The sequence below is a fragment of the Nothobranchius furzeri genome, chromosome 14 (genome assembly GCF_043380555.1).
Source record: "Nothobranchius furzeri strain GRZ-AD chromosome 14, NfurGRZ-RIMD1, whole genome shotgun sequence".
Lineage (NCBI taxonomy): Eukaryota > Metazoa > Chordata > Actinopteri > Cyprinodontiformes > Nothobranchiidae > Nothobranchius > Nothobranchius furzeri.
In genome coordinates, this window is record NC_091754.1 from 11,728,220 (window position 1) to 12,265,521 (window position 537,302).

General features: G+C 42.9%; 6 protein-coding genes and 1 pseudogene across 11 annotated transcripts in view; 5 read left to right on the forward strand and 2 right to left on the reverse strand.

Moving 5' to 3' along the window:
- dars1 (aspartyl-tRNA synthetase 1) overlaps nt 1–34,151 on the reverse strand; it is a 35,250-nt gene extending 1,099 nt beyond the window's left edge. Inside the window, exons 1-14 of one of the 2 annotated variants that reach the window (XM_015966816.3) lie at nt 33,991–34,151; nt 30,791–30,890; nt 25,745–25,774; nt 25,434–25,491; nt 22,853–22,945; nt 21,598–21,700; nt 17,885–17,987; nt 16,967–17,047; nt 5,155–5,214; nt 3,085–3,196; nt 2,014–2,148; nt 1,015–1,162; nt 439–585; nt 194–236 (exon numbers count right to left, since the gene is read on the reverse strand). In XM_015966816.3, coding sequence (XP_015822302.1) covers nt 194–236; nt 439–585; nt 1,015–1,162; nt 2,014–2,148; nt 3,085–3,196; nt 5,155–5,214; nt 16,967–17,047; nt 17,885–17,987; nt 21,598–21,700; nt 22,853–22,945; nt 25,434–25,491; nt 25,745–25,774; nt 30,791–30,890; nt 33,991–34,013 — 1,236 coding nt within the window. In that variant the 5' untranslated portion in view covers nt 34,014–34,151. Of the gene's footprint in view, nt 1–193; nt 237–438; nt 586–1,014; nt 1,163–2,013; nt 2,149–3,084; nt 3,197–5,154; nt 5,215–16,966; nt 17,048–17,884; nt 17,988–21,597; nt 21,701–22,852; nt 22,946–25,433; nt 25,492–25,744; nt 25,775–26,400; nt 26,556–30,790; nt 30,891–33,990 lie in introns of those variants that run through there. The other variant, XM_054747117.2, reaches the window with a different exon arrangement.
- Nucleotides 34,152–39,059: 4,908 nt separating this feature from the next.
- cxcr4b (chemokine (C-X-C motif), receptor 4b) lies at nt 39,060–40,890 on the reverse strand. Its single transcript, XM_015966814.3, has 2 exons — nt 40,786–40,890; nt 39,060–40,629 (listed from the first exon to the last, which is right to left on the reverse strand). The coding sequence occupies exons 1-2, from the start codon at nt 40,789–40,791 to the stop codon at nt 39,496–39,498; spliced, it is 1,140 nt and encodes a 379-aa protein (XP_015822300.1). The 5' UTR covers nt 40,792–40,890; the 3' UTR covers nt 39,060–39,495.
- Nucleotides 40,891–170,857: 129,967 nt separating this feature from the next.
- thsd7ba (thrombospondin, type I, domain containing 7Ba) lies at nt 170,858–414,872 on the forward strand. Of its 2 annotated transcripts, none has more exons than XM_015966811.3 (29): nt 170,858–171,079; nt 226,050–226,348; nt 232,336–232,512; nt 275,647–276,508; nt 279,133–279,381; nt 280,093–280,262; nt 283,547–283,705; nt 290,406–290,606; nt 305,570–305,761; nt 307,408–307,627; nt 312,963–313,078; nt 314,353–314,485; nt 316,909–317,012; nt 340,026–340,217; nt 351,571–351,837; nt 352,236–352,414; nt 380,609–380,742; nt 382,392–382,548; nt 387,365–387,509; nt 391,783–391,898; nt 394,311–394,428; nt 400,946–401,091; nt 403,170–403,338; nt 406,432–406,605; nt 409,987–410,082; nt 411,096–411,178; nt 411,553–411,748; nt 412,051–412,138; nt 412,416–414,872. In XM_015966811.3, exons 3-29 carry the CDS (start codon nt 232,353–232,355, stop codon nt 412,492–412,494), a joined length of 4,905 nt encoding a protein of 1,634 aa, XP_015822297.1. In that variant the 5' UTR covers nt 170,858–171,079; nt 226,050–226,348; nt 232,336–232,352; the 3' UTR covers nt 412,495–414,872. The 2 variants fall into 2 exon arrangements, with proteins under 2 accessions (XP_015822297.1, XP_054603091.2); XM_054747116.2 differs by having other exon boundaries at nt 411,553–411,718.
- Nucleotides 414,873–420,827: 5,955 nt separating this feature from the next.
- On the forward strand, nt 420,828–429,719 carry LOC107390215 (histamine N-methyltransferase). Of its 3 annotated transcripts, none has more exons than XM_054747112.2 (7): nt 420,828–420,967; nt 421,323–421,476; nt 422,298–422,350; nt 423,077–423,184; nt 428,580–428,710; nt 428,882–428,975; nt 429,153–429,719. In XM_054747112.2, exons 2-7 carry the CDS (start codon nt 421,340–421,342, stop codon nt 429,512–429,514), a joined length of 885 nt encoding a protein of 294 aa, XP_054603087.1. In that variant the 5' UTR covers nt 420,828–420,967; nt 421,323–421,339; the 3' UTR covers nt 429,515–429,719. The 3 variants fall into 3 exon arrangements, with proteins under 3 accessions (XP_054603087.1, XP_054603089.1, XP_054603088.1); XM_054747114.2 differs by lacking the exon at nt 420,828–420,967 and adding an exon at nt 421,059–421,234; XM_054747113.2 differs by lacking the exon at nt 420,828–420,967 and adding an exon at nt 421,102–421,234 and having other exon boundaries at nt 421,327–421,476.
- Nucleotides 429,720–448,116: 18,397 nt separating this feature from the next.
- On the forward strand, nt 448,117–457,883 carry LOC107390214 (histamine N-methyltransferase). 2 transcript variants are annotated; one of them, XM_015966807.3, is made up of 7 exons: nt 448,117–448,811; nt 449,164–449,317; nt 450,549–450,601; nt 451,435–451,542; nt 452,082–452,212; nt 455,239–455,332; nt 456,583–457,883. In XM_015966807.3, the coding sequence occupies exons 2-7, from the start codon at nt 449,181–449,183 to the stop codon at nt 456,942–456,944; spliced, it is 885 nt and encodes a 294-aa protein (XP_015822293.2). In that variant the 5' UTR covers nt 448,117–448,811; nt 449,164–449,180; the 3' UTR covers nt 456,945–457,883. The 2 variants fall into 2 exon arrangements, with proteins under 2 accessions (XP_015822293.2, XP_054603084.1); XM_054747109.2 differs by having other exon boundaries at nt 449,168–449,317.
- A 130-nt stretch (nt 457,884–458,013) lies between these two features.
- LOC107389879 (uncharacterized) lies at nt 458,014–468,879 on the forward strand (annotated as a pseudogene).
- A 50,829-nt stretch (nt 468,880–519,708) lies between these two features.
- spopla (speckle type BTB/POZ protein like a) lies at nt 519,709–533,325 on the forward strand. The gene is made up of 12 exons (XM_015966806.3): nt 519,709–519,904; nt 520,883–520,970; nt 522,582–522,699; nt 522,961–523,082; nt 523,304–523,455; nt 523,552–523,679; nt 526,024–526,201; nt 528,136–528,191; nt 528,351–528,473; nt 531,955–532,097; nt 532,195–532,248; nt 532,728–533,325. The coding sequence occupies exons 3-12, from the start codon at nt 522,622–522,624 to the stop codon at nt 532,870–532,872; spliced, it is 1,179 nt and encodes a 392-aa protein (XP_015822292.1). The 5' UTR covers nt 519,709–519,904; nt 520,883–520,970; nt 522,582–522,621; the 3' UTR covers nt 532,873–533,325.
- Nucleotides 533,326–537,302: the final 3,977 nt, after the last annotated feature.

The window sequence follows — 537,302 nt, forward strand, 5'->3', positions numbered from 1 at the left end:
TCAGAGGCTGTGGAGAAAACTGGGGTTGGTTTTGTTGTGATTAAGGCAGAAATGTGTTGTTTGGTGAAGAATTCCCTCTGTCTTTAACTCACTTGCAGATCATTTTTCTCACATTTTCAGTCAAACGAGGCCAAGCCTAACATTTTTAAGCATTTACACAATAATAAAAAGTAAAAGACACTTTAGAACAAACCTTTTCCTTCACCAGACGACCCAGGAGCTTCTCATTGGGCGTACTACAGAAGAAAAGCATGGATTAATACCTGGAACAGGTGGTTTAATAACGTCTCCACTTATGAACGGGAAATAAAAATCTCTCTGCTGGACGATGTTTCACTTCCTCGCTTTGCACTCGTGTTTTAACTGATTTAATCAAGTTGAGTCACATGACAGCTCATGTGGCGTGGAGGGGAAAAGGGGAGCGTGGCGTAACCTGACCTGAGGTCATCTTCGTCGCCCATCTCCACCCCGGCCTCACGCAGCATGGCCACGCCCTCCGTGTACTCCAGCCGGAGAGTGGGCTCCAGGAATTTGAACGGCTCGCTGGGGAACTGCTTGCTCACCGTCTGGATCTCCGTCTGGAAGCTAACGAACAAGGAACAAAAGTCACAAGATGAAAGGAACCAGCAGCAGGAAGCTGGACATCAGATCAGATGTTTGATTCTGCAGGATTTGCTAAAACTCCCAGATATGATTTACTGTCATCTGCCTTCTTGCAGCAGCAGATTCCACCACCAGGGGGCGATAAAGCCACACCAGAAGGTTTGATGGATCTTTATTAGTGAAAATCACTTTTTCTCAACAGACTGTTAGAGCTTCGGGTGAGCCTCCCCTCTGCAGCTCTGGAGGCAAGCGTGGCTCCTCGGGCCCTCGTTCTTGTGACTAACAAAGACAGAAGCCTGAGTCATGTTTATATTTAAGTCTTCAACCACATGAGGACAGTTTTAGCCATTTCTCGTGGTTTTATACCGTCAGCAGGAGGCGTGAGTGTTTCTGGACCACACCATGTCTTACTTGTCTCTCAGGCCCTTGAATATCTGCACCATGGTGTCAGTGATGGACTCGATCACTTCGTGGTAATGGTAGTTGAAGGTCATTTCGATATCCAGACCCACGAACTCGGTCAGGTGACGGTGGGTGTTTGAGTCCTCGGCCCTGAAAACTGAACCAGTTTCATGTCAACGTCAGAACAAAGTAAAGAGCAGCGATAAAACAGGCGGCGGCAGAATCTCTTTATGGTTCTGCTTTTGTATGAAGGCACAAAGCTTCGACCTGAAGCTTTTTGCAGCCAACCTTCTGCATACGCCTCGACAAAGCGGGAAATTACATAAAAAATATTTCAAATGATGACATTTTCTCCTCTGAGTGGCAACCGGCAGCATCTTTGCATCCATTTGTTCCCTGCTGGACCTTTTTTCCTCTCTCTTCTCCTTCCTCCGTAGATGGTGGAGGCTAAATTTGAACAGAGCTAAGTCTACGGCCACACAGATGATCCCTGTTCCTTCGTGCTGAATCTGTGTGACCGTAACTACGGCAACAGCAGCCAGCACTATAGCACCTGAAAGACAGTAATGACCTTAAGCCCTTTGATTTGTCTGCTGTGGGGACACAGAAGCAGATGAAACAACCCAAATCCTCAATGTGAATCTGAGAAAACAGCAGAAAGCTTCGTGCCAAGCAGGAAAAAACGAAAGTGTTTGCTAGCTCATCAGATGGCGGCAGTGTTTGCTAGCTCATCAGATGGTGGCAGTGTTTGCTCAGCTAAAGACATGAAGGATCCTCCTGATATGAAAACTTTTACAAGTCCCTCTGAGTCTCTAACCGCCGAGGCCGACCACGGTGAGAGCACCTGAGGGACGTCTGGCCAACTTTAACCACGTTTGAAACGTGTCATCTCAGTTAATGGGGTCTTCGTTCTTTCGTTACGCTCCTGCTGCTCGTCTCGCCGTTTTGCATGTAAGTGCTTTAAGGTGTCAGAGGGGAGGAATTTCCACGTTTTCCATCCTTCCTTACCTGGACCCACGCAGAAGACCTTGTCAAAGTCAGCACAGATGCACATCTGCTTGTAGAGCTGGGGGGACTGGGCCAGGTAGGCGCTGGTTTTAAAGTAAGACACGGTGAAGACGTTTGCACCTCCTTCACTGGCAGCTGGAAGAGGATAAGCAGCACATTAAAGACCAAATAATCATCATTTTAGCTGACTGTCAGATCAAATCCACCTTAAATGAACCAATTTAGAGTAAATCCTAACAACAGTTCACCAAATGACTGAACATCCACCACGTGACTCTCGACACGTCTGGGTTATAAAACACGGCCCAGCCGTGCACGACACACCTGCAGCTCCCCGTTTGACTCGGACGTCATCGGTTGTGATCTGACATCCTCGTGTCACCAAAGGCAGGGTGGGGGGAGACGCTGGGCTTGTGTGATGGGCGTAGGCTTGCAGGAAGATGTGGTTTTACAAAAAAAAAATAAAACGTACAAAGTGTTGTTTGACAGGTACCGCCAAGAGAAAAGAGCGCCACTTTTGAACCGGAGCTAGACACACAACCATTGGCTGAGTAACAAAAGAGGAAGCAGAGGCGGCTTCGATCATTTTGAATTTGAAAACCACGTGGGAGACCGCAGGCTGGAGTAAAACCACGCTCTGGGGTAACAACGTGTGTAGTAGTTTACATAAATCCATACACTCCTTGTCTTTAAGGCACGAACATGAAACACGACCTCCTTTTGCATTATGTGTTGAGAAATTAACCGAACAATTAGGAGAAAGTCCCAGTTTCTTTCTGAATGATCAGTTTTAGGTTTGTTTTTCTGGTCCTAAACCAAAAACAGTGTGAAAATGTGGAAGCAGCGTGGATGATTAAGACGTTCTGTCGACCGTTTTGGGTTTTACAACTCGTCCGTTTTCGGGATCGGACTGAATCATGAACAGTTTGTAACGTGGAAGCGTCTGTGGGGGAAGTCGGCTTCACAACTGTCACACAGTGACTCATCGGACACCTGCGGGTGATGGGAACGAGAGCGTCTCCATAGAAACGACCACAAACACCGTTTAAAGGTTAATTTCAGTGTTTTTACCTGATATTATTTTAGGGGTCTGAATCTCTACGAAGCCCTTCTTGGTGAGGGTGTCTCTGAAGAGCTGGCAGACTCCCGACTGCAGGCGGAAGATGGCCTGGCTGGTGGTGGTCTTCAGGAGGACACACGCACGCACGCACACACACACACACACACACACACACACACACACACACACACACACACACACACACACACACACACACACACACACACACACAGGGCCATTACCACACTTGGAGTGATTCACTGGATTCATTACACAATCACAACAGATGTGAAAAACACGACTGCCAGTTTGTTTTTTCGTGCTCTCCCTCTCTCTCTCTCTTCATGCACCTTCTGTCTGCAGAAAAGTTGAAGCATTAATTTGCTGGCGAGGGCGAGACCTGAATGCGAGCCCAGCGAGAGCCTCGGGAACCCAAAACCCGTCATTATCGGCGTGAACGCTGAAAGCAAAGCAGGGAGTAAACTTCTCTAAGTGAATCAGGAGATTACGGTTAGTCAAACCCCCAAAGGTCTAACTGTTGGGCCACAGAGCAAACAGAAACGTAGAGGTGTACTCCCTAAAAGCCACCGAGTCATCTCAGAAGGCCACACGCTTCTCCACGGTTTACTGGCTTTCTACCCCGGTTACGCATCACCGTGAGGGCACTCGTGTCTGCCCTCTGTCCGCTTCTAAACAGGTCTGATTTGACTAAATGTGGGAAAAAGCAGAAAAGCGATTGCGTTTGAAAACTGGAAAGCTTCTAACTCCACAGTTCACTCTACAGGGCTGAAATCTGAAGCTGCAACCAGTTCAAAAAACAAGAAAATTTTCGAGCTTTCCATCCAGAAACACTTTCAATAACACCTTTGCAAAGCCGTGACTCATTTCTGCCACAGCGCCCCTCGTTAGACCTGGGAAAATCAACCTGAAGGCAGTCTGAGCGCCACGTTCAAACCTTCGAAAGCACTTCCTGTTTACAACTCATCTGCACAGCGTAGGTGTGATGGTGGATGGGTAGGTGGCGGGTAACATCCTGGCAGCTCTTCGAGTTCTGCAGTTCCTTTAAAACGCACCTGAATGTAACCTGCCAGTCAGCTGCACACAGCGCCGGTTTGAAACCCCGACTGTGGTGATAAAATACCACAGCAAGGTTTCAAATCCCCTAAATAAATCTCAGATTAAACCAGAGGAAAAGGGAAAATCCAAACTGGGAAGCTTTAGCCTCGATCCTTTTCCTCTGAGTTGCAGCGTGAAGCAGCTGATGTTTAAGCACGGCTCCGAGGGGGTTTCAGAGGAACCAGACTATTCTTGGAAGAGTTTTATTGGTCCCAGTTGGAGTGTTTGTCTGCCAGCGTGGGAACCACTTTACAGCTTCACCGTGATCTTAAGTGTGAAACTGACGACAGACCTTCTCCTGTGAGCTCCAAGTGCAGCGTGCTACAGAAACAGGTGTTATTGTGAGGCTTCAGAGCGGCGCGCCTCGGTGCTGTGGTGTCGCCGCCTTCCTGCCAGCCGCACCATCCACCCTGAAATCACTAAAACTCTGTGGCTCTCTGCTTCTGTTGCTCACATAGATTTAACACATCTCCCACACGCAGCTCGCTAAATCTCAGACGAGCCCACTCACTTCAGCGGGGACTGTTCGGGTTTGGAGGGTGTTGGTAGTCAAAACAATTTTTTCTCCCTCAATTATTTTCCTGTGAAGCACACAAGTTCCTGGATTTTCCCCGTTTTCTCTCTCTAGTAGTGACTAGGGATGTAAGAAAACATAAATGTTGTTATATTTCGTGTTACGACACTGAATAAATATCTAAAAGTCAAGCATGAATTTACATGGAAGCATTTGCTGCTTTTCTTTCGTGTGGTGCAATTCAAACTCGGACTGCTAGGGGGCAGCAGATTTACCGCATTCATTCTGACAGAAGGTGATCTCGCAGTAACTCTAGATGTGTCTTGGAAGCGTCTGATCTGAGTTTTACAATTAATTCAGTCTTAGAAATTTATAAATAAAGTTAGGCTTCAAATATCACAATTTATCGTATCTCCAGATTCTTGCCAATGCCCACTCCCAGTAGACTTACCCTGAGATCGATCACCCTGTTGTCCAGCCTGGTGTCCTGGTTCACGGTGGCTCGTCCTTCCTGAGGGAGAACCATAAACATCATCGCGATGATGTGAAATGCTCATCAGTGTTGTTTTTGACATCCTAGTTTTAGTCTTTATGCCGAAAATGTATTTTAGTCTTAAGTTTTAATAGACTAAAACTCAAAAAGGTTTTTAGTTTAACATAAAATGAAACCCATCTACTTCCGGACCACGGATCCCAGGAAGAACAAAAAAGTGAATGCAAGTCAATGGGGCTTCTGCGCCGTTTTGCAGCTGGTGGAAACGTGCCCATCGACTAACGGTGGCAAACTGCTGCGTACTACGCTTCGTAGAAGTTACGCAATGCTTACACGTCTGGTGGAAAGGCCCGGCCGGTTGTTTGTGAATATCCCAAATGGGCTTTTAAACCTCACAAGGGAAACAACTAAGTAAAATTAGCCTTTTGATATATTTCAGCATTTTAAAGTGACTACTAGGGTGAGTGATATGGCTTAAAAATAAAAATGTCAGATTTTTTATTCCAAATCTGATTTTCCGATTTTTAGCAGTAGCAACTAGCGCTAATGCCCGGACACAGTGGTCAGCAGCATGAGTGAAAGCACAGCAGCAGATAATTCTTTCTGCTAAAATCATAATATTTGTGGGAAAAGCACATACGTGAACCGCTCTAGCACCAGTGAAATGTGTGGGCTGACTGTACTCTGAACTACGGATGCCCAGGATAGGAAGTTTTTTTTTTTGGGGTATTCCTAAATTACTGTATTGACCTGAATATGAGGTTTTTTTATTGAAAATTTTAAAATGTGGGGTCGTCTTATAATCGGGGTCTAACCATTACACACCCATCACAGCAGAGGGCGGAGGCTGTATTTTCTCAACAGAAGAAAAAAATTGAGACACGAGGTCTGGAGCAGAGTGGACCGAAAGTGGGGCAAATTCATTCTATTCAATTCAAAGATACTTCATTAATCCCAGAGGGAAATTAGAGTTTCAGTACACACAATTCTGAGATCAGACATACATACATAGGCATAGACACATGACAAGAATTGGTGACTGTGGTCATTTGCAACCCGAGTCTCGCTACCTTAATAGAGACCAGAGGGTTTACATGAGGATTGGGTCAGGTGGAGGAAAAAAAGGCAATTCAGAGTTACCCTCCACAGGGAGGGCAGCTTTGCTACACAAAAAACACCTCAGACAGAAATGCAACAGACTTCAGATATTACACAACAGATGTGTCCAATAGGTGGGGAGGTAGGGTAGAGGACTCTCCAAACATCAGTGCATGCAGCCACGATAAGCAGCGCTCGTCACCTCCGTTTGGACAGGGGAGGGAGGTATTTGGGTTAGAGAGCACAGTGACTCCTGGAAACGATTCAACAGCCTTCACCAGACGCAGTCCCGTCCAGGCTGGGATAGGGAGACAGAGTTGCCATGGCGATGGCAGCATTCCACATTTCTTCTGAGGGGGGAGTTATCACTTCAGCCTCACAGGCTCAAGGGCACCAGATTCAGATAAGAACTTGTTTTGGGGCCAGACAGAGATAGTTTCCTCTCTGTCTTAAAGTTCTGTTGGTCCTCAACACCTCTCAATCCAATAATGGCGTAGTTAATCAATCCCAATCCGTGCTGACCCGTCAACTCGCTCCTTGATCAAATCCACCTTCTGTGCCAGAGTCTGAATCTCAGCCAAAGTTCCAAGCTCACGACTCATCTCGGCAATATGAGTTTGTGCGTTCGTGTAATCCATCCCTGAGCTCCGGGATTGAGCCAATATTCCTCTACAGCTAATTAATTTTCCGGTAAACCAGATAACCACTCAGGCCAAAAAGCAGGAAACCTGACACCAACACAACAAATATCCAGACTTCTTCAGAATCCTCTACAGACAGTTGGGAGACTGTTTCCAGAAGTCCATGATATGCCCAACTGGCTCTGTCCAAGAGGGGCAACCAGGAGCCCCTTCTCCCGTTCTCATCGTTGAAAAAATCTTGTCAGTCGCATTAAGAGCCCAACTGACCAGGTCCATTTTTAATAATTTCCAGTTTACAGAAAAAATGCAGAAGCGCCGTCCACCCAAAGACAGACAAAGAGCCTTGGGATAAGATAGGGAGGAGAGGAGGAAAAAAGCGTCTGTACTCTCCAAGAGCCGGAAGACAAGCTATGAGGCAGAGTTATGCAAATTTCAAGATTACGGTGCAATTCAGCAGAGGCGTGCATGGATGTATTGGATGGCGGTGAGGATGACGCTCTGGGAGGAGTCGGCAGGTGTAGCGATCTGATGGTACACCGGGACCGCAGCAGCATGAGTGAGAATGAGAGTGAGTGAGCACAGCGAGGCAGAGGGCGACTTTGATTTCACGTCAGCCAAGTTCTGATAGTTTGCATTAAAATAGTATTTTTGCTCAGTATTTGTTCTCCAATTCCCAACAAAAATAGTTTATGTAAAAATAATTTATTTTTGTCTTTTCCTGAAGGTTAGTCTTGGAAAGGGGGGTCGTCCTATAATCGGGTCAATACAGTAAATCTCCAATTTATCGCCCAGTCCTACCATTAAGATTGGATTTATTAAAACTGAGCACTACAAGAAAAACAAAACACATCTGCAAACAAAGAGCTAATAAAAATACAGAAAATAACAATAAAAAAAGCACAAATAAAAGAGTAAATGTTTCATCACGGGAGGAACTACAGCTTCTTGTCCTCTAACGCAGTCATGGACTCTTCTGGTTCTATAAATCTGTCTTCAACCAAGTCAGGAGATTGTCAGACTCGAAGACTGGGTTCGGGAGTAAGAGCTTTTATTACACATACGGTTGGCTGAAAGCGGTGCTGGAAAGGCTGACGGATGAGGTCTGAGGAGGAAAGGTGGAGGTTTAGCTGTAGTAGCTTTGGAATACTCTGATCATGGATCACGGTGGAACGATGACTGAGTGAAGAGCCGGTGTGGCGTCTTCCATATATAGACATGGATTGACGCAGGTGCAACATGGAGGGAATCCCCGCGAGTGGCATGCTGGGTAATGTGGTCCAAGACTGAAGCCGGTCAGCTGGGAGAGCCCGGCCTGGGGGCTTGGACTCTGACAGGACCCCCCGGTCCAGGGACGGCTCCAGAAGTCCCCGGGCCACCTCGGTGGGCCCAGAAGTCCGAGATGAGGGCAGGGTCCAAGATGGAGCGGGCCGGCTCCCAGGAGCGTTCCTCTGGGCCGTAGTCCGCCCAGTCTACAAGGTACTGCCAGCCCCGACCCCGGCGGCGAGCGTCCAGAATGCGCCGGACTGTGTAGATGGGCTCCCCGTCGAGGAAGCGGGCCGGCGGAGGTACTGGAGCCTGAGGTGGCAGGAGGGGGGATTCCACGTAAGGCTTAAGCCGGGAGGTGTGGAAGGTAGGATGGACGCGAAGGCTTGCAGGCAGCCGCAGCCGGTACGTGACCGGGTTGATGACCTCCTGCACGGGGTAGGGCCCGAGGAACCGGGGAGCGAGCTTCCTGGAACCGGCACGGACCCGGAGGCCTGCCGTGGACACCCAGACCTTGTCCCCTGGAGCATAGGAGGGACCCGGGCGGTGCCTGCGGAGGTGTTGGTGTGAGTAACGGGCGTTGGCCCGGGTAATGGAGGCCCGCGCCTTGATCCATGCGTTCTTGCAGCGTCTCACCAGGGATTGAGCGGCTGGCACCGCGACTTCGGGTTCCTGGTGGGCGAAGACTGGGGGCTGGTAGCCATAGCAGACCTCGAAAGGGGACATCTGAGTGGCCGAGGAGGTGTGGAGATTGTGAGACAGCTCCGCCCAGAGGAGGTACCTAGGCCACTGCGAGGGCTGGGCCGAGACAAAGCAGCGGAGGTACCGGCCCAACTGTTGGTTCGCCCGCTCCGATTGACCGTTGGTCTGAGGGTGGTAGCCAGAAGACAGGCTGACAGAAGCTCCCACTAGATGGCAGAAGGCTTTCCAGAAACGGGCCGTGAACTGGGGACCACGATCTGAGACCACGTCGACCGGGAACCCGTGGAGACGCACCACATTCTCCAGAAACAGTTCTGCAGTGCGTCGGGCCGAGGGAAGGCCCGGGAGGGCGATGAAGTGAACAGCTTTGGAAAACCGGTCAGTGACCGTTAGGATGGTGTCGAGGTCGTTGACCGGCGGGAGACCTGTGACAAAGTCCAGCCCCACATGGGACCAGGGGCGGCTGGGCACCGGAAGAGGTCTGAGGGTGCCAACCGGAGCCTGGGTGGACGCCTTAGAGCGGGCGCAGACGTCACAGGCGCTCGTGAATTCCTTAACGTCCCTCTCCATACGTGGCCACCAGAGAGCCCGTTTCAAGAACTTGAGAGTCCGAGAGAAGCCCGCGTGACCAGACAGGCGTGATGAGTGGGCCCAGGCCAACGCCTCACTGCGACAGGCCGCGGGGACGTAGAGCCGACCGGCGGGGGTCTCTGGCGGCGCTGGGTCTTCCCGGAGGGCGTTTTGGATGGCCTCCTCCAACGGCCACCCAAGGTGGGCCACGAAACGGTGCTCCGGGAGGATGGGCGCCGGCTCGGACGTGGGCGCTGAATGCGTGAACTGGCGGGAGAGGGCGTCCGCCTTCTGGTTTTTAGTCCCGGGGCGATAGGCGAGATGGAACTCGTAGGGTTCGAAGAAGAGGGCCCAGCGAGCCTGGCGAGGATTTAGCTGCTTGGCGGACCGGATGTGGGTTAGGTTCTGGTGGTCAGTCCAGATGGTGAACGGCTGAGTGGTGCCCAGAAGCCACTGCCTCCATTCCTCCAACGCCCATTTTATGGCCAGCAGCTCGCGATCCCCTACGCCGTACTTCTGCTGGGTGGTGGAAAACTTCCTGGAGAAGTAGGCGCAGGGATGTAGCCTGTCATCTGGGCCGCCTTGGGACAGGATGGCACCGGCGCCGACATCCGAAGCATCGACCTCGACCACAAAAGGGACTGCCTGATCCGGATGGCGCAGGATAGGAGCCGATGTGAAACGAGCGACTAGGTAGTGGAAGGCCCGAACGGCATCTGGGGTGAGCCGGAACGGCTGACCAGGAGGGCTCGGTCGGGTGAGAGAGGTGAGAGGTGCTACAATGGTGCTAAAGTATTTGATAAATCGACGGTAAAAGTTGCAGAAACCCAGAAAACTCTGCAGTTGCTTCAGGCTGGTTGGTAGGGGCCAGTCCTTCACCGCCTGGACTTTCTGAGGGTCCATAGTTAGACCTTGGTCCGAAATCAGGTAGCCCAGGAATGAAACGGACCGCTGGTGGAAGGAGCACTTTTCAGGCTTACAGAACAGGTTGTTGTCCAGGAGCCGGGTCAGGACAGCGCGAACATGGTGGTGGTGTTCGGCCTCTGACTTGGAGTAGATCAGAATGTCATCCAGGTAGGCAAACACCCACCGTCCCAACATGTCACGGAGGACATCATTGATGAAGCGTTGGAAAACGGCAGGGCTATTGCACAGTCCGAAGGGCATCACCTGGTACTCCCAGTGACCGGTGGGGGTGATGAACGCCGTCTTCCACTCATCTCCAGCTTTGATACGGATCAGGTTGAAGGCGCTCCGGAGGTCCAGCTTGGTGAAAATCCGCGCCTGGGAGATGGCATCCAGGGCGGACGTGAGGAGCGGCAGAGGATGGCGATCTCTGACTGTGATCTTGTTCAGTCCTCTGTAATCTATACAGGGGCGGAGATCACCCTCCGTTTTCCTCACAAAGAAGAAGCCTGCGGCACCTGGGGACGACGAGGGTCGGATGAAACCCTGCTGGAGGGCCTGGTCAATATATTCCTCCATGGCTCTGGACTCGGCGGGAGAGAGAGAAAAAAGGCGCCCCCGGGGTGGACTGGTTCCTGGTTGCAGCTTTATTTCCATGTCGTACGGGCGGTGAGGCGGCAGTGTGGTGGCGCGCCGCTTGTCGAACACCGCAGCCAGGTCCCGATAGGGCAGTGGCAGATTGGGCGGTGTTGGGCCAGGGTCACCGGTCGGGACGTCTGGCATGGATGGAGGAGGAGAGAGGTGGGCCTGGCACTGGGTCCCCCATTCCAAAAGGCGGCCCTGGGACCAGGAAATCCGGGGGTCATGGAGACGGAGCCAGGGAAATCCCAGGATTAGAGGAGAGGAGGGAGCACATATGATCAGGAACTGGAGGGTCTCTCCGTGGCCTTGGACAATCTGGAGTGGCTGGGTTCGGTTTTGGACCGGATAGGGTTGGAAGGGCCTACCGTCCACCGAGGTCACTGGCACAACTCTCTCCAAGGGGGTCATGGGGATCCGTAGGCGCTTAGCCAGATCCATGTCCATAAAATTGTCAGCAGCCCCCGAGTCCACCAGCGCGTGCATCTGGAGTGAGGCCTCACCATGAAGGAGGGTAACATGAAGAAGGAGTCTATTTGAAGAGGCGGGGGCTGAAGGTGACCCAGGCTGAGCGACCCCGATACTCAGTGGGTTCCTTCGTTTCCCGAACGTAATGGACAATTCAGGCGTCTGTGGTGGGAGGAGCCACAATAGGCACAGAGACCCTCGCGCCACCGTCGCTGTCTCTCCTCTGGAGGAAGGTGGCCTAATTGCATGGGCTCATCAGTAGAAGCGGGTCCGGGAGCAGGCGTGGGGGAGCGAGGAAGAGGTCCAGGCGCCCTGGATGGGCGAGTGAAGGGCTTGGGCCGAACCAGAACCCGCTGATCCATGCGCAGCGCCAGATCCACCACTTCATCCAGGTTCTGGGGCAGCTCCTTTCCCGCCATCTCATCCCGGATGTAGGTTGCCAGTCCCTCCAAGAAGACGGCTCGAAGGGCAGAGTCATCCCACCGCAGCTTGGCGGAGATGGTGCGGAACTCCGACGCATATGTGCACACAGAGCGCTCCTTCTGGCGGTGTTTTAGGAGTCGTGCCTCTGCCCCCATTTCGCTGCTGGGTGGAACAAACGTCTTTCTGAGGGCAGCCACGAATGCAGCGTAGTCATTGCAGGCCGGTGATTTGGAATTATAGAGCGCAGCGGCCCACTCTGCAGCGCGTCCGGTGAGCAGGGAGGTGAGCTGTGCCACTCGAGAGCGCGCAGTGGGGAAGCGTCCTGGGTGGCACTCGAACTGCATCTCGAGGGTAGCGAGCAGACCGTCTGGACTCCCCGTCTCTCCATTCCACTTCTCCGGGAGACTGAAGTGTGGCTCTCCCGTCGGGGGAGTGAGGGCTTGCAGGTGGAGAGCATGAACCTGCTGCTGGAGTGCCGTGACGGCAGTAGACAACTGCATGGAGAGATCGGTCTGGGAGTTCAGTCTGGTGTTAAGCCGGTCGACCTGGGCGTGGAGCTGAACGTTCTTGTTCACCAGTTGCTCCATCTCTCTCTTCACCTGCTCGAACTCCGCTGGATTAATGGACTCAGTCATCCTGTCAGACTCGAAGACTGGGTTCGGGAGTAAGAGCTTTTATTACACATACGGTTGGCTGAAAGCGGTGCTGGAAAGGCTGACGGATGAGGTCTGAGGAGGAAAGGTGGAGGTTTAGCTGTAGTAGCTTTGGAATACTCTGATCATGGATCACGGTGGAACGATGACTGAGTGAAGAGCCGGTGTGGCGTCTTCCATATATAGACATGGATTGACGCAGGTGCAACATGGAGGGAATCCCCGCGAGGGGCATGCTGGGTAATGTGGTACAAGACTGAAGCCGGTCAGCTGGGAGAGCCCGGCCTGGGGGCTTGGACTCTGACAGAGATGCTGCTGCCCCATTTACCTCCCCCTCACACCTATTTGTCTCTAGAAGTCAGGTGAAGAGGCAGCTGGAGAGACTCAACAGGAACAAGGCTGCAGGTCCAGATGGTGTCAGCCCCAGAGTACTGAAGGCCTGTGCAGAGCAGCTCTGTGGGATTCTGCAGCACCTCTTCAACCTCAGCCTGGCCCAGGAGAAGGTTCCAGTCCTGTGGAAGACATCCTGCCTTGTTCCAGTTCCAAAGAAAACTCACCCATCAGTTAATGACGACTACCGACCAGTTGCTCTGACATCCCACATCATGAAGGTCCTGGAGAGACTCCTGTTGGTCCACCTGAATAAGCAAACTAGGACATATCAGGACACGCTGCAGTTTGCTTATCGCCATGGGGTTGGAGTTGAAGATGCCATCATCCAGCTGCTTCAACCAACCCACTGTCATCTGGACAAAGCAGGCAGCACTGTCAGGGTCATGTTCTTTGATTTCTCCAGTGCATTTACAGGGTATATACAGCAATCCTTAAGTAAAATTTAATACTTTTTAATACTTTTTTTTACTACCTTCAGAATTTTTTTAAAACCATCACAACACTAAATTGCAAGTGTTAATCAGCGACCTATTTACACATATTTTAACATATATAACATACAAAAAGAATAGACTTAGAGACTCACTGATGTTGACAACGTATTGTACATATTTATTTTACTTAGAAAATAAGCCAGGCACTTCTGTTCAGCGGTTCAGACAGTTGACCACGAGGCCTGAAATGATGCACAACGACCACTGAATATGACGTCGTCATTATGTGACCGGATATGCTAAAGTAGGGCTGCTCGATTATGGCAAAAACAATAATCACGATTATTGTGACTGAAATTGAGATCTCGATTATTTAAGACGATTTTTCAATTTATGTAGATTTTTATTTTTTTATTTTTATTCAGTCATAAAACTGCTCAGGGCACAATCAGGGCAAAAATAAACAAGAAACAAGATGATCACTAAAATAACTCCTGATTCCCAGTATAAAAAGACCAATATACTTATAGCTCATAGTCTATGACCCAAGGGCTGTAGACATTGGTTTAAGTCATTTAAGTCTAACCAGTACAGACCCAAATACCAATATCTTGCAAATACTGACAGCAAGAATTATACAGTGGCATTTATAAATACATGCAAATTGCTGTTCACTAAATGTTGCATAGCATTTATTGAGTCGTGTCAAGGTGCTGTAGGAGTGCACTAGCACCGTGTCCTCAGAGAGATTAGTTATTATTTATCAGCGTGAGGAACTTATTTCTACCTTATTTATAAACTATTTATTTACTGGTCCATCAGTTAATGTAATAAATGTCCCAACCACAGCTGCACCCCCCACCCCCCAACCCGGTCTCACAGCAATCAGGGGCAAGCTGCACGTGTGTTTAACGCGCCGCACGCGCACATTTAGCCGTTTTTATCGGCTCAGGAGTCCGCAGGTGCGGGTGTGTGTCACTCACTCTGGTTAATCCAACAGGGAGCCGGCTCCGAGAGCTGTCTTTAGCGACCGACACATCACTACATCATTCCCTTTCCTAATGTCCTGAAGAACGGTCCGGAGTGCAGGCGGAGTGTTTAGCTAACCTGCAGGAAATGTCGACGACAGCTATCCAGAAAGTAGCTAAGGGTTACCAGAGATGTTTCTGAGGTGTTCGCTAGGTACTTTTAAGATTTAAAAAGTCAAGAAGGGGGTCTGAGAAGCTGCTAGAAATAGTGTCAAAGTCGCTAAGTTAACTTGGCAACACTGGGAGGAGCGCTTCATTTGCAACTCAAGGCAGCGCAAGTGGGAGGAGCAAATAATCGGCTTGCTTTGTTTTTATAATCGTTCAACACATTTCATTCGGAATATATTTCTATGACGATGTTCAGAATACGACATCTGATAGTCTGAAAAAATAATACCTAATTTGGAAAAAATAATACCTCTGAGACCAAATTTAACACTTTTAATGGCCTTAAATTTGACTATTTTTATTTATCACTTTTTAATACTTTTTAAAACCCCGCGGACACCCTGATTTAACACAATCCAGCCTGATGTACTTTGCCAGAAACTCCAGAAGACACAGGTGGGGGCCTCAACTATCGCCTGGATTAAAGACTACCTGACAAACAGACCACAGTTTGTGAGGCTGAAGAATTGCACATCAAACCAGGCGATCAGTAACATTGGAGCACCACAGGGGACTGTACTCTCACCATTCCTTTTCACCCTGTACACCTCAGACTTCCAGTACAAATCAGAGACCTGTCATCTACAGAAATACTCAGATGACTCTGCAGTTGTCGGGTGTATCAGAGATGGACAGGAAGCTGAGTACAGAGAGCTGGTGGAGCGCTTTGTGGCATGGTGTGGAAACAATCATCTGACCTCGAACATGAACAAAACAAAGGAGATAATTTTAGACTTCAGAAGAAACAGGGTAGAGTCAAACACTGTTTCCATCATGGGAGAAGAAGTGGAGGTGGTTGAGGAATACAAATACCTTGGAGTTCACCTGGACAACAGACTGGACTGGAGAAAGAACAGCGAAGCCGTTTACAAGATGGGACACAGCAGACTGCACTTCTTGAGGACGCTTAGGTCCTTCAATGTCTGTAGCAAGATGCTGCAGATCTTCTACAAGTCTGTTGTTGAGAGTGTAATCTCTTCAGCCATCGTCTGTTGGGGTAGCAGCATCAGAAGCAGGGACCTGAAAAGGCTCAACAGCCTAATAAAAAAGGCTGGTTCTGTTCTGGGGATGACTGTGGAACCACTGGAGGAGATAATGCAAAGAAGGATTCTCCAGAGAATCAAGAAAATGATGGACAACCCTGAGCATTCTCTTCACAAGACTGTCCGACAACGGAAGAGTGTCTTCAGTCAGAGGCTTCTTCAGTTTTGCTGCAACACTGACCGCTACTGGAGATCCTTCCTGCCAACAACCATTATAATATACAACAACTCTTTGATGACTTGATTATTATTATTATTATTCTGAGCTACTACAGCAATCAGTTTCCCTCTGGGATTAATAAAGTATTTTTGAACTGAATTGAATTCCAGGGTCATGGATGTCGTGTTTCCTTAGAGGATTCACTGGGGTATGAGCAAATTGCCCGTGAATCCACATCCTGCTCCACATGCAGGGTGGTGGTGGTGTTAGACGGGCAGACCGTCGGTCTGTGTCTCCAGGGACGACAGGTGCTACAGCAAGTGTGTAAGAGACACGCTGAATCCCAACAGAAAACACCCGAGGTACTGCTGCAGCTGCAGACGTTAGCGTACAAATAATCACAGGTGGCTCCGTGGATCCGCATTTGCATATTTCAAGCGATACGGTGATATGTGATTTGATACTGTGATGAGTTTAGTCTGGGTGTTTACGATATGTGTGATCTTCTTATGAACACAGCTAAATAAAATTAAAAACTCCTCCAATCGACCGTTTTTTAGGTCATTTATACATCAGTGGCTACAGGAGACCGCTTCACTAAAGCCTCCGCAGCAGCTTTACAAACCCAAATTTAAAGGAGAGAATCTTTAAGTGAACAATCAGTCACACGGACACATAAAATAAATTAGAGCTGAAGCACTTCTTCACTCCCCACAACTGCAGCCTCACAAATTAACACCCATAATTACCGCTGATGGAATAAAAACTCTTCTACTGCTTCATGATTTCCTCTAAAAAAGAAAAGTGCTCAATTCTTTTATGTAATTCAGAGAAATCCCCAAACACCGGCTGCTGGCAGCCTGATAAACAATGTGTGATAAAATCACCACTTTCATTGAGTGGAGTGAATCAAACAAGGTAATCAGATTTAATTACGAGACCTTTAAGTCTGCCAAAAACACGAATCCCCATTGTTCTTCTGTTTCATCTAGAGCAGGACCTAATTGTTAAATATTTTATTACAAATCCTGTCGAAACTTCTTGTTAAACAGCGACCACTCGTTCAAAAAGCAGATCCGTTTCTGCACGATGAACCCTTAAACTAATGCTTTACATGCTGTATAATCATCGTTAATCACGTGAAATGAAATCTGCAGCGTTTAGCTCTCGTCTGTCCTCACCTCCTCCCCCTCTCCATCAGGCCTGACGGCATCCTCCAGCTGCAGGGGCAGGCGCGCCTCCGCCTGGCTGATGACAAAAATCTGAGGAGAGGAAAAAAACAAATCACAAAAGAGACAAAACTGCAAAATATGATGTTTAGTAAAACACCGGTGCACCATTTCTAGGAACTAGAAGTGAGCCACATCAGAGCCGAGTACGGACGGCAGGTTTTGGAGTCTTATTTCCTGATATTTGGACATCTTTCCTCTGTTTGGATAACGGCAACGTGACTCTACCACTGACTTGCAACATTAATGTTTAATCTCCACAAAAAACACAAGCCTGGAGGAGTTCTGCTGTGTGGTGAAGTTGCTAATGCTAACAGTTAGCTTCCGCTAGCTGAGACGTTTCCCGAATGCTAAACCAACAACAACATTCCCCGTCGTGAGTCAAGATGGGCGAGTCCACGAATGTTAAGTGACAGTGTGACGTAGATCTGTCAGGCTTTTCTAATCCTAGACGTTCACCGTCTATTTTCTGTCAGAAGCTAAAGCAGGAGATATCTGTAGGAGACTATTTTCATGTTCAGCCTGCATGAAAAAGGAGTGACTGATTATAAACAGAGCTCTACACCTTTAAGTTTCAGTATGAACCAATTGTTTAGTGGAACTACAAAAGCTCCCGTCACAAGCTGGGATGTAAAATATAAGAATGATGTTTATATTAGTTGTATTACACCTGTGTCGTCTCTGAGACGTGCACCTGCTGGAATAACACCGATCATAAACGCCCTGGAGTCTGGTTGTATTTGCTCTGTCAGGCAAAAGAAACACGAGTGTTCTTATGTAGACGTGATGGGAACCTGCTGTGCATTAAAAGCGGGGGGGGGGGGGGGGGGGGGGGGTCTTTTGTGTGACACTAGCTGAAAGCACACCAACCCTTTCGATGTGGAGCTCCACGTCCTGCTGAGAGCAGCTCTCGATCTTCTGCTCCACTTTCCTCACCACCGCCTCCACGTCCACGATGCTCTCCTTGGTGATGCTGGAGGAGTGTCGGCAACAAACAAACACTTAGAACACAACTGCATCCCAACAACGTTCCTGCTAAACTCTGACCCACGTCTGCGGACAAGCTTTTTACACTTTCGTGGCGTAATATGGACGGTACAGACTGGAGTATGGATGCGGTAGAGGGACTTTTTTCTTTTTCCATCTTTCTAAAAATACAACTGCTGAAATGACATTTGCTGCCGGGAGAAAAGTGTATTTGAGAAACCACAAGAGGCTTTTACAACAAAAGCTCTATCACCCCTTTCCCTGCACTAATCAACAGTCAGTACCGGTACAGAATGGTTTACCATTTGCCCACATGCTCCTGAAAAAAAAAATTGAACTGTTATAGAAAAAGGGGGAAAATCTTCTACGAGTACGGTCACTTCCAAACAAATCTTTCCATTTTTTTGTCAGTGGTTTTGTTTATTTTAGGCCTAAAAAAATCTTTAATTCTTTAACTATATGAGGCTGGGCTCATTCACATCCATGGCTGAAGATCTGCCATGGGGCATCCCACAGGGCTTGATCTTGGGCCCACTGTTGTTCTTTTTGCATATTCTGCATACGGTCACGGCCGCTTTTAGGATTTGTTTTAAATTTCTTTTATTGGTTTTTAAACTTTTAATCCATGTTCATGTACAGCATTTAATGTCTGGCTGACATCAAGTTGTTTTTAAATAAAGGTATGGTTAAGTAATTATCTCAGGGCTGGTTAACAGAAAAGCTGATGTGGTAAACATTTCTGCCACCTACATTTAAAATGAAAGTAACATTGTGGCATAAGCAGAGGGTCTTGTTTGCTTTTAGTCACAGTGAGTTTAAAAAACAAAACTCTGTCTCTCTGTTTAAGCTTGTGGACGAAACTCAGTGGACCGTGTTAGAATAGAGAAGCACCACCAACTGCCAAACAGCGCCGGGCCAGATGGAAAACCTGCTGCAATCCGTCACTCCTTCTCATTAAAAAGCAGTAATGAGCGACTGAACATTGGGGCACTGCTGTCCCTTCAGCCCCACGACAGCTGCCACCATAGTTCCTCCCATCTAGAAGGAGATGAGTAAAATAAATAAATCCCTACATTAATAACCTTCTCTGCTGGGACTCGAAGATTGGTGGTAAAGACACACGCTGAGTAAGAACGAAGTGAAATTTGGCAAAAACCCTGTAGAGACGTGCAGAAAGAGGGTGAACATGGTCAAAGTTGGATTTATTATAAATACATATACCATTACTGCAAACCCATATCATGAAAATCTAGTATTTTCCCAAATTATGTTGTTCTCAATCCTCAGATTAGTAAGTATTTGAAGAGAAACATTGTTTTGTGCAACAATAAAAGGGTTTGTTTAAAAAACTAAGAGGATAGAAGGTGTGATATTAAACCGAATTAACCATTAAAGCAGCACGTAGGCTAACAGCTGATTCAGGCTTAAATTAAAACAACCAGGCGCACGCTCACACTCAGCTCCTCTTAGGTGGCTGGGTGAGAGGACGACGACTTGGACACACAATCCAGGAGAAGAGACTTCCCCTCGTGATGCTCGCTCTGCCCTTAGAATGATTACGAGAGGATTTACTTTTAATCCCGTCTCACTCATCTTGTCAATCACCGGTCCGAGAGCTAGCAAAGCCGACATTTTTACAGAAAAATTATGTCCGGAGAGAATTTTGGCAAATTATTGCTGCTTTAAGACGCTTGCTCTGGGGACCTGACTGCTGCTTTCACTTGTATCGTTGTTAGGTGCTAGACTTTTGCAACCGAGTCTGTCAAAACCAGATTGAGGAACTGACACAAACAAAAAAAAAAAAAAGAAAAAACTGTCACGCAGGCATGAGGTGTAAGTAAACACAAACTACGCTTTTTCTTACTTCCTTCTGTTTGCACCAAAGATAAACTGAAAATGGAACCGCTTAATTCTGATACAAGAAAGGTGCACTTATCAGCAGGAAGTCTCCTTACGCTAGTCAACTGTTGTCCTCCAGCTTTGGTTGCCATGGCGATGCACACCACAAAGGAAGTGAGGCACCGAGGCACTAAAAACCTCAGATTTGGACCTAAATTGGCATAGCTTAGCTCACAGCGAGCTAGCTGACACGTTGGAGAAGCTTTCTGAGCTTCTGAAGGGAAAAGAGCAGGTCAGCCGGGGAGAAGCTGTGGTGAAGTCGGGGGTTTAGTGACACTCGTTACAAAGGAGGATGAAAGCGTTTGAGAGGCTGAGGTCAAATCTCAGGTTTGAGGCACAAACGAGGGGTTTGATTTACAGAACGGAGTGTGCACGTGAAGCGGAAAACATTTCAAACTTGAAATGGAGAAAAAATCTGATCTTTGGTGAACCATTTGGGTTGTTTATCGGTAATCGTCCAATCAGCTTGCAGTTTGTCTGAATCTGAGCAGAAAAGATAATCTACGCTTCAGAATTAATCCCGCAGCTTCTGTCAGACGATCAGTAAGTGCTAGTTTAGCTGCAGCGCTGGAAAACTAAACCAGTTTCTCATGCGGGACGTTAAAGAAAAACATATCTTCAAGTATTTTTTCATAAAAAGGAAAAACCAGACATCCGACTGGGGGTGGATGATGACACTTCCATAATACGTTTAGTTTTATCTGTAATAAAACAGACTACTTTCAAATAACTACTCTGCTGCTCATTTCAAAGAGAGTGCTGTTGTCAGGGCCTGCTGAGCTCGCAGTGTATCTGTCTGGAACAGTTATAGAGCCTAACATGCCTACGAACAGCCTCGACACTGCTCTCTCTACCACTCCAGACCACTTACTTTCAACTTTCCCCCCTTTTTTTTGCACGTTCCTTGGAAAAGCGGCTCAGCATACAAACCCAGGCAGATGATGCGGAGCCTAAAATCCCGTCTGCTGCTGATAAACAGCAACACTTTAATCGTCGTTCGATTCTGCAACGTCTGAGTTGCCTCAGCTCGGCGTTAACGGTCGTCTCCATGCGGTCGATTACAGCTGTGGGTGTCACCTTTGGCTTCATTTAGCAATATCTACAACAAAGCTGTTTAAGACACGTAATAATTAAGGTCTTCCATGTTAAATTCACTAAACACCGGGTGTGAAACGAATGCTTGTTTTGAAATCAAGGCGGTGCACATTTCAGCAAATTGCATTATGCTGTTTTTTTAAATGTAAATTTAAACTCCCATTAGAGTCGTTTCACAATTAAGGCCCCTTGTGAACCTCTAATGGCCGCCTAAGGCAGGCCTATTACACGCCTTCCCTCTTCCACCTCTTTTAATGTATTTTGTATCCTCAGAAAATTGCGTTCCTTCATAGACAAACCAGTAATGGGCTACGATTTAGCTGCTAACATGACTAATGATGTTTGGCACTTAAGTAAGCCTCCGTTCTCTGCTGTAGCTACCATCATAATAGGAAGTGCTCCATTAAAACACACTGCTGTATTCCACCCTGCTAAAAGCCAGCTTTGGCTGTCAAGTGGAAAATGATTGATTCCCCGCCACCCCCACCCCGTCAGAATGTGTGAAAATGGACCGGCCGACAATGAGGGCCCAGGATTTTCCCACCATTGTTTTTTTTTTTTTTTTTGCCCCGTCTGACAGGAAAAACAGCCTCGGTACTCACTTTGCAGCAAACTTGACCATCTGCTTGCTGGCACGGTCCCCCACGGCGACCAGCGCTTGCACGTTGAACTGCTGCTGACGCAACACCAAGAAGCATTGCTTCCCTGAAAGCAGAGCGACAACAATAGACACTGCAGGCCAAACAGGTTCGTCGGCGATGAATCTGAAGCGAGGTGGAAGAGAAGCACGCCGTGTGTGACTGGAGATGTGAAAGGTATCCTGCAGCTGCGGGGATAAGGAACGGTGTCAAACGTTTGAGCACGGGGTTTTGTCTTTGAAGAGCAGTGTGTGGAGAGTGTGAGATTGCTACCTTCCTATCAAACGTACACACACCTAGCAGGAGTGTAAACCAGTTAACCGACAAAAACCTGGGGTCAGCAGAAAGGTGGACCACCCAGAACCTTTGATGTTTGCTGCCTGTGGGGAGGAGGGGGGCTGTGGGGATAATAGCAAAGCCAAAATCCCACCAGCAGACGCGCCTCGGCCCACACTAAACCAGGATGTTGTTCTGTTCTCACGCGGACATCCTACAGCGAGCGGGGAGAATGAAAGCACGAGTGGATGGGAAGTGACTCTCCACTGTGGGAGTTATGTTGAAAGGAAAGAGCAGAAATAAAAATTGCAATGGTGATTATTAGTTTCGCTGCAGCAGGAGAGAGAAAGGTGCGGTGCCGGGTAAAGCTCAGTGGGTTCATTGTATTCAAACGAAGACGCGTCATGGCTGCCAGCAGCTGGAACCCAAAGAAAGGACGGATCGTTTGATCTTCCAGTTGGCGGCCGAGTCTGGATATCATATCAGAAACGCCCCGCGGTGGTCAAACCACTCCACGGGAAAATAAATACACAAGTCTTACTAAACTCTAGAGGTGTCTGGTGTGTGATCTATAATCTGCTTTAGCCGCTAACCTTCACTCCTAAAGAGAGTGATGTCATTTATTTAGGTCACATGTAATCCAACAACGCCAACTCGGTTTCAGCCGGCACCGCCGCTCCCTCTCCAGGTGAAGAGGCGCTGTGGAGGAACGGCCCAAGGACAGATGATCTGAGCATCAGACGCCAAGGATTAAAGGTGTGTGTGTGTGTGTGTGTGTGTGAGTGTGTGTGTGTGTGTGTGTGTGTGTGTGTGTGTGTGTGTGTGTGTGTGTGTGTGTGTGTGGAGAGGTATCTCCTCCTGTTTAAATCCTCCACACGGCTCAAAGTTCCTCTCAGCTACAAAAGGTGAACAAACAAATGAGGGGTGATGGAAGTGATCTCACCTTTGGCTCGGCTGGTGTGGATCCGAGCGCGCAACCAGATCAGCTGGTCAGCTTTCTCAGGAGAAAGGTCCTGGACCCGGACCAACACCCTGTCTGGCTCACACACACACACACACACACACACACACACACACACACACACACACACACACACACACACACACACACACACACACACACACACACGCGCACGCGCGCACACACACACGTGCACACGCACACACACACGCGTGCACGCACACACACACACGTGTTATTACTTCAAAAAAGAGCTTTTCTTGCCCCGTTTTCTCATTTTGGGCAAATTATTTCCTCATCTGTCCTTCATATTCCCAAAGGCAGAAAGAAATGTGAATAAGCACACACACACACACACGCACGCACGCACACACACACACGCACGCACGCACACACACACACACGCACAACAAAATTATCAAATTACAGGCATGCCTAATAAACAAGACACACTAGGAGGTGAAAGCTAAACTGGCTCTCGTCTCACTCCGAGGAGCTCGTACTCCTCACCAGCGAGAGGGAGAGGCAGACGCCGACGCTACACCAGCAGCAAACTTTCACTCAACCCACATGAAAGATGTCGCCTCTCACCCCTCCTCCACCCCTTCCCGTCCCAGTGGCTGAACCTGGCATGCAGGTTAGGGAGGCTCTACTTTTGTTGTCACCGGAGCTGAACAACATCCAGACAGACGGACGATGGCGACCGGTCCGCCTGCAGCCTCGCGGCTCCGAGGAGCTCTCAGACTTTGGTGGACTTATCAGTGATATCGCTGAAATCGTTGTAAAAAGGCGACACCACAGGCGTCTTTCGCGATGCTCATCACGTAGATGTGCTCAGTCACTGACTGGAGAGTTGCTTCAGGATGTGTTTTTGTAATTGAAACGGTCTATGAACGCCTGCCTGCTCAACCCGTTTCCTCCAACTAGACCCTAAATTCCAGCTGTGCAAAAGTTTCAGGCATAATAAATACGGTTTAGCACACAAGCATGTCTGTCAGGTGCACAATTACACAAATAAACCAAACACATGCCACTAGTTACCAGGGTGAAACTCATTTCTCACTGGAGAGTTGAGCGGCTTCTCTCCCAGTTTTAAGTCTCCTACATGGTGCTTTCTGTTTCAGATCACGACTGAGCAGCAACAAAACCTAAAGCCCTTATGCTACATCAGCAAGGTCTCTCCCAGACTAAGATTTCACAACAGGCCGGGGTTTAGAGATGTGCTTTTGAGGACGGGCTGCACTGATGATCGTAGACTCTGTGGTCAGCCATCAAAAAGCGGGGCTGCAGATGAAATCTGGCTTACTTCCCTTTGAATGTCTAGCTAGACACATTTATACTAACTTGATATACAGAGAAGTCTGGCCTGAGGTGGTTTTCGTGAATGAATCGCAGCAAAAAACCAAACATTACAAACACTGGCTGCAGATCCTCTGAACCAATGAGCTGTAGGAGAGCGTTTTCTGAGCCGACGGGCTGGAGAGCAGCAACACGAGCACCTGAAGGCTACAGCCGAGCAACGAGCAGGCTTTTAATAGTTTGAGATGGAATTTTTTCAATTAAAGAAACAAATTTGGTAACAGGAAGATTATCGTGCAAGAACTTCTGATTTATTCTACAAACAGAGAGAACTCTGTAAGGTACAGGAGGAGCCCCGGAGGAGATGGCACGGCCCACATTAGGCCCGTTTCCACTATCAGAACGTCTGAGTAACTTCACCAGACTTCTGTGGTATGCTCGTGTCTCTATTTCACCGAGATGGATGAAGCGCAGCAGCCAAGATTATTCTGATCACCCAGCACCAGAGAATGCATCAGAAATCTCTCCACAACGCCGCAAGTTTCACCACTTTGTGGTCTCAGAGCGTGGTACGAACGTCGCTTTTTACATCACTCAGCCACTGTCCCCGCCCCTCGGATGGATTTAATTATTTTTTTTAATTATTAATGTCCGTGGACACTTTTCTGCGCTCATCATTCACTGTTGGAGTCGTCCCGACACGCTGACGTCTTCGCAAAGTCCTGCAAAGGGCCGATTCTGTCAGGAGGCAACAACTGAAAGGACCGAGCCATCGCACCTCCGGGTCACATTTACAATCTCAGAAACTTCCTGGAACTCCTGGAGCGGGAACACGGCTGCAGAGTCCACAAAGGATTACACGAAGAGGAAAGATTTTAGTTGCTCTGCTAAAGTTTCCAGAACAACCTGCCGTTAGAGATGCATCAACAAGAAGCGGTGCTGCTCTGTAGACAAAGGTGCTCACACACCAAACACACTTTATTCAATAATGAATGAGTAAAAGTGCAACGTGAAACATAAAACAGCCTGTGTTAAAATGACCAAATCCTTTGTGCTTATTGAGGTTTTATGTTGCTCCACTAATAAAAATGTTACTTCATGTGCTCCAGTTACAGCGTGTGTGGTGTGTGTGTGTGTGTGTGTGTGTGTGTGTGTGTGGCAATAACAAGACAAGAATTTAATATCTTCTCTTTCAGCTCAACAACAACTCAACTTCCTGTCTGTTTGGGGTGTGATGATGAGAGAAGGTAGCTGCAATACAAACCCAGTTTTTGCTGCGACTGGACCATAGCTGACACACCGTACCGCTCCTTGGCAAAGTCCTTAAAGCATAAAAAAACACGTTTTAGTGCACGCACACGAGCTCGAAGAATCTGACGTCGGTCTGTCTGCTACTTGGGAGATAACAGGCAGACAGGACAGATATCGGGGCTTATCGCCATCTTGGGAAAGGTTGTGAAACAGAAAACAGGAATTTAAAGTCATGCAAGATGGTATTTGCATACAAGTTGCAGCAACAGTGTGAAGCGGCAGCATCAGAGGGAGGAACACGTGTGATCTGTGGAGAATACCTACATCTTCATCTGCACCTTGTTGCTCCGAAGCCTGAAAACACAAACAAAGCGACAGGAACGTTACGGGGCGTTGCAGACAGACGTGCTATTAAACTCAAAAACAAAAGATGCTTTAAGATATTCAACTTGTAATGGAGAGAGGTTTCGCTACAACGGTTGTGTAAATCGGGCTTTCATCCTGTACTACAAGGGGCTGGAATGAAATTAATAACTCCTAGCTCGGCCCAAGAGCCGGGCGTTAAGATGCCCAGAACGCACAGCTCCTCCGCTCGCTGCTCCAACACATCACAGGCAATGAGTAATGGCAGCGGGAGATATTGCCGTGTAATGGAAAGGGTGTAAGTGGACAGATATTCTCTATCTCTGCACCGACGTCTAGGCAAATGACTCCCAGAGTGCTACGAGAGCCGGCGCCGGCAACGCTACCGTTCCATTTTCTATGCAAATTGATATTGGTGTACGGAAATGGCCGGTGGCAGCGGAGTGGATTGGACTCGCCCATCCTTGATATAATAATTCAGTCGCATGATGGATGATCCTGCATCTTAGGATCAACCGAATATAGACCAGCTGTAGCCACGAAGCTGGCGAGTGGCATCGGACCCACAGACGTGACGAGTGTTTGCAGAATAAGAGCAGAGCTGATAAAAAAAATACCTCAGTAACATTCAGCTCAGCTCTCAGGTCTTCCCCGAGGCAACGCTGTCTGCGCCACACTGATGTAAGAGGCAGCAGCCGGGGGATCCAACAGTGACTGCAGCTGCTCCTTCCATAAAACGCCACCGACGGGATTCCTTCAGCTGGAAGACGGTTCCGCGCTGCTTTCACCTCAAAGCCACCCGAGCTGTCAAAGCGCCGCGCGCGGTGTCAGGACCGCACGACTCCTCTTGAAGGAGACACGCTTTTCCATTTTTCATGGGTTGACTTGGATTTTCCTGAAGTCTTAATAAAAGGTCTGCGCCAAGTTCTGGCCCAAACCGGATTATTTTACAGGTTGTGTTGGGACACCGGACTCTGCTTTACCTCTCTTCTGTGTGGTTCTCCTCGCGGGTTAATTACGATCATCAACACACGACGAGAACCTTCTTCTAGTTCACAACACGCCAGCTGAGACTGATATCAGCCAACAGCTCAAATAACTTTAAAGATTCATGAGAACTTAATTGTCCTAAAATATTTACATTTCCCTCATCAGCGGTTTAGTCGTGGACAGAGCCGTCTTCGAGCATTATGACGGCGGGGTGACGGTGCCACAGGAGTTAAGTGTTCGCCCTGTAATCGGAAGGTTGCAGGTTCGAGACCCGCTCAGTTTGTCGCTGTGTCCTTGGGCAAGACACATAACCCGCCTTGCCTGCTGGTGGTGTTTGGAGGAACGGTGGCGCCTGTGCTCGGCAGCCTGGCCTCTCAGTGTGCCCCAGGGCTTCTGTAGCCACTCATCCCCACCAGCGTGTGAATGGGTGAATGACTGATTGTGTTGTAAAGCGCCTTGGGGGGTTCCAGAACTCTAGAAGGCGCTATATCAAATACAGGCTATGTACCATAATCCCTTGGCGAGTCCACTGTTAGAATGACCTTGGTTTTTAAGCATTGCTCTGTGGAAGTTGCTTTACGGCTCCATAAACTCGGGGCTTCACCGTGAGACAGTTCCTCTGTTTGTTTGTTCAACGCTTCTTCAACACTAACACCAAGACTTGCTGCCTGTTTACAACACTACTGAGAAAAAGAAGCACATTTTAAGCATCTAGATTTGGAGGAAAAAGCACTGGTAAAGCAAAGTTGGCTCATTCTTTACTTAAAGGTCTCCAGTAATGTTTTTGTTTACAACTGGAAACTGCAGTTTGGGCCTCTATAAGGCATATGAAACATAAGATAATAACCCAGGAGTCCTGCTGAATGAGAGGGAGTGAGGACACTGCAGACGGGTGAAGGACCACAAGCTTTAGCTTGGAGCAGCAGAAGCTCAACAGGTTGAGCGGGTTGTCCAGTAATCGGAAGGTTGCAGGTTCGATCCCGGCTCCAGACAGAGAATTCTGCTGTTGTGTCCTTGGGCAAGACACTTAACCGGTGGCGCCTGTGCTCGGCAGCCTCGCCTCTGTCAGTGCGCCCCAGGGCAGCTGTGGCTACATCGTAGCTCATCACCATCAGTGTGTGTGAATGGATGAATGATACACTGTAGTGTAAAGCGCTTTGGAGTCCTTACTCTGAGAGGCGCTATACAAGTGCGGGTCATTTATCATTTAGATGCATCTGGCACTGACTCATAGCCTGGACAATCCCGGTACATGCTGGAACGTGAGTGGTACGTTCTGCAGTCGGCAATACTGCGGCCAGTATTTATATGTTCCAGACGCTGAAGTGGGATGGGACGTGCAGATTACGATATAAGCTTATGGCGTGTTAAACCAGTGTTTCTAGAGTGAACCGTTTGTCCGCGGCCATTACAACATTACTAATCTACATAGGCAAGCAGGTCGAAGACGGGACACCCCAACCTACTTTTGTTCAACAACAAATGGAGCTTAAATTGTAGGGTCCAAAATAAAATAAACAGATAGATTGAATTTCTGGTTGTTAAGGTACATCAAATGCAGCGTGACTTCTTATAAGATGGTGAGGTGATTATTTTAGCTGAAGAAATAAAGCTACAAAATCAAATATGAGTTTCTGTAAGAGGAGATGTGAAGAAACAGGTGAGAAAAACACACTTCTGATGAAAAAGTGTGTTTTGAATACTTGATTACTGAGTCTTCCCCACTCATTTAATGTTACACCATTCAACGTTTTTGCCTACAATCACATCTGCACTCTAGGGAACCCGGTTCAACTCAGCCCTAGGCGTGAAGAGGAAAACGACAGAGCTTCAGAGACAACTAATGAAAAAGGACTTACAGCACTGCTTTGATCAGTGAATGCCGCACTGGGTAGCTGCAGATGGGGCAGAGCACGTATAAAAGAGGAAAGGGTCCAAAATGTATGTTCAGTTCAGTAATACTGCAATGGGAGGGCGGGTCACACCTCTTACTCAGCTAAATGAGCAGAGAGCAAATGGAGTACTTGTACAAAACACACGTTTGGTGCTAAAACCTACTTCAGCGTTGGCACAGGTCACCAAAACCTTGTTTTGTTGCTTCTACCTTCACAGTCAGGTTTTCTTGTACATTGTTTTAAAGATGTTGTGTTTTTATGAAGGTCTGGCATCTAGAGAAACTATCTTCATATTAAAGATGTAGCTCCCAGAAGCTAACACGCTAATGTAAGCTTGAAATCACGTGAGCGGAGAAAGCGCTTTGATTGGCCTCTAGAATATTTCAGCTCACGTAGTTTCTGCCCTCGTGAGGCAACAAATATCAAACCGGTTCGATTTTGCACCTCAGCGTCTTGTGAGGCAGAAAACTCAGTGAAAATTAGGCGTGGACAGCGAGGTATCTGCTGAACAAACGACCTCGAAGGACTGTTAGCTCAGCAGTTTGCTCTCGTGTGTCAGGCTTAAGATGCTGTTGTAGGCATATTTTGTCAGAGTGGGCGGAGTTTCACTAAAATGAAAGATTTTTAAATTCAGGCTGACGAAAACAACTCGTACTTAAGATAAAGGACATCTCAATAGTGCCAACTGTAATATTTTATCATATACTGTGCCTACTAGGGATGAGCCGTGCCGGTACGGATAAAGCATTTTTAACGAATACCAGCATGAAACGAGTAAAACTCATAAATATCTGTAATCGTGCTGAAGGAAAATCCTCATTGGGTAACTGACTGTCTTCACCCTCCGTGATTGGCCAGTCACATCGAGCGCCCGCCCCTCCCTACACACAAAACTCTGCAGCCGGGAGTCTCTCTCTCTCTCTCTCTCTCTCTCTCTCTCTCCACTTTAAATATTAATGTTCTGATTTTATTGAACACTTGTTCTGTAATAATTCCTTTACTATTGTGATGAAAAATATTTAATCTCTATTCTGAGGCTGCTCTGTAAATAGTTTTCAAATAAACAATACACACATAGCAACTCCTGATCATTCCATATCAATTTCAGATTTAAAGTAATGTGTTGACGTAAGTCACACCCACTTCCAGTTTAACTACACCTACTTCCGGGTGAGGCCACGCCCACTCCGAGTACAGACACAGATATTCTAGATGGTTGAACAGATGCAGATACAGACAGTGGTGTACTCGCTCATCCCTAGTGCCTACCTTTGCTCTCAAAGGTTTAAAATAGCAGGATATGGATATTTTATAAGAAGTGAATCCATTTTTATTGAGAATTTACACGATGAAATTAGCTGCATTTCTTTTATATGGTGCATTTAAAACACCGACTGATGGAAGGCAGCAGTTTTCACCACCTTAAATCTGATGCAACAACAAGACCTTGCAATACCACTGAATGTGTCTTAGAAGTGTCTGGCCTGAGTTTTTTAAATTGCAAATATCATCTGACTTTTAGTATTGTGATGAATATCGGATCGCCAGATTCTTGCCAACACACACTCCTAGTTTATACGCTCTGCAAGGTTTTTTATTTCTCAAACTGAATCTGCTGTTAAAGCTAAGAAAAATGAAGAAATGACAGTTTGTGCCCTCTCAATTTCACATTCCCCAGAAGGTTTTGAAAAACAGGTTAGACGGGATTGCAAATTATTGATTCATATCCATCACCTGCTCACAAGAGACCCCATAACCCTAAGAAATATAGCGCCTCTGTATTTAGAGTTTGTACAGCTGCGTGAATCTGTTTTTCATCATTTCTCTGGTTCTCCTACCTGCACACGAGGGTTATGGACGACATGAACTATAACTGGTCTACACGCCTGCGTTGCTGCTTCATGTTAACTGTGTGCACTTTGAAGAAAACAGCACTTTGTTTGGGTGGACATAAACAGTCAAGATGACAGGAATGTCTGAACAATGGAACCCCCCTCATCGGCTTGCGGACCCTGCTGAGCCCACGATGCCCGCTAGAACAGAGCGCCGCTGCGTCACCAGCTGTAAAGGAGTGCTGGACGTGAAACATCAAAACAGAAAAAAAAAACCAACACAACACTACCGCCATGGCCTGTTTCTCAGCCTTCCTCGCAGCTTTCTCCGCTTCCTTCTGCTGTTTCTTCAGGGCTTTCTTAGACTGAGCCTGCTGCTCCTCCGTCGCGCTGAAGCAGGAAGAAAACACACAATACAAACATGAAAGTCCACTTCCACCACTTATTTCTCCTGCAGCCCACCAGTTAGTAGTTGACCGCCTGGGAAAATGAATTCTGAGCCGTCACCACCTTCAGCTTTCAAGTGTGCTAGCTTTAATCCTATTGTTGTATGGGACAGAACAGCTGAAACCAGGATGAGTGAACGTGTGAGAGTTTGGAGAGCCGCAGTCAGAGATGTCAGGGATTAGATTAGAAAAATAAACCGTTTTAAGACGACAAGCACAGATTATCTAATTATGATAACATTTTGTCTCATCTTTAGTTGAAGGTGTTCTTTTCTACACTCTACCTGACAACTGTACTGATAAATGTTATTGGCCTACATTTGAATGAAACCAACATTAAACTCACGTTTCAGTGTAATGATGAGGCCATAACCCATCTACAGGAATCTGACCCACAGATTTATTATTGTCTATTTAATTTTATATTTTCTTTATAAAAAGATGGCTTTTGAATCTGTGTGCAAATGATTTATGCTTTTAAAGAGTGAAAGATGACAGAAGAAATGGAACATTAAAAATCTGATTATAGACATAACACACAAGGTCTGCTGCACTTATCCATTCACAGATACTTCTGTGCACCTGCAGGTGGATAAATGAGCAATGTTTGATTTCCCAAAACAGCAGGACCCTCAACCTGCAGGAAGCTCGTAAGATCAGGAAATAACAAGGACCAGAGGATAACTATGAATAGCGATAAAGCCCAAACAAAAGCCCAAAACTGCAACATATTATGGCTTCCAAGGGAGTGACTCAGGTCACATTTATATTTCCTCTGCAGCCTAATGACACCACTGATAGAACTACACAACGGAACAGCCGCTGAAGGTCAACATCTCTCTGTGACACCTGCAACGAAACGTGAATTTAAGATCATCAACTGGCATTTAAAAGAGACACAGAATCAGCGTCGAATGAACAAACAACCTGAAACACAAAATCCTGGCCGAATATGCGAGAGTAAGCAGAACCAACTACTAATTTCACTCTGTTTAACTGTATCTGGACCAGTGCTGCAACAATACAAGGGACATGACGAGAAAAGTTAACCAAAAAAAAAAATACTACAATGCAAATATTGCAGCTGTTTCATAAAATGTACTAGCTTAAAAAGCTAAAAAAAAAACACTGAAAACTTTTCTTCAAAGCAACCTTTTTCAACAAACGGGATCATTTTGGTGAGTGTGTGCTGTCCATCGATTATCAGGACAGATAATCGATTATCAATGAGTCAAACGTATTCAGGTTGTTGTGTAAATCTCTTGCCTTACCAACACAAAACAACAGCTTCACTGTCAAATGGTTGACTGTTTTTTATATCACACTGTAATAAAAAGGCAGTAAAAGGGCTGGACAGCAAAACATAAAACAAAATGGCATCAACATATGAGCAAAGTTCAGAAATCTAAGAGCCCTTCCCATTAAAATGCTCTTTATAATGCCAGTGTGTCATTTGAGAAGAATATAATGCTTTTGGACTGGTTTTACTGAACTCTGCACTATTTAAAAAGCTTCCATTTAGTCAGTTTAAAATATTAGACATTAGGAAAGGCTTTTGATTAGTCGTTTTTTTATTTTACAGTGTGTCAAAACACCCTTTGAACTCAGACTAAATCATTCAAAATTAGTTTTCAGAAATTATACATCAAACATCTGGAAATTAGTGATGCACCGATAGAAAATCTTCGGGCCGATACATCACTGTTATGTCTGATAACCGATATTTGCCGACACCGATATACTGACATTAATGCTTCTAAAATCAGCTGATTTTGTATAGAATAAAAATTATTAAAGCTGAATTTACGTTATTATGTACACACAACACGCACACTTACGCATCTGAGATGATTACAATCCGTGTCACATGACTAAACAAAATACACATCACACCCCTCATCCTCTGAAACAGAACAAATGGAAACAAGATGGAAAAATATTGGTTGTTAATATCAGCTCAGTTTTATTTATCGGACCGATACGTTAAAAAATTACTATTGATGTTATTAAAGTTATTATAGTCTTGCTTTTTAATCATTCATGCATGAGATTAAAATGTTTTCAGCATTAAAAAACATTTTTTTTACATAAGAGAGGCAATAACTACAAATTAGTGATGCACCAATATGAACTTTTTAGGCCGATTCCGATATTAGGATCACTGTTATGGCCGATAACCAATATTTGCCGATACCGATATACTGACATTAACGTTTCTAAAATGAACAGAATTTGTATGGAATTAAATTATTAAAGCTGAATTTACATTATTTTGTACACACACATTTACGCTTCTGAGATGATTACCATCACTTTCACATGACTAAACAAATACCCATCACCCCCTCACCCTCTGAAACAGAAAAATAAATGAAGACAAGATGGAAAAAAAACATTGGTTGTTAATATCGGCCCGGTTTTATTTATTGGACCGATTTGTTAAAAAACGACTAACATCAGCCGATACCGATATTGATGCAGATATATTGTCCATCCCTACTACAAATATGATTTAATACAATTTATCAAATGCAACATATGCCCTGCTGTGTCAACGTTTCAAATAAGTAAGTGTTTTGTGTGTAAATCATATTTTTCTTTAATGGAATTGAAAAATCAGCCTAAGATTAAGTTAGGTGCAGCACTTTTTAATTTCATTTTCATTTTCTGTTAACTTCAAATTTGTACCTATATCTTAAGAAAACACTCAAGAAAAACGCATAAGATATAAAACAATTTGTGATTCTAATCAAATTTGATATTTGCGTTTAAAATGCAGGGCTTCAGTTTTTGCTTTTGAGTCGTACTTTAATGCAAATCTGATTAAGCCCAGGTAGAAAACCAGACCATTTTTTGATCTATTTAACACTTAAAGCACTTACATCAAAAGATTCTGAAGTTTAAAGGAGCGAAACTTCATAATTTTAGACTAATTGTTAGATGATGCAATCTGCAGTATGCAAAAGCAATACAAGTTAGCTGCTATCCGAGCTAGCATTGTGTCGATTCAGGTGCTGTTAAAACAAACGTCACACCGGTCTTACCCCTGAACTCCTTCCTTCGTCATGTCGGGTTATTACAGTCTTTGAAAATCGGGATAAACTATTTAAAAACTGTCTGACAGAGTAAAGCAAAGCATCAGCTGTTCACAGCATGCACGGAAACCGGAAGTAAGGACCTGTTTTGAACAGACACGAAACACCGGATGCTTAAGATTCCGGATGGAAACGCATCACAGAATGTTGTTCCGCTTGCTTAACTTGGTCGACAAGGGAGACAAAATACTGTAAACAAATAATAGGAAATTACTTTGATTGTCTTCGCACTGTACACTTTGCTTCCACAGCAACAAAAAACATTATTTTTTCCAGAAAAACGAATAATAGGAATAGCTAACTAAATTCCTTGTAAAGAATCATAAAACACACAGTTTAATTAAATAGTTCCAGGATTTGGTAGATTTTTTTTAAACGTCCTCAATTATTTACAGAAGAAAAAAAACAGAGTGAGGGACAAATGCCAAACACTTTTGTCTTTTTTATAAGTGTAATGTTGTGGAATAATTTCAAAAATGAAATGGGACAATGAAGGGTTTAATACAATTAGGTTCGTTTTCTAATTTGAGTAATCAGCTTGTGATGCGAAGGAGGAAAGTTCGAAAGTTAAAAACTTGCCAGATGATTGTCTTGTTTATAGATTTTGCTTATTGTGGGCATTTATATTAATTTGAATGGATATTTGGTTAATTTTGATGGATACTGCGAATCTTAGTGAGTTTATGAGACCAGAAGATATGCTGCAGCTTCAGTCATTATCATTTTTAGAACCCATTATCTGACTGGCTTCTTTCTTTCTTTCTTTCTTTCTTTCTTTCTTTCTTTCTTTCTTTCTTTCTTTCTTTCTTTCTTTCTTTCTTTCTTTCTTTCTTTAGTTATTTGTTTCAGCTTGAATATTAAACTAAAGGAATGCTGCTTAATTTTGCACAAAAATATAATTATATTCATAAAGGAAATGTTTGTGGGAAAACTTTTTACAGGGTAACCCAGGGTTATGCCAAAAGAACAAATAAAGCATATAATGCGTAAATTCTCTATTAATAGATTAGAAATTAAAATAAACACAATTCAACAAATAATGGGTGGCTTAAAACAATCAGTTAGATATCAATCTACCAAAGATTTTGAGCTAAATCAAACCTCAAAAGAAACTCAGTTATGTCTGAGGTTCTTGTTGTTTCCTCATTTTAAGATTTTCTTCTTTGTTTTTTTGGGCTTCAAATTGCTAAAACAAATTCATGCCAACAAAATGCACAAACGCCACAAGTCTGGTCCAAAGTGTTAAAGATGGTAAAGTTCTATTTTCACTTTCTGAAGAACAGAAATGAATGTATGATTCTTGTGCAGAATAATGCACACATGAACACGGTCCTCACGTGTGGGATCCAGAAAACTCTGAAAGATTGAGATGACCTTTGGCTGAGCGCATTAAGTGCATGCAGGTATCCAGTAACCTTTGCAGCAGTGGGCTGGCACAAACAGGGTGGTTTGAATTTGGTGGGGGTGTCATCAAAGCTTTTCTCAGGCTGTTGGCTGCAGAAGCTCCTGACACAGGAAACAGCCTTTCTGCCGCTCACTTTCCTCCTAAAAACAACGTAACCTTTAACGGAGCGTGTCGCTTCACAAAAACAGCCTATTTACTCATTTGTCCTTTTATCTGACACTTGTTCTCTCACACCACATCTGTTATTATTATTTGTTCTAATTATATCCCAAGATGATCACTCCATTAAACTCAAGCTGAGGGGCTGAAGGAAATCCCGACGTGTGCTTTGGGATGCACAGAGGTAATGAGTTACCAAAAGGAACAACTTCCTATTTACTTGAACAACTTTAGCCTTTAACCTGCAGGAAATTAAACAAGATCCCCCCCTTGCCTTTGGAATACCTGCATAAATTAGTTTTAGCTAATAAAATTTATTTTTAACTGTGGAAGTGCCTCTTAGATGTTAATTTGGTTAAAAAACACTTCTAAAAATGTTAGGGATGAGATCATTTGGGATGTGGAATACTGTAGTGTCCCATCACATGGAGAGAATAAAGGCTTTAATAATAAATGAAAGGGAATCTTTGTGCACACTCCAGTGAATTCCTAACAGGGTTGAGTATTTAAAATTTATGCCTTCAAGTGGGCATCTGAATCTGGAGAGGAACAGCGTTTATTTATCTCGACGAGGTTTAAGAAGGTCAAACACATTTTCAATTAGACCCATTAAGAGGTTGAGAAACTCTCTACTCCCCTAGCAGTCCTAGTCTGGACTAACCACGCTGCCTGTGTTTTCCTGGCAATTAAAAGTTGACCCCAATCTATCAAGATTAAAAATCTCTCAGTGAATGCTAAACTCTCTCCACCAGATAAAGCAACTTAACTCAGAATAAGTTTTACGCACTCCCAACTAAAAGGTTTGGTTCACTTCTTTAATCAATACATTTGCAGTGGTCTCTAGCAGGAATGAACGCTTTGTAAGTCCTACTCTGGTGGAAAAAAAGCCCCAGCGCACCTGTTTCAGGAGCTAATGGCGCTTACACATTAGCGTCGGCACGGCCCCAAAAGGTACCGAACGGCACCGGAATTTGGCTTTCACGCACAGGTCAGATTTACGTTTTCTGTGCCGAGGCGACTCTTTCTCTCAGACCTTCTCCCCAGCCATCAGACTGGGACCGAGGCGACACTACGGACTGATTGGCCAGCTGAAATTAAGCCTGCGGCCTCTGATCTGCGAGAAGAATGAGCCAGCGGGAAGGGGGGGGGGGGGGGGGTGTCCCGCATGCACGATTCATTTTCATGCTGGATGCTGTTGAGTAAACTTCTGTCTGTAGCACGGAGCTGCCGTTCCGGAGCTACCGATCAGTGTGGGAACGGGAGAAGAGAATAGCTCTGTGTGCATCGGAGCTCTTGCCCTGGCGAGCAGACAGCTGCTCAGGGGAGAAATCTGTGTGTGTGTGTGTGTGTGTGTGTGTGTGTGTGTGTGTATTGCACAAGATTATGAGGACACACACAGCAACTTAATAAAATAATGTGGTTCCGAGTCTCCAAAAGCAACGCAGCTCATGTCCGCCTTTGTTTAACTTATAATGGAGGACACCGCAGACTTTCCTGCACATATTAAACTCCGCCCACAGGCTCTGGGATTTCCGCATTCCTGAAAAGTCCCTTGGATTTATATGTGAACACTTCACCGCCCGTTCGAGACCGAACTCACGCCATCCAGCCCGACCAAACCCCGACCGTGCCTTCGCTAATGTGTAAGTGCCATTAGATAAGCCGCATCCCAGCTGCGCTTCAGGCGGCAGGTTTTTCCTAATATTTTGACATCTCCCCTCTGATTGGCAAACAGCAATGCGACTCTACTACTGACTCAGTTTGATCTGCAATGTTGATGTTTAATTTCCACAAATAACACAAGCCTGGAGGAGTTCTCCTGTGTAGTGGAAGTGCTAATGCTAACAGTTAGCTTCTGCTAGTCGAGACGTTCTCTGCTGTTTCCTGGACGCTGAACCAACAACAGCCTTCCCCGTCGCAAAGTCAGGATGGGTGAGTCCATGAATGTTAAGTGACAGTGTGATGTAGATCTGTCAGGCTTTTCTAATCCTAGTTTCACCTTCTATTTTCTATCAGAAGCTAATGCAGGAGATAGGAGTAGGAGACTATTTTCATGTTCAGCTTGCATGAAAAACTCAAAGTGAGCCATTATAATCAGAAATAATCATAAAAAATGTTATATTTTTCAGTGATCCTCACCTGTTATAACAACTCTGAAAACAAGCGAGGTTTTGAGCTCAAACACAGTAATAAAAAACTCACTCCTCCCCTCGGGTATCCTCCCTGAGACGCTTCTGCCAGAACCAAAAACCCGTATTGCCGGACTAAACGTGCCAGCATTAAACACCAGTCGAAGTTTTCCAGGTCTTTTGTTGTCCATGACTTCAAATGGTGTTTTTTTTTTTGGGGGGGGGGGGGGAACTTTGGGGGTAGTTTGTACTAAAGTTGAAGTGGTAGCAGCCGGCTGTTTCTCCCTCTCTGATATTATTGAGCGGAGAAACTCACACCAGTGTTCTGTTGCTAAATACGTGTGTGTGTGACGAGTGGAGGACCCAGGGAAGACAAATGTGAGAAAGCTTCTTTAATATTTTTAATCCACACAACATGTTTATATCTATACTTTGTTAGAATGTTGTCAAAAGACATGAAAAAAAAAGTTTAAGCTAATTTATTTTACAAATTTGCTGTTGCAACTTTAAAAAAAAAAGCTGTTTTTTCCTGTTCCACCGTGAGAGCAGTGCCCCAATCCAGGCTTGGCTTAACGGAAGCAATTCACTTTTTTCTCGCATGCAAAAGACGTGGAAATGCATCTGAATGGAGGTTCTCAATGAATCCCAGAGCCGCATTGTGCAAAGGCCATTTGATGGCTTCATTCTCCGTGGCATCCATTGTTGTCTGCTTCCTTTGGTCTCCGTGTTGAACATCACTGTCACCAGCTCAGCTCAGATTTAATCTGCAGATAAAAGTCCTCGCTGAAAGATTGATGTGGGTTTGAGTTCAAAACGTGTGATTTGTAACATATCGTGTCACGATCTCGCTCTGGTACCAGTGATGTACTACCGAATCCTCATGAAAGACAATGCACGCCCATTTGCATCCTCTGCATTTTGAATAATTTGGTTTTGTTATTTAGTTAATGGGTAAATTGACCTACTGACCCATTTTATGAGGTGAATACTTGTTTACAAGCCAGATGTAACAGAGGCAGTATATCTTGCAAAGTGAAAATAAAGAGAATCAGTCAGAGGAGGACTTAACATGCTAATGTCTTTCTTCCAGAGACATGTGGACGCTAATTCTAAGTGAAATTTTCGGCTTTTGTGTCACGGTTGCCTAAGATGTAAAGTGCACAGATGTTACTGCAATTACAGGGTCTGTCGGCTCAGTCCTCCGGCTTACTAGTCCAGCTCAGGTGGTGACATTTGTTAGGAGACTCTCAACCCCCACCAACACTCGGACACGCCCACTCACTCCCCAAGGACCGGGAGAGAAATTTTAAATAAAAACAATCACATTGTTTCTTAAAGAACTCCAGACTTTTATTTTACATTCCAACTAGGTTTAAAAAAAGTTTTAAAAAGCATTCTGCGTTTAGTCTTTGTTCTACAAATACTCAGCAATAAATAACAGCTTTCAAGTGCGAACACACAAATGCTACAAACTGCACGGTTTTTACAAGCAGCTGACAACAACGTAACAGAATAAAGTAAAAATATCATCAATCTCAAGAAGTGAAACGAGGCACTGCCTGAACATAATATCTTAGGAGCAAAAAAACCTGGAACAAAAACACACAACTGCAGTTTTAAAAGGTATAAAAACACAAAAAAAGTATATAAAAATGCTTTTTTTACATATGTACAAAATGTAGTAAGTTTGTTCTTTAAATTAAAGCTTAGCTTTCGTGTCTCTTGAGAGAATAAAGTCACTGACACCTGAACCAACGCAGGTTAACTGGACAGAACACTCGAAGACTCGGACTCTGTGGATACGGAGGAAATGGGCCCTCGCTTTTTGGCCATGAGAGTCACTTTCTGGCTCGACTTGCTGCTGACTGTCAGGGTGCTCCGCGCCGTCTTCTTAAACTTCACCCCCAGGAAGGCGTAGAGGATGGGGTTCAGACAGCAGTGGAAATAGGCCAGTGCCTCGGTGACGGAAATCCACTTGTCCACCGCGTGCTGCAGCTCACAGCTGGGGGTGACCACATTCAGCATCATGAGGTTGTCCAAGAAGATTCCAGCGCAGTAAGGAAGCCAGCAGCCGAAGAAACACAGGATCAGGATGACCGTGGTCTTGAGCGCTCTCTTCTTCAGCACCTGGCCCTTGGCGCCCTTCGACAGCTTGGAGATGATGATGCAGTAGCAGATGAGGATGACCAAGCCGGGCAGGATGAACCCAACCAGGATGTGTTGGAAGCGGAAAGCGACCGTCCACTGAACGATGTTTTCCGCGGGGTAAAAGCGCTGGCAGATAGCCCTGGAGTGTTCTGTCTTCAAGCTGTCATTTAGAAAAAGGAGATTGGAGGTACTTTTATCCTGGACCCCAGCAAACACCAGGTCAGGAACAGTCAGAATGGCAGCAGGCAGCCACACTCCAACATAGATCACTCTGTTTGCCAGCAGTTTTCTCGTCACTTGGCTGTTTGTGGCTTTAACAACAGCTAGGTATCGGTCCAAGCTGATGAAGGCCAGGATCAGGACGCTGCTGTACAGGTTGACCGTGTAAATCATGTGGACGGTGACACAAAGGAAGCCTCCAAAGTACCAGGTCTTAGCAGCATCCACAGCCCAGAAGGGCAGGGTGAGGACAAACAGGAGGTCAGCCATGGAGAGATGGAGCCGGTACTTGTCTGTCATCGTTTTGACCTTCTTCTGGTAGCCCATGACAAGCACAACTAAACCATTGCCAATGATGCCAAGCACGAATATTATTCCATAAACGGTAGGGTGGAAGATTTTGTTGAAACTGCTGTTGATCGTTGCAACACATGGCCCTAGCATGTTTGTGTCATAGTCACCAGACTCCTCTGAGAAGTTGTCAGTGCTGTTGTCAAAAATCAGGGAGTAGTCTGTGTAAAATTGCCCCTAGAATGAAAAAAAAAAATTAAAATATAAGAAAACAGCTAAAAATTTTAAATAGTTAAACAGTTAAGAGATTTACAACTTTAACTCAGTCAGAGAAAACAACCCCAAAGAGCAGGTGAAGAGGATACGTTATTTACAGCCAACAGAACTACTCACCTCCATGTTTACCAGCCGAGGACCATGTGCGTTAGGGGACAGAGAGAGCGCGTCTGCGCGTCAGGAAGATTGATCAGTTGTGTCTGCTAGATCGGGAGTTTCTCCATTAAGTAGCTGCCCCGATGCCCCGCCCCCTTCCCATAGGGGAGGCGTGTGTGTGTGTGTGTGTGTGTGGGGGGGGGGGGGGGGGGGGGGGGGTCGGGGCACCGTCTCCAAAAACAGCGTCACTATAAAAACTTCCATCTCTGCTCTGCTGGTGGCAGGGGCGGCACCAGTGAAACTTCTGCCTGCAGAAACAGTGGTGCCTTGTGTAACGGACGGTCCTACGAGAATTACTCACTTTTTAACCAAATATGTGACCACAATAATCCGATTTTTTTTAAATCTCCACTTTTAACAGTTTTAATTGTCTGGATTGAATCCAAATGTGTCAAATAATAAAAATAAAAATGAAAAACAAACTTTATTCACACTTTTTTTAAAATTGCTCCATGATGTATAACTTTGAATAATAACAAAAGAGTGATATGAGCGTTACAAGAAACCACAAAAGTACCTGAAATCGTCACTCGTGGCACGTTTTATACAAAAGAACATTTTAAAGATTACAAAGCCTCTTCAGGTGACGTGTCAGCCTCCTGCGTGACACAAAGGCAGGTATCTTTTGAGGTCTCTTCCCGCGCAGGCTCTACAAATCATCTCATAACTGTGTCCGATGACAGTTCTCATCATCAGAGGCTCGATTCAGTTCTCACCTTTATCCACACTCTGTCACTTCTCAGAGGCGGTTACGTCTGCGCTCCCAAGTGCTAAATGAATCCCCAGAGGGTCTGAAAAAAGCCGCACGCCCAATAACATGGGATTTCTGTCACACGGCTCTCAAGCCTGCAGCGTGCAGAACGTTCTCACTCTCAGGGCTCCACCGCAGCACTTCTCTGATTTCAGTTAAAGTAGTGATGGCAGTCCACACCAAACTCCCCGCCCTCCTCTCACACGCGGCTGTTTGAAACCCAATATCCTCCATGTGGCATGCAAATGCTACTTGTGCCTTTGATATATGAGAGTAATGAGAGATTCAGAGAGTCGATGCGCATCATTGATTCCACCGATATACCTCACTTGTGCTAAAGGGAGAGTGTGGATATTTATAAGCATCTGCTTCACATTAGAGATAGATCATGATTGTGTCCACATCAGACAGGGCAACCCTGGAAACAAGCATCAAGAGGTTATTTCTCTGTATGTATGGAGGGCATTGAACGTGAGGTGCAGCAGATCATGGAAGGCAGGGTATTTATTCACTTCCATGCCTGGAGGGCCGGTATTCAGCAGGATTTAGTTTTAACCCTGCTTCAACACACCTGATTTCAATCAGCAGGTGATTAGCAGGCTTTTGCAGAGTCCGATGAGCTTCTGCACAGGTGATTCAGCCACTGAATGAAGTGGTTAGGAGCAGAGAAACCACTGAAACGTGCTGGATGCCAGCCCTTCAGGCCCATAATTAAATATCCTTGATGGGAGGCATCAATACAGCAGGGTTGGGGGTTATTTAAAGACCAAGTTCACTGAGAAACAGTTTTTACTTATTATTTTTGAAATACAATTGATCAAGGACTCACCCATCTTGGCTCCTGATGGGGAATGCTGTTGTTGATTTAGCGTCCAGGAGTGAGCACAGCATGTTTGGCTAGTAGAAACCAACTGCTAGCATTAGCAACTCCACAGAATGGTATAAATCCTACAGGCATGTGTTTTCTGTGGAGATAAAACATCAGCGTTGCAGCAGAGTTAGTGGTAGAGTCGTGTTGCTGCCAGTCAATCAGAGGCAAGCTTTCAGATTACCAGGAAATAAGTCTCCAAATCCTGCAGTCTGCTGCTCACCTCTGCTCTGGCTCCCATTGGTAAAGTCATATGGGGTGCCATTTGTAAAGTCAAACAGTCATAATCTAACAGCAATATTTTTGTTATTTAGCATATCATAAGAGAAAAAATTGGGAGTTCACTTTTTCGAAGTCATATTTTCACCATGTTATTCATACATTTATAAATGTTAAAGTTTCCAAATAAATATTTAGTTAGCAAGCTAAATATTTAATTTGTAGTTAAATATTTATTTTGCAAACTAAATATTTAGGTCTGATCTAAATATTTAGTTTGTAAAATAAATATTTAATTCACTAACTAAATATGTAATTTACTAATTAAATATTTATTTTGGAACTAAATATTAAATTTTTAAATTACATTATTATTTTCCAAATTGTTTTTAGATCCCAGCTAAATATTTCTTTTGGAGCTAAACATTTAGTTTGCAAAATCAGTATTTGAGAAATAAATATTTAAGTCTGACCCAAAAATATAAAATATAGTGTGGAGCTAAATAACATCGTGGAAAAAAATATTTAGCTGGTACTTAAATATTAAGCTAATATGCAAATTCGCTTGCCAATAAGCGGAAGTTGGTTGCCAAAATAAATGCTGGATCTCGCTAACCTCTTTACAAACTCTTGCTCCGAACCAGAACTTGTTTTATCTCCGGTTCTATTCTTCTTCAGCCAACACGTTGGACATGTTCAGAAGAAAAGAACCGGAGATAAAACAAGTTCTGGTTCGGAGCAAGAGTTTGTAAAGAGGTTAGCGAGATCCAGCATTTATTTTGGTAACCAACTTCCGCTTATTGGCAAGCACATTTGCATATTAGCTAAATGTTTAAGAACCAGCTAAATATTTATTTTCCACGATGTTATTTAGCTCCACACTATATTTTATATTTTTGGGTCAGACTTAAATATTTATTTCTCAAATACTGATTTTGCAAGCTAAATGTTTAGCTCCAAAATAAATATTTAGCTGGGATCTAAAGATTTTTTTTGGGAAAATAAATATTTAATTTACAAATTAAATATTTGGTTCCAAAATAAATATTTAATTAGTAAATTAAATATTTAGTTACTGAATTAAATATTTATTTTACAAACTAAATATTTAGATCAGACCTAAATATTTAGTTTGCAAAATAAATATTTAACTACAAATTAAATATTTAGCTTGCTAACTAAATATTTATTTGGAAACGTTAACATTTATAAATATATGAATAACATGGTGAAAATATTACTTCAAAAAAGTGAACTACCAATTTTTTCTCTTATGATATGCTAAATAACCAAAAATATTGCTGTTAGATTATGACTGCTTGACTTTACAAATGGCACCCCATAAGAAACCACTGCAAATTTAGTCTATTTAAAAAAAACAGTGAACCTGGGGTCTCATTTATAAAACATTGCGTAGAAATCCTTACTAAAACCATACTTAAGCTCAGCAAAAAAAAAAAAAAAAAAAAAATTACTTCAGCCAAGTAGGTTTGTGATCTATAAAACATGGAGTACGCACAGCTTCACGCAATCTCCACTTCATAAATCACAAACTACCTAGAAATGTGCTCAGGTGTTTTTGGATCACACCCCGCCCTCAACACGCCCACTTTCTGCCATAATGGTCATTGCAAAGTGCCTTGTGGATCTCATGCATGCACATAAGCCGGCTCGTTGCAGCATTTCACCAGTAACGATGGTGACCACAGATCAAGGAAGCGCAATTTCACCGAAGCAGAAATTGAGGTACTTGTGGGTGAGGTGGAAAAATGAAAGGAAGTGCTTTTGCAAAACAAATAAGAGAAAATCCACAGAGTGGCACAGCGCTGTTAAAGCTGCCAATGCTGTGAGTTCTTCAGAGAGATCTGTGGCGGATATTAAAAAAGTGGTCCGATCTGAAGGTGGAGGCTAAAAAAAAAGATTGCCACCGTCACCTCTGATCCCCCACCGCTCACCATTAGGATCTCAGCAGTACTCGGACCTGCCGGAGAAGGAGGGAGACACTGACGATGCAGAGGAGACTGGCTTGTTCTGTGTGCGCACGAAGCGGTACAAGTGATAATGCTGCTGGAATTCATAATTATATCCTTCTCAGCAGTAGCAATGCAGGTGTTCTCCATGTCAAAAATAAGCCAAGTCCTTAGTCAATTTAAAGTTGTGCACATTTTCCCGCTACGTTTTCTTTTATAAATCCCAAAGTTTGCGTGGAAAGTTGCTTACGCAGTTTTCCGACCCTGTTTTGTGCGTAAGCAAGCTTTATAAATGAGGCCCCTGATCTTTAAGATGCTTAGCAAAATGGAGAAGTTATTGGGAAAAATATTGAATCATTAGTTGCATTTGCACTATAGGGAGCCAAGTCACTTACGCGTCATGGGTCCCCGGAAGAATGAAAAAAATGAATGCAAGCCAATGGGGCTAAAAACGCTGTTTTCTAATTCCGATTGTTTTGTGCCACATATGACGATGAACTTTTACAAGCTGAAAAATATCAAAGTACGTGACTGGCGTGGTCGAAACACCCATCATTACTTTTCATTTAAATTGCAGTACAACATATGTGCGATCCAGGGTCTAAGGCAAAGCGGATTAGAAAATAGCGTTTTTAGCCCCGTTGGCTTGCATTCCTTTTTTCATTCTTCCGGGGACCCGTGATGCGTAAGTGACTTAGGCTCCCATTATGAGTTCCAGGACATTTCTGGGAGGTTGGAAGGTGACAGGGAAAACATGATGGCTCGATATTCCAAGCCGTTGTATTTTGATACAAAATTGGCTCTTTCAGGACTGATCAGCGCCAACAGGCATCCGCAGACATTGATATTGTGAATTAGTACTCTGTGATTCCATATGTTCGGAAAACTGGGAGAATGTCTTTGTTATGTAAAACGCGGCATGCAAGGACCAGTGCCTTTTCATGGTGCCATGAATCAGTGTTGTGGGAAAATTTCAGCCTCTATTTTTAGCATTGGGAGTTTAGAAATGACAGTTTTAAAACAGCATGAACACTGCTTTTTTATTTTCCTTCCATGCTGCATGGCGACGTGTGCCGATATCATTTTCCACCAAATCAGCCCACCCAGCTCTATCAGGCCTTTTCCAACTTCATACCCTGGTTCAGGTACTTTGCTGGTTCCTGAAATAGCCTGGAAATGGTCCTTTGGGGTGGCCCCGGTGAAAAGGAGACATGAGTCACGAATGTCTGGTAAAATTCCCAAAGGCTCCGATAATGGAAATGGACCTATACATGTTCCCTTCGCTAAAAAAGTCAAATAAAAATCATGTTAAACAAATTTATTTCAGCTGTAATCTCTGTTATTTTTTTCCAACTTCATCCTGAAATGGCCTGGAAAGTGGTCCTTTTAGGTTGGCCCAGTGAAGATGTGCATTCCACGAACGTCTGAAAAAAAAAATCACCCAGAGGTTCCCATGGTGGAAATGGACCTAAAGACTCTGCTGATAACAGATGAGAAACAAAAATCCTGCTACACAAGTTTATTTCAGATGTGATCTGTTTCTTTATCACAATAACTGAAACTTTTCATTTAATTAGAAAATAAACGTGCATTTTCTGTTCCACCTGTTGAAAATCCCCTGGTGTGAGAAGAGCATTTCCACTTTCCTTTAAAAGAAGTCCTGGAAACACTGAGAGCAGAGCTGAATGACTGTTGCTTCGATGAAATTTCCTAACATTTATAAAATAACAACGGGCTGTTATGGGATATAAATGAAGGTGCTAAGTGAGTGCTGAGACTTATCAAGGTCCTGCATGTCGTCCTTCAGGTCTGCCTGCAGCGGGGCTCCTGAGGAGAAGGAACGCTGGGAATCGGCTGCTCAGAGAACGGCCTTGGTACCAGTATGGCTTCCATATCAACGCCACTCAGAAGCGGGCAGTTACCCTGTTATCTGTCTGCAAGCAGAGCTCCAGCATTTCGTCTACAGTGCACGCAATGTTTTTCATTCTCCAAATTACTTTCAGTACTGAAGGGAAAGTCCACCGACTCACTTTTTGATCCATTTCTCAAAATGTACTTACGTGGTTTTAGAATCACGAATTTGATCATCCTGCATTAAAAAACTCTGAGAATTAGAATTGAATCGGTCAGACTGGGGGATGAAACTGTACTCATGCAGATTAAAAGTGAAAATAGGAGGCTGAGGTGGAATTTCTACAAAAAACACGAGGAAACGCTTAAACTTTGATGTAAAAGACATCTTCTCATCTTATCTTTGCTTTCAATGATTTTGACCATTTTCAACATTTATTTTCGTTCTTGACATTATGCATACAAAGTAATTTATTATCTTGCAACAGCCCTCTTTTGGAAATCACTTCATTATTTGTGAGTGTTGAGTCCACGTGGAGCTTGTGATTCGGTTGAAATTCAACAGATTTCACTCCATTACTAATAAATAAGAGTGTTTTTGGGCTCTGAGAGGATACCTGCAGCCTCCCATGTCAGCACAAGTATTCAGATTACTATCAGCCAAGAATACAAAGGATCTGTAAGCTACTTAGAATACAAATCACAAAAAGCGTGAACGACTTGCGAAGGGCCCTCAGGAGTGAAGAATGGTTATTGAAATGAGGAAGGAGAATGCCAGCGAGATAAAGAGAAGAATGAGCAGCGCTTCTCAGTCAGCACCAGCCCTCCCAGTTCCAACTCCTCAGCAAGTCGGCGCAGGATAATTTTTCATGATGATAGCTCTCCTCCAACATCACTTTGTATGTTATTAAAATCACAACTCTCTTGATAACACACACCCAGTCTCGGTTAGGGCAGACTTTTGGGAGTTGCCCTTAAAAAAAATTTGGGATAATCAAATACCTTTAACCTCACGTCTGGAATCAGCAGATGGGTACATTTTGGCGTATTTTGGGTTCATATTACATTGTGGGATTGTGTACTTAGAACGCTCTCTGCTTTTTAAGATCAGTTTTGGTTAACCTGATATTAGTTCTCCAACGGTTCTAGTCACACTTGTTTGTGTCGTGTTTGTTTTTAGAAGTGTTGCTCTAGGACCGAGGTGTGAAGTCTGCTGTATATAAATGACTTCAGATCATCTGAATGCATCCTTGCACATACTTTGTTCATTATTCATTCACATTGGAACGCACAACTTTTATCTATTTATCAGGCAGTGTTCTTTCAGCGTGCTTTGTTTGGCTTTCTTTGCAATCGGGTTTTTTGTGCATGTGTGTGTGTGTGTGTGTGTGTGTGTGTGTGTGTGTGTAGGGGGTTGAATGGTTAGTGGCTCGAGGCCAAGAAGAAAGCACCATCCTTCTTTCTACTCAGCACCTTTGTCTCAGTTTTGTCTTTTAAAGACAAGACACATCAAGCTCTAGTGAGTCAGATTAGACAAAAGAAAAATGACACTCGTAACGCTCGAGTTATCACCAACTTTAATCAGAAACGAGGATTGCACAGAATTGACCGTAAACTTTCTGTTCTCTGTCAGAAATGGCATTTAGGAGTCGTCACTGCCAATGGAAATAGTATTGTTGTATGGAAGATTATAAATCTGCAACCACAGAAAAAATGTAAAAAGCATCCGGAATGCTCGCTATCGGTATTTGTGCTCGAAGAGAAAGTTTAAATGAGAACAATGGAGCCACTTTAGGGACAAGCATGCTCCTTATCTTTGGACTTCACCCTCTTAACTTCCTACTTTTCTGTGAGTTACATGTGTTATTGGACCATTTAAACACTTTGTTTCGTGAGCCCGGTCAAGTTCACAATACATCAGCAGATTCCTTTCAAAATGCAGGACTGTGCAGAAACCTGTGTGGCATTCATGCCGGATATATTCCTGAAAATGCAGACATGTCTCAAATATAGAATATCACACAAACCGAGGCTTTAGACATTGTATTCTGAGGTTAAAAACATACTTATTGCCTTGACTGTCACAGTAAAGTTAACTTTGGGTTCATGCTTCTTACTAACACGCTGCTTCACACAGCCTGATATTGTTGGTGGGCGACAACTGGAAGCTGGCATTCTACCCCATAACATCTCCACGCTGATTAACCTGAATCCTTCTGCCTGTCTCAACATGGAGAGCTCGCAGAGGTAGACGCGAAGGCGCGGACCAATAAAGACCAAAAAAGCGTAACACTGCCCTCGAGCAGTTATTGGGAGAAACATATCCCACGTCTGGCAAACGTCCAAGTAAAGACTGACACAAGTTTGCTTGAGAAATGCAGCTAATGTTGCAAAGGAAGGGTGTTTTCTATGAGTCCACAACGAATGCAATCAGGGTTGCCTTTCCTTTTTTCTCTAACTTTTTTTTTATTATCATGCAACAGTTTTATAAAACTGTCTGAACGGTCTCCTATACATCAGGAAGTTAATCTGTGGAGATTATGCTGTAATTACACAAAAAATGAATGCAAATGTGCACTTTTTGGTTAATTTACATGATAGTTTAATCGTCTTAATTTTTATTTTTTACATTTTTTATCCAAAATGTTTTGAATTTTGCCTCCCAAAAAATTTAAGTACCAAACAAAATCAGGCATAACAACACCCACCCACTTAGCTTATAACAATCAATCAATCAATCAATCAATCAATCAATCAATCAATCAATCAATCAATCAATCAATCAAATTTTATTTGTATAGCACCTTCTACAACATTATCCGAAGCCCAAGGTGCTGAACAACATCATTAAAAGAAAAACATTGTCAATACATGGGCATAAAAGCAGGATAAAAACATAAAATCATAAAATAGCAAGCAAACAGCATTACAGATAAGAGATATTGGAATAAGACCAATCGATAAAAAAAACAACTGTCGGACAAAATAAAATCAAGCATCCGGTTTAAAAAGAAGAATAGTTAAAACCATAAAGTTAGGGCAATTCAAGTGACCCTAGCGCTGAAACGCAATCAGATAAAAATGAGTCTTTAAACGAGACTTAAAGACTTGAAGGGATGGTGCCTGCCTAATGCTCAGTGGCAATTCGTTCCACAGAGTTGGAGCCAAAATAGAAAAAGCACGACTACCCCTCGATCGAAATTTCGACCGGGGGACCACCAGAAGTTCCTGCCAGCATTTAACAAGCAGCTCATCTGGACAAACTCATAATGATGAGCTTTTAAACCAGCTAGGGCTGTCATAGGAACCGCAAAAATGAAATATCACGAAATATGGGCGGGCACTATCATTTCACTTTCACACACACAAATAACAGTGTTTTATAGCTCATGTCCTTGTTATGTGCAAGGAAAACCAGCATGTTAACCTCATGCGGTTTGAGAGAGGATCTGAGGGGGTGACAACATTTCCAACGACACTGAAAACCCTCTCGGATGGTGGGCTCTGTGCAAATATATACATGTACTCAAATGCGACTCTGGAGAGCAAAGGAAATCTCTCCTGGTTATTGTGCCACCATGTCAGGGGGTTTTCATTAGGGTCAACAGGTTTCTCCTGGAGATAGTAGCGAGTGGGCTCCAGCTCGGCTCTAATTCTCTTCGGGACGGTTGCAGAAGCTTGTCCGTGACTTCAGCAGGTCTCCGGTCATTTTTATTATTATTTTTTTTGCTGCTGGTGGGAGCAATGTCTCTGCCAAGGACTCTGGCTGGGCTGCAGCCAGAAAGCCGAAGTGCTCCCAAAGGGGCAGAGTAACGTTTCGTTTTGATACCAGTGCAACCATCCTTCTCAACATGCGTCGTCGAGTCGAATCAAGTGCGGTGATAGCGGTGGCCCGTCATGCAGCGTGGTGGGTTTCTTAATATCACGATATTTAATTTTTGCGGTTACTGTGACAGCCCTATTTTGCATAACCCTTCTCATGCAAGTACCCTGGCCATGCTCGTAATTTCTCAGGGTTGATGAGGAATTTCAAGTCAGTGGAGACTGATGATGAAGACAACCCAGCAGACATGTAGCAACAAAATCGAAAGCCGGGCGTACACTGTGCGACTTTTTCACTTTTTTGAGCCAATTTTCCAGTCGTGCGAGAATCCACGAGATCGGGGCGAGTTTTGCGCCGAGTGTCGTGTAGTGTATGTAACCGGATTACAGGATACAATAAGATAATTAAAAGAAAAAATAAACAAATGGGCCAATAATTAGGTTCGGGGAGAATTGGAGGTTGTTTAAGAATGACTGGAGTCACGGGTATAGCATGAAACGGTTTATATACTAAATTTTAATAATAATGGGAAATATAACACATAAAGATAACACACAAAAACAGATGAAAACAATCGACAATAGTAAATTGCTCGGTATGAGATTTGATCATATGAGTCACAAGTCAGCCGGCGTCAAGTCAAATCCCCACGCTTGGGGTGAAAGTCAGAGTCCGGTGGTGCGATTTTTTCCTACCGCACCGTTGAGATTGTTCACAGAAGAGAGCAGTCTGCTCTTCAGTTACTTGAGATGTCCTGGTTCGTTCAGTGGTTAAGGCTCGCCATCTCCCTCGTCAGGAAGAAATCCAGTTCTCGTTCCAAGTGAGTGATCATAGGAGTCGGGATCAAACCCAAGGAAAAAAAAAACCCAGCCTGTAAACAACAGGACTGTTAGCGAGTTGGCATCGACCCTTCTCGTCACATCACAGCATAAAGTCTTACAGACTTAAACAAATGCTTCACTCTATTGGCATAGCCAATCATGTTTGGGTTCACAGTTCAACTAACATAACATCAATTTGATTGTCTATTAAAATAATTCTCAGTAGCTCTGGAAATATAATTACATATGACAACAATTGTTCAGCTCAATAGGCTCAGTTAGATTCTATTACTCTACACTATTCAACAAGAAATACATTCATGACAACAAGGATACATTTAGTTGTGTTTCTATACAGCATTGTGACACCTTGTATATCTGTAACACAATAAATAAATAAATAAATAAATAAATAAATAAATAAATAAATAAAATGTTCTATAACAAAATTCAACAAAATATAAATTCTGGTCCTTTGGTCCACCTTTGTACAATAATTCCTCCCTAATCAGTTAGCTTTTATTTATTTTTATTTATCTATTTTTTTTATTATTAAATGTTTGGTTAAGGGACGCATTGCTAATTCTATGGCGTTAGCTATAACGCCCCTGAGGACCTTGTACATCTAGGCCGTACCACCGTTAACTGGCGGTTTGAGCCGTTAACTCCTGGGAATCCTATATGCCGTACCGCCGTTAACTGGCGGTTTGAGCCGTTAACTCCTATATGCCCTACCACCGTTAACTGGTAGTTTGAGATGTTAACTCCTGGGATCTAACGTCTAGCAGCCCACTGCTGTCACCTCGGTTGCTGTAATTAGCTTTTTGAATTTAATAATTTACTGAATTTAATCTCATTCACTCACCAACGAGCTCCAACGGTTCCCTCCTACAGAGGATTGGTTCACTCTGTCGTCTCCACACAAATCTATAAGAATGGAATTAATTTGATAAGCTATTTAAGTTTCCTTTTTTTTTTTAAGTTGCATCGTTAGCTTTTTCTCTTCTTTTTTCTTTACTCACCGCGTTGGTTCCAAGTTCCTAGCTCTTATTAGAAGGAGTCAAGTCCGCCTCTCCCTCTATCTATGCGGCACCCAAATCAGGGTTCTTCACGGCCTCGACCGTTGTTTTTTTTTCTCTCTCTCTCTCTCTCTAACCGCTCAGTCTTTGCTTTCTGTATCTGCGTGCTGCACAGCCGTTTGTCTCTCCTCTCGCTCAGCTGCGTCGCACGGTTTTATTTCGCGGAGGCGGGACTTATTTCTCTCAGCCAATGAAATTTCAGATTCCCACCTGGACCAATAGTATACAGCTTTCCTCTTCTGTTTCTGTTAGTGATGTTCAAGATTCTTGTTTTAACCGATGTTTAATATTAAACTCGTTATTTTAGTTATTCACCCTTCCAATAATTCATTATGAAATTATCTATTAGTTAATTAGATATCTATTAATTAGTATTGTTAATTTCCTTAATTTATATTTTATATTTTATCTAAATTGAGGATGGATCATATTAGTAAGCCAATTAGTTAATACCTCATTAAGGTTCTAGCTTCTGGGTTACATCCTCCCCCATTAAATATCATGCACGTCCCTGTGCATTGTTTCTACGGGGTACACAACTTCTTGAGTAAGAGAGTCAATAAAAGCTTTATTAAGTCCTTGGAAAAGGGACCTAACTACGGTCACTAGTGGATTGCCCAATTGAGAGTAAGTTAGTCTTTGAGGAGGCTGACTACTTCGTTCAGATCTCCTGACATACATCTCTGGTTGCACAGTATCATGCTCATGCGTTTCGGTTTGATTCTCAACTGAGACAGGACGAAGTGAGCTCTCTGTTTCCGACAGAGCTGATGAGCTATTCTCTAAGACTTTGGTCTTTTCAGATGTATGTGTCTGATCGTGTATGATGGGTTCAAAACTTACATCACGTTGCTGCGACTTTAGGACACCATCCAATTGAGGTAGGTTTGTGTTAGTTTCATCCCCCGTTTCTACGTCAGGTAAGTATACTTCGTTTTTTTTCGTTTTTTCAGGTAAGTATGTTGCTGCTTCTTTCACTCTTTCAGGTAAGAATGTCGCAGTTTCACTCATTCTGTCAGGTAAGAATGTTTCGGTGTTGATGCCTTTGTCAAGTAAGGACAATTCAGCATTTTCATTACCAGCTAAGGTTGGTTCCTTGCGATCCCCTGTGTGTAAGGATAGTGTGTTTTGTTGTTGAATATTATTTACCGGTCCTGAATCTGCTATGAGTTCCCTATTTGGCAAGGTGACCGCTATTTGATAGGATGGTCGGTTTAGCACTTGTGGAAGATCAGAGTAATAAAACTCATCTACCTCTTCGTCAAGTGGCTCATCTGGGTCAGGTTCTAAGGCTGAACTCTGTCTTGTATGAGGTCTGCTAGGTTTCGTAACGCGTTCTGTTTCATTTTCTAATGAAGAGAGAAAACCACAAGGCAGTAAAAGATCTCTGTGGAGTGTTCTGTTGGGTCCTTCTCCGTTCTCTGGTTTTACAGTGTATACTGGCAAGTTTTCCATCTGTTTGAGAACTATATACACTGTTTGCTCCCATTTGTCTGCTAATTTATGCTTTTCTCTTAAGCGAAGATTTCGGACTAAAACACGATCTCCCACACCTAGTGTGGACTCACGAATGTTTCTGTCGAACCGTTCTTTGTTCTTCCTCGCTGTTTTTTGAGAGTTTTTTATGACAATGTCATAACTCTGTTCCAGATGACTCTTCAGTTCTTTAACATACTGAGAATGAGTTATAGAGGGCTTGTTCAAATGCGGTAACCCAAAGGCAATATCTATAGGCAACCGAGGCTGCCTACCGAACATTAGCTCGTAGGGAGAGTATCCCGTCACGTCATTTTTTGTACAATTGTACGAGTGAGTAAGTGGTTTTACAAAATCGCGCCAGTGATGTTTCTCAGTGGCTTGTAAAGTTCCCAACATGCTGAGTAATGTACGATTGTACCGTTCAACGGGGTTGCCACGAGGGTGATAAGGGCTCGTTCTGACTTTACGGATACCAAGTAAAGAACAAAGTTCCTTGATTGTACGTGATTCGAAATCCCGTCCCTGATCACTATGAAGACGCTCAGGAAACCCGTAGTGGACTAAAAAATGTTCCCACAGGTTCTTCGCGACGGTGGTGGCTTTCTGATCTTTGGTTGGGATGGACACTGCATACTTTGTAAAATGGTCTGTAATCACTAAGACATCTTTGGTGTTCTTACTGTCTGGTTCTATGGAGAGAAAATCCATGCAAACTAACTCCATAGGTCTGGTGGTGGTAATACTCACCATTGGAGCAGCTTTGTCAGGGAGGGCCTTCCGACGGATACATCTTTCGCAAGTTTTAACTTTGATTTCGATATCACTAGCCATTCTTGGCCAGTAAAAACGGGACCGAATGAGATCTGTCGTACGTTCAACCCCAAGATGCCCCATATCATCATGTAGGCTTTGCATGACTGTTGAACGTAATGAATCAGGCAAGACTAACTGCAATGATGTCTCTGGTCCTAATTGGCGTCTCCGGTACAGTAAATCATTTTGAAACTCAAACCGTTTCCACTCTCTCAAAAGGTTAAGAACCACCGGGGGTTCTGCAATAGTATCAGTTGGCGGTTTATTGTCAGTCATAAGCAGCTGAATGACTCGGCCAATGGTTGGATCTTTCCTCTGCAAGGAGACAAGGTCAGCATGGTTATACTTGGGCACAGCAAAGAAACTGTCACTATTGTCTTCCAACTGGAATAGGTCTGGAATGGCCGCTGCAGACATGGCAAGTGACTGAACTAAACCACAAGGAGAATCAGTCTCATCCAAGACCATGTGCTTTTGGCATGTTGCCTTCACTGCTTCGGCTTGAAGTTGAAGCTCGACTTCTTTGACAGAGGATAAAAGATGAGATCGGAACTCATCTAGTCGTTGGCATTCCTCAGTGAATTTTGAGTTGTCTTCAGGTTTATCATGCAGCCTCCTAGACAGGCCATCCGCGTCAACGTTCTGTGTACCTGCACGGTATCTGATGTCAAAATTATAGGTGGACAACGCAGCTAGCCAACGATAGCTCGTTGCATCGAGTTTTGCCGTTGTTAAGAGGTAAGTTAACGGATTATTATCAGTAATGACAGTGAATGTGTTCCCATACAAATAGTCATGAAACTTATCTGTTATGGCCCACTTTAAGGCTAGAAACTCCAACTTGTGCGCAGGGTACCTAGTTTCACTAGAGCTTAAACCGCGACTTGCATAAGCGATTACCTGTGTGACACCGTTTTGCACTTGGTATAGCGCTGCACCGAGTCCGGTCGTACTAGCATCTGTGTGTACTAGATATGGGAGTTTTGCGTCAGCGTAGCCAAGAACTGGCGAAGTGGTAAGTTTTTCAATAATAGTTTGAAAGGACTTCTCACAGTCTTGGCTCCAACGATTCCCAAAGGGTTCTTTGGGGTTCAAGTACTTTGATCTACATGGTGGTGTTTTAAAGTTTTTCCGTTTGGGTGGATAACCAGCCGTGAGAGATGTTAGTGGCTTGACAATATTTGAGTAATCTTTAACGAAGCGTCGGTAATAACCGGTAAATCCTAAGAAAGATTGGAGTTCCTTCAAAGTCTGAGGCTTCGGCCATGTTTTGAGTGCTTCCACCTTATCTGGATCGGTTTTTATGCCATCTCGAGATACTATATGTCCAAGATAACGCACAGATGTCTGGAAAAAACGACACTTATCTGGTGATAGCTTGAGTCCGTATTCTCTAAGCCGTTCAAGAACGTGAGAAAGTCTGGTTTCGTGTTCTTCCAAGGAGTTGGAAAAGACGATCAAGTCGTCTAGGAAAACTAACACTTCCTTCAGATTAATGTCCTTCATACACTTTTCCATAACCCGTTGGAAAGTGCTTGGAGCATTTGTTATTCCTTGTGGCATACGGTTAAATTCATAAAACCCAAACGGGCAAACAAAAGCAGTTTTAGGTTTATCCTTTTCACACATCTCTATTTGATAGTAACCTGACTTGAGGTCCATCACAGAAAACCACTGTGATCCAGCGAGAGCAGAAAAGGACTCCTCCAAGTTAGGCAGGGCATATGCGTCGCGAATGGTTTGCAGATTAAGCTTTCTATAGTCTATACATAGACGTACCTCACCATTCTTTTTCCGAACTACCACTATTGGTGAGGCAAATGGAGACTCCGACTCTCTTATTATACCGGTTTCCAAGAGGGCTTCCAAATGTTTTCTCACGGCTTCATAATCATGTGGATGGATCGGCCGAGATTTCTGTTTGAATGGGGTCTCGTCTTTTAAGTTGATGTGATGTCTTATCTGTTGTGTATGACCAAAATCAAGATCGTGGTGCGAAAACACATCGGAGTAAGTGTTAAGTTTGTTGGTGATCCTCCCTTTCCATTCTTCGGACAAGGGCGAAGTACCGAAGTCAAAACTGAGAGGAGGGTTTGAAGGTGAAGTCTGTTGCTGCGAACTACACGCCGCAAGTACTTTCTGATCACTTTTGTCAGGTTCTGGATATGGCATAACACGATCGGCTTTAACTAACTCAGCGATCACACAGTTAGTGGGTAATGTGATGTCATGGTTAGTTTCGTTTCTTAGTACAACAGGTACTTTGTATGGACCATGTGAAGGTAAGGAAATGAGGCAACAGTCTACAATTATACCCCCTGGTAGAGAACCATTGGTGGGTTGTTCAATGAGTGCATAAGGCTCATGCTTGTTTTGGCTGGGTTGCATAAACCCTTCTAGTAACAGTTTTTTATTTGCAGGGAGAACTTCTTGGGTTCTCCCTCGAAGCTTCACCACACCAACTCGTCCATCTTTGCTTTGTTTTTTTCTGACTGCTAAGGCTTTTAGCACGTGTTGGTACCCATAAGAGAGTGCCTTGGAATCAGGTAAGTTATTTGCAGACAATTGCTCATACAAAGGATCGAGTGTGTTTGTGCCAATGAGTAGTGGTGTATCAGAGTTTGAGCTTATATCCGGAACCACTAACGCAAGGGTAGGTAACTCAAGTCCAGACTGATCGAGCTCTTTTGGAAATGTGACACTTATCTCTATGTATCCTAAATAAGGAACTGCTTGACCGTTTGCGCCCTCAACTTCTAACAGATTACTGATGGGTTTAATTGAGAGGTCAGGTAAGTGTTCTTGGTAAAAAGAATTGGCAATGGTGGTTACCTGGGACCCTGAATCCAGTAAACAATTACATTCAACACTGTTAACTGAGACTGTAGCTGTGCATCGCCCACCCACTAATCTTTTGGGAAGTTTTGGCACTGAATGAGCATGAACTGGCTTGCAAAAAAGTCTCTCTGTCCTTTCCTTAGAGGGACTTGGTTCTACTTTAGCACCTATCTGTCCCACGATAGGAGCTTCTACCGGTTTAAAGGAGGAGACTGAGCAATTGGCTTTGACATCTCCCACTCGCGCTGCTTCTGTCTAAGAGCAAGTCTTTTAGTTGCAACTAGTGCTGGATTTGGCTCGTTGCTACAGCTAGAAGCTATGTGCCCATCTTCTCCGCACTTAAAACAGTATCCAGGCTTTGGTCTGGGCACCACTGCTGTTATCTGCTGAATCTGTTTGGGCTCATCTGGAATTTTAGTCCCCACACGGGGTTTTGACTCTTTTTGAGTTTTCTTTGCCTTTTTATCTGTGTTGTTAACCTTAAGCTGTGCAATTTGGCTCCTGAGCTCAGCGATTTGTTTGCGTAAGTCATCACAGTTATCATCTATTTCCAGTTCACAAGTGTTTTTACTCTGAGAGCATGTTGTTTGCACATTTGAATACACTCTAGTTCGTTGTGCCCCTAAGTGTTGTTTCATGCGTGCTGCTTTAGTAGCCTGTTTGTCTTCTTCAGTGCGCAGTTTGAGGAGAAGTGCTGTAAAATGAGGCGGGTTGTCTTTCTTTTGTTCGAGTTGCAGGTTTGAAATCAGCGAGCTGTCCCAACAGCCTCTGCAAAACTGCTTGAGCAGCTGCTGGTCGGCGTCACTGGAGGAAATTCCATTCCTCTGAATAACTAGGTTTAACAAGGTGTATAACCTCTGAAAGTAATCGGAAGGTTTTTCACCACTGTCCTGGTTTGTGTTTAAGAAGCGAGCAAAGAGCTCGTCGCCGTCTTCGACAGCTGCGTAAGCTGAATCGAGATGTTCAAGGTACGTTTCCGGGTCGGATTTTGGACTAAGAGCTTTAACGATGCTCGCTGCTGGGGCTGACAGACTCTCCACGATTCTTCGTACAATTTGGGACTTGGTGAGTGAAGGATCATTTATGCATAACACTACACTACTACGCCAAGTATCATAGTCAGTTTCAAAAGAAGGGTGTGGAACTCGCCCTGAGAACGGTTTTAGTCTGTATTGTGAAGTAGGCGGAGGGATAACCTCACTGCTTTTAACAATGTGTTCCACAATAACTCGCTGAACCTCAGGTGTGTTTAAAAGATTTGGTGGAATGCAAGGGTTTTGTTTTCCAGTCTCTGTAGGTGGACAATTGTCCTTTGAGTTGTTCATATAGTTAACTTCTGGTGTTAAAGGCAGGGAATATGTAACTTGGTCACTATGGAGCATTGGCTCTGGTTCAGTGACTGGTTCAGATGCATGGGTATCCCTTCCTAAAGATTCCCCAATTTTTGCCAGTTCCTCCATTAGAAGGTCTTTAAATGATTGATTGCTACGCGCAGCTATGTCCCTGAGCTCTGACAGATAGGCATCAGTGGCAGATGTGCTAGTTTCTAGACTGTACGCGCTGGCTAGGTCTTGAATATGAAAGAAAACATCTGGGTTCCTAGTACAAGGTTTGTCATAGGGTAAACATTGTTTCTTTAATTCCTTAACAGTGGCTTCATGTTGAAACTCCACAATAATCTGATCACAGTTTGGTAACTTAATGCGCCTGTTAACTGGTCCGAATCCTTCCATAAACCCAAAGACTTCGTTATCAAGGTCTGTATCAGTTAACCCACTGATTAAAACAGCATTTGAAACTTTGACCTTTTCTGTTTTCACAACTTCCATTTTAAAACACTCAAAAGTACCAATAATGCCAAAATGGCAAACCACTGTGACCTCCAGGCACTCTTATGATGTCAGTCAATGGTTAGCTAAGGTAACAACTCTACAATTCTCCTGGCTGGCTCGCCAAGTTTTATGTAACCGGATTACAGGATACAATAAGATAATTAAAAGAAAAAATAAACAAATGGGCCAATAATTAGGTTCGGGGAGAATTGGAGGTTGTTTAAGAATGACTGGAGTCACGGGTATAGCATGAAACGGTTTATATACTAAATTTTAATAATAATGGGAAATATAACACATAAAGATAACACACAAAAACAGATGAAAACAATCGACAATAGTAAATTGCTCGGTATGAGATTTGATCATATGAGTCACAAGTCAGCCGGCGTCAAGTCAAATCCCCACGCTTGGGGTGAAAGTCAGAGTCCGGTGGTGCGATTTTTTCCTACCGCACCGTTGAGATTGTTCACAGAAGAGAGCAGTCTGCTCTTCAGTTACTTGAGATGTCCTGGTTCGTTCAGTGGTTAAGGCTCGCCATCTCCCTCGTCAGGAAGAAATCCAGTTCTCGTTCCAAGTGAGTGATCATAGGAGTCGGGATCAAACCCAAGGAAAAAAAAAAACCCAGCCTGTAAACAACAGGACTGTTAGCGAGTTGGCATCGACCCTTCTCGTCACATCACAGCATAAAGTCTTACAGACTTAAACAAATGCTTCACTCTATTGGCATAGCCAATCATGTTTGGGTTCACAGTTCAACTAACATAACATCAATTTGATTGTCTATTAAAATAATTCTCAGTAGCTCTGGAAATATAATTACATATGACAACAATTGTTCAGCTCAATAGGCTCAGTTAGATTCTATTACTCTACACTATTCAACAAGAAATACATTCATGACAACAAGGATACATTTAGTTGTGTTTCTATACAGCATTGTGACACCTTGTATATCTGTAACACAATAAATAAATAAATAAATAAATAAATAAATAAATAAATAAATAAATAAATAAATAAATAAATAAAATGTTCTATAACAAAATTCAACAAAATATAAATTCTGGTCCTTTGGTCCACCTTTGTAAAATAATTCCTCCCTAATCAGTTAGCTTTTATTTATTTTTATTTATCTATTTTTTTTATTATTAAATGTTTGGTTAAGGGACGCATTGCTAATTCTATGGCGTTAGCTATAACGCCCCTGAGGACCTTGTACATCTAGGCCGTACCACCGTTAACTGGCGGTTTGAGCCGTTAACTCCTGGGAATCCTATATGCCGTACCGCCGTTAACTGGCGGTTTGAGCCGTTAACTCCTATATGCCCTACCACCGTTAACTGGTAGTTTGAGATGTTAACTCCTGGGATCTAACGTCTAGCAGCCCACTGCTGTCACCTCGGTTGCTGTAATTAGCTTTTTGAATTTAATAATTTACTGAATTTAATCTCATTCACTCACCAACGCGCTCCAACGGTTCCCTCCTACAGAGGATTGGTTCACTCTGTCGTCTCCACACAAATCTATAAGAATGGAATTAATTTGATAAGCTATTTAAGTTTCCTTTTTTTTTTTAAGTTGCATCGTTAGCTTTTTCTCTTCTTTTTTCTTTACTCACCGCGTTGGTTCCAAGTTCCTAGCTCTTATTAGAAGGAGTCAAGTCCGCCTCTCCCTCTATCTATGCGGCACCCAAATCAGGGTTCTTCACGGCCTCGACCGTTGTTTTTTTTTTCTCTCTCTCTCTCTCTAACCGCTCAGTCTTTGCTTTCTGTATCTGCGTGCTGCACAGCCGTTTGTCTCTCCTCTCGCTCAGCTGCGTCGCACGGTTTTATTTCGCGGAGGCGGGACTTATTTCTCTCAGCCAATGAAATTTCAGATTCCCACCTGGACCAATAGTATACAGCTTTCCTCTTCTGTTTCTGTTAGTGATGTTCAAGATTCTTGTTTTAACCGATGTTTAATATTAAACTCGTTATTTTAGTTATTCACCCTTCCAATAATTCATTATGAAATTATCTATTAGTTAATTAGATATCTATTAATTAGTATTGTTAATTTCCTTAATTTATATTTTATATTTTATCTAAATTGAGGATGGATCATATTAGTAAGCCAATTAGTTAATACCTCATTAAGGTTCTAGCTTCTGGGTTACATGTACAGGGGGTTACGAGAGGCGATTAACACCACGTGACCAGCTACCGATCAGCAATCGTGAGCTCGCACAAATTTCTGGAGTGTTTGAAATTTTGCTCGTCCCTCGTGAGGGTATCGCACTGTTGAAGCGGCGCTGCGAGCAGCTGCGACCCAAAATGTATCAGAACCGCTCACGGCGCATGCGCAATCCTGCATCGACACCGTTCGCCCGCTATTTCCCTAATAACACACGTTGTTTGTATTTATTTCTACATGTTATTTTACTCACAAAGATTGTCAAGAAAGCGTGTTTGTCGTGTTCATGTCAAATTAAACTGATCACTAAACACAGATTTACTTTCTTTATTTTGTTTTCCTCATCCAACCCCATAAATCCCTGTGTGTCCTCCTGCAGCACTCCCGAAGGACAACAGGCAAAACAAGACAAAAAAGTCTGACGTGTTGTGTAAAAACTGCTATTTTTAGCATATTTTTAGGGCCGACGTGTGGCTACCAGACGTACAATGTGAGCAGTCAGGTCGCATCCGAGAACTGGGTCGTGCAGTGTGAACACATGACTCGTGAGATCTGCCCTGCGAGGAAGTCGTACAGTTTGAGCTGAAGCTGAACGCTGCGAGTCAAAAAGTCGCACAGTGTCCTCCCAGCTTTAGGGAATGGCGTGCTGCTTGCTTGGCATTCTCTCTGTCCTTTTTACCAGTTCCAGAACCCAGGTGAAAGCCTTGGTAGTCCTCAATGCGTCGTTCGAAGAAATGTGTGCCTCATTTACCCTTGCCCACATGGTCTCCCTTTTTCACTGAAGATGGAGGACATTTGCCTATCCTTGGAGTCAGAAGTTGTTGACACAAGATTTTATCAACCTTGTCCTCCAAGACTTTCAGTTTTGCATTAAAGGTGCTTTCCAACACCTTAAATTTTGCATCTAAAAGTCTGATGCTTTTGGATTAAGGCCTCCCTCTCTTAGAGCCATTGTAGGAGTCTGATGAAGGAGATTGGTGAGGATCACCACATGAGGCACTTTCATAGGAAGAGGCCAGCGTCAAGGGAATCAGCGGCCTAGGATTCTCATCCAGGTCACTGAAGGATAACTCATTTCCACTAGAGCTGTGTGGTGCTTGTTTGAATCAACCTTCTGGCCTGATTCCAGTTCATCATTGTCCACCGTCTCCACTGTCTCCACAGTCTCAGTTTCCACTGCAAACACAAAAATAATGTAAAAAATGTAGCAAATAATAACTCAAGGAGCTCTTTCAGAAAGAGGGTCGCTAATGCTGACCAGTTCACAATTACCAGCTTTTAAAAACAGCTTTTCTGGAACATTTTCTTGGACATTTACAAAAAATATCTCGTGGCCTCGTGCCACCTCGGAGGTCTTTAGACGAGTGTCAGTCTTGTGCATTCTAAATTAACATATGAAATAATTAAAACACCATACTATACAAACATGCAATATTCCAATGCCCATCATAACAGATTACCCTTTGAACTGGTACACAAGACTACTGCGGGTGACTCAGATGATGTGGTTTGCATTTTCTTTCAAGAGCAAGTCTCGCAGCCTCTCACAATTACGTCAAAACCTTGCGAAAATTGCGGTGCAAAAAAAATTATTTTACTCAGAATAAACAAATCTTATGTACATGAGCGAACATAACTTTGCAACACGAAACTAAATAATATAAAACAAAAAACACTTTTGAATACTGTAACCAAAAATTACATATAAGTTATTTGTGTGACACATACACTCCCACCAAAATCACTCATTGTTTCTCAATGTGATTTTTTAAAAATGAAAGCCATTCTTAGTCCATTGTACTAAGTCTGTCAGTCTCAAGCAAGGCAACAACCTTGTGAATAGGTCTTTCCTGATATATCAGCCTCGTCAGTAGTTTTCCTTTGTCAAAGGTAGTTTCACTGGTTTTCAACTTCACCCTTTCCATCTGGGCTCTCCAGAGATTCAACTACTAGAGCAAGCTTTCATTTACTTCTTGGAGCATTGTCATCCTGTAGTATCGCTATATCATTCACTTGCAGGTTTCGTGAAACCTTCTGCCATTTCTGTCGCTGTTGGAGATTTAACAGATATTCTCGTCTCCATCTTTTTCAAAACTCATTTGCTAGATATTGTACTCTTCTCCATCTTTTATTCAAGTACAAATCCTCTCTGCAAAACTGTCCAGGAGGAGGAAGAATAACTGAGGACTTCACCTTTAATATGTGATTGGGAGTTAATGGCTCTGGACCAGAAGGATCATAAAGACACTCCACACTTAGGGGTCTGCTGTTAATGATGGTCTTAGTCTCATAAAAGAGTGTTTTTAGACTAGCTGTATCGTCTGTTTGAGGATTTGTCCAGCATAGCTGTGAGTATGCTTCATACTGTCCGTATTTGGCGCTGCCAAATGCCTCCCATGTGACTGGCTGATGGAACGTTCATCACAAATTCGCATCCAATAGCTCTTTGTGGTTCTTGATCCATATGTTTCACTGACTACGTTTACATGCAGCCAATATCCGGGTTATGATCGGGTTAAGGTCGGTATTCGGGTTTCTGAGTTGATCAGAATAACCCGTTTACAAGCATAAATAGAAAGAGTTACCTCTAACTTGCATAACCCGATGTAAATGTGGGCGTTGGGGTAGCGTCAGGACGTATATGCGTCATATTTCGCTGTCTCTGTACTTTCGGCCGTCAGCAAAAGACATAATGTTCAAACTTTTCACCAGATCGATGAAGACAGAGGTTTCCTCGTCACTCCAAAGGTGTGGTGCTGTGCCGCGACTCGCCATGTTGCTCCCAACTTGTTGTTTACTTCCGGTGTTCTGGCGCATACAAGACGTCTCGCTACTCAAAAGACCAAGATTCCTTGCGACAGAGCATGCACAGAACACACGCTTTGGTGGGGATATCCCGATATGCGTTTACACGGGTTAGAAAAGGGTTACCCCAGGTGTAGTAACTGGGTTTTTAAAAACCCGGTTATGATCATGTCCGGGTTTTTGGCGGTGTTTACATGGACCTGCGGAACCGGGTTATTGTGAATATTCGGGTTTTAAAAGGGTTACTGGCTGCATGTAAACGCACTCATTATTAGCTCCAAAAACTCTCTTTTGGCACCCATGAAATTTGTCCCCTGGTCGCATCTTAACTGTCAGACAGGACCTCTTACTGCTATCAGATCCCGACGCGCATTCATGAAAGGTTCTGTTGTTAGGTCGTCCAGGGTTTCGATGTGCACAGCTTGTGAACATAAGCATTTGAACAATAATCTACATTCTTTGACCTCTTTCCTGCCTTCCTTTACCATGAATGGATGAAAACGGTCGACAGTGCAATAGGTAAAAAGAGGAGTTGTTTTTGTTCTTACTTCTGGCAAATCTGCCATCTGTTGAACGTTTGTAGCTTTCCTGCATCTTCTACACTTAACACATTGGTAAATGTGTGAAGAGACTATACTTCCACATCCTAAAATCCATGTCTCATTTGTGTGCAATTCATTAACAGTCATTCCTCTGCCTTGGTGATGTACTACCCATTCATGGTAGTGTTTGACGAGTAAGGCCGACAAATGAGACTTATTGGGAAGGATAGCAGGGTGTTTTATATTAGGATGTAAGGCAGATTGGGATAATCTTCCTCCAACCCTGAGAATGTCTGACTTGTCCAAAAAAAGCATTTAACTGCTTTAGTCTGCTGTGCTTGTGCAGAGAATTTCCATTTTGGGATCTGATTTTCTGTATTTCCTCTCAGAAAACGCATCTCTTTGTACTAGTTTCATAATGAGTAGTTCAATCCTTTCTATCTTCAAGATATGTTTCTTTATTTGTTCTTTGCTTGACACCTTTGTATTCTTTGACAAATCATTCTAATCTAGCAACAGCCCTTAAAGCTTTCGACCAAAAACTTCTTTAGACTCTCCAACACTGGGTTTCCCTCTTTCGAATGCACAGTGTGTGTGTGTGTGTGTGTGTGTGTGTGTGACCTATACGGAGTTCTGGATGTGTTTCTTCAACCTCTCCCACCATTTCCTCTTTGATAGGCAGATCTTGTTTCCAAAGGAAATCTGGGCCCTTTAGCCAGTTTGATTCTTTCACAATTATGTCAAAACCTCGCACTGATTATTACACTTAAGTTATTTATGACACTTACATTCAAAAACAAAGGCCACATGACTTGCTCATATTTTTTGATAGAGGGCTGCTCTTGTTTTAAAGTTTTGAGATAGACAAACCTTCCGATCACACTTTTTCCCACAGCGAAAAGAACATTTCCCACACCCCTTTTCGTTTAAACATCTAATTAAGAGTTTTTTATGACTTTGAAAAAGAAACAAAGTCATGAAACTACTCCTGCTTTTATACATTAGTGATCCTCTTTCTGAAAGAGCTCCTTGAGTTATTATTTGCTACAGAGACCACTCTGCTGCAGAGGAGTCTTCTTTCATGCTCTCCACAGATGGAGGTCCTCCATCTGGCCTGTGTGCTGCTGTGGAGATGTGAACAGAGGCCCAGCTCACTACTGATTGCCCCAGATAACAGGAACAATAGTCCAGATGACAGTAGATAAGCTTTCCTGAGTTGAGTGACCGTGGAGGGCGGAGGGGGAATAAACCTGCTGCCAGGTTGAGGTTTCCCCATCAGACTTTTAAACCACTAAAGACAAAGCTTTAAATTATGTTAACATGTCAGCTGCAGAGTATCCCAAAAACACAAGTATATATATATATATATATATATATATATATATATATATATATATATATATATATATATATATATATATATATATATATATATATCAGAATTTAAAACTTTCAACTCTTGCAGATTTAACAGCAGTTTTTTCAGAGCTTACACCCAAAATGGGCTGCATGGTGGCGCAGTGGTTAGCACTGTTGCCTCGCAGCAAGAAGGTTGCAGGTTCAAAACTCGGCTGTGGCCTTTCTGCGTGGAGTTGCGTGTTCTCCCCATGCATGTGTGGGTTTCCTCCGGGTACTCCGGTTTCCCCCACAGATCACAACATGCCCTACAGACTCACAGATGTGCGTAGCTTTGGATAACAGCATCTGCCAAATAAATCAACATAAACATAAAATCAAATTAGCAATCTGCAAAGGTCGATTGCTACACAGCCTTGACAGTGTTGCACAAAACTCACTGGCGGTTGACCAGTGTTCTTTTAAACAGTCTCAAAACAGTAGAAGCACATTCCTACCGCAAATTTTTATTTCATGATGTCATTATTATGATCCTGCAGAGTGGAGGCTGCAAAGAATATATGGAAGCCCAATCCTGCCACTCTGATTAAAAAATAATAATTTTTAATCTCATAAAAATGACTTAGCTATCTGTTTATTGTGAGATTGTTATTATCTCATAATTATGAGGCAGTATCACATAATAATGAGATATGTATATGATAGTATCTAATTATTATGATAACTATGAGATAGTATTTCATAATAATAATAATAATGAGATATTATGAGCAAGTATCTCATTATTATGCAGCAGTATCTCATAATAATGAAATAGCTAAGACCTATAGGTCTTATATAGGTATATATATAGGTATAATTATGAGATGAAAATTATTATTTTTTTATCAGAGTGGCGGGATTGGGCCTCCATATATTCTTTGCAGCCTCTGCTCTTTAGAAGTAAAAAAAATGCATTTGTTGACACATTTGCTCCTTGCAAAATCCGCATCAGTTACACTTTACACAGTGCTGGTGTTAATATTAAATTTAGCTCATTCAATACCATTTTAAGTAGCTGCTTTCTAGTTATCAGGCGGTGATAAATCAGAAAAAGCAAAGAGGATGCACAAGTTTTATTTTCCAGTTTAGAGGAAAAAAGTGTCATAATTCTTTAAGGCAGACAGTCTTAACCCCTCAGAGGCTGGGTGTGTAAAACCCATCGCCTTTGGCACTTTGCTTCTCCTGATTTATCGCCCCGCTCCATACAGTTAGACAGCTTTCATTTATTATTTAATGACAGTGATGGAAAACTGACAAGCCGGATTCACACATGCGGGCATCCTTGTTGAGTGACATTAAGCTCTGCTTTGTGTCCGGCACCAGACCAGAACAAAGCACCAGCAGAGGAACGTATATCAGCCTTGGCCAGAGGGATGCTTCGACGCCCCTGTTGTGCCTCCCTGCCTGAAAGATGACACCGTCTACACCGCTGCCTGCAGCCAAGAGAAAACAGATAGTTGCTTTATTTTCCTCTTCCTGTGGTCTCCACTACAAGGTAGTTAGCAGCAAAACATAAAAATCATGTTTTTCTGGCTCTCACTCACAGTTTATGAGTCAGCGAGTTAGTCAGTCTGCTCATCAGACTGGAGCCTCTCATGAGCGACGAACGTGTCAGGTATGAGGAAACTTTCTGTTTCACCTGGAGAGGTGAAATGTTGGTAGGCTCAGTGTTTACTCCAGGTGGTGCCGGCAGGTTTTCAGGTAATAACAAGGATGTAAAATCATAAACTGAATGTTTGAACACACGGATGTGTTCTTGTATTTTGTAGGGTGGCAAACAGGGAGTGCCTGCGGTGTAATAAAATTTAAAAAGGCAAGGGTTTAGAGCTTCAGCTCTCTGATCGTTTCCTCCTCAAACCAACCATCTGAATCCTGGAGGCGTTCACTTGGGACCAGGGCCCCCTTTGTAGTCGACTGCCTTCAGGTTTATTTTCACAGCACAACCGAATTCTTAACTTTACTAAAGAATCGTATAGATCCCTTTGCTGAGATAAGGAGGGCCACCTCTTCCACCCCCACTGCCACAGATCTTCTAGGATTATTGTGTTTTGTGCAAACAAACATGTGGAGTAAATAATGCATCTGGATTTTCTGCGCCCAGAACAGTATCCGGTCCTCTGACTTTGATTATTAAGAGGCTCAGGCCGCTGAGCTGTCTATGGCGGGATAAGACTGTTCTATAGCAAAGCCCAAAGACCTTCCCTCCCACAGGAATGCCCATTGATTGGGAAAATAAACGGCACTGTTTGCTTTCAGTGTTAGACCCTGTACACACATAGCCGGTTATCCGTTAAGAAGGAGATCTTTTTGGATGGTTTGGCCTGTCATCCACATTAAAGTGAAGATAAACGGCATCAAAAATACTTTTTTTTTAAGTTGAAATTTGTGAATTCTCTTTTGTCAGCATTGGCTTATAGACGTAAAAAGGGTTTTAGGATCAGCAACGTCACTACCAGCGACAAAAATGCTCTGACATCACATGTGCGACCACCGACCACGCACTAGCTTGTTTTTACCATTGACTTTTCACAAAACCTGAGCTGTCACCCATCAGTTTCTGAATAGCTGAGAGAGGGTTGGGGCAGATGACTGACACCCACCAAACGCTGAGCCGATGTGGCTATGAGCTAATTGAAGCTAACGGAGGTTGGTGGGTGCTTTAAGCCAGAAAACTGTGGTTGAGCAACCCGGCTACCTTCTGCCTTCTAGGATGAAACACTTTCAACGTGAGGCCGAGGCTGAAGCCTTCCCTGGAGCAGGTAGGGCAGCAAGCTGCTAGCGCTTTAATTACATCTAAACAGATGAGTTACAAAATAACATACCCCCCCAGAAATGTCAACTTGACCCCAACAAATCCAAAATGTTTTTTGAACCAGGTTGTAATCATGTTTGTTTCTTCTGAGGAATTGGCATTTTTAACGTGAGAGTCATGGGGAACTGGCTCCTTTTTGGATCCACCCCCTAGTGGAGGGGGGGGGGGACTGCAATTGTTGTCACTTCTGTATTGGCTATCCTAAGTCATTAGGTCAGTTGTATTACTGTAATCTACATGGTATGAAATTGCATTGCTGCAATAGTCTTTTATTTTGAAAAAAAAAAAAACTGTCGTGTCTAGCCCTATTTAACTGTGAAAACTGACGTGTCCCAGAAGTAGCTCGTGACAAAAATATAGCTCAGTCAGTCCTTAGTGGCCCAGCACGGTGCTTCTGGGACGCCCCTGAAAATTTCCGTGCCGCGTCCGATTTGGATCAACCCCATAGAGTAGATTGGACTCACAGTGACATTCCGCAGCCGTTCTGCGCCTCCGGTGTGAAGTAGCCTTTAGCCCCTTCCCAACAAACAATGGTCCGACACCAACGTGGTGTCCACGTCCAAAAATGGTTGCAGTAGGACGGCCCAAATTTATAAAAAAAATAACAGAACATGGCTTAAAAACCCATTCAGATACATTTGTACATGCCTACAGTTATATGTATAATTGTTATTTTTACAATTTGTAACTTTTAGTTCAACATAGCATCCCAGCAAATATAGGTACAACGGCATCGTCGTGTCTACGGCCCAAAATAGTCGCGGTAGGACGGTCCAAAAAATTTTTAACATAACATTTCATAAAAATCCACTCAGATTCGTAGTTACTTGTATAATTATTACGTTGACAATAACTCAAGTACAATTCAACACATCGTGAATCAGTTGCAAGTGAAAATCTACTATTTGTTATGTCATAAATATCAATGGGATAGCAAAATCGGTTAGTCATCGGACTTACACTCTAGAGCAGGGGTGTCAAACTCAAACTCACACGGGGCCGAAATGAAACTCTGGGACGGAGTCGAGGGCCAAAATTCATATTTTTAGAAAAAGTGACGGCAAATTTGCACGTTTTCTTTATAAACATATATGCAATTTTAACCTTTAAATTTGGAAACAAACATATTTTTGCATTAACACTGAATGTGGAATAACCAAATTACACACGAGCAAGTCAGTTTTAAATAAAAGGCATCAGTGGTATTCATTACTTGTGGTATATTCAGCATTTTTAAAATCTATTCAGGATTTATGTTTTCTTGTTTATTCATTTTTCTTATTTTTTATTCTCCTTTTTTCTCCTGTAATACGTGTCATCGCTGCTGTGACGTCTAGCCCACTGAGGAACAATAAAGGGATTTTCTATTCTATTCATCTATCTGCAGCCTTTCCACTTCCTGTTTTACTGTAGGTTAAATCTTTTCTCACGGGCCAACAACTAAATGAAAATATCATTTTATCTTAAATGAAAATGCAACATCTCACCTGTTAACTTTCATGTTCTGGAGCAGAAAAAGAGCATAAAACCAGCATATTTAAAGCTCAGTTTGTTCCACTGGTTTACTGTGATGCTCACCTGTTCCAGCCAGATACCTGCATCATGGGGTTGATCTGAGCTGAGGAGGAGACTCCTGTTGTTTTGTTCATCTTCATCATAATAACGGCAACATTAGATGACAACAGGTGCTCACATAGGTTTGTGCTGCTGAACATGTCTGAGCAGCTTGACCATGTTGTTGTGTGTCGGGGAGGAAACACAACCACAGAGTCGTGCTGGTTTGAGCGTGTCGCTGCTCTCTGGAGTTATATCAGCTCTGTCTGGACGTTAGTTGGAAAACTTTCTCTTTCAGTCGTGAACACATTACTGAGCGGCTAGAATCTCAGTTTCTGGGCTTCAACGTCAGAAAATAGCTGAGTGAACTCGGCGCTGAGCGAGAGGAGTGTTTAGTTTGTCCGAGACATCGGAGCTGCAGACACCGGCAGCAGGCGCTGGAAAAAACACAAAGGAGGGGGCGCGTCGTCGGCTCCGCGCTAATGCCGCAAAGCATCATGGGAGTTGAAGTCTTTGCGGTAAAATCGGCCAGCGGGCCAGTTTTAATATACTTTTGATATTTATCTCACGGGCCGCATCTGGCCCACGGGCCTTGAGTCTGACACATGTGCTCTAGAGGACCCGGTTTTGAGTCCAGGCTGGGATAAGTCAATCGGGAAAGCAAGGTCGGACACAGGAAATATTCTATTTATTATAATTATTATTAAATGTAAAAACTACATTTTGTTTTACAGTGTAGAGGAGATGTACACTGACGGTCATTAAACGTCCAAATGAGACGTGCCGAAAGACGTGTAATTCACGTCCAAAAAAAGACGTCGGTTCAACTTTCATTTTGGAACTATTTTTCAACCGTGACGGGACGTGTCGGCCCGACTTCTTTTCAGCGTGGATTAAACGTCTGAATGTTTGCTGGGTTTGGTTTTAGAAGCTCAGTTACAGCCCTAAGTATTTGTTCAGCGTCCAAGGCACTTTTTCGGCAAAGATGCCAAAGATTTGGAGATACTGCCCCCTTCAGGCTTGGCATGCCTATACATTTGCTTCAAAATGCACCTGATTGTTTCACTGAAAATGAGACGGTGTGGACCCAAGTTTTTTTCCCGGTGGGGGCGGAGAAGGTCGGCTACGTACGCTCACAGCCTTTTTTCTGTTGGATGTGTTGCAGTTTAATCAACTTAAAAAAAAGTCTGAAGTGGCATCCCCTAAGCCTCAGTGGGTTGTTAAAACGTGCTGTCCTCTTAAAGATAATGAATCAGGAAATATCCGCAAATGAAACGAACACGGCGGGTCAACGCGGCGAGTCTGGAGAGCAGGATGTGATGAAGTGGAGCTACTTTGAGGACAGACAGAGGTTTTTAAGGCCTCAGGTGGGAACTGCCTCCTCTGAACCCGTAATGTTTAGACTGATTATTATCCGTCAAGCAGCAAGACAGTAAGATATTTGCTTTGAGCTGTGGTGGCCAGAGAGGACTGCCCCCAGGCAGGTGGCAGAATGTGTCATTATCAGGAGTGTCATCAAAGCTTCTGGGTTATCATCAATAACAGCAAGAGCCCTGTGTGTGTGTGTGTGTGTGTACTTCGTTTAGTGCCACGCCTCACTAGATGGCATTTTTGCTGTAAGTCTTGTGTGTTTTTAGAGTAATTTTGCTCACATTTAGCTGGGAAACTCCTTGCCCTACTTCTTCCATCTTTCAAGTATTTGTTTCGTCTCAGCGTTAGTCACAGTTTTCTGCTGCTCTGGTTCAACAGTCACCTCCCAATCAAGATGTTGTTTTTGATTTTCCTCCGGTTTGCTTTTCGTTTTGATTCTGCTCTTCGCTGTACTGTGTTTCAGAAAAACAGCAGGTGCAAAGCACACCGGCTCTTGCGCGTGGCGGGGGTGGGGGCTCCTCACAGTGAAAAAGTGAAAGCTTGAGTCAAGAGCCTGTAGAGTGAATTCTCACAGCTTCCACTGAAGTCAGCAACAAACCGACTCTTAAAGACAAACCCAACACGGAGCAAAGTGCCGGAGTTAATAAAGGCCCAGAAAGTTCTGTTTCTAAATCCAGAGTCACAGTTTAGGGGGTTTGTGATTGCTGATCAGAATATTGCACTGACCTTCACAATTTTGACTTTTAAACTCACTACTTGGCAAATCTTTTGATTTCACTGGTCTTTCTACGTTCAAACACTCATCTATGGTCATGGCTGTTTAACTTACTGACTTTTGTTTTTAAAGCACTCAATGACCTGGCACCTCCCTACCTCTCCGCCCTTCTCACTCCATATGTGCCCACCTGCACGTTGAGGTCGGCTGACCTTTTGCTGCTGTACACGCCGCGGATGAGACTCAAATCGCGGGGGGATCGAGCATTTGTGCATGCTGCCCCAAAGCCATGGAACTCATTGCCCATTGGAGTTCGGCAGGCTCCATCTCTGGCGGTTTTTAAATCTCGTTTAAAGACCCACTTTTACACTTTGGCTTTTAGACAGTGACTCGTTTTAGTGTTTTATTGTATCATTGTTTTAATTGTGTTCTTAGTATTCATCATGTTTTACCTGCCTTTGATTGAGATTTTTATCCTTTGTTTTAGCTCCCTGTACTGGTAGTGTTTTGTTTTAGCCTGTGCAGCACTTTGGGCAGCTCCCATGCTGCATTTTAAACCTGCTGTATAAATAAATTATGCTATGCTATGCTATGACTGGAGTAGTGTCTCTCTGCACCAAAAGGAATTAGCTGAGGTGTGTAGTAGTGTTGTCAAAAAAATCGATACCTAGATATAAATCGATGCTAAAAGTGGTATCTAAATTAGATATTCCATCCCTGTGGTATCGATATTATGGACTATTATACACAGCCTTCTTCAAGTACACCGACACGCACGACAGCCAGATGCCGTAAAGCAGCCTCCGCCTCCCAGACAAACAGAAGAAGACGCCGCATGGCTACATTGCAATTTCCTACGTGAGTTGTCTCCGATCCAAGTTTTGTCTGCCAAATAAATAAACAAAAACATAAACAACGAATTTGGGAGGCGCTTCACAGCCCAACTTAATTAGCATACCAAGTCCGACACGTAGTTGTATATTCACGCTTATGTGCTTAAAGGAAAACTCCCGTTTATTGCAACCCGCACTTTATTTCTAGCATGCAGTACGTTTGTTTACTCACGCTGACAACTTTGGTGCTACTTGGATTCCCCGGGGTATTTAGATCCATCAGCGAATCGCCATCAGTGTGTATCCTTTTAGCGGGTGCGGACGGGCACCCATGGTGCAGCCTCGAAATAAGACATTATCTGCACCAAAACATCTCAATGTCGAAAGGTTCTGTTAGGAATCATTAACATGATTCCCCTGTTCGTTTGGAGCGGGTCTGGGATTTCTAGGCGTGAACAGACTAGCTGCGGCTAATCTAACCGGCGCTTTTAATGACGTCACTGCCGTGCGCCAATCTGTTTTTATTAAGATTACCGGTAGATGTACCTTTGTCCTACTGTGGAGAAATTCCTTTTCTCCCTTTATTGACCAAGAGTTGTTCAAAAGTACAGAACAAAACATATGGCATTACATCTTATGACAAAAATGCACCTTAAGCAGAGTTTAAGCAGCAAAACATCACTCTGCAAATAGTGTACATATAGTGAGACAATTCATGATTTAAAGTGTTAACTTTCACCAGTTTTTGTATGCACGTTTTAAAAAATGCTGATACTTGAAAGGTTTAAGCACTTTACACACTTAATTCTTAACATTTAATTTTTGCAATATAAATTGAGGAATGTTATTTTTTGAATAAACTTTTTCAATAAATTGGTGTTTTAAAATAATATCGAAATCGAGTCCCCCCCCCCCCCCCCCAGTATCGAATCGAGTTTGAAATTTTAGTATCATGACAACCCTAGTGTGTAGGGGATCTCACCATGGTTACTGCTTTCTTGAGGTTTGCCACTGAAAGGAGAACTTCTTGGAGGGATTGTATATTTTTCTGTCCTGGGAGAATTTTGGGATCCCAACAGAGCTAAGGCCTGGGCTTCTATTGCATCTGCAACCATCCATCCATTTCTATACCCGCTTGTCCATGCAGGGTCGTGAAGGGCTGGTGCCTATCTCCAGCAGTCTTTAGGCAAGCAGGCGGGCTACACCCTGGACAAGCTGCCAGTCCATCGCAGGGCAACACAGTCATACAGGACAAACAACCATGCACACACACACATGCACACCAAAGGACCATTTAGAGAGCCCTATCAACCTGACTGTCATATTTTAGGACTGGGTGAGGAGGCCGAAGTACCCGGAGAGAACCCATGGGTGCACGGGGAGAACACGCAAACTCCTTGAAGAAAGACTCCTAGCCAGGATTTGAACTCGGGACCACTTTGCTGCAAGGCCACTGCGCCACTGTGCAGCCCGACCTGCAACTGGATTTTTGATAAGCTGAATAAGAACTATTTTTTTTATTCAGCACATTTATAACAGTTGTTGCTGAACCAAGTGCTTCTCGAAGTGGGGAACAGATTAAAATACAACAATATGGTAAATGGCCTGTATTTATATAGCATCTACTAGGGTACAACCCCCAAAGGCACTTTACAACACACACACACACACACACACACACACACACACACACACACACACACACACACACACACACACACACACACACACACACACACACACACACACACACACACACACACACAATCACATTTGTAAAAATTTATATTCGGCTGAGTCCAGATGAGCCACGAGGAGGGAGAGCATAGACCCCCACCCCTACCTCTGCTCAAACACCAGTTTATCGCTCTAAGTAAAATCCACAATAGAGGTTTTTCTTGATGAAACAAGCAGTTAAATAATCCAAATGTCTCATATCTGATATGAAGACAGAGCTGTCTCCTCCTCCCCTCTGCTGCTTAAGTCTCATTCAGATTTAATTTCATAAAACTGATTAATCACTGAGACTTTTGTACACAAAAGCAGCACGTAACACAGTTTCATCATGTGCAAACAGGCGTATTCCAGGTAGGTCCGGGTCACACACTCTTTTCTGATGAAGCAACTCAGTGGCTGCCATGGAAACAATCGCCAAAACAAAATGTTTAATGTGTTTCAAGAGGCAACAGCTTGGAGACAGTGTGGTAAAATAGCTGGCAGCTACAGTCCACGTCTTGTTTCCCTCCTGTGAATCAACAATTCATTTCCAGCCAGTTTGTACAAAAGGTGATTGTTGGCGGCGGGTCCAGCCTGTCAGCTTACAGTTTCCTGAGCGAAGCCTCCAGACAGCCATTGCTCAATCACCGTTCACCTCCGTGGCAGAGGGCACGGGAGGAAGCAGCTTTCACGTTCACTTCAAATCAAATTAATGTCTGATCCATCATGGGCCTCTTGTCCTTAGGGCGGCTTTAGAAATGTAAGAACTGCCTTCTGTGGTGTGTGTGTGTGTGTGTGTGTGTGCTTGTGTGTGTGTGTTAACAGAGTTAAAGAGCCCCCCCCCCCCCCCCCATCTCTCTTGGGAGCTTTCCATCAGCTTTTATATGTTTTCTTTCATAATTGGATGACTTAGACATATAAATTAGCAGATGCTGCTGAGACAGGATGTTTTTAATTCAAAACCTTTTGTAACTTATGCATCAAATATCATTGGATCATGTTCCGCAGCACCTAAAACTAGATTTTTCTTTTTTCATTAAATTACCTTTGAGCAAGTTTGCAGGAAGTCAGATTTTTTTGTGCGTAAACGGGATCATTCTGCGTTTTTATAGATCTATAGTCACAGATGGGTAGATGAATGCTCCTTTTAATAATTCACAGTAAGATCAGAGATGCATTCAGAGTCATTGTCCTGATTCAGAAGCCATTGTCTTATTTAACAGATGTTAACACTATTGATGTTGGTGGAAGTCACTTTTTTGTTATTGATTTAGGTTTAGCAGACATTTTCTCAAAGGAGCTCATTATTGCTGTTGTTGGAACAACATTCTAGGCATTAAGTTGTTTGTAAAGCAGATCTCTCCCTAAAATGGCCCTTTTAAAGAAAAATAGTCCTTAACAAGCAGATTCAGATCGGAAAGTCATATTAGAGTTCACATTTAGGCATGATGCAGATTAAAGAAGCAGAAATTAAAGCTAAGTTATTTTTATTTTCACTGAGAAATTGAGGCAAATAGATGTTGACTTGTGTCTGTTGTGAACACAAATGTTGGGTTTTATTGAAACAAATCAATTCAATTCAATTCAATTCAATTTTTTTTTCGTTTAGTTTATTTCAAACAAAGAAAACATACGTAATTTTTTTTTAAAATACCACAAACAGAAAAAATACATATCATCATCCCTTCTTCTCTCTTTGAAAAGGAGTAGGCTGAAGTGGAAACTTGTATGTCCCTACCCCTTTATACAAGTAATTTTTACTTGTTTACTAAATCTAACACAAAACCTACATTAAAACAAACAAAATGGTACAAGTCACCAAAAAACCAAAAACCACCAAACCATATGAAAAAAAAAACAAAAAAAGAAAAAAAAAACACATCTTTTTACAATTGATACAATTTACTTTTCCTTAGAATAAAGGACACCCACATAAATCATCTATTTTCAACTAAATACTTGTTCAGAATATGTTTTTTATAATTCATTTTAAACACATTTATATTTGTACCTACTTTGATTTCTTCTTCTAAATTGTTCCATAATTTAACCCCAATTATTGTGATACACATCTGTTTTAATGTTGTTCTAAACTTATGGATCTTTAAGTTCAGTGTCCCTCTCAGGTTATATCCTCCTTCTCTCTCTGTGAACAGTTTCTGTATTTTATCAGGCATTAATTTATTTCTTACTTTATACATTATTTGTGCTGTTTTGTATTTAACCAAGTCCTGGAACTTCATTGTCCGTGTTTTAATAAAAAGTTCATTTGTGTGATCCAAATATCCTGCATTTGTTATTAATCTGATAGCCCTTTTCTGCATTGTCGTTAATGTTTGTAAATGACTTTTGTAAGCGTTTCCCCAGACCTCTACACAATAGCTCAAATATGGCAGTAGCATCGTATTGTATAACATATAAAGTGCTTTCAGATTTAAAATATACTTAGCTTTCCCCAATATAGCAATGCCCCGTGCAAGCTTCCCCCTAACATATTTGATGTGTGGCTTCCAACAGATTCTGCTGTCTATGACCACCCCAAGAAATTTTATTTCATATACTCTCTCAATTTTTACATTATTAATTACTATATCTAATTAATTGTATCTACTTTCATTACCAAACAACATAAATTTTGTTTTCTCTAAATTTAGTGACAGTTTATTTACATCAAACCATTTTTTTAATTTATTTATTTCCTGTGTGACCACATCCAGGACCTGTTGCAATTCCACACCCGAGCAAAAAACATTTGTGTCATCTGCAAACAATACAAACTTCAATACTTGTGAAACCCTACAAATGTCATTTATGTACATTATGAATAGTTTAGGTCCTAAGACTGATCCTTGAGGTACCCCACATTGTATCTCTCTTAGTCCTGATTTATGTTGATTTATTTGCACATATTGTTGTCTATTTGATATATAACTTTTTATCCAGACCAATACTATACCCCTGAAACCATATTTTTCCATTTTTCTCATCAATACGTCATGGTTTACTGTATCAAAAGCTTTCTTCAGATCTAATAACAACCCTATTGCATGCTTCTTTTTGTCAATGCATTCTGTTATTTCCTCAATAAGATCAATCAGTGCCTGGACTGTTGACCTATTATTCCTGAAGCCATAATGGCATTTCGTCAGCAACTCATATTGATCCACGAAATTATCGAATCTTTTAACAAACAGCTTTTCTAATATTTTGGAAAATTGTGATAGTATTGACACAGGTCTATACTTTGTAAATTGATGCTTATCTCCTGTCTTGTAAATAGGAATTACCCTTGCTACTTTCATGTTCTTTGGAAAAAAAACCATTTGAAAAGAAAGATTACAAATGTGTGTTAATGGTTTTACAATGCCCTCAATCACACATGTCAGTGTTTTCATATCAATATCGTTCCAGTCTGTACTGGTTTTATTCTTCATATTTCTAACTATCTCATAAATCTCCTTCTCATCAACTGCTCTTAAAAAAACAGAATTTTTATTTCTTTCAACATACTCTGTGGCATCCATTTGCATCTCAGCAACTATTATTTTTTCCTCCAATTTAGATCCTATGCTTACAAAATATTTGTTGAATTCATCCACTGCTTCATTCATGTTTGTAATATTATTTTTTCTCTCTATAAAATGTTGTGGATAGTTATTATTCCCTGTCTCTTTCCTAATTACGCCATTTAATACTTTCCAGATGCCTTTTATGTTGTTTCTATTGTGCTCTAACTTTTTAATAAAATATTCACGTTTACAGCTTCTCACTGTATTTATGAGTTTGTTTTTAAATCTTTTGTACTTTTGTTCTGCTTCTGTAGTTCTGTTTTTTATGAATTCTCGGTAAAGTGTGTTCTTTTTATTGCATGCATTTTGTAGTCCTTTTGTCATCCACGGTTTTTCTTTATACTTACTCCTCTGATTATTTTTGATTACTGGACTGGAATTCAATTCAATTAAATTCAATTCATTTCAATTCAAGTTCATTTATAAAGTGCCAAATCACGACAAGAGTCGTCTCAAGACACCACGTAGTAAACATTCCAATCCAGGTCAGTTCATTAAGCCAATCAGAAAAAAGTTTTCTATATAAGGAACCCAGCAAATTGCATCAAGTCACTGACACTAGTGTCAGTGACTTTACTGCAATCCTTGTACTAAGCAAGCATGCAGTGAAAGTGGAGAGGAAAACTCCCTTTTAACAGGAAGAAACCTCCAGAGGATCCTGGCTCAGTATAAGCAGCCATCCTCCACGACTCACTGGGGATCGAGAAGACAGAACAGACACACACACACACACACACACACACACACACACACACACACACACACACACACACACACACACACACGCACACGCACACACACACACACACACACACACACACACACACACACACACACACACACACACACAGTTTCTATGGTTACATTGTGATTTCTTAGTAAATATTCTATTTGGTGAGAGATAAACTTTATTGTGTTTATCCTGGTGAATCTATAATTAGACGGGTACATTTTATCAACGGGTAAATGAGACTTAATATAAAGTTTGTGTGTTGATTATTGAGCAACCAGATTTGTATACCTTTAAAAATGAAGGTGATGTGTGTCACGAGCGTGCCGGGCAGCGAGGCAGTGATCAGAGGAGGATCCAAGCGCGGGGAGGAAGAAGGCAAACAGGTAGGTATTTTTACCATAAGTTTATTAATGATGCCCGCTGGACATGGGAAACAATGACTCGACATGGAACACAGAACAGAAGGGGTTTAAATACACGAGGAGCGGGAGCTATGGTGATTGGGAAACAAGAGTCAGGTGGGAGCAATTAACGGAGACACAGACTAAAACCTAAGAGAAGACAGGACAGGGTGTGACAGTACCCACCCAAAGGGCGGATCCCAGACACCCACAGGAACAAGGAGCAGGGTGGGAGGAGGGGGACCCGGAGGGAGGGCCCAGAGGAACCGAGGGACCGATGGAGAGGTGGCAGGGATCTGCAGAGTCCGGGGGCCTGCGCCTGCAGCAGAAGAGGAGGCGATGGGCCCTTGGAGGCCGGCGCCTGCGGCAGAAGAAGAGGCAACGGGCCCTTGGAGGCCGGCGCCTGTGGCAGAGGAGGAGACGAGGACAGACCCTTGGGGGCCTGCGTCTGTGGCAAAGGAGGAGGCGACAACGGGCTCTCGGGGCCCGGCATCTACGATAGAGGAGCCCTGCAGGCTGGGCCGGTGACAAAGTCTCTGCAGGCTGGGCCAGTGACAACGTCTCTGCAGGCTGGGCCGGAGCGACCTTCAGAACCACCATCGGAACCGGAGACGGTGGAGACGTCAGACCAGAGGGGATGTCGTCCTCTGGACAGGAGGAAGCGTCGTCCTCTGGACAGGAGGAAGCGTCGACCTCTGGACAGGAGGAAGCGTCGACCTCTGGAGTGGAACGAGCGTCGACCTCTAGGGTGAATGAGGCGACTTCAGACGAGGTGACCTCGGTGGCGGCTTCAGATGAGGTGACCTCGGAGGCGGCTTCAGACATGTCGACCTCGGAGACGACTTCGGACACGTCGACCTCGGAGACGACTTCGGACACGTCGACCTCGGAGACGACTTCGGACACGTCGACTTGGGAGACGACTTCGGACACGTCGACTTCAGAGACGACTTCGGACACGTCGACTTCAGAGACGACTTCGGACACGTCGACCCCAGAGATGACTTCGGACATGTCGACCCCAGAGACGACCTCGGAGACGTCGACTTCAGAGAACAATTATTTTAGAGACCACTGCAGATGAATTTACTCATCAATCAGCATCAGAGCACCAGGTTACCAAACACCACATGACCTCTGATTAAGGTTCTGGTAAAAACAAGTCATCTGATTTAACATCAAATGCATTTTCACCGTTTTCTACTGTATCCTGATAGTCTCACCAAAAAATCCCAAGTTTTTCTGATTAGATAAACAGAAGTTACTTTTCTGCTGAAAAAGGACAAAAACAGATGGTATTGTTCTTTGAAATACCCATAAATGTCTGTGAATATTTGGGACTTTTGTTGTCTTAAAAACTGTAAACAAGGCAGTTCTTTGGAACATCTGACCAGAATAAATAAGCAGATTAGTTCCTCTTTCTTCCAGAATGATCCTTCAGTGTCCTGTCTGCTGAGGGTCACAGGATTAGATGACATGTTGCATCAACATTTCAGGTCAAAATGTTGTTTTCTCAATAAACTTCATTTTAGAAAGTCTGATAGACTCATTTGGGTTTGCTAAATATGGGAAATGCAGCATAAAAACACAAAATATATTAATTTTAATTGCGACACAGCCATGCACAATGGAGATTTGACCTGATAATAATGGACGACATGGCTGTGGGAGACAATAGGCAGGGATTTGCTGATCTTCTGAGAACAATTACCTCAGTCTGTAGCTCCCTTTGGCTTTCAGGACTCTCTAATGACTATCAGCTCATTGTTCAACAACTGTCCGCACCACAACTGTGCACTCTCACTGCTCTGACACAGTCGCATAAGCTAATTACTCAGCTTTAGAGGTGATGGTGGATATTTTGAAACTTTGGAGAGCAAGACATTTAAGCAGCTTTCCACTGCTCCCAGTATTCCTGCTAAGCTTGGCTAATTGCCCTTTGGCTTCGGCTCCGTAATTACGGCGCAGGCGTGTGGTTAAGTATTGATCCTCTCTTTTGTTTTTCACCAGAAAGCAAATGAGAGTGTTCCCAAAAATGTCAAACCTTGTTCTTTAAAACAGCTCTGGCTGGTTTGGAGATTTAGAGGAACTAACTGCTAATACAAATTAAAGTTTTTGTTTATTGTGACAATCTGAAGGAAAATTAGAGGGATACTTTGCGATTTTGGCTTGTTTTTAGCCCCCCTAGTGTCCGTTAGTCAAAGCAAAAGTAAAACTTATCTCCTCGCTTTGCATTCGTCTTTTTAAAACCTTAATCTAACTGCTGAAATGTCTCCTCAGCATTCATTAGCTTCTACAGGAGCAGCTGTGTTCACAAGGAATCATGCTGGAAGCAGACTGCAGCGCTGGCATGTCTGCTCCACTTTATTAAGTACAACAGGGACTGGCCCGGCAACTCTGAAGTTGCAAGTGTGGTATTCCTGCCACAAGGGGCGGTGGGGGTCTGAGTGATATTTCATTAACCCTGTAAAGGGTCATTTTGGCACATACTGGCTCAAGAAAATTATTTAAAAAATGTGAAAAAGTTACATAACATGCCTTTAAAGTAGATCATCAGACATCCACAGGATCTCAGGCTCTTGGCCAATTTTGTAACTTCTTCCTGAACTTGTAACCCGAGTGTCTTCACCTCTCTGTTCCCTTAAAACCTTGTTATTAGTCGTTAAGTCAGTGGTCTGACTGGTCTCACTAATGGTGACTCACGCATCACACTTTACCTTTTCCCTTCTTTCACGTCATGTGCAGCAACTTTCCTCTCTCGGTTCTCCTTCCCCCCCCCCCCCCCTCGTGACTGAATAGATTTACAGTGTTTGAATGCCTGGCGGCTGCCTGCTGTAATAGTAGGTTGCGAGTGACTGGTTTTTTTTTCCATCGTCAAGTTTTTAAATTATCTTCAGGCCGTTTCTATTTCTCCAAAGAAGATAATAACTGCTCACCGGCTCTGTTACACTGTCGTAAATTAAGGGTATATTTTATATTTGCATGTCTCCAGTTAGTGTCTGTTTGGTCCTGATATATGTTCTTATGTTAGATGTTTTCATGTGCATTTATCTAAAGATTCATAAAAGTTACCAACAGAAGATGCATGCTGAAGGGATACTATGGAAAAAGCCAGACCTCCTCTTATCACACAAGCAGATAACCTCTTTAACCAGGCGGCTTTTAGCCTGCAGCTTTTCTGCACATTGAAAAAATGTGAAACACCAACCCTTTACTTGATTTTTTTGGCATCATCTTTGGTTTCTGGCCCGTGCAGGCCCACTTTTTCTCCTGCCTTGATAATTAAATGATAATGTAGCCACCTATGTGACTCTTATCAGTTTCTCTGCTGCATCTTAACTCCTTGTGAGCCAGAAAACATGGAGAGCAAGAGAGCGAAGCAAACTGAAGCAGGGCAAGAACAAAAAACAAGTTGAATACGTCAAACACGTAGAGGAACGAGATGAACTTCTGGTGAACCTGTTTGGCTTGCTTTTGTTGTCCGTCAGCTGCATCCACACGTACACGCACGTAAAAACCACTCTGTCCTTACTTCCCCTCACTTTCATGACTGACAACCCCCCCCCCCCCCCTTGATAGATGCCACAGATGTCCATGGTGAGATCAATTGCCTCCCACACCTCCACCCCCGCTCTGCCGTAGATCGTGAGATGCTGCAGCGGTCGTCTTCCTCCCTCATCTCACATTGCGTGAGAGGTTGGAGGAGACAAACTCTTAGCTGCTCCTATTTTTGTCTGGTCCTGCTGGCGTCAGAATGTGTCAAAACACCACAGCTAAACAGCATCTTTCCATAAATTATTAGGCAACAGAGGTGTCTTCATGTTTTAGCTAGTTTAACGTTGACCTTTGAGGTAAATTACTTGGGGGGGGGGGGGGGGGGGGGGGGGGGGGAAGCCACAGGCGATTTTGTCATTGCAGCTTATTGTGCCAGTGGTTTGGAAACAAACAGGCTTCTCACCTTAAATGAACTCAAAGAAATGGGGCCGATTGTTGGTTGTTTTGGCAGAAAAGAGGAACTTTTAACAACAGAAAAGTCTCACTCATTAGTGGACTTGTCTGATCTGGTCATTGTGTTGATGCTGCCAAGGGCAGATGGCGGTTCCTCCATAAGGATTGGGGGGTGTTGGCATTTGTCTGTCTGGAAATGTGCTCACTTAATTCCTTTGTGTCCAAATCAATTTAAAAATGCTGATTTGACTGGATTCGGTTAAAACATTTTGTTGATTCACACTAACTCCTCTTAAAAGTGCAATAAGTAAGAATTTGACAGTGAAGAAATCATAAAACTGTCTAATGTCTCAGTCATGTTAGAAGGAATGTTGAATAAAAAAGATTTTACTCCTTTTAAAAAAGCAAAGGAGGGAATTAGTTTACAATCTGTCCCGGTTCCATACTTCCTGGTTCAGAGCCAATCATTTTTGAGCCCACAAGGTTGCCAAGTCTGCGCCACTGAAAACTGTTGCATTTGTAATTCGACACTGGCCGGCAAAAAGCAGCAGCGTTGTGGAAGGACTGGAAGCCAGTAAAGGGAGCGACCCAGAAGCAAAAGAAAGCAAAACGATGTTTGTCTTACTTCAGGTAAAGAAGGGTAGAGGCTAACATTGAGCTAACAATGCTAACGGTGAAGCAGAAGCAAATAGGGAGCCTAAACGTGCTGTTATAAGACACACCATGCCGGCAAATCGGCGTAATATTACCGCAATGGTATGTCTATAAACGCACCATGCCGACATGGCGTTGCGCGAATATTGCGGCATTCGTTCCGCCTCGCTTGGTAATAATATTGCAGTAATGGTCTGGTGCTGCAGCGCTCCATGAGCCTCTCTGTTAGAGCTGAAGCTCAGATCTCCAGAGACTGCACAGGGATGGATGGGGACAGACACCTTTAGGAGCTGCTTGTTAAAAAAACTTAACGATCACGGCTTCAATCGCAATAAAAAGCAAGTTATGTCCAAGATAAACGGAAGTCTGCGGCAGCGCAGAGACCGCCCCATACCCCCTTTATGCCGCCATCACCTAATCTTTTATAAAATTGCCACGATTGCGCCACATTACCGCCACGGTCTGATCTTATAAACAATCTTTATCCTCCCCAGGGAGCTGCGGCAAATCCCGTTTTGAAAACGCTATGGTCCTGTAAAAACAGCTTAAGTCTCCTCCATTTCCGGTCGGCTCATGGGTCCCTGGAAGAACGACAAAACAAATACAAGTCAATGGGGTTAAAAGAGCCGTTTTCTAATCTGCTTTGCCGTACGCCCTGGATTGCACATATGTTGTACTGCAATTTAAATGAAAAGTAACATGTGTTTCGACCACGCCAGGCACGTACTTTAAGATTTATCAGCTTGTAAAAGTTTGTAATTAGCATGACTACAAATTGGACGTGGGTACGCTGCATATGTGACGTCACCACATAATCTCCTCTCCTCTAGCGTAGCTGCTACTTACCACATGGCCAGGTTTCAGTGGCTCTTTCCTAATGAAAGGAGGATTTGAAGTTTACTGAACTTACAGCCATTTTTCTTCTATTTTTCTCCGTTTCTGGTTCGATTACATCATTTTGGCGATGCGCATTTCTAGTCCTGGACTTATTTTCACACAAAACCTAAAATTACATTTCCCCCATTTGAAAATAGCGCTTTTTTTGGTATAAAAATGTGTCTTTAAAATTCACGGATATCAAATGTGAAACCCATGGCACATAACAAGTGGAATTAGAAAATAGTGTTTTTAGCCCCGTTGACTTGCATTCATTTTTTCGTTCTCCCGGGGACCGGTGGTCCGGAAGTAGATTGAAGTGACTGAAGCTTGGCTTATGCTTGACGCATTTACTTTCCGCTTGGTGATGCGGCTCGCGGATAGAACGAGCTTCACAACTTACAGCGTTTATGGTTCATGCAGCTTGTCCGCCAAAATGGCGCTGGTGTGCTTTGCCTGCCGTTTTGGGTTAGAGTTTTTGTTGATTTTATTGTTTTTATCTGTTTTTATTTTTGATGCAAACTCTCTGCTGATATATGAGCGTCAACAGCTCCTGGATCTCAAGCTTTCTGCAAAAGCCGTATCTGGATCTTATAGAGCCCTCTTAAAGACTCATCTGTTCTCAGTTGCTTTTAATTCAGTTTGAGAATGCATCTGTTTTTAGTAGCTTTTATGTCAGTTTGATATGTTTGTTTTATCATGATTTTACCTTGTGATTAACTTTTTATCTTGTTTTTAGAATTTTTGAGGAAATTTTGTTCATTTTGTCTTGTTAAGCACTTTGGTCAGCTTTTATGCTGTTATAAAGTGCTATATAAATAAAGTTGACTTGACTTGACTTGTCTCTGCGGTGAGCCAATATTCTCCCAAACTGTAGGGGGCAGCATGGAGCTCTATGGCATGCATCCAACACTACACCATAGTAGAAGTAAAAATTACTGTTGCTTACAACATGGCATTCCAGCATTTTTAACAGCGTCCTCGTCTTTTCTGACAGTGCGAGCTATTTCTCTCCAAGAGTTATTAACAACATGTTGATCACAGTGATCTTGGAGAGCTGAATCACACAAATGTCTGTGTTTACGAACCTCTGCCATAACCAGTTCTTGCCAGTCCGCCATGTTTTTCCGTGTCCGACCGTCCGCGTGGTTAGAAAATTTCCTAGGTGTGCGATGCGGAAAGTTTGGGCCGTGCGGATGCGCGGTGGAGGGGCGTGGTTGCTAAAATGATGCAGTTTTCCCGTGCGGAGCCGTGCAAACCTCGCGGACGCATCAAGCATAAACCAACGTTTAGGTTCCCTATAGTCAGCTCTAAAGATATATCAAGCTACTTTTTAAGTTACTAACAACTCAAATACGGTGAAATGTATTTACTTATCACCTCTGTGCATGACTCGTCCTCACTCGTTATACAGAATCTTCCGATGCTGAGCCGTAGCTAGCATCAGTTGCTCAGAGTGGAGTTGTTTGTTTTGAAACATGAACTGCAGTAGCCAAAATTAACCACTGGATGTCATTCATACTTCATGCACTTTTAAATATTTAGTGGCCAGTTCACTGAGAAATTGTTGTTTTACTTATTTTTTAAATACGGTCGGTCACTTGCAGGCTAAACATGAAAACAGTCATCTATTCTCATTTCCTGCATTAGTCATCAATAGAAAACAGACTGTTGTCGTTTAGAAGGGAGCAGAGCACATCTTTGCTAATAGAAGCTAACTGTTAGCGTTAGCAACTCCACCACACAGCAGAACTCCTTCAGGCTTGTGCTATTTGTGAAAATTAAACATCAAGTTGCAGAACAAACTGAGTCAGTGGTAGAGTCGCATTGCTGTTATCCAATCAGAGTTGAGAAATCCAAATATCAGGAATTAAAACTTTATACCAGCTCACCGTTCCTCTAGCTCACTCCTAGTTCCTGAAACAGGAGCGCCAGAGCTTTGTTCCCACAGAGATTGACTCACAAGGCATTCATTTATTTTATAGACCACCGAGATTGTGTTGAAAAAAATGAGTGAACTTAACTGCATCATGTCATTTACAGGTTTCAATGTAAGCCTAAATAGAGCTCATCAGATTAATTGGAGGTTTGTTTCATCCAGAGCGAGCAGGAAGCCACAAGTAGCTATAAAGTAAATGACAGGGCGTCTTTCTGAACGTGAATACCCTGTAAGGATTGTGTTTGCTTTTGTTGCTGCTGACAATACAGAGCTGACAGCACATCTGGCATCATAGCAGGGCCTCGGTGTTTGTCTCCCCCAGTGGGAAGTGCTCTCTGCACCATTAGCTGCTCACTAGGCAGGAAAAGACCAGCTACAGTGTTGTTCTGCTGTCAGCCATTCATGATGCATCTCTTAACACACTCAGTCCTTCTTTTCTGCTCCCCTGATGAGAAAGAAAGAGTTTATTCCACTTCCCAGCTTCATTCTCTCACTTGGCCTAATTACCAAAATGGCAGAAACTGCTGTAATTCCTTCTCTGCCACCTGAAGCGGGACATTTCCACCAAAACGTGCGCCAGTTTCAAATTTAGGTCAGTTTTATTTATCCACAAAGTCTCATTTAGGTTGAAAAAAACCCTTTTGCAAATGAGACCAGGCACAGAATTACATATACAGACGGTGATCACACACTACAGCTGTCAACACACACTGCATCGCGTTAACATCATTTGCATGGGCCCTGAGGATGACGTTTCTGAAAATAAAACATTAATAATATTTTGCACAAAATGAATTTTGATCAAAACACTTCTGAAAGGACCGCTGAACATAAGATGTTCCACTAATTATGTTTATGTTTATTTATTTGGCAGAGGCTTTTATCCAAAGCGACTTACAGTTTATAACCTATAGGGCATGTTGTGATCTGTGGGGGAAACCGGAGTACCCGGAGGAAACCCACGCATGCATGGGGAGAACACGCAACTCCACGCTGAAAGGCCGCAGCCGAGTTTCGAACCCGCAACCTTCGTGCTGCGAGGCAACAGTGCTAACCACTGCGCCACCATGCAGCCATAATAATAGCAATAATCTCCTATTATAGACATTCGGACCCCTGGTCCTAATCCAGCTTTAGGTGAATTGTGTTTTTTTGACCCTTCAGACAAACAAACAAACCTGACCCTGGTGTAAAAGAGGGCAAGAGGAGCTGTGTGACCTCTCATCTGACTCTGTGTTTGTTCTGTGAATCCCAACTCATTAAAACACAGAAAACAGCACAGAGCCACCAAGGTCCGACCACGAAGGGGGGAAAGTGACCCTCGAGTAATGCTGTAAATGGGTAAACATTTGTTCAAGGGCTTTCATTTATCCTCGGTCTTTAAGCAATAATGGCAACAGAGCAATTCCAAAGTGTTACTTGGCTTGGGAGCAGAAGCGTGTCAGAAGATTAGGATCCGACGCGCGGAACTAAATGAGCACCGCTGCAATTTGAAGACGATGCGTTGCGACTCCAGGCAGCTACATCCCAGACATCCAGAGCTACTCGGGAAGCTGATATGAGATGCCGTAGTCTTGTTTAAATTACTCAAGCATCCACAGGTTGATATTGAACATTATTACAGAAATAGCTGGAAGAATGAAATGGTTTTGGGACACATGGTGAGATATGTTTGATTGGTAGACAATCGCTCGCTCCTGCTGGGGGTTCACCCTCCCAGCTCGCTGATTTTATAGCATGAAACTCAACATTGTGCTGTCATTATCCTCACCAAAGTGGCTAAATTTATTACCCAGTAAATTTCGTTATGTGCTTCCTCCCCAGGGGCTTCCTGGTTTCAACATTTGACATTAGCAGCATGAGTGAGCGCTGGTGCGACCCCTGCGAGTCTATTATTTCTCCTACTGGTTAACTAGGACAGATCAGGGTCAGAAACGCTCGTTTGGATTGCCTGTGATGAAATTACAGGTTTTCAGGCTCGTGTTTCATTTAAAAAAAGGGTCAATGCAAGCGGCTTTTGCATTTGCCAGCTGGAGAATCTTCTGACGGAAGCTGAGCGTTTGTTCATCCATCGTTCTCCGTTTTCAGAGCACAGACAGAGGACGTAGATCTGGCGTAAAGCCCTGGGTGGTGGTTAACTGCCGTCATAAAAGGGAATCCTATCGAAGAAGTCAGTGACCTCCATGCGTTTACTTTCCACCATTGCAATGATTACAAATGAAGTGGACTTGTTTTCCCCCATCAGAAAGTGAAATAAGGGCAACAAAATCCACCAGATGGTGCTCATCACTTCCTCGTTCGACTTTATTTCTCACTTCCTGTGTAATCTTTTATTAATTCCAAGGCAAAGATCCCTCTCACCCTCTAAACTGCCTTCATGTGCGCTCACACTTGAATCGGGGACGACTGTGATCGTCAGTGTTCTCCTTTTCTAGGTCTACGCGTCCGCTTTAATGACTTATTGATGGACGACTGCCTTTCATCTGAGTGGGGCTTTCTTGCCCACTCGAGTGTCCGGCGTTCCCATGTCTAGGGTTTCGCTCCGGACTTTCTCCTTTTTGATCATCCCCCAGTCTTTTTCAATCTATTTCAAGTCGAATGAGCCCGCATACCGCACCTCCCTGCCGCAGTGCCTCTTTGAATTCACCGTCAGGATAAATGTGTTGAAAAGAAAGGGGCTCGAGGAGGGCTGACAAGCTTGTGTTACCAGAGAGAGATTTACATGGGGCCATAAAAGCCAGAGTGAAAGGAGAGGAGATATAGGCCATATTAAAGGGTCAGTGTGCGGGGACGCAGAGGTAAACTGACCCGGCCGTGATGAAGGCCGGACAGCCCACCTGCACCGTCTCCCATTCACACCCTGCCCTCTGGTCCAGGACTTTTGGGCTTAGGACAAATCACCCCTCCCACCATTAGTCCTTTGTTTCTCACTGACTTTGCTGTCTTCTGTTTCCTTTAGAGAAAAAAATCTGACTTTATGAGTTTTTATCATTGTCTACAGCTCATAAATCATCAAGAGAAATGGCACCACCTCAGCCAGTGTGGTGCCTTGGAGCCATGTCAAGGCTGAGCGGTCCTATGACACCTAGTATCTCCACGTGGACTAGATTTGGTAAATCCCACGGTGTCGTGCAACCAGAAGAAACTAGAAATGCTGTGATATTGTGAACCAGAGCCCACAGGTTAGCATGCAACGAGAGGGGAGGAAAAGGGGGAGACGTTTACTACTGAGAAGTTTACGAGGTGGCTTGGGAGGGAAATCCATCATGGCAGAGAGAACAATTTATGTCCAACAGGAGCCGGTGACCGGCGTCGGCCGACGAGTCACTCTTGGTTTCAGCTGGTCGCCGTGCAGGCTGTAGCTCAGCAGGTCGTTACTGGTCGCTATGAGTGAAAGGATTTTAATATTGAGTGTTAGAAGAGGATTGCGTGTGACAGTCTGGTGAGCAAACCACTTCCTCAAATGGGAAGAACATGATGTACTCCGCGTAATGGTGGGGTTTGTTTTTGCGATGGAGGCTATTTTAATCCACCTGCATCTTTTCTGTTTTTTTTAAAGTAAGGAGAAGTTTCAAAAACTATTTGGACATGTTGCTTTTGTAAACACCACAAAAAGGTGTGTGCCTGCATCACAACAACATCCTCACCACCTGTTATTTCCACCAATCTGCCTCTGTTGTGTCGTGTATTTGAATCACTGTCAACTAAATGAAACAAATATTCAGCTCCATCTAGACTCCCATCAGCCGTCCAACTCAGACACGGACTCGGTGGAAACATCAGAGTCAGTTATTTTCTTTTTCTGGCTGAAAAATAAAGGAGCAATCAGATCAAGTGCTAATGAAACGTGACTCCCAAAGAGGCGCCACAGCTGGGTGCAAGGGCCATCTAGTGGAAACATGTGCGCCATTACACAGATGAGTTTGCCCACAGATTACACTCTCACAGTCAATTATTTTCACTCTGTAAACACAGCTCCGTGTGAATGGACACTCAAAATTAGGCATTCATTAGATCTGATCACCCCATTTGTGAAGCTGTAATTTATCACCCAAAAAGCATCGATGAAAATGTTTCACGTGGAGAAAATAGTCCTTTGTTGTGGCTGTCGCTTGCCGTCCATTGGGTTCAATAATCCCTATTTATACACAAAGAGGATAACGGCTTTAAAGTGCTCGCTGGAAGTGTGTGAAAGTTTGAGGTGAATGTGAACTGGCTCTTTTGTGTTGGTGCTATTGATGGGACAATAACGAGTGTCTCCTGGGCACAACATCAATTGACAGAAAACAAACAAATAAAACAACCGGGGGCTAACGAGATTACAATAGACACATCTGATGCACAAACTCGAGTTTGGCAAGAAAAAGCGTCTAAAGCAAAACAACCACAAACATCATCAATTAAGGATCGCTACACAACATTAACATGAATAATAAATACGTTATAGTGGCTCTAAATACTCCTGAAACCAGCTCCATCCAGTGCATTGAGTCCAAAGGAGGACCTGAGCTTGAATAATGCAGAAATGTCAATCGCTAGAAAGTCTTCGCCTGTGGGTACAATCAAATGAATTAGCATGAAAAGATGGAGTCAAGTTCAGTTTGGGAGCCGTCTCACAGCAGAGGCAGTGGGTTTGAGCTCTCTTCTGCAATTTGTGGATTATTATTTCAAACACTGAAAAAATAAATCCACCAAGAACTCTAAAAATAAAAAAATGTCATCTTTTATTTCCATCCAAGACACGTTAAACACAAGACCATCCGTTTCTTAAAAACTTGGACCAACGAAACTCCTTGGATGGTCATTTAAATGTCTTTAGAGTCAAGAAAAATACTTAAATACGTGAAAGAAAAATCCTATGATGATCATATCCCATATAACCGAGAATCTGGGTTATTTAAGCTATTTTTAATCAGAAGCAAATGCAGGAAATGTTATTTATTTATTCTTTATTTAACCAGGAAGGTCCCATTGAGATTAAAAACCTCATTTTCAAGGGAGCCCTGGCCAAGAGGCAACAAAAGTTAATCACAAATGTTTCAGTTACAGACAAGTTACGTACAAAATTACAGAAGGCAGTTACTGCTGCAGGGAATCCATCTCAAGGGTACTCAGGTCTGGTTTTAAAAGTAGTCAAATGGGGTAGAAGACCATTTTCACCTTCAGTTTGCATGTTAAACCCAGAATGACTGATTATTTTCAAAAATTATGAGTAAAAAGTGGTTTCTCTGTGAACCTGCTCTTTAAAGTGAGAGCCCTGTTAAAATTACTTTAAAATTCTAAATAATTACGGTTTAAAATTATTGCATATTTTTTGGCAACACTTTGCAATTTGCGTCCCTTTATAAACGTTATGCTTAAATACTTAAAAACCCATTTTTAGGCATTCATAAAGTGGTAAATAAAGTACTGTCTGCTGGACAATTAGTGCACTACAGCGCCTTTACATTAAAGGTGCAGTATGTATATAAGAAAATCATTAGAATTTTACAATGAGAAAATCCCAGAAGAGTCTAATTTTTGTCATTTTGGAAGGAAGGTTATAATGAAACATATTTCACTTCCATCTGGCTACGGTCATTGTCACTTTTTCTACAAATATAGGAGGGATGTAAGTGAGAGTGGGGGTGCCGTGTCTTCTGCCAGCTAACACCGCAGCGCGCAACAATTGTAATTTGCTGACGGCCAGCAAAAAGCTTCAGAGTTGTAGTTGCAGTAACCAGATTTTACCACAGCATGTCATTTTTACTTCATTTCTACATGATGCACCTTTAAAGTTGGTTAACCCTGATACCCCAACGTGTGACGGTTACATTTATATTATGTTTACTTTATATTTGAGTTTATAGTTTAGACTTGTCTTACGTTTTTATCTATACTTTTACATTTTTGTACCTTAAGCTGGCTGTGTGTGCAAAAAGTATGTGTGTGTGTGTGTGTGTGTGTGTGTGTGTGTGTGTGTGCGTGTGTGTGTGTGTGTGTGTGTGACATCTATTTTAGCCTTGTTATTTAATTTACTTATATTTTACTATCTCCTTACATGAGCTGTCTTTAGTGAGCGTAAAGTCAAGTTCGTTGTGCATCTGTGCGATGACAATAAAATTATCCTGAATGTTGAATCTTAATATTAATGTTAATGTTAATATTAAGCCTTGCATTACTAAACAGACCCCCCACCTAATCTGAAGGACACTTAACAGTTAAAAACATCAAGAACACTAATAAAAGGATCCTTTGTTTATTATTGCTTAATGATGCACTCCGCTAGTTTGTATGTCACTAAATGGCATGGGGCCAAAATACCTGTTGGATCTCCTTCCTGTACGCCCAGCAGGGCTCTGAGGAAATAGTCAGCTGGTAGAACCTCGGGTCAGAATGGAGTCAGCTTCCTCGTGACCCCAAATGTGAAAACTTTCATGTCAGCCTTTGAATGACCAACGCATTCTCACACCCAAAGCGTCAAAATATGACGCATGCGACCAAGCCTCAATATATGACGATTCGGGATGCCCCAGCGCGTCAGGAGAGGACGCATTGAGGACGCACTGTCCCAGAGCGTCGGTGTCCTACGCCCGCGGTGAGATGGACATTAGAGCGACCTGTGAACTACTTAACCTTCCCCTCACCCCCATTCTAACCTTAACTCAGCTGAGTTACTGAGTTGAGGTTAGAATGGGGGTGAGGGGAAGGTTAGATCATTTAATAATGTCCGTCGGACCGCGGGTGTCAATTACGGACGCCAGCGGTGCCACGTGTCCCTGCGTGTCCCTGATCGTCCTCTCCCGACGCGCTGGGGCATCCCGAATCGTCATATATTGAGGCTTGGTCACATGCGACATATTTTGACGCTTTGGGTGTGAGAATGTGTTGGAATGACTGCTTCTTGTGCTGCACCTTCTGCACTGTGACCGCTCACTCATTCACAAGTCAGAGTTTAACCCTTTGGTGCATAATGGTCACTACAGTGGACAGGTACTCAAAATTGTTATTTCTTTATTTTTGCTATTAAGCACTGCTGTTGAAGACTTTATTGCATTTGAGCCCCTCCATTTGGACTTCAGTAAGTCAAGCCAACATATTTCATGTTCAGAATGCATGCTGTCCACTGAGATGGACATGTAATAATTTATTTGTAAATTAACAAAATGTTACAAAAAATATTTGTTGAAATTTGTTTCATTCACACCTAAAGATGAATGAAAAAAATTGTTTAAAAACTCTTAGTTGAAGATTTCATAATTCATGCATCAGAGGGTTAATGTGCGTATTTTATTTGGTTTAAAATGATTTGTGTATTTTAACTGTGATGTCACGTAGACTTTAATGTTCGCGTTGTTCTCACTAATGGACAGCACCATCTCAGAGTGTAAAAATGTGCTACACAAATAAAGCTGCCTTGCCTCATTGTAAGTTGTTAGTTTTTTCTTTGTAAAATCTCTAAATCTTACCATTTTAAGAGTACACTTACATTTATAACTGTAATTGTTTTTAGAAAATCTCCCCTTTGGCCTGCAGCTCACGATGCGATACGGTGAGCTGTGACGTATACACCTGACCCGTGATAGAGGGCCGCGTTTGAAGGAGTCTTCATCTCAGCAGCATCCCACTGCCGAAGGACGCTGCGCCATAATTTGGACACATCTGAGAAAATAATACTGAATAAATAAAGTTTGATATGTTTAATAAATGTAATGCTTGGGAAAGTCGAAGCGGCGTGTTTTGAACCAATCCCAGAATTAGGTGTCAAACTGAAAACTGCACTTTTCTTTCTGCCGTTGTCTTCCACAAAGTCTTTGTTTCATCCTTCTGCTTCTTTGGATCTTAGCCTCAGTAACACGGAGCTTAGTCAGCCAGCAGGAACAAGGACTGCACCGCCTTCTTACCGTCTCGGCCTACACAGTTTGACTGACAAGATTGTTTTAAAACGGAAAGGACGACTTTCATCACTATCGCAATTTTGGCAAGGTGGAGGAAAATCCGTGCGGAGGTAATCATGCAAATTCTGCAGAATTAGATAATCGAAACCCTCGTGAATAAAGAACGTGGAAATGAGACGTCAATAGGAGGCTTAATTTATTTTCTTTCCATCACGTGCGCGTGCAATTATGTTGATCAACCAAAGATTAAAGCGAATAAGCGACAGTGTTTCACTGTAAATGATGTGACAATCACGTTCTCATTTAATATTTCCCACACGGAAACAGAACACTAATTTGCATATTAGGGTTGCATAATTTCACAATTCCATTACAGATGTAATTATTGCTAATTTATTTCTTATTTTTCACTCTCCACCCTTTTAAGTTTTGGGGACTGGGCTTGCTGAGCAGCGAGAACAGTGAGTGCAAGTCAAGCTCTGGACAACAAAAGAGCGTTTTCATCACCTAATTATGAAGTATGGCCGAGCTCTAACGGAAACATCAACAAACGCTAAGAGGCTACTGTAAGAGCCACTGGTACGCACTGATTCATGGAGGCATTTGTTCTTGTTTCCACGTGCAGCTCTGTGTTTATCAGCCACAATTGAGATAAAACACTCTCATTTGTTTCTCAGCATCAACACGGTCTAAATACCTTAAGTACATAATGACCCCTAAGTTCACCATCACTGATGTCTCTCATTCAATGAAAAGGACAAGAAAATAGGTTGGATTGGCTCATTTATCTTTTTGTAGGAGCTGCTTGTCCAAGGAAATGGCTTCACACAAATCAACCCAAACGCAGATTGTTTCTCTTAATGTCAGCAGACGCCATTTGGAGGGAAGCTCTTCTCGCAGCACGGCTTTGTCAAACATCGCACGGAGCTGTTAAATCACACTGGCAACATTTAAATCGCTTGTTGGTGAAATGGCGATCGTTTTTCTTCGTCTGGAACGTCCAGGTCTCCGCGGCCGTCCTCCTGACTGCCATAAAGTCTCCAAAAGCAGAGTAAAGTAATGGCTGGAGGGGCCCCCAGGAGCATTTACTCCAGCAAAATGGAAAAGTGACATGTATATGCCAGAGTATCCGAATTTGCTGTGTTCATAAGGACCCTGCTCCATCAAGAGGGTGACTCACACCTGAAATCTGCTGTTCAAGATATCAGGGCTTTAATTTTTCTGTGTGATTCATTAAAGCTGGACGTCTCGACATGACTTTGCTTTAATAGCTCCACTCCTTTCCGCACGGATTGAGACACTCTTAATAGTGTTGGGGATTGAAGTGGGCAGGTCGGGGAGCACTGTGAGCCAGGATATTGGGAACAAATTGACAAGCCGTCTATTCTGTCTCTCTCTCTCTCCATTTGGACCGGAGAGATCCAAACCAGCTGGCTGGCAGCCAATTTATCCGGGAGGAGATGAGAATGCGAGAGAGGATGCTGCTGAAACTATTCCTGAGGAAATCTCAAAGTGTGATGAGCCCAGCTGGAGAAACTTTACTGTTCTTTTTCAGCGTTGTTTCCTACAAATGACACACAGCTCTGGTTGGGATAGGTTAGATTTGGTTAGCATCAGAACAAAATGTCTTTTTATATGTTTTATGTAAAGGTGGTGATTAAAGATGTTCACTCATTTATTCGTTACTTTTGCAGTAATTTCTAGTGAGAAATGCCTCGTGAGTCATTCTCGGGGGGAAAAAGAGCAACAGTGCACCATTTCCAGGAACAAGTGGCGACCCACATCACAGCTGAGCTGGCAGGTTTTGATGTTTGAACATCTCTCCTCTGACTGGATGAAATTGGATGTTTTATCTCCACAAATAACACAAGCCTGGAGGAGTTCTGCTGTGTGGTGGAGGTGCTAATGCTAACGGTTAACTTTCAATAGCTAAAACGTTCTCTGCTGTTTCCTGGAGGCTAAAACAACAACAACAACCTTCCCCGTCATGAGTCCGGATGGGTGAGTCCATGAATGTTAGATGACACTGACTACTTTTACATGCAGCCAGTATCCGGGTTATGATCGGGTTAAAGTCGGGATTCGGGTTTCTGAGTTGATCAGAATAACCCGTTTACAAGCATAAATAGAAAGAGTTACCCCTAACTTGCATAACCCGATATAAATGCGGATGTTGGGGTAGCGTCAGGACAAGTGGACTACGTTCAGACGCAATATGCCTCATTTCCGGTTCTTCTTGTTCCGGTATCCATGAAAACAACATGTTTCCCAGTTCGGAAGAGATAGCGACCGCGTTTGTTTGCGCTTTAGTTTCCTCGTCACTCCAAAAGTGTGGTGCTGTGCCGCGACTCGCCATGTTGCTCCCAACTTGTTGTTTACTTCCGGTGTTCTGGCGCATACAAGACGTCTCGCTACTCAAAAGACCAAGATTCCTTGCGAACAGAGCATGCGCAGAACACACGCTTTGATGGGGATATCCCGGTATGCGTTTACACGACCAAACATTCGGGTTAGAAAAGGGTTACCCCAGGTGTAGTAACCGGGTTTTTAAAAACCCGGTTATGAGCATATCCGGGTTTTTGGCGGTGTTTACATGGACCTGCGGAACTAGGTTATTGTGAATATTCGGGTTTTAAAAGGGTTACTGGCTGCATGTAAACGCACTCAGTGTGACATTGATCTGCAGGCTTTTCTAATCCTAGAGTTTCATCATCTATTTTCTGTCAGAAGCTAATGCAGGAGATATGTGTAGGAGACTATTTTCATGTTCAGCCTGCATGAAAGACACAGAATGACTGATTATAATCAGAAATAATCATAAATAATGGGTTTTCAGTGATCCACACCTTTAAAATGCTCTTTATTACAATAAATGCAAATATTCTATTATTTTTATTTTTTTTATTAGTGGGGAGCTTATTCTAAAAGTTTGGAGAAAACAAGAGCTAAAGTCTACACACATGATTTTATTGTGAAAACCAGGACGAATCAAAATAAGGACGTGATGGATCTCTCCCATTCAGGACCAATGCTCCTGCACGTCAAGCCGAGTGATGAATGACAAACGCTCACGGGAGAACAATGCAGCTCAAAAGTGAAACTACTCGCTGCCAGAAAAGTTTCCCTCTCTGACAGCATTGTTCTCTTTGATTTAACTTACAGTGCATCATTCTTCTAGAGTGTATCCTGCTAATATTGGCAGTGAATGTTTAGGTAATTTACAACAGCCATTTGTTTTCAAGGTTTCTCACGGGGAGAGCGAGGAGGCAACAAGCTTAAAAGAGCATTTGCTGGACTTTAATGTCCCTGAAGGTAGAAAAGGGCAATGCTGAAGTTTCAGGGATGACTCTTTATTGCTGTCCTGAGCTGTTTGTCATCCAGAAAGGAAAAGCTGGGAGTCAAATTTGCTGTTTTCATTTACGATATATCATGGGCCAATATTGGCAATAAAAGGAAATACTGGAAATTAGCCGCACCTGGATCTACATTTTAAAACGATACAACGCTTACATATAAGGCCCTTATTATACACCAAACTCTTCAGCTAATTCTCCTCTCACTGAAAATGTAAAAATATCACAGATCTGAGTTTTTTTGTTTGTTTGGCAGAACAGGCGGCCTATCTTAAATGGGAGTCATATTTTGGACAGGTAATGTTTAAAGTTTAGGTATGCATAATGGGAAATATGTGATGTTATTTAGCCAAAATATTGTAGTTTTTCTTTCTTTTTTATAAGGTTTATTGGTTCAGCAGTAGGGAAAATTTAAAGTTATTGGATATCAGAAAATAAGGCAATCCTTCACAAGAAGACATCTTCGGTGTTCTTCATTTAGTAATTTTCGTTAAGAATAAAATAAACAAATAAATGGATAAAAAATAAATAATTAAGGAATATAAATAAATAAATAAATAAGTAAATAACTAAAACTTAACACTAATTGAATAAATAAATAAATAAATAAATAAATAAATAAATAAATAAATAAATAAATAAATAAATAAAATGCCTCAGTGTGAAAGTTCTGTTGAACTTTCCTCACATGTTTACATATTAGTGGCTGCTATTAAGCAACCTAAAACCATCACAAACATAAGTTTATTATTGATGCGCCATTAGGGACAGAGCTTGCTGGAGAAATCGGTACACGAATGCATGAGCTACGAAAAACGTGTCCATCTTCACTAAACAATGCCCTGCACTCTGAAAATACAACGTTAAGCCTAGTGTGTTGTTCTCTGTGGGGAAAAAGTTGTGGCTCTTCTGTTTCAGTGAGTAGAAGTTAGCCACTAAAACTTTCAGGCAGAAAGTGACAGAGTTTTGGAGTCATACTCATTAATATTCATGATATTCGACCGAGACTCTACCACTGACTCAGTTTGCTTTACACATTTCATGCTTTATCTCCACAAGAAACAACCCTGAAGGAGTTCTGCTGTGCAGTGGAGTTGCCTTTGCTAATTGTTAGCTTTGATCAGCCAAGACGTGCTCTACTCTCTCCTGGATGCTAAAACAACAGCAGCCTTCTGCAGTCATGATTCAAGATGGTGAGTCCATGAATGCTAACTCATAGTGTGACGTAGATCTGTGTGGCTTTTTCCGACTCGAGCATTTCCCCGTCTAGTTTTTGTTTTCGGATAATGCAGGAAATAGGGGTAGAAGACCATTTTCACATTAAACTTGCATGTGAAACTCAGAGAGACTGATCGTATTTCAAATATAACAAGTAAAAAACGGCTTCTCAGTGAAGTTGCGAAATTACAGAACAAGTTTTGTTTTGAACGCAAACACAGTCATGGAACACTCGCCCCTTCCCTCTGGTATCTTCCCTGAGACGATTCTGTTGAAACCAGAAACCAACATTCCAAGCGGAAACGAGAAAGCGCTTAACACCGGTCGCAGCTTTTTTTTTAGGTCCAATCGTCTTTTGTTGTCTGTGACTTCAAATGGTGATTTTCTTTTTGGGACTCTTGGTAGTTTGTCCTGCAGTTGAAGTGGTAGCAGCCGGCTGTTTCTCCTTCTCTGATTTTATTGAGTGAAGATCCTCTCACACTAGTGGTGTTCTGTTGGAAAATACGCAAGTGGGTTATGAGTGGAGGACCCAGGGAAGAGTGGCAATTCAGCGAGGCCGACATCCACGTGGTATAATGATTGCTTTTGGTCTGAAATGTGTTATTTTTGGAGGTTTTTAGGCAAATGCAAGAGAACCACGTCATTATTTTAAATTTTTAAATTTTTTTATCTCCATATACGTATATATCTATACTATGTGAGAACGTTGTAAATAGGCTAATTTTTTTTCTAAATTTGCCATTGCAACTTTAATCATGTGCAAAAATCCAATAAAAATCTGGTTTCAGGGCTTATTTTGTGTCTCATCAGACTTTTAATTAAAGATATATTTCGTGTAAAACATGTCAAACATTTGCACATTTTTTACTCTTTTTTTGCTTGTTGTCATGAAGCAAAGAGACTCCATCTAAACAATCTCAAATCCCTCGCCTGTTGCGTCGTGTCTCCTTGATGCTCGTATTGTTGGTCCCTGGTGATTTCCATCTTATTGTCTGGCCCCGTTGAGCAGCGAGGCTCTTTATGCAGGAGTTGTTTGTTTTCTGAACGTTAACAATGACCTGCCACTCATCACTGCTGATCAGAGTACTGAATGAGCTTTTCCTTCCCGTCCGTTCCGTGAGTTTGATTTCCAGCTCCCCAGACAATTACGGCTCATTTGGCTGCATGCAAGGGAAACAGCACTGCCCTACTTCTCAGGCTCTTCAGCTCTGGGTAGATACACTGTACTTACAATATGGGTCTATTTAATCCACTTTATTCTAGTCAATTCAAAATACCTGCATTGGTTATATCTTCCATGCAGGGTAAAAGGCTGAAAAAATAGTAGGAAATCGTTTCACTAAAGCACTAAGGAGACATCCAGAACAGGAGCGTTTGTATCTTTGCAGAAGGTGTTATGAGTTTGTGCCTCAACACCGTGGAGAATTAAAATGCCACATTCAAAGATTAAGGAGTTGATATGCAGAGGAGAGAATCTCTGCAAAGGCACAGCGGGCTAGACGCTTGTCAAAAAGCTGATGCTATAAACCGCAAAATGTGAAGCTGTTTCTGTTCAATCACAAAAGGTTTCTGTGCTGTCTTTGTCCCGGCAGCTGTGGTTTGTTCCTAGACATCTTTTTCAACCTTCTCCTCCCCAGTCTCTCCCCAGTGTGAGCTTCTGCATTGTTCACCTGAGTGCTGCTAGTTCTCTTGATGCATGGGAAATCAATGATGCCGTACGGAATCCATACGAGTTTATCTCGGGGCCATGATACATATTAGCCGCCCCTCCTGTCCCCCCGCACCTTTATTGTAATGATCTGTCATTTTCAGAAATGGCAGTCATTTGTAAAAAGCACATCTGATTAATCAATGTTGTTTACAAATTCTGCAGGTAGGCTTCAGAATCCTCCGTGATGAATGGCACAGTCCACCTGCTGCCTGAGATCAGCAGATATGAATCCAGTCGTGATGGCATTCCTGTCGGACAACGAGGATAGAGGAGCTGGCAGCCAGAGTCGGCGTTCTGTTTCCACCAAACGTGGTATTTAATTAATCTGGACGTCTTCCAACAACCTGAGAGGCCCACTCTGGTTCATCCCTGGGCCCGCCAGAGTCAGAGTGAGTGTCGGCCAAGCTGTCATTTTTCAGCACACTTCTGTGTGGACAGTCACACTCTTTAACCTGTCAGCCTGGCTCACTGCCAGCTTCCTACAGCTGGCGTTTAGTGGCAGACCGAGTGCCAAGGGAAAACGAGAAGTTATTTTGTGATCAGGTGAAAGAACAGTTGTTGTTGTTTTTTGTAGGAATCTGCCACTGAGTGTGAACATGCCTGAGTTTGTGTTTTACTCGTGCCTATACCTTTCAGTTACGTCCCTTTCCTGTCCGGGTCACAGTCTTGCCCCTGCCAGGGCCATTTAAGGACGTGTCCCGAAGCCGTTCCTTTGTTAGTTTAGCATAGTTTGGGTTTGTGTCCCATTAGAAGATGCATTTTTACCCTAATCCACAGAAAGTTTTTATCAAGGGTAGAATTATCTTTCCCTGAACACAGGTTAGCCTCCAGCTTTCTGCTGTTAAACACCCTTCCTAAAGCATGATGCTGCCACCACCGTGCTTCACTTTAAAGTGGAAATTTTACACAAAACTCACCTTTTGTATCCGTGTGTCACGTGGGTCTCCGTTACCCAGTTGTTTTGTGTCAGTGTTTGGTTTTAGGAATTATGTGCCTATAACTAGTTGTTTAAAAAAATATCCCCATTTGTGACATCACAAACAGGGATATCAACATAGAACCACCTCTCACATGCAAGAGCATCTGATGGAGGAGCAGCGGCTTTACTCCAGGCCCCTCCTGGTTATCAGAGCTTCTCAACTTATAGCTAGCTGACCAGGGGAAGGGTGGGTGTGGCCAGCTCCAGCTTATCTCTGTTGTTATGCTGCTATACAGCTCCGGACATCACGTGACTCTCAGAGAGTAGACGCCATGTTGGCAGGCAGCAAAGGTAAACAAAATAAACGGGATCGGCTTGGATTTTACTTCGTCAGAGTTTACTTCACACCTTAAAACCGAATAAATTGTTTTATATAGTCAGAAATTAAAAAGATTAAACATCTCTGACCCTTTCCATGCTCCTGGGATACTTTTTAAAAACGCCAGAAGACAACGTGTGTTCAGAAGATGGATGGATGGATATATATATATATATATATATATATATATATATATATATATATATATATATATATATATATATATATATATATATATATGTATGTATGTATGTATGTATGTGTATGTGTATATATATATATATATATATATATATACACATACACATACATACATACATACATATATATATCTATCTATATATATATATATATATACACATACACATACATACATACATACATACATACATATATATATATATATATATATATATATATATATATGTATGTGTATATATATATATATGTATGTGTGTATATATATACACACACACACACACACACACACACACACACGCGCGCACGCACGCACGCACGCACGCACACACACACACACACACACACACATATATATATAACACTATAGCCTAGAGGCTCTTTAATGCAATGTCAGGAATCACGGCCAATCACACGTTAGCAAGTATCAGCAGAGCCAATAGATGAGCTCATGGACAGTTCTATTGGGAAACAGGCTTCAACACAAGTGGTTGTTTTCCGCTTGGTCCTAGTGCCACACCAGTGTCTATTTAATATAGTGTAATCTTGTTTTTGGATAGTAAAAAGTGCAGGGACAAAAAATGACTTTGGAAAAAGTGGGGGACACATGTCCCCCCCCCCCCCAAAACCATATCCATGGTTAAGTGATAGTGTGATGTAGATTTGTCAGGCTTTTCTAATCCTAGAGTTTCCCCGTCTGTTTTCCATCAGAAGCTAAGGAGATGTTTGTGTTTATGTTGTTGTATTTAGCACACGCTTTTGTCCTAAGCGACTTACAAGTGATAATCGGCATGTTAAGGCTAACAACAACAATAACAACAACAGCAACAACTTGACATCAACCATGGTGATAGGTGTAGGAGACTATTTTCATGTTAAGCCTGCATGAAAATCTTAGAGTGACTGTTTATAATCAGAAATAAGTAATAAATATAAATAATAATAATAACTTTTTTCACACTGGCTGTTTCATAACATAAATAAGTACATATATATATATATATATATGTGTGTGTGTGTGTGTGTGTGTGTGTGTGTGTACAGAATAATTCCAAGCACAGCAAAAGAGGAAAAGGTTCTTTCTACGTGAGAATGGGAGAAAATCCCTCTCTTACACCCCCAGCGCATCATGTTGCAGGACTCTAATTTTGAAGATTGACTTTGTTGAGGTCAAAAGATAGGCATGTCAGCGTATATCTCAGATTTGAATTGTGGAAGCCTGAAGGGAAAACTCTATAACTAGAACGCCATTAAGTACCTCAGGTTCATGTTGCTTGGCAACAAAGAGTCTCAGAGAAGATTTGAATGCAGCTCAGACACCACTAAATGAAAAGCTGCTTGAGGTAAATATCTGCCTTAGCTGCGTCTTCTCTGTGATGTTTTCTAATTATAAGGCAGCTGGGCTGCTGAGTTTGGAATATGGAGACTGTATCAAAGCAGAAAACTCGCCTAATCACTCCAGCCATTCACAATCAAGCTACTCACACAGGGAAAGTTGGTCCTTTTGCTGCGGATGCTTCATTAGAATACTTAAACCACCCTGATCAGTTGTAATGCCCCATTTTAACCAACTCATTTGGCTCACTTACTTCACACTTTATCCCAAAGAAAAACACTCAAAGCACCTGAATGTGCAGAAAATAGAGGCACCGCTCAGGGATGGAGGTTTCTGCGTCAGCATATCAGTCATCAAAGAGCAACGCCTGTATTTAGCTCCAGTCCTACAGAACATGTCAAAACGCCTGCAAGCACTGACTTTTTCTTTTTTTTGTTACCGTGCAAACACGCGAGATGCCTCAATCAGCTTACAATAACAAGGAAAATCCATCTTTTGCTTACGCACAATGGGAAAACACACAAAGGATAATTTTAGGTGATGAAATACAGAGAAAGCCATCCCCACATGCAGACACACAGAAGCTGCTCCACCTCCTCACTTATTCCCACATTCTCAACCAAAGTGACAAATCACCTACAGCTGCATGTGGAGCGCGGCACCCTCCCCCAGCCGAGCAACCCGGAGCTTTATTACAAACACAGAATCGGCCTCAGCGATCTGCTCAGCTGAGCAGGATGCTGCATGCTTTACCTGCTGCTCAGTAGTCACGCCAGCCACTGTTTCTGCGCTTAGCTTGAAATTTGCCCCACATGAAGCAGAAAGTTTGATCAACCTGAGTGATGGAGACGCGTTTGCACCCACGGATCACGTTTTCCTTCATTATGCTTCAATCAGCTGTTAAGGGGGAAAAAAAAGGAAGAACACGAATGAATAGCTTCAGCACTGCAGGGCTAAATTTGACTCAACCAAATTAAAACCAATACAAAGAAAGTAGCCAGGAACATTATCTAGAACCCTGAAATGGTGCCAGTGTATTTCATTATAATTCGACATAATGATCTGTCTTTCTTCTTGCTCTGTGGATGGAGGCAGCTGGTAGTGCTTGGTCAGCAGTCCGAGGGCCGGCCAGCATCAGATAGCATCTTAATGCCGCTGCTCTCCATCTGCCAGTCTTTTATTATATCTTACCTCCAATTTGTTCGTGGGTTCTTATCTACATTTCCATTAGCCTCTGGGTAAGCCTTTGGCATGATTGCTAATTGGATGCACGGGCCAGCCTGGGTCTCCCGTCTCTATCTGTGACCCAGGTCTGTCTGCTGTGTCCTGCCTCAGTGGCTGGAATCCACTGTGGTTATTCATAGAGAGAATAGATCAGAGAGTAGGCACCACTATGCTCGTGGCTCTGTCTCCCCCCCTCGAGGCTTTACGGGTGTCTTCATTAAATAACACAGAAGACATTCCTCCGAAGCCTTTCACTTACTGAACTTGTAAATGAACCACAGGAATTACAGCTGTAGTCTGTAAGGATTGGGGGTTAGTGAATACCCAGGCTATTTGAGCTCTGGGGTGAGAAAAATGATAGATTTGGAGTCCTAACCTTAACCCTAACCCTAAATTTTAATGAAATTCATATGAAACAGAATTCCAAAATATGTTTTTATGTCCATTACATGAACTTCCTGCTGAGTTGACTTTACGCTTGTGTTTGCATGGCTCCTCTGAACTGAGACTCCTCAGTGTTGTTCCCCAGCTGCCCACTAGATGGCAGAGTGCCGTGCATATCCTTGATGCAGCAGCACCAAAGGAGGGGGCCGTTCTCAATTCAGTGACCTGAGCCCATATCCACACAAGACACTGCAATCCAATTTCAAACCTTTTGTGTACAGCTAACTTAGTTCCTCCAGTCTTATTGGTAGATGAAGAATCGTTGGCGTCACCGTGTGAACTTTATCGTTACTTGGTAGGATGATAAATCTTCATGAACTTTATTGCATTTGACAACTGATGAGTCTGTTTATTTTTATGCCAGCTGCATATTGAAATGTTTTTGCTAAAGATTTACAGAGTTGGCAGGAGGAAGAGACCGTCGCAGCGGCTCCATATCAGGCCAGCGAGCAGAACGTCCTCTCCGTTTGCAACTATATGTGAATTTACTCAACATGTTGAGCAAAGTCCCCCTTTTACCTCTGAGTTTTTAGCTTTAGCAAACGATGTTATCCGTGTCAGGTGCTCACTGAAGTATAAACCTGCTCCTGAGGCAGGAAATTGCAAAAAAAAAAAAAAGAAAAAAAAAAGACCTGCAACACAGCAGGGCATCCAGTCAAGCAGAATATGCCTTACACAACATATGTTGTGGAGTTTTCTGTGCAGATGTGAAACACAAATATCATCTTCAGGAAGCAGATGTTACAGCTGCTGAATCGATGGAGGCAAATAAGTAGTGGCTTGAGAAAGCAAACGAAAGGCAAATGAAGCAACTCTTTAAATCATTTTCTTGAGCCAGTATGTCTAAAAATGACCCTTTATAGTGTGAATGTGTGTGTGAATGGGTGAATGACTGATTGTGTTGTAAAGCGCCTTGGGGGGTTCCAGGACTCTAGAAGGCGTTATATCAAATACAGTCCATTTACCATTTACAGTCTTCAAGGCACGCATGCGTCTCCATTTTGCCAGACTGGCCTGAAAGGACAACTTTCCATTCCATTTCAAGCCCCAATTAAGCACCTGAACTCGGAAAAGGCCTGGTAGAGTCAGTGGGCGGGACTTGTGGCTTCCTATTGCTGATTGATTGTAACTCAGGCCCTGTCCACACGTAGCCGGGGATCTGCCAAAACGTAGATATTTTTCAACGTTTTGGCCTGTCATCCACACGAAAACGGAGTTTTTTCACACGACAACGGATCTTTTTAAAAACTACGGCCAAAGTGAAGATCTGCGTTTTCTCCGTTTTGGGTGTCTGCGTGTGGACAGACAAAACCGGAGTTTTAAGGTCCGCAACGTCACTTTCCGGGACAAAAAAATGCTGACATCACGTGTGCGACCTGTGTTTACACTAGCCGACGGCATGGATGCCCTCAGAGCTGCGCTCGCTTTATCAATTGTCCAAGCGCTTTTTGCTTGTTTGTTTTTGCAAGCGGAATTACTGCTCCTTGCGGAAGACCACAGACGAAGGACGAGGTTAAGAACGGGGGAAGTACTGCCGCCTACAGGTCTGGCATGTCCTTAACAACGTATTTATTCGGGTACGTGTGGACAGAGTTTTTTTTAAACGAGGTGGTGTGGATGCAAGTTTTTGGAGGGGCGGATATTCGTTTTAAAAAAAAACGGCTACGTGTGGACTAGGCCTCAGTGAGAAGTGACATCAGCATGCATCACCAAACAACCGACATTCATAAAATTGCAAAGGTTGCTGTGAAGTAGTGCTGATGCTGCTAAAAGTACTGTTTCTAAACTCCCAACGCTGGAAAATGCGGCAGAACCCCCCCCGGCTTAAATTTTGTCGCTTTGTGGTCTCACGAAGCGTCATAAAAATGGAGCTTCTTCTGGTCATTGAACGCCACTTTTTATATCACAGCTGCTTTCCTGGTCCTCTGAATGGATGAAATAACATACTTTGACAGAATAACACTTTTAATGTTAATAATGTCCGTAGACATTTTATTGGTGATGATCAGTGACATTACTCCCTGATGAAATGGTTGCGATATACTGACGTCTTAAAGTCCTGAAAGGGACGATTTTGTATGGAGACACAACGACTGGAAGGTCAGAGCCATTGTATCTCCTGATCATTTTTCCCCCTCCGAGGAACGTCACGGAACTCCTATAGTGAAATGACGGAAATAGACAGCCAATCAAGAGCTTTGGCTCAAGTTTTCCTGAAAACAACAAGTAACAAAGAATGAGTAGAGACACAAAACGGCAAGTGGTTATTATTCCAATACTGATTGGGCTGGCTAATTGATACCATCTAGTCCTGCCTTCCATTTTCCATTTCTTATACCCAATTATGCTCAGTAAAAATCCCAGTGTAATGTAATACAAAGCATTTTCCAGGCTTGGCTTTTAGAATCAGGGGAGGCACAATCAAGTCTGCAGGTGTTTTCCTGCACCGGCTCAGTGAGATGATGCACTGTCTCGCATAATTAGGAGATAATGAACCCCCCCCAGCCCCCATCCACCTCTGCCAAATCATCTGCTTTTGTTGAACTGTCACACCTACACAGAACACTCTGATTGATCTTCCACAGTTCTGACTACAAACTAGCCAACATGTCCTTGCGTCATCTTAAAGCGACACTAAGCAGTTTTTAACACTTGAACCAGTTCATTTAAAAGTGAGGTTCAGTGATTGTGTTGGTAGAAACTTTAACAATTTCACATGAGGCAGCCTTCTGCTGACCAGAAACTACACCTAACAGTTTTAGGTGTTAATGGCTGTTAGCTATTTTCTGTGCTGGTAGCTAATTTGAAGGCTAGCAGTTAGCCTTTTTACTTTGTAGACTGTCAAATAATAACTACACAAGAAGAAGAATAAGAAGAAGAAAAAAGAAGTTTGCTTTTTCTTGGCATCGTGGAAGTAAAAGTCAGAGAATAATGTCTTTGGTGGTGAAGCAAAGAGCTAAAACCTGAGTGAACATCAGCCTATATACACTCATTTGAGCTAAAAGTAGGCTATTAAATCAGACTGATGGTGACCTAGCTTGGTTGCTACTGGACTTGTAAGTAATAATACTTTTTGTCCATAGAGTGTGTCTCTTTTTACTTCATGGGTTATTTAGTATCCGTTGGCTCGTGCTAGTGTTAGCTCGTTGTTAGCGCTAGCTACAGCAGGGTTGTATATGACAGTTGTAATTCCGCTTTTAACCAGTAGGAGGAAACGGTCAGAAACTGTTTAGTGTTACTTTAAACAAACAGAAAGAAATACTTTAAATTATCCATCTTTTTAACACTCTCAGGCTCATAATAATTTTTGATAAAAGGACGAACAACTAAGTCCTTCAGGGGTACTTCTGAGTTAAAAAATGATCATGAAATACATATGTGGAGTAATCAGGTTTTAACTGTTGCAAATCTGCAACGCCTGCCTCCAGAGGGTTAAAGCATGAATAAAAAAAAAAGAGAAGCTCATTGTTTCTAACAAACCATGTGTTTATTGTTCTATTTTCAAGCGATTACAAGAAAAATATGTTCCAAGAGCTGCATTCTTGGTTTTCAAATTTTGGTGCAGTCTCAGCCGAGGACCGAAGACGATGATTAAAGCAAGAGCCCGTGGAACCGGCCGGCCTTGCTACTACAAATGCAGCTGCATGAATCCTTCTGCCTGGCAAAGACATTGAGGGACCAATTTGGACACAGTTTGTGCTTAACCCCAAAACCATTCAGCTTCAAGACGAGCCTCGCACCAATCTTCCACTGAGATAATAACAAAGCGTGCAGCAATATGAGCACAAAAGCAATGAAAGGATGTTCTCCCGTGACAGAGCGTACAGTAAGAAAGTGAGTTAGTGAGGTCTTTTACAAAGAGACACGTATACAGACCCTCAGCTTTCTGCAAGAAGACAAACATAAACCTGTCAAAGAAGCAGGAGACGGTGCTTGGAGGCAATCAGATTCTTAATTTTTTTTTTACTCTACGTGAACCGAGCATGGTGCTTTCTGCAGCCTGAGGATGATTAAAACCCACTGTGAAGATCTGATTTGTGAAAACTTGGAATTTTCTGAAATACTCCGCTCCATAGAGCATGCTTTTATTGTGGTATTACCAAACAGCATATATTACACTTTTTAATTTGTCAAGACTGTTGGAAAAATGTATGCAAAGATATATTTGAAGCATATTTTATGCAGTGACATATAACAGAGGGCTATGATTTGTGAGAAGAGCAATTCAACCCCTTCTTTTTGAGCTAATACAACAAAGATATAGAGTCAATGTCATGAACATCCCATTATTCTGAAGCAGCTGCTTTAGGTCCTGATGCATCGAGGTGTGAGTGGATGGAAACCTGTTCAAATGGGGCAAAATGGGAGCCAAGAATATTTTACAGCTTTTACCTGAGTGCCACTAGGAAATCTTTGCAAATTGCTTTGGAGATGTGATATAATGCACTTAAACACAGAGATCAAACTGCATGGTTGGAATTTTGATAGACCTGAAGTGGCTTGGAGATTATTTATCAGAAATTCACAGAGAGACAGAAAGCACGAGTCTGAAGGAGGACACATTGGTACTTTCTTCAGTGCTAGATAGCTTTTTTAAACTTTAAGCTAGATCTTTAAACATCTTTGGTGTGTTCTTGCTGTGTTGAAATTCTAATTCCATCTGGAACTGTAAGATAGAGCTTTAACATTAATCTCAGTAACTGTTGAGTTATAAACTTGACCGGTTTCATATTTGACTCCACTCTGCTGCCCTCTGCTGTCCAAAAACAGTACTAAATTGCTTTGTGGAGCAGGTAGGTGTCCTATAGGGGGCACTCTTTACCTGCTTGACACCTATTAGCTGTAATGCTAGCGGTTAGCATTTTCAGTTCACTGATCGTGAATAAAAACAAGGAGAAAAGGAAGACGTTGGTTTTTCTGTTGGCATCAGTGGCGGCTGGTGTATCGTTTTTGGGATGGGGTGCAGTTATGGTCTCTGTTAGATGTTGGATTACCACACCACTGCTAGGGAGCGCCAAATTACCATTCTTATGATATAATCCATGTTTTCTACCTCAACAATGACACTAAATAAAAGAGCTGAAAAAAGCTAAATACACATCAAGACCCTGATTGCCTCATTTGATCATTTTCAGGTTCTTCACCATAACAACTCCCCCAGGTGTACTCAGCTGCTCTACAACAAAGGACAGTGATCTATGGAAAGTTTACAGTTCTGTCCTGACCGGAGTTGAGCCGAGACTCTGCCCTGTCGGTCTTCTGGGCATGTCTTCAAGGTCACTATACCCCAGTGCCCAAAGGCTCTCCTATTCTTTGTATTGGAAGGGTGGTTCCAGCGCACATGTGCCAGTTAGCATAGGTCTATGGTAGAGATTGCTGTGCCCAAAAGGAACAGGAAATACGTTGCAAAAGGATTTGGTCGTGGTAAAAGTGTGAGAACATTTTTAAACTACAATGAAATGCAAATTATACCCAGCGCTTATTGTCTGTATGATGTATAGATCGATTAGTTGAATTTTCATGTTTTTAAAAATGTTTTGTGATTCCTTTCTTTTTCTTCCCTTTCCTGTGAGACTGGTGAGGTGGCACCCTAACGCCCCTATGGATGAGCCACCCTTGGTTGGTAAAAATAAGAGAGTAATGTCTTTGGAGGTGAAGCAAAGAGCTAAAACCAGAGGGAACATTGGCACGACATACGCTAGTTTGTGGGAGCTTAAGGAGTCTTCAAAGTCACAGACTGATGATGACCTGACTTTGTTGCTACAGGACTTACAAGTAATATTTTTTGTCCAACAGTGTGGATTTTTTTTACTTTGTGGTTTATTTTAACAGTAGTTGGCTCATGTTAGTATTAGCTCATTGTTAGCGCTAGCTGCAGCAGGGTTATTTACGGCAGTTGTAATTCCACTTTCAACCAGTAGGACTCAGTGTTATTTTAATTTGGTTGGGTCAAATATCTGTGAGAGTTGAAGCTTTTCATTTGTGTTTAAAAATAAGGAAACACACAGTACATCCCACATTTTTATTATATTACAATATTAAATGTTTTTTCTCTGCATCATTAGTGCCTCTACTTGCCAGACTCATTAAAAAATAATGAGAAAGAAAGTGAATACCTTCAAAGTAATCAAACAGTTGTTTACAAAGAAAATAAGAATGAATTCAATGTTAAACAAGAAAAAACGACAATAAAAATTGTCACGCTGAGAGCAGGAGGGGGTTAGGACCCAGGATGCAGAATACCAGACGACACGAGGCAGGAGCGATTGAGAAAAAGTAAAATCCTTTATTTAGGATGATGAGTCAAAAAAACAAACAAACAAACAAACAAAAAAAACAGCGGACAGGAAGCCAAGCCGGGTATCAAGACACTACAAAAAAAAAATCAAAAGCTCACTTAATGAGCAGGAATCTATGGTCACACGAGGGGAACGAACAACGCTGACAAGGACAATGGACCGACAAACACTGAGGGACAAGACAGGGTTTTTAAACACAGAGGGAAGCAATCAGAGGAACAGGTGACAGGTGTGAGGAGTGAGGTCTTGAGGGGAGACAGGTGCCATCAATAAACTAAATGGGGAAAGAACTTAAGCAGAGGGGGAGATAAGCCATAACCTATAAAACACTAAATAACTAAACCTACAGACTAAGGGCAAAGATAAACAACTAATGACTAGAGGAGTGAGGAAGACTAATAAAGTGTGGAAGGAACACAAAAGGAGACTAATGCAAACCAATAGGAACTACAAGGGAGAGACTAGGAGGAAACATGAGGGAAGCCTAGAGAGAGCTGGGGAACACAAGGAGACACATGAGGGGAACCTGGAGCGGGCTGGGGAAGCATAAGGACACACAGAACACAAGGGGACACATGAGAGGAACGCAGAACATGACAAAAAATAATCAAGCGTCTTTTTTTAAAAACTAATTTTAATTTCTTAGGTGTGTTCTTGCTGTGTTTTTTTTTTCTAATTCCATGCTATCGTTCTTTTTTAAAACACAGAAACGGTTTCGTTACCTGTTTTTTCGCTACATTTCGCCTGCGGCTGCAGACTTCCTCAGGCTGACGCTGATGGTGGCGCGTCACTTCCTTCTCCGTTTATCTGCGGGCAGCAGAGGACGTTGTCGCCCTCTACTGCCCGCTCTCCCCTCTCCTCTCCTAATTTTAATTGTTTTGTGATTGGAAATGAACTAAAGCATTTGCTTCAGGGCTTATGAATCCTCTCCAACTACATCCAGGATGCTAAAAGTACACATGATCAAGATAATTAAAATAAAAACTTCCCATTCAGATGTGATGAATGCTAGATTTATTTGAGAAACTGTAGAAAAAATGCGTCATTTACAAATTAATTTTAAAGTTACTTTCCCTTTGTCACAATGGGTGTAGCTAACCGCTCTGAGTTTTCCTGTTTGCAGGTGGGCGCGCCCGGAGAGCAGCTGCTGCAAATTCCCTCATCAGCTCGCAGGGGATTTAAGGAGCGGTGTGACAATTCACCAGTGCTGGATGATTACTCACATTGGGTAGTTTACTACAGCTCTAGACCTGTTTCGGATTATTCTGCATCCTGTTCTGCCTGTTTTAAGCCTCGTCATCATCTGTCCCGTTCCTCCATTCTCCCGCCCAGGTACTCTCATCATCTGCCTGTTACCAGCTCTTCAACCTGCACTCTCACCAGTTACTACCCGGAGCCTCTGGATCTCCTGCCCACCAGCCACACCGCTTCTCTTGGCCGCCTGCTCTCCTGCGCTCACCTGCCCGCTCTTGGAACCGGTGCTCAGCTCCCAGCCTCCTCCACCAGCTACCACTCAGACCTGACACGCCCTCCTCTCCGCGCTCCACTACCTTCCTGGAATCCGTAAGCCTCTATTCGATCGCACCTTCCCCGTTTGCATTACATTTCTCATTCTTGTTCTCTATCTCAGAACGCTGCCAGAACCGTCCCCCTCCGACGTCTCCCCAGCCTCATCAACCTCAATAAATTATATATTATTTTTACTCACCTTGTCTCTTTCGTGATTCTGCATGTCGTGGGTCAAAAGACTCGACCACACCATGACAGAATCATCCAGCCAAAACACAGACCCACTCGCTGAATCACATCCGCCTGATCTCGCCACAACTCTGTCCCAACACGAGAGCTCCATTCGGTCCCTCCATGATCAGCAAGCTAACACCAATCAGCATTTGTTCCAACTGGAGAGTCTTATCCGGCAACTCCACGAAAAGATCTCTCCTCCCGCGCCTTCATCGGCTGCCCAAGAAACCCCCGTTCAAACGCTTCCAACGTCTCGTCTGCACTTCCGGGTCCCAGAATCCTCCCTATCTGTCACCTACAGCGGTGAGCCTGAGCAGGTACGGGGTTTTCTGTTTCAGTGCACGTTACATTTTGAAACCTACCCTGAAGTGTTTTGCACTGATCAGATAAAAATTTCGCACATAATTGGTCTGCTTCGGGGCCGTGCATTACAATGGGCGGAGGCTAGAGGCAGAGACCCGTCATTCATTAAAGGTACACTGCACGAATTCCTGTCAGAATTTAAACTAACTTTTGACCACACAGAAACCCCAGCAGAAATATCGAGGACCATCTGGAACCTTAAACAAGGTAAACAAACAGTTCAGGATTTTGCCATAAGTTTCAGGACGCTGGCCACTACTTCCAGTATGGATGCCGACTCATTGAAGGGAGCATTCACCCAGGCTCTCAGTGAGAGAATTCAGGATCAGCTCGCGTACTGTCCTGAACCAGAGAACCTGGAGGACCTAATCAGTCTTGCAGTACGGATAGAGAAGAGGCTTAAGACTCATCAACCACGTTCCCAACAGTGTTTCCAGCCACTTCATCCCAACCGGCCGACCCACTCATCGCCACCAGTCAGCCCAGCCTCGGCCCCAACCAACCAGGGGGAGCCCATGCAGATAGGCCGGGCCGGTCTGACTCCGGAGGAGAAGCAGCGTCGGATCACCTCTCGGCTGTGTCTTTATTGTGGGCTGTCCGGACATTTCCTGATCAACTGCCCCGTTCGTCCAAAAGGGAGAGCCCACCAGTAGGACCGAGATTATTGGTGGGTGGAAATCTTGATTCTAAGATATCTCGGTGCCTGTTAACCTGTTCCATCCTTTTTAACCAGCAGAGTATTCCCGCTAAAGCCCTAGTGGACTCCGGGTGCGAGAGGAACCTGCTTGACCTGAACATCGTGGATCAACTTAAAATACCCACGACGCCCCTGTCCAACCCCATCAGAGTCTCATCACTGGAGGGCAGCTCCCTAACCACTATTACTCACCAAACAGTACCCATCAAGCTGCAGGTTTCGGGTAACCACCATGAAACATTGTCATTTTTTGTTTTTCCCTCACCCCAGTCACCTATTGTCCTGGGACATGACTGGCTCACTACCCACAACCCTCACATTGATTGGAGGACCAGCCAGATACTTTCTTGGAGTCCGTTTTGTCTCTCTCACTGTCTCTTATCTGCTAATCTGTCCTCCCAGGCTCCGGCACCTGTACCCCCCACTCCTCCTGACCTGTCTCTAATACCCCCTGAATACCACGACCTGCAAGCAGTTTTCTGTAAGGACCGAGCAGCCTCACTACCTCCTCATCGACCGTACGACTGCTGCATCGATCTCCTCCAAGGAGCCACTCTACCTTCCAGCAGACTGTACAACCTGTCCAAGCCTGAACGAGAGTGTATGGCCACCTATATCTCTGAGTCCTTGGCTGCAGGCATCATTCGCCCATCCACTTCTCCACTTGGAGCCGGCTTCTTCTTTGTGTCTAAGAAGGATGGATCCCTGTGCCCCTGCATTGATTACAGAGGGCTCAACCAAATCACGGTAAAAAACAAATATCCATTACCCCTGCTGTCTTCAACTTTTGACCCAGTCCAGAATGCGACCATTTTCACTAAACTGGACCTACGAAATGCCTACCACCTCGTCAGGATCCGGGAGGGAGACGAGTGGAAGACGGCCTTCAAGTCTCCCCTGGGTCATTTCGAGTATCTCATCATGCCCTTCGGCCTTACCAACGCACCCGCCGTTTTTCAATCCCTGGTAAACTCCGTTTTAAGTGACTACATAAATAAATTTGTTACCGTATACCTGGATGACATATTGATCTTCTCCAACACCCCATCTGAACACTACCAACATGTCCGAGCAGTCCTGCAACGCCTCCTTGAAAACCGCCTTTTTGTTAAAGCGGAGAAATGTGTGTTCCATGCCCCTTCAGTCAAGTTCCTGGGTTTCATTCTGGAGAGTGGGCGCTTACGGACAGATCCCGAGAAGGTGGAAGCGGTCCGAGAATGGCCGACCCCTACCACCCTCAAGCAATTGCAGCGTTTCCTCGGCTTCGCCAATTTCTACCGACGTTTTATTCGTGGCTACAGTCAAGTGGCCTCACCACTCACCCAGTTGACCTCCACTAAACACCCTTTTGTCTGGTCCGAGGCTGCAAACAACGCCTTTCTTGAGTTGAAGGACCGTTTCACTCAAGCCCCCGTCCTCTCTCGCCCCGACCCTGCTCACCAGTTTACCCTTGAAGTTTGACGCTTCCGATTCGGGTGTAGGTGCTGTTCTCTCTCAAATCTCCCCCTCTGATAACCAACTTCATCCCTGTGCCTTTTTCTCTAGAAAACTGACCCCGGCGGAGAAAAACTATGATGTGGGGGACCGGGAACTGCTAGCGGTGAAATTGGCCCTTGAGGAGTGGCGCCATTGGCTGGAGGGAGCTGAGCACCCCATAGTGATCTGGACTGACCATAAGAACCTTGCCTATCTCAAGGAGGCTAAAAGACTAAACCCCAGGCAATCTCGCTGGTCTCTGTTCTTCACCCGGTTCAATTTTGTCATCTCCTTTCGTCCAGGCACAAAGAACGTCAAACCCGACGCCCTGTCCCGACAATATGCATCCGACAAGGATCAAGAACCTGCAACCATCCTTCCTTCATCCTGTGTGCTCGGGGCAATCACCTGGGAGATCACACAGAAGGTCCTGGATGCCCAAGGAACGGACCCCGGCCCAGGTAAAGGACCGCCCCACAAGCTATACGTGCCCCAGCAGGTCCGAAGCGCTGTAATCCACTGGGCCCACACAGCTAGATTCTCTGTCCACCCGGGAGTGGCCCGCACCCTCGCTCTGATCCGCCGGTCCTTCTGGTGGCCATCCATGTTCAAGGACATCAAGGAGTACGTCAAGGCTTGTCAGGTCTGTGCCCGCAATAAATCAGAGAACCAGCCTCCCGCCGGACTACTCCGTCCCCTTTCCATTCCCTCTCGTCCCTGGTCTCACATCGCCCTCGATTTTGTCACCGGTCTACCCCCCTCAAAGGGATTCTCAGTCATACTTACCATCATTGACATATTCTCTAAGGCTTGTCATTTCGTCCCACTAAAATCTCTGCCTTCCTCCTCAGTAACCGCTGAACTTCTGGTCAAGCACGTCTTCCGACTTCACGGCATCCCGGACGAGATCTTGTCCGACCGTGGCCCCCAGTTCCTCTCGAGAGTCTGGAAGGAGTTTGCTGCCTCCCTGGGAGCCACGGTTTCTCTGAGCTCCGGTTACCACCCCCAAACTAACGGCCAGTGTGAGCGGCTCAACCAGGAGCTCGAAGCCATGCTCCGTTGTGTGTGCTCCGCCAGCCCTTCCAGCTGGAGTACCCAACTGCCCTGAATTGAGTATGCTCACAACACCCACATTTCCTCAGCTACAGGTCAGTCACCTTTCGAATCATCTCTGGGCTACCAACCTCCACTTTTCCCTTCAGATCTTCCCCCCACTATCACAGTACCCCAGTTCATTCGCAGAGCAAAAAGGACGTGGACCCAGACCCGTGCGGCCCTCCAGCGAACTGCTGATCGCAACCGACGGTTGGCAGACCGCCACCGTCGTCCCGCTCCTCCTTACACTGTTGGGCAACAGGTCTGGCTGTCAACCAGAGACATTAAATTGAAGGACACAAGCAAGAAGCTCTCTCCCCGGTTTATCGGTCCCTACTCCATCAGCAAAGTCATCAACCCTTGGTCAATTCGTCTCTCGCTGCCCTCCTCCCTGAAGGTCCACCCTGTTTTTCACGTCTCCCTCCTTAAGCCCGTCTCATCGAGTCCATTGTGTCCTTCCCCAGCCCCTGCTCCTCCTCCTGTTCGTCTGTTGAACGGCGATCTCGGTTATCGTGTCCGGCGCCTCCTTGAGGCCAGACCCCGCGGTCGGGGCCGCCAGTTCTTGGTCGATTGGGTGGGCTATGGTCCGGAACATCGGCAATGGATTCCAGCGTCTTGGATCGACGACCCGTCCCTCATCCGGGACTTTGATGCAGCGCGGTCCTCCTCCTCCTCCTCCTCTGCCTGGCCGCCGGGTGGCGGCCTTTGAGGGGGGGGGGTACTGTCACAATGGGTGTAGCTAACCGCTCTGAGTTTTCCTGTTTGCAGGTGGGTGCGCCCGGAGAGCAGCTGCTGCAAATTCCCTCATCAGCTCGCAGGGGATTTGAGGAGCGGTGTGACAATTCACCAGTGCTGGATGATTACTCACATTGGGTAGTTTACTACAGCTCTAGACCTGTTTCGGATTATTCTGCATCCTGTTCTGCCTGTTTTAAGCCTCGTCATCATCTGTCCCGTTCCTCCATTCTCCCGCCCAGGTACTCTCATCATCTGCCTGTTACCAGCTCTTCAACCTGCACTCTCACCAGTTACTACCCGGAGCCTCTGGATCTCCTGTCCACCAGCCACACTGCTTCTCTTGGCCGCCTGCTCTCCTGCGCTCACCTGCCCGCTCTTGGAACCGGTGCTCAGCTCCCAGCCTCCTCCACCAGCTACCACTCAGACCTGACACGCCCTCCTCTCCGCGCTCCACTACCTTCCTGGAATCCGTAAGCCTCTATTCGATCGCACCTTCCCCGTTTGCATTACATTTCTCATTCTTGTTCTCTATCTCAGAACGCTGCCAGAACCGTCCCCCTCCGACGTCTCCCCAGCCTCATCAACCTCAATAAATTATATATTATTTTTACTCACCTTGTCTCTTTCGTGATTCTGCATGTCGTGGGTCAAAAGACTCGACCACACCATGACACCCTTAAAGATTTGCTTTGGATTTGGAAAAACAGCAAAAATGCAAGGAGGGCTTCCAGAGTGTGAAAAGATTGTGGATTCCTCCGGTGCTCTTCAGTTCAGGGATACAAGTACAGCAGAACCGTTTAAAAATACTTTAGACTTAAAAACAAACAAAAAAAAAACTAACTTCTATAAAACATTTCAAATACGTTTACCGGATGTAATAAACAAATTCCTAAGCAAGATAAAAAGAGACAATTTCACTAATGAACCTACAGGTTGGGGCTTTATTGTGAAACTGATCAGTAGAACTTACAGGCTCTTCGGGAGTCCTGAGCTTTGTTCAGGAGTGCATTTTTAAAAATTTGACTTACCGGTAGCTAGTATCCATAAACAAACACAGATAAAACTCAATTTGATGCAATTAGAATTTAAATCTTTTGATTATTTTCAAACACATTATTAAAACTATTAAAAGCATGTTCACTAAGAACAAGTCTATTTTACCAACATATAATATAGTAATAATAGTTATGAAAAATTGCATCAAAGGTTTTAGTTTTGCCAAAAGTTTAACGTGAAGAAAATGATCCATTCGGTAACACATTACAATAAGAGTCCCTTTATAAACGCTACTCAGCGCATTATTAAGCACCAACAAACCAGGCGAGGTGGCTCGGGCATCCGGTTACGATGCCTCATGGGCCAACACATTCTCACTCCCTAAGCATCAAAAACAAACGCTTGGTCAGCCACCCTCCACGTCAGACCCCTGACGCCAAAAGTGCCTTTTTTCATTACTTATGTGCGAAAAGGGTTTTTTCCCTTATTTGACTGCAGATCCCAATGCAGCGTAAAACTGACGCGATGGAATGTCCGCAGCCAGGGCACCAAACAAGCTCATTGTACCTCACCTTAACCTTATCCTCTTATTTAACCTTCCCCTCACCCCTATCCTAACCTCAACCATCTTGCTAGCGAACACGTTAGTGATGTCGATCGCTCTAAAAGCCGGCTCTGTGAAGTGAACGGCGGGAGCCGCCTCGTGATTGGTCGAGTTTGGGCCGAGCCAACGCGAGGGGGAGGTTTCAACTACCAAGATGGAGGTTAAAAGTAGCAGTTATGTGTAACCTCCCCCTCGCCAGATGGGATGTTCTAACGTTCCCCTTGGGCGGCAAATACGAAAATTGACAGTCAGACTCTGACTGTCAGAGTCAGAATGCACGGGAAACAAACGCTTGATCACAGTGAGAGTAACGTTTTAGGTAGCAAGAGGGTTAAGGTTAGGATGAGGGAGAGGGGAAGGTTATAAATAGTGAAACGTTAAAGTTTAGGTGCGGTTAAACGAGCTGGTTCGTGCAGCATCAGCGGATATCCCATCACGTCAGTTTTACGCTGCATTGGGATCTGCAGTTACAAAAGGGAAAATCCACTTTTCGCACATAAGTAACGAAAAAAGGCACTTTTGGCGTCTGGGGTCTGACGTGGAGGGTGGCTGACCAAGCGTTTGTTTCCGACGCTTAGGGTGTGAGAATGTGTTGCATGGACACCTCCCTGGTGAGGTTTTCCAGGAAAATCCAGCTGGGAGGAGACATGAAGGAAGACCCGGGACACGCTGGAGGGACTTGTGTCTCGGCTGGCCAGGGAACGCCTTGAGATTCCCCCAGAGGAGCGGACCCCAGTGGCTGGGAAAAGGGAAGTCTTTGCCTCTCGGCTTAGGCTGCTGCCTCCGCGACCCGACTCCAGATAAGCAGAAGAAAACGGATGGATAATTAACAAAGGGTCCCTTTACTAACCTTTCCGATATTGTTGACTATTAAGTATCCTTAAGGTGAAGACAAAGGGCCTGGGGTGTTAAGCAGTTGTTAATACTTTATTAAATAATTTATTAATGCTCAATAATAACATGAATAAAGGGATCCTTATTGCAAAGTGTTACCATACACGCTTTACACATGAGGATGCAATTTGTCTTTCTGCTTTCTACACAGTCCTGACCTCACATTACAGCAGCAACAGCCAGACTTATTTTTATCCTCCTCTTTTGGGTGTTTTAGAAAACAACTGCGTCTGCATTCAGGGAATCCACCTTTTAAAGGTTGTGGTAAAGGGCAGCAGCCACACGGGTGGGCAGGGCCCCGGCTGATATTGGCAGCATCTCTAAGTGATGTCTCCAGATCCTCATACATTATTCAAATATCGATGGTGGTGCTGGTGGTGGTGGTGGTGGGGGGGGGGGGGCTGGCTCTCCCCAACTTGACTTCCCTGGGAGATTTTACACGGGCTCGTGTCGGTGTCGTTTAGTTTAAAGAGCACACCTGCAGGCAAAACAGGCTGTATTTATGCTTTACATATTTATTGGACATAAGTGTTTTGACTAAAATGGGATTCTTGATCCGGCCCTAGGAGCAAAGCTGTAAAAACAAAGTCTGCCATTAAACTAAAATGTCAAAAAAAGTATCACAGTAGTTCATGTAATCCTCTCTGTATGCTTTTGTAAAGCTTTTCATTCTATTTTAATGTATATATATATATATATATATATATATATATATATATATATATATATATATATATATATATATATATATATATACACATCTTGTAATTATGTGTTTTAGTTCAGAACTTAATGATTAAATGTGCCAATACATTTTTAGCGTTAGAAACACACCTACCAGCTAACATTTTAGACCCTCATATGTCTTCAACATTTTGTTTAGACTAGTTTTAAACTTTCATCAATCAGATCTTCTAGCCGTACACCACTGATCACTCCACACAACAAGGGTGATAGATACAGTTGACCTTCTCCTTCTAATGAAATGGCATTTGAGCTGCCAACCTGAGGGCCAAACATTGGTGTTCACAGAACCCGGCTTGCTTACTCGTCTATTTTCCCTCCTCAACTCGTGCATTTAGAGTTTAATGATGAACATTTATACATTTACTTAAAAAGTCACTGAAAATCTGCACTATTTGTATGGATTCTATGGAAATTCTCACCTAAGCATTTAGATAAGTTGTAGCAAACAAGATCTTGCAACTACTTCCAGTTTAACTGATTATATTGTTAGTCTTTATGTATTTTATGCTTTAACAAAATCACACACATCAAACTCTGCACAAAACACAGGTGGAAAGTAATAATTTTCCTTCGTACGAGACTGATGGTCTTTTTGAACTGTAGGGAATGCCAAGGGTAACGTGTGTGCTGATGGACATAATGCACTTACATGATGCAGTCTGTGAAGGCTAGCCAATAGAGAAGAAACAGTGGGAGGTTGAAAAGTGTGAGGTTATAACTTCCCTGTCAACAGCCTGAATGTTAGCAAGGGTAAAATGGAAGGGCTGTCATCTGCTGCGAAGGCATGAGCAGCAACTACAAATATTGATATATTCCTGTGTATTCCAGGGAAATACTTGATTTTATTTAGTTATTAGTTGACTTTTTTCACATTCTCTTGGTTTTAACAAGTTGTCTTTATGGACTAGTTGCACCAATGTTCCTATAATTAGGGTATGGATTACACAAAGGTTTCCGGTTCTGTCTGGAACGCATCAACAATCACCGCTATCCGCCCTCTCCACTCACAAGAATCCCAGGTACGCTGAGAGCTCCCCCTGAATGTGGAGGTTGTGAGCTTCCAGGGGAGCCTTGTACATTTTCAGGGGGAGCTGGGCTCCCCTTAGCTCCCCTGTAATTCAAACCCTGCCTATAATCCACATCTGCAACCAGACGATCTTGGAAAAATCAAAAATCTTAAAGTTGAATAACTGACTGGCAGACAGCACTGGATTCAGGAGAAGCAAGGAGGTTCTGGCTGGTCGTGGAACAGCAGACCAGATCTCGGAAACGTCAGAGAGGTTTTGTTGTCTACTTGTGTTTTTCTTCTTTTTGGCTTTTGGAGGACTTTTGACAGGCTCTCCTGCTTTCTGGTTTTTGTGCAGCTAAAGCAACATTTAATGCTTGTTCCCATTATCCCAGAATGGGATGGAGCCCATCAAGTCTTTGGTAGAAATGATAAATGATAAATGATCCGCACATGTACAGCACCTCTCAGAGTAAGGACTCCAAAGCGCTTTACACTACAGTGCATCATTCATCCATTCACACACACATTCACACACTGGTGGGCATGAGCTACGATGTAGCCACAGCTGCCCTGGGGCAGACTGACAGAGGTGAGGCTGCCGAGCGCAGGTGCCACCGGTTCCTCCGACCACCACCAGCAGGCAAGGTGGAATTCTCTGTCCGGAGCTGGGATTGAACCTGCAACCTTCCTACTACCGGACAACCCGCTCAACCTGTTGAGCTACTGCTGCCCTGGTATTCATCAACAGGATCTTAAGGCTGCGTTCACATGCAGTAGACACGATGAGAGTCAACTTCTCCAAACCCTCTCCTAATATTCACTGATGGTGACAAACAGAACAAGATCCTGGATGCAAGCAGCTGAAAGGAGCTTCCTCTGTAAGGTGCCTGGACTCCACCTGAGAGAAAAGGTAAGGAGCTCCACAGTCCAGAGAGAGTGTGGAACAGATGGGCCATTCCCATCTGTACCGGGTCGGCCCGGGCCGGGTAGCCCCAGTCGCCCCCAGCCTGGCCCGGTTGATTCCACACATCCTTGTCTTAAGCCCATGTGGGCTGATTCTACCCACCAATCAGAGGCTTGCTCTAATGGAAGGTGTGAATTTGCTGTCAGCAGTGGGTGTGTTGGCCCTGGTCGGCCTGAAGCAGAACCCCTCGAGAAGAGGGCTGAGAATGAGCCTTGGTTGGCCCGGAAAAATACCAGGCCACCCAGATATGTAAACAACCTACGCTACCCGGCCCGGGCCGACCCGGTACAGATGGGAATGGCCCAAGAGACGCTCCTCCTCATGGAAAGCAGTCTACAGAGGTGGATGTCTGGCGGATGCCTCCTTCCTGTCCCTTCCATTCCCTCTGGACGTTTTCTTTGACATTTCATGCTTGGAGAAGACCCCAGAACATATGCACAGCTTGGAGTGATTTCATATTCTCTCTAATTTAGACTCTGTAAACACGTAGTTTGGTTTCTGACAAAACAAAGGTATTTTTCTGCCGATTGGCCCGTCATCCACATGAAAGTGAAGACTTACACCACCAAAAACGATTTTTTCTAAATCCTCAAACTGAAGTGGAGATTTGCAAATTCTTCATAGTTAGCTTTTGCTTGTTGACAGAAAAAAAACTAACAAACGCTGTTTTAGTTTTCACAATGCCACTGCCCGCAAAAGTGCTTGACTTGTTTTTCCACTCGTATTTTTTCACAAGCTCAATCACTGCTGTAGAAGGCCACAGGTGAAGCACGATGTTAAGAACGGTTATCGCGCGCTATCTGGTTATTCCACGTCCAAGGAATGTGTTTTGGCAAAGATGCTGATGATTTGGGGAACTACTGCCATCTACAGGCTTGGCGTGCCTATGAATGTGCTGCATTTGTGTTTTTGATTTGCTGAAAATGAGGTGGTGTGGACTCAAGTTCCTTTGCCAGGTGGGCGGGTGGCTGAGGATGTTCGATTTTGAAAAAACCCACCTTCATGCGTGCATGGCTGAATGTCTGGGACCTGGTTCTGACCTGGTTCTGTCCGAGCCAGGTCCTTTCAGACCTAACTACCACTGTGACAAGCCAGAAAGATGTAAGATGTTCAGGCTGTAAAATGTAATACTCCATACAGGTGATGTGTTGATGGATAGTCCGTCACCTGTGAGGTTCCACTTCATGATTCGTAATAAGTGGCAAAGACGAAGGGCTGAGACTAACGCGGTGTCACCAAAAGTTTCATACTTGCCTCATAAGTTCCTTCTGTTTTTTTAGCGCAAGGCCTTCTATTTTTACTGATTAATAATCCAATATGTCTAAAATAGACTTTATTCATTATTAAGGTGGGAAACACAAAGAAGCTGGAATAGGAATGGCTGCTGTTTTAAAAACATGAGTGAAGGACCTCTTTAACATTTAGATTTACAAAGTGAGTTTGTTATGCGTCATCAAGATATTTTTCCTTTAAAACTCACCAATGGAAACAAATTGGTGTGTCATTCCCAGACTGGAAGCTCCGCCTCATTAGCTTTGCTCCACGATTTCACATCTGTTACAAATCTTCATGTTAAATAAAAACCTGATTTATTAATTAATGTATTGTTTTCAGTCTGTTGACTCAGAATGATCAAGTACCTGCAGGACCAAAGTATGAGAGCTGAACACAGCTTCTGTAAGTTGATTACAATTAATATTTACTTATTTTTCTCCGTGTGAAGATCAGTGATGAGGCGACGATCACACACAAATCCAGTTTTTCCACAGAGTTTTTGACTCAATAAACATTTGAATGTTTTTGATGAATAAATTGAAAGATTTTAATTTTCCTCTCCAAAGTGCATTTATTTAAATGTCTTTAAAAAGGGACAAACAAGCATTAAAAACTTTCACAGATGAACATTCTGATCCTTTACTGGGTGTTTTTCTCTGAACTGGTGAAAACTGTTCTGTCAGAGTGACGAGGCACATGGCTGACATTAAACCAGTCCTCCTCTGTCTCCGGGGAACGGCGACGCTTCTGTACATCAGATTTTGCTTCAATCTGTTTCTTCCTTCAATCCTCCATGGGACTTGCACTTATCTTCGCTGTTGATGGAGGCAAAGGACCTCAGACTGTGCGAGGATGGAGCCTTTGCTGCAAAAAGTCTGCTGTCGCCAAGAGTCCCCTCGCGGCTCGCCTATCTGGTGGCTATTTGCTGTCGCTCCATTCTCTTCCTTTTTTAGACGGCTGTTATAAGAATGATAAATGATCCGCACTTGTATAGCGCCTCTCAGAGTAAGGACTCCAAAGCGCTTTACACTACAGTGTATCATTCATCCATTCACACACACATTCACACACTGGTGGGGACGAACTACGATGTAGCCACAGCTGCCCTGGGGCGCACTGACAGAGGCGAGGCTGCCGAGCACAGGCGCCACCGGTCCCTCTGACCACCATCAGCAGGCAAGGTGGGTTAAGTGTCTTGCCCAAGGACACAACAGCAGGATTTGCTGTCCGGAGACGGGATCGAACCTGCAACCTTCCGATTATTGGACAACCCGCTCAACCCGTTCAGCTGCTGTTGCCCCCAGAAGGACATTTCACTATTTTATCTTCCTCCCATATAGTTACTAATACAAAGCTAATTGCATATGGCTCACAATGCCAAAATATAGAGCTGCTGTGAAACTTCCACTGGATTATTTGTATTTGAGAAGATAAAGCAGATGTTAAAGGGAAACTTTGCAGCATTGGCTTGCTTTTAGCACCCACCAGTGTTCGTTTCAGTTCACTGTCATAAAAACAAAACTGAAACTCTCCTCCTCGCTGCACACTCCTGTTTTTAACATCTTAAGGTAATTATTAGCTTCTAAAGGAGTGGTTCATCAAACAAATCAGCTGTGTTCACAATCTAAAACATGCAGGAATCATGTCTCTGAGCTCTCGCAATTCAGAAAACTCCTGATAATTACTCTTGTTTGACTCCTATTGTGGTTGGACATTATTTTTTACTTTGCATCAGATAAAGGTTTTCTTTGTTCCCACAGAGGCCCCACCATGATAAACTTGTTACAATAAATGCTAACCAGCTATAGCTCACCTGTCCTGAGGTGTAAACATGGATTACTGTAAAGCGTGACTTTGTGAGTCTTCAGGGCAGCTTTCCAGCGAGGAAGTTGCAAATGGCTCACAATGCTAAAATATATATATATAGGTGCTCACTTTAGCACCTACTGGCTCCATTAAATGATTTAAAAATAAAAGTTGCTTAGTATATCTTTAAAGGGGGCCAATTCAGCAAAGATCCCCTTTTGCATTCTTTTGTGTAGCCATATGGATCTTTACTGCTTCTATAAACACTCCAAATGTGAAAAAAAACATCCATGCATTTTCTATAAGGTTAGGACAAGCCATTTCAAAAAGTCCCCATTTGTGACATCACAAACCCCAACCCAAACTAGAAAAGAACCAAAACTCACGTGCAAGAGAGAGCGGCTGTCTGAGGAGCAGAGGCTCTACTCTGAGCCCTTCCTGAAAATCAGAGCTTCTCAGCTTACGGTAGCCTGAGTGGGGGGGTGGTGGGCGTGGCCAGCTCCAGCTTGCTTTTTTTAAAATGACAGAGCCCTGAAACGCTTCATTCTAGAGGGTACTGAAGCTATCAGGAACACAACTGCTGATACCGGTTCACGCAAGAAGGATTTTGAGCAAAAAACATAAACATATTTTGTACCGACCATAGAACTATTATAACATAAGAAAAAAGTCATATTATGTCCACTTTTCATACGCTCACGTGACATATGTTTGTTAAATAATATTTTTTTTACCAAAGAAACCGATTCAGCAGAAAAATGCAACAAACTCATTAGAAATCAGTTTTGACTTGATTGTAAGATGCGAGACTGTTGGATTGAGTGTCCACAGGTGTTTGTTGTTTGTGAATGAATTGACGCCACAATAAAATGGCGGTGTAAGGCTCCACACCCTCCTTCCTATCTGTCAGATGAATGAGCTTTCTGCCTGGTGGAGGAGCAGTGGTGGAGTCATCCGTTGGAATGATGACAGTGTCTGATTTCTTGTTGTCTTGCTCATCTGCTCAAGTTCTGGTGCCAAAACGCAGCGCAAATCAACTCTGCTAACAGGTTACGGGCCCAGATGAGCAGCAAAGAGAGTCTGCAATCACCGGAGGAAGGGCAGCGTACCTGAATCAGCGAATCACCAGCAGGTGTGAGAAGTTTGGCACAACTGAGTGAGTGAGCGTCGTTGCGCACCATGAGCGGACGCGCAGCAGAGTCGGGGAGTCGATATTCCCGTTTGCTTTTTGATGGAGATGAAAGAAAATGTGAAATATGGGAAGCGAAATTCCTGGGTCATCTCCGATTACAAGGCTTGAAAGATGTCATCTTAAAATCAGAAGAAACTGAAGGTGAATAAGCCGATGACGGAGACGCTGACAGGAACGCAGAAGCATCTGCAGAGTTGATCCAATTTTTGGATGACAATAGTTTGTCATTAATCGTGAGAGATGCAGTTGAGGATGGTCGGAAAGCACTGAAGATTTTAAGAGATTATTATGCTGGAGCGGGCAAGCCATGGATCATAAGTTTGTACACTGATTTGACTTCTCTCACAAATGAAAGGAACGAGAGTGTGACAGATTATATTATCCGAGCAGAAGCAATCATCACTGTGCTAAAGAATGCTGGTGAGTCGCTGACTGATGGACTTCTGATGGCAATGATAATGAAAGGCCTGCCAGAGACATTTAAACCCCTTATTATGCACGTTACCCAGAGTGACGCAAAAATCACATTTCCAGAATTTAAAGTAAAACTTAGAAGTTATGAAGAAACCGAGAGAATGCGTACAGCTGTAACTGAGGACAACTGTCATTGTTCTCGGGTCGAGGTGAGTCCTCCTCCTCAATTAACAATCTTTGGGGTTCTGTGTTCCACAGGTGAGGAGCGGAGAGGTACCAGCTGTGCTGAGTTAATCATTTGGAGCTCGGGTTTAAAAGGAGTGTAATGAAAGTAGCAGTGGGCAGCACGGGCAGAATATCTTGCCCTCCAGACAGAACCTGAAGACACCACCTGTAGGCAACGACTTATAAAAGACACACTTTATTGCACAATCAATAATAAAACCCAATAATAAAACACTATGGCCCGAGCCCTCTCTCCTAAAACCAACTGTCCAGCATGAGTCACACAAGCAGCGGTACTTAGCTGTCTCAGATGTGGTGACCCCCCCTCCCCGGGGTCTGAGCTTCCAACGCCGTCCAACGCCCCGGGGTGTAGCTTGCGAGGACGGCGGGTACATCCACAACGTAAGTCCAACTGCCTGAGTCCGTAGCGGCAGATATCGGCGTGGTCCTGCATCACCTAAGCCCAGCCCTTGCTGTCTAAAGAAGGCGACCAGCCTTCCCTCCTGACGCTGGAACTCTAAACACCTGTTTAACTGTCTTCGTCGCCGGCAGCCCTAACGACTGCGAACGACCCCACCCCCCAAAGTCCGATGCCACAATGACAGGTCGACCACGCACACCTCTCAGCAGACCTGTCACCTTTTTATCCTCCCTGGCCTCGTTATGGACAATGAGGACCAGCTGGTGTCCAATCACCACACCCTCAGAGCCCGGCAGCTTCCGTCTTCTGCCCATCACAGGAGGATGGAGACACTACTCGAAGCCGGGTGATTACTCCAGTATTGGTAAAGCCTGCCACTCGTACTTGTTTGCTCGTAGAAGTTTGACCTCGCATGTTTGGATTATTTGGATTTTGACCTTGGACTGTTTATTGGATTTCGATTTTGAACTTGCTCCTGAAGCTCCGTCTGTCTGCCCTCCTATAGGATTACCACCACAACCAAACTCTGCTAAGAACCACGGATCTTCATACACGTCTCATCATCCTCCACCGCTCCTGCATTTCTCCTCTCTGCTTCCTCACCTCCTGTCCGGCTGGATCGCTACACTTGTCACCTTGGCACCCCGCTTGCCCCGCAGCTTGCTGAGCTAAGAACTCTGAACAATCGCCCACGGCATAATTCACTGGATTTCAGTGCTACTTTAGTTCCCGTTTGTGTAATAAAACACGTTAATTTCTTACCTCCTGACTCCTGAGCTGATTCTGCATGTCTTGGGTTAAATGCCATCCACAAGCCATGACAACAACGTAATGAGGACAAAAGTGCATCCTGACCAGGAATCCGCTTCATGGAGAGCATGTGATGGAAGATCAAAGAACAAAGAGATTGTGTGTTTTAAATGTGGACTGAAGGGGCATACTGCGAGAATGTGCCGATCCAAAGTGTGGTGCCGTTATTTCAGCAGTAATACAAACAAACACCTGCAGAAGAAGGCCGACATGAGATGAAGCAAGAGGAATCGCGGAGGACGACAAGGAGAAGGACTACACGTTCAAGACCGGTTCCAGACTCCAGAAGATCCGGGACGACGAACCAGAGATGCAGAGTAAACAGCTACTGGTGGACACTGGAGCGACATCGCACATCATCACTAAGATCGAGGACTTTAAGACTTTTCGACCAGAGGCTCACTGCGTGGAGTTGGCTGACGGGAGGAGGAGCAGAGGAGCTGCGCAACGGCGAGGAGATGCTGAGATAAGAATGTTGGACAGCAGAGGACGCAGCCACAAGGTAACACTGAAACAAGCACTGTACATCCCATCATGGAGCCACGGTGGTTTTTAAACATGGGGACAGTTTTCTTAAACATGTTGACGGAACAAAGTTCCCAATTTATGAACAAGAGAGACTATTCTTCATAAACACTGTGAAAGAGTTTGAAGACAAATGTAATGGGTGTTTTGGTATGCAAACGTGGCATGACATTCTAGGCCACTGTAATTATAATGATGTTCAAAATCTGCAAAATGTTGTTGATGGGATGAAAATTATGGGTAACGGAACTAAGATTTACAATGTGAAGCGTGCATTCGAGGAAAGTTTACACAAACTAGGAATCGAGAAGCAGATGAAAAGGCCAGCGCAGCTTTAGAGCTGGTGCATACGGACTTAGCCGGTCCGATTACACCAAACTCTAAAGAAGGGTTCAAGTTTGTTTTGTCTTTTGTTGATGATTTTTTGGGTGCGACGTTTGCGTATTATCTGAAACAGAAAAGCGATGCAACTGAAGCAACTGAAAGATTTATTGCAGATATGGCATCTTATGGGAAAATCAAATGCATTCGCTCTGATAACGGAATGGAATTTACAAGCAGGCAGTTCCGAGATTTAATAAGTAGAAACGGCGTTAGACATGAAACGTCGGCGCCGTCTTCACCGCATCAGAATGGAACAGCGGAGAGGAACTGGCGCACGCTCTTTGATATGGCAAAATGCATGTTCATTGAAAGTGAGTTGCCAAAATCTTTATGGCCATGTGCCGTAAAAAAGCGGGAGTGATCAGAAATCGATGTGGACAAGACCCAATCTTTCAAGGATGAAAAAATTCGGATCATTATGTTATGCTTATAAGCAAAACAGAGGAAAGCTGGATCCCAGATGTGATAAATGTGAAATGTTACCAGATCCGAGGAAATATCGGGAAGCAGTTGGATGTCTTATTTATCTGAGCTACTGTACCAGACCTGATCTAAGCTATGTTGTCAGTAAACTGTCACAACATTATAATGCGCCAACTGTTGATGACTGGACAGAGTGAAACATGTTCTAAGGTACTTAAAAGGTAGTCAAGAAAAAGAACTGTGCTTCAGAAAATGTTCAAGTGGAAGACTAGGTCTACGAGCATACAGTGATGCAGACTGGGCATCTGATGCTTCTGATCGATGTAGTATGACAGGGTACTGTGTAAGCCTAAACGAAAAAGGTCCTTTAATATGATGGAAAACCAAAAAGCAGACAACTACAGCACTATCAACTTGTGAAGTCGAATACATCGCATTGGCAGCAACAATTCAGGAATGCATGTATTTGACTTATTTTATTGAAGACATTGATGTGTTTGAGTATGAAACACCTAAGATGTTTGAGGACAATCAGGGAACAATCGCGTTGTCAAAAAATCCAGTGAACACATTGATGTAAAGTACCATTTTATACGATCAGTATAGTACATGAGGGAAGAGTACTTCTTGAGTTTTGTCCAACTGAATCAATGGTCGCAGATATGATGACAAAACCAGTTCTCATGTTCTGAGGTAGGTGTCTAACCCAAGACATACAGAATCAGACTCGAGTCGAGGTAAAAGATAAACAATAATTTTATTTCTTTAATGATGAGGAGAACTGAGGGCACACTGGTGATCCAGCGGAGGGTAAACCAGGAAGCGGCAACTGACAAGAACCAGAGGTGAGTAACGGGAGTTGTAGTTCATAGAGTGAATTGTAGGCAGAACTTACAATGCGGAAGTTCAGGGTGAATGTGGAGGGGAGTTGAGCTGGGGTGATATCCAGAGGTGCATTGTAGATTTCCAGACGGTAGGGTAGACGGATGAGGAGGACGAGGTAACGGAGAGGGAGCGTGAGCACGGTGGAGAGCGGGACGGCAGAGCGGAGTTGGTATCCAGGCAGCGAACCGGTGAGTATCCAGAAGTCTCCAAGATGGGAGCGAATCCGGAGGCGAAGCGAGTCTGAAGGTAGGTATCAAAGCACAACGAGTTCAGATTAAAAGGAGTTCCAAAACTTACTAGACAAGACGAGGTTTCAAAGTTACTAGGAGCTAGGAGCTAGGAGCTAGGAGCTAGGAGCTAGGAGCTAGAGACTACCAGGCAGTAGTTAATCATTCGGCGTCGTATCTGGATAACCGTCCTCCTTTTAAAGCTGTCCCGCTGATCGGACTGATGAGGATCAGCTGCGCTCCCTCTCCTGTTGGCAAAAACTCACAGATAGTGAGAAGATGGCAGAGTACTCACCCCGGCTCATGACACCAGTGTCAAAGTTTAAGCTGGACAAATTCTCTGTATTCATGTTTGGAATGTAAAATGTACCAGTATACATGTTGGTTTCTTGTCTTTTCTTGACCTGTGTACAAGTGTGGGTGTTGGATTGAGTGTCCACAGGTGTTTGTTGTTTGTGAATGAATTGGCGTCACAATAAAATGGCGGTGTAAGGCTCCACACCCTCCTTCCTATCTGTCAGATGAATGAGCTTGCTGCCCGATGGAGGAGTAGTGGTGGAGTCATCCGTTGGAATGATGACAGTGTCTGATTTCTTGTTGTCTTGCTTATCTGCTCAAATTCTGGTGCCATAACGCAGCACAAATCAACTCTGCTAACAGAGACAAACCTTGAACGTCCCCTCTTACAAGGTCGTTGTCACTACAAGAATCTGAAAACAAGTAAAAACAGAATTTTCTTTTGTTTTAATTACACAAAAGCAAAATTCCTGTTTCTTTTCCCTCTCAAGTCACTGCCGGTCTTTCCACACAGCCTTGTCACAAAAACCTTTTACATTGCACTGAATGTTCTCCATTATGGGAAAACTACTTAAAGCCAACTAGAGCCTTTCATAATGAAATGACAACAGTTTAATGGTTTCTCTGAATCTGCATTAGCCCAATGCCACGGTGTGCTTCCTGAGTTTGATGAGTCATTAATAAAGTGCCTTAAAGCTTAAATTGCCTCACCTTTAAGCTTCGATATACTGTAATTTGCAGCAATTATACTCTTTGTAGTGACTTCTTTGTGAGTAATGAACTGGCGGACAAGTAGAGAATCGTCTGCTCTGGAGGAGCTCACGACTGCTCAGCATGTGTGACCCGAGCTGAACGCCATCTGTCTTCTGTCACGGAGTTGTGTGTTTGCAACTACAGAGAACAAATCTGAGCAGACACTAAGGGAGATGGCTGCCAGCGTGCACGGCGAGAGTTAGCGTAGCCTTCGCCCTGATGGTCTCATACGGGGGGGGGGGCTCCCATTTAATGGTTAAAACTGCTGCATTCAGCTCTTTTGATCATATGAACTTCTGACTGATTAAGATTTCACAATTTAGTTAAATCTAAGAGGATTGGACTCATATTTGCAGTTAATTATTAATTTAGGTTCCAGCCTTATTAGACAGTGCCACCTTTAGGTGATTTGGTCATCCGGTCAGGTGTCAGTGATGGGCTTTTATTAAAGTAGGTAGTTAATAAAGCCTTCGACAGAGTCAGGGAGGCATTACTCACAAAAGTTGCAACTGTTTCTGATTTCTTTTGAGAAGAAGTGAAGAAATTTGACAATGTGGCTTCTTTTAGACTTGAAGCAGAAAACCGGAGATTTCCCCTTTTCAGGAATTATGTTTGATGTTTTAGAAATCTGGAAGGTGATAGCCTGACCCTTTACTGTGATGCTATAATGTAGGCAAGATGGCAAATCCCATCCCACTGAGCCTCATACAATTTTAATAGTGCGCTGGACAACACACACACACACACACACACACACACACACACACACACACACACACACACACACACACACACACAGACATATATATATATATATATATATATATATATATATATATATATATATATATATATATATATATATATATATATATATATACTGCTCACAAGAATTAAAGGAACATTTTTTTTATTGGGCCTGGCATGAAATCAATTAAGCCTGTCTGATAATTTCCTGACTGATTAAGCAGCTGAGGGCATTGTTAATCACTGTCAGCTGTATTGGGGTTCATGGACTTAACGACAGGTGCACTAAAGTGGCAACAATTACAAAACCCTCAAAACAGGACTGGTTTAACATGCAGAGGTGTTACACCCCTCCCGGCCTAGGAGTACCAGGAGGGGCAACACAAGTGTGGTGGGAGCAAACACGAAGACAAATAAAAAGTTCAAAAGGAGTTTATTAACTAAAATTGTCCCAGGCGGGTGTAAATAAAGTCTCTGGAAATAATAATGTCTATAATAACTGAAGACAAGGGCAAAGCCCCCCTCAAGCTCGGATAATACCCTCCGGTTTTGTGTACTGGTCCTCCTTTTAGTCCTGTGCTGCTCCTAACGTGGCCGGCGTCTCACGCTCTCCCGTTCTCTCAGTCTCTCTCTCTCTCTCTCTCAGGGGATGGTTTCCTCCAGAAAAGATCCTCGTGTCATCTGTAGTCTTTAGTTCACTCGTCTCCACGATCTCCGGCTGCAACTCTCCGTTTCTTTACACTGCTTTCCTTCGCAGCTCAGCTCGGCACTCCTTCAGTAGCTCTAAACTCCCGAACTCGGTGATTGGAATCCTCTTCCTTTACACGACTCTGTCAAGCGCTCCTTCACTTCTCTCTCAAACTTCTTTTTTTTCAGGCAGCTCCAAACTCCGTCCTTTCTCCAAAAGCACGCTGTCTGTAACCTCTCACCGACTTCTCATCGAACTCTCACTGAAAACTCCTCGACGACCTTTCACCGCTCTCCTTCTCAACTCCACTTCTCAGCTCCTCAACTCAACTCTCCTCAACCGCCGTTCTCAACCGCTCTTCTCAACTGCTCTCCTTCCGCCTCGTCTTCCTTTATAAGAAGCCCTGATGAGCGTGGATTGTTTCCAGCTGGTGGCAGCGGGCCGGCAGGAAGGGTGCGTCTCAGCGTGCCTCTCTCCATGGTGCTGATCCTGTCACCATGATCCTGTCTCAGCGGGGCCGGAGCAAGGAGCTGTCCTTGGTGCGGTGGTTAAAATGGAGCCCAGGAACACAGAGGTCATAACAAGAGGTCATTTCAAGTTTCTCCCTCTTGATCTTTGTCGGCTGGTTTTCCACTCGTGCTAGTTTTGGCTCTCCGCTGGCAGTATGAGGCGATTCCTTAACCCTACAGAAGTTGCAAAGGTTGTCCAACTTCTCCAGGATAGCACATCCACACGTGCTGCAGCAAGAAGGTTTAATGTGTCTCCCAGAACAATCTCCAGAACATGGAGGAGATTTCAGGAGACTGGCGGTTATTCTCAGAGAGCTGGACAGGGCCGTAGAAGGTCCACAACCCATCAGCAGGACCGATAGCTGCTCCTTTGTGCAAGGCGGAACAGGCTGAGCACTACTCGTGCCCTACAGAATGACCTCCAGAGGGCCACTGGTGTGAATGTCTCCACCCAAACAATCAGGAACAGACTTCATGAAGATGGCTTGAGGGCCCGACGTCCTGTAGTGGGCCCTGTGCTCACTGCCCAGCACCGTAGAGCTCGACTGGCATTTGCTCAAGAACACCAGAATTGGCAAGTCCGCCACTGGCGCCCTGTACTTTTTACAGATGAGAGCAGGTTCACCCTGAGCACCTGTGATAGACGTGAAAGAGTCTGGAGAAGACAAGGAGAACTTATGCTGCCTGCAACGTCGTTCAACATGACAGGTTTGGTGGTGGATCAGTGACGGTCTGGGGAGGCATATCCATGGAGGCACGCAAAGACCTCTACTGCCTAAATGGTGCTCTGACTGCCATAAGGTATCGAGATGAAATCCTTGAGCCCTTTGTCAGACCCTACGCTGATGCAGTAGGTCCTGGTTTTCTCCTAGTGCACGACAAAGCCCGGCCTCATGTGGTAAAAGTATGCAGGCAGTACCTGCAGGATGAAGGAATTGAAACAATTGAATGGCCTTTACAATCCCCTGACTTAAACCCAACAGAACATCTGTGGGACATTATGTTTCGGTCCATTAGGCGGCGCCAGGTTGCTCCTCAGACTGTACAAGAGCTCAGGGATGCCCTCACACAGATCTGGGAGGAAATGCCACAAGACACCATTCGTTGTCTCGTTAGGAGCATGTCCCGACGTTGTCAAGCATGCACACAAGCTCGTGGGGGCCACACAAGATACTGAAAAGCAATTTGAGTTGCAGAAATGAAGTTTTTGAAATAATGGACTAGCCTGCCACATCTTCATTTCACTCTGATTTTAGGGTGTCTACACAGTTGAGCCCTCTGTAGGCTGATAACTTTTATTTCCATTAAAAGACTTGGCATACTTTTGTTCCTAAGACATTGCCCTGTCGTTATTTGTATAGATATCCAACTTCATATTGAGATCTGATGTGTTTCTTTAAAGTGTTCCTTTAATTTTTGTGAGCAGTGTATATATATATATATATATATATATATATATATATATATATATATATATATACATACCGTAAATCCTCAAATACAGGTCGGTATTCAATTAAAGGCCGGGTATCCAATTTTGGCCGGTGTCGGAGTCAGCGGAGGTAAATAATGGCCGGTCTCTTATTGTGGCCGGATGGAATGTGGTATCAAGCAAGTACGAGAGTCCCGGCGGCAGGGTTATAGTCCCGCAAATCAACCAGCAGGAGGCAGTAAGGGTTTACGCAGACCTTTATTAGGCTTTTTCTTCAAGCTTTGTAACACTTCAGACATGATCCTCTATCACGCTCCTACCACACAGAGTCACGGTGTCAGGTAACCATGCTAATTCAACCCGCTCCACAGAACACACATCACCTTCCCTGTGGCTTACATAACACTCACACAACACGCAAATCAGCACATAGGAACTAGCAGAACGATAGGAAACACATATAACACAATACCCAGAATGCACCTGGCTTACAACCCCAGCCAGGTCATTACACTATCAAGTTCAAAGAGAACGTGCTGATTATGCTGCAGAACACTCTGGAGAGCAGCAGTAGGGGGTGTATGAACTACAGTAATCCCTCGTTTATCGCGGTAGATGCGTTCCAGACCTGGCCGCATTAGGTGAAAATCTGCGAAGTAGGGACTCCCAGCATGCCCCTCGCGGGGATTCCCTCCACGTCGCACCTACGTCACAAACCGCGGCTATAAACGGAAGTCGCCTTTCCAGCTCAGTCATCGTTTCTTCAGATTCACGATCAGAGTTTCCAACCTACCAATCAATCCAACGAACTATCAGCTCATAGTAAGTTATCTTACTTACTTCTGGAAAGCCCGGCATTTCCGTGTCACTTCGTTGATGCTCGAACGCTCGGGGGTTTCCTAGAGCAGCCGGCGTTTCACCAACTCTATCACTTCCGCGTCTGTGAAACCACGCTCCCTATTGAATTATCGTATGATCACATTCTCTGTGATCAGCAATGCGCTGTGCCAGACCGTAGGTACTGACACGCGATCGTTCATGTCGGTTCATTTCCTTTAATGTTTTCTGTCTTTTATTTGCGCCTGATGTGTATCGCTGCTGTGGAGCGGGGCGCATCAACTTGTCCTCCGACGCACAGATCACTGATGCGGCCGCCAAGCAGGGAGCGCTCAGCTGTTTTCGCGGTCGGTAGATCTGCCTCCTGAGCACGGCCACAGTAACAATCAGGTGTCGCCACCTCAAAAACTAATTTAACACGCGATCGTTCATGTCGGTTCATTTCCTTTAATGTTTTCTGTCTTTTATTTGCAACTGATGCATTTCGCTGCATGCTGTGGAGCGGGGCGCTGCGCGCATCACCTTGTCCTCCGACGCACTGATCACTGATACGGCCGCCAAACAGCAAGCGCTCCGCTGTTTTTGCGGTCGGTAGATCTTTTAGAACTGCAGTTCAAAGGTAACTCATAAGGTGAATATATATGAACCCAGGTAGCAGTTTCTCTTTAGGATTGAGAGGAGATGCAGGAAGATAATAAACAGGCAGGACAGAAAAATAGTCAAATAAAAACAAGTTAGTTTTTGTACCTGGTGGTTGCAACAAACAGACACCATTGAAGGTAATCAGAAGTGAGGAACAGAAAATGAAATAATTATTTTAATGTTTAGAGCAGCAGGAACTCCGAGAGGCTGCAGGCGCATCAGTGAGTTTGCGGCCGCTGCGCAGGGGGAGGGGGGAGAGGGCTGAAGCAGAAACTACCATTGTTAAAAGAAATGTGTTTAACTTTGAAAATGTGGGCTCAATTTTAATTGTCAAAAACTCCAGCGAACCATTAGTTCATTTTGCTCAAATAGAAATTGAGGCCTGCCTCTAATACTGGCCCTCCTTCCAATAACGGCCTGGAGCTTGATGAGCTTGAGTCAAATACAGGCCCGGGCCTGTATTAGAGGATTTACGGTATATATATATATATATATATATATATATATATATATATATATATATATATATATATATATATATGAGAATGATAATTGTGTAATAATGTGTTTTAGCCCTGTCAGCCAGCTAGAGGTGCATGTTCACCTTTGTCGCCGTTTCTGTTCATTACCTTTATGGACAGAATTTCTAGGCGCAGCCGTGGTGTGGAGTGTGTCGAGTTTGGTGGCAGGAGAATCTCGTCTCTGCTGTTTGCGGATGATGTGGTCCTCCTAGCTTCATCCAGCTCTGACCTTCATTCAGCTCTTGCTGGGTAGGTTCGCGGCCGAGTGTGAAGCGGCTGGGATGAGGATCGGCGCCTCCAAATCTGAGACCATGGTTCTCGACCGGAAAAGGGTGGCTTGCCAACTCCGGGTCGGAGGAGAGGTCCTACCTCAAGTGGAGGAGTTTAAGTATCTCGGGGTCTTATTCACGAATGAGGGTAGGAGGGATCGGGAGATCGACAGGCGGATTGGTTCGGCGTCTGCAGTGATGCGGACGCTGAGCCGATCTGTCGTGGTGAAGAAGGAGCTAAGCCAGAAAGCCAGGCTCTCGATTTACCGGTCGATCTACGTCCCAATCCTCACCTATGGTCATGAGCTTTGGGTAATGACCGAAAGAACGAGATTGCGGATACAAGCGGCCAAAATGAGTTTCCTCCGAAGGATGGCCGGGCTCAGCCTTAGAGATAGGGTGAGGAGCTTGGATATTCGGGAGGGACTCGGAGTAGAACCGCTGCTCCTCCGGATCGAAAGGAGTCAGTTGAGGTGGTTTGGGCATCTGGTCAGGACTGGACAGGTCTGGATGCCTCCCTGGGGAGGTGTTTCGGCCATGTCTTGCCAGCAGGAGGCCCCCGGGTCGACCCAGGACACGTTGGAGAGGTTACATCCCCAATCTGGTCCGGGAACCCCTTGGGGTCCTGCCGGAAGAGCTGGTGGAGGTGGCCGGGGAGAGGAAAGTCTGGAGCTCCCTAGTTGGGATGCTGGCCCCGCGACCCGGACCCGGATAAGCGGAGGAAGACGACGACGATGACGAAGTTAATTATTTTTCACACTCATATACATTACATTAAGATACATATTAAGGTTAAAAACATCTTTGTACGTGCAAGAAGGCGTGGCTTTCTGAGGGATGTTTTGGCAGATGATGAAAACAGGATTTACTTCCCGATTAATTCAGTTTCCGGCTGACTCCCGATTCGGCCAAATCTTTTGAAACAATCTGCTTTGACCTTAAGTCAAAACCTTTCTGCGACGCTGCAGGTGATTACAGACACAACAGCTCTTTTCAGGGCTACTTCACACCTAACCTGCAGACCCCGGGTTGCATCTCATGGCCGGGGAAGCTGAACTCAGAGGAAGCTACTAATCTTTGAGTATCGTGGTTTTGACGTCTGGCGACATCACCACTCTGAGTGACCACAACCCTCCGGACCGCCGGGAACAACTCATACAAGGGTAACATAAGTCTGCATACTGGTGTCTGATGAGGTTTTTATCAATAACTAACTCTCTAGTTTATAACAAATAACATTCTTTTACACCCAGATTTCACAATTTCTCTCAGATACAAAGAACGGTTGCTACAACATCTAGCTTCCATCACAACACCTCACATCCACCACATCACATCTCATTATTCATATCTTGTATCATCAGTTGAGGAAAAATAATTAAATTAATTTTATAAACTGTATACTGACTCTGTCTGAATTAATACAAAGTGTGTTTATGGTCCCTGAATAAGCATAGAACCGTAGAATCTTCTGATTAAACATTCAAAGATCAATTAGATTGACAACATCTTTTGTTGTCTGTGACTTCAAATGGTGTTTTTCTTTTTGGGACTCTGGTAGTTTGTCCTAAAGTTAGCGTGGTAGCGGACGGCTGTTTCTCCTTCTCTGATGTTATTGAGTGAAGAACCTCTGACACCGGTGGTGTTCTGTTGTTAAATACAGTACGTGAGTGTGTGATGAGTGGAGGACCCAGGAATGTGTGGAGGTTCGGCGAGACAAACAACCGGATGGTCCAATATGTGGTCCAACACGTGGTATTTTAAATGTGAGGGAACCGCTTTATTTTACACTGGCAGGTTTTCTGGCTAAGTTTAAGATTTTGTTGTAAAGGAAAGAAAATAATCTTTTATATAGCGCCTCTCAAGATAAAAACCATGAGACGCTTCACAAGAAAAAAGAATTCTAAATATAAATGGTATAAAAACAATTAAAAATGTGGTTAAAATTAGAAAAAAAAGTGATTAAAAATGTAAGGAATGGGAAAAGGGGAAAACAGTGGATCCTGGGAAAGGCAGAGTTGATTGAAAGAGCAGAATAAGGAGTGGGCAGTGACAAAGATCACACCAAAACCAGCTTGAACAGGTACGTTTTCAGCTGCTTTTTAAAGGAGACCACTGATCTCAGGCTCTGGGGGAGAGAGGTCCAGAGTCTGGGGGTCACAGCAGCAAATGATCTGCCACCTTTGGTCGCTTTTACTCCATTACATTGTAAAGCAATTACTAGGGATGAGCCGGATACTTGTTTCAGACGAGTATCCGGTATGGATAAAGCATTTTTGACGAATACGAGCATGAAACGAGTAAACCTCGGAAATATCTGTAATTGTGCTGAAGGAAAATCCTCATTGGGTAACTGACTGTCTTCACGCTCTGTGATTGGCCAGTCACATAGAGCGCCCGCCCCTCCCTACACACAAAACTCTCTAGCCGACCGGGAGCGCAGTCCGTCCGGCTCATCCACGCACACACACAGACCGTAACGGATCTCGCTGTGATTGCTTCACTGTTGCTCACGTTTCTTCAGTTTTCCCTAGGTTTTCTTCAGCTCGCCTCTTTTTTGGTTGAATATTTAAAGTTACTTTTTTCGTAACTTATATGGTGCGTTTGACAAGACAGAGCTGATGTGCTGCATCAGTCACTCACTACCTCCGCTCCGGTCGTTTTTTTTAAAATTTTTTTAACTCCATCTCTTTCCTTCTCACCCTCTCTATCTCTCTCAGACACACACACCTTAATCAACATTGCTTTGTTTAACTTTGTGTGTGGCAAAATGCCAAGAACGTTAAGAAAAAAAATCTGTTTAATCAAATTAAAATAAAAAAATATATATAAAGTTGTGTCTGGTTCTAGCATTTCATATTTCCTAGTTCCTACTGCATGAGTTCAGATGTATTAATCCATGCACTTAAACATTAATGTTCTGATTTTACTGAAACACTTGTTCTGAAACAGTTCCTTTACTATTGTGATCAAAAATATTTAATCTATATTCTGAGGCTGCTCTGTAAATAGTTTTCAAATAAACAATACACATATCAACTTCCGATCATTCCATATATATTTCAGACTTAAAATAATGTATTGATGTAAACCACACCCACTTCCGGTTAAACCACGCCCACTTCTGGGCTATGCCTCGCCCATTCCCAGTACAGATACAGATACAGATAATTTAGTTGGTTGAACAGATACAGATAGTGGTGTACTCGCTCATCCCTAGAAATTACCTGTACTTATACTCCATTACATTTTCTAAAAAGTAAAACGTACTTTAGTTTGTGTTTGTCTGACCAAACACCCAACCGGTCAGATGGAGACCAGCAGCACACTCCCTTGTCTGCGTCGGACTTCAGTTCCAAAAGTAATAGGACTTTAATTTGAGAGAAAAGGACACATTTTCACAGTTTTACTTCTTAATGTCAACACTAACAGGTTATTATCAAACAGATTTCCTGTTTCATGGATGTGGCAGAGTATAAGGCAGTAGGAATAAAAGAAAACTGTCCTCCAGAGTTGGTGGCAGTGCCCTAGATTCCTTTCCTTTTAAGTGAGTTACCTTTTTTTTTTTTGCTCCTTAGAGGTCAGCAAGATAAACCAAAGCTACTTGAAAGATGGCATCCTTAGATGAAACGACTTGGACAACGTGCGCTGTGACCTCTGATCACTGCATCCTTCCAGACGGATCAAGGATCCCTAAAGCAGGAAGTATGAAAACTTAAACGGACATCAGAGATATTGACAAATGGTTGGGTTCACACTTGATTTGTTCAGCCAGTACACTATCGGAGTAAATCTTAAATTGGACAAGACTTTTTTTTTCTCCTTTTCTGACAAACTCCATCTAGGATTGGTACATTTTATGGCGCGGTGCTTCAACAAAGGACAGCTTGATGTTTTCCACGATGACCTAAAGGTTTAAGGATTACGGGGGCAACATTGTACACTGACTGACATTTTCTATTTCAGTTGAATCTTTTTTTTTATTTTAGAGCACTAAAGATGTTTTACATTTGTGTCAGTTATTTCTCTGCAAGCATAAATGTCAAAACGATTGTGACCATTTGGGCAGAGTTCACCAGATTTGGGACAATCCTTCACTGTTTCAGCCCGGCCCAATCTGAGTCGGTTAGGGGTTAGAGTTGTTGGAGAAAGCTTTAAAAGTTTTTTGCAGGGGTCTCCAGTATCCCTGTGGGATGAAAGCTCTGGTGTTATTGTTCAGGAAGAAGTGAGACAGAGGAGAGCAGAAGATTCAGGGTGTTTCTCAATTTCAAGGTGCCTGGCCTTGCGAGGCGATGTCTTGGGAGGCAAGGCGCCTTGCTTATGAGGACACTGTCCTTCCTTGGTCAAAGAAAACCGTTAAATAGAACAGACTTGCATCACGTGACTGTGGCTTCCACTGTGGTCATGTAACGTCACGTGACACGGTAATTAACGTTATATTTTATACATATTAGTTTCAATATAAATATATAACCATTCTTTTACTTTTTAAATTGTGTATATGTTTGTTAAATATAGAAGTGAGTTACTATCTGCTAGCCACCGAAGCTGCAACTAATGAGCAACTAACCAAACATAAATAACTTCTTTGGATCTACAAAAAACATTTAAAATTAGTTGACTTACATTTAAACTTGAAATTTGCCCCTGAAGTAGCTGCCAGCTTTTGATCCACCATCCCTTTGAAAATATCGTGGCGTATTCTGGGTAATTTTTGACCAAGGCTAGGCTACAAGACACCTCCCGTGTATCCTTACTCAGCTAGCTAAACGGCTAACAAATGGAGAACACTCACCTTGGTGGAACATGAACATTGGAACACGTCTTGGCGGTTCCTGATGACGTATCTCCTAGGCAAATGGGGCGGGGTCAAGACATCAAGACGCGGTTCCTTGGCATTGAGAAACACCCTTAGAGTCTTATTTCCTGATATTTGGTCATTTCGCCTCTGATTGGCTAACAGCAACACGACTCTTTTCGCTCTGTGATGTTGATGTTTTATCTCCACAAATAACACAAACCTGAATGAGTTCAGCCATGTTGTAGAGATGCTAATGCTAGTGTTTGCTTCTACTAACCTACTCCTGGGTGCTAAACCAACAACAGCCTTCCCCGTGACGAACCAAGATGGTTGAGTCCATGGATGCAAATTTTCAATGTGACGTAGATCTGAGTGGCTTTTTCAGTCCGAGCGTTTCCGCGTCTGTTTTACGTTGGCGGCTAATGCAGGAAATAGAGACAGAAGACCATTTTCACATTTAATCTGTATGTGGAACTCAGAGTGAGCGATCATATGTCAAAAACAAGTAAAAACGGTTTCTCAGTGAACTTTGTCTTTACAGCTCACCCCTGCAGCATCTCCCTTGCAGTTAATCCCATCCATGCCTAGTTTATGAGACAGAATTTTACATCTCAATTGAGGGAAGTATCGCATCTCAAGCATGTTGGTGCAACATTGCCTCCTCCGCACGTTAACCATATTTATTACCATCTTCTTCCCTCATAAAAATCGCCTTGGAAGGGCATGGAGGCACCACAGGGGCACTTCCTGAAATTTAAATTGTGGCTGAAGACCTCAAAAATGGTGAAGGCTGTCAGGTGCAAAACAGCAGACCTGAAACAGATGCTGTAATACAAAAATCTGTCAAGGAGGAGAGAACCTGGGATGTAAGGGGAATATTGCATGGAATATGTGTGCACACGCACATGCATTCACACAGCAGCTGGAAATAACCAAAGAAAACCTGTCAGTGTCTCTTTTCCCATGCATTTATAAGCTAGGCGGGGCTTAGCCGCTCAGCAGAGCTGCAACTGATAGGATGGTGGTCCAAACCTCATATGGGAGGTTGCATTAGAGATGAAATAAAGGGACAATAAGTCGCCCAGATACTGTCATGGGAGGCGGAGGAAGCTAGGTCCGTCGATATGGCCACCGTTCTTTAGGGAGTTTGATTAAACCATATTTTTCATCAGACAGAGCATGGATGGAAAGAGAAACACGCTGAAACAGGAATCTTTGTTAGGTTCTATAACAGGAAGTCAGAAATATTTCTAAATCATCTAACTTTGACCATTTATAAGCAATTCTTATCTGTCAGATACAATATTTTACTTTTGTGTTTGTTTTCACTGTGGTTGAAGAAGTTGGTGCCTCCAAACACTGAAACCTGGCTTCTCATACATCCATCCGCCTGTTTTCTTACTGGTGAGAGGTAATGGACCGTCACAGGCCCGACACAGACACGCAGCTGTGCACTGGTTGTGTTTTATCAGGCTCTTTTTACGCGCCTGTCCACTCAGACGTGTTTGCTTTCAGCCACATAAATAGTGCTATTTTTTCATATTATGTTCCCTTTGTGAAACCTGGTCAGTGAAGCTATGAGGGATGGAAAGCTAAATAATCCAAACATGGAGCCACCCAGTCCAAAGACGTTTTATACTGCAGGTTTCTTCAAGTTGTACTCTTAGCATGGCTTCCCTGTGAGAGTCCGTGCATTCCTGTAGTCCAGTCCTCTCATCTTGGTGTGTAGATGGAGAGCTTCATGAAGCAGAAATACATCCAGAGGTTATCGTATAAATATGTATTGTATAAAATTATCAGAACTGGGGAATGTTACACATAAAAAACACTTTTTCTGACACTTTTCTATTGAAATTCATAGGGTCCCTTAAAAATTAAACACATTTAGTTTAAAATTGACAATCTATGAACAATCCTCAAACAAGAATACATCTTTTAATTATTTCTTGCTCCACTTATTATGAACCTGTTGCAAATTCTCAACATGGCTTTACTGTAATTTATCCTCGGGAAAGGTTATAATTGTGTTTCCTGAGGCAGAGCAGCAGTGAAACAGCCTTAATGCTAAAATGAAATGCAAAAAAATAAATCTTCATCCTGGAGCACAAGGGGACCACAAAAGGCAAAATATAACGGGAAACGTGAGGATGTGACAGATTTTTTTTCTAAATCGAGCTTTTTCTCCACCTGCTTGGCTGAAGCATTCGTGTTTAGACTGAAGTAAAGAGAATGACTGAGAAACTCGGGATTGTTTAACTGTTGGAAGAATAATTGCTGGGTGAGAAATGCTGGGCTGATTACCAGATGGAGAACTGGTGAGAGAAAAAGAAGCAGATGAAAGGAGAAGATGGGAAAGTGATGGGAGATACTCGGGCTCAGAATTGATGGAAATTTTAGATTTCAAAGGTGTTTTTGTGGCATAATCTGGATTGTGACTAGATCAAAATCATAACTACTTTTGATTGGGTTTCCAAAGACGAATATATCGTCCATCTTCTGAAATCTGTGGTCCACACTTTCATCACCTCAAAGCTGGATTACTCTAACTCCTGCTTATACGGCATCAGTAAAGCAGCTCTTTCTAGACTTCAGCTGGTCCAGAATTCAGCAGCTAGGTTGCTGACTGGAGCTGACAGAAGACAACACATTTCTCCAATTCTGAAATCTCTCCACTGGTTGCCCGTGCAGTTCAGGATGAATTTCAAAATTATGCTTCTCACTTACAAATCCTTGAACCATCAAGCTCCTCCATATCTGTGTGAACTTGTCCATTACTACAACCCGCCGCGTGCTCTCAGGTCTGAAGATAAGCTCCTCCTAGCTGTTCCGAATGCACGTTTAAAAAGCCGTGGAGAAAGGGCTTTCTCTGTCTGTGCACCCAAGCTGTGGAACGCATTACCACTGCTAGTGAGGCAAGCACCAACAGCTAGCATTTTTAAATGACGCTTGAAAACTCACTACTTCAACCTAGCTTATATAACATAATTATGACCATCACTTACATCTGCATTGTTTAAAAATGGACTTTACAATATCAACTTCCATACTATTGAGGTTCTTTTTTAAAATGTTTTTCTAACTTTTATTCTCCCTGTGTCTTATTGATTTTTAGCTGTTAGCTTTTGGGAATTTTGTTGTATTTCCTTTTTATCTTTTATCTGTGTTCGACATGTTTGTATAATGCCGGTTTAATTAACCAACATTTTTAGTGTACAGTGCCTTGTTTGGTTGTAATGCCTTGTGAATGCGCTTTATAAATAAAATTGGATTGGATTGGAATTGGATATAAATGTTAAAAGGTCTAGACCAGGGGTCTGAAAGTTGTGGTTCTGGAGCCTCAAGTGGCCCTTTGGCCTTTTCACAAAGGCTTTTAAAGCTACAATGGCAAATCTGTAAAACAAGCTAACTTAAAACATTTTTCATGTTAACAACATTCTAACGCAGGATAGCTACAAAGATTATGTGGGAAAAAAGGTGATTGCTGCAAATCAAATCAAATTTTATTTGTGGAGCAGTTTTCATGATAAAATCAGCACAAAGCGCTTTCGATAATGTAGCATCCAGCAATGGTCAGTTTTATGGTGCGGTGTGGGGGCCAAAATTAAGACTACTGCCCAGCAGCAGGAGGCTATATAAATTCTGAAGCAAACTACTGATCTGATTAATGATAAGCTAGTGCCGGTAACTGAGAGTCTGGCGCTGCTTACTGAGGAATAGCACCTTTACCGGCGTTACTACTAGATACGCTAGGGACTAGCAGCCCTCGGCCGGTCGTTGACTGGTTCACACACTCCCTCTGCTGTCTATTAGCATGGATAGGCTAGTGTTAGCCTGGATGGGCTGGTGTTAGCGTTGGAGAGGCTAGCCATTAGTGTGCCTAAGCTGGCCACTAGCTGGATTTCCTACCCCCTTGATGGACCATTAGCATGGATAGGCTGGCGTTAGCATCGGAGGGGCTAGCCATTAGCATGTCTAAGCTGGCCACTAGCTGGACTTCCTACCCCCTTGACGGACTATTAGCATGGATAGGCTGGTGTTAGCATCGGAGAGGCTAGCCATTAGCATGCCTAGGCTGGCTACTAGCTGACTAGTGACTCTCTGAGACATGCTAATAGCTAGCCTCTCCGACGCTAACACCAGCCTATCTATGCTAATGGTCTGTCGAGGAGGTAGGAAATCCAGCTATGGCATGCCTAGGCACGCTAATGGCTAGCCTCTCCAATGCTAACACCAGCCTATCCATGCTAATGGTCTGTCTAGGAGGTAGGAAATCCAGCTAGTGGCATGCCTAGGCATGCTAATGGCTAACCTCTCCGATGCTAATGCCAGCCTGTCCATGCTAATGGTCCATCGAGGAGATAGGAAATCCAGCTAGTGGCCAGCCTAGGCAAGCTAATGGCTAGCCTCTCCAATGCTAACACCAACCCGTCCAGGCTAACACTAGCCTATCCATGCTAATAGACAGCAGAGGGAGTGTGTGAACCAGTCAATGACCAGCCGAGGGCTGCTAGTCCCTAGCATATCTAGTAATAATGCCGGTAAAGGTGCTATTTCTCAGTAAGCAGTGCCAGCCTCTCAGTTACCGGTGCCAGCTTATCATTAATCAGGTCGGTAGTTTGCTTCAGAATTTATATAGCCTGCTGCTGGGCAGTGGTCTTAATTTTGGCCCCCATACCGCACCATACAGTTTAGGTACAGCCTGACCTTTCACCATCTATTCAACATCTGGTCAAAAAGGAGACACAACATTGCATGTGTTCCCTTTAATGAGCGGTCTTCACACCAGCTGGGATTCAGACTCTGCTAGTCTGAAAGATAAACAGTAAATTTCTTTCCCCAAGGTCCCATCTGTCTGCCTCCAGAAGAGACCATCTTCCATTTGTCCTGGTAGAAGCTGAGACTCTTGATAAAGTTTTCTCCTCAGTGAGACCCACCCCATGTGTTCTGGACCCAATTCCAACTTCGTTTTTTAAACAATTTTATGAATCTTTTAGTGATGAGATTTTAACCCTGATGAACTGCTCCCTTCAGACGGGGTCTTTCCTGCTGTCTTTAAAAGGGCGGTGGTGAGGCCCCTGTTGAAGAAGAGCAATTTAGATTTTAATGAATTAAACAATTATCGACCGATATCTAACTTACCATTTTTAAGCAACATTTTAGAAAAGTTGGTTTTAAATCAACTAAATGATTTTATAAACACTAATGATGGCCCAGAGACATTTCAGTCTGGTTTTAGGGTGAACCACAGCACCGAGACGGCCCTTCTGAAGATTTTAAATGATTTTAGAGTAAATTATGACAAACGAAAGTTGACAGTGTTGGTTCTACTGGATCTAATTGCTGCCTTCGATACAGTGGACCACACTATTCTTTTAACTCGTTTAAAACAGATCAGCCTCTCTGGTGCTGTACATAGATGGCTCACATCCTACCTCACAGACAGGACTTTCATGGTGAGTTTGGATACCTGTTCCTCTAGGGTCCATGGGATTACATGTGGTGTGCCCCAGGGTTCAATTTTAGGCCCGGTGCTTTTTAATCTTTATATGCTCCCTCTTGGCGGTGTCATCAGGAGACACGGGGCAACTTTCACAGTTATGCTGTTGATACACAGTTGTACATCTCCGTGTCTCCTGATGACTCTCGGCCAATGGATGCACTTTCTAACTGTATTTTAGACATCGAATCCTGGATGGCAGAGAACTTTCTCCAGCTCAACCAGGACAAAACTGAAGTTGTAGTCATTGGTCCTGAGGTCCAGAGAGAGAAGCTTTTACCAAAATTACAATCTCTGCCTTTTAATCCATCTGAACAAGTGAAGAACCTGGGTGTGATTTTTGACTCTGAGCTGACTTTTATCTCACACATTAAAAACATCACAAAAATAGGTTTTAATCATCTAAAGAATATTGCCAGAGTCCGCCCCATTCTCTCTCGGGCCAATACGGAGACGCTGATGCATGCTTTTATCACCAGTAGGATAGATTACTGCAATGTCCTGCTTTGTGGTCTTCCCAAAAAGAGCATCACAGGCTTACAACTTCTACAAAATTCAGCAGCACGTGCCCTGATGAAGACCAGGAGGCGGGAGCACATTACACCAGTTTTAGAATCATTGCATTGGCTCCCCGTCTGTTTCAGGATCAATTTTAAGGTTCTTCTAATGGTTTTTAAGTGTCTTACTGGTCTTGGGCCTTCTTATCGCTCAGAACTGTTTTTACCATTTTAACCCTCACAGCCTCTGCGCTCCTCTGGCAGGCATCTCCTGGTCATCCCTAAAGTCAGGACACACACACGGCGAGGCATCCTTCCAGTGTTATGGCCCTCGCCTCTGGAATGAGCTGCCAGAGGACCTCAAGGCCACAGAGAACGTTCATGTTTTTAAGTCCAGGCTCAAGACCCATCTTTTTAGGTTCGCTTTTATCTAAATATTTACTAGTTTTATTTCTCGTTTTACATGATTATATTTTATAGCTTGCTTTGCATGTTTTATATGATTATATTTTAGCATTGTTTTCATTATTTAATATTATTATTTTACTGTCTATATGATTTTATTTATTACTTATTTTCTTTTATTATATTTTTACTCATTTTAATCCAGTGTTTCCTCTGTAGGGGCCCTCTGCCCTGGGAGCGGTGGTCGACTGTAGCTTCCTGGGCGCTCTATAGGTAGTGTTTAAGTGGAGGATGTCAGACTTGAAGACTGGGTTCGGGAGTAAGAGCTTTTATTATACAGACGGTTGGCTGAAAGCGGTGCTGGAAAGGCTGACGGATGAGGTCTGAGGAGGAAAGGTGGAGGTTTAGCTGTAGTAGCTTTGGAAATACTCTGATCATGGATCACGGTGGAACGATGACTGAGTGAAGAGCCGGTGTAGCGTCTTCCATATATAGACATGGATTGACGCAGGTGAAACGTGGAAGGAATCCCCGCGAGGGGCATGCTGGGTAATGTGGTCCAAGACGGAAGCCGGTCAGCTGGGAGAGCCTGACCTGGGGGCTTGGACTCTGACAGGACCCCCCGGTCCAGGGACGGCTCCAGAAGTCCCCGGGCCACCTCGGTGGGCCCAGAAGTCTGAGATGAGGGCAGGGTCCAAGATGGAGCGGGCCGGCTCCCAGGAGCGTTCCTCGGGGCTGTAGTCCGCCCAATCTACGAGGTACTGCCAGCCCCGACCCCGGCGGTGAGCGTCCAGAATGCGCCGGACTGTGTAGATGGGCTCCCCGTCGAGGAAGCGGGCCGGCGGAGGTGCTGGAGCCTGAGGTGGCAGGAGGGGGGATTCCACGTAAGGCTTGAGCCGGGAGGTGTGGAAGGTAGGATGGACGCGAAGGCTTGTAGGCAGCCGCAGCCGGTACGTGACCGGGTTGATGACCTCCTGCACGGGGTAGGGCCCAAGGAACCGGGGAGCGAGCTTCCTGGAACCGGCGCGGACCCGGAGGCCTGCCAAGGACACCCAGACCTTGTCCCCTGGAGCGTTGGAGGGACCCGGGCGGTGCCTGCGGAGGTGTTGGTGTGAGTAACGGGCGTTGGCCCGGGTAATGGAGGCCCGCGCCTTGATCCATGCGTTCTTGCAGCGCCTCACCAGGGACTGAGCGGCTGGCACCGCGACTTCGGGTTCCTGGTGGGCGAAGACTGGGGGCTGGTAGCCATAGCAGACCTCGAAAGGGGACATCTGCATGGCCGAGGAGGTGTGGAGATTATGAGACAGCTCCGCCCAGAGGAGGTACTTAGGCCACTGCGAGGGCTGGGCCGAGACAAACCAGCGGAGGTACCGGCCCAACTGTTGGTTCGCCCGCTCCGATTGACCGTTGGTCTGTGGGTGGTAGCCCGAAGACAGGCTGACAGAAGCTCCCACTAGATGGCAGAAGGCTTTCCAGAAATGGGCCGTGAACTGGGGACCACGATCTGAGACCACGTCGACTGGGACCCGTGGAGACGCACCACATTCTCCAGAAACAGTTCTGCAGTGCGTCGGGCCGAGGGAAGGCCCGGGAGGGCGATGAAGTGAACAGCTTTGGAAAACCGGTCAGTGACCATTAGGATGGTGTCGAGGTCGTTGACAGGCGGGAGACCTGTGACAAAGTCCAGCCCCACATGGGACCAGGGGTGGCTGGGCACCGGAAGAGGTCTGAGGGTGCCAACCGGAGCCTGGGTGGATGCCTTAGAGCGGGCGCAGACGTCACAGGCGCTCGTGAATTCCTTAACGTCCCCCTCCATACGTGGCCACAAGAGAGCCCGTTTCAAGAACTTGAGAGTCCGAGAGAAGCCCGCGTGACCAGACAGGCGTGATGAGTGGGCCCAGGCCAACGCCTCACTGCGACAGGCCGCATGGACGTAGAGCCGACAGGCGGGGGTCTCTGGCGGCGCTGGGTCATCCCGGAGGGCGTTTTGGATGGCCTCCTCCAACGGCCACCCAAGGTGGGCCACGAAACGGTGCTCCGGGAGGATGGGCGCCGGCTCGGATGTGGGCGCTGAATGTGTGAACTGGCGGGAGAGGGCGTCCGCCTTCTGGTTTTTAGTCCCGGGGCGATAGGCGAGATGGAACTCGTAGGGTTCGAAGAAGAGGGCCCAGCGAGCCTGGCGAGGATTTAGCTGCTTGGCGGACCGGATGTGGGTTAGGTTCTGGTGGTCAGTCCAGATGGTGAACGGCTGAGTGGTGCCCAGAAGCCACTGCCTCCATTCCTCCAACGCCCATTTTATGGCCAGCAGCTCGCGATCCCCTACGCCGTACTTCTGCTGGGTGGTGGAAAACTTCCTGGAGAAGTAGGCGCAGGGATGTAGCCTGTCATCTGGGCCGCCTTGGGACAGGATGGCGCCTGCGCCAACATCCGAAGCGTCGACCTCAACCACAAAAGGGACTGCCTGATCCGGATGGCGCAGGATAGGAGCCGATGTGAAACGAGCGACTAGGTAGTGGAAGGCCCGAACGGCATCTGGGGTGAGCCGGAACGGTTGACCAGGAGTGCTCGGTTGGGTGAGAGAGGTGAGAGGCGCCACAATGGTGCTAAAGTCTTTGATAAATCGACGGTAAAAGTTGCAGAAACCCAGAAAACTCTGCAGTTGCTTCAGGCTGGTTGGTAGGGGCCAGTCCTTCACCGCCTGGACTTTCTGAGGGTCCATAGTTAGACCTTGATCTGAAATCAGGTAGCTCAGGAATGAAATGGACCGCTGGTGGAAGGAGCACTTCTCGGGCTTACAGAACAGGTTGTTGTCCAGGAGCCGGGTCAGGACAGCACGAACATGGTGGTGGTGTTCGGCCTCTGACTTGGAGTAGATCAGAATGTCATCCAGGTAGGCAAACACCCACCGTCCCAACATGTCACGGAGGACATCATTGATGAAGCGTTGGAAAACGGCGGGGCTATTGCACAGTCCGAAGGGCATGACCTGGTACTCCCAGTGACTGGTGGGGGTGATGAACGCCGTCTTCCACTCGTCTCCAGCTTTGATACGGACCAGGTTGTAGGCGCTCCGGAGGTCCAACTTGGTGAAAATCCGCGCCTGGGAGATGGCATCCAGGGCGGACGTGAGGAGCGGCAGAGGATGGCGATCTCTGACTGTGATCTTGTTCAGTCCTCTGTAATCTATACAGGGGCGGAGATCACCCTCCTTTTTCCTCACAAAGAAGAAGCCTGCGGCACCTGGGGATGACGAGGGTCGGATGAAACCCTGCTGGAGGGCCTGGTCAATATATTCCTCCATGGCTCTGGACTCGGTGGGAGAGAGAGAAAAAAGGCGCCCCCGGGGTGGACTGGTTCCTGGTTGCAGCTTGATTTCCATGTTGTACGGGCGGTGAGGCGGCAGTGTGGTGGCGCGCCGCTTGTCGAACACCGCAGCCAGGTCCCGGTAGGGCAGTGGCAGATTGGGCAGTGTTGGGCCAGGGTCACCGGCCGGGCAGTCTGGCATGGATGGAGGAGGAGAGAGGTGGGCCTGGCACTGGGTCCCCCATTCCAAAAGGCGGCCCTGGGACCAGGAAATCCGGGGGTCATGGAGACGGAGCCAGGGAAATCCCAGGATTAGAGGAGAGAAGGGAGCACATATGATCAGGAACTGGAGGGTCTCTCTGTGGCCTTGGACAATCATCTGGAGTGGCTGGGTTCGGTTTTGGACCGGATGGGGTTGGAGGGGCCTACCGTCCACCGAGGTCACTGGCACAACTCTCTCCAAGGGGGTCATGGAGATCCATAGGCGCTTAGCCAGATCCATGTCCATAAAATTGTCAGCGGCTCCCGAGTCCACCAGCGCGTGCATCTGGAGTGAGGCCTCACCATGAAGGAGGGTAACATAAAGAAGGAGTCGATTTGAAGAGGCAGGGGCTGAAGGTGACCCAGGCTGAGCGACCCCGATACTCAGTGGGTTCCTTCGTTTCCCAAACGTAATGGACAGTTCAGGCGTCTGTGGTGGGAGGAGCCATAATAGGCACAGAGACCCTCACGCCACCGTCGCTGTCTCTCCTCTGGAGGAAGGTGGCCTAATTGCATGGGCTCATCAGTAGAAGCGGGTCCAGTAGCAGGCGTGGGGGAACGAGGAAGAGGTTAGGGCGACCTGGATGGGCGAGTGAAGGGCTTGGGCCGAACCAGAACCCGCTGATCCATGCACAACGCCAGATCCACCACTTCATCCAGGTTCTGGGGCAGCTCCTTTCCCGCCATCTCATCCCGGATGTAGGTTGCCAGTCCCTCCAAGAAGACGGCTCGAAGGGCAGAGTCATCCCACCGCAGCTTGGCGGAGACGGTGCGGAACTCCGACGCATAAGCGCACACAGAGTGCTCCTTCTGGCGGTGTTTTAGGAGTCGTGCCTCTGCCCCCATTTCGCTGCTGGGTGGAACAAACGTCTTTCTGAGGGCAGCCACGAATGCAGCATAGTCATTGCAGTCCGGTGATTTGGAATTATAGGGCGCAGCGGCCCACTCTGCAGCGCGTCCGGTGAGCAGGGAGGTGAGCTGTGCCACTCGAGAACGCGCAGTGGGAAAGCGTCCTGGGTGGCACTCGAACTGCATCTCGAGGGTAGCGAGCAGACCGTCTGGACTCCCCGTCTCTCCATTCCACTTCTCCGGGAGACTGAAGTGTGGCTCTCCCGTCGGTGGAGTGAGGGCTTGCAGGTGGAGAGCATGAACCTGCTGCTGGAGTGCCGTGACGGCAGTAGACAACAGCATGGAGAGATCGGTCTGGGAGTTCAGTCTGGTGTTAAGCCGGTCGACCTGGGCGTGGAGCTGAACGTTCTCGTTCGCCAGTTGCTCCATCTTTCTCTTCACCTGCTCGAACTCCGCTGGATTAATGGACTCAGTCATCCTGTCAGACTCGAAGACTGGGTTCAGGAGTAAGAGCTTTTATTATACAGACGGTTGGCTGAAAGCAGTGCTGGAAAGGCTGACGGATGAGGTCTGAGGAGGAAAGGTGGAGGTTTAGCTGTCTCGCTGGTCTCTCTGACTGCACCTCTGACTGCACCTGCGCGTCGACCGAGGGCCCTCCAGAGCGCTCACCTGCGCCGACCCCTCACAAGGCCGCACCTACACCAATCTACGGTCCTAAACATTCTATGTTTCAGTTTTCAGGACTGACAAAGTACATTTGGCTAGTTGCGTGTGTCTGTCTGCTGTCCAAGGCAGCTAAACTTCCTCCACAGCCTCTCCTAACGCAACAGTATGAACCTGGGCCCTCTTCAGGTACCACACTCCGAGAGCGCCCAGATCTATTAACTTCACATGACATGCAGATCTATTGGCGTAAGGTCAAAAGTCATTCTCTTGCACTTGGAGCCTTTAGGGATCTGAACGATCTTGCAGACTCTTGCCAAACAAGGTGCAGCTGTTGGTAGCCCATGGTCCTTCAACCCTTTGTGGTTCCCTGACGATGTGTCCTCTCGGTCGGACCCACCCAATGTGTGTGTCATGACTCGAGCTCAAGCCCCTTAGGAGTCCACCCCTCGACCATCTGACGGTTTCGTGTCTGTTAAACCGGTCTTTTCTGACAACGACCTTGTCAGCCTCCAGCCCCAGGATCCTGCTATCAGCAGGATGATACTGTACCTTTCTGATCTGACAGCTCATCTGCCTTCTTCTGTCATGCTTGACTCCGTTCCTGAGCTCCGTGCTCTCTTTCGGGTTGGTGTCACGCTGAGGATGATTGAAGGGTTGCTGATGCACATCTCCAAGCTTCCATTGTCGCCTGTCCTTGTGGCACCAGTCATGCAAAAAAGGTAAACAAACACGGATGTAACCATGAACATGAACGGGATCCGCTTGGATTTTACTTCGTCGGAGTTTACTTCACACTTTAAAACAGAAGAAATCGTTTTATATAGTCAGAAATTAAATAGACTAAACATCTCCGACCCTTACCGTGCCCCTGGGATACTTTTTAAAAATGCCAGAAGCTGTCGGAGCGGACTTCTTACCGGCACAACGCCGGACCTGGCCGGAGGAACCCCTTGGGATTCCCCCGGCCGGAGGAGCTGGGGAGAAGGTCTGGGACTCTCGACTCTACTGCCCGCTCCGACGCCAGAAGCTGTCGGAGCGGGCTTCTTACCGGCACAACACCGGACCTGACCGGGGAACCCCTTGGGATTTACCCGGAGGAGCTGGCTCCGGCGGCTGGGGAGAGGGAAGTCACGTTACTGCCCCCGCAACCCGACTCCGGATACGCGGATGAAAATGGATGGATGGACGGACAAATAACAGATTTACACGTAAGTAGTCTCGGTGAGACAGATAATAGCAATCCAAAGTGCTTTTTATGTGTGATCTGACAATTGATCAACCATTGCTTAAAAATTAAATACAGCTTAGCCGGTTAATTGCTGTGATCATAAAACACGGAAACGGCAGCACGCAGAACTCACGAGGCAACGTTTTACGTGATGTTTACTTGTTGCTATAAGTAATAAGACAGAAAAAGCCACGCCAAAATAAGTTTAGGAAGCCCACTAAGAATCATAATAAAAGCATTTAAAATAAATACCATACACAGTTGAGGAAATGTTTGTTTAAGTACCTGATATAAAGTGGTCGCTGCATAAGCGAAAACCTTTACTCTCGGGATCCCACAGCTTCAGTTTCGCCCGGTCACTAGCGCGTTTTATTACAATGATCCAACGTTTGTGGCGCTCTGGATCTTGGGGAATCCTGTAGAAGGCTCATTCCTTATGTCGTCCGCGTCTGTTCTGCATCCTGGGGCACAACAGGAATCTACCATATTTCCCGTTTGATTGAGTTTTCTGACAATAACAAATAGTCCAGCTGCCGGCTTCTGCCTGCCAAATGGCGCCGTTTCGATTTGAACTGTTGCATGCCGGGAGAAGTGACGTCAACTCCCGGAGCTCTATATCCAGAGCTGTTTGGTTTGCTGTCAATTTCAACCATCTAACCCCATCCACAGAGCTCCTCTTCAGAGCAGGGGGCCGTCCACACCATGGTCGGACCTGCAATTCAATTGGGTGGGCCCCCTGACCAAGTCCAGCAGAGGTAACAAATACTTCTTGACCGTGACCTGTGCATTCACCAAATGGGTTGAGTGTTTGCCAGCACCTAACGACACGGCTCAGACGAACCACATCTTCTCCCGGTTCAGTCTCCCAGAACGTGTTAACTCGGATAGGGGAACTCACTCCACCTCTGGGGTGAAGGAACATCTTTGGCGGATGTTGGGTGTCAAGGCCAATTTCCACATTGGTTATTGGCCCCAGTCTTCTGACCAGGTGGAACGAATGAACCAGACTGTTGTCGGCAGGTTAAAGAAATACGTGTCCTCTAATCACAGAGACTGGGATGTGAAGCTTCCGTTGGTCCTTATGGCCATACGGGCCACTCCTCATGAGTCTACTGGCGACTTCCAATTTGAAATGATGACAGGTAAAAAGTTTAATCCAAAATCAACTTTTATAAACTTGACTCTTTCTTGAAGTAACACGAAGTGTGGTTGATCACTGAAAAAGCAAAGAACCTAGATCTTCTGAATTAAATCCTAGAGTCTTCTGAATAATTACAATAAAGACCTCGCAGGTTAACATTTTATATTTATATAGAATATTACATCTCCGTGGTCAAAACAGATAAAATCCTCAATTTGTCTCAGCTACAATAAAAAGACCAAAACACACGTATACAGATAAAAAAACTGCTTTCACACATCAAAATTACACAACCAGTACACCCTAAACCTCACCCCTTCACTGCACACCGCACAGCACGATCACGTTTTCCAGTATAACCTGAGACCCTGTGTCCACATATGAGGACATTGACTTCTCTTTTTTTAATTTAGAAACATTTGATATTTATTTGAAGTTAAAAATATATTTTGTTTCAGTTTTTTTCTTTGATTTCTTTTACATCCCACAAAATCGGGTCTCAGGAGGTTAATAAACTGGATATAAAAATAAATAGATAAAGACATTTGGAGTTAAAAAAAAAACCAGAAAACACTGAAAATAAAAAAAAAGTGCTAAATTAAAAGCCAAACTAAAATAGAGGTCTTGAGCCTCTTTTTAAAAACATCAACACATTTTGGTCTAAAACCAACGGTTCTTGGTCTCATCGAACCACTACGCTCCCACATTTACCTCACGTGTTTAGCAGCAGAACACCTGAGAGGTTCTCCGCCCAATAACATCAGAGAGGGAGAAACAGCCGGCTGCTAACCACAGGCCCGCTCGCAGCCTCCCACCCCCAAGCCGGCCGAGCCCGGAACCCAGCGACCCGGGACCCAGGGGCGACCAGCCTCGCCGGGGACCCAACAGAGCCCAGCGACTCAGATGTGCAGTCCCTCTTTAAGAGAAACAGCAGACAAAGAGGTTGTTTGCAGAACCCAGAAGGTTGTGGTTTTGCACCTAGCAGCTGCCAGTAACAGGAACAAAGAAGATAAAATGATGCAAGAATAAAACTGAATAAAGGAAATTACCCAGAAAGAAACGAAGGAAAAAAACTACATTCAAAGCCAACATTATGAAAGGAAATCAATTCTTACAGTAAACTGTTGGATTTGCACACATGAGGCAATCTCATACGGGGTTTTTCAAACAGTTTACAATAAAAAGGCTTTAAAACAAATTCAGCTTTTGAGCTTTTTTATTCACAAACTCTGAGGGACTCACTTTCCTAAAAAGAAACCAGTTCACTGAACGGAAGGGAGGAAATTTAAATTCTCAGGGATTCATGCCCCAGTGAGACATAGTGGTTATTTCATAGAAATAATTTTCTGGTACATTGGATTAATTAGAGTGCCTCCAGTATTTTCCTGTAAACACATTTGTAATTGTTCAGACTCAGGAAACAGATATATGTTCTTAGGCAGCAAATTACAGCCTAAATACACTACCCTGCTGTCTTCAGGATGTTTCAGATCCGTGCATTAGTCTGTGACAGCTTTCACCAGGGTGACGTATTGTCTGGCATTCTGAAAGTAAACAAACAAATCTGCCAGTTGGAGCAAATGCATGGAAGTGGAATTTAAAAGTAGTACGAGCAAGCTGTGAAAACATCTATGTATAAATTTGACTATTAGTGCAAAATCTATGAAGGGAAGTCAGCTAATCTAGGTAACATGCGAGGAGCATTAAAGGGGACTTGGAGATGGGAGTAGATCACAGTTTTTGTTCCGTAGCAACAGAAACATGGAAGCTGTAGGGGTGATAGAAGCTGAGGAATATTTCAAAAGCCCTGTAGGTAGACGTGCGATGAAAAGAATAGACTAAGAGCAGAAGTGCAAAAAGATGCAGCAAAAGGAAGCTGACACATTTTTCAGCAACTTGGGAATCAAACAAAATCATTTTAACCTCGTAGAGCTTCTCCTTCCAATCTTATCTTATAACAAGTCTATTATGTGATAAAGATAGTAACTAAAATTTGTTTTAATTTGTCAAACCTGGAAAGCCGTAGCTGTCATGGTCTGCGTCTGTGTCTTCCTTCATGTGTCTCCTGATGTTTCTCCATCCCTCTCTAGATTCCCTTCTGTGTCTCATAGCGCCCTCGTGTGTCTTTTGTCTGAGTCTCAGTTAAAGTGTCTTATGTTGTTACCCTTTTAAATCATTCCTCCCAGGTCAGCTCCAGCCTCTGTCCCCAGCTCAGTGTATGTGTGTGTGTGTGTGTGTGTGTGTGTGTGTGTGTGTGTGTGTGTGTGTGTGTGTGTGTGTGTGTGTGTGCGTGTCCTCCCCAACTCAGTGTAAGTGTGTGTGTGTGTGTGTGTGTGTGTGTGTGTGTGTGTGTGTGTGCGTGTCCTCCCCAACTCAGTGTAAAGCCTGATATATGCTTCTCCGTCTGCGTCAGTGCGGAGAAACGCAACACCATTATCCGTCCTTGCGTAGGGCTCCGGCAGGCACGCAAGTACGTACGGAGTCGAGCCCACTTTTTTAAACATCCGTCGAACGAGACGGATTACGCAAGCTTGTGATTGGTCAGGACGCCGCTGTTGTTTACAGCGCCGCCATTGCAAAGAGAGCTGAGGAGAACTAGCGGCAGACACGGAGAAACTTGAACAATACCTCGCAAAAAAACTCTAAAAATATGAACATTTAATTCCCCCGTGACTGGAGGAGTGAAAAGATGCGCAGCAAGCATTTTATCTGTGGACGGAAATGACAGGAAACGTGGGTTTAGGGGTGGGGAGCGCATGGAGAGGTGGGAGAATGAGAGACAAATATGTCCGTGTTAAAAGTCTCTTATATACACAAAAAACACAATATAAACACACGATCTTGGACCGATACATGACAGGATACCACAGAACAGCGCTACGCCCTCTGTTGTCCTGCCGGGGAATTGCTTTGCAACACTCTCCAGGAGACGGAGAAGTATGAGAGCGAAACGCTTCCGTCAACCCGTGCGTGTCTGTCCCTTGCGGAGCTGACGGAGAAGCATAAACCAGGCTTAAGTGTGTGTGTGTGTGTGTGTGTGTGCTCCTCCAGCTAGTTTGAGCCCTTCCCTCTGTCTTTAGATACTTGTTGTTTAGTTTTGTGTTTAGGTATCTGCCCTCCTCTGTTTCTGTTTTCCCAGTTAGATTATCAAATTCACCTGTCTTCCCTCCAGCCCTCACTCCACACACCTGCTGCCATTTCCCCTAATTACTCCTCCCTGTGTATTTAAGCCCTGTCTTGTCTCTGTCTTGTGTCGGTCCGTTGTGGTAATTCTGTCAGCCTTCTCTAGTCTCCAGTGTTTGTCTCTAGTTTTCATTTTGGACTTATTGGAGTTTTGACTTCCAGCTCCTGTGGATTTATTCTTATTTTTTGGACTCATCCTTCAACATAAAGGATTTTTCTTTATATCATCACCTGCCTCGTGTCATCTTGGGTTCCTGCATTTTGGGTCCTACAAACCTCGTTTCGTGACAGTAGTGTTGTTATAAGACTCTCATGCGATATGATCGAAGTTGAAAAGTAAAGAATGTTTCTGGAAGGATGGATTCTAATGTGATGTGATTGCATCTGCAATGCTTATGGATGAGCTCATGAATTGCACTTGCAAACATGTAAAACCAGTTATTCATGATGATGGATTGCACTTATCAGCACTGCAGACTGTGCAAGCTGCTTTTAATATGTCTTTGAAAACAATAAGAGCCTTTTGGGGAAGCTAAATTATACATTACACCTGCATTCCAGCGCTCGGTACGCGTTTTCGAACCTCGGCGTATCCGTCATGTGAATCCGTCCTTCAACAGGACATTAAAAGACTGTTAAGTCTTTCATGAGGGAGAGAGTGTTTGGCTTCTAAAAAAGGCTAGTCTAAATGTAAATAGGAGCAGCGTTTCTAGGTGAGCTTACCGTCCTCCTAATGCTCTCAGCTGTAGTGTAGATAACACCGCCAAGCCAGCAATTACTCACTGTCTTTTACCGCCAAGTTTTTCATTACAGTCTTCAAAAATAAGCTCCGAAAATGAAATAAAATAAAGTAAACGCTGTTTATGTTGCTGTTTGGATGACCCTCTTGAACTGTCTCAGCAGCTGCAGCCTCCAGGTGGGCCAGGCTGATGCAGTAAAATATTTATTGATGACAATCTCAATCGTGCCGTTTATTCAACGTGTCTCCATTTCCATGGCATCAAACACTGTTGCTCTGCACAAATTCTCACAGATCTACAGAAGGTGCCGTTGTGCAGAGAAAGTGCTGCTTTGTTCAGCGGTGAATGTTGCAGCTACTGTGCATTGTTGCTACCATGTTTACTGTTAGAAATAGTGACAACATTCACTTGTATGGCCTAAAGGATGGTTTTTAGAGTCCTTTAGGGACTATTTCAAGTTTTATTTTGTTTTTTTAATTCTGTGCAAGTGCTACATCTCTTGTCTCATGTCTTATCAAACAACACCTACAATTCAAAAGTGCCTGTTGCTGGGGTGCGTAGTTAAAAAGTGTGAACTTCAAATTTACAAAAATTAGAATTCTTTCCACCGGAGCCGTCAGCAGCACATTACTGCAGCAGCACGTCATAGCTGCTGATAGGAACCGCTGTGGTCAACAGAACCTTTTCCACTGGAGCCGTCAGCAGCGCGAGTCGGCCGCGTCTCAGGAGCAGCATGTCGCGACCCTCACGCGCCGGTTCTATTTTCTACGCGCTACGCCTCTGAAACGGGTCAAGTTCAACATTTTTGGGGAAGGAAAGACAGGAAATCGGACACGGAAACAGAGCAAAGCTGTCCGAGATTTTCAGAATAAAGAAATGTACTGCTTTCCGGTTGCTTTACTTTTAAAAAAGTTACTAACTGTGCGGCCCCGTGAGAAGTTATCAACTAGCTAGCGGTCTCCTTTGTTTTTCAGGTCCGTATTGGCGATTATAAAATGGACACAAACATTTTGCAGCCATGTTGTAGTTTTCTCCTGCTTGTTGTTGTGTTTACTGACGAAGTCACTCGTGTGACTTCGTGCTTGGTCGGTGACAGCTGCTCCCCTGCTGCTTCGCGTCTCGTGGGAAGGCCAGCTTACGCGAGCAAGACGTGCTGCTGCAGTAACGTGCTGCTGACGGCTCCCGTGGAAAGAAGGGGTTAGACCAGGGGTGTCAAAAGTGCGGCCCGCGGGCCAGGTCCGACAAGCAGGTTTAATCCGGCCCACAAGATGGTTGTGTAAACTTTATTTTCATACTTTACAATGTAGAGTGAAAACAAACTTATCTTTGTGAGCAAGTTTTCTCTGTAATGAGTATAAATAAAACAAAGCTGCGCTCAAGGCTCACACAAGAACTTGAATCACTTCCTGAAGTTGGCCGCCACTCAGGATGTGACTTGATGTTGATGTGCTGGTGAAAGCTAAAAGATATAAAGTAAAATGAGTCAAATATACTTTAAGTGCTGCATGAAACTGATCTAGCCATGTGATCTGTAAGCTCTTTGAATCACTAAGGAATGTATTTTTTATTTATTGATTTTTTTATTTTTTTCAAATTTTCAAGTACACTTCAGGTGTTGTACTATTTTGGATACACTGTCCTCCGGCTCCAGCTTTGTTTTATATTGATTGTATTAAAACAAAGAAAACAAATGTTGTTTTTAATTTACCGGTCCGGCCCACTTGAGACTAGATTTCCCTCAATGTGGCCGCTGAGCTAAAATGAGTTTGACACCCCTGGGTTAGACTATCTGACCCTGTTCTATGATATAAAGTTGGCAGTATTTCATAATTTATATTCCCTCCCCTGGCTTCTACAGCAAAACTAATAATTTACGTAAGTTTAGAGTGCTGACCAATAGAGTTGCATATCCACAAAATTGAGTTATCAGTCAAGGAGAATGTGCCCCAGTCCCTAGTATGCACTATCAGGTGAAACAGACATGCCTATCACCTTAGCACACCTACCTAGCTTCAATGCTAACTCAAACCTGCATTGCATTAATGTCAGTCTGAGCGAGGAGGATGGGGGACAAAATGGGATTTATCTTTTGTGTACTGGAGCTAAGTGATTCAGCTTTGGATTACCATGACCTGGAGGACTGAAAATTTTCACCAGCATAAGTATTTCAGATTTTCATTACACCAGACTATTGTTCTAGCCTGTTGTAGCACTAGCAGGGGTATGCTAGCATCACGAATGCCAGATCCCTGTTGGTTTTAGATGTTTTTTTTGTTTGCAGATTTTATAAAAATGCATGACTAGCAGCTCCCACTGAACCCAGTGAATGCTGGAAACAAAATTCAGCAGTTAGAATTGTGTGTCTGAGCAGGAACATATTGAAAATATCACTAGTTTGTTAGCGCTACAAGGCTAGTTGTGTGTCCATGTATGTATGGTGCACGTATGGTTTCTTAAAAGTGTGGCTCAAATTTTTAATGATTATTTCTGATCATAATCAGTCACTCTGAGTTTTTCAGGCAGGTTGAACATTAAAATAATCTCCTACATCTAGCTTCTGTGTTAGCTTATGATATAAATTAGATGGTCTCATCGATCTTGACTCACGATGGGGAAGGTTGTTTTAACGTTAGGGAAGCAACAGCGGATGTCCTGATTAGTAGAAGCTAACAATTAGCATTAGCAACTCCACCGCACAGCAGATGGTCCTCCAGGCTTGTGTTATTTGCAGAGATAAAACATCAGCGTTGCAAACCAGAGGTACGATTGCACTGCTGATACACAATCTGAGGCGAGATGTCCAAATCTCAGGAAAAAGCTCAGCTGTGATGTGGGCGAATTCAGTTCCAAGAACTGGAGCACTACAATATTTTTGCCCCCTGAGAACAATTTACAAGTCATTCATTCCTACTAGAGACCACTACAAATGTATTGTTAAAACGAGTGAACCACTCTTTTAAAGGGATGCTTTTAAAGGGATGGTGGGTGCTATAAAATTTTAAAATCTCCTCCTCTCCTCGATGACTTCATGCTACGGACCCCAGCTTTAAGAACTCCTGCACGGAAGGATAAAAAGTTCAATATTCTTTTCTTTTTCTTGTCATTTGTCCAGCTGATTTCGTGTCATGTTTACATGCAGCCCGGCTTTGCTTTAATTAGCCTCGTAAATGTCAGGAGGTTGTTGATATGTGCTATTTCAGCCTCAACACAAGCTCTCTCTCTCTCTCTCTCCCACCAAAGCTGGTGACTAATTAATGAACCATTCGGTGTCACAAAGAGACGGATAGCGGTACGTTCCAATAGTAGTTAATATGATAAGTGAATTTAACCAAAGCCATTTAAAGATATTGATCCAGGAGCGAGCGTCTAGCCGACAATGACGTTTCAGGTTAAATGCTTCAAAGCCAAAACAGACAAGCAACCTGATGGAGAGCCTGATTTGTAGTCAGGAAGAACAGCTTTAAATAATATGCATAATCAGATAGCAAACTGTAGGCATCCAGCCATGCTGCTCCGCGTTTCCATGGATAGGAACGAGCATCCCGAGGCTGAGATGCAATGAGTCAGCTATCAGCTCCACCAGTGCGGGGCGATTTTGAATTCACTGTCAGGATTAATGCCATCACTAGATTTTGATTTGGTGTGCGGCTGTTCGGTTTGTGTCGGATTGTGCTTTCTGCGCAGTGTAGAAACGGGATTTTTTCCCTCCGTGCTCTAGTTCGTGAGGGAGAACCCAGAGAAAGGGACGACGCACGCTCATGAAACCCAGCCACTTGCAAAGCTCAAAGTAAAATTCTTAATGATAACAAATGAGACGGGATGACACCGGAGGACAGCTGGGATGTTTTTCATTCACTGCCCGAGGACAAATGCTCTCTCTTATTATTCTCTCCACTTCATAAATTAGCAAACTTACTCTCGTAGGAATTGAAATGTTTTGCCCTTCTGCACCGTCAGCCTGGAAAGGCTCTTAAGCTGTCAGATTAATTAAAACGATGTTGTTCCCAAAATCTCTGTTTTGGGTCAGCTGTGATGTGGCTCTTGTCAAAGGGGAGTTTCTTGTTTCTAAAGACTGGGGTTAGTTGATGGATGGCAGGAAGAGCAAAAAGAGTACATACCAATTATCCTGGCTATAATTCTTTTTTAGTCAAGAGATGTGACGGTAGAAGGGATGTCAGGGCAGAATGACAAGAACCCAACGGGGTCTTCAGCAGCTCAGCCAATTACCCTTCAGTGGATCAGAAAGAAAAGTAAGGGTCAAGGTGAGTCTATCAAAAATTCAATTACAGAACTACAGATGAGTTTACCCAAACAGTGAGATTTTCCACTTAAAAAACACAAATGCAGAAATGGGATGAGGCAAACACATGCTTCAGCTGAACACAAAGTAGTGGAACATTTTTGCAGATGTTTAAAATGTATTCCATCAGCGTTGCATAAAGATCTGTTAAGGAATTACGATGAAGTTATTTTCCTGACAGAAAACACAAAAGAACAAAAACAGGAAAACACGGCTGCAGAAAACCAAACCTAGAAATAAAAGGTGATCTCTACATGTCAACCTTTATAAAACTTACAATGAGGCACATGTATTTCAGTTAAACACAGTTTTACAATCAACAAAAATGATGTTACTAAGATGAAAAAGCGTTTATTTAATGCTTGTATTTTAGCTCAGAAACGTAGAAAATTGAGAAACGAATGTGAGTGAAGCTTTTGCAACCATGAAAAGCAGCAGAAAATCTGATTGAATTAACAATGAAATGAAAAGAATGCTATAGCTTCCTTTCTATTAAATAAATCCGACATGTTTTAAACATCCATCCACTGTCTGAACCCGCTTTGTCCACGTGGGGTCGCTTTTGTGTGTGTGTGTGTGTGTGGGGGGGGGGGGGGGGGGGGGGGGGTCTGGTGCCTATCTCCAGCGGTCAATGGGCAATCAGGGGTACACCCTGGACAGAGAGCCAGTCCATCGCAGGGCAACACAGAGACACACAGGTCAAACAAACACACACACACACACACACACACACACACACACACACACACACACACACACACACACACACACACACACACACACACCTAAGGACAATTCAGACAGACCAATCAACCTAACAGTCATGTTTTTGGACTGTGGGAGGAAGCCGGAGTACCCGGAGAGAACCCACGCATGCACAAGGAGAACATGCTAACTCCATGCAGAAAGATCCCAGGTTGGGAAACGAACCCAGGGCCTTCTCGCTGCAAGGCAACAGCTCTAACCACTGCGCCGCCCATGTTTTAAACATGTGAAGTAAAAAAATCCCAAACAGAAACCTAAAGATTAACAAATGGTTTGCCACCTGCTAGCCCTCTTTGGCCGACCATGCAGGAGCAGCTGAGAAAACTTCTACATCAAAAGATGAAATGAACACTATCCAGTCAGAGCAGAAAAGGAACAACGTGGAGGTTGTGGGTGGATGGGGGCACGGTGTTTCCCAGTTCTGTTCACCAGCGTTTGACAGTTCTGCAGGTCTAATCCCAGGACACACACTACTGAGCCGTACAATCCAGTAAAATACCTGGAAAGAAAATAAGAAACACAAACACGAACATTTCTAGAAACCTTGTCTTATGACGACCAACAGGTGGCGATCTAATAAATCTTTAATGAAAATTTCACATTTAGTAGCTTTTTTTGTTTTTTTGCTCCGTTTGCCTTTCAGGTCATAATGAGAGGGAGACGTTTCTGTTTTGGCTCCAGTCCAATTGTCAAATCAAAATGACGTTTCAGGCTATTTTAAAAGAGAAACTAGAAAGGAGGAATCACACACTTTCAGTCAAGGTTTCAGCTTGAAAAACTGGAGTAAAACATCATCTGACGCTTCTGAAATGAAACGTTTTATTGTTGTTTTTGTTGTTCTTTGTGTCTGGGTCACGGGGGCTAACCCTAACCCTGACTGTTCCCAATGTGACAGAAACCCTCTAAACTGTCCTTGGTCAACACTGTAGGACAGGGGAATTCAATTCCAGGCCTGGAGGTCTGGTATCCAGCCCGTTTCAGTTTTAACTCTGCTCCAACACACCTGATTTCAATCAGCAGGTGATTAACAGGCTTTTGCAGAGCCTGATGAGCTGCTACACAGGTGAACCAAGTGTGTTGGATCAGAGGAACCACTAAAATGTGCTGGATACCGGACCTACAGCCCGGAATTGATTGAATTCTTCTGCCCTTGGAGGCAACCAGGAGGTATCCATCCTGTCGATCCACCCCGGTGAAATGTGGTGAGGTTCATGACTGGGGAGGCACTGACTGATCTGGAGTCGGATCTATTCTAAAGCCCTATTCCCATCACTGCAGATGCTTCCCCCATCTCCTGCTCTCTCCTTCTCCAACTTGTGAACACCCCCAAGTTAGTTAAGTTCCTCCAACTAAGGTAAGAGACAAGCCACCTCTTTCCGGTTGCCTACCCTGGTTTTGGACGTCCTGATCGTCGTCCCAGCCCCTTCACACTCACCTCTCGAATTACATCGTGGGGAGACTTCCGATCCATATTTTGGTGTTGGGAGTTTAACAACGGCAGTTTTAAACCTCCCTCACCCTCATCTCTTCTAATTTGACTAATACCCGTAGTTTTGGACGACGTTAACTGATGCCATTTCCTACTAAGTTACAACCAATGAGCACAAGTTGATCAAGATTTCCGCTCAGCTACTCTAGCAGGTCTTTTTGAGTACCCTGTTCAGGTACGCCATCGGTTCCTGAAAACAGCTCTTTTGGCTGACCAGGTGAAGGATACTTTCATTCTTGGGGCAGCAGTAGCTGAGGAGGTGGGTTGTCCAGTTATCAGAAGGTTGTAGGCTTGATCCCAGAGAGAATGGTGCTGCTGTGTCTTTGGGTAAGACAATTAGAAGAAGAAGAAGAAGAAGAAGAAGAAGAAGAAGAAGAAGAAGAAGAAGAAGAAGAAGAAGAAGAAGAAGAAGATATCATGTCTATAGCGCCTCTCAAGATAAAAATCACGAGGCGCTTCACAAAAACAAAAAATGTAAAAATAAAAAAAGAATTTAGAAAATTTTTAAAAATATATTTAAAATGAGCAAAAATAGACAGTTGTGATTAAAAAATGTTAAGAAAGAGAGAGAGTGAATAGGAAAGAGGGAAATCAGTGGATCCTGAGGAAGGTGGAATAGGTGGGGAGAGCAGAATAAAGAGAGAGAGGTGAAGAAGGTCATACAAAAGCCAGCTTGAACAAGTGAGTCTTCAGCTGCTTTTTAAAGGAGACCACTGAGTCCACTGATCTCAGGCTCAGGGGGAGAGAGTTCCAGAGTCTGGGGGCCACAGGAGCAAATGATCTGTCACCTTTGGTCTTTAGTCTGGTGCGCTGCACAACCAGTAGGCTTTGATTACTGGACCTCAGGGACCTGCCGGGGGTGTAGGGACTAAGAAGATCACCAATGTAAGATGGTGCTTGTCCATGTAAGGCCCTATAGACCAGAACCAGGATCTTGAAATGAACCCTGAAGTTGACTGGCAGCCAGTGAAGCTGGAGGAGAAGCGGGGTGATGTGGGTGTGTTTGGAGGACTTGGTCAGAAGCCGAGCACAGGCGTTCTGAACCACCTGTAGACGGTTCAGGGAGGTTCTGCTCAGACACGTGAAAAGAGAGTTACAGTAGTCTAAGCGTGAGGAGAAGAAGGTGTGGAGAACTGTCTCAAGTTCAGAGCGGGACAGAATGGGACTCAGCTTAGCAACGTTCCTGAGATGGAAGAAGGAAGAGCCAACAAGAGAACTGACTTGAGAATCCAGGGTGAGAGCTGGGTCAAAGGTCACGCCAAGATTCCTGACAGAAGGTTTGCTGTGGGAAGCAAGCAGACCAAGAGAGTCTCTGACTTTGGGAACCAGCTTGTCTGAGGCACACGCCTTAACACGCCTTGCCTGCTGGTGGTGGTCGGATGAACCGGTGGCGCCTGTGGCAGTCTCGCTTCCGTCAGTGCGCCGCAGGGCAGCTGTGGTTACATTGTAGCTCAGCATCACCAGTGTGTGAATGTGTGGATGACTGATTGTGTTGTGAAGCGCCTTGGGGGGTTGGAGAACACTAAAAAGGTGCTATACAAATACAGGCAACTTTATTATTCTTACCTTTATTGTTTTTCTTTACACAGAAAACCCAGTTTGCCAAATATGCACATCAATGCAATATTTACATGTGTGTGTGTGTGTGTGTAGGCGATAATCCTCATAAGAGCTTATTTCATTCAGTGATGCCACTTGGGAACACAAATTGATTCAGATCCAGCAGCATGTTCACATTGTACCACCCACACTACAGCGAAGGTATGAGAATCAGAGCCAAACACGGTTGGTTATTAATGTTAAGTGAACTTACATCTTTCATGGTGTGCTGACCTGAATGTTTGGTGCACAAACTTCATCAAATTTGAAATTAAACAAATAACAACAAAAGCAGATAATTAGGATTATTGTTTAATTATTATTTGCAGTGGTCTCTAGAATGAATGGATGCCTTGGTCGTATTCGGGGGGCGGGGACACCAGGGCACCATTTCCTGGAACTAGGAGAGAGCCCCATCCCAGCCCAGCTTCAGACAGCAGGTTTTGGAGTCTTACTTCCTGATATTTGGTCATCTCGCCCTGGATTGGATAAAAGCAATGCAATTCTACCACTGACTCTGTTTGCTTTGCAACGTTGACGTTTGATCTTCACAAATAACACAAGCCTGGAGGAGCTAATGCTAATGGTTAGCTTCTACTAGCCAATATGTTCTCTGCCGTTTCCTGGTCTCTAAACCAACAACAGCCTTCCCAGTTGTGAGTTAAGATGGGTGAGTACATGAATGTTGAGTGACATTGTGACGTAGATCTGTCAGTATTTTCTAATCCTAGAGTTTCACCGTCTATTTTCTATCAGAAGTTAATGCAGGAGATAGCTGTAGGAGACTATTTTCATGTTCAGCCTGCATGAAAACTCAGGGCGACTGATTATAATCAGAAATAATCATTAAAAAATGTTTTTTCAGTGTTTCACACCTTTAAAGCTCACATTTTACTGGTGAACTGAACCAATCATCTTCATACTGACAGATTTACTCATGAACAGTTAATTTCTATAGGTAGAAATGTCAGCCGTTCACTTTCAGTTTCAGAAATCCTTTGAAAAAAGGCTGAGAACATCCTTTAAAACAAGACAAAGTTGGTTGGAAAAGCAATTTGAAGCTGAAAGACGAATCCACTTCCTACAACAATAATGAAAAATGACATTGCACGTAGAGACTCCTTGGAGAATGAAGAGATGTGAAAGTGCTCAGTGGGAGAATTGGAGAAGGAGTGAGAGGATTCGTGGGAAAGAATAAGATCCGTGCATGTGCGTAAGGACATGCATGTGTGTGCAGAGGAAAGAAAGAGTGGGTGTGTTCTCTTGGAGACAGCAGGGATGGCTTATTAGGAAATCAAACCTCTTAGCCAATGGTTTTTAAGAGAGAGGCAGATGTCATTTGACTGAGATGTACCACCTCCCAGAGCCAGCACATCCCCTTCAGTGTATGGGAGCGCTGTGTGAGAGCACCACTCTCCTCTCAGTCTGCGTTCCTCTCTCGTCATCCACGGGCTCTCTCGGCTTCCTCCCTTGCCTCCTCTTTGAGCTGCCCCCTCCCATCTACCTCTGTCTCTGTGATTCTGCCCCACGGGGAGAGATAGGATCTGTTACACACAGCGCCGGGCTGACCAAGAGCCCAGGTAAGTCCTTTTTCTCTCATTTGTTCACTTCAAACTGAGGGTCTATCACAGTGGAAAACAAAACCCCTGATTGCTCGCCTTCCAGGGTGCACAAATTGATTTCTCTGCATTTGTAGTTTCTCCTCGCCTGGTTTGCTGTGATGAATTTGAAGAGGAGCTCTGAGTGTTTTAAGGGGGACTGTGGGAACTTGTTTCATATCTTTGTGAGGGAATTGAATCATATTTTATTCTAGGTGTTTTATTTTTGTTTCCAGCAAGTTGTGTGGCACACAAAAGCTTCAGGAATGTGACTTTCTGGCTGAGACAGAGGCATGCATGAAGAGCTTTGTGGGTTATATCCTCAGCTAAAAACAGGCATTATGTGGAAAAAATAGAAACACTGGGAGGAAGAGAGACAGAAAAGGAGAAGGCATTTCATTCACCGGTCAACGCTGGTGGCAGAAAGTGAGTGAAGAGTTGCAGAAGTAGGAGCTGAAGTGTTCACACACCAGCAGGTGACACGCGGACTCTCTATTGATCTGGAACTGGCATCTTTCCAGATTTAAGCAGAAGCTAAATCCAGAGAGGCTGATCTGACAAATGTGTGCATGAAACATGGCTGGGTAGGAAGAAAAATGACAAAATGGATTAAATTGTCATCATTTTTAAATGAGGATAAGTCACAACTTTTGTTAGATTTACCTGAAAATAAAAACCGGATCAGTCAGTGGGCATGCCACGTGGTGACCGCCAATATTAGTGATTATTAGGATAAATGCACGCTCTCTAACTCCAGATTCATGGCTAAATCTGCAAACCCCTGTTCATCCTTTGACGTTTACATGAACAGAAAAAGGGACAATGCAGTGCCACATGTGAAATGCAACAGCAATCACATTACTGTCACTTAGATCACGTCTCTCGGCGGCTTCAACAACTCCGGAGCTTGGCTTTTACCACCGTGATTGATGTTTAATTATTGCCGAGTTGAAAGGTGGTCTGGCGCTGATAAGTAATCTTTGAAGTTCATCTTTAGCTAACATTTTCTCAAGGACCAATGCCCCGTCGGCCAACGTCTGTGGCATAAGAATAATCATCACGCTGATGAATTTAAATGAAATCCGAAAATAGCTCCGAGCAAAGTTGCGTTAGGTCTCATAAGTAATACAGCGGTGTGCTTATATTTCATTCATGACATAGTTTGGAGCACTCTCCTGGGCTGTGGGGAGAAATGAGAGAAATAACTTTGTGATGTGAAAAGACACTAGTTGTTGAGGTTGGAGAACATCCAGAGACACTGCGGGGGAAACATTAGCAGCAGCGGCTGAATCTGCTCTTTAATGGTGAGGACGCAGAAAACTTTCTCCCTTTTACCAGACAGGAAACAGTCCACAGCTGCTGTGAAGCCATTTGGAGGGATTCGTGTCATTTTGGTGGCTCTACAACCCACTCGGCACACATACGTGAGAAGTAATCAAATACAAAATAAAAAAACAGGATGCAGGCTTTCCAAAACCTATTAATGACACATTCCTCACTTTGAGCTGCAGAAAACGTCACCCCGGAAGATTGTTTAGGGTATATCTATAGCTGGGAGTGTGGTGTTTAATATCTTGATAGGAAACAAAGCATGATCTTATCTGGAGCAAAAAGAAGCAGCCTAAGCGACTTGCCTGACAGAGGCGCCGCCATTAACCCGGCACTCAGCCGGAGACCTGCAAAAATATCTGCAATTTGACGAAATTAGAGTCGAAAAAATGGGAGACCCGGCGCCTTTCCCGTCCACCGAGGGTTCTGGTCTGACAGCAACACTCTGTCTTTTTTCTTCCTCCCTCCGCTTGGTTGTGAGCTGCCCCAGGTGTGACAGGCAGCCGGAGTAATGGGGGACGTTTGACAGATGCATATTTCCAGCCTTGAAAGGTTCGTATAAAGAAGATAGACGGCATGGGTTCAGACTGAGCGTGGGACAAACTGTTGGGCTGTAAATCACCTCAATGAGTGTGCCACCTTCCCCTTCGATTGATCCGTCACGTGACGCTGCGACCCTTCCGACTTGCTAATTGCATCCCAACCTAATTATTGACTGAAATATAAGGTGTGTGTGTGTGTGTGTGGGTGTGTGCGTTGGATATGAGCGCCACAGTGGGTGAGGTAGGTGGTCAAGTTACCGGCTCTGTGACCCTGGTAAGCAGTGATTTGATTTCAGAAAACGCATATTTGGAATCAGAAGAAAAGCCTGAGTGGATCGTGTGTGTGTGTGTGTGTGTGTGTGTGTGTGTGTGTGTTATTTTGCAATAAAGTTAGAGACTTTTTGTTATGATTAATCATTTATTGGGTTATCAGGCCACATAACCCAGAGACAAGGCTAAGGGATTACATTACCTTTTAGACTGCAGGGTTTCTTGGCAAACAGACTTCATCTGGAATCTGTCTGTTGATTTAAAAGCCAACAAACAAAAAAAAAAAGAAGGAATTGACTTTAGTTGACAGCAGCCTCCTCTGTTCTCCCAAAGCTTTTAACGTATAATTTTCTGCACAGATTTCATTACTGCTTGTCCGTTGTGCTCTGAGGTTTATGGCAAACATTCAGATGGAGTCATAAAGTATCATCTTCTGGGACTCTGAATCGCACAAATAGCCTTTTTTTCCAGAAGTTTATGAAACATTATAAAACAAAAAATGACCGTATACACTGTAAGAAATAGAATGTTGAATTTACTTAACCAAGTTATGTCAACTGGTTCCACTATACATCATTGTTTAAATCAGGGATGCTCTAATCAGGGTTTTTGCTGCTGATTACCGAAACTGATCAACATGGGTGGACATAAATTTTCTATGTAGTCACAGACTACATCTTCATTGATTTATTATCTAGTTTGTATTTTTTGGCTTCTGTGTGTGATTTTTGCTGTTTGTAACTTGGTTTCTTTGTTGTTATTTTATTGCTGTAAAGTGTCCTTGTGTCCCTTGAAAGACTCTTTAAAATAAAATGCATTATTATTATTATTATTATTATTATTATTATTATTACATGATCTGGGGAAAAAGAAAAAAGTCACCTTAAATGGTGTGTATTAACTCATTCACTGCCAGCTGTTTCCTGATCAGAAAAGCCCTTCACTGCCAGCATTTTTCAGCATTTTCACTGTTTTTTTAAGAGTCACAGAACGTTGCGATCTATGATGTAATGAATAAAAAGGGTAAATTCCCACCATCGAATTGACACAGCATAACCTTTCATGCACGCCGGAACTGCTGGGTCAGGGTTGCTCCAGCTGGAGGATCCAGACGCACAAATCAACCCTTTTCTCACTCACTGTTCTTCAACGCAGACATAAATAAACTGTCAAGGTCTCACCAGACACAAAAGCCTTATCTCTCTTTGTTTAAAGTCAGACTGCTGGATTCATCTCTCTGAATAAAAGTGAATCAACACGAATCCGACATGACTTTGACATCTCATAAGTTAAATAATCACATGTGATGAATGAACAGGATGTCTAAATCAAATGTTTGAATAACCTGTGCTTAAATCAGTGAATTTGAAATGAGCATTGTTCTTACAATGATCCATTTACATCACAAATCACTATGTGTTGGATAGGGCTGTCGCGGTTGAGGAATTCCCCCTGCGGTGATTCAGGGTGGCTTAATATTGCGGTGTGCGATATTATTGCAGCCCTTTTTTTTATTGCAGTACTATCTAAACATAATGTTTACACATTTAAAAAAGGTTAAAAATTGCCGTGCCTTCTTTAATAACACTTTACTGAATGCAGATCAAAGGGCAGTAACAACACAGATCGCAGTAACGTTTGTTTCTGCGACAGTCGGAGTCCGACTGAACTTAAAAACAACAAAATTCAGGAGGTTAAACTTTTAAATGCAAATTTGGCTGCAGCATCTAACAAATAAGAAACAAGTCCCCATTTTGTTTAGTTGTTTAAAATCAAGCATAAAAGATTACATGTACCGCGCGCGCCGGGGGGGGGGGGGGGGGGGCACTATCATTTCACTTTCACACACACGAATGACGGTGCTTTATAGCTCGGTCACGTCCTTATTACCCACAAGGAAAACCAGCATGTTAACCATATACGGTTTGAGAGAGGATCTGAGAGGGGTGGCAACATTTCCAGCAACACTGAAAACCCTCTCGGATGGTGCGCTCGTTGCACTAACGCACACGTACCTGCGTGCGACTGGCGAGCAAAGGGAATCTCTCCCGGTTGTTGCTCCACCGTGTCACGGGGGTTCTTTAGGGTGGATGCATTCCTCCTGCAGGTAGCGAGTGAGCTCCAGCTCGGCTCAAACTCTCTTCTGGACGGTTGCAGAAGCAGTGCTTGTCCGGGACTTCAGCAGGTCTCCGAGCATTTATTTATTTATTTTTGCCGCTGGTGGCAGCTCTGTCTCGGCCAAGGACTCTGGCTGCGCAGCAGCTGACGTACGGAAAACCAAAGTGCTCCCAAAGGAGCGAAGTAACGTTTCGTTTTGATACCAGTGCAGCCATCCTTCTCAACATGCATCATTGAGTTGAACCAACTTCAGTAATCGCGGTGGCCCGTGATGCAGCGCGGTGGGCTTCTTCATATTGCGATATTTCATTTTTTGCGGTTACCGCGACAGCCCTAGTGTTTGATTTAACAAGTTAATCATTATCTACACTCACACATCTTCATAAGATACAAATAAAGGTTAAGGTTCACCTCACGTAAGTGTTTTAAGCCATTCATATTCACAGTATTAAGAATTCTGAATCTGAAGGAAGGAGTGGCTTTCTGAGGAATGTTTTGGTAAAGGCTTCCAGACATGGCGCATTCTGATTTGCCAGAATGGCCAGAAAACATAATATTGTGGTTTATTAAAACAGGATTTACTTCCCGATTCATTCAGTTTCCTGCTGAGCCCCGATTCGGCCAAATTGGGAAATAAGCCTCCTTTGAAACCAACTCCTTTGACCTTAAGTCAAAACCTTTCTGCGACGCTGCAAGTGATTACAGACACAACAGCTCTTTTCAGAGCTACTTCAACTCTCAGACAGCCACCTTGGACACATAACCTGCAGACCCTGGGTTGCATCTCATGGCCGGGGAAGCTGAACTCAGAGGAAGCTACTAATCTCTGAGTATTCTGGTTTCGACATCCGGTGACCTCACCACTCTGAGTGACCACAACCCTCCGGACCGCCGGGAACAACTCATACAAGGGTAACGTAAGCCTGCATACTGGTGTCTGATGAGGTTTTTATCAATAACTAACTCTCTAGTTTAAAACAAACAACAAACTCTTTTACACCCAGATTTCACAATTTCTCTCAGATACAAAGAACGGTTGCTACAACATCTAGCTTCCATCACAACACCTCACATCCACCACACCACCTCTCATTATTCATATCTTGTCATGTATCAGTTTAGGAAATATAATAAAATTAATTCTATAAACTATATACTGACTCTGTCTAAATTAATACGAAGTGTGTTTATGGTCCCTGAATAAGCATAGAACCATAGAATCTTATTAAACATTCAAAGATCAATTAGATTAATATTTCATATTTACATGGAATCATCCCATCTTATTGGTCATAAATAAGTTGCAGTCGTCACGCTATAAAATGTGACTGCAACAATGATGAGGTCAACGCCAAAACTAACAAAACAAAGGGTAGACTCACCTCTTACATCAGGAAGAAGCGTTCTGAGCGTTGTTCGTTCTTTCATGATCCGTTGTTAAATTGTGATTGACAGAAGCTTTTCCTGTCTGCGCCTCGCTTTTTTTTTTTTTTACAGCAGCGGTCCAAAATGATCTGATTTTTTGCTTCCTGATCACGTGATGTGTGAAGTACGCGGATGAAGATCGGCTTTAGAGCTGAGATGTTTGTTCTCACGGTGCGGGGGCTCGTTCCTACGCTCACACAGACGAGTGCAGCTGCCTCTGACTGTTGACACTCCAACTGTAAACGGTCTTTTTGTTTCTGCAATGAGCCTTGAAAACTCAACACACTCCACCCAGAGTTTGTTCTTTCCTCACAAACTCAGACAGTAAACAGTTGAAAACATTTCCAAAGGAGAAAAACTGACAACCCCCCAGCTGGCTGGGAACGAAATGTGTTTCAGCGTAACCTCCTTTCTAACATAAGTGAGGAATTAGACTTTTGTGATTATTTCATGGTAGGATTCTTACATATTACCCCTTTAAATCTCACATTTAAAAAAAGAACAGAATATCATTTTCATTTATAGCGGTTCTAAGTTTAAGTCACGCCAGGCTTGTGAAAATGGTTGCTAACAAAGCCTAAAAGGCTGAAAGAGTGACATTTTTGGATGTACTCCATTGTTCATCCCCAAAAACTTGTGCTATAATGATGGTCAAGATTCAAAAATACAGTTTCATTAAAATTTGAAGTGAAAGACATTTCTTCCACCTGGCTTTCAATGTTTTTTTAGCAACTTACATTGAAGTATATTTATTTCCACCTGTTATTTTTTTAACTATGTGAATGATTTCAACAATTTTATTATTCTAATGAATATTTTTTAATTATGAATTATTCTTTAGTTTCATATGAATCACCAGTTCTCCAGGTTTAAATGGCACCAATTATACCCTAACCCTGTCAGCGGTAATGTTTTATTATTCTGACTCTAATGCACAAAGTATTGCTGCATCAATCATTAGTATTTTATTTGATTACATCTTACCTGAGTAAAACCTCTGCATTGCTAAGGTCTATAATTTGTCCTCATTGTGCAAACCGTGTTTTAAAAGCACTTTATGACGTTAATGTTCAATTACATGCCGTCTTTACTTTTAAGAGTGAGCTTAACTGTATAATTAGTCAGAAACCACGAACAGGTGGTTAGAGGTAGTTTGAAAAACCAGCTTCTTCTATAAGAGATCTTTGATTCTCCGAAAGAGAGAGATAAGTGCATGCATATTTTATACAGAGGGCCCTCTGAATATGGTACAGTATATCTTTCTCCTGGTAAAATGCAATGAAAGAGCAAATCAAGTGGGAAGCTATTTGCAACTGAGTTTTCTTTATTAATAAGATGGGGCTGATCTGATAAGCCTTCAAAAACGCAATTTAGATGATGTCAGTAACTTTCCTTGATGTTTATGTTAACGTGTTTGTCAGACACTTTTACCCAAAGCGAAATCTTTAATTTTTATTCAGCTTTTTGACTAGCAGACTAGAACTATGTACACACGTGGCCAAATATCCTCCCCCGCCCATCTAAGAATAAAATTTGGGGTCACACCACCTCGTTTCCAGTGCTCTGTGATGCACATTCATAGAAATGCCTGTAGTTGGCAGTAGTTCCCCAAATAAAAAAACATTTGTTGGATCAACTAACGTCGTCCTAGGCCTGTGGCCTTCTATAGCAGTTACTGAGCTTGTGAAAACAAGCTGTAAACACAGGTTGCACATGTGATGTCACAACATTTTTGTTGCAGACTGCGACATTTCGAAACCTAAAACCGCGGTAATTTACGTGCAGAAGCAAATGCTGACATTGGAGAATTGATAAATCTCCACTTTGGTCTGAGTTTTTTAAAGATTCCATTTTAGTTCTGCATATTTTCACATTTGTGTGGATGACCAATCAATAGAGAGGCACCTTTCGGGAAACTCGGCTAAGTGAGCACATGGCCTCAATTTAGGGGAATGTTGTCAGCGCATGAATTCACGTGTTTGCAACTAAACTGTCTTATTGACCATTACTCTAGTTTGTTAGGGCTCAGTGATTAAACCATGTCTCTTTGGTGAAAATAAATTAAAAATCATCTGCTATCTGAGAAAATGCAGTCGGGGGATGGTACTCTGCATGGGGCTGCATGGTGGCGCAGTGGTTAGCACTGTTGCCTCGCAGCACGAAGGTTGCAGGTTCGAAACTCGGCTCGGCTGCGGCCTTTCTGCGTGGAGTTGCGTGTTCTCCCCATGCATGCGTGGGTTTCCTCTGGGTACTCCGGTTTTCCCCCACAGATCACAACATGCCCTATAGGTTATACATTGTAAGTTGCTTTGGATAAAAGCGTCTGCTAAATAAACATAAACATACTCTGTTTTCTGAAAGACTGCCATCAACTAAATTTAACTTTTGCTTCCAAAATATTCACTTTGTAGGAAGCAAAGTGAGACATTGTGTGTTTTAATTTATTTATTCACTTGATAAGTTTCACAGCCAATTCTGAGCTTGGCACTGATCCCATTTACAACTCAAATACGAGTCCAGTGAAATATGCCACTTTACTTACAGTTTCATCAGTTAGAATTCCCAAATGGTTCAAAAAAGAAAATCCAAGATAGCAGCAGCATTACCAACAGTCTTGTTTTATAAGGAGGTCATGATATAACATCTTTTTCCTCTTTCTTCTTATTATGTTTCAAATTAATTGCCTTGTTTTTGGGACAGCAGTAGCTCAGGAGATAGAGCAGTGTGCCCCAGGGCTAGAGTGAGAATGTGTGTGTGAATGGGTGAAAGTGTGTGTGAATGGGTAAACGACTGTGACGAAGCCATTTGCCATTTTATATACCGTGTTTTTGTGTATTTTTTCAAAGTATACAAACCAGCATCATCCAATGAGCCTCTCCCACCCAAACAACAAAATAGCTTCCAAGTCTTCCATCCTGGTTCCATTCAATTAACACGTCTCTTTTCTTTTACTATTATTATTAACACATAAAGTGACAGTGTGTATCTTTTCAGGCGATAGGAGGCAGTAGAGACCTAAACTGTTGCAAGCAAGCAGTATTTTTGTGTTGGAGGAAGATCTTACCAACAGATGCCCATTAGGGTCAAAAAGCCCTGAGGAGTACAAACTAGAAAAATAACAAGCACATCAGACTCTTTCATCACTGGCAACAAGTGAAGAGGTAAATGTGTCAAACAACATTTAAGAATGACAAAATTTTTGTAACCATTCACAAATCTGTAAATGCATTTTGTCCTCATGGGCTCCCGTAGAAAGAAACATTGCAACTAATATGGCGTCGCCCTGAGACTTAGACCCGCTCCCATGTGTTTTAGACCCGATGTTTATGGTTATGTTATGAAGCCGCCAATATTGGTCAACAACTGGTCATCATTTCATTCATTTTCAACAACATTTTGATGGATGTTTCCAGAAATTAATGGTAAAATGTACACACTGTCCCTTTAAGTAAACCCAGTTGAAAACAGAAGCTGCACCAAACAATGTTTTCATGTGTCAGCTCCACACAGGAAACATCCTCCCATCACATGGGAATCCTCCAGTGTGAATAATCACAGCCTGAATAGGCAGCACAATCATTCTAGGGTGACCAAAATGTTCTGTTTAATAGTGAAATGAATCTGTTCATGTCATGAGCTTTTCTTTTTTCGGGATTTTCACATTTATATGCCCTTGTGGTATTAAAAATTGTACCGAGCATTTAGTTGCACCACACAAAATGTACTGACCATGGAGCTTAGTGCACTAATAATAGTCATCACTGGAACTGTGGTCTGGTTTCAGGCTGAGTTCTACATTCCTTTAAGGAAAAATTAAATGCAGCGCTCCGAGTGATTAACAGGGATTCCTTGATCTAATGCTGACACGGGCCACTCAAGCTGCAGACTGATGATCGATGAAGGTCGAATCGCTGAAGATTTAGCTTCAAATCCGCTTCTTTTTCCAAGCATGTCTTTGTTGATAATTAATTTGGAGCTCTGTTGGCAAATATTTAAGAGCACATTCACAGAGAAACCGCTTTGCACTTGATATATTTGAAATTTGATAGGTCATGCATGCTCAACGTGAAAATGGACTTCTAACTCTATTTCCTGCATTAGCCGCTGAAACAAAATAGGCGGGAAAACACGTACTTAGGTCAGAAAAAGCCACACAGATCTACGGTCACACTGAAAATTAGCCTTCATGGACTCACCCATCTTGGCTGACCAGGAGGACGGCTGATGTTGATTTAGCGTCCAGGAGAGAGCAGAACACAATTTGGCTAGTAGAAGCTAATGTTAGCATTAGCATCATCACAATATGGCCTTTAGCCGTAATTTGTTGAGATAACTCACTAACGTTGCAAGGCAAACGGAAGCAGTGGAACCCATTCTTTCCACTGGATGTGCAGGCGGCGTGTAACGAAATAGCTGTGTTTTACCCGCAAGCTCCCTTTCCAACTGGAAGTGCAAAACGGGAGCGTTCCCCACTGCTGGTCCTGCAAAGTCACCAAATCATGGGAGAACTTCAACACCATGCGTGATTTTAGAAGTTACAAGCAAGGAGAAAGACTTCTGCATGTATCCGAAAAGGTTTGTGGCTTATTTTCTGTTTTGTATACTTCGGCTCCTGGTATTTCAACAGGAAATGAAGTACTTTTCCCTGCATGTGACTTTTATTTTGAAAGTCTTCTGGATGTTTTACACTGCTTTCATGCTTGATTTCCTGTCTGGCTTCATCTAAACTGCAGAGTTTGACGCGTTTTGGAAGAGTAGTGTGTAAGAAATAGACTCAATGCGTAGTGATAGCATCTTTTTGCTTCTGGAACGCGTCTAAAACGTAACACATTGCTGCTGATGGCAAGGACCCTGTCCACTATAACAGCGGCTAATTACCATGTAAGTAGCATGTTTCGTGACAATTTTGTGACACTTTCATGTCTGGCGGAAAGAAGGGTGAGGAGTTGTGTTGCTGTTCGCTAATCAGAGGCGAAATGTAAGAATTTCATGAATATTAATGAGCAAGACTCCAAATCCTGCTGTTTTCGGCCCTCCTCTCCTCCACCTAGCTTCTAGGTCCTGAAACACAAGCACCAGAGCTTCTTTTTTCCCCCAACAGAGATCGACATCTGTAAATGTGCTGGAATGGGAGCTGTTGATAACAACCCTTTTATTCAATGCACATCTATTAAAACCAGTTTTTACTGTGTGTAATCCCACATTTTAGACATAGTGGAAACCACTTAAGGAAATCATCCTGAGAGGAAACCTCTCTTCGACGTCGTCGTTGACGTGCTTCATTGTGATGATTTCATGCAGCTGTTCCTCTTCACATCAGTCTAATGGAGGGCAGGATGGGAGCTACTGTTTGGGCAGTTGAATCATGATGCTGTGCTCGGCTTTTTGCTTATTCACATTGCAACTCGGAACACAAAGCACCTTTTTTTCCCTAAGTCTATTGAATTTGCTGACCCCCAACACTCCAACAGTTTTCAATTACATTAGCCCCAATCCCAGACCCCCCCTGGAATACAAATGTGGGAGCTTGAACAAGCCTTATCTCAAGGGTCTTTGTCAAGTAGCCAGCTTTATTTGTCTGTTGCTACGTCCAAACGACCACACGGGTTGCTCTTTGAGTGTTATTTGGGTGTCAGGAAGCTGTAGGCTGTCACAAAACCTGGTCAGCCTCCTGCTGGTCTGTAGCTTGGATCCCTTGCTTCTATCGCCCCTATCAGTGTTGGATCACTGGCTATATTCTTTACATCAAATTTGTGCATAATAGAATCAGTGCAGTGATTCACTTCCTTCTCATTGGTCAAATGAGTGTTTTTTGTTCTCCTGATGTTTGTTGAGGTGCCAGCAGTAATTACATCTAATGAAAAGAAAGGAGACGACTTGCTTGCCTGCAGCGAAGCGTGACCTCGAGTGAAAAGCGCCTCGTTCAGGCCGTAGTCTGATGAAGATGTGCAGCTGTGGTCAGTCAAGTCTGATGGGATGCTGAGGATTAGCAGCACATTTAAATTCAAGCAGCTGCTTGTGTCTTATGGATGTAGAAAGAATTAATAATAAACAAGAGTGAATGTCACATTTAAAGACTGGCAATTAAAAGGTACATAACTAAAATCTCAACATGCACTTGTGAGGTCAAAGGTCATACTGATCCCCCCCCCCCCCCCCCCCCGGAGGTACTCAAGGGTTTCTTTGATGCCACTGCTGAAAAGCAGCCGTCTTCGAGAGTGAAATACAAATGAGATGAGAAAATGTCTTCTAATCTCAAAGAATCGACACAAATCGGACTGGAGTTGTCAAAAAACTTTTTCTAACTTACTTGATGATGATCAATAACAAAAAACATCTTTAAGAGGCAACTAGACTGTGCGGATTTCTGTCATACATGGAGGATGAGGAAATAATTATACATTAAAAACAAACAAAAACTACTGCTGTAATAAGAAAACTACACTGTAAGAAATAAAATGTTGAATTTACATAACCAAGTTATATCAACTGGTCCCACTTAACCGACCTGCTTAAATGCAAAGAGTAATATTTACTTTCGGCATAGTGTATAACAATGTATATTATGCTTTACTTTTAAGCAACTATTTACTGGAACCAGTCGGCATGACGTGGTTAAGTAAACCCAACGTTTTATTTCTCAGAGTGTACAAAAAGCTCTTAGGAAGAACCCTTTTGAAAAATGCTAATTAACAAAAGTTGTTTTTGGTAAGCAGTTGGTGTCAGACAGTATGCACACTTAAAATAATAAGTACACAGGACTAAGTGATCACGTGTTGGAATCTCTAATGCATACAAAGTAAAATGCAATACAATGTAAGTAAATATATTTAAAGTACATAAAGAAATCCTTACAGTTCACTACTGCTTATGCAACTCAAGTACTGCTTCAGTGAACACATTTCTAAGTACTTTGTACTAGTTTGTTTTTGTTAAAGTAACTTGTATTTAAGTGCATTTTACTTTATAAGTATTAGTAGATCCAACACATAATTACAGATTCCTGTGTATTCATTGTAAATGCAGTCAGTTTGCCAGATTTTTTTCAAGTAAGTGGAACTGGTCAGATTTTACAGTGCAGGGATTACAAACAATATATTTTATTTAGCATCAGTAAAGTACACTTTACTAGTATCAAAGCACTTTATTTTTGCATACTTTCACCTAAAATGCCCTTTCCTTTACCAAATTGAGTGTTTTCAGGAGTGATGAAATTGTTTTAATTTTACAAGTTGCTGCTATAAAAATAGTCTTAAATGTGTGTTGGCACCGTGCTAAAACTCCGCTTATTTCTTTGAATAACATCAGAAATGGGCTGAAAATGTAACGATTCCACCTTGTTCTTCCATGCCTGTCGTGTTTGTTTTTTTCCTTTCTGTCAGTCCTCCGCCCAGTTCACCTGAGCCTTGCCCGATTATCTCCTTGCTTCACCTGTGCGCTCCTCCTATTACGTTAAGCTCAGGCTCGGTCTCCCTGCCAGATTATCAACAGCCTTGTGCCAGTAGAGACCCCAGTGATATTTTCAACCAAGACTTTTGACTTTTGATCACATTTTCTGTCCACGGCTTCTGCCTGACTTGCCCCTCACGGATTCTCTCGCCCATCTGTCATCTGGACCCCGACCTTGGCTCTGAACTTTGACTACTGATTGCTTCTCAACCCCCTAATAAGTATTGCTGACTTCTGCCTGTTTGTGTATGACCTTGCCTGTATCTCACTCTGACACTGGATTTTTGGATACTTGAACTTCTGTGGGCTGTACTAATTGTCTGTGTCGTTTCGAGGAGAGGAGTTGAATCCACAGACCCAAGAGGATCTCCCATAGAGCTCCGGACCCCACGTGACTCTCAGTTAGTAGGCGCCATATTGGCAGGCAAAAAAGGTAAGCAAACACGGATCGTAAACATGAATGGGATCGGCTTGGATTTTACTTCATCGGAGTTTACTTCACAGTTTAAAACCGAAGAAATCGTTTTATATAGTCAGAAATTAAATAGACTAAACATCTCCGACCCTTACCGTGCCCCTGGGATACTTTTTAAAAACGCCAGAAGCTGTCGGAGCGGACTTCTTACCGGACCTGGCCGGGGAACGCCTTGGGATTCCCCCGGAGGAGCTGGCCCAAGTGGCTGGGGAGAGGGAAGTCTGGGCCTCTCGACGCTACTGCCCCCGCAACCCGACTCCGGATAAGCGGATGAAAATGGATAGATGGATGGACAAATAACAGATTGACACGTATGTATTTTAAATAGAGTGCTGTGCTGTTTGAAAGCATTTAAAATAAATACCATACACAGTTGAGGAAACGTTGGTTTAAGTACCTGATATGAAGCAGTCGCTGCATGAGTGAAAACCTTTACTCTCGGGGTCCCACAGCTTCATTTCAGCTCGGTCACTAGTGCGTTTTATTACAACGATCCAACGTTTGCGGCGCTCCGGATCTTGGGGAATCCTGTAGATGGCTCATTCCTTATGTCGTCCGCTTCTGTTCTGCATCCTGGGGCACAACAGGAATCTACCATATTTGCTGTTTGATTGAGTTTTCTGACAGTAACAAATAGTCCAGCTGCGGGCTTCTGCCTGCCGTTATGGCGCTGTTTCGATTTGAACTGTTGCATGCCGGGAGAAGTGATGTAAACTCCCAGAGCTCTATAGCTGGCACAGAGACAGTCCCGCCCCCTCTCCCTGACATCGCAGCATATGCTGCTCTGTCTCCAGTTTTCCTATCAGCAGAATCTTCAGCGATTCCCTGATTATCCCACATTTTAAATAAAAAAAAAACTTCTTTAACGTTTTACTGCTGTGTTCTGGCTGAATTTCCGGGTCTTCAGGTTATACCCATTACAGAAAATCATGAACAGCTCCAGCTTTAGGAACAGCATCCAGTTTAGTTTTCCCCTCTCATGAAAAAGAAAAAGTAAAACATTTTAGGTTACCAACATCACATATCTCCTCTCATGCTTCCATTTGAATAATTTTCTGTGCAAAATGGCGAATGCTTTATTTAAAGTTAGTAACAGGAAAAGTGCCATGTTTATTTAGCCCCAACAGCAGCTAAATCTCATTCTCCCTAAGCTAAGATGTGTATTGTGTTTCTAATTTATTTTATGTATGTTGCTGTGACAAAACATTTATGAAGATCTTAAGATAAGAAAGGCATGCCGTGATTCTTGTTTTAGCGGTTTGCTAGCTAGCTAGCTACACGTAGCTACGAACTATGAGGACAGCGTACGTTCACTCAGCTGGATAAATTACTACTTAACAAGCTATGCCAAATAAACTAAGATATGTCAAAAACTTTACCTCAGATCTGTCCTATTTTGACATATTCAGAGACTAGAAGTAGCTGAAGAATTTGATGTATAACAGGGATGCAACAATACCACTTTTTTCCAAACCGATGAAATACCGATATTTGGATCTGAGTACTCGCCGATACCGATGCCAATACTTCTACCACACAAAAAATGCAATGAATTGGAATACAGGTTTATTTTCTTCTTCAACAGGAAATACTGAGTGAGATTAAAAAAATATATATTAACAGAAATTATCACAAAACTAAAATATTAGGTGAACAGAAATGACAAGTTACATGAAGCCACTTTCAACCATGGAATGTGAAGGCTGGGTCATTAAATAACTGAAAACTGATACCGATCATGTCTGATATGAAACTTTAATGCTGATATCGACCGATATTAACGGTAGATCGATAATATCGGACATCCCTACTGATTTCTGTTTGATGTGATAAGAATGAAGCCTAATTCGCCTACAAACTGCTCTGCTGGAGTGTTGCATATCCTGAATCTTACCTATTTTAATTTGTGTGATACTTTTTATATGTTGTAGTTATTTACAGATGTACATTCATGCAAAGATTCATCCCATGAATTTTTTAGTCCTCTTTGCTCTGCTTATGGGGCTTTTTCTAATTAACACTTAATTACCATCGACATCTCTGATACGGCGTCGTTATATGTGTAAACAGGCAAACACACCCACACACACACATACTCTTAATCCCATTAACAACCCGCACAGATTCAAAAAACGTTTTATATAACACAAGTGTCCTGAAAAAATGTGTTTTAAAATCTTTATTACCTTTGTCTCTCAGCTGCAACCTTCACACCGAAGCCCCCTTTTCATCTCCAGAGTTTTTACATCTGGGTGACAACGGGCACACTTTCATTTTAGCTTCACATCACAGAACTGCAGCAGGATTTTGCAGAGTGTCAAAAACCCAATAAAAACCAGACTCAAGCGAGATGTTGTTCATAAAAAATAAAATACATTCATATTTATTCAACAGCATTAAATTCAAAAGTTCTGGTGCAAAATCTTTACATAGTGACCGAAAAGTAAGAAGGTTTGATTTTATTATCTGAAATAAGAATGTAACAGCACACAGTGGAAATGCTTCACGTGAAGCTGGTTTATGTAAGGAGTCGGATCAACGTCACGTAAACATCCCCGCTGCCTGTTTGAGCAGCGTGATGCTTTTGTTTACCACTGTTTTCAATTCATTGCTGTTTCACTCCTGTGTGGATGTGTGGATGAGTCGCCGCCAGGATCAATTTTATCGATCACATTTCACCCCCACGCCCTGACACCCAAGGCGTGAGAAGCAGTCTTTTTTGTGTGTGTGTGTGATGGTCCGTTGCTCTCCACAGCGGACGCCTGTTTTTCAAAGACCGCCTGTTGATGTGCTTTGCACTTTTACAGGAGTGGATCCAGAGATAATTCATTATTTTATTACACTCAAACCTGCACGCCACAGCGGGCTGGAGATGGATTTCACTCTCCTCCTGCTCGGCACCTCTGCATACAGTCACTTCTGTTTTGCATCTAATTAGGACAGACTGTGTGCCACTAAACAAACAATGAGATAATGACTGCTGCTGGCTGGTTGGGCTATGTGGAGGGCCTCTTGGCCAAATACCAGAGCCTTGAAGTAGGAATCACTCCTTAAACATGGCTCAGACATGGCTGCCAGCTCCTGCTGGTACTCAGAGGAGATTCCACACATCTTAGGGACTCAGGAGAAACTGTAGATTGCTTGAAGCTGTAACCTGTTAATTTATGTTTCATAATCAAGAATGTAAATCAGACTTTTTCTGCAACAGGGCAAGCATTACTCCAAGGAATGCATTTTGCAAGCTGCTTTAAATGTGCAGCTAATGGGGATTTATCAGTAAAATATGTTATTTCTTTGTTTTTATGCAAACGTGGCCAAAGGAAATAGATGCTGATGCATTTTCATGTGATTTTTTTCTTTATGCAAGTGTGTCAGCAAACCACCAACCGTCGTAGCAAGCCTCAGTAAATGATATGGAGATGTGAGGATTAGACCCCCTCTCAAATACAAAGCTCTGTGGATTCTTCCTCAAATAGCTGTGTACTCCCGAAAGCAAACCTTTTCAAAGGTTCCCCTTTTTTTGATTAGCCGTTTAAAAAACTCCAAAGCGTTTGTCTTTAAATGCGTTTTTTTTAACACAGTTGCTCATTAAAAACCCAGCACTTCTTACCAGCCTTGCAAAGAAATATAAAATGCGAATAAAGAATAAAGCCTACCTTGACATTTTAACTGTTTAGAGTTGTGTGCAGTTGCTGTGTTTGTGTGTTTGGAGACAAAAACAGGTTTATTTTCGACTTTATCACCAAACCTGGAGCCGGGGACAAAGACAAGGGAAAGTGCAGCAGCATCTGTTGGCAGTTTGTGGAGCACTTGTGACTTTTAATAAACGGTCTACACTTCACAGCGAGCAGAGCGAAATAAAGCGGACAGCGATGCAGACAGAGCGGGGCTCTCACCTTGTGCTTGGTTTCTCCAGGATATCAGTTGTCGTATTGCAAATGAAGAAAGAGGCACTCAGCTGAGAAATGCCATTTTTAGACTTGGAGGAGGCAGCCTGAGCAGCAAAAAGGACGGTTTTACAACAATACATACATTTTTTTTTGCATTAATCAGCATTAACTCTACCTGCAAACACAAATGCACAAACCAGTTAACAGGCACAGAATCGGATTGTGAAGGCACCAGAGGTGTGGACACGAGTCACATGACTTGGACTCGAGTCATTATTTTAATGACTTGTGACTTGACTTGATAAAATCTGTAAAGACTTATAACTTGACTCGGACTTGAACACCAATGACTTGGGACTTGAATCAACTTGCATCTGTTGACTTGATGATGACTTGAGCATATCTGATATTTTAGCACAAAAGCGGCACGACATGGACAAAAACCATAAATCATTCTTGGTTCTGGGTTTGATTTACTACTAAATGCAGCAGCTCTTTGTTTGTGATCAGTTTCAGTTGCACTTTCTGCTTGTTTGAGCAAATAAATTAAGCTATTTCTGGAATTTATTTATTATCATCGTCATTAAATTGAACTTGGACAGATGACTTGATTATGACTTGAAAATTCAAAGTTAAGGACTTGAACTTGGCTTGGACTTCCACATCAGTAACTTTGGCTTTGTCAGTTCTAACTGGAATATGGGAGAGGCAAGCTTAGAACTGACAAAGCTCCTCAGATGAGAAGCGAAACGTCTTCAAGAAACCAAAGAAGTCCGGTTACCTTCATTTGAACCCTTTTAGATTACCATGACCAGAATGACTGAGAACCTTCACCACGACCTTTTCAGATACTTGCTGCCGTCTTTCTCCTCACTTTTTCTCACATGAACTGCTGAAATCAAGCTTGATCGTGTAGCTCTCTGGTGATTTTGTGACCTCGTGAGATCGGTTGCGTGGAACACTTTCATTGCCATTCGTGTCTGAGATGCTCCTGGTGGGAATGTGTCCATGATGTAACACACCGCTTAAGCATCCAGTGGAAAGGCGGGATTTTTTATCAACAGTGTGGAACAGGAAATAAACACTTGAAAATGAATTAAATATAAAAAGGTAAATCACAAATGAAAATAAATGATTTAACAAATGCATAAACTTAAAAATACAATAATTTAATCTTTTCGTGTACTTTTGTACTTTGATTCTTTGATCTTTCTGTTTTAAATGAGCAGAACTTCCTTTGCTGTTTTAGCTCCAACAAATTAACGCTCCATCAAGTTCAAAAGCCAGGCTCACCGCTGATTAAACAGCTTACGCAAGTTGTCACTTAGAAGATCCGTGCATCTTATCACGTGCAGCGATCGTGTTGCAACTCTTTCAAGCTCTTGTCTCAAGCTGGAGTGAGAGGTGGATGAACCACAGCAGGATTTTATTAGAGTTAGTCGAGCCAAGGCCGACACCTGTCCAAACCAAATTAGATATACGAGATTGGATCAGTGTTGTTATATATTTGTGTTTGAATATTCTGGAATGAAGAATAAAAACCACATTGTGATCGTCGTCGGCATCCATCCACACATTGACAGCTCCGGTGTTTGCTGCAGTAAAAGTCTTTATGGGATTGTAAAGGCTGGTTGTAAAGTTTACACCTTAGGTTCCCGTTAAAGACAGCAAAGATGGTTTTTCTTCTTCAAGTTGTTCAAATAGCCTGAATGGCATAAAACATACTCAAATATATAGTTTTTTTAATTTAATCTGATTGATTTACTTTAATTTGCAGTAACCTGAGTAGGTTTTTTTTCATTTAAATTTTATTAAACAATCAGCAGTCATGTTACATGAGAACCTCTTTTCCAAATACATCACCAAGTTTCTGCTTGAATGAGCTTTTCTGTAAGTCAGTATTTAAAATGGGAAAGAAAAAGTAAACATAAAAATAAGTAGTAATATATGTAATTAAAACACAAATAAGCCTGTCAGACATCCGTTACTTGGGGGTGAGGATGATTATAATCTTTGCAATATCCAGTTAACATTACAGGTTAAGCAAGTTAAGTTCTGGTCTTTGTGGCACTAAGCATTCTATCCATTTCCTCCATCGGGAGGCAAATATGTCTTATAGTTCAGTTCTGCCGTTAACTTCTCCATTCTGTACATGTCCATAACGATATCCGTCCATTGGGTCAGTGTTAAGCTCTCCTGGGAAAGCCACTTTTTCATGAGTGCCTTTTTGCTGGCCACCATTAAAATACCAACCGAATGTTTATCTCTTTTTATCCATCCTTCAGGCATGAGTCCAAAGAAGAAAACTTTACTTTCCAGGGGCAGATGACACCGGAAAATGTCTTGTGTTGCTTTATGCATTTCACTCCAAAAAGTCTTAATACTCCGACAATCCCAGAAAATATGGTAGTGATTTGCATTCATACCTCCACAATGTCGCCAACAAAACGGGGAGTTACCTTTGAAATGCGATTTTTGATATGGTGTAATAAAATATCTTATCAGGCTCTTCCAGCCAAATTCCCACCAACTATCTGAATTGCTACATTTGAACTGGTATTTCCAGACTGATTCCCATTCTTCCTCTGACAAAGTTATTCCTCCTTCTTGTTTCCATTTTGCTTTAACATATAGAGTTGAGTGTTTATTTTTGTTAATAAGTCCCTTACTGGGACGTAATTTTGGGGGGGGACGGGTGGGACATGTCCCCCCCACTTTTTCAAAAGGCAGTTTTGGTCCCCTGCACTTTTTTCCGTCCAAAAACAATGTTACGCTCCATTAAATGGATTTGATTGAGCACTAGGACCGAAACGGAAACCGGTTTACTATTAGACCCGCCCAAAAGCTAATCTATTGGCTCTGCTGATACTTGCTAACGTATTATTGGCTGTTGCCGCTGTCACTCAAGTTGTAAACAGTCAGAACGTGCTCAAGTTGTTTTGCTAGTTTGGAGCCGCTAGGGAACACCGGTACTGAGTCACATCGTCAACTAGACGCTGTGTAATATCAGAGCTCAGCTCAGCTTCCATTACATAACATTTGAATAAGTGTTCATTTGTGAGTCTTTGGTAGTTAGGCACAGCCAGGAGGCAGCATGTCAAGAAAACGAAAAGTGGATATAAGAGACGTCTTTCAAAGTCAAAACGTAAGTTTGACATGTGACACCCCTGCATTAAGCTCAGACTCACCTCCTCCTTCACAAACATACTCAAAACTAACTTTTACAAACTCATCTCCTCCACATAACTGACTCCTCAGACACAATTTATTCGTATTATTATAATTATTATTTTTTTTATTATTACTATTATCATCATAATTATTATTACTAGTAGTAGTAGAAGTATAACTTCAAAACTTTTATCATTTAACTTTATTGTAAACTTATCTATTGCAATGCATATTTTCACATTAAAAAGCTCTGAAAAATGAACAGTATCATCATCGTCAACAGATTTTTTTAAGCTTAATGTCAAAGATGTATACTTTTCATTAGATTTATCTTATTTTTTCCATTTATTTTTTGTGTGTTGAAATGCAACAACTGTTTAAACACTTTTAAGGGAAAAAAACATATTTAATATGTTTTTATACACTCAAATGTTAGGGTGATGATCATGTGTAAAACATTAGTTCAGCATGTCCTCTAACACAGCAAATGAACAAACGGCCAGATCTCAGGAGGGACCGTCTATGTATAAATACTTTTTATACTTTTGACTAGGCCTGGGAAAGTAACACATTTTGCTGGACGATATTTTGTCCAACAAATTGTTGATGATAAACGATATTGTCAACATTATCTAGACCAAAATAACCACTAATATAATGTTAATATATCATAATAATGCAAGTACACCCTTTAAAATGCAACAAATAAACCTTCATTTAACATTGAAATGTCCAGAACCAGAACTTCTAAATGAATAAAAATAACAAACAAAAATTAAATAAAAAAGGAATCTCACTCCCTGTTAGAAAATGTTGCACCAAAAACAAAAGACCCAAAACAATAAATACAATAGCCTATCCATTGTCAACAGCCAAAACTGCACTTCAATAATGATAATAAATAAAAATAATAATAGAGTTGTACATTTTTTAACTTTGATATATATATATATATATATGACGTGTCAAGTAGGGTTGTCACAGTATGAAAATTTAACCTCACGGTTATTGTGACCAAAATTATCACGGTTTTCGGTATTATCGCGGTATTTTTTAAACGGTGTTGCATATGTTCAGAAAGCATTGATAGTCCTGTTCTACACAAACTGAAATAGTTTTGAAAAGGTTTAATATTGTTTATTAAACCTAAAATAACACAAAGTCTTAGCAAAAGTGCAACTTTTCACACGTAAAGGAACAAATAGCTTCTTTTTCTGGAATATGTTACAATAGTCAGTGCAGGTTTAAATTATACAAATCCAAACATTCAAAACATAAACAATATGTAAACAAATCAAAGAAACACCACTTGTTTTCTCATATACTTGTTTTCTTCATTATCAAAATGAAAATCTAAAACTCCAGTCCACACTTGACTTGAGCACTGTACAAGTCAACCTTAAAAAATATGTATTTAAAATAAATAGCCACTTTAAACAAATTACTAAAATAACTACTACACTATGTAATCAAATCCAAATGTTCAAGTATAAATGGTATTGAATAAGTAAACAAATCAATGACAAGGAACTAATTGTATATTTCTCTTCATCATCAACAAATAAGATGCTTCATCCAGCAACAGGGTGTCCGTGACACGGTTTAAATGCTGGCAGAGGACGCTGCGGCTGCAGTATGTAGTGTCTCGTTGCATTCTCCCTCAACCAAAAGTCCTCACGTCATGCATTTAAGCTAAAATGCTAATGTTATCTTACCTTGCACTGGCTGTAGAGACGTGGGTGATGGTCACGCAGATGTGCCATTAGATTCGAAGTGTTGCTGCCTTCTGCAGACACTTGTTTCCTGCACGTTCTGCAAACGGGATAGCAGTCTTCTATTAACTGCCCCTCAGCATTTTCAGAAATCCAAAATATGCCCATACTTCCGATTTAGTCTTCTTTGAGGGCTGATGGATGTCCTGGGCGCTGCCGTCTCCTCCTTCCGCCATTATTTCAGCTTCAAAGTTTTGGTGCCGTTGCAAACTAAAAAGTGCGTGTGCGCGCCGCGGGAACTTCAGCTGAAGCGACGGTGGCTGGTAAGGGTCACTGCGCCGAAACCGCGGCCACGGTAAACCCACCGAGATAATTTAGTTTTTTAAAAACTGGACGGTTATTTTTATTGTCAACTTTTTTACCGGGGTTTACCGCTATACCGGTTACCGTGACAACCCTAGTGTCAAGGGGTCTTTACATAACACCCCCCACCCCAAATCCGCACAAGCCTGCTGTGTCCCCCCCACTTCTGAAATCAAAATTTCGTCCCTGGTCCCTTATATATCGCTGATATTATACCCCTACCTCTATTTTCATAAGCCGTTTTAAAAACCTCCAATAATTGTTTACTAGATTCTGCCACATTTTTTAACTTGTCACCAATAACATGTCTCACCTGTAAATACCGGTAAAAATGTTGCTCTTCTAAAGCATATTTCTCTTAAATTTGTTCAAAACTGAGGAGGGTGTCATTTTTTATTATTTTACATAAGGCGGTTATACCTTAATCTGCCCATTTCTTGAACCTCATATCTAATTTGTTTGTAGTAAACTGTGTGTCATATGCACACCATTTAATTACCACTATATCTTCTTCCAATTTATATTCCGTTATTACTGTTCTCCAAATTTTAAGTGTTAATTTAATCCAAGGATTTTCTATATTTTTGATCCATTGTTGAATATTGTTATCTGTGATAAGTGATTGTATAGGGATAGGTGAAAGTTCCATTTCTATGTCTTTCCATTGTGTGTTGTAGGAGGGATTGCACCAGCAAATTGTACTGTAATAGTCTTTAAGAGATCGGAGGCCCCATCCTCCCTTTGCTTTTGTCAATTGGAGAGTTTTAAATCGGATTCGAGGTCTCTTTCCTAGCCACATGTACCTGGACAGTATCTTGCTTGCTTTGCTTCTCCCAAGATCTCCCTCCCACCTGTGACTGTACAGTAGATGAGCGGCGTATATGGCTGCTCTCGCTGGGGGAAACAGGATCCCAGCCCCCCTGCCTTCCTATTGGAGTCTCATGTTATGTTGTGTTGTCTGAAGTCTGTTGCATATCTGTTTGAGGTGTTTTTTTGCATAGCAAAGCTGCCCTCCCGGTGAAGGGTAACTCTGAAGTGCCTTTTTTTCCCTCCACCTGAACCAATCCTCATGTAACCCTCTTATCTCTATTAAGGTAGCGCGACTCAGGTTGCGAATGACCACAGTCATCAATTCTTGTCATGTGTCTTGCCCATGTACAGTATGTCTGATCTCTGAATTGTGTGTACTGAAACTCTAATTTCCCTCTGGGATTAATAAAGTATTGATTGATTGATTGACTGATTGATAAGACGTTACCAACGGATGACAATTAGGGTCAAAAATCCCTGGGAGTGCAACCTCCAGCAAAACGACAAGCACATCAGACTCTTTCATCACTGGCAACGAGTGAAGAGGTAAATGTGTAAAACATCTACATTTATGAATGGCGAAGTTTTGTAGCTGCTTTGCACAAATCAGTAAATGTGTTTTGTCTTCACAGGCTCCTGTAGAAGGAAGCATTGTGTCTAATATGGCATCGCCCAGAGACTTAGGGGGTGTTTCTCAATTTCAAGGAACCTTGCATTGATGTCTTGACCCCGCCCTGGTTGCCTAGGAGATACGTCATCGGGAGCCGTCAAGACGAGGCGTGTGTTCTCCGTTTGTTAGCCGTTTAGCTAGCTGAGCGAGGATACATGGGAGGTGTCTTGTAGCCTAGCCTTGGTAAAAAATTAACCAGAATACAGCGCGGTATTTCAAAAGGACGGTGGATCAGAAGCCGGCAGCTACTTCAGGGGCAAATTTCAAGATTAAAAGTAAGTCAACTAATTTAAAATGTATTTTTTTTTAGATCCAAAGAAGTTATCTATGGTTGGTTAGTTGCTTAGTAGTTGCAGCTTTGGTGGTTAGCGGGTAGTAACTCGCTTATATATTTAATTTAACAAATATATACACAATTTAAAAAGTTTTAGGCTTGTTTTATATCTAAATTGAAACTAATGCGTATAAAATATAACGTCATCTCCCGTGTCACGTGACGTTACGTGACCACCATGGAAGCCACGATCACGTGATGCAAATCTGTTCAATTTAATGGGTTTTTTTTTGACCAAAGAAGGACAGTGTCTTCGTAAGCAAGGCGCCTGGCCTCGCAAGACATTGCTTCGCAAGGCCAGGTGCCTTGACATTGGGAAACACCCATAGACCCACTCCCATGTATTTTAGACCCAATTTGTATGGTTATATGTTTCGAAGCTGCCAACATTTTTCAACAACTGGCCATCATTTAGGTCATTTTCAACATTTTTGATAAATAATGATAAAAGCTACATTGTTTCACTTACCTTCTCAGTGGCATAGTGGTAGAGTGCCTTGCTTGGGAAAAAATGTAAAAAAATTGTGATTAAAAATTCTTAAGGAACGGGAGAGAGAAAAATAATAGGAAAGAGGGAAATCGGTGGATCCCGGGAAAGGTGGAATAAGTAGAAAGAGCAAAATAAGGAGAGAGTGGCGATGAAGGCCACACCAAAGCCAGCCTGAATAGGTGAGTTTTAAAGGAGACCACTGAGTCCACTGATCTCAGGCTCAGGGAGAGAGAGTTCCATAGTCTGGGGGCCACAGCAGCAAAGGATTTGTCACCTTTGGTCTTTAGCCTGGTGCAATGCACAACCAGTAGACGTGCTAAGTAGCAACTACGCTGGGGAAGAGGAGATTCTGTGGTGACGTCATATATGCGATGTGGCAACGTCTGATTGGTAGTCATGCTAATTATGAACTTTTGCAAGCTGATAAATCTCATGGTACATGACTAGGGTGCTCGAGACCCTCATCGTTACTTTTAATTTAAATAGAATTAAAACATATGTACGATCCAGGGCGTAAGGCAAAGCAAATTAAGAAATGGCTCTTTTAGCCCTGTTGATGTTCACTCATTTTTTCGTTCTTCTAGGGACCCATGAGCCGACCGGTAAGGGAGGAGACTTAGGCTCCCTATACTTTAAAAATGGCACCCAATGCTTTCCAGCTTTAAGGGGTTGGATTGGGGGATTAAACCACCAAATAGTTCCTGAGCGCAGCCACTGCTGCAGCTCACCGCTCCCCATTGGGACAAGTGCAAATGCGGAGATGTAATTTCACCAGTGTGTGGGACTTTAGGTAAATGATGAAGTCATGTCATTTTATGAAGCCATAAGAGAAGGTAAAAGGGCGAGTATAGGCATAATGCTGCATATCCTGTATTTCATTTTGATGCTTTTAATCGCATTTCCTCGGCATTGTGTACATCCCGGACTAGGAACTCACCAGTAACCAGCCGGTGGCTGATTCCGCCTGTCAACTCCTGAAATATTCGATTGGATTTGGCCTCTGTGAGGTCTCTGCTTTTGAGTCCTCCCAGCTTTCTTTGCTGAGACAGAATGTTCAATAAAGTTCTTCTCTCAGCCCCTTCTTTCTCCTCCCTCTCTTATCTGGGAAGCAGAACCAGATAAGTGCCTCATCCAGCGGAGGAGATAGAGCACTCACACTCTCAGTCCATTTGTCATGCAGCGTCTCCCCACCCATGAGTAGATAGAGCAACAATTAGACTCTAGTGTGGGAGGTTAAATATTCTTTTAATTGTTATCAATGGCTGAATTAGTCCTGGGGCTTTTCTATCAAACTGACGTCCATGTATTTCAGTGTTTTTGCAGGGAAGTGTCTCCTTTTTGATTCGGTTGCATTAAACCAGCAGACCTGTTTTATCAACATTTTTCTGACTGTAGCATTCTTTGAAGCTGGAGAAATATTTAATGTTTTATATAGGAGAATTAAAATATTAAAACAGCACGCTAAAGATGATCCTTCAATGGGACAACAGGTTAAATGTTGTGTATCGAATGAATAGAGGGACTCTGTGGGTGTTTGGCTAAGTAGATCGACTGAAGGTGCATATTTAGATAGACTGAGTCACTGACGGTGGCCACGCGTGTCTTTTCAGATCAGATCACAAAAAACATCAAAGTGCGTATAGAAATTATTGAATGTGCTTTGATCTCTGTCTTTTATTTCTTTTCCAAAAGAAGCTCAGCATGTACCAGTCACAAAAACATAAACAGATGAACCTACTGTACAACATGCAGTCATTAAAGCAATGAATCATAATGAATGTCTGCAGTTCTTGGTTTAACTGCATGTTGACACTGTGTTGTTTTCTTTTTATTGCTGATTATTTGTTGTTTGTTATGTAAAATCATGGCAGGGTGCATTGCTTTTGTATTTGACACGCTTCCTCCTTGCGTAAGAAGCTGAGCTGAAGAATTAAAGCTGCAATAGCAAATCTAAAAATCACCCCTCCCATCAGGTATCGTCCGTAGGAACTCCGCATTGCCGACGGAAACGAGATGGCGCTGATCACCAGTCGCCGTTTTCTAGATCCAAACGTCTTTGTTGTCCATGACTTCTGATGGAGTTTACTTTTTTGGTCGTTTGTCCTAAAGTTGATGTGGTTTAGCCTAAAAATCTAGTCCGTCTATTCTCGATATTTTCTGAAAATCACATTTTGAGGATCTTTTCTTGGCATTCCTACTATCATTTCAACACTTCCTCATGCTTTTACTTCACAGTAGAACTAAAACACCATCGAAGGAAGCTGAAGCTTAACGCTGAAGAACAAAATGTTCATTCAAACAATTAAAAGATCCCATCTTTTCATAATTTCATGCTCACAGATGCAGCATTACTGCAGCAATTTGTCGTCTTCGTCCTGCTTCTTGCTGTTAGGTTCATCTGATTTTTCATCAGTGGCTGCAGCTTGCAGGTCTCCTGTTCGCATAGAAAAATAGGAAAGGAGTATCATTTTTTGTATAAAGTTGCTATAAATGGTGGCATAAACTATTTTACATTGCTGCCTTTGAACAATTTACGACGTCTGTAGTTCAGAACGGTTTCTGGGATATTGATAGCCATGTTACTTGTCAAGGTTTCAATTACCACCTAATTCACAACAGGCACTGCCCGCCCCTACTAAGTCTCACATGTCTCTGGCACATTGTTTTTATGAGGTATGCATTATTCAGTACAGCAGTGCCTGTTCGGTGTGTGTGTGTGTGTGTGTGTGTGTGTGTGTGTGTGTGTGTGTGTGTGTGTGTGTGTGTGTGTGTGTGTTGATCCAAGACTCCATTTCCTGCTTCAGATGTGATTATTTAAATCTGACAGTTGCTACGAGGCTGTCTTGAATATCTGTCACTGAAGATCTGAATATATTACAGGTGTTGAGGAGATGGGGATGCTCCATCCCATGTGTGGTGGAGTGTTGAAGCACAGTAGAGTTACAGTTAAAGTCCCTTCAATGCCTTTTTCTTGTATTTTTATTTACAGCCTCATCATCTCACCATTTCACCGTTCTCAACAGTTTTTTCGGTTAAAATCTCCTTTGGAAGTTAATAGCTCGGCCTCCAATCGAACGGAGCGGGGATTTGGCCCTTGACTTCCACAGTTGGCATGACAAAGTGTCTTTGGGAAAGACCCTGAACCCCATTTTGCCTCCAATACATCAGTCGGCTTGTGAGCGTGAGCAGGAAGGGCTTTATGAGTGGATGAAAGTGACTCTCCAATTAACAAAGCCTTTGGTTTGCTATTTTACACATGATGAGAATCTACTTGATCGCTTTAGGTTTAAAAATGGATTAAAGAAAGAAACGGAGCCAAAGTTTAAACTTCAGAAAATCATTGTCAAACGACCGGAACGCGTCTGATAAATCTGGCTGTCTAGACACGTTTCTTTAGCGATGAAAAGATGAAAAGACAAGAAAAAAATCTGCTCAACAACAAACTCCCAAGTATAAAATTTTGTAAGTTTTGGTTCTGAATTTAAGCGTTTGTAAATTAAGTAATTACATTTTAGAACAGACACGAGACCTTTGGAGAGAACTTTAAAGAGCAAGTTCACAGATGAACCGTTTTTTACTTGTTATTTTTGAAAGACGTTTGCTCAATTAAATTCAGTTTAGTTTATTTTTATGGCGTCAATACACAACACGAGTCATCTCAAGGCGCTTCACAAGCAAGCATTCAAATTGAACTTAAACAATAGGATGCTCATTTAATTATTACAATTAGTAAAAATTTACTGTGGAAACCCAGCAGTCAGGGACTTCACTGCTATCTCTATACAGAGAAAGCATGTAGCAACAGTGGAGAGGAAAACTCCAACAGAACAAAAAAGTTGCCACCAAAATAAAGGTCACACAGTAATATTTTGTTGGACCTCCTTTTACGGCACACATTCGCTGTGGCGTTGCTTTGACAAGCTTCTGCAAAGCCACCAGATTAATTTCTGTCCAGTGTTGCATTAATGTTCCACCAAGATCTTGCATTGATGATGGTTGAGTCTGACCATTGCACAAAGCCTTCTCCAGAAATTCCCAAATATTCTCAACAGGTAAAGGTCTAGACTCTGTGGTGGCCAATCCATGTGTGAAAATGATGTCTCATGCTCCCTGAACCACTTTTTCACTATTTGAGCCTGAGGAATCCTGGCATTGTCATCTTGGAATATGCCCGTGTCCAGGGGCGCAGATAGGATTTTCAAACTGTGGGGTGGGGGTGGGGGGTGGGGTCGGGGTGGGGGGTGGGGGGGGGGTGGGGGACAAAGTTCTAATGTACCCTCCCCCAAACACATGCACGCACACACACACACACACACACACACACACACACACACACACACACACACATGCACACACATGCACATACTATTGCAAGCGCCTTAACTAGAGCTCAGTCAGTTTGTGTAATTTCATCCAACGGTTTACGGAAAAACTAACTTTTATATACGTGTTTGAAGCCATTATGCAGAACAAAGCTCTGCCTGATCAACACTATAAACGATAAATGATCCACACTTGTAAAGCGCCTCTCAGAGTAAGGACTCCAAAGCGCTTTACACTACAGTGTATCATTCATCCATTCACACCTCATGCCTTATGCAAAACATTAAATGATTTTCAGCATACCAATCTTTACAGAAAACATAAAAGCCCTAAAAAACTGCTCATAAAATATATTTAAATAACGAAATTCACTCATCACTTAGAGCAGTAGTTCCCAAACTTTTCAGTCTGACCAACAGATGTTCCTTCGTATTTTTACCTTATTTATGAATTTTCATTATATTTGGAAAGTTTTAATTTATAAATAAATATATAAATCTCTTTTTAAATTTTATATTTTACTTTTTTATGATTATGTGGCACACTTGACTTCCATAAATAACGCATCGGCATCTGCCTCTTTTTCACGGCTTTTTTTTTTTACATTGTCGCTACGTCTGTCACGTTAGCGGTGTTTTACCATCATTTCTACATCCATCACGTCCCAGAGAAGGTTAAACCAACATCAAACCCAACGTTTGGAGCTCGTAAACTCCACACACCTCTCGTGCAGCACCAGCTGTCTGATGCTGCAGCAGCGTCAATCTTCCCGGCTGGATGAGTGAATTTCTTCATCAGAGTCAATATTCTGCTTCATAATCAGAGTCAGTCATTACCAGACAAAGCGATCAGTCAACAAAGACCAGACCTGCCAGCAATTATACGTTTTATCTAATTTTGCACTCTTCATGCTGCACACGTCTCCTCCTCTCCCCGACTGGGAGCCTCTCGGCGGGAGGTGATTTTCAGACTCTAAAAACTCCCAAACTTTGCTCAGCCTGAAGGTTCCACATCTCCACTATCTTCTGGTGTACAGTAGTAACTTCATGAGGGATCATATTTGTAGATGAGACTTGTTAAAGTCAGCAATGAGGCTTTGGCACTTATAACGAGTAAGTCCCAACACTGACAACAACGTACTGAAACTAGAACCAACACGCATAAACAGACAGATCGGTCCCGCCTACTTACACTGTTGGTCTTTTTTAAATACGCAGTAATCGTTGCTCGCCTTTTTCGCTTCATCCTGCATCCTAGCAGCAACCACTTTGGTGCCTCTGGAGTCGGTGTTTGTTTACGTCATGCTGCATTCAATGTCATTGGAAAAAGGAGCTTCAAGCGTTAAACCTCCAATTTTGTTTTCTTTCTGGCCCAGTTGGGGGGGACGGATCGGGGTCGATATGAATCTGGGGGGGACAGATCCCCCCCGTCCCCCACCCTATCTGCGCGCCTGCCCGTGCCATCAGGGAAGATGGAATAACCTGGTCATTCAGGATATTCAGGTGGTCAGCTGACCTCATTCTTGGAGCACATCCTGTTGCTGAACCTAGACCTGACCAACTGCAGCAACCCCAGATCATAACACTGCCCCCACAGGCTTGTACAGTAGGCTCTAGGCATGATGGTTGCATCACTTCATCTGCCTCACTTCTTACCCTGATGCACCATCACTCTGGAACAGGGCCCATCTGGACTCATCAGACCAGTTTTTAATAATGTTGGTCAGTTCTTAACCCAGTTTTAGTCGTTTCTTCGTCTCCTTAGATGTGTTCTCTGCTTGATCCAATGATCTGACCTTTCTCACACAGACTAACATCTTTTCCACAACCACCATATGTGTCTTTCGACATGGTTGTTTAAGAAATGAGAAGCAACTCACTGCACCAGATGGGTTGAATAACTTGTTGTAGCTGAAAGATAATCACCCATGCTGTAATTATCCCATAGGAGGCTCCTAACTATTTGCTTAGTTATACCCAGGTGGTGACTTATTTTTTTGACCAGGTAGTGTGTATAATAAGGGGAAGAAAAAACATTCCACATAGAAAATATTATTACAGCATGAAATGATCATTTTGCCTATCCTTGGACATTTCTGCTTCAGTTATACTGTTTCGATACATTAAAACATCAAAACGGAGAATCTGACATTTACTAGAAGTAATGTTCTTGAAGATGTGATTGTTGCAGGAAATAAGTGGCTCTAGCTCCAGCCATGGTCTAAAGAGATTTAGAAAAAGAGAGTTTCTGTCTGACTTGCCTTCTAAACAAAGTTTTGCTTTGTCTGCATTTAAAATAAATTGTTAATTAAGAATCTTCTTGTAAAGGATGCCAGGTTACATTCTCAACAACAGTAAAACCGCCAGAAAAGGATGGAGAATTATTTCCAAACCTAATGGGATCAGGGTACCTTTATCTGGAGCTTTTATCAGTTGATTAACTAATGCATTGCTCTTCGTAGCCGTGTAGACGGTTGATGCAGTCGCCGCAGGTTAAAGAGGTCAAGTCAAGGTGAGATTCCATCAGACTGGCTGACTGTCTCAGGCTGGAGGCGGCCTGGTGTAATTACACTGGTGGTGAGGCAGCAGATAAGGCGTGGGCATTGTTAGGGGACTTGGGGAAACCTTGTCTACACAAACATACTGTTTCACATTTTTCATGTTAATTGCATTGTCAGGTTTTGGTGTTGCTTTGCATCATAAGCATGATGTTTCAAGGTGACTTTTTACATTAGAAGATAATGCTGCCAAAGCCTAGTGTGATAAAATTTCATCATTTTTATTTATTTCATATTTTGGTGATTTTATTAAAGATTTCATTACCTTCATGGTTTAGTGAAACACGTTGACTATGTATCTTTTGTATCTTTCAATATCCAAGGTGATCTCTGTGACTAAGTTGGTGTTTCACGGATCATCGTAAAACAGTTTTTGAAAGTTTTTGTCACAATTGCTGCCAAAAATGCAAAAAAAGAAAAAATATTTTGGACACAATTCAAAACAGAAAGGCTAAACTTTTAAATGTTTGAATTAATGGAGAAAAAAATGAAAGTACCAGGATGTTCATCACCCATGTTCTTATTTAAAATTTAGATCATGGTTATTGTAAGCCTTTCACAACTACTTACACTGTAAGAAATGAAACGTTGAATTTACATATCCATGTTATGTCAGCTAACTCTACTAAACCTAGCGGCTTAGATGCAGTGGCAGGTGATGTACTTTATTTACTTTTTTTACTTACGTAAAAGTACAAATAAAAGGATAATTTTTGCAGATGGCGTTCAAAACCTTTGTTAGGTTAGGTTAGCTCGGTTAGCTCGTAGCTACATCGTCTTTGAGATGGTTGGGTGTCAGTAATCTGCTCACAGCCCCCTCTCAGCTCTATTTTTGCAATTTTCGGGAGTGACGAGATGTGTGACGCGACCAACATGGTGGTAGTGGGAGCTGCCCACTGGGCTTCAATTCAGCTCTTCAAAAACCTAACGAAGGTTGCGAAAGATTCATCCATATCTTCGACAATCATTGGTCTTGCCTAAGCTAACTGTTAGCGTTAACAACTCCACCACAGCAGAACTCTTCCAGGCTTGTGTTATTCCTGGAGATAAAACATCGACGTTGCAGAGCAAATGGAGTCAGTGGTAGAGTCGCGCCGCTGTTAGCCAATCAGAGGCGAGTTCTTCAAATATCAGGAAAAAAGACTCCAAATCCTGCCTTCTTCTGCTCCCAACGCCTCTGGCTAACGGCTACTTCCTGAAACAGGAGCGCCAGAGCTTCCCCCCCCCAACCCCTGAGAACTCAGGAGGTTTTCAGCAGACGTACTGAAACAACAAGGGAATGAGAGCTGTAAATAACGTTTTTGTAATTGAAGGCATTTGAATTTTTTTTGTGTTTTACTAATCCGTGTTTTTTACACCCTGATACCTGAAATCACACCTCTGTAAAAAAGTAGATTCATGAAAATCAACTTTAAAAAATCTAATTTTGATTAATTCCATCAGTTTTAAAACCAAACCTGGACTCTATGTTGTTAACATGAAGCAAGAGAATCTATTAGCTGGACACAAAGTCGCTAATGTGATTTTTTTGTGGCATGTGAAATTGAATTTCCCATATGGTGAAGCTCAGCTTTATTTTCAACCAGCTCCGGTGGAGACTACACTCCTCACTCTGCTCAGAACGGCAGAGTAAATTTGTTTCCCCTTGTGTATAGGTGTGTCTGATTGGTAGATCAAGTTTTATGTCCCCCTGTCTATGACTCTCATTGAATTACCACCATGTGGGCCGAGCAGCTGTTCCTTCTGGTCGCAGCAGGATGCTGTCGTTAATTGAAGTGTAATGGGCTCAACAGCAGGGAAGGTCAGACAAAGAGCTCTGCTGATGCACAGCCTGTTTGCTCCCATATGCAACAAACCAAGAAACGTTTCACCTTTTCTCTGAGCCTGGAACATATAACACAGAAAAGATTTACTCTCATGTTGTTCAAAGTTCATTTAAAGAAAAAAGATTATTTTAGAGTTTACTTGCAGGGATCATTTTATTTTCATGCAACTAGACATGCTTTCATGTTTTTATTTTAATCCGCTGCCGCCGTGTCGTCTTTGTTAAAGTCCAAATCCTAAAAAATCTGAACTTTTATGTGGAACACAGTTCATTTATCCCAATTGGAGGTCTTTATTAAAAAAAAAAAATTAAAAATGGAAAACAACTTGAGTCAAAGATCTAAGACCATGTCAAGATTGAAAGCTCTATTGTCATATGCAAACTAAGGAAACATGTTTCCCTGTGCAGTAAAAGTCTCACTTTGCTGCCCACACTGGATGCCTAAATGATAAACGTAGGTACAAAATCAAAATAATTATCCACAAATGCAATAAACCAGTTAATATAAACTGTGAAGAAGCATTAACATTATGGGCTACATGGACAGCGGACACAGGAACAATCTGAATATATCAGTAATTCAGCTTAAACTAAGAGACCATCTAAAGGCTCAGGAGCCCTTTTTAGGTGGTTTTTTCATTAGCTGATTAGAGTGTGACACTTCTAACCTTTTCACAATATTCTAGTTGTCTGAGATTTAGAATTAGGTTTTTTTTCTCAGCTGTAAACCACAATTATAACAATTAAAGACTTGAAAAATCTCCCTTTGCATGGAATGAGCCTCATATTAGTTTCACCTGTTTTTGCACCTTATTCTCATTTTTCAAAATTCACCCAATCCTGGTAAATTACCATGTAAAATGAAAACAGGTAAGGTTATTCCACTATACAAAGATGGATACAATAAGCAATTTACTAATATAGAGCAGTTTAATTATTATCGCAATTCTCAAAAATCTTAGAAAAGCTATTTGTCGATGGGCTGGATAAATTAATTGGAAAACACAATCTGTTATCCAACAGTCAGTAGGTTTCAAAACAAACAGATCCACATCAATGGAAATAGTTGAAGAAATCACAAGTTCTATAGACAAGAGGGAATATGCAGTTGGATTATTTGTAGATTTAAAAAAAGTCTTTTATACAATACACCATACAGTATTAATAAACTTCAAAAATATGGTATTAGGGGTGTTGTTCTCAGTTGGGTCAATAGTTATTTAATCAACAGAAATATATTTGTGCAAATAAATAATTACAAGTCAGAACGGCTTAACATCAGTTGTGGGGTACCACAGGGGTCAGTTTTGGGTCCAAAGCTATTTATTTTATACATCACCGATTTGTGTAAGGTTTCCAGAGCATTAAAATGTTTTATTTGCAGATGATACAAATTTCTTTGCCTCTGGAAAGAATTTGCAAGATCTTTGTAATTTGGTTACAACAGAAATGACTAAACTGAAATTATGGTTTGAGTTAAATAGATTATCATTGAATTTAAATAAAACTAAAGTCATGCTGTTTGGAAAATGGAAAATAAACACACAAATGGCAATAACTATAAATTATTATCATTATAGAAAGAGTATATGAAAACACATTTTTGGTTGTAATCCTTGATCACAAACTCTGCTGGAAATCTCACATAAAATATGTTAAAGGAAAGGTAGCATGAAGTATTGGGGTGCTGGGAAAAGCAAGACATTTTGTGAATCAAAAGGCATTGCATATACTGTACTGTACACTGATAGTACCATACCTAACTTACTGTGTTGAAGTGTGGGGAAACACCTATAAATCCACCCTATATTCACTATGTTACAGAAACGAGCCATACGGTTGGTTAGCCATGTTGGATACCATGAACATACCAATAGCTTGTTCATTACAAATCTTAAAGTTTAAAGACTTGATAGAATTTAGGACTGCATTATTTATGTACAGAGCCAATAAAAAAACACACAGCCTGGTGATATTTAAAGGCTGTTTGCAGAAAGACATGGGGGATATAATTTGAGAAGGGAATTAAACATGAAACATCATTGTGCTCGAACAAAATTGAAAAGTATGTGAATTTTAATCAGTGGAGTTATTTTATGGAACAGTCTTGAAGAAAAAACCAAACAAAGTTTAAATATAGTGAAAATTTAAAAATCATACAAAGAACTGATTTTCTCCAAATAAGAGGATCAATGATGTGTACATGTTGTCAGACTGGTCGGCTGGATTCGGGAGTTGAGCTTGTAGAGAGCGTGGTTTCACAGATGCGGAAGTGATAACGTCGGTGAAACGCCGGCTCACGATTTAATCTAGGAATCCCCGAGCGTTCGAGCGTCAATGAAGCGACACAGAAATGCTGGGTTTTCCAGAAGTAAGAACACTTACTGTTAGCGGATAGTTCGTAAGATGGATTGGTTGATTGGAAACTCTGATCATGGATCTGAAGAAACGATGACTGAGTGGTGAGCTGGGGAGGCGACTTCCATAAATAGTCAGTTAGTGACGTAGGTGTGACGTAGAGGGAATCCCCGCGAGGGGCATGCTGGGAGATGTGGTCCATAGTGGAGATTGGCTAGCTGGGAGAGGCTGGCTTGGGGACTTGGGTTCTGACACATGTACTGTAGTGATATTAAACATTAATGTTGTTATATTCTGATGTTGATACTTTTGTGTTATTGTATCGTTATGTTGTACTCAGACGTTGTTGTACTCTGATATTCCAATTTTTTAAGTGTGCATAAATTAATTTAGGGATAGGTGAAATAAGCTATGCGTCTTCCTATTCCTTCGAACAATTTTAGTTTGTAATACTTTGATATAAGTTGGAAAGTATTATAAGGTAAGGCTATTTTATTATTATTATTTCTTTTTAACAAACTACATTTTTTGTTTTCTTTCTTTTTTTCCTTGTGAGTGCAGCATTGTTTGACCTGTTCGGAAAAAAAATACATTTTGAGATGTCCAATATAATCGGTTTACCATTAATATTGGCTTATATGGGCCTCGCTTTTCGGTCTTTTAAAGACAAAACCTTTACTGAACATGTTACACATCAAATGCTTCAGCTGCTTCTCCTCTTTCTCAAAACTAAAAAATGATGACAGAAAATGTTTAAAACGTCTGAGATATTTTATTTTGTGTGGCACAACTTGTGAAGTAGGAATTTGCGACAAACATCTAAAACAAAACACGAATCTTTACCCAAGGCTTGCTTTTCTTATCTGAAGGTTTTTTTTATAAATGTTTTGTCACGTGACCCGTGTAACGCCCCTGCTCGTCTTGCCACCAGAAGTCGAACATTCAGCAGATCTGCCCCCTCCCTTTGGAGTTCATGAACTCAGAAATACCACCCTCACCATTTCCCTCTTTATTTGGGTTGTATGTCTACTAGGTATATCTCTGTTGTGCTTGTTTTGAATGTGCTTGTTTTATATGTGTTTGCTGTGAATAATGTTTGTTTTTTGATTGATTTTACTGCTGGCTGTGTACCAAATTGCCCCACAGGGACAATAAAGACTCTGATCCTTTACTGCACAGCGTCCTTGAGTTTTTCAGAAAGGCGCTTCAAATAAAATGTATTATTATTACTATCATAGAGAAAGAAAATAATACACTAGTAACTAAAACACACGTTTCAGACAAAATAAATATGGCACTTTAACAGTTTCCAACTTAAATTGACGTACTTTCCTGTTTGCACAGAAAAAGTTTAAAATGTTAGCATGAATGATGTTAGTGACTTAAAATGTTTTAGTTTTTCTTTTATTATGAGAGCGGGACAAAGTGTATCGATATCGGAAATTAAGAGTCAGACAATATCGGTAGAAAGCCAAATCGAGCATCCCTAATATATAAATATGTGTGTTGATGCAAAGAATGTGCTACAAAAGTCAGTGCAGATTATAAAAATCATGCAGATAATCCAAGATTAAACAAAACCTGGATTAAACATAAACAAGTTAACAGTCAAATTTTACAATTATCCATGAGCAAAGTGAAAAGGTGTCAGTGAAGAGGGTTAACACCTCAAGCTCAAGAGTGGTGTGAAAGGAAGAGATTTTTGGATTGGTCATCCTGAATTTCACGTTTCTGTACCTCCAGCCTGAAATTAAAAGTGTGAAACAGTCCATGATGGGGGTGGGTGGGGTCTTTGATGATGGAGGTGGTTCTCCTTTGGGCTCTGCAGAGACGGTTTCTGAGTCCTGGTGTAAAGATGGACTCAGTGATCCAGCTGTAGAAGATGGTGGATGTAGAGCCACCATTGAGCCTTCTTCACCACCTGTGTGTGTTCGGAGCCCAGGTTATGTGGACCTCCAGGTACTTACAGCTGCTCACATCTCCACCTCAAGGTCCTGGTTAAGTCTAATAAGGTCTCATCCCCTTCCTCATGTCATCTGTCACCAGTGTTGTGTCCGAACTCGTCCATTGAACGATCATTCATGAATATTTTTTTTTTGGTGAACGTGAACTGAACTCGTTCGTATTTTGCCTGATGAACGTAAAAGTGAGTGCGTTCGTCCTGGCGTGCGTGAACGGGTTTATGAACGCGTTCTTTCATTATTCTAACTCCAGATCTCCACGGAGCTAAAGCCTAGCTAAAACATTCTGTTAACCATAGTTTATAAAAAGTAGAACCCGCAAATACGGCCAAACATAGGCAGTAGTGGTTGGTACGGCGTCTACTCTTCTACATCTATGCTGTGTGGAGGAGTCAAAGTTCATTAAGAAAAATTGAAAAGGGGCTTAACTAAAAGATTATACTTTTTTTTAATGCTTTGCACTTTTAAAATTGCACTTTGAGTTTGCTACCTCAGCCTGCTTCCTAAGATTGTTTAATAATTTCCCATAAAAAATGTTCAAATAATGTTTTCCTCGTGTTACTGAGAATACATGTACTGCAGGGTAAAAACTGCATCTGGGTGTGAGTGTGGACTGAACGGGTGCCAACTATTGGAAAATTATTCCATAATACATTTATTCCATAAGAGATATCTATCTATCTATCTATCTATCTATCTATCTATCTATCTATCTATCTATCTATCTATCTATCTATCTATCTATCTATCTATCTATATATATATATATATATATAGGGAAAGTTTGTTCAAAAAATGAACTAAGTTCACTGTTCCAAAAACACACTAGTTCATAGTTCTTTTTTCTCATATATATGTATATATATATATATATATATATATATATATATATATATATATATATATATATATATATATATGAGAAAAAAACTATGAACTAGTGTGTTTTTGGAACAGTGAACTTAGTTCATTTTTTGAACAAACTTTCCCTATATATATATATATATATAGGGAAAGTTTGTTCAAAAAATGAACTAAGTTCACTGTTCCAAAAACACACTAGTTCATAGTTCTTTTTTCTCATATATATGTATATATATATATATATATATATATATATATATATATATATATATATATATATATATATATATATATATATATATATATATGGAAAGTTTGTTCAAAAAATGAACTAAGTTCACTGTTCCAAAAACACACTAGTTCATAGTTCTTTTTTCTCATATATATATATATATATATATATATATATATATATATATATATATATATATATATATATATATATATATATATATATATACTGTATATATACATATATATATATATATATATATATATATATATATATATACAGTATATATATACTGTATATATACATATATACAGTTTATATATATACTGTATATATACAGTATATATATATATAATGTATGAACTGAACTTTGAACTAGTTCGTTTTTTAAACAAACTTTCCCAACACTGGCTGTCACTAGATTTAAGTGAGCGTGGATTATTAATATTATTTTAAAGCTATAATTTCAAAAATAATCAGTTGGTGTCTCTGCATTTGATTCAGTATGTTAATGTTAAAATACTATGTATGCCTTTATTATTAAAATGAATTCATAACTCAAGGTTTTCTGAAGGCAAATGCTTCATAGGTAATAAAAACAAATGAATATTTGACTATTTCTAGGAGTTTTTTTATACATTCCATTTTCTGTAGAAACGAAGCATCAGACTAAACGGTCTGCTGTAGACTCTTCAGTAATTAGCGTCCATCGTGTTTCAAGCAGCTAGACGGAAGTTTTAATAAAAGTCCCCAAAAGAGTTAAAAGATTGATAAACATCCAAGACGGGAGTGACGGAAGGCAGGGAGAGCAAGAAGACACAATAACACATCTCAGTGCTACATCAGCACCACGGATTCATCAGTGTACCACACACTCAGCCTGCTGATTTTTCACAAGCATCTTTGGTGCCACAGATTCTACTAGAACTTGCACAAACATCGGTCCGATAAAAGATTATCGAGCCAGAGCCGTATCCTGCAGCCCCTTTGGCCCTGAACCCTTCCCTACTTGAGGATGCACACAGGCAAGGCAGGGCGCTAAAAGGGAATTGCACCCCCTCACTTCCCATCAGGCGGAGAAGCAGCCACACTCTCTCATCATTTTCTGTGTCTGCTTTGCTTTGATCAGGGTCACCGTGTCAGCGGGTTAAAGGCGATGTACACACACACACACACACACACACACACACACACACACACACACACACACACACGGCCAATTTACAGTATCCAAATCAGCCAAAATTCCTCCTGTATCAACACAAAGGGAGTATCTGTGGAAGCATTCACAACTTATTTTCCCGTTTTTGTGTTTTCACGCCGTACATTTCTGCAGATCTGCAGCATATATTCTTACTAGATAATTATTCGTCTTGGTTCTTGCACCTTAAAGCGCCGTGAATCATCTTGTGAGCCTCACCTCCGTTTAGGGATTCAAACAGATTTCCTGGATCAGTGGCAGGAGATCAGAAAGTCAGCTTTATGAGTCAAAGAATGGAGCGGGTATTGTTTGACTTGCTGTAACAGGTTCTGTGCTCCATCACGGGCGTTATGAGCATCTCACACAACAGCAGCTGCTTTTTATACGAGAGTATCTGGCCGTCCTGCAGAACTGAAACCATTTGTAGTTTTGTGGGGAACTTCTGACATATTGAAATTAGGGATGGACAGTATATCAGCATCAATATCGGTATCGGCGGATGTTAGTCATTTTTAACATATCGGTATCGGTTCAATAAATAAAACCGGGCCGATATAAACAACCAATATTTTTTCCATCTCGACTCCATTTGTTTGCCTGTTTCAGAGGTTGAGGGGGTGATGTGTAATTATTTAGTCATGTGAACAGTGAATTAAATCATCTCAGAACCATAAATATGTGTGTTGTGTGTACATAATAGCATAAATTCAGCTTTAATAATTTTCATTCTGCTATTCCTCCTTGAACCGTCACCTTATCGTGGTGGAGGAGTTTGAGTGCCCTAATGATCCTAGGAGCTATGTTGTCTGGGGCACTTTGTGCCCCTGGTAGGGTCTCCCATGACAAATTGGTCTGAGGTGAAGGGTGAGACAAAGAACGGTTCACAGGATCTTTCATGGAGGTAAAGTCAAAGAGTCGGAGTACCCGGCCCGGAGGGTTACCGGGGTCCCACCCTGGAGCCAGGCCTGGGGTTGGGGCCTGTGAGCGAGCGCCTGGTGGCCGGGCTTTTGCCCATGGGGCCCGGCCGGGCCTAGCCCGAACCGGACTCATCCAACTGTGGACCTACAACCCGCAGGAGGAACATGAAGGGTCCGGTGCAAAGTGGATCGGGTGGCAGACCAAGGTGGGAGCCTTGGCGGTCCGATCCCCGGACAAGAAAACTGGCTTTTGAGACATGGAACGCCACCTCGCTGGCGGGGAAGGAGCAGGAGATGGTGGAAGAGGTTGAGCGGTACCGGCTAGATATAAATTGCCTGCATTTGATTTGATATAGTGCCTTCTAGAGTTCTTGAAACCCCTCAAGGCGCTTTAGAACAAAATCAGTCATTCACCCATTCACACACACATTCACACACTGGTGGGGATGAGCTACAATGTAGCCACAGCTGCCCTGGGGCGCACTGACAGAGGCGAGGCTGCCGTGCACTGGCGCCACCAGTCCCTCCGACCACCACCAGCAGGCAACGTGGGTTAAGTGTCTTGCTCAAGGACACAACGACAGCGACAGACTGAGCGTGGCTCGAACCTGCAACCTTCCGATTACGGGGCAAGCACTTAACTCCTGTGCCACCGTCGCCCTCACATAGTCGGACTCACCTCGACACATAGCATTGGCAGTGGAACCCACGTCCTTGAGAGGGGTTGGACACTCTCCTTTGCTGGAGTTGCTCCGGGTGAGAGGCGGAGGGCTGGGGTTAGCTTTTTGTTACCCCCAAGACTCTCTGCCTGTGTGTTGGGGTTTACCCCGGGGGACGAGAGGGTAGCTTCCCTGCGCCTTTGGGTCAGGGAACGGGTCCTGACTGTTGTTTGTGCTTATGGGCCAAATATCAGTTCAGAGTACTTTTTGGAGTCCCTGGGACGAGTGCTAGATAGTGCTCCATCAGGGGACTCCATTGTCCTGCTGGGGGACTTCAATGCTCACGTGGGCAATGACAGCATGACCTGGAGGGGTGTGATTGGGAGGAACGGCCCGCTTGATCTGAACTCGAGTGGTGATTCGTTATTGGACTTCTGTGCAAGCCGCAGTTTGGCCATAACGAACACCATGTTCGAACATAAGGATGCCCATCGGTACACTTGGTACCAGGGCAGCCTAGGTCACAGGTCGATGATAGACTTTGTAGTCATATCATCTGACCTGCGGCCGTATGTTTTGGACACCCGAGTGAAGAGAGGAGCGGAGCTGTCAACTGATCACCACCTGGTGGTGAGTTGGATCAGATGGCAGGGGAAGATGCCGCGTAGACCTGGCAGACCCAAACGCATAGCGAGGGTCTGCTGGGAACGCCTGGCAGAAGAACCTGTTAAGACGGTCTTCAACTCCCACCTCCGGCAGAGCTTTGACCGCGTCCCGAGAGCAGTGGGGGACATTGACTCCGAGTGGGCCTTGTTCCACTCTGCGATTGATGAGGCGGCTGTTGCTAGCTGTGGTCGCAAGGTGGCCGGTGCCAGTCGTGGCGGCAACCCCCGTACCTGCTGGTGGACACCAGAGGTTCGGGGAGCCGTCAGGCTGAAGACGGAGGCCTACAGGGCGTGGCTGGTCTGTGGGTCTCCGAAGGCAGCAGACAGGTACCAGATAGCCAAACGGGGTGCAGCAGTGGCAGTTGCCGAGGCAAAATCTCAGGCGTGGGAGGAGTTTGGTGAGGCCATGGAGAAAGACTATCGATCGGCTACAAAGAGGTTCTGGCAAATTGTCTGGCGCCTCAGGAGAGGAAGGCAGCAACTCGCTCACACTGTTTACAGTGGGGATCGGGAGCTGCTGACGTCAACTGGGGCTATAGTCGGAGGGTGGAAGGAATACTTTGAGGAGCTCCTCAATCCCACCTACGCGCATTCCGAGGAGGAACCAGAGCCAGGAGACCTGGGGATGGACTGTCCAATCTCGGGGACATAAGTTGCTGAGGTAGTCAAACAACTACACAGCAGCGGAGCCCCGGGGGCGGATGAGGTTCGTCCTGGGTATCTCAAGGCTATGGATCTTGTAGGGCTGTCATGGTTGACACATCTCTGCAACATTGCGTGGTCATTGGGGGCAGTTCCTGTGGAGTGGCAGACCGGGGTGGTGGTCCCCATCTTTAAGAAGGGTGACCTGAGGGTGTGTTCCAACTATAGGGGATCACACTCCTCAGCCTCCCTGGAAAGGTCTACTCAAGGTACTGGAGAGGAGGGTCAGATCGATATTTGAATCTCAGATTGAGGAGGAGCAATGTGGTTTTCGTCCTGGCAGTGGAACTGTGAACCAGCTCTATACCCTTGTAAGGGTGATGGAGGGGGCATGGGAGTTTGCCCAACCAATCCACATGTGCTTTGTGGATTTGGAGAAGGCTTATGACCGTGTCCCTAGGGGCACCCTTTGGGGATGTTCCAGGAGTATGGGGTGGGTGGCTTTCTGTTAAGGGCCATTCAGTCCCTTTACCAGAGGTGCGTGAGTTTGGTCCGCATAGCCGGTAGTAAGACGGACCTGTTCCCGGTGAGGGTTGGACTCCGCCAGGGCTGCCCTTTTTCACCGGTTCTGTTCATTACCTTTATCGACAGAATTTCTAGGTGCAGCCGTGGTGTGGAGTGTGTCGAGTTTGGTGGCAGGAGAATCTCGTCTCTGCTTTTTGCGGATGATGTGGTCCTCCTAGCTTCATCCAGCTCTGACCTTCGGCTCTTGATGGGTAGGTTCGCGGCCAAGTGTGAAGCAGCTGGGATGAGGATCAGCACCCCAAATCTGAGACCATGGTTCTCGACCAGAAAAGGGTGGCTTGCCAACTCCGGGTCGGGGGAGAGGTCCTACCTCAAGTGGAGGAGTTTAAGTATCTCGGGGTCTTGTTCACGAGTGAGGGTAGGAGGGATCGGGAGATCGACAGGCAGATTGGTTCAGCGTCTGCAGTGATACGGACGCTGAACCAATCTGTCATGATGAAGAAGGAGCTGAGCCAGAAAGCCAGGCTCTCGATTTACCAGTCGATCTACGTCCCAATCCTCACCTATGGTCATGAGCTTTGGGTAATGACCGAAAGAATGAGATTGCGGATACAAGTGGCCGAAATGAGTTTCCTCCATAGGGTGGCCGGGCTCAGTCTTAGAGATAGGGTGAGGAGCTCGAACATTCGGGAGGGACTCTGAGTAGAACCGCTGCTCCTCCAGATCGAAAGGTGTCAGTTGAGGTGGTTTGGGCATCTGGTCAGGATGCCTCCAGGACACCTCCCTGGGGAGGTGTTTCGGGCATGTCCTGCCGGCAGGAGGCCCCCGGGTTGACCCAGGACACGTTGGAGAGGTTACATCTCCAATCTGCTCCGGGAACACTTTGGGGTCCTGCCGGAGGAGCTGGTGGGGGAGGCCGGGGAGAGGACGGTCTGGAGCTCCCTAGTTGGGATGCTGCCCCCGCGACCCGGACCCGGATAAGCGGAGGAAGACGATGACGGCAACAAAATCTGCTAATTTTAGAAGCATTAATATCACTATATCGATATCGGCAAATATCGGTTATCGGCCATAACAGTGATCTTAATATCGGATATCGGTATTGACCCAAAAATTTCCTATTGGTGCATCACTAATTGAAATAATAAAATCTGCGCAAAATGGAGATTTGATCTTTCTGTGAAGCAGAGACATAATGCTTTTAGGTTTCTAATTAAAGAAATGAAGTCAAGTTGGTGTAATATTTGATCCCCTTTTGCTTTAAATCATGTAACTACAACGATAAAAGATCGCTCAAATACCAACTTGCATGTTTTATTATTAGTCACTGACATCATCATGATGTAAAATGGAAATATTTGCAAACAGTTTGAAATAAATGTGACGCAAATCATCCAGATTGTTTAAATCTGCCGTTTTAATCCAAACAAAAAGTAGATTTTAAATATTTAATCACATTATTCACTTTTACTTGTGTTTTTTGTTTATTTATGACATAACGTCACGCAGCAATTATAATCCCAATTACATTATATCCTTTTTAATCATCCCCTCACATGTTTTTTATAACTTAATCTAAACTTGACTTTGTAAATCATCAAAGCAGCAGCTGGAGAAAATAAAGGAGCAGCATTTTATGGCTTTCTTTTTTATTTGAATTAAAGTTTTACACGTGTTCATAGATTATAAGATATCAATTTAACCAGTGTGCAGCTAAACATCAACAATTTATATCATTCTCATTTCTAAGTATTTATTTGTTTGTTGCACATTGCTCTGTCATCAGATTAGATGCATTTATCTGTTGATTTAGAAGCTATTTAAATTATATTTTTCATATTCCAGACTTCAGCTTGCAGCCATGTTTGTCTAACTCAAATTCAGACACCAAATCCTAACAAAGCACACATTTAAATTGATGTTTTGGAGCATTTTTAGTCTCAGCCTTTTGGAAATTTTGTAGCAGGCTGTAAAAAAGCCATTTGTAGAGAAATGGCTTCAATCTAGCCACTCTCCCAAAAGGTCTGACCAGTAGACAGCTACGCTGCTGGACTCTCATCTTTAAAAAACAAAACAAAAACAAAAAAAAACAGAACACTTCCTTCAAGGTTGCTGGTTACCAGTTTAATGAAGACCTCTCCTCCCTCTAGAAGAACATCTCTGAGCTCTAAAACCTTTTACGTTTCTTCAGAACAGTTATTTTGGTGCACGTTTCCAAAAACGTCATAAAATTTGAATGTTACAACCATTTAAGACATGTTTCCTCTCTCCGTTGAAAACTTTAACATTTTGAGCGAACAGCAGCAAAAACCCTGATCCCTGTCACCGTACTCCACTCAGACGTAGACGCGAAGACGTCTGCAGTCAATTGTCAGCCATCCAAACGGGAGGAATTTGGGGTACTCGCTGCAATCATCGCAATCTACTCAAATGATTGTGTATTCTTCTGAAGCCGGCGAGGAGTGAATACACCTCTGTTGAATGCACTCAGACACAAAAAGAGCCTAATTGTCGCTGCCAAAACAGAGTGCTTACTTCCTTTCATGCTACACCCATGAAGTGAGTGACAAATTGCCTTCTATCATCTCCATTTCCTGCTCATCAGCCATGTGGCACCAGGACTTGAGTGTGTGGTGACAAACTAACACTGATGCCTTTCTTTGAACACACACACACACGCACACACATACACACACACACACGCACACACACACGCACACACATACACACACACACGCACACACACACACACACACACACACGCACACACATATACACACACACGCACACACACACACACACACACACACACACACACACACACATGCACACATGCACGCCGTCTGACTGTTAAATCTGGGTCAGATACGGTTTTAAATATTGCATATTTAAATCTGACTGATTATTCCTCCGCACTTTTTTATGGCGTCTCGTTATTTTCAGGCGGTCATCTTGACGTCCACACCTTCCAGCCAGTAAGATGAACTTTCAGAAGCCAACTCGAGGGGTAATGTAGCAGCTGCATGAAGACGAGCACCTCCCTGCATGTATTTACACTCACAAATTGAACTGGATCAATAGGGTGAAGGTTTAATCCCTGAGACAGCAGTCAGTCAATACAGGAAGTCATCCATCCGGGTGTCTTTTACTCTGCAGGAAACCACAGTTCCCAGTAACAGATGCTGGACCAGCCACATCCCTGTCTTTCTTCCATGCATGAATGCATTTTGACATGAAACTTTGGAGTTTCATGTTTCAGTACTCAGTCTCTCAGACCGGGCTTCACCATCGTCCTGAGACCTTCTCTCAGGATGCAACGCTGGGGCTTCCATAAAGCTCAAAGAGCAAACTTGTTTCCTTTAGCACTTCCAAACGTATGGGGAGCCAAGACTCTACCCGTCTTTTCTGCTGGAAACTTCAAAGTTTCTGAGTTTCTGAGTTTGTGCGTGCGTGTGTGTGTGTGTGTGTGTGTGTGTGTGTGTGTGTGTGTGTGTGTGTGCATAAACCTTGGCTGTAGTCTCAGCTGTTACGTCTTTTTCTTGGACTTGTTCTCAAAATGAGTTGTAGTTGACATTCATGTTTTCTAATTATCAGTGAAAAGGTAAATCCTTTCCATTAACGTTTTTGTTTAACGAGGGCTCATTAAAACATTTTCCTTAAGTCAGAATACGTCCACAGTTGATACCAAACATGTTCATGAAATTCTTTACAATAAATCCCTCCCTCATAATGAGATTTCAGCTGTTTTGTTCTTGCCAGTTTCAGTACCTTCCAGAATGAGCTTCTTCGGGGCTCTATCACTTAAAGGTCCAGTATTGTTCAAAATCCAGTGTTTAGCGCTTTTGACCATATTGTTATTTCCTCATGAAAAACACCCCCAAAGTGGTTATTGGCTTAAAACATGCATTTTCCTGTCTCAGCTGCAGGCTGCATTCATCTGGTTGAAGATGCGTCATCACGACCCATTCCTCTCCATCCCTGGACTGTAAACACTAACACCCAGTCCCTCAGTGTAGCAAGCAGTTTAATCTCCACAGTTGTGAATGCATGCTTTCTGTCTTAGTCTGGACGCTAAACAATGCCCAGAACCCAAAAATGGATTTTCGTCTGCAGAGGAACAGGAAAACCAACACTGACAGAAAATGTTTGAACTGGTTTTATTCAAGTTTGGAGTGTTTATTGAGGCAACAGAGACACACATGGTAGCAAAGAAGGATGCAAAAGTTGAGTTTTCATGATTTATCCCCTTGAACTTAGAAAACAATAAAAAAAAATAAAATCCCCATTTTTCCTCATACAGCTCACAACTTTAGACTAATAATATTGCTTCGAGGTTTATCTGCCACAAGTACAAAAGATCAAAGCACTCTGAGTGTCTCATGGTGTTGAATATGTAATTATCACAGTGAGGGACAAAATCATACCTGTGTGTCATGAGTGCTCCCGTTAGCGCTGATGGGTCTGAAAAGGTCAGCGAGCAAAGTGAACATAATGTTCTGACATTTACAACTGAAACAATCTGAGAGATATTAATAACAGTGTTGATAAAAACTCATAAAAAAGCCAAACCTTGATTGTCTAAGACTTTCTGTTTCCATTTCCAACTTTTCCTTTTAATTTAATAATTTTCTTTTGCATGTGACCATGCATCCGCGTGCTCTGCCTGATTTATGATGGCCCTGATGGCAACTCTTTGTAGATTCTGATCTGTGACATTTACATGGAAATCCACCCTTTTCAGCAAGTTTTCAAGTTAAAATTTTTTATCTGAAAAGCAGAAAATAGTGATTTTTTTCCTACACTTTATCTGTAGAGTACAATTTGTAGGAGCTCTGAGTTAGGAACAACTGCAGTTGGTCGACATTCATGCATCAAACTTCCCGTAACAAGTTTCCTTCCTCCAACGTGGAGGAGCTCATATTTTGTTAAACCACCTGAGATTTTGAGTTCCAACAAAAGGAAATGCCCCCACCGCTCACACACACACACACACACACACACACACACACACACACACACACACACACACACACACACACACACACACACACACACACACTGCCCACAAGGAGTAGGGTTTTGATTTCACCCATGATTCCCTTCTTCTGCACACTTTTTCCTTCTGTAAAACCGACTTTATGCAGGTTTTCAGCCATCACCCGACATCTTCTGCAGGCTAAGTAAGTGCCAGCTGCTCCTCCTTGCTGCCCACACACTCGTAAACACACACCACCCACAGTGCATTAAGTTATTTTCCAGAGGGACACCCGTGGCTTTAGGGTCCAGGTGCCTCTGAAACTGCTGACCCATGTTATCAGTCAGCTTCAGCAAACCAGACCTCCTCAAAAATTTATCCTGACGCAGTCACGCTACTCCTCTTGCTCCCGCTGATGGTTCCTTTTTCCGGGGCTACAATCCCCCCTGGATTCATGGCGGCGGGGACTTAGACATGCTCACCTGCCTACTGCAGTCCCACGAGAGGTGCCTATCGGCTGAAAACGGGAGACAGTGGGACCAGGATTACGGCCAGCGCTGCGTTAATAATAATCTTTTTAAATGAGAGGAAAAGAGTCACATCTGCTTGAAACTAATTAGATTATCCATTTAAAAATGTTTTTCTTTCTTTTTCTTTCATGCAATAACAAATCCAAATCCTTTCTCTTCTGTTGTGCAAATGCTTTTGCATCGATGGGAAATTTTTCCTACTCGACCCGATTATTATTCAGTTTATCTTTTTTAAAACGACCTGCTATTTGAACAAATTCTGAACCCAGAACAACGAGATTCCTCTTTGCTTTCGTTCCTCTTCCAGCTACTTTCCTGGGGTCGCGTGAAGCATGCTCACGGAAATAAACGCAAAAAGAAAATCTTAGTTTGCAGCTTTTGTTCTTTCATGCTAATTTGACAATCTGTGAGATCTTTTTTCAAGCCTTTGATGAAATATTTATGGAGAGAAAAATTATCTGTGAGAATTATCTGTGTAACAAGAGGATCCTCTGTGACTTTTGTATCCCTTTGGGCGTTGATTGGTTTGCTCACGCTGAGATTTTGTGGAAAAGTTGCATGCATTTCATCCGCCTGAAGCACCTGAGACGATAAAGATACTTAAAATCTGATTCTGAGCAGCAATCAGCCACATGCATGTTATTCTTTGTCAGTAGTTTGATTTTGGAGCAGTTTAGCGGGGAGGGGGAACACAGCTGTGAGCTTCAGCTTTGTCTGATTTAATTGTGTCCTTCATGTGAAGTTAATCACGGTCCACAGAAACATAAAAACCGAGATTTCACTCAACACGGGGAAATAACGGGATCATTTTTGTAACTAATCTGATTTGTGCATTCTCTTAAGCTTCTCCGTATTTACACATTAGTAAGCTTTAGCTCCTTTTATCCATATTTCCCTTGTCTGATCACATTTACTTTGTAATAATTCTTTGCACCTCATCAGTCCTGCAGAAACAGGAGTTTTTCCAGGTCGTTTCCTTCACTGATTTCATTTCCAACTGAACCCATAAGGGTTTCCTTTAATAAGAATTCAGAAATTTACAATAGCAGACACGTAAAACAAGAAAACCGACTCCTCTGAGCTTTACAGAAAAATACAACTCAGTTGGGTTTCATATGAAGAATCTTTGTGAGGAGCCTGCATGGGCGCAGCTCATTTAAAATTCCTCGCTGCTGGTATCAGCGCTGCGATCCTGTCAGCTTCCTTAACTAGCTACACCACTGCACCTACAGCACATGGAGGCAGGGTGAAAACAGCGTGAAATGCTCAAAACAGCGATAAACGTAGAGCTGATTGAGTTGACAACCCTGCCTTCAGGAGCAGCTGCTTTGGGCATCCAGAGTGTCTGAGGCACCGGTGAGGTGCAGAAACCTCACTCCTCAGGCACCGCTGATTATCTGGGAAAAAAGTTAAATTTTCGGTATCTGTGTGGTTGTTGGTGGAGAGAAGGATGGAGTATTAACCTCGGAAATGATTTATGTTATTTGTATTACAAAGAGCGGTGGAGCTACTCACCGCTGAGTTCACTTTTGGAACTTTGATTTCAAATTTGAAAGAGGAAACTTCTGTTTGATTCTACTAATAATACAATAAACTTATATAGCGCTTGTTTAGGACACGCAAAGACACTTCCATGCACTCTCACATTCACACACATTGTCATTGCAACAAGTACAACGGAATTAGATGCAATCCCCGTGTCCGAAACTGAATTTACACGAGATAAACAAACAATTAGATTAATATATATATATATATATATATATATATATATATATATATATATATATATATATATATATATTTCTTATCTAATTATTTGTTTATCTCATGTAAATTCAATTTCAGACACACACACACACACACATATATATATATATATATATATATATATATATATATATATACTGTATATATATATACATATATATACCGTATGTATATGTATATACTGTATATATATATATATATATATATATATATATATATATATATATATATATACCGTATGTATATATATATATACATACGGTATATATATATATATATACATACGGTATATATATATATATATATATATATACTGTATATATATAAAACATAAGAAGAATCTAAAAAAATTATAAAATAGAATTAAAATAGGAGAGCAGTACTGCACTTGAATCCTTTCGCACTGACTATGTGTGAAAGACAAGCTAACAATATATACTTAATAATATTGCACCAGTTTATTTATATATTGCACATACATACATACAGATGTTGTAGGGCTGTCATGGTTGACACGTCTCTACAACATTGCGTGGTCATCGGGGGCAGTTCCTAGGGAGTGGCAGACCGGGGTGGTGGTCCCCATCTTTAAGAAGGGTGACCTGAGGGTGTGTTCCAACTATAGGGGGATCACACTCCTCAGCCTCCCTGGAAAGGTCTACTCCAAGGTACTGGAGAGGAGGGTCCGATCGATAGTTGAATCTCAGATAGAGGAGGAGCAATGTGGTTTTCGTCCTGGCCGTGGAACTGTGGACCAGCTCTATACCCTTGCAAGGGTGATGGAGGGGGCATGGGAGTTTGCCCAACCAATCCACATGTGCTTTGTGGATTTGGAGAAGGCTTATGACCGTGTCCCCAGGGGCACCCTGTGGGGGACGCTCCAGGAGTATGGGGTGGGTGGCTTTCTGTTAAGGGCCATTCAGTCCCTTTACCAGAGGAGCGTGAGTTTTGTCCGCATAGCCGGTAGTAAGTCGGACCTGTTCCCAGTGAGGGTTGGACTCCGCCAGGGCTGCCCTTTGTCACCGGTTCTGTTCATCACTTTTATGGACAGAATTTCTAGACGCAGCCGTGGTGTGGAGTGTGTCGAGTTTGGTGGCAGGAGAATCTCGTCTCTGCTTTTTGCGGATGATGTGGTCCTCCTAGCTTCATCCAGCTCTGACCTTCAGCTCTTGCTGGGTAGGTTCGCGGCCGAATGTGAAGCGGCTGGGATGAGGATCAGCACCTCCAAATCTGAGACCATGGTTCTCGACCGGAAAAGGGTGGCTTGCCACCTCCGGGTCGGGGGAGAGGTCCTACCTCAAGTGGAGGAGTTTAAGTATCTCGGGGTCTTGTTCACGAGTGAGGGTAGGAGGGATCGGGAGATCGACAGGCGGATTGGTTCGGCGTCTGCAGTGATGCGGACGCTGAGCCGATCTGTCGTGGGGAAGAGGGAGCTGAGCCAGAAAGCCAGGCTCTCGATTTACCGGTCGATCTACGTCCCAATCCTCACCTATGGTCATGAGCTTTGGGTAATGACCGAAAGAACGAGATCGCGGATACAAGCGGCCGAAATGAGTTTCCTCCGTAGGGTGGCCGGGCTCAGCCTTAGAGATAGGGTGAGGAGCTCGGACATTCGGGAGGGACTCGGAGTAGAACCGCTGCTCCTCCGGATCGAAAGGAGCCAGATGAGGTGGTTTGGGCATCTGGTCAGGATGCCTCCTGGACGCCTCCCTGGGGAGGTGTTTCGGGCATGTCCTGCCGGCAGAAGGCCCCCGGGTCGACCCAGGACACGTTGGAGAGGTTACATCTCCAATCTGGTCCGGGAACGCCTTGGGGTCCTGCCGGAGGAGCTGGTGGACAAGGCCGGGGAGAGGACGGCCTGGAGCTCCCTAATTGGGATGCTGCCCCCGCGACCCGGACCCGGATAAGCGGAGGAAGACGAAGACGAAGACATACAATTGAACTGAGAAGAATGTGTGTGTGTGTGTGTGGGTGGGTGGGTGGGGGTGTTGTTAATTGCCATTCAGTGCCCTGATAGCCACAGGATAGAAGCTGCTGTGTAGTCTTTTTGTCCTTGTTTTAATGCTCCTGTGTCTTTTGCCTGATGGCAGTAGTTGGAACAAATCATGAGCAGGGTGTGAGGGATGTTTTAGGGGGCTGTCCGCTCTCCTGAGGCAGCGAAAGTTGTGTAGTTCATCCAGAGAGGACAAACGATAGCCGATGATCTGCTGGGCGGTCTCCACAATCCTTTGGAATGATTTCCTCTGTGTTGATGTGCAGCTAGAGAACCACGCGCAGAAGCAGCAGCACGAGATGCTCTGTATGGAACAGCGATAGAAGGACACCAGCAGTTCTGTGAGATGTTGTTTTCTCAGGAAATAAAGTCTCTGCTGAGCCTTCTTTGCCATCGCTGTCGTGTTCACACCCCAGGACATGTCAGCAGTGATGTGTACACCCAGCAAGCAGAAATCAGACACCCTGCTAGTGATGGTAAGCTACTTTGTAGCCACAGCCGCCCTGGGGTTGTCTGACAGAGGCAAGGCTGCCATTTGGCGCCGGCGGCCCCTCTGACCACCCCAAAACAGGCCAGCTGGGTGAAGTGTCTTGCCTAAGGACACAACAGCAGAACACCCCTGGCGGGAGCTGGAATCGAACCCATGAGGCAACCCGCTCTACCACCTGAACTACTGCTGCTACTGATTCTTCCAGTAAAACTGCAAGTTTGGGTCAAGTTTGCAGCAGAAATCAGCATTCCCAGCTTTTATCTTATAAAAACAACGATCAATGGAACAACAACTCAGCTGCGGGCTAAACACTTCCACGTTACAAATCATCAAGTCAACTCTAACAAAGGTTTCTCGGGATTTACCTGAGACACTGTGCTTTCTAAGGTACATTTTCCATAATAATCACGTTCTTCATTAGTTGCGCATGATGACGGTACGTACTCAGACCCTTGACCTCCTTCTGCAGCAGAAGCTGTTAGAAAACAATTCCTCAGAGTTGATTTCCCCCACATCAGCCTGGAGGAAATTTCCTCAGTGCCTTCATTTCCATTAAGCTACAGACCTTTGTCTCATTATTCACCAGAAGAACTAAGATAGCTTATAATGAACTTGTCTGGGGTTGTAAACTCAGTGTTCAGGCTGCAAAGGAGGAAAAAGCAGGAAAAAGAGCAACGACGTATAAATGCACAAGCCGAAACTACGAACTTTAGGTAATAAGCTGTGGGTCGGTGGGATCAGTGGATCTCAGGGCCACGGACACTCAGGTCAGAGGGAGAAGAAGAATGGAAGTCTGGGGCTGCAGAGAAAATGGCTGAGGATGGATGAGACACAAAGGCAGAAGGTGTTAATAGAATCTCGTTCTTGTAGATGAGCTCTCTGAACAGCCTCGGCTGGAGATGTGACAGAAAGCCAATGAGTGTCAGAAAGGAGCAAAAACTCAGAGCATCATTTTAGCTCTGAAAACCTAAAGGCGTGCTAGAGAATAAGAACAATGAAAACACACTCAGTTCTTTACTAGTATGATGCAAAAGTGAAAATACCCTTGAGATTTTTTCGCAGAGGCGATTATGTTTGGAAGAACTGTGTTTTTATGCGGAAGCACTTTCCTCTTTAGCTGGGTAGTGAAATGAAGAGCTGAATGAATCAGAGACGACATGAGTGAACTGTAAATCACATCTTAGTCATACCGTTTCAGACAGCTTTTGCTGATATTGTGAAAAATAAAGGACAGAGAATTCAGGGTCATGTTGCAGAGCCTCCCTGCATCCATCTTTCATCCATCTTTCTGCAGCTGTGGCGTTATCATGAAACCATCTTATATCAACAAAGTTGTTGCATGAACTGTCAGATTGTACCGCTCTCCAGTCGGATGTTTAGATCTTTTCTCTTTATCTCTATTTTCTGTCTTCCTCAGAGCCTTTTGGAGCTGCAGATCGTACTTCGGTGTGTGGGTGCTCGACACAGTTAGCACCTGGAAGGTGCTCATACTGCTGGAGGTGTGACAGTCCCTGCCCATCACGCATTGATTCACAGGATTAAGCTTCTACAGGATGCTGCAGGCAGAGGGCTTGGCACAGGTGATTTACCTTCCCTGTCAGACATAACCACTTTGGACGCCTCCACTTCTCTGCTAAGGTCTTCCAAAGAGACACGACTCAGAACCTTTGGCCAACCATCACACCTAAAGGGATGACTGGCAGTCGTCACTTGCAGGTAAACATGTCATTATTTCTTTTGTTGTGTCCGAAATTTTCAATTTATCTATCTGTCTGCTCACCGTATCCATCCATCCATCCATCCATCCATCCATCCATCATTCATCCATTCATTCACCCACCCGCCAACCCATACATCCATGTATGTGCCTGTACATCTATCTATCTGTCTGCCCACCATATCCATCCATCCATCATTCATCCATTCATTCACCTACCCACCCACCCACCAACCCATCCATCCATCCATCCATCCATCCTTCTGTCCATACCTCATTCATCCATTAACTTACTCACCCATCAACTCATCCATCCATCCATCCATCCATTCATCCACCTATCCATTCATGTGCCTGTCCATCTATCTGTCTGTCTGCCCATCATATCCATCCATCCATTCATCATCCATTCACCACCCACCCACCAACCCATCCATCCATCCATCCATTCATGTGCCTGTCCATGTATATATCTGTCTGTCCATCCATCCATCCATCCATCCATCCATCCATCCATCCATCCATCCATCCATCCATCCTTCTGTCCATCCGTCATTCATCCATTCACCCACCCACCCACCCACCCACCAACCCATCCATCCATCCATCCATCCATCCATCCATCCATCCATCCATCCATCCATCCATCCTTCTGTCCATCCGTCATTCATCCATTCACCCACCCACCAACCCATCCATCCATTAATTCATTCATCCATCCATGTACCTGTCCATGTATCTATCTGTCTGCCCACCATATCCATCCATCCATCCATCCATCCATCCATCCATCCATCCATCCATCCATCCCACAGACAAACGACCAGTTACAAACTCACTCCTAAGGACAAAGTAGCATGTCCAAATAACCTATCATGCATGTTTTTGTGATCTGTGGAAAGATTTCCAGGAGAAAACCCACATGGGGAAAACATGCCAATTCCACAAAGAAAGGCCACACAGGTGGGATTTGAACCAACAACGTTTTCAGTGAGAGGCAACAAAGCTACCAACCATACAGTGCCGTATAAAAGAGGAGACAAACTATTTTGTGTTTGTAATTTAGATGTTAGTAACTGATGTGAGAGAACTTGACAGCAAAACACACTGACGGAGAGAGAGGCTGCGCTTAACAACAAGAGCAAAGAGCCTTAAATTCAGCACAAACCTGACAAAACCCAACAGCGACTCCATGAAACACAAACGTCATAAAAACGTGAACTAAACTGTAACCAAACAAAATGACCGTGGCAGTCTGAAAAGGCAGCTTTGTCTTTTGCATTCAGATTCGTTCGGCGCTTTCATGGCCGTTTCTGCCTGTAAATGAAAAAAAACAAACAAAAAACAAACAAAAACAGAGAGGGAAGAATGGAAGAGGATGGTTCGCTGTTATTTTTCATTGCCAGCAATCAAAAACAATTACATGCACAACAATGTGGAAAAAATATTCACGGCTGTGTTAACTGCAACGCATTGCACACGGCATACAAAACCAAGACTGCAGACATGAGCACGGATATCAGTGGAGAACGTACGGAGAGAATTAGATGGTTGGCAACACAAATTAGCAGAAATCCACGTAAGAATGTGGCTTCTCTGGTATACAGACTGAACCCAAATGTGTTTGGCTCGTTTAAAGACAGGCAGGAGGATCACATATTCCTCACACACATAAGGATTGTTTAGTCTTGGCACATCAAATTAGCATTCCCCTTTATTTTGGACACATCCAATCAAACCGTAAATGTTATGACCACCTGTGAATGAGACGTTCGTGGAGATTTGTTCATCTGTTCCTTTATGATAATGTCAGGATTCTTATGGTCAAAATGTATCTTTAATCAGGACCTTGGAGACATCAAGAGACAAATCACATTCCATCAGATCCTTTACCAGGTTTTCTGTAGCCTCTAAGAGCTCGGCATAATTCCTTTGACCCAGATATTTAGCATCTTAAGTGATGCTAAATATCTTTTTTATATTACATTTCCTACATAGCCTGTGTTTAATCTCCTTGTACGATGCACTAATTGAATGAGCCTGAGCCCGAGGTACTCAAGAACAATTTTACTGCTAAATATTGCAAGTACATCTGACTCTAGGGTTATCTCACATGTATGTCTTTGTGTACTTTGAAAAGTGCCAAGATTGCCTGAGGCTGTGCGTGTTTTCAGCTCATGTTTCTGTTGAAGATCATGTTTTCCAATTAGCTGTGATGTGCTCTGTCAGCCTATAAGAGAGAGCAGTGCTTGTCCCATGAATAGTCAAATTAGAGTGGCTGGAGGGAGGATGTAATCTAGGTGCAGTCAGGTATGCCTTCCAAACAGCACCGCCTGAGAGAGAGGCCAGTGATCAGCAGCCAGAGGTGTCTAATTGGCAAATGGCTGTACAAGTGACAGAGTAGTTTGTGTACTCATCCAAGGAGAGGACATTTTCTTGCCATAGAATTGTGAGACAATGTTCGCTCAGAATAAAAAAAAGGACATAATTTTCATTTCATTAAAAATGGATGAAATATTTGAAGCGGAGCTCAACAAAGGGAGCATAAGGTTATGGCGGGCAGGTTTCATCAGGCAGACTGGGGTCTGAGGAACAAACAGACTAATGATTTTGTGTTTGCTTTGACTTAATGTTAAACAACAAATGACTAGGGGATGACGCACCAACGCCAGAGGCAAAATGGACTCTTCAGTAATAATCGTGCATCTGGCAGCCTGATGCTTGGCACCAATCCACTGCAGTCTTTTTATTTTTATTTTCATTAAAAAATCAAAACAGCAAAAGAAACCCATCAAATTTAAACTCTGACTTGCCAAATGAGATCAAGCACTTGCCACAAACATTTCAAAAGCTTTTCGGTTAATCCACCATTAGATGCTATCATTAGACGGTAGTGCAGTTAGCAGTAATAAATGTGTTTCACTATTGCAGTTGTGTGGAATTTCTAGGAGGAAAAGTGACAAGAAATTATGCTAGCTAGGTCTCTGTAGAAAATTAGCCTTTTCAGGACTTAGCCAAGATGGCAACATTCCGTAATTAGTGACATCACTGATCAGCACCAAAAGACATCTGAGACATTAATAACATTAGTTTTATTTGGTCAATATAAGCTGTAATTTAATCCATTCGGGGGGATGGGGGAACGGGTATGTGTGGGACTTGTGAAGAAGCACGTTATTTACTGCCCTCTGAGGCCACACAGTGCCGTGAATTACGGCCTGAAGGGGGACTTCCGCCACATTTCGCACGGTCGGAGTTTAGAAACAGAGATTTTCTTTTGCTTCCATTTTTTTTCACCAGTAACTCTTTCAGATTTACAAATGTGTTGTTTGGCAGCGCTGCAGAGTTACAAATAAAGTTAGCGCAAGTTCCGCCTAAATACTCTACCGGACACACGTGCATAACCACAAAAGTCTGAAAAAATTACTCAAAAGCTCCAAAAGTGGAAATTTGTGGCCTTGCAGCAAGAAGGCTCAAAAGCCAGGGTGGTATACCTTGATGGGGAGCCTAAGTCACGTCTACCTACTTTTGGACAATGGGTCCAAGGAAATAAGAAAAAATGAATGCAAGTCAATGGGGCTACAAAAGCTTTACCTTACGCCATGAATCTCACACAGGTAGCTTCAATCTATATAATGAAAAGAAACGTGGTCATCTTCGAAGCCGTAGACGTTACCATGGTGATGTTCTGTCCACTTCACTGCTTTGCAGCCCTGACGCTGCAGATCTCGGATGTCTTCGTCTGGGCTGTTATCTTCGTAAGTAACTTTGCTCACGTGATGGTCTGTGAAGCCAGGAACAGGTTCACAGTGCAGAGGTGCTGCCGGTGGTTTCACCGCATTCAAACAAGGATAAGTGTTGTTGGCGCCACAGCTTCATTTGAGCCTCTTATTGTGGAAGGACACATTCTGGTAACTGTCTGCCAGGATCCGGTGTTACGTCGATTTGTGTTCCCCCCTCAAGATCTGTTTCTTTTGCACCCAGCTGCGAGTGGAAATGACCCAATCACAAAAAATAACCCTCACCCTAACCACAATCACCCTGTCACCAAAAATGTATGTTTTGCATAAATATAAATTTTGAAAATATTATGTGTAGCACAATTTTTATGTTTTTTTCAGGGTTATGTTTAGGTTAAGGGTTGGGATAAGGGTTAGGACACACATTTTTTGCAAGTGGATGGTTCTCACTCACAGCTGGGTGCAAAAGAAACAGACCTCGAGGGGGGAACACATATCGACGTAACACTGGCAACTCAATTGTTACATTTTAACTAACAAGCCTTTAGTTTAGCGCCAATGTTTGAAGTACAAAACAACAAAATAAAAGGCAGAAGTGGCCGTATGCAATGTACAACTTCCTTGGATTACCGATTATAAAACATTTGCTGCGCTGCACCGGCATTCTGAGCGGTTCCGGTTTGGTTCTGGTTCGTCTGCATCCGAAAATGTCCCTGTTGTGCAGAAGAAACACAGAGCCTCAGTGAGTACAGCCCACTGTGTGTGTGTGTGTGTTTTTAATTATATAGATTAGAATGTATATAATTGAATGCAAATATTGTTAATTTAAGATGTGAAATATTTATTTACGTTTGTACATTATTAGAGGAAAGCAAGCGACAGTGAAAGTCACAACAGCTGCTGGGAGACAAAGGTACAAATTGATGCAAAGCTTAGCTACCAAGCTAATGACAGTTAAAGTGGGGCTTCCTAAATGTACGCGCCACCGCCGTTATGCTCCAGCTCTGTTAGCACAGCCCTGATGAAAAGGGACTTGGACAACCATCACAGCTTTTACAATGCCACGCTCCTCCGTCTAATCCGTGCATGTGCACACAAACTAGTTTTAATTAAAAGCAACGATGTGTGTTTTGATTGTCACATAATTTACCATTTGCTTGTAAAACTTCGTAGTTAAAACGACTACAATCAGATGTTGCTTATATGATATCGCTGCAGAATCTCTTGTCCCTCAGCCTTGCTGCTACTTACCACAGTGGTTTTCCCCATGTTTAATGCTCCTTCTTTGGTCCTGAAGAAGGATTTAACTTTTGCTAAACACAGGGCACTTATCAGTCGGGATTTGAAATGAGCTTTTATAGCCCTATTGACTTGCTTTCATTTTTTCTTTTTTTCCGGGGACCCACGAGTCGGCCGGAAAGGGAGGAGACGGAGGCTTTCTATGGGCATCACTTTAAGGCAGCATTTACAGAAAATGAATGAGGATTTATTCACTCATTAGCACAAAAAAAAGTTGTAGCATGAATTTTTATACAGGATTTTGAGATTTCAAAAAGACAAATAACAGCTGAAAGAGTCCTGTTCAATGGCATGTCAGTAACAGCAAATTCCTCCGTAAACAAGTTCAGAAAATTGTGTTTTTGAAAAATGAGCCACTGCAGTTTTCAACTCCGAGGTATCAGCCTGTCTAAGCATCAGGTGTTAAGGATTCAGCAACTTGTTCATTAACTTTTGCCTTTGGTAAAGCCGGATTGGGGATCCAGGACTAATCCCGAACACTCCGGTGAATCAAAGTAGCAGTAGAAAGGATCGGATGTAAGAAATATAAAGAAATAGCTAATATGTTTGAAATCTGTTGCTCAAACACTTTTCAAAGAGCTTGTTCATCTTGATGGACTAGATTCGTTTATTTATTCACTCATTCATTCGCTGCTTCTATCACTGTCTGGTACACGTAGTAGAAGAATGCATTGTCCCACACGTCTATGCTGGATTCATAGAAAGAAATAGAAAAATCAGCACAGCAGTTCATGGGGGAAAATATGCGCCTTGGAAGATGATGTTGAATATTAGGTTTCTGAGCTGACGTGTTCAGAGCCACATTTTTATTTTTTTGTACAGCAGATTGCCAGAATGGGAATCTTTTCTTCCCCCCACATGATCCCCTTTCCTCCTGTCCTCCCCGGCCGTATTTCTGGTTACATTTCTCATTGAGATGCTGATGAATTTCATTTTTCTCCTGACAGGAGTAAGAGAGGAAGCAATGGGCTGGACTATGACTCTGAAGGATGACTTTGGGGTCATTGCCTGGACACGGCGAGCTGGGAACTTCCTCATCTTCTTCCTCGCCTTGTCTTCATTTTCTGCTCCAGTCCATTCTGACATCTCGCTTCCGAACAACCATCATTTCTCATGGAAAGCAGGTAAAAAATATAATCAGTCAAAACTGTTGGTAATTGCCCTCTTTGACTATTTTAACACTCATCATCCCGGGCCAGTTACCCCCTTGTGTAGAGGAAAATCAGTGACTGCAGTCAATTCTTAGTCCTCCAGTTCAGATGTGCAATTACACGTACGGTAGCTCTTCATCACTCACAACTAGTTTTCTGTACAGTCCATTTAAACTTCCAGCCGTTAAAAATAAGTATTTATCAAAACAAATATCTCAGTTTGAACTTTCAACGGCCATTAAGCAGGGCGTGCTAAACGCAAACACACACACACACCCACGTTAGGATCCAGAAAACATTTATTTTAAGTTTCTGTGAGGAGGGCAACCTTCCTCTGTTTGACAAACACGGGAAACATAAATCTCAGTCTGCTTGACATCATCAAGCCTGCAGGTTGGTACGCCTCGATGGTTAGCATAATAATACCCTCTTTTCTGACTGACTATTCATCCACACTCCTGAAGTGACAAGCGGGGCAAGGACTGTTAACTATAACAATGTGTTTGCTGCAGAGGTGCAGCTAAAGAGGCATCGTGCACACTAAATAATCATCTGCTGGTGTGCTGAGAGGGTTCGTGACCCCAGGAAAATGTTTTAATGCACAGCGTAAATGTATCGTAGAGACTTTTTATTTGATTTTGTTTCACAAATTGTAAGCAAGCATTTATAATATTTGAATATAAATCTCCTTTGGAGAATTGTGCAGAAAGCTGATGTCATACGTGTCTCTTTTTGGAAAGAGAATTCTGAGGTAAGTTCACGATTCAGCCTCTCCTCGCGTCACAAATTGAACTGAGAATGCATTTGCAAAGCAGCTTGAGCAGGAAAACTTGGCCTTCCCAGACAACGGCCCCACTTGCTGTGCGATTAGCACTTTCATTTCTCTCTCTGTGGTTGGGTAATGACTCCGCCCAAGTGACGAAGAGATTGATTAATTTCACTTGAAAGAGCTTATGTTCAAAAAGCATGTAAGCGGGACACCAAGAGTGAGGATTTGACATTCAGGGTTGAAATGGCTCTTGAGGTGTAGTAAAAAAATAAACCAGTTCAAGATTGAATGAAACAAAAAGTTGATAGAAAGTTGCATTGCGGTAGCCTGGCCTGCTGAACTCTTCCTCTGTTTACTTCTGCACAGAGAACGAGTCTGGTAACTCTACCATGCAAATAACCCCACCCCCTGAGAATTCCAACCGAGCCAATCAGCACTGAGCAGAGCACATCTGGTTACCCAAAGGTCATGAGAGGCAGGACTAACCAGCTCAAAAATAACCAATAAGAAAAAATGAGGAAATGCCGACTGTATTGCACTTTAGTCTTTTAGATGTAGTCAAAATGGCGTCTGGCAATGGCGCAAACATCTTTCTTTAGGAGAAAGGCTTTTAGTGGTTCTTTTTATTGCAATTTTAAAGACGTGTCCAAGTGGAAAGAGCCGCGGCGAACTCCACTTCAAACTCCTGAGCTACTGCTATCCTTATGATGTATACAGACCCTTTTCATGAAGTTCTTTGTGTTAAATCCCTCTCAAATAAAGCAATTTCAGCAGGCTTATTCCTGACAAGTTTGAGCAGGCCACGCCCACCAAGGCTGCTATAAGCTGAGAAGCTCCGATATCTCAGAGGGGCTTGTAGTAGAGCCACTGCTCTTCCAGCCTGGAGAACTGAGAGGTGGTTCTATGCTAATTCGCCGGTTTGTGACATCACACACAGAGACTTTTTAAAACAGCTTGTTTTAGGCACATAATGCTGAAAAAACTAAACAATGACAGATATCAGACGAACCGAGGGTTTATGGATGCAGTAGAGACACACGTGGCAGCACAAATCCTAATTGTCATTTATAAAAATGAAATTTTAATCTAATCTAAATTTACAGGTGAATAGGGAACAGCTGACCTTTAGAGGAAAGAGAACATTTTTATCTGTAATGAAAGTTTGATTGAAAAAAAAAACTGATTGCCCACAAAAAGAGACAACTGAAAACCCACCATTGCCATGGCAACTCATGTGTGTTTAAACACTTAGTTTGCTCAACAAGCAGACTTTTAACTTTGGAATGGCCAACATAGGTTTGATCTGCTCTAAATCAGCACCGCCACCATTGTGTTTGGTGTGCCTATCTAGGCCAGCAGCATTGTTGGCTAAGTCTTTAATGTGAGCCAGTTCCCAACGCTGTGGCTAAGCTGTGAGTCAAAGGCTCAAACAGGGAGCCGGAGACATTTCTGCTTGACCTTCATTACTGTCTTGAATGAGATAATGGAGTGCTAAAATGCTGTAGCTAATGAAACTATTATTTAACTCTTTAGAATAACGGCTCAAGATCAACATTTGCCTCCTTTCAGTCTCAAGTTACATATTTACCTCATGGTGCACTGAAATGCAAAGCTTCATAAAGGATCGTGGAGCGGCTACATAACAGTCTGTAAAGGCTTAATGCTTCCTTACAAAAGGTAACAGCTTTCTATTGATTTGTGAATCAACGTTAGCTGGGAGAAGTAAATGTAAGGGCTGTGACACGGGAAAGAATAGTTTCTCTGTGTAAAAAGGCAAGCAGCACACTGGTGGTATCAACTGGCAAAGCATCATCCATCTGTGAGCAATTTGCTCCGTTTGGGTGTAATGAAATTGTATCACTGCTGCACAACTAGTCCTGGGGAAAACTAATTTTAAAAACGTGGAAGTTAGCTGAATTTTTTAGTTAAAACTAGCAACAACGCAATGGTTTCTGTTGGAAACCCTTAAAGGTGTTTAACACTTAGTTAATCAATACATTTGCGGGGTAATGTTTAATCATGATTAAATTCAACAAGTAGACTCATTGGTGATATGTAACCCTTTAATGCATGAATTATGAAATATTCAACCATGATTTTTTAAACAACTTTTTTCATTCATCTTCAGCTGTGAATGAAACAAATGTCATATTTACATATTTTTTGTAACATTTAATTTACACACAGTTTATTACATGTCCATCTCAGTGTGCAGCGTGCATTCTGAACATGAAATATGTTGGCTTGACTTACTGAAGTCCAAATGGAGCGGCTCACATGCAATAAAGTCTTCAACAGCTGTGCTTAGTAGCAAAAATAAATAAATAACAATTTTGAGTACCTGTCCACTGTAGTGACCATTATGCATCAAAGGGTTCAGATCTGAAATAAAGAATTATTTCCAGAATAAATAATTGTGTTGATTCATTCATTACTGTGAAGCAGTCAAGGCATTATTAAAACCCTTTAGATCAGGGGAAGGCAACCCTGGTCCCCGAGAGGCGCAGTCCTGCTTGTTTTCCAAATATCTTTGTTGTTCCTGCTGTTGATTACCTGGACCAGGTGTGTTCAGTCAATTAGAAGACAATATTTGGATATCTCGCCTCTGATTGGCTAACAGCAACGCAACTCTACTACTGACTGTTTGCTTTGCAATGTTGATGTTTTATCTCCACAAATAACACAACCCTAGAGGAGTTCTGCTGTGTGGTGGAGTTAAAATGCTGGCCGAGATGTTCTCTGCTCTTTCCTGGATGCTAAACCAGCAACAGTCTTCCCGTCGTGAGCCAAGATGGGTGAGTCCATGAACGTTCAGTAACAGTGGGATGTAGATCTGTCAGGCTTTTTTAATCCTTGAGTTTCACCATCTATTTTTTTTTTACCAGAAGTCAATGAAGGAAATAGGTGTAGAAGACTATTTTCATCTTCAGCCTGCATTAAAAACTCAGTGACCAATTATAATAAGAAATAACAATTAAAATAATGGGTTTTCAATTCATTTCAATTCAATTCAATTCAATTCAAGTTTATTTACATAGCACTAAATCACAACAAGAGTCGTCTCAAGGCACTTCACATAATAAATATTCCAATACAGGTCAATTCATTAAGCCAGTCAGAAAAAAAGTTTCATATATAAGGAACCCAGCAAATTCCATCGAGTCACTGACTAGTGTCAGTGACTTTACAGCAATCCTCATACTAAGCAAGCATTTAGTGACAGTGGAGAGGAAAACTCCCTTTTAACAGGAAGAAACCTCCAGAGAATCCTGGCTCAGTATAAGCAGCCATCCTCCACGACTCACTGGGGATCGAGAAGACAGAGCAGGCACACACACACACACACACACACACACGCACACACACACACACACACACACACACACACACACACACACACACACACACACACACACACACACACACCAAGTAATGTGTCTATGGTTACATTGTGATTTCTTAGTAAATATTCTATTTGGCGAGAGATAAACTTTATTGTATTTATTCTAGTGGATCTATAATTAAACGGGTAAACTAGTAGTAGCACATCCAATGTCAAGGAAAGTAAAGTGTTATTATCAGGAGAGGGAGAATGATTAAATGGTTAGCAAAAGTGTTCAAGACGATGGCCCCCTCCATGAGGGCATCACAGCTCAGCAGAACATCATTGTAGCTTCTTCTGGGGAGACAAATAGAGAAAAAATAAAGTTAACAGCTGAAATAGCAGGAAATAATACAGTTAAAGAGCAGATTGTAGAAGAAAGTAGTCGAGTGTGGAAAGTGGTCAGTGTGTCTTCCAGCAGTCTAAGCCTATAGCAGCATAACTACAGAGATAACTCTGGATAACCTAGCCTTTTAGATGGAAGCAGGGATTTCTCTGGTGGTTCCACACCTTTAAGCATAGGTTTTCCAATGGGAGTTTGCTTTATATCGTGCACAAACCTCAACAGCTTTGGATGCTAGGTAAACTCTCCCCGGTGAGGGCGTCCACCCTCAGGAGGACGAATTATGGAAGATTTGTTGCAGAAATGGTACAGGATGAGTTTTAAAGAACACATGCGAGAGCTGAAGGCATCAACAGCGCTTCATTCCTCATGAGTCGCTCCAACGAAGTGTCTGTCAGATGCACCCATTCCTACAGAAGCATTCCCACTCAAATTCACAGGAGTCAAAGTTTCAAACTTCTAAACCCAAAAAGGTCCCACAATAACTTCCATTTAGAGAGTTTTCTCCTCCAAAAGTTACAGAAATGATCACTCTCCAGCTCAGGAATAGAGAAATAATTGCTTTTGTAGGTATACAGATCCCATTTGGGGCTGAAGAGCACCTCAAAGCCTTCTCTTTCCCTTTTCTTCTTTTTCTTAAGGGTTTTATTTGTGTTTGTTGTTTTCTGTCGAATGGGGAATCTAACTCCTTGAGAAATTTGAAACCCTGCCAGAACTAACAGGAACACAACTTTATGGTATTCTATTCTGTCGTTTAGAATAAACGTTAATTTATATTTCTGTGTTTGGTTTAGACACACACGCACACACACACACACGCACGCACACGCACACACACACACACACACACACACACACACACACACACACACACACACACACACACACACACACACACACACACACACACATAATATGGGCTGCTTAAGCATTGGCAACATTCAGCTGTAAGATTTAGCTTTGTGATGTAGCGCCAAATATGTAGCGTAATGGTTTATGGCTCTTTTATGAAAGAGGAACCATTCTATATAATAATCTGGAATATTAATTTTAGCAAATTAATAACCAAATGTTATAGAAATAAGAAGACTCAAAGGTTGTTTTCATCGATAAACTGACGATCATATCCGTTTGTCTGTGTTTCAGTTCAATGAAAAGACAAGTTTAAATTTTAAGAGTTTTAATTCTTCAATTTAAACCAACGATTTGAAATGACAATCATAGGAAAAACAATCAACATTGGCAACCTTGTTGGACAATCTTTAACAGTTGATATTTTAAGCTTGCACAAATAGACCTTGTGTTGGATGTGCTAAGATTTGAGAATGATGTAATTATGGATGCGAGCATGTGTCTGAGATTGCTTCAGGGAGAGAAAAGGTGAATCTGAGTGAAAAATGATGTTTGCAATTAAACTTTAGTTCTTATTAGAAAAACAGCATCAGAACGCTATCTATTGTGTTCTGCCTCACCGTACTTAGGACCCCCGTTTAGATCCGAATCTCGGAGGATGGTTTATCCAGGTCACACCTCGGCTGGCAGAGGAGACAAAGGTGTGCGACGATCCGGTCCAGAGTTGACCTCGGTACACGTTGCTGAAGCGTTCGGCAGATGTGCTTCCTCAAGTTTAAATTAACTCAGAAACCAAAAGACTCTGGGACGAGTCTGCGTTAGCTGGTTGCATTTCAGCTATTCTGTCTGGCTTGACAGAAATAGCGTTGGGGGGGGAGGGGGGGGGGGGGGGGGGAGCCGGCAGGGCTCCTTTCCCCGTGGCGTTGGTTCCGCACGTCCGCTCTCTGTCGTTCTCAATCTCGTTCTGACTAACTTACCAAAACCACTTCTCTTCCCAAAGCAAACAACTGAGAAATCAATAAAGTTTTTTTTTTTTTTTTAAATTGGAAGCAGGACACACTAAATCATCTCAGCCACCTCATTTCCACTGTAAAATTATATTAAATATGTCACCTAATAACACCTACGCTTTGCTGATCTGGTCTTAAATGCCCTGATGTGTTCAGTTTTCTGTTCCTTGTCATTTAGTGATTATCGCACGCACCTGTGCACCAAAGTGGTGTGATAACGTTTCTGCTTCCCAGTAAGAGGATTTCTTGTTTAAATCCCGACTATGCACCGATTTTTTTCTTTTTTTGTCGAGTTTGTGCAGAAATCGCACACTTCCAGCTTTCAAAGGCGTTTAGTTCCATAAAGCTGCTCTTTTGTTCGGTCTTTTTATCCCAGATGTGTGTGGGATTAGGACTAATAGTAGTATCATTACAGAGTGTACCAGAAACACACAGAGGTAAGAAAATAACCATAAAAACGTGATAGAAGTCTTTTTTTAAGCTAACAAGTTAATAAGTCAATACTGTTCCATGCTTTTGGTATAAAATATAAAATATGCTCACTCGTAATCCTTTTTTTAAACAGTCAGCCAGTATTTACATTCTGTTTCAGTGTCTGAATGAAATTCCACCTCACTGTTGCACCATCAAAGTTGAAATCAAACCCGACTGCTGCTTAAGCTTCTGTTGTTCCTCAAATAAGCTCAGAGAAAGCGCCGTGCACGGCTCAAGCCTTGGAGGATTTCAATTTTAACCAAATGCGTCTGAATAATTTTCACAGGGCTCCTTTTATCATTTACGGTGACTAAGAAAAATCCCATTAGGCAAATCTACGTTGAGTAGTTCAGTATCACAGAGGAAGCTGTCGGGGATAAACAATGTCAAATAGCTTTAATCGTTAATAGTTTTCCTTGTGCACAAAGATCCGATTAGTTATCACCCTGCTGTCAATTTAATAGCATGTATTGTTTGTATTGTTTGATAAAACGTGTTAAAACATGTGGTGACAGGTGAAATAATCCAACAATTAGGAGAAGCACAGCATGCATCCATGCATCAAACAAACATTATACAGCCTGCATCCTGTTTAGAACTGAAAATGTGTTGGTTTCATGTGACTTTTGATTAAAAGAGCTGTGAACAACAAACACAGTCTTTAAGGGAAAACAGGAAAATGTTAAAAATCTGTTTATGAGCGCTTCTGTGGCCTGATGACTTGCATAAGCTGAATTCAGACTGAGGGTGGCAAAAGCCTGGCAGTAAAACAGGAACCTTCATTTCAACCTTGAACACTTATTCAGGCAGATTTAGTATTCTATAATTATGTTTCCGTCTGACATTGGATTGAAATAATCTTGATACAGCTTTGAGCAGTGATCTTTTTTCATCTGCTTGCTCCATTGTGCCACGGTGGTACTGTTCCTGTAATTAGCTCTGACATGTAAATGAGATGACTTTTAGTTCTATATGGATTCTTTATATATATATATATGTATATATATATATATATATATATATATATATATATATATATATATATATATATATATATATAACATAGCATTTTAAAATGCTTTCTTAACTCAAAACACACACAGGAGCTTAATGAACGTAGTACTACAGACAACTACATGCAAAGGTCATATGCTAATAAAACAACAATGTGGTACTTAATTAAAACACCAGCAGTCACGTTGGAGGTGGAAGTCTGACAGCTCCCTGGACAGATTAGGGATTTGGAGGGAGTTGTGGGCTTGGCAGCAAGACAGAGAGAGCAACTTTTAATGCCTTCATTCTGATTATTACAAAAATAAAAAGTCTGAAAAACTGACTTATTTCTGCACAAATCCTGAATGTAAGGAGACATTTCAGGTTGTGAAACCATGCAGACCAGCCGTGGTTTCACCACTCATCAGTAACTCTAGGTAAATATTCCATTCATAGAAAATTTATTGTTCATTTTAAAGAGAAGTTTCACTGAGAAACAGTTTTATTTTGTTATTTTTTAAATATGATCAGCCACTCTGAGTTTCAAATGCAGGTTGAACATGAAAATATTCTTCTACCCCTGTTTCCTACATTAGCCACTGCCAGAAAATAGACAAGGAAATGCTCGGATTGGAAACAGCCTCACAGATCTATGCCACACTGGAAATGAGCATCATGAACGTATTCATCTTGGACCATGGCGAGGAAGTTTGTTGTTGGGTTACCCCCAAATTCCACTACCTCCGCTCCGCTCCGGTCCGCCCCCGTCTTCTGCAGCCGCTCGCTTCCAAACTCAATTTTTACTGCTACCCACTCTACAACGGCTCCGCTCCGGTGCGGAGACCTGAGGGGGGCAAACAAGCATGCGCGGGATTTTCGAGATCTTGCGATACAGTCCGAGCAATAAACGCGGAAGTTAGATCCAAACACCCGTTGTGTGGGAGAAGCATCGGCATGAACTGTTTAATCTGCCCATCATTTGTGTTGAGAGATCAGCAGTGTTTGGATCAACAAAGTGTGACTGCTTTGATAGTGGAAACTGTATTTATGGCTTACTTTTGTGCATTTAAACCTCAGCCGCCATTGATAGTTGTTAAAAGTTGTTAAACCTGTGCAAAAGAAACAAAAAACACCTTTTGTTTATCGATTTATTGTGAAAAACAGAAGTTGTGCTTGCTCCTTTTCCTGTTGGGCCGTTGTGATTTCTGTCCATTTACTGCGGAGGTGCTCCGGCGTCCGGCGAAAATAGGATCGATTCTATTTTTGCCGGACGCCGGAATAGAGGGCGGCGCACGGCGCCGCACTGCCGGAGCATGGCCGCAGTAGTGGAATTGCTCTGATTGACTACAACGGGACCGATTTTGCTCCGGCGTTCGTGTCGGAGCGGAGCGCAGCGGAGCGGAGGTAGTGGAATTTGGGGGTTAGTGTCCAGGACAGAGTAATAGAAGCTAACCATTAGTATTAGCAACTTCACAACGCAGCAGAACTCCAGGCTTGTGTTATTTGCTGAAATATAACATCAACAATTCAGAGAAAACAGTCCGTGGTAGAGTTGCATTGCTGTTAGCCAATCAGAGGTATTCTGCCATTTTCTGCTTCCCACTCCTCCAGCTAACCTCTACTTCCTAAAACCGGAGCGCTGGAGCTTTTCTTTCCCCACAGAAAACAAGTCGTTGAAGAGACCAATGAAAATGCAATGAAAAGACAAGCCAGCATAATTTGGTAAAATTAGCATATATTTTAAACACGTTCTCCAATAAGAGCTACAGTTGATTATTTTTTAAATGTGGAGCATTTTTACAAACACGACGTATTTCTTTTGTATTTAAAACTTTAGTAATTCTTAGAGTGCGAAGCTCGGTCATCCGGAAGAGGCTCGGAGTAGACTCGCTGCTCCTCCACATCGAGAGGAGCCAGCGGAGGTGGCTCAGGCATCTGGTTAGGATGCTTCCGTAACGCTTCCCCTGTGAGGTTTTCCGGGCACGTCCAGCTGGGAGAAGACCCAAAGGAAGACCCAGGACACACTAGAGGGACTATGTCTAATGCTCCAGACATCCGTTTTCTGAGCCCGCTTGTCCATGCAGGGTCACGGGGGAGCTGGCGCCTATCTCCAGCAGTCAACGGGCGAACAGGCGGGCTACACCCATCGCCAGTCCATCGCAGGGCAACACAGAGACACACAGGACAAACAATTGATGCTCCAGACAGTTCAGTTTACACTTCCAGCTGTTAGAGCAACCTTGACAAACTTTGATTATTCTCTCTAAACCCCCCATTGATTATTCAATTGATCTCTCGTTTTGAACCTGTGTCCTTGCGTCTGACTGGCACGGAGCTGATTGGGGTTATCACAAAAAGTCACCGCCTCCAGTCTCCTGAAAGCTACGAGGAAGAGGATTCGTGACGCTCAGATTTTTTCATCTCATGTGGATATTTTACAATAACTCCCTGGTAGAAGAAGAAAAAATATCCATTCAAACAGCGGACGCTTTAGCCATCCCACTTTCTCTTACAAAATGTTTCAATTCTGGACAAATCTCATGCAGTTTGACTTTTCGTAAGAGGATTGCAGAAGGAGCCGTGAATGAAACATGTCGAGTTTGTAACTGGAGACAGAAGTAATTATGAGGAGTTCTTGTGACTATTGAAACGATCCAGCCTAGGGTTCCTTTGTGTAAATGATGGGAATCAAAAGCGGAAGGTCATCTTGTTACTGAATAGCTCCTGGAGCTTCAATTAAAACCCAAACCCAACAGAATGAAAGGAATCTCCTCAATGTTGTCAGATTGAAGCCCTGTGGGTGCAGCTTCTCCCTTACTGTGCAGAATCAGTGATGTTAGTGCGACTTTTGTAAAACCAAATTGTCTTTGGACATCTCTCTAGGCTTTCCGTCACTTAAAATAATGTGTTAAAAGTAGAGAAAATGTTTGATTATAACTGAGAATTAACGGAAATCGTTGTAAGGAAATAAAATCAAAACTGGTTTCATCTAAAGTTCGTTTTGAGCACACCATCGCCTCTCAAGCATAAAAGTCACAAAGCTAAATTTGATTAGTCGAGAGTTTGAGTTTCTTTAATGCAAATGAAGGAAAGCTGCTGACGGAAAGTTCTCCTGCTCTGCTGCTGTAAACCCACCCGAGCATGTCTGAGCTGTGAGAAGACCCGCACACAAGTTTGTCCTTTTTTGATGCTTTACTGGAACTTGAGAGCGTTTTGTAAAACGAATGCGGATGCCCTTGTGCTTTATGCGCGATGAATGTCTGTGAAAAGGTCAGAAACATAAAAAGAACATAAAAAGCAGAATGTCTGCTTGAAATGAACGGACAAAGCTTCCAACGTCAAACAAATTAAGCTTCAGCTAGACGCGGCGTTATTACTCCATCATCCCAGCCCCGTTTTGTTGTTGGGGTTCTCATGCTTCATAGATGCTCTGCAGTGAAGAAGCTTTGTGTTCTACATATTTATATTTAGAATCCTAAAAACTGCACGACTGTTGTAATTACAATAGTTTTAATGAGATAAACTCCTCGTAGCTTTGCAGAAGAATGAACCTGAAGCAGCATGAGTCCGTGTGGCAGCAGTGAGATACAGTATATAAGAGGATCCAGAACCCAAATGCTTGAAAAGAAAAAAGAGAAGCTTTGTGTTCATATTCTTTATGGCACAGCTTCCCGACAAGCTGCTCTCCATGCTGGAGAGCTCAGTCTTTGTCAGCACAAGTGTTTATTCTCTCCACTGCAGAGAGAGCTGCATCTAAATAGGTAACCAAATAGTAGGATTCTTCTCTTCTGCTTGAATGTTACTCTCAATTTACCTCATGGGATCCTTCATTTTTGTCATTTTTGAGCAAAAACTAGATACCTACAGTGGTTTGTACATATAAGGTCACTTACATTCAGTGTAAGTACCCGATACTTACCCTGTCTTCTTACACGAGTACCCCACTTGTTCTACCAAGTACCTTTCTAAGTACCCAGTAAGTAAGGACAACTGTAACTATGTGGTACACACCCTATAAGTACACCCACTACCTGATACATGCCCTATAAGTACACCTGCAACTATATGGTACATATCCTTTAGGTAAACCTGTAATTACCTGGTATTTACCCTTCAAGTACACATGTAACTTAATGGTACAAACCCTATACGTAAACCTGTATCTAAAATGGTACATACCCTATGTGTACACCTGTAACTACTTGGTATTTATCCTATAAGTACACCTGCAACTATGTGGTACATGCCCTTTAGGTACACCTGTAACTACCTAATATGTACCTTATAAGTACACCTGTAACTTAATGGTACATACCCTATATGTAAACCTGTATCTAAAATGGTACATGCCCTTTAGGGACACCTGTAACTACCTGGTATGTACTCTGTAAGTGCACCTGTAATTACCTGGTTTGTACCCTATAAGTACACCTGTAACTATATGGCACATGCCCATTAGGTACACCTGTAACTACCTAATATGTACCTTATAAGTACACCTGTAACTTAATGGTACATACCCTATATGTAAACCTGTATCTAAAATGGTACATGCCCTTTAGGGACACCTGTAACTACCTGGTATGTACTCTGTAAGTGCACCTGTAATTACCTGGTTTGTACCCTATAAGTACACCTGCAACTATGTGGTACATTTTGGGACGTAATTTTGGGGGGGGGACGGGTGGGACATGTCCCCCCCACTTTTTCAAAAGGCAGTTTTGGTCCCCTGCACTTTTTTCCGTCCAAAAACAATGTTACGCTCCATTAAATGGATTTGGTTGAGCACTAGGACCGAAACGGAAACCGGTTTACTATTAGACCCGCCCAAAAGCTAATCTATTGGCTCTGCTGATACTTGCTAACGTATTATTGGCTGTTGCTGCTGTCACTCAAGTTGTAAACAGTCAGAACGTGCTCACGTTGTTTTGCTAGTTTGGAGCCGCTAGGGAACACCGGTACTGAGTCACATCGTCAACTAGACGCTGTGTAATATCAGAGCTCAGCTCAGCTTCCATTACATAACATTTGAATAAGTGTTCATTTGTGAGTCTTTGGTAGTTAGGCACAGCCAGGAGGCAGCATGTCAAGAAAACGAAAAGTGGATATAAGAGACTTCTTTCAAAGTCAAAACGTAAGTTTGACATGTGACACCCCTGCATTAAGCTCAGACTCACCTCCTCCTTCACAAACATACTCAAAACTAACTTTTACAAACTCATCTCCTCCACATAACTGACTCCTCAGACACAATTTATTCGTATTATTATAATAATTATTTTTTTATTATTACTATTATCATCATAATTATTATTACTAGTAGTAGTAGAAGTGTAACTTCAAAACTTTTTATCATTTAACTTTATTGTAAACTTATCTATTGCAATGCATATTTTCACATTAAAAAGCTCTGAAAAATGAACAGTATCATCATCGTCAACAGATTTTTTTAAGCTTAAATGGCCTGTATTTGATATAGCGCCTTCTAGAGTCCTGGAACCCCCCAAGGCACTTTACAACACAATCAGTCATTCACCCATTCACACACACATTCACACACTGGTGGGGATGAGCTACGATGTAGCCACAGCTGCCCTGGGGCGCACTGACAGAGACGAGGCTGCCGAGCACTGGCGCCACCAGTCGCTCCGACCACCACCAGCAGGCAATGTGGGTTAAGTGTCTTGCCCAAGGACACAACGACAGCGACAGACTGAGCGGGTCTCGAACCTGCGACCTTCCGATTGCGAGGCGAGCACTTAACTCCTGTGCCACCGTTGCCCCAATGTCAAAGATGTACACTTTTCATTAGATTTATCTTATTTTTTCCATTTATTTTTTGTGTGTTGAAATGCAACAACTGTTTAAACACTTTTAAGGGAAAAAACATATTTAATATGATTTTATACACTCAAATGTTAGGGTGATGATCATGTGTAAAACATTTTAGTTCAGCATGTCCTCTAACACAGCAAATGAACAAACGGCCAGATCTCAGGAGGACCGTTTATGTATAAATAATTTTTATAATTTTGACTAGGCCTGGGAAAGTAACACATTTTGCTGGACGATATTTTGTCCAACAAATTGTTGATGATAAACGATATTGTCAACATTATCTAGACCAAAATAACCACTAATCTAATGTTAATATATCATAATAATGCAAGTACACCCTTTAAAATGCAACAAATAAACCTTCATTTAACATTGAAATGTCCAGAACCAGAACTTCTAAATGAATAAAAATAACAAACAAAAATTGAATAAAAAAGGAATCTCACTCTCTGTTAGAAAATGTTGCACCAAAATCAATAAAAAAGACCCAAAACAATAAATACAATGGCCTATCCATTGTCAACAGCCAAAACTGCACTTCAATAATGATAATAAATAAAAATAATAATAGAGTTGTACATTTTTTAACTTTGATATATATATATATATATATATATATATATATATATATATATATATATATATATATATATATATATATATAGAGGATGGAAAAATTATTGAGATGGGCACGTGACGTGTCAAGGGGTCTTTACATAACACCCCCCACCCCAAATCCGCACAAGCCTGCTGTGTCCCCCCCACTTCTGAAATCAAAATTTCGTCCCTGGGTACATTCCCTTTAGGTACACCTGTAACTACCTAATATGTACCTTATAAGTACACCTGTAACTTAATGGTACATACCCTATATGTAAACCTGTATCTAAAATGGTACATGCCCTTTAGGGACACCTGTAACTACCTGGTATGTACTCTGTAAGTGCACCTGTAATTACCTGGTTTGTACCCTATAAGTACACCTGTAACTATATGGCACATGCCCATTAGGTACACCTGTAACTACCTGGTATGTACCCTATATATACACCTGTAACTTCCTGGTACGTACCCTGTAAGTACACCTGTAATTACCTGGTAAGTACCCTATAAGTACACCTGTAACTTACAGGTACATAACCTATATGTAAACCTGTAACTACCTGGTACATACCCTGTCAGTACCACCTAGTATTATGTGCTGCAACCCAAACCAGTGTTATAGACATTTGCTGCCTCTTTTAAAAGAACTATCCATGTTTACTGTTTTTGGCCAAATGGGAAACACTGAGGAGACCAGGAAGAGAAACCGGAGGGATTGTACTCTTCATGTGAGTCATTTTCTGATTGCAGAACTCTGTCTATCATGGGTGCTTAACTCTTTGATCAACTGCTGTGCTGAAACCGAGGAGAGAAAACAGCGATTCCACCTCCAGGAGAAAGAGAAGAGAGGCTGTAACAACAGGATGCAGTGGGATTAAGCTGCCAGAATTAGCAGCAAATGCAAACACATTAGAAAATGATACACACATGAGTTTTGATGCCAATCCATGTAGCCAGTATGGGAAGTTAGCTTTTGTTTCTTTCTTCTGGGCCAGCTGCTGATCACTTGATCACTTTTTTTTGATAATTTGTGCTTCATGCATGTCTGTGAAAAAGGTCAGACACATAAATTGCATAGTAAGAAGGCAGGAGGCTGAAAACCAGTAAAATATTCTAACAATCAAAAGCATGGCTTTAGTGAGATATCAAAATACAAGAAAGGGAAAAAAATCACTAACAACTAGGGGGGAGACTTAATAAAAAATAATCTAATTAATTAGAAGTTTTGTAAATGATAATTAATCTTAATGAATTGCATTTTAATCATTCAAGACTATTTGCGCCCAAGCTATTTTTTAAAATAAAAATAATGCCAGTGAGGCACAGATGACATCCACACTTTAATGAGTTTACAGTATTTCTAAAAACACAATGTCTGTTTGATTGGTCTCATTATAAAGATAACCATTGTGGGATTTGTTGGGATGTGTAAATATAAGTAAATGTGTTATTGATGAGGTACACATGGACATAGAAAGTTGTAAATGTTGTGTACTGAACTGAACACTAGGTGGCAGCAGATCACTGCTAATTGAGGTGTAGTGTAGAGTTCAGGGGAAGTTCTGCTGAGGGTTACAAGATGAATCCTTTGTGTGCTTGTTCCTCCTGCTGTATAAAGTTCATATGGATAAAGTTAATTCTGCCCGATTTCTACCTACTAGAAAACATACTGGTAAAAAAAAGGTATTTTTCTTGATGAAGAGCGATTTATCAGGATTCCTTTAATTCTAGGAATTACTTGTGTTTGGAGCACGTAAAAACACTTTAGTTGCCCACACTCTGCAGTCTCGTTAGTGGTACAGCTTGATGATATTCATTGATATAATGGGCACAGATTTTAATGCTCAAAGAGGTAAATTTTTACTGAGTTATTTTTTTCTAACTAATAAATTGTAATTAATTTGTTAAATTCCCAGCCCTAAAAAAAGACTAAATAAAATCCAACACCTGGTGAACTTGTTCTGTTTTCTTTTCTCATTTAGAACGTTGAGACAAAGCGTTTAATTTCCGACTGCACCTCAAACACATTTGTAGGCATTCTTTGAGAAAAAAAAACCATTTACATTTGTATTACTACAAATCAACTGGATGCAGTTACATCTAATAATTAATTAGGAAAAAAACATTTATATTTCTTTCATTTTCAGATCTCTGCTGCTTTTGACACCTGAGAATTTCAAGACTTCTTGTGATGCAGTCGTGTTAATTTTGGGCTTTTTGTCCTGCTGAGTTTGAGATGTGGATAAACATTATTGAAGCTACTGTGACATAACCTGATTGATGCTAAATGTCTTTGAACTCAGGGGCAATGACACACTGTGCTTACATTTAAACATCCATCCATCCATCCATCCATCTTCATCTGCTTATCCAGAGTCGGTTCGCTGGGGCAGTAGCCTAAGGCGAGAGGCCCAGACTTCCCTCTCTCCAGCCACTTGGGCCAGCTCCTCCGGGGGAATCCCAAGGCGTTCCCTGGCCAGGTGAGAGACATAGTCCCTCCACCGTGTCCTGGATCTACCTTTAGGTTTCCTTCCGGTTGGAAGTGCCCGGAAAACCTCACCAGGGAGGCATCCGGGAGGCATCTTGACCAGATGCCCGAGCCACCTCAACTGGCTCCTCTCGATGTGGAGGAGCAGCGGGTCTATTCCGAGCCCCTCCCGAATGGCCAAGCTTCTCACCCTATCTCTAAGGGAGAGCCCAGCCACTCTTCAGAGAAAACTCATTTCGGCCGCTTGTATCTGCGATCTCGTTCTTTCCGTCACCACCCAAAGCTCATGACCATAGGTGAGGGTAGGAACGTAGATTGACCGGTAAATCGAGAGCTTCGCCTTCTGACTCAGCTCTCTCTTTACCACGACAGACCGGTACAACGCCCGCATCACTGCAGATGCAGCACCAATCTGCCCATTGATCTCATGCTCCAGTTTTCCCTCACTCGTGAACAAGACCCCGATATACTTAAACTCCTCCACTTGGGGCAGGACCTCATCCCTGACCCGGAGAAGGCATTCTACCCTTTTCTGAATCAAGACCATGGTCTCAAATTTAGAGGAGCTGATTCTCATCCCAGCTGCTTCACACTCAGCTGCGAACCGCTCCAGCGAAATCTGAAGATCACGTTCTGATGAAGACAACAGGACCACATCATCTGCAAAAAGCAGAGACTTGATCCTCAGGCCACCAAAACTGATACCCTCCACACCTTGGCTGCACCTAGAAATCCTGTCTATAAAGGTTATGAACAGAATCAGTGACAAAGGGCAGCCTTGGCAGGGTCCAACTCTCACTGGGAACGAGCCCGACTTATTGGCGGCAATGCGGACCAAGCTCTGACACCTATCATACAGGGACCTAACAGCCCATATCAGAGGGCCTGGTACCCCATACTCCCGGAGTACCCCCCACAGCACTGACGATCCTGCGACCACAGCTCAATGGAGGCACGGAACAGGGTCCATTCAGACTCAATGTCCCCGCCTCCCCTGGAACATTTTGGAAGTTCTGTCGGAGGTGGGAATTGAAGCTTCTTCTGACAGGAGACTCTGGCAGACGTTCCCAGCAGACCCTCGCGATACGTTTGGTCCTGCCTGGTCTGACTGGCATCCTCCCCCACCATCCGTGCCAACTCACCACCAGGTAGTGGTTTGTTGACAGCTCCGCCCCTCTCTTCACCCGAGTGTCCAAGACATGCGGCCGCAGGTCAGACGAAACAACAAAGTCTATCATCGAGCTGCGGCCTAAGGTATCCTGGTGCCAAGAGCACATATGGGCACCATTATGTCTGAACATGGTGTTCATTATGGACAATCCATGACTGGCACAGAAGTCCAATAACAAAACACCACTCGAATTCAGATCAGGGGGGGGGGCGTTCCTCCCAACCACACCTCTCCAGGTCTCACTGTCGTTGCCCACGTGAGCGTTAAAGTCCCCCAGCAGAACGAGGGAGTCACCAGAAGGAGCGAATTCCAGCACCCCCCCCCCCCCCCCCCCCCAAGGTCTCCAAAAAGGGTGGGTAGTCTGAACTGTAGTCAGAACCTGTCCCCCCCACATGTAGGCGCAGGGAGGCTACCCTCTCATTCACTGGGGTAAACCCCAACGTACAGGCACCAAGATGGGGGGCAACTAGTATGCTCACTCCAGCTCGGTGCCTCTCAGTGGGAGCAACTCCAGAGTGGTAGAAAGTCCAACCCCTCTCAAGGAAACTGGTTCCAGAGCCAGAGCCATGCGTTGAGGTGAGTCCGACTATATCTAGTCGGAACCTCTCAACCTCACACACCAACTCAGGCTCCTTACCCACCAGAGAGGTGACATTCCATGTGCCAAGAGCCAGCTTCTGTAGCCGAGGATCAGACCGCCAAGGTCCCCGCCCTGGACTACCACCCATCACACACTGCACCCGACCCCTTTGGCCCCTCCCACGCATGGTGAGCCCATGGGAAGGAAGACCCATGTTTCCTCTTCGGGCTGTGCCCGGCCCGGCTCCATGGGTGAAAGCCCGGCCCCGGTGACCCACGTCCGGGCGAGGGAACACGGTTTCCATTGATATCATTCATCATAAGAGGTCTTCAGGATACATTTAAATAATTGTCATTATTTAGCTCAACTTTATTCGACTGTTATTACTGCAAAAATAAGCAATCAAAGACGCTGGTTATTATGACTAATGGTGTGTGGTGTTGAATGATTTTGTATCTGCAACATGTCATTTGTTTTCACTCACTTAAATTCATCATGTCTGGGGAAGAGCAGCTAAATAATTATTTGGTGTTGCGGGAAATGGATCGATTTATTGACTCAGAAGGACCAACAATGACATTTAATTAAATGTGTTAATGTTATTTTATCTGCGACTATTTGCTCCTTTTTGGCTGAAATGTGAGTGAATCAACACATCTTAAAGCAATTAAACCCTACAATATGAACTTTAGTAGTAGAATTAGTGCACACCTGCTTTTGCTTTATACTAACATGAGAAGAATGTGATTTATTCCCAAAACATTAGAACGAAAATGCATTTAGAAATAAGAAATTAGTAAATAAGGCCCTGCAGCTTTTTTAAACCTCCTTGTTTAGAAAAGAAATGCTGACAAATGTCCCTAAAGTCAAAAGTTTATTTAGAAATCCTTCCAAATAAAGTTACTAATGAGCAAAAAAGCAAGTGTGTGATCATCTGATGTGATGTTTGCAAACGTATTATTTAACACGCGGCTCACAAAGCTCACGCAGATATTCCAGAGTATTGAGTTTAAGCGCTTGTTGCATCTTCAAAAAATAAAATAACTGAGCCTTACTCCGGAGTGTCGTTGAAACTTGTTTACTGAACCGTCTATTCAGAACATGTACAGAACATCAGCATCCATTTGTTACTTACTACTGCCGGACACACACTTCTTCTACTGTTCTTACAACATTATGTAACACAGAGCCTATACTGCCTCTCCTGGCCTTACCATTGTAACAACACCTCTTCTATTTCTTTCAGAAGAATAACAGGAACCTGAGATGTATGTATCTGTGAATAAGAACTATCATGCGTACTCAGATATTTATATGAACAACTAATTCCTCGCGATACCACAGCGCTTATTAGTAAAAATGTTTGTCAGATTAATCGCCATAGGGTACCTCCGTTTATCCTGGAATGTGCTAAATGGAACAATTGTTGGCTCACCACAGTCAAATATAGGTAAAATACTTTATAATATTCTTACAGTTCGTAGAGTAAAATATGACTTGTAAAAATACAGACACATTCCACAAATCCCACATCAAATACATTAGTAGTATGCATTAGGTTTAGTGTTTTTAGGGATAGTTTTGTAGAGGGATGCATGTATAACTGGATTGATGAGTGAATGATGTTAAAACTGACCTGAGTCTGCGCAAAGTTTGAAGTAAGTAGAAGTACATGAAGTGAGAACGACATCCTGTGGTCAAATTGGGGTACTGCAGTCCATGTATCAAAACACACAACTCCGCTCTCAGTGACCCCCTCCATCTTGTTAGTGATTTTCATGGCTGCTGCCAGTTACTGCTTAGCGCCAGAAGCTTCTAGATCAGGGTTAATTGTCCGAGGGCCACTCAACAAAACGACCTGGAAGCATGAGGTACGCTGTTCTAGATGTTCAGTGAGGATGAGTCATACACAGTGAGGTGATTTCACTGCAGTCTCTTTTAGAAAACAATGCTGTCAATTTGCCGCAAAGCTTAGCCGGCATCACGGAACCTTAGGTCGTTTATAAGTGGTCAGACCGTGGTGGTAATGTGGCACAATTGTGTCCTTTTTACAAAAGATCACACAATGACGGTATTAAGTTCCTTTACTCATCACTCACTGGTGAAATTCAACTCTGCATTTGACCTATCCCCGTGGGAGTGGTGGGGGGTTATGGCGGTGTGCTCTGCTCTGCTATGGACTTCCGTTTATCCTGGACATAACTTACTTTTTATTGCGATTGAAGCTGTACTCCTTAGGTTTTTTTTGACACACCTCTCCTAAAGGTTTCTTTCCTCCAGAGTGTCGTGCAGTCTCTGATGATCTGAAGTCCAGCTCTAACAGAGAGAAACTCCTGAAGCTCTGGATCGCTCCAGTTTATCATCTCAGCTGGTTCTGTTAACAAAAGCGAAACTTACTGCCCGTGTTTATTTTTATTTTCATTGTAGTTGCCAGCAGTAACTCTCCACGTGATCATGACACCTCCCTCTTTTGCACCAAGGTGTAATATGCCTTCACAAGTCCGGCGGTGCGATAATTTTGCTGCATCGCCATGCCGCCAAGGTGTGTTCATAAAGCACACCGTGCCAGCAGTATTACGCTGATTTGCCAGCATGGTGTGTCTTCTAAAAAGCATTGTTAGCTCATTGTTAGCCTCTAACTTTTTTTACCCAATATTAGAGTAAAACAAAAAGATGCCCTGGCTTCTAAAGCTTGGTTTATGCTTGAAGCATGTACAATCAACGCCGAAATGAGACGCGCGGATGAAACGTGCATCGGAGCTTGCAACGTTTATGGTTCCTTCATACCCTCGGTGGCCTGTCTCCGCTGTGAGCCAATATTGTCCCAGACTGTAGGGGGCGGCATGGGGCTCTACGGCATGCATCCAACACTACACCATAGTAGAAGTAGTTATCTCTGTTATTGACAACATTCTTTCACTGTGTCCTCATCTTTTCCGACTGTGATAGCAACTATTAACAATATTTTGATCACAGTGACCTTCATGGACCGAATCATAAAGATGTCTGTACTTACCAACCTCCACCACTACGAGCACTTCCCAGTTTGCCATGCTTTTCCGTGCAGGACCGTCCGTGTGGTAAGGTGCGCAGTGTGGAAACATTGGGCCGCGTGGAGGCCACACGAAGGGCATGGTTGCTAAAATAATGTAATTTGGCCCCACAAAGCCATGCGGACATCGCGGATGCATCAAGCATAAACCAGGCTTAAGGGGCACAAGAAATAACTTCTGGGCCGCTCCTGTTTACTGGCTGATCTTCACAAAATGCTGCTGCTCTTTGCTGGCCAGTGTCAAATTACTAAAATAGACGCAATTGCATTTGCTGGCGCAGACTCTGCAACCCTGCGGCTCACAGATTCTAAACAAAGACTACATTCCTCTTTGGCCATTTTTAAATCTTCCTTCTAACACGACTGATTGTGTTATTTTCCAGTAGAATTCTTACATATTGTAATTGATGATTCTTCCTCCAGCACTTAGTTTTTTTTACAAGGACACAACTATGAGTAGCAGTGTCCTTAATGACTGTGCTGTTTCTCAAATATAAAGTGATCATTAAAAAGGGTAAACCCACGTAACGGTATTCACCTAATCACAGCCCCATGTCATAAACAAAAACAACACATTGTCTTGAAACAACAGAATATTACCATATTTCACTTCTGCAGATGGTAACAAAAACAAGATTTTTTATGCTACTCAGCTCAATTGGCACATAAATTTCATATGCAAATACTGTTTTAGAAACCTTTATGCTGCTATCAGTTTCATATAATGCATTTTTGAGGCAGAAATATTATAAAATACTGAACCAAATGTGGTGCACATGGCTAGTTCTTTAGATGATTTCCACAGCAAACAACCATTAAATACTATGCAAAATACCGCCAAATTTACGGTAAACGACTCAACAGGCACACGTCTCCAAATCCCATAATGGCCTGATGCATGAGATTACACACAGCTAGTTTAAATTTGCTTACATCAGTGGGCTATTGAGTTAGGCTGCATCCACTTTTTGGAAACACATTTCCACAACTGGATCTGTTTCTAAAGTCAGAGCACTGCAAAAAAGAATTCCTCAGCTATGTTTTGTCCAGAGTAGGCTTCCACTACCTGTTGATTTTATTAAGCACTGTTATATTTTATTAATCACGTCATCCTTGTATCCAGGCAGCCAGTAAATTTGCATCCATCAGACGGATTTTTCCAAAACCAGCCATACGTGAATGATGCTCGTTGTTAAGAATGTACAAACAGAACATTTCTGCAGCTGTTTCCCAATTATAAAAACATATTTTCTTTGTTTTGTCAAAAGTGTTTCCTGATAAAAGACTCGCAGAATTGTAATTTTTCTGAACCACAGACAGAAAATGAGCTCGCTCACTCTTTGATTTTTAGTTTATTTCTTGGTGGATCCATTAAAATTCTCTTGCTGATGCTCTGTCGAACTCAGAAACAAGTTGACTTGTAGGAACACATTTTTTCAAGAAGTCTCAAGCGTTGCCTTGCAGCAAGAAGGTTCTGGGTTCACTTCCCGGCCTGGGGTCTTTCTGCATGGAGTTTGCATGTTCTCCCTGTGCATGTGTGGGTTCTCTCCGGGTACTCCAGCTTCCTCCCACAGTCCAAAAACATGGGTTGATTGGTATGTCTAACTTGTCCTTAGGTGTGAGTGTGTGTGTGTGCATGATTGTTTGTGATGTGTGTCTCTGTGTTGCCCTGCGATGGACTGGCTCTCTGTCCAGGGTGTACCCCACCTGATTGCCCATTGACCGCTGGAGATAGGCACCAGCCCCCCCGCGACCCTACATGGACAAGCGTGTTCAGACAATGGATGGATGGATGGATGGATGGATGGATGCATGCCCAGTGCTCAATCATCAGGAAAGATGCCGGTTTGCTTTTAATTGGGTTTGGTGGAGGGGTGTTTGAAGTTTTATTCAGACGTCTGATTGTGCCTAACTTTCTGAATGTCAGACTTTGAGTTTCACTGGATAAAAGGTCAGGCCCTCTAGATTTAACAACATCTTTCCTTTTGCCTCCATGTGAACAAATGTTTCACTTTTGAATAAATTATCTAGCCTAGAAATGTAGAACTTCAGTTGCTGAAACAAAATGATTTAGCTTTGCATGATGGTCTAGCCTTGCTCCATTGGTGGCTGGCCAATCACAGTGCTCTATCGGTTTGGGGGCAGGGTGTTAGTGCGACTGAGTGAAACTAAGACGGCGTTAGCATCGACTCTGGAATATTTAGATTTGGGCTTTTCTTTGAGTCAGGAGCAGATAGAGGCGCTTAAAGTATCTTTCTGGAGTTTTCCGTAAAAGTGATTATCTTATCATGTACTGTGATACAATGTAAGCAATACGCCTTTTTTTTTTATTGCTAAGCACGCCCCCTGCCTGGCAGAGCTCCGTGCAATAGAAAACTGAGCGCTTACCTGCTTCAAATTTAAGGAATACCTCAGTTGACGCTGACTTGATGAACTTTTCACAGACAAGTAAGTCTTTCAAATATAAATATGTGAAAACTGTCATGTTCTGTGTCCTCTTGTCTTCTGTGCCCCTTTTTGTCCCCAGCTTCCCCCTGGTTTCCCTCATGTTCTCCATTTTCCCCACCTTTTGGTTTAGTGTTTCAGTTCTCCTGTCTCCTTTAGTGTGTGTGTTTCCTTTCCCCACTTAGATCATTTATTTTCTTCTTTTTAGATCGCCCTGTGTCTTTGTTTCTACTATGTTTTTAGTTTAGTTTGGTTATTTCAGTAGCTTTAGTTTTCAGGATTAGATTTGGTTTTCTCCCCTGCTTATTTCTGCTTCTCCTTAGTTCATTGTTTTCACATGTGCCCAATTCTCACGCACCTGCCCCTCGTCTCCTATCACCCAGCGCCAATATATATACCCTGCCTGTGTCTCTCTGTGCTGTCGGTCCATTGATGTTTGTCGGCGTTGCTTTGTGCGTGTGAAATACGTCTCCATTGACCCTCACTTTAAAAAGACAGACCCAGAGATTATTTGTGTGATATGCTTGCCGGCCACTAGATGGTGCCTTTGGTGTCCAATAGCATTCAGAGACAGTTTGAAAGACAACTCTCAGCTCCATGACTGAGAACCATCCGTGGGTCGTGGACAGGTAATTATAGGATGGCTTGCCAGGCTTTCAACTTTCAGTGCCGACCTTCCGCTACAACGACGCAAAATATCGTGTCAGTGACCTTTCCCTTTAAAACAATAACAAATATAGTAATGACTTCCAGTCTGTTGCAGATATTAATAAAAAAACTAGACATTAAATTTATTTTACAGCAATTTTATTTGTTTTTTCTAAATCTGAACTCATTGCATTAAAAATAACAACCGTCAGTGATCGTCTTTAGGGAAACCCTTTGCAGACGCAGCAGGCTGTCTAAAACAGGCAGTAGAGGACTTTTTATATCGCTTTGACATGTTCCAGCACAAAGGAAGCGCTGGATTAGAATATTCTCAAAACAACTCTCAGAGGAGTCTGGGAAGGTCTTTGATCAGCTGCGTGAGGGAGCTGGTCAGAATCTAATGGAGAGATGATCTAGATTAATCTTCAGACTTCCCTAAAATGTCAACAGAGAGCATGTGCTTGGTGTAATTTGTGTCAAAAGGGATTTTAATATTGTGATCTAAAGAGCTAACACAATTAGAACATAATCTGTGACTACTCTATCAATAAGTTGTATAGAAAATAGAATTTTGGTAATTCAGACAAAACTGGTGTCTATTTAGAGCGGTTATGCTAATTAACCTAGCATGCATGCTATTTTCATGAAGAAAAGCCACAACCAGGTGTTCTTGCTGCAAGGGAACCGAGCTAAACAAGTGCACCCTCACAAAAATCAATCACACATCTTATTTATTTCAATGTTAACAGCCTGAAATTTTTACAAAGATAAATATTAACCATGTTGTTGTCATGCTGATGATACAAGTGCAGAGCCTGCTTGTTTCTCTAATGAGCTGAGCTCATTACTGGTTCACAGGCCGACTGTACATACATATATATTTATGCAGTTGACAAATACATCATATACAATAGATGGAAAATGTGTTAACAGTGTCTGGAGACACTCTGAAGAAAATAGCTGCAGATATTTATGTGTGTGAATGTGTGTGTGAATGGGTGAATGACTGATTGTGTTGTAAAGCGCCTTGAGGGGTTCCAGGACTCTAGAAGGCGCTATATCAAATACAGGCCTTTTACCATTTATTTACCATTTATATGTACGATATTTTTCAAGAGGATTGTAATTATTCCAAGTGCATTGAGGAGTTTTATAACAGAGAACTGTGAATTAAATAGAAGCATGAAGTAATAAGGAGATCCAATCGCATTCATTGCTTAGAATAAATGCTGCAATCTGATTTTTGGAGATTCTGTGAATCAAACTGACCTTGCCTCTACTGAAAATGAACATTTTTACAACGTGTATTTTTGATCGTATCAAAAATAAACCAGTCTGAGGCTAAATCTGATAGGTGCTAAAGATTAGGTAGATGATTTAAAACAAGCAGTCGTAAAAGAAAAAATAAAATGGTGCTTTATTGTTGCAGATAACAGCAAAATACAAGTGCAATGATGAGGCTGTTAACTGATGAATGGTTTCAAAGTGTTGTGCAACAACAAACTGTATCATGAATGCATTTGCATTGGACATTTATCCTAAAATGATTGTATTTGTAAAATTCTTTGGTTCAATTTGAGTTTTCCAAACTGCAGGTATCTAGTAAATGTCAAGAAAATGTGTTGTCTCTCCCTGCAGTCCTATTTCTGGAGCTACGGTTGTATTTGCACTTAAGAGTTTAAGTTTCCTTCTTTATCTAATTGAAATGAAGTTACACCTCCAGCCTTCTCCTGTATGCCAGCATTAATCACAGAGCAACAGACAGAGCTTCTTTTATTAGCAGCAGTTCCATGTTAGGACATTTTCTGTTCTATTCCTTATCTTAATGACTGTTCTTTAGAGAATAGGTGCTTAATTCTTCTATGTCTCAATAGAAATCAGCAGCTGTAGGACAGCCTTTGCTAAAAATGCTGCAGACTGCGACTTTGTCTGGTCGTTATCTGTTTGACCTCCTGTTGATCGCCATAAAACGAGCAAGCATCTGACTGATAACCGAGGGACAAAGGGAATGCAAATGACAGATGTAGCAGGCTACCCGACTCAGTTAATTGATCCACCAGAGGAGCCTTTTATTTTGACCGTTCTCCTGGCATACTTTTCCTTTGATGCGCTAAGTAAGAATTACATCCTGTGGTCAAAAGTGGGTACTGCAGCCCATGAATCTAAACAAACGAGTCTGCTCTGTACTAATTGGTAAACACTGCTTTACCCGATATAAAAGTAAAACAACAACTGTTTAACTTGAGCTTTTTTTCCCTTGCTTCTGGGTCGCTCCTTTTCCTGGCTTCCATTCAGTCCAAAACGCTGCTTCTCTTTGTGGACTGGTGTCGAATTACAAATGCCAGCTGAGACTTGGTAAAGTTGCAGGCTCATATGTGATTGGCTCTGGAACCAGGAAGTATGGAGGTGGGACAGGCTGTAAACAATAGCATGTTCCCGCCCAATGCCATGCGCCTTTTGCACACTTGATTCACACTTACCCTAGCCCAAAGCACACACTGGTGCAGATTTTGGTGAAGAGAATTACCCACAATCCGTTGCTGTGTCAGAATTTAGAGGAAAGGGCAGTGAAAAGTGCCCTTTCTGAAAATATGAATTTTCAAGTTTAAGCATAGAAAAAAATTTGATTTATATATTATTATATATAATAATAATAATTATTATTATTTATATTAACAATAATAATTACTCGTTAATTAATGGAAACCCCACTGAGATGTAGCATCTCATGTTTTATATATATATATATATATATATATATATATATATATATATATATGTTTCCTCTGTTGAAAAGAAAGCATTATAGCCTGGCAAGCTAGACTTAATAAATATATTTAGTTTGGCAACGCTCCATTGACGGCTCTCGGTCGTGGGGCGGGTTCTACCGTTGTCTTTCAAACGATCTCCACACCTTACTGGACAACGAACATCGTGACGTACTCACCGCAACAGATGTCGGTAAACGAGGCGGTCCGCTGTTGAAGGCAAAAATACATATTTTTTTCTAAATAAAGGGCTTAAATACATCTATCTGCTCTTGATTCTAATAAAGCCCAAGTCCAAATTGTCCAAAATTGACCAGTCACCATTTTGTTCCACTTTGTTGCGTTATCCTGCCCACCAGAGGAATAGAGGGCCCTGATTGGTCCACAAAACAGATTGAATGCTGTGATAGCCCACCGTTGCAGACCAGTCACAGAGCTCTATTGTCACGGAGTGTGTTGGTTTTGGATCCATATGCAGGTGAGTGAAGCTCTGAGGCAGCAAACTACTTAAATCCATTTATTGCAGGGACTTGGGGGTGCAGGAACAACAGGAGCAGAAGCACATTTACATGGGGAGACATAAGACAAGGACAACAGATGAACCGACAAAAGACACAGGAATGACAGGGCTTAAATACACAGGAGCGGGTGATCTGGCTAACAAGAGGCAGGTGCAACCAATAAACACAAGGGGAGACGAGAGGAAACCAAGGTTGGGAAGCAGAACGTGACATCTATAGGATTGAAACCCCTATAGAGAGCTGTGATTGGCCAGCTGTGATGCTGCTAGGGGCTGCAGAGGTTTCAATGGAGTGTTCCTAGACCAAACTGCAAAGCAAGAATTTGGTCTTGTTCACTAGGCTGGATGCATTACATATCCATAGGAAAATATTGTTAACTGGTCGTGATACTAATGTTTTTCAGTTTTAATATCATCTCAAGCAGCAAAGTACCACAAACTGTGACCAACATCCCCATTTAGGAAGTCACGGATATATGACGCTGTGGCGCGGGTTGATGATGCAATGCACACTGTTCCAATTCTGCCATCCAGGTGTATAAGGGACAGTAGGCTGCAGTGTGGCTATTGGGACTTGGCCAATAACTTTGTCCCTTTGTAGCCTTTTTAAAAGGAAATAACTCCCCCCCCCCCCCCCCATTTCCTCCTTTATTACAACACACGTCTTACTTCTGTTAATGATTTCATGAAAGTTTCAATCATTGTTAAAGCTTCTTACATGTTACCAGTTTGGGTCCCAGAGGGGAGCAGTAGGAAGTGTAATGGGGTTTTAACAGTTTTCATGTATTTAACTTTTGTATCAAGTTTGGTTAATTATCATCAACAGAGAAAATATTTTTTTCACTTCATAGAATCGTTATTTTTTATGGAACATCACGCCATAAATTTTGTTTCACACTTTTTTGGGTCATTCTCATAAAAGAATGAACAAACAACATCTTTGGTATGTTCTTTCTGTGTTTGGTTTCTAATTCCAGTTTTCGTTCTTTTTTAAAACAGGAAAGGTTTTTCTTTACCTTGCTGACAGTTTCGTTTGCGTCTCATCCTCAGAGCTGACGCTGATGGTGGCGTCACTTCCTACTCCATTTATCCGCGGGCAGCAGAGGACGTTGTCGCCCTCTGCTGCCCGCTCTCCCCTCTCCGATGATGCAGTCCCATGCGCGATCCAACGTGTAACCCCCATCGTCTCTGTTCATGGTCCCACATCCACGTCTCCTTATCTCTATGGCTTCCTTTATCCATCTTTTGTATTTCTGTTGTTCGGTGTTTATGATCCTTGTGTTGTCCCAGTCCATTACATGGTTTTCTCTTGTGCAGTGATCTGTTACGGCTGACTTCTTTATTGTACTTTCTGCTTCTTGTTTTGCTGCTCTTGTGTGTTTTCGACTTGTTTCTTTCTCGCACTCTTTTCTATGTTCTATCATTCGTGTGTTGAGTTGGCGTCCGGTTTCTTCTATGTATGTCTTATTGCAGAGTTTGCATGGGATTTTGTAAATAACTCCACATTTAAGTCCAGCTGGTATCTTGTCTTTTGGGTGTACGAGTCTGTTTCTAACTGTTGTGTATGGCTTTGTTGGTGTGTTTATGTTGTGTTTTCATTGTTGCTGTTATTTTTTCTGTTATGCCTCTGATGTATGGTAGGGTTATCACTGATGAATGCCAAGGTAAAGAGAAACATTTTCTGTGTATTAAAAAAGAAGCAAAAATGGAATAAACAACATATAAACAGCATTTATTTGTGCTGGAATAGTGCTTAAAGGTGTGTTCAAACGTTAGTGATCTATAGAGAAAGAACAAATCCCTCTCTGCAGCTTTAATAATGCCAAGCCTAATTCCTTCCGCACCTCTTCAGCATAAAGTTTCATTTTCAGTTTCTGAATTTCCAAAGATGCTAACTGACCCCCCCAATCAAAATCAAAATATATGTCATTATTTGTCCCGTGTTAAAAGTGAACTCTTATTCTGGTGTTGAGTGGGAAACACACATTTCTTTTGGAGGATAAAATGAGATTTGGACTGCTGCTGTTGCTGCACTGCTGAATTTTAAAGGTATTTTTCCAGAATAATCAGCAGATTTATAACATTCTTTGCACTGCGCCTTCACTTCATCTCTGTCCCGTATGGCCCCAGTCACCTGCATTATCAAAACACCAGGGCCTTACCTCAGGTTGCTGCCTGTTTGGTCATTAGTTCTGCTCCTATGCCTGCAGAAGTGAAATCCCAGGTCAGCTGAAGGCAGTGAAACATTGGATTGAATGACATCCCATCCAATTACTCGTCACCTCTACACATGCTGGTGTAGGGACTTGAGAAGACCACACGAGACGTGGGGTGAAAAAAAGGTTCTGATCACCGCAGAGGTGTAACACACATCTGACTGCCGCCCTCTGCTGTTTTCATGTTCCAAAGTGAGACAAACTACACATTGATTCCCCTTAGAAATCCCTGGAAGCGCTCGCCTACATATATTCAAAGTGAGCTCCATGTTTATAAATAGGATCTTAGTGGAAATACAATCTCTGCTTTGTAGATGAACCTCTGGCTCTCAAGGCTAAATAATACGAGTCAAACAGGGATTTTAGCGAGTTCCTTTTAGATTTGACCATGAGGATATTTTTGCGAGTCAATGAAACATCCCATGTTTTATAATTATTTTTTATTTAAGAGAAAAAAATACTAGAGGTGAAATTGTTGCTAGACATGAGAATTGAATTACTCTTCTGCTTATTGCATTTGTAACATTTTAATCCCTTCAGGTGTTTTAAAGCATTTTAGCAGTTTTTGGTGACATATAGATAGGTTTTGATAACATTTTTTGTTTCTGTTTTGACATATTATCCAAAACTAATGTTTTGTGCTGCCACGCAGGTCTCTACTGTCTCTAGAAACACTCAAAACACGAGAAAAAAAAACTTTCAATTCCTGTTCCATCAGTGTTTGGTTTGACCCTAAACTAGCCATTTCAAAAAGTCCCTGTTTGTGATGTCACAAGTGAGTAAATTGGCTGCTGGGAAGATTAATGGCTCTACTCCGAGCCCCTTCTGGATATGAGAGCTCGTCAGCCTATGGTAGCTTGAGTGGGTGTGGCCAGCTCCTACTTGTTTTTATTTTGTTTTATTTTTATGACAGAGCCCTGAAACAGCTCATTTTGGAAGATACTAAAACTAAATAAAACTGCGTAAATTGCTTCATGTGAGAGGAATTTAATGAACCAGTTAGGAGAAAAGAAAACCCAATTGGGTTTTAATCCTATTCCAAATATCAATGATTGGATGAGGTAGCAAACATATCTACAAAAACAGCCCTGCTATGATAATTAATGTACATGTCAACTGTGGGTTTTCCTCTACTCTCCTTTTTCTCTCTTTTTGTTGACTTAACAAAAAAAAATATTTGTGTTTTCAGCAGAGCCCATTTGAAACTCTCTGACAGCTCTCTGAGCTACAGAGAAAAACAAACAACTTGAGGAAATGCTAAGAAATAATATCAGCCAGAGGCAAAAAATAAGCATCTCAGTTTTCACCTGGATAGAAGGAGTCAAAGGAACAGCTGGCAGCATGGTGAACACTGTCTTAATTGACCACCTGAATGGCGCATGATGTTTTAAATCAACTTGGTCTCGTACATTTCTTCAAATTATTTCTTGTTCATGGCGCACTTGGAGTTGGAAAACCTGAAATATTCTCCAAAAATCAACATCTCCAGGTATCTTTTCTCCCGCGGATTATTGCTAGTTAACAGATACCAAGAACTCGGTGAGTCACCAAGATCATGATGCTTAAAATCCAGTGTGGTCTGAACCCTTTAGGAGTAAAAAGTTTTTTTTCTGGGAATAAACAGACTGAAGGAACAGTTTTTCTTGGAAGTAATTATGCAGCCTGACACAATGACTGTTTAGCTCTGAGAGAGAACAAAAATAACCAAAGCACAAACTCACAGGGGACATTACTTACCTACAATATTATAGTTTCTTGTGTCTATCTGCTGTGCTTGACGGACATGAACTTTTTTTTTTTTGACGACTTACTGATAAATTCCTGCTGTTAGAATTAGGGATGGGTACCTTTGACATTTGAATCGATCCGGTACTAATTCCCGGTACCTACGAATCGATACCGGTACTTAATGGTACAAATTTTTGATACTTTTGAGTGTTTAATATTTTTAATTCTCTTTTATAATTAAATATATATATATATTTCTCAATATATAACCATATTTGATAAATATCACAATAAATAACATTCAACTGTTAGTATTTTAACATCGTCCTTGTAGTTTTATAAGCTGATAATTAAACTGAAGCAAACATCTTTATTGTGAACTAAATTTACTGTATCTTCATTCCTTTTGCCGTCTTTTTTCATTTGATTTTTCCTACTGGGAAGTTAGAATTTCTGGGGAGAAAGCGAACGCACCATTAGATGATAACAATGGTGGCATAGGAAGCTAACATATCAAGCTAACGTTATCTTAAACTGTGTATTTAACTGCTGGAGCAGATTAAAACGATGATGCCTCACACTTAGATTGTTGTCGCTGGTTTCATCTTCACCCAATCACCCGTCGCATTTAGTAAAGTGAAGCCAAACTTTAGAGCTCGTTCATGTTCTTCTAGTCAGAATTTCGGAGCTCCGAGGAGAAAGCGAACGCACCATTAGTGAAACGGAAGCTAACAAATCAAGCTAACGTTATCGTAAACATTTTATTTACCTACCGGAGCAGATTAAGATGAGGATGTCTCACTTAAATCGTTGTCGCTGGTTTCATGCTGCTCTGTTTACAACTCGCTCGCAGCGACCAATGACATAACGCTCTTGCGCATGCGCAGCTGTCTAGGCAAGTTCTCGTTGTGAAGGACGGGTACCGAAACGAGGCACCGTTTCAAAAGAAGTGAATTGGTGCTCGGTCGGTACTGTGGAATTCGGTCGGTACCTTAAAAAGTACCGAATTCAGTACCCATCCCTAGTTAGAATAAAGAAAAATATTTGACAATACCTGAAGTTTGTACAACATGCATGAAAACTTTGTTCCTATCACACAATAAGGTGGGTTGTCTCATTTTTATTTAACCCTAGCCTCACGTTTAAAGTTACGGTGTGTATTTTCCCTAGCGATAGGTGGCAGTACATACCTAAATCATTGCAAGTAAGCTGTATCTTTTGGGTTTGAGTAAGACTTTACCAGCAGATGGCCATTTGGGTCAAAAATCCCTGGTAGTGCAACCTTTCATCACTGGCAACGAGAGAAGAGGTAAATGTGTAAAACAACGTTCATCAATGGCAAAAGTTTTACAACCGTTTGTTACAAATCAGTAAATGCATTTTGTCCTCACAGGCTCCCGTAGAAAGAAACATTTAGTCTAAAATGGCACCGCCCAGACACTTAGACCCACTCCCATGTACTTTAGACCTGATTTTTGTAGTTAGATGTTACGACGCTGCCAATATTTTTCGACAACTGGGCATCGCTGCAACACTGACCGCTACTGGAGTTCCTTCCTGCCAACAGCCCTTGTAATATACAACAACTCTTTGACAACTTGATTATTATTATTATTATTCTGAGCTACTACAGCAATCAATTTCCCTCTGGGATTATAAAGTATTTTTGAACTGAATTGAATTGAATTGAATCATTTTATTCATTTCAACAACACTCCGATGGATATTTCCAGAGACTAACGATAAAAACTACACATTGTCTCTTTAAGTAACCTGTGGTATTGCATAAGAGTGCCTGGAGTTAGTCATTGATTGACCCAAATAGGATCGCAAAAGCACCGAATGTGGTGGAGTAGAGAATTTTATCCTGCTGGCAGTTCTGTTGCTGATTGGCTGTTCAACTCTGTCTGACAGTCATGTTGTGGAGAAATTCTAATTTATAAAAAAAAAACCTGTTCAGGCGATGTTAGGACTCCAGCCTCCAGTCACATAATCCATTAGTGTGGGACACATTCATGAATTGTGTTTAATATTCAAGCAGAAAGGTCAAGGTTATCCAACCACCTGCTCATTTCAACTTTAAAGAAAGTTCATATTTAAATGAGAAAGTGATTGTTTCTGCCATGCTTTTAATCTGGTAACATCTTCTTTCTATATTTTCATCTGTTTGCATGTAAAAATGTGTTTTGGATGAGCTAAGTCAGCTTTTTCTGAGATATCTTGACTGCCTGATGGTAATTGGATGAATTTCTGCATATATGAATGCTGTAATTGACGTTGCACCCCGCTGCGCATAAATTACAGCTGATGATGTGTGGCGTGGGGGATGGCTCAGTGCATAATTAGGCTCGGTGGCATAGGTATCATTTAATTAAAAGCTGTTGTGACAAAGGACGCATGTATCCAAACATTCGTGCTCTGGAGAACAAGGTGAGGGTGGATGGTAAGCAAACTTAGCAGATGTTTGCGAGGGAGGAACAGCTGCAAACAGAATTTAAAGGAAATTACACACAACATCCCATCATCAGTTATGGAACGTTTGCTACATAAATGAGTTTTAGATGCCCTAAAGTTTAAAACTTTCATTTTAAGGTACAATACGCAAGAACAGTCTAATGTGGGAAGGAAGGTTACATTGGTTGTCAGTTTTTCTGGGCAAAAGGGGAGAAAGTCTTTGTTTACAATCTGTGTAAGCGAACCCTGCTGAGTCACCATTTGTAATTCGACACCGGCCAGCAAAAAGCTCCAGCGCTACGCCAGTAAACAAGAGCGACCCAGAAGTTCTAGCCATGGCATATTTTAGTTTTACGCCAATATCGGGTAAAGAAGACTAGCGGCGAACATTGAGCTAACAATGCAAACAGTCCATTAAAAGCAAACAGTTAGCTCTAAAAATATTGCAAGCTACTTTTTCAATTACCAACAACGTTTTATTACATTTAAATCTAATCTACTTATTGATTTGCTGTATAAGACTTGTCTTCACTCGTCATCTGGAATTTTCTGGCGCTGAGCCATAACTGGCAACAGCCATGACCCCCATAAACAGTAGTAAGAAAATAATTTGTGTGTTTGGAAAATGGGCTTAAATACCCAAATTTGACCACAGGATGTCATTCTTTCATAATGCTAGCCTAGAATCTAGACCAGGGCGAATCACTTCCAGGCCTCGAGGGCCACTAGCCTGCACATTTTAGTGGTTTCTCTAGTCCAACACGCTAGATTCAGTGGTTGAATTACCTGTGCAGCAGCTCATCAGGCTCCGTAGAAGCCTGTTAATCACCCGCTGATTGAAATCAGGTGTGCTGAAGCAGAGTTAAAACCACAAAAGGCTGGATACCGGCCCTCTAGGGCCGGAACTGCATAGCCCTGATATAGACCGTCATTTGTCAAAGCAAAATAATTTTGCTTTTGATGTCGGTCTAACATCGCTCCATTGGAAACTGTTAGAAAAGTGATATTTTTTAGTCATCTTCCCTGCTTCTTCCACGATGTATGGCGGACTGCCCCATTGATTGGCATCCATAGCGGTCCAATCGCAGTGCTCTGTTAGTTTGGTGGGCCAATCAAAACACTTTATTGGTGGGTTGGATGTTACTGAAAAAACAAAGATGGCAACGGCTCATTTGAAATGACTTTGGCATCAACTTTGAAATATTTAGACTTTGAGTCAAGAGCAGATACAGGTATTTATGTATATTTAGAAAAAGAATGTATTTGCATCTTCTTTGGTAGAGTATGGCAGACTGCCTCATTTATTGGCATCTGTAGTGGTGAGTATGTCACATTGTTTGTTGTCCAGAAGCATGTGGAGACAGTTTGAAAGACAACCTCCCCACGACAGAGAGCTGTCAGTGGACTGTGGCCAGCCTATATATTCACATAGTATATAGGATGGCTTGCCAGGCTAACATAATGCACCTTTAAAGTCCACAAAAATCAGCAAAAACTGAAAAATTACCTTCTGACCAGTGATGTTTTCATCAGATCTGATTAAAAGCATCAGAGGCAAGAGATTTAATCATGCTGAGTGCAGTTTTGTCTCCAGAGCTCTGCTGTTGACAGTTTATTGTCCTTTTGTTTGCATCTTCTCTGCCTCCATCCAACTAGTTTTAGAGGAGATAGCTTTTTTCCGTGGTGCTTGCTGTTATTTCACTGCTTTACCATCATCTGTCCAACTTAAGGGCTCAGGTGAACACCACCAAAAAGGAAAATTTGTGTTTAGTTACGCTACAGTGGCCAAGCTTAATTCAGTCTTTTCCTGTTTTGTGGTGCAGTGTGCTCAGAATAAAAACCGAACAGTGAATGTAGAGGGAGACCCCCCCCCCACCCCCACCCCCCACCCCCCTCATGGGAGCCCGAGCCCCCACCCCGAGGTGCAAGTCAGACGAGTGAGCGCAACAGGGACGACGGAGCTGTCGGCGACAGGTTCCTTCGGAGGCGTCTGCAGATGCTGACGCTGACAGATCAAGAGAGTGATTATTCAGTGCTTGAGAGATGAACCGCTGCTCGTGTTGGCTGGCTCCCCGGGGAGCAGAAACAGTCCAAATCACTCCTCCATAAATCACACCCTCATATTTGGCACAGTTAGAAAGGAGGTGGTCGCGCTGAGGAGAGGGGACTGGTCCTGAACAAGGTTTGAACAGGAGACACCAACTGTCAAAAATTAACACTCGATTTTCAAATTCACTTTTAGGACATTTTTCTAGCTTTTTCCAGGAAAAATAACTCTTTTCAAAACCATCTCTGATGGGGAGCCATTGTGATGCCTGTCTACATCTGGTCCATGGGTCCCTTTCTGTCTAAAATATGAATGAGAGTCTATGGAAAGATAAAAGTTATTTTCTGATCCTGTTTAGTTAATAACTTTTATCACTTCGTTGACTTACACTCTCATTATTGTTTTGGTCAGTGGACCCATGAGCTGACTGGAAGTGGAGACTCTCCACACAGTCAGACTTTCTAAAACTAGATCTAACAATAATCAGTATTTGAAGCTAATTGAGCAGTTTTGCCGCTCCATTGTGTATGATCCGTCAAAGTTAGCCGCTCTAACAGAAACGCATCTTTTCTGTTCAAGTGCTGCGATGAATATTCAGACAGACTGTCAGTTTGCACTTTTAACCTGGAGCACAACCAAAAAAAGATAAAAACAAAGAACAATTGTTCTTTTTATGCTAAGCGTTTGAACCTTTACTAAACTGGCTGGTTCAATGGTGTGGTGAAATGTTTATTTGGTCTATTTTAACATGCAGATTTGCTTGCTCCATTTTTAACGCAACAAATTCCAAAATTTAAACGTTAACCTTCATTTTCAACCTACATTTTTTCTTCTGGTTATTCCACCAGTTATCTCCTCCACAGCTTCTACTCTGATTTATTGTGTCATTTTCAAGGTGTGTATTATAGAAATCGGTCATTTGTGAGATTATTAAGCTGCTGACGGATTCCAGTAGCTAAAACCTTCTGACGCTGGCCTTGTAGGGATCCCTGCTGCATATCGTGAAATGGTTTTGAATATTTTTGTGATAACCTTTCTCCTCCGAGGTTCTCGTGAGCTCAGTCAGGTACAGATCCTTCTTTAACTCGTCCACGCTCAGCTGTCCTCGGCCATTTCGAGTCTTTGACCATTTCTATTTCCAAGAAAACTGCATTTCAAATCCTTTTCTCTGTTGTGCTATTTTCCAGTTGGTCTATTCAAATATATTTTTGACACAGTTTTTCCAAGTGTTCTTTTATTTTGATCAACACTTTTTCATCGTCGGTCTTCTTTCAAACACGCAGCTTACCGTGACAAAAAGAATAACCCTGACCCAACCGTTCTGTCGTACTACCAAAATCAGAGCTTCTCTCAGAAGTTTATATCTTTTTTCAAGTAGATCAAAAATATTAGAATCTGGAGATTTTTAGACACAAACTGCAACACTACAAAGCTCTGAACATGCACTCTAAACTAAACACACACACCAATAATATTAAAATGAAAGAAAATGCAGGTTGTTGACGGATATTTATTAATTATTTCATCTAATTAATAGAACTTCTCCCCTTCACTGTGTCCGGAGGCCTTGTGGAGACCTCCTGGGTGTGAACTTTGAGTGAAAAAGCAAACGCCCTCCTCTTTCCTCCTTCATTTGGTTTTGAAGTTTGGTCTGCTGAAGGGTTTCCAGTGCATGAGTTATTATACCGTAACAGCAGTGGCGGTGTGGTGTGGTGGTGTGGTGGTGGTGGTGAAAATTTTGAGGTGGCACACCAAACTGGTCGTTGTGGTTACTCTGGAAGAGTTTACTTGTAGCATGTGCGTCTCGCCTTCATTCTTTTTCTTAAGAAACAATCTGCATCAAATACATCCATCCACAAATTGGAGACAAAAACATTCCTGTAAAAAAGACCAGAGTTCAAACATGTTTAACTAATTAAATCAAATTTCATTGTTTTAGAATTTTAAGACAGTTTAATTTGCTGCTTCATCCAAAAATGATTGGCATTTACATTTTTTTTAAATGGCAATGTATATTTTCCCTGGCAATAGGGGGCAGTACAAACCTATATCAGAGTAGGCCAGCGGTATTTTTTTTTTTGTTTGAGTAAGACTTTACCATTGGTCGAAAATGGCCATTGGTGTCGAAAATTAAATATTTTTATTAAAATAAATGTATTCATTGGCTTTAAAACACCAATGTGTAATATAGTTTACTATCTAATTCTGCATCTGTTCACAAACCTGCACTTTTTCAGTAATATCACTCACCGACATTTATTACAAGTATTCCTATTAGCCTGACATTTTACATTTTCAACTAGTTGACCCTCTACAGTCATGTGCCATCTTGAAATAAAGAATCTGTTTAGGGACATACAAGAAAAAATGCTTCATTGCTTGCTCCCAGACGTTCTCTTCTTCCTCTGTTGAAAAAGTTGATCTTTGAGAAGTTTTAGCAGTTCTCCTTCTGCTTCAAAACATCGTGTAGGAAATGCCACCAGTTCCCTCCATGGCAGCCTTGCTGGTTTGGGGAAGTTTTGCTCCTTCCATTTAGAAAAGAATACACATAAAAACAGACCTGACTGAAAGCTGGAAGTGATTAATGACTTTTTGATGTGTGAGGGCTACTGTAGATGTACTTCTCTGAAATGTGTGGCACCAAAGAGTCGATTTTTTCACACATTTAGGCTTTAGTGTATTTATTTTTATGAGAGAAGATTGAAATAAGGTTTGTAACATGAATTTGAAAGGGCTGGAGGGGCAGTGGAGTGGCCAATAGTTTTCTAGGGGTGGCCATGGCCCCTACTGGCCACCCTTTAGGGGCGCCACTATACAACAGTGCAAAATAAGATGAACAAAACAGAAAAATTAAGTTGTGATGATGAACAGTTAAATATCTTTTGTTTGTCTTGCTTGTGGCCTTCCAGGAAATAAAGAGTTAACTCACATTTCTCTGGTGCCCCCCCCCCCCCCCCAACAGTTTCAGTGTGTTGTCATTCAAAACCAATTTAGGAAGCAGTAGGATCTCATTATTACACCAATTTAATTCCAATTAGAAGAAATGAATCAAATTATCTTTTTTCACAGCACACTGACAAATAACTAGCCGAGAAATGAACATGACTGACGTACATAACAGGGTCGTCTCAGCAAATTGATCTCATTACTGTTTTTAATGTAGAGGCCCTGTTTGCTTCTTTTGAAGATAGGGACAAAAGGTCACACAGCTAAATTGGTAGCTTCTTTCACTGAGTTTTTATTTTTTACAAAGCAGTCCATAGAATCAAAATCTAATGAGTCTATTTTGTGACGTTAGTTAATTCTATCTGCTCAGTTACTGATTAGAGGGCACATTGAAATCAATAAATGTGACCTAGGAAGTCATGATTGTCAACATGAGCATAAACAGGGTTGTAAGGGAGAAAATAAAAGAAACTGCAAGGAAGTTCTTCCTGTTGAATTTTAAAAGTATGTTTATATTTATATTTGTGATGTCTTTGTTAAAAGTACTTTATGTTTTCTGCCTCATGCACACATAACCGCGCTGTGGTTGTGAAAAAGCCTACATTTTCCTGTTTTTTCTTTTGTTTCTGACAGTATTGTGGTCAGCCTGAATTCATGTAAGTAGCACATCATCAGCTCTGTTTCAAAGATGATGGAAGTTTTTCCAAGAAAAGTGTCAGCACTTTTCCTCTACCAGACCCAATTTCTACTTGTCACTGCGAAATTAAGCGCCTGGACTCTTGTCTCAGGATGGGAGAAAAAGCTGATGCGACTAAGTAGTGGCTGTCAAATGCAGTTTTATTTCACCACATCAATGCCCAGATGGATGAGGAACACCTAACAAAGAAGCTACCATCCGAATGCATAGTGCACATAAGAGAGAACTTTTTTTTTTCATGCATAAACAATGTGTCTAATTCTGCTGCACAATGTGACACATGTCTCACCTCTCTATACAAACGTGTTATTTCTGTAAGTTGTTCAGCAGCTTAACTTAATGACAACTCTGTGCATCCTCTGAATAATATATAAACAAATGGATTATTCAACTCATGACTTCTGCAGCTTTTTTTTTTGCAGCAATAACTGTTGCTGAGGGGTTTTTTCTGCCAACAGCAAGACGGTCGAAGCGGGCTGTGCTAATCACTATGCATCGCTTTATTATCTCAATATTCCGTCTGCAGCTTTTCTTCCACTTGCTGATTTTCCATCCTGCTGCCACTCAACAGTTCACACATAAACGAGCTGAATCTTCCAAACGAAACAAGTAAAATTCACAAATGAAAACAATCCTCGTGTTACAGGGGAAATTCAAGAGCACAAAAACAGAGAAGTATGCTTAAATGATGATGAATAACAGACTTATAGGGCGCAGGCATCCCAGAGTGAAAGATGAGCTTACCTTGTAGGCTCAGTTAGAACTTTCTGCTGTAGAAACGCATCTCTTAAAGCGGGTGGGTGTGTGTGTGTGTGTGTGGGGGGGGGGGGGGGGGGGGGTGTCCTGCTCCTTGAGGGCTGCTATCCAGCAAGTTTTAGTGGTTTCTCTGCTTAAACACACCTGGTTTAAATCTGCTGGTGATTGACAGACTGTTGCAGAGCCTGATGAGCTGCTGAACAGGTGATTGATTCAGGAATCAGGTGTGTTGGAACAGGTAAACAACTAAATCCTGTTGGATAGCAACCTCTGAGGACCAGGATTGCCCACCCCTGCATTAAAGGGAACTTACTATTCAAAACCCACCTGTTGCGTTCTTTTGTGCTTTCACGTGGGTCATTACTGCCTCTATGAAGACTTCTGTTGGGTATTTTTATAATTGTACCTTTTTGAGGCCTAAAAGATGCCCATTTTGTGTTATTAACACATCATGAATCTCTGTGTTTGCCAACTACTGTGGCTGTTCATGAAAGGTTGAGCAAGGATGTTGATTGTAAGAAACCTCTGTACCTCTGTAACCTGAGAAGGCCCGCCTTCTCCTCCATCCATTGTGAATAAAGCCCCTGACGAACTGGGAGCACACGGGAGTGACGTGGGGAAGCCTCGGAGGAGGTTTCTCTGCGTTAACTCTCCATATTTTGGGGACTCAGGGTAAAATGCCTTCCTTGTTGTCATGTGTGTTTATTTCAGGGTCCAGGGTTATGGAGATTAAATATTACCTAACATTCTGGTCCCCTGATGGAGAATGCGGGTATGCAGAGCTGGTGAGGTGAAGGCTTTGAGGCTGGAGCAGAGTGGGGGCTGGTTGGTTGAGTCCAGCTTCTCGCATGTTGATTTGCGCACATGGACATTATAAATAATCAAGATTTACTCTCTCTCTCCGGGTGTGTCGTCCTTTAAGGTAATATGGGATAAAATTAATTACCTATCAACTTCTAATGTAAAATTAAACCGTCCATCAGCTTTCTTTCAGTGTTTGGTTTAAGGAATCATCTGCCTAAAACAAGCCGTCCCAAAACATCCCCGTCTGTGATGTCACAAACAGGGAAATTAGACTGGAACCACCTCAGCGAGAGAGAGCTGCTGGACAAGCTGCGGCTCTACTCTAAGCTCCTACCAGATATCAGAGCTTCTCATCTTATAGCAGCCTCAGCGAGGGACTGGGTGGGCGTGGCCAGCTCCAGTTTGTTTTCTTAAAGCGACAGAGCCCTGAAACGGTTAATTCTGGAAGACAGTGAAGAATAAAACTGCTGAAACCAATTTATGTGAGAGAGATTTAGTGCCAAAAACCTCCACAAGCTTGTTAGGTATTGACCATAAAACTATTATAACTTAAGAAAGTCCTAGAGTTTTTTGTGTTGCTGTCTGTTACCTGTTTCATGCTGCAGGAATGTCGATTTATGTATCCTTGTACCAAGGACCAATGTTCAGTCATGACTGAGAGATGAGCTTTCAAACTCTTACATCTGTTTCTATCAGAGTTTATAATAAGTGTCATCTGTCTTGTGTCAGGCTGACCGAGCAGATGCCTGATGTTGTGTATCCACATCCTGGTACTTAAATAAATCTTTCTCAGCCGGATCTTCTTTTCCAAATAGAAGTCAGCAGTTATTTCAGAATTTGAATAATCTGAAAAGTTAATATTCATGTTGTGGTTGTTTTGGATGGACATCCTGTACGTTCTGTTAGCTCACAAGGCAACACCTCTATAGACTAATGCAAGTTCTTAGAAAATATTGCTTTACTTTGGATTTGGCATTGTTTTCTTGCAACAAGTACTATTAATACTTAATGACCCTCTTACTGCAGAGGAGTACTGAAACGCATCAACACTGCTTTGCAACAATCTTGTATCTCAGCACTCAGGTGTCAAGAAACACACATTTAGATTTAAACTGTGATTCAAGCATCAAAAGACTAAAATGTATTTGATTTGCAAGGGAAATAATGGAATTCTTGGTCAATATTTAGCGTAAGTCACAATATTTCTTGAGTGACAGATTACTGGGTAGCTCTGACAGCTGAAAATACTGATCAAATAAATCAAGTCCTTGTATGCAAGAAAACGACCCTGTGTTTTTTATATTGATGTCCGGCCAGTGGTTTGATTACCGTGTGTTCCTTTGTTCTTTCTTTCCTCAGTTCATGAATAAAGCAATCACAGAGGTTAAGTGAATGGCCTTGAATTGTGCTTGATTGCAAGCTTCCAGATAGCTGCAATTTAAACCCTTTTTTCCCCCCCTTTATTTTCTTTAAGGCACCCGTGTTTAATGAAAATACCCCATCTGTGTGTCTCCTTGTTCCAGGCCAGTGGAGTCAATGCATCGGAGAAGAGTGTGGTTCCGATGGAGTTCAAACCAGAACACTGTGGTGCGTCCACATGGAGGGCTGGACTACCCATCACTCGCACTGCCAGCACATGGACAAGCCAGAAAGCAAGAGGCAGTGCTTTAAGGTCTGCGACTGGCACCAAGATCTATTTGAATGGGAGGTTTCTGAATGGGGGGGCTGCGTGCTTGTTCCTTTTTTCTCCAATGAGCTCAAGCTGAGGACAACAGAGTGCATTACAGCACAGCACGGCATTCAGAGGCGCCACATCCACTGTGTGCGCACTTCGAATCGAAGCTCAGTCAGCTCGAGGATATGTGAGTTCTTTTCCCAGAAGCCCCCCATGGAGCAGGCGTGCCTGATCCCATGCCCCCAGGACTGTGTGGTTTCAGACTTCACTTCCTGGTCGAGTTGCAGCAAAACATGTGGCGCTGGTCTGCAGCATCGGACTAGACACATCCTGGCCCCACCAATGTATGGAGGGGCGGATTGCCCAAACCTAACTGAGACCAGAACTTGTTCGAACTCTAATGAATGCCCAGTTGCAGAGGGTGAGCACCAGTACAGCCTTAAAGTGGGGGCCTGGAGTAAGTGCCGACTACCCCATCAAAAAGACACCCTGTTAAATGGAAGGACCACGGTGGACTTTAGTACAAATTCCAATGAGAACAACACTATAAACTTCTACATGCTGGCTTCTCACCATCACCCCTCTCATCACCATCACCACCACCATACTCACGTGCACATCAAGTACCCCATGTCATGGGAGCAGGAGGTGGGATATCAGACACGACAAGTTCGCTGTGCAAGAGGTGACGGCAAAAACGTCATGCTGAGGTAAGAAGTACTATATTATATGTACTATTTTTTATAGCAATAGTTCTTAAAGGTGCCATATGTAAGAATGAACTGACATTCACATCCTGTGGTCAAATTTGTGCACTGCAGCCCATTATTCAAAGCAAAAAGATACTTTCTCACTGCCGTTCCGTGAGTTTCGTGGCTGTTGTCAGTTACGGATCAGCACCAGAATTTCTAGATGACAAGCAAAGACAATTCATAGAAAGTAAGATGATCAGTAGACAAATGCATTGGTATAGTTGGTGTTAGCACTGATGGGTGTTTTATGGTAGGGAGCACCTAGTACAGTTATTACGATAATATATCTCCGGCTATAGAGGAAGTATTGTTTGACGTCTTGCTGTTATAGTTCTGAACGACTCATTAAACAAAGTAAAACGCTATGATTGACTCATTATTCACGTCACACATAAACCGTAGTATCGAGTTTTGGTGATTGAAAAAGTAGCTTGAGATATTTTTATAGCTGATTATTTTCTTCTAATTCACAGTTAGCATTGTTAACTCAATGTTAGTCTCTAGTCTGCTTCACAAGAAATTAGACTAAAACAAAAAGATGCCGTGGCTTCAAAAACTTCTGGGTCGCTCCTGTTTACTGGCTTCAGTTGTTTAAACTGGAGCTTTTTGCCTGCCAGTGTTGAACTGTAAATGCTGACGCTGCAGCGTTGGCTCGCTGCAGACTCTGCAACCTCACGGGTTCCTAGATTGTAAATCTTCACTTTTGTACATTTATGATAATTTGTTCCATTTTGCTAGGGATGTAGCTTCAACAATTGCTTTCCAATTTTATTTCTAACTGTGGAAATTAGGTCAAGACCTCCTGTGCAGTCTTGGTGACCCACAGTGGGGTCCCGACCCAAACTCTGGGAACCACTGGTACAGAGAAGCTGTTGTTTGATTATATGAAATGAGCCAAATGTGTCCATTTATATGTATAATTTACAGTATGTGATATTTAACCCTCCCACTGTCCTAGTGGGTGACCCCGCAAGGACAGCTGACCATTGAGCAGGGCTGATGGTTAATCCCTTGAGGTACATGTGGCAGGGGTGAGGAGTGAGCACCACCTCACCCCTGCCACGTGGACCTCAAGGGATAAACCATCAATCCTGCTCAATGGTCAACATTTCTCGCGGGTCGCCCAATAGGGAAGTGGGGGGGTTATAAAGAATCTTCTACTTTTCTACCAAGGCAATGAAGATTTCAACTTCTGTGCTTATTTAAATAAGTTAATTCTAGTTCATCCGTCAAAATGTCCTTTTTTAAATGAGTTCTTTGTTATGCGGTCTCAAATATGTCAGTAAGTACTGTATAGTACAGCAGAAAATGTGTGCATACGGACAAGAGAAGTCTGTCCCACTCATTCACTCATGATCTCGGACGTAAAACTGCATGTGGAAGTATGTGGGGCTAAACAAGCTCGATGCCTTTATTTATTTGTGCATTCATTTGTTTTGTTTCTGATATGTGAGGAACGCGGGCGGTCAAGGCACATCCTAACTTATGGCCCCCGATGGGGCACTTTGCTCAAGTGGAGGTGTTCTCATTCAACTAAAATGCTTTCCATCGACGGTGCTTATTTATTCAATTATAACTAGATTATATGAGAGCTGGTTTTCCACTAGCGTGTTGGCAGCGAGGTGAGGTATTATCGTGTTAAATGTTAAGTGGTGCTCCCCTCAGTCGCTGCTTTTTGAGCTGACCCTGGTATTTGGATTTGATAAGAATGGATTTTGCTGCACATGTTCAAACACAATGCAGGGACATATACACACATACACACTCACACACACTTGAGGAAGGAACAATATGAGCTTCTTTGTTGGTAAGAGGGGAAAATCATTGCATCTATAATATGGCCTATTGTCTAAATGCCACTAAATACCATCTTTTTGTTTTGAAGTGACACCATTATGTTGCTGTTAAAATCAATATCAGACTAACAGCCACTGAGATCAGCTCTTAAAACACTTCTGTTCAATGACATCTTGGCTTTTTTTGTCTCACTGCTTTTACAGTCGGTCATTTTTAGTACAGCAGGAAATACACTGAAGAGTTTAGTGTCTTATTTGCTTCAGTATGTAAGTATATTTTACTAGATACAACGCATTACGGCTTAATTATAGGTAAAATGTGTACATTTAAAATGATTGATTTTACCACAAAATCTATGACCTATTTGTAATAAAGCCATTAATTGTATTGTCTTCTTTGTACTGGAGGACGTGTAGTCACTTAGGATTTATCATGCAGAGGTGGAAGCAACAAAGTTCATTTGTGCTGCATGGAATCCAACATAATCAGAAGTTAGTAGGTTACCTAATGAAATCTGTCCACTAATCCATTTAAATCCCAACTACATCTGGGACCAGTACTATAATTAAAGTTCATTATACCCAGCAGACCTGTTGCAAGGAGGCAGCAAAGCTGTGCGAATGTGAGATGCTAAATCTATGCTTGTGCACGAGCGTGCACGTTATGATTACAAATGAGATCAACGTAAGTCATTATCTTCATTTTTGAATCCAACAGGACTTATGGTAGTGTCATGTTTTGATGTAAAGTGTCAGATGTGGTAATGAAGTCTTCTTCGTCTTTAGTCTATGCACAAAGGACACCTCCCCTCTGACCTACCAGGCATGTTTGATGCCCCAAGACTGTCAGACATCCGATTGGTCATCGTGGGGTTCCTGCTCTAAAACCTGCCGGTCCAACGATCTGTCCCCCGGTTACCGCCTCCGGTTACGGGTCATGACACAGATCCCACGTGGTGATGGGACGCCGTGTCCAGTCCTTGAGGAAAAGGAAGCTTGTAACATCATCGGGGATTTGCTTCCAAAGTGCCCCAGGTAATGTGTCCGATTATTAAACTCATTTTGAAGCCAAGACAAAACAAGTCTGTTTGTGTGTAACCCGACCAAACTCCGGTTGCTTTAATGTGGTCGACAGGCCAGACTTTAGCTATTAAAACTTGCACAGAACAAAGTAGTCAGGAGAGAATTACATTTCCTGCTGCTTGACTTTATTTTTTTATTTTCGTTTTAAATTCACATGGAGTGCCCGGGAGCGGAGGATTTACATGATTAGGGAAAACTCATTACGGAAATTAAGCATTTGATAGATTACTGGGGGCTGTTGTTCTGGTACTCTCCTCAAATATTACTGCGTTCTGCAAGGCTGCATTTTTCATAGATGAAACCAAACATTTATTTAGAAGTCCTGAAATCAAAATAATCATTCCACACTCCTCCTGATCCACACTACGACAAAGCCAGCTCTTGCCAGAGATTGCACACGCTAATTTGTCTCACGCTTTGTGAGACTTGTTGCTAGTAATTGTCACACAAGGGTGTGACCTGGTGGCTCATCCTCTTTAAGTTGATCCTGTTTTATTTCTTTGCTTCCTGATGGATCTCAGTGGTGGTTTTGAAAGTCCACAAACACATTTCTGTTGTGAACCCCACAAAACATATGACACAGTGACCCTCACTCCCTTTTCCCTGCAGGTTTCTCCTTATTTATGTTTCAAATATCGTCGCATGCCTTGCGTGTTTTGTCAGGTACATGTGGAGAGCCACAGAATGGGGTGAATGCCGCATCCTACCTTTACTGAGCCAGCAGGACCGGAGGCAAATTAATGTCAGTATTCTGTGTGGAGGAGGGATCCAGACAAGGAAGACCTACTGTGCTCAAGTTCCTGATGATTCAGCACCACATCACAGGAAGGAAGGTAAGAATAAAGGAACACCTTCGGCGAGGTTGAGCCAGGGCTTACTGGAAGGTAGCGCATTATGAATAAAAATATAAATTATATATAAAAGTGAAGCAAACTTGCATTTTATGTTATCAAAGTAAATGTTCCCGTTATGCTGGCTACACAGATAAAAACGAACCCTCTGAGTAGCAGCAGCAAACGCATGTTCAAAGTGCACACAAGCAATATCATCAGCTTATTCATCGTGTGGTTTAGTGATCTGCAATGTGTTTCGGCAAAATCTTTGAACAACTGGGTACCAGTTTTATCTCTAATGATGTTCAGTGTTGCCCTTCTCCTGTCAAAATCTAAAACAAACTGTTAGAAACGTTAGTTTCAGATAAAACACAGTTGTGTTGGCAAGTAAAAGCCAACATTAAAATGGACTTCTTACACTGTACATTAAAGATGGTGAGAGTAATGCATTTACATCTAATATGATCAAAAGTAATAAAATGGGAACCTTTATCCTAGTTTAGATGTCTGTTAGTAAACCGATCTCTCAAATGAAGTCTGTTCCACTCCACTACAGTAGGTGGCGACATGCACCTTTTTGTGTTGGTATTCTACCTAGTATTCCTCCAATTTGTGTTACTTTTAGCAACACAAATAGTAAACAAACGCTGGCGGGAGTGAAGCAGACAAAGTTATGCACAATGTCTGTAGGAATGGACAACGCTGCAGCACTGTACTGTTTGATGGTGTTACGTGTGTTACGTGTGTTACGTGTGTTAATTTGTGGCGATGATATTATCAGAAGACCACTTCCGTGGTTTCGTCTCTTCTAGAAGTAAATGGTATCGGCTCGACTGAGCCATTTACATGAAGATGAAGTTGGTTTCTTGTAGCATAACCTGGGTGCTTCGCCTTAAGCAAGACTAACACGTTCACATGCATTAAAAACAACACCAGTCTATTTAGAATAATAAATAAGTTTTCTGATGTGCAAGTGTAAAGCCTGGTTCATGCTTCTCCGTCAGCTCCGCAAGGGACAGACACGCACGGATTGACCGAAACGTTTTGCTCTCATACTTCTCCGTCTCCTGGAGAGTGTTGCAAAGCAATTGCCCGGCAGGACAACAGAGGGCGTAGCGCTGTTCTGGGGTATCCTGTCATGTATCGGTCCATGATAGTTTGTTTATATTGTTTTTTGTGTATATAAGAGACTTTTAACACGGACATATTTGTCTCTCATTCTCCCACCTCTTCATGCGCTCCCCACCTCTAAACCCACGTTTCCTGTCATTTCCGTCCACAAATAAAACGCTTGCTGCGCATCTTTTCACTCCTCCAGTCACGAGAGAATTAAACGTTCATATTTTTAGAGTTTTTTCACGAGGTATTCTTCAAGCTTCTCCGTGTCTGCCGCTAGTTATCCTCGGCTCTCTTTCCAATGGCGGCGCTGTAAACAACAGCGGCGTCCTGACCAATCACAAGCTTGCCTTCTCCGTCTCGTTCGACGGATGTTTAAAAAAGTGGGCTCGACTCCGTACGTACTTGCGTGCCTGCCGGAGCCCTACGCAAGGACGTTGCGTGTCTCCGCACTGACACAGACGGAGAAGCATAAACCAGGCTTTAGTGGGACACTTAGCAAATTTTTCATATTTTTAAATCATTTTCTTGAGCCAGTACGTGCTTAAATGACCCTTAATGAAGGTTAATGAAATGCCACTCAGACCTCCACCGCCCCCTGTTGCCAGAATATCGCATTTGCAACTTCAGAGTTGCCGGGCTGCTCCATGCTGGTGGAGGATGCTGTGGAGTGGACTAAAGCTGACACGGTGGACCTGGAGTCTGCTTCCAGCTCATTTCCTGCATGTTGTAGATCGTGAACACATCTGATTTGTTTGATTTAGTGATGGATCACTCCTCTAGAAACTAATGAAGGCTGAGGAGACGTTTCAGCTGTTAGATTAAGGGTTTAAAAAGACAAACGCACAGCGAGGAGATGAGTTTCACTTTTGCTTTGACCACAGATAATTAATAACAGACACTAGGGGGTGCTAAAAGCAAGCACAACTGCCTAATATACCTTTAATAGGACTCAACACATCACAAGACAGGTCCAGTGAACTCAAATTTGCCCTAAATAAGAAATTCTTGAATTAAATTGGATTCAATTTCCAACCTAACGTTATAAATTACCATAAATTAGGAGTAAAAATACAGGGATGGGCACAGGCCTGCTAAGTATTAATCATTTATCACTTTAATTAAGCACAAGTGGGCACTTTTAATGACTGTCAACTAATAAATTCTCTATTGTTTTGCAGATTTCACTCCTCCTGCATAATGAATGCAGTAATTTGCCAAATAAAAGCATGTTTATTTAGCCTCCATCCATTTTTGTCTATAGTACTTGAGTAGCTTTGTTTTGCTGTTGATGTGCAGCATTCATGGGAAGACCCTTTAACTTGACAGGCATGTTCAGAGAAATGCGCATTTTGTTGGTTTTCTGTGGAGAATCTGAATGAAGGCGGCGTTTTTAACGGTGTGAGGGACAAACATCAGTAATGTAGCGTTTGTCAGCTGGTGTGAAGCACAGCACACTCGTGTTGGGTCTCTACTTCGGTAACACAACTCAATTCCAGATAAACACCATTTATGAAACAGAGCGGAAAGATCCCCACTTCACTTTATCACTGTATTTAAACAAGCACCTGATTGTGACGAAGGAGATCAAGCACCGTGTAAATTACCCTGGGTAAAGATGACAAAATGCTCGCCGGACATTTGGTCTTTTTTCTGTGGGCTCTCATTTAAATGGAAATTTGCCTCTCAATGATGTGCGGAGGTGCATCAAAATGGAATATTAGATTGAAGCTCTTGCAAACGGGGAAAAAACGTACTAATTTTTTATTCTGTGAGGAAACCTTTAAAAGCGACGGAGCTGTCGGTGATCTTCACACGATGTCAGTCACGCTTAGCAGCAAATTGATTACATTCTGTTGTGGTTTAATATCTCCCTGTTTAGATGCAGTAATTTCCGTTGCTGGTAATTCTGCTCAGTTTAAAATTTCCTGTCATTAGACGAGCTTTTCCCTCTGCTCCCCTCACTCATTAGTCCTCCAAATGAGCTTTGTTAAACCTCTCACCACATATCGTGTTACCATGTGTTTTTCAACCTGAGGCGAGGCTCCTTGGTCTTCTCGAGTCTCCGTGCACAAACTCGGTCACAAGCACAAACCCCAATATTTGAGACCCTTCACATGTACGGCTACATGTGTGTTCCATGACCATTTCTTCTTTTTATTGCTCAGTGTCCAGGCCTGTGAACGCCCAGCTGTGTGATGGGGATGAGCCTCCCTTGGCCGTTCAGAACTGCACCATTCCCTGCCAGCAACCAGGCTTGCTCTCACAGTGGTCAGCCTGGAGTGCCTGTCTACATGAGGACTGCAAAGACCCTCAAGGCAAGAAAGGTGTGTTGAAGTAAAGTGGACTTGTTGAAAATGTCACCGTTTAATGGCTTTTTAGCTCATTCGCTGCCAGCGTTTCTCACCGTTTTTACTGTTTTTTTAAGAGTGACAGAACGTTGCGCGCTAGCATGATGTCGATGCCAAAACTACCAAAACAAAGAGGAGACTCACCTCTTACATCAGGAAGAAGCCGCGTGTTTCGAGCGTTATCCGTTCTTTCATAATCCGTTGTTGAATTGTGATCGGCAGACGCTTTTCCGGTTCGCGCCTCACTTTTTTTTACAGGAACGGCCCAAAACGATCTCTTAACATATATATGTTCTGCTTCCTGATCATGTGACGTGTAACGTATGCGGATGAAAATCGGCTTCAGAGCTGGGATGTTTGTTCTCTCGGCGCAGGGGCTCGTTTCGACACCCACACAGTAAAAAAAATGCAAATGACGACTTTAGTCGTCATTGGCAGTGAATGAGTTAAGCATTGTTTGGGTTTTGTGAACAGAATGCACATGTGATCGATGCCTAAAAAGTGCTTATTTCAAAGTAGTGAGCAGAATGAAAGTTCAACAAGGTCATGAATGTTTAAAGTTTAATCCGGCTAAAGAATACTTTAGGTAGATCTGGGTGAAATAACACAATAATAAAGAGATTCACACACTACTAGTTTTTATTATAGGAAAATGTATGTTTGCTGATTACTGCTGAGTTACATCTGCAGCCTTGCAGGTTTTTTTTTAAATTGCAGACGTCGTTGCTTTATGTGCTGTTTAATTAAGACCGGTGTTATGGAAAGTACTTTGTCATTTTAAATGAATGCCCGTTTGTGGTCTTTTTTCCAATTTCCAACATGCAGGTTCACTGTGATTATGCGCTAACGTCTAGTCAAAGAAAAAATCACGTGGAAGATATTTTGCTCAGAAATATTGGTTTCCAAGCCTGAATGCTGGATGGAGACTTTGGATTCAGAACATGGAGCCAAACAGCTCAAATAAAGATAAAAACTTCTGAATCTCTCCGGGTGATGACCCTGCTACCTACACAACTTAGTCAAGTGGTTTCATTTCATGAACTTACTTTTTGTATTGAACTTTGATTTCAGTTTTCTCTATTGTCAGTCGTCTTCATCCATCAGAGATCTCCCGGTATTTTCTGCCTTGTCCCCAGTTGGCCGCTCGCCACCTGCTACCCTGGTTCTAATTAGCACACCTGCATCTACTTTCCTTCTAATCCTCTGTGATATTTAACCTCTGATTATTTCCACCAGTATGTGCCAAATATTATTTATGTTAAACATAACTCAACTTGTTGATGAACTTGGTAGTAAGCAACTCATTGGCACATTTGTTTAGGAGGATGTCTTTTTATTCTTTCCCCCGATCTCTGTTATATGTCCTTGACAATAAATAACGAGAGGTCGAACAGCGGTGCTATGAAAACATCTAGCCATTTAAACTATGGTTCACAACCAAATTAGATTTGGCAGCAAATTACATGCCTGTATATTATGTATTTTTTAGTACAATAATGCTTTCTGAGAGCCACGTTTCAGACAAGTGTTTAAAATCACCATCAACATTTTTTTTGTTTAGTTTTAATCGAAAGTGTAAATCCAGCATATTGACTACAACAGTTGGAATCTTATGTGAATTTATTGCATTTGTAAAATCAATGAAAGAAATGTGAAGCTAAATACTTCCAGTATCATCAGCAAGGGACCTCCGAAACCTGAAAGCTTTTGCACATTCATGGACTCAGTGAAAGATTTTAGAGTGTTTTAGCAATGCTGAACCTGTCAGACAGAGAGGTGTTCTGTCTGTCGGAGGCTACGACGGACAACGTTGGCAGGACTGGCCATTTCTGTCGGAGCAGAACGCAGTAGCCTCTTGGTTAGAATGCTAAAACTGATTTAAGCAATAGGTGGACGCACGTGTTAAACAAAGGATGAAGAACTATTTTATTTTATTTCTTTATTTAACCAGATGAGTCGACCAGAGCAGATGTTTGGAAGGGGAAGGCGCAGACATGAAATGAAGCTCCTAAATTCGCCCAGAAGAGAAGATAAGATGAGTTCTGTGTATTGGTGTGCAAAACGCAATAGGCGCTGGAAGAAGGGCATGCATTGTGTGCGGAACATTTGCAGCAGAGCTGTTAGTGTGTTAGGGCTGTGCTAAAAGGCCACAATGACCGCGTCTCTGCAGTGAGTAAATGTGAGCATGAAAGTACCCCGGGGAGTGACTGGAGTGTGGATTGTTTAGGTCAAACAGTGGGTCTGTATCAGATGAGCCAGCTCCTCTCATGGACTGTGTCATTTATGTGTTTCAAGGAATAAAAAAAACAACCAAATACAAAAAACAAAGCATCTGCTGTTTAGCTGCTCTGGTGGGAAGCTATCTTTTAATGGTGTTTGTAAAGACTGGGAGCACGCGGCAGACAGAGAATGAAAGCAATACAGAATCACTCACAGGGAGCAGTGCTGCCTGAGATGCGCTCTACAGATATTGAGCGGTGGAGTATTGTTATGAACCAACTCGTTTGCTTGTAGCCCTTGAGCTTCAGAGGATTTCTCCCTCTGATTGAATGGCTTTTATGTTTCACCGCATCAGAATAAACTGTGATCCGTCGAACTGAAAGTCCCTTCAGATCCCCGGGTTTCAGGTGTAAGAGTCGACCAGCTTTGCTCTGTGGAAAATTACACATTTAGATTACCTCCCTGTGGCTCCTCGTCTTTTTATGCTATCGTGGCCTATCACATTTGCAGCTATACTGGGAAATCAATTGAACATGGGAGGTTACTGGATGGATTTTTTAGCAGGGGCCCCTACCAGGGCTTACACAGCTCGAGGGAAGGTGTATTCCTGAAAAGCTAAAAATTGCTGCATGGCCCTTGTTCGCTTAAAATAAACCCAGTGTGGCAAAGAAACCTTTTAATTATTAATATCCACAAGGGCATGGCCAGCCAAATTGTTTTTGTGGCTTGGATACGAGCAACAGTAAGTGCTCTTGGCGATGCTGCTATCGATCCGCCGTGTCTTTGCTCTTCAAGAGCGCACTGAGGCAGCATCAGTCGGATCACACTCCTGAACCGGTGCTCCACTGCAGCACATGGTAAGGGGATGTAATTTGCAGAGTGGGGATCCTTTGGTTAAATAGTGCTGCCTGTGGGGCAAAGGAATGTGGGACCGGTACATCAGTGACCAGTGTCAGAACTGAGATTAAAGCAGTGCGGCTCAAAGAAAAGCTGTCACAAGGGGGACTGCAGTAGCTCAGACACTTTTATCCACCAGCTTTCTACGAGCAAGAACACCGCTGTCTTTAGGGAAACGGACAGACTCGGCAGTCAATTCAAATGATCGATCTGAACGTGTTCAATCAGTAAAGACCTTTTTATGGAAAAATGAATATTTCATGACCAATCCATCTTTGGGGAATCAATACAGTGAAGTGGGGATTATGAATAAAAATATGGGACAATAAGGTAATGTGGTTGACTAGGTAGGCGCTGTAGTGATAATGACCGAGACAAAATGTTCGTGTCATTCGATAATTTGCTGAACGCTCTGGAGCGTTTTATTGCTCCTGCCGTCTTTATGATCCATCTGCCATTCTTCAAGCACCAACAATCAATGTTTTGTTCATCCATATTTAACAAAGGCTCTTTTTGTGGTTTATGATACAAGAAGGGGAGGAAGGTGGCGGCGCTAAAACACACAAACTACAGATGTGATGCAAATACTTTGCCCTCTGGACAGACTCAAAGGGAGAACAGGTTCTTCCACTCACAACTATGATCATTTCAAGAATATATCTGCAGAAAATCTTTATTTTCATAACTATATATTTTTTGTGAAGTAAACGGCATTGACTGCAAGTGTAGAAGCAAAAACATAACATTTTTTAGGCTACAAAACAAAAACCGTGCAGAAAATGCCAATGGTGATGCCGTTTTCTTAAACTGATGGTGATTTGACTATTCTAGACCCAATAACAGTGACATCCACAGATTTAAGCTGTACCCCTCAATGCATTGTCAACTTATAGGATTGTTAAGCTCATGGAGCAAGAAACCGATCCGGAAGTTGACATGCTGGTCATACAAAGTCCTTTTAACTGAAAGAGTTCTTCCAATGCATCACGCAACAAGTTGAAGTATGGAAGTCCAAACCAGCTCATACAAATCCAGAAGCACGAAGACAATTCTTCTCCAGCCTTCAGGGAGTACAGACGCTTTTTTTCTCAGCTCCCTTATCTGCTTTCCCAAGGCTCTTTGTCCTGTCAGCCTACAGAGCACTTATCTGCATTTCTCCTGAAACCACTACTCTTTTTTTGGAAATATGGACCTAATTAACTGGTCATTCAACGCAATTGATAAAATTTTTTCTAGGATGAGAACGGAGAAGGGGGCTCCCACCTGTCCCGAGGGGACATTCGCAGCGGGATATGCACTCGATTCTTGGGAGGTCTGGCGAATCGTGTGCCTCTCTCAGTTGTCCATGTGGAAGATTTGTGGATGTTCGGCCTGATGATCACTGGATTTCTTCTGATTGGAGTGGGAGGATATCTGGTTTTCTGGAAATTTGGGAAGACGGGAGCGATTGGAGTGCGACCCGCGCCCATGGAATGTGCCGCCCGTGCCGTGACCTCACAGACTGGGACGTTACTCGAGGTGAACCGTAAGCTGGATAATGTCCTTGCGGCATTGCCTGTGTTAGTACGCAATATGGATGTCATCTCGGAGAGGGTCGCCGGACGATGTGGGGATGTTTAGAACGTAAAATTGGCTCACTGGTGGACTTGAATGACCACTTATAGACTCCAAGGCAGAAAGGAAAATTATCTCTGCCTGCCCCAAACAAAGCCAGGTTTATCCTTTATCTGACGCCAAGGCAGTCTCTCAAGGCTGCTCAACACACCCCCACGAAAGCAGGAATGCTGACAGATGCTGTGTCCCGACTTTCCCACCCTGCCTTCAGATTGTGACTTCTGCTGAGGTCAGCGACCTGCGGGAAACTCAATGTGCTCTCTGTTCCTTATCTCTCCCTCCCACCTGTTGGACTGCAGCTGGCTGAGCGCCGTACCAGCATCTCCCGTTGGAGGCTTCAGGATCCCGCCCAACCCCGCCTCCCTATCGGACTCTGATGTTTTGTATCTGTGCTGTTTGTGCTTCTATGTTGAGGAGTTTTTTTTTTTATAATAGAGTTATTCCCCGCTGGGTCTAACTCTGCTATGCCTTTTTTTACCTTACCCCCAATTATCCTCATGTAACACCCTTTTCATCTATCTATTAAGGTAGCGCGACTCATGTTGCGAATGACCGCAGTCACCAATTCTTGTCATGTGTCTTACCCATGTATGTCTAATCTCTGAATTGTGTGCACTGAAACTCAATTTCGTTTCTCTGTATGTCCTGCACATGTGGTAGAAATGACAATAAAAACGACTTTGACTTTGACAATCATTTAAAAAATAATTATCATGTTAAACACAACACCCCCTAAAAAAAATAAAATAAATAAACTGCTTTTGGGCTTATTTTGTGTGTTTTCTTAAAAGGTCAGGATAATTGGAGCAGTTCAGCCAAAAACACAAATAAATGTAGCTCAGCAATCTAAAAAAAAATTATAAAAATTAAATGGATAAAAACAAGTGAGTCTCCGTAACTGTAAAAGACAGATGTCATTTCAAAAACGGCACAATTATTGCAGCTTGACCCAACTCACTCACACGTCTCCACTATCTCACCTACCCCCCTCTGTTATGGTGTTACTCCCACTATCTCCCCACCTCACCCTGGAAAGGCTTCTGTTGCTGCATCTCAGTGAAAACAGTCTTTACTGAAGCACATTTTAGCTAATTATTAACATGATTTTTTATTTCAAAATAAAAGCACCAAAATGAGACTATACTGTATCTGTCTGTCTGTCTGTCTGTCTGTCTATCGATCCATCTATCTATCTATCTATCTATCTATCTATCTATCTATCTATCTATCTATCTATCTATCTATCTATCTATCTATCTATCTATCTATCTATCTATCTATCTATCTATCTATCTATCTATCTATCTATCTATCTATCTATCCATCCATCCATCTATCCATCTATCCATCTATCCATCCATCCATCTATCCATCTATCCATCTATCCATCCATCCATCCATCCATCCATCTATCCATCTATCTATCCATGTATCTACACATCTACCTACGTACATATCTGGCCAGCTCTCTCCCTGTCTTTGAGTCTTTGTTGGTTAGAAACAGGGACTCCTGTAATCATTTAACACATCGCTGATCTCCTGCTCCTGACACTGAAGCATGATAAATTGATGGAGCACGTTTGCCATCATAACACAATATCTCATGCTCTGCTAACTTGACTTCCATCCCCAAAAGTAAATAAAAGAAAAAGGAAAACGAGGTAAGGAAGTTAGCTGAACAATGGTTTTATGGATTCAGTGGATTTAGTGAACCAGAAGGAGGAACTGTAACAAACGTAAAGATGCTGAACTCAAGGAGAAAAAATAAACATGCTTCTGTTTTGTTTCTTCTTTGCAAACATAACGGTGGACACGCAGTTCAAAAGAAACACGATTATTTAAGCATATCATAACAAACTTAGAAGAGTTTATGCACAATCTGTGTTTACTCTATGCGGTTGTCATTCCTCTGACATCTTTGTCTTCCCCGCCTGCTTTTTGCCAGGTTTCAGACAAAGGAGGAGAGAGGTGTTGTGGGAGTCCAGCGGGACTCTGGAGACTTGCCCTCACCTGATGGAGTTCATCCCCTGTGAGGATCCTGCCTGCTACCTGTGGCAGGTCCAGCAGGAGGGAAGATGCATCCCCATCAATGGCTCCTGTGGTTCTGGAACTGCAGTCCACAACATAACCTGTGTCAACACTGAAGGTAAAGCCCCGGTCACATAAATGAACTACAACAGATCCGAAATGTCTCCCTGTGAGTTTATTGTGTTCTGCTCTCAGCTGATGTTTTTGCTTTGGGTTTGGTCTAAAAGCCTCATTTAAAGCTTTCTAAAGCTACGCGCAGTGTTTTATTTCACTGAGATGAGTCATCACGCCATTCATAACTTTCATATTTGTGTAGTACACTTTTAAAATTGAATAGTATAAGTACTCGCTTGAAATCCGTGCCAACTCGATTCTCTAAAATGGCGCTAAAAACAGCCACAAGCTACTGTAAAATTCATCAAGGTAGCAGGAGTCATTTATTTTATCATCCAGAGATATAATACCTTCAATTATAATGGGATGCCTGCACCGTCGAGCGTAATGCGAGCTGTTGTTCTCAGCTACATCATCAGGTTGGGTGAAAGGAACATCACCATTAACGGAGCATGCATTATTCATTACGAAGCATTGTCAAATTTATGGGCACAGAAAACACCGGCCTGATTAAAAGTCACAATCCCTGCTTCCTGCTGGGCATTAATTGCTCATCTCCATTGATTATAAGGCCTAATTGGAGCCGTTTTTGTCCATGTTTTATTACTCTGTCACAATGCATCATGTGTATGTTTATCACAAATCCAGATGAAAGTCCAAATTCATTAACTGACACGAGCATCTAATGAGTTCTGACAAGGCAAGGGAACAGTGAGAGCTTCGAGAAGGTGGAGGGGAAAGATTGATGGATTATGTGTCGGCGTTCCTTCTTTAGATCGGCCAGTTGAACCAACTATTGGGCTGGGCGTTCATCATTGTCCTAGTGGTGTCAAGGACAAGGTGTAATTGGTTTAAAGGTAAACAGTTTCCACAAATTAAGCAGCAGTCTAAGAAAACAACGGGTGCACTGATGGAATACAAACAATTAAACCCAGTATTCATGTGGAAATAAACACATTTGCTTTTTTTAACGCTCTCCCTGTATGAGCTTCTAATAGAAAATAGTTGGTGAAGATGTAGGATTTGAATCCAAACGGGTTCAAATGAAGGCAAATGAACTTCTTTGGTTTCTTGAAGACGTTTTGCTTCTCATCCGAGGAGATGCTTCTATTCAACACAACAACTCCTTCTCAATAGAGGTTCACCAGGGGGTAGAGAGGAGGGGTACTCAAAGTAGTTTCTGCTCGTTAAACAGTAGGCAGCTACAATTTATAAGCTTGACTCCATATTCCTGTCAGAATTTACAAAGCTCCTCCGATTAGAAGCGAAAGTCTTCAAGAAACCAAAGAAGTCCAGTTGCCTTCATTTGAACTCTTTTGGATTCAAATCCTAGCGTTTCATCATTATTTTCTGTTAGGAGCTAATGCAGGAGACAGGTGTAGTAGACTATTTTCATGTTCAGCCTGCAGGAATAACTCAGTGACCAATCAGAAATAATCATTAAAATATGTAATTTCAGTGTTCTACACCTTTAAAATGCTTTCTGAGAACAGAAATAGAAAGGATCTGTTGAAGCCGACATGATGAGAATACATTTTGAGCAAACCTCTAGGCTGATTGTTCATAGAAATCTCATTTGCTGCCATAAAAACTGCGATTTTTTAAAGACACAATTCCTTTTCATTTGCAACGGCTCGTCATGTAATCATGAAAACATAACCAGGCACCCTTCCAAGTATCTTCATTAACTGAAGCTTTAGAGGCGTTGCTGTAAGGAAAGGAAAAGTAAAAACAAACAAAAAAAGAGATTTAATTCTGGTTCAAACCTGGGCCTTTTTCATCCTAAACTATGCATTTGCTAATAAAACCAAACGTACAAATAAATCAGGAACGTTGACATTTTTGACATTAAAATTCATAAAAAGTGAAGTTTCTAATAATTATGGGATAGTTCTCAGGCATTGTTGCAAACTTTTCTCAGTCAAACAGAAACGTTTTAAGTTTAATGTTAAAATAAGAATCTGCCTTGCAAACCATCATGCTGAGTTTTTGATAAATAGTGTGGGAGGATGAAACTTAGACTGGTAAAGTGTTGAAAATGTAATAAAATTACCTGACGAAGCGAAGATCCGTGGGCTCTGAGGAAGGAACATGAACCAAAAACATAAGGTAAAGTCTAGGATAAATAAAAATATGATGAACACACAATTTGAAGCTAAGATGAGTATTTTTGTGCTGAGCTGACCAACGCTAAAAGGAATAAGAGTTGGAATAGCAATTATTTTGCATCATGTGCAGCTTGTAAAATTGGCCCGAAGGCATAATGAATAATTCTAGTGAGGATATTGTCTGGTTGGTTGATCATTTCCTTGTTTTCTCAGCCACCTGTTTCTCCCAAAGAAGTCCCTCTGCTGAACTCTAATAATCGAGGAGCATAGGTTTGTTTTCGGTGCTAATAAGAATGTTCCGTTGGAGATGGTGATTAAAAAAACACGACACAAAGCTGTGTTACATGAGAATCAGACACATGGGACAGCAATTCTTACAAGATATCTTTTATTATTATTATTATTAATGTTCACTTGTGAGAGAACACACCGTGTACATGAAAGAAACTAAACGTCTTTGGGATAAAAATGTAAAAAATAAATAAATAAATAAAACAATGGCAGCTGATCAGATATTTTAAAATAGGATGCTGCAACCCGTTAAACACAGAATAAAAATCAAACATAACGAGATTTCACTTTTGCTTTCACCCATCCTCATTGATGCTAGCTTTGCAAACCTGTTTTGAGTCTAATTTGCTCATCAGGGTTAGAGAAATCATCCCATTTATGATGACCTTTCCAGGTAAATACTGAAACTGAGTGGCAGTAATAAAGATGGTCAAAGCGGCTGGATGGTAGTGAACACATTCTTACATTCATTGGTTTGTGTAAAATGTTGTTGATCATTTGTGAACAAGCCTGGGTGGATTGGTGGAAAGGTCACCTGTTGCCACGGGTCTTTTGTGACAACCTTGTTCACGTACATGAGATGTTCTCCCCAAAGTATGTTGATTACAAAAGCACAAAATCTGCAAACGCCACCTCTGTGTGGCTGCCTTTCCATCAGGTAAGTGGTTCCTTAGTGAAGTGAGAAGTGCCTAAGAGAGCTGAAAATGTTTCTCTCCTTTATCCTCCAGACAGAAGGAGCATTCTTGCAATTTCTTGGCGTGAAGCAGTTCAACCTCAGAGGACTAAAAAAAAAAGATCAAGTTGTTTCGGGAACGTGAGGAGCAAAAACACCTTCTGCTAAAATTAAGCTGATGGTGATTTAAAAGATAGGACACGGTCACGCAAGCAATCGGTTTTACCTCAACAGCCGCGTTTCCGCTACAGGAGTTCCGGAGAGGAAAGTGACCAAGAGGAATGTTGGCTTGGTCCTCTCAGCTGAAATTAACCTTTGCACACTGCTATATATGAATAACCGGTAGTCGGAGTTACCTTTGCACGCTGCTATATATGAATAACCGGTAGGCAGATTTGAAAAAACGAGCAAGGCACACTCGCATTTGTCACTCCGTCTCTGCTTTAGAGGTCTTTAATTCCATCTACGATATTGCTGCTGTCTTTTTCTCCCGTGATCTCAAAATTGACCAGTTACTAATTTATTCTTTTGATGCCATGTTTTTAAAATAATTATATGTATATATATATATATATATATATATATATATATATATATATATATATATATATATATATATATATATATATTTTTTTTTTTCCCTGTCCTGTCTGGCTGTGAAGCAAACAGAATTGATGTCTGAATGCTGGTGACAAGCCTTAAAGATTTACTCTCGGGTGGAGCATCACAGCTTCTGCTTTTAATGTCATGCATGATACTTAAAACTTTTTTAGGTCCGAGCAGCGAAAGCGCTGTGAAGGCCTATTGTATCTGCTCTGTTTATTTTTCTTCTGCAAAGTAAATAGGCTTTTTGGAGGCCTTAACATACCTGAAAACTCGGGAATTTTTGCACACATTTCAGGCGTGGTGTAAAATTTTGTATTTTAAAGGTCCCAAAAAAATCGCAAGAAAACTAACTCCACAGCGTCCCCTAGAATGTGAAAAATACACCCTCCATAAAGCTTGGTTTATCGTACAGTTATGAAATTTTGTACACTTGTAGTACTCAACAGTCCGCACAGAAAAGTCTCTTGCAACCATGGTCAACATCAAACAGGAAGTTGGCCATTTTGGTTTGAAATGGTGATTTTGAACCCATTTTGGCCATTACTAGGGTCCGCTTCTGATTGATTTACTCTATCAATTTTCGCACGATCGTCTCGAAAGTTGTGGGAAATTGCTCAGAAGGGATGGGCGATCAAATAGAAAAAATTAAACGGAGTTTTCGCATATATATAAAATATAAATGGCTATAACTTCATACTCTAATAGAGTAGAGTTACAAAGAATTCTGTGGTCATTCGACATCCATCTACAAACTAAACTGAATGGTCGGATGATGACATCACACAAGCCCCGCCCCCTCAGGACCAAAAAGGTCAACTTTTCCTGTGATAGGTCCCAAATCGCCCCATTTCTCTTAATCACCACAAATTTGTAGCTGGTAACTCAAGACAAGTGGGTGTTTCTTGGCGTCAGTTTAAGGGAGTTTTCAAAAAAGGGTGGGGCTGTGGCGGCACGGCAAAGTCAGGCGTACCGCTGTGGCCATACGTTTGCCTCCCGTTTCGTCATTTCTAAAGATATTGCCACAAAACTTCTGGTGAGTGATCCTAGTCTGACCACCAATAAAATTGGACATGTTAGGTTTGTGAGCGTGGCCTATTTTCTGAAATAGCGTCCCTAGAACCATTAAAACTGTCAGCCCCAAGCCATGCTTTGACTGAGGATTACGAAATTTGGTACACTAATGTAGTTTCTCAGCACGTACAAAACAGTCTCTGGGAGCCAAGCGCAAAGTTGCACAGGAGGTCAGCCATTTTGGTCTAAGTACTCAATTTAGTGATTTTCGTACACATAGTTTGGAGAGTGATGCCCCATCGCCCTTTTCATCAATCATCTTCGAACTTCTGCTTTATACTCTTAAGACATGGGGGGGAAATTCAACCATCAGATTTTTCTAAAGTTGAAAGGTGTGGGTGTGGCTAAGCCTCAAATTTTTACCTTTTGCCATTACATTACTTGAGTAATAACTACCATATGCATGATCAGATCCATATAAAACTTTATCTGTGTAATCACTGACCACATCTCAAGACAATGACAATGTGGACAGCTGACATCACCTAAGCCCCGGCCCCTGACACCAGGAAGTCAATTATTTTATGGTGAAATGCCCATATTTGTCCCCTCTAATTTAGTCAACATGACACTAAGGTCATACACTGTCTTCATGATGCTGTAATGACCATTCAGTTCTGATAGCTTTCCAGAAAGGAAGGGGCTTTGATGCCATGGCAAATTCTGGCATGACCCCGTGACCTTACGTTTGACTGTAACTTCCGCAAACAGCCTCCGATCTGCACGAGACTGAACATGGCAATCAACAATCATGCCCTTTAGCCAATGAGGCAAAACGGTTGGTGAACGTTGTATAATATCACCACAGCGCCCCCTATATAACTTTAAAACTGTAATAACTCGTACAGACGAGGTCACAACTTCACCAAACTTGCTATATGTACTCACACAAAGGCACCCAACACAATCCTTTGGTCATTGGTTGATATCGCTTTACCTCCGCCACCTGACAGATATTAGGCCCTGAATAACACATGCATGATGCAATTCACATCAAACTGCACACAAATGATTGTTGTCAACATACAAACTGCTTCATGGAATATTTCCTAAATTTGGGACCGTGCCCCCTAGATACAATAAAACTTTTGTAACTTCTGCAAAAAAGCTCCAAACTATATCAAACATGGTGGGAGTCATCACACAACTGCAATAAACACATGTATGTGCTCACTCTTTCAAATCACTTTAACTCTGCCCACTTACAGCCTTTTGGCTCTAGATGACCCATGCAACATTTGATTGATGCCAAGTTAACAGAAAATCATCTTTGATGACCTCTATGGGATTTAGTTGTAAATGGTCACAGCGCCCCCTAGATGGGTTCAAACTTTATCAACTTCTAAAGACAAGGTCAGAATGGCATTATACTTGGCTTGTGTCATCACGTGACTGCACCAAACACATTGATGTGGTTGTTGGTTCAAATCCCTTTAACTCCGCCCCCTTTCAGCTCTTTGGCTCTAGAAAGCACACACAACCTCTGATTGGTGCCAAACTACCACAAAACCACATTTGACTCCCTAAGAGGACCTCAATGGGATTTTTATGTAATTGGTCACAGCGCCCCCTAGAGTTAATTACTGTCCACAAAAATACACAATCAATGATGAACAAGAGTCTGCTTCTAGACCTGCAGAAGGAGAGAAGAAAAAAAGAAAAGAAAAGGGACACACAATACAACAGGAGCAAACTATCACTGCATCAACCTGATGAGGAAATATAAAATCAACATTGTTTTACTGAACAATCACGATAATAAATGACAGTGTATTAAATGCCAATCACAGCTTAACACATGTGTTGAACGTGCTAAGTCCATACTTATGAGAGCACAATGTGAGCATGTGAGTGTACCAGCGCTTGTATATGTAAGGTTTCTCTATAGGAGCGTCCATTAGAGAGTGTGAGGGGCCACAGATCTGCCCCCAAAAATACGTAGGAGATGGAAGGAGCTCCAAGTCTCAGGGATCCAGGAGCTGCCCTTGAGCGCAGGGACCCCAGGGAGACTGCGACCAGAAAAGCCCCTGCCCCCCTGGAGAGGCGCAGAGGATTGCCCCAGGGGGCAACAAACAGCAGCTGGCAGAGTCCTGGGGGATATCAGCAGCAAGCCCACAGGCCCGCCCGCAGCCTCCCACCCCCAAGCCGGCCGAGCCCGGAACCCAGCTACTCGGGACCCAGGGGCGACAAGCCCCGCCGGGGACCCAACAGAGCCCAGGGACTCAGATCCCACCAGGCAGCCACTGGGATTAATCAGGCAGACGCCAAAAATCTTAAACCCCCTGACCCGGGAGCCGCGAACACCCAGGCAGACCAAGGCACCACACTCCACACCTAGTGTGGCAGGAGGAGGGGAGGCATAGGTGTATAGCAGCAAAAGAATTCCCAGGAGAGGGGAGGAGTCTAAGGTCCCACCTGACATATACAGTCAAACACAAACACAGTCACACACTCCCTCCCTCATGCTCACACATACACATACAATCTAAGACATACAAAAATGCACTCCAGTACCCACTCATGCTCCCCATACACACCTTATTCACTCTGGTCCTGGTAATGCTGCACAAGGGTACAACCTTCACTGGGTCCCAGAGTTCGACCCTTTTTGCTGGGGTGCTGATGAGCAGCACCCCCCCCCCCCGCGCCCAACGCTGAGCAAAGCAACCCACCACCCCAGAGCCCAGATCCCCCTCCTAGCCTCCAGCCCTGGAAAGCCAAGCGACAAAAGAGGTGTGCTGAGACCTCTAGTCTCCCTCCGCCTGCTCCACTACAGTGTTGGTGCGTGTTGATGAGGTGTATTCGTGGCTGTGGTGAGCAGGCAGTGCAGACATCGTCTGGCCGACGCCAGTTGATGCCACCACACCACCCCTCTTCCCCCACAGCCCTATGTGTCTAAGTGCAGTTTAAAATTGGAAGTGGGCACCGGCACTTGGGATGAGGCTGAAAGATACCCTTGCCAAATGCCGTTGAATGTGCTCACTCCCAAGGTCCTAAGTGTGTGTTTGCGTGGAATGTTGTTGGTGGAAGTGTTTAATGTGCAAATAAAATTGGGGGGCAGGCTGCCGCAGCAATGCGGACATGGGGTCCCTACCCACACCCCCTGACTTGTCCACCCCCCAAGGTCCTATATGTGCATGTTTGTTTGATGGCGTGAGGGAGCAGGAGGAGAAAAATGTGTGGGGACGGAGAGGAATGACTGGTTGGACTAAGCCCTCCAGGGAGCCAGTTCCCCCACTGACCCTAACAGGCACCTCTGTTGCCAAAATGCCACCCAGGGCATGGAGACCCCAGCCCATCTCGCCAAGGCCTTAAGCGGCAGCATCGCAGAGCTCCGCAGAGTCCGAGGGAACCAACGCAGCCCCACCCCAGCAGAATTTCTACTCCCATCCCTGCATTTGCACAGCTTCCAGAATATATAAAACATAGGACATCCAGGTAAGGTTGGGTCCTCCCTCTCCTGGACATCCCCCTCCCCCGTGATGGAACAGCAGAGGAGCCAAGGTCTTCTCGAGGACCCTGAGTTTGTTTTGGTTTAACCCACAAACCCGGCTCTCTATTCAGTCTGAGTTCTCTACTGTGCCCCCTAGTGGAACACTCCAGTACTACATGTAGCGCAGAAGCCAAGCATGTGAACAGAGATGCCGTCTGCATCAACGCAAGGGTAAAAAACAAGTATATTCCAAGACTCAGGAGTCAGCTCACTGCAACCATTTCAGCAGTGAGTGATGTCACTGATCAGCGTCAAAAGGCGTCCACAGACATTAATAACATCAAAGTACGTCATCCATTGGGAAGAGCGACTGTAGGACGTGAAAAACGACGTTCAGTGATCAGAAGATGTGTGGTTTTTTTTGTACAGCTCTGTAGGAGCAAAGTGCCATTATTTATTGCGTGGGAGGGATTCTGCCATAGTTTTCAGCATTGGGAATTTACAAATAATGATTTTAATGCAACGTGAACGCTGCTTAATTTCTTTTCTTTCTATTCCACTTCACCAGCAACTCTAAAAATTTTACAAATTATATAATTTCCAACTGACTTACAACCAATCAGCATGAGTGCCCACTAGTCCCGCCCAGTTCAAGTACTTGGTTTGTTCCTGAAGTGTCCTGGAAATCGGCCTATTGTCAGTTTTCTGTATTTATACAGTATTTTTTATTACTAATCAGGTTGAAATAGCATTGAGAGGCACACAGGTTTTCCCAGGACATGTTGGAATATCTTCTAGTGAAAACATAAATCTGCTGGTTCTTTGCATGGATTTTATTCATCCGTTTTCTGGTCGACTAGACAACAACTGCTACTGTCTGTGACAGATGCACAATGAGATGCTGGCATAAAAAAACCTAGAAAACTCTTCCTTTCATGTATATAATTTTGCTTGTCATTCTGTGGGTTCTCACCTACCAGTGCAAATATTTTATTTAATACTTATTTCATATTTGACTTGAGGCCAGTTGAGGCATCATCCCAGCGTGCGTTGTGTAAACTAGATGAAAGATGTGAATTTATGTGTCACCCTTGTTGAACAAAAACACAGAAGTCACTGAAACTCCACTCAGGGCTAACACTACTACTACTACTACTACTACTACTACTACTACCACTACTACCACTACTACTACCACCACTACTACTGCTACTACTACCACCACTACTACTGCTACTACTACTGCTACTACTTCCACCTCTACTACTGCTACTACTACTACTACTTCTGCTGCTACTACTACTACTACTACTACTACCACTACCACTACCGCTACAACTACTACTGCTACCACTACCACTACTACTACTACTACTGCTACTGTTACTTCTACTGCTACTGCTACCACTACCACTACTGCTACTGTTACTTCTACTGCTACCGCTACCACTACTACTACTGCTACTACTACTGCTACTGCTACTGTTACTTCAACTGCTACTGCTACCACTACCACTACTGCTACTGTTACTACTGCTACTACTACCACTACCACTACTGCTACTACTACTAATACAACTGCTACTGCTACTACGACTACTACTGCTGCTACTGCTACCACTACTACTACTGCTACTACTACTACTACTGCTACTGTTACTTCTACTGCTACTGCTACCACTACCACTACTGCTACTACTACTAATACAACTGCTACTGCTACTACGACTACTACTGCTGCTACCGCTACCACTACTACTACTGCTACTACTACTACTACTGCTACTGTTACTTCTACTGCTACTGCTACCACTACCACTACTGCTACTGTTACTACTGCTACTACTACCACTACCACTACTGCTACTACTACTAATACAACTGCTACTGCTACTACGACTACTACTGCTGCTACTGCTACTACTACTACAACTGCTGCTACTACTAGCACTACCACTACCACTACTAGTAGTACCACTGTACCACTACCACTATTGCTACTGCTACTTCTACCACTACTACTGCTACTACTACTACTACCACTACTGCTGCTGCTACTACTACCAATACTGCTACTACTACTACTACTACCACTACTGCTGCTGCTACTACTACTACCACTACTGCTGCTGCTACTACTACCACTACTGCTACTACTACTACTACTACCACTACTGCTGCTGCTACTACTACCACTACTGCTGCTGCTACTACTACCACTACTGCTGCTGCTACTACTACCACTACTGCTACTGCTACTACTACTGCTGCTGCTGCTGCTGCTGCTGCTGCTGCTGCTGCTGCTGCTACTACTACTACTACTACTACTACTACTACCACTACCACTACCACTGCTAATACTACTACTACTACTCAATTCAACTCAACTCTATTAATAAATCGCGCCTTACAGGCAAAAACATGCCACCAATGCGCTACACAGACCAAGAAAAAACATTAAACATTAGGTCCAGAAAATAAAAACATTGGATCACATGATACAGACAAAAAACACAGTGAATACACGGATCACTTTAAGTAAAACAATAGTTAGAAAGATTAAAAGACAGATCATAAAAGTAGGTTTTTAGCCTTGCCTTAAAAACTGCCACAGAGGTGAGAGGAAGCTCATTCCAGAGCTTAGGACCTGCCACAGCAAAGGCCCTATCACCATGCGTCTCTAGGCTCGATCTTGGGACCGAGAGGAGCATGAGGTTCGCCGAGCGGAGTGACCGTGCAGGGGTGTGCGGTTGAAGCAATGACACCAAGTAAGGAGGGGCCAAACAATTTAACGTTTTAAAAACCAGCAAAAGTATCTTAAAATGAATCCTTACATCAACGGGCAGCCAATGAAGCGCAGCCAGGACGGGGTAATGGGATCATACTTGCGCCTGCCCTCTAAAAATCTGGCAGCAGCATTCTGCACCATTTCCAACCTGGCTGTTGAGCCCTTGCTCACACCAAATAAAACAGAGTTACTACTACTACTACTACTACTACTACTGCTACTACTACCACTACCACTACTACATACTACTGCTACTACTACCACTACCACTACTACATACTACTGCTACTACTACCGCTACCACTACTGCTACTACTACGACTACTGCTACTACTACTACTTCTGCTACTACTACCACTACCACTACTACTACTACATACTACTGCTACTACTACTGCTACTACTGCTACTGCTACTACTACTACTACTACTTCTGCTACTACTACCACTACCACTACTACTACTACATACTACTGCTACTACTACCGCTACCACTACTGCTACTGCTACTGCTACTACTACTACTACTGCTACTGCTACCACTACTACTACTACTACTACTACTGCTGCTACTGCTACCACTACTACTACTACTACTACTGCTGCTACTGCTACCACTACTACTACTACTGCTGCTGCTGCGACTGCTACCACTACTACTACTACTGCTGCTACTACTGCTACCAGTACTACTACCACTACTACTACTACTACTACTGCTACCACTACTACTACTACTACTACTACTACTAATAATAATAATAATAATAATAAAGATGTAAAATAATCTGAGTTATGAATCAGTGTGATGTCACAGTCAATACACATGGTGTGTTTTGCCTTGATGGCAATTTGCAGATGTGTCAAAGGATAAAAATGTTTAAGTAAGAACATAAATAACAGGAACAACGAATAAAAAGAAGATTTAATAGTTTTTTTCATACTAAGCTTTGTTTCTGCATTCATTTTAGTTTTGAACCATATTTTCATCATGTTTTTAAAGACTATTTGATACAAACTTCCTCTGCAGTTTTCCAACCCACAAATCTTCTGTGTTTGCAGCACAAGTTCATTTTTAAGATCTTGGAGGGGATTTACGAATCTGCTGTGGACTTGATCTAATTCATGTAAAGCATCAAGTCTGAATTTACGATACTAAGTGTTGCTTTTTTGGTCCTAAGCTAGTCCTTCGAGGTGCTGATATGGCTCACTTCCTGTCTTTTTGCCCCAGGCTTAAGCAAAGTTGTTTTGACAGCTCCAGCAGCTTCCTCTGCTCACCGAGTCGGTGCCACCGAGCGCCGGCCCGGCTGACTGAAACACGCCAGGTGCATTTATGATGGATGGCTGACACGGCTGATTCCAGGCTTCTTGTACATACGATGGCTAACCTAAAACCTACAGACTCAGACATTTGTGAACCCAACAGCTACTGTGGTATTCCTCCCACATGCTATCTCTCTGCCTAACTGCTCACCAGTATGATGACAAACCCAGGAAATCCGCTGCCAAATCGGACGGATGACCGTCAATGACAATAAAACTCTAGAACACGTTTGACAAGTCGAGGCTGCAAAGGCAATAATTGGTGACCCTTGTCAAAGCCCGCGTGAAAGCTGGCAGAGGGTTTCTCCAAATTATCTCCTAACTTCTTGCCCTCCCATTCCCCCACCCTCGCCCAGCTTCGCCATAAAAGCTGCTCGGCTGAATCGATGCGATTATTAACTTGAACACAAAGGTGAGGGCGTTTTCCTTTCTTTTTTTTATCTATCAGAATAACAACAATGAGGAAGATTAATTGGCTGGTGGGCGAGCCGAGGAGAAGTCATGTTCAAATTGCATGCAGTAGGCAGTGATATTATTTCTGAGTAAGAGCCCTAACTACAGATCCCTGTATTAATAATGCAGAAGGACCCCAGGGGCAGCCATCTATTTGCACAACCCTCAAATGCACACGCACACACACACACACACACACACACACACGCACGCATGCACGCACGCACGCACACACACACACACACACACGCACAGAGCGACTTTAGCTTCATGCTATCAAGTCACTTGTCTTTGGGGAACATTTCCAGAACATTTTATGGCATTTTGTTTGCAGATATATTCATCAGACCTCTATGATTTTCTAGCAGACTGCTTGTTAACTCGCTCCTTTTCACTCATCTGTAAAAGAGCTGCTAAAATTCTGCATTTAGCTTAAAATTTTCTGCACAAATCGACTCTGCAGACGATAGTTTTTTTTCCACGTCGACCCCTTTATTTGCAAGCTGTTCTTTGACGCATTCTCTAAACAAGTCAAAGTAGCACGTTGATATAAATCGTCACACTAATGTGGACCCATTTATATCTTACAAACAACTAGAGCCGATGCTGAATGGCTGAGAATGGTAGATGGGTTCACACGCTGTGATTATCTTACTTTACCTCTAAGTGCAGAACACTTTGCAGAGAAAATGATCACTGTCAGATTTTTAATAGCTTGGTATTTATAACAATGGTTTTCTCTGGTAACATGAAGGCTAGCAGACATCAGAAAAGCCACATTAGCTCCCCACTGAGGACAATTACAGGAATAAACACAGAAAAAGACAATTTACAGAAGTAACTTTAGTTGAAACTTCCAAAGTCGTTGCCCCTCATCCTCGCTGCATCTCGTTGCTCACTTTATCATTTCTCATTTAATCAAACCTTGCAAATGTGGAGGTTAACTTGCAGAAATCTATGGCGCATATATGTGTTTTATTATATGCTCACTTTGCGTGAAGCATCTGAAATAATTACCTGGGTGGGAGCCGCTGTGAACTGAATGGTGATGAATTCCCACGCAGCTGAAAAATCTCAGTCAGTTCAGAACAATTATGTTAAATGCAGTTTTTATTCAAGTGCTGCAGCCTCCAGGTCTCTGCTTAGTTAGCTGCATTTATACATTTAAATGTGTGATTATAAAAACGCACGGCTCTACTCCCAGAGCTATTTTTCTAGTTTTAACCCTCGGTGCTAACTTACCGACCTTCGTCACTTCATTTGCATCACGCAGCAACTATGTCACTGTCGTGGATGTGTTATATGTTGCAGCTCCTTCACTACATAACATAACTTTGCTGCATATCTTCCATATGAAATAAACCAAAACACAGCCATAAATTGTTTGACTATATCAGAACTGAGGACTGGAACCATAAAAAGACCAATGTCTTTATAGCTGGCTTTTACTTACAGGGGAAATATTTACATTTTATCCAGTTTTCTATGGTTTTAAGATCGGATTTTATGCTAATATGCTTCACGTTGTTGATGCAAGTGCATCTACACGTTCTTAAACTACAATAAAACTCCTATCTGTGTATGCAGTACCCTCTGGCGCTTCGCCACTACTTCAAGTAGACTGCTGCACACACGAGCCTGTTATTTTGATGGGTGCAGATATGCAATACTTTAGGTTTATGGGCAAAGCTTTTCAAACTCCCCCCGGGAGTATTTCACATCTATCTCATGAGGCGTTACCAAGGCTTCTGCATTTATGGCCTCCCTCACATATGATGTGTTTGCTCGGAGACAAAAAAAAAACCAACAAACTGATAACAAATATGCCCTAGAGTTGCTATTTTTAAACAACACGTCATGACAGTAGTGGCAAGTTCAGCCAAGTTAATGAGTGCGGGTGTATATCCGGCAACCCTACCTAACTGGCTGCTGGCTTTGTTTTGACACGCGGGTGGCATCCTTGTTTCAAAAATTTCTCTCATACTTTTTTGCTCTCTGTGACAGAAAACCCAAGGAAAAAATTTGTGTTGCATTTACAAAAATAACATATTCTATATTCTGTGTGTAGGCCTCAGTATATAAGCATGTGTTATACATTTGTGCAACACGTTTCTCACATAAGGAACGTCAAATGAATATCTGTTGTGTCTTTCTGATCAGTGGGGTCCAAAAATGGTTCATGCTTGTGAGCTGATCTATCTCCGTTTCTGATTTCCTCTAGGAGAAGTTGTAGCCAGCGCCCAGTGTGTGGATGACCCTCCACCCACAGAGGAGAGTTGTGAGGTGGCCTGCTCTGCAGACTGTGTGGTTGGCTCCTGGTCCTTCTGGTCGGCCTGCTCGCACAGCTGTGCCACAAAGACCGCTGAGGGCAAACAGAGCCGCACTCGCACCATTTTGGCCATACCAGGCACCGGTAAGCCACAAATCCTTTAGATTGCGTTTGTCTCCTTTCTGGCTTGGTGCCAAAAATGAGCTTCTTTGTTTTTTAGTCACTTTAATTGTTTGAGATTTGCTGAAAAAGCTTATATTCCTGGTTACTTTGATTTACATGTAAAATATGTGACAGGGGCAACAGTGGGCCTCATTTCAAACTGAAGCAAGAGGTTAAAATTACATTTAAGTTTTCCATTTCTCCCCCTACTGGTTGAATGCAGAATTACAACCCTGCCACAGCCTGTTGTAGCAGGCGCTAACAACGAGCTAACGCTAACATAAGCGAACTGAAGCTAAATACGCTTCAAAGTAAAAAGATCCACACTGTTGACCCAAAAATATCATTACTTACAAGTCCAGTAGCAACAAAGCCAGGTCACCATCAGTCCGTGATTTTTTTAGCCTCCTTTAGCTCCCTCAAACTTTTGTAGGCTGATGTTCACTCTAGTTTTAGCTCCTTGCTTTACCTCCAAAGACACTCACTTTTAATTCCAGGCTTCACCATGATGCCAACAAAAACTGCAAAATTCCTGTACTTTTTATTGATGGTCAGCAAACAGAAAAAGCTAACTCCTAGCCTTTATATTAGCTAGCAGCACAGTAAACCACTATTGATGCAAAGCAGGTAGAAATCTCCCGCTAGTGTTTCTACCTGAACCACAAAACTGTTGAGTGACCTTTCTGGTCAGCAGAGGGCACAGTGCTGTCCAATGTAACGTTTCTGGCTCAAAGTAAGCTGGGGTGTGCTAATGAGGGATTCATAACAGGAAGGCAGAAACTTTAAGAGATTATAATAAAGAAAAATGGCGTTTGTGGAGTGTCACAATATAAATCAAAAACATTTCAAGAGCTGAAAGACAAAAATAACGAACAAGACTCAGCAAACCATAAAAAAATAAAGAAAAGATTGACTGAACGAGCGGTTTTACCAGAGTCGTTTCACCAGCACTGCAGTCTTATGGCTGTTTTCTAGATTTAAGAGACTCATGAAGACGTTTTTCATCTCAGAAAACATTTGAGGCTTGAGCTGACCATCCATTATCAGGAACTTTTCCTTAGGCGAGTGTTACTCGGTGCAGTCGGCACGCTGTGCTTTCGACTCAGACAGCCTTGGCAGTCATCTGCTGCCCATTAATCCCTGTAACTAAACACATATCAGCAATAGCAGCTGATGAAAGAATCTCGCAGCTTAAGCCAGGTTGTCAGATATCAGCTCGCTGGCAGAGGAGCTGTGAGTGGCTGCTAGAAGAGCTGCTTCAGTGTTTATATGTCTGCTTGTTGGTAACTCTGAGAGGTGGGGGTTGCAAAGCAAATCACGAGTGTTTTTACTCATTTATTTTCCTTAGACATTCACATTCTTCTGCAAGGTGTAGCTGTTCTGCAGGGGCAGTTCCAGGGGGAGTCAAGGGTGGACCAGTGCTAGCCTGACAGCGAGCTTGGACCCCTTGTGCCCCCCTTGCTGAGGGCAAAGCCAAATAATGCATAGATTTGGAGTTTTTTGTGTGATAATTTAGCCTTAATGCAACAATGTGAATGAAATTATCTGAAAGTTGAAAAAAGATGCCGACTTTTCACTGAGACAGATAACTAAGAAATCAAAATTCTGCCTTTTGTGTTTCCACCTAGACGGCAAAGCTTGTCCAGCAGCTCCAGCCCTGGAAGAGTGGCGAGTGTGCAACAACCATCCTTGCTCTGTATTTTACTGGAACGCCTCAACGTGGGGACCCTGTTTCGCTGACGTTAACGCAACAAGCTTCTGGAATGAGACGTCGGGCTGTACCGTTGGTGTCCAGCGTCGTAAAGTCAGCTGCACGAAGCAGAACGTCGGTCCTGTGGTGAACAAAAGGTACGCTCTCTGAGCGCAACATCCAGCTCACCAAATCCTTATCCTCTTGGCTAACGAACAGTTACGTCTGCAGGATTTCAAAGGGCAGCTGTTTACAAACCCTCACAGGTGTATATTGTTTTCTCATCACCAGATCCATCTTGGCTCTTGATTAAATTAAGTACATTGGTGGTTTCTACTTGTGTTGGAACTCAATTAGAATGTTTTTTTTTTCAAAAACACAGTTTTTCCTTTCTCACTTGTTGCATTGATTACTTTTAGATGCAACAGAATGAGTCCTATGACAAAGCAAGGAAGGATAATGAAAGAAAAAGAAAAACCTCCCTGAAAATCAAACGTCCACACACTAAAACTCTTATCGTAAGATGTCTAGCACATCGTTGTGCTATTCAAAATCACTCAGAAGACCACACACACTGTGAAGCCACATCCCTAGAGCTTAGTAAACTGACATCTTTCTTTATACATTCATTTTGTGAGGTTTTTTTATTCTTTAGTTCTCTTTCTCCCTGTTTCTGTGCATCCATGTATGTTTGAACCAGTGATTAATCTGGCTTCCTTTCCCCCATTATCCTTCTCTTTCAGCAATACAATATCAAACACTGCTAAGGGCTTTTGTGCTGTCACTTTAATGATGTTAAAGCATAAACCAGAAAGACAGATTTATAAATAATTCAAAAAGTTTGCCCTTCTTTGCCTCAACATATTATTGACAGGGCCATAAAATGGATTATGGAGGGTTTTTTCTCCCCCATGCTCGTCCTGTCTCCCACCACAAAAGCTTTAATGAAAGCTGTCATTTCTGCGCCACCAACAGATTTCTCCTGTACAGTGTGCTGTGAATTTAATCACTTTTCAGCTATTCATACAGCTGCAAAGTGTTCATTTAATGAAAACAACACCTGGAGCAGAGACCTGTTTTTTGGCATTAATCGAAGACAATGTTGACTGTTAGTAATGAGTTATTCTGGGTTTTTTGTGTGGTCTGGCAATCAAAATAACATATATGTTTTTTTCTGCACAGAAGAAAAAAACTAAAGTTCAATTAAATAAGGACTGCATGGAAGCATATTGCCGTCAAAACACAAGAGCAGTGTCTTGCTTTAACAAGAAACTTTCTCGTAACAACATGATTATTATTTTCTAATAACAAGTTAGCTCTGAATGCCAACGTCTCGCGAGATGTTTGAATCTTGCCCAGAGGAAACAAAGGGAGAAGACAGCCTTTATGCTAGCAATAGTTTACCAGAGGAGCATTTTCCTCCACACTTCTGTCAAGATGCCCTCACTTGGCTGTCTTGTCCACGCAAATTGGCTGTACTTCAACTTTTTAGTTAAGGTGGAACTTTTGTTGTAAAGGTTAACTTCCTTTGTGCTTTTTCACATAGAACAAGCAGAGGTGAGAGCTAGCACAGCGGAGAGTCACACCCTGTCCTGTCTCCCCGTTCTGTTCAGTCCTGTGTCCATGTTAATTGCTCCCACCTGCCTCTCGTTTCCCAATCACCCAAACTCCCAGCCCTCTTGTATTTAAACCCCTTCAGTTCTGTGTCTCTTGTTGGATCATTGTTTCTATGTCAGTGTGTTCCCGATTAAAATCCCTGTTTTAATGTTCCTGTCTGTCTGCCTGCCTGCCTCCTTCTTCACCCGCGTGTGGATCCTCACCTCCGTCTCACTCACCAGCACGCCTGACACGGAGCAGGCAGAGGAGAGAGCTTGCATATCAGAGCAGGCGGATAAGAGAGCTAGCGCAGCAGAGCAGCCATTTAAGAGCGCTAGCATAGCAGAGCAACCAGAGAAGAAAGCTAGCACAGCAGAGCAGCCAGAGAAGAGAGATAGTACAGCAGAGCAGACAAAGAAGAGAGCTAGCATAGCGGAGCAGACAGAGAAGAGAGCTAGCATAGCGGAGCAGACAGAGAAGAGAGCTAGCATAGCAGAGCAACCAGAGAAGAAAGCTAGCACAGCAGAGCAGCCAGAGAAGAGAGATAGTACAGCAGAGCAGACAAAGAAGAGAGCTAGCATAGCGGAGCAGACAGAGAAGAGAGCTAGCATAGCGGAGCAGACAGAGAAGAGAGCTAGCATAGCGGAGCAGACAAAGAGAGCTAGCATAGCGGAGCAGACAGAGAAGAGAGCTAGCATAGCGGAGCAGACAGAGAAGAGAGCTAGCATAGCGGAGCAGACAAAGAGAGCTAGCATAGCGGAGCAGACAGAGAAGAGAGCTAGCGAGGGTAAGTTCTTGAGTTAAACATCGTCGTTCAGTGGTTTTCCCCCTGTTGTGACATTGCTGCTGCTGCACTTCCTAAAAGAAAAGTTGAACAAAAACACGTGTTTTATAAGTTACTAGACTTTGCTCAGTGTCTTCATGCAATTAACAGGAATGTTTCAATGAGTGAGTGGGTCGTGGAGGATGGCTGCTTATACTGAGCCAGGATTCTCTGGAGGTTTCTTCCTGTTAAAAGGGAGTTTTCCTCTCCACTGTCGCTTTATGCTTGCTTAGTATGAGGATTGCTGTATAGTCACTGACACTAGTCAGTGACTTGATGCAATTTGCTGGGTTCCTTATATAGGACACATTATTTCTGATTGGTTTAATGAACTGACCTGAATTGGAATGTTTATTATGTGAAGTGCCTTGAGACGACTCTTGTCGTGATTTGGCGCTATATAAATAAACTTGAATTGAATTGAATTGAATTAATTCTATGATAAAAACTCAGTCCTGTTATTCTTTAAAACTAAAAAAATTCAGAAAACAAAAAATAAAATACTCTGAGTCTGAGATGGTGAATGCCTATTAAATATTTTGATATCTATATTACTTAATTCAGTTAAAAAAAAGATGATTTTTACTTATAAGTAAGCAGCACCTTTTTGGTGGAACAACCCTAAAACGATCATCACAAGAACAGTTCTTGTTTTATACAACATAACGAGACACTCTTATGCTACTATATTGTTTCCCTTCCACAGATGGCAATGCACTTCTGTATAAATCAGCCTCTTTTATTGATTTTCCCCCTCAAATGCAAACATCTCCTCTGTATTTCTGAATTGTCCCCATCTGAAGAGCAAGACCCCCCCCCCCCCATAAAGCTGCTGTGCTGCTCGCAAACGGTCACTTCAGTCAGCAAACATCTGAGCATTTCATGGTGGGCAGTAATCTCTGTAGAGCTGTGGCTCAACAAAAAGCTTAGTGGGGTTTTCTTGGTATCAATCCAGCTCCTGAAGGAAAATATTAGATTGATTTTCTGCCTTCGTTTCCTTCTGCTTCTCTTTTTTCACACTTTTATTAAATCTGTTTTTATCCATTTTTTACCACTTCACATTTATATACATTTGGTTGGTTTTAATTGCATTCCTTCAGATATGTCCAAGTACATGTAAAATATCTAGGTTTCTCACGTTGTTGTCATAGTCCAAAACCAAAGTCTTGATTGGAAGTCTAACATCCTCATTTTTGGGCAAATCCCACAATATTCCCCCAGCTGCTTTGTTGCGCTGCCATGCCCTCTGGCATACATCAGTGCAAAGAAAGAAGGGAAAAAAAGGGAGAGAGAAGAGAGGGGATAAGGCTTGGGAAGGAAAAGGTTTTTTACACCCTGCCTTCTCATGCTTTGGCATACTTTGATCTCATTCCTGTCCATGCTGGCTTTCTGCAGTCGCTGGGATGCGACTTCATGCTGGGCCTCTAGTGAGACCTGGATCTGGTTGTCAAGAAAAGAGAAGTCACTCAGCCTGGAAGAGAATTTGGAAGTCTGTGCATGCACGTCTGGGTGTTGAGGGGGAGGAGTTTTGCCTGCTGGTTGATAAAAACATCAAAGCTTATGAATTATTTGATTTACACGGCTCTATTAATCCCATCTCTTTAAAGCTCCTAAACCTAAAATAAAACACGACCAACATACGACTTACAGATACATCATCCTAGATCTGTATCAGCATGAAGAAAGCGTAATTATTTTCTATTTCACAAGCAAGAAATTGTTGGTAAAGATGAATAATTGTGCCTTTTAGCAAGAATAATGTCTTGTTTCTCTCCAAGCAGCAATTTTGGATCATTTTTTCTTCAGAGCAACACAGTGTTAAATTTATTTCTCCTACTTAGAGTTTCATCTCAGGTGGGTATGAACTTTCAGTTCTGATTTGTTTTCCAGTCTGCTCTTTGGAACAGGTGGAGCAAAGTACAATTTTTGCAGGGAGTTTTACTGCTGTGAGCAACCGCCTGCTCCTTCCACATCTTTGCTCTCATTACCACATATCAGACAGCAGGTTTTGAGGGGAAACGCAAACATAATAACCTGATTTTATTACAAATTCAGTAAAAACGGAAGAAAATGAACACGGTTTGTCAACCATGTAAACTTTAGCACTTATAAAATAATAAACAAGAGAGAATATAAGTTAAATGCAAAATTTGGTGCATTTGTAGTGTAAGTGTAATCATTTACTTTATGTTATGCTCTTAATTGCATTTTTATGTGCCTGGAGCACCACTTCCACTGGTCTGTGGAAATAATCTGATACAAAACCAGTTTACCTCACTGAGTCGCATAAACACTACTCAAAATATAAAAACATGTTACTTTTAAATAACTGTGAGCACATTTTGTAAGACATTAAAGAGCAAGTTCACTTTTTACTCACTATTTTCAAAATTATCAGTTTTGAGTTTCAAATTCAGGCTTAATATAAAAACTGTTTTCTACCCCTAATTCCTGCATTAACTTCTGATAGAAAACGCTAGGATTTGAGAATCCAGACAGATCTACATCACACTGCCAGCGTTCATGCACTCACCCGTCTTGACATGTGACGGGGAAGGCTGTTGGTTTAGTGTCCACAGTTAGTAGAAGCTAACTGTTAGCAGTAGCAACTCCACCACTCTTTAGGGCTTGTGTTATTTGTGGAGATAAAACATCAACGTTCCAGACTGAGTCAGTGGTAGAGTCGCATTGCTGTTAACCAGAGGTGAGATGTCCAAAATATCAGGAAACAACACACCAAATCCTGCCGTCTTAAGCTACTTTCTCCTCCAGCTGAATTCTACGTCTTCAAACAGGTGCACTGGAGCTTGTTTCCCCCCAGAGAACGAATTAAAAGGCATCCATTCCTACTAGAGACCACTGCTAATGTATTAAATATGCATAAATTTGACCTTTAAAGAGTATTATTTTACATGCTTTTTGTTTTCAGCCTCTGCAGAACCCTCTTTGGTCTGAGCGTGCCGTCGGGACTGCATCAGTTTGAGGAAACATGTGAAGGACACGCCAGCTCATTCTCTGCGTCGTTCACTACGATGAAAGGACACTCAAACTGCTCTTTTGTTTGTGTGTTTTAGGTGTTTAGATTCTTCTCGTCCAGAAACGGTTCGACCCTGTTTGCTGCCCTGCAGGAAGGACTGCGTGGTGACCCCGTTCAGTGAATGGACAGCCTGTCCATCAACATGCCTCACAGGTAGTGCGCACACTTCTTTCTCCTCAGACTCTCTCCTTCGCTCTCTCTCTCTTTATCTAGATTTCTAATAACCGGATAACCTTTTCAGAATCTGCCAGTCATCTTCATGTTATTAACCTTTGCTCAAGGACTTTTTAGAATGCCATCATTTAAAAAAAAAAAAACTTCATTATGATTGTATGAATGTTGAGTGGCTGCAAATTTACATTATAAAAAGAAAGTTTTATTTCCTAAAAGTTTCTGATGATAGACATAACCTGATTGCAGCATAGAACAGTTTACAGCAGCAAAGAAAAGACAAACTGGTGGTTTTATGAAGAATTTCCAGTCTTGGATCAATAAATGTGCATTAATTGGTAATAATAAACATTTAGCTGCAGATGAAAATTATAAAATGTCCATCCCTTGAGATTCAGATTCAGATTTCAGATTTATTGGCCAATTAAAATTACATTTACAAGGAATTTGGCTTCGGTAGATGTTTGCTCTCTAAAACATACAACAACCACAATAAATGATAATAAAATACCTAAAAACACATAAGAACATGTATACCCACACACATGTTCATTTACTCACACACACACACACACACACACACACACACACACACACACACACACACACACACACACACACACACACACACACACACACACACACACACACACACACACACACATCCATAACAATAAGTATTAAAAACTATAATAAAAGGAAGGTAAAAGAATCTACAGATTCAGGAGAGAAATGGCTGAAGGAAAGAAAAGCTGAGCATACAGAAGAAAATGGAAATTTAGTTGTTTCGATGGAAAGTAGAAATAGAGTAAAAAATATAATTGTTTTGAGAAGTGAGCAGGCATCTCATCTCTGTAAATATGCTGTAGTCCATTGGGCCTGCTGACGATGTAATCACTTTCTTAATTGCTGCATTTTCAATGTTTTGTAATTAGTGTAATGTAATGAGCCTTGGAGCTGGAGCCAAATGAAACCATTACAGGGTGGCGTGTCCGAGAACAGACTGCAGTGAAGTGGAGGACATCACAGCCATCAAGGGCACGCTAATCAGAATCAGATCAATTCCACGGCCACTTGTTTCTTCTGCTGTTTCTTTGACACGTCGCACTATGCTGCTGAATCTTCATCCGTTTGGAGTCCAAGACAATTACAAAGAACTTTGTTCATTTTGGATTCCACTTCTCTAAATTCCTCGTGCAAATATTTTGTCTCCGTTCTGAGACTTTTGTGTGAAGAGTGTGTTTTTTGTTTACCAGATAATTCCACCGCTGTCTCTCAGTCTCGGTACAGAACCGTCATCCAGAGGGCCGCCAACGGAGGACAGGAGTGTCCCGACACAGTGTACGAAGAAAGGGAGTGTGACTCAGTTCGTGTTTGCCCAATTTACAGGTAATACACAGTTTATACTCAACTTTCTACTTAATTATAAGTATATGTTGGCTTAATTATGAAACTTTCTAAAAATAAAAGGTTTATTTGCTGCAAAGATGCATTTCTTTTATTATGTTTTTTGAAATAAAAAGTAGTTTTGCACATAAATATATGTTTTTTACTTTAGTTTGAAGTATTTGTATAATATTATAGGAAAATTAAAAATAAATACATTGAACAAAGTCTTATCTGCATTATATAATAAAAAAAATGAAACCTACAGACGCAAAACACCTTTTTAGACAGGTTTAACCAATGTAAAAATGTGTCTAGTGTGTTTTGAGCATATACCGTATTTTCCAGACTATAAGTCGCACTTTTTTCATAATCTGGCTGGTCCTGCAAATTATATACCAAAGTGACTTATATACCAAATTGTGTATACCGTGCTGCTGCGGACCGGCTCCGGACCAGGAATGAGCTCCTCTGCCCCGCCATCACCTGCTGGAGCCTGTGACGAGCTGCTGCGGGCCGGCTCCGGACCAGGAATGAGCTCTCCACGCCCGCTGGGAGGGTTTGAAACACCGCCATCCTCTGCTGGAGACCGTGGCGCGCTGCTGCCCCCTGGTTGTTTATTCTGTTATTGTTTGGCCGGGGATACACCGGCTGCCGAAGCGCAGCGAAGCGCTCACGAAATTCGGCCGCTGCTCGCTGCTCCTCAGTTCAGACCAGACGCTTGTTTCTCCACTCCGGTCGAGGCGTGCCTCGTAGTTTTTCTTTTAACCACTTGGTGTCCTCCATTTCCTCTGCCTTTTCTCTGCTCTTTTCCTCTACACCCCCTCCCCCTTGCTGTTTGTGTGTGTGTTTGTACGCGTGTGTGTGAACCTATGGTGTAAACCAGTTGTTAATAGCTGGCCTACGACTTTCTGCCTCTCTGTCCTGTTTGCTCCGGTTGAAAGACACCCAAAACCACACCCCCTTCACGTGGTCACACACACACACACAAATTCGCTGTGTGTGTTTGTGTGTGTGTGTGTGTGTTCGTGTGGTTTTTATGCAGTGTCTTTTTACAAACACATTTGACTATTGTTGAGTTGTATTTTGAAATGCTTTAGTTTGTTAAATTTATCGGCCTGCCTCTCATGTCTAGGTTTGACTTCCTGCCAGAATTGACGCGGTTCACCCGTGGCTCGCGAAAATATAGAGCAGATGCCGAAACGATCGCTGCACGACACGCTGCACTTTGGCGGCCCATGTGGTCTATAGAATAGGATAACAAGGGCGCAGAATGAAGGCGATCCCCGTTTCGCGGCGCTTCAGCGGCCGGTGTGACCCCGGAGTTACCGGTACTTGTCTTGCAATGTGAAATGCTTGGTCTCAGATTTTGTAAGAAAAATTATAAAATTTGCCCCCAAAATGAGACTTATAGTCCAGTGCAACATATATGTTTTTTTCTTCTTCATTCTACATTTTATGGCTGGTGCGACTTATACTCTGGAAAATACGGTACAGTAAATATGATGGACGGTCACTCTTAGGTTTCTAATGGGCTGAATTGAAGCCAAGTCTCATGAGGCTTTGACGGTGAGATGATTGACACCCAACAAACATAGCTAAAGTAGCTACGAGCTAATAGAGCTAACCAAAGCTAACGAAGGTTGTCGAATTAGGGTTAGCCAGAAAACTAGTACCCTCCACCTTCTAGGCTGTAAGGTGAGGCTGTTTTAATGTGAGGCCGAGGTTGAGGGCTGCACTGGAGCAAGCAAGAGGCAAGCCGCTAGCGCTACCTTTCAATGAAATAGACACGCCCCTAATTATTCATAATTTCGAGCTTTGATTACATCCGAAGGGATGAGTAACAAAAATCCCCTCCCATCCCTGTCCGAGTTGTCGTAACGGTAAACTTGAGCTATTAAACCTAAAATGTTTTTTGAACCAGGCAGTAAACGTGTTTACATTGGAGTCAATGGAAACGTGCTCCTTTCCTGAGCCACCTCCTAGTGGACAAGGGGGACCTACAATTTGTCACTTTCACATTGGCTTCAGTTTTAGCAGGCAGAGTTTGCCTCTTGGTTTTGAGCCATGATTTAAAATAAAGTAAAGAAAATAAAATATTTTAAAGTCTAAGCATAAAGTAGAGATTCTTAACGGGCAGTTTATTATTTTTCAATAATGAGATCCATTAATGCTCACAGATTGTGGCGCTCGAATGAACCACCTGCTATTCTGAAAATTAAAATGGCATCAACAAAGGAACAATCACTTACAACTGTAGGTTTGTCTCTATATTTTCAAGTCAAAGTAATGATTTTAACATGAATGCAAATGAGACATGGAGCTAGGATGTTTAAAACATGCTGTAAAGATGCTAATAAAACCCTTTTTTAAACACGGTAAAGCGTCACCGTCTAAAGTCTTGCTGTGTTTGTGTTCCGTTGTAGGTGGAGGATGCACAAGTGGCACAGTTGTACTCTGGTCCCCGATTCTGTTAGACGAGGATTATCTGGATCAGGGGAAGCCTGTGGAAATGGTTTAGAAACAAGAGGCAAGTGTTAACCCTGACCTTTTGTCATTTCTACACTTTCTATTCTCCAGACAGCAGTTGCCACTTTCTATCACCTGCTTAAAGCTTCTTTTTCATTTTTCTATCTTCTTAACCTCCATCCTCCTCCTGTTTGTGCTTACAGACTCAATGACTTTATTAGAAGTGCTCTTTATTGAAGGTATGGAAACTATAAATACCATTTAACCAGTATGTATTCTTTTGTGTTCTACTTCCATGGTATTAAGACAGCTTGTTATTAAAATAGATATACTATGCAAAACACAGAAGTTGTGCTTCCATGTGTGCTTCCATGTGGGTCTCAACTGCCCTTAAAAACACTCCAACCATAAAAAAAATTCTGTCCGTCCGTTTCTGTAACTGTTTATATGTGTAAAACAAACTGTTTCAAAAAGCCCCCATTTGTGACATCACAAATGTGGAAATTAGCATTGAACCACCTCATCTGCAGTGGCTTTATACCAAGTCCCTCCAGAATATCGGAGCTTCTCAGCTTATAGCAGTCTGGCCGGGGGAGAGGTGGGCGTAGCCAGCAACAGCTTGCTTTCTTAAAGTGACAGAGTCCTGGAACGACTCATTCTGTATGGTACTGAAAATTGTGCATGAAGTTAGATTTACTGTTGATTTACGGTTAATTATTACATCCACATGTATCAATGCACAAGGTAAGAGGTGAGTTAGAAGGAAGGCTGACTTTTCAAACACTTTTAATTGTGCCAAAAGCTAAAATTTAGCCAAACCATCGGCGTCTATTGGAAATATACCTACTTCTAAAGGAAGACCAATAACTCCTTTAAAATGTGTCACGACGTGCCGTTGAGTGGAGCAGAGGTGAGGATCCAAATGCAGGGGAAGCAGGTAGGCAGGCAAAATGACCAGAACATTCAAAGGGTTGTAATGAGACACGCAGGACAACGAAACAATGAACCGACAAAACACACAGAACTGAGAGGGTTTAAATACATGAGAGCTTGGGTGATTGGAAAGCGAGAGGCAGGTGGGAGCAGTTAACAGGGACACATGACTGAATAGAATGGGGAGACAGGCAGGGCGGGAGGAGGGGGACCAGGAAGGAGGGCCGAGAGGAACCGAGGGACCGGTGGAGAAGAGGCAGGGACCAGTAGAGTCTGGGGGGCTGGCATCTGGGGCAGAGGAGGAGGCGGCAACTGAGTCTGGGGGGCCGGCGTCTGGGGCAGAGGAGGAGGCAGCAACTGAGTCTGGGGGGCCGGCGTCTGGGACAGGAGAGGAGGCGACAACTGAGTCTGGGAGGCCGGCGTCTGGGGCAGAGGAGGAGGTGGCAACTGAGTCTGGGGGGCCGGCGTCTGGGGCAGAGGAGGAGACGGCGACGGGCTCTGGGGGGGCCAGCGTCTGGGGCAGAGGAGGAGACAGCGATGGGCTCTGGGAGGCTTGCGCCTGGCGAGGGCAGGACCAGCGGTGACTGGAGGCAGAGCCGCTGCAGGGGGAGTCTCGGCAGGTAGAGGTGACTGGAGTAGAGGCGTCAACGACTTGGGTGGAGGCACCGGGCCGGGCGCCGACGGGACTGGGGGTGCCAGGCCAGGCGCCGACTTGAGTGGAGGCGAATTTGCTGCGGCTGGAGGCGCCGACTTGACTGGAGGCGAATCTGCTGTGGCTGGAGGCGCCGATTTGACTGGAGGCGAATCCGCTGCAGGCAGAGTCTCTTTGAAAGGCGGCACCACTGCAGGCGGGGCCGCTGCCTCGGCTGGAGGCGCCGGACATGGCGCCGACTTCTGGACTGGAGGCGTCGACTGTACTGGAGGCATCGACTGGACTGGAGGCATCAACTGGACTGGAGACGAAGTCGCTGCAGGAGGGGCCGCCGACTGGAGTGGAGGCGGAGCCGCTGCAGGAGGGGCTACTGACTGAAGTAGAGGCGAAGCCGCTGCAGGAGGGGTTGCCGACTGGAGTGGAAGTGGAGCCGCTGCAGGAGGAGCTGCCGACTGGAGTGGAGGCGGAGCCGCTGCAGGAGGGGCCGCAGACTGGAGTGGAGGTGGAGCCGCTGTAGACGGGACCGCTCCCTTGGCTGGCTCCGCCGGACCGGGCGCTTACGACTGGACTGGAGGCGCCGGACCGGGCGCTGACGACTGGACTGGCTGGGCTGGGGGCGGAGCCTCTTGGACAGGTTGGGCCGGGGGCGCAGGACCTGGCAATGACTGGGCCGGAGGCGCAGGACCTGGCGATGACTGGGCCGGAGGCTTAGGACCTGGTGATGACTGGACCAGAGGCGCAGGACCTGGCGATGACTGGACCGGAGGCTTAGGACCTGGCGATGACTGGACCGGAGGCGCAGGACCTGGCGATGACTGGACCGGTGGAGGAGCCAATGACTGGAAAAGCAGGGAGGATAGATTGTCCAGCTGGAACACCTGGAGACTGAGGATCTGACGGAGTCAGACCAGCTCAGCTCAGAGACCGGCGAGCTCTGTTGGATGGGCTGCGGGCTCGGTCACTTGGCCTGGAGATGAGAGCGCTGCTGACTGGACCGGAAGCGGAACCGCTGGCTGGACAGAAACCCTCTCCTGGAGATACGGGAAGGATAGGGTGTCCAGCTGGAACTCCTGGAGGCTGATGAGTTGACGGAGCCGGCCAAGCTCCGCTTGGAGGCCGGCGAGCTCCGTCTGATGGACTGCAGGCTTGGTCCCTCCGCCTGCCGATGAAGGAGGTGCTGACTGGACCGGAGGCGGGGCCGCTGATCTGACTGGGGGCGGGTCCAAGCTGGCGTGCCGAGCCGGGGTGCCAGCTTGGGGTAAGCCATCGGAGCAGGTCCTCCCACGGGAGAACCTCCTCGCTGGATCCTTCGAGAGGTCGGTTCATTCTGTCACGACGTGCCGGTGAGTGGAGCGGAGGTGAGGATCCAAATGCAGGGGAAGCAGGCAGGCAGGCAAAATGACCAGAACATTCAAAGGGTTGTAATGAGACACGCAGGACAACGAAACAATGACCGACAAAACACACAGAATTGAGAGGGTTTAAATACATGAGGGCTGGGATCTTGGGTGATTGGAAAACGAGAGGCAGGTGGGAGCAATTAACAGGGACACATGACTGAACAGAACGGGGAGACAGGATAGGGTGTGACAAAATTGTTATTCCGCTAAATACACAATTCAGGTGATATTCACAGCATCACCCTGAGAACTTCTTATCATTTCTGCTCCCAGCAAGCCTCACTCTGCAATTATAACTGACATTTTTCAACTAAATTTCTGTGACTTTTTAACGAGGATGTTTAAAAGAAAAAGTGTTTGTGGCGTTCTCAGGTTGAGAGCGAGCCTCATTGACCTTTACAGCTTATTTGAATATGATTGCAAAATAGCTAAGTTTAATACCTGTGACATTTCAAATAGTGAAGTAAGAGCCGAACAGTTGTAATTAGTAGACAGGGATTCAAAAAGTAGACTTTTAAACAACAAAGAATTTAGAGGTACTTTAACTCATGGATGGCTGAACTCACTCAGTGAAAGAAAAAAATACATAAATGTCAAATGAGAGTTTAATTAGGGCTCGATAGATGGAACAAGGGTCATAGTGGGGGTCTGGAGGAATTGATTAGGGTGCAGTTTAAGAGTGAAGGACAGACGGTTTGAAGAACTCATTTATTCAAAGACGTTTAGAGATTTGGGCCTATCTCTACTCAACCATTAAATAAAATTAAAGAGTTAGTCACCCTCCATCAGTCTTAAAGTCGCAGTGCGTATTTTTCTTGGCAATGGGGGCAGTAGATACCGAAATTGTTGCAAGCAAGCAGTATTTTGTGATGGAGTAAGATCTTACCAACAGATGCCAATTAGGGTCAAGAAGAAGAAGAAGAAGAAGAAGAAGATATCATTTCTATCATGCCTCTCAAGATAAAAATCATGAGGTGCTTCACAAAATCAAAAAATGTAAAAATATAAAAAAGAATTTAGAAAATGGTTAAAAATATATTTAAAAAGAGAAAAAACAATTGACAATTGTGATTAAAAAATCTTAAGAAAGAGAGAGAGTGAATAGGAAAGAGGGAAATCAGTGGATCCTGAGGAAGGTGGAATAGGTGGGGAGAGCAGAATTAAGAGAGAGAGGTGAAGAAGGTCATACAAAAGCCAGCTTGAACAAGTGAGTCTTCAGCTGCTTTTTAAAGGAGACCACTGAGTCCACTGATCTCAGGCTCAGGGGGAGAGAGTTCCAGAGTCTGGGGGCCACAGGAGCAAATGATCTGTCACCTTTGACCTTTAGCCTGGTGCTGCACAACCAGTAGGCTTTGATCACTGGACCTCAGGGACCTGCTGGGGGTGTAGGGACTAAGAAGATCTCCAATGTAAGATGGTGCTTGTCCATGTAAGGCCCTATAGACCAGAACCAGGATCTTGAAATGAACCCTGAAGTTGACTGGCAGCCAGTGAAGCTGGAGGAGAAGCGGGGTGATGTGGGTGTGTTTGGAGGACTTGGTCAGAAGCCGAGCACAGGCATTCTGAACCACCTGAACCACCCGTAGACGGTTCAGGGAGGTTCTGCTCAGACACGTGAAAAGAGAGTTACAGTAGTCTAAGCGTGAGGAGATGAAGGTGTGGAGAACTGTCTCAAGTTCAGAGTGAGACAGAATGGGACTCAGCTTAGCATTGTTCCTGAGATGGAAGAAGGAAGAGCGAACAAGAGAACTGGCATGAGAATCCAGGGTGAGAGCTGGGTCAAAGGTCACGCCAAGATTCCTAACGGAAGGTTTTGTGTGAGAAGCAAGCTGACCAAGAGAGTCTCTGACTTTGGGAACCAGCTTGTCTGGGGCACAGATGAGGATCTCAGTCTTATCTTCATTCAGCTGTAGAAAGCTCCCAGCCATCCAGGTTTTGATAGAGTCTAAGCAGGTGTGTAACAGCTGCAGCTTAGACTTCTCATGGGGCTTAAAGGAGATGTACAGTTGGATGTCATCTGCATAAAGATGGTAGGAGATTCCTTTGAAGGAGCTCAGGATGTGCTGAAGAGGAAGCAGATAGGAGGAAGAGCAGAGGCCCCAGCACAGAACCTTGTGGGACACCATGGGTAAGGGAGGTGGTGGAGGACCTAAACTTGGAGGCAGCCAAAGAAAAGGAACGCTCAGAAAGATAAGAGGAGAACCACTCCAGAGCAGATCCTGATAGGCCTACCCAGTCTCTCAGCCTCTCCAGTAGCAGGTGATGGTCAACAGTGTCAAAGGCTGCAGTCAGGTCCAGCAGGACCAGAACAGAACAGTCCCCTGCATCACTGTGAGTCAGAAGGTCATTAGAGACCCTAAGAAGAGCTGTTTCAGTAGAATGAGCTCTACGAAAACCTGACTGGAAGCTATCATAGATGTTATGTTCATCAAGAGCAGCTGTGAGTTGTTTAGCCACAACCTTTCCAAGATCTTGGAGATGAACGGAAGTTTAGAGATGGGTCTGAAGCGGCTGTGGAGAGAGGGGTCAAGACTTGTTTTTTTTAAGAAGCGGGTGGATTACAGTATTCTTAAAGTAAGCAGGGACCTGACCAGAGACCAGAGAAGCATTAACTATAGAGAGCACACTGGGACCGATGGACTGAAAAGCACTTTTAAACAAAGATGAGGGTAAGATGTGGAGGGGGCATGCAGAGGTCTTCATAGAGTTAACTAGTTTGGTTAACTCAGGCAAAGAAACAGGAGCAAAGCTATCTAGGATGATGGGCCTGGTTGGAGTCGGGAGAGGCAGCGATAAGGCTGAAGGAGAGATGCTAGAACTAACCTTATTGACTTTGTCCCCAAAGAAAGACAGAAAGTTCTCACAGTCTGCAACAGAGTGGATGGAGGCTGTAGGAGAGGCAGGAGAGACAATGCTGCTGATGGTGTTAAACAGCACCTTGGGGTTCCCTTTGCTCTGGGACACCAGCTTGGAATAGGAAACCCTAGTGTCTCTGACTGCAGAGGTTAAGGATGACAGAAGATCTTTTAGGTGCAGCAGGTGGATGTGGAGACGGGTTTTCTTCCACAAGCGCTCAATTTTTCTGCATTGGCGCTTTATGGGCTCGACACACGGAGAGGCGAGAGAGGCGACATCGCCTCTCCTCCATTCATTTTCAATGAGACATGCACGACAAAGCGATAATCGCGGGTCTCCCTCCTACCAGGCGAAACGCAAAAAACGTGCGTGTGAAATTTTGTGCTTGTGCACGTATCGTGCACAGGGGACCCAGCGACGCGATCCCAGAAAGCTGAAATATTTTCAACTTTTCATCGCTGTCGCTCGGACGAGGACCAATCAACGGAGGTTTAATTCACTGACCAATGGGTGGGCAGGATGCTCCGTACATCTCCGAGCAAACATGAAGGAGAAGTTGGTTATTATTGTGTTTTATAAGGTAAAATCAGAAGTAAGATTTCACACAACTCTAGCAGCACCTTGTGAAACATCATATCTACAGCTTTTTCAACTCTGAACTGCTTAAATAACCTTAATTCCCTCCAACCTGACACAGCCAAACAAAACAACGGAAGTTTCCAAAGAACGCGTAGATGGCTTTGCCGCTGGCCGCTGCCGCGGGTCGCCTCCCGTGTGTCAGGTAATAAAAGCGACAGCGGCGAATTTCGCTGATCACGGTCGTTTGTCGCCTCCCGTGTGTCGAGCCCCTTAGGCTGCAAAGGCTGTCATTAAACCAGGGCCCTGGGGAGTGCAAACTTTAGCAATATGACAAACAAATCAGACTCCCTTTCATCACTGGCAGCAAGTGAAGAGGTAAATGTGTAAAACAACAATGTTTATGAATGGTAAAAGTTTTGTAACCGCTTGTTACAAATCAGTAAATTTATTTTGTCCTCACAGGCTACCGTAGAAGTAAACATGGAATCCAATATGGCAACGCCCAGAGACTTGGACTCACTCCCATGTATTTTAGACCAGATTTTTATGATAATATGTTACAAACCTGCAAATATTTTTCAACGATTGGGCATCATTTATCATTTAATTCATTTTTAACAACATTTTGATGGATACTTCCAGAGATTAACGGTAAAAACTACACAGCCTATTTTATGCTTCTGCGTCGGAACGGAGACACCCAACACCATTATCTGTCCTTGCGGGGGCTCTCCAGCAGGCTTGAAAGGACGGACGGAGTCATGCTCACTTTTCTAAACATTCATCGAATGAGACAAAGAACGCAAGCTTTTAAATGGTCAGGACGCTGCTTTTGTCAACAGTACTGCAAATTCGACCTCAAAAACATGAATAGAGCCGAAGATATCTGGAGGCAGACACAGAGCAGCTTGAAGAATACCTCACGGAAAAACTGCAAAAATATTAATGTTTTATTCACCCGTGATTAGAGAAGTAAAAATATACACAGCACGGATTTTATTCGTGGATGGAAATGACGGGAAACTTGGGTTTAGAGGTAGTCAACGCATGAAGAGTTGGAGGAGTCTCTCAAATACAAAAAACACAACATAAATAATAGGGAGCCTAAGTCATTTCTGCATCATGGGTCCTCGGATGAACGAAAAAATGCATGCAAGTCAACGGGGCTAAAAACGCTATTTTCTAACCCGCTTTGCCTAAAGCCCTGGATCGCACATATGTTGTACTGCAATTTAAATGAAAATTATTGATGGGTGTTTCGACCACGCCAGTCATGTACATTGAGATTTATCAGCTTGTAAAAGTTCGTAATTAGCATGACTACAAACTAGAAATCGGCACGTCGCATATGTGACGTTGCCACATAATCTCCTCTCCCCTAACATATCTGCTACTTACCAAAGGACCAGATTCATGGTGGTTCTCTCCTCCTGTGGGAAGTTTGCTGAACTTACAGCCTATTTCCCTCAGTTTTCTCTGTGTCTGGTTCGATGGCGTCGCTTTCGTGAAGCGCATTTGCAGTCCTGGACTTATTTTTACACCAAACCTAAAATAGCGTCTCCCCCGTTTGAAAATAAGCGCATTCTTGGTGTCAGAATGTGTCTTTAAAATTCACGGACTTCATATGTGAAATCCATGGCACAAAACAAGCGGAATTAGAAAATAGCATTTTTAGCCCCGTTGACTTGCATTCATTTTTTCGTTCTTCCGGGGACCGGTGGTCCGGAAGTGACTTAGGCTCCCTAAAGTAAATGCACTATCTTGTGCTATGCCCTCTGTTGTCCTGGTGGGGACTTGCTTTTCAACACTCCCCAGGAAACTGTGAAGTCCAGGAGCAAAATGTCTGTCAATCCATGTGCGCCTCTCCCTTGTGCAGCTGACGCAGAAGCATAAACTAGGCTTTATTCCACCCACATGTCGTGGTTGAAGTATGTTCCAAAAGGAGATGTTGCATGGCGGACTGAGAGGGCGACATTAAGGCAGTGATTGACGAAATCTACCCCCAACCTCCACACACCCCCACACACTCTGAGTTTCTCTCTTGGAAAAACGAACTGTTAACAAGCACTCACACACACGCACACACCGCTTGGATCGAGAAACAAACTGCTGCATGCAGTAGGTTTCCTGTCCACTTCATTAACCATAAAAAAACTTTTAAAAAAAGGCAGGAGGACGTTTTTCTCTTTTTAAATAGACAAACAGTTCTGAGCTGTGTCATTTTCATTACTGGCTCGTGATTAGCCAAGCCAGCTAGAGACTTGTCTGCAGTCTATAGTACAATGCAGCCACCTAATGTGGTGGATCATTGCAACGTCTCTGAGTACCTCTTAGCCATTTGCATTGGCTGATTCAAAGTCAGTATGGAGCTCCGGGAGTTGACGTCACTTCTCCCGGCATGCAACAGTTCAAATTGAAACAGCGCCATATTGGCAGGCAGAAGCCGGCAGCTGGACTATTTGTTATTGTCAGAAAACTCAATCAAACGGGAAATATGGTAGATTCCTGTTGTGCCCCAGGATGCAGAACAGACGCGGACGACATAAGGAATGAGCCATCTACAGGATTTCCCAAGATCCGGAGCGCCGCAAACGTTGGATCATCGTAATAAAACGCGCTAGTGACCGGGCTAAAATGAGACTGTGGGATCCCGAGAGTAAAGGTTTTCACTTATGCAGCGACCGCTTCATATCAGGTACTTAAACCAACGTTTCCTCAGCTGTATATGGCGTTTATTTTAAATGCTTTTATTATGATTCTTAGTGGGCTTCCTAAACTTATTTTGGTGTGGCTTTTTCTGTCTTGCATCACCCCGCTTCTCCTCCAGCTTCACTGGCTGCCAGTCAACTTCAGGGTTCATTTCAAGATCCTGGTTCTGGTCTATAGGGCCTTACATGGACAAGCACCATCTTACATTGGTGATCTTCTCAGTCCCTACACCCCCAGCAGGTCCCTGAGGTCCAGTGATCAAAGCCTACTGGTTGTGCAGCACCAGGCTAAAGACCAAAGGTGACAGATCATTTGCTGCTGTGGCCCCCAGACTCTGGAACTCTCTCCCCCTGAGCCTGAGATCAGTGGACTCAGTGGTCTCCTTTAAAAAGCAGCTGAAGACTCACTTGTTCAAGCTGGCTTTTGTATGACCTTCTTCACCACTCTCTCTATTCTGCTCTCCCCACCTATTCCACCTTCCTCAGGATCCACTGATTTCCCTCTTTCCTATTCACTCTCTCTCTTTCTTTACATTTTTTCTTTTAAATCACAATTGCTTATTCTTGCTAATTTTAAATATATTTTTAAACATTTTTGAAATGCTTTTTTATATTTTGACAATTTTTATATTTTTTGTTTTTGTGAAGCGCCTCGTGATTTTTATCTTGAGAGGCGCTATAGAAATGATATTTTCTTCTTATTATTATTATTATTACTCATAGCAACAAGTAAACGTCATGTAAAACGGTGCCTCGTGAGTTCTGTGTGCTGCCGTTTATGTGTTTTATGATCACAGCAATCAACCGGCTAAGTTGTATTTAATTTTTAAGCAATGGTTGATCAATCGTCAGATCACACATAAAAAGCACTTTGGATGCTATTTTCTGTCTCACCGAGACAGATCTCAGACAGATCCTGAGACGCTCCTGCCTGACATATTTATTTTATTCACAGAAAAAAAAATCAGACTAGTGATTTCTCTTGGCGTTCAGTTTATACATTCCAACAGCACAGCACTCTATTTAAACTACTTATATGTAAATCTATGTTATCTGTCCATCCATCCATCCATTTTCATCCGCTTATCCGTAGTCGGGGTGCGGGGGCAGTAGCGTAAGTCGAGAGGCCCAGACTTCCCTCTCCCCAGCCACTTGGGCCGGCTCCTCCGGGGGAAGTCCGCTCCGACAGCTTCTGGCGTTTTTAAAAAGTATCTCAGGAGCATGGAAAGGGTCGGAGATGTTTAGTCTAATTAATTTCTGACTATATAAAACGATTTCTTCGGTTTTAAAGTGTGAAGTAAACTCCAACGAAGTAAAATCCAAGCCGATCCCGTTCATTTTGTTTACCTTTGTTGCCTGCCAACATGGTGTCTACTCTCTGAGAGTCACGTGACGTCCGGAGCTAGAGTTTAAATCTGAAGAGGATGACAGTTTTTGACCGATTATTTATATTTTCAAAAAGATGCATTAAAATACCAAAATAATGAACACACATACAGCACTATTACACGCTCACATAGTTTACCTGTTTGTTATTAGGGGATGACTTTCTCTTTAGTAATTTCTTCCATGTAGTTTAAGATAGTTATATATGTGATAGCATATTTATTTATCAGTGTTTATGTTGCATGTTATTTTATTTACTGCACTTTGAACAGATTTAATAATAAAACATGAGCTAAAATATTTAACATATTTTAAAAAATTATTTGGAAATCTTTTTAATATTTTAAAATTTATGCTTTTGTTAAGCGCCTCAGGATTTTTATCTTGAGAGGCGCTATGTAAAAGATTGTTTTCTGTCTTTAAATTTCAGTTTTGCATTTTAAACTCATACGTAAATAATTAGAAACCTGCCTACAAATTCTAAATCAAACATTTAGGTTATCTTCACTTCTCTTTTCATCACTGCTGACTTTTGAAAGTCTGTGCATGCTTTTAGGAATTCGCCCACACATGGCCTTTTCATTGATTCACATACAGACCATGTCAGGCGCTGAATCAAAAAAGATCAATTCCTGCAAGCTTACGTTTAAAACTGATTGCAGCAATAAAACGTTGAGATGGGACAAAAATAAAATCTCATTAAATTATCACGCTTCTGAAAAACCAGAGAGTCTCGCTGTGCAGACCTATTTGCTTCATCAGCACACCAATAGTCTATAAATACTGACAATGTCTTAATAATTAGACAGCAATTATTAAGCAGTTACACTTGACTGTAAAGCAGTGAAATGTAATGGTCATTTACTGACACTCATTACAGACTTTTTTATTTTAACATGAAAATAATGTTGATGATGATTATTTACACAACTTTGGATAAATGTGAATGAGTTAAAAAGCCATGATCATTTATTTTTATTGTTTGGGGCTTATTACAGCTTATTACCAGTGAGCAAAAGTTGCACCAATCGAACATGACTGATTATTTACTTATGTTATTAGTTCTTTGTTTTTCCCCTTTTCCTTGTGTCTATATGCATCCTTCAGCTCTCATCCTTTCATTTGTTTATCAGCTTCTCCCTCCCTGTTGAAATGTTCTTCAGTTTCTCAGCTTTGCTGCTAGATTCCTCATCATTGTTCCCTGACCTCCTGTTGGTTTTTATCACGCACATTTTTGTTGCTGCCTCACTCGGTTTTTATTACTTTATTTAAATATATGACAAGTTTACAATAATCAAACAGTCAAATGTGTCAATCATTAGAGGTTATATAGAGTTTTTCTTTTCTTTTCAAAATTGTCAGACAGGGATGTACTCTTTGTTTACAATCTGCAAGCCCATAGGATTTCCGATTTTCCGACCACAGGACATCATTCTTACTTCATTCTTACATATTGCACCTTTAAAGTTTGTTCTTTCACTTCTTTCCAGTTCTTTGTCTTTATTTTGGGACCATTCTGGGACATTTTGGTACAATTATAAATTCTAGACTTAAGAGTTTTTACATTGTTATATTCACCTATGTTTCTGAAGAATCACGTAAGTATATTTAAGTGCTTGTTGCCACAGTGGAGCACAGTCTCGGTATACATACAAGGAACAAGTCTTAAAACAAAGAGGATAGTTTGTTTCCAGTATTTTGCAGATCTATAAGTAAAAAGATAAAATCCACGCCATCCACTGAGTTTTAAAGGTTGTGTTTGCAGAGATCCCTGCATATGATTATGAGCTTAGTCCCATTCAGGGTCAGGTCGGGGCGGGTCATTGTTAACCAGCATAGACAATTTCAGGAGAGCGTTTCAATCCGTGTAGCCGAAACTTCCCCAGCTCTCTGCCTTGACACAATCCTATTCAGGGGGTAAGAAACTATTTCCTATTTCTCACTTAGGCACCAGTAACTGTGAAACCTTTATACCCTGTGCAGTTGTCTGAATCTCAAAGACAAATGATAGTAAAACTGAAGTCTGGGTGTTCTGATTAATATTTACTTAAGTGCATGCGAGGCTCTTATTTCCGTTTAATTAAAAAGTAATAAAGAAACACAACAAAAGGCGAAAACTCAGAGAGCTTCTGAAAACTTAGCTGAAATAGAAAAAATAAGCTTTAATAAAATGCAGGCAATTATGGAAAAGCTCTGTGAAGTCGTGGCCAATAAGTGAGAGTGAGATCTGTTTTGCACTCATTACAACACAAAGTGTCTGAATTTAACAGAAATTGTGTCGCTTAACTGGCTGTTTGCAGTGTTTTCTTTTCTTTGCAGAGCCACAGCCGTTTGCAAAAGGATATTTAGTGGAGAGTGAGTCATGCCGATGGTCTATAGCTGCAGGAAGATGCGACTTATTGGCCATGATGGTTGCTAACTGCATTACTTATTGCGATAATTTATGTTGAAGAGGATTATACAAGCACAAAGACTGAATTAATAGAGACTTCTTATTCAATGTTAGGTGAGTGTGGGGGTGATTTAAAAAGTCACATTGTACATTCAGTGAATAGATTGATGCTCTCAATAGAAAAAGAAGCATCGTTTCAACCTGTTTTTACCACTAAGCCTGATTTATGCTTCTCCGTCTGCGTCAGTGCGGAGACACGCAACGCCATTATCCGTCCTCGCGTAGGGCTCTGGCAGGCACGCAAGTACGTACGGAGTCGAGCCCACTTTTTTAAACATCCGTCGAACGAGACGGATTACGCAAGCTTGTGATTGGTCAGGACGCCGCTGTTGTTTACAGCGCTGCCATTACAAAGAGAGCCGAGGAAAACTAGCGGCAGACACGGAGAAGCTTGAAGAATACCTCGCGAAAAAACTCTAAAAATATGAACGTTTAATTCTCCCGTGACTGGAGGAGTGAAAAGATGCGCAGCAAGCGTTTTATTTGTGGACGGAAATGACAGGAAACGTGGGTTTAGAGGTGGGGAGCGCAGGAAGAGGTGGGAGAATGAGAGACAAATATATCTGTGTTAAAAGTCTCTTATATACACAAAACACAATATAAACACACGATCTTGGACCGATACATGACAGGATACCACAGAACAGCGCTACGCCCTCTGTGGTCCTGCCGAGGAATTGCTTTACAACACTCTCCAGGAGACGGAGAAGTGACGGAGAAGTGTGAGAGCAAAATGCTTCCGTCAATCCGTGCGTGTCTGTCCCTTGCGGAGCTGACAGAGAAGCATAAACCAGGCTTCAGATGAATACATTTAAACAAAATCTTTAAATTAGAAAAGTTGAGATGTCCTGCTCACCTTTCTTCGACTCGGCTCTGAGCTGACATGCTGTCGCTTAAGTACCTGCATTAAAGTAACACTCCATGTTTCCACTTCCCCTCCTTGCTGAACATGGAAGTACAAATGTCCTAAACAACTTTACAAAATAAGCCTGCTGTAGCTAGTGCTAACAATGAGCTAATGCTACCACGAGCCAAAAGCCACAAAGTATGACAGTGGCAGAAGAGTTAAGTGGCAGCCCCGTAATCAGAAGGTTGCAGAGACTTAAGTAGTCATGCCTGCTGGTGGTGTTCGGAGGGACTGGTGGCGCCTGTGAACTCCTGGGCAGTTGTGGCTAGCTTCTCAACACCAGGGTGTAAATGTGTGTGGATGAATGACTGACTGTGCTGTACAGTATTTTTAGGGGGTTGTTGGACTCTAGAAGGTGATATATCAACTACAGGGCATTTACCATTTTACAGTGTAAAAAAAACCCACATTGTTGGTCAAAAAATATTAGGGCTTACGATACCAGTGGCAACAAAGCCAGGTCACCATCAGTCCAGAGATGGCAAATGTACTGATGTTCTTAACTTAAGTAGAAGTACAGATACCTGTGTAAAAACTACTCTGGTAAAAGTGAAAGTACTGAGCGAATTTGTTTACTTAAGTAAAAGTAAAAAAACAGGCTCTAAAAAGTACTTAAGTACAAAAAGTCAAAAGTAAAAAAAATTTAACCTTAAATAACAGGAAAAAAAGCATCTGGTTTAGATTGAGAAGTTTATTTCAACAACACAACAATAATTCCTGGAGATATGATGCTATTAATGTTATTGCTATCACCACATATGGGAGCATTTAACTGAAATAGTTTTCGGCAACTTGACTTAAAACATTGTGATCATGGAATCAAGGTTGCTTCAAATCTTCAAGTATTATTTCCTTTTGAGAGGAATTGACTGGGACTGATTAAACTTTTTTTTGAGCTTCATCAAAAGCTGGTTTTCAAAGTTCTTTGCATCAACACGTGCCCTTTTGGGTCTGAAAATGAGTCCTGCAGTGCTGAAAAGCAGCTGAGGCAGGCAGAGGTGTGTTCAGCTTCAGTGAGAAATTGCATACTGCAGGAAAAGATTTCAAGATATCCATAGAATCTGATGGACAGGCCAGGTGGGACTCCAGCTGCTTGGCGTTGTCCTGATTGTTGCCCTGCCTGATGGTGAAAAAGAAGTCCTCCTCCTCTGAAGAAAAGGACGCGTCACCTGGCTGCACCACGGGTTGCTCCTTCAGATGGCTTCTGATGAAGCCAAGACCTATGAATGAAAGACAAAATTATAGATTATAATTTATCACCAAATTCATCACCTCAATTAAAATAACATAGCTAATTTGTTGCATACCAAAAAACAGATTTACCGTATTGACTCGAATATAGGACGAGGTTTTCTTCATTGAAAATTATGTAAGAATATGTTTTTTTTATAATCGGGTCTAACCATTGACACATGCTGATAGTTGTCTGGGATCATTACACGACTGCAACAGCAGAGGGCGCCAGCTTTTTAGAAATGGGGGGGGGGGGGGGCTATATTCGGGTCAATACGGTACCTTCAGAATTTCATAATTTAAATGTGAACTAATCACATGAAGTCAGAGTGACCTGATCATTTTTTTTTTTACTTTTATTGTATTTCGTAATATATCCCACAATAATTCATGAGTTAAATCATCCTGTAACATGCATCAGTTTGTCATTTTTGCAAAAATTAAATGGGAAGTTCCCACAGAACTTGGAGGAAGGTCGAAGGTGCTGAAGCTTTTTCTTGAGTAGCGTTACTGTGGGTACCAGCCATCCCATTTGCACACTGGCCTCTCCCTGAAGAACAACCGCCTTTGCAAAGGGACTCATTGTCTTCACATATTCTTTCAGAAAGGCTGTCTCAGCAGGAGTCAACCTGTCAAAAGACAAAAATGCATTTGTTTAGCTTCTCAGTCATCCAGGACATTAGAATCCATAGTTTTGAATGAAGGCAGTTTGACCTCTTTTGTTATCTTGAAAAAGTTTAAACTCTCATCCTCTATTGAAAAACAGCCATTCTCATACCTCCAACTGACTGAAGCATGGTTTATGCTTGACACATTCACTTTCCGCTTGGTGATGCGGCTCGCGGATGGAACGCGCTTCACAACTCGCAGCGTTTATGGTTCATGCGGCTCGTCTCTGCGGTGAGCCAATATTCTCCTAAACTGTAGGGGGCAGCATGGAGCTCTACGGCATGCATCCAACACTACACCATAGTAGAAGTAGAAATTGCTTTTGTTTACAACATGGCATTCCAGCATTTTTAACAGCGTCCTCGTCTTTTCCGACAGCGCGAGCTATTTCTCTCCAAGAATTATTAACAACATGTTGATCACGGTGATCTCTGAGAGCTGAATCATACAAATGTCTGTATTTACGAAACTCTGCCATACTAGTTCTTGCTGGTCCGCCATGTTTTTCCGCGTCTGACCATTCGCGTGGTTAGAAATTTTCCTAGGTGCGCGGTGCGGAAATTCTGGGCCGTGCGGAGGCGCGGTGGAGGGACGTGGTTGTTAAAATGACGCAAAATGACGCAACTTTCCCGCTCGGAGCCGTGTGGACCTCGCGGACGCGTCAAGCATGAACCAACCTTAACCCAAACCCCATTCTGACACAACAGGTCTACCAGTACCCTCAACAAACAACTCTCTGCACACTTCCTTCGCCTTCTGACCCCCTGCCTGCAAAAAAGATCTGTGAGGAGGATGCAAGCCGTCTCTCTCTGCACCAGAAGCCTGCCTCCTAGCTTTTTTTTTTATTCCCTCTCATTTATGTTCATATACATGCACAAATGGCAATATTTATTAATACATTATAGTGCCATATGTATCATTACTTATACTACAGTCAGCTAGAAAAGTGAAGTGGTATGGCACTTACATTGGGAAAAGCTAACTGCTAGTTGTTATATGAGCTGCTGGCAGAATGAACCCCTATTGACACAAGCAGGTACAGACATACCACTATTGTTCCTACCTGAGCCACAAAATGGTTAAGTACAGTTTTTGGTGAAGGTACTCACGTTTTTGACTCAAGAACCACTGAAACCAATTTAAAAGTAATATCTAAAAGTGTTAAAAACTATTTAGTGTTGCTTTAAACCAGGCCATGTGACACAATTATTAACTCATTCACTGCCAATGACAACTAAAGTCGTCCTTTGCATTTTTTTACTGTTTGGACATCGGAACGAGCCCCCGCGCTGAAAGAACAAACATCTCAGCTCTGAAGCCAATCTTCATCCACATACGTCACACGTCACATGATCAGGAAGCAGAACGTCCGTGTGTTAGGAGATCGTTTTGGGCCGTTCCTGTAAAAAAAGTGAGGAGCGAACTGGAAAACCGTCTGCCGATCACAATTCGACAACGGATTATAAAAGAACGGATAACGCTTGAAACACGCGGATTCGTCCTGATGTAAGGGGTGAGTCTACTCTTTGTTTTGGTTGTTTTGGCGTCGACATCATCCTGGAGCGCAACGTTCTATGACTCTTTAAAAACCAGTAAAATGGTGAGAAATGCTGGTAGAGAAGGGCTTTAGCGATCAGGAAAGGGCTGGCAGTGAATGAGTTAACTTTTACCACTCCATACCATCATTTTTATTATTACCAGTCCTCATGTTTGCTGCATTAACTTTAGGTTTGTTTTTTAAAACAGATAAAGAACATGAGATGAACACATTTCTAAATATTTCAGAATCTTTTCAGATGTTTCATGGTAATCACAAATAAATGTAACACAATCCCAGCCAAGGAGGCTGTTTCTGTGTCAAAGCTGAAGTTTGTTCTCATATCTGGTCTCTGATTAAAACAGGCAATTCAAACCAAGATTTCCTCTTATGGAGTAACTTAAATATTTTATTATAAAATTACAATACCTACTACAAATCTGTACCAGTGTGTAAAACTGTTTGTGATTTGTGAGAAATGGGTCTTGCTAATCTTTCACAAATGTAGGAATGACATTTTTAAAAGTACAGCCCTCTGGGTGCTCAGCCCCCCTAAACCTCGATTCAGAGCCGCCCCTGGGTTTCAGAGAAGTAAGTCCTGATATCCTGATCTGTTTAATGAAAGGTGATCCCTGTCAAACAGATTTTAAAAAGTTAGTTTGTGACAAAAGTTTTATTTATTTTTAAAGGCTACACAAATGGGTTCAACTAAAATAATTCTGTTAAAGATGGATGACCGACAGTTCAAAGTCAGAATGACTATGCTAATGAAAGTCACGGAAGATGACAGAATGAGGTTGTCAGAAGTGGAGTTGGCTGGCTAAGAGAAAAGGTATTGGAGCATGAATAAATGCCACTGAAGACATGTAATCATCGACACGGTGACAGTAAATGGACCAGTTGTTCTGCAGCCTTCATAGGTTTTACCAGTTTGTTAAGAGAAACTTCCATCCATCCATTCATTTTCTGAACCCGCTTTGTCCACATAGGGTTGCACGGGGGGGTGGGGGGGGGGTGTCAAAGGGCAATCAGGCGGGGTACACCCTGGACAGAGAGCCAGTCCATCTCAAGGCAACACAGATACACAAGACAAACAATCACACACACACACACACACACACCTAAGGACAATTTAGACAGACCAATCAACCTAACAGTTATGTTTTTGGACTGTGGGAGGAAGCCGGAGTACCCGGAGAGAACCCACGCATGCACAGGGAGAACATGCAAACTCCATGCAGAAAGATCCCAGGCCGGGAAGCGAACCCAGGACCTTCTTGCTGCAAGGCAACAGCTCTAACCACTGCGCCACTGCGCAGCCCGTTAAGAAAAACTTATAAGATTAAACTTTGAAGTGTCTAAAAGGTCAACAACCTTTACTTGTGTTCTTTGTTTTCTCCTTGCAGCTATGAGTGTTGCATAAAGGCACCTTAATAATAGCTTTCATCTCTGTGAACCATGCATGTAAATGTCCATCCCACACATCCTCCGCAGACATGAAGAAACCATACGGCTTGTGTCAGAGGGTAAAGATTTTAAAGTCAAATACGAATGAATACTTCTGAGTAAAAGGCAGATGGAGGTGTTTAGGTGAGCAGTTTCTTTCATGTTGCTTTATTTAACCACGTTCATGAGGGAGTTCTGCGTTTATTTAGAGTTTGACTCCGTTTTAGTTTTTCAAAGGCTTGAATTTAGGAGAAATTTAGTTTTTTCTGTCCTGCAAAAACTTATTTGGTTGATTTTATTTGAAATTATGTCCGAAATATGTTCGTAAAGTTGTTTGGTTAAATGTAGATTTGGTCATTTTATTTTTGAGTGCTTTTCTGCACATCTTTGCATATTAATGAGCTGTCCTCTGACAGTTTTACAACAAACAGTTTAAAATATGCATGCTCTAAATACCTGTTTGCAGTTTTGATTGAGTCAACCATTCTACTCAGCTCATCTCATAACCTCTTTATCATAGGAGATTTTATCCCTACAGAAATATTCAGTTTCCTCCATTAGGATTTAGTCAAAACTCAGAACGTTCCTGGTTTTGGTTCCAGCACAGTTCCACCTAAACCAGTAGAAAAATTATAACGGCAACCTCATCATTTAGCCATATGATGGTGTTAATTCAAATTCAATTCAAAGATACTTTATTAATCCCGGGGGAAATTATAGAATTAATAGGGATGTGCAATATGGTTAGTACTGGCATTAAAATATAACATCAGAAATTGTGGCTTATATTGGAATCATAAAATCAGTTGGAATGTAAAGGTACTTCAGATTTATAATCTAGAAATCTAGACTGACCGTAGCACCTATGGTCGGTCTAGCCACGCTCCACTGGAGTCTCAACAGGTCTGCCACTGGCCTGAGCTGTTTTGTGTCTTGCCAATCACAGCACTCTGTCAATTTAGTGGGCGGTTCTTATCTACCAAGATGGCGACAGCTCATTTTAAACAGCTTTGGCATCAACTTGGACTATTTAGACTTGGGCTTTTGTTTGACTCGAGCGGTTAAGTCCTTCATTTCGAAAAAGGATGTCCATGCATCTTATTTGATGTATGGCGGACTTTCCTGTTGAAAGACATTAGTAGGGGTGAGTATGTCACGTTGTTTGTTGTCCAATAGCATGCAGAGACAGTTTGAAAGACAACAATAAATTCTGCTTCATGATTGAGCTCTGTCTATGGATTATGGCCAGACTATATTCACATATATAGGATGGCTTGTCAGGTTAGAGGACATTAGTAAAAAAAATAAAGAAAACGACATAGAACATCCCTAATAATGAATTAACATAGCATAAAACCATCAGATGGTTGGCTATACATTAATATCCATTAAAAAATCTGTATTAATAACTGACGATGTTGTATGAAGCCTTACGGATCGACTCATTGGACACGATGATGGTTTGGTTTGGAGCAAATATCTTAATGCATTTATTGCATTTTTAGGGTATTCATTAGCGATTAAAATTTAAAGTCAAGTCTGTGTTAGTGAAGAAGGACTTGGAAAGACTCATTCATGCTCTCATCGCCTCGAGAATGATCTACATATTGTGGTGAGTCAAGGTTGTCGTCTTTCAAGACCACAGTTGGTCCGGAACGCTGCAGCGCGTATGCTAACGAGCACCCGCATGTATGTGCTGTCTTCCCTGCACCAGATCACTGTTGTTTGAAGACGTCTCAAGATCCTGGTTCTAGCGTATAAAGCTTCAAATGGGTTGGCACCTTCTTACCTATCGGAAATTCTCTTTCCATATCAGCCGACACGCCGGCTGAGGTCGGCTGACCAGCAGCAGTTGGTGGTTTTAAGGGCAAGCCTGAAGCTGAGGGGTGATAGGTCCTTTGCTGTGGCTGCGCCACGGCTATGGAATCGGCTGCCTGTCAGTATTAAGCAGGCCTCCTTGCTTGTTTTGAAATCTTTTCTTAAGACGCACTTTTGTTCCCTGATGTTTCACACAGCCTGATTGTTATCTACGCTTGTTTGCTTTAAGCTGTGCTGTGTTTAATTTACTTATTGTATGCCTTTAGTGTTTTATCTTCGCAGGTTTGTTTGTTTTTATCTGTGCAGCACTTTGGTCGACAGTTGTGTTCAAAGTGCTATGTGAATAAAGCTGGGTTGGATTCGAACAATCATAACCCTATCAGAATAAACAAGATTGCGTACATTGTAAATATTTATTTTCATTTTCATTCAGATCTCAATTAGCTGTTATTGAAGAGTTTTCCTAGAGTCTATCCAACATGCTGCCATATAGTGTAGAAAAAAATACTTATACACAAAACAACTATCAGACATCAAAAAGACAAGGACAAACACGGGACCCATTTGATACATGATCTGTGTTTTTGTTTTAATGCAAAAACAACTGGACTCTGTGGGTTAATTCTTCTTAGAATGTAGGAAATATAGGATTTAAAATAGGAAGAGGAATCTGCATGTCAATGTTCAGAGAGCCCTTCTGGGAAAACCAGGTTGGTTACCAGCATGTGTTGTGTTTTGGTGTTGGGTTAGCTGCTGGGCTAGCATTACTTGAGCTGTGTGGTGGCACCGTTGCCTCGCAGCAAGAAGGTTGCAGGCTCGAAACTCGACTCCGGAGTTGCATGCGTAGGTTTCCTCCGGGTATTCCGGTTTCCCCCACAGATCACAACATGCCCTACAGGCTAACAAGTGTACGCTGCTTTGGATAAAAGTGTCTGCCAAATAAATAAACATAACATCACATTCTGATCAAGCATCCCACGTTTGGCCAGCATGTAATGCTGGACCAGCATATCAGTACCAAAACAACACATAGAAACCAACAGTGTTGGGAGTAATGCGGTACAAAAGTAATTAATTACTGTAATGCATTGCTTTTTGCTGTAATGTGGTAATGTAAGGCATTACAGGGAAAGAAATGGTAATATTTACTCTGTACAAGTGTCAGTAACGCGGTAATTACAATGCATTTTTAAACCCAGAATCAAGATGTGGGTTTCCTAAAAAGTCAAATTGCGAGAAGCCTGAAGAAAGATCCAGTATCCACATATATGACGTCATTTATGACTCAGCTTTGCGGGCATTCTATGAGCAGAGAGGACGCAGCGGTAACGGCTCAAATACTCCAGCTGCGTCCTGCGCATGGCCGCTGTTATATTCACAAAATCGCTCCACCAAAACAAAGTAATTCGTTTGCGATCGTTTATATCAACCCATATTCTCTGGTACTTCATGTACTTTTCAGCTGAGTTCATAATCTGTGCGCCGGTCATTTCAACTCATTGCTGCTGGAGCGCAGCGCATATTAAGCTTTTTTAACGTTCGGTAGATCCCTTTGGCTGATTAGTTAGAAATCTAGGAAATAGTTTTTCTGGAAGACGGAGAAAACATGCAGCATGCAGGAAGGTTAGAGAGAGAAAGGGCAGAAAATTAGTCAAATAAAATCAAGAAAAAAAGAAAAGAAGTAGGTAGATTTATCCCCAATACACATTTTTACCAGTGAAAAGCAATAATATATAAGCATTTAATATTTATACATGTGATAGAATCAGATCACCCCAGAAGTCAGTCCCACATCCAGGGCCGTATCAAGGCATTTGGGGACCAAGGCAAATATAGGCTTGGAGCCCCCACCACCTCACTCCCTGCTCAGTTAATATAAGATGGCAGTGTGCTGAGAGTACAGATTGTTGTTGCTTTTATGTAATAAACAATCATTTTAAAGCACTGTTATTATATCTGACTGTTTTTAACAGCAATCCTAGCTCAGACACCACATCACCTTCCACATATGTGTCATGAGCTCACTGAGCGTCACATTACCAGATTCATACTGAAGTTGTTTTAGTAATGCAAAAGTAGTGTAATGCCTTACATTTTAAAATGAGTAATATTGTAATGTAATGAATTACTTTTAAATGAGGGTAACAAGTAACAAATAATGCATTACAGTTTTGAAGTAACTTGCCCAACACTGGTAACCAACTATGCTGGTTTTTCCAGCAGGAAGAAAAGCCCAAACATTTGGAATCCTATAATTCTGTTCTGTAAGCAGATGCTGCATTCATTCATTCATTTATTCATTTTGATGTGTTCATCAGAGGTCAGGTTGAGCATCAGATCCAGTTGGAAAGTCCAGATATCCCTCCTCCCAACAGCAGTCTCTGGTTCTGTCTCAGGCTTGAACCCACCTTGTTTCCTTCTTTCCTTTTGAAATCTAATGGGCACATAAACACATTTGGAACGTTGTCATGACACTCGTGCCCTCTGTGTGCTTGCAGGAGTCAGTTGCATTGGGGAGAATGAGGAACCAGCCAACATGACAGAGTGCTTGCAGTGGGCAGGCCCCTCCCCCCCTCTAATCAGAGAGTGCCGGGTAGCTTGCAAGGATGACTGCACTCTAACTGCATGGTCCAAGTTTTCTGAATGTGCTGGATGTGGCAGCTCGCAAACTCGCAAGCGCTCACTTTTAGGTAAGGACTGTGCTTTTCCTGTCAGGGTGAGACACTAATATCGCTCCAGACGCCTGTTACTAAAAACTGAGGTCAAACGTTACCACATTGTCTCACCGTATGCTTGACTGGCATTTGACTGGCAGTGGCTTTGGCTATAAATGAAACCTGGAGAAGATGTTTCTTTCTGTTTGTTTTATGTCTGAGTGTGAGGATTTGACTGTTTCCTAGAAGCACACAACAACATTTTCATAATTATTGATCTTCCCTCAACAGCCTGGATTTATTGCTCTTCTTGGACATTAATTACAAAACACTCTTCATGGGTTGAGAAATTTAGCACTTTATTGTACAACATTGTATTAAACAACAGCATTTTTCAAATTCAAGTTGTGTTACTGTAATCTCTGCTGTCCCTCTAGTGCTAAATAAGGTCGAAGTTAGGTCCCTCCCAACTTGTAATCCCTTATTTTGGTGCAGATGGCAAAATTTGACTTTCATACTGTGGTTGCAGACCAGACTGGATACTATTTGTCCTCATGAATATTTTATCTGTTGCTGGAGGGGTTGTAGTAAACATACCCTGTCTCTCTTAATAATGCACCAAGAAAGTAACATGACAATAACTCTGACTGCGTGCTTTTTTTTTAGAAGGATTTGTTCATAATAGGCCATTTCAGCTCCGTATGCAAACTAAACCACTTGCTTAAGTTTCTCTGTCAGGAAGATTGATGAGAAGGTTTTAAGCTTTAAAATGTGGTTCAGAAAGTCAGCAGCACACACAGGCCAGCGCTTCAGCAGTGCAGCCACTTGGTATTTAATCCTTTAGCTAATTTACACTCAAAGACTTCTTGAAGCCCAAAAAAAAAGAATCATTTACGGTCTAATGTAAATGCCATTATCTTTCTTAAGGTGCATTTAAACAACTGTTCGTTTTACCAGGGATTTACACACATTTAAGCAAGAAGACACACATGTGGGATGTTGCACCAGTCAGGTCTGTTTTCTGCCATACAGACCACAAAGGATGGTTGGCACTTGAAGGAGAACTCTGAATGTAGTACTGTGTTACATTAGGTGGGGTGGTGTCTCTGTGCAGAATATGTTCAACATGGGATACCTGTTATTGCTACAGTTGTTTAAACCTATAAATATGTAAATTGTATGAACTGATGATTCTCTGTAGGTTCAAGAGCCGCATCTGACATATGTCTGTAATGTGAGGAAATATGGGTTTTCTGTGCAAAAGGTCATTTGACTCGGCTGGGTCAAAGAGCTGGGTCGCTGAGAATTGAACCTGAGGTGAGATGGATGCGTGTGCGCATCTGATTTTGCTTCAGGAAGAAACAGGTGTCTGAGTGAAAAGTGATGGTTTGAATAAACTTAGGTTTAGTTGGAAAAGATGCATCAAAACGCTATCTGTCGTGTTTTGCCTCACCGAAAATCGGACCCCCTGTTGGACCCGGGACGTCACCTTAGGATGATGTTTCATCCAGGGCACCTTGGCTGGCAAAGAAGACAAAGATGCGCCGCGAACCGGTCCAGAGTTGCCCTCGGTACACGTTGATGGTAGAGCGTTTTGTCGATGCGCTTTCTTAAGTTAATTCACTCAGAAATCAAAGACTCTGTATGAGTCTGCGTTAGAAGTTGCGATTCAGATGTCCTGTCTGGCTGACAGGAACAGCGTGAGGGGGGGGGGGGAAGAAACGAGCCAACCGGCTCTGTCCCCCCTTCGGTTTCTTCAGGTCCTCTCTCTTTCGTTGTCAAGCACGAACTGAAATCATAAGACTGAAACTTACCAAAAGCCTTTCTCTTCTCAAAGCAAACGTGTGCGTCAGCAAATGTGTTTTGGAGTTTACTGTGAGAATCTGTGTGTGGGTGTGTTTGAGTGTGTGTGTGCTTGAGTGTGTGTGTGAAGGTCGGTAACAAACATCCTCAAACATTATCTAATTAAGTATGGATTCATTAATCCATTATAATTACCCAAAGCATAAGAATCATTCACTTGATTAAACACATTTATAATGAGCAAAATGATAATGGTTATTCTTTAACATTAAAATCAAGAAAGGAAGTTTTAAGACTTGTTATTTTATGACTACTTGTCCATGAGAACTCCTTCTTCTGGTACTGCAGGTGTTCAGATGTTATGGTTTCCAGCAGACTCTTGCAGACTTCATGTCTGCAAAGGTCTCAATCTGTGGGTGAAAGTTCTCAGCGACCCAGCTCTTTGACCCAGCCGAGTCAAATGACCTTTTGCACAGAAAACCCATATTTCCTCACATTACATGTCAGAGTAAACATTGTTTATACATTACAATCAGCTCTACCTGTGCAGCACGCATACCATCAAAATATAATTATCTAAATGTGCACATGACCAGAAACTAGATGTCTGTGTGCATGCTCTAACCTGCATCAAGCTTTGAGAGGAAACTATGTTTTATTACGGTTTACATATTCTGAAGGAAATACTGGTCTTTACATTTTCATCATTGAGGAAAAACAATACCTCAAGTTCGAATCAACGGTCTTCTGGTCGAGAAAAATAAATCCTTTTGCAGTTTTGCTGTTTGGAAGCATAACAGCAAAGTGGTGGTTAGTTTATGTTTGGAGCAAGGATGGAGACTGGATGCAGTCCAACTTCCTCCAGTTAAACAAAAACAAGACTGAAGTTATTGTCTTTGGAAAAAAGAAGGAGGGAGGTTATTGCTCAACTTGGCTCCAGAGGAATAAAGACAAAGACTCAGCTTAGAAGTCTTGGTGTCATAAGTGATTCAGACCTGAGCTTCACTGGTTACATGAAAACTGTAACTGGATCAGCGTTTTATCATCTTCACCAAGTAGCACGAATCAGAGGTCTCATGCCAAGACCTAGAGAAACTCATTCATGCGTTATTCTCCAGCAGGCTGGACGATTGCAACAATCTTTTTTGACTGGTCTTCCCGAAAAAGTTGTGAAGATACTGCAGCTTAATCAGAATGCTGCTGAGTCTTAACAAGAACCAAGAGAACCGAGCACATTACTCCTATTCTTATCCCCTCCCGGATTACTGAGCTTCTCATCTTATCTCTAAGGGGAGAGCCCAGCCACTCTGTGGAGAAAACTCATTTCAGCCACTTGTATCCACGATCTCGTTCTTCCGGTCACCACCCAAAGCTCGTGACCATAGGTGAGGGCTGGAACGTAGATCGACCGTTAAATCGAGAGCTTTGCCCTCCGGCTCAGCTCTCTCTTCACCATGACAGACCAGTGCAATGCCCGCATCGCTGCAGACGCAGCACCAATCCGCCTATCGATCTCCCGCTCAATCTTTCCCTCACTCACATATTTCATTTACACCATTAAAAACTCAAATAAATAGAAAATATGTAAATAAATGCAACAAAAATAGAATGACAACATTTACAATTTTTTCCCCCGATTGAATTAATGGTTGAGTATAGAACACGGACACTGTGGTGAACTCTAGTGTTCAGAGATGGTATTGCAACAACAGGATGAATTTTCCAGCCGTTGGTAATGTTGGTTATATAGCACATTTGAAAACAGCATGTCAGCTGACCAAAGCACTGCACAGAGTAAAACCTAAAAAGCCATTCAAATTCACATTCACCGCTTGCAGAGGAATGATAGTTATCAAAGATGAGGACCTTGGTGAAGGCCTTAGCTTCGCTCGGCATCCCCCCCACCTGCCGCGTCAGCAGCGCCTCTTTCGGAACCATACTGGACGCGGGGCGGTGAGCAGAAATGCTGGGACCGTAGCAAACAGCGAGCCAAGACCTTCTAAAGTCACGACTGTGGAACTGAAGTGATCCAAGGTTCTGCCGGAGATCGACAAGGGTAAGTCGGTCATATGAGATAACAGTACTGGATTCGGTAATCCAGCAGTTTGTAAACACAATAATAAGAAACAAAAACAGGAGCGGCAGACGAGCAGCCATTACAGCAGGCGCCATCATATACCAGGCTCACTGCTGACATGTTCCGGCATCATGTTCAGATTCAAATCTTACAGGATGGGGACTAATTTCTACTAATAAGTTTATTTTACCACAGAATTTACCATTGGAACAAGTGAGCCGACTTTATATCACAACGGTGCCCTCTAGTGGCTGGTCGATGTAAACAAAAACCCAGTGTCGTGCCCGACAAAATAAAAGTTTGATTATTATCTTAAATATAGCTTTTAAAGGAGAAACTGTACATTCATTCTGCACACCTCTAAATGCCCGGTGGAGGTATTGCCTTTTAAAAAAGATAACTTTTTATTAAAATGTTCCATATTCTAACTTTAATTATCTGAAAACTAAACAAAAATATATATTTTCATTCCTTCTGAGTGTTAGTTTGTGAGTGAATTCTTAAGTGTTAGACGTTCATTTCTGTGAATGATCTCTCCCACTGATCAGAGAGCAGATGTGTGTGTGTGTGTGTGTGTGTGTGTGTGTGTGTGTGTGTGTGTGTGTGTGTGTGTGTGTGTGTGTGTGTGTGTGTGTGTGTGTGTACGCCGGAGCTTAACAGCAGATAAACGGTTTAGCTACTATTTCCAAGAATATTGATGTGGGATTTACATTAGCTCTGAGTTCCTTGTCACAATAAGCTCTTGGTACTGCGTGTGCATCATATCAGACAAGCCATCAGAAATACCATCAATGTAATGTTTCACCTTTGTTGTCTTGAATCACGCTATTAATACATTTATTACGTTTACTTGTGGTTTAGTTAGATGTGTAGCTTTCATAGATGCTTATTCATGTTTTATGGATTTCAAAAATTTTTCCCATTCAGATGTAAAAACAACTCTTTGTGAATGAAAATGCTCTCAGAACATAAAAATTGAGACCGATTTATCGAGGGAAACTCGGGGGGGGGGGTATTGAACCTCTCTTAAAGGCTTTTCATGTTTATTACAGAACGATTTAAAAGAAAAGCCGTTAAAAAGCAGGTTCTGGATCTGAATGCTGACTGTTTATGTTGCCTGAAACCTGACGATCAGCCGCGCCGTTCTTGTCAAAGTAGAGCAGCGTTGCACTGGCGCTTTTCAATCAGCCACCAGCGGCGGTGCAGTCAGAGCAGATTGTTGTTGGATTGCATAGTGACAGCGGTAAATTTTCTCTGCTAGGAATGTTTGTAATCAAACCCACTTCAGAAGCAGATGGGCCACTAATCAGCTGGGTGCTCGAGAGGCTGAGGACACCGGGGTCCCACGGAACAAAAAAAAAAAATAAAAAAAAAAGAGCAAAAAGTGCAATTTTCTCACCATGGCATGCTCATGTGTCTGTTTTCTATCTGAATCAGGTCAAGTAGCTCCTACAACTCTAATACTTTATACTGCATGCAGTGTTTACTTTGAGTGCAGCTGTTACATAGCAATTAGTGTACTCTAATGGGACTCTGATCCATTAAAGCTTTTGGTCTTTTCTGTTCCAAGGAAATGAGAAGAATTCATCTGAACTGCACAACAAAAACAATACTGGAGAACACAAAAACATAGAAAATGCCTGTTGTGTCTTTGGAGAGCCGTTTCAGTTGTTTAAAGAGAACTGTGGTTTGGCCATCTTTACCCAAACACGTGGACCGGTGGCATTTGTGAGTCATATGGTATTTTACATTTGATACTCCTAACAAATCATGTCAAATCGTATTCTGATACAGAAACAGCAAAACAAACACAACACATATGTAATAATGTAAGTATGCATTTTTCTACACGTTGGCTTCATTCCCACCCTTCATCTTGTCCGATAAATGAATTTTCTTAAATGGGCTTTCTGTAGAGGGGTCATGAGGTAATGAACCTTGTCAAAACAACAATAAACAAATATGTTTGTTTCGTTCTGTGCATCCACACAGAAACTGTATTTTTTTAAGAAGATGTTCCAGAGAGAGATTTGTAATTTATGTAATCTTACAACATACGGTGATAGAAAACAACCAAAATAGCAAATTTTTCATCCCTTAAAGACTTCCATCCATCCATTTTTGGCAGCTTATCCGGAGTCGGGTCGTGGAGGCAGCAGCCTAAGCAGAGAGGCTCAAACTTCCCTCTCCCCAGCCACTTGGGACATCTCCTCCAGGGGGATGCCAGCTGAGACACATGGTCCCCCCAGTGTGTCCTGGGTCTTCCTTTGGGTTTCCTCCAGGCTGGACGTCCCTGGAAAAGTCCTAATCAGATGCCCGGGCCACCTCAACTGGCTCTTCTTGATGTGGAGGAGCAGCGGATCTACTCCGAGCTTATCACCCTGTCTCCAAGGGAGAGCCCAACCACCCTGTGGAGAAATTGTATTCTTTCGGTCACTACCCAAAGCTCGTGAACATAGATGAGCTTAGGAACGTAGATCAACCCGTAAATCATGAGCTTTGCCGTCCAGCTCAGTTCTCTCTCTCTCATGTCTGACCTGCTGAAGTCATTCAACCCTTTTGCGAGTCAAGACCATGCCCCTGCTACAGCTAGCTAGCATGCTAGAAGGTTCTGGATCATCTTTACATGAAATGATACCTGTAGCTGCTGCTGTAAAATGTCTTCATTTGTTCTCATTTTATGCGATTTTAATGTTGAAATGTTTCTTTCTAATTACGTTTTAATGTTGTGTTGGTGCTTCCTATTGGTGGAGCTTAGTATTGCACATTGAGGTGCTTTGAGCAGGTGATTCATTTAAATACACAGAGACTCAAGCTAGAAAACAAATTTATGTCAAAATAAAATGAGAATAAAGAAAAAAAGGGACATTGTGGCTCACACGGTGTATTTATCTGATTATTATCACCGTCTTATTTCTCAGTAAATTTATTTATTGACTTTCTGTAAAACTGCTTATTTGGAGAAGCTAAATAAAGGATTTTTTGTGGACTTGTGGCCATTTTCCAACTGTTCATTTGAATAACTATAAAGGACTAAGAAGGGAAATCTGTTTAAATCAACAAGTGATTTCACCAGCCACCACTGTTGTATCTCATATTTCTTGTTTTGTTCAATAATTTAACCATAACTTCAGCCATATATGTCACATTTAAACCATCAGGATAACAGGCAAACAAGCAGATCTCAACAATCTTCTGCTTTTGCTTCTCTTTCACTATAAAGATTTGAGCCGTCTCAATCAATCAACACAAAACAGAGAAAGACGCAAATTTATTCCCTTTACTCCCAAATGACATGTTTCTAGCCAGCAGGCAAGTAGTTTGCTGGATGCATTATTGTTGGTTAAAGTGGTTCAACAGAGACAGCTGTTGTGTAAAAGCAGGGTTTGATGTGTGAGACTTGTTTTAATAACATGTCGTCTGTTCATAGTTATTTCAGTTGTTCAGATAAACAATTTCACGTGAACCTCAGATATTTATAGATTATTAATTATCATTAATATTTAAATGATTTAAGCAAACAAAAAAATGTTCAATGGGAGCTTCAAGAACCAAGTCAGTGACTCGTGTTTATTTAGGTGAAGCACCAGGAGGAAGGCAGGTAAACAAAAAATGACAATAATAGTCATAATTTGGGCATGATCGCAGGACACAAATGAATGAAACAGGAAGATCTGGTCCAGAGGTACTTTTAGACCGTAGGTAAGTGACCACAAAACAGCGACAGGTGAGCTGATGGCTGATGAGAAACAGGTGTGTCTAATCACTGACTGGGGCGTTGAAGGAAAGACCAAAACTGAACCCAAATGAACACAAATCATGTTTTTTCCTTTGATAATTTCTTGAGAGGTCTAAAAACAACAGTTTTATACTCCTGTGAGACAAAAAGAAAAATTGTGGTCAAAGCCTTTTCTCTTATAAAATCTCAACAACAAACTTGCCTCATCTAGCTGTTATTTGCTTAGTGAGTCTAAATCCAGCAGCGAGTACTTTTGTCAAAACCATCATCGAGTTTATATTGACAAGTACATAAATACGAACTAACATTACTGGCTGTTGCAGCACTGCCTACAGCAACCATGAAAGCTGAATATTTATAGTTGCTTAAGTAGAATATGGTTTCCCTCTGCAGAGGCGGAGCTGGCCTAAATGGCGCCCTGTGCGAGATCCCCCTGTGTTCATTAGCACATCAAGTTCTATTCAGTTTACCGGTAAACATATCACGAATGTACAACAGGTCAATTATTAATCATCTTGGCTACGTAGCTCAATCTATGCATTCCAGTAGCGTTTGCTACAAACAAATATAAAAACAACAATAAAGGAAAACAACTGTCTGACAGACAGCATAGCCGAATTCAAGGCAACACATAACAATAATCATTTGATTGCTCCTGGTTTCAAATTAAGCCCACTAAAGTGCTTAAGTAAATAAAAGTGTTTCAAAAACAGCGTTTTTGAACCGGAGTTCTGCTCGCGGTGGGAACTCCGCCGAACAAGGTCATTTTTTATAGCGAAAACGATCGACTGGTCACTGACAAGTAAAAGGGTGTTATTGGTAGATGTTAAGAACACTTACAGCTGAGGTAAAATGAGAGTATAAATGAACTGAGGGGAGAAAAACGCTTTGTTTTCCAATGCCGTTCTACAAGCAACAAGCTTACAGCCACGGCAGGAGCAGCTTTCATGGTTGCCGCGACGTGGAAGGAGCCAATCAGGAGAGGGACCTCACATCAGCTGACGTGGGTCATGTGACAGGGAGTAGTTGATATGGGTTACACTTTGTTGTGCTTTTATTACAGAAATATTAGTATTATCATCACTATTATTATTAAGAACATGCGATTTCTATGTTTTGTTTATGTATTGGTTGATGCTAAAAAAAAATATTTTTAGAAAAAAAAAAAAAGGAAAAATGCCGCCCCCTGCAGACTGCCGCCCTGTTCGGCCGCACATGTTGCACATATCAAGCTCCGCCACTGTCCCTCTGCGTGTGTGTAGGTACAGGTGTGTGATGAGCTCGTTGTTCTGATTAGCAGGAGTTTTTCAAACCCGACTGATGAGAAATCCCTGGACATGATGACCAGCTTTGACCTGTAAGATGAAACTCAAAATATAGCAGCAAACTTTGTCCAATATCAGGCTGAATTCTCCATTCATGACATGGCTTTCATAACCAGTTCAGCATTTATTGACTCAGTATTTCATGAGAGAAGCTGACGGTTTGAAATAGAAATCTGCTGGAGCCAGATAGGCTTTTGGATGTTTGGCAGTCATTGGTGATGACTCAGTTCATGTTTAATTTCTATGCTCTTAAGTTCTAGGACAGTATCACTGAGTAAAATAAGTCAATAAGAAAAAACAAGCTATATTAATGCAGAAACAAATTCATCATATGGAATTAAAATACAGTCAATACCCTCTCTTGATTAAAAGGAATTTTAAATGTTTTTTTTTTTTTAGTTATGCTGGCTTGCCCCATAGGTTACCACTTAAGCCGATATTCTCCATCAATGTATCACCGTTTTAGAGTGAAGTAACTGATGTTAAATCTGCAATCATAGATATATGTGAGGAACAACTGTGGACCGAGAATGGAACCCTGTGGGACCCCATAATGAAGTTTTAGCTCAGTTAGAAAAGCACCCATAAACAGGAGTTTTATTGAGAACGTAATTCAACAATAATTTGCAACATTTAAAAAAAAACAGTTTTTCTGTAATTTGGCTAAAATCATTTTGAGATTTACAAATGCTTTGGAAAAGCCTAAAAATACTACAAGTGAATTCATTAATTTTAATGGCAGCTGTAACGTTGTTGGTCAGATTGAGTAAGGAGATGAAAGCGGAATAATTTCTTTGAAAATCATATTGGTGATCACTAAAATGACATTGTTGTCTAAATGAAGAAAATTTTGTTTGTTTTTGAGGGTTTTTGAAAAACATGGAAAAGTAGATGTTGGTCTGTGGTTGGACAAATGTAATCAGCTTTAAACGGGGAACAACTTTTAAAACCAGTAAAGCCCAATATTACTTTGGCTTGTCATCAAACTATTTCCATATGAGAAATACTTGTGGGAATATGTGCATCTGCTGTGCCTGTTTATGCATAAATTATGTTTGGGAAGGGCAGACATATTATTTGTCACAAAAAGATTAAAACAAATCCATTTAACTCATTCTCTGTATTTATTCAAAGAGTCCAATGAAGATGAGCTACTATTATAATAAATTCAAATTGTAGTGTTTAAGCGAAAGAGATGGGATAAACGAGCATTACGCAAAAGCATTATATATATATATATATATATTTATTTATTTATTTATTTATTTTTATTTTTTTAAGGTCTTTCCTGCCTAGTTGGAAAAGTACAAAAAACTGCCAGACTTTTTATTCTTCTGATCTTCATAGCAGCACATAATATTATTGCTATCTGTCCTTATTCAAATCAAATTAACCCAAATAGTTCCAATTGTAGAGTTGAAAAGATAAAAGTGTTACAGAGTACATGAGTGGTTGTGTTGCCTATAGGGCTGCATGATAATAGGGAAACCTGCGATGTGCAACAACAGTGATTAATATTGCAATGATGATATGACTTGCAATAAATAAAACAAATAACTCAAGAACAAAAAAAAAAATCAAAAACAAAGAAATAACATTGTTTTTAAATGACTAAAAAATATCACAAAAATGGTAAGAGCAAACATCGTGATCAAACATCGTGATCAAAAAGTGTGAGGTGAGGATCCTAGGGAAAGCAGAATCGGCAGAAAGAGCAGAACAAAGCTAACTCAGAAGTTTGCTACCCGTTCAAATTAAGCGCCGTCTGCCTAGGTGGCGGGCATCTAACCTATAAGAACCCACCCGATTGGCCAAATAGGTGAAGGGTTTCTATTTGATTAGTCAAGAATGTAATGCTTCCATTTGATTGACGAAATGCATTTGAGCTGACCATTCATTGAGTTTTTTCTGTTCTTTGCGATATGCGTATTGTGCTGATATCGCGATAACGATACATCTGTGATGTATTGCGCAGCCCTAGTTGACTATATATGTAAATTATAATAAATTCTATATTTTAGATGTGGTTTAGACTCAAAAGTAAAGCTAATCTAAAAGAAAATTGTAAAAATTGATGGAACAGAACAGTTTTAGTTATAGCTATTTTGATATAATAGAGCAATGGACATTTATTGTACTTATAATTGTCTTTTATTTGCATAAAAAATTCTATGTTTAAATTGTTGAGCATATAATTTGCTAACTGGTTCTACTGACCTGCCTGAAATGTAGGATTACAGATCCTTCATAATAAATAAAGTAGGAGCCAGAGTCATTTTAGTTCATGTTTTATAAATATTTGATTCGTTTCAGCAGTTGTCGTTCCCAGTTAAGGTACAGTGTTTGTTGGCCTACTGCCACCTGTTGTTAAGTCAACTCTTAAATTATTTACACAATGAGGAGTTTAACCGTGGTCCACCACTTTTCTGTCCATCTTCTGTTTAGGTCGCAGCAAAAAGAAGGAGCATTGCCTGAATGAGGACGTGTACCCACTGGAAGAGACGGAGACGTGTCCCTGTGATGAGTTTTTATCCCAGCCCTATGGGAACTGGTCTGCGTGCATCCTGCCAAATCCCTCCTCCTACGAGTCTCTGCAGGGCTGGATGAGTCACCGGGAGCTAAAGGAATGTGGCCAAGGTCTGCGCTACAGAGCTGTGGCCTGCATTAACCAGCAAGGACACCTGGTTAACCCTACACTCTGTACAGACACAGGTAAGATGGACGAATCCATCCTTCTGCTGCTTTTGAATCCTCATTCAGGTCAAAAGGGCTGAAAAATGAGGCTTTTTGAGCATTTTTTTAATTATAATGAATAAAGAGAATAAAGGAAATACTTTTTTTATTGTGTCACAATAATCATCCTCGCTGGACTCATCCAGGGAACAAACAGAAATCCAGAACAAAAAAAGCGTTTGAAGAAACCTTGTAAAGCACGATCAGCCCAGTGAAACACTTGTTAGTCAGATAATTAACTGCCGTGTCCCAGTCAGTAAATCCAAGGTCTGGGGTAACAGAGGCCAGCGGCGTGTCTGTGTGACATTATATCTGCTGCAGCCGCTTACCAAGACTGAATCACACCTCCCTCGTTGTCCAACCGTGTTCAATTTCAGGCTACACTGTGGAGGTCTGCCACATTCCTTGCCCTCTTGACTGCAAGCTCAGTGAATGGTCTGCCTGGTCAGCTTGCAGTGCGTCCTGTGGCAGCGGGCTGAAGATTAGATCCAAGTGGCTTCGGGAGAAAGCATTCAATGGCGGACGACCGTGTCCCAAGCTTGACTTGAAGAACCAGGTAAGTCTGGCCTGGTGCCCATAAATATAAACGACTCTTTTATGATGGTACATTTAGAACAATAAAAAATGTGAGTAACAATTTTCATAATAAGATTTCTTTTATGTAATAATGAATCGCAAGATTGATAAATGGGTTTTTCTGATGTTTTAAAAACATTTCACGTGCACATTTGATGTTGTACTTGCTGACAGAACAGCTTCTGTTTGGAGAAATAAGGATGCATTCTGACTAGACTGGCAAACTAGTGGTATGTGATGATTTTAGTCTCAGAAAATGTCACGGAAGTCCTTACAAAAGCAATTTTATAACTTTCTACATTGCAATCTATGATCTAAAATTACAAGTTAGCGTTAAACAGTTTGCATAAATCTTTACGATCCTTTCAAACATAAATCATGGCAGAAGCAGCATTTCCAGACCGGCCTGGAACATTTGCAGCAGGAAATTTTCTTTTGGAAAAGCAAAACATTCTAAATCGCTGTTAATGTAATGGCTTCTCTTGTTTTATGTTTCACATGAACTGCTTTGAAATCTTTTTAAGAATACATAGACCCACTTTGTTAGTTGGGCCAATTGAAGCTACCGATTTGTTGGTCACTCTAGTCTGACCGGGCCTTTCCACCAGACCAACACGTTCTCACTCCCGAAGCGTTGAAAAAGGACACCGGGTGACCAAGCGTTTCCGAGGCAACGCGCTGTGCCAGAGCGTCGGTTTCTGACGCCCACGGTAAAACGCACGTTTCACCAACATTTAACCTTTAACCTCTTGCTGTTTAATCTTCCCCTCACCCCCATCCCAACCGTAACCCTGTTGCTCATTCTAAACTTCCCGTTAACCGTGTTGGAGAGGGATGTTACAGTTAGGAACAAAGTTTTGAAAGCGCAAGAGCGTTACAGTTAGGATGGGGGAGAGGGGAAGGTTAAATAGCAACAGGGTAAAGGTCAGAATTCGATGAAATCTCCGTTTGACAGCGGCAGTCGGAAACCGATTTTCCGGCACGGCGCGTCGCCTCAAAAGCGTCGAAACAAAAGCTTGCTCACCCAACGTCATTTTTTGATGCTTCATGTGTCAAAGTGCGTTGACATGTAGGCATCGAGTAACGTCTACGAAACATAGCATGCAACAGTTAGCCTCTGTTAGAGAGGATGTGTGAGTTTTCATCGATCACAAAGCGTTACATTTGGAAAGCATCCCAGAGGAATAGGGGACTCGTTACTTACACTTCAAGTCTATTTTTTATGCGCTACACATCCAGAAGTGTTCAGCGCAGGTCATGAGATCGGGGCAGACAGGAAGTCAAACACGTAGGCAGTGTAAAGCATCTAGAAACTTTCAAAATAAAATTCAAGTGCGGATTTTCTTTTGCTGAGCTAGCGAATTAAGTGTGTACTTCCTGTGAACCTTCCGTAGCCAAGGTAAACATAACAGGCCTTTTTGGATACATGCTGTCGTCTTTCTCCTTGCTTGTTCTCGTGTGAATCATCGAACGTTGAAATTCGGGCTGTTGTGGGACCGGCTGCGTGGAGTGCTTTCGCTACGGTTTTTGCATCTGAAATGCTCCTGGTGGGAAGAGAGCCCGCAGGTAAAACGTGTCTATTATGTTATGCATCGTTTACGCATCCAGTGGGAAGGCTGGGTGAGGCACCCATGGTAGAAAACTGCTGTATACTGATTTTTGACCCACTCCTGTGCCCAATTCAAAAATAACATTTTCCTACCTTTGGTGGAGCGTCACAATCACTCTGGTTCATTCAGAAGCGCGTCAGGAACACTCCGACCATAAATCTAAAATTTTTTAAACATGTCGGATTGACTTGGAATTATTTTCAGGGACAAACAAACGTGCTGCCTTTTGAATATGATGTGTAGTGGCTAGCTCAATTGGCCACTTGGCTAGACTCTAGCCCATCAGAAAACGAGTTGACAAAAGCCCACTGCACACGCCTCCTTTGGCATTTTTTTTTCCTTCAAAGATCGCGCGAGATTCCTTGTCTTCCTGGGGAATATCTGTGAGCGAAAGCAACGCATGCAGTGTGTTGTTGTTGCAGAGTTACTGCACACCACACACTGTATGACTAAAAGTTGTATATCCATGATTTTTATCACCGCATGTGTGGTGCTCCATGCTTTGAAAATCACCCGTCTCTTTAAAAATCCTGTCGCGTGAACAGGGCTTCTTTTCACACAACCGAGGTTGTTAGAACTAGTTAGACTAACTGCACATCGAATTGCCTCTGTGTATGAAGTGTGATGTAGAAACAAAGCTGCCTCGCCTTGCCTCAGAACAGGTAAAGCATAAATATTTCCACAGAAGGCAACTTCGGAGTAAATTCTCACAATATTTTTGACATTTATTGAAACATGCAGATGGGGTGGTCAGTGCTAAACGCCCACTCATGTGCACGGTTGTATTCATGTTGTATGTGTGAATGCTAAAGAATGTCCAGACTCTGTATTTTACATCCACAACATTTTCTCTCTGACAGCATTAGTATGACACGAGCATCCCTTTCCATCTTAATACTTTCTGCATTTCCAGTATGTTCTTGGAATATTTTCACCCATCCATATTGTGTTGCATCCAAATGCTGTCACAGTGGAATTTCTGCATTCTGCTCACATTTCAATGATGAGGTTTAGTACGCGTCAGACAGTGAGGGCTCCTGGGTGACCTGCTCATTTCCTGGTTTCTTTAGTCAGACTGAATCATTGGCCTTGCAAGACATGTCCTTCCCTTGACATGAGAACAGGCAGAGAGGACAGTGAGGGGTAGAAGTGGACATATGGGAGCTTTTGATATTCCATAGTCAGATTTTCCTCTCTGGCTGTGAATATTTTGTGCGAGCACATCTCTCCTGGGTCACGGTTTAAAGTAAGGAAGGGTTTTATGAATGCTGCCTGTATGCATGAATGGGCTTGAGAGGACACTTGCGTTTGTAGAGGTCAGTATGGAGATGAGACGCAGCTGTGTGAAAAATATTCAAAATTTGTGTACAGATGGTTAAGTGCCCACTAACAAGGTCTGTGAGGGCCTGGCTGTAATGCTCCTCGATAACCCTTCCCATTGAAACTGGAACTCTTTGTTAGCCTCGTCCTCGTGAACTCATCCTGAGGGTGAAGTGGAGCTCGTTGCAAACGTCATAAAAATGGTTATTTAAAGTCAAGTACATCTGCTCAAGGTGTGGGCAGAGAGAATCCATGACCTTTATGCTAAAGTACTAAATGTAGATGCGTAAGGTTAGTCATTCATTCTGGTAAACTAGGAACCCCCTAAAGGCATCTCACCAGGGTGTAACACAAATCTGCTTCCTCCATGAGTCGATGCATCCAACTGTTCTGATTTTTATGGCAACATTTGGACTCTGATGTACGTCGGTGTGATTACGGGTATCGTGATTGCTAATGGATACTCTTTCACACACGCTTTCCTCTTCTTTTCGCTGACTGCTAACTGTGAACCATTCATGGACCGAAGTCTAGATTCGCTCTCACCAGCAGATGTTTTCCCTTGAGCCGCAGCCAGAAGTGATCGGCTTGACAGAGATGAAACCGACAGTGCGCGACAAGTCATCTTCGCGTCACATGGTTGAGTGAGCGCGGGGAGATTGGGAGAAAGACTGAGAGTAGGAGAGCCGGAGTGCCACATGAAAATAATGATCAAAGACGTCTTCTTGTTCTGGAGTTTCCTGATCTGTTTGGACAAAAATCAAAGTGAGTTGTCTCTATAGATCCCCGGTCTTTTACAAAAGTCAAATCTGTTAATCCACATGAATAATGCATCTCTCAGAACGATGTTTCTGTGGACAAGGAGGGAAAATTTAATCCAAGAAGTTGCTTTAATAGAAGAATGCTAAGTACACAGCCTGTTTTTACTCTTTGCTAAGTTTCTTATTTAATTAGCAGTATTTGTCGAGGTAAAGTCTGCCAGTGAAACTTAGTGAAGTGAATCTGAGGTTTGCACCAATTTGTTGGTAACACTGCTGTGTCTACAACAATCCGTGTGTGATTAAAGGGTGTTGGAGAAAGAAATCCTGTGACTTTTTTTTCTTTTTGATTAACTTTCCTGTTAAAGTTTGTTTGAATTTGTGTGTTTTAGAACAAACAACCCTGAATGACTGGGTTATCAGTGACTGTTTACAAATCCTATTTTTTTCTTTTACATTTTTAATCACCCCAAATTTCCAACAATCCCATTTTCTCCATCTAAAAGCTCAGTTAATTGGCAAGCAACAGCTTCTATTAATTGTCCACGGCAGCAGACGTTGTGACTGCCAGATTCCCAGTGTTCAACCTGGATATGAGTCTACTCTGCACCATCTGCCAGATATTTTAGAGCCTTCATTTGTTATAATTGTGATCATTATGGCTTACAGATGATGAAAACCCCAAATTCAAAATGTCAAACAATTAGAAAATTGTGAAAAGATTCAATATTCTAGGCTCAAAGTGACTATAATCAGCTAATCAATCCAAAACACCTGCAGAGGGTTCCTGAGACTTTAGATGGTTTCTCAGTCTAAGCTGAATTACTGATATAAAAGGACTTTAGCACCACATTTTTCCACTTTCGCCCATATGCTATGACCTTTAGTACGACTGTTGCAGCTTAAGCCTTTATCCTTAATGACATTTTTGTACTTAGATTGCTTTTACTTTTATGCTTTTATACTTTAAGTGTCTTTTAAAACCAGTACTTTTTTGTTTTACTCTAATAAAAAGCTTAAGTTAATACTTCAACTTGTACAGAAGTATTTTTAAACTCTAGTATCAATACTTCTACCTGAGTAACGGATGTGAATACTTTTGACATCTCTGAACTTTATTTACTATCCTCTGGGTGTCAGAATGATGTTTGAAATTCCAGTAAAAGAATAAAACAGTTTTTCTTATTTAAAGAGTAAGGACACATAACCAACGTCTCAATTTAAAGCTGTTATAGCAAATCTACAATCAAGTTAGGTTTTGAAAGCCAAACATGGTCACAGAACACTCAACCCTCACCTCGGGTATTTTCCCTGAGACAATTCTGCTGAAGCTGGACACCCGCATTTCCAGAAGACATGAGATAGCGCTAAACACCAGTTTTCTAGGTCCAAACGTGTTTTTGTTTTGGGGGCTTTTTGGTAGAGTGCTCTAAAGTTGAAGCGGTAGGAGCCGGCTGTTTCTCCTTTTCTGATGTTATTGAGGAGTACCTCTCACACCAGTGGTGTTCTAAATACAGGAGTGTGTAATGAGTGGAGGACCCAGGGAAGTGCGGCGGTTCGGCGAGACCAACCAGAAAGTCCAGTTGTTTTCATTTCAAACCATGTTATTAGCTGAGGTTTTTAGACAAATGTGAGAGAACCACTTTATTATTTATTTTATCTCCACGATATAGTTATAGCTACACTACACAAAACAAAGGAGATGATTTTAGACTTCAGAAGAAACAGGGTGGAGTCAAACACTGTTTCCATCATGGGAGAAGAAGTGGAGGTGGTTCAGGAATACAAATACCTTGGAGTAGAGCCCTGCACGGGCCTAAAATCTTAGCCCGTGTACGTCCCGGCCCGAGGGGGTGGAGCCCCGGCCCGACCCGGTCCGAAAAGGTTTTTAGGATTCTCTGGCCCGACCCGAGCCCAACTTTTTTTTAACCTTTCATAATGTTTTAGCATTCTAATTATCTGTGAGAAGCGTTCTGCAGTAAAAAAATAAATAAATGAAATAAAAGAAAGAAAGACGGCATCAGTGCAGCTTTTTTTTCTAACAGTGCGTATTTTCCGGCAGATGAAATTTACGAACACTTTATTAATATGATGCTTTTGTAAATTTAATCTGCTCTGAAAATGTGCTCTTGTGCAATTAGAAAAAAAAGCAGCATTCTGATTTTCAAACTGCAGAGCGCATTTTCAGAATGGCAGATTAAATAAACGCCCCCAATTAATATAGCGTTTGTAAATTTAATCTGCCGCTCTGAAAATGCACTCTCCAGTTAGAAAAAACCAGCAATGAGTGCTGTATTTTTTTTACTGCAGAGCGAATTCATTCTGTCATGTTCTGTGTCCCTCTGTTCCCCAGCCCCTCCAGTTCCCACTCCAGGTTTTCCTCTTGTGTCCCATTATTATCCCCAGCCCTCTGTAGACTTCCCTCAGGTGTCCTTCTAATCATTGCCCATTCCTAATCAATCTTTATTTAGTCCTCCTCATCCGTCTAGTTATTAGTTGTTTATTTTTGGCCCTCAGTCTTTAGGTTTAGTTTAATCCTTGTGTTATAGGTTAAGGTTTTCTGTCATCCTGCTTGTTTCTTTCCCCCTCAATTAGATTATTGTATGCACCTGCCTTCCCTCCAGATCTCTTTACTCACACCTGTCACCTGTTTCCCTCTGTGTATATAACCCTGTCTGTATCTTTGAGGCCCTGTCCACACGTAGCCGGGGATCTGCCAAAACGTAGATATTTTTCTACGTTTTGGCCTGTCATCCACACGAAAACAGAGTTTTTTCACACGAAAACGGATCTTTTTAAAAACTCCGGCCAAAGTGAAGATCTGTTTTCCTCCGTTTTGGGTGTCTGCTTGTGGACAGACAAAACCGGAGTTTTAAGGTCCGCAACATCACTTTCCGCGACAAAAAATGCTGACATCACGTGTGCAACTTGTGTTTACACTAGCCGACAGCATGGATGCCCTCAGAACTGCGCTCGCTTTATCAATTGTCCAAGCGCTTTTTGCTTGTTTGTTTTTGCAAGCGGAATTACTGCTCCTAGAGGAAGACCACAGACGAAGGACGAGGTTAAGAACGGAGGAAGTACTGCCACCTACAGGTCTGGCATGTCCTTAACAATGTATTTATCTGGGCACGTGTGGACAGAGTTTTTTTTTAAAAACGCGGTGGTGTGGATGCAAGTTTTTGGAGGGGCGGATATTCGTTTATAAAAAAAAACGGCTACGTGTGGACTAGGCCTTAATCTTGGTTCTGTGTTCTTGGCCCTGGTTTTTATTGCATTTACCAGTCCTGTGGTTCTACCGTCAATAAAATCATGATATAATTATCTTTATTTAAAATAAAATTATCTGTATTTAGAATGTTTTTGGAGCAAATGGTGGCTTATTCTGAGCTGCTTTTGCTAAATATTATTCAGAGTTGAGAGATCACTCCTGTAGGTAGCTCAATCAAGAAACATTTCTGTTTATAAAAAATCCTGTAATCCTCCTAATGAGCAGATGAGATTCTTGAAATCAACTTAGGGAAAGCATAAAATACATCTTGGGTCACATTTTTTTCACTTTCTTTGAATTCATCAAATTTTCCTAAATTAGGCATTTAAAAAAACCTTTAGCATCTTAATCAAGCAGGCATAAACTCTATCAAAACTTAGGGGACTTTTGCTCGTTAGAGGCTATTTTCTCAAATTTAGCACAATTGTTTATTTTAAAGGCTTGAGTTCAAGCTAATCGTCGTTTTACTCCACTTGTGGATTTTTTTTAACTTAAAACAAGAAAATCTGATCATATTTAGGAATTTTTTCAATGAATGCTGTTTCCGGTTCTATCCTTGGTGGATGCTTTTCTATGTGGGGCTTCTATGGCTCACCCTAATTGGTGCTCCTACGCTAAACACCGATGCCAGTGTATTTCCTTTGATGGGGAAATGGAAACCCAGTGACCACAAAGCAGCAAAATAAAAATAGATGAATGAAAATATCTTTTTTTTAGATATCAGGGATATGATTTGAATGCATCCAGGTGCTCGGGTTATTTCATCATCATTTTTATTATTATTATTTTGTTTATTATAGAAGTAGGAAGCAGACAATGAGGCACTGCACATTATGAAGTGTTCCAAAGTGCAATCATTCAAAACCGATTGTGATTCATACAGTGATGTGTGCATGTGGAATGCATGTGCACACTTTTTTATGAGATGGGTTATTATAAACATGAATCTTGTGAGGTTATTGGAGTCCCCTACATATTTAAAAAGAGCAATTTTTGAGTTGTTTTTTTTTTGCTGCATTTCTTAAGCATGACCGCATGGTATGGAAATAAATGCTCATTCATAGATTTCAGTGTTATTTCTTCGTTAAACGTGACCTTTTGTGCTTATTTTTCATTAACTGTGCAGAATTAGAGTTTTAGCAGAAAAAATGTGCGCACATATTTTACGTTTCGCTGTCAGCTGCTCGTGTCTAGACACAAGCTGCCCTGAGAGATCGGGATGGAAGACTCACAGATGTCAGGGCTGAGCTACCGGAGAGAAAACACACACATTGGAACTATAATTAAAGGAGACATTTGACTTTCATCATAACTCCCACACGTGTTTGCTGTCAAATGATGATGATATCAAGTGGTGAATGCACATTCTCTATAATACAAAAGAACTGGCTGGCTAGTTAGTTTTTAATTTGTTTAATGCACCATCCTCTCTGGATACTACAGTGTGTTAGCAACCTTCCTGCTGATCTGCATGAAGTCGTGTTTTTGCTTAAGTTAGTTTACAAAGTCATTATTGTGTACATCAAACTGCACAATTTTAATGTTTTATTCTTTTCCTTTTCACCCTGCAGCTGCACACTGAGAATAATCACCGTTTTCACACTGAGATAATAGCTTTTTAGAATAGAGGTTTTTTTTCACTTTATAAACCTCTTTAATACAATCTCACCTTTTTATGAAGAAAAACACCAGAACTTGTGTCCCAGAACCACTGGCTGTAAGTCAAAAGTCAATTAATGCTCCAACTTTTATTCCCATCAAATTTAAAACAAACATAATAACTTAAAACATTTTTATCATTTGACCTGTCAAATTAAAACATAATGGGGTTTTCTTAGAAATTAAAGGCGTGGAACACTGAAAACATTTTTTAATGATTTTTTCTGATTATAATTGGTAACGCTGAGTATTTCGTGCAGACTGAACATGAAAAAGTCTCCTATACCTATCTCCTGAATTAGCTTCTGATAGAAAATTGGTAGTAGAAATCTAGGATTTGGAAAACTTGACCAAAGCGGTTTCTTGGACGAACCCATCTTAGCTCGCGACATGGAGCTTTAACCTCCAGGAGAAAACCGAGAATGTCTTGGCTAGCAGAAGCTAACCACTAACTCTTAGCAACTCGGTCACACAGCAGAAGAAGGCTTGTGGTGTTTGTGGAGACGAAACATGTCACTGAGCAAACAGAGTTGGAGGTCGTGATGCTGTTGTCCGATCCGAGGTGAGATGTCCAAATAAAATAAAGAAATAAGGCTCAAAATCTGCTCAGCAGACTTGTCCGTGCTGACCCAGGCCCTTCTGGGCTTCATTTGTCCTGACGATAGCTTGCAAGGCCACTGAAATGATTAAACAAGTGTTCAACACTTTGTAAAGAATTGTAATCCCAGCTGAGTAAATCAAGGTCGCAAATTTCACCCGAAATACCAGCCAGCTTTCTGTGTGAACAGCTGAGCACAGATTCTGTTTCTGACACCAAGAAAGTTTGTCTAAAACTAGGAATACAAGTGTAGACACACACGGCATACAGCGTTCCACTGTCTGCTGCACAAGGCTTCAAGCGTTTTAGGAAAGGATTAAAGCAGTTTTTGTTGTTTTTCTAAACTAGCTGATGCTCTGCAACGCTTTTTATTGAGTGAACTTGAACGCTACCTGTCTTGTCACGCCACCTCAGCACTGATCCATAGAGGCAGTAATCACATGTGAGCTCCACACCACTGCAGCCGCTGACAGCATTCACACTGACAGATCTAATATTGTTCACAAGCTCAAACTTCTCCGTGAAGCTTTTCTTTTGTCTGAAAGTTTTATTTACTTTTTGCACTCTACTCGTATCTCTGCTGTCAGCAGTGAACTGCCAGCTTCTCTGCATCAACAAATTAAGCATTTGGTGCTTTCTTGGTCATTGCATGTCATGATTTGATATCTTGGCTCCCTTCTGCATGCTGTTTGTGTTCTTGGCAAATAAAAGTGAGCAATGGTGCTGCTGGCTGGGGTGACTCTTCAGGATAAACAGCCTTGAAAACAGTCACACACAGTTGGTTGTAGGGATTAATTTGTTGGCGTTTTCTATGCTTTTGCACAATTCTGCTGGAAACTGATTTTATCATGACTGCTGGGCTTGACCTGGACCCAAACAGTTTAGCGAGTAGCAGACTGTTCATCTGGAGATTTTGATAGTTTATTGAGCAACATATGAAGTTTTTATGTTTCCGATAAGGCTGTCTGAACACAGGATAAAAAGGCGTACCTTTGCAAGGTTTATGGACCGTTCCCACCAGCACTGACTCAGTTTGGCCCTGTTCCTAAACATTTCCACAAGAAACGTGTACCAGGTTGATGCCTCCTTTTTTACAATAGCGTTTAAAGTGGTTCCAAGTAGAGCCCTGCACTCAGATTGGGATCGTGTGGGACCTAATGCAAATCGTTGGGAACAGGCTGCTAAGAAGAGAAGATCCCAACTCTATGGCCTGGCCTGCATTCCATTAATGAAAAAACTAAAGCTTGGCCGAGAGTTTAGTGACATTGGCAGGTTCAGGCTTCAAGTTCTTCATCTCATTTGAGATTCATGCTGAAAAGTTGGGCCTGTGGAACTAATCTAACCATTACTTTTCATTTGTCTATTTATAGAAAGGTGGGAGCGGAAGAATCAAGAGACTGACGGGTGAGGATTTCAGCAGGCAGGAGCAAGATTGAACAAACATGGGTTTTTTGGTTAATTTACACAACGGTCTGTGGGTCCGGCCCCGTTGTCGTCGATGCATCTAAATTGGCGTTTATGTGGTGAGCCGACCCTACGCATCCACCTATAAACTGGCTGGCTGAAGCTGTCACACTTACAGCCACCTACTAGTGGGAGGCTCTGATTGGTGCGCGTAGAATCAGCAGCATCCCGGATGTGCGATTGATCAGCTACCTGGATGCTGTGGGGTAAACATCTTCTCTGACTCGGCTCAGACCGGGCGGCGCAGACTGCCTGCTAGGAGCGCTCTTTGATGGAAGAGGAGTCCACTGTAGCTTTCTGCTCAGTGAGAGAGTACAGTAGGAAGCTGTGTGCTTCATGCCAGAGTATCCAAAAGCAACACTACTCCCACCTGTTTTTGTTTACTAACCTGTGGTGCTTAAGAATGACACCACAAGCTTCTCAGTGCCACTTCAGTACTGCTTGAGGGCTTAAAATGCAACATCAGACAGAGATGCTCACCAAATGACTAGAGGGTGGAGTCCACCTTTCTGCTAGCAACCCTTTCCAGGGCTCTTCTTTTTGAATTCTGACAAAGTCAAAATCAGTTTTATTGTCAATTCTACCACATGTGCAAGACATACAGAGAAATGAAATTGAGTTTCAGTACACACAATTCAGAGATCAGACATACATGGGCAAGACACATGACAAGAATTGGTGACTGTGGTCCTTCGCAACACGAGTCGCGCTACCTTAATAGAGGAAAAGGGAATTACATGAGGATAAATTGGGGGAGGGGAAAAAAGGCATACCAGAGTTACTCCCGGCAGGGCGTAGCTTTACTATGCAAAAAAATGCCTCAAACATATAAGCACGAACATCACAGTTCACAACATGAGACTCCGATAGGGAGGGTAGGTCGGGTTTTCACAGCATCTGTCTGCATTCCTTCCTTCGTAGGGGTTGTTGTTAGCAGCTCAAGGCTGCCTTGGCGTCAGATTTGGATAACAAGACTTTGTTTGGGTCAGGCAGAGATAATTTTCCTCTCTGCCTTGAAGTCTGTATTGATCATTCAAGTCCTCCAGTGAAGCCAATTTAGGTTCTAATCATCCCCCCACCGTCCGGTGACTCTCTCCGAGATGGCATCCATTTTGCGCACTAATACCGGTAACGCAGCTAGAACATCGTCCAGCTTATGATTCACCTTGAGTAACATCCCAGTCTGTGAGGTCACCGCCCGGGTGGTGCTTTCCGTGGGTGCGGGTCGCACTCCAATCGCTCCCGTCTTCCCAAATTTCCAGAAAACCAGATATCCTCCCATTCCAATCAGAAGAAATCCAGTGATCATCAAGCCAAATATCCACATGTCTTCGACATCCTCCTTGGACAACTGAGAGAGGCATACGATCCTCCAGACCTTCCAGGAATCGAGAGCATATCCCGCTGCGTGTGTCCCTTGAGGGCAAGTGGGAGCCCCCTCCTCCGTTCTCATCGTAGAAAAGATCTTATCAATCGCGTTGAATGACCAATTAATTAAATCCATTTCTAAAAAATAGGGATTTCCAGAAGAAATGCAGAGAAGCGCTCTGTAGGCAGACAGGACAAAAAGCCTTGGGAAAAAAATATAAGGGAGCAAAAAGGGAAGCGTCTGTACTCTGCGAGCGCCGGAATGAAGAACAAGCCACAAACTAAGCGAAATACCCAACATCACTATCATCTCCTCCATTTTTGAGTTGTGTTAGGCCCACCCTGCTAGGATGCCCACTAGAGCCGTTTCTCAGTTGGAAGGGAAAACTGCCCAAAGCATGTAGTCGAATCTCACTGAGAAGCGGAAAATGATTGTTCTAGTGAGGTCTTCAGAGGGCTCCTTTTATAGAAGGTTATGGATTAACATGTTGAGTCCTCAGTGCAGTATGGGAGAAGCATACAACAACTTGTAACCATGGAGTTGGGCCTGAAAGTCCTGGGCTTGTGTATCAAAACTTCATAATTTCCTCGGCATCGTGCTAATATGCCTAGTACATCTCAAAGGTCCCAACTAGCTGCTGCCAGGAGTGGTGAAGGTCCACTTTGTGAAGAAGAGCATAGCATACGTATGTGTGAATCGGAACTCTAAAGCAGCAAAAATGCTGTTTATTTAAACTTTGCTGAGTCTTGGATAAATGGAATGAATGAATGAATGAATGAATGAATGAATGAATGCCTCTGACTTTAATTAGGGTCATGTCTATTCTATTCGTCCAGCTAAGGTATAAGGGTGTGTTCTAATCTGTCTTATTTTGGTTTGATTGGTTTCATGTTTTTTATTTATTTTTTCAATTTTGGGATCATAAAATTAGAATTTTATAAATGATAAAGGCAGCATAAATCCTATTTTTTATTCTAGTTTTATTCTATGTGCCAAAAAGAGCTCCAGTGAAACATTAGTCTGCTGTCAGATATTCCTCAAACTATTTTTACTCCAAGTTGAGACGTTTGATCTCGCACATGCTGAAAGGCGTTTTGACGTCTTCTAAAAATCAAAGCAAGATTTAAAATTACACGAATCCAAAGGATAACTCGACACTCTTAAGAAACGCCGAAGCGTTGAAACATGTCTGCTTCCCTGTTTAATGTTGGCCATTATCCCAAGCATTCCTTAAAGCAGAAATCAGCTGCAATTTAGAAAATTACGTCTGGAAAGTGGTTCGACCCTTCGGACGGAGCTTTTTGTCACGAGATCCAACATCTTTAGCATGACGATTAAAGGAAGCGGTTGCTATTTTCTTACAGTGTGAAATGTTATTTGTCATGATTTAAATAGATGAATGCAAATGCTCAGATGTATCTGATAGGAGCAGAAATCTGTTCATGTCTGCTTTCTGCAACGCCTTTAGCAAATGTAGCTTTTTGATGTCGGAGCCGGTTATCTAGGACTTGCACAATATTTCCTGACACCCATAAAATTCAGGGACTGTCTTGTTATCTTGTTTCTATGGCGACGAGCAACTATGACTCATCATTTGAAGTACTGAATACATAGTTGGCTCTATTTCTTTAAAGGTTTGCTTTGATTTCTCTTTTTTTATCTTGATCCCGTCTGCAATGGAACATGCAGATTTTGTTTTTACGTGATGGACGGTGTGAGAAATGACACCCAATGTTGTTGAATCACCCTTTACCTGTCCTTAAGGCACATCAGTATACTGTGACACCCAATTTGAGAACTTCTTTCCAAAATTATATAGTGGGTGAAAATAGATGACAAATATGTCAGCCATGTGCAATACTTTCCTCCTACTCTGTGGACCCAGAAGTGCTTTTGACAGCTCTTTTTATGCCACACTACACCGCCTACTGTGAAAGAGACTCCTCTTTCCTGCAGTTTTGAAACCCAACAATCACCATCTCTGTTTTCCTATTTATCACTTTGTGTATCCTACATTTTTTTCCTCTTGCTTTGCATCTTCATCCCTCCTATTTTGCCGTCCACCTGGGAGTCAGCTGGATGAGGAGGAGGAGGGATGCAGGCAGATTGATGAAAATGAGACATCCTGCTTAAGCTGAAACATAAATTCAATACAGCTTTATCTCCTTTGTATGGTTTATTCAAAACTACAACTGTCTCATGTCACACTTTGTTTTAACAGTCTTTTAATGGTGCTTCCTGGTCTCTGCTACAAAATCCTTAAATTTATTTCTCTTCATCTAGGTTTAAACGTCTTTGCGGTAGTTGAGACTTCTAGTTACAAAAGCTTGCACTGCTTGCATTAAAGATGTGGCCACAGCAAAGGAAAAGAAAACAAATGTTCAACAAACAGCGGTGCAGAGGTCTTTCTTTTTACTTTGTCCAAATTTAAGCTTCTAATCTTTGCAAATAGTTGCTAAAATCTGCTGCTCTACAGCCTGTGAGAATAATGTTGGATGCTAAAGACTTGTAGAATTGTATCCCTTCATGTCAGATAAAATGATTCTTTTTAGCAAACTAGGTCTTTTGTTCTGGAGCAATGAAACTCCACAGGAAAGCTTTTGTTGCCGTTTGTAAAAATCTTCTTTTACGACTGGCTTTAAGCTGAAAATACCTTTGGGTGTTTTTCCTCATTTCTTTATTATTTAATGCACAAACATCGAGTAACACATCGTATTCTCATTATGCATTATTATGCTCAAACATCCAACTGGTTGCAAAAGAATAGAATGGAGTAGAAAATCCCTTTATTGTCTTGCAGTGGAGAAATGTTGGTGTCGCAGCAGCAGTTGCATTCACAACGAGAGCAAAGAGCAAACAGAAGGAATAAAAGACACTGAACAAAACATGTCAGAAGATTTATATGAATTTACATTTTAAAGCAAAAAATACAAATAAAATACTGTATTAAATAGCAGATACATCTATCCATTCATTAAAGTCCGTTTTTATCTGGGGTTAGATCGCAAGGGCAGCAGCCTAAGGGAGGCCCAGACTTCACTCTCCCCAGCCTCTTGGGCCAGCTCCTTCAGGGGACTCCCCAAAGTGTTCCCTGGCCAGGTGAGAGACATAGTCCCTCCAGCATGTCCTGGGTCTTCTTGGTCTCCTCTCGGTTGGGCGCGCCCAGAAAAACCTCACCAGGAAGGCATTCTGACCAGATGCCCGAGCCACCTCAACTGGCTCCTCTCAATGTGGAGAAGTGGAGAGTCTACTCTAAGCCCCTCTATCTCTAAAGGAGAGCCCAGCAACCCTGAGGAGAAAACTCATTTTGGCCGCTTGTATCAGTGATCTCATTCTTTCTGTCACTACTCAAAGCTCGTGACCATAGATGAGGGCGAAATGTAAATCGAGAGCCTCGACATCCAGCTCAGCTCTCTCTTCACCACGACAGATCGGTATGATGCCCGCATCACTGCAGATACAGCGCCTGTTGATTATGCGAACCGTCTTTCACTCACAAAACCCCAAGATACTTGTCTACTCGGGGCAGGACCTCGTTCTGGGAGAAGGCGTTTTACCCATTGTCGACTCAACACCATGGTCTCTGATTTAGTGGAGTTGAATCTCATCCTAGCTGCTAGCTGCGAACCGCTCCAGCAAAAGCAGGAGGTCATGTTCTGATGGAGCCAACAGGACCACATCATCTGATCCCCTCGCCACCTTGGCTACGCCTAGAAATCCTGTCTCTAAAGGTGCAGCCTTGGAAACTACTCCTACTTACTGCCAGCAATGTGGACCGAGCTTTGACACTGGTCATACAGGGACCTAACAGCCTAGCAGACACAGTTATAGAATAAAAAAAGAACATTTTAACCAGTTTGTAAAAATGTTCACGTGCAAAAATGGAGACGTTCCGCTCTTACTTCCTGCAAACTGATAGGTAATTAATTTTATTTATCCCATATTACCTTAAAGGACGACACACAGAGGGAGAGAGATTATTCGTAATGTCCATGAATCGTCATGCGAGAGCTGGGCGCAGAACCCCCTCCATGGAGCTAACCAGCCCCCCTCTGTTCCTGGGGAAAGCCTTCAGCTCACCAGCTCTGCATGCCCGCATCCTCCACCAAGATGTTAAGTAATATTTAATCTCCATAACCCTGGAACCTGAAATAAACACTCATGACAACGAGGGAGATATTTTACCCTGAATCCCCAAAATAAAGGAGAGTCAATGCAGAGGAAGCCTCCTCCGAGGCTTTCCCCCCGTCACTCCCATGTGTTCTCAGTTCGTCAGGGGCTTTATTCAGCAAAGGACGGAGAAGGCGGGGCCTTCTCAGGTTACAGAGGTACAGAGGTTTCTCTGGAAATCCACAATCAACATCCTGGAAATCCACAATCAACATCCTTGACTGCAAACGAGCTTCTCTGCTCAACCTTTCATGAACAGCCACAGTTGACAAACACAGAGATTCATGAAGTGTTAATAACACAAATTGGGCATCTTTTAGGCCTCAAAAAGGTACAATTATAAAAATACCCAACACAAACTGTGCAGTGTGCAACAACACAACTGCCGTCTTGATTGTTATAACTTCTGTGGATGTAATCATTTAAAATATTGCTTCAACAACACAGCTTAATTTTAATTTTAATGCCATTTTATTGCATTTAAGAGAAGTTAACGGTCTCCCTGGCAATGAATGGGCTTTAAAAGACACTGAGCAGTGTCCTCATGAAACCATTATGCCTTCATGTGATGATAATAAAAAAAAAACTTTTTAAATAACAGCCTTTAGCTGTCGGATTCCTTTTGTTTCATGTGTGGTACCGAAGCGATAAACTCTCCTCTCCTCCATTATAATGAAAGACGTCTGGAGCTGAAAGCTGACGGAGATACCTAAGAGCAAAGACGTGTAATTACCAAAGAGCACAGATTTAGTGTTCCCCTGACTCAGCTGGCCCAACTGAAGACATAATATGTCTCTCTGCAGCACAAAGCATGACTATTGTTGCAGTAAGCCCACACGCTGGCACATGGAGTGGCTGCATTTTCCAACCTCTAGCCACAGATGCTTCAAAGCTGTGACTTCAAACATGAGGTTAATCATTATGTTTCCTTTCTAAATACATTTAAGGGGCCGTAGTGAATAATAAAGTGTCACATATTTTACATAATCCAATTCCCAATTTTCTAAATCTAGCTAAATTTCATCATATATGGAGTGAAAAGATGAACGCATCCTGGAGAGTTTCTGCAGCCTCCCAAACCCTGATCCTGTCCAGAACATGTTCAGCAGGGACCGTCAGGAAGCGCACCGCTGAACGAAACATAACAAAGGTTGTGTTTTGGGTCAGTTGCAGCAGAACGCTGCATGTGAAATAATTGTAAGATGGGACAGGAAAAAGGCGATGTCTAAAAGGCAAGATGGGGTTATTGGAAAATGTGGGTTTACGACGGGTGAGAGTTGAAGCCAAAAGCAGCAACTCAAAGGAAAGAATACGTGTAAAGTGTCGCCAAGCTGGAGGAAGCTGAGCTGAGGTGATCAAAGTGAAGATCAGGAGAAAGTGAAGTTGGGAACAGACGGGGAAAACAGGGTTAGGGAGAGTAAACTGAAATCCACACAACAAACAGTGACTTGAACCAGACTCACTGGTAGCTGAGTGTGCAAACTGGCAGCGAGGGGAAGGTGGAGGTCCGTACAAATAGAGGGGGAGATAGGGAAGGGGAAGCAGCCTGACACCTGCACAACTCACCGCCACCTGATCCAGCCTCGTGTAATGAAAGCACAAGACAGAAACACTGGAAGTGGAGAGCGAGGCGTCTCTTCTGAATGAAGTTTGACATCACTGATCAATGTTGTTTTGATGCGAGTGGATGTAGAGGAGACGCAGGTCACCTGCTAATTCTTTGTGTTCTTGTGCACGACTGTTGCTGATGCTCTTTGTGTACTCATAATCTTTCTTTGTCACACATAAAAGTACTATAACATATGATCTAAACATAAATATTTCATATCAGTCAAAGATAAACGGACTAAATATAAAAAAACATTTTAACATCATTTGTTGATTAAGGGGAACATACCTAAACCAACCTGACCGGGTGTGAAAAAGCATTTCATGCTTTAATTTGTATCAACCCACATCGAGAGGAGCCAGTTGAGGTGGCTCGAGCATCTGATGCCTCCTGGACGGCTCCCTGGTGAGGTTTTCTGGGCACGCTCAACCGGGAGGAAGCCCAAAGGAAGTCCTAGGACACGCTGGAGGGACTACGTCTCTCGTCTGGCCAAGGAACGCCTTAGGAGTCCCCTGGAGGACCTGGCCCAAGTGGCTGGGGAGAGGGAAGACTGGGCCTCTTTGCTTAGGCTGCTGCCACCACGGGCCCAATGTCGGAAAAGTGGAGAATGGATGGTTTGAGTCTGATTATTTCAAAAGATAACTATGATTTTTATTTATTTTTCAAGCTAGTAGCTACACCCAGACCTGATTACGGCTGGACCCACGGAAATAAGAAATCGCCTAAACACAAGATGTAGGCTAAAAGATCTGAAAAAGCAACGTATACTGCTCCATTTTAAAGAAAGCATGCATGGAAAAAATTTAAAGTAGAGCATACAGATCACTGCAGTTCCTACTTTGCTAAGGTTTTGGTCCCCTGGAGTGATTAAAAGGTGTGTCCCTTTAAAACTGGAGTAAAACTAACATGGGTAGCAGGAGCTAAGGAGGTAGAGCAGGTTGGCCAGTAATTGGAAGGTTGCAGGTTCAGTGGCTACAATGTAGCTCATTGTGTGTGTGTGTGTGTGTGTGTGTGTGTGTGTGTGTGTGTGTGTGTGTGTGTGTGTGTGTGTGTGTGTGTGTGTGTGTGTGTGTGTGTGTGTTTGTACTCAATTCAATTTTATTTATATAGCGCCAAATCACGACAAGAGTCGTCTCAAGGCACTTCACATAATAAAAATTCCAATTCAGGTCAGTTCATTAAGCCAATCAGAAATAATGTTTCCTATATAAGGAACCCAGCAAATTGCATCAGGTACAGCAATCCTCAAACTAAGCAAGCATGTAGTGACAGTGGAGAGGAAAACTCCCTTAAACCTCCAGAGGATCCTGGCTCAGAATAAGCAGCCATCTGCCACGACAAAGTGCCTTGGGGGCTGTAGAACCCTGAGAAGTCGCTGCAAATACACACCATTTACCATAATGTCAATTTTATATGGCTCTATTAAATTCCCGCTCTGTTAACAATAAGACCTTCCTGCTCAATGATCTAATTCTCTCTAAAAACCTGGATTTTCTGTTTCTGACTGAAGTTTGGCAGCAAACATCTGATTATTCTGCTCTGATTGAACACTGCCTGAGTGGTTATTCTTTTCTTAGCCAGCCCCAGGGTTCTGGTCGTGGTGGAGGCCTAGCTGTTGTTTTCAGAGATCATCTTCCATGTAGCTCTACAACCTCTGGTCGCTTTGCTTCCTTTGAACTGCAGCTGATTAAAGTCGGGCGTAAGGACCCGTTCTACTGGGCTGTGGTCTATCGTCAACCTGGTCCAAACAGTTCTTTCCTTCAGGAGTTTGGTGACTTTCTATCCTCCACTGTGAAGCTGTCCAGACTGGTGATTGTTGGTGACTTTAACTTCCACGTTGATGATCCCTCCGATCTCTTTGCCATGAATTTCTCCAGCCTTATGGACTCCTTCGGCTTTACCCAGCATGTTTCTGGCCCCACACACACCAGGGGGAACACTCTAGACCTTGTTTTTACCCTGAGTCTAAATGCTGACAGTGTTTGTCCTGAGGACGTTTATATTTCAGATCACCATTGCATTTTCTTTAACTTGTCAGTTTCTGCGTCCCCACCTCCTGCTCGCCGTATGGTTAGTTCTCGTTTTCTTAATGAGAGCACAGCTAGCAATTTTTCTGCTGCTTTTGATCCACCCTCTTCTTCTGATAACGACCCAGATTCCTTAACTTCTCAGTTTAACGAGCACTGCCTCTCCATTCTGGACAACATCTGTCCTGTCAGAACCAGGTCAGTTCCTGCAGTGAACCCTACTCCCTGGTTTAATGACAGCCTTCACAGCCTGAAGCGCCAATGCAGAAAAACTGAGTGTTTGTGGAAGAAAACCCATCTCCACGTCCATCTGCTGCACCTAAAGGATCTTCTGACATCCTTTAACTCTGCAGTCAGAGACGCCAGGGTTTCCTATTTCTCCTACCTGGTGTCCCAGAGCAAAGGGAACCCCAAGGTGCTGTTTAACACCATCAGCAGCATTGTCTCTCCTGCCTCTCCTACAGCCTCCATCCACTCTGTTGCAGACTGTGAGAACTTTCTGTCTTTCTTTGTGGACAAAGTCAATAAGGTTAGATCTAGCATCTCTCCTTCAGCCTTATTGCTGCCTCTCCTGGCTCCAACCAGGCCCATCATCCTAGATAGCTTTGCTCCTGTTTCTTTGCCTGAGTTAACCAAACTAGTTAACTCAATGAAGACCTCTGCATGCCCCCTCCACATCTTACCCTCATCTTTGTTTGAAAGTGCTTTTCAGTCCATCGGTCCCAGCGTGCTCTCTATAGTTAATGCTTCTCTGGTTTCTTGTCAGGTCCCTGCTTACTTTAAGAACGCTGTAATCCACCCGCTTCTTAAAAAACTAGTCTCGACCCCTCTCTCCATAGCAGCTTCAGACCCATCTCTAAACTTCCGTTCATCTCCAAGATCTTGGAAAAGGTTGTGGCTAAACAGCTCACAGCTGCTCTTGATGAACATAACATCTATGATAGCTTCCAGTCAGGTTTTCGTACAGCTCGTTCTACTGAAACAGCTCTTCTTAGGGTCTCTAATGACCTTCTGACTCACAGTGATGCAGGGCACTGTTCTGTTCTGGTCTTGCTGGACCTGACTGCAGCCTTTGACACTGTTGACCATCACCTGCTACTGGAGAGGCTGAGAGACTGGGTCGGCCTATCAGGAACTGCTCTGGAGTGGTTCTCCTCTTATCTTTCTGAGCGCTTCTTTTCTGTGGCCGTCTCCAAGTTTAGGTCCTCCACCACCTCTCTTACCCATGGTGTCCCACAAGGTTCTGTGCTGGGGCCTCTGCTTTTCCTCCTCTATCTGCCCCCTCTTCAGCACATCCTGAGCTCCTTCAAAGGAATCTCCTACCATCTTTACGCAGATGACATCCAACTGTACATCTCCTTTAAGCCCCATGAGATGTCTAAGCTGCAGCTGTTACACACCTGCTTAGACTCTATCAAAGCCTGGATGGTGGGAGCTTTCTTCAGCTAAGACTGAGATCCTCATCTGTGCCCCAGACAAGCTGGTTCCCAAAGTCAGAGACTCTCTTGGTCAGCTTGCTTCCCACACCAAGTCTTCCGTCAGGAATCTTGGCGTGACCTTTGACCCAGCTCTCACCTTGGATTCTCATGCCAGTTCTCTTGTTCGCTCTTCCTTCTTCCATCTCAGGAACATTGCTAAGCTGAGTCCCATTCTGTCCCGCTCTGACCTTGAGACAGTTCTCCACACCTTCATCTCCTCACGCTTAGACTACTGTAACTATCGTTTCACGTGTCTGAGCAGAACCTCCCTGAACCGTCTACAGGTGGTTCAGAACGCCTGTGCTCGGCTTCTGACCAAGTCCTCCAAACACACCCACATCACCCCGCTTCTCCTCCAGCTTCACTGGCTGCCAGTCAACTTCAGGGTTCATTTCAAGATCCTGGTTCTGGTCTATAGGGCCTTACATGGACAAGCACCATCTTACATTGGTGATCTTCTTAGTCCCTACACCCCCAGCAGGTCCCTGAGGTCCAGTGATCAAAGCCTACTGGTTGTGCAGCACCAGGCTAAAGACCAAAGGTGACAGATCATTTGCTGCTGTGGCCCCCAGGCTCTGGATCTCTCCCCCTGAGCCTGAGATCAGTGGACTCAGTGGACTCCTTTAAAAAGCAGCTGAAGACTCACTTGTTCAAGCTGGCTTTTGTGTGACCTTCTTCACCACTCTCTCTTTATTCTGCTCTCCCCACCTATTCCACCTTCCTCAGGATCCACTGATTTCCCTCTTTCCTATTCACTCTCTCTCTTTCTTAACATTTTTTCTTTTAAATCACAATTGCTTATTCTTGCTCATTTTAAATATATTTTAAACATTTTCGAAATGCGTTTTTATATTTTTACAATTTTTTTTATTTTTTGTTTTTGTGAAGCGCCTCGTGATTTTTATCTTGAGAGGCGCTATAGAAATGATATTTTCTTCTTCTTCTTCTTCTTCTTCAAATTGCATCAGGTACAGCAATCCTCAAACTAAGCAAGCATGTAGCGACAGTGGAGAGGAAAACTCCCTTAAACCTCCAGAGGATCCTGGCTCAGAATAAGCAGCCATCTGCCACGACGAAGTGCCTTGGGGGCTGTAGAACCCTGAGAAGTCGCTGCAAATGCACACCATTTACCATAATGTCAATTTTAAATGACTGCTGCAAAACAACTTGTTCTCCCCTCTCCCTTGTGTGCCCATGTTTTTACAAACACATCAAGCACAAAGCAAACATGTTATATAGTATAAAAGGACAAGAAAAACTCCAAGGCGATAGAAAAAGTTAAAAAGCCTTTATTGTAATGGCTAGGTCACATATGGCCGTTTCAGCAATGTAGCCTTCGTCAGGGAGTCAGGGAGACAAAGGCTACATTGCTGAAACTTGTTGGAGTTTCTGTTTGTTCGACTGAAACTTTCCATCCAAAGAGCATGTCAAACCAACTTAAGCTGAGTCCAGGAAGCGCTCCTTTAGAAAAGTTCTTAACAATCATGTTAATGATATACTTACAAGTGCAATAGCGTTATCGTGAGGCCCACACCCAATTAGAATCTTCCCTTGCCTCTGAATCCTCACTATTCAGAAAACACTTCCCGATGTTGACCATTGACTGACCGCTCTTTTGGTCAGATGTCCTTTTTTTTCTTTTTGTTTCATGTATGTATGTATGTATGTATGTAATGTATGTAATGTATGTATATTCCAAACGGGAATCTGACATTGTAGAATAGTTGTCGTGTTTTTGTAATCACAATTGTTGCTCTTCCCATTTTTATAATGGATTTTAATTAATAATATTATCCATCTATTGTCTGAACCCGCTTTGTCCACGTAGGGTCGCGCGGGGGGGGGGGGGGGGGGGGGGTGCCTATCTCCAGCGGTCAATGGGCAGTCAGGCGGGGTACACCCTGGACAGAGAGCCAGTCCATCGCAGGGCAACACAGAGACACACAGGACAAACAATCACACACACACACACACACACACACACACACACACAAGGATAATTTAGACAGACCAATCAACCTAACAGTCATGTTTTTGGACTGTGGGAGGAAGCCGGAGTACCCGGAGAGAACTCACGCATGCACAGGGAGAACATGCTAACTCCATGCAGAACGATCCCAGGCCGGGAAGCGAACCCAGGACCTTCTCGCTGCAAGGCAACAGCTCTAACCACTGCGTCACTGCGTAGCATTTATAATATTATTTTTAATTTTATTTTATTATATTAAATTTTTGTCCTTGTGTATTGCCTCGTGATTTTGCTTGAGATGCGTTAGATAAAAGTGTTGTTGTGAAGGATTTGCCAGAGCATGCTCTCTGGAGTAAACAACAGCAGATCCTTCTGGAGCTACGTTGTGATTTGGGACCCATGGAGCGACAAACAAACCACACTAAACCGATTCTATTTCATATTCTAGTTTACAATCACAAAAGCCCTCCAGAACCACCTCTGCTCCCCGATCACACACACGTTGTCAAGGCAACCAGACTGAATGACAGCAAGGAGGCTGCACTCTCGGACAACATTCCCAAATAAAACGAATATCCTCCAGAACCACTCCTTAAATGTCAAATGTAAATGACAACCTGTTTATGACATTGATGTTTTTATTTCTTCCCGATTGGAACCTCTCCACTATCCTGACCACGTTTCATAACCTCCGTGACTTGTTTGGTTCGTTTACACATTTTGACAGACCATATCTCAATCTCAAGTTTTCTTTTCTTCCGAGTGGAACGCAGGGAATCCCCTCGCGTGTTGAGGATGTGGCGCGGCCAAATATGGTTAATTGAGGGCGTTTCTGTAATGTAAATGACCGAGAACGGACGCGAGCACCTGGGTACGCACAGGTGGGATTTATTATCAGACGAATGCGGAGGAACGTGTGTACGAGAGGACACTGCATGTTTCATAAATCAGGATTTTGATCGTTCGTACGAACATTCTAAATGTCATCATAGGAAGGAGTGTAGGAATATTTCTATGAACGTTTGAAAGAGGCCCCAGGCATTAAGAAACTATTTTTCTTTTTGAAATGCTCTCAGTCACTTAGAGTTTCACATGCAGACTAAACATGAAAATTGTCTTCTACCCCCATTTCCTGTGTCAGCCGCCTGGTCATATCTGTCATATTGTAAAATTAACATTTATGGACATGCCCAACTTGGCTCACGACGGGGAAGGCTGTTGTTGGTTTTTAGCGTCCAGGAAAAAAGCAAAGAATGTCTCCGCTAGTAGAAGCTAACTGTTAGCATTAGCGACTCCACCACACAGCAGAGCTCCTTCATGCTTGTTTTATCTGTGGAGATAAAACAACATCAACAACTAGCAGAGGCAGTGGAAGAGGTGTGTTGCTGTTAGCCAATCAGAGATGAGATATTTGAATAATAACGAGGAAGACTCCAAACCCTGCCATCTTCTGCCCTCCACTCAGCTGGCTAACTTCAACTCCCTGAAACGGGAGCATCTGAGCTTTTTTTTCTGCACAGAGTTCAGCTCACAAGGCATTAATTTATTCTAGAGAACTCTGCAAAGGTGTTAAAGAAACAAGTGAACTTGGTCTTTAAACAAAATTATTCCTCTGAAAAGGTAACAAATCAAACACTTCCGCCTTTCTGGAATCAGACATGATGGACGGAAAAATGTCCCTGTTTTTAAAGCATATTTGAAGAATCAAGAACAGAGTAAAGGTTTTAAAATAGTCCCTCTAAATCCTCTTGGACTTCCTAACCATCCGTCATTGGTAGTGGCATTTTTTTTTATCATCCCAACGTTGCATTTTCCTTTCAGCACCCTTGTTTTGATAGAGAGCACGCTGCCTTCTCGAGCATATGCTTATCCACGCTCACCATCTCCAGACAAATTAGTTTCTTGGAGTTGCCCTCAGACGCGGGCCTGGCCGGAGCGCAGCTGTTATGACTAACTGCGGCACTTCAGAAGTCCCTTGGCAGCATGAATCTTTCCATTTGACAAATATATTCAGGATTCACTGCAGATGATGAAGCACCTAATCATCCTTTACCCTCATTAATGAAACACTGAGCAAAATGCTGTGGATTTTAAAACCAAACTTAAGCGCAGCTATTTATTTCTGTCACCACGGGCAAAATCTAAACTAATGATCATATCATTGTTCTTCTCTTCCCCTCCCCAACTTCTGGCTTGTCATGCACTGCTAATATGGACATCCACGCAGGCTCAGGTCAGTGCCATTCATTGTGTACATGTACTCTGCTTTAGATAACGAGGACTAAGTGCATGCTAGATCTGTCTCCTCTAGTCCTTTAAGACAAAATCAAACAGAAGCTTGCCTTAAATAGTTATTTAAAAGCCATTTGAATGATATTCCATCTGATTTTCACCTCCACTTACATAACCTTTATCAAAAACGTTAAGTCTTCATTGGATCATGCATTGTCGGTAACATTTTTTAGAGCGAGCTCAAAGAATAATGCTCTAAACGTCTGAAGAAAAGCACTCCAGTTCTCCAAAGAGCTCAGAATAAAGCTAAACAAGCTAATGAATGGATCTGGTTCATGTTATTGGCTGTTCTGCTTTCTTTTGCACTCTAAAAAAATTGTGCACTTGAAAACAAAACCTGTTTTTTTGTTGTACATTAACTTTGTAGAGCAAGTTCACTGGGAACCTTTTGTTTCACTTAGTTTAACATGATTGGTCACTCTTAGCTTAACTTGCAAATGAACATGGAAATAGTCTTCTACAAATATTTCCTGCATTAGCCACAGATAGAAAATCGATGGGAAAATGTTCGGATTAGATGAGCTACACAGATCTCACGTTGGCAGGGCTACCAACTCTCACGCACCGAGCGTGAGACACACGCATTCGACCCTCTTCACACGCTCTCACGCCACACCTCCTATATCTCACGCTAAACCAGCGCCTGCGCTCCCCAAACGCGCATCACGCACAGTGTGTAGGGCTTCTGAAAAAAAAAATATTAAACCAGACACAAACAACACTTAAGTAATAATTTAACTGGTGTTATTTCACACACAGAATCCCATCTATATAATCCAAGCCCATGTGCTTTTTTCCGCTCTGGTGGTTGTGAGATGGGCGGAGCGGTGAGCTCCACCTGCTGTTGACGGGACTTTCATGCCCGGTTCTTTCTCCCAGAACCGTGAGCTGCAGCTGCGCGCGCCACCAAAATGACATGCTTTATTTAGAAATGCAGCCGCCTCGCCAGCCAGTGTTGACGGAGCTTCAGTCCCGAATGTTTTTCTTTTGTTTTCACTCAACAGCCACAGATCGCTTGCTACTGTCGCTCACAGCAAGCTGGGCTTCCTACCGTGGTGACTCACTCACATGTAGTGATGTGACGTTCACGAACGAATCGAATATTTTGAACGGGTTTTCAAAGTCAACGATGAGAGCCGAGTCCCTGTATTATCAGGAAATAAAACCACATCCTCTGTCTTCTGCTCACTAATCCTCTGACTAGCTTCTACTTCCAGAGATCAACTCAGAAGTCACTAATTTATAATGGAGACCACTGCAAATGTGTTAAACAAGTGAACTTGGTCTTTAACATATCAGCTTAATCTCATGTTTGACTTGATGCGTTATTTTGCGTGCTGTGCCGCTCTAATCGATTATCTAAGTGCTACCACCGTTTCATAGATGGTTCTTAAAATCCAACTTTAGTGGTCCATAAAGTTTGTATCTAGTGAGGCAGGAGAGCCACAACTTTTAGTTTATTTTCCCTCGTGTTTCTAAACTGTGTTTCTGCAGTAGGAAAGGAGAAAGTAGGAGTAGGGAAGTTGCCAGTTTTCCCAGCAGGGGCATCTGCAGGGACAGATGGGAGATGATGACGGTGTGTAATAGGCATCTGTGTGGCCCGCAGGGGAGGGAATACTCAACACTCATTCCCACTCTCTAGTCTGAGCACACACACACACCTACTGACACACATTGCAGCTTGTCATAGCTTTTCCCACAAACTGTCCTCAAGAGCATACCTTTTACTGTGGCAGACAGTTACATAGATTGAGAGTAAACATGTGTTTTACAGGAGCATTGTGCCGGCTGCTCCCTCGGGTCTACGGGCATGCCAGATTCTCTGGCTAAGCGGGAGGAAGTGAATAGGCTCAAAATCCAGCCAATTACATCCTCAGCTGAGGGGGCTGTTGCCATGGTCATTCTGCGTTTACACACTCCATGCTGTTCTCTCTGTGTCATGCGTAGTTTTACTTTTTTGTTTATCTCTCGCAGCGGTTGCACAAGCAAGTTCAGGCCCTCTCTCTGATGAAGGTTGTCCTTAAGTTGAGCTGTTCTTTCATTTCTCTAAATACATTGGCAGACTTTTGGATTTTCAGGCTTTTGGTGTTTTTATTGTCATGAAGGGAGCCACATTCAGCTCCAACAGACCTCGGCGCGCTCCAGGAAAGCCCCAGTGCTTGATGTTAAAAAGAATCGCAAAGGAAGATGGAGCATGTTGCATAAGATGATACATGAAGTGTGAAGTATTTGCCATTTTTTCTTCTGTTTTGCCCAGGGCGACATTGTTTCTAACCAAGAGAGACATCATTAGGTGACTCTGAAAACTGGAATTCTCCCAAAAAAAAACACGTTTTTACTTCATGTAGACCCGTTTTTTTACAGGTAGCATGCTTGTGAGTGCAGGAGGTTTGGTTTCTATATTGACTTTTGTGTGCTGATTGGAATGCATGTTTTTCCAGTGATTCTCATTTGTGTCGTTTTCCCGTGTGTGTGTGTGTGTGTGCGTGCGTGCGTGCGTGCGTGCGTGCGTGCGTGCGTGCGTGTGTGTGTGTGTGTGTGTGTGTGTGTGTGTGCGTGCGTGCGTGCGTGTGCATATAGGTGTACGAGGCGGTGCCGTGCAATGGAGAGTGCATCCAGTACGAGTGGAGGATCGAGCCCTGGTCCATTTGTACCATCAGCACCATGGACGACCTGCCAGCCTGTGGGGAGGGAGTCCAAAGCCGCAAGATCAGGTCAGTGAGCGGCTTATACTTGGCAGAGCGCTCGACTGGCGCCGCAACACACAACAGCAGAAACGGGATTGGCAACGGTCCTTTCAGCAGCCTCACTAACTTGTCATTCACACCTGCAGAGCTGAAGGAAAACAGTCAAAACAAACAAATGCCTCACAATGAATGTCTAATTCATTTGTAGTCTTTTTAGTTTCAGTTGCACTTTGAACGACTGCAGGGGAAACAGAAGCATTTATTGTTTCATTGTGAAAACTCAACCTGCTCATTAGAGAAGCAGAAATGGAATAAAGCCTCTATCCAGTCGGTTGTGTCCTCTTTAGTGGACATTTTGTTCACCTTTGTTTTCTTTCACTCTTCTGAATTATCCCATTTAGCCCTGAACTGCTCTTTAGAGGACACCCTGGGCTTTCCAGTGATGTATCATTTATGTTCACATGCTGGGAAGTCCCCTTAACCCTCAACAACAACATTTTATGGAAAGAGGAAAAGTAAATCAAAAGACCTTCATCTTTTGTTATTTTTTACCAACATAATCATTAATATTCCTGTTAACATGTAAACAACAATAGTTTACATGTTAACACAGATTATCTTTTGGCAACAGCACTTTTATAAATGTCTATTGTGGTGGGCATTAGGACCGTTTCAGTGCATTTATACCACTGGTGTGCAGACTAGGAGCCGGGCATGATGATGTTATCAACTCGCTGTAAATGACTCGTCTTTGCTCGTCATCTACAAACGTGTGGTACTGATAACTGGCAACCATGAAACTCATGGAACAGCAGTAAAAGTCATTGCAGAAGCTAAGTTTCACCACAGATGTGATTCTTACATTATTCTCTACACATTGCACCTTTAATTAAACAAACACAGCATTACTAATAAAACAATAATATTCATATGCAAGAAACTATCTCTGATTACATTTGGTGTGTTGCAAATAAATGTGCTGCATTCATACTGAGCTCATGTTAAAGAGCAGGTTCACCATTTTATACTTATTTAAAAAAATTTTAATTGATCAGTCACTTTGAGTTTCACATGCAGGCCGAATGTGGACAATAATCTTCTGCCCCTACTTTCTGCTTTCTTAGTCGTAGAGGCTGTGCTGATTTAGCACCCAGGAGAGAGCAGAGCATGTATCTGCTAGTAGAAGCTAAGCGTTAGCATTAACACTTCCACAACATAGCAGAACTCCTTCAGGCTTGTGTTAATTATTGAGATGAAAATGCAAGTGGAGGAGGGTTTTAACATCTATCGGAGCAAAAATGCTCTTTTTTTCCTGATGGATGCAGATTTGTCCTCTGGCTGGTGGAGATCTTTCGCTTATCCAGTGAAGAAGGGTTTGAGTGGCAAGAAAAGCCTGAATAAAACTTCCAAATTACAATGTATTATATTATTTTCACCTGTCTGCGAATATGTGGACAAAGTCCCAGAATATTTTTTGTCATTCACTGTTTTGAGTTTTTATTTATTTTCCCATTTTGCTGCAAGTCTAAAAATGGTCAGAAAATCATTTTAATTTGCTTCTAAAACAGAGAGAGCGACAAAGAGAGTGGCATACATTAAGTTGACTTTGCAAAGGGGAATTAAAGTTGTGACCGCCTTTGAGATTAGACTTTCAGCTGCTACTGCTGCTCTTTTAGGTGTGTGAAGAAGGGAGAAACGGGTGGAGAGAACGTTACTGTGGATGATGTTCTGTGTGATCAGGAGGAAACACCGCCCAGAGCTCAGGTCTGCTTAATATCCTGCCCCAACGACTGCGTTGTCTCCCCCTGGGGGCCGTGGAGCAGCTGCCCTCTGGTACGTTTGGCCATAATCATATATTAATTAAAATCATCCTATTTTCTTTTTTTAAAGCTCCTTATACATGCACCAAGTAAAATCTAAAGTGTAGCTAATTCATGCTTTCAGTAGATAAATGAGTACTTTTGATTAATTCTCTGTTTAATGTAATTAGCTGAATATAAAATGACTTTTTCTGATCATTGCTTCACAAATTCTGCTCCTGACCTGCTTTGAAATCATGTTTATAAAATGAAAAATGTATGAAATAGCAGAAAATTGGCACATAGAAAGGGAAAAAAAATGAAGGCGTTTTTGATTCCAGTTAGCAGCTGCCAAAATATAAATACTGAACTGACGTCAAGCGTTTGTTTTTAATGGTGTCACTTTTTCTGCTTTGGTCTTTCAGATTCAGATGTATAAATATTAGGATAACATATTCACAGCACAATAGTGGTGATAAGTGTCATTTGAAAGGGTTTTGGAGACTTTTTAGTCCAAAGTTATTTGGTGTTTGGTTTCATTCTCCAGTGATATTTAGGCCTTAGGCTTGAACAACAGTACACAGGTCCCCTTGGTTGCAGTGCCATGTAGTAATAATACAGGCTATCTGTCAAAACAGTCAACTGAACTAGAACATTAGTGCGAGAAAAAAAGATAAACGCTTGTTCAGTATTTGAGTATGAAACTTTACAACGCATTTTTAGAAATAAGAATAATCTGATGAATAAATGTTGCATAAAGATGAAAAATCTGAAAAGGAACCATTTCTATTTTAATGTGATTGAATATATTTGCTGAAAACTAAATGACGATTTTTTTCTGTGCAGAATATGTGGGTTAAAATCTTAATTGCATAAATGTTTGGCACAAAGACGCCAACGAACCCAATTAAATGAAAAAAAAACTAATGATTTATTATGTTAAAGCTGTTGTAGCGAATCTACAAAACAAGCTAGGCTTTCAACAAATGCAGTCACGGAACACGAAAGTCACGAGCCAAAGTATTTAGCTGTTTTCACCATCTCTATAGATTTTATCACATAAGAAGCAAATATTATTTAAAAAATAAGTGATTGTAGGTTAAAACCCTAATTGCGTAAATGTTTGACACAAAGAAGCCCACAAACCCAATTAAATGGATAAAAGTAATGATTTATTTTGTTAAAGCTGTTGCAGCGAATCTACAAAACAAGCTAGGCTTTGAACAAATACAGTCACGGAACACGAAAGTCACGAGCCAAAGTATTTAGCTGTTTTCACCATCTCTATAGCTTTTATCACATAAGAAGCAAATATTATTTAAAAAATAAGTGATTGTAGGTTAAAATCCTAATTGCGTAAATGTTTGACACAAAGAAGCCCACAAACCCAATTAAATGAATAAAAGTAATGATTTACTATGTTAAAGCTGTTGTAGCAAATCTACAAAACAAGCTAGGCTTTGAACAAATACAGTCACGGAACACGAAAGTTCATGAGCCAAAGTATTTAGCTGTTTTCACCATCTCTATAGCTTTTATCACATAAGAAACAAATGTTGTTATTTAAAAAAATAAGTGCTTGTGTTAAATGGGTCTTCTCAATCCTTAATAGGGAGCTGAAGTCACGCCCATCAAATTCTGGACCACGGTCCCCAGAAATAAAGTTAATTCAAGCAAATGGGGCTACAAAATAAAATTTCTAATCCCATTTGAAATGAGCAATGGATTTCACTTATGGTGTTTGAATTTTAAAGACACGTTCTGATGCCAAGAAAGCGCTTATTTTCCAACGGCAGCAACATTTATTTTAGGTTTTGTGTGAAAAGAAGCAAATGCATCTCACCACATTGACGTCATCGAACCAGGCTCGGAGAAAAAAATGGCTGTGAGCTTTGAATCTTTCCTCCGGGACGACAGAATGAGCATTAAATGTGGAGCAAACCAAGGCAAACAGTCTGGTAATGTGGAAAGTAAGTGAAATTTTGCAGTGATGTCATGCAACGTCTGATTTTTTGTAGTTTTACTAACAAATAAAAGCTGACAAATCTCCACGGCAGACATAGCCAAAACTCACATAATTTACTTTCCTTTAACTTGAAGTTCAAAACGCGCGCGTGTGTGTGTGTGATTCAAGGTATAAGGCAAAGCAGATTAGAAAATAACGTTTACGGCCCCATTCACTGGCATTCATTTCATCATTGTTCCGGGACCCGTGAGCCCACCGGAAGGGGAGGAGACTTGGGCTCTCTGCAATTCTTAACTGTCAGCAGAGAAAATATAACCAAACGTTAAATTAAATTATATCAATTTTTTTTATAAAGCATACATTTATTTTTAGAAACTCGACACCTTTGGTAGTGTGGCAAATGTTTCAACAAAAATTAAAAACATTTTATCTTACATTTTTTTGTTTATTTTACAGATTTTAGGAGCTGAACTGATGCCCGTAGCCATGCTTTTCCTTCTGAAAAATAAAGGTCTAAAATGAGTCGTGTTTCTGCACCTAAAACACATTTGAGCAATGAGACTGCTGCACCTTGCAGCGAGTTGCATAGATCACACAAATGTGTGCAAGGTTGTGTGAAAATGACAACATATTAACACTACAATGGCTGCAGCTGATTTATGAGCCTCACACTCTGGTTTTTTATTAGTATCTGACACTGATGGAAGTGCAGGTGGTGCATCAGGTGCAGAGGAACGCATCCAACTCCGTGAAAAGACATTTATCTCTTTCCTTTTTGTTTATGGGCGACGGCGGCACAGGAGTTAAGTGCTCGCCCCGTAATCGGAAGGTTGCTGGTTCGAGCCCCACTCAGTCTGTCGCTGTCGTTGTGTCCTTGGGCAAGACACTTAACCCACGTTGCCTGCTGGTGGTGGTCGGAGGGACCGGCGGCGCCAGTGCTCGGCAGCCTCGCCTCTGTCAGTGCGCCCCAGGGCAGCTGTGGCTACATTGTAGCTCATCCCCACCAGTGTGTGAATGTGTGTGTGAATGGGTGAATGACTGATTGTGTTGTAAAGCGCCTTGAGGGGTTCCAGGACTCTGGAAGGTGCTATATCAAATACAGGCCATTTATCTGTATCCAAACGTCCTCTGGTTACAGGTTTGAATAAACCACATCATGTTGTTACATCCTGATTGCAGGTATTTCTGATAATTACCCTTCACTTAATTATTAGCCCCATGTTAATCTACACTTCCAAGACTGCAGGTAAACACTGATTTTACAGATCAGTGCCACATAATGTGTATTAAAGCTCACAAGCACTGAAAAGCTGTCTGATAACTGCTTCCTAATAAATCATGTCTGTGCGATTAAAAAGTTTACTTTCATAACTATTTCAGGTCAGTTTGTCATTAGGACCGACTAACAGCAAATGTAATCTCAGCGTGCTCAAACAGATTTACTTTGAGTCCAATTACAGACCAATTCGTTGCAAAATCAATACAATCCAATTGCAAGGCTTTGGTGGGACAAAAAACCAGCTGAAGTTCACACACGTGCAAAAACAATCGGTTAAAAAACATTGTAAAAGTGCTTCTTAATCTTTGATTATATCATATAACTTTAATCTGGAATCAGAAGCAAGGTTTAAAGATGGCTGAACTCATGGGTGTAATCGTGTGATCTGTATCAGGTCGTCGGTGAAATAATCAAAGCCTGGTAGGAAGGGTGAAATGGTTTCTTTAAAGTTACATCAGAATTTGATGGAGGTTTTTTTGTATTGATTAAAGGTGCGAAACACTGAAACCATTCAAAAAAATCTTATTTCTGATTATTATCGGTCACTCTGAGTTTTTCATGCAGGCTGAACATGAAAATAGTCTCCTACGCCTATCTCCTGCATTAGCTTCTAATAGAAATGCTAGGATTTGAAAATCCTCATCTCTGTCACTCTAAATCTGCGTTCATGGACTCACCCATCTTGACTCGCGACGGGGAAGGCTGTTGAACGTCTCAGTTGGTAGAAGCTAACCGTTAGCATTAGCAGCTCCGCCGCACTGCAGAAATCCCCCAGGCTTGTGTTCTTTGTGGAGATGAAACGTTTCAAGTCAGTGGTAGAGTTGCACTGCTGTTATCCAATCAGAGGAGAGATGTCCAAATATCAGGAAATCCAAAACCTCATTCGAAGCTCAGCTGTGATGTGGCTCACTTCTAGTTCCTGGAAATGGTGCACCAGTGTTTTATTTTTTTAATTTTTGCCCCCATGACTTACAAAGCATTCATTCCTACTAGAGCCCACTGAAAATTTATGAACTGGGTGTTCCCCACCTTTAAGGTTTTCATTACTACGTTTCTCCACACTTCTGTGTGACAACTGACTTCAAGTGCAAGAAACACTTTTTTATTTAGAAAGTTTTAGAAGTTTCTTTATTTTTTTACTCAATAATAAACTCTGTATGTCCAGTCTGAGTGATTTCCAACAAGAAAAAAATTCATGAACAAATATCTTCATAACATTTTCCTTCATAATTATCAGTATAAAAATGATTAAATTGAACTAATTCTTGAGGGAAATGACAAGAACTCCGTCACTGGAGCTGACAAAAGAAAATGGCTTATCTGGTCTTGTATAAATATCCATTAAATGTAGGGTTTTTGTGTAAAAAGGATCGTTATCTTGATGGGAGGAATGCATAATTTATTCTCGTAAATTATACAGCTAATCTCACAGTGACAGCCAGCTCTCTATTTCTTATTACAAAGGTTAGAACATATTGGGAACTTTAAGAAAAATTGCTTTCAGGTTTCCAGAATGATTTTTGTCATGCATTTGAGTCAGCTGGTCATAAACATGCATGCATAAGATCCTTCCTCTTCTTACCCGTTTATGTGCTGCTGTTGCAGGAATGTGACCGTGGATCCACGAGGAACAGAAGCAGACGCATCCTCCGCCTCCCAGCGCCCAACGGCACATCCTGTCCAGAACTGGTCCAGTCAGAACCTTGTGTTCTCAACAGTACCTGTTTCACATACCGGCACAAAGTCTCAGGTATGACAACTTGCACAAAAGGACGATCAGAGATTTCACCCCGGAGAGTGCATTTAGACTTTGTAACACTGTTTGTGAATCTGCTTTAGAACGGTGTGTCTGATAAGGTCATAACATATTTTCATAGATATAAAAAAATCCATTTTGTTTGGAGATGTAAAATTTATGAGAACTTTTATTCCCGTTTCCTTTCTCCTTTAGATCAGAGAGTGTCTCTAAAATGAACCATTCAGGCCTGCAACCCCTTGTGGCCCCTAACAGATTGAACAGCAACAACCTGCGTCTCCTTTTGAAAATCCAGATGAGAATCTGACTTTCTGTTTATCGTTCTTGCATCTTTATTGAAGCAGGCTCAGCCTGCTCAAACTCAAACGTGTCAGGTGTGTTAGCTTAAACAACTTTTATCTGTAAAGTTGGTGCCGCTTTGGTGAAGCTGATGTTTACGAGCTTCTCCACCCCTCCAGGATTCCCTTCACACACACACGAGGCGGTCAGTGAGTGAAATAAATCAGTAAAGCACAACTAGAAGAGCTTTTGTTGCTACTTTGGTGAAAGTGCAGGGTCAATCACGGGTAAGAATGTAACTGAAAGAGACGCTCACTATAAACACGACTCAATGTTATCATAATCTGAATGTAAAAGATGCACATCATAAATGCAATAACATCAACCGCATTAAAAAAATCTAAGTAATGAGATTTGTTATTTTGGTCCTGAGCTGTAGCCTAGAAATCTAGACCAACAGTAGTAGTAGCAGCAGGTTGGTCTAGCCACACTCCATTGTGGCCTCAACAAGTCTACCTCTGGATCAGGTAAGTTCTGGCCGGACCAATCACAGTGCTCTGTTTGTAGAGAGTTTGGCAAAGCTTTATTAGCTGCAATGGAGAACAACTAGAAAGATGATGTCAGCTTAGGAACAGCGCTCGTTTGAAACTGCTTTGGTACAAACGTTTGACAATTTAGACTTATGAGCTCGACACACGGGAGGCGACATCGCCTCTCCTCCATTCATTTTCAATGAGACATGTGCGACAAAGCAATAATCGCGGGTCTCCCTCCTACCAGGCGAAACGCAAAAAACGTGCGTGTGAAATTTTGCGCTCGTGCACAGGCGACCCAGCGACGCGATCCCAGAAAGTTGAAACATTTTCAACTTTTCATCGCTGTCGCTCGGACGAGGACCAATCAACGGAGGTTTCATTCACTGACCAATGAGCAGACAGGATGCTCCGTACATCTCCGAGCAAACATGGAGGAGAAGTTGATTATTATTATGTTTTATAGTAAAATCAGAAGTAAGATTTCACATAACTCTATCAGCACCTTGTGAAGCATCATATCTGCCACTTTATTAACTCTGAACCGCTTAAATAACCTTAATTCCCTCCAACCTGACACAGCCAAACAAAACAACGGAAGTTTCGATTTCACCATGGAACAGAACGCGTAGACGGCTTTGCCGCTGCCGCAGATCGCCTCCCATGTGTCAGCTAATAAAAGCGACAGCAACAAATTTTGCTGATTGTGGTCGTTTGTCACCTCCCGTGTGTCGAGCCCATTAGGCTTCTTCTTCTTTGTCCTCTTCTTGGGGGAGCAGCTCAGGAGGTAAAGCGGATTGACCACAAATGTGAGGGTTGTAAGATTGATCATGACCTCTGGGGGAGAACACTTGTGTTGTGTCCTTAGGCAAGACAATTAACCCATCTTGCCTGCTGGTGGTGGTTGGAGGGACTGGTGGTGCCTGTGCTTGGCAGCCTTGCCTCTGTCAGGTCGCCCCAGGGCAGCTGTGGCTACATTGTACCAGCTCAGGGGCATGGTGGGATGAGCGTTCACTCTGGGACTGGGAGATCGTGGGTTCAAATCCATGGTCAGGTCATACCAAAGACCTTAAAAATGGGGCCCATTGCCTCCCCACTTTACACTCAACATTAAGGGGTGGGACTGGGGGTCAAACCACCAGATTGTTCCTGAGCACGGCCGTGTCTGCAGCTCACCACTCCCCCGGGGGTTGGGTCAAATGCAGAGAACAAGGCCATGTCCACACGTAGCCGGGGATCTGCCAAAACGTAGATATTTTTCTATCCACACGAAAATGGAGTTTTTTCACACGAAAACGGATCTTTTTAAAAACTCCGGCCAAAGTGAAGATCTGCGTTTTCTCCGTTTTGGGTGTCTGCGTGTGGACAGACAAAACCGGAGTTTTAAGCTCTGCAACGTCACTTTCCGCTACAAGAAAAATGCTGACATCACGTGTGCGACCTGTGTTTACACTAGCCGACAGCATGGATGCCCTCAGAGCGGCGCTCGCTTTATCAATTGTCCAAGCGCTTTTTGCTTGTTTGTTTTTGCAAGCGGAATTACTGCTCCTTGCGGAAGACCACAGATGAAGGACGAGGTTAAGAACGGGGGAAGTACTGCCGCCTACAGGTCTGGCATGTCCTTAACAACGTATTTATCCGGGTACGTGTGGACAGAGTTTTTTTTTAAACGAGGTGGTGTGGATGCAAGTTTTTGGAGGGGCGGATATCCGTTTAAAAAAAACGGCTACGTGTGGACTAGTCCCAAGTTTCACTACACAACAGTGTGTGTGACATCTTTAATTGTAGCTCATCACCACCAGGGTGTGAATGTGTGTGTATGGGTGAATAACTGATTGCGTTGTAAAGGGCTTTGGGGGTGCTCTAGGGCCCTAGACCGCGCTATACACAAACGCAGGACATTTACCATTCTGTGGTGCGTGGCAGACAGCTCCACTGACTGATTTCCGTAGCGATTAATACGTGACATTGTCTGTTGTTCTGATTGGTCCTAGTGTTGTCCAGTTGCGTGCAGAGAAGACAACCTTATATTCCGACTGACTGACTGTGGGTTGTGGCCAGACTATATAAAGGATGTCCTGCCAGGCTACCTAAGTTTCCTTTTTGGAGTAAATTCTCACTTGAGTGTTTGCTTGATTCCATTTTAACGTGCTGTTTGAATATTGACTTCCAATTCAAAGCTGCACCGCGTGTGTGTGCTCATCTTATTGCTGCCGAGGTCCACAGAGATTGTATTCTTATTACTGCACCTGCCTCTGTTTATTTCCCCAAGTCTAAACTGGGCTTAGACTGGTTTTCAGGTACCATTCAACTTATGAAATGATCGATGACACAGTTTTAAGTTACACTGGAACATTCAAATCTTGTGATATTTGTACAATTAGATCCATAGATTTAAGTATCCAAGCATCTTCGTAAACTCTTTATTTCTGTCTCTTCCAATCTCCTTTTTTCTGACATTATTTACAACTCAAACTTGTCACTTAGAGGTGTGAATTAATAATAATAATCTTTAAAAAATCCTGACTTTAATACTGAGATTATCTGTTAGTTGCTCTGGTTTTGACAGTTATTGAATATTTGTATGCATATAAAATCAGACAGAAAATAAAACTTTTGAGGTTTAAAATCCAGAAAACCGTTTATCCTCTGTCCTACGGGCCATTCATTGCATCAGTGTCTTTGATTTTCCAGACTTGAGTAAAGCTATGTCGAGGTTTGAGTTGATACCTGCGAGGGTTTGTCTAATTCCTGATGTTTTCTCTCTCTGTGGCTCAGGCTCAGGGTCAGAGCCCAGCTGCCCCTGTTGCTAAGCAACAAGGTTAAAAAAACATTACTGAAAACGGATGATGCCCCGCGGGCTTGTGTTCGGACTAGGAGTGGCTCCTAAGTTGCCCTCAGCAAAATCACGTTTTTGTAACATCATACGTGAGCTCACACACAATGGCGTGTTTTATCTCTGCTCAGATGATGGAAAAAAATAAAAATGAGTTTGGTTTGTGGAAGTCTGTCCATTTTCCTGGCCTACCATCTGTGCTCCTGTTGCAGTGCATATAAAGATCTGACTATAACTGTGACCATCAACATGATGTCATCATAACGAGAAGGGCGATTACACTCTCCTCTGTGACCTCGTGATGATATCTATTAAACACTTCCCTCGGGAACAGCCGGCTCGCTGCCTGTGTTCTGTTGCGAAGCCTGACGGAAAACTGTTTTTGCAGCCAGCACACAACAGCAGCAGCTCATTCGTGGAGCTTTTAACACAACACTACCCTCACTCATTTCCCAGCATGCACCACAAATGAAGCAAACAGGATGATCAGCTGTCGGATACACTGACTGTCTGTGAGATGCTAGTATCTGTGTGGGTGTGCTTACAGCTGTGTTGAGAGTTTACCTTCAGCAAATGTAAGTAAAAACTCATCTGGTCCGTGATTGTGCTCATTTTGCAGAATGGAGTACGTGCCAACTGAGTGGACATGCTGTGTGTGGTCACGGTTCACGTTCGCGCCACCTGGACTGTGTGCAGAGTGATGGAAAGGTTGTGGAGCTGCAGATGTGCAAGCAGGTAGTAACTATTGCGAACTAAACACCTTTAAAGCAACACTAAATAAGTTTCCCACTTCTCCCTCCTACTGGTTGAAAGAGGAATTACATCTGTCATAAAAAAGAAAACGCTGCCGCAGCCTGCTGTAGCTAGCGCCAACAACGACCTAACACTAACACAAGCCAACTGATGCTAATTTTAGCTACTGGCAGGGTTCGAATTATGGGGGAGTTAAGGGGAGCCTGGCATTTCCAATAGTGTGCTCCCCTGGAAGCCCTCAACTTACACACCCAGGGGGAGCCTGAAAACAAATCCTGGTTTCACTTGTATTACATTATTTATGTGGTCTCCAGGGTTTCTTTTGAGCAGAGAGGACGCAGAGCGATGATCGTTGATGCGGTCCAGGCAGCGGTGTCCTGTGCATGGCCACAGTAACATTCTCATTATGTTGCCACCCCAAGAAAATATAATTAACACATGATCGTCTATGTTGGCTCATATCCTCTGGTGCTTTCTGTCTTTTATTTGTGCCTGATGCACTTCGCTGTTGCACATCACCTGTGATGTGCTCAGGTGACTTCATCTCAGTGGTGTGGCCGGAGCGCAGTGCGTACTCCGCTATTTTGGAGGTCTATTGTTCACTTTGAACTGCTAAAGCCGGGCGTACACTGTGCGACTTTTTCACTCGCAGCGTTCAGCTTCAGCTCAAACTGTACGACTTCCTCGCAGAGCAGATCTCACGAGTCATGTGCTCACACTGCACGACCCAGTTCTCGCATGCGAGCGACCTGACTGCTCACACTGTACGTCTGGTAGCAACACATCGGCCCTAAAAATATGCTAAAAATAGAAGTTTTTACTCAACACTTTTTGGTCTTGTCATGCCTGTTGTCCTTCTTAAAAGTGTGTTACTTTTTCTGTACTAATTATTTCCTGTCTTAATGTCAGTAAACTTTTCACTCATGAAAAAAATGTGAGCAAAATGTAGGCTATAAACAAGTAACAAATGAAGTTTTAACCCCTTAAAGTGGAGAGGTCCTGGCGACCCACTGAGAGGCTTTGGCGCCCCCTTGTGGGGGTCGGGACCCCCAGGTTAGGAACCACTGCACTACACGACCGCTCGGCGCAAAACTCGCCCCGATGTCATGGATTCTCACACGAGTGGAAAATCGGCTCAAAAAAGTGAAAAAGTTAAAAAGTAACAGATGAGGTGAAAATAGGGAAAGCTAGGTATCAGTTTTTCTGTAGGACTGAGAGGAGATGCAGGAAGATGAGAGACAGACAGGAAAACAGTCAAATGAAAAACAAGAAAACAAAACAGTGTTTGAAAAGGAAAACGTATGTAGATTTATCCCACTACACATTTTTTTTCACTTTCTAAAGTACTCATTTATAAGCATGTAATATTTATATAGTTGATACAATTCCTTTAAAACTCAGACCCACACCCAGGGCTGTATCAAGGCGTTTCAGGGGCCAAGGCAAGAATAAGGCCCCCGTCTCACTGGGCTCCCCCAGAAGCTTCTGTGTAATTCGTACCCCGCCATAAAGCAGGTAGAAACGTCCCCTTAATGAACCCAACTAGACTACAAAATCATTGTGTGCAGTTTCTGGTCAGCAGAGTGCTGTGATGCGAACTTGCTAAAGTTTCTGGCTCAAGAACCACTTGGACAAACCAGTTGGAAAGCAATAGTTTAAAGTGTAATAAACTCTTTAGAGGTGCTGTCAATCATACCGCCCCAGTTCATGCAGTTTATTGTTCATCCTACTATAATCAACTATAATTTTTGCAAAAATACATCATGATCAACGTGAGAACTAAAATCAACAGTGGTGTTATTTTTTCAGAGTCACAGTGAAAGTAATCCAACTACTGTATATTATAAACAAACGGGTGGTTTAATTTAGTCTTTTTCAAATAAAGATGTACTGCACCTGTAGGTTATACATTATTGAAAGCCCAGTTGTCTCGTGCTCTTACGTGTAAACGTTGTTTCCTAATCTCTGAACCAATGTTTCACAAGCTGGTTTGCCGCCAGGTCAACAGAGCTTAATGGTATTGCCTTATCTCAATTGCACAGAGACAAATGGTTGTCTTAAGGATGCAGCAATGATGGTAGAAGCAGGGGCATTTCTTTTTTTATTCAACTTGATGCTACTTTTGTTCTGCACCTGCACTAACCCTCTGTTTTAGTGGGAATAATGTTCCATTTACAGTTTTATTGAGATAAGTTGCATTTTCTATTTAAGGTGTTAAATTCAACAGTCAAAATGTTATTTTTAGGGCTAATGCAACAATCGGAAGGTATTTTTATTCAAATGCTGAGCTATTCAGCATAGGAGAAATGCAAAAATGTAGCTGTTCATTCCCTTTTTTTTAAACTAGAAATAATTAGCAGAATTTCCGCTCAGTTCCGCTTTTGTTTCTCACAGTTTGGTTTGATCAACAAGTTGCAGCTGCTGGAGAGCTGTGCGGTCGACTGTCCTGTCAGCTGTGTGCTGTCTGAATGGTCGCCGTGGGCGGATTGCTCCCACACCTGTGGGAGCCGAGGTAAATACAAGCAAACAGACTTAAATCAACAGCGAACAGACATGCTGTGGACCACATATTTCGCGTCTCATTATTCCATCCACTCGAGCACTCATCAAGATGTTGAGTTGTGCATGAATACATTTAAATGCATTAAAATATTTACATGCTTGTGCAAATCCACAGCCTTATTATACAGAAAAACTGTTTATTTTTTAATTATGCTTACATTGCCGTTACTAGTTTCAATTCTTTTTTATTTGCATGAAAACGTTTTAGTGTATGTGATTAGGACCTAATTGTGACTAAATTTCATGCAGCTCACCTGTATGGATGCCATCAATTATTTAGCAAGCTTAAATATGGACGATAGGGGAAAATGCAGCCAGTAATCAGCAACCTGTGGCTTGCCATGCATCGCTTTGAGGATGTCACATCACGCCCTCATGCAATATACAGAAGTTAATGATTTAACCTGGATCCATATATTGTTTCGTTGGCTTCCCAAAGCCAGTCTCTCAAAGAGAAAGCTTGTTATCCTGCTAATTAGAAAGACTCAACACTGTCTCTTCAAGTTCATTCATTGTAATTTGTCACTGGCTGTCTATCAACTCAAACTTAACCCCTCACTCCGATAAGCTCACAGACACTTTCAAGCGAGGATTCAAACTCGGGACTCTGCCTGCGTGTCTCACGGCTCTGTCACTGAAGCTGTGACTCTTTCTGCCAGTTTTCTCAGTTCGTTCTGACACCTAGTCAAACACATCTTTCAGACCTGATGAGGGATTTGTGTCGTTTCTGTGTAAGGCGATGCAAAGATCTTGTTTTGTCGGGGTACCATGGGAGTGTTAATGTTTTGGATTTGATTTTTGTTTGTTTTTTTAGATGGCAGACCGAAGCTGCTTTTTGCTGTGTCTGCCTGGGGCTTACAGAGCTCAGCATCTCCCCTGGCAAAACACACACACACACACACACTACTTCGGTCTACTGAGCCTCGCAGGACCTTGCAGCCTGTGAAGAAATGGTTCAGAAATGGTCTGGAAAGGTAGAAATACTCCAGCTAATACCTAGGGTAAAAATGCAGCACCCGAAGAACTCGTTCATCTGTATATGCTTTCTTGCCTTTACCTTTGTTAAAAAAAAAGTTTTCATTCTTTTTTTCTAGGAGCAAAAGAGACTATTGCTATATAAAGTTAAATTCAGAGTCCCATTAGTTGTCACACACACTGGTGTGTGTGCGAAATTTGTTCTCCGCATTTGACCCATCCCCTGGGGGAGCGGTGAGCTGCAGACACAGCCGCGCTCGGGAACTATTTGGTGGTTTAACCCCCCAGTCCAACCCCTTAATGCTGAGTGTCAAGCAGGGAGGCATTGGGTCCCATTTTTTCAAAGTCTTTGGTGTGACCCGACCAGGAATCGAACCCTGATCGCCCAGTCTCAGGGCAGACACTCTACCACTAGGCCACTGAGCTGGTTTAACATGGATTGATTGGGGAACCACCTTAAAAGTAACAATAAACTGCTTCCTACTCCTCCATCCCACTGGTTGAAGCAGATTTAGAAAAGTCATAAACAACCCTGCAGCAGCCTGCTGTAGCTAGCGCTAACAATGAGCTAATGCTAATGAGCTAATGCTAACAGAAGCCATGAATTAAAAAGATCACAGTAGCAACAAAGCCAGGTCACCTTCAGACCCTGATTTCATGGCCTTCTTTAGTTTTCTCAGATGAGTGAAGAACAATGTTCCCTCAGATTTAGCTCTTTGCATCACTTCCAAAGACATAATTCTCTTTTACTTCCAGGCTCCGCCATGGTACCAACAAAAGAGCAAACTTATTCTTGTTTTTATTTATTTATTTACGGTTGGCTAACTGCAAGCCTTTATATTAGCTACCGGCACAGTTAATACCTGTTAAGCGCCCCCTAGGACGCCTACTCACTCCACAAAACTGTTAAATGTAGTTTATGGTCAGGAGATCTACAGAGGGCTGTCCCAAGTGAAGTTTCTACCTACACAATCACTGAACCCAGCTTTTAAAGGAATTGGTTAAATTGTTAAAAGCTGCTTAATGTCTCTTTAAATGTTCACACTGATTATTTATTTATTTATTTATTTGCTTTCTCAGTTTAGAATGAAACGATTTTAGGACACAAAGTGCAAACCAGCCAGTTTCTCTACTCCATAACCCCCCCCCAGGCTCAAAATAAGTTTTGATAAAAGGACGAACAACTAAGTTCTTCAGGGGAACTTCTGAGTTAAAGAATGCTCATGAAATACGTGTGTGGAGTAACCAGGCAGGTAGGTTTTAACGTTGCTAATCTGCAACGCCTGCCTCCAGACGGTTAAGACAACACCCAGTATCTGACCGGGCTGTGGCTACAGGTGACAAGAGTAGACAGTGTCTTGAAACATTTGCAAGGATTCTGAATCTCCTCAGCTCACTTGCACAAACTTGTTATTTTGTTGGAACTAAAAACTTTAAAAAAATATTAAAATAACAAATCAAAACTTTTCTCTAAGTAGTTTTCTCATGCATCTGGATATGGTCCCAAACCAGTCTCAGGTGTGTCTCTGTTTAGTTTCTGCAAGTCAAAGTGTGCAAAATGAAAAAAAAAAAACGTTAATTAGGGGTTGGAAACCAAATTGTTATTTAAATTGATCATAAATTACAAACAAGTTGGCATATGAGACAATTTATGAAAAAATTGAAGTTTGTATGACGCGTCACATGATTGTCCCTCATTTCACCCAGCCATATACTTTTTTACATCGTCAGATTCTGGATCCGCTGGGTTGTTTTTATTTTTGGGGAGGGTTGGTCAGTACACACAGTCACAGATAAACTTCAGTAACGACTAACCCAGACGTTTCAGTTAAGATGATTTAAAGTGACAGTGTGTATCTTCCCTTGCGATAGGGGGCGGTAGATAGCTAAATTGTTGCAAGCAAGCAGTATTTTTGTGTTGGAGTAAGACCTTACCAATGGATGCCCGTTAGGGTCAAAAAGCCCTGGGGAGCACAGAACACACAATAACAAGCACATCAGACTCCCTTTCATCACTGGCAACAAGTTTAGAGGTAAATGTGTATGTGGGGATCTTGGCGACGGCCATGGGTCACTGCCTGGCGGCTGCAATGCCCCTGGGCGGGTCTGGGTGGGGGCCTGGGGGCTCAGGGTTTGGGGGATGGCCGGCCCCGTGTGGGGATCTGGGGGGGGGGCCTTGGGGGTCGGGTCCTGACATGTATGCTGCCGGGAAGAAGGCAGGAACATGCAGCAGTGCCTGGCCCGGGTTCGGGGGCCTCAGGTAGACCGTGGCTCCTCTGCCGTTCCATCACAGGGGAGCGGGAGGTCCAGGAGGGGGAGGACCCAACCTTACCTGGATGTCCCATGTCTTATATATTCTGGAAGTTGTGCAAATGCAGGGACGGGCATAGATATTCTGCTGGGGTGGGGCTGGGTTGGTGCCCTCGGACTCCCTGAGGCTCTGTAATGCTGCTGCTTTGGGCCCTGGCAAGATGGGCTGGGGTCTCCATGCCCTGGGTGGCAGTTTGACAACAGAGGTGCCTATTGGGGCCAGTAGGGGAGCTGGCTCCCTGGAGGGCTAAGCCCAACCAACCATTCCTCCCCATTCCCGCATATTTCTCTCCTCGTGCTCCCTCACATCATCACACAAACATACACATAGGACCTTGGGGGGTGGGCAAGTCAGGAAGTGCGGGTATGGACCCCATTTCCGCATTCCTGTGGCAACCTGCCCCCCAATTTTATTTGCACCTTATACGCTTCCACTGACGACATTCCACACAAACACAGACTTAGGGCCTTGGGAGTGAGCACATTCAACGGCATTTGGCATGGGGATATTTCAGCCTCCTCCCGGGTGCCAGTGCCCACTTCCAATTTTAAACCGCACTTAGACACTGATGGCTGAAGGTGTGAGTGGGGTGGTGCGGTGGCATCAGCTGGCATAGGCCGGATGATGCCCGCACTGCCCACTCACCACAGCCATGGAATACACCTCATGATCACGCAACACTATATTGGAGCAGGCGGAGGGAGACTAGGGGGTCTTTGCCACCTCTGTTGTTGCTAGGCTTCCTGGGGCTGGAGGCTAGGAGGGGGATCTGGCCGTCTGGTTGGGGTCTGGGGTGGTGGGTTGCTGTGCTCAGCGTTGGGCGGGGGAGCCTGCTCATCAGCACCCCAGCAGAAAGGGTCAAACTCTGGTTACCGGTGATGGTTGTACCCAATGTGCAGCAGTACCGGGACCAGAGTGAATAGGGTGTGTATGGGGAGCATGAGTGGGTGTCCGGTGTGCATTTTTGTAAGTCTTGGGTTGTATGTGCATGTGTGAGCATGAGGGAGGGAGTGTGTGACTGTGTTTGTGTATGACTGTATATGTCAGGTGGGGCCTTTGACTCCTCCCCTCTCCTGGAACTTCTCTTGATGATATAGATCTTTGTCCCCCCTCCCCCTGCCACACCTGGTGTGAGGGGTTGTGCCGTGGTCTGCCTGAGTGCTCGTGGCAACCGGGTCTGAGGGTTTAAGATTTTGGCATCTGCCTGATAGATCCCGGTGGCTGCCTGGTGGGGTCTGGGTCCCTGGGCTCTGCTGGGTCCCCGGCGGGGGTGGTCGCACCTGGGTCCCGGGTTGCTGGGTCCCGGGCTCGGCCGGCTAGGGGGTGGGAGGCTGCGGGCGGGCCTGTGGGCTTGCCGCTGATATCTCCCGGGACTCTGCCGGCTGCTGGTTGTGGCCCCCCGGGGCGATCCTCTGTGCCTCTCGAGGGGGGCCGGGGCCTTTCTGGTTGCAGTCTCCTTGGGGTTCCTGTGTTCTGGGGCAGCGCCTGGATCTCTGGGACTTGGAGCTCCCCCCCCCCCCCCCCGTCTCCTGCGCATCTTTGGGGGGCGGATCTGTGGTCCCTCACACTCTCTGTTGGACGCTCCTATAGAGAAACCTTAAATAAACAAGCGCGTGTACACACACAGGTGCTCACATTGTGCTCTCAAAAGTATGGGCTTGGGCACGTTAAACACAGGTCTTAAGACTATGGTGGGCACTTAATGCATTGTGATTTATTATCGTGATTCTTCAGTTAAGCAATGTTGATTATATATTTCTTCATCAAGTTGACGCAGTGATAGATAGATCTTGTCGTATTGTTGTTGTGTCCCTTTTTTTGTCCTTTTGCTTTTTTTTTGTCTTTTTCTGCAGGTCTAGAAGCAGACTGTTGTTCATTGTTTATTTTTTTGGACCCCCCCCCCCCCCCCCTCTCTCTCTCTCTCCCCACCTTTTCATTTCCTTTCTCTTTCACCTCTGTCTCCGTGTCTGGTCGGAATTACCAAGCAGTCAACAACAATAACAATAAAGTTTTAAGTATCAGGCGTGACATTAAAAGCAAACGCTTTGATGCTCCACCTGAGAATAAATCTGTAAGGCTTGTCACCAGCATTCAGACATCAATTCCGCTTGCTTCACAGCCAGACAGGACACGGTAAAAAAATAATAATAATAAAATTAAAAAAATAAATAAATTAAAGGAGAATGGCGATAGTTTTGTTATCATTTGTTGCCAATCGGTAAATGCACTTTGTCCTCATGGGCTCCCGTAGAAGTAAACATGGCACCTATATGGCGTCGTCCAGAGACTTAGACCCACTCCCATGTATTTTAGACCTGATTTTTATGGTTATGTTACAACACCGCTAATATTTGTCAACAACTGGGCATCATTTCATTCATTTTCAACAGCATTTTGATGGATATTCTAAAAAAGTAATGGTAGAAACTACACATTGCCTCTTTAATGATAGTTAAAAGCAAAAAAATGGTACAAAAAACACACAGGCTTGAACTTTTAAACCCATCATTAGTCTGGTGATTCAAAAAAGTCCTCCCTCCTCCCGGGTACACCCCATCTAAACAGGACGGATCATTCTCATGGTATGATTAAAGCCGAAGGCCAAGTGAATGTGGCACAGGTCAGCGTTCTGATAATTACACTAATCATCTAACACAATCTTGAAATGGTCACCAGCATGCTGCTGCCTGGAGAGGTTTTCCTGTGCCTTAACTTCTGCATGTCACTCAGAGGCCACTTACCAAATGTTTCCTGTCATGCATTATTAACGGATCGCTTGTGCAGGACTCTGTCATTAAACGCTGTAAGTTTTGAGCTTAAAATGGCACAAGGAATCATGCATTGTGCTGCTGCACCAATTATTTGAGTCATGAGGAAAGCGTTTCACAGAATAAGAAGGTGCAGCCTCTCTCTGCCGCTTAATAAAAATTAATCATTTATATCAGCCATTCATTTTCATAACTGTTGCTTTGTGAAGCCTTGTGTGTGTGCACTGATGCGTTTATATTCCTAACAATGTCTTGCATGCTGCTTACTCCTATGAATCCTACATTGAACAGTTGTTTTTTTACTATCTGCAGAAAAAAGTGTTTAAATTTAAAAACTAGGCTGCAGCTTGAAGATGCTCTTGCTTCCGTTTACTCGTTCTTTAAAAGGACGTGTTGGCCTTGATGTTATGTAGGTCACTCGGAGCGCACCCGGAGGATCCTGCAGGAGGCTCACGAGGAGGGTCGTCCCTGTCCCACCCTTCTCAGCCAGACCAAACCGTGTCCCATAAGGCCGTGCTATATGTGGTTACTGGGCAACTGGTCTCAGTGCACCGTAGAGGTATGACCTACATTTGGTGGTGGAGGTAATCACATACACCGGTGCACTAAATGTTAACCCCGCCGATGAGAATTTTAGTAAAATGATGCAGTTATGTGCAATTTCACATCAAACATGAAATATTTTTTCCAGAAAATTGACGTTACTCTCAGACTATAAATCAACATACTTTGAATCGTTGTTAACTCAGTAACAAGCCTTTCCCCCCTGCCGTTTCACAGTCTGTCTAGAGCCTTTTGGTTCTCGTGTCAATCTTTTTCTGACAAAGTGTCCAATTTTTGAGATTTGCAGGGTAGAGTGAAGAGACCCTGATCTTTTGAGGTCTGTCAGCATTTCAGATTTATTTATTTTTCAGCAAAGTGAATGATGGCTTTTATTCTAGGGACCTAATGCAAGAACCACAAAGTTTGATGGAAAATATGTCAAATAGAAATTATGTGTAGGTTGTTACTCCCCTCGAGTCTTAATAAAGCTCAACTTGTTCTTTGTTGTTACTGACATTTATTTCGGACAGGAGGATTCTTCGACATGCCTTTACATGTAATGATGTCCAACCACAGCCGGTACAATGCCGTCAGAACTAAACAAAAGAAATACAAACTTAAATGAATATTCTTGATAAAGTCCTTAAGCATTATATGACGAACATTTCAACAAATCGATCAATAAAATACACGTTACACTTCACACTGCGGTAATTGCACTAGAATATCACGCAAATTTACATAATTTACATATACAACGATAATAAGCAAAAGAAAACATTTACCTCATTGGCCTCACTCAAAGGGAATAGACTTTAATCCTTACGCCGTGAGGTAGTCCAAAAAAGGCCCTCTTTTATTTAGCTTACTGTAGACGTGCAACCTCGTGGCTCGTCTCTTAATTGCTTGCTGAGTGTGCCAAGAAAAATGCCCCCTTAGCAACAACGGACGGAACTATAGAAAAGGTTCCCATCTAATTGCACAGTTAGCACAAATACACATTTAAACATATAAATCTAATGAACAGAACATGAATTACTATTGAAATATTATTTCTCAATATTTCAACTACTAATTGTTTCAACATTAACTCCAATAAAATGAACTTAAATGTGAGAGTTGCCTTGTGTTACATAAAGTATATTTATCACCATTTGTTTAACAACACAATAAGCCAATCTAAATTTGACTGCCAATGATGAAGACATATATTTTATTCCACAGTTAGACAATAAAATACCATGCAGTATCACCACAGTTGACAAACAAATTCAGGCAGGATTTACTATTTTTTATGGCAGTAATATTTGAGTTAATCCTCAATCCCTTCTGCTCCACAAAATCTTCTTCAGTCAAACGAGGGTTTTGAACTTCCTTTGCAGCAATTCCCTCAATAGTTCTCTTTGAAAGTTTTCTTGGACTTGCAGACCTCGACTTGACCTCTGTAGGTTCTTGTCGTTACTTGAATACATTATGAACTGCAGCGAGAATATAACTACTTGAAAACACTTTGCTATCTCCTTTGAGTCTCTGCCTGCTTCGAGGGCACCAATTAATTTCACTTCAGCGCTACAAAGCTGCTTATGGAACGTCTAAGCTGCTGATTGTTGATAAACCATTTAGGGAATCAGTATATTTAATATGTTCTGTTCTCATGTTTAAATGTATTTAGTATCAAATATACTGCTTATAACACACGTAAGCTTGGTTTTTGGTGAAATTTGATAGTTTTTTGTCTTGTTTAGATGTTGCAATCAACAAAAATTTAGAGGATTTCAGTTTAATATGAAAACACTCTAACCAAAGGCTACAACTTTCATCTGAGAAGACAAATCCTTAATTTATTATTGTGTTGGAGTTGAAAAAGCCCCTTTTTTTACTTTTGTCTGACGTTCTTCCCAGTATTTCTGCACATTCAGACCTAAGCATTTGAATGAATTAATAATGTGCAAAAACTTAATAAACCAAAAATGTTTGGGGGAAAAAAATCTGTATATAAATGTAAACGTACAGATGAACCTGAGCAATCAGCTATCACTTCTTCTTTTAGTGCATTGAAAAACATGTTTTCTGTGCTTTTATGCATCTTTGTAGGGAGCGAAGTGCGGTGAGGGGTTACGGAGAAGGAACCTGACTTGTGTCGTCCATTGGGGTCACTGGCACGAGTCTCCTCCTCAGCCGGCGGAGATGGAGCTTTGTGGAGACGTCCTGAAGCGGCAGCTCCAACAGGAGATGGAGCAGCCGTGCTTCGTCCCATGCCCAGGCAAACCTGCATTCACATTTATTAGAAATCCTATATTTGCTCATTTATTTGTAGACATTAAACTTTTGAACATTATTTTTTAGAAGAGTGAAATGGTGCAAACCCGCACGAAAACAACTTATAGCTGTTGACATTTTAGATCCACAACTCTAATAAGTATTGAGTCTGCTTGACCCAATATTTTTTTTTCTTTGATGTGAACCTCACTCATCCGTTTGCCAATGTATTGTCTTTTCTCTCAAATGCTTGACATTTAAAATCAATGTTAGTCATAAATTAATGAATGGTACATTTAATGGTACGTGAGCCAGTCTGACCCGGCTGATGACGACCAGAAAACGGTGAAAATGAGTTCTGACTGCCAAGTCAGCCCAGAGTGAGGAGAAGAAAGCAGGTGTAAGGATTAATAGCTTAAAGCCCAGGTTTCTTTATTTCTACTTTGCACGTCAATTATGTAATAGCCCACAAATAAATAAAGCATGAAAAAATATTCTGTGCTAATTGAAACAATTACCAGATCACACTGCTTAAAGCAACCACCTACCCTAGTCTCTGGCAATCACTCCACTTATCACCGGCATGCAATTAATGCCGATGGGAGTACTGCATGGAGCTTGTTTGGAAGTGTGAAAGTAATACATTTCCATTTGCAAAACATGAAACCTGCACCTGAAGGGAAACGGTTTAAAAGCAGTTTTTATCCACACATTCATTTCTCTGATCCTGAGGAAGGAGGGGTGGTTAGGTGAGTCCTTCCTCAGATTCAAATGGCTAATTAAACCTAGTGAACACATTATAGCTGTTTCTTAAATATAATGCTCCTATGGTTAATACACAACATGTTTATGAAGTTGTTTGCACGAAATCCCACTTACATAAAGGGATTTAATCATTTTTGTTCTTGGCGTTTTCAGTGCCTTCCTAAATGAGTCGTTTCAGGGCTCCGTCACAAGGAAACAAGCTGGGGCTGGTCACGCCCACTCATCCCTCACTTAGGCTGCTATAAGCTGAGATGCTCTGATAACTGGGGGGGGGGCTCTGAGTAAAGCCGCTGCTACTAAAGCTGCAGCTCTCTTACACAGGAGAGGTGGTTCTATGGTAATTTCCCTGTTTGTGATGTCACAAAAGGGACTTATTGAAATGGCTTATTTTAGGCACATAATTACTAAACCAAACACTGACAATAAACACTGATGAATGTTTTTTTATTTATTTATTTCACATCTGAAGTGTTTATAGACAGTAGAAAAGTCCCCTTTAGGTGAAAAATCTTCAGAGAAGCCCAAAAGCTTCAGTTTGCCCTTTAAATAAAAGTCTTAATTTATCTAAAATGGCACATTATTAAATAAATGTTGGATCTTACCAGATAAAGTTTACTGTGGTTAAACAAACCAGTGATAAAATGTAAATATTTAGACTAGTTTTTCACTGCCTGCAGTGTTTTAATATTAGAAAGTTGGCACGTTGTATTTTTGCTGCTCTTGGCTGAGCCACCAGGAATACAAACTGTTATCAGCTTATTTCACACTGTGACCAAGTTTAATAATCAGATGTATTATTACATGGATCACCATAGAAACAAGTGGATGGCATATGTGAACGGATACATTAGTTGATCATTTTACTCACTCTTCAGTCTACAAAATAAATGTTGGATTTTCCCAGAGTGCTGGAGCTTCTGGCAGCTTCTCCGCTTTTCTGTCAGTCATGAAAATGAAGCTTTGCTCTGCATAAAAACACAGCAGCTGCACAGGTTTCAGCAGCTCTGAATGATTGTCATTCCTTTTTTTTTTTTTTTTAAAGGATGTAATTATTACCATCTGATTAAAAGACTAATCTGCTCTCCCTGCTCATGGCTATTGCCTTTTGTGAGCGTTTGCTAAGAAGAGCAAGTGTTTGCCTCTGCTCATCTGGTGCTCCTCTGATTCTCAGCTTGATTCATCACTCAATCCGCCAATGCAGCGAGTCTTGGCTCAGCATCGGAAGCGTTTGATGCCAAGAGCAGACGTGTGTGTCAGTGTGAGGGTGGCAGGTGCTGTGTAGGGGCCATTGGAGGCGTCGTCGGCATACGTGCACATGTGGCTTTATGCTGTTTAATGCAGCTCTTGCTACACCTTGTCTCCACAAACAAAGCAGACAAAGGGAAGAGCTGATAGTGTATTCATATAAAGATTAAAGATAACGAGAGGGCTCAGTCAAATGGATGTTCAAGGCCGAGAATCGGAGGTGGCTTTGGGTGATTTTTAGAGACACGGTAACCCAATCAAGCATTACAAAGGACATTTGTGTTTGACACACAAGAAAGTAAGTTTTCTGTCTCATTTGTTGAAGCAACACCTAATAGGTTTTGCGCTTCTCTGCCCTACTGGTACAATTGTTGTCAACAACCCTGCCCGCAGGCTGCTGTAGCTAGCGCTAACAGCGAGCTATCGCTAGCATGCGTCAACAGAAACAAAAATAAGCCGCAATGTAAAACGATCCACACTGGTGGACAAAAATTATTAACAGGTCCAGTAGCAACAAAGCCAGGTCACCATCTCTCTGTGACTTCATAGCCCCCCTCAAGCTAGTGTGGACCACGCCGATGTTCACTCTGGTGTTCGCTCTTGCTCCACCTCCGAAGGCAATACTCTTACTTTTACCTCTAGGCTCCGCCATGATGCCAACAAAAAAGCTAAATTCTTCCTCTTAATCAGCTGTTGCAAAGCTGTAGAGACCTCCCACTAGTGTTTCCACCTTAACCACAAAACGGTTTGGCGTAGTGGTCAGCAGAGGGCTACAGAGTGCTGGCCCATGTGAAATGACTCAAGTTTCTGGCTCAAGAACCACTGAAACCAGTTTGAAAACAGTTAAAAAAAACACACCCACAACATCCTCTAGTTTTGCTAAGCGATGTTTCATCTCCTGGGAGACCAGCCTTATCTCCTAAAGTTGCACCATCTTGTGATGTGATGTGATTTTGCATTTATTTTACCTGATCAGATGTGTGCAGAACTTGTTTTTGACCTTTATAAGGCGTTCCAGGAAGCAAACCAAGCTCGGACACTTTGTAAAATTGACCAAGCGTCACAACATCAAACGTTTTTGCCCCAGGAGACTGTCATCTGACTGAGTGGTCGTCTTGGAGCTCCTGCCAGCTGACCTGCCTGGAGGGGAGGAGTTTCGAGTCTACCGGTCGCCAAGCTCGCTCGCAAGCTGTGATCATTCAGGCTACGGAGAACCAGGGCAGCTGCCCACATCAGGTCTTTGAGACGCAGCCTTGTGAAGGTATTGAACAAACATCTGTCAAAAGACTCAGCCCTATTTAAAATCATCTCTTAACTTTCCCATTTTCTGCTCAATGATTGTATGAGAGCATGGATCAGTAGTCGGGAACAGGACCCTAGCCTCTAGATGGATCATAAAAGTTGAAAAATGTTCAGTAAACTCCAGAAACACTCATGAGGCCTGCAAGCAAAAAGAAATGATTATTTCATCCTGTTGTCCTTGAAACTGCATTCCAGCGTTTACCGGCGTGTATCAGACCGCTGTTGCCTTGGACAGCCATGAGATGAGTTGTGTTTGCACATTAAAATATTTGAAGACTGGTTGGGATTTGAAGGATGTTTTAATCATCTGTTAGGAAGAAAAGACTAAACGATAATGCTTCAAACGTTTTTGGTAAACTGATCTTTCTTTAAATGCAGTTCTTTCATTCCAGTTGCAGAGTTTTTAACAAACCAGCCGCATGTCAGAGGGCTTTGGTTGTCACAGGCGTAGCTAGGTGCTTTTCATTATCGTAGATGTGAGAAACTCTGAGGAATGCTAGGAAGAGATGTAACGATGAAAGAGTCAGAATCATCAAATTAGTCTCTGGGCTTGTCAGTGTTCTAGTGGCAGTGGCTTTTATGCGTCATCCAAGCTGATGAAAGGCTAAGCCTAAGTGTACTGCCTGGGCCTTCCAGAAGCCTCTTCTGTCCTCACTCCCCGTATCATTGTGCATAAAGCAGAACATCCAGAGTCTTTTCTAAAAGGGCACCATCTAGTGATGGAAAAGGGTATATCACCTTTAGGCTCCGCAATACCGATGTAAACATCCACCTCTAGCGGGACAACAGAGCTAAAATGCTGTTTCACATGTTCTTATTCTCGCGTTATGCTGTTTATTATTTTTTAGGGTTTTCTTGTTCATAAAAACTGGCTCTGCCTCTGTTCCACATCCGAGCTGAACACGGAGATCCTTCCACCACTGAAAAGCAGGTCCACTGTAAATGTTTGTCCTGCTCTTTGAGGAACGTTTCAGAAAGTTTAGTCTGCGGGTATTTCTATACTTTTGTCTCTTCGAGTAGAAGCAGGCGGTCGTGGAATTGGTGTGAATTGTGGATTCACCGCGTCTTTGTCAACAGCTCAAACACCACTCTTGTCTCCACATGCTCTGGGCTGGACATCTGTCCGTGAGTGGTCGTCTGTTGCTTTTGGCTAATGCTGAACAGCAGTGAAGTCAAATAGCATGGGGCTCCGCGGGACGGGGGCGGGCTTGTTAAAAACAAATGTAACATATCGCCTACATTAGATCACAGTACGGGACAAGAACCATGCTCTGGATTTCTGCTTTAAGGGGGAGTAATGCACTCAAGGACGCAAAAGCTTTATGTATTTAAGGTTGTTGACACTGAGCAGCACTGTGACCCGTAGTTTTCTGCAGAAGAGGTGGAAGCACGTTTATTTTTAGCTTTAATCCAAACTTGTACCATATTTCTTTTTTTACAGTTTTGGAGTTGGACTTGTGACTATATTTACCCTAGGGCAGTGGTTCCTTACCTGGGGGTCCCGACCCCCACAAGGGGGCGCCAAAACCTCTCAGTGGGTCGCCAGGACCTCTCCACTTTAAGGGGTTAAAACTTCATTTATTACTTGTTTATAGCCTACATTTTGCTCACATTTTTTCTCATGAGTGAAAAGTTTACTGATATTAAGACAGGAAATAATTAGTACAGAAAGAGTAACACACTTAAGAACATTTTGCTCAGCTCACTGTTTTATTTTCAAGTGTCAAAAGTTCATTAAAGATAGGACTGGTTGATTAATCACAGCGTTTACAGTAAATAATCTAGTATAAACAGTAATATACACATTTAAGTACATTTTGCTCAGTGTATTTTTTATGTGTCAAAGATTTATTGAAAGGAATGATTGATTTATCAGTGTTTACAAGAAACAATGTGTTCAGAAAAGTAATACAAACTGTCAAGCACACTATGCTCTGTTTGGTTTTGTTAATGACTTTGTTCTGTACTGGAGCCTACTATTACTGTTATCTATTGAATCAAAGCATATTAAAATGTGCTTGAACAATTTTATCATATCTTAATAATGTTTGTACTGGAAGAGAGAATGGGAGGGGGTCGTCAAAAATTTTACTGGTAAAAAACGGGGTTCCTTGGGAAAAAGGTTGGGAACCACTGCCCTAGGGGGTGGCACACCGTTATATCCACGCAAAAATGAAGCACAGTTGTGAACACAATATTATATCTTTTGGATAAATTACCAAAAATAATAACATAAATTATAATTTAATGAGTGGCAAGAAAAACATTCCATTTTGCTAAATAAATGATTTAATGTTGCAGCCAACTTGCATTCCCTTGTGTGCACAATAATGAATCGGGTGACGCTGAGTTGTGCAGAGGGTTGTGTCAGTGGAGTCACTCTGTCTTCATGCAGGAAATATAGGAAGTATTTGCAGACGTGGACAGAATTGTTGGTACCCTTCGGTCAATGAAAGAAAAACAGAAGTAACTTGAACTTGACAAAAGTAGTAATACATTTAAAATATATGAAATGTAACCAGTTAAAATGACCTCAATCCCACTGAGCATCTTAGGAAGGAGCTGAAACATGCCGTCTAGAAAAGGCACCCTTCAAACCTGAGACAGCTGGAGCAGTTTGGTCATGAGGAATGGGCCAAAATACCTGCTGAGAGGTGCTGAAATCTCATTAACAGTTACAGGAATCGTTTGATTGCAGTGATTGTAACACAACATTAAGTTAGAGGTGTTGTCATGTTAGTCTGTTCCATGAGTTTTTGTATTCTTCTTCTGTTGAAGCGTGGCTGTAAAGCAACGTCTGACTTTCACTGGTCACATTTCATAGAATTTGTATTTATCATTACTTTTGTCACACTCAAGTTATTTCTGTGACCATTGTGGGGTTTTCTTTCATTGACCGAATGGTACCAACAATTTTGTCCACATCTGTACATAAATGCTCTTAGTTGCATGAAAGAATGCTCCACTTAGTCAGGAACATTATACCAGCTTTCCTTCAAATATTATGGATTTTTAAAGCTTTTCTGTCCTGAGATTTTTCTGCCTGTTCTCCTTAAATGAAGCTTTCTGTATATTTATGCTCTGGGGAATCTATGATTACAAAAAATGGGTCTATTTCATACACTTTCACTGAATTTTCCCTCTTATATCTGAAGTTCCTTTAGTCTTTTAGTACTTTGCTCCTTTTCAGACAGTTTTCCCTTTTCCAGTCAATGCAACTCTAGTCTGTCTTACATTATAATATGAAAAAAAATGGAGGTTACCCTCTATAGGATCCTGACGGACAGGCCAATACTGATGGCTAATGAGCGCCGTATCTGCCCTTCTGCTGTTATCACAGGAGGAAAATGCCACTCTTACCAGTGGAAAACCGGAGGATGGAACAACAATGAGAGGGCAGTGTGGTGTCAGCGCTCAGACGGAGTTAATGTTACAGGTGAGCAGCCGCAAGCCCTCTGGCCACTTTATGGACGGATTACACAGAAGGTCTTCCAGGAACGTGCGTAAAGATTCCTACAAACGTCCGACGCAGCTTTTGCTTCCATGGAATGAGTCAGCTCCATCATTTTTCATTTATCTCAGGATAACACGGAGACTCTCTGCAATATTGTTTAATTCGATGCCTCAGAAAGAAATACCTTCATGCAACTATGATGTTAAGTGAACCTCCTTTCATTTATCTCTGAAAACTGTCAAACTGGAAGCTTTAGAGCAAGTGGTTGTAGCAGGTGGGTTAGAATTACATTTCAAAGAGATTTCCTTATTGAATCGGGAAATAATAGGAAATGCAACATTTGGAAAGATCTGACAGGAAGGAGTGAATGAAAAAAGTACCATCCTTCGAGTTTGCAGTGCTATTATTCTGCCAGTGAGCTGCACTTCAGCAGATAGGATCTCGTTGAGATATAGCTGTAAAAAATCACTGTGGATCCTGCAGCATCAACCGAATGGTTTGTAGTGCACCGTTCTACTTTTTGGGATCTGTGTATTTATAGAGCAGCCTCTACTGATTTATTTTCTCCATCTTAACGTGAGTAATCAATACTCCAGACTGAGCTGGGACGCTTTCAATCCGTATAACTATGATCACGTATTTGTTGGAAGCAAAACAGGCACAGAGAAGCAGGACGACGGTAGAGGGGCTGTGGGAATAAAAGCGTTAGGCAGGCTCGATGAGCTGTAAATAGTGGGCGAATGTGATCTTATCACTGTAGGAAAGTATTTTTGGCAAAGAGAAAAAAAAAAGACAAACCCTCCTGCTGCAGAGAAGCCCAAAGCATTACTCTTAGAAATTTTGACATGCAATTTTCCATGTTGGAATTAAAATGTTCACCAATTGATCAGGGCGTCCGATAGGCCCACGGGCCCATTAATCAGGTGTGACAGGGGCGTTAATGTACTGATCAATGCGAGAAGGACCAGAAATGATAAGGTGTTGTCTTTCTTCAGGGGGGTGTTTCCCGCAGAAACGGCCAACGACACTTCGACACTGCCACCCTCCGTGCACAAAACCGTTCTCGCACTGCACACCGGTAAGGCGACTCTGCTTTCATCAGGGAGCTGTGATTCCTGTTTTTCTTTTTTCTGCCCACATTCCAGGCGGGATCTGCACAGAATTTGACGGATGACATTTTAGATATCCTACAACAGGCCATTAAAAGCTAATCAGATTAATACCAATGAAGGTGGACTCGGCATTAGTTAGGAAGTACAGCTGTGTGGCCATTTCAGGGCTTGTGCACAGAAACAGCATGACAATGAGATATTAGAGCCATAAGTTGACATTATACTGCCCCTTAGAGGACCATCGAGTAGCTGCACTTGCAGGCTTCAGTGCATGCCAACACTAGTCATGTCCTGTTTGGAGTAAATGATTCTCTCCTGGCCTTCCTCCCTTTTGATTCAGAGCGGAGTGTGTGGCTGTGAGAAGGGCTACACTGAAGTGATGACCTCGCATGGTTTTCTGGACTACTGCACTAGAACTCCGGGGGTGGACAACAGCAAGAAAGCCGATGTGAAAACTAACTCCGGAAGATTAAAACCCAGACCATCTCAAGCCAACGACCTCTTCAGTGAGTGGACCTTACGACCTGTTAGCCCAGGTACGCTGAAATGGAAATCATCTGTACAGATCGAGCTTCCCGCCTGAGAATCTTCCTGCCTTTGAAAACAGCCCTCGTAGCTCTAGGATCAATGGAACAAAGGGAAGAGTTTATTCTAGGTCAATGTTTTTACAGACTAATCACATTGGTGGGAGAAAACTATCAAAAGAACAATAAAACTGTCAAGAAATTTGAGTGACTCCTCTAGGGGATGCTTGAAAAGAGATTTAAACATCTCTTTGATTCTAAAAGGAGGAAAACTTCCAGGCGAGTGGTTTTAAGACTTCCTTCTGATTGTGCAGATGGGAGAGTAAAGCTGTGGGTTTACGCTGTGACGGTGGTTGGATTCATCGTAATACTCTTCGTTATTGCGCTGTCGTTCCTAGTCTGGTAAGTACCGCGCCTCTCTCTCTCTCGGGAGAGTCTTCACCGAGTTTGTTTTAGAGGCAGAAGCATTGTTGTGGGTCACACTCACTTTATAAAGGGACGGAAGAAACATCTGAAGGTGAGGCAAGTGTCTTCCCTCAAACTAAGCCGTCGAGTCTGAGTCGTGCTCCTCTAGATGTTCCAAACTTTTGTGTGCTGCAGTTAATGAAATTCTTTTTATAGACTGGAACGGAGCCAAATGCTTTCCCTAACGAGTCCTTGCTCTGTGTCTTTTGTTCAGTAATCCGTACAAGACCACGAAGGCGTCTCCACCTCAGAAGCCTTTGACTCTTGCCTATGATGGTGACATGGATATGTGACCGAGCTGCCATACCTCACGTAGACACGCCTGGCTTTGGACAAACTTCTGGCCGTGCTCTGATTGCTAGCACGTCCCGACCTGTTGAAGGCGGCTCATGGGCGGGACGGCTGAGCCGAGAGCCAACTGACGATGATCACTCGGGGGTGTTTGCTGCTGATGAGTGATGTAGCTCATATTTTTTGGCTACTGCCAGCTCGAAGAAGCAGAACCAAAGCCAATCCAAGGGGAGAGTGAGACATGGACCTCAAGTTTTTATTTTTATTTTTAATAACTGCTTGCGACACGAACACAGTTGAAGCATCGCTTGCAAATGACAAAACAAAGACTGGAACAACAAACAAATCTATAAGGATTTCTTTGTGTTTATTTATTCATTGGGGGCTCTTAATGTCTTGAAGAAAGGCAGAAGATCCAGAGTCTACCTGGAATCTTCAAAGGCCCCTTGAGTTTTCCTCATTAGCTCCGGATCGCTGTAAAAGGAAGAGTCACGAGCCCTTTGGGTAACTCAGCAGCCCGTCGTTTATTTAAATAATAAACAAGATGGCTTATGCACTACGTTAGTGCTGATTCAGTTGACTTGTTTCTTTCAGATGACTTTTCTAGTGTTTTAACTGTAATGCAAGCTTTTGCTGTCCAGTTGTGTGTTGTTGATGATGCAATACGTTTGTGTTTACGTGGAAACCAAAAGCAAGCCTGTTGTTGAGTTTAAGGATGCAATGATGCTGTTATTTCTCTTTCCTCGTAAGAAACGTGGCCAGATGAGAAAATTAGACACTGATCTCAAAATGTAACCCGTCACTGAAACAGTTCTGTTCATAAAAAGAAATGAAGCTATTAATGCAAACCAGCAGCGTAAAGGTCATACCTCATGTTCACTTTTTTCACAAGATGCAAATCCTAACGGCACTGATCACCGACTTCATCCACTTGGTTGCTTAGCGAAATAAATGTTTTAGATTTATTTTATTTTTATTTTGTTATAAATGTCCTTGCTTTGCCTGCAAACGTTGAATTTGCAACATGAAATGTTGAAACTACCAAATTTCCTCGTAGCAGTTTTCAATCCCGGGTCTTTTTACGCCAGCATAGAGCTGCCACCCGTGCAAAGATAAAATTAGAACGATATCACATTATGAGGATATAATAGGATAGAGTCTCACATCGGGACTATATAATCTCACATCGGGACTATATAATCTCACATCGGGACTATATAATCTCACATCGGGACTATATAATCTCACATCGGGACTATATAATCTCACATCGGGACTATATAATCTCACATCGGGACTATATAATCTCACATCGGGACTATATAATCTCACATCGGGACTATATAATCTCACATCGGGACTATATAATCTCACGTTCTGACAGCAGACATGTGTATGGCGTTTGTACAATGTAAAAGAAATGTGCCATAGATGCCACAAAGGCCATAAAGAAATATCATCAAAACAAATATTTAAATAAATAAATATAAAAATTGTATGGCAACATGTGTTTATATAATATCGTACAAATGCCATACATTTGTATGTTAGAACGTGACTTTATCGTTCAAATGTGAAAATTATATTGCAGACTGTAACGAGAAATAGCTCTAATTTTATTTTGCATGAGTGACAGCTCTACATCACCGTACTATTTATTTATTTATTTATTTATTATCTAAATCTTTCTGTTGTTTCTCTCTCTCTCTCTCTCTCTCTCTCTCTCTCTCTCTCTCTCCCTACAAACGTGCATCCTTTGCTTATTTTAAATGAAACCTCACCAGAAAACTTCTTTTTCCAGTTTTTGGTGATTGTGGTGCTTGCCAGGTCTGTAAGCGTTATCTCCTTCTGCCTCCACACAAACTGGTGATGCTAAAAGGTCTCCTGTTGCCTGACCTCATTCTGAATGTACTTAATCAGTAACTTTAAACTCTTTATGGTTGTGCAAATATGGTTGTTGCATGTTGCAACAACTCTATTTCAGCAACTGTCTGTCTGTACGTAGGCATGCTTGATTTATCTTGGCAGAGAGTGCTCCAAGTGGCCTTGCAAAGACTCTGTTTCATAAGTTGCCAAACATTTTAGAGTAGTCTCTTCTAGGTGGTGTTTCTAGGGTTGGCCAACAACAAAAAAGCACACATGGTAAATGTTGGATCAAAAACAGTGGAAAGGACCTGCGAGATCTAGATAACGTGTGTTATCTAATCAGATTTACATTATAACACAAAAGCAGCCGGCATCAGCTGTAGGAGACAAACTCCGTTGGGTTATTTCCCAGAAATCTAATCTAAAATGTTCACCCACTGTTTACATGCTATTTGTGTTACTATTGTGTGTACATGGAGAACTGGACAAAATGCAAATAAATAGTGAAACCATGTGGAAATGAAACGGTGTTTATTTTTTCTAGGTTTTACTTCGATTTTAGGGTTCAAAGTGAGAACTGTGTGTGAGCGATGCTCAAAACCATTCCCGGCTCCTTGACTTTCAAATCCTGATATGTTGTAATTACAGCCGCCTCCCAGGCAGAGCCCAGAACAGATAAGCTGATAAGATTCATCTTGCCCTCCAGTCAGATTTCCAGTCCGATAGTCCCAGGATAATCGCAGGCTGCGAGGGAAACGGAGTTTAAATCTCTGTCTCGTCTAATTCATTTATTTAATACTGTCACTTTTGTTTAAGCCGAGGCTGAATTAAAATGCTTGTGTCACGGCCATCTGATCCGTGGCAAAGATGTGGGCTGATCTTGTCATGTCCAATTTGTCTCGTTTGAGCGTCTTTCGAGGCAAATTTGCAGGTTTTAGTGAAGATTCATGAGCAGAGTGACAGTACAAGAGTTTAAATTTAATTTATTTAATTTGTCGTTATAAAGAAGCTGGATCCTTCTAATACAATGTGGTTTGTGGAAGTTTGAGCAAGGGTAAAGTGCAATTTATCTGTATCAGGATCAGCTTATGACCTTTTTAAATAAATGATTGCTTATTTTTTTCACTTGAAACATACTAATCTGTAGCACTCCAGCTTGAACATTCTTAGTTTTTGTAATTTTGCAGAAGTGTGCAGTTTGAGTGAAGCTATGTGAATAGCTCACAAAACCAACCTTTAAAGTTGGGGTTTAAAAAGCAGATTTAGTTAAAGTTTGGAACAGTAAATTTACCAATTAAAAAATAAACAGAACTGAATGACGTTTTTTTTCCTCCTTATTTTTGAAATAGCTGAATTTCATATGCAGACTGAACGTGAAAATAATCGTCTACCCCTGTTTCCTGCACTGGCCGCCAAAAGAGAACAACTAGGGAAATGCTCAGGTTAGAAAAAGTCCGACAGATCTATGTCACACTGTTTAACATTCATGGACTCCCCCAGCTTGGCTCACGGCGAGGAAGGCTGTTGTTGGTTTAGCTCCCAGGAAACCGCAAAGAACGCCCCGGCTAGCAGAAGCTAACCTTTAGCATTAGCAACTCCGCAGTATGGCAGAATTCCTTCAGACAAATCGAAGGTGAGATGTTTGCAAATAAGGGTATAACAGGAAATGATAGTTGGACTCCAAAACCTCCAGCTAACGTCCATTTCCTGAAACAGGAGCACCAGAGCTTTTTTTTCCCCCACAGAGGTTGACCCTCAAGGTTACTTATACTAAAGACCACAGCTCATGTATTGAAAATGACAAGTGAACTTGGACTTTAAATGATCACCAGTGTGAACAGAAGTGTTGCTAGGTGTAGTTTTTCTGAGCATGAAGATGATGAGTTTTTTGGATAAGCATTGACCCATATTGTGCATTTATTTGTTGACTCTGTTGCTATAAAGATGTCTTTTTGTGTTAAAGGCAAGAAAGATTTCTTGCTCCTAACATAAAATGTCATATTTCTCTTTGAAACATCATAAAAATCCTGAAGCTAAGAGGTCAGCTTGTTAGATGCTGCAGCTCAAGGACGGGGAGTCTTTCTTTTACGGCTCACTGCTGAGTTTCACATCGAGTTGAATTATATAATTGATGTTTGGGGATCAAGACTTTGCTAGAAAATAGCTTGGATATGTACTATTACATGCATATTACACATTAATTACAAAAAAACATGAAATCTTTAGATTTTTCAGGTGAAGTGATCGGCTCAATATACTATAAGCTGTTGCATACGATACTTTAAAACTATAATCTGCTTTCATGATCATAACATTTACAATGTGAAAAATAGCTCCTGCTCCCTGTTCCAACTCAGCTGACACCTCTGGTCTTAATTCGACCCAAGAGTCAACAGCATTTAGCCCCAGGTTGGTTGATGCAACCACAAAATCAATCATCAACCTGCAACCTAGGCTTTTGCATCCTCATGTTCACACCTGGAGTTCTGTATCGCTTAACTGTGACCGGCACAAAAGTCCCGTTCCTCCCAAACATTCCTCTCCAGGTGGTGCTGTCATTGGCCACATGGGTATTGAAGATGATCAGCAGAGCTACGGTGTCTAAATGTGGGGGTCATTCTTAGAGAATCCAAAAAGGTACTGTGATTGGACACATAAGAGCAGACGGAACTGGCTCGCTGACCCGTAGACACATCGTCTGTGGTAAACATCAAGGCAGGGTCTGCAGGGGAACACAATCCCAACCACGGCCTTGGAGCCCTTTGCCCCCAAGCCCAGAGCAACTCTCAAAGAGTTAAAGGTTAACTATATCTACAGGTGAATCTTTAAAAGTTAGCCTGTGGTGGAAAAAAGTTCATTTATGTCAGTAACTCGACTTAAAAAGTGAAACTGATATATTAGACAGACTCATTCCATGCAAAGCCAGATATTTCACATTAGTCGACACACACTGGTGATGTTACATCTCTGCATTTGACCCAACCCCATGGGGAGCAGTGAGCTGCAGCTGCGGCTGCACTCGGGAACTATTTGGTGTTTTAACGCCCCAGTCCAACCGTTTAAGCTGAGTACCAAGCAGAGAGGCATTAAGTCCTGTTTTTAAAGTCTTTGGTATGACCCGACAGGGATTTGAATCCTGATCTTCCGGTCTCAGGGCGGACACTCTATCACTAGACCACTGAGAAGGATTGTAGTAATTATGGCTCGCATGCTTTTGAAGCTCCACAAGCTCCAGGTCCTTCCCCACCAGACAGGTGAATAGTAAATGTCCTGTATTTGTATAGCGCCTTCTTAAGATTCTACAACCCCCCAAGGCGCTTCACAGCACAATCAGTCATTCACACACTGATGGTGATGCACCCTGGGGCGCACTGACAGAGGCAGGGCTGCTGAGCATAGGCGCCACCGGTCCCTCCGACCACCACCAGCAGGCAAAGTGGGTTAAGTGTCTTGCCCAAGGACACAACAGCAGCATTCTCTGGTCAGAGCCAGGAACGAACCTGCAACCTTCTGATTACTGGACAACCCGCTCTACCCCCTGAACTACTGCTGTCCTTGGTGGTATTCCCCAGTTACCAGTTTTCGATTCTGGAGATGGGGCCACCAAAGCCCCTTTGCTGGTCTGCAGCTGGATCCACGAACCACCAGAAACCAGGTGGTGGGCCCACAAGTAAAATGGTATCATAAAGCACCTTCTAGAGTCCGATCTGGACACGCCACTGCTCAGACTCCTCCTCCTTTGCCTCGGTTCGGTTATGTTTTGTTAAGCTTTTTTATTAAATTCACAGTAAAACATCTAAGGTGGTAAAACATATCATCTTTGTGAAGACATTTGGATCAAAGCATCACCATAATAACAGTTTGATCAGAGATGTTGGGCAAGGATTTTTCCTTATGTGTGTATCCCAGTAAGTGTGTGGATGGGTGTGTGAGTATCTGTGTGTGAAAAGGAGATAAAGAGGGAGTAACGTCTTCTCACAGCCTTCTAGAGAACATCTGGCACCGAATTAGACGTAGACTAAAAGTCTGTTTCATCAAATGCAGCAGGGACTTCTTTCCAATAATGATTCTTTGTAGAAAAGTGCCAAATTTTCTTCACCTTGTTTATTTCCCCTAATTTTATCAACGCCATCCTTTTGGCGTGATGTGTCCAGTACATTTAGCTACATGTGAGAGTGGAGAGGTTGCACGTAGAGAACAATGGCACCAGAGAGATAAGATGGTGCAACCGGATGTAATTAATGAGAGGACTTTGAAGTTTAGTCTGACGTGAACACTGACGCAGCGCGTTTTTCTTTTTTGTCGACACAGGAGGCAGAAAAGCTTAAAAAGCGAGGCATCTGTGTCCATCGGTGGTTCTATGGGGAGGCACTGAGTGCTGCAGCTTGATAAAAACTATCTCGTACATCCAGTTGTCTTCGTTTGTACTTCTCCTAAAACGCTCAAAGTCACTGATTTAGAATTCAGTCACACCTCTCCTGCATTTCAAAGTGGTCTCACTCGTTTGATTCATGAGAGTATTTAGGAGAGAATAATAGCAAAACATCAATCGGTGTGGAAGAGGAAGGCGATGATACTGTTTCAGAAAGTCTCAGTAAAGACTCGTGATCAGACGTTGACGAGGATGAAAGTGGTTTTTATCTGGATTAGTGCTTGAAGTTAAGAATAACGTTAGTAGAACTTGTACAGCACCTTTGAAGGCTTATTTTATTCAGACAAGGTAGTTATAGCTGATGGTACGAGCAAATTAATCACAGGTGATCATTTTAGCAAAGTGCATGTAAGACTCCCCAACGCCAGACCTAAGGACGAAGCCATGAGACAACAAGATGAATGGCATTAAACGAATGAATCAATCCTGGTTTTAAAGCAACTTATAAGTGATTCAGTGATCTAACTTAAGGAGGACCATAGAAAACGGGTTACCTCACCCAGAATTAGGAAACAGATGCATAGGTGGGTCAAGGCCGTGGGTGGGGAGCTTCAGCTTCTAATACTTTGGAAGGAAATATCAGTCAAGAACAGGGATATGGTTTTTAACCCGGGCACCAAGTCCTGCTGGAAAATTAAATCTGCATAAAGTTGTTCAGCAGCAGGAAGCATGAAGTGCTCTAAAACGTCCTGGTAGATGGCTGCGTGGACATCAGAAAACACAATCGACCAACGACAGCAGATGATGAAGGTTCTCTGTCATCCAGGTCATGGATCCAAAACGGTTCAAATGAAGGCAACTGGATGTCTTTGTTTCTTGAAGAAGTTTCGCTTCTCATCTGAGGACCTTTGTTGGAGAGTCACACTAATAAGTCTAGTTGTCTATTGTTGCCTAACAAGCAGAAACTACTCTGAGTACCCCTCCTCTCTACCCCCTGATGAGTCGTTAGCTTCTATTGAGGGGGAGTTGTTGTGTTGATTAGACGCAGGAACGTGTGACGTATAACTGCTTAGGAACGAGATTCAAACACTCAGCTGATGACATCCCAAACCATCGCTGACTGTGGAAACTTTACACTGGACTTCAAGCAATGTGGATTCAGTTCCTCTTCTGTCTTCCTCCAGACTCTGGGAGCTTGATCTCCAAAGGAAATGCAAAATTTACTTTCATCAGAGAACATAACTTTGGACCCCTCAGCAGCAGTCCAGTCCTTTTTGTTTTTAGCCCAGGCGAGACGCTGTCTCTCGTTCTAGGGTGGCTTGACACCAGGAATGCGACAGCTGAAACCGTGTCTTGCACACGTCTGTGCATGGTGGTTCTTGAAGCACTGACTCTAGCTGCAGTCCACTCTTATTGAACCTCCCCCACATTTCTGAATGGGTTTTGTTTCACAATCCTCTCCAGGGTGGGGTTATCCATTTTGCTTGTAAACCTTTTTCTACCACATCTTGTCCTTCCCTTCGCCTCTCGAATGTGCTTGGACACAGTGCTCTGTGAACATCCAGCTTCTTTAGCAATGACCTTTCTTGTCTTGCTCTCCTTGTGCAAGGTGTTAATGGTCATCCTTTGCACAACTGTCAAGTTAACAGTCTCCCCGATGATTGTATAGCCTACAGAACCAGACTGGGACACCATTTAAATGCTTTTGCAGGTGTTTTGTGTTAACTAGCTGGTTAGAGTGTGGCACCAGGGGTCTTATTATTATTATTATTATTATTATTATTATTATTATTATTATTATATTCTAATAATCTGAGATACTGAATTTGGGAATTTTATTAGTTGTCCGTTATAATCATCAAATAAAAAATACATCAGTATGTGTAATGAATTGATCTTGTATACAATGTTCACTTTTTGAATGGAATGACCAATAAAAAAACTTATTTTTTAACGAATCTCCAAATCTAAACACGAATCTTGTTTAAATAGCAGCAAATTAAAAAGCAGAAAGACAGTAATATTCGTGGTGAAGGTCGTTCTTTTCCCAGCATTTTCTCACTAAACCTGCAGAATCTTCCAGACTAGCACGAGTTTGCTCATGGGCCTCTCGGAAGACGTTTGTTTCCTGAGAGGGATTCTGTCCGCCACCTGTCACCCTCCCAGGAAGCCATGACACCGGTGGGAGGGCTCACCCAGCCTTCGTGTGATCCCGACAGGAATCCTGCGAGACACGAGTAAGTGGCCATCGTGCGTTTTTCTTTTCCCTTATAGTTGTCCTCTGGGCGCTGCGCAGCTCCAACACGCGAACGCTAAATAAACGATAACAGAAAAAACGCGTGTTGCGTTATTTCTGAGCAGCTGCGGGACACGACGCAGCCAGCACGCCTGCGGCGTTCGTGTTTCCGCTTTTGTTGAAGCTTGGTGCCGTTTAACGCATCTGTCATCTTTACGCGGAATTGCTACAAAGGCGCTCAGCTGCAGCGCCGCTGAGGGGAGTTCCGGTGGGAGCTGACAGGAAATGTGATCAGCACCATGAATACGAAGAGATGAATCCGAATAAAATCCATAGATTTATTTTTTATTCCCCAGACAGGTTTGAACCCATCATGGCTTCCCCTCTGATGAGTCTGGTTCATGATGATGACAGGTACCAGAAGTCCTTCCAGCTCTTCCTGGAGCGCTCCTCAGAGCATCAGTGTATGAAGGACTTCATCCACAACAAGCTGCCACACATCCTGGCCAGGTAACCACACCTGTTGGAGCTTCAGCAGTAACCTGATGAAATCTCACCTGACAGATTTAGCTGAAAACAGGAGAACCTGATTGGTAAAATGTTGGATTTTCCATTAACCTGAGGAAAAGACCCTTTAGAATTAGAAATTGTAGATCACATATAAGTGTGTGCCATCACATTTTGACATTTTACCATTACTAAAGCTAATTTGAAGGTAAATTTACACCCAAGACTTTTTTTAGCACAAATTATTATTATTATTATTATTATTATTATTATTATTATTATATAATTAGTAATAATAACAATATTGTTATTATTATTATAAATGTTCAATATCTTTTTTACGGAGATCTGACAAAATCTAACAATTTCTGATACTAATACATGTGTAGTCCCCCCCCCCCCCCCCACACACACACACACACACCCACCCACCCACCCATCAACCCATAAATTTTTTTCCTTTAATTCATAGTACAAGTTTAAAAAATATCTGTGCAAATTATGATTATTGAAGTTGAGCCAGTTGTGCCAAACAAACAAACAAACAATCAAACATATATACTGTACTAAACCTCAGATCTGCCATATTTGAACATTTTCAGTGAAAGGGGAAGTAGCTGCAGAGATTGGTGTGTAATATGTGGGTGGGATGTAAAAGTAGTCATTAAAGATTAAAAACTGATGCAGGTAATTTCTGATTTTACATTTTTATATCTGTCAGCCAATAATATTGGACATATATTCTTATTACTGATAATACTTTTAGATTTATTTTATTATTATTATTATTATTTACAGTGTGTCATATTCTGCTCTCCCCTCAGCATTGGAGATGGAAAGTCCCATCTAAATGTCATCGGGGTCGGAAGCGGAGCGGGTAAGAACACAAACTGTTTCTTGTACACAAGTGCGTTCCTGACTGGGGTTGGTGAGTAACCTGTAAATGATGCTTTTGGAAGGGTTTCATGCAGCAGAAAAAAGGGAAAATTTCACGTTTTCCATTTAGCTTATGTAAAACTCGGATCAGTCTCTAACTTTATTTTGACCTCGCCGTTATGCAGCTTTACTGCACGGTTTCACATTCAAGCACATATCCTGTGCACATGCCCCCAGAGTGCTGTCACCCTTTACTTATGCCAGAGCCAATACTTGTAATTTACCTGAGCTGTCATGTCTGTATCATAATGGATTCTCTAATGGACTGTAAAATCCATTAGAATGACTACAAACTCCCCTGAAAGATATTATTTAACCTAATCAAAACGATTCACCGCATGTCTGCATCAGCTTCTCTGCTTAAATGTACACCTGTGTGCATGGCAACTTGTCACCTTCAATAAGAAGGAGAACAAAATCATCTCCCTGCAGCCAAATGTTACTCAAAAAATTATCATATTAATGACTTTCTGGTTGGATTTTCAGTTTACTTATAATTTTTTGAGAATATTGGATCATAAATATACCATTGTCTGGTGTTCCTTGTTTTCTACTTCACTCAGAAGCACCTTTTGTACTAAAAATGAATTAACATAAGCGTATTGATCAGCCAAGTTGAGCAATTAGGCTTCAAGATAGAAATAAAAAGTAGTTTTGGTTCTTTTAGGTGAGATTGACCTTGAGATGCTCTCTGAGCTCCATAAGAGGCACCCAGAGGTGACGGTGGATAACGAGGTGGTGGAGCCGAGCAGCCAACAGCTACATAACTACAAAGGTACTATTTCCTACGTGGAACAGAACCAACTGCAATGCTGGCTTAGCCTCCATATCGTGGTTGAATATTGTTGTTTCTGCCAAAGATCTATACATTTTTACTGGGATATTAAGAATGAAGCTGTTTCAAAACAGCCTTTGGCTTCACTTCTCATTAATTAATTTATTGTAAATGGCCTGTATTTGTATAGCGCCTTCCTAGGGTTCTACCCCCCCCCCCCCCCCCCCCCCAAGTCTCTTACGGAGACGTGGCAGCAAGATGGCTATTTTGTACATTTCAATGAAATATGTCCACCAAACTGCTCTGTGTTTACCACACCACGCCCGACACGTCGTGATGGAGGTCTTACTGTGGTCTTAAAGGACAAACATGTCTGTAATCTGGTGAAAAATGGCCCTTTTACAACTTTTGAATGCCAGGTCATCAAAGCAGGGTTACAAAATGTGTTTCACTGCATTTTAATCCACCGACCTCCCGGTCCAGCTGGCCTTCTTCTCTCTGAATTTGGAGAAGTTCTATCATCAATGATCAAACTAGAAAAAGTTTTAATCCTTGGTGATTTGAACTTACACATTAATGATCCTAATTGTAGCACAGCAGTGGAGCTCATGTCTATTATGGAGTCTTTTAACTTAGAGCAGCACGTTTCCAGACCCACACACAAAATGAGCCACACTCTAGATCTTGTTTTCTCTTTGGGACTAAAAATCAATCATTTACATGTTGAAGAGGTTCATGTGAGTGACCACAGCTGCATTTTCTTTAATGTCCTGTCTAATGTTGAATCTGTCCCTCACAACCAAAAATCAAAGAGACGTATCATTAATCAGTCAGCAGTGGATGGATTTTCTAGATTATTTGACAGCAGCTCAGTTCAGGGTGATGATCCAAGCTTGTTTATCCAGTTATTGGATAAACAAAGCTGCAGTATCTTAGATAAAGTAGCTCCTGTTAAGCAGGTAACTTTTTCTAGCAAGAGACAAAGTCTCTGGATTAATCAAATATTTACAGTCTCAGAAGGACACGCCGCAGAGCCGAGAGACGATGGAAGTCAACTAGATTAGAAAGTCACAGGCTGCACTTTAAAGAACTGATAATATCTCTGAATGAGACGGTGAAAACTTCCAGGGCCACTTACTTAGCTCAGCTGATTGCTGTAAACAAGAATAAGTCTAAAGTCCTGTTTGACACCATAAACCAGATTGTTTCACCTCACGCCCCTCTTATGCCAGTTTACTCAAGGTCTGACTGGAAGAACTTTCTAGCATTCTTTGATAATAAAATCAGAAACATCAGGGCAAGTTTTTCACCCCCATCTACTTCCTACCCCCATCCAACCCCCTCCCTCTCAATCACGGTCTGTCTTTACTCGTGTAGATCTCCAGGACATTTGCCTCATTCAGAAACACATGAAACCAACCTCATGCCCTGCTGATTTCATTCCTACTACCTTGTTAATCAGGATGTTTGACCAAATTGGCCCATGCATTGTAGATTTGATTCATTTATCCCTACAATCTGGCTCTGTACCATCTGTTTTCAAACATGCAGTTATTGAACCCATCCTTAAAAAAACAAGTTTGGACTCATCTCAGCCTAAAAATTACAGACCCATTTCTAAATTACCCTTCATCTCTAAAATATTGGAGAAGGTTGTGGCAGATCAACTGATTACTTTTCTGGAACTACACGACAGTTTTGATAAAATCCAGTCTGGTTTTCGTAAAAAGCATTAAACAGAAACAGCTTTGCTTAAAGTTTCCAGTGACATCATGATGGCTGCAGACAACGGGGAGTTCACAGTGTTAGTTTTATTAGATCTTTCTGCAGCTTTTGACACTGTTGATCACAGCACCTTAATTAACAGACTTGGTGACTCGGTGGGGATCTCTGGAACTGTTCTAGACTGGTTTAGATCGTACCTTTCTAACAGAAGTTACAGTGTCTGTATAAACCAAATCATGTCAGATTCTACTGATCTGTTCAGTGGGGTACCCCAAGGCTATGTTTTGGGTCCACTGTTGTTTCTGCTGTACATACACCCTCTTGGACAGATACTTGATTCTTTTCATAATGTTTCTTATCACCTATATGCAGATGATGTTCAGCTGTACTGCTCCTTTAAGGATTCTGAGTTCCATAAACCATCTGAATTACTAGAGTGTCTATCAGCGATCACCAGCTGGCTAGAAGATAACTTCCTTCAGTTAAACTCTGAAAAGACTGAATGTCTGATCATTGCCCCTGAGAGCATGGTTCCCCTGATTAGTCTAAAACGTGGTCATTTATCCCCTGCCGTCAAGACAAACTTAAGGAATTTGGGTGTTATTTTTGACCAATCAATGTCTCTTGAAGGTCACTCAAAAACATTGGTCAAAAACTGTTTTTATCATTTAAGAAATATCTCCAAACTGCGAAGGTTGGTGTCAAAATATGAACTTGAAATGGTTATCCATGCTTTTATCTCCTCCCGTCTAGATTACTGTAACACACTTTTCACATGTTTTAACAAAAAAGCCCTTGACCACCTTCAGTTGGTCCAGCACTCTGCAGCGAGGCTCCTAACTGGAGCAAACAGAAGAGCACACATCACTCCTATTCTGATGTCTCTGCACTGGTTACCCGTTAACTTTAGAGTTCATTTTAGAATCCTGATTATAACTTTCAATACTCTACATGGTCTAGCTCCTCCCTATGTTACTGAACTGTTAAAGCCTTATGCTCCAACCCGAGCCCTCAGGTCCACACACCAGAACCTTCTAGAAGTTCCAAAGAGCAGATACAAAAGTCGAGGTGATCGCTCCTTCCAGACTGCTGCACCCCGACTCTGGAATGATCTTCCTTTATCCTTACGCAGCATTGACAGTCTGGACACTTAAAAAACAGCTAAAGGCCCTTTTATTTAAAGCTGCTTTGAACTAAACCTTTTATTTTCTTATTTTAAACTCTAATTTTTAATCTTTCATCTGTTTATGAAAATTAACAATTTTATGACTTTATTTTTTTCTGTTTTGACAGCATTTAGATTTTATGATAATCTGTTTATGATTTTATGATCTATGTGAAGCACTTTGTGATTCTATATCTGTGATACGTGCTATATAAATAAAATTTACTTACTTACTTACTGGATAGATAGATGGGTACTAGATGGATGGATGGGTACTAAATGGATACTAGATAGATCTTAGAAGGAAGGGTGGATAGGTACTAGATGGATAGATGGTACTAAATGGATAGATGGGTACTAGATGGATGGATAGGTACTAGATGGATACCAGATGCATGCATATATACTATGTAAACATATGTAACTGAGGGGGGCTGTATATTTTCTACATTTTCATGTAAAGAAAAACTCATTTTTACAGCATCCTAGTCCTTCTGTAGGCACAATGTCAGATATAAAATTTAACATGACTGCTGTCGTTTTCACTTGAGTTCTCGTTAATAAATAAAATGAAGCCACGTGTTCCGACATTTGCTCCTGCCAACTTGCCTCTGTTCTTTCTAATGAGGTGTGATGCAACACAAGTGAGTCAGGTTTCAGCTGAGGTGAGAACTACAGACATCAGCATCAGCTTTAAGTTAACATGATTTAAAATATCAAGCCAAGTTCTTAAACTGAGGCCTAGTCCACACGTAGCCGGGTTTTTTTTAAAAACGAATATCCACCCCTCCAAAAACTTGCATCCACACCACCTCGTTTTAAAAAGAAACTCTGTCCACACGTACCCGGATAAATACGTTGTTAAGGACATGCCAGACCTGTAGGCGGCAGTACTTCCCCCGTTCTTAACCTCGTCCTTCGTCTGTGGTCTTCCTCTAGGAGCAGTAATTCCGCTTGCAACAACAAACGAGCAAAAAGCGCTTGGACAATTGATAAAGCGAGCGCAGCTCTGAGGGCATCCATGCTGTCGGCTAGTGTAAACACAGGTCGCACACGTGATGTCAGCATTTTTTTGTCCCGGAAAGTGACGTTGCGGACCTTAAAACTCCGGTTTTGTCTGTCCACACACAGACACCCAAAACGGAGAAAACGCAGATCTTCACTTTGGCCGGAGTTTTTAAAAAGATCCGTTTTCGTGTGGATGACAGGCCAAAACGTAGAAAAATATCTACATTGTGGCAGATCCCCGGCTACGTGTGGACAGGGCCTTAATCTCACATTGATGTGACTCATGCTGGAACATCAGGATTGAATCAGGATCATACCAGAATTACTTTATGCTCAAATGTTTTTGATATTATTTATTTAAAGCAGCAATTCACAGTTTTCCCATTTCAGGAATTCTGTATGATCTTTTTAAAATCTGTCAATGTCTTACCCTGTATTGGGAGATATTATTTGCTAAGCTTGTGCCCCATCCCGTAGAATCACGTGCATTTTTATAAGAGCGTTGGCATCCACTGATGTACAGATGTCAATAGGCAGAGGGGCTTAAGGTGCAACACATATAAGGAAAAACTCAGGAGTAAGGGGGACATAACACGCAAAACTCATCTTTTGCATCCTTTTACGCTACTGAGTGTGTCTCTACTGCTTCTATAAACAATACAGATGTGAAAAAACCTGTCCATTTGGTTTCAGTCAATGTTTAGTTTTAGGATTTATGTGCTGTTTCAAAAATGCCTGGTTTGTGACATCACAAACTGGGAAAGTAGATCTTACAAGCAAGAGAGCGACTCTTCTCCAAGCTCCTCACTGATATCGCAGCTTCTCAGCTTATAGCAGCCAAAGTGGGGGTGGGTGGGCGTGGCCTGCTTTTTTTCTTAATCGGCTCTTTTGGCTCATTCTGGCTTGAGGAAAAAGTTGCCGTATGTCCCCTTTAAATAAAATGTACATACATACTGAACGTATGAACACTTCTATTATTACAGAAGTGTGCTTTAAAAAGTCTATTCAGTTATCTGTCTACAGTTTCATATTTTTACTTTAAAACCGAAACCATCTAATGGCATTTCCACAATTTTACACAAAATACAGCAAGAATCAAATAATGTAAATTAAATGAAATACTGCAATTAACATCAGTGTTTTTAGTTGAGAGTGGTCTCGTCTTGTTAGTAAAAACATTGTTTTGCGACACGTAATCTGTTGTTCAACCATGGAGATTTTTTAAATGTAAAGTTACTAATTTGTAATTTACAACGTAATGGCAATAATAATTTCACTTTGAGTTGCATTTCATTACTTTAAAAAATGCTAAATATTTAGTTTTTTCATCGCAAATTTCCTGGTGTGGAAAATAAAGGGTTAAAAAAGAAAAGTTTTGCTTTTGCAGAACCACAGAATGTGCTTTAGAGATGGTGGCCAAAGCAATATTCAGAACTTTGTATCGTTTTTGTGCAGAAATCACCAACATTAACCTATTAGGTGTGTTTTTGTCTTAAGTTTTAGTGTCTCAGAAACCAGAATTAAACTACATAAAGTTCACCTGGAACAAGATGACAGCCTCAGAGTTTGAGGAGAACTGGAAACAGAAGAAGATGACAAAGAAGGCAGACTTCATTCACATGATCCAGGTTGGTGCTGACGTCTCTCCAGCTCCCCACTGTACTTCTGACACATCTAGGTCACATTCATTAGGTGGCACTGGACGGCAATTAATCCCATTAGAGCATCTGTCTAGCAAAGAAATATAATTAGGTGCTCGTTGAATGCAGCTAGCTCATTACGTGTGGTGAAATCGACAGATGCTGTACTATGTGAAGGATCCCGGCGCCACCATCAGCTTCTTCCAGAGTCTTCTCGATAAGAATGGGAAACTTATTATAATTCTAGTGTCTGGTGAGTTGATTGATGTAATTGCAAATTAAGAAATGGTCTTGTTTTTTTGCTGAATACGGAGTCCCGTTACTCAAATTCACTGAAGCTCTTAATATTTTGGGGCAGAATTTATTGCAGTTGCATGCTTGCCCTATTATAAACTATCTGCTGCCTTGTTTTCATGGTGTCTGTTCCTAGAGAAGAGCGGATTTGGGACACTGTGGCGGAAATACAGGAACCAGCTGTGCAACACAGAAATAAGCCAGTGTGTAACCACAGGAGACATCAAGCGCTTCCTGGACTCCAAGGGAGTGAGCTACCAGAGCTTTGTCCTGCCCTCTCACATGGATATCACCGAGTGTTTCACTGAGGGAGATGAGAAGGGAGAGCTGCTCCTTGATTTCCTCACCGAGGTGCTGGACTTTAGTAAAACCGCCTCACCGGAGCTGAAAGCCGGTGTGTTGGAGCTGCTGCGGCACCCGGACTGCAGCTCCCGGTCCGAGGACAGAGTTGTTTTTAACAACAACCTCGGAGTCCTGGTCATTGATAAACCAATCTAAACAAGCCAGAAGTTTATGGTGGCAGAATTATGTCATGGAGGATGAAATACCTTGACACAGAGTGAACTACAGTGGAAATTATTGTCATATTTACTTGTTTGTACTGTTAATGATTGTATGATTTTGCTCATTTCTGTGCAAATCACAAATGTCTTAAATTATTCACTTCCTGTTTTCTTGATCAAATAAATTATTCCTACAAGACAGATGAGCTGTAGCCGGGTCAGATGTTACTGCTGCTTCCAGTAGAGAGCGCTCTGCTTCTTTGCAGATCAAAAAATAAATAGAAAATTGAACGACTAACTTTTTATTGGGGCTCATTTCAGAAAAGCTGAAGGTAATTGTGCATTATGTATTAAAACTCTTGTAGGTAATATTTTTATCTGTGAGAGCTTCAAGTGGTAAATTAAAAATAACTGGGAACTGCTTGCACCGGCTTTACTGTATATTTTGGTTGAAGTGTCATTGACTTGTAAAACCACATGCATCAGAGAAACCACAAGTGGCTTTAAAGCTGAACCAGCTGGTTAATGTTAAACTGTAGGTCAATGGCAGTGAAAACGCCGAAAATCTGGACCTTTTGCTGAATTTAAAGCACATTTAAATGGCATTACTCTTAAAACCCAACCCCACAGGGCAGAACAAATCTGACTTCTAGCTATGTTTATGAACAAGTCTGCACAAGTGGGTCAAATGTGGGTTTTTCTGTCTCTTATCTTTACTGCTTTGCTGTGCACAAAATTGCAAATTATCTGGTGCAGATTAAGAAGAACGTCATTGAAACGGCTGCAGTGAATCTGGAAACAGCACCAACTAAATTGTTCCTGCAGAAAATAAGAGCAACCGTTGCCCATTAAAGTAAATATTAGTTATTTTGAATTACAAAAAATGCATATCTGCAATCAACCTAGGGGAGTAAAATGGCATTAATGTCATTTTAAGATTGTACATGGTAAGCCCTAGCTTTGGCTACTTTCTCAATGAGGCCAGATTATTCCTAACTTTGTATCTAAAATGTGCTATAATTTAAAAATGTGCTACTTTTTCTCTTGGTGGGTGTGTTTTAGGTTAAACGTATCTCAGATGCATTGTTTTATGCTTGTTTGCAAAAACAAACAAATTAACACAACAGAAAAAATGTATTTGATCATTGTGAGCTTTTGCCAGCTGACCTCCGCAGATCATTCACTCCTGCAGCTGTTAGAGTATAACTCCACAGTTTAACTAGTACTGGCATTATCCCTCTACACGCTCACTTATTCAGTACGTGTGCAATACCCGGATGCACATTCTGAGTCCTTTATGCTGTTTTCTTCTTGGAAACTCAATTTTCTATTTTTATTCATCATTTTAATTGCTGAAGGTTACAATAATACAGCCCCCTGCCTTTGTGTGTTTAGCTGTATTATTGTTTTCTATTCTCTAAGTGTATGTGCTGCCGTAACGAGTGAATGTCCCCACTGTGTGATCAATAAAGTCTATTCTGTATGGAGTTTTGGTGTCATCTATAGGTCACTTTGTTACTACAAGCAAGCAAAAAGCAAGTTATTAGTATCAGAACAGTTTTTTTTAATTCTGAAAAGCCATTAAAATCTTTAGATGTAAATAATTAATTATAACCAAACCTCAAAAAATGGAGGATGAACTTTCAAAAATCAAATGATTTCCAAATCACAGACTATGTCTACATGACTACTAACTAGTCCACTGTGGTCAAGGATAATGTGGTCGGAGGTACGGTTTGTTACGGAGCTGTGGAGACTGTTATTCTGGCTCCATTAATTCCAATTCATTTTAGTTGAGTGTGATAACTTGCAGCGTCTACTTGTCTGTGCTTTCACAAATCAGTGCTGTTTCAGAATAAAACAGTTTTTCCACGAGGTATTCTTCAAGTTTCTCTGTGTCTGCCGCTAGATGTCCTCGACTCTCTTTATTTTTTAGAGGGCGCAATGGCGGCATTGTAGACGACAGCAGCATCCTGACCAATCACAAGCTTGCCTTCTCTGTCTCGACGGATGGATGTTTAGGAAAGAGAGCTCGACTCCGTTTGTCCTTGCGAGCCTGTCAGAGAGCCCTCGAAAGGACGGATAATGGCATTGCGTGCGTTCGTCCCGACGCAGACGGGAGAAGTATAAATTAGGCTTTATGGCCTGGATCGCACATCTGTTGTTGCGATTTAAATGAAAACTAATTATGTGTGTTTCGACCACACAAGCAAGGCCATATTATAATATGGGCAAACTGGGCACAGGCCCAGGGGCCCACAGCCACAAGGGGCCCCACACGAGCAGCAGTCTTTATTATTATTTTTTTTTTTTGTGCAGCAGTCTTAACGTTGGAGAAAAAAGTTAACAAGTAATTAAAATTGTGCCCACATTTTCTAAGTTAACACACATTTCTTTTAACAATGGCAGTTTTTGCATCTTTACTGCCTGCTTCAGCCCTCTCCCCCCTCCCCCTGCGCAGCAGCCGCAAACCCACTGATGCTCAGTGGCGGGCGGTGCATTCCACCCCTGGGCCTTCAGTGATTTCCTATTCAGTCCAATCTAAATTAACACACCTTAAAATACCATCAATAGGACATCACAGCTGGAGAAACCTCACACACACACACACACACACACACACACACACACACACACACACACACACACACACACACACACACACACACACACCAGTGGCTGGGCAAGACGTCATTTCCGGAGCCTTTAAAATCAAACTTGCATTCCCAATTGAGAGTAGGAAACTAAGAACACGGATACTGTCAAATCTCAAAAATGAAAGACGGGTTTAAGAGATGAGACAATAAAATAAATAAGTAAAGCAAACACATTATTTGCATTTGTTTTGGAGAAAATTGTACCGCGAAACAATTGAACATGTTGGCGCAGCTGCACACACCACGTCATTCACAATATAAATTGCATAGAAACAGAACACATAGAATTATTTCATTTAGCCATTTTATTTCGTTACCATTTATTATTAACACAATGAAATGACAAAACATTAAAAAATACTTTCTACTCACCAACATAAATGTCCAGCATGGATCTCCTCCTCTCCTGCTCATTTGAAAATAAAATCCATCCTTCTTTCTTTCCTCAGGAAAACCTCAATGGCTCTGTACAGTTTATCTGTGCGCTTCAGGTCCATGAGTGGATCCTTTTCTATGGACATGGAGGCTGAAAGCCGTGTCTGTCCGGTCGTGTTTCTGGCGTACATTTTAACGCGCTTTAATGCTACCAAATCCATCTGATGCGAGCAACAGGCATTCCCAGCAGAATAACCTGCAGCGGTTCTCTGAAGCTGTTAGCCATGGGTACCGTTCATAGTTGCTTGCCTGAAAATGACGAACAAATCCTTTCTCCTGCTGGGACAAGCCAGCTAGCATTGGAGTCGGACGACCTGTTCTCACAAGATCCATTTTTTCTTGAAAGGTCCGTCTGGAAAATGGTGTGGCAAGTTAATCTGCAACCAAGTCCGTCCCTTCTCCTCTTTCAGCCATCATGTGTTCAAAAATACACCGATAGCTGCCTATAGGTACAAATCTCTGTGTTTAGTTTTGATATTTTGCTTCATGCCGCTAGAAAAGTTCTAACTACTGCTCATCCAATCACAGGATGCGTTCATGTCAACTTTTGCGTGAGGCCAGCTAGCTGGCCTGGGCCACGCTGACTCGTGAGCTGATTGGCTATCGCAACTGGCTCGTCTCTGTTCACTTACAGCGGACAGTGGGCTTCTCGATTGATTCTGAAGGCCTAGAGCAGACGTTAATCTGCCTGAAAACACAAGCTAGCTTAAATCTGATTGGATAACACCCAGCCTTGGTATTTCAACACTGGAAGCAGCGCAGCCAAGTGGGTATAATAGGATATAAAGAAAATAGACCAGTGAACATTTTTTTAGATTTAAAAATATTTACCAAAGGAAAAAAAAAGACATTTACGTTTTTGAGTACGTTTAGGCCAGCAGAGAAGGCTTTGCTGGCCCTGACTGCCCACCACTGCTGATGCTCCTGCAGCCTCTCAGAGTTCCTGCTGATCTAAACATTGAAAGAATCATTTAATTGTCTGTTCCTCACTTCTGATTACCTTAAATGGTGTCTGTTTGTTGCTACCAGGTACAAAAACATTATTTGACTATTTTTCTGTCCTGTCGGTTTATTATCTTTCTGCATTTCCTATATATTCACCTCATGAGTTACCTTTGAACTGCAGTTCTAAAAGATCTACTAACCGCAAAAATAGCGGAGTGCATGCTGCGCACCGGCCACACCGCTGCGGTGAAGTCACCAGAGGATGAAACAGGTGATGCACTCGCTCCGCAGCAGCAAAACGCATCAGACACAAATAAAAGACAGAAAGCATGAAAGGATATGAGCTGACATCAACGATCGCGTGTTGAATTTGTTTTTGAGGTGGCGACACTTTGATAATGATACTGCGGCCTTGCTCAGGACGCATCTTTCTGGAGCGCATCAATGATCAGAGCTTTGCACCACTCCGCTCAAAATAATCCCCGTACAGTCCACATAGATAATTTAATATAAGCAGTACCAGGATCGTTTTCGGGCTAAAACATAGTCTACAGTCCATCTTCCCTAATGTGTTTGTGGCCCTGCAGATTTTTCTAACTCTACCAGTTACAAATTGTGAAGGGGAACGATCATTTTCACAAATGGAAAGAATGAAAAATGAACTGAGAATAACACAAACTCACCAGTGCCTCAGTGCACTGTCACTGATGGCTATGGAATCTCAGCTTGTCAGGAACTTGGACTTTGATGACATTGTAAATGAATTTACTAATAGAAAGGCCAGAAAGCAGTTTTTGTGAAGGCAAGAGAGGAGACCAACAAGAGGAGACAAAAAGAGGAGTAAGGAGACAAGAGACAAGAGGAGGAAGGAAACAGGAGACAAGAGGAGGAAGGAAACAGGAGACGAGAAGAGGAAGGAAACAGGAGACAGGAGGAGGAAGGAAATAGGAGTCGAGGAGGACGAATGAGACAGGAGACAAGAGGAGGAAGGAAACAGGAGTCAAGAGGAGGAAGGATATAGGAGTCGAGGAGGAAGGAGACGGGGGGGGGGGGGGCTAAGCACATTGTGCCCAGGGGACCCTGCACTGATAATCCGGCCCTGCACACAAGTCACATACTTTAAGATTTATGAGCTTGTACAATTTCTTATTTAGCATGATTATGGAGCTAGGATTGGGACAATATTCAGTGTAACTTGTACCAAGTTTTATAACTTCGAACATGTTTCATCACATGTAACTTTGGATTTGTAACTTGTAACTTTAGTTTTCTAACTTGTAATTCTCAATTCGTACTTGTATTTCTTGTTTTGTAACAGGAACATTGTATTTTGTACATGTATTTTTATTTTGTAAAATCAAACTTTTATTTTGTACATTTACTACTCATTTTGTAACATCAAACATTCATTCAGAAACATGAAACTTTCCTTTTGTAACTAGCAGACTTCCAAATTGAAAAAATCAAGGTACAAGTTTGAAATCAAAACTCTCAAAAACACACATTTCATTCTACAGGTACAAACCTCAAATCTACAGTTACGGATCTTTTTGTCTCAGTTCTAGCGTCAGTGGGAGGAACTTGGGTGGAATCAATGAGAGCACAAGTCTTAGCTACCAATCACATTTCTCGAATTCCTGTCCAATCGTTGGGAGCGGAGGGCAGGGTTCTGTCAGAGCTGTAGAAAGAGAGAGTTACAACACTCTTTGAACTCGCCGACTCGCGGTCACGTGGTTCATGGAGCTCTCAGTTCCGAACATCCCAGCGCCGTAAGTCAGTTTGAACTGCGTATTGTCACATGTGCCGGCTGGATGAAGTGGAGAAGAGGTGAGGATCCAGACCGGGGAGGAAGCAGGCAGACAGGTAGGATTCTTTACACAGATTTATTAGAACGCACGCTGGACAATGAAACAGTGAACCGACACAAGACACAGAACAGAAGGGGTTTAAATACAGGAGGACCGGGAGCTAAGGTGATTGGGAAAACGAGAGGCAGGTGGGAGTAATTAATGAGACACAAGGCTGAACCAAACAGGGAGACAGGACAGGGTGTGACAGTAGACCCCCCCCCCCCCCCCCCCCAAAAGGGCGGATCCCAGATGCCCACAGGAACAAGGAGCAGGGCGGGAGGAGGGGTACCCGGAGGGAGGGCCCAGAGGAACCGAGGGACCGATGGAGAGGCGGCAGGGACCAGCAGAGTCTGGGGGCCTGCGCCTGGGACAGACGAGGAGTCGACGGGCTCTTGGGGGCTGGCGCCTGTGGCAGAGGAGGAGGCGACGGGCTCTTGGAGGCCGACGCCTGTGGCAGAGGGGGAGGTGACGGGCTCTTGGAGGCCTGCGCCTGCGGCAGAGGAGGAGGCGACAGGCTCTTGGAGGCCGGCGCCGGCGGCAGAGGAGGAGGCGACGGGCCCTAGGAGGCCTGCGTCTGCGGCAGAGGAGCTCTGCAGGCTGGGCCGGGGACGTAGTCTCTGCAGGCTGGGCCGGGGACATAGTCTCTGCAGGCTGGGCCAGACAGAGGAGACGTCGACTTCAGAGGAGACGTCGACTTCAGAGGAGACGTCGACTTCAGAGGGGGCGTCGACCTCAGAGGAGGCGTCGACTTCAGAGGGGGTGTCGACTTCAGAGGGGGCGTCGACTTCAGAACACGAGGAGGCGTCGACTGCAGAACACAAGGAGGTGTCGACTTCAGAACTGGAAGGGGCGTCGACCACAGGACAGGACCGGGCGTCGACCACCATCGACTTCTGGTCCGGGGGCGTCGGTTTCTGGTCCTTCGACTTCTGGACCGTTGACCTCTGGAACACCGGCCTCGGGACCGGAACCGTCTGCTTCTGGTCCGGGGGAGTCGGCTTCTGGTCCTTCGACTTCTGGACCGTCGACTTTCGGACCGTCGACTTTTGGACCGCCGACTTTTGGACCGGAACCGTCTGCTTCTGGTCCGGGGGCGTCGGCTTCTGGCCCGGGTGAGTCGGCTTCTAGTCCCTCAACTCCTGGACCTTCGACTTCTGGACCGCCGACTTTTGGGCTGGTACCGTCAGCTTCTGGGCCGGTACCGCCTGTTTCCGGGCCCGTACCATCAGCTTCTGGGCCGGAGTCAGAGCCACTGTGGGAGGAGCTGCCTGGACAAGCTGAACCAGATGCGGTGCGACCTCCGGGACCACCGCTGGAACTGGATGTGAGAGAACTGATGGTGCTGGAAACTGTGTGAGCAGGGAGGACAGACCATCCAGCTGACGCTCCTGGAGGCTGAGGGCCCGATGGAGCTGGGTAAGCTCAGCCCGGAGACCGGCGAGCTCTGCTGGGTGGACCCCGGGCTCGCTCTTCTGGCTCCGAGATGAGGGAGCTGCCGGCTGGACCGATGCCCTCTCCTGGTGGTTTGAGGATGAAAGAGTGTCCAGGTGAGACTCCTGATGGCTGACAAGCTGGCGGATCCGGCCAAGCTCCGCCTGAAGCTCTATCAGCTGGGCTGCGGGTGCTGCTCCTCCACCTGCAGATGACGGGGGCGCCGATTGGACCGGTGACGGGACTGCTGACCTGGTCGGGGGCAGGTCCAAGCCGCTGCGTCGGGCAGGGGTAGCGGCGAGTCCGCAGCTCCGTTCCGGGACAGAGGGCTGTGGTGGAGCTCGGCGTTCTTCTCCACGCCGCTGACCAACTCCGGGGGAACAGACAGCCAGGCTCGTGCCCACGAAACTGGAGCGATCTGGCAGCGGCTCCCGGTCCAAACTCGCCTCCGGTTCCGGGAGGACAGGGAGGAATGCCGCGGCCAATGGTCGGCGACGCCGTCTTCGGCGAGGCGAAGCAGGAGGGGGGGAGGCCGGCCAGTGATCAGAGGAGAGGAATCGGAGCAGGGACTCCCAGGGTAGAATCTCCCCGCTGGATCCTTCAACGGGTTGGGGTCGGTTCATTCTGTCACACGTGCCGGCTGGATGAAGCAGAGAAGAGGTGAGGATCCAGACCGGGGAGGAAGCAGGCAGACAGGTAGGATTCTTTACACAGATTTATTAGAACGCACGCTGAACAATGAAACAATGAACCGACACAAGACACAGAACAGAAGGGGTTTAAATACAGGAGGACCGGGAGCTAAGGTGATTGGGAAAACGAGAGGCAGGTGGGAGTAATTAACGAGACAAAAGGCTGAACCAAACAGGGAGACAGGACAGGGTGTGACACGTATGGTGGGACAAATCACAAAAATGTAATAAAATCACATTTCCCCTGGCGATTTGTGGTAATTATTGAATAATATTATATATTATATTATATATTATGTCCTAACTCCTTCACAAAGTAGCCTATTTATTTATTTTCCGAGCATTTGTAGGAAAACAGACCTGTGACTGTTCTACATTACAGGAACACAACAGTCCTAACACAATGTAGAACACATTTAGACCACACACATTACTATAATATATTATAGCAATATATTTGATGTAATAATGCAACACACTGCTCTAATATAAGCATTTAATAACTTCAAGTCCTACAAGAAGCCCTAAACTCGAGTTGTAATATCCATTTTAAAGTGTTTATTGAAAGCTAGAATTCTGCTCCAGCTTACCTTGAAGAAAATATGTAGCTGTTTATGCTTTGAATGATGATCTATTATGTAAGTAAGTAAGTAAGTAAAAGTTTATTTATATAGCGTCTTTCACAGATATAAATCACAAAGCTTATGTTCAGTAGAATACATTTTACAATCATTACTTTATATTTTCATGTGAAGACAGTACATGCATCTATAACCCAGTTCATCTGGCTTCTATAGCAACTAATTAAAAAGAAATTTTCAATAAAACTTTATAGTTAACACAGTAGATAAAAAAGTGTTCTTTGTGAAAAAATGAACACCAAACTTGTACAACATGTATAAAAGCATTTTTAATAAAGCATTTTACCAACATTATGTTTAGTCATTACATATGCACAAATAAGCTGAATCATTAATTATGAGCACTGTACTCAAGACCTAATGAAACTCTTTTGAATAACTTTATTTTGATTATTATTAAAATAAAATGTGTCCGTGGGTTAAAATTTAAAATGACTAATTTTAGGGTTGGATAAAATTTTAAAATGTAATTTTACATCTCTATATTTTTGGTTTAGTTCAATATTTCTATATGTACAAAAATAGTATTTTAATAATCCCTTTATCCTACATGGTTGGCTGTGCTGCATATAGCAAACGGTCTGAGGGAGGAATCAGAATTACGGCTTACCCAAAGATGCTGAGAGAAGAAGAAAATGGTTGGCTCAAGTCAACTCGCCATGACCAGAGATCACAATAACAAAAAGCTGTGTGCAGAGTTTAACGTGCACTCTCAAATGTTTTCTATCAAGGCTCTACATGTTTTGCTCTCAACTACACAAAGCTGCAATTAAACTGTTAAATGTGGCAGGAAATAAACTACAGTAATACACCACTCTACAGGCACATTTTGAGGAGGGACAGTTTACTAAGCTTAGGCAAGGTGAGACTCAATCAAATCAATCAATCAATCAAAGCTTTATTTATAAAGCACCTTCCGCAACCCTGTCAGGAAGCCCAAGGCGCTGAACATGGTACAGTAGAAAGTTAAATATAGTGAATAAATGAGAAAATAAAAGCAATTCAAATTACAGATTACAAATTACAAAAAAAGGTGAAACATTCTAGTACAGGACAAATGTGTAATACAAGGGATAGAGCGAACCAATGAAAACTGTGAAATAAAATCAACATAAAAGAGGGCCAGATTCAAACATGTTCAGGAAACGCCAAGCGGAGGAGGTGGGTTTTCAGGCGACTCTTGAAGACTGGCAGAGATGGGGACAGCCTAACTGAGGGTGGCAACTGGTTCCAGAGTGACGGTGCTAGGGCTGAGAAAGCCCGGTCCCCGCGAGTACGACATCTAGAACGAGGGACAGCAAGCAGGCCTTGGTCAGAGGAGCGCAGAGCGCGTGATGGGGAGTGTCTGTTCAGGAGCGTGGCTAGATAGGGGGGAACACCACCCTGGAAGAAATTAAAAACAAAGACGAGGAGTTTGAAGCGTGAACGATAGCAAACCGGAAGCCAGTGCAGGGAGGCCAGAACCATGCTGATGTGGTCCCGTTTCCTGGTCCCAGTCAGAAACCTGGCTGCGCTGTTCTGCACAACCTGTCGGCTACGCAGTGATGACTGACACAACCCTGCATAGAGAGAGTTGCAGTAATCAAGCCTAGAAATTACAAAGGCATGCAGTACCCGCTCCAGGTGGGCTCTTGACAGCATAGGCTTGATTTTTGCAAGGCGTCTCAGGTGAAAGAAACTGGACCGGATCACAGAGTTGATGTGAGCATCAAATTTAAGTCCAGCGTCAATTTTCACCCCCAAACTGGTAACAACTGGTTTTGAGTAGGGAGACAGAGGGCCAAGATCAACATAACGATCCACATTCCTGCTGTTAGGGTGAAAAACAATGACCTCTGTCTTTCCCTCATTCAGATGCAGAACATTGGCCATTAGCCAAGACTTCACCTCGTTAACACAGGAAACAAAGGACTGGATAGAGTGACCTTTCTCCTGACACAATGGAGAGTAAATCTGGCAATCGTCAGCATAGAGATAGAACTATAGGCCATTTTTACGAAAGATTGACCCCAGAGGAAGCAGATAAATGGCAAACAAAAGAGGACCAAGGATCGATCCCAGCGGGACCCCCCAGCAAAGCTCCTCCCAAGAAGAAAAAACATCACCCAGTTTAACACAGAATGTCCTGTTGTGGAGATATGATCTAAACCAATCCAGAGCTGACCCTTTGATCCCAACCCATCGTTCCAAGCGATCAAATAGAATCGCGTGGTCAACTGTGTCAAAGGCTGCCGTCAGGTCAAAAAGCAGAAGCACCACAGATGTTCCCTGATCTAGTGATAGATAGATGTCATTTAGGACCCTCAGTAGAGCTGACTCTGTGCTATGGCCAGACCTGAACTCTGATTGGAAAACCTCAAACAGATCAGAGTCAGCTAAATGTGAGACCAGCTGCTGATAAATGACTTTCTCAAGCAGTTTAGATGTAAAGGGCAGGGTAGAGATAGGCCTGTAATTTTCCATCACAGACACATCAGCACCAGGTTTCTTCAGGGTCGGCCGAATAACTGCTGCTTTCAAAGCAGCTGGGACCACACCTGTGCTGAGGCTCCCATTGATAATCTGACCAAGTGATGGGCCAAGACACGGAAAGGCAGCCTTCCAGAGACGAGGCGGCAGAACGTCAAGTGGAGAGCCAGATGGCTTCTGCCTTGCAACAAGCTTATTCAGCTCAGAGTATGAAACAGTATTGAGGGAGCTCAGGGTGGGTGGTGATGGAGGAACTGGAACAGGGTCAATAGTGTTACCAGAAATGACTGCTCTAATGCCTGATACTTTATCAACAAAGAATCTGTGAAAAGCTTCAGAGTTTCCAGCAGCTGTAGGAGACATGAAGCTAGGGTCCTGATACACCAGAACAGAGTTTAGTGTTTTGTAGAGCATCCTGGGATTCTTGGAGTTTGTTTCAATGATGTCTGCAAAATAGGCCGTTCTGGCAGCCCTCACAGCATCCTGATAAGCGACGAGATGCTCTGAACAACTCACGCGAGACCTGTAGGCCATCCTTTTTCCACTTTCTCTCAGAGGATCTACACGCCCGCCTACAAGCCCGTGTGACATCAGATAGCCAAGGCTCCCTCCTAGGCCTGGACTTGCAAAGCTTGAGAGGGGCAACCACGTCCAGGACCTGATTACAAAGTAAATCAAAGTGTTGTGAATAGTGATCAATGTTAGATGGATCAGGGTTAAAGGTCTCTAACCTTACAGACATACAGTCCACAAACTTTGCGACAGTTTCTGCATCCAGGGCTCTGAACCTAGTAGCTGGAGCTTCACACACAGGGACAGGACATGGCAACGTAACATCACAGAGTATTGGAGAGTGGTCAGAGAACACAGGAGGCAAAGTCACAAGGTTCATGATGGGTAGACCATAAGAGATAACCAGGTCCAGGGTGTGACCCCTGGCATGAGTTGGGGACGATACCCATTGAGTTAGATTGAATGAATCTAGCAAATTCAAAAAACCTTTAGCAAGCACATTGTCAGGACAGCAGATATGGATGTTAAAATCACCAAAAAATAGGACATAGTCATATTTTAGGATGCAGTCTGCCACAAGATCACAGAAATCATTAAGGAAGTTAGAGTCAGTCTTTGGAGGCCGATAAATCAGCACAACGAGCAGGCGGGGGGAGATGCACAGTTCAAATAAGCACAGTTCAAAAGAAGAAAATGACATGGTGGGTGTGAGCTGTTTACAAGGAAAGCTGGATTTAAAAACAACAACCAGACCACCACCTCTGCCCCACGATCTGGGGATATTAAAACAGGAGCGGCCAGGTGGTACCAGCTCCAGCAGGGCGCTTGAGTCACCAAATGGGATCCAGGACTCACAGATGCACAGAAAACTCAGGTCATGCTGAATAAAAAATCACGAAGAACAAAAGTTTTGATCAGCACAGACCTGGCATTGACCAGACCAAACTGGGTCTGCAGCACCAGGATCGCGCACGGGCACAGTCTCCTTTAACTCTGAGCCCGTAACCGAGCGTAGATTCTCCCAGCAAACCCCACTCTGGCGAGATCCTCGAGCCGATTGGCCGTGGCGCGGTGCCAGCTCACCCTCAAAGCCGGCCAAGTTCACTAGGCAGGGCGCAGAGTGATCCATCAGACGTCTCGGAACCACCGGGTCAGAAGCTGGGCCGAATCGGACCAGCCGCTTCTTCAGGGATCCAGGAAGTCCAGCCCAACGTCTCACGCGCCGGCTACCTCTCTTTCCCCGTCTTCTCCGATGCTTCCTTCTCGAGCTGGGGCGGACAGAGGGCCGACACATCACGGCTTGGGGGAAGAGAGCACACGGACAGTCCAAACAGCAGCGCCATCCGTGAGGTTCCCAGCGCGCAGCACCAGCTACATCAACAGGAGGACGAAGCCTCAGCAGTGCAGCTCGATCATAAGTCACCAGAGAAGCCACACCATTCAAAAAAAGCATCATAGACAACAAAAATACATAAAGGCCAATAAAACGCAAGGTACCACTGCATAAAGAGGACGAGCAGCTCGCTCGCTGCATGCACCCGCGCGAGCGCCATCTCAACTGACTCAGGGCTGATGCTGTGTTTGTTCATCACCCTGAACCAAGGAGGAGGAAGGATCCCGCAGTGAGAAGTACAGCAGAACCACTGCATGTTGATCCACTGACCAGTGACCACACATGTTGTACTCAAGTAAACTGTGGTACAAATCTTTTGAAATATTAAGACATTTTTATTTATTTTATTTAAAAGTGATTCTTTATTCTAACAGTGCCATTATAATTTCAGAGAATGAGGAAAGCAGCAGCAGCAGTGAGGCAAATGAGATGAGGGAAAGTGAGGGGGGACATGAGATGGCATCAGGAGAGAGGGACATCCCAAGAAGCCATGCAGAGCCGGCGTCAGGGCCAGGAGGAGAAAGGAACAAGCGATGCAACCAGGGAACCCAGCTGGAAAACCTAAGGGAGGAAATAGAAAGTCAAAAAGGCATGAAAAACACAAGAGGCATTAAATGGAGTAAACAATCAAAAAGGCCGTACAACTCCATTTTTCAGTGGGTTCAACAGGCTGCAGGTTTCTTCAGGAGACGAGTATCCCTCTGCCTGATGTTAGAACCCTGCAAAGACAAATGCAGCCCATTAACTGGAACCAGGTGTGTTAGGAGAGGTGTGTGACATGCTCAGTTTGAAGGTTAAAAATCTGACAGAGATGGAAAGAGAGTGTGTGCTTACTGTGGATGAGATGGCAATCACTCCAGGCGTGCATCACTCCATCACAGACCCAACTGGGTTTTGCCACCGCCGTTGTTCCTGGCCAGCTCTCCGCTCAGCCACTATGAAAACATGAAGATGGACACAACACAGTTTAACCTTTAATGGTTACATAAGATTTTTGTTTTAGTTCTCTTTGACATTTATTTATTGATAATTGTGTTATTGTTAATTCTTATTTCTTATCATTCCTTAACGAAATTGTGAATGCTAATATTATAAAGCAAGTGGAAATGAGCAGTTTTATGGAAAATGTCTAATTTTTAAAAGTTATTGTGTTCGACTATTATTCTTGAAATATCGTAATTTCATTCTTATTACTTGAGTCCACAAAACAGAGCAACATATCTTCTTACGTTCGTAATCCTGTTTGTCTCATGCTTCAGCAGTTCGCTGCAGTCAGTGATATTAACAGAAAAATATTAAATAATTACTTGTCTTCACAATCACATTTTCTTTATTATTGGTCTCTCCATTTGTGCTTCCATTTCTGATGCATGTTCGTGTTGATTCAGCAACCAGCAACGTATTGTACAAAAAATCCCAAATAAAACTAATAATGTAAAAAGTTTATAACCTATGTCACACTTTGGGGAATATTTTTAAAACATAGAATCAAACAAACTGAAATAACCTGTCTACAGCTCGTCCTCCTGCTCACAGTTAGCTCATTAAAGGTTATCTAGCTGAAACTGGCAACATAAAATATCATCGTTGGCTTATTTTGGTACGAAGCGGTTAGCTAACGCTTCACAATGCAACAAAATGATGACATTTCATCAACTTACCGGAGAAAATCCTTCCGAAACACCGAAAATGAACTGCGGTCAATGCAGCAGCGGGGGCCGTTTGGAACTATTCAAAGCTACATGAACCATGTGACTCCCGCATTCCGTGTCGTAACTCTCTCTACAGCTCTGACAGAACCCTGCCCTCCTCTCCCAACGATTGGACAGGAATTCGAGAAACGTGATTGGTAGCTAAGACTTGTGCACTCATTGGTTCCACCCAAGTTCCTCCCACTGACGCTAGAATCGAGACAAAAAGATCTGTAACACTGTAGATGTGAGGTTTGTACCTGTAGAATGAAATGTGTGTTTTGAGAGTTTTGATTTCAAACTTGTACCTTAATTTTTTCAATTTGGAAGTCTGCTAGTTACAAAACGAAAGCTTCATGTTTCTGAATGAATGTTTGATATACAAAATGAGTAGTAAATGTAAGAAATAAAAGTTTGATTTTACAAAACAAAAAATACATGTACAAAATGAAAATTTCCTGTTACAAAACAAGAAATACAAGTACGAATTGAGAATTACAAGTTAGAAAACTAAAGTTACAAGATACGAATCCAAAGTTACATGTGATGAAACATGTTCAAAGTTACAAAACTTGGTACAAGTTACGCTGAATATTGTCCCCATCCTAGCTCCATACATGACTACAAGTCAGACATCGGTACGTCGCACATACAGTGTGACGTAAACACATAATCTCCTCTCCCCTAGCGTAGCTGCTACTTACCACATGGCCAGATTTATGGTGGTTCTTTCCTCCTGAAGGGAGGATTTGGAGTTTGCTGAACTTACCGCCATTTCCCCTCTGTTTTTCTCCATGTCTGGATCGATGTTGTCACTTTCGTCAGGCGCATTTGTAGTCCTGGACTTATTTTCACACAAAACCTAAAATAACTTTCTCCCCATTCGAAAGTAAGCACGTTCTTGGCATCAAAATTCATACTTAAAATTCACGGATATCATACGTGAAATCCGTGGAACATAATTCAATTCAATTCAATTCAAGTTTATTTAAATAGCGCCAAATCACGACAAGAGTCGTCTCAAGGCACTTCACATAATAAACATTCCAATTCAGGTCAGTTCATTAAGCCAATCAGAAATAATGTTTCCTATATAAGGAACCCAGCAAATTGCATCAAGTCACTGACTAGTGTCAGTGACTATACAGCAATCCTCATACTAAGCAAGCATGCAGCGACAGTGGAGAGGAAAACTCCCTTTTAACAGGAAGAAACCTCCAGAGGATCCTGGCTCAGTATAAGCAGCCATCCACCACGACTCACTGGGGATCGAGAAGACAGAGCAGGCACACACACACACACGCACGCACGCACACACACACACACACACACACACACACACACACACACACACACACACACACACACACACACACGCACACACACACACACACAAAGACAAGTAATGTGTCTATAGTTATATTGTGATTTCTTAGTAAATATTATATTTGGTGAGAGATAAACTTTATTGTATTTATCCTAGTGGATCTATAATTAAACGGATAAACTAGTATTAGCACGTCCAACGTCAAGGAAAGCAAAAAGTTATTATCAGGAGAGGGAGAATGTTTTAGTGGTTAGCAGCAGTGTGCTAGACGATGGCCCCCTCCATGAGGCCACCACAGCTAAGCAGAACATCATTGTAGCTTCTTCTGGGGAGACAAACACTTACAGAGAAAATAAAGTTACCAGCTGAAATTGCAGAAAATAATACAGTTAAAGAGCAGACTGTAGAAGAAAGTAGTAGAGTGTGAAAAGTGGTCAGTGTATCCTCCAGCAGTCCAAGCCTATAGCAGCATAACTACAGAGATAACTCCTATCCTATTTAGATGGAGGCATGTTGGAGTCAGGACAAGGGAGAGCCGTCTTTGCCGACAGTACACTCCACCTCCCTCTACTCCCCCACTTGTCCAGATTTAGGCTAACATCAGATTTTAACCATAGGCCCTATCAAATAAAAAATGTTTTAAGCCTAGTCTTAAATGTAGACAAAGTGTCTGCCTCATGGACTAAGGCTGGGAGCTGGTTCCACAGGAGAGGAGCCTGATAACTAAAAGATCTGCCTCCCATCCTAATTTTAGATATTCTGGGAACCACCAGTAGACCTGCAGTCTGAGAGCGAAGTGCTCGGTTAGGAACGTATGGAACAATCAGATCACTGATGTATGATGGAGCTTGATTATTAAGAGCTTTATATGTGAGAAGAAGGATCTTGAAATCTATTCTGAATTTAACAGGTAGCCAATGTAGGGAAGCTAAGACAGGAGAGATATGATCTCTCTTTTTAATTCTCATCAGAACTCTAGCTACAGCATTTTGGACAAGCTGAAGACTTTTAACTACATTCTGTGGAATTCCTGAGAGTAATGAATTACAGTAATCCAGTCTTGATGTAATAAATGCATGAACTAGTTTTTCAGCATCACCCCTGGAAAGGATGCTTCTAATCTTAGCAATATTCCGAAGGTGGAAAAAGGAAACCCTACAAACCTGGTTAACCTGGGATTTGAATGGCATGTCCTGGTCCATAACAAGTGGAATTATAAATAGCATGTTTTGTCTCATTGACTTGTATTTATATTTTTGTTCTTCTGGGGAGCCGTGGTCAAGAAGTAGATGGGCATGACTTAGGCCCTCTATAAAGGAGGGTTGTCTGGTACACAACTTGTTCCAGTTACTTTAACTTTATTACAGTTAACGACTATCAATCAGAAGTTTCAATTTTACTGACCCTTTGAAAACCCTCAAATATGGAAGTCCAAAAAAGTCACTTGTTTTGGCTCACATCATCTTAAAGTTGCTTTAAGAATGAATGCAATTAGAATGACATCCTGTGGTCAAATCTGGTTTCTGCGGCAAATTTTCTAAACACAGTCGTCACTTTCTCGCTACCGTTCCATGAGTTTCATGGCTGTTGCTAGCTACAGATCAGCACCACAGGACTGTAGGTGAGTAGGTGAGTGAAGATGAGTCATAAACATTGTGTTAATAAGACAGAGAACTATAAACTAGCATTTAGGGGTACAAGAAATAACTTCAGGGTCACTCCTGTTAACTGGATTATGTTCCTTCCAAAAACATGCTCGTTCTGCCGGTCGCTGTCGAATTCCAAATGACTCGGCAACCACATGAGCTTGCGTACTGTAAACAAAGATCCCGCCTCTTTTTGGTCAATTTGAAAGGAGAAAAACTGACAACCCTCCAACCGGCTGAAAATGAAATCTGTTTCATTGTAACCTTCCATCCAGCATGACTGAGACATGAGACTGTTTCGTAATTATTTCACTGTCAAATTTTTATATATTGTACCTTTAAATATCTATTCTAAGCCCCGCCCACTGAACGGCGTAGTCTTTCCTTATTGGATCAGCATTTCTATTTCAGATGGGCTGCTTGACATTCCATATTATATGAAAAGAAGTTAATTTTATCTTGTGTTTGTTAACCTCAGTAAAAAGAACAGTGTGTTCTGTATGGTCTGACAGAAGGAAGAAGAAGAAATTATCTTTTATATAGATCAAGATAAAAAGCAGAAGGCGCTTCACAAGAACAAACATTAAAAATAAAAAAAGAAGATTTTAAAAATGATTCGACCCTCTCAGGCTCAAAATAAGTTTTGATTAAAGGACGAACAACCAAGTCCTTCAGGGGTGCTTCCGAGTTAAAAAATGCTCATGAAATACGTATATGGTGTAACCAGGTAGGCTTTAACGTTGCAAATCTGCAACGCCTGCCTCCAGAGGGTTAAAAATATCTTAAAATTTGGAGAATGTGAACAACGAGGTCCAGAGTCTGGAGGCCACAGCAGCAAATGATCTGTCACCTTTGGTCTTTAGCCTGTTGTGCTGCATGCACAACCATTAGGCTTTGGTCACTGGAACTCAGGGACCTGCTGGGAGTGTAGGGACTGAGAAGATCACTGATTTAAGATGGTGCTTGTCCATGTAAGGCCCTGAAGATCAGAGCCAGGATCTTGAATTGAACCCTGAAGTTGACTGGCAGCCAGTGAAGATAGAAGAGGAGCGGAGTGAAGTGGGTGTGTGGTTTGGTCAGAAGAAGTGGACAGGCAGGCATAAACCAACTAGTTCAGGGACGTTTTGCTCAAGAAACCTGAGGGCCAGTAAAGTCAGGTCAGCATTCTGAGATTACAATTACAAATCACTAGTTTTGAGCTGAGCCTGTTCTGGTGGTTTAGATGCAACAAGTGCTGGAATCTGCCTTCTTGGGCTTTCAAAAAGGAAATAAATGATTAAAAACTCCCCCAGCTGGCATTCAGGTTCTGCTGTTAGAATGATCTAGTCTAGGTCTGAAGAGCTTAAGTTTTGTATTCTTTGAATTAAAGCAGAATAAAGATGCTCAGAGAGTTGAAAATGAGTTGTAATTGTCCTTTCCACGTTGGTAAAGAGCGCACGCGTTTTCTGACGCTTGGGCGGTGCGGAACCCAACAGCGGTGCGCAAAAGTAGGGGCGTGAAACGGAATTAAGGGCCTGATTTATAGCGCAGTGTTTTTCTGGAAAACTGCGGGAAAAGTGGGAGTGCTCAACCTCAACGTTCACCCCCCTTACCGGTGCGACTGTAAGTAATCCTCTTTGCTTCTTTTGTTTACTTTTTCTATTCTTCATTTGAGCGCTCAGCTGCTCAAACACGCGAACGTTAGATAAAAGATTCGTCCAGTTTTCTGAGCAGCTGCGGGACACGACGCAGCCAGCACGCCTGCGGCGTTCCTGATTCCGCTTTTGTTGAAGCTTGGTGCTGTTTTAAATGTGCAAATGCATCTGTCATCTTTGCGCGGATTCGCCACAAAGGCGCTCAGCTGCAGCGCCGCTGAGGGGAGTTCCGGTGGGAGCCGACAGGAAACGTGATCAGCACCATGAATACGAAGAGATGAATCCGAATAAAATCCATAGATTTATTTTTTATTGCCCAGACAGGTTTGAACCCATCATGGCTTCCCCTCTGATGAGTCTGGTTCATGATGATGACAGGTACCAGAAGTCCTTCCAGCTCTTCCTGGAGCGCTCCTCAGAGCATCAGTGTATGAAGGACTTCATCCACAACAAGCTGCCACACATCCTGGCCAGGTAACCACACCTGTTGGAGCTTCAGCAGTAACCTGATGAAATCTGACTCAAACCACAATATAGGCGTAATATTTTACCTTTTTACTGTTACTACAACAAAAGATGGTTCTATAGAGTCCATAGCTGGAGAAACCTGATCTGCCACATAGCAGATGACTTTGACCTGTATGACACTGATAGGTAAAACGTTTGATTTTCCATAACCTAACTTTGGATTATGGTGTGGGATCATCAGAATAACGCTGACTTTACAGTTATGATGATGACGTTACAAACGTAGTAGTATCTGAGGAAAAGACCAGTTAAAATGATAAGTTAGTATATTGCACATAAAAGTGCATTTTAGAATAGAAAATAACGCCTTTGACTGTCATATTACACAAGTACAAAGAGATTAAAAGCAGCTCCTTCAGTGCAGTTAAACACATAATAAACAATTAAAAACAATGAACAAGTGGTGCAAAGTTGCTCTGTATAGATATTGGATATTACAACAATGCCATATAGATATTGGATACTGCAGATTGATGGGCAGAGGGGAGCCCAAGGTTGGCTTGTGTCTGTGCATATGGTGGTTATGCCTTTTGGGTTAAAACTGTTCTTGAGCCTGGTTGTGATGCACCCGTAGTGCCTCCTCGGCAGCAGGTCACAGCCAGGGTTGGAGCTGTTCTTGATTAGGTATTTTTGCTGTGCTGAGGCAGTGGGAGGTGGAAAAATCCATCAGGGAGGGTAGGAGGCTGCCGATTTATCCTCTGTGCTGCCTTTACAACCCTCTGACGCCTCTCCCTGTCTGCCATGGTGCAGCTGCCATACCATACTGTGATGCAGTAGGTCAGCAAGCTCTCAATGGATGAGTGGTAGAAGGTCAGTAGCAGGTTGGAGTCCAGGTTGAGCTTCATGAAGACCCACAGGAAGTGTAGCGGCTGCTGAGCAGCACATCTTGTCATTTTAAAATAACCAGTCATTTGAAGATTTACACCAAACTTAGTCAGTCTGATTTTTTTATTTGTGCAAAATGCATAATAATAATAATAATAATAATAATAATAATAATAATAATAATATTATTATTATTATAGTCTAACGTTCTGATAGGCCTACATGAGCATTCCCAGGTCTCAGGGTGGAGGAATGTCAGTTACAGGCCTGAACAAATATGACCGGCAGGATGGAGCCTGTGGATTTCGAGGCTTTTATTGCTCTCAAGACGTTTTTTCTGCTTTCCCTTCAGCATTGGAGATGGAAAGTCCCATCTAAATGTGATTGAGGTTGGAAGTGGAGCAGGTATGAACACAAACTGTCTCTTATGTGCAGCGTAAATAGCTTGGTGCTCTCTGCAGGGAGTGTTAATGATTAACCTATAACTGACACCTTTGAGGGTTTCTTTTATACCTGCTGCAAAAAATGGAAGGGGGTTGGTGCTGGATTGTCGGACCGGGGATTGGGAGGGATGTGTCTCGTCACCAGTCTCCTCTACGTTTCACTTGGACTGCCGGTACCGCTGGTCTAGAAGATAACTTCCTTCAGTTAAACTCTGAAAAGACTGAATGTCTGATCGTTGTCCCTGAGAGCATGGTTCCCCTGATTAGTCAACTTGGTCATTTATCCTCTGCCGTCAAGACAAACTCAAGGAATTCGGGGGTGTTTTTGACCAATCAATGTCTGTTGAAGGTCACTCAAAAATATTGGTCCAAAACTGTTTTTATCACTTAAGAAATATCTCCAAACTGCGAAGGTTGGTGTCAAAACATGAACTTAAAATGGTTCTCCATGTCTTTATCTCCTCCCGTCTATATTACTGTAACACACTCTTCACATGTTTTAACAAAAAAGCTCTTGACCACCTTCAGTTGGTCCAGAACTCTGCAGCGAGGCTCCTAACTGGCTCCTAAGGTAACCCTAACCCTACCCTTTAAGAAGAACAAAAACATCTCACTGCAACCAAACGTTACCCAAAATATTAAGTATTAAACACTTTCTGGTTGGACTCTGAGTTTATATTTTTATGTCACAAGAATATCAGACCATACAGTAAATATATATTGTGTTTATTTTATTTTATTGGAACAAATTTGTTTTTTGAGATCAAATTATAATAATTGTCTTGTTATCTTTAGGTGACATTGACCTTGAAATGCTCTCAGAGCTCCACAAGAAGCACCCAGAAGTGACCATCGATAACGAGGTGGTGGAGCCAAGCAGCCAACAGTTACATCACTATCAAGGTATGTGGGACAAAGTTACTTCCTGCTTGCATACTCCAAAATACGGCTGAATGTTTGTTTTCTATAAAAAGTAAAAATTGTAAAATAATTTTAAGGCACACTTAAAATTAGGTTTTAACATTTCTCCCTACTTTTTGAAAATGGAGTTACCACTCGGCTGCAGCCTTCTTTTGCTAGTGCTACAGGCTAACGCTAACATGAGCCAACTACTAAGCCACAAAGTCAAAAGAACCACACTGTTGGTCAAAAGTATTACTACTTACAAATCAATTAGCATCACAGCCAGATCACCATCAGTCCTTGATTTTAATGAGCAGCATTTTTTGTAGAGTAGCAATTTTGCAATGTAGCCATTTTGTTGCGAAACGTAGCATAGCATATTTCCTAGTGTGGAAAATAAAGGGTTATCAAAGAAAAAGTTTTGCTTTCACGAAGCCAGAAAATGTGCTTTAGACATCTACAGCCAAGATTCAGAAATTTGTATAATTTTTGTGCAGAAATCACCAACATTAACCTATTAGGTGTGTTTTTGTCTTAAGTTTTAGTGTCTCAGAAACCAGAATTAAACTACACAAAGTTCACCTGGAACAAGATGACAGCCTCAGAGTTTGAGGAGAACTGGAAACAGAAGAAGATGACAAAGAAGGCAGACTTCGTTCACATGATCCAGGTTGGTGATGACGTCTCTCCAGCTCCCGCACTGTACTTCTGACACGTGGGTAGGGGCTGCCAACTCACGCATTGAGCATGAGACTCGCATTTGTCCCTCATCACAGCTCTCAAACCACACCTTCAATATGTCACACTGAAGAATCAGCCACCCCCCCCCCCTCCCACCCCACCCGCAGTGAAGCTTGGTTTTTGCTTGACGCATTTACTTTCCGCTTGGTGATGCGGCTCGCGGCTGGAACGCGCTTCACAACTCGCAGCGTTTATGGTTCGTGCGGCTTGTCTCTGCGGTGAGCCAATATTCTCCCAAACTGTAGGGGGCAGCATGGAGCTCTACAGCATGCATCCAACACTACACCATAGTAGACAGTGTTGGGAGTAACGCCGTTTAAGTATAACGGCGTTTCTAACGGCGTTCTTTTATAGGTAACGGAATAATCTAATTAATTACTTTTCCCGCCGTTGCAACGCCGTTACCGTTACTAGGGACGGAACGTTGTGCGTTACTATGTGCTTGTAGAACGTTGAGCAACAGTGTGAGGCTTTCTGACCGCCACACTTCAGCTGCAGCCAGGGAGAGAGAGGTGTCGGTAACACACTTACAAACACGATGATGATTGGCCGGGTGGGTGGAGACCCTCACGGTCTCAGTCGCTGCATTCTGTAGACACAACGGGAATAACTCCGTTTAAAATAACCGCGTTAATAAAAAATATTTCTTTCTGTAACGAGCAAACTAATTAATTATGTCTTCTTTTATCAAAACGTTGTTCATGTTACTGATAAGAAAATGCGTGCGTGAAGCAGCGCGTTGTGTTGAAGCTGTCATCATCAGCTGATCAGGAGCTTAAGAGGTAGATGTTTAAGAGCATCACGGCCCGTGAAGAACGAGGAAGACGTGATTAATATCTACGGCTGCAGACCCCCCGCAGATTTGTTGCTGCAGCAGCGACTCTGCGGGTCTGCAGCCGTGCCCTAGCGTGACAGCGGGACGTCCCGAAGGTCCGCTCATCTGTTCACCGCTCAGACGTCCTGATCTTCTATACCTTCCTAGATCATCCAGCTGTAACCTGTTTGTGATCATGTCTTTAGTCCCGCTGTAACACTGATGCATCAGTCTCAGACACTGTGTGTGTGTTTACCACCCAGCTTCAGCTCTTCTGTGGTTGGGTCTGACCCAAGTTAGTAAATGTAAGTCCTCCATCAGATTTGTGCCTCTTCTAGTGTCATTTTAAAGGATTTTATTTATTTATTTAACCGTTACTAGATTAGCAGCAACAGAAATGCTGCTAAAAACACACAATTATGTGAAGCTGGAAAAATTAGAATACTGTGCAAAATTACATTTATTTCTGTAATTTAACTAGACTGAGATACCATTTAAAGGCTCGGGAACCTTTACAGGTGTTTCTATTTGCAATTTTAAATTTTAGCTGATTGGGTTTTTGTTAAATATCACACAGTGACCTTTTAATAGTCTAGATTAGTGTAATGTTCCTATTAGTAGTTCCTCCTGTTAAGTGCTTATTTGTTTAAATTATTCAGGTTTATATAAAACATTTGGACATACATTTTATTATGTTCAGTCATTACTCATTTATATTTTACTATTGTAGTAATTCTTGCATTCTTTAATGAAAAAAGTAACTAAGTAGTTACTTTTGTTGGTAATTAGTTACTTTTATGATCTTGTAACTCAGTTAGTAACTGAGTTACTTTTTTGACAAAGTAATCAGTAACTATAACTAATTACTTTTTTAAAGTAACGTTCCCAACACTGATAGTAGAAGTAGAAACTACTGTTTACAACATGGCATTTCATTATTTTTAACAGCGTCCTCGTCTTTTCCGACAGTGCGAGCTGTTTCTCTCCAAGAATTAATAACAACATGTTGATCACCGTGATCTTTGAGAGCTGAATCATACAAATGTCTGTATTGACGAACCTCTGCCATACTAGTTCTTGCCAGTCCGCCATGTTTTTCCACGTCCGTCCACGAGGTTAGAAAATTTCCTAGGTGCGCGGTGCGGAAATTTTGGGCTGTGGGGAGGCACGGTGGAGGGGCGTGGTTGTTAAAATGATGCAATTTTGCCGTGCGAACCTGGCGGACGCGTCAAGCATAAACCAACCTTAAGCTTTCAGGGGCAAAACGGTCCACCCCCAACCCCCCCCAACCTGCTCACGCATTTAAAAGTTCAAAAGTTGGCAGCCCTGTCTAGGTTACGTTCATTAGGTGGCACTCGATGGCAATGAATTCCACTAGATCATCAGTTTAGCAAAGAGATATAACCCCTACTGCACACCCTACTGCAACGGCAGCGAAACGGCACCGCTTCAAAGAGAATCCATTATAGTCTACGGAGTGTAACAAACCAGCCGCCATACGGCGGTTTTCAGATGCGTCCCATAGCGACACGCCGCGCTGCTAAAGATAGGATCGGGTTATTTTTTTTCTGTGAGCGTCAATTACAACAATTAACATAGGGCTAGACAGGAAATCACAAATGGTCTCAGTGTAAAATCCATGGTAATTTTCAATGTAAAAGTATTGCAGCGATGCAATTTGATATATAATGAAGCTTAGGTGCGACCTGACAGCTTATTTACTCACAGCATCGATCCAGAAGTCGAGTGGTGTGCTTTCATGGCTTCATTCCTGGCGGTGGAGAGGAAAAACATCACATATGACATCAAACAGCGAAATAAAATGTGATTTCCTTCTTTTTTGTTTAATGTCGGATTGCATAAACAACTCGTAACCTTTGACGTCTCATGGGATCTCATGGTCTCACGAGGAGGTTGGCGAAAGTCTCGAGAGATTTTGTGATCTCACGAGTCGAGCGAGGAGCACGGCAGAGATGCCGCTTTGCTGCCGAGACTCTCCCGGTGTGCACTTGAGTTCTGTGATTGTTGCGAGTAAACCTTTCCGCTGCCGTTCCGCGCCGCCTTTGCTTCCAGTGTGCAGTAGGCGTCATAAGGTGCTCTGTGAATGCAGCTACCAACTCATTTTGTGGTGAAATCGACAGATGCTGTACTATGTGAAGGATCTCGGCGCCACCATCAGCTTCTTCCAGAGTCTTCTCGATAAGAACGGGAAACTTATTATAACTCTAGTGTCTGGTGAGTTGATTGATGTAATTGCAAATAAACAAATGGTTTTTGGGCAGAGAAATAGCCTGAACTGGTCTGTAATGTAGCAGTTCTGGCTATTTAGACTCTCATCTGCCCACGATTCTGGCTCCAAAACCAGTTCCCTCAAGAGGGGTAACCCCAAACCTGCTGGTTGACACCACTGGCAGGGATGCTCTCTAGCTGAAGAAGGAAACCTATCAAGTCTTTTTTTGCACGTGGGACCCCAAAAGAAGCCGAATGGGTACTAGTAGTCCGAGCTAAATGCGTCTTGGTTGACTGACGAGGTAAAAACCCGGGCATGGGAGGAGTTTGAGACCATGGAGAAGCACTTTCATATGGCTTTGAGGAGATTTTTCTCCACCACCTGGCGTCCCAGGAGGGGGAAGTGGTGCACTGCCAACACTGTTTATAGTGGGAACAGTGTACTGCTGACCTCAGCTCGGGATGTTGTGGGTTAGTGGGCAGACCTCCTCAATCCCACCCAGCCAGTCTTCTAGTGAGAAAGAGTCTGGGGACTTTGGGTCTGGCTCTCCAATCTCTGGTGTTGAGGTCACCAAGGTGGTCAAAAGCTCCATGGTGGAAAAGCCCCGGCAATGGGTGAGATTTACCCGGAAGCCTCTGAATATTGTGAGGCTGTGTGGACTGAAGTGGCTTTGCAGAATCACGTAGACATTGGAGGCACTGGATAGGCAGATTGGGGTGGCGAGCTCCCTGTTTGAATTCGGGGGGCCGAATGGTGTGTTCCAACTACAGGTGGCAGCATTACTCCTGAGCTTTCCTGGTAAGGGCTGTTCGGGTGTTCTGGAGAGGAGAGAGAGCGTAGCTGAAAGGCAGAGCTCTTAATTTACAGATCCATTTACGTTTCAACCTTCTTCTATGGCCACAAGCTGTGGATTTGAATAGGAGAGAGGAATGTTTTTTGCTGAATGTGAAGTTCCATTACTCAGACATGACAACAGCTCACTGAAACTGCAGGCCTCTAATATTATGAGGCAGAATCTCAAAAATCTACAGTAATTTATTCCAGTAACATGCTTGCAAAGTGCAACTGGCAAAGGAAGAACAGCTGGCACATGACCACCAGGCAGAAATGGAAAGAACTGGTTCATTTGGTAGGCTCAACGCACCGGAGCGGGATGACCCCCGACCCCTCGCAAGAGCCGTGAGGATGATGATGATGATGATGGCATGCTTGCACTATTATAATCTGTTTACCTTTTTGTGGTGTCTGTTCCTAGATAAGGGTGGCTGGGGGAAACTGTGCCAGAAATACAGGAACCAGTTGTGCAGCACAGGAATAAGTTATTGTGTAACCACAAGAGACATCAGATGCTTCCTGGACTCCAAGGGAGTGAGCTACCAGAGCTTTGACCTGCCCTCTCACATGGATATCACCGAGTGTTTCACTGAGGGAGATGAGAAGGGAGAGCTGCTTCTTGATTTCCTCACCGAGGTGCTGGACTTTAGTAAAACCGCCTCGCCGGAGCTGAAAGCCGGTGTGTTGGAGCTGCTGCGGCACCCGGACTGCAGCTCCCGGTCCGAGGACAGAGTTGTTTTCATCTACAACCTCGAAGCCATCGTTATTGATGAACCAACCTAAACACGTTTATAGCAGCAGAATTATAACACCTAATGATGTCAACTGTAAAGTACGCTATTGGCTAGTTAGCTAAACCCCTGCTTTCAGTGGAAATTGGACTATGAACTTATTACTGGGGCTCACTTTAGAAAAGCTGGAGATAATTAATTACACATTACATGTTAAAGCCCTTGAAGGTAATATTTAGGTCTGCAGGAGCTTGAAGTGGTAAATTAAAAACTGAGAAGCGGATTCAGGTTTCAGCTGGGGAAGGTTAAACTTTAGGTCAGTGACTGAAAACTCAGAAAATCTGGACATTTTGCTGAATTGTCAACACATTTAAATGGCTTAACACTAAAAAACCAACTCTACAAGGCAGACCAAGTGCTACACATTGTCTTGTAAAAGGCAGCTTCTAGCTATCTTTCTTACCACGACTGCACATTTGGGTCAAGTGTAGGTTTTTCTCTTATCTGTACTGCCTTGCTGTGCACAAAATTACAAATGAACTTGTTCAGATGTTAGCAGAACAGCACGGAAGCTGCCGCAAAGAATCAGGTAATGACAGCAACGGAATCACTGCTTATAAAAGCTAAATAATAGAAATGAGTTCATTTTTAAAAATAGTTTTTCTCAGTTGAAAAGAAAAATAATGCATGTCTGTGACAAACCAAGGAGGTAGTCAAATAGTTTGAAACTGGCTACTTTCTGGATGAGACCAGATTATTCCTAATTTCCCTTTCCTTCCAGAATATTGTGCTGTGCTCCACTTAAGTGCTGTGTTTTTCCCTTGGTGGGTCTGTTTGGGGAACCATTTAACAAATATAATTTGAGCTTTGTGAATTTTTGTCCTGCTGTATGGAGTTTTTGTGTCACCTAGTGGGCAATGTGAGTTACTACAAGCAAAACATTAGAAAAAAACTGGATTGGAAAATAAAGTTTTCAGCTTGTTTTATTTGACTTATTGTGTTTTTTGTCTCTTTGTGTCTCAGCCGTACAGAAGACAAACAACTGAATGCATCTAGAAAAGAAAGTATTTAGATGAAAACGATCAATTATGAATAAACCTCAACAAATACAACAATAATAATGTTTCCAAAACAAGGAACTAAGCCACTTTAGAAGCAGGAAAACGGATCCAGTGCACATGTTAGATTGAGAGCACGACTGCAGCTGCTTCTGGTGAATCAGTCAAGGTCAGAGTTACATAACAAGGAATTAGTGAGTAAAACGGTGCCTGTGAAGGGCAGCTTGTAGCTTCCCAGTCTCCACACTTCAAATCCACCTCCTCCAGGTTCACGTTTTACCTCTTAGGTGTGTTCTTGCTGTGTCGTGGTTCTAATTCCATGCTTTTGTTCTTTTTAAACACAGAAACAGTTTTTGTTTACCTGTTTTGTTTTGTAGCTACAGTTTCGCCGTCGGCATGGAACGTTTTACCTTCTGTGCCTCTGAAGGAAGGTTTTTTGTCACCACTGTGGTAAATAAATGATTTGCTTTTGTGCAAATGGATTGCCGGGACCAGTCATGGCTGAAACAGTGAAGAGCACGTGCTACGAGGGCTGTGGTGTGAGTGACTTCCACTTTTATCTGGAAAAGTCAAACGAGCACGGGGAAATTCCCAAGTTCGTCCACGATGTCTTGCCTGGGGAATTCAAAAGGTATGGGACAAATAAGGGGGGAATATTTGTTTTCTGCAGGGAATAGCCGGGTTGGGTGTGGGTGGGGGGGTGGGGGGTGGGGGGGAACAATTACAAAACATGCTATTCATGATTCTTTCTCTGACGTTGATATTTCTTAGATTTTTTCCCATCACACCTCGCACTGACCCTTCAAGAGAGAAAATGTCAATTTTGAGAAATTTAAAGATTTACAAAAGTCTGAGCGAGAGCAGCGGTACAATTTTATTCTTTTGTTTAGCATTCGTGTGTTAGCGAGTTTTCCTCACTTGCAGGATTGGAGCAGGTCAAACCAGCCTGGATGTTCTTGGTGTTGGAGATGGAGGAGGTAAGTGAGTGTTTGACTAATCTACAGTAAAGTCAGCAACAACATGATCATAAACTGGATGAATCATCCTAAATGATGGCAGATTAAACTGGTGATTTTAAGAACATCTGTTACGCATCCAGGAAGCCATGTTTCTGTAAAACATTTAATTTCACATTCTGATATTTAAGCTTTGTCTTCGTAACATCTTTGCCTTCTTTGCTCGTCACCATTTGCTCCCAGCTTCTTTGTCTCCTGTTTAATTTGTCAGGGATTTGGAGTTTTATTCTCAGGATTAATTGGGCTTTGGAAAATCCAGTCAGCTGCTCTTGCACGTAAACAGCTCCCCCATCGGCATGATGGCTCATCATAACAGATGTTAATAAGCTCCAGAAGTACCAGCAGAAAGAGTTTAAGCAGCACGACTTCCCAACTGGGTTGAGTAGCTGCTACAAATATTACTGTTTTATTGAAGAACTGGAAAGGACCTGAAATGAAGAACAACAATAGGCTCTGAGCTATTGCTAATGTGATGTCATAAAGAAATAAAGCGGGATTTAAAAGATATAATTTAAAAATGTTTTAGCGGAATTGCCTCCTCCAGGTCAGATAGATGTCCAGATGCTCTCCCTGCTGCAGTCGGCATTCCCTGCTGTTCCCGTAACAGCTGACATTGTGGAGGGCAGCTTGGAGCTCACAGACAACTTCAAAGGTGTGCATCATCATCATCATCATCATCATTCATAAGCACTTTAAACCAGCTTGACTTTTAGCTCTTAATGCAAAACGTACGTAAGTGGTGAGAGGAACAAACTTAGTGGTCAGTTCAGTTTCTTGAACGGTAGCAGCTCGAAGGTTAGGCATGAAGGTTAAGATGACTCCTCGGCTGTTCTAGGAGCGGTGCCCCTGGGGATAATCTGTATCTGAAATTTGATTGGCTGCCTGAAGTGCCCCTGTTCTGTCACATCTGTCCTTTGTGCAGTGATCAAATGGCGTGTGGTTGTAATTCAAAGTCCAAACACTGGTGGTGCTAATGAGCCAAATAGGAATTTCCAGTGTGTGTAAGGATGTTGGGCTAATACTTGACCCCCCCTTATAAATATTATGGCCCCTCAGGGACCCCGTACTCAGAACAATCAGATCCGCCCCTGAGGCGACGTGCTGAAACTGAGCTGTTTGATGGAAAAGGGGGATTTAAATGACATTAAACTTGACAGGTTGTTTTGTGAATTTCAGAACTTGCTGATTTTCTGGGATTTTCATAATCAGATTTATTGTCAATAAGCCAGTTTACTTACTGACTCACAGACTGGTTCTAGATTACAGTAGCTTAGATAAGCTACTGTACTGTGTGTGTGTGTGTGTGTGTGTGTGTGTGTGTGTGTGTGTGTGTGTGTGTGTGGGTATGTATATATGTATATAGGTGTGTGTGTAAATGAACATGTGTGTGGGTATACATGTTCTTATGTGTTTTTAGGTATTTTTATTCTCATTTATTGTGGTTGTTGTATGTTTTAGAGAGCGAACATCTACCGAAGACAAATTCCTTGAAAATGTAATTTTACTTGGCCAATAAATCTGAAATCCGAATCTGAATAAACTCTGGCTCCTATAAAGGTCTGCAGAATGACATCTCTGAAGCACAACAGCTGCTTCAGATGGACTCCAGCTGGAGAAGACTACATCAGGTGTCACTCCTGTCAGCTGGGATCAGGCTATGGCTACAGTCCCCACAGGATCACCAGAACTGGCTCACGATTTGGTTTCACCAACACAAAAGCATGGATCCATCCTTCCTTTTACCAGTGCTTCAACATGGTGTTGGTGGTGGTGGGTGTTCTTGGTCCCTTAGCACCACCGGATTCTGGTTTAAACACCACAGCCTACCAGAGATTTTTTGCTGACCATGTGTATCTCTTTGAGCACATGGAACCATCTTCTGTTGGCTAATACCAGCAGGTTCATGCACCATGTCACAAAGCTCAGATCATCTCTAACTGGTTTCTAGAACATGACCAAGAGTTCACCTGGCTCCAACGGCCTCCACGGTCTCCAGATCTCAGTACAACCCAGAACCTTTGGGAAGTGGTGGAACAGGACATTCTCCTCATGGATGGAGCGGATGCCGTCATGTCAGTGTGGCATCCGGGGTTGGTTGTAGTTGCCAGTAACACACAACGCCACCTGGGGAGTTGCACCCCAGGAAATAAGGACACACAGGTCCAATCAGGCAGGAGACGTGGTCTGACCAATGGCATGCTTTTATTAAAATATAAAAGAGAAAGAAAAGATACTAAATTAATCTGAACAGGCTGAAGCTTACAGGGTCCAATTCGACCAACCAAAAAAAAACTAAAGTCACCCATCACAGTGCCGTGCATCCAGGAGATGCACGATGAAATAACACACACACTCACACGTGGAAAACTCCCACCACCAAGGCCGATCGTGCCCACTGGGAGCAAGCAGCCTGCAATAAAAAAAAGAAACTGTTAAAAACAAAAACTGTTAAAAAGATGGACAGCCTGCTAGGTCACCAGCCAGGAGTTGCAGGCTGTCTAAAATAAATAAAAATAAAGCAAAATAATTTATTTTAAAAGAGCAATCAGTCTCGCTCAGATGCATGCCAGACGTGCGCCACGCACAGCAAAGAGCTGCTAAACAGCTCGAAAGTTCCTGCTGCTGCGGACACCGGAGAGGTGGTCCTTCCTGGACCAGAGTTGAGTTCCACTACAGCCTAGCCTAGGAGGCGATGTCGTTGGTGGCCGTGGACCCGATCTGGTATAGGTCAAGCGGGACCAGCCGCTGTCACATCCAAGCACCCGCACGCCGGGCGATACCGGGAACTCGTGTCCTCTACTCGTGGGAGCCGGGGAGAAGCGAAACAGCAGAGTCTGTGGAGGTGCAGACTCTAAAATGAGTCAAAGCTAATTAAAATGAGCAGCTGAATGGTGAAAAGGGCAGGGTACATACCTTAGGCGTTAGTTTGCCCACCTTAGCCGGCGAAACACTGGTAAGTCCCAGAGCTGATCGGTCACACACCAGCCACCACTAGACTAATATGATCAACACAGACTCCTAAGCTGCCATCGCCGAAGGGATCCTTTTACTTACAGTTTGCGCTGAGAGTTCTATTTCGTCTAGTCTTAGCCCTTAAGCTAGCTGCTATTGGAAGGATGATCTCCGCATCAGCCAATCATGAAGAGCTTAAATGTACGCCCACCAATAGTGGGCCCCCTCGTGGTATATAACCGCAGTGACCCCACTGCTCACCTCCTTTTTCTCTTCATGCCAAGCTTGAGAGCTTTATTAAAGAGCAAATATTATCTCAAAAGAGCAAATTATCCGAAGACAAATTACCAGCCATGTCCAGCGACACCAGACCCTGCCAGACGGGCTCCATTTCCAGCGGCGACCTGCACGCTAAGTGTGAGGTCTGTCTCGGGGCTCACCACGCTGGCCTGGCCTTGACCCCGCAGGCCTCGTGCCCGTTCTGTGCCGCTCTGCCCGTGGCGGAGAAGATTCGCCGGGTCGAGTACTTCACTCCCGCCGCCGACGAAGAATTTCCGGTGGCTGACTTCTACCCGCTGGACAAGGCTTTGGTTTTCTTCGACGCCGGTCAGGAGCCGGCTGGCTTCAACCGGCTGGATGACGTCACTGACAGCGAAAACTACAATGAGGCGGCGTCCCTCCTAGACATAACGGAGGTCGACGAGCTTCGCTCAGCGGGTCCTTCTGCCCCAGTGGCTTCTCGCTCCTCCCTGCCAGCAGTAAGAGCACTGCTCCAGGAGCTGCCCGCCATCATTTCTGCGTCAGCAGCCCGCAAGGGGCTAGCTGTGCCAGAACCAGCCCTGCCTGAAGCGGATGATTTGGCGGGAATTTTCGGGGCAACTCAGACACGCTGTCCAGACCCTGTCTGGCCGCGCTTCCCCGCTGCTATGAGCTGCTGGTCTGCCGCCTTCTCCGAGCCTGCCAAGCTCAAGGCGCCAGTCTCCACATATGCGCCCATCACCAAGGTCGAGGGGTTTTCCGACCAAGGCTGGCCGTCCGTTCCTCCACTAGAGCCGGATTTGGCCTCGCTGTTCGGCGCCAAGCACCACCTCGCTGGCCCGCGAGCTGTTCCCGCTTCAAAACATGACCAGCTGCTGACGCGGCTCACCGACCGCGCACATCAGTGTGCCTTTCAGACCGGCGCTGCAGGGAATAACATCGCCCTTCTTGCCTTCGGCGTCTCCAAGATGATGGAGGAGCTGGAAGCTCCCGAGGAGTCGAAAGCCGTCATAACTAAGACTGCTGATGCCATCCTCAATCTGTGTGCTGCTGTGCTCACCGGTTCTGCTCGCATCGCTGCCTGGCAGACCCTCATCCAGCGAGCGATCTGGCTGAAGGCCCTGCCCTCCATTCCGGAACATCTGCAAAGGGAGATGCTGGATGGCCCCATCACCACCGATGTTCTGTTTGGTCCCCATCTTAGGGGCGTCATTGAGAGGGCTCAGAAGACGGCCGAACTATCGGCTACGGTGCGAGACCTGGTCCACCCTCGGTCAGCCTCGCACTCCGGCCGTTCAGCCAGAGGATGGGACGAACGGCGCGGAAGCTTCAGATGTCCAGCTGCACCGCCCGCTCCACGGAGCCGGCCTCCCGCTTCGGCTCCACATCAGCGGGACCAGCGAGATGGCGGGCAACGGTTCCGGCGGGGCCAGCAGACGCCGTCTTGGCAGTCCCAGGTGCAGGAGCCTCGCCGAAAGCAGCCACGGAAGTGACTCTTTGGGGGGAATGTGTGTGTTACTGATTGTTCTGATGTTGTTGGTTTTGAAATAAAACCCAAAAAACGTCACTCAAGAGCTCAATCCTACAGTCCTCCACAGAATCCTCTGCCGAGTTTTCACACATGTTCCCCACACCAAGCACTGCTGCACGCACACATGTTCCTGCAGGTAGTCGTAATACACGGCCAGCCGTAAGGGTGCGCTCCATTTGCGCTCTGGCCCCAGCATCCGGTCAGGCCCAACTCGTCCCGCTCTCCCCACGCCGTTGGGTGGGGCGGGATGTCATGTCGCTGTCTCGACCACGCGCGGCGGCACAGTGGGCGGCTCCATCCGCTAGCACTCTGTCGCCCCCGTGCACAGGCCCGGCTCCCACTCGTCCTTCACTCTCGGACTCCACGCTCCGCGGTGTGGACCAGCCTGTTCCAGCTGTTTCGCACTTGCCCTTTCGAGCGCAGCCCTCCATGGGTCGCCCCCAGTTCTCTGGTACGGGCGACGGCGGTAAGGGCGCATGCACAACCCTCAGACGTTGTTCACGTGACCGCGCACACGCGTCCATTGTCGGAACGCGCGCACGAGTGGCGCCGCCTTTGCATCATGAGCAAATGGATTTCGGACACCATTCATTGCGGTCACACACTTCATTTTCAGGCCACTCCACCTCCCTTCAACGGGATCGTGGAGACGACGTTCACATCGCAAGTACAGTCTCAGGCGCTAGAGCTGGAGCTGCGGGAACTTCTGTCCAAAGACGCTATTTCCCGAGTCCCTCGCGGACAAGAACTCTCGGGTTTCTACTCCCGTTACTTCGTAGTACCGAAGAAGTCGGGAGGAATGAGGCCGATTCTCGACCTGTCCCTGTTCAACTGCTCCATAGCAGTAATGCATTTCCGCATGTTAACGATGAGACAAGTCCTGGAATATGTGCGCCCCGGGGATTGGTTCACGTCAATCGACCTGAAAGACGCATACTTCCACATACCAGTAGTTCCAAACCACCGGAAGTTTCTGCGTTTTTCGTTCAAGGGAGTTCAATATCAGTTCAATCGCCTCCCTTTCGGCTACTCGCTAGCCCCGCGCACTTTCTCCAAATGTCTGGAGACCGCGCTGCAGCCACTGCGCACGGAGGGAATGAGGGTCTTATTTTACCTGGACGATCTTCTCCTGTGCGCTCGGTCCGAGGACGAGGCGTCACAGCAAACCAGGAGGTTGACAGAGCATCTGTCAACCCTAGGGTTTTCTATAAACTGGGAAAAGAGCTCCATCCTTCCATCCCAGTCGATTGTGTATCTCGGGGTGGAGTTGGACGCCTCCCTAATGAGAGCACGTTTGTCGCCTGCAAGAGCGGCAGATCTCTCCACGGTGATCTCCCGTGTTCAACCCCGCAAGATCGTGAGAGCCCGGTTAGTCATGAAACTCCTGGGCATGATGTCCGCAGCCCATTCAGTAGTGCCGCTAGGTTTGCTGCGCACGAGGCGCTTGCAACGCTGGTTCGTCCGCCTCCGGGTACACCCAATACGTCAGAAGAGACGTATGTTGAGGATTCCCCCTTCAGTGGGCGGGGACCTCGCTCACTGGGGGAACCCCTGCATCCTCTCACGCGGGGTTCCCATCGGACGTCCTGCGTCACACGTATCTGTGTTTACGGATGCGTCACTGTCGGGGTGGGGGGGTACGTGCTTGTCCCACACGGTGGCAGATCGCTGGCCCTCCCACATGCACGAGCACATAAATGTGTTGGAGCTTATGACAGTGAGGAATGTGATCAGACACTTCGCTGCCCTTCTCGAGGGCCGTCATGTCGAAGTTCACACAGACAACCAGGTGGCGGCAGCCTACATAAATCGCCAAGGGGGAGTTCGATCCCTCCCACTGTTGCGTGTCGCCACAGATTTACTGTGTTGGACACATGTCCACCTGCTGTCCATCAGAGCCATCTACATTCCGGGGGTACTGAATGTAGCGGCAGACATCCTGTCGAGAGGGGGACCCCGCGACTCCGACAGGCGTCTACATCCTGCACTGATATCACAGATCTGGATCAGGTTCGGGGAACCGTCTGTGGATCTGTTCACGGCTCGCGAAAACGCTCAGTGTCGCCTGTGGTTTTCCCTGAGTCCCCGGGACGGACCCCCGCTCGGGGCGGACGCCTTCTCACACCAGCCCTGGCCTCGAACGCTCCTTTACGCGTTTCCACCAGTCCCTCTGATTCCCCGTCTCCTGGACCGAATTCGGTCGGAACAGCTCTCGGTGATTCTGGTGGCTCCCAGGCGCGTGTCCGCGTCATGGTTTCCGGACCTGCAAGCGCTAGTGTCCGGCTCCCCGTGGAGGGCGGACGCCCTTCTCCAGGCGGATGGGATAATCAAACATCCTCCGGAAATAGGCCAACAGCTGTGGGTCTGGCCGCTGAGCAGTCACGCTTAGAGGCTTCTGGGCTGCCGCATGATGTGGTGGCCACGATTCAGAGTGCGCGGGCGCCCTCTACCATTGCCTCTTACGCTGCTAAATGGGCAGCTTTCCAGAACTGGTGCGCAGAACGGAATGTTCAAGCGCTCTCCTGCCAGCTGGCGGATGTTCTATCGTTTTTGCAGATACTGATGGTCAGGGGCCTCTCATTCAGCACTGTTAAGACATATGCTGCAGCTATCTCATCATGTCATCAGGGTTTTGGAGATAGATCTGTTTTCAATCATCCCCTCACAAAACGTTTTCTAAAAGGTGTCAGAAGGAACAGACCTGTGTCCCGCCCGCTTTTTCCCCAATGGGATCTAACGGTGGTTCTGCACGGCTTATCTGAAGCTCCATTTGAACCCTTGGACCAGGTCCCACTCAAGTTCCTGTCGCTTAAAACTGCATTGCTGCTGGCGCTAGCATCAGTTAAGAGAGTGAGTGACCTAACCGCCCTCTCAGTGGCTTCCCGCATGCCTCAGGATCCGGGAGGATGGCGGGTCTGCTGTTTTATGCCCAACCCAGCCTTTGTGCCCAAAAGCATTAATGCTTCCTTCAAATCCAGGTCAATTTCATTGGCTGGACTTTTTCCTCCTCCCCATAATTCTGAGGAGTAGGCGGCTTCTCACCTTCTCTGCCCGGTGCGCGCGCTTGCACGATATGTGTCACGCACTTCAGGGATTCGTCGCTCACAAAACCTGTTTGTGCACTACAGGGAGTCTTCCCTTGGTCAGGCGCTGTCGGCCCAGCGCCTTTCACGCTGGCTGTGTGACGCCATTTCCCTCGCTTACACATCTTCAGGGCGGAATCCCCCTGAGGCACTCAGGGCTCACTCGGCCAGAGGGATTTCCTCTTCGATGGCGCTCCTCAGTGGTGTGTCAATGGAAGACATTTGTCAGGCTGCTTCATGGGCTTCACCCTGTTCCTTTACTCGTTATTATTTACGAGATGTGTCTTCAGGTTCCATCACTCGTTCAGTGCTTGGACCCCAGCAGGCTAAATGAATGCTTATGGCACCTCATTGGCCTTGCTGAGATGGATTTTATCCTCTTGTGGATGATGTTTTTTAGTGGGGGCCCCTCTCTTATCGTGCCTGCCTCAGTCTTTAGGCCTGGTCTGAGGCTGAACGTCCCCCACTAGAGGAGATTTGATTGGGTGTGTCCATTGGTTGTGTTAACCAGTGGGGCGTAAACCCATCCAGCTGTGCTTTATTCCAATAGCAGCTAGCTTAAGGGCTAAGACTAGACGAAATAGAACGTTGGTTACGTATTGTAACCCCAGATTCTATGAGTCTAGTCGCAGCCCTTAAGCCACTGGCCCCACTGGTTATGATGGGAATAAGAGCCATTGGAGGTGAGCAGTGGGGTCACTGCGGTTATATACCACGAGGGGGCCCACTATTGGTGGGCGTACATTTAAGCTGTTCATGATTGGCTCATGCGGAGATCATCCTTCCAATAGCAGCTAGCTTAAGGGCTGCGACTAGACTCATAGAATCTGGGGTTACAATACGTAACCAATGTTCCGAGCCCTGCTACATACACAACCGGCTCAACACCCCGGAAGTAAATGCCCGTTTAGTGAGAGGCAATCACCGTGGGAACCAACCCCTGTCCTTATAACAGGGCGCCCTCTACAGGTGATTGGTTAAGCAGCATCCCCCAGCTGCAAACGATCACCCTGCTACATCAGGATGGACTCTTGAGACACTCCACATGTGAAGAAAATCCATCCATCCATTTTATGACAGTGTTTGTTTTTAGTTTTTATGTGCCTCAAACAAGCCATTTCAAAAAGCCCCTTTTTGTGATGTCACTAGTGGGAGAATTCTTACTGAACCACCTGTCAAGTGCAAGAGGTCCGAGGCCCTTCCAGATATCGGAGCTTCTCAGCTTATAGCAGCCTAAGTTGGGGAAAGATGGGCGTGGCCAGTCCCAGCTTATTCTCTTAAAGTGACAGAGCCCTGAAATGGCTCATTTTGGAAGGTACTAAAATGTCAACAAAGCAACAGAAATAGCTTTATGTGAGAGGGATTATACACAAAGAACTTCACAAACATGTTTTGTGTCGACCATAGAACTATTGTAACTGAGGAAAAACTCCTAATATGTCCCCTTCAACGTCTTTGTTTTATTGTCAGCCAGAGGAAAGCTTGTTGTTACTTTAACAACTATTTAACTCTAAATGCACTTCAGTCAAGGCTTTATATCAGATGTTCAAACGTTCTGTGTAACAGATGATCCACTATGTGGATAGTTTGGCTGACACTATCAAGTTTTTTCACGGCCTTCTGAAACCAAGCAGTTGGCTCATGATCATCCTTGAAGCAGGTAAGAACTCCTTTACCTGAAACACAACCATCAAAAGAAGAACCATGTTGAAGGTTGATAGTTTTTTCCCCCTCCAGCCAGGGTCCAGCGGCTCAGACATCCTGTGGAAGACGTGCGCTAAACAGCTATGCGTCGACTACATCACCGAGTATCGCTCATCGGGAGAGGTTGTTGCCTCCCTGAAGAACCTGGGCCTCAGGAACATTCCATCCCCAACAGCTTCGACATCACCAAGTGTTTTCACCCGAGCAGCAAACCTGGCGAGCACCTGCTGAGTGTCATGACGGGAACGAGTCACTTCAGCCAATCTTTCTCCCCGGAGGTCAGAGCGGGAATTTGGGACCTTCTCAGGACCAAGTGCAGCACTGAGAAAGATGGAAAGATTCTTTTCAACAGTAACTTGACCTGCCTTCTTGTTCACGCCTGAGGAATTCCTGATGAAAAAAATTGAAGTAGAGCATTCTGATTTCTCATCATTGTGCATTATTGCCTCAATAAATCAATAGAAACTACACAGAATGTGCATTATTGTCATCAGAAAATCAGTTATAATTAAATCCACTAACTTCTTACTTCCTATATTTGTCATGACTCTCATTTTTCAGCCTTCATTCAGCTCACCTGGTCCCCTCACCAAGCTCCTGACAAGCCCTGTTTCCCTGGCAACCACCATCAACTCCATTCATCTCACCTGTTCCTGTAATCAGCTTCATCCACTTCACCTGCTCCTGACTCCTCAGCTCATCTCACACACCTGCTTCCCCTGCTATAAAAGATCCATTCAGCTACCCAGTCTCTGCCAGATTATTGAAGACTTTGCGCCAGTAAATTCTCCAGCACTCCAACCTCTGCCTGTACCATAGATCCCGACCTCGTTTCTGTTCCTTGACCAACCCAAGTGCCTGCTCCCTGCCTGGATTGTTTTCTCTGCCTCTGACTACCTGGATTCTCGACCTCAGCCCATTCTCTGGATTCTGCCTCCTGCCTGCTCTTTGTAGCATTCACGGATCGATCTGGTTTTGACTCACGCCTGCCCTCCGACTCTGTCTCCAGCCTCGCCCATCTGGTAACTCCACCAAAAATAAGACTTTTTTAATATACTTTAACTGTGTTTGGCGTCATTACGGGTCTTCTGAGTTCAGCTCATGACAATATTTGCCTTTTCTTTCTTTTTTGCACCGCAGCAATTTCCTAATGTTATGATTTTTTTGCTCAAATGGCAATAAACCCTTCTGATACTGATCCTCAGCTGGTACACATTCCTGATTGTTTTCCTTAATAAATCATCTTACAAGAACAACGGCCTACATTCGTGACGATCCCACATACAGTTATGGCCTCTTTTTTTGTATAAATCTACATGATATAATTAATATACCTTGATTCTCTACAACTTTTGCTCCCTGATCTTCTTGCTTTGGAGCATGGATTCATTTCCTAGTGATGCCTCCAAGCCTTAGCAGCACTTTGTTAGCTAAAAATCCCAAATAAACATCTGACAGAACATTCTAAAGAGAATTGATACAATGCAAAAAGGCATTAACAGGTTTACAAGGCGCAGGCTTTGATATCTGCACACCAAATGTATATCATCACATCTAAAGCAGGCTGCCAAGTGAAAAAAGTATCCAAATGGGAAAACAAAGCAGGTCATTTTCTGCATGCATCCTAACAATGTTTATGCTTGCTACATTTATTTTTACTTTTTCATCCTTTGTTGATGCAGCTAACGCATTCAAATGCATTACGGATATCAAAGCAAAACCGACCATCATTAGATAAGTTGGTGGCCTCATCTGTCATCCTCCACGCAGTAAACAAAACATTGTGATTCCACTTTGAGCCGTGATGATTTTTCTCCCGTTGCTCTGGAGATACTTCAAAGCAGTTCCATTAGCGAGAGCCCATCCCAAGTGCAATCTTTAGCATGTGAGCATAAAGGGCTCTTTGTGAGCAGGCTGATGCAGACTGGTGTGTGTTTGTTGGGGATGTCTATGAAAAGGTGAAGGTCATGAAGAGTTTAATGAAACTGGATGCAAAACTAAAGAACAGCTAAATTAGGCTTGAACACCTTCACGGAAATCTTTTTTCAGTTTTTATTCCTTCAAATTTTGGGGATGTTTAAAGTTTAAAATTTTTTTGCAAGCTAATTTCTCAGTGCAAAAAGAGCTCATTTATTGTTTAACTGTTTCATAAATATTTATATTAATTCATAATAACCAACCTTGGCCACGTGAGGTTTTACTGATTACTCTGGTCTGAACTGGTTTGTGTTTAACATGGCGGCTCCGGTTATTCAGGACCCCTCACAGGCCCAGTCCCAACACTCGCACTGCGCCCGAGGCCTTTCTGTGAAGTGCACTTAGAGGAGATGCACAGTAAGGCTTCGAGTGTGTAGTAGGACACAAGTGTGCTGTGATGGCCATCGCTGTTTGGGCTACTTTTTAAAACATTGTTATTGAAGGCACGTGACAGTTTTGCTTGCTTTTAGCACCCCCTAGTGTCCAATATGAATTTTCTGCAATCAAAAATGAAACCTCTCTTCGCTGTGCATTTGTCTTTTAACACCTTAATCTAACCGCTGAAACGTCTCCCAGCTGTCATTAGTTTCTACAGAATCGGTTCATCACTAAATCAAACAAATCAACTGTGTTCATGACCTAGAACCTCCAGGAAGCGTGCTGGATCCAGACTGCAGGGCCAGGTATGTCAGGTCCATTCTTTTCTATGTCCAACATTGGCCTGCCAGTCTGAAGTTGCAAATGTGGTATTCTGGCCACAGGGGGCGGTGGGGGTCTGAGTGACATTTCATTGACCCTGTGAAGCAGGGCTATTCAACACCAGGCTTTGAGGGCCGGTATCCAGCACGTTTTGGTTTTAACTCTGCTTCAGCACACCTGATTTCAATTAATAGGTGATTAACAGGCTTCTGCAGAGCCTGATAAGACTGCTGCACAGGTGATTCAACCACTGAATCAAGTGGTTGGAGCAGAGAAAACACTAAAACGGGATGGATACTGGCCTTCCAGGACCGGAATTGAATAGCTCTGTTGAAAAGGGTCATTTTAGCAAACACTGGCTCAAGAAAACGATTTAAAAGTATCCCTTTAATAACTTTGAAACAAACTATTATTTAACAAAATTTACAGTAATTGCTGTCCACAATAAATCTCAGTCTAAAACATTCACAACATGATGGCGCTCGCGCGGGTGCGCACAGAGAGCTGCTCGTCCTCTTTACGCAAAGGAACCTTGCGTTTTATTGGCTTTTATTGGCTTTTATGTATTTTTGTTGTCTCTGATGCTTTTTTTGAATGGTGTGGCTTCTCTGGTGACTTATGATCGAGCTGCACTGCTGAGGCTTCGTTCTCCTGTTGATGTAGCAGGCACTGCGCGCTGGGAACCTCACGGATGGCGCTGCTGTTTGGACTGCCCGTGTGCTCTCTCCCCCCAAGCCGTGATGTGTCGGCCCTCTGTCCGCCCCAGCTCGAGAAGGAAGCATCGGAGAAGACGGGGAAAGAGAGGTAGCCGGCGCGTGAGACGTCGGGCTGGACTTCCTGGATCCCTGAAGAAGCGGCTGGTCCGATTCGGCCCAGCGTCTGACCCGGTGGTTCCGAGACGTCTGATGGATCACTCTGTGCCCTGCCTAGTAAACTTGGCTGGCTTTGAGGGTGAGCTGGCATCGCGCCACAGCCAATCGGCTCGAGGATCTCGCCAGAGCGTTTGCTGGGAGAATCTGTGCTCGGTTATGGGCTCAGAGTTAAAGGAGACTGTGCCCGTGCGCGATCCTGGTGCTGCAGACCCAGTTTGGTCTGGTCAATGCCAGGTCTGTGCTGAACAAAACTTTTGTTTTTCGGGATTTTTTTATTCAGCATGACTTGAGTTTTCTGTGCATCTGTGAGTCCTGGATCCCATTTGGTGACTCAAGCGCCCTGCTGGAGCTGGTACCACCTGGCCGCTCCTGTTTTAATATCCCCAGATCGTGGGGCAGAGGTGGAGGGCTGGTTGTTGTTTTTAAATCCAGCTTTCCTTGTAAACAGCTCACACCCACCATGTCATTTTCTTCTTTTGAACTGTGCTTATTTGAACTGTGCATCTCCCCCCGCCTGCTCGTTGTGCTGATTTATCGCCCTCCAAAGACTGACTCGAACTTCCTTAATGATTTCTGTGATCTTGTGGCAGACTGCATCCTAAAATATGACTATGTCCTATTTTTTGGTGATGTTAACATCCATATCTGCTGTCCTGACAATGTGCTTGCTAAAGGTTTTTTTAATTTGCTAGATTCATTCAATCTAACTCAATGGGTATCGTCCCCAACTCATGCCAGGGGTCACACCCTGGACCTGGTTATCTCTTTTGGTCTCCCCGTCATGAACCTTGTGACTTTGCCTCCTGTGTTCTCTGACCACTCTCCAATACTCTGTGATGTTACGTTGCCATGTCCTGTCCCTGTGTGTGAAGCTCCAGCTACTAGGTTCAGAGCCCAGGATGCAGAAACTATTTCAAAGTTTGTGGACTGTATGTCTATAAGGTTAGAGACCTTTAACCCTGATCCATCTAACACTGATCACTATTCACAACACTTTGATTTACTTTGTAATCAGGTCCTGGACGTGGTTGCCCCTCTCAAGCTTTGCAAGTCCAGGCCTAGGAGGGAGCCTTGGCTCTCTGATGTCACACGGGCTTGTAGGTGGGCGTGTAGATCCTCTGAGAGAAAGTGGAAAAAGGATGGCCTACAGGTCTCGCGTGAGTTGTTCAGAGCATCTCTGGTTGCTTATCAGGATGTTGTGAGGGCTGCCAGAACGGCCTATTTTGCAGACATCATTGAAACAAACTCCAAGAATCCCAGGATTCTCTTCAAAACACTGAACTCTGTTCTGGTGTATCAGGAGCCTAGCTTCATGTCTCCTACAGCTGCTGGAAACTCTGAAGATTTTCACAAATTCTTTGTTATTAGAGCAGCTATTTCTGGTAACTCTGTTGACCCTGTTCCAGTTCCTCCATCACCACCCACCCTGAGCTCCCTCAATACTGTTTCATACTCTGAGCTGAAGCCACCTGGCTCTCCACTTGACGTTCTGCCGCCTCGTCTCTGGAAGGCTGCCTTTCCGTGTCTTGGCCCATCACTTGGTCAGATTATCAATGGGAGCCTCAGCACAGGTGTGGTCCCAGCTGCTTTGAAAGCAGCAGTTGTTCGGCCGACCCTGAAGAAACCTGGTGCTGATGTGTCTGTGATGGAAAATTACAGGCCTATCTCTACCCTGCCCTTTACATCTAAACTGCTGGAGAAAGTCGTTTATCAGCAGCTGGTCTCACATTTAGCTGACTCTGATCTGTTTGAGGTTTTCCAATCAGAGTTCAGGTCTGGCCATAGCATGGAGTCGGCTCTACTGAGGGTCCTAAATGACATCTATCTATCACTAGATCAGGGTACATCTGTGGTGCTTCTGTTGTTAGACCTGACAGCAGCCTTCGACACAGTTGACCACGCGATTCTACTCGATCGCTTGGAACGATGGGTTGGGATCAAAGGGTCAGCTCTGGATTGGTTTAGATCATATCTCCACAACAGGACATTCTGCGTTAAACTGGGTGATGTTTTTTCTTCTTGGGAGGGGCTCTGCTGGGGGGTCCCACAGGGATCAATCCTTGGTCCTCTTTTGTTTGACCCCAGAGGAAGCAGATAAATGGCAATCTTTCGTAAACATGGCCTATCATTCCATCTCTATGCTGACGATTGCCAGATTTACTCTCCATTGTGTCAGGAGAAAGGTCACTCTATCCAGTCCTTTGTGTCCTGTCTTAACGAGGTAAAGTCTTGGTTAATGGTCAACGTTCTGCATCTGAATGAGGGAAAGACAGAGCTCATTGTTTTTCACCCCAACAGCAGGACTGTGGGTGGTTATGTTGATCTTGGCCCTCTGTCTCCCTACTCAAAACCAGTTGTTACCAGTTTGGGGGTGAAAATTGATGCTGGACTTAAATTTGATGCTCACATCAACTCTGTGATCCGGTCCAGTTTCTTTCACCTGAGACGCCTTGCAAAAATCAAGCATATGCTGTCAAGAGCCCACCTGGAGCGGGTACTGCATGCCTTTGTAATTTCTAGGCTTGACTACTGCAACTCTCTCTATGCAGGGTTGTGTCAGTCATCACTGCGTTGCCTACAGGTTGTGCAGAACAGCGCAGCCAGGTTCCTGACTGGGACCAGGAAACGGGACCACATCAGTCCGGTTCTGGCCTCCCTGCACTGGCTTCCGGTTTGCTATCGTTCACACTTCAAACTCCTCGTCTTTGTTTTTAATTTCTTCCAGGGTGGTGCTCCCCCCTATCTGGCCACGCTCCTGAACAGACATTCCCCATCACATGCTCTCCACTCCTCTGACCAAGGCTTGCTCGCTGTCCCTCGTTCTAGATGTCGTACTCGCGGGGACCGGGCTTTCTCAGTCCTAGCACCGTCACTCTGGAACCAGTTGCCACCCTCAGTTAGGCTGTCCCCATCTCTGCCAGTCTTTGAGTCGCCTAAAAACACACCTCCTCCGCTTGGCGTTCCCTGAACGTGTTTGAATTTGGCCCTCTTTTATGTTGATTTTATTTCCCTGTTTTCATTGGTCTCTTTATCCCTTGTTTTACCCATTTGTCTTCTAGAATGTTTTTACCTTTTTTTCTTTTTTTTTGTAATATTTGAATTGCTTTTATTTTTGATTCATTCATCATGTTTAACTTTTCTCATGTACCATGTTCAGCACCTTGGGCTATATAAATAAAGCGTTGATTGATTGATTGATCGATCATCTCAAATGAGCGTCTTTCATTTGAAAATGCATATTTTCATAAGGCACTTGAAATGGTAAATGGCCTGTATTTGATATAGCGCCTTCTAGAGTCATGGAACCCCTCAAGGCGCTTTACAACACAATCAGTCATTCACCCATTCACACACACATTCACACATTGACGGTGATGAGCTACAATGTAGCCACAGCTGCCCTGGGGCGCACTGACAGAGGCGAGGCTGCTGAGCACTGGCGCCACCGGTCCCTCCGACCACCACCAGCAGGCAACGTGGGTTAAGTGTCTTGCCCAAGGACACGACGACAGCGACAGACCTGCAACCTTCCGATTACAATACTTGAGTCATTGCTCTGCTTTCTTCTCAAAATTCCAGCAATGGATGTGCGTAATTCCCTTGCCTGAAATCCACAATGACGCAAACTTGGGAAGTGTGAATCAAGGGTGCAAAAGGGGCATGGTCACCTTCTGCAATTGAGAATTGGGACACCCTACGCACTCGTACTCCTGCCTGGGAATGTGCCATTAAAAGACGCAAGGGTGGAGGTGCGAGTAATGGGACAGTGCCTTAGGCTACATATTGCTGATGCTGAAGTGGGTTAGATCATGTGTGTATCTTACTTACGACGTGTTAAACCAACCTTTCTCAAAACAAACGGTTTCTCCATGACTGTTATAACATTACTAATTTACTGAGGAAAGCAGGTCAGAGATGGCACATGCTTTTGGTATGCTACACACCCAAACATTAAAAGAAACAACAAGGTGCGTGTGGTTTTATGTTCTAGGATCCCTTTAAATGTACGTATAATTATGTACCAAGTATGTCTTTGAAGTGTAACATCAGGATCGGGATGCAAACGCACTGAAATCACCGTCTTTTATATAATCTGCAAAGTTACAAATATCTTAATCTTCCATTAAGAGTGCTGACATGTTTGAAAAGGAACTAGTCAGACTAAAGCAATCGATTCAGCTAAAATCAGTGTTAAAAGCACTAAGACCTTAAGATTGATAAGTAAAATCAAATCACAATGTGCAGCAACACAAATCATGGAGGCAATAAAATGATAATAATATATAACAAATGAACGAGTTCATTTGAGCAAAAATGTAATAATACGTGATATTTCAAATTAATTACATGTTAAACTGTTTTCACATGTTTATTAACTTATTTATTTATTTCAGTATTTAATTGATAATTGATACAATGAGAAAGTGATATTTTTATTGTGCAGCAGCACTAGAAAGAAAGAAAACGATCTTATGTAACATCTCTCAAGATAAAAATCACAAGGCGTTTTACAAAAACAAAAACAATTAAGTATAAAAAGATTTAAAAACTGATTAAAAATATGATTAATATAAAAAAATGTGATAAAAAAGTGTAAGGAAAGGGAGAGAGTAAATGAATAGGAAAGAGGGACACCAGTGGATCCTGGGAAAGGTGGATAAGAGCAGAGCACTATTGGCTCTTGATAGTAATTATATCTCAGTTTTATTTTGCAAACTCAAGTCAAATTACAATCAATAACATATTCATGGAAAATTCTACACAACAAAGAGTTCTTGCTACTTGCACCCAAAAATATAAAACCGTTAAGAATGTAGCCAGCAGGTGGTGCCTCTGCCTGAAAATCCAGGACTTCCTACATCTGCTCTCTGTGGTCTTCCCTCCAGCAGATGGCACTCTAACATCACATTTCATTAAAGGACATAGGAGTATGAACACCAACCTTTAATAAACATAACCAGACAACAGTTCTTACATGTAACTAATCATTTAAGTCCAAATGAGTGGATTTTCACACACGGAGCTGAACACTAAAACACGCCTAACAAGGGGCGGTCTGCTGTGGCTCCACATGCAAAAAAAAGTTCTCATCTCAAGCTGTCAGGCAAATGCATTCTGGCTGCCCATTTAGCTCATTAGCTTTAATAGATCAGTAATTGAAATTCATCAGAAATTCTTGTCAGTGCACTCCCCCTTGATGTCAGCAGGCTTTCAACACCTGCTCAGGCTCCATTATTGGGGGTCCTCGCTGGGCTCCCTCATACTAGAGAGTGACAGAGCATTAGTCACTGAGATAATCAACCTCAAAACACTGTTTACGGGTAATGCTCTTATTTACTTCGCGTGCCAGTTGGGGTCTTATCACTAAAAACTTCTCTAGATAAACGTGAAGAATGCTCTCTTACAAATCGCCTTGTTTTCCGGGTGACCAATCAGACTTTAACGGGCTGAACAGCTGGACATTGTTCTATTGTTAGCAGGATATTGTATTCATTTACTTTCTGTCACCTGCTTATTAGCTGCTGCCATGACGACGCACCACGTCTCTCCCAGGAGAATCAGAGGTGCTGGCTTTATGTGGTGAAGGCACCGCTGTATTTAAACATCCTGCACAACATTCAATTTAGATGCTGCAGATGTTGCAGCGTGCTTTTTTTAAATCATCCAGGTAGTCTTGTCTTCAACATCTGGCAGCTGATCAGAATTGAACCTCCAACCTCTGGTTTGGTGTAACTTCAGCCCTCTGTGATTTGATGAAGAGGCAGAACATGTGTTCAGGGTATTGTGTCAACATGTTCCCGCTCCGGTGATTTTTTTTTCCGTCTTTTATGAGATGTCTGTTCCATTGTCCATGAATCCCAACATTAGCCTTGCTCAGACTGTATTAATTTCTTTGAGCGACAGATGAAAATGTCTCCATGTGATGAGGAGGTTTCATTTACTCAAGGCTGCTTTGGATGGAGGGAACAGATAAATGAATTTCTGAGAATTAATGAAACAAACCAGAATGGGAAAAACATTGGCCGAAGAATCATGTAATGTGTATATATATATATGTATGTATATGTGTGTGTGTGTGTGTGTGTGTGTGTGTGTGTGTGTGTGTGTGTGTGTGTGTGTGTGTGTGTGTGTGTGTGTGTGTTTGTGTATTAGGGATGGGACTCGATAAAAATTAATCTAACTAATTAAAGGCTTTATCATTAATTAATCTTGATTAATTACATTTTAATCATTCAAGAACATTTTCCCAAAAGATGTGGAGATTGTAATTGAAAACTCAAGCTAAAAATGCTTTATAATTGTATTTAGACAGACAGACAGACAGACAGACAGACAGACGGATAGAAAAAGCAATTTATATGACTAAACAGCATTTATGCAAAACATGGTTCCAGATTTTAAAGAGAAGTCTCCTAAATAGAACATTTTCAGTTGGATAAGTAAAAAATAAATAAATAAATAAAATAAGCAACAGCTGAAACATCTAAATTGAATATCGTGTTTTGCCTATCTGTTTGTATTCCCATATAATGTTTTAAGCTTGCAATTTATTTTTATATAGCGTTATGATTCGTTGTCTACTTTGCATAAACACTGTTTGGTCACATAGATTGCTTAGATGTCTTTGATGTGGTCCTTTGCATCTGAGCTAGTATCCTCCTGGAAGCGTCCTCCATCAGTGTGTAGCCCTCTTGGAGACCAGAGCGGGACATAAACTGGCCCTAAAATACATCACCCACACTTTAATGGGCAGAGGCTGCAGCCAGGCCTTGAAATATAGCTGTGATACCAGTGCTGTAAACGGTCGCCCTCTGCAGTATATCTCATTGTGGAGAATTAGTCCTGTTTAGCAGCTGCTGTTATATAGCACATGTCCTCCACAATATGAAAATTTAAATCCTGAGTTTCAAGACTTTTCAAGCTCAGGCACCGGTGAAATTAGTGCTGGTCGTCCCTTTTCCTCTATAAACGAATTCAGCAACAAAAAAGTGAGATAGAAGACCTGAATCTGTGCAGAATCATTAGCCATGAATCAGAAAAGAGCAGCCTCCAACAGAATTTCCACAGAGATGCTCATTAATTCCAAATGCTAATCACTTTATTTGCTGTGTGACAAACAACACAATGAAGTTAAAGTGCCATCCACACACTAGTGAAATTCTTCTCTGCACGTGACCCATACCTGTAGGGACCCACTGTGCCAAGACCTAGATTGGATGGTCTGGACTGACGGACTCAACATAGACATTATCTGCACGTCCATGCAACGTTGAATGTTTGCAGGGAGGCGGTGAGCTGCAGCTGTGGCTGCGCTCGGGAACTATTTGGTGGTCTATAGACGCCACTAATTAAGAGTTTTTGTTGTCATTTGATATAAACACAGCAAATTTGGTCAATTTATAAATATTTTCCTGACTATTCTTTTGTTTTTTTTTTACATCAGCCGTCAAGTCTCTAAAGAGAGAAATGTTCTTGACAAAAAAATAGGATACTTCAAAAGAATTTTTTATGTGCCTGACAAAGTGTGATAACAATTTTGAGTAATAACTTGATATTGACTCTAAGCCATGCTCTTTTAAGCCAATATTTGCTTAGAAGATAAAAGAACTCGGTGTCACTTGTTCTTCTTAGTCAACCGGGAGAGTGTCTGAGGGCAGGATCTTCTATAATTACACTTAGTGACGTTTACTCTCACTAAGCACCTCCCTTATGGCTCTCTGTTTGGGGCTGTGCTCTGAGTCATTAACTTATTTACTCAAAATTCCCACCCTTAAATTTAAAGAAACTGTATTTTTTTCCCCCGTGTGTGTCTAAAATCAGCTTAATCTGGGACGTAGGAGCTGCTCATCCTGCGAACATCCGAACATGAGAACAAGAAACAGGTGATGATGTGAATGCAAAGTACAAAATTAGCTGGAAACATCAATAAATTATTGCGTCATAGCTTAAAATAGCAACGATAAAACTACTGAATATTACTGAAAATGAGGCTTTAGAAAAAGGCCCTTATCATTCACGCCCTGTTGATGGTATCCGCTTTGTCTTATTACTGTTATTTACGAGGATCATGCCTGCCTTTCCTGCAGCAGAATTACACCAGCAATGCTAGAAACAGAGCAATCATGCAGAGAAGTTAATACCAGTCAGAGATATTTGTGCTTAATCCCTGTTATGAGAGAAAAAGAAAATAGGTCCTGGCATTTCCCTGCAGATCTGCTGTGGCTTTATTACACTTTGCTGCATTAATCAACTTGCGTTTCTTGTTTTTTGTCGTTTCTAAATGCCTGCTTCAAATCCATTCAGTGGATCTTAAATATCCTCGCTCTCTTGGGTGTGTGTGCTTGATTGTCGATAAGAAATAAAATTGGAAACTTTGGAGCTCTATTTAAAGTGTGAGTCCCTGGAGCAACCTCTTCCAAACCTTAATAACTCCTGGTTGAGAGCCTTATGTTTTCTTTTTTTATTTCACCACTCTGGTATTTCTAGCAGTTCTAATGAAGCCTGCTAAATAGTGGGATTAGGTTGTACAAAGCGTGCAGAAACATCCTAAAGAAACCAAACCAGCAGCAACTGTTGAACTTTTTGAAGCGCCTCGTGATTTTTATCTTGAGAGGCGCTGTAGAAATGATATTTTCTTTTCTTCTTCTTCTTTATAAATCATGAGAAAGGTGACAGGGAGATTTTTCTATTGTATTTGGGAGCTGCAGATACGCCAAAGGAAATTAAATTCTAATAGAAACAACAATTTTTTAAATTTCTTTTCGTCATTTAAAATTAAACATGAAATTTATGGCAAATTAATAAATGCCACTGTGCAGCATTAAAGGTGCACAATGTAAGAATGAAGTAAGAATGCCATCCTGTGGTCAAATTCGGTTACTGCAGCCCAGTTTTCTAAATAAAACTGGGTAACTTTCTCACTACCGTTTTGTGAGTTTCATACGTGATGCAAACTATGGATCAGCACCAGAAAATTCTATAGACAAGTCACACAGCAAGTTGATAAGTAGAGTTAAAGTTAAAGTCGCACTAGTTGTCACACACACTGGTGTGTGTGAAATATGTTCTCTGCGTTTGAGCCATAACCTGGGGGAGTGGTGAGCTGCAGACACAGCCGTGCTCGAGAACCAGTTGGTGGTTTAACCCCCAACCCAGCCATTTAATGCTGAGTGGCAAGAGAGGAGGCATTGGGTCCCATTTCTTTTCAAGATCTTTGGTATGACCTGACCAGGATTTGAACCCCGATCTCCTCATATCACTAGGCCACTGAGCAGGTGATGAAAACATTTCACTGCAACATCGAGTTGTAGGTAACTCAAAAAGTTTCTTGAGAGCCGACTATTTTTTGCTAATTCTCCGTTAGCATTGTTAGTTAAACCTTTTTACAACAAAAAGTTGCCATGGCTTCTTACCCCTACTTCACACCGGAGACATCAGCGACGCAAAACGGTTTACTCACGTGCTTCGCTGCCTGCCAATCCACAAAGGGAGAGTATCAGCCACGCAGCCTTTTCTTTGCCGTCCTCCTCACTAGACTCGCAAGATCACACAATCCCTTGAAACTTCAAGGGCCATGGTTTGTTTATGCCATCTGCCATTAAACCAAGAAGAAGAAGAAGAAGAAAATCACATTTGATGTCATATATGATGTTCCTTTCCACTGCCAGGACTAAAGTCGTAAAACACACCATTGCACTTCTCATAAGATGCTGGGAGTAAATAAGCTGTAGGGTCACATGTATTGTCATAAATAGATCTGAAATCACATCACTGCAATAGTCTTTTATTTTGAAAATGACCGGATGTTTTGTACTGAAACCGTGTGGGATTTTCTGTCTAGGCCTATGTTAACCGTGGATATTGACACACCGCGAGCCGCTGCCGAGATGTCTGAAAAGTTCCGCGTGACATGGTTTGGGGAATGCGTTTAACACCAGACATGCAGAATCACACACTCACAGATCTTATGGTAAAAAAAAGAATCTTCATTTTAAAGCGGGAACTGAAGGTGCACTGGAAAAGCCCAGTGGAGATCGAGAACGGGAGCGCAGCGTCTGAGGAGGGGAGAGCAGGTACAGGTGAATCCAGGAAGGTAAGTCCAAACTTGGTGGGTGCAGAGAATAGACTGACTGGGAGTAGGAGAGCGTAGGAATGAGGGAGGGTAAGTTGGGTGCCGGGGTGAATCTAAGTGGGGTGTCCAGGAGAGGGAGCGAGAGGAGAGCGGGCCGGCCGGGAGGAATGGAGAACGGTGAGAGCTGCGTCTGGAAATCCTGTGGGGCACAGGTGAGTAATCCTGAGGAGTCGCAGAAAACCAGAGACGTAATCGAGACGTAATCCAGAGAAGTCACAGAAGTTCAAAAAGTTCCAAAACCCGGTAATGGGTAAGCACAGGGAAAAGATCCAAAGGTTCACAAAAAATCCTAGAAACACTAGAGCACACAATCCAAGTGTCGCAAGAGGGCAGGAAACGACCAAGCTGTAGTAATCATCCGGCGTCGAGGAGTGTTCTCCATCCTCCTTTTGTAGCCAGACCCACTGATTTCAAATCAGCTGCAGCTGGAGCCTCCCTCTCCTGAAACACACAACTCAAAGATGGGAAAATGAGAGGAGTACTCACCCCAGCACATGACACCGCGCCGTGGTAGGTTTGGATCAACCTATTGAAGCAGCATTGTTTTGCTGCCGTTCCGCACCACTGATGCCTCCAGTGTGAATTCAGGGTTAGGGTTACAAGAAACGATGTCTGGGCCACTCCACTTACTGACCTAGGATCTGTACAAAACACGGTTGCATTTTGAATGTCTGACGTCGAATTATGAATGTCGGCGAGGCAGCACCAACTCGGCAACCCCACTGGCTCACAGATAAAAACAAAACTACGCTTTGCTTTTTTGAAAGGAGAAAAACTGACAACCCCTGAGCTGGCAGAGAAGGAAGTCTACTTTATTGTAACCTTCCTTCTAACATAATTGAGACATTAGACTGTTTTGTGAATATTTTACGGCAAATTTCATACATATTGCTCCTTTAAAACATTTGTTGCTTCTGCTGAAATACATGTGTAGCCCCCCCCCCCCCCCCCCCCCCCAACCTTTTTCTCAGCTCATAGATTCAGCTTGCTGATCAATACAGGTATTGATGGACATCAGATAAAAACAATTACAGCAACCAGCTCTAATTCTTCAGCTGAATTGATTTCATTTTAGGTGATCCATACGCACGCGTCGGAGCCGCAGCAGCACTGTGAGTGTGTTTTACCTTGACTTCATGCGAGAGAGACGTTATTCATCACCAGTAGAATGTCCCTTCTTCACACCCCAATAAAAAGCAGAGTAATGAGGCTTCTCTGGGTGCTGTCAGCCCAACACTGCTTTATAAAGGATGACACAATTATATTTTACCAGCTTACCAAAAACGCTGACAAGCCCCAGCTCAATAAAATGCAATTCTGTACCTAGAGGAGCACGCTGGTTTCTCTGCTGTAGAGTCATAGCTCATGAACTGCAGCCTTGAAATGCTTATCAAGTGACACATATTTTACAATTATGCTGATAAAAGAGTGTGGAGATATCAGGAATATGGGCTATAACTTTGTTTAGAAGCACACTATTTAGTGCAAACTTTTATCTTTGTGGAAAATAGTTTCACAAGTCTTACATCTGATGTCCATATCGTCTCCTCTTAGAAACGCATAAACAGGCATGACATCTGCCTCTGAGCAAACAGGAACTAATGCTGCCTTACCGTCAGTCAGTCAATGTGGGAAAGGTTTGTCTAAAGTATGATGGATGGTGTGTCGGCGACATTAAAAGACGTCCGCTTCCAAAACCTGAAATCTTGCACTTTCAGAGACAGCCGACCGCCGACTCCCCGCTGCTTGACGCTCACCAGTGGCAGCAGGATGTGGGTGCTTCTTAACAGTCTTCTTTTTTCTTTTTCTTTTTCCCTTGTGGAGAGACACATCTGGCCTTGGATAATCTCTCCTCCGTCTTCTATGCTGTAATGCATGCAAAGCTCTGCTCCTTGTAATTCCCCAATTGCTCTTACTTAAATTTTTTGGTCACTTTTACAAGGGTAAAGAAGAAAGGCCAGCAGCATGAAATTTACAAATCAGTAATGGTTTGTTACACACACGCTTATTTTACTCACATATGAATGAGATGTAATAAAAATCTTTTTTTTTTTTTGTTAAAAGATACAATTTGTAAGACTTTATAGTGAAATAATCACAAAACAGTCATGTTGGACGTTGTCTTTATTTACAATTGGATTTCCGAGTCTGCGCAAGCTAACGCTGCATCATTTGTAATTCGACACCATCTGGTAAAACACAGCAGCGCTTTGAAAAGTCTGTAACAGGAGCGACCCAGAAGTCATTTCTTGTGCTCCTAAGAAGCCACAACATGTTTTTGTTTTGCTCGATTATCAGGTGAAGAAGACTAGCAGGCTAACATTGAGCTAACAATGCTAATTGGCAACAAACAGCAGGCGTAAAAATGTTTCAAGCTACTTTTTTGAATGACACACACAGTTACACTACTTGAAAGGTACTGATAGTAAATAAGCTGTCAGGTCACGCATTTAAATGTAATCTACATTGATAAGACATTGCATCACTGCTGTAGACTTTTATTTTGAAAATTACCGCACATTTTACACTGATACTGTGTGGGATTTCCTGTCAAGCCCTATGTTAGCTGTAGGAATTTATGCATCGCAGAAGTCGGTTGCGGCAAAAATAGAATTCAAGCCTATACTTACAGAAGTGGCATGTCAAAGGTCGCTGCCTGGAAATTTCCATCTCGAGGATGGTTTTTGATCAACCCCATAGACTATGATAGATTCTATTTGAATCAGTGACAATCAACTGCCGTTTCAGCTTTACTGTGTCTGAATCGTCTTCGCTCGTCATCTAGAATCTTCTGATGCTGATCCGTAGCTGGCAACAGCCATGAAACTCTCTTGGAAGTCACTTGTGTGGATAGATAAAGGGCTGTATTAGTCAAGTTTGACCACAGGATGGCAGTCTTACTTCATTCTTACATAATGCACCTTTAAAAGTTTAATTATTTTGGTGCCTAAAAAGGCCAAATTAGGAAACATTAAATAAATGTTCTCACTAGAGATAAAAACATATCCAGTTAGAGAAAATAAATGGTTTTCTGAAGTTCATTTTCAGCTTACTCCTTTATCATGGGGGTAAAAGAGTAATACGTATTTATGCTTTGCAACAAGAAATCTGGAGAAAATTGAGATTGAATATCATGAAATGTTACTGGTAATGAAATGTGCCCTACGTAGCTCCCAGCGTTCAGAATATAATATTTACCTGCCGCACTTGTTTATTTATTAAAAGAGAAATTGTCTGCTCCACTTGCTATCACTGAGGCTTGACAGCTGCAGAGTCCAGGTGATGCATGAGCCAATATGTGGACTGGAGAGGGTTCAACATCGCACATCAATATGAAAATCAGTTTCTGGCAGAAATGGCCCACGGCAGTACATCCAGCTCCAAAAAGTGACTAATCTTAGGGTCATAAACCCTGCTAAGGACGCCCAGGGTCTTTTAGGAGAGACAGCATTCAGAAATGCCATCATTTTCTGTTCCACAAGCCAAGGACCCCGCTCCTTGCATTAGCAGATTTCTTTTAATAGTGTGTGAAATAGCAGGGTTGTCAGAACTAAGCAGGAGCAAATAAAAGAGGGAAGGGGGGGATAGTGAAAGGTGACCTTAGTCTCTGGAGTTCCAGATTAAAAACTTCAAATACTCAGCCAGTGGCTCTCCTAAAGAAGCAGAAGACCACGGGCGCACTGTTACAGTAGACTGAGGTGGCTGCCAAGTATCGTCTTCCTACAGAAAGGGATTATGAATTTCACGAGGCAATGGTGCTCCCATTGGTGGGAATATTAGTTCACTTATTGTTCTCCAGTTTGAATTATACTTCTTTGTTTTTTGTGTTCTTGTTTGCCAAGTTTCTGCAGATTCCTGCAGGTTCTGGCCTGAACTGGATTACAGAAAATGTCCTTTCTGCATAAAATATTATAAAAATACATAAAATAATGATTTTGACTCGTTTCGGTTTGTTGACATGTTGCCACATCTTTAACGTTTTCTGCAAACACCAATGCTGTTGAATGAGTAACATTCTATATCGTAGGCGATGAGGCATAACCTCTCCCTCCAGTGGCTTGATGCTAACTTCTCACTTAATTACCCAGTTTGGCAGGAAAAAAAAGCAAAGAAAGGAGTAAAATCATTGTACTCATGAGAAGGGAGAAACAAAAGCTCTCCAAATCCTTGAATGGATTTCTATCTCAAAGCTCATGGAGGAGACATTCTGAACAGTAGCATCGGCGGGAGCTTTAATTACTGTTCAATGACTTTACTACGAGTCCTTGACCCAGTTTAGATTCCTTATCAAAAACAGCCGTGCTCTGAAAAAAGATTGCTTTTTAAACTTCGTGAAGCGGGTAGGGCAGACAGAAAACAAGCTAATGCTGCTGAAAAAATACATGGGGAGGGACACAGCCTCCAGTAATTTGGAAAGCAATAGCCCATTCCAAGATGTGACATCAGGCTGGCATCAACTCGGCTCGTACGGTCTTTTCTCCAGCCAGATGGCTATGGAATTACACATTTTTAATCTATAGCTTGAGTGTCTCGAGGCTTGGGGAAATCTTCCTGGGATAACCGTTTTGGATTTATTTGCAGAGGAGACTGTCTCACCCCGAGGGCGACATTTGATGGATAATAAGAGGTTTGACACCGAGTGTCCTCTTGGTTAGATGTTAGAGATAAACCTTCAGAGCTGTAAATGGAGAGGAATGATTTGGAAAAACTAAAGCATGGGTTAATTTGTGTCTTTTTTCTAAAATATTCTGGATGTCTTATCATCAATAAAAAAACATGTAAAACATATTGACTCTTAATGAAAACAATTTTCTCCGGCCTTGTTTCTGGAAAAAAAAAAACAAGAACGAGCAAAGCCATCCCTACAAAGAGGTAAACCCACAGAATATGCCGAGCTAACATTTAAAGGGAGCATTATGCAAAACTCCCCTTTTGCATCTTTTTGTGCTTCTATGGATCTCATCTGCCTCTATAAGCTCTCCAGCCATAAAAGAATATATCCATCCAGTTTATGTCAATGTTGTGTTTTAGAAATGTTGTGCCTAAAATGGTCAGTTTTAAAAAGTCACAAGTTGTGATGTCACAAACAGGAAAAATAGAATAGAGCAACATCTCACGTGCAAAACAGGGCTGCTGCTGGAGGAGCAGCAGCTCTACTCTGAATCCCTCCCGGATATGAGAGCTTTTCAGCATTTGGCTGCCTGAGTGGGAAATGGGTGGGCGTGGCCAGCTCCAGCTTGGTTTCTTAAAGTGACAGAGCCCCAAAACAGCTCATTCTGGAAGGTACTGAAAATGTTAAGAATAAAACTGCTGAGAGGGATTTTGCATGAAGAACTTCATGAAAATGTTTGGTGTCAAACATACTGTTGAACTATCATAAATTAAGAAAAAAAATTATAATAAATCTCCTTTTATGAAGCTTCCAGAAACAAAAAGACAGATTTAGTCCATAAATTAAGAGTTTTTGATCTGACTTTTAAAAAGGTGTGTGAAATAAAACTGACATCTTGTGGTCACATTTGGGTACTGCAGTCCATGTTTCTTTTGGCCTGGAAACAAAACTACACTCAGATGAGTGGACTTGAACCATGCTGTACAGAGCTGTTTCAGGCTGAGTAGCGCTCATGGAAAACTAGCTACCGTGAGCTCAAACAGGATTGGCTCAGGAACCAGGAAGTATGGAGGCGGGACACATTGTGAACAATGGGTGTGTCTGAATTCACGGGAAGGGAGGTCGATGACATCACAGCACAGTGACGAGTACAGTCCGAATTCCAACAATACTCATTCTCGCGTCCTCAACTGCGTCCTCGCTCCGCCCACATTTTGAGGACGGGTCTGTTGTATCCTCGCAGAACAAGGCTGTCCCAGCATGCTCTGCGCCGGCTGGGGATTTTCAACAGGAAGAGCAAATGGGGAGACTTTTGGGGAAGAATTGTGACTCTTCAGCAAATAAAACCACAGTGTTGTTTTTAATAGAGGTTCCTACATAAATGACGCCTGTTAACAGCAGTGTTGGCTTCTCCAGGACAGAGCACCACTGACCTCCTCCACGCACATCTTCCTCACGCTCATCCTCCAGACCCACAACTTCACCAGCACAGAGGCAGATGTGCAGCACAGTGCATGCTGACCTGTAATAGATTAAGAGTTTTTTTTAATTGAAAAATGTAAAACAAACCTATAACCTGCAGTACTCTGGTTCTGTTCAGTTTAAAGAAAAGCAGCAGGGAATAATTAAATAAAAACTACAGATAATTTACATTTTTAAGACAGATCTAATCATTATTAGGCTTAAGTTGAATAAACAAATGCACACTGAAAACACTTCAATGCTATTTTATTAAAAAGCCTGTTTTTAAAATGTTTTACCCCCATTTGATGCAAAATAAGAAGTTCTAAGTCCAATTAACATTAGAGAATATTCTACAGCAACTTCAACATTTATAATGCATTTGGTTTATATTAATTACCTACATGATAACTCAGTAGTAATGTGTTGTGTACGTTTAACAAGTTCATTCTGTAGCTTAAAACATACATGAAACCATCTAAAGTTAACATGTAAGTCCTGAAAGCTTCTAGAATAAACAAAGTTACTTTACCTGAAAACGGGTGTGAACAAACGCTGCTGATGGACGTGAAGCTGCTGTAGCTCCTTAACATTCCTGCTCCATTTTTTGCTAGCTTTAGCATTTTTCCTGTGCGTGTAGCTACCGCCACAGCTGTGACGGGACCTACGGGCCACCGTAGAGGTGAAGGCTAGACTGTCCGAATTCAGAGCCGCTGGGTTCCGGTCTTAGCGCTCCTTGCTAGACCGGCGAGGACCCGTACTCGTGAGCATCCTGCCCGTGGATTCGGACACACCCAAAGACTAGGTCCCTCTTTGGCCTTTTTAAAAGGAGAAAACACACAACTGGCTGAAAAGGAAATATGTTTCAGTGTAACCGTCGTTCCAGTATTACTGACTCATTAGACAATTTGAAGATTATTTTACTGTAAACCTATTTTGTTTGAATGCAAAACTTATTTTTTTAATTTTTGTTTGCAGAGAAGGAGTTTTAAAGCATTGCTGCGGCACCGTTGAGTTAAATATCAAAGATAATCTGGATTTGTTATGTCTAGGTCTGTCTACCGGCTGTATGGTGGATCAATACAACTCATTTTTTCCTGGGTTTTTTTTTTATTTTAGAGCAGCACCAAGATGACATTTCACAATTGGTAGATATTTTACAAGATAAGTGTAAGCTTCTGACCTGCAAGCCTTGGCTTTCCTCTCAAGGATCCTTTGGAGGACATTTAGTATTTTTTTAACACCCAGGAGTATGAGTCCAGGTGCTCATTGGTTTTCCTCCATGACATCAAGCAATGCACTTAAAGGTTAATTAGAAAAAGTATCTCTTGAGCTGAAAACAAATTGTATTGTGGAGTCCCTCTGCTGGCAGACGAGTTAATCTATGGCAGGTCTCCTCGCTGGTCCACCTGCGATCTGTCTCCGTCACTCAGCTGATAGTCCCCGCAGGCCGCTGAGAGGATGCGCTCCATTGCACCATTGTGACTCGCCTGCTAATGAATACAAAGGAGCCTGGGACGTACATACGCCCACAAAAATTCTGAGAAGACTCCTGTGGCAACCCCGATCACTCTCCGGCTGGATGTCAGCTCAAATGAAGCGGAACAGGGCTGCTAGACCGAAAGTGGAAAGAGAAATGCCACTCAAGCAGGACAGTGATTTCTCTGATGTTTGAGATTCGTTCAATAAAGCTCAATAGATTCCCGAGGGCGAAGGCCTGGAGTTTACGGGGATTCTGTAGTGAAGGTTTAATATGTTGGAAGACGGGTGAAGATGCACTTTTTAGTGCCTGGTTCAGGGATGAGAGAGATGCTCGCTTCTTTACAGATACATGCCCCTTTGGCTCTTTTTAGTCGATCACACGCACATGTGGTTATTACCAGGAGTGGAGTCGCAAGCTCTCCCCAAAACACCATAATAATTGTGCAATGAATGATAACAACCACTTCATTTAGTTCCGCGTTGCCTATGATAGGGCTCATTCACTGTGGGGCTGAAATGACAGTATATTATGAGGAACATGGTGACAGCACCAGCGTGTGAAGTCTTGTCCCCTTTCATCAAAAGAGTTATGATCAGTCAAGTTGGGCTCATAACAAATAGCAGGCTTTGCACTTTTATCAGCAATGCCGTGACCCTCAACGCTGTGACCTCATCATTAATAAGGGAAAGCCGGATGATAGATCAAAGCATGGTTCAGTGGAGCATCCCTGGGCCAGAGCTGGCCTTGAATCGTTTATCATGCCGTCCCTGTGGGGACTTTACGAGGGTCCGGGGAGAAAGGACGATCTCTTGGCTGTCACATTTGTTCTACTGCCTTTGATAATGGCTGGCTTTTAAAAGACGATACACACAGGGATTTCTCATTAACACGTGGCAGTGATTTTTAGCAGTGACGACATCCCAGCGCTGATAAAACACAGAGCTCGACGATCTGTTTCATGATTTTGGCAGTTGAGTCAAGTTTGTTGGAATCCTCCGCTGCTGGGACTCCTTATGACTAAACAGTGGAGATAAAGCTGAAACTTGAGCTGCTGCTGCTGCTAGGGAAGGACTGTAGAACATAATGGGAGTTAAATTTGTAGAAAAAAGTTTCTTTCTGCTAAAATATTTGCCTGTACAGTTTAGTCCTTAGCAGTCTTCATATTAGATTTCATTCAGTGATGCGCTGCGGTACTGAAATAAAAGATTTTTAAATATCTCGATTATTTTATCTCGATTATTTATTAGAAACATTTCACCACACGTGACAAAACGTCAAATTCCAGAGTGTATTTTAGTAGTTTTTTTTTTTGTCGAAGCAATAGCCAAAAGAAAATGAATTTCAAAGATTAAAATTAAACGATTTAACGTTTTATAAAGTTTGTAATCACTTATTACAAATCTGTAAATGTGTTTTGTCCTCACGGGCTGCTGTAGAAGGAAACATGGCGTTGCCCAGAGACTTAGACCCACTCCCATGTATTTTAGACTCAATTTTTATGGTTACAGTGATCCCTCGCTACTTCGCGGTTCGTTTATCGCGGATTCATGACTTCGCAGATTTTTTCTTTGGAGCCTTATTCAAGGGAAATTCGCAGATTTGCGGTATTTTTCTATGCGAAATATCAAGAAATTCCAGTTTTTTTTTTCAATTTCATCATAAAATGTACATTAAAGGCTTTGTTTGTTAACAGTACTATGTAAAGGGAGGGTTTTAAAAGTCTGAATACTGAATACGTACCAGTTAAATAAATACTGTAAATATGGTGTCCCTACTTCGCGGATTTTCACCTATCGCGGCCAGGTCTGGAACGCATCTACCGCGATAAACGAGGGATCACTGTATATGTTTTGAAGCCACCAATATTTTTCAACAATTGGGCATTAATTACATTATTTCCAACAACATTTTGATGGATATTTCCAGAGATAAATGTAAAAACTACACATCATCTCTTTAACATTCATGGACTCGCCCGTCTTGACACGTTATGGTACGGCTCCCATCTACCTGAATCCTCTTGCAAAGGCTTGCGTCTCGGCCCGGCCGCTCCGGTCATCACAGGATCGTCTGCTAGCAGTGCCTACACCACACTCAGGACAATCCAGACTCTTCTCATGCATCGTTCCACAAATGTGGAATGATCTACCAAGCACTACCAGAACAGCGGCTTCCTTTTCAATTTTCAAGAAACTCCTGAAGACCCTGCTCTTCAGAGAGCATCTTCTAAACTAGCACCCTCCCTGCACCCATCCCCCCTCTCTACTGTCCACTCCTTGTTCCCTCCTCTCCATGATTGATGTCAAGTTGTTGTTGTTGTTACTGTTGTTGTTAGCCTCAAGGGCAACATGCTGATTATCACTTGTAAGTCGCTTTGGACAAAAGTGTCTGCTAAATACATAAACATAAACGTTACAAGGAAAGCTGTTGCTGGTTTAGCTTCCAGGAAACAGTAGAGCACATCTCGGCTAGCAGAAGCTAGCCATTAGCATTAGCAACTCCACCACATGGCAGAAGCTCCTCAAGGCTTGCGTTATTTTTGGAGATAAAACATCCATGTTGCAAGCCAGTGGTAGAATCATGTTGCTGTTATCCAAAACGAGGCGACAAATGTGATGCAATATGGAAAACAAAATAGATTAGCACCAGTTTGACTTTTGCTTTTTGAACACTTTTTGTTCTTTTTATTAAATCTAACACAGCTGGTGTCCTGAGTTGCAGAAGTTTTGGGTAAATTGTGCTTTATTCATTTTCAGTTTAATTTATTTATAAAGAACCTTCCTGTTGCAGGAAGCCCAAGCGGCTCTTTCCATTTAGGTTATTGTTTGAAATCTGGGAAGCGGTTGCTCACTAAATGCTGCCTAAAGTAACAAGGACCTCTCCGACAAGCTGGATTTCTTTTCATGAATCTCGTGTCACGTTTTGTATGAACAATGTTTTTCCTTAAAAACGAAGGACAACAGAGAAAAGTTTTAGTCACCAAGGCCATCCACCGTTTCTTCACACTGGACATGTTTTGTTACAGTCCAGTCATCCATATCCCTCAGGTTGCTTCTCTCCAACAATCATGGGGGCAGTTTCTTTCAGCTCAGAGAGACGTAGCTCCACTCCTACAGGTAGCAGCTGACATGACTATTAGTCTTTCTTCTGCTACTTGCAGGTGTCAGACTTGCCGGTGCTCACTTGTCACCGCTGCTCTGTGTGCTGTCTGAGGTGATTCATCTTCTTGCCAGCATCATTAACTTCCTTGTGAGAGGGCTGGCAGAAGGAGACTCAAAGCGGGACTCCAAAGAGTTTATGTGCCTTGTCAGAAGCTACTTTCCCTCCTTTGTAATCAGATCCAAACTTCTTCTTCTATCTACTTTTTGTGCTTTTAATTGTTTATTTTTTGGTCTCGGAAAGGCGGTGTCCTCAAACTCCTCCACCTGCAACGGGAAATGCAACATTTGCATTTTTGTTTTTATTAATGAATGAATCTAATCTGGACACCATTCGATAATGGAACAAATGCTTCAATTATGATAGCAGAGGTAAAAAGGCAAAGAGGAAATGTGGCCGCATCATTAATGCACGCACATTCATCAACAGTAAAAACAAACAAACCTACAGTGGCATGAAAACACCCTCGGCACTTTTCCATTTAGTTATTTCCCCATTAAACTAATGACTTTCTGCTGTTCCCCATTAATTGCTTCATTTCAGTGCTGCTGCAGATATTTATTTCCACAAAAGCATAAATTCATTGACTGTTTGCCTTATTTAGGCTCCAAAATGAAACAACTTAATTAGTGGTTGAAACAGAAAGACCTGTCAAATTAACCTTTGTTACACTACATTACATTTTTGCATTAAAGCAAAATGAATTTTTACATGGCTGGCCCCAGATATCGGCATATAGGCCACAAACGAATACATTCGGTTTTGATGAGGCTGTCAAAAAGAGCATGATGTTCAGAGATGGTTCTGTGAATGAAAGCAATGATCTAAGAAATGATGATGCATTCAAACCCCTGCCTCATTTAATGCAGCATGATCACTCAGCAGTTTATGAGACTTATTCAGTTGGAATTAAGTTAATTAATTGGAATACGAGGACCTCGGTATATTGAGGTTGCAAATGGTTCTGTGTTTTTGTTTTGATTAATCTTCTTTTACAACTCTGCCCATCTTTCTGTCGTGGTAATTTTCCAGGATTGTTTTCCTTCTGCAAGAAAAACAGAAGGTCACCTCTGACCCCATTTTGTACCTCCTGAAACTGAGTCGCTTGATAAGTTATCATCCAGTATGTTGGCTTCTGAGATGTTATTAAGGTGGAGTGTGGACTCTTAAGGACCACTGTCCTTCATTGTTGAAGTGTTTTATTATACGGGCATATATAATTAAATTCAGTTTGGAGCACACCTCTAGGGTTTGTATCGTCACATGCAAGGGAGACAAAAAAGTATAACTTTATTTTCATGATTATTGATTATTATTTTAACTGTTTAATGAAGAATAATTGAAATTTGGAAGATAGATGGTGTAATCCCTCTACTTCTGTTGTGCAAATGCAAAATATCTTACTTACAAGTGTGCACTGTAAACAACTCAGGCTAAAAATCGAAACGTTTTTTTCTTTTAAATTATCAAATCACTAACTACAGACCTGAAAATAAAAATGTTCACAAACAAACATACATAAGCAAGGTGAAATATTTAACACCTAAAAAGATGTAATTTCAGGACAATGTCCCTTTAATCTAGATGCTTACAAGGCTCACACATATACTGCAACCATCCACTAGGGGGAGCTGATAGCCTTTTTAAAATTTTGCTTTTGCATTTCCCTGTTTTTATAGTTTAAGCGATGAGTTTAAGTTGTTTTGCCTTCTCAGTGACCTAGTGGTAGAATGTACCCCCTGAAACTGGGAGATCGGCTTCAAATCCCGGTTGGGTCATACCAACATTTTAAAAATGGGACCCAATAGCTCCCTGCTTGACACTCCACTTTAATGGGGTTGGATTGGGGGGGACCACAGCGTGGCCACGGCTGCAGCTCACCGCTCCCCACGGGGATGGGTCAAATGCAGAGTGTGTGATGATGACTAATACTTTATTACATCAGTGGTTAAAGTAACACATCACAGTTTCCTGCTCCTCCGCCCAACTGGTTGACAGTGGAATTACAACTGTTGTAAACAACCCTGCTCAGGGGCGTGTCCAGGGAGTGGCCTGGGGTAGCACATGCCACCCTTGGAATCTGATTGGCCACTCCAGGTGCCACCCTGCCAAGTTCCATTTTAAATTGACTTTACATTGTCGACAAAAGGCTTGGGTTGTAAACTCCAAAATAGCGTGGTAGCATGCACCTGTTTACTAGCCCAGGCCTACAGAACATTTCTGTAGAATTTATATTATTTATTATTTTTTCATATTTACGTAAATAGTATTTAGAGTCCCACTCAACTCCAGTTGGTGGCAGTAATGCAACAAGAAGTGACTTGCTAACCACCACAAAACTAGAAGATGAAGAGGAAAAAATGGTGATTGTGCAATGTGAAACTCAAAAACTCACTAGAAAGTAAAAAATAAATAAATAAATAAATAAAAAAAAACGATTTGTGTAAATAAATAAATAAATAAATAAGCATAACCATTGGTGCCACCCATGCATGAACAAGTGCCCCACATGGGCCACCCCATTTTAAAAGTCCTGGACACGGCTCTGACCCTGCTGTAGCTAGTGCTAACAACAAGCTGACACTAATATGAACCAACTAATACTAAAATAAACCACAAAGTAAAAAGATCCACACTGCTGGACAAAAATATGATTACCTACAAATCCAGTAGCGACAAAGCCACGTCACCATCAGTCTGTTATTTTGTAGCTTCCTTAAGCTCCCTCAAACTAAGGCATAGCTGATGTCCACTCTGGTTTTAGCTCTTTGCTTTTTGCAGAAAAACCTAACCTCTTTTTGTTCTTGTGGTTTTTTATTGATGCACTACGAACTAAAAATTCTAACCGCTAGCATTACAGCTAACAGCCGGAAAGCAGGTAAAGAGCACCCCCTGGGACACCTATCCGCTCCATGAAACTATCAAGTGAGGTTTTTGGCCAGCAGAGGGCTGCAGAGTGGTGTCACATATGAAACTGGTCTTGTTTCTAACCCAACAATCACTGAGATCAATGTTAAAGCTTAAGCTTAAAGTTTAAATAACTATCTATTGTTACTTGAAATGCTTTTCCCCTCCGTTTTCAGTAATACACCTCATAGACCCCCGTTTGTTTAGCATCACTGTTTGTTTCGTTGCAGACAACTAATCCAACAAACCTCCTTCCTGGATTTGCACTGTTTGTTAATAGGGTTATGGAGCATTAGTACGGAGAAGAGGGAGGAAAAGCACCAAATACAGGGGGAGCGTCATCTCTTGTGTCTCCACATGATTAGTTTAACAGCTCCTTTGATCTTTTGCTGTGATTGAAGTGTTTAAGTGGAACATGGGGGGCAACGGCAGAGTCAGGGAGCAGGCGCCGAGCGCCGCGCCGCAAAATGCCTATGAGGCACAACATCTTAATGTCAGAGGGAAATTAAAACACTTTTCCATTACCAAAGCCCTTGAATCTTAATTCATTTGTCCACACGCAAAACAAAGCAGGTGACAGGGTCAGTAAATACTCAGTGAATAAGATGTGGATACTGACCTTTGAGAGCAGGTAGAAAGATTTCAGTATGTATATGTTTATATGGGGGGGGGGGGGGGGGGGGTCCCCACTCCCCACTCCCCACACAGCTTTGGAATGGAGGGAAGCCTCTACACTGATGAAACACAGATGGGGAAAAAAGATCTGGTGCTCCCATTTTGGGAAATATAAATGAACCAGAGCAGACGGCAGGTTTTCAAATCTTGTTTTCTGAGATTCAGACATGTCTCCTCTGATTGGCTTAAGGCAGCACTGATGTTTTTTCTTCACAATAAACAAAGCCTGAAGTAGTTCTGCTGTGTTGTGGAGTGCTAATGCTAACAGTTAGCTTCTACTAGCTGAGACGTGCTCTGCTCTCTACTGGATGCTATATAAACAGTCTTCACCGCTGCAGGGGAAGATCCATTATTAGCAGTTTAGTTTTTGGTTAACCAGCCTCCTCTAAACAAGGGATGTGGTGTGATACAAAATAATTTAGAATCACTGGTATAGCCTAATGCAAAATAGATGGCAGGTTTTTATAAGATAACATAAAATTACCACCTTTGCTCTCCACACTGATCTTGATTGTGCTTCGGCTAGCCGTTAGCTCATCGGTCCTGTCAGGTACAAAAGCTATTTCTCCAGAATGAAGCTGTTGGGCTATTTGGTAAGAGCTTACCTGTTACTTTTATGCAGAAACACATTTCGGCCAGTGTGCTAAATTCACTCTACCAGATAAACAGGTGCTGCTTCACTGCCGTGTTAAAAAACACAAGTTGCTCCGTTTAAATTAAAATGTAAATAAACCTCTGTTGACTTTTAGCTAATATGACAGCTAAGGAGCTAACCGGTTCCGGTAGCAGCTTGAATTGCAGACGGCTTGTTAGTCCTGGGATGCTGACTCCTGCAACACTTCTGTCAGACACGTGATAGTGTCAGCAGAGGTAGATGCTACTTAATCTGTGCGGTCGGAGTTGATTTCTTGGTGCTGATGTTGCCAAAGGCTCTTCTATACCCACTGAATGGAAAAAGACCCTTCTCTCATCGCAATGCAAACAAATCCAACATCTCTTTCTCTGGCTCCCAGAAATACTCTGATGGACTAATGGGTCAGGGAACTAAAAATAAATTAGACTCACAATTTAATCCTGTTAGTTTTAAACATGGAAGCAGCAAACTTAGTTTCTTCTGCATTTGAAATCCAGCGCTGCAAAAGCGAAGAATTTCAGGTGTGTGTTTGACAATTGTAATGCTGTCCAACACAACAGGCTCAGCTGTGGTTAGTGGAGTGTAAACTTCCACAAATCCAATAAAGAACTTGACAGAGCTGCTAATGATGCTCTGATAGCACTCGGGAGTCAGCGTTGCACAGTGAAGAAAAAGAACTTTTCACTCTGATTGTGAAGAGTTTCTTCTCTCTGGCGAATTTTCTTTACAATTATATAAAAAAAATTCTGCAGAGGTCACTGTTCTGGCAGTCTGATAATGGATGGGTTTCTTATTAAATCCATTCTGTCAAAAAATAGTCACACCATCACATATTTGTCTGCCTACCAAGCATTAGCCATCAACTCTCGCAAACCCTGACACACTCTGGAGCTCCAAGAGTCACAAGCTTGAGGTATCATCCAGACACACTTCACAACACAAACAATTTGCTACCTGTAATGCCATGTCAATACCCCAGGACACAAGACAGATGTTGTTATTATTTTGTCATTTTGACTTTTTTTTCTGCACCAGTTGGGGAATCTCAGAGATCCCGCTGCACCGTAATGTCACCTAATGAACGGCGAGTCTGAAAAGCACGAGCAGATTTGTTACCGGTGACAGAAAGCAGTGATGGATTCAAAAGCAAACATCCACAGCACAACAAGCTGCAGACCGTCTGGAAGGTGTGGTGACACAGAACCAGCTCAGAACTAGACCTGAATACATGAGGAAATGTTACTTCCACATTTAGTCAAAATGTGATCCATGTTTGAGTTTTACAGTCATATTGTGCAAAGAAATTTTCTGCAATAACACCAAAAAATTTAAAAAAAATTGGAAAATAATCATGTAGACTTTGAATTGCACCTTTGATGCATTCTCATTTTGCATTAGCCAGGCAAGCCAACCTACATAGGTAAAGATGTAGTTTGGCCACGACTCACAGACAGAGCTCGGTCATAGAGCAAAATCTAGGGTTGTCTTTCAAGCTGTCTTGGCACACAATTAGACAGTGCTACGACCAATCAGAACAATGTGACACATTAATTGCAATGGCAGTCTATCAACAGGGTAGTAGGATATACACCATCGAAGAGGAAGTGAATACTTCCTTTTTCAAAATAAAGGACTTAAGTACCTCAATCTGCTCACGTCTCAAATGAATCCCAAGTCTAAATATTCCAAAAAGAATGCCAAAGCCTATTGAAATGAGTGTCGTTTCTAAGCCAACGTCATATTTGTCGTTTTTCTCTGTCGCAGCTCTGGTGCTATGCCTGCCTGATGTCTCTACAGCTCTGTGATTGGACTTAAATTGTTCGGCCTAACATAAATCTGCATCACACTGTAAATTTCGATTATGGACTCGCCCATCTTGGCTCACAACAGTAGAAGTCTGTGTTGAGTTTTGCAGCCAGGAGAGAGCAGAGCACATCCCACTAGTAGAAGCTAACAGGTAGCATCAACAGCTCCACAAAACAGCAGAACTCCCTCGGGCTTGTGTTAGTTGTGGAGATTAAAAACTCAGCGTTGCAAAGCAAATGGAGGCAGTGGAAGAGTTGCTTTGCTGTAAGCCAATCAGAAGCAAGCTGTTTGGAATATCATGACTAATAATGAGTAAGAGTCCTAATCCTGTTATTGTCTGCTCCCCAGATGCGTTCGGCTGACTTCTACTTCCTGAAACAGGAGCGCCAGAGCTATTTTTCCCCACATAGAATGACTCACAAGCATTCATTCTCAATAGAGACCACTAAAAATGTACTGAAAAAAACAAGTGATGAGAGCGTTAATGGAACATAATTTTGCATTACAAAGATGTGAAATATGCCATTTTTATAGCTGTACAATGTTTTCCTGATTCAGCCTTCATTATGCTCCTTTTTGAGCAATTATTTCCCTTATTTTTTTTAAATATGTCCTGGATAGGAACATTAACAATCATTCATCCGTGAGTCTGAGGGCTGTGGTCGAATCTAAAGTTTGAGTGTAAATATATAAAGTTGACTTTCATGCCAGGATCTCTAATTAAAGGAGATTACAGATGGTGGTGTTTGCGTCTTCGTTCTGATGTGACTGTCTTTTATCGTTGCCAAACAAGGAGAGATAGCACTTCACTCTGATTCTAAGGGGGAGATGGACCAATCTTTGATTAGACTCCATCAGTTTTAAAAATAGCACAGCTGACCTGGTGATTGTGTTATCAATAGGAAGATAAACAACCAGATATGATAAATGGGCAGAAGTTCAATAGCTGAGCTTCTTTGTTAAGCCATCATTTAAAACTCATATAAATGATCAGAATTACCATTAATAAGGAACCTTTAAAGTAACACAAGACAGTTTCCTGCTCCTCTGCCCTACTGGTAGAAAGTAGAATTACAACAGTCAGAAACAACCCTGCCACAGCCTGTTGTAGCTAGCGCTAACAATGAGCTAACGCTAACATGAGCCAACTAATACTGAACTAAACCACAAAGTTACAAGATTCACACTGTTTGACAAAAATATTACTTCCAAGTCCAGTAGCAACAAAGCCAGGTCACCGTCAGGCCGTCATTTTGTAGCCTCCATTAGCTCACTCCAACTAGTGTAGACCGCGCCAACATTCACTCTGGCTCTTTGCTTTTCCTCCAAAGATGTTAGTCACTTAACTCATTCACTGCCAGTCATTTCCTGATCAGAAAAGCCCTTCGCTGCCAGCGTTTTTCATCGTTTTCACTGGTGTTTTAAGAGTCACAGAAAGTTGCGAGCTATGATGATGTCAACACCAAAACTACCAAAACAACCAAAACAAAGAGGAGACTCACCTCTTACAGCAGGAAGAATCCTCGTGTTTCCAGCGTTATCCGCTCTTTCATAATCCCTCGTGGAATTGTGATCGGCAGAAGCTTTTCTGGTTCGCGCTTCACTTTTTTTTACAGCAGCGGCCCAAAACGATCTCCTAACACATGGATTTTCTGCTTCCTGATCACGTGACGTGTGACGTACGCAGATGAAGATCGTCTTTAGAGCTAGGATGTTTACAATGCGGGGCCTCGTTCTGACACCCACACAGTAAAAAAAATGCAAGTGAACAGTTGGATTTAAAATGACGACTTTTGTCGTCAATGGCGGTTAATGAGTTAATTTTACTTCCAGCCTCCACCAAGATGCTAACAGAAAAAGTCAAAATCTCCTTTTTCCTCTTGTGATTTTTATTGATGATTGGCAAATAAAAAATGCTAACCGTTAGCATAACATCCAACAGCCAGCAGGTAAAGACCTCCTTTCTAGGACACCTACCCTCTCCACAAAACTATCAAATGTGGTTTCTGGTCAGCAGAGGGGTGCAGGGAGACGTCAGATATGAAACTGGTAGTTTCTAACTGAACAATCACTGAGATCAATGTTAAAGCTCTAGTTTAAAGTGTAAAAAACTATTTAATGTTACTTCAGATGAAGTATAATTTCATATTATTGGTATAAATTATAAGAATGTCTGGATTGTTAAATGTTTTAGATACAATTGCTCTTCTTGAGTTTGTTTGAGAAAAAATCTGTTTAATTCATGAGAGAATCTTCACTGATTCTTGTTAGAAACTGCAATCACGCCAATTACACGTGCTCCAAAGTGACTTTTCCCAGTCATCCGGCCTGGGGATTTCTTTAGCCATCAATTAGAAACGTCACTTCTAATCTGAGCCTGCTTCCCAGATACTGGTCATTTCCCATTAGAGTCATTTTCCCCAGGATTCCATGGAGCGATAGACATCTCCACAGCTCAATAGAGGAGACAGGGAGGAGACCGTAATTAAAGAGGTGGCATTTACTCTCAGTTGGGCCCTCTCAGAGATCTGAATCTGCAATTACCTTCTAGAAAATAGCGTTGTCAGGACAGGACCCGCGTTAATAATGGGCCCCATCTCTGGGGCAAGGTACAGAATGCAATCATTTCCACTGAAGCTGCGCTTTGATTGTTTATCGCTTTACCCAGGGTTATCAGCCACTCCACTGTAGTGAATGTACACAGAGGGAAATAATCCTGTGGGCATTTTGCTGAGTGGTGACTGCGTTCATAAAGGGTAACTTCTACACCACACTCATAAAAGCTGTAATATCAAGGATAAGAATTACCAAGCAGCCGTCACTAAGTCTATCTATAAACGTGTTTTATTCTCGGTTTTTTCCCCCCATCTCTCACACACACTTTTCTGGTTCATTCACACACACTCTGTGAGCACACAGCCTCCCCTAAGTCTCTACCAGCTCATGCCATACTTTCCACACACTTTATCAAGTGCATAAGGACCATTTGCACAGAAGGCAATTAAAAGCTTTAGTGGTTCCCGCAGTCAGAGGGGCAGTTTGGGGGCCCCTGTCGACATATGAGCCAGCACCTTATTGGAGAGGGCTGGCTTTGTGTGGCAAAATAGCTTCAGTAATTTATACCAAATAGACTGCAGGTAGAGCACGAGAGCCAAGAGGAGCGCATCTGCATTAATCAATATGAAATTATCCTGGATGTAATTTGTGGATGGGCAGTCATGCACCTGCCCGGAAATGGGACTGGGGAAGTCTGCAGGGGAAAAAAAAAGTGACTAAATGAAGCTGAAAAAGATGCAAAATCAGATCCAATAGTCTGACATGTCCCAAGGAAGGAAAGGGATGAAAGACTGGAAGTGACAATTGTAAAACTATTTAGAAGATTCAGGAAAAATGCTGGATGCTATGAGGATGGAGCTTTGTAACACCCTTGGCTTGGTAAACAAATGCAAATACATAGAAGGACGGTTGTCTAGGGTTGTAGGGAAATAAATCTATTAGCGCGTTGGTGGAGATAAGCTCGTCCTTAAAATGACCATATGCAAAGTTAGTGATAGGGAGGGCGTGCAGCGGATTTTCACATTTGCATATCTTCTAATCAATCCACCTTCAATCTGCATTCAGGTGAAACATCCAAGATCATCCCGTCACAAATGAAACAGATTTATTATCTTTTTCTGCTCCTGCGAAGACTTGGTCTATCAAAGTCCAGTTTTCGTTGTTTGTAACATCCTTCTGAATTTGCTCTGAAATACTCCAACACTCCCAATGTCATTAGTGTCAGCGAACAGAGGAAAAGCTGAGGACATTCTGGAGTCCGTCTGGTCCTTCTTTGGCAGCTGGTGACCTTCTGGTCTATGTGCTCTGTGGCTCTCTCCAGCCGTTTTCCCCCGGTTTTCAGACAGCCTGACTCTCTTTATCACTCCCAGGGATCAGCCATTGCTCACCAACCGTCTCTCAGTGACGCTACGCGGTATCTCTTCCGTGCACGACTATGTGCTTTGCAAATGCAATGTACAAGCAAGGGGAGAACAGGGAAGAAAGAGTGGGATTAGCAGGGGTTTGGAGCGTTTCTAGCATCATAGCGAAGACACTAAAAGTGAAAAAAGAAAATAATGTAAAAGGCTTATTAATGCACCTTTTAGTGAGCTTTTCCTGCAAAATCAGTGTACTCTCCCATTAGTGCAGGCTACAACCTTGACACAACAAAACAATGCCCCGCATCCTTAAATGACAACAAGTTGTGTCGAGTTTTGTCATTTTTTCATCAGCTACAGCGAGACGCTCGCCAATTATGCAGACGGAAAACCTGGAATAAAAAAACAACAACGTTTAGAGCCGTTCCTGTGATGCACGGTTCATAAGCATAGTACAACCAGCTTAATTGGTTGAATTCCTCTTTTGGCAGATGAGAAACTGCACCCCCAGGCTTAGATAAAAGACTTCTAAACTCTCTTTTGTGGAGCGAAGAGATGAAAGGGCTGAGAAGACAGGAGCTTGTCAGGAAGAAGCCTTTTCCGGCGGCCTGTTAGTGTGCAGGTGTAGCAGACCAGAAGGACGACAGGTTATCATCAGCTCCCTGCTTGAGGAATGAGACGTCTCATCATCAAATTGAGATGTCTTCTTTCTCTTGTCTCCTCCAACCAACAATCCTTTTTTAAATTCCTGATATGACAGACATCACAGTGTTTTGAAATAGGAGACACTTCCTGTTTACGCAAATTTAAAACCCTCATTTTTCAAAGCTCATTTCAAAGCAAGAGTAAAATTATTAGACAAATGTTTGTTTCTACGGGTGATTTTCCTGTGTATTTTGTAAATAAATGTTCTTTTTGTTGTTTTTGTCTCAGCTGAAACTAATGAGTCTAACTGAAACTTAAAGTAATTCTTGTGTTGTTTTCTGTGTATATTAATAAATGGTGATACATATAAAAAGACAAAAAGGAGAAACCGTTTTGTACTCACTATTTTTTAAATAAGTTTAACATGCAGGCTGTCATGAAAATAGTCTCCTACACCTATCTCCAGCATTAGCTTCAGATAGAAAATAGACGGTGAAACTCTAGGATTAGAAAAGCCTGACAGATCAATGTCACACTGTCACTTAACATTCATGGACTCACCCATCTTGACTCACGGCGGGGAAGGCTGGTGTTGGTTTAACGTCCAGGAAACAGCAGAGAACATCTTGGAAGAGAATGTGAAGATAAAACATCAACACTGCAGAGCAAATAGGATCAGTGGTAGAGCATTAGCCAATCACAGGTGACCATTGAGGGGGTTTCGGCGCATTCTACTCGTTCTCGGGGTGGTCGAACCCCTTTTCCTCTCCTGCTTTCTGCCCCGTCCTGTTTTCTCCGATGGAAGCCGAGGATCCTGGAGTTTTGGAGGTAAAACCCCCTACACACGCCAACATGTCTCCCCTGTGCCCCCCCCCCCCCCCCCCCCAAATTGCGTCCATGCTCTAACCCCTTCCTTCCACCGGACGCGAAAACGGCATCTATCAAAATAGCGATGTTTTACCTGCAAGCTCCCTTTCAACAGAGAGAAATTCGGATGCAAAAAAGGAGCAAAAATGAAATCACGAGAGAATTGCAACATCACGCGTGACTACAGAAGTCCACATCCACAGTTTGCAAATAACAAGCAAGGAGAAAGATAACTGCATGTTTCCTGAAAGGTCTGTGGTTATTTTCTGTACTGTTTACATCAGCTACGGGGGGTTTCACAGGAAATGACATACTGCGCATGACTTTTATTTTGAAAGTTTCTGGGTGTTTTACTCTGGTTTAGTGTTTGACTTCCTGTCTAGTCTGATCTAAACTGTAGAGTTTGACATGCTTTGGAAGCTTAGCACATAAAAAATACTGAAAACATTAGTGATAAGGAGGGCGTGCAGCGGATTTTCACATTTCACTAGAATGTTATGACGACTGCTGTACGTTTCACGCCGCTTTCATGAGGAAAGAAGTAAATCCTGTAGTCTGAAGCTGACTTCTATGTCCTTAAACAGGCGCACCAGAGCTTTTTCCCCAGAGAATTACTTTCAAGGCCTTTATTTCGACTGGAGATCACTACAGTTGTAATAAAATTATGAGTAAAGTTGACCTTTAAGAGCTGTACATCTCTTCTACATCCTAAATGTACATTTATTTTTGCTGAATTTCAGCAACAAACGCAGACAACTTATCACATTCAGTTTTCACGGTTCAATATAATCTCATCACAATAAATGTTTTTCATTTTAGTTAAAGGGACTTTATGGAGATTTGAATTTTTATGCTCGCGATTGCCCCCTCAGGCCAAAAGCGTAACGGCAGCTTCAATAGTAGGCTCGTGCACGAGGCGCACATGCTGTACGTGCACACTCCTTAATGAAAATAACAGCTGAGACAGTCCCTTGTGTGTGTGTGTGTGTGTGTGTGTGTGTGTGTGTGTGTGTGTGTGTGTGTGTGTGTGTGTGTGTGTGTGTGTGTGTGTGTGTGTGTGTGTGTGTGTGTGTGTGTGTGTGTGTGTGTGTGTGTGTGTGTGTGTGTGTGACCCGGAGGACAGAGGACAGGAGAACGTGCAGCTAGTTAATTAAATAATTTGGTTCTGTACCTCTCTCTTCAGCACAGCCGACAAAGGTTTATGATGGGTCAGTCCTCCTGCATGCTCAGATCATTCCCTTCCCTTGCTTGAAAAATTGTTCCAAAATGAAAGTTGAACCCACATCTTTTTTATCTGTGAATTCAATGCCGTTCGGCGAGTCTCAAATAAAAATTTGGGCATCTTGCTGTAAAAAAAAATACCATTAATGTAAAAAATAAACTCTAAACGATCTATGTTCACATCAAGAATCAAACCCGGGCCTCCCTGTACGAGAGTCCATCGTCTTATTAGATGAGCTAAAGCACCAGTAACATCTTTTGTATCTGTAATATTTATAACCTTGATAACAGCTGAAACAACGTTCGGAGAACGGTTCAGAGTGAAAATGGCTATTTTGTTGCTAATTTGCAGGAAATATCTAGAGGAAAGTAGCTAAGGATCCTCAGAAATGTAGCTAGGTTCATCACTAGGCGTTAGGAACAGCGACAAAGTCGCTGAGTTGGCACTACCTCACTCTCTGCTGCTAAAGCTACGGATAGCAAATGCTACGGGCGATGCCTGAGCGTGAACGCGCATGAAGCAGCCTGCTCGACCCGAGCATCTCTCTTTTTCTGTGATTTTACAGAAAAACAGGCAATCACAGTAAAAATGCCAGGGCTCATTCTACAGGACCAGGGCATTGCAGGAGAATGTATGAAGAAGACATTTATTATTTCTATACATGTTTTTGGCTGTCAAACTTCCATAATGCCCCTTTAAACAAAATGTGGCCAAATGTGGCTAAAATAGGTGGTAATCAAAAATCTTGCATTTTAATAGTTCATGTAACAATGAAGTCTGACTAAAAATGTCAGTTTTTGCTAAATTAGTGTCTCATTTCCATGTCAAGTGTTAACATGGAGCCGGTGTGTTATTTTTCCCACCTCTCCATGGGAAATGAGCTATGGAGAATGCTGATAATAGTGGACATTTTAACGATGGAGCATCTGCTTCACCGTCAAACATTCTCAAGCACTTAAAATAGAGAAATAAGTTCCAGTCTGGGACGTAATTTTGGGGGGGGACGGGTGGGACATGTCCCCCCCCCCCCCCCCCCCCCCCCCCCCCCACTTTTTCAAAAGGCAGTTTTGGTCCCCTGCACTTTTTTCCGTCCAAAAACAATGTTACGCTCCATTAAATGGATTTGGTTGAGCACTAGGACCGAAACGGAAACCGGTTTACTATTAGACCCGCCCAAAAGCTAATCTATTGGCTCTGCTGATACTTGCTAACGTATTATTGGCTGTTGCTGCTGTCACTCAAGTTGTAAACAGTCAGAACGTGCTCACGTTGTTTTGCTAGTTTGGAGCCGCTAGGGAACACCGGTACTGAGTCACATCGTCAACTAGACGCTGTGTAATATCAGAGCTCAGCTCAGCTTCCATTACATAACATTTGAATAAGTGTTCATTTGTGAGTCTTTGGTAGTTAGGCACAGCCAGGAGGCAGCATGTCAAGAAAACGAAAAGTGGATATAAGAGACTTCTTTCAAAGTCAAAACGTAAGTTTGACATGTGACACCCCTGCATTAAGCTCAGACTCACCTCCTCCTTCACAAACATACTCAAAACTAACTTTTACAAACTCATCTCCTCCACATAACTGACTCCTCAGACACAATTTATTCGTATTATTATAATTATTATTTTTTTTATTATTACTATTATCATCATAATTATTATTACTAGTAGTAATAGTAGTAGTAGAAGTGTAACTTCAAAACTTTTATCATTTAACTTTATTGTAAACTTATCTATTGCAATGCATATTTTCACATTAAAAAGCTCTGAAAAATGAACAGTATCATCATCGTCAACAGATTTTTTTAAGCTTAATGTCAAAGATGTACACATTTCATTAGATTTATCTTATTTTTTCCATTTTTTTTTGTGTGTTGAAATGCAACAACTGTTTAAACACTTTTAAGGGAAAAAACATTTAATATGTTTTTATACACTCAAATGTTAGGGTGATGATCATGTGTAAAACATTAGTTCAGCATGTCCTCTAACACAGCAAATGAACAAACGGCCAGATCTCAGGAGGACCGTTTATGTATAAATAATTTTTATACTTTTGACTAGGCCTGGGAATGTAACACATTTTGCTGGACGATATTTTGTCCAACAAATTGTTGATGATAAACGATATCATTGTCAACATTATCTAGACCAAAATAACCACTAATATAATGTTAATATATCATAATAATGCAAGTACACCCTTTAAAATGCAACAAAGAAACCTTCATTTAACATTGAAATGTCCAGAACCAGAACTTCTAAATGAATAAAAATAACAAACAAAAATTAAATAAAAAAGGAATCTCACTCCCTGTTAGAAAATGTTGCACCAAAAACAATTAAAAAAAAGACCCAAAACAATAAATACAATGGCCTATCCATTGTCAACAGCCAAAACTGCACTTCAATAAGGATGGAAAAATTATTGAGATGGGCACGTGACGTGTCAAGGGGTCTTTACATAACACCCCCCACCCCAAATCCGCACAAGCCTGCTGTGTCCCCCCCACTTCTGAAATCAAAATTTCGTCCCTGGTTCCAGTGATTGTCCAAACAACAAACACGGAAAAACTGTTAACTGGGAAGACTGAAAACATACACAAGTGTACTTTATTCAATTGAGTTTCACTCAATCATACATTTTGCACACAAGTTTATGCTGATTTTATTAATTTGTCAATTATTTATTAAGCCACTGATTTGATATTTGCAGTAATACCTCATGAGATATAGAAAAAATGGGGCACCCAGTTTAGAAGGGATTCCACGATGCATTTATAGAGCCAGAATTACCAGGATGTGGGAATAAAAGTCACCTCCATAACTGATTACTACTATTTGTATGAGGAAATCTAATAAATAACAAACAGTGTCTGAGATGTATTCTCATTTTTATCAGGCATATATACCTTTCATTTACATGGAGGATGAGGGACCTACACTTATACTGGAACCAGCTGCTAGATGGCAAACATTTTGTTTCAGCTGACAAACCAGGAGAGCTGGAGACAGAAACCTGAATGGCTGAACATCCTCACTGAAGCATGTGAAATTTTTTAAATGTAAGTGGAGTCAACAGAAAATCAACAAAAACACTAAAACGATTTTTTGTGTAATTATTTTTTTAATAAGAAAACAAAAGCAGATTTTAAGTATGACAAGAAAAGCAGATTTTTCACAAATTCTTTACAGAAATAAATGAAAACAGGACAATAAAACTTCTAGGTGTGAAACACAGATTATATATAGACATGTATGTATATATGTACATGTATATGTATAGGTTGATTGGTGTCGAGTCTGCAGTGGTGCAGCCGTTGTACCGGTCTGACGTGGTGATGAGACAGCTGAGCCGGAAGGCAAAGCTCTCAATTTACCAGTTGTTCCTACCCTCACCTAAGGTCACGAGCTTTGGGTCGTGACTGAAAGAACAAGATCAAAGATACAAGCAGCTGAAATGAGTTTTCTCCGCAGGGTGGCTGGACTCTCCCTTAGAGACAGGGTGAGAAGCTCGGCCATCCGGGAGGGGCTCAGAGTAGACCTGCTGCTCCCCCGTGCTCGATCAGATTGCCCCTCTAAGATCGCGACATTCCCGCTGTCACTCTGACCCTTGACTCAACCGTCACACCCGTACTGCTAGACGGGAATGTAGGAGATGTGAGCAGCGGTGGATAAAGGTTAAATCTCCGGCTTCCTTCCAGCTTCTCCGTGAGGCCTGGAGGAATTACCAACACATCATTCGGAAGGCCCTTTTTGACTATTTTGCTGCCATTGTTACCAAATATTCGGGTAACCAGCGAATCCTCTACTCCACTGTTAATGCAGTTTTGTCACCCGACGTTCCTCTGCTCAATACGTCTGAGGAAAGGTGCACCCAATTTTTGCATTTTTTAATCTCTAAAGTTGCCACAATTAGGGCTCAGATTCTGCCTCCCTCTCACCCAGAAGCCCCTGTTTGTTCTCCATTATATTCCTCTGAGTGTTTTCCCCCCATCTCTTCTTCCTCTTTATGGAAGACAGTGGCTGCTATGAAGCCCTCTGGCTCCCCTTGTGATTTTATGCCCCCTCGCTTCCTGAAGGAAGTCTTCCCAGTAATTTCTCAACCAATCCTGGAGATCCTTAATGCAAGCCTTAGGACGGGGATTGTTCCCCAGGAGTTTAAGCATGCGGTGGTCCAGCCTGTTCTAAAAAAGCAAGGCTTGGACTCTAACGACTTGAACAATTACCGTCCTATATCTAAGCTCTCTTTCCTCTCCAAATTGTTGGAGAAGATGGTTTTTATCCAGATTTTTAATTTCAATACATCCAACAATGTTTTAGATATTTTCATGTCTGGTTTTCACCCTCACCACAGCACTGAGACTGCTCTTATTCGTGTTTTTAACAATATTTTGCTTGCCTCTGATTCTGGTTCTCATGTGTTGTTGGTGCTTTTAGACTTATATGCCGCCTTTGACACTGTCGACCACGCAATCCAATTACAGCTACTGGAGCAGGTAACTGGCATTCGTGGAACAGCTTTAGAGTGGTTCCACTCCTATTTCAATGGCAGATGTTTTAATGTTGCCCTGGGGAATTGCGCCTTTTTTGTGGGGTTCCCCAGGGGTCCGTTTTAGGTCCACTTCTTTTTAATCTATAGAGTTTACCTTTGGCAGCCATTTTTAGAAAATTTCGGGTAAATTTTCATCTCTACGCTGACGATTGTCAGCTTTATATGGCCCTAAACTCTGCTGACCCTGTGCAACCACTTACTGACTGCCCGAGTGAAGTCAAGTCCTGGTTCTTGGCTAATTTTCTCTATCTTAACAGCTCCAAACTGGAGGCTATTCTCTTTGCCCCCTGTTCCCCTCTGCTGTGGAGCCATCTCTGCCCCCGTCATTGTCAGTTTTGGTGAAGCCAACAATTACAAATTTGGGGGTCACCCTGGACGCTTTTTTTAAAATGGATGCACAGATAAATCAGGTAGTCAAGTCGTGTTTCTTTCATCTTCGCCGGCTGGCCAAACTAAAATCTGTCCTGAACAAAAAAGATCTTCGGTCAGTTGTTCATGCGTTTGTAACGTCACGTCTGGACTATGCCAACTCTCTCTTATATGGTATTCCCTCCTCTTCAGTGGTACGCCTCCAATTGGTTCAGAATGCTGCAGCAAGGTTTCTTACGGGCATAGACCGACGGCAGCATATCACCCCTGTTTTGGAAAATTTACACTGGCTTCCAGTTCGGTTTCGTATTAAGTTCAAGATTCTTCTGTAGGTTTACAAATCTAGTCATGAAATGGCCCCCTCTTATTTGGCACATCTTTTGAGTCCCTATGTTCCGGCGCGAACCCTGAGGTCCTCTGACCAGCACCTACTGCTTGTCCCTCCTGCCTGCTATATGGCCCGTGGCGAACGGGCTTTTTCAGTTTGTGCACCCAAACTTTGGAACCAACTCCCCCGACGGTCTGACTTGCCCCCTCCCTTCCCACTTTTAAAGTACGTTTGAAGACTTATTTTTATTCCCTGGCTTTCCTAGCTGAGACTTTTTAACCCTTGTGCTTTCCTGTTTTTCTGTTATTATAGTTTTTATTTGTTTTATCTATTTTATGTTGCTGTATCTAGTTTGGTGACGTTTTGTCGTGTACAGCACTTTGGTTGGTGTTGTCGCCGCTTAAATGTCTCTCGTCTCGTCTTCCTCCGCTTATCCGGGTCCGGGTCGCGGGGGCAGCATCCCAACTAGGGAGCTCCAGGCCGTCCTCTCCCCGGCCTTGTCCACCAGCTCCTCCGGCAGGACCCCAAGGCGTTCCCGGACCAGATTGGAGATGTAACTTCTCCAACGTGTCCTGGGTCGACCCGGGGGCCTTCTGCCGGCAGGACATGCCCGAAACACCTCCCCAGGGAGGCGTCCAGGAGGCATCCTGACCAGATGCCCAAACCACCTCAACTGGCTCCTTTCGATCCGGAGGAGCAGCGGTTCTACTCCGAGTCCCTCCCGAATGTCCGAGCTCCTCACCCTATCTCTAAGGCTGAGCCCGGCCACCCTACGGAGGAAACTCATTTCGGCCGCTTGTATCCGCGATCTCGTTCTTTCGGTCATTACCCAAAGCTCATGACCATAGGTGAGGATTGGGACGTAGATCGACCGGTAAATCGAGAGCCTGGCTTTCTGGCTCAGCTCCCTCTTCCCCACGACAGATCGGCTCAGCGTCCGCATCACTGCAGACGCCGAACCAATCCGCCTGTCGATCTCCCGATCCCTCCTACCCTCACTCGTGAACAAGACCCCGAGATACTTAAACTCCTCCACTTGAGGTAGGACCTCTCCCCCGACCCGGAGGTGGCAAGCCACCCTTTTCCGGTCGAGAACCATGGTCTCAGATTTGGAGGTGCTGATCCTCATCCCAGCCGCTTCACATTCGGCCGCGAACCTACCCAGCAACAGCTGAAGGTCAGAGCTGGATGAAGCTAGGAGGACCACATCATCCGCAAAAAGCAGAGACGAGATTCTCCTGCCACCAAACTCGACACACTCCACACCACGGCTGCGTCTAGAAATTCTGTCCATAAATATGATGAACAGAACCGGTGACAAAGGGCAGCCCTGGCGGAGTCCAACCCTCACTGGGAACAGGTCCGACTTACTACCGGCTATGCGGACCAAACTCACGCTCCTCTGGTAAAGGGACTGAATGGCCCTTAACAGAAAGCCACCCACCCCATACTCCTGGAGCGTCCCCCACAGGGTGCCCCTGGGGACACGGTCATAAGCCTTCTCCAAATCCACAAAGCACATGTGGATTGGTTGGGCAAACTCCCATGCCCCCTCCATCACCCTTGCAAGGGTATAGAGCTGGTCCACAGTTCCACGGCCAGGACGAAAACCACATTGCTCCTCCTCTATCTGAGATTCAACTATCGATCGGACCCTCCTCTCCAGTACCTTGGAGTAGACCTTTCCAGGGAGGCTGAGGAGTGTGATCCCCCTATAGTTGGAACACACCCTCAGGTCACCCTTCTTAAAGATGGGGACCACCACCCCGGTCTGCCACTCCCTAGGAACTGCCCCCGATGACCACGCAATGTTGTAGAGACGTGTCAACCATGACAGCCCTACAACATCCATAGCCTTGAGATACCCAGGACGAACCTCATCCGCCCCCGGGGCTCCGCCGCTGTGTAGTTGTTTGACTACCTCAGCAACTTCTGCCCCCGAGATCGGACAGTCCATCCCCAGGCCTCCCAGCTCTGGTTCCTCCTCGGAATGCGCATTGGTGGGATTGAGGAGCTCCTCAAAGTATTCCTTCCACCGTCCGACTATAGCCTCAGTTGACGTCAGCAGCTCCCCATCCCCACTGTAAACAGTGTGAGCGAGTTGCTGCCTTCCTCTCCTGAGGCGCCGGACAGTTTGCCAGAACCTCTTTGGAGCCGATCGATAGTCTTTCTCCATGGCCTCACCAAACTCCTCCCACGCCCGAGATTTTGCCTCGGCAACTGCCACTGCTGCACCCCGCTTGGCTATCCGGTACCTGTCTGCTGCCTCCGGAGACCCACAGACCAGCCACGCCCTGTAGGCCTCCTTCTTCAGCCTGACGGCTCCCCGAACCTCTGGTGTCCACCAGCGGGTACGGGGGTTGCCACCACGACTGGCACCGGCCACCTTACGACCACAGCTAGCAACAGCCGCCTCGACAATCGCAGAGTGGAACAAGGCCCACTCGGACTCAATGTCCCCCACTGCTCTCGGGACGTGGTCAAAGCTCTGCCGGAGGTGGGAGTTGAAGACCGTCTTGACAGGTTCTTCTGCCAGGCGTTCCCAGCAGACCCTCACTATGCGTTTGGGTCTGCCAGGTCTACGCGGCATGTTCCCTTGCTTAAATGTGCTTTATAAATAAAGGTTGATGATGATGATGATGATGATGATGAGGAGGAGGAGGAGCCATTTGAGGTCGCTCAGGCACCTGGTCAGATTGCCTCTTGGACGCTTCCCTGATAAGGTTTTACATGCATATCCAACCAGGAGGAGACCTAAAGGAAAACCTAGGACACACTGGAGGGACTATGTCTCTTGGCTGGACAGGGAATGCCTTGGGATTCCTCCAGAAGAGCTGACCCAAGTAGCTGGGGAGAGGGAAGTTTGGGCCTCTTGGCTTAGGCTGCTGCCTCCAAGACCCGACTCCAGATAAGTGACTGAAAATGGATGGATGGATGGATGGATGGATGGATGGATATACATTTACGTGTGTATGGCCTTTGAAGAAAAGACTCATTTGAGAATGTGCATATTTTCCTACATTGTCAGTCAGTCTGTGAGATTAGTCTGGGACGTTGTTTCGAGGTTGTACTGTATGCAATGTTAACATCATTGACTATCTGTGGGAAAGTGATTGAGCTTGAGACATCTGAAATAACAAAGACATATATTTGAAAATACCTGCAATCACAGAGCTGATTTTCTTGTTTGAGGCATGCTTTTTCGTTTCCCACGAAGAACATATCAAAGAAATAATTACGAGCCATCGAAAAATCATCTGAGTATGTTGCATTCTGTCAGATCCACAGACTCCAGCATCAAAGGCTTCTCTAAAAAACAAACAAAAAAAGTCAGCATTTTGTGCGTAAAGTTTTAAGGAAAGAAATAATCAGTCAATACCCAGAAATGTGTTTCTTGACTGATGACAGAATTACACATGAATAAAGAGCATGCAATGTGTGAGAAAAGCTAGCATTTGGTTTCAAAATCTAAATGAGTAAAAATTAATTGACTACAATAAGACTCTTCTGTTTCCATATCATCTCTACTTCAATTGAATTAGAACATAAACCATATAATGTAGTATATATATATATATATATATATATATATATATATATATATATATATATATATAGTGGAAATGTTTCACTAATCCCATAATTAATGACTAATGATCTCTGATTAGGAATCGACGTCCCTTACATCTTTTTGGCTTTTTATACAATGTTTCTCATGAAGGACGTTCTTGAAAACTATCCATAACTTCATCTATTTGAAGCTATTTTTCATTTCAATTCCATGAATATCTGGGCTGTTTCATAAGTTTTATTACTTTGATTTGATCAAATCAGATGACGGTGGATTTTTCAGCTTTTGCAACAGCCTCTTTGTTCAGTCTTATGACTTTATTTCTAAGACAGAGGGGGGGAAACGTGTGACTAATGTCTAAATCAGTTTTTCTCTCGACATTTGTATGGCCATGTTCTGATGAGGTCACAGGGGTTCGTCTTGCCAGCGCAGACCTTTTTTCATGCTCATAAGTTCTGTCTAGATCAGTCTCCATCACTTAAGGCTTTCAATGCTTGTCAGAAATAATATCAGCGGAGGTTTGAGATTCTCTTAATTAGAGTATTGTACATTGGAGGTGGAAGACTGTCAGACTCATTGCTCAATGAGATATTCATGCACGGGGCTATTTATGCCTGATGAATACATCAAATTGGACAAAGAGATAAAAGCGGTATTCAGAGCTAATCACTGAAACCAAGCATGCACTAACAAACTTTCACTAATTCTTTATTTAACCAGGACAATTTGTTGGAAAGAAAGTTCAGTAATGCCAGGAATAAATGCACATTTAAGATTTATGAAATGCACAAAAATAGATTTGATTGGATGAAAACCACAAGTAAACTTTATCATAAGTATCACAAAAAAACTGCTTTGCAAAAAAGGACGTCACATTTTGTGCTGAGATGCATTCCAGGTTATTTTTTTCATAAAGAAGTATTTGGTAAAGGCTATTTTCCTGCTCTGAAATTAAACTGATTTGAATGTGCGATAAGCATTCCTGAATCCCCTTATCTCTTCAAAGGCGATCATATCAGCCAACCTTTCTACTTCAAGATGGGTCAGTGTACCGTCGCTGTGGTATTAAAGACATTTGATGTGGTCAGTGAAACATCACATTTTACCACCACGTATTTGACAAGTAAACAAACTTGCTGGTGTGTTTATCAATACAAAAAAATTATATATATATATATATATATATATATATATATACATATTTCTAAATAAAGGACTTAACTTGATCTGCTTTTGACAGAATAGCTAAATGAAAGGCTCTGCTGTACTTTGTTCGTGAATCCGAGTTGGTGCAGGGATGAGAGTTTATTGCATGCTTTGCAGAGAGCATTTTTGCTGTATTGTTTCTGGGAAGGCTGCATGGTGGAACAGTTTGCAGCAGTGTTGTCTCAAGAAAATTGCAGTTTTGAATCTTGGCTGCAGCCTTTCCTTGTGGAATTAACATTTTCTCTTCATGCATGCATGCACCTCCCTAAATGTTGTGCAGCGGGAGCGTCGGTTCTCTCTGTGGCAGTCTTGCTAGTTTGGGGGAAATTCTGCTTCTTCCCCTTGGGTTGCTTGCTCTGCACTGACCACATTGCTGGATTGGAAGCTGGAAGTCATTTATAACTGTGGCAGTGTGCGCACGGCTGCGGGGGAGAGGGAGACGAGTGACGCAGTAGACGCGGTGGATGTGGATGTACAAGCGGTAGTACTGGAGCAAGAAGACGTGGCTGCTGCAAAGGACTTATCAGACTCGTACTACGCATATTCACAGGACTTGGACAGAGCCCTCGATTCCCTGAGAGAGATGCTGACTGCGGGAAGCAGAAGGGCAGCAGAAACAAAAAATTATACATGCAGACGATTGAAAGCTGATGTGTGTTGTTTTCTGTGTGTGACCCCTGAAATAGCTCAGTGCTATATTGTCTCTCTCACCTCTGCAGCCGTGCACGCACTACCACAGAGACACATTGCCTTTTTGATGTGTGTGGGCTACCGTAGCTGCAAACCCTACTCTGAACTGAGTGACGCTAGGGAGTCAAATGTTTTCACACACTGGGACTTTAATTGTCTCTACGTGAGATTGAGCAACTGGTTTTGTGTCCCTGTATTGGACAAGAGACCTGTCCATGATGTCCTCTGACTCTTATCCAGTTACAGTACTTTCCATGATCCTAATGAAGAAAGATAATGGATGGCTGGATGTTTTTTGGGAAAAGTTTACTCAAAATGTTATTTGACAACAAACATGACATACTCACTGCTACTGATGTCTAATGAGCTTTGAAAGAAAAGCGTCTGGACTTCTTTGAGTTGCTTGAAGACGTTTCACCTCTCATCCGAGAGGCTTCTTCAGTTCTAAGGTCAAATGGTGGAGAGTCCCAGATTTAAACCCAGTGGGAGTTTCCCCCCGAGGAGGGGCCCATTAGACTACAATAACCTGGATGACTGAGAACCTTCACAGACACACTGCTACTGATGTCAGTCAACTGGGCAGTTCACCACACACCAACGAAGAAGACGCAAATACATTCTTTTTCTAAATAAAGGACTTCACTTGATCTGCTTTTGACTAAAAAATAAGCCCAAGTCTAAATGGTCCAAAGTTGATGCTGAAGCTGTTTCAAACGAGCCGCCGCCATCTTTGATCTTCTGTTCTCTCGCATCATCCTGCTCACCAACCCAACAGAACACTGTGATTGGCATGACCCAAAACTGCTCAGGCTAATGGTAGAGCATCTCAGGCTCCTATGGCTAGATTGACCTGCAGAGTAAAATATGTTTGCTACTGCTACTGTCTGTCTAGATGTCTAGGCTGTGATATTCTAACATCTCAGCTCTAATTGGCTAATAGTAACACAACTCTGCCACTGACCCTGTTTTGCAACGTTGATGATTTATCTCCAGAAACGACAATAGGTCTGGGGGAGTTCTGCCATTTTGTGGAGTTGCTAATGCTGGTTCTGTTGGCGGCTAATGCAAAAAATAGGGGTATAAGACTATTTTCCCATTTATGTTTATGTTTATTTACTTAGCAGACGCTTTTATCCACAGCGATTTACAATTTATAATCTATAGGGCATGTTGTGATCTGTGGGGGAAACCGGAGTACCCGGAGGAAACCCACGCATGCATGGGGAGAACACGCAACTCCACGCAGAAAGGCTGCAGCTGAGTTTCGAACCTGCAACCTTTGTGCTGCAAGGCAACAGTGCTAACCACTGCACCACCATGCAGCCCAGTTTTAGCCTGTATGAGACTGATCATATTTCAAAAAGAACAAGTGATAAATGGTTTCTCCGTGAACTTGGCCTTTAACACCAAAAACAGACAAAAAATAATAAAAATTAAATAAGAAATCAAGACCAAAGTCTCACATAATGGACATTTTTTGTTCTTCTGTCCAAGTAATCCCACATATACTAGTATCCCTTCCAGTTAAATACAAGCCATATTTTCTGCAGAACTAGCCTTTTAATCAGCTGTTCAATGGAATCCACAGACTGTGTGAAATAATAAAGACACTGTCCAGAATTTCCCAACTCATGGCTTCACTTAATTACCTGCAGAACTAGTTAGTTGGTTGTTTATCACAAAATCTGAGCTTAAACATGCTGAGCTGTTTTGGGAGTGCACATGAATGAAAAACAGAAATGAAAACAAAAACGTTTTCTCACATTAACCTCATTTGCCCGGTAGTTCCTGTTTCTTTTTTACAAACATCCCAGTGCCAAAACAAGCATAATGTCTGATGCAGCCAAGGTTACACAGCATATTGATTTCAATTTAAATGTTATCACAATTAAACTGTTGACTGCAGCTAATATTACTCTCCAAAAAAGATAGAAAAATGCATATGAACATCAGAAGTCGAAGGAGAAAAAAAAACTGTCTCCGGTTATCCATAAAACATCCTCCTCTCTCACATGAGATAAAATTGTTGTATGGCATCAACATTAGTGGGAAAAAGAAGCCATTTAAATTTAAAATGAAAATACATGTTCAAGGAATATGTGGCAATAAATTGGGACATATGTAAATACCATTGACACATATACTTGACAAATAATTTCCATAGGCTCAAATTATAAGTTTTTGTTTCCAAATGGGAGGTTCCTACCACCACCATTTTGACCGTGTCACACGTCTCGTTACGCCCAGACAATCTAAAGATAGGAAAAGAGGAGGAGCTGAGGGTGGGGCTGTTACTGTTGGAACAAATTAACCAGTGTAGCTACTAACTAACTCAACTAACCCAAGAAGCTAAGAAGGGGCTCCAGGGATCGGGGTAGCCCACTTTCACGGTCGCATGGCTTCTGTGCGAGGCTGTAGTCACCCTGGTTGCCTGTGGAGATCTAAGGACTGGGACTGATAAATTTCAAGCAGAGCCTCACACCACTGTGATCGTAGCCAGGTGCCGTGGCCTTTTACACGAGCGCATGGTTGGAGATCAGCAGGACACATGCTAACTAGAGGCTGACCTATATGGTTTTGTTAAGGCTGATGCCGATACAGATTTAGAAAGACTTTGGTTGCCAATGTTTGATTTCTAAAGCCGATTAGTAGGGCCGATATTTATACGTTTTAGCAGCATTGATGATTGTGAAAGACAAACACTCACTGTGTGCAATGTTTGTCGACACAGAGCCAGGAGCCGAATGACCAAGCGGTGTTATGGTAAATGCATAGAATTTTCCCCATTCAACCAACGGCTGTTCCCGGGCGGGAGACGGGAGAAGTCAGGCACCTGCTCAAGTTCCTTTTGCAGCCCCACTAACATGTTTGGTTTGACCATGCATTTAAATGACACAGATTTCCCATTCAACCAGCAAAATAAAGTACAGAAATATAATTTTGGCTTCATATATATATATATATATATATATATATGTGTGTGTGTGTGTGTGTGTGTGTGTGTGTGTGTGTGTGTGTGTGTGTGTAGATAGATAGATAGATAGATAGATAGATAGATAGATAGATAGATAGATAGATAGATAGATAGATAGATAGATAGATAGATATAGATGATAGATAGAATTAGTGTAAATTTCGCTTGTAATATTATGTAAAATGCTATTAAAATTAATAATGAAGTGAAAACAAATTGCAAAAGTTACGGATCATAAAAATACAAAAAGCCACTTATAGGTGGCTTGTTTTTTCCTGATTATAAAAGAGATCATAGGGATGAAAGGGAAATTGCTTTTAAATAAATTAAACTGAAGATGTTTAAATCTATAATTATCTCCTAACAAGTCAATCTAGCGCGAGTTTTTAATGTCAAACATCTATCTTCAACTAAAAAATAAAGTCCTAGAGTTGAGCTGATCCGACACTTTGCGCATGCGCATTAGCTATATTTTTTAGCCTGTTAAGCTACAAACCAGCTAGACAGATGTAAGCTAGCAGAGATAAATTAGACAAAGAAACCTGTGAAGAGACTGAATGAAAAATACTTTAAAGTCGCCGACGGCTAAAGCAGCAAGCGAAATACGAAGCTATATGCGTCATTCAGTATATATCAGTGTGTGGAAATGAAAGGTACGCTATCGCCACGTGTTTTTAAACTTTTTGTAAGCAGCCAGTGCAGAGATTAGCTCTGGCTAGTTGCTAGTTAGCTGATGTTGTTTTTTTCCTCCAGCAGATTGATCCAAAGCGCAACGGTTTGCGTTAGCTTGCTTAGTTAGCATTCTGTCTCAAGGATCAGTTAAGGGCCTTTGTTTTACACCGGCTACAGCGAAGTAAAAACGTCTCGTTACTGATTTCACTTGCTTTATCCGAAGCATGTTTTTCTCACAAACGAGGCTGACAATCCTGTGTTGGACTGGCTAATTGTATGAGGACGGATTTATTAGCACCGTCCTGTTTAAAATAGCTTATTCGCAGTATGAGGGGTGTAGATGCTAGTGATGTCAACGTTAATCTTGCTAGTGGTAACATTAGCTTGGGTTACTCTAATGTATTCAACAATAAACATGGGTCGGCTAAATGTAGCGACTGTCTTTCTTGAATGATTAAAATGTAAACGTGCGTAATTGTTGAATTACTAGAAATCATAACAATCTATGTTGGAAGATTACTGGTCACTCTTTGGCACACGACGTTTAGCTAACTCGTCAATATTCGTGATCGCATCCGTTTAAATTTGGAATATGTGATTAAAATGAACTATTTACTTGAGTTAACCGTAAATACTAAAGTTAAATGTTGAGCTTCATCTCAGTAGGTCATTAGATTCTTACGATTAGCATCCTATAGGCGTTGTTGCTCAACTCTTAACTATTAGTCAAAAGTTGCAGGTGAATTTCACGTTAGATATTATGACAGATTGGCTATTGGGTGAGATTAATTTACACAATTAAAATAATAAATAAAATCTTTTAACCACAATGTCCTCAAAGCATACTAGATCATAACATCACCTCCATGAATGTCCGTTTTGGTTGGATTTGACCTTATTCAGGTTATTTTTCACCATATTCAAATCCTAATGTGTTTCTTTTCCTTTTTTGCTTTTAGAGTGAATCGTGATGATGGAACCATGAAGAATTCTGTGACTACTTAAAGAGAAAAACTTTCCTTTTAAATATTTCAACAATTTAAAGAGGTGATGAGGTTTTACATTCATCGCTGATCCTGCGTGATTCAGATTTTGTATTTAAGGTTTTGGAATAACAGGTAGCATGACTTATGACAAGAAAATAAATAACATGTTAGCTTGCAAGTCACTGCAAGTTTTTACATGTAAACTCCTTTTGAAATCTGCTTATTGACGCTTGTGAGTGTTGTTAGAAACTTGAGCAGAGCATCAAGATGTGCTCACCTGTTTGGTCATGACTACAGATTATCCTAGAGTTTAAATATTAAAACTCAGAAAAATGTCAGGATTTCACTAAATTTGTTGTCCAGAGGTTACTTGGACCAAACACAATCCCGGTTAATGATGCATGTGAAGAGTTAGGTTTTAGTAGACATTCAGGTGGATTCACAACAATAAGTCTTTTTAAGACTACTGACTAGAACACGCTATCCTTTCTGTGCCTTTGAATTGTTTTACTACTAGAGCATGTGGTGGTTTTTGCACCAAGGAGCATTTATTAGATATAGCTTATGTAATATTTTTGATAACTGTAGCAACCGTTTTCTCTTTATTCTCATTTAAGGGTTAGTTTGTTGTTGTTTGTGAGCTGAGAGGTTTGTCTTCCCTGCTGTCTTTCACCTTTCTAGTTTCGGTTTACTGTTTGAAGTAAGTAAAGTTAAAAGCAGATGAGTTTGTTTGATTGGGAAGTACATTTTGGTTATGATCATTTATTTGAAAGGTAGATCCAGATTGATGTTTTCTGTCATTTTCAACATTGAGTAAATGTTTGCTAGTTGGTTAAATAATCACCTCGCAGGCAAAAATAGTGCAAATCTGACATTTTTTCTACCCTATGTGAGAAATACCACAATCTCTAAGCCTGAAAAACACCATTTTAATATTTAGTATTGTATTGATTCTGACCCCAATCACTTTCATATGTTTCTAATTCAGATGCACATTTTTAAAGTGACCTCGGTCTGAGTGCTTGGCAGACTTCACAAATTTATTCTGGAGGAAGTAAACACGCTTCCTTTCTTTGCTTAGTCATAATCTTGTGTCCATTCCAATTACACAATTATTTCACAACTGATGCACTCATGCTAACATGTAGCATCCACATTTACTTGTAAAGTGCTTCATGTGATGCCACACTGAGGCTGCCTTATCTGATTCAGGACTACGTATGAAAATGACCTGGGTGGGTTTTGCTGTTTTGTGGTTAATTTTGACAAGTGAACGAGGTTTTCTACGTGTTCTGGCTCTGTTCCATTTGTACAGAACTTGACTATTCTGTCTGAGCTAATGTACGAGTGATGGGATTGTCTGAATTTTAAAGAGGTTGGACACATTTACTCACTGTGTTTTACAAAGAGTTCTGGAACGTCGCCAAATCTACCAGTAAAGCCACTAATTGACATGAACTGAAGCATGGCCTTACTGCTACGAGAGACGAGAGCGTATGATTTCAAATGAAGGAAGAAAAGAACCCCTAATTTAAAACACAAATTCACTCACAGAAACGGTGTCGCGAGGAAAGTTTGGTGTTGATTTGTGATTGGCAGGTTGCACTTAGCATAAAGAGGAATACTATGCAGATTTGTACAAAATTAACATTGTTTTCTTTTAACTGTTCAGTGCTTTCAGGACGTCTGTGAGTGGTAACGTAAAGCCAGTAATGTCACGGGTTCCCACCCCTCCTCCTCCTGGGGAGATGTCCAGTGGACCTGTGGCAGAGAGCTGGTGTTACACACAGGTATGGACACAAACTCACACACTTAAACTGGTGGAATTAGGCGTGTGTTCAAGACGCAAGAGGAGTTTTTGGGCTGTAGTTTTCCTTTTAACAAACAACAGTTTTAACTCGGGCAGAAATCCTCCTGGGGGGTAAACTTGTCATTTCTACTCGTGACTCGGACCGTTGTAGACTTCAGCACAGATCATCAGAGATGTTTTTGTAAAAGCTGTGAATTATGAAAATCACCACAGAATCATGTCTTTGTCTTTTGTATTCAAGGTCAAAGTTGTGAAGTTTTCCTACATGTGGACCATAAATAATTTTAGTTTTTGCCGGGAAGAAATGGGAGAGGTGTTGAAGAGCTCGACCTTCTCTTCTGGCCCTAATGACAAAATGAAATGGTCAGTGCTCAAATGAGGAAGTTTGAAAATTTACAAACGTGTATTGAAGCATTTTTTTCTAATGTTTAGTTGATATCTAGTTAAAGGAAATAAATTTATTAATACTAACAAACAGTAATGTCATTAAAGTCATAGTTAACATAACTATGAGATCCCATTAAGGTGACTTAACTAGTTAAATCCCATAAAACTGAAGCTGATGTGATCTGTTTGCCTGCCAGGTGTCTGCGAGTCAATCCAAAGGGACTTGATGATGAAAGCAAAGATTATCTGTCGTTGTATTTACTTCTTGTTAGCTGTCCAAAAAGTGAAGTCAGAGCAAAATTTAAATTTTCTTTGCTGAATGCTAAAAGAGAAGAGACAAAAGCAATGGGTGAGTAAATCGGTTATCAGTGAACTTTGTTCTTTCTGTTTATAAAATCTTTGTTTTAAGACTTTAGGTCTTTTTCTTTTCCTCTCCTGGTTACAGAAAGCCAAAGAGCGTATAGGTTTGTCCAAGGCAAAGACTGGGGCTTCAAAAAATTCATAAGGAGAGATTTCCTCCTTGATGAAGCAAATGGGCTCTTACCAGATGACAAGCTCACCCTGTTTTGTGAGGTAAATCAGGCTCTGCTTATGATTACTAGAAGTTGTGATTTTCTTTCTTTACGTTTCCTTAAATTCCACCTAGATAAACCCATTTTTTTTCCTTCTAATAAATGTTCTGTATTTTTATTTATTAATAAATCACCTGTCGAGACAGAAGTCACAACGCGCTGTACATAAAAACATACACAATAGGACGGCGTGAGAGAGGAAACAGTCAGTTAAAGCTGCTGTAGCAAATCTACAGAACTAGCTAGGTTTTGAAAGTAAACACGGTCACGGAACACTCACTCGTCCCCTCGGGTGTCTTCTGAGATTCTTCTGCCAGAACCGGAAGCCCGTGTTATCAGAGGAAACAAGATGGTGCTGAACACCAGTCGCCGTCCAAACATCTTTTGTTGTCTGTGACTTCAAATGGTGTTTTTCTTTTTCGGACTAGTAGTTGGTCTTAAAAGTTTTGGTGGTACCAGCTGGCTGTTTCTCCTTTTCTGATATTATTGAGCCACAAACCTCTCACACCAGTGGCGTTCTGTTGCTAAATACACACGTGTGTCATGAGTGGAGGACCCAGGGAAGTGCGGCGGTTCTGTGAGACCAGCAACCAGATGGTCCAGGGGCTTGAATTGTTTAAGGCTCCAAGTCAAAAACAAGATTTTATAGCTTACTATGACTACGTTTACATGCAGCCAATATCTGGGTTATGATCGGGTTAAGGTCGGTATTCGGGTTTCTGAGTTGATCAGAATAACCCGTTTACAAGCATAAATAGAAAGAGTTACCTCTAACTTGCATAACCCGATTTAAATGCGGACGTTGGGGTAGCGTCAGGACGTGTGGACTACGTCCAGACGCAATATGCGTCATTTCCGGTTCTTCTTGTTCCGGTATCCGTGAAAACAACAACATGTTTCCCAGTTCGGAAGAGATAGCGACCGCGTTTGTTTGCGCTTTAGTTTCCTCATCACTCCAAAAGTGTGGTGCTGTGCCGCGACTCGCCATGTTGCTCCCAACTTGTTGTTTACTTCCGGTGTTCTGGCGCATACAAGACGTCTCGCTACTCAAAAGACCAAGATTCCTTGCGAACAGAGCATGCGCAGAACACACGCTTTGATGGGGATATCCCGGTATGCGTTTACACGACCAAACATTCGGGTTAGAAAAGGGTTACCCCAGGTGTAGTAACCGGGTTTTTAAAAACCCGGTTCTGAGCATATCCGGGTTTTTGGCGGTGTTTACATGGACCTGCGGAACCGGGTTATTGTGAATATTTGGGTTTTAAAAGGGTTACTGGCTGCATGTAAACGCACTCAATGAATGGGATGCCAATGAAGCTGAATTAATAGGCGCGATGAACTGAGAACTAGGGTGATCGTGTAAGAAGTCTCGCGGCAGCAGTTTGAACAACCCGAAGACGATCCAGAGAGGCAGATTCAGACAGAAAAAGGTGTGATGTACACTTTTCCAATGACGCAGTTTAGCAATGGTCCAAGTGTGAGTGAAAGACTGAACATGGCCGTCCTTAATAAAAACCAGTAGATGAGCTTTCTGATTGGCTATGCATCACATTCAACAAGCCAATTTAGCATTGGTACAGTCCCAGCTTGCTTCTGAATGGACTAGAGCAGTCTTGACACACCACACATTGTAGGATTATATGATAAGGCGATCTTTAGAGCCGTTCCAGTGGTCGGGTGAGTCCTTAAGATTGTCACAAGTGTAGGAGTGGGTCAAAAATCTGCACGATTGCTCTGCTGTGTGAATTGGGCCTTATTTGTGTCACAAGATTAGAATAAAAGTCTTTAAAGTGTTTAAATGCTTTTTGTATTAAAGTTATTTACCACCTGCAGCAATAACCTTTTTATTTAAGACTTTTAATTCATGTCATGACCAGTGAGCAGCTGACATTTTACTTTTAGCAAGTCAAATGTTTTCCCTGATCTTGCATTTAAATGCAGCTTGTTTTTAAAATAATTGAATTCTGAATGTCAATAAGAATGAACAAGTCTGAGAAAACATTGTTTTTATTTTCAGGGACAGGTTTAATGAGGTGTCGGTGTGTTTGGATGTCAATGCAAATGCCTGAATCTGGCCGGCACTTTCTGAGAAATTAGCGTTTCAGAGACGATGTCACTTCAATAAACAAACTGCATTCAAATAAAAGAATTTCCCTTTCTCGTCGATTACGTCAGCGAAATCACCTCATTTAGTTATTTTAGACAAATTCCCTTCATTGCATTAATTTCCTCTTAAACTAAATTTTTATTGGACTACTTAGCTTTTTTATAGGGTTTTTACATTTCCTTGTTTAACTGTATTTAACTTGCTTCTAATAGTTTTCTGTGTGATGTATGAACAGGTAAGTGTTGTCCAAGACTCCGTTAACATTTCGGGCCAGTCCAACATGAACATGCTGAAGGTACCGGAGTGCCAGCTGTCTGATGACCTGGGGAATCTGTGGGAGTGTTCACGCTTCACAGACTGCAGCCTCTACGTGGGAGGGCAGGAGTTTAAAGCCCACAAATCCATCCTTGCGGGTAAGACATTACCCACTCCCTAACCCCCACAACCGTGGCAAGTAGACACCAGGAGCGGAGAGTCAGAAGCAGCAATAGAAAGACATCTACGCTGCTTTTTAATGACCTCTCGCGGAGACCCAGAAGTGCTTTGAAAGGCTAAGGAGAGCCTTTGTGCCTGGTTTGATTTGTTGCGGCCTGGTTTTGCAGCGGTTTCTAATCCACACCTCTAGTCCAGCTTGGCCCTGCTTGACCCAGATGACAGTAGGATTCAGGAGCTTGAGAGAGACTGACTCTCTTCTCTCATCTCAGTTAGACATGGTGGCTGCTGCAGTGCCCTAGGAGAACGTGCTTCCAATGTGACAGCTGTGTAAATTGTGCAGCACTAACAGTCCTAAGACACCCTGGTATATATCATTAACTACTAAATCTATTTGAAAGGATAGAAGAGAAGTAAAACATTAAAAGGAGTGCAAAAAAATGTGGGTTTGTTGTGCTAATTGTTGGAGGCGTAGCAAGTGTTGTTTAGTGTTGACTGGTTTTCCAACACCGAGGAACACGGGTGCAGATGTAAACTGCCTTCATGCCTAAAGGCGGCTCTGCTAAAAGTGGATTTCCAACCATGCTTCTCATAAGAACTCCCTCGTTCAGAATGCTGCTGCTAGAGTCTTAACAAGAACTAAGAGAACGGAGTTCGTCACTCCTGTTCTTAGATCCCTACACTGGTTACCACTAAACTACAGAATAGATTTCAAAGTGCTCCTACTGGTTTATAAATCACTCAATGGCATGGGACCAAAGTACATGTCTGATCTCATCCCTGTATATACACCCAGTAGGGCTCTGAGATCCCTTGGAAACAATCAGCTGGTGGAACCACGGGTCAGAACAAAACGTGGTGGAGATGCTTTTAGTTACTATGCTGCTTAACCTCAGATCTGCCCCAACCCTAATGTACTCATCAGCCTTTAGATGAATTGTTTCTTATGCTGCGTTATCTCCACTGTAATCTGCACCGTAACTTTGTCTTATCCTTTAGCTCTAAACTAACTAAAACTTTATTTATATAGCGCCTTCACATGGACCAAGGACCAAACAAAGTGCTGCACAGCAGAAATGAGCATTAAAAAAAATAATTAAATAAAATCAAAAATCAAAACATATAAAACTATTTAAAACCAGCAAAAACATGCAGATAAAATCCAGGTGGGGCAGCAAAAAGTGCCAACATAAGGATGGATCAGGTCCACCAGATAGCGTGGAGCCAACTCATGTAAACATTTAAAAACAAACACCAGAACTTTAAACAAAATTCTAAAAGAGACTGGAAGCCAGTGTCGGGATGCCAAGATGGGCGTGATGTGTTCAGATCTCCTGGTACCAGTCAGTAACCTGGCTGGTGCGTTTTGGACCTTCTGCAGTTTCGCTATGGAGGCCTGCTTGATGCCGGCATAAAGCGAGTTGCAGTAGTCCAGTCTGGTGGTAATGAAGGCGACAGTTTCCAGATGTTTGCGTGAAAGAAATGGCTTAATCCTAGCTATTCTCCCGAGATGGAAGTAGCAGGATCTGATTGACCTGGGTGTCCAGTGTGAGCTCCACATCCAACTTCACCCCCAGGGTGGTGACCACAGCCTTCTCAAAAGGCGCTAATGAAGGAGAGTCAATCCCTTGGGCACCTCCATGTTTGTATTTCGGGCAGAACAGGATAGTCTCAGTTTTATTCTGGTTGAAGAACAATACATATAAACAATAAACCGTATTAATGTGTATTTTAATTTGCGTTTTGTTGTTTTCATTTCATGTCCTGATAGTTGTAAAGCACATTGAATTGCCTCTGTGTTTGAAATGTGCTCTACAAATAAAGCTGCCTTGCCTTAGAAAGTCTGCTGACAAGCTAGTAGGCTCATTATGATAACTTTTTTAATGTGAGTTCATTATTTTGTTTCCTTTGACAGCGAGATCGCCAGTCTTTAATGCAATGTTTGAACATGAAATGGAAGAAAGTAAAAAGGTAAGAAAGTTCAGCTATATTCTTAATCTTGTCCTCCACACACAAAAGATTTCTGCTTTTCAGCGTGCTCAACAGTCATCGGTAAAAAAGTTGTCACGTTTGGGATGAACACGGGTCCACTTCCACATGTGAACATGCAACTTCCTGTCTTTTCTGCAGAATCGAGTTGACATTAGTGATGTGGATCCGGATGTTTTTAGGGAAATGATGGGATTCATTTATACAGGAAAAGCTCCAAACTTGGAGAAGATGGCAGATAATTTGTTAGCTGCTGCAGATAAAGTAAGTACCTATGGACTTTTTTTAAAAATGCAGAGCAGTCTTTGTCCTTTCTGTGAAATTGTATCCGCTAAAAATGTAACCGCATTGTTTGTTGGGTTCGTTAAACATCCCAAGATGTATAAAGAGCTCATGTGAAATTCTGTCTTTGCCATCCTGGGAACTTTTGAGCAAGATCTGGTCTGAGTCGACCATTATATTATATGAATAATACTATTTTGAACTTCTGCTGCTCCATCCATCCATTTTCCTCTGCTTATCCGAGATTGGGTCACAGGGGCAGCAGCCTTAAGCAGGGAGGTCCAGACTTTCCTCTGCCCAGCCACTTGGGCCAGCTCCTCCGAGGGAATCCAAAGGTGTTCCCTGGCAAGCCCAGAGACATATGCCACTTACGCACTAGCATCAACTCCAGTCCTCTCCGCCTACCCCAGCCTGGCCACATTCGTTCCACACTGCCTTAGGAATGCGGATATGGGCGGTCTGTGGCCTGTGATGTCATGAGCTCATCTTCAAGCACGTGGGCGGGGCAAAAGAGCGTGTAGAAGTCCGCGGTGTCTTCATTATTAAACAAAGCGGCCTGAGCAGTCTTGCTGTTGGAGATTCTCTGATCCTGCATCCTGCTTTAGTGTGTGTGTGTGTGTGTGTGTGTGTGTGTTTGTGTGTGAGAGAGAGAGTCAAGGGCCATCAACATAAACAAGATGATTAATCCTGAGAATAAGAAAATATCTTTATTTAAAACTCATCACAGCAGTGAGAGACCGAGAAAAATAGCTTCAGTCAGCTCGTTAACTGCCCAGCTTCCAGAATGATAACGAATCCTAAATGCGGGAAGCCCCCTCAGGTGCCAAAGGGAGGCTCCCTCCCTGATGGTACGTGTGATTTTGAGCCAGCCAATCAGTCGGCAGTGGGTTTGTCGGCCCTGTTTGGCTCCAGGCAGACCGCCTCAGGAAGAGGGCTGAAAAGACGTCCGGTTGTGGGCGGGACACTCCCAACTTGGTCCAGGCGGAGTAAATGGAGTAAGTGCCAGTAGTCCCTCCAGTGTGACCTACGTCTTCCTTTGAGTCTTCTCCTGGTTGGACGTGAACCCTAACCCAGAAAACCTCACCAGGGAGGCATCCTATCCAGACGTCTGAGCCACCGGCTCATCTCGATGTGGAGGAGCAGCGGGTCTACTCCGAGCCCCTCCCGGATGACCGAGCTTCTCACCCTACCTCTAAGGGCCACCCTGCAGAGAAAACTAATATTGGCCACTTGAGTCCGTGATCTCATTCTTTCGGTCGCTACCCAAATCTCGTGACCATAGGTGAGGGTTGGAATGTAAATTGACGATTAAATCAAGAGTTTTGCTATCCGGCTCAACTCATTTGTATCACTGCAGACGTAGCACCAATCCGCATATCTATCTCACGCCTATCTATCTTGGGCCCAAAAAGTATGTTACTTTTTACTAACGCATACTTTTTTTTCTGATTAATTATAATTAATGCAGTAAATTCCCACCCCTAAAATAAATATATATTTGTATATATATATATATATATAATTATTTTCAACATCCAAGGTAAAGTAGGTGATCCTGGAAAAGCAGTTTTAGCAAGCTGCATTAAAAAAAAACACAATTCAAAGGTCCAACATCTTTTCTTTAGGCTCCACCCCCTAAGCCACATCTGCAGCATACAGTAGTATGCTGGATGTTACAAATACTGTCAAACAACCATAAAAGCATAACATTATCTTACCTTTTTTATTATTGTTAGTGGCCCCTTTTCTGCTATAATTCCTAAAGTCAAGCACCTACATAACCGTCCTGGAGCCTCCAGATTTCTGACCGACTTCTCATAGTCCGGTCCTGGTCGGGAGTTCTCCTGACTCTGTTCCCACTTAAAGTGTAGGACAGAGAAGCTTTTTGGGTGTAGACTGGAGCTCCAGCAAGGATAGCTGGGATTTTTACAGAAACCCTTTTTCTATAGCTAGTCCGGCTCTGGCTTCTCTTCCTGTTCAGCTGCTCCAAGCTGAGAACGTGTTTCATGCACAGAGGGGCGTGTCCAGAGGAGAGGGAGACCGTGAAGGCAGTTTGATGGATGGATCAACATCCAATCATTAAGAATGGGACAATCACAATGATTGGATGGGACTTTTCCAGGATTGTACATTTCAGAAGTTGTTCTATTTATTCCTTTTTTATTTTTGACAAAAATATAATTTATTGGTTGCCATCAGTTTGTGAAGAGCATTGCAAGCAGTATGGGGGAAAAAATCCAGAAAAACATCTCCAACCAAAATTAAGTGCAAATGTCAAGTTGCAGGTATTCATTTTAAATGTTTTGTCATGCTGTAGAAAACAGCTGTTACTTGGTGTCAGACATTAAATGAAAACATTCTCTAAATTAAATGACATTTACAGGCTGTGTAAAGCCGGGTGTACACTGTGCGACTTTTTCACTTTTTTGAGCCGATTTTCCACTCGTGCGAGAATCCACGAGATCGGGGCGAGTTTTGCGCCGAGCGGTCGTGTAGTGTACAGGGGGTTACGAGAGGCGATTAACACCACGTGACCAGCTACCGATCAGCAATCGTGAGTTCGCACGGACTTCTGGCGTGTTTGATATTTTGCTCGTCCCTCGTGAGGGTATCGCACTGTTGAAGCGGCGCTGCGAGCAGCTGTGACCCAAAAAGTATCAGAACCGCTCACGGCGCATGCGCAATCCTGCATCAACGCCGCTCGCCCGCTGTTTCCCTAATAACACACGCTGTTCGTTTTTTGTTTCTACACGTTTTTTTTACTCACAAAGATTGTCAAGAAAGCGTGTTTGTCGTGTTCATGTCAAATTAAACTGATCACTAAACACAGATTTACTTTCTTTATTTCGTTTTCCTCATCCAACCCCATAAATCCCTGTGTGTTCTCCAGCAGCACTCCCGAAGGACAACAGGCAAAACAAGACAAAAAAGTCTGACGTGTTGTGTAAAAACTGCTATTTTTAGCATATTTTTTGGTCCGACGTGTTGCTACCAGACGTACAGTGTGAGCAGTCAGGTCGCATGCGAGAACTGGGTCGTGCAGTGTGAGCGCAGGACTCGTGAGATCTGCCCTGCGAGGAGGTCGTACAGTTTGAGCTGAAGCTGAGTGCTACGAGTGAAAAAGTCGCACAGTGTCCGCCCGGCTTAATAGAAACTAAAATTAAGAGAATGGATACAAATGGAGACGGTTTCCTTGGAGATATGCAAGATAAACTTTACAGCATCAGGTCTGTAATGGCATCACTTATACAGCAATTAGTTTTTACGTCTTCATGAACGGTAACATGTTATCGTTGTTAGGATCGTCAGATACGATGAATGGGTTAGAAATTATTTTCCAGACTGTTTAGAAAAGCTTAAACAGAATCTGAAATGAGAGCTTTACCTCACATTCAGGCTTTCATTGCCGCTTTCTGCATCCCCCCCCACCCCTTCCCCCCACCCCTCTCACCCCCATTTCCAGTATGCTCTGGAGCGTTTAAAGGTCATGTGTGAAGAGGCCTTGTGCAACAGCCTTTCAGTGGAGAATGTGGCCGACACCCTCATCCTGGCTGACTTGCACAGCGCCGAGCAGCTCAAAGCACAAGCCATAGATTTTATCAACAGGCAAGTATCGAAAGAAAAAAACCCTCCAGTGATAAATTCCTGCTGCCATTTCTGTTTACCAGCCCTGAATGCTTACCTTTTTATCTCCTTGCCATAGGTGCAGTGTCCTGAGACAGCTGGGCTGTAAAGATGGAAAGAACTGGAATAGCAAGTATGTAATTAGCTGATATGTGTGACACAAGATTAATAACACACTCTTATCTCTTCCCCAACCAGATGCATTAGAATTCATTGTTTTAGCTCAGGCAGACAGAGTGCTGTTTGCCTTTTCAGTTTGAAGCTTCGTATCTTTGTATCCAAGTTATTAATAGACTCATACCTGGATGAAACCTGGAAATGGAATATTTGTACAACTTTGAAAGAAAGGAGGTGGCCTCAGCGGCAAGATTTCCTACAGATGATGTAGTGCAGCGTTAGAGGAGACCTTGAGGTGTTGAAAATCAGCTTTATGCACACGCTGTGATGGGGTTAGTTTTAGTGGTTTACCCATGTGCATAAAAAGTACCGACGTTGGGAAGTTCACCGTGAAGTTTCCAAATCAAAGCCATTACAATCTCATTTATCTTTATTGATTTTTAATGTGCTGATTACCATGCCCTGGTGTTCACTTCATTCTGCCTGTGCTTACAGTCATGCCACAGACATAATGGAGACTGCAGGCTGGAAGTCAATGATCCAGTCCCATCCTCACTTGGTAGCCGAAGCCTTCCGCGCCCTGGCTTCCGCGCAGTGCCCACCCTTTGGTCTTCCAAGGAAGCGTCTAAAACAGTCCTGACTGCCTGACTTTGCCCCGGGACTAAACTGAAGGGTGTGAAGCGTGGGTTTACAAAGCGAGAACTGTTGAGGGTGCCACTCGTATTTCCACCAAAACTGAACACACTTGAATAAAGAAGAGCGAAGCTTTCTGGCCACCGACGTGGAGAGGCAGGCACACGGAAGGCTTACATCCATGGATCGGAAAACGGTTGAGTCAAGCAACGTGTTTTTTTGTTTGTTTTGTTGCTTGTTTTGCTGCCTCGGCTGAGTTCTGTTCTGCCCAGGCAGCAAGCCAAGCCAAGTCCTCTGCTACATTTTTTTTTCCCTGTAATTTTCAAAATGGCCTTAATATATCTGCCATTGCTCTGGATCTGCTCTAGAGCACTTCGTCTATTTTACTCTGTGCGTGCCTTGTCACAAAGACCAGGCCTCCTCCAGGTTGCACTAGTTCCCATGTATAGTCATTTTGATATTGAGTTCTATAGGAACGTAACAAAGATTTAACTAAATGGGAAATATTATATATTTGTAATGTTTAGCCCGTTTGGTGACTAGACATTAAATAGCATGAACACTCAGTGCAAGGTCAGTTCTTTACACTTTTTAAAAGATGTGTATGCCCCATATTGATGGCACCATTTTGATGTAAATGACATTGAACCATCTTTAAATGACCAATGTACAAGAAAGTCTCTTCTGTTGCATATTTGTGTGTGGGGGAAACGGTGATCTGCCATGACGAAGACCAGTGTCAATCCACATGAAACTGAAGTTTGTTCTTCGGCCCAAAATATATTGAAGCATTGGAAGTATGTACTCAGTCTCCCACTTGAATGACATATTCCAGATCATACATCTGTGGAACTGTTCTAGATAAAATCTTGAGAATTTGTTTCTTTTTAGTATTGCAAACATGCAAATATATATTCTCGGTATATTGTGGTAACCTGAAAGTGGAGAGACTAATGCATGGTCGTGTTGTTGTCCAGAGAAAGTGTCCAAGTTCCAGTTTTGTTTTTAAACATTTATTTTTCTGCAGCTATCTGCTACGTGTGCAGAACCACATGGATCGAGTGTGCAAAAAAATCTTCCTCTAACATGCTTGGATATCTGTAGGATGCTGAGCATCACTTCTACTGGCAATGTTATTCTGTGTTTGAATGGGGGGTTGTCATGTTTATTCAGTCCGTCTTGTATGTAGCGTGGTGTGACAGACACTTCAGAGGATTTTGTAAACTGAGGAGTAGCATCATTCTCTGTGATGTTACTCGTCAGGCAGCCTAATGTTTTAAAACTTTGAAAAGTTTGGGTAAAAACAAAAAAAATGAAGTCGTTGTCTGCAAGAATGCCTGCATTAACCCATTAAAACATTTTCCAGCAGTTTGAAGTGGCTCAAGATTAGTTATTTTAACTGGAGGTTGTTAAACTGACTCAGAGGGAAGGGTTATAATCATCCAAAGTTTCTTTTAATGATCGTTTTAATAGAAGTAGATTTTAGATGAGGTGATTTTCTCTCTCTCCCCTTTGTGGCATTTCATTTCTGGACATAGTTACAAAAACACAACTGAGATGATCAAAAGGGAATGTGTGATAGTTTCATGTTAAATGGAGAAACCCTTTTTCAACACATAAAAGACCATTCCCTCTTTAATGTGAATGTGAGGTGCTAGCTTTAATTAAAGTGGATGCGAGGCCGCTCTTCCCTGCTAGAAGAGACATCTTCATCAGCAGCTTGCTGATCCACGTCCGCCCCTCGGCACCGATCCTTGGAAAAGGCCTGATACCATCTCAGCTGTAGGACGCCTCTTCAACCTTTTATCATCTTACTTCGCTTGCCTCCACTAACTGATGCTTATAAAGGAGATGCCTGCAGTGGTGTGATCAAAACGGAAGAATCACCTGGATTGCTGCAAATAAGCACTGAGTGGTGACACTTGTAGGTAAAAATAAACCTGATCTGTAATTTATTTCTAATAAATATTTTGTGTAGAAGTTGCAGCAATTTCCTGCTCATCTGTGCTTCTGGTTGAAAGTGGAAATACAACTGTTGTAAACAACCCTGCTGTAGCTAGCGCTAACAATGAGCTAGTTAATATGACCCAACTAATACTAAAATAAATCACAAAGTAAAGAGAAATGCACTTTTGGGATACAAAAATTACAAGCCCAGTAGCAACAAAGCCAGGTCACCATCAGTCTATGATTTTATAGGAAGCCTAAGTCACACCCAGCTACTTCTGCACCATGGGTCCCCGGAAGGACGAAAAAATCAATGCGAATCAGTGGAGCTATAGAAGCTATTTTCTAATCCCATTTGTAATGGGCATGAATTTCACATATGTCCATACATTTTAAAGACGCATTCTGATGCCAAGAAAGTGCTTATTTTCAAGCGGGGCTAGAAGTTGTTTTCGGTTTTGTGTGGAAATACGTCCAGGACTACAAATACACATCTCCAAATTGACGTCATCAAACTAGACATGGAGAAGAGCAGGGGGAAAATGGCTGTGAGTTTAGCGAGCTACCAACACCTCCTTCAGGAGGAAAGAACCACCATAAATCTGGCCAGGTAGTAAGTAGCAGCTACGCTAGCACAGAGAGGATTCTGTGGTGATGTCTCATTTGAAGTCAGTCATTACAAATTTTACAGGCTGATAAATCTCAAAGTACATGACTGGCATCATGGTCGAAACACAATTCATTACTTTTCATTTAAACTGACGTACAACAGATGATTCAGGGCCTACAGAAATGCGGATTAAACTTGAATTCATTTTTTTGTTCTTCCGGAGACACTTGAGCCGACCAGAAAGGGAGAAGACTTAGGCTCCCTATAGCCTCCTTTAGCTCCTTCAAACTAGCGTAGGCCGTGCTGATGTTGAATCTGGTTTTAGCTCTTTGCTTCACTTCCAAAGATATTATCTCTTACTTTTAATTCCAGGTTCTGCCACAAAGCCAACGAAAAAGCAAACTTATCTTTCTTCTTGTGCTTTTTAATGACAATCAGTGACCTGAAATAGCTAACTGCTAGCATAACAGCTATCAGCCATGAAGAAGGTAAAATGCCACCCGTGCCACTAAACTGTTCAGTGCAGGCCAGCAGAGTGGTGTCAAATAGGAAACCGGTCTAGTTTCTAAACCAACAATCACTGAGATCAAAGCTCTAGCTTAAAGTTTTTTTTAAAAACTATGTAGTGTTACTTCAATGCTAGAGAAGCCAGGGACATGTTTACATGTTTTTTTTAGGGACTTGGTCGAGTGCAGCATGGGAAGCTGGTGTGACTTGATGCAGAAGGAGTGGGTGCCTCATCCTGATCAGATAAGAGTAATGGAAGCGAATGAAAAGACCCCTGTCCCTGATGGTCACAGCAAAATGGATGTGCTCCCTGAGGTGTACCTGCAGTATCATCCACGCCTGTGGACACAGATTTATTGCCCATTAAAAAGCTACCCTGAAATGTACCTCTTAAAACGGTGTGTTTATCCTGTTGAGAAGTCCTTTCAGAAATGAAACGAGACAACTGCGAGTTTCCTCTGCGCCAGGGCAGACTCCGTGTGACAAACACCACAAGCTCTTTTTATGGAAGGTTTAATGCCATAAAGACCTAAATTGATCCTTACCATCACATTTTAACAAAACAAACTGTTTTTGATCACAAATACCCCCCCCCCCCCCAACAAAAAACCCCCACTCAGTTACGAAGTGTTGTTTCATCCAAATTTACAGTTTAAAGAAGATTACTAAGCAGGAGGTTAAAAAAATATAACAGGACTAATGTGCTATTACAAAATAGCAAAGCAATCTATATTTTCAGGCAATAAATCTGACATTTATGTTATCTCTGACAAAACACCAAAAACTAAGGAAGAATTTGCACAATCATATATATTCTCAGGGAAAACTGAAATTATTTGACATCATTTACTCTGAAGCCATAGTGGAACATGTTCAGTTTTAGAGTTACACATTAGTACACAGCATTTGCACGAAGGAGTGGAACTAAAACATCATAGATCAGCTGATTTATCGTACAGCTCACCTCATGTGAACAAGGTGACAGGATCATTTACAGTTGATGAAAAAATAAAGTAGCATTGACAGAAACAGTGAAAATGTGATGAAAACATCACATACTAAACCTTGTACTCTTAAATCTGCCAGCTTATGCTTGCCGTATCACAGACATTTAAAAAAAATTCCTGCTTCTTATTCATACTGCAGACATATTATTTCCTTATGCCCTTTTTTAAAAATTGTTTCTACCTTCCAGTTTCTCGACTCCTGGAGAATGTATTTCCCAGGCTGATTAAAGCCTATTAAAGACAGGTAATGTCAGGGCTGGTAGCAGGACCATGACAAAGTGCTGATAATTGTCTGCCAGACTCACTAAATCCACCTGTCCTGCAATTATTGCCATCCCCCTTCTCTCTTCCCCTGCTGACACATTA

Bases quoted from the DNA above. Each gene is read 5' to 3' on its own strand.
- LOC107390214 (XM_015966807.3), top strand. From the start codon at position 449,181: ATGGCTTCCCCTCTGATGAGTCTGGTTCATGATGATGACAGGTACCAG. The intron at 449,318-450,548 runs GTAACCACACCT...CTTTCCCTTCAG, and splicing joins CTGCCACACATCCTGGCCAG to CATTGGAGATGGAAAGTCCC. The intron at 450,602-451,434 runs GTATGAACACAA...TGTTATCTTTAG, and splicing joins TGAGGTTGGAAGTGGAGCAG to GTGACATTGACCTTGAAATG.
- spopla (XM_015966806.3), top strand. From the start codon at position 522,622: ATGTCACGGGTTCCCACCCCTCCTCCTCCTGGGGAGATGTCCAGTGGA. The intron at 523,680-526,023 runs GTAAATCAGGCT...ATGTATGAACAG, and splicing joins AGCTCACCCTGTTTTGTGAG to GTAAGTGTTGTCCAAGACTC. The intron at 528,474-531,954 runs GTAAGTACCTAT...CCCCATTTCCAG, and splicing joins TGTTAGCTGCTGCAGATAAA to TATGCTCTGGAGCGTTTAAA.
- thsd7ba (XM_015966811.3), top strand. From the start codon at position 232,353: ATGGGCTGGACTATGACTCTGAAGGATGACTTTGGGGTCATTGCCTGG. The intron at 279,382-280,092 runs GTAATGTGTCCG...GTGTTTTGTCAG, and splicing joins TTGCTTCCAAAGTGCCCCAG to GTACATGTGGAGAGCCACAG. The intron at 394,429-400,945 runs GTAAATACAAGC...GATGTTATGTAG, and splicing joins CCACACCTGTGGGAGCCGAG to GTCACTCGGAGCGCACCCGG.
- LOC107390215 (XM_054747112.2), top strand. From the start codon at position 421,340: ATGGCTTCCCCTCTGATGAGTCTGGTTCATGATGATGACAGGTACCAG. The intron at 422,351-423,076 runs GTAAGAACACAA...TGGTTCTTTTAG, and splicing joins CGGGGTCGGAAGCGGAGCGG to GTGAGATTGACCTTGAGATG. The intron at 423,185-428,579 runs GTACTATTTCCT...TTTTGTCTTAAG, and splicing joins ACAGCTACATAACTACAAAG to TTTTAGTGTCTCAGAAACCA.